A 576716-nucleotide genomic window follows, 5' to 3' on the forward strand; every position below is an offset into this window, starting at 1 on the left:
GTGAGAGATGGCTGCATCGTGGTGTGGCTACAAGCTCTGCTCATTGGTTGAATGTAAACAACAATGCCAACGATGTGAGAGAAGTCCCTCGTATGTAGTAAGGTCTAAGATCGACTGCCAAGGGTTTGACATTTTGACAGCAGATCTTCTCCATCACCATCATATGCCCAGGGTTAAACCACCTGCTGTTCACAAGCAGATCCACCTTTCCTGTTTCCATTTCTCTGGCGCCTCTTTCCACCCGTACTACAGTGAAGCTGTTTGTTTAACCACATCTCTGTGAAACACTTGAGACCAGAAACACAATACGCATGCTGGCTCTTCACAAGTGCCGCCGGTATATCACATTTCTTAGCCAGGGAGTTGATATTTCCCATGAGGATCAATAGGAAGGCTCATATCTGTCTCATATATGTCTTCTAGCGATAGCTTAGCCCAGGCTCTCTCTTCTTTCGCTAAAATGCTTGACATCAATCATAAAAAAATACACTTATTTAACAAGATAAGTTGTCAGAGCGACGACAAACAAACTGAAATTATGGTTGACTGGTTGAATATTAGAGCATCAAACAGTTGCTCACTCAAGAATCAATGAACTCATTGTGTTCAAGTGGAGAGTGTGAGGTTCTGAGTTTGTGACATAACACAAATCACTACTCATTTACACTGATGCTAAATGCTATAGATGGCCTGTCCATCTAAGTACACATTCAATACTAAATGAAGACCAATTACAGTCAAGTAAATATTTCACCTATGTTTAGCATGGAGCAACGTTACTGTAGATCCAATATCACATGTCCTGACGGATGCTTTAGGTCAGGAGCCTGCTGCAGTTCCTCCTGAGTTGAGCAGTGGCCAGAAATGTGTAGGATCTGGTAGCAGTGGAGAATATGGAGAGCTCCCCATGGACGATCTCCACCTTCAGCTTAGCATAGAGAACCTCTTTGTCCGGTCCAAAAAGGTCCCATATCAGCACGATGCTGGGCCCGGCCAGCTCCATACCAAACATGCTGGACTCCATCTGATATAAACAAATTTATCTTTCATCTGACTGTGTGAAAGCACTGCCAATATTCAGTAGGCGTCAGCTTCCAGGCTGCACTGCAAAGTTTTATCTTAATTTTTCTTACTGAAACAAAATAATTTCACGTAATAGTCCATATCATACCTAGCCTACTTATAAGATGGTGTGGAGGCTGCTAATTTAGCCTGACATACAGACACAAGCAACCATTCATTCAACCATTTCTAGAGTCACCAATTAACCGCATGTCTTTGTACTGTGGGAGGAAGTCAAGAGTACACAGAGAGAACATCTAGTTACAGGAGAACCATGCACTCTCTACGCAGAAAGGCCACTTGTGCAGTGGGTCGGTTTCTCTGCACAAGGTTGTGTAAATGTCAATTGGATGGGGGTAGCCTTTCACGGATGGACACCGCGGCCACGGCCATTCCTGTAGATCCTAATTAAAGTTTTTCACCCTTGGATGATCTATGCCTTCAGTAGACTACCAGTCAAGTAATGAAGGACCCTCTTCATCCAGACCACAACCTGTTCAACCTCCTGCAGGTGCAACAACATTTTTTTTTCCCCCCCAGAACCATCAAGACTGAGTTGTTTGCAAAGCACTTTGTTGTAACTCTTCATGTTGGTGTATATTTTGTACAATTGGCAGCTTTCTATTTATATTTATTCTGCAGTGTTTAGTCTCATGTTTGGTAGGTTACTGATGCTGTTGTGACTGTTGCCATCTCTTTGAAGTTTCACAAGCTGCTCTTTTAATTTTCTAAACATGTGGAGCAAAGATGAACCAGCTTAAACTGACAGAGTCCGGTGATTTCAACTGATTATTGAACATTTGTAATATCTTATCTAATTAGCACTGATTGAAAATTGTACTTTTGTTGCAGTGATATGGTCACTAGCCTACATTTCCAAATAATTTATTTCGTCATAAACCCAAATCTATGATATGAGATTCCAGAAATATAAAATCCACCTGTTACTCTTTAGAATTTCTCTCTTTAACTTTATAAAATCCCTCTTGTTGTTTCTGTTCATTACATTTGCAGTAAGGTTGAGGTGACAGCTCCTGGATCTAACACAAAAAACATTTCCATTCCTTCCCCTTTTTTCATATTACTATATCGTACTGGCTACATTAATCTCCAAAGCAATGATAAGTTGTCATGGCTAAAATTTTGCACCAGTGTCTGGTTTCACAAATTGTGTTATACAGTAACATAAGCTTCCAGTTTTGCATTTCCTGCTGTTACTGTCTCACATCAGAAATAAACTGTTGTATGCACCGTCCATAAAGCATGTTAATGTTAAGGTTGTCAGAAAAGACCATTTAAGAAACTACATAACAGCTGGGATTTTTTTCATGTATTCTCTTGTGATTTTTACATAAGCACAAATCCCATTTCACTTTCACTTACATAAGTGTTACATTTGTTTTTACCATCTTACTGATTAGTTAAGGCGAAAGACTCTACTGTCCAGGATGTAATCCCCACTCAGCCTATAGGTCCTCATAGATAAGTAGTGTAGCCAATGGATGGATGGATTCAAATTTTTCCTCACCGACCCAAACCTTAGTGATATATAAACCTTATACTGACATAAACGAGATGCTTGTTTGAGACATCCCCAAAAGAAAGCAGAAGAGCCTTTCCTTAATCCACTTGTGTATGTGGTTGTTTGTGTTTGAGGATCTTAAATAAACCAAAGTTAAAAACAGACTAGAGAATACAATGTGTATTTTTCCCTTGACTGCCTGACTGAATGTGGATTTGGGTTTAATGGTGTTTAAAGTGCTTTTTTTTAGCAGAAGGCTGGCCACACTGTTATGAGATCAAATGTCTGTAACAGATTTATTGGAGTAACACCACAGTTATGCATAATCTCCACACTACTGTAAATGTGGTCAAACTTACTCCTTTAAAAGCCACAGTATTGTGACCTTTTGCCTCAAGGTACAAAGTGTAGGCTATTGTCATCGTGCTGTCCGCCATGCTTTGGGACTTTGACTGACACAGATTTGTAAAATTTTGCATCTTTTTAACCTGCTGACCCATGTTCCTCCAAAATATTCCAACTGCCAGTCATTTCACTCTGAAGACGTGTACATGCACATATTTTTGTGATCTGACACACATGGAAGACAGACCTGTATGTCATGATTCACCTCATCATATACATACAGTATAGTATACTCCGCTTTCTATATTCTGCTATAGTAGGCTATCTATCTATTTTATTGGCATGAAACACGTACACCTATAGGTCAAATAGGAAAATCCCCTACACTACACTAAAATGTGTAAGCATTAAATCAGTAACCAAGGACATCAGCCTTCCTAAAAAGGATCGCAGCGTTCTCATCAATAACAGTTATGGCTTCAAGAAATGCATGTGCCTTTTTACTATAGTGATAAATACTGGCAAACAGTTGAATAAAACATTTACATTGCTTTATTTTGCATGTGTTCCATGTAGATGAGGATTCAAAAAAGGTAGAAAATACATGGTGAAATAACACATATGGAACATGATGGCCTTTTGCATATTTTTGACTTTGAGGGCCCATTGAGTCTATGCCTGTCGTGTGAAATGTGATAGTATAAATAAACTTAACTTGACCCTCTAACCTCATCTGCCCCATGCCCCAGGATTGCCTTTAAATTTGAGACTTTCCAGAGTATGGGTTTGAGTTATGTCGGCTGAAATCAGTTTGTCACTAATTTGTCCCTGCATTTTTTTTAATTTATAATGAATCAGGTGAGTAATATGATATAGCTCAAAGAAATTGAAACTCACTCACTTAGAATCTGTGGACGAAGTTATTGGGATCAGTGATCTGAATCAGTTCAACCAAGCCTTGAGCCTAGACTCCATCCTACATTTCTGAGCCCTTTGTACCTCTGTTTATGTCATCAAACCATCAAACCAGCAATGTTTTGTCATCTGCATTTGGTCTAACACTGTGTTTTTGGTTATCCTGTACCAGATTCGTCACTGCTGGTTCTGGGAGCCAGGCATGCTTCTTTTTTTTTTTAAATGTGTAGTCTCTGGCCCACTCAGGTTAGGACCTAACCACAAGAATGCCACAAAAAAGAGTTTGAATCCTTTTGTAACTGAGAGCTGTAGGTTTTTGATTTTTATATATGTGCAAAAATGTCTAAAAACATGTTCTCACTTTGTCATTGTGGGTTACTGAGTGTAGACTGATGCAAAAATAGCTATTCATATATAATTAAATGTTCAACACGATTAAGTTTTAGAGTGAAGGGGTGGGTGAAATAGTTTAAAGGCATGTCACAATATCATAGTTATTATGATACTGGGCCAATGTATCAATCTTATATGCAAATGTTTTTTTTCCAAAAACTTTTTGGACTTGGAAGCAGCAGAAATTAGTCATGAATCCTACAATGACAAATCATCACCTCTTGAATTCAAATCATGAACTTGTTTCCAAACAGCTGCTTATTTACATAGTTAATATCTCACAGTAAGAGAGCCGTGTCTCTGGCTACTTGACAAACATGCATCCAGTTTTCACTCTCTGTTAGCTCCCTGTGGTCTCCACTACAAAGAGGGTCTGACTAAATGCTTTGCTGTGTTGACCAGCTGCTCCACGTCTGTCAGCTGTTGGCTGCTGAGCGGGCTGACATGAATGCTTTTCCTGCTGGAGCCCCAAAACAAAGCTACCTGAAGAGATAACAAATGAGAACAGAAAACAAATAAACTAAAACCCTCTTCAGAGTTCTGCAAAACCAACAGGAGCTCTTGCAGTGTTAAATCATTATCACTTTGATACACTGTAAATGTAAAACATTGTTTACAGCTGGTTTGATCTAAAAATGGATCAGAGAGCTTTTCTGGTCAAAAGAAATCTTTTTACTTTTCAAAAGAATATGAATCTAATACAATTCAGTGAATCAGATATAAACAAAATTTTCCATGGCACAAACTTATTCTGGTTTAACAAGCTACGTGATTTTTGACAGAGACAACCATTTCCCTGCTGCCCAGCCCACATTTAACGTCATTAGCTGGGTTTAAATTACCTGGAGATAATCAGGGGATTTGTCATGACAACACCTACAAAACAATATTATACGCTGTGTATAATTTGTTGATATACAGCAAGGAAAATAAAATAAATAAATAAAATAAAAATGCAGACTTGCATGGTGAGCAGATGCCATGGTGGTTGAGCGCATCACTCATTGTTTCTTTTTCTCTTTTTTTTTATTTTATTTTATTTTTTACAAATGTATCTGCTGATCCCAGGTCTCTCTAAAGCTCTCGGTCAGAGCTCCTTGGCTCTTAGACAACTCCTCTTTTCTTTTGACTCTGTCAGAAATCTTGCGAGGAGCATCGGGTCATGGCCAGTTTATGGTGAAATGATGCTCTCTTCAGTTCCGGATAACGGCACTAACGGATAAAACGGTGAATTCAGACACATCTGTAACTGATGCCATCAGTATGTTCTGCAACATACGTTTCTGAAGGTCTTCAGAGAGCTCTTTACTGTCTTTGACCCATCATGAGATGCCTCTTGTGTGACACCTTGGTGATGAGAAACCTCAAAGGCGTCAGTTTGGACTAAGAACACAATAGTGGGGTGAAGCACACACATCCAAACCTGTAGCAGGTACAGGATGAAAAAACAAAATTGACTTATGAGAAAAGAGTGAAGTCCGCACACTGTGTAAAGCTCCTCGAGTGTTTATTTATTATAGATCAACGTTTCTATCCCAGTGGATCTTTGTCAGGAAGATTTCTTTGTATGTGTGCATTACTTGGGTTGTAGCCAACATCTGGTGAAAATTTCATGTCAATAGCTCTATTAGAAATATATTTTCTGAGAAAAAATGTTGACGCGTTCAATATTTTCCCCGCTGTATATGGAGGAATTGACAGAAATTGCTTTACACTCACTGCAATGTGAATACAGTTGTTTTTTTTTAAATCGACATGCAGGAATTTTCTGGCCCTAGAGATTTACAGTATCGGCCTAAAAAGGTTAGGTGCCCCTTGTAGTGCTGCCACTTGAACGTGCAAATGTTCAGTGTCTCTTCAGCGCTGACAGCTCCCATATCTGCTGTCACAAACGAGGATGTTAAGATATTATGACTGATGTGTTAAAATTGAGTTCATTACATTATCCTTCCCTGAGCAGCACACCAGCCCCACAGGATCCCAGCCTGGTTTCATCACACCATCTTGTATGACAGCTCCACTTTTGATGTCGATCCGCCATCGTCACCGTGAAGCCTGAAAGACCAAAGGTTCTCTGAGGTTGTAATAAATCTTTTCACTCCCCTTTCAAACCATGAAGACGTCAGCCGGTTGGTACATTGCAGTCAACCTCAATTCAGTGTGTAACGTCTCTCTTACTCAGGTTAAATGCGACCAAAGGGAAGGTGGCATGCTTAGTCTTAACTGCAACTTCACCTGTTTGAGGTTAGACTGTGACAACACACCACTGTCTTTGAAGTCTGAGCCAGTTGGTCCCAAGGTGAAAACTGGTGACGAGTTTTAATATGGTTGCTCATCTGTGTATAAATACATGCCCATACAATGGACTCCAAGCATCTGAGACCACCTTCTCATTCAAGTGAATGGGAAAAGTGATAACAAGGCATGGATAAAGGAGTTACATTTAACCCAGTTTCTCAGTGAAGAAAAAAACATCCTATTTCGTATTTCATTTATTTGATGAAATGCCTTTTCTGCATCTAATGAGACCACAATCCTGCTTCGATCATTGTGTCTTATATCAAGACACGTTGCCAAAATATATTCATGCCGCACCTCCAGAGACACAGAAACCATCTCCCATTCTCTGAGTTCCTCGTGAATACATAACTGTAAAGCTCTCCTTCATGGCATTAATCATGAGGCATTATTGCTGTTGAGTTTGTGTGAGATGTTTCATAAAGATTAGATACACCAAGTTGTGTGTTCAATGAGATCCTTCATCCAGCATTTCATCACACTGACCTCTGTGCCCTTGTGTTCCACCTTGGTATGTCCATGTTAATGACCCGTCCCTCCCTTACTGCTCCATAAAATAAAATTCATTCCACACATGAAGAGGAACCTGATGGGCGCCCAAACGCCCCAAATGCCACACAGATTTGTTTAATGAACCGTAGCAAAGTGTATTTGAAGTATTTGAAGAAAACATAAAGCTGGGTCATGAGTCTGTGTGTGACAGCTGAAGTACAGTTGCCCACTAAACTCCACATGGGCTTTGTACTATAAATCTCACGAAATGCTGTCCTTCCACTGTGACTATAGGGAAACTCTGTCCATGAAACACAAAGAGGAACAGTTTTATTAAAGACACTGAGTTAAACCTACTTTATTTGACTTCAGGGACTCTTTGTGTCAATAACCTATGAATTTACAAGCACTGAGAGTTCTTAATGGATCATTTGACCATGGTTTAATGTGATAGGGGTGACTTGAAAGCCACAGAGCATGGTCATTTGACTGGGTATCAAAGCAGTTCATAAACTTGTTGTTTTAGTTCTGTAAATTTCCTTGTTTGGTTTATTCTGACTGTTTATTCTTATTTCCAACAGCAGCAGTCTGCTGTTTCAGATAAAAAGGCACAAGGACAAACAGCAGATAGTTTGATGACCAGCTGCAACACATACTGCACAATTCCTACTTACATTCAAAAACTGAGCACAAACAAGATGCTTAATAATGTTCTGTATGTTTTGGATCCAACCACTATTTACCATCATCTTTGAATGAGCTTCAAAAGGTGATAGATATGTCAGTGTCTCTGTGGTCGTGACAGCTTTCTATAGGAATCAACTTTTTATGTAAACTAAATTTTGTAGTATCAAAGAAATCAGATAAATTCTAGTTATTTTTTCCTTGTGTTCAGACAATAAAATCAAGAATGATGTGTTACCTGCTTGACAGTTTCGACTGTGACTCCAGTCTTCCTCAGAAGCGCCATCTGACGTGCTACTGACGTGTGGAGTCACAGTTGAAACTGTCAAGCAGGTAACATCATTCTTGATTTTATTGTCTGAACACAAGGAAAAAACTAATATATACGAGAAGACAAAATAAACATAATCAATCAGATAAATTCTTCCTTGATAAAAGCCAGAATAAGATAAAGTGGAACTAAAACAGGAACGGATGTTATTTAAAGCAGAAGTAAGCGATCCGGTCGTTTTGGCTAATGCTGCGTTCCAGGCAGGCTTTTGAAACCGTAAATTACAGCTTCAAGTCACAACTTACGATTTTGTAGCGTTCCAGGCAACCCACTCGTGTTTTTCCGACCTGTTTTACCTGTGAAAGTCACTATAACGGCCACTCGTAACTTCCGACCCGTGAACTCGTACCAGATCGAACTGGTACGACTTCACAGGTTGGAAAAACGCGAGTTACGGGCTGCCTTGAACGCACCATAACAGTCCTCGTCCCTACGTCACCACATTCACGCGCATCCCTTGGCTGCACACACAGCCCTGCATGCCATTCTCTCTCCTCATTGGATAAAAACTGTAGGATACGAGAAAAGTTTTCTCCTCGGCTCAGAGCAGAGCAGAGGGACTGACAGACCCGTGTTTCGGTCCAAACACTCTATGTAAGTGATTGCTGTCGGAAGATATAACTATTTAAGACTTATATTAACACAAATATATCGCTTACTTCTGCTTTAATGTAAGCTACAGTGAATTTAATCACATTGTATCAACTCCAGTATAGTCTGAATTCTACTAATAACCTGGTGCTGGTTTCACAAAGATTGAGTGTGACACTTGGATATAACAAAAAGTCAGATTCAGACAGTGTAAGGCCAACCAAGGAACCACATCAAACAGCTCAGTTTACCCCCGCTGAAAATGTTTGTCTACTGAAAGAATTCAGGTCATTTATCCTGGGTATTAGATGGAAAAGTGCAACAACAAGTAAAGAAAAACTATGGTTTCTAAAAGCTTGTTTCTTTTTCTTTTCTGTCTCCATAACAGTTTTAGCAAACCATGAAATTATGAGCCACGTTTTCCTGTTTTTCTGTTGTTAGCACTAGTGTTCAGCGCAGGTGTCAGTGGTCGTTAACTCGCTAACGTTGGCCTTAGGCCCCGGTCAGTCGGGGGGTAATGTGTCTGATGTTTGTGACTAAAACTTAGTCAGTTTTTCCATCCAACCGTTAAGCTATAGTGCTTAGCCTTTTCTTGTGGGGGTCTTGTGGGGTAGAGCTGAAACCATTCCCAGCTGACCTTTGATGACAGCACAGTAGTCAGTCTTTATTTTTGTGAATCAGTCTTATTTGCATGGGACCAATTTCTGACCAAATTAAGACTGGACCAACACAACCAGTCTGAATCAGTCTCTGGTTTCTCTAGTTCATGTGAAAGCACTGATAGTAGGTGGACTGAATTTGCAGGGTGTGACTACAACTGCAACTCCATGTTTAGAGTAGCTATCATCTCAGAAAGTTCTTAGGTTACGTAAAGTTTTTTTTTCTGGAAATTCCTTTTGGTTTATTCCCTCAGTTATTTAATGCTGGGTACTAAGAAAGTCACTGTTAGATCTATAAACTCTGAGAAACCGCCAAAAAAATGCTTAATCAGTTTGCCTTAGGCAAAAATACACAGCTGCTCTGTGCAACCCAGCCTGCTCTGGAGGGAGCCACAGGGCACTTTGAAGCTGAATTCAGTAGACCTCACGCTGCCCTGTGTATTTCTCTTTCATTTGTTCTGCTGGTTATCTGGTTGTTTTAATTGCATTTCTCGGAGCAAAATCTAACAGAGGAGGTCAGCGTCAGTGAAGCCTTGTGTTATGTTGATAAGCGCCGGTTGACAGACTGACAGGTTTCATGCCCCTTTTGCTTATTTTACACTTAAATGCAATCTCCGTGCAATTCTTGCTCTGCCAGAAAATACGCAGCCAATTTATTATTCATTCCATCCGGGCGGTCAGCGTTTCTGTGTTGTGTTAAAGTGGCAAAATTTACTGCAGCTGATTCAAAGTGAGCTAAAGCGATTTGTAACACAAGAAAGATTGAAACCAAGGTCTGTGACACATTCCTTCTTTTCTTCAATTCAAATATTTTTGCTTTGAGTCGTGCACAGTTTTTGAGCAGCCTGTGAGGTGAGGACCTCACGAGAGACTGTAGCTCCCCTCACTCTTTGCACAGCTTTCCAATTAAGTTGAACTTCGAAATCTGACCCAGCTGTGGCCTACACACATACAAATACACACACACACACACACACACACACACACACACACACACACACACACACACACACACACACACACACACACACACACACACACACACACACACACACACACACACACACAGGTATAGAGAGGCGCAAACATTGGAGAAATGAGAAAGGAAGTTCAAATCTACAGACGCCCAAATAGAAAATGTAATACTTCAGATTCATTTACGACCTGATCTGCTCTGATGCGCATGTGCACAGCTCATCACTATCAGCCTAAGAGCTGTTTGCTTGAACTGAGAGATGGATGGATGTCCGGTGCTATACAATAGTAATAATAATACTACGCAACAAAAAACAATAAAATGTAACAACAATAAAATGACTCACATTTAGTACAGTGCTGTGGGAGTGGTAAATACTGTGCCAGCCAATAGGGAACATGTAGTGCATGAACGTTGCTGTTAACACAATCAAACAAAAGCTGCCTGAACCACAGAGGGGGAAAGTATAGAAACAGTAACCACAATCTGTTTTCTCATTTTCAGTATTAAAAATCCAACTTTTTTTCTGCTTGGCCGAGGGGCTGCACAGCGAGTGCACCGCCTCCTAATGGTGTGGAAGTTCCTAAAGCAAACCTAAAGTAACCTTAGATACTTGACTGGATGAACATCCAGAGCATCTCTATTCTGTAAACATTACACCCATTGCCTGTTCATTGTGCGACATCATTGGTGGATGTTGTTCGTGTCTTAATATAATACATATAAAACACTATAAATCTGCCTGAGATGAGAGAGGTCTGGCTTCAGGAAATACAAAAGTCAGTGTTGTGAGTTAAATGTTGTTTTGTTATTGTCGACCCACTGTCCTTGTATATTAAATGTGGAAAATTGAGTATATGATATGCCTGTAATGCTACTTCATTAGAATGAATTGGTAGAATGAGTTGGGTTTGGAGTGGATGACCATAAAATAAAGAAACTAAGAGCAGTCTGGCACCTGAGCAGGGATTACTTACATTGGCCATGTTTATGACAACCATGTAGATATACATAGACCACGCCCAACACTGTAACACAGCCTCAGTTTCTCTGAGCAGGAATTCCACAAGATGAATACTGACCAGAGTGTCATAGCATGCGTCGTTGTCAGTTTCTCATTCAGGCTGCCAGTTTCTTGTTCTACCACATCCCAAAGGTATTGCTCGTGGATTCAGAAGCTCACGCAACATGTGTCTGGTCTTCAACTGTCCAGTGTTGGTGAGTCTGTGTCCACTGCAGTTTTCTGTCCTTGCTACCAGGACTAGAACCAGATGTGGTCCTCTGCTCTTGTGTCAGAGTTCAACATGTTGTGCTTCCTGTGATGCTTCTCTGGCCAACACATTTGCTTAACCCAGATGTTCTCCTCTGACCTCTCTCCTTAGCAAGGTGTTTCCTCCACACAGCTGCTGCATGGATACACTTAGCTGTTGCTCCAGTCTGAGTAAAACCTCTGCAGACCATCAGAAACACCCAAGCCTACTGTTTAACAACAATTACAACATGGTGAAAGTCACTGATATCATGCCATTTCCTCATTCTGATGCTGATCTGAAGCTCCTCACCTGTATCTACACTCCTCCAACGTGATTAGCAGGTTTATGGTGTATAGATGTTGGTAATTGGTGTGTGTTCATGTCCATTTAGGCAGCTGTGCAGGTGTTCCTAAAGTGCATGCCATCTATTGTGATCCTTTGTGTTTCTCTTGAAGGGCTCTGCCAGCTTCGCTTTGCTACTGACAAAAATACATTTTCTTCACTAATCCATGTTGCACATTGTTCTTTGTCATGTTTTTCTATGTAAATGGTATGCAGGGCTCATGGGATCTTAGTATATTAATGAGTAGTCTCAGCTGCAGTTTTATGCAACCTACTGTTTCTGAGTAATGAAGTAGTGTTTTATTTTTTATATTATATTCAAAGTTTGGCTCCGAGTCCTGCTCGAGATGTCTGAAGGAAATCCTTTCTCAAAAAACCCTATAGCCTCCAGGCAGGGGTGTTTTGTATAAGTTTTCAGTGCTGTGCATGTCAATGTATGGTTTTTTCGTGGCGTGCTGGGATTTTTCAACAAAGGAGGGGTGAGCAATAGGTCAGCACGTAAAGGTCAATCTAGATGTTATCTTTACATAAAGTACACGTCAAGACATGATGTATCCTGAATGCTGCTGAAACTAAACTCCATTCTCATGAGCGTGGGAGGGAAAATCTTTAAGAATGTACATTAAAGTTGTGATATTACTAATATTAAACCTTGACCAAGGTATCAGACAAGTTGTTTACAATTTGCATCTGCTTCCAGATGTGCCTCCTAGTGAGGAGAGGCAGGACTACACCCCCCCCCCCTCCACACCTTTTTTTCCTTTTTCACTGCCCTCCCTCCCCTTATCTGAAGTAGGGAGGATCATGACGTGATTCTGTATATTTAATATTTTATATATTGTTCAGCTTGATAATTGTATTGATTAAGCCAGGTGATATTTTGACATTTTGAAATCACGAGCTTTAACTGCTAATGCATATGTTTAGTTGATGCTAATTGGCTCCTTGTCAGCTACTGCAGATTCCACTGATTGCAGTAGCAGCCTATAAAAACCAGCTGGTATGGACTGACTGTTATAAGTCTGTGTGGCAAAACGCATTGCAAGCTTTTAACCAATAAATAACATTAAAGTTACCCCATTACGTGCGGTGGAACCTCTTCTTTCTACTATGGACATCTCTCCTGACACTACCGGCACTAATGAGAAGTTCTGAGCTGTGCAAGGCAATCTACCTTATTTGAAATGTTGACTTTGTAATGTTTCCTTTGATGTGAGAATCACCATTATGCTAAGTCTAGATGAGCTTATCCAGGAATGTGCCATATAACACTTACAACAAGCCGACTGCCTATACACTTCATCCATAACACAGGGAACATTTCATCGGGACACAGTGAACCACTCAATATCTTGTTTTGACAAATGGAAAGGATTGCAAATGTCACACCTTGTTTACTGCCTAATGTCTAGTAATGAGGTGAGCGGCAGAGGCAGGGCTGGCTTCTCTTCCCAACCTTACTGGAAGAATCAGTTCAACAGCTTTATTACTCTGACATTTTGACAATATGAGTAACACGACTTAGGTGAAGACAATTATGTGTTTAATAGAGGCTTGTAAAGTCAGTTGCTGAACAAATCTGACGTGAGTGTGAACTTAACCACCGCTGCTGGAACTGGCTTTGATCGTTTTATAGAGATTTGGGGAGTATTTTTCCAGGGTTGTGTGTTCATACCGGCATCTGAATCCACCTGCAGTAATTGTCATGATTATATGTTTATGTATCTATGTAATTTTATTGGCTCTAAAGCTTAACGTTTACTGATTATCGATGCAATTAATAGTTGCTTTTTTTTTACTGCAACCACAAATTTCCCAAATGTTAATCCCATGTTTTAGATCCCTAATCCTGAGAACACCTACAAGTAGCCTACAGTACACAGATAATTTGTACATTGTAGAAATTACGTCATTTCAAAATAAAAGCACAGCAGCAATATCAAGTATTTACTGTAACTCCTTACTTCATTATAAATTCCGATGCACCAATGTGTATACTGCATTTTACAGCCTATCTGTTTAAATACTTTACATACAGAGGTGACTTGTTAAATTAGAAATATGAGATGGTGTCACTGGAAATTGGGTGGCTGCATGATTGATTTTACATACCCCTTAGAGCAATGAATTTAGCTGCTAATTGCAATGGTATGTCTTGATATATTACTTCTGTGTATTTTCAGCTTGTGCTTTTATGTTGCATGACATCCAGCTCAACATAATGAGGTGATTGGAATTTTGTGCTGCAGTGAAACAACAAATCCATTTTTAAAAAAAGACCCCATCTCAACTGCAAAATGTCTCTCCACATATTATTCTTCTTACTGGGCTATTAATCACAGAGCCTGCTCCTCCTCTTGAGGTCCATATGTGGGTTTGTCTCACAGGACAGTTCACAGCCCATGTCTAAAGAGGGGAAATGAAAACCAGGGAAAGGCAACTTTAGCTGAGCTCTTTCAGCATAAAAACCTCTGTCGCTGTCCCTAAGGATATGGTTTCTTTACATGGATTGCAGACATCAGTGAGCATTAACTGCCCCCTCATCAGACATACCAGTAGAGCCACATAGCTACAGCGGAGCCCCATACCAAACACAGCTGGGAGAAGGGGTTTACGATTACAAAATTGGAATTATGATCACCACGAGGCAGTTAAAACGTTACATCGTCAAAACAACACCCATCAATGTATATGTGGCACAACTGGAAATGGAGGAGAAGGCTGAAAATATACTGTGTGGTGCACAAAACTGGGACAAATAAGGTAACAGATAGACTTCATTAAAAATATATATACTGTATATATGGCTGTAGCAAATGTAATTGGTTGGTGTCGACCACTGTGGGTAATTGTGAGTCTTACTGCTGCTGAATAATTTACATTGTCACACATACAGTATTGCTGCTGTATTACTGACTCTTACATTACCTACACACAACTTGTATTCCCCATAGAGAACGTGCACGCCAGCATGTTGAAACATGACAACTCACTAGAGTCAGCAACAGACAGTATCAGCATCCATGCAACTGTCTCGTCAGGGAGTGTTGAAATAAACACCTTTCATCATTCAAATATAGCTTGATCAATGTGTCAGAGGGTCACAGGCCAGAGTTATGCAGCAGACTGTTGCTCAACACAACGCTGACCAGTGGTAGAAATATCATCAGTCAGGCACTCAGTCAGTGTGAGTGTGTTTGTGTGTGCCTCAGTATGTATCAGTTTAACAAGATTTACATTTCTGTGCTTCCTGTGGATGTACTTTTTCTTCTGCTATGTTCATAAGAACAAATCTTAAAATATAAAAGCAGATTCAATCCAAACATGAGAATGAGACTCTGAGGGGCATTAGAGATTGTAGGGCTGGATCAACAGCCAAAAAAATAATTAAATAGGTTTGATAATGGAAAGTTGAAAAATGTATTACAGTGACTGCTGAAGGCAACTGGGGAACTGTTTCCAGAGAGAGACTTCATTTTAGACTTTCTGTACTGACGTTTACTTTTTTCAATACCAGTGTGAGTATGACGGGTCACTATTTGTTTTAGTATGGTAACTGATTAGAACAGTAGTCCTTATGGTGTTGATCTTGCTAATATTAGCTCTTTCGACATCCAGTAAACCATACCCAGTTATTTAAGCAAGATATATTATTTAAGTCTGTGTTCACTCTCACCTCCCTTCTGTTCTTTTTTGGTCTGATCCAACATGGGAAAAAACATATAGCTTGCTTTTTAGGTGTTAAATTCCACACTGTCACAGTCAGTTCATTGGATAACTCTCAACTCCAACGATTGAATCCGATCAAGCAGATGTTAACTGCTGCTACTTTCCAGCTCAAAACACGCAAAACATAAGGATTAAGAGTGATAAGCGTATATTGACATTACTGCACTTGATGGACACAGAAAAGCAAGTCATGTAGCTCTGTAGTAAATAATACTGTATGTAAATAAGCCTCTCACTTTACACCATCTCACTAACTCAAGTGAACCGTCAGCTAAATCGGTCTCTAATTGTTTCCTCATGGTTGGAGTTTTTAATTTACATCTGCAGCTCTGCAACAGTTTATAATCTGAGGTTTCATAAGCAGCCAATAAATTACAGTTAATGACATGTGACATTAGGATGACATGGGAGTGATGGCTAAATGACCCAATTTCTGCAAAAAGCCATTCATCATTTAAATTAAACACATCAAGAAAAACTGGAAACATCCCCATGTTGTTTACTGTTAGAAAGATACTGAAGTTCCTTCACAAAGAGTGACAGCTGTTGGATCTGTTAATAATACATCTTCTTAATCCGACTATTTCTGGCACACACACGCACAATTAGAACCATATATCAGGCCTGTCACTGTCAGAGCCACATCTTTACCTCTTGTTGTTTCGGGGAGGCGGACAACATCACTGAATAATCAGTCACTTTATAACGACCTTGATTTACAGTTTCCCAGGGGGAAGACAAATCCAGTCCAGTGTGAGTAAGTCATCTTCTTAACATAGCACCGTATACCACGTCCTGTTTGGAATAATTATCTAGCATTTGAGACGATCAGCAGGTTCCCATCCTTTGACTCATAAATTCATCACTCAGGGCTGGTTCCAGGTCTGAGAGTGGTGGCACGCAACCAAAGTCTGAGACTGAACCAAAACTGCAACCACCACCTCCTCACACACAAACAACCTACAAACATACCTGCACTGTGACTGTTGAGTGTCCCTCCCTCTCCCACTCTCTCATCGCCTCAGGCTGTTCATGTCTTCTCATGCTCAGTGGCATGTCAGACTGAGGGCTGACACAATAAGACACCTACATGCAGGTGACTGTCCTTCGTGAGAGCGCGACAGTTGTTTATCACCCAGATTGCGACTTGGGAAGTGTGGTATGTCTCATTAGAAGAAAAAAAGATTACACAGAGACAACAAAAACAAAGACTGAAGCTTAATGGCTGAAAGGAAAAACGCAACTGAGCCAAAAATGATTGAGATATAAATACATTTACTCAAAGATTGGACATGTATTTGGATATACAAAACACAGAAATGAAAAATAATTATCACACAAAGAAAACACAGCTTCTTACGCAATATGTGTGTACTACAATTAAACAAGCTTCACTACATTGATGATTTGTTAAAAATTTAGGATTTGACTGAATTTCAAACTACACCTGTGTGTGTATCATACATTTTATTATAGAGCAGTTGTAAGGCCATGGGGGCAGATGGTGGATCAAGGCTCTACTCTACTGCCCTCTTGTGACCGTGAACCAAACAGTGGCACTAACCTGATTTTTCATTTGAACCCAAACTAATGCTATTCAGTCCGACTGTTCATAGAGCAATGGGCATTTTAACAGAATGAATTCAGAATTGTTGGCCGCAACCATGAAAATAAAAGCTATGTAGTAAGAAAATGAAGTTCTACTGTCAAGGCCAGTGAAACTAAACTGTGTAATGAAACATAGACTCTGAAATAACACCAGGCGACCACGGCTGCTGGTTAAATGTCGTAGATGGTTTATCAAGATATGCAGTATTTATTTGTCTGCTATCCTAAGATCTGTTGTTTGTTAGAGGATGTCAACTATATGGATAGCGCGGTTCGCTCTGTATGTTAAGTTCCTGCCATCACATCATACAGAGGGTCATAGTACACACATCATCGCACATCATAGTCCTGTCCAGTAGCAGATAGAGCTCTCAGGCAATTTGTTAACAAAGGTGTTGTCATCTCTTTATAATGCTGTTCAGAGCTTTGACTTCATCACTGGACAGAGGGGAAATGTTGTAGCCTCTCAGCTCAGGTTTACCTGCAAATAAACAGAAAGATCATCGAGGTTAATTTTACTTTTGTGGGGTGATTTTGGTTCTTGCAGAGTCAGAATTAATATCTGACTCGTGTCTGACCTCTAAGGCAGCAAAATGTCAAACTGTTCCTTTAAATTAGTTTGTTGCACGTGGGAACCTGAACAGAAAAAATGCTCTTCATACCTTGGATCTCGTTTAGATGATTGACTTTTGCTTTCAGTCCTTTGCGAAGTTCATTTATCTCCTTGTCTAGCTGCTCCTGGTCTGTGGACGAACAGAACCCGAATCATTTAGCCACGATATACAAAATGTACGCAGAAAGGTGTTGCTGATTTTGAAGTGAAAAGAAGAAGATACAACCTCTGTGGCCAGCAGTGAGTCTTTTTTTCAAATCTTTCAAAGCTCTCAGGAGTCTGTCGAGACCAAAGGTGGTGCCCTCCCTCCATATCGCCAGGCTTCCAGAGTATGACGCATTCCCTCTCTTTAAACTTTGCAGTAACACACAACAACTAGCGACTTCTCTAAGCAACTGACTGAGGCTCTGGAAAATTGATGTCTTCTTTCAAACAAGCTTCAGATGTGTCTTAACACACCTTGCTGGGTTCGGCTGCACACCGGCCTCCTCTTCATCTATACTGTTGTTAAAAGTAAAGCATGAAATGACCAAAAATATAATTTGATAAAATATGAGCTCTTTGGCCGCAACACACAGCCATCTGTTGAACATGGGGTTGGAAATATTATGATTTGTGTCTCTGTGGCAGCCGGTGCCAGAGGAAACACTGTACAGATAGAAGGAAGAATGTGTTCCACTGAATATCAAGAGACTAAAACTGAAAAGAAGTCAACTTCTGCAGCAGGACGATGATCCAAAACAGACCTTCAAATCCACCATGAACCACTTCAAGAAACACAAGCTTTTGAAGCTGCCTCCACAGTCCTCTGACTTCCACATCATCGATGATCTAAGGGTGGACGTTTAACATGCCGTGTTTGTACGACGGCCAGAACATTCAGCATGTGCACACTCTGTTTAACGCATTCTGCACATCCCTGTATGCTGCCCACCTGTGGTGTCGGCACAAGAAAAGCAGCATGCAGAGACTCACTGTGGCATACAATGACTGTATGAGGTTGCTGCTTAAAGGGATAGTTCAACATTTTGGCAAACTGGCCCATTGCCATAATCCCTATAGTTTTAGGAGTAGGTTCGTTACCTTTAATTGTCAGTGCAAGCTATTTTTAGAACGGCGAGGCAGAGCCACAAGCTGCTCAGAGCTAGGTTATGGAGGCTCATGGGATTTCTTGGTTTCCCTCATCAAACTCATCAAATACACAATTCAACAACTCCAAAACGCTCTTGTGGAAAAGTTGTGACCTGCACATTCACCACGCTATGAGATAATAACGTAACGTTACGAGACAGAGTTGTTTTCAAGGCAAATGAAGAGACTGCTTGCCGAAAAACTGCCCCAGATGGGAACGCACATCAGCGGTTTTGCATGAATTTACCTCGAAAACAACTCCATTGGATTGTGTATTTGATGAGTTTGATGAGTTTGATGAGGGAAACCAAGAAATCCCATTAGCCTCCATAGCGTAGCTCTGAGCAGCTCGCGGCTCTTCTCTGCCGTTCTAAAAATACCTTGCACTGACAATTAAAGGTAACGAACCTACTCCTTATGGCAATGGGCCAATTTGCCAAAATGTTGAACTATCCCTTTAAGGCTCCAATGTAGAGTCATATGTTTGCAAATGTTTGGTTTGTTGAGGTCCGTACCTGTGCTGCTGTGATACGGAATCTGATGTATAGATTCATATGTAGAGTAACCAACTCATCAAATTGTATTATTTCATGCATAATCAATCCTGCACTCAGCTCAGACAAGTTCACATCAACGATGTGGAACCACTGGCGTTCATGTCTGTACACTTATGCGTGATTGTTATATTTCAAGTACATCACTGTTGTTTTTCTCTTTTTTATGTATTGTTGTTGCTGTGCATGTTCTCTTTTTATGTTTGGATGAACATTTCTAAATCAAGACCAAAACTAGAATCACCACTTCTAGTTGCTGTTTGTCTCGACCATCAACCAGCCAGGTCACAGTCCCTTCGGAGTTACAGACTTGACATATTGGACATGATGAGTGAATGGACTTGAGAGTTATGGACAAAAAAGTGTCTTCTGAGGTGACAGCAAGTCAGAGTAAAGACATTCCTGCCATACTGCATTTGTAACTGTAAATGTAAACGTTAACCTCGCCAAAAAGCTTATCAAATCTAATCAAATGAGGGTTTGGGCTCAAATCTAAACAAATTTCCTCAACGAAGTCTTGAGATACGACATTAAAGAGGCCTTTGCATGAAATTTGACCAGCAGAATCTAATTAGTTCTTTCTTGAGTCCAAGTGAATTTAAAGTCCAGCCAAGGCATTACTAGGATATCGTGTCCACCAGAACAAGACAGATGGACCTATTGACAACCCGAAAACAATATGCTTCCATCTCTGGCTCTCATCTGTAAGCAATAAAAAGTGTTTGCAAGCTACAAAGAACTGGGGGTGCAAAGTACTGACTTAATAGGGTGTCCATTGTCCAAACTAATTCCAGTGCCACAATAAGGCTTTAATTTCTTCCCTTTTTTTTTTTAGTTTGGAGTATTTTTTTAAGGTTTGTGGTTCTATTTACTTCTTTTCACTTCAAAGATCAAAAACACATGAAATTTAGCTGGAGTGCCCACATGTTTGCATCAACACAACACAACAACACAGCAGTTTAATAGCGGGAATCTACCAAATAGATTTAGATATGAACTGGTCATTCTTACCTCTCTGAATCATCTCTTTTGTTTTTGATTTGGGAAATTTGATGAACATGTTTCCAAAGCAAACCTTCACTTTCTCTGCAAATGACAGCGGTGGTCAGTCTCATGCCATGTACAGTGTATCTACAATCAGTGTTACAAATACATACATATCAACTTATTAAACAGTAATTTCCACTGTAAAAGTACTGTAATATCTGTAAACACAACCTGGTGGATTCGATGATTGTCTGTTAACAATTTGATTCAAAGAGAACGCACATTAATCTGAACACCGACGAGCTTTCACATTTCGGTGTTAGCAGCATCCTGTGATGAAGCGCCACTCACCTGTATCTGACAGTTCTGTTTTCAGTGCGTTCAGCGCCTCTCTGTTCCTGTTCCTCTTCGAGTCCAGGTCCACGATCTCAAAACAGCAGAGAACACAATTACTCCACACATGACTCTGGAGGTGATGTTATGTGGCATGGTCATTTTTCACAAGTAGTTTTATTTTGTTGGAGTACAATATCATGGCCTACAGTGTTTCTGTGGGTAAATGACTGTATCATTATGTAACAGCCTGGTGCCTGTTACTGTTGTACATCATGTAACATACTGAGTAACCATTGATATACAGACCTATGGTCTCTGTGAAAAACACTGTGACGTGCATGTTAGCACCTACAAGTGTTTTGGACTTGTAGGTTAACCTCTTCTTGTAGAGGTGTAATCAGACTGGGACTACCACGGGGACTGGGATTAGATAGGCAACATTTAAATATCCTTTGACTAAAAAAGCTATTAGAAATGGCTTAATGCATATATTGCGGCTTTACCTGTTCATGCTCACAATTTTATATTGTCATCAAACAGCTGTGATTAAATGCAGTTTGTCTTTATGATCTCTGACAGTTCACTTTACTAGTCTATTTGCTTTATCTCTTCTCTGTAGAGCACCATTTAGCCTAACTATTCTCTTAAAAAGGACAACTTTACTCTCACGCGAGACTTCGCGAGACTTTGCATTAGCTCTCCGTTTACAAACATGTCGGTTTGCTTGAAGTAAAAGAAAACCCTCGGTGTATGTTTGAATAGCCACCCGACGCTGTCTGTGGGGGTTTTGAGGGATGCAAACAGCCTTATAAACGGAAATGCTGTCCGCACCCATTCATCGCTGCCGTGGCGATGCGGGGACAGACACAACTAAAGTTACTGCAAAACAGGAGCAATTAAAAAGAAAATCTTCAGAATCCTTCCTTTAGACCTAAAATATTGGGAAACTAGAGCCCCAGGTTGAATTTGCCCCCGGAATTGTCCTTTAAGTTGCTTTGCGTAGGCTACACTTTTCTCATTTATAGTATACGCTCTCCTGACTCGTATTCAGCAGTAAAATGAATAAAACAATGTTTAGCCCACAGTTCTTATTCGTGTGCTGCAATGCAATGGATTCTGCCTCTCACAGAGCTACCAAACCAGTTTGTTTTTATCTCAGGGAGTTGAGCCGCTAGTTTAGCTGCAACACAGCCAGTTAGCTCAGTTAGCTCCGTTAGCTCCTCCGCTGTCAGGCTGACGGTGACCGCTCCTCTTTCTTCTCTTCTTGTCAAGCGACCGTGTTCTGCATGTAACAAACAGCCTTTTGTTACCAAAAGGTTAATTTACCTGCTGTTTAGTGGTGAGGACATCTTCGGCTGCCTCCTCAACTTCTACCAAATACTCCAACACACGCTGCGACTCCGCGTCCATGGTGGCTGTGTCGCTACAAAAATACGTCCGGTCTGAAACAACAACCGGGTGAAGCCGCGTAACAAGTTCCCCTGAAACGCATAGTTTGTAAAAAAAAATAAAATAAAATAAAATAAAATAAAATAAATAAAAAATAAAAATAAAAATAAAAATAAAAATAAAAATAAAAATAAAAATAATAATAATAATAATAATAATAAATGGGTTAAGGTCGTAAAGGCCTAGTTGGAGAAATATTACAAGAAAAAGCTACAGTATTACAAGAGATAATTCGTTAAAATTTTTATTTTTTTCCCACTTTTTTTTCATTTATTTATAACAAACAGCCTTTTGTTACCAAAAGGTTAATTTACCTGCTGTTTAGTGGTGAGGACATCTTCGGCTGCCTCCTCAACTTCTACCAAATACTCCAACACACGCTGCGACTCCGCGTCCATGGTGGCTGTGTCGCTACAAAAATACGTCCGGTCTGAAACAACAACCGGGTGAAGCCGCGTAACAAGTTCCCCTGAAACGCATAGTTTGTAAAAAAATAAAATAAAATAAAATAAAAAAAATAAAAAAAATAAAAAATAAAAAATAATAATAATAATAATAATAATAATAATAATAATAATAATAATAATAATAATAATAATAATAATAATAATAATAAATGGGTTAAGGTCGTAAAGGCCTAGTTGGAGAAATATTACAAGAAAAAGCTACAGTATTACAAGAGATAATTCGTTAAAATTTTTATTTTTTTCCCACTTTTTTTTCATTTATTTATAATGCTCATTGTTTTATAAATATATCAAAATATTGTGATTTTTTTTTTCCCTTCAAATTTTTACAGGTTATAATCATATTTCATTCCCCCCTATGTGTTTATTATTTTTCTAAAAAAAAGAAGAAAAAAAGAAGAGCAAAAGTAAATACTCTGTGAGTTAATGACATGAATAAATTAATGATATGAATAAATTAAAGCAGAAGTGAGTGATCCGGTCGTTTTCGCTAATGCTGCGTTCCAGGCCGGCTTTTGAAATCGGAAATTACAGCTTCAAGTCACAACTTACGACTTTGTAGCGTTCCAGGCAACCCACTCGTGTTTTTCCGACCTGTATTACCGGTGAAAGTCACTATAACGGCCACTCGTAACTTCCGACCGGTGAACTCGTACCAGATCGAACTGGTACAACTTCACGGTCGGAAAAATACGAGTTTCCTTGAACGCACCATAACAGTCCTCGTCCCTACGTCACCACATTCACGGCGTTCCTTGGCTGCACACACAGCCCTGCATGCCGTTCTCTCTCCTCATTGGATAAAAACTGTAGGATACGATAAATGTTTTCTCCTCGGCTCAGAGCAGAGCAGAGGGACTGAGAGACCCGTGTTTCGGTCCAAACACTCTATGTAAGTGATTGCTGTCGGAAGATATAACTATTTAAGACTTATATTAACACAAATATATCACTCACTTCTGCTTTAATTATAGGTGGTTTTATGAAGTTCATACTTTTTTGTTTTCACCCTGTTACATGGACAATTAGCCTAATGATGATCAATTGATCAATATTAAGCAATAAAAGAGAAAAGAACAAGGTCAAAACCACAATTCTACTACACTTGGTGACTTAAAAAAAAAAAAGACATGAGTCAAACATAACTTTCCAGTAACTTTAATGACTTTTTTTTCTTCTTGCTGACAGACCAAACCAAGAATAACTGCTCCAGGATTCACATTGTTTGTGAACCTGGTGGTGAGGATTTTTTTTTCATACAATATATAATGTATTGTGCTTACAAAGGCTTACTGGGTTGAATTAATAATACCACTAGGCTAAAACCTAGATTTGCATTCTGCATTCTGCATTCATGCGTCTGCTGCTTTTAGCTCTTTATCTGTTTGCTTCTCTCCACCTCTCTGTGCTAACAATACAATATTTTAATACAGCTGAATTTACAATAAAGCTGTTCTCATTTACTTTTTTCTGTTTCTGTTGTCAGACAACAGAACAAGTTTGAAACAGTGACTGAAACATGGCCCATTAAGATACATGTTAAACTGCAGACCTCACCTCATATTATCTTAACAAAATCCCCAAACATTTGGCAGTATTTTGACTGTATTTACCTGTAAAATGATCACTCTGAGGGATATTTCAAAGCTTATTCATATCAGCTGCCTTGTATAAAGAGGTGTGTCTGCACAAGGAACACCTGATCTCCCAGTCAAAGGGTGAGGTTTGTCCAAAACGTCACTAGATTTGCGGTGCTATTTAAAAAAACAAGTTGATAATCTAGCGACAAAGGGCCTAAACTGGCAGCACTGCTTGTTCGCACTAAAACATTTGGAAAGAGTAACGGCTAATGGTGCAACTTTATCACTCAGTCCGTCAGTGACATTCATGTTTATAGAGCCAGCTCCACTGTTGCTCTCCAGCCAAAAAGATTATTTAGCCTGTATAAATATCCACATACACATAAAATTAATGTATAATCAACAGTGCGTGTAAAAATCCACTGCAGGATTTATATATTTGACTTAAAAGCACTGGATTACACCACTTTTTGTCAATCAAATCAAGAAAAATCATAATCAAATCTCAAAAACGCAGATTGTTGCTGTGGTAAACAGATTACATTTATATTACTCATGCTGAAACAAATTCAACCTGTTTTGGTTTGTTTGGTCTAATATCAAGAGAACAATTGGATCCATGTAGATTGTCCATTATAGCAGTGACAGCATCTGGTTTCACTTCTCCTTCCTTCAACTCTGCCATTTTCCTTCGCTCACTTCCTCCTCTCCTGCACTCAGAACCACTCCGTCTTTTATCTGATCCATTTTGTTGTCTTTCTACTCCCGTTCTTCTCCTCTGCTCTGAACCACTTCTCCTCCGAAACCCCCCTGTCCTGTAATCCATCACATCCCCCCATGCTCTGAGACAGTCCCTCTCAGCCCCGACGCTCACGTCCCTGGTGGCAGTGGTGTGAGGTTTGGCGTTAGCACCTTGACATGGGTTGCGGATGTTGCCTGAGGCCTGCATCCTCCGCAGGTGGCTGTTGGCCCTCACGGGGCTGCTGAACCTCTGAGCCTGGGACACCGTGCTCCTGTCTGAGGAGTGCACCCGACTCTCGCTGTAGCTTCTTTTGGGGAGTGACGCGGGCCCCCTGCGCTCCAGCATGGGACTCAGTCTGGACTGACGGGTGGAGCGGCAGCACGACGCGCTGCAGGTCGAGTGGCGGATGCGGTACAGGCAGCAGGCACAGCTGGAGAGCAGGGTGTAGTGACTGGCCAGTGAGGAGAGGAAGGTGAGGGGGAAGGCACGCTGACACTGGAGGATACACTTCGGGGAGCTGAGGCGTGATGTTGCAGCTGCCGATGACCTTTGGCAGCTGGATATCGTAGTATCCGAGACAGCTGACTCCCCAGTCTCCTCCTGGACAGTCTGGATCTGGCGCCACTCCAGCTGCAAGAGTCTCTCCAGGTATCTTTCCAAAGTACCCACCGGCCTGGGCCGAGGTGCCCCGAAGTTCTCCGTGTTGTAGAAGACAGACAGCTGACTGAGGCTCCAAGAGTTAAAAGGTGGAGGAAGGAAATCTGGGAAGTCGAAGCCTCCGCGGCTCCGTCCTCTGGGTCTGTGGCTGTGAGCGGAGCAGTCTTCAGCTTCAATGACGTCCGGTCTCAGCTCGAGCTGTGGAGGAACCCGACCAGAAGATGACACAGGAAGTCTCTCCGACTCAGATAAGTCGGTGTCACTGTTTCCTTCCTCATGGCAGCTCAGACTGGCTACCTCCGGTTTGGGCGAGTGTTTCTCCATCAGATCGGGGCTTGATTCAGACAGGCGGTGGCAGGGAAAGGCCGGCGTGTGTCTGCTCCCCCTGAACCGCGCGTGCTTCGGTTCTCTGTGGCCTGAACGCTGGGGAGCCGGCAGCACCTTCGGCTCCATCCTGTCCTCTGCAGGGGAACGTGGATGGGACTTTGACTCCAAGGTTCCCTGAGCACTGGAAAGAAAAACAAGATTGTATTTCAAAACTGTGACGACAACAAAGAAAATTGAAGATAGAACATCTGTGAAAACATCTGTCTCACCTGTGTTGACATGTGTTAGGTTTCGTCACAGAGGTGTGAGGCTTGTGCTTCCTTCTTGGCTGAAGCCTCTGTGATCACAGAGAGACAGATAGTGTATGTTCCACTTATTACTAATACATGTGCATGATTTAAACATTAAAGAATCGGCTGGAGCTAATGATTAATATTTTAATCTCTGAACTCTTTAAAAATGTAGAAAATGCCACAGTTACCCAAAATTTTAAAAATGTTTTGTTTTGTTCAGCCAATATTTCAGAACTATAGGCAACTTGGACATTTATGCATGCACATGTATGTATGATGTAAGAGTATGTATGTATCTTAACTGTCATCAATTATCTCCTTTTGAGAGATAATTGATTCCTAGTTTCTGAACAGTTCTGCTTCTCACGTAATTCTTTCTCTTTTAAAAATAAAAAATACTTTCACTTTTGGTTTCTGTTCATTTTAAATATGGGATATTGGCTTATGAAAATAATCAAATAAAATTGAGTGATATGCACAAATAAGACTTGTCAAATAAATAAAAACAAACACGAAAATACATACATTCATTTTAAGTCAGAAAATAATGAGTACTCTAATTAAAGACCCATTTTAAAAAAAACTGCACTTACTCTTTCATTATTATTTTCTTGGCTGGGGGATGTGTGCTGTGGCTGCTGGGGCTTCCTTTGTGACTGCCTCCTTCCCATTTTGCTGCTTTAGGAAAAAATAAATACATTCTGAATTAATCACAACTACTGACCCACATAACGATAATGAGGAAACACTAATTAAACACGGACAAACAAATACAGAAACGCTCAGTGGTTTCAGAGATGAATGTATCTTCTGCAATTACACATTCGACGCGCAAAATTACAGCGCACATTATAGAGATCAAAGTGCTGTGATAATTAAACAACAACGAACAACGAGCGTCTTCCCGCCGTCGAGTCAACGGTGGAGCTCCCGGTGCAGACACCGGAGGAGCATCCCTGTTGCCTCCATCCGTGATGATGAACCATCATCAACATCAGTGTGAGTCGGTCGGTCGGTACCTGGCCATATTAGGCCTGTTGTTGTTGCTCCACAACGCCTTCTTCCTCCATTCCCTCTCCCGGATGAAAACCCTCTCCAGACTCTGTGGCGGCACGCGCTCCTGCAGGACTGCGCCCATCCCAGCCTCCGACGGCAGCCGGGCACCAATGGCACGAGCTGGTGGGCTGTTCGGGAGACAACACGGAGGAGCGATGGCAGTGTGTGTGTGTGTGTGTGTGTGTGTGTGTGTGTGTGTGTGTGTGTGTGTGTGTGTGTGTGTGTGTGTGTGTGTGTGTGTGTGTGTGTGTGGAGGTGGAGGGGGTTGAAATCAACAACCCGCACTGGAAAAGGATGGTGTCGTGATGGTCGATTCACCTCAAGTCCAACAGAGCGCAGTCCACCACATCCACACTGTGTGATGCTTTGGTGAGGAGTGGACGAGCAGTAAACAAACTACGTCCATTTATATAGGCTACACACAAAGGTTTAGAATGAAAAATAGATTATTTCCAATGATGGATTTAGACGGGAGTGACACAAGGGGGCGCACTTTCTAGTTTTGGTGCAGTAAAATAGGTCACATCAGGAAAAGCTACTCAAAAATATCTGGTGTAGGCCTACAGACAAAAAAAAACTACTTCCTCAAAATGTACAACACCTGCAAATACACAAACTCACTGCAAAAACAGACACAAGAAGTGTTTCCTGGAACACAAAAAAGTGATGGACACACACATCTAAAGGCGAGTGTTAATCATATTAATAGCTATCTGACGTTTTGATAAACCAAAACCACATATTTTCAAACCACATTTCATGAGTTAGGCTACAGAACATGCACCATGTCCTTCACATCTTTGTGTCCCTGTGTTAACTCTTTAGATTTTCTGTTGCATTGTGTTTATGCATGTATTTCATGTATTGTATAGGTGTTGTGAGTTTTTGCAGGGTCTTTGTGTATTTGCAGGTGTTGTCGAGCCCTGAGGCCCACCAAAGTTTCACACACATCAGTGTTCCCGGTTGTGGGGATATAAACTAGTCAGAACTTATTGTCTGCACCTTCATACAGTCTATGGCCTGAACATGACCACCTGTGTATCTTGTTTACGTGTGTAGTGTAATGATGAGGTTGTTTTTCGTGTGTTTATCTTAGGACAAAGCATAAATGGGTCCACCTTGTATGGTGCCTTGGGTGAACATGCAAATAATATATGGCCCTAGCTTTGTATTTAGCATAAGGATGTGAGAGTTGACAGCATATTTTCATAAGTGTTTTCTATTCCTTTAGGTGCAAAATGAAAATGAAATGTAATGTAAAGAAAACAGCAATAAAGAGGTCCACAACAGGGGAGGTGCTCAATAGATTTAATTGATAACCAAAAATGATTAGACGTATTATATTTCTTTTGAGTTTTCTGACCTAATGTAAGCCATATTAGTGATGAATGATATCCATTTTCTATCTTGTGCCTCAGACACAATGATAAAACAACAGTGTCAGAAGATACCTGAGCAATTATTTGCACATTTCAGTATTTATTTCAATATTTATCACAACATAGCTATTGCTCAGGTTTGTGCTTTTGAGGGGACAAATTTAAGGCATTAATGCATGTTAAGGTTTTAAGTATTAAAGTGAGTTGTCACTACTCTTAGACATGACCAACGGATCTGAGCTGATTTCACTGAGATGGCATCACTCCTGTTCATCCCTCTTCATGTCTCTTCTGTCGGTGACCATGCACAAATCGCTCTATGCAGGAAGCTCATGTCCTCTTCACCTTCTGTCCTTTGTAAAGCAGCTCAATACTCAATAGTCACTGCCTTTGTCTTCAGGTATTCATTGAGAGCCTCTTGTCCTGTTGGAGTAACAGAGAGACTGACAGTGAGTACGGATATTATAGTGTATGCAGTTCTAGTGCTGATAGCTTTTGGGGTACCTTGAACAGTAAAACTGCAATTTCAACACATATTACAATATATAAATGATATATATAATATATGAAAGTAATTGAGTTTTTCTTACCCAGGTCTTTGCCAAAACCAGACTGTTTAAAGCCTCCGAAAGGTGAGGCCACGTCTGTTTTGTTGTAGGTGTTGACAAAAACGGTGCCAGCGTTAAGCCTCTCGCTGACGTACAGAGCTTTGCTGATGTCCCGTGTGAAAACGCCTGACGCCAGGCCGTACTCTGTGGCGTTGGCTCTTCTCAGGACATCGTCCACTTCACTGAGACGGGGAAGCAGAACAGAGAAGAAAAGCCTTGAGGTTGGTCTTATGATGTCAGGCCAATTCTGCGTGTTTTTGCACATAATAATAAAGATAAAATAATAATCTTTATTTCTAGAGCACTGATTTTGCAAGCGTTTTACACAAATATCCATCTTAGGCTATGAGCTGGTTCATGCGAGGTCAGATAGATAGAATAGAGAGAGGTTGTGAAGAGGTTTAAAAGTAGGAGGTGATGTAGTGGGAGCCAGTGCACGGAGGCTAAAACCAAAAATGTAGTGGAGGAGGTAATGGACTTTCAGTTGAGGCAGGCAGAGAGGCTATTGCAATAGTCAAGGCATGAGGAGATAAAAGCATGTACAATGGTCTTGGTGTCTTTAATATATAATACTCGATAAAACAGACTGAATTTTAGGATATTTTATAATGCTGTTTTGTTGTTGCTGTCAAACCGAACACAGAGAGCCTTTGCAACAGGCGCCAGCGGAGAGCAGGAATGAGGATGAGTCATTTCAAACAGCGATAAAATCTTAAAGCCTTACCCGCCCTTGAACTTGGAAATGATCATGACAGGGCCGAATGATTCCTCTATAGCAATGTACATGTGGTCTTGCACATCAGTAAATATAGTGGGTTCAAAGAAGAAGCCTGGGGGGAAATATAACAAAACAGCACATTAGATCTAGAGTTTATGATACAAACGAATAAGGAATCAGTAAAAGTGCAACAATCTATTTTCATGGTTGGAATCATAGTCTGTCCTCTGCTGCCTTTACCTGGTCGCTGTATCTGTTTGCCCCCACACACCAGGGTGGCCCCTTCCTTAACACCAGTCTGGCAATACTCCACCAGCTTGTCCAGGTGGGCTTTGTGGTTCTGTGGGCCGTGGTCAGTGGAGCGGTCCAGTGGGTCGCCAATCTTCATCTTCTTGACCTCGTCAATCTAAAAGAAAAGACACCAGGCAAAATAAAATGAAATGACGCGTTCTGTATTCATTGTACAGTGTTGGCATCAGTGACAAATTCATATGCAATGAGGTTCACATCAGAAATCAATGCAATGCCGTTAGGAGGCTTCTTCCTTTTCAGGTATATGAGGTATCCTGTGATCTGAGAGACGTCAGCGGTGTGAGATAAAGAGACACATACCACTCTCTTCACAAACTGGTCATGAATGCTTTCCTCCAGAAACAGTCTGCCTGCTGCGATGCAGTTCTCTCCCTTATTGAAGAAGACGGAGCTCATACCCTGAAACACACACACATGAAAACAGGAGTTTTACCTCTGCACTATTTAAAGCTGCAGTATAAGGCAACTGAATTTGTTATTGAGACAATGTCGGCACTGCATGGGAAAATTACATTTGCACTGGACTGAAACAAACAAAAACACTTGCATTGCGATTTGCACCGGGTCTAAGATATGGCCCTAGGTCAGTGTGTCTAAAAAATATTAGATCACAAATAAAATACTTTAGTTTTAAAATGTGTATGTATGACAAAAAGATCCTACCATGCGAACAGCCTTGTCCATGTCACAGTCACTGAAGATGATGAGTGGGGATTTTCCTCCGAGCTCCAGAGAGACTTTCTTCACGTTACTAACTGCACAGCTTTAGATGAATAATAACAATAATGCACTGTGATGAGCAGCAATGTTAGATTCAGTTTGGATCACAAAATTGTAAATGTTGTTTGCTCACCTCTTCATGATGTGTTTACCGATCTCAGTAGAACCCGTGAAGCCCAGTTTACGGACATCGGGATGGTCAGACATACGCTGACCCACCAGAGCACCTGAAGGAAAAAGATGGCATGACTCAACCTCGGACTCACAGTGGACATAGAAACAGAACTACTGCAAAACAAGAAACTATTATGTACTTACCGGACCCAGGCAGAATATTAATGACACCTTTGGGCAGCCCGGCCCTTGCTGCCAACTCAGCAAACTTCAGAGCCGTCAGTGGTGTCACCTGGAAACAAAGACTTAAAATAGTTAACAATGATTAGAAGATTTTTTGCAGTGAAGTTGATCTTTGGCTGTTTGGATATAAAATGTCTCCTAATAAATGTATCCTTATAAACGTGATTAACTGCAAAATTAATTTGTGAGTTCGGCCAAAAATGTTTTATTGAAGCCAGTGAGTGTCAGTCGTGACATTATGTGCCTGATGCACTGCATTCACAAGAGCATCAGATCACAATGACCTTGAACTTTGACCGAAACATTGAATGTTTGTGGCAAATTTGAAGACATTACTGAGATATCACTTCCCACAAGAATGCAATGGCAACATTATGTCTCCAGCACTCCATCACTGCAGAATACACAGCTATTTTTTATTTAGTCATGTATGAAAACAGCATGACTGCCAGAGTATAGGCTGACCTGAGCAGGTTTGAGGACCACTGTGTTTCCAGCTGCAAGGCAGGCTGCTGTCTTCCAGGCCAACATCATCAGAGGGTAGTTCCAGGGAATAACGATGGCACACACTCTGAGAGAGAAGGGAAAGAAAGATGATCAAATGGTGTTTCTCTCTTCACTTTTGTATTTATGTTATATGGGAAAAGGGAGTGATTCAAGGCAGAATCTTTTGGTGCTCATAAATCTAGAGTATTTATAGCAGCATATGACAATAAGCCGAGTAATACAAATTAAATAAGTATTTTTTCTCCATCTTAAGAAATCCATTCTGCACATTTAACCTATGTAACTGATTGGGAACACCTGGCAGCCACAGAGCAGCACCCATTGCCAGCACAGGGTTGCAATCTAGTAATTTACCTAAAGAGTATGTCCAGTTGTATCTATTCAGGAAATTTGAAGCTATGATCTAAAATAAAAATTGCTATGTAATTGACCCTTCGCCAACTCCTCCCACAAACGGCTATTGTCCAATCCTACGTTAGCAACCGTAACTATAGGCCTGGCAAGCTTTCGGCAGTTGAGTCATTACGTTTGCTTTTGTGGACACATTTTGAGACTAGGACGAAAAACATTTGTTTGTAGAGAAGGATGTTGTTGTTGCTGCTGCTGCTGCTGCTGCTGCTGCTGCTGCTGCTGCTACTACAGCGGCGACGGCGGCAGCAGCAATATAGAGATGTTCAGATACGAGCTGACTTTTTTTTCGACTTGAGCAAGTGTAAATATGGGGATAACCATATGTTCACCTCCGAAATGACAGCTGTACTTTTACCGCGTTTACCTGGGCTTTTAGGCGAGGGATCCTCCAGACAGGGACTGCTTTCACTGACTGATACAGCGGTGGGAGAAAAAAAACAGCAGCGAAAGCTGTATGTGGTTCACAATCGCCCCAAATTTTTTTTGGGCGATTGTGCCGAACAACACAGGTTTGACAACCAGTGAGATGACCTAAGTCTTGGTGGGTTGATAGACGGTAAAATGACCAGCCCTTACTGCTGCTCTGTACATTGTCCAGTCGTGTCGTTGAACAGATGTTTTATCCTCCTGCGCGAGTCACGTCACTGAAAACTCTGAATGATCTTTGTGACTTCTTCTCTCTATTATCTCAGAATAGTTTATCCAGAAATTTGCTGATATTTCCTTTGAAATTGATACCAAATATTGCCAGGAGCATGGCTGGGAGTGAAAGCTTGCCCGGCGTAGCAACAGTAACCAAGGGGGCAGGGCTTGCGCGAAGGGTCAGTTGTTTTCTAATCTAATGTTTAATGTTTAATCACATAGACATGAAAAAGTGTGTCATTCTCACCCTATTGGCTCCTTCTTGGTGAAGGTAAGGTTACGATTGGGTCTGGCCTGGTTGATGGGGATGGTGCAGCCCTGTGGAGAGATTTTGTCATTTATCTTGATGTATTTTTTTTTATTGCTTTGTAGCCATATAGTGTTGACATTTGGTCACAGCAGTCATTTAAATGTCTTTAAAAGCTTATGTCCTTACTTGGATTTTGTCACACCAGCCAGCGAAGTAGCGGAAGGTCTGGATGGACATGCCCACATGGGTCTTGAGGGCCAGTGTGTAAACAGCTCCCGAGTCAATGGATTCGATGGTGGCCAGTTCCTCCTGGTGCTGCTCCATGAGGTCAGCCAGCCTGTGGACAGGGAGGCAGAAAGTCACTGACATTATGAAACATGCTTGACAATGTCAGAGTATAAGACTTCATATAGAAATCCCACAGGTCAAAGTCAGAAGTCAAGTAAGAGTCGTAATAGCTGCGGTTACTTACTTGTAGATGAGTCTGCCTCTGTCCCTGGGGTTCATTTTGCCCCACTCCCCCTCTTCAAATGCCTCTTTAGCAGCAGCCACTGCCTTGTCCACATCGCTTACCTGGGCCAGAGACACCTCACAGATTGCCTGGAGGACAGAGAGACACATGTAGGAGATACAGGAGAGAGCAATGACAATCTCCCTCCAAACTGAGGCCAGTTTGGGAAGATAACTAAAATAAATATAAAATATTATCATTATTTTTTATCTCTTACTGTGCCGTCAGTGGGGTTGATGGTCTTGTAGGTTTTTCCTCCCTCTGCATCAACAAACTCTCCATTGACGAACATCTGATGGGGCATTTTGATGGTCATGTTGTTGATGTCCTTCTCCACCTGTGGAATTAAACAGTGTATGTGACAATAATCAACATGTTGTATTTGGTAAAATGTCTGTGAAGGAGCTCTTCTGGGACTCAGACATTTGTTTCTTAGAGGTGCTCTGTGGATGGGACAGTTAGATGATAGTAGAAAAGAATCTCCAAGTCACTCTCTTTTACAGTTAAAAACCATTTATTTCTATGGCTTGGTCATGTTTAACCTTTAAAAAACTCCTACGCATTTTGGCGTACAAGCCTTCGTCAGGGAGTAGAACATTTTAAACCAGTTTACTCCCTGACCAAGGCTTTAACCTGACCAAGCCATAGAAATAAAGGCCTTTTAACTGTAAATGAGAGTGTCTTGGAGATTCTTTTCCACAATCATGTTGCATTAGGTATATAGAAACCAGTGTCAGCTGAGTAATAACAGGTCTCTACGAATTTTAAATGCACTAACATAGTCGACAACCAGTTCCTCTTCATCATCCTCTCCTCTGAGCTTCCTGACGCACATCTGGATGAAATCCTGGAAAGTGGTGTTCATGTAGATGTCCTCATTCTGCAGCTGGCAATTACTGGCCCGAAGCTTCACCTCCTCCACGAGCCTGAAGAGGGACATGGGACGAGTGTGAGGACGCAGTGAGGGGTGAGAGTGAGGTGAGGAGAAGTGCAGATGTACAGGAGGAGTTTTATTATTTCTTACCTGACCACATCCATTGAAGCAGCACCAGACTTGAAAAAGTCAGTGGAGTCTTCAACCTGAGTCACGTTGGTCAGGATGCTCTGCCACACAGCCTGAGGAAACATGGTTGAAAGTCACAATTTAACGACTTGTCTGTTCATTCTTTTACCCACTTCCTGGAAAACAGTGAGAAAACCTACTCTCATATTTTCAGCAAAGCTTTTCTCCTCCTCGGTGAGCTCCACGGCAGCACTGCTCCCTGAGCTGAAGTACTGTGCTGCAGCGATCATCTTCCCATCTTCAAACTGCAGATTCTTCACCAACAGCTGCAGAGAAACACAGGGAGAGGGAGAGTTGACAACTGAGATAACCAAGATAACAGATAACAGTACAAATATAATATTACGATACAATATATAATTGCAAGTATTGCCTTTCTCAGCTCCCATAGATACGTATGTTTCATTCAAACAATAAGCTTAAAAAACATGAACTCAGCACAACAGTGTCATGGTGTGACTCAGTGTGTATTGTCTGCAGGAGGAGAGCTGCACAAAAACATCTCAAGTCATGTAACACCTTTCAGTGTGTGTTTATGAGGCTAATTTCTAATACATTTTAATGTGCTGCAGATATGTACACTGGACACGGAGTCATTGTCTCTGTCCTGAACTGATAAGAGAAACTAATTTGACAGAAAAGCTAAATATAGGGCATTGTTGGCAGGTTCCCTGTGCAGGCTTATACGTTTTCTACAGGGTATAATACAATTTGTGGAGAAAGTTAAAGTAGCACTATTGCAAATACAGCAGTAATAGCAATAAAAATATGAAATATGCAATAAATAGGCCAGGGGAGCCATAACTATCTGTACACAAAATATAGCCAACAGTGTAGTTCCTGTGGAGCAAATGCAGAATTCCTTATGAGACACGTCGGCCCGGCGCTTAGCCCCAGCTCCTGAACAGCACGCTATGTAAAGAGGACGAGGATGTTTATATCTGATACGCTGCACCACTGGCCGATAGTGCTACTTTAAAGTGGGAACTGTTAACAAAATCAAAGGCATCTCTAGGCAATGAAATCAAGTAAAAAAAAAAAAAGAAAGACTGTCCAGTTACCAATTGCCTAGAGATAACAAAATGTGTGCTTTTGGCTGGATATATAGCCTAATATTTATTTCAGATGCAGACTGGTTCAATTTGTCATTATGAAAAGAGAGACAATACATAATTGAGAAAAGTTACTAAAAATAGTATTTCTAATCTTTCTTTTATGTAGAAAATTGGCACATTCCCCAATACAAATAAACTAAAAAACAAATCACAAAACTGGACACTATTTTGTATGGGGGTATTATTCCATTCCAGAGTAGGCTAAAGAAAAAATATGATCAGCTCTATTACACTCAAAATATTTTATAATATAACGGGAATTTGAAAAAGAAGAGTGTCATTCAGGGTCTGGCACAGTGGGGGGCGCTGTTGCAGCTGAAGCCCAGGCCAGCAGTACAGTGTACACCATAGACTGTTGAACTGTCGCACCAACAGCCACAAGTAGCGGCCACAACAACAATGGCCACTCTCACTCTTCAGTCATTCAACGTGTTTCTGACGGACAGATTAACCGCTGCTGCGCTGGACATCTACGGCTTCGTGGAGAAGGCGGTGAGAGAGCACCAGGAGGAGGTGAGCCGCACCAGGCTGGAGAACCAGAGGCTGCAGCGGCTGCTGGACCTGCTCTACAAGCCGCAGATCAGGCTGCACCGGGCAGGTAGGACGTTGTCACTTCACCCCGGGACATCACCGGGTGGCGGGTAACGGACGTTCCAGAACCAGAATGCTGAAGAGTTAACGGCTCAGGGTTCTGTTTGCGACGGTCAGTGACGTCAGCAGCGGTCTCGAGAACAGCTGATGGTCTCTCGATACATTTCCAAAATAAAACTTGAACTTTGAAAATGTGTCAAGCATCACCATGGTCCCGGTTACAGTTTTTTTGGGGGGGGGGTGTTAAAGGTTTTCTAATATTTTTGTGCAATTTTGTATTAACAAACACTGTTTTCTATAATTTGAACATGATGCTAGTTGCTACTTTTTCTCCTCTCAGTGTATCCAGACAGGCTAATCACTGCTGCATGCTTAATTTCACTCTTTAACTCACTTTTGGCCCTGCATGTGTCTTAGCTGTGGTTGGACTGAGTGGGATAGGACAGGAGTAAAAACTCACTTCACTGCACTGACATCCCTTTATCACAGGTAGTGAAACCAGCCTCATAAACTTACTTTGTGATGGGAAACTTGCTCACTATAAAAAAAAAACAGGTAGTAATCACATGATGATTTTGGTCGCATTTTGGAGCCGATGTCTTTCTAATGCATTTCTTTCTTTCTGTCCTTGCAGACGCCGAAGAGCCAACTCCTCCTCCAACTGCAGAGAAGATTCAGCATGAACAGCAGGACTGTAGCACGAGTGTTTGCCAGGACGTGTCAGGACCCTCCCTCATGAAAGAGGAGCAGGAGGGGAAGAAAGAGGAGCTGTGCATCAACGGGATCGTGGAGCAGCCTCCAGCAGAGGACAGCGACGATGGGGACGCTTTAACGAAGGAACTGATAGAAACAGTGCAGCAGCTAGAGAACTACGCAGCAGCTGAGGAGAGCAGAGAGCCAAAGGAAACAACGAAGGAGGAGCAGCATCCCGAGGAGAAAACCGGCCCTACGTTATACCGCTGTCACATATGCAACTACATATACACCAAAAAATCTGTGCTTACATGGCACCTCAAGACACATGAGATCGGGTCGCATGAAAGCAGGTCGCAGGAGAGCAGCGGAAACGTTCAGTGCCACATATGTGGCAAGCGCAGCCCGTGTCCGAGCCACCTGCAGAACCACATGAGGGTGCACACGGGAGAGAGACCGTACGGCTGTCAGTTCTGCGGCAAGCGTTTCAAACTGAAGGGACACATGACGGAGCACATAAGGACTCACACAGGAGAGAAGCCGTTCAGCTGCCACATCTGTGGCAAGTCGTACAACAGAGGCTCCACTCTGAGGAAACACGTTCTAGTCACACATCAGGAGGTGAGGCCGTACAAATGTGGAGATTGTAACGAGTTATTTACTGAAAGGCTGCTGTTCAAGAGGCACATGCAGAAAGTTCACAAAGTGTGCACCTGAGTCAGGCTGTAACACAAGTCAAAGTCAGAAACATCACTTGGGAGACAGACTATGCAATTGAAGTTCAGTTTTTGCAGAGAAAGATTTAAATATTGTCAGATTTTTGTCTTGATCAAAACATGATACTTTATGTGTGGATATGGGATATGTGGGGCGGGGCATGTCTGTGGCACCACAACACTCCTAAATGCTAACAATGCACAACATTGTGACACATCTTACCTTCTTAAAAAATGTGCAGTCCCTGTTATTTAGATTTCCCATTTGAACATGATTTTGTTTTGATTAATTGTGCAGCTATAATTTATATACAGTATATGTGTGTAGAGAGCACAAGTTCATACCTGTAGTAAGTTTCGTTCTAATCTGTTGTAATTAAGTGAAGTTATGGTGAAATGCAGCCTTACTTGCGCAGCAGTGAGCTGGTGCATTTTTGACCTGCACAGCCATATTTTACTAAACTTCACTCACACTAAAATAGAGATGTTTTTTTTTTTTTTTTACCAAAAGTGTTCAAAGTTTTTTTATGTTCTTGATATACACTGAGGCCAAATACACCAATGTTTTTACATTTAAATTTATAAATGTTTAGTATAACAAAATATTTCTAAAGTCGACTGCTTGATGAAACGATGAGAGCAGTGTAGCTCAGTCTGAGACACTTACTGTGTTGCCATCATTGCCAAACAGCACCAGGCCGGCCTTGGTAACTATTCCGGGTTGACTAGCTCCTGGGATCTCCAGCGGCTGACCTTTAGCTGTGGTGCCATTACCCATCAGACTGGAGCCGTAGAAAGTCACTTTCTACAGGAACAGAGACAGATGTATATTTGTTTTATGACACTAATAAAGTAAAACAGCAGAACCCGGTGTCACATTGTTAATATCTACACAGAAGCTGTTGACAAAAAGTAAAGGAAAGCTTGTTCCACCACTAATGACTGTTTCTCGCTCTTTTTTCTCATCTTCCAACTGTTATTTTAGCAAAACCAAACTTGACAAGATGTGAAACCAGTATCTGTGGACATAACTATTATATCGGTAATGACACTGATGAATGCAATGCAACTTCAGAAAATACATATAAAGAGGCAAAAACCAAAAATTATGCCCTAAATTACATAGACTTTAATAATCATATTTGATGACACTTATTTTTCATTTTCATAGATCTACTAAATGGTCCATGTTAAAATAGTCCTTGTTACCTGCCCATCAACCTCTGCCCAAGCACCGGGGACTTTGTCGTTTCCTCTGATCCAGTTGTGGAGAGCCTCAGCGGTCTGGTTCCAGTCAATCTGCCCATAAACAGGCACAACACCATTATAGTTACCTCTCTAAAAAATATAAATTAATTCAAACTGTTTGTCTGGTGATTGTACCTTGGAGTTGTCTTTCTTCTGGATGCACTCGTATGTGGCTCCCTCCTTTGGCTGGATGATCCTCGGCGCCTTCCCTTGTGCAATCAGCTTCACTGCGTCCACCTGGAAACAGGACAATGCAGTTCAACTCACTGCAGCAACACGTGAATGCTTAGCTATCTGTATGGACTGCCTTCACAGTGTTTGTCATGTTTGGACTACAGACATCTGAAGATAGAGCAACAGGAGGATCCATAACTTTATACACTGACTTATTCACTCTTTAGCTTTACCTATATGCTGTCAATGTGACTAGTAAATACTTTATACGGGAGAGGATCCGTTATAAGGGAAAGGGTGGGGGGCTACTTCCTGATCCATCTGTTCGTGTGAAAGAGTTGCTCATGTTCTGGACTGTGAATGACTGACAGGTTTTCATAAGTAACAAATCTCTTAGTAGACTCATCAAAGTTGAGAACCTCTAACCTTTCTTCATGTTTATTAATTATTTGTTCATTTATGTGCCAAATGATGCATTACTACGCCATGCAATAACTTAGCAGAGCGAGGAATGCAAATGGTAACCATGATTTCATATATCAAAAAAATTATATTAATGCAGAAGTGAGGTTTCTGGTTGTTTTAGTGGCTTTGGCACAGGTTAATGTTCTCAATGTCAGAGGTGGAGAAAGTGTACAACTTCTACTACTTTACTTACATTTCACCAACTAAAAGGTCTGCTTTGAAATTACAAGTACATCCAAAAAATGTAGCAGAGTCAAAATACTAAGTTAACTCTAGTGGAGTGAAATTCTTATGTTTCCAAAAAGAAAAAAAAAAGTCTCAAGTAAAGTAAGTACTGGAAAAGTATACTTCAGTTCAGTATTCGAAACCCCTGAGGGTTGTGAGAATAACGTCTACTGTGTCATAACAATTGACAAAACTGTGTAATGTTCTACACCACAGCTGCCAGATGACCAACTTTAACCTCTGAGTTAAAGTTTAACTACATCAGGTGAAAGCAACGACCAACATTTGTGAGTCAAGAAAGTCTGTCACGTTTCCAATGAGATGTGGTTGCGCTTGTCATTTCTATTGAAACCACAAATACACATAGTGTGCATCATTTATGTGTATGAATGTGCATGTTTTCTCTGCATACCATCGTGTCATCTCAACTCAGTTTTTGTTTTTTTTCACCCATAATGCCTTGCCCCCTGCACAATACTTACTGTGCCTTTGACTCCCTCTGGAAAAAGGAATCTCTTGTACAGGGTGTTGACGGTGTCGTTGGGTTCAACGTCACACTCCCTCTGCAGCAGGATCGGTCCGGTGTCAAGTCCGTCATCTGCCCAGAACACGGTGAACCCGCCCTTTTTGTCGCCATGTATCAGGGTCCTGTGTCGTCAGAGACCACAGATGAAAGACTTGTGTTACATACACACACACACACACACACACACACACACACACACACACACATACATACATGCACACACAACCTGATGACGTCACTAACCAGTTGATAGCGGAGGCCCCTCTGTGGCGAGGCAGCAGGGAGGGGTGGTAGATGATGGAGCCGTGTTGGGGGTGGTCGATGACCTCCATGGGGATGAACTGGGAGCAGAAGGGCAGGACGTTGAGCTGGGCGCCCGTGGCCTTGTACTGAGCCACCACCTCTGGGATGGCCTGACCCTTCACACGCCAGCGGGGGAACTTGAAGACGGGTACGCCATCCTTCTCAGCCTCAGCCGCTGAAAAAAGATCGATCAAAGTCTGAAACTGAGCCATGAAAAAAATGATTCTACTCACACAGTACAAAAAAATTCAATTATTTTTTATTCATTTTTTTACTTGATAATTAATCATTTTTAATGTTAATCACTCTACGATTAGTTTATTGTCAGAATAGTGACACAGTCCCCATGACAAATGTTATGTTACATATTATATTAAAGATGGTGATAAAAAATATTGCTGTATTAAAACGTGAGTTATGCGTTTTAATCAGTAACTGCACCCATAATGGTTGTCATTTCGCAAAACTTAATGTCTGGAGAATAAGATTTGTAGACCGTGCTGTCAGTTTAGCACCACAACACTTATGGTGCTAACAATGTTGCTCAGTCTTGGTTGACCGACCCCCATCAGCCATCGCTGTTGCAGCCCTGACAGGTAATGGCATGTTTGAGGCACGCCAACGCTACAACATTCAACTGTAAACCCTTAAGGCAGAATTTGTTTTAATTGCGCTAAAGAAAGTTATGCAAAGTGGGAACTGTCCTTGCGCCATTTTCATAAAACGATTTTAAAACATACAATATAAATGTATCAGAGCAGCAAGTGGTGTGATGCGTTCAAACTTCATTTGGCACCTTTAGTGAGTCAATAATACTGTAACTGCTGCTGTGGTGAAGCCGTGTTGAAATGTGTGGGTCAGTGAGTCAGTTCTCACCCAGTGGGTCGGCCTTGCCATCCTTGTCGGGGATGGTGAAGACTCCTACGATGTCGTGACCATCCTTCCTCAGCTCCTTGTACACCTCCTGGCCGAACAGACTCTGACCAATCACTGCGATCTTCATCCTCACACCTCACTGTGGAGCATATTAACACACAACCAGGCAATTTGTATTGGCATATAAAGTGCATGGATTTCATCACACAAACACAACAATTTATTAAAAAAACAAAACAAAACACAGTGGTGATTTTTAATGAATGAATGTTTTATACATGAAAGTATTTTATCAATCAGTTTCTTTCACTCAAGTCCACTTAAAGCTCCAAGAGATCATGAACTTTACTGAGTCAGTAAACTGACCTCAGAGTGAACAGAGTTCAGACAGGACAGAGAGCATTTGACCTTCTGTTAGGTTTGCATGTGTGCACACATTTTCAAGATAAAGCCTCTTTTTGACAAAGACAAGACGTTAGGCTACATGAGTGTGAGCAGGTCCAAAGAGCAAATTTGCACACACTGTGTAGACCTTTGCAGTCTTGTCCAACAGCCCTGCAGTAAATTCTTATAACTTTATAATGGTCACTATATTTTAAAATCATTGCAGACATCCTTATTGTGAGGGTGATGTAGTTTTTTGGGGTTGTTGAACTGTATTTAACCTTGACATGGTGCAGGTTACTTGCAAGTCTTAGAAAGTTCAACAGCTCAACATTAAACACTAATATGATCACAACTACCAATATTTAGATTCACAGAATGCATTTACATTTACACTCTCAATCAAAAAAGTTCCCTGTAACCGACCATGACTGTCTGACAGTTAACTGACCCTGAACAGAGGTGGGCGGGGCCAAGTTTTCTTGTCAACCTGCCCTGACCAGTCACGTCCTCCACTCAAGCTCATGCCTCTCGTGTTGCCCAATCACACGTGCAGAGACGTTTGACAGCCCGTTGACACAAGTAGTTAGTATGAGCTGAGGCGCACAAAACCAAAGTAACGTCTCTGACATAACTACGTGTGTATCATGGCCACCAGAACTTAAATAATCACGTGGAGCTACAGTACGTTAAGTCGTCTCACTGTCCACAAATAAATCAGCGAACTCCAAAAGTCTCTTGCAGCAAACACACTCAAGCTATGTGCATACCTGTGTGTGTATGTGTCTGTCTGCGCGTGTGTTTGTGTGTGGCAGAAGAACAATTATCACATTGATTAACCTTATGCATGAGGCAAAAAATATATATAAAGCAGAAGGAGAGAGTAAAGTTCCGTGTCTGCTTACCACTGCCTGCAGACCCTGAGCTCTTCTACGTGCCCGAAAAGAGCGAGCGAGGCGGAGGCTGTTGCTTTTAATTTACTCCCCGTCGGGCCACAAGTGCAGGCGGCCCAATTACGTAACATGCAAACAAAGCGGGGTGATTGGACAGAGGCTGCAGGCGGCGACCTATCAGCTGCTCAAGTCCCTCGAAAGAACCCAATCACACGGAAACGTCAGAAATGATAAATCACATATGCATACAGTGAGGCTTTTCTTTCTGATTACTTTTTGTAGTTTAACTTTGTGTTAATCTTTGCAATCAATCCTAAAACCAATGTGATCAGAACTTTTGTTTAGAAACCGCCTCTCTGTACCAACAGTGTAATAATAATTAAATCATTCGGTCACAATAAAGATCTAAATTTGCCTTTTCATGCTGGACGTAAACTGTTGCATAACTGCTATAGCCTTAACATTTTCTTTATTCCCACTCAGACAAAGACCCAGAACTACGTTAAGTTGCTTTTTGTATTTTCATCTGTACCCCTATAATAAATTTTATGAATTTATTGATCAGCTGGGTTTTCAATTCAGAAAAAATTCAAAAAATATATACAAAATAAAGTTGGTAAGAAAAATCAATCAGTACAAAATAGATATTTTCATTCAACATTTAGATTTGACATGCACAAACTAAGAAATAGATTCTTTGACATTAAAAAAAAAAAAATATATATATATATATATATATATATATATATATATATATATATATATATATATATATATATATATATATATATATATATATATATATATATATATATATATATATATATATATATATATCAAGTATTTACTATAAAATGGTTTAACAAATGTCATCCCATTTGGACTTTAAATAGTTTTATGGAATATGTGCATACATGAATATGTGTACGTAGGTGCACAAAAAGGTATTTTATGTATGTGTTTGTTAATATATGTATAATTTGATACTGACAAGGGGGTCATAATTATCTTCTCTATGCAATGACAAGAACTAATAAACAAACAAAAATGGTCATAGATTCCATAGTTAGCCTAACCCTAACCCTTTTTAATGTGTTGGGTTAATCAGCTGGTTAATTAGTGAAGATGAAAGTAGCCAGTTATCTTGGTTGAGGGCAGACAGTAGGCCTACATAGCAACAGAAGCTCTACAGTGTAGCCTGATTGGCCGAGTGATTCATTGATCCATGAAAACTTGCCCCTGTAGCAACAGATGTTACATAGCCTTGGAATTGAGCACTACACCTCTGGACTCGTGACTCAGCAGTCTGAGTCTCGCACAGTTACTTCAGGTCATTTCACAGCCATAAACTTTAATTTCGTTCAATGTTGTCCAAAGATTAGAGGATGTCAAAACTTCCTGATCCATGAACAACTGTTGCACAAGTTGTTTGTCGATAGAAATGTAGAAAGTCTTGGCACCACACACCAAGTCGAGAAGCCACTGCCATGGCTGTGTACACACACTCAAACACTGATTGTAAGGTTGAGCAGAAATAATGAGTGTGACCAGTGAGAAGACACTGATTTATAATTCCTAGAGCCCATTCATAGACAAAGAAGAGTTATTAAAAAGTCAATCAGTAACTCCGGAGCGTGATAAGGTTGTTGATGTTGTTCCAGTTGAAAACAGTGAAAGAGGTCAGAGGACAAGAAAGTCAAAGCTCGTCTGTTGACAAAGGGCAACACTTGAGCTTAGCATGAAGGCAACAGAAGACAGAAACACAGAAAAATCTTGTTTCATATCTACATTGTTGCATATCCATCTTTCTGCTGGGACATTTCCATGCAGAGCTACATGAAAGGACAGCAGAGCTTTCAACCGCTCTCTCACTTTACTGTATTTACATCAGCGAGATCTCCCAGGTTACAAACCCTCTCCTCATTATATAATTGAACACATTGTTGAGAGAAGTTTTACAGCATCGTGACCAAATGCAATTTCAGCTATTTTAATCTGGATTACAGCCCATTGTGACATGAAACATCAACATTATAACCTTATAATGCTTTCCTTCATAAAGAGGCAAGGGCATTGGGATTAACGAGACAAGAGAAGCATGTAACAAGAAAAAAAAAAAGTTGCAGGTGTGTGTGTGTGTGTGTGTGTGTGTGTGTGTGTGTGTGTGTGTGTGTGTGTGTGTGTGTGTGTGTGTGTGTGTGTGTGTGTGTGTGTGGTTTATTTGTTTGTGTGTACACCACAGCTTTATCAGTACTAGTTGGTTCTGGTCCTCAGTAATCAGTCAAGTTAATGATCCATACAGCACAGTGTAACCTGACGGCCTGACGATCAGCCCAGCACAGCAGACACAGTGATTGGATGGTTTTGATGGAGAGTGTGTGTGTGTGTGTGTGTGTGTGTGTGTGTGTGTGTGTGTGTGTGTGTGTGTGTGTGTGTGTGTGTGTGTGTGTGTGTGTGTGTGTGTGTGTGTGTGTGTGTCAGTAACATTCATGTCTAAAATGCTCAAATGTGCACACACTGCAAATATTAAAAAAGAGCCTTAAATCCATAAATATAGATGCTTTTCTTTCTTTTTTTGTGGATTATTATTTGGTCTCAGGTGTCAGCTGGATGAATTCTCTATCTCATAATTAATGCGTTTGTCATTTCTGTTTCGTCCACAAGAGGTCACACTCCACAATAAAACAGATGCCACTAGAGACTGTATCACAGAGAGCACTAGTTCATACAGTACAGTCCATTCAGTCTTTCAGCACACTGAGCTAAAACTAATGCAATTGCATACAACAATTGAATAGAAAAACACCCACATTCATTTAATGATGTGATTTAAGGTGATAAAATACAAATTTTCCACATTCAAATTTCTAAATATGACACAGGAGGGTGGTGATGACTTGTTTTAATCCCCTGGTCTGTTTGTAATGGAGAGGACGACACCTCCAGGTAAAAACGTGCTACAATTCTGGTTCATAAATTCTCAGAGAAACACATTTTCCCCGCTTTTCCTGACTTCTTGTGTCTGCTGCTCAATGTTGGTCAAACACTAATTTTATTATCACTTAATCTAACATGTACTGTAAGAACAGATGTAAACTATTAAACAGCTTTTAACGCTGAGCTAATCATTTCAACAGGAAAGAAGTGTCAACCTTGTTACAATAAAGTGAAATAACATTTTGCATTAATCACACATTAGTCACTGCGTGTGGAGCCAAATGGGCTCAGTGTCACTCTTGATCCTCAGTGCAAAGAGGCTGCACAATATGTCTGCAGTTTTCCTCATAGGAGGAAAAATACCAAAAGTATAATCACAACCAGCTCAAAGCCATTTTCACGTCCAGATCAAAAGAACAGATCAGTTCCCATAACGACAGGCTGATGACTCGATGACATTAGCAGTTTTTAAGTTGAAGTAATTCTGTTGATACTGTATGATAATAGTACCTACAATGACATCTCAGAGTCAGAGTCAGAGAAAATGTATTGCCATGTCAACCAGTGACAAGGAATTTGTCTTGGTTTGCTCTCTAATACATATAACACGACACAACCACCACATGAAAAACACATGCAGGGGACAGAATAAATGACAAAATACAATACAAATTACGTATGACAGGGAACAGTACCCAGCGACATCATGTACACAGTATAGGTGCAAAGTGCAGTGCTTAGTGCGAGTCAGTGTGAGTTCATGAGTCTAATAGCTTGGAGATAGGTGCTTTCTCTGAAGCGTGATGTTTTACTTTTGATGCTTCTGTATCTCCTGCCTGATGGGAGGAGATTAAAGAGATGATGTGCCGGATGAGAGTGGTCTGCTATGATCTCCTGGAGAAAATGATCCTGATGATATCATCAAATGTTTTTCAGGTCTTCACAACTTGGAAGTAATGTAAAAATGTGTAACCAAACACCCGCCAAAAACCAGACCTGTTTGTTTCCATTTCACTGTAGTTGGCTGTGTGTGTGTGTGTCATGTTGGCAGTGAAGAGGATGCTTTGTATCCTGCCGTGCAGCCAGGGGCTCCACAGATCCATCATACGGATTATAATTATAACTTGTGTGTATGCGTGTCTGTCCTGATTGGCTGAGAGTCTTCTGGTGGAGTCGCTGCTGTGTATCTTGCAGCCTGAATGAGTTTTCACACCAAACCCAGCAGACACCACTGTTTCACACTGAGATTGACTGGCTATAAATACACACTCTGCAGAACGTGTCCTCCACCAGCTTTCCTGGAATAACCTGAAACACCTGCACCCCCCTACACACACACACACACACACACACACACACACACACACACACAAACACGGTTAAGAGTAATTAAATATTTAATTTGGAAATGGTCTCTGAGGACTAATTTTCATCCTCTCCAGCAGCAGCAGTAGAACAGATCAATGGCAGCTGATGATTGCAATGCTTGAAAGCTGCTCACACAAAGCAGGAAAACATAGTACAGCCAGTTTACATGCATGAGTAAAAGAGAGTGTTATTTTAGTGCCGTGTGTGTGTGTGTGTGTGTGTGTGTGTGTGTGTGTGTTGTTATCCCATGACTCTCTGTCTAAAGCCTGGTCCGAGCCGACCATGTTCACCTTGGCAGCCGCTGCTGGACTGGCATCGCTGGCAGCCACTGAAAGCACCACGAGGTATAAAAATAATATACAGCCCAGTTAATAAAAATCCCGGGACGTTGCCAGGGGTTCTTACCAACAGCTTACATAAGCCCATCCAGTCAAGAAGCCAAGGGGAGCAGAGACACGGCAGGGTTGTGAGGTGGTGAGGCCTGAAACAAGATGAGACAGTGAAAACTCCCTGAAGGAAAACTGCAGCTGAAAATCTTCCCCCTCCACATCTAGGTCAGTTTATGGCCGTACACTCTGCCTGTGAAAACAGTTGTTTAATGTTTTCTGTGATTCTAGTAAAGCTTTGACAAGTCTGACAAAATAACCCACATGATGTCATCACCTGGGGGCTGGATTTACAGAAACTGTGGCTTCAATACAACAAATACACATGATTTCAACAGGCATCTGAGTTCAAATCCAAAGCAAAAGCCTCCCAGTCACCCATGCTGCAGGCTGCCTGCTGCCCAGGTAAGCACAGGGAAAACATGCAAACCCCACACAGAAAGACCCCAGGCTCAGAACAGCAGTACTAACCGCTGCTCCACCACGCCACCCCGGTTTTGTTTTGTGAAACTAGCATAAGACTGATCTATGAGCAATATTAAGGCCTTATAATACAGACTAAATCAGTATCAAAATTGGATTTATTGGCCAAGTAAGTTGCAGACATACAAGGAATTTGAGTCCGGTTTGCATAGCTCTCTGACTTGCACATAAAAGACGTATAACAACAATTGAACAATAAGTTAACGAATAACATCGCATGTAGTTTCATGAAAACAAATAATACATGCTGGATAGATATTTGTACAGTTTGTGTTATGAATGACATGTACAATCACCTTAATGAAGCCGGTCCCTAGCTGGACTATGCTCTCCCAGAGAGATGTGAATGAACCAAAACAGTAAAGTTATGGGGCAGACAGTGAAACAATGAGTTGGAGTTCAACGCAGCAGACTGAAGCATGAATTCTCGTTTTTCTTTGAATGTTTTGAGCCCACTGAACATAAACTGAAGATTTTTCTATGCATGTTTTACCCCTTATGTGAGTCACTTGTTGGACTCTCTGTTAAAGCTGCTGTGAATCCATGCTGACTCCACCTCACAGTGTCTGAGTCTCCCAACTGTTCACCCGTGATACAATCCTTTATTAGCAGCGTGTGTGGATACAAGAGGATAAACTGAAACTTGTTAGTCAGTTGAAAAACTATTATCATATTTTCTCTCTGAGGTGTTTTAAGTCTGATTCTCTCGTCCTGTGTGTTTTGTCTCTTTGTCTTTTCTTTTTTGCTGAGACTGTGCAGAGGACATTGAGCTGTCAGCCTCAGCCTGCGTGGCTCTCCAGAGGCCCGCTGAAGAAAACTGCAGCCAAGCATTCCTGGCTCGCATGATTACTGTTGATGAAACACTTGGCCTTTTTTGCACTGCACAATGTGATGAAAATACTTCACAACCCATCACTGCTGCCTCCTCTCTCTCCTCTGTGTTGCAACAAAGCATGCTTGACTGGAAGTTGAGCTCTCATTGTGTGTGTGTGTCCCCTCGGTGTGGCCCCTGTCAGGAGTCGAGAGCGAGGCTGCTCAAACAACTCAGTTTATGCAGCTAAATTTACTATCCAAATTATTTGTTTCTATTTACAACCTGTATAAAGCCCCTGCTGTGGGAGTGGGCAAATACATAGTGTATGTTCACCGTAGGAGCCATCTAAACACGATTAGTCAAACTGACAGCTACAGAGCTGTTTTAGTCCAGATCACAACACCGCCTTTTAGAGGTGATGATGCTCTAAAATTAAAAACAATAAGCTTCTGACCAGTAAAGTGTTAAATTAACTTTGCTTTACTTTGCCATTTTGTATCAAGTGTATGGATTGATACTGCAGTTACTGAGCTTATTTTGTAAAGTTTTACTGTTTTTACTTACAGAATCAGAATGACTCCAGTTTCTTTGGACGGGCTGATGATGGACAGACCAAATAAAATCTCAATAACCAACCAGATATGAGGCTTAACAGCACAGATGCATGTGGACTCACAATTTGGTCATTGTTGTGATTTTTATGTATTATAATATCTTGTGAATGATTTATGAAATGTTAACAAACTAATAAAGTTGTAAACCATTCATAAATCCTCTATAAAGAGAGTTGTATTATAAAGATGACCATAAAAAAGACTTGTTGACTATATCTAATTATAAACAGCTTATAATAAGTGATTTATAAAGTGTCAGCAGGCTAATTAGTAAAGTATGAAGTTTGATTTTACAACTACAAACTCAATTGTGAAACTCATCAAAGTCTTTTTGATCCTAATTTAAGCTCATCCTGTGTGTTTCTGCAGTAACTATTCATATAGTGTGTTGTTTAATGGGACTTAAATGCAGTGTCATCCATCATGTTATCGCAAATACTCATCCTGTGTCGGTGTTGACACTTGGTGGAAAACAGCTTAATAAATCATGCACCACATTCCTGGTTGGAAGTTGTGAGTTTACAAAGCCTTAAATAACACAGTTGGACTGTGGTCAGCTGCTGGATGATTTCAGTCTACATGTCTGTGGACAGTGGCTTTAGCTTGGAGCAGTTTTTGGACTGGAATCTGGTCTGTAAAAAAAAATGCACTGAATTCAGCCTCGCTGTGATGTGTTCTTTCTGTTTATTTGTTCTGCAGAGCCCATGAAACCAGCCTCACTTTTCCACGCTCCAGACCAGACCAGAGATGTTTCTCCAACTCACCTGGGGCTTGTTTTCTGACCCAGCGCTCCCACCACACTCTTAGCACATGTTTTATTATTGACATGGAATCTATCATAATGAACCCTGTCTGTTTGCAGATCTAAAAACGGCCTCAGTCAGAGAAGAATATAGTTTGAAGCATGGGAAGAACGACAGAGCGTTGTGAAAGCCATGTGTTACCTGTGTGTGCTTGTTTGAGAACATCACACTGTTTCTGTAAATCAACAGCAGAACATTAGTTACTGCACACAGGTATTCAAACCTTCAACCACCTGCAGAGTCTGTGGAGAGTGAAACAGGGTCTGGTCGGCCCAAGGAGACATGGGTTCATTAAACATCTCTGCACATATGAGCCTTCTGGACATTAAAGCAGTTTGCACCCCTTCTCTGGAAACACTTTGTCAGGGCCTGGAGGAGGAGGCTGGGACAACATTTGTTGTCAGTTTAGCTCTGCTCTCACATGAAAGCGGCCCGGTGGATTTATGGCACCGCGGCACAGACAGGCTGCCATGTGCTGGAGGTATGCTGCATCATGTGGATGTGAATACTGAGCAGGCTCTCGCTGCCTCGGCTTCCTATTTCACATAGATGAGATATTCATTGAGTTCAGCTTTGAGTTACCTGCCCTCTGTGCGGAATGGCCGAGCTGTCGCGTCCAGTCTGATGAGTTGTTTTAGAGACCCGTTCGCAGGCTGTCTCGCTCACAGTTAGTATGTGACACCACAGCGGGTTGCAGTCAAACTACAGATGATATCTCTGTGCATACATTCATGATTTATTGTTAAAGTCATGCAGCTTCATAGGAGACATTTGACACTGTACATAATTCACACGTAAACACAGATCCAGCTCCAGTTTTACCAAGAACCACTGAGCTGGTAAATAGTGAAAGTAAAATAAGGAAAGAAAAATTTACATTTATATTCCAAACCACATACATAATGCATTATACAATATTTTTCACAGTGTGATGTTTTTCATGTGTGTCCCACTGTTTACTGAGTCCATGAGGCGGGATGAGTCTAGAGAACTGACCCTTTATATAAGATCATGAATTGAAACAATATATGGCTCAACGGGGAATGTGCTCTCCACACTGTTTCTAACTTTCCATTTCAGACCACACTAAGATACACACAGGTGCTGTAATATTTCAGCCAAAACTGAGTATTTCATCTCAGTATAAACTTAAAGCAGAAGTAAGTGGAATGTTTGTGTTAATATAAGTCTTAAATTGTTATATCTTCCGACAGCAATCACTTATATAGAGTGTTTGGTCCGAAACACGGGCCTGTCAGCCACTCTGCTCTGCTGTAAGCCGAGGAGAAAACTTTCCTTGTATCCTACGACATTTATCCAATGAGGAGAGAGAACGGCATAAAGGGGCGGTCCTCTCTGTGTGTGCAGCCAAGGGATGTGCATGAATGTGGTGACGTAGGGACGAGGGCGGGGCCTGCTAACTCCATCGGCTGACAAGAAGTTAGCCAAAACGACCGGATCGCTTACTTCTGCTTTAAAGATGAAACACTGGATGTGGCAAGAACAAGAGGTTTAAAACTAAAGAATTTTAGATTAAAGAGTTTGTTATTTGCCCATCAGAAAACCAGACATTATGATTTTAAGTTTTGCCTCAACTGGACCTCTCCCAATAATCCATCTCATTGGATTGTGTAATCTGATTACACAGTCCTGTGTGTTGAAGGTTAATACCACTGATCTGCTTTTTCTGTCGACTTACTAATGTATTGGCTGTATTTATGAAAATGTATCGTTCATTTTGGTCCAGTGGAAGTTTGTTTAAAACAGTCTCAGTATCGGTCTTACATTCTTGTCTCTAAGGAGTTCACCAGGATCTAAGAGGCTGACACTGACACTGTGTCCTTCAATTTATGCAATTAGGTTCATTCAACACACACACACACACACACACACACACACACACACACACACACACACACACACACACACACACACACACACACACACACACACACACACACATGTTTGCATTTAAGGTGTTTCTTTCTACCGGGCTCCTGTGCCAGTTGCAGTTCATTTTGCCTGCTCCAAACATTTCAAATCATTATGCAGGATAGTATTTTATGCTATTTTTATCAAATTAAAGTCTATGGCAGATAATGTTTGGCGCCTCTTTCAAGCAGCCATACAGTAGAGGTCTCAGCAGAAAACCTTTATGGTGCTGCGTTACCCTTTCCAACACTGAGTTTTTTATTGTGAAGCAGTCGGAGGATGCAGCATCGTCCCTGTCACCACAGTTTGTGTTTACAGTAACTGTTAACAAAAATGTTCAAAACAGTATTTTGGGGGTAGCAATGATAGGAAACAATATGAGAATAGGTCATTGGTTTCACAAATTGGTGCTAAAAGGTGTTTGAAGGTGCAAGCAAAATAATTTCTGAGAAACTTACAAAGCGGGGCATAATTCAGCTCAGTGAGTAGAGGCATGCAAATAAAGCTAAATTTGTGTAATTCCCGGCCTTTATGAGAACTGCAACTAAGCACATTACACATTGTGTCATTACAGAAAAAAGACAATACATTAAAAATGAGTGAACACTGTTTAGGAGAGCACAAAGAGAGAAATAATAAATCAACAAAGTAATGGATGAGTACAAAGCGAAGCAAAGAAGTGAAGACTACTGGACACCACTGACTACTTCTTGTTCCATCCTTGGAAAAAAATATGTATTTATGGAAATGAATGTTTATGTGTGTGTGTGATCAAAGTGCATCTATATTTACAGTAAATATCCAAACAAGTTTGAACTCAGCCCTGTCAATCACACAGTAAAATCAGCCTTTCACTGACAAACGCCTGGTGACAAGACATGACCTCATCCCTACGGTTTGCACAGTGACCCGTAGAGTGACACTTCATTTCGTACACACAGTAGACAATACACACACTGTTTTCTACCAAACAGACTGACAAGCCCGTCTGTCTGCCTGTGGAACCTCACTTTCAGACCAACATAAACCCAATTTAGACGAAGTTTTTAAAGCGGCGATTCATCATGGTCGCAGGTCGAGCTCGGTGAGCAGTCCCCAGTCGCGGGGCCGACAGGATGAATAAAGGGGGAACAGGAGAGCGGTTCTCTGCTGGGACAGAGAGCCCAGTCAGCTGGAAGACGAACCACAGGTTTTGATATCAGTGGTAGCGGAGAGGATCCCACTGCTGGAGTGGCGTAACAAGTCTCCATCTGTTTCCTGAAAAAGGCATCTGTACATTTAAAGCAATGAGTGACTGTATAGTATTGGCTATGTGCTGGAAAAAGCCTGGTCCGTCTGCACCCTCTCTAAACAAGCTCCTAGAGAGAGTTGATTGTGGGATTACTGCTATCATACAGCTATCTCTTTTAATGCCATCATTAAGGTTAACCCTAGAACACTAACGTCGGGTGATTTTCACCCATGAAATTATTGTTTCATAATTTTCATTATGTTGCTGTTGTCTGAGTTTCATGGGTCCCTGGGTAGCTTCATACTGCTCACTGACGTCATTGAAGGTAGGCATGTTACCCTGCTCCCATCCCTAGTTTTTTCAGCAGGCACATGTTCGGGTGGATTTCACCCGACGTTAGTGTTTATGTATCTAAATCTGGTGACCATTTCTGGTGATGCTGAAAATTCTTCTTTTTTCTTTTTACTCCACCAAATAAGGCTCAAATGTCCCACAAATGGGTGGTCTGAAGGACAAAGTCCCAGCTCCATTAGTTTTTTTTTAAGGAAGTTTTTGTTAAAAAAACAAAAAAAAATCACAAATTTTGGACATTTTTTTATAGGGTCACCATGATACCTTTTTTTCATTTTGTGAAACATTGTACAGTGGAAAATTAAGGAAGTGTACTTCAATTTGCCATGTATTGTTGTATTTTAATATACTTTGGTGAGAAATATTTTTTTATGGGTATATTATATCGGGTAAAAAATACCCGGCGTTAGTGATGGTGTTACTTTTTGTAACGTTAGTGTTCTAGGGTTAAGATGCTGTTGCACATGGTTTACACCAGAAACCAGCTGATATGGTGACCAGACATCAGGAAGATACACAGATGATCTTAACTGATGAGGGAGGAGAGCTGGATCCAAACGGACAAAGTCAATATTGTATGATTCAGATGTTATTGCACGTTTTTATTTTTAGCCATGCAGGTCCAACACATTTTTGTGTCCCTGAAAACACTTTGTCTTAGGTTGCTGTGTGTTCAAATTCATGATCAGTTAAACATTTTTAAAACTTTAGATGTGAGGTTTATGCTGCCTTCATGTGCTATGGTAATTATGGTAAATACCAAAAGACGACTTGAAAAGTGCACATGAACACCCTCTCATGTGGTATTTTCCACTGGGCAACTCGTAGAATTTTTTGATGCCCGAGTTGCCGAGATGAGAATAACCTTTGACCTTTTCAACATGGTGGCGAGCATCCCAAGATTCGTTAATGGTAAGCAAGGCAAGCCTTTAGAAAACACTTAGCAGCTATTCACTTTATGTATGCGTGCATGTACAGTAAAAAAAAAAATGCTTTTAAAAAGCTTGTTTTGATAATTCATCTTCTTGCTGTAAGAGATGAACTTGGCAATCCAAGATTATTTTACCCCATAGATATATACACGTAGATACCGCACGTGTATATACTGTATCTATGGTTTTACCCAAGAAACAAGTCTGAATCTGTGTGTCCACCATCTTTATTTTCTCTGTACAACAACAAAAGCACATGAACACAACACACTGGTAAATACCAGTTCACAAGTGGAAAATACCATCTGTACCATAGCACATGAAGGCAGCATTAAACACGAGCCCAGTTTGTAAGACTACTACATATTATTAACCAAAGTCAGCCAAGACAGCAAAGAGAAACCAGGACTGGACGTAATGATAGTTCAAGTTTGTAATTTTATGCCTCATTGATAATTGCAGTGTTGCCTTGCCAGCCGATTAAAAGCTTTTGCACCACATTTTTTCCCTTTAATGTGGGTTTTGTTTTGTTTTTTAAACGCAGGAAACAACATTTCAGCTTGATAAGAATAAAAGCCAATGTCAGTGATTTTCAGGTTTCTGCTTTGCTGACTGAGTCACCTGGATCACATGAAATACATTTCCAACAGGGGATTTGAGTTTAGGAGTTGGATTTAAAGATGAACGTTTGATACCTCGGTTAAATGAGCCACATCAGCAACTTTAACAGAGATCTAGGACAGAAAGTCCAGTCATTGAATAACTTCAGCACTTTATCTGGAATTTGACCCAAACCATGCAAATCTTCTATCTGTCCACTGTGTCCAAACTTTTAGCATTCTTCAGGTCATTTGAGTTTTATTTGTACTGTGTGTCAGTCTGTCTATCCAGTTTTCTTTCTATCTTTGGATTTCAACATTCATGTAGGCACCAACATGAATATGTAGAAGAGAAGCTATTTTCTTCTCTTCTATTTTTTAAGTACTGTTATAGCAAGCCAAGTACATTAGATCTTTATCATCTCTGCCACCATATTAACTTTCTATATCTTCTGTAAGTTGCACCTATTCATATTAAATATATATTATTTTATATTGATTTATATCGAACAGCATCATTGAGGAATTAAGGACCTATTGATTTCCTACGTTTCGAGCGTCAAATAAAAAGGTATGAAAATTATGTAAATGTGATATTTCCATTTCCACGTGTAATAAATTTGTACATATGCTCTTTTCACTTCGTCTTTGGGGCACCGAGGGGGGGGGACATTTCAGCAGAGGTTTCAACATAACAAAATGTGAATTGTGTAAAGGGGCTTGAGTGCTTCCTCAATCACTGTATGTCTGTTTACTACGATCCCTCTGTGGTGTTTTCATCATAGACTAGCATGTGTGTGTGTGTGTGTGTGTGTGTACCTTCATTTCCAGGAAAGCAGCAGAGATTGTGATCATAACATTGATAGAGAGGGAAACCTTTGAGCTGTTTGCCTTATTTTCTCTCCCTGCCTCTGATTTATAGTACAGCATTTGTCAGTCTAATGTCTGAGAGGAGATAGAGCCCAGTTTAATTCCTGGCTACGAATATCAAGCTGTGCAAAACCCTCACTCTGAGGAAAACAAATTCTTCTCCTAGTGTTCACGCAGCGGCTGGGACATAGAGTATAACACCACAAAATGAAGTGTGCAGTAGCCCTGTTAACTTTATACCGAAATTTTGGAGCTGGTTCTGTTTCAGTTTTTCCAGACCTCCATTCAAATACATGTACACATATGCTTGACACCAGCGCAGAGGGAACACACACAAATGAAGTCACCCTCCATCCGTCTGTACAGTTTGTTTCCCATGAAAGCCAAGTGTGATCCAGCGACTCACTCCTCACTCTCGCTCTCACTGGTGCAGTTCTCCTCGCTTTTGACCTGTGGCTTCCTCCATGGAGTCAGTCTGGGGCCTAGAGAGGAAAACACAAACATCATGATTGGTCCAATGTGGTCCCAGACCTGGAGTGAACTTTGAGGGGGAAAAAGAGCTCCTTTCTTCTTGGTGACGGATTGATCTGCAGGGACATTTAAAGATGTAGCACCTGGAAACAAGGGAAAGAAAGGCCCTGCACCTCGGATCGCTGTGAGGGCCTCGTGCTCAGGAGCGGAGATGTAGTAAGAGCAGTGAGCAATGATGATTTAAGTGGATTTTAAAAGGTTAGATTACCACTTCCATGTTATTTTTACCATTTAGCAATGCTTAAATCTGTCACGGTGAATTACCAGGTGTAATACATTTTTCATGACTGGTTTCAAACTAGGGACTTGATGGAGTAGGTTCGGGTCAAAGTTAAGGAAAGCTCAGATATATTTGGAGCATTTGTAAATGTGTCACTGAGGTAAAACTAAAGCACTTTACAACCAGAGCAATTAATATGTAAAAGGATTTGTGCAAGGAAGTTATAATCAAAAGAATAACTGCAATGGAGGACAGTCCTACAATAAAGAACTGCAAAACCCAAAAGAAGTAGCGCTGAAGCAAAGCAAAGCTGAGATAGTTACTTTATACCTATAATTAGCATACCACTGAGATGTGAGAAAATGAAGGCATATGAAGTTCACGAGGCAGACACTTCAGGGCAAGTGTCAAATGTCTGCAACTGGAAAACACAAAATTGAACGCTGGTCAAAAAGGGGGGAAGCAAAATCAAAGGTGAAGGTGCTTGGTGGGTAATGCAAGAGCAAGTGAAATAAAAAAAAACCTCTCTGGTTCTGCTGTCAAATTCTTTCCCTGTTAGGTCCAAATTAAATGTCCAAAGTTTAGAGTTCCACAAGCTCGACTGAACAGGCTGAGGAACTCTTTTGTCCCTCAGTCTGTCAAACTGTTAAATCAGAGTTTGGTCTCTAAGTAGACCCTAAGGTTCATGTATAGACTGAGCACTGGGTGTTGCACCAAAGACACATTGTAATGTTGGATTTATGTTGTGAATGGAGTTAGGAGGTAGTTTGTGTTTTTTCTTTAAATGTGACTTTTGAGGGTAACATTTATGCTTTTTGTAAATGTATGTTTTTTGTATTTTGTTATTATTTGTGTGAAACTTGGACGTCATGGGACGCAAAACAAATTTCAGAGTGATCTGACAATAAAGTATAATCTTATCTTATCTTATGTCTATATTGAATTTATTCATATTTAGATTACAGAAAATTATGTCTATACAAATCAATTTGGTCTAAAGACGTTAAAAATTGCTGTGCATGCATGAGTTTTGAGCGCCTTCAGGCGTTTACATTTGGGTGCTACCAATAAATCAGTCTCTGTCCATGGCAGACACGAAGACTCAGGAGAAAGCAAAATCCCAACTTAACTTCCCTATAAATTATCTATGCTAATGGACTGTTCCATCATACTTGTGTGTAACACACCTGACAGTTAGTCCAAATTTACCCACCACCAAGAGCCGATGCTGCAACAAAGGCATGTACACACAGCTAAACAAGGCTGCAACATCACAAATGGGTAGATATGATTGTTACACTGATCGATAGTCTGGAAACTTTCCTGTCCAAACACCTGACGACATTCAAATTAAACGGGTGCACACGGCAATGTTTGACAACTTTAGGTGAAACTGACATGAAAAGACATTATTATAAGATGTGCAAATCTGACATCTTAATGCAAACATCAAAACAGAACCAAATGATATTTTATAATTCGCTTTAGTTTTTGACCAGTCTACGTCACCAGGTGTCGGCACGCCCCATTGATTTCTACATATTTATCTGCTGCTCAGTTCACTGTACTACGCTCCTTCATTGCATCCTTGCTTTCAAATCAGTGAGTTGATTCCCTCACAAGATACTGATTCTCTGTCTCCTCGGTGGTTGACAGCCCTTTCTGCCTCTTGCTCTGTTACAATTGAACTTCAATACACATTTGAGGTTTTACATTCCACCACTGCGGCCTGTGAGACAAACAGCGGCCAACTGAAACAAAGTAGATACAGTATGTGAATAGAAATACACCTTCTCGTGCATTTCAAAGATATTTGTAATAACAAGCATCTGGCTTTAGGCATGTCCCCCCTCCTCCCCCTCCCACTCTCCACTGTAAGGGCATTCCTTCACACTTTGCAGAGAAGAAACCCCTGTTTGTTCCCCTTAAGCCACCATCCAGCCCTCAACCCCCACCACACACACACACACACACACACACACACACACACACACACACACACACACACACACACACACACACACACACACACTGTTGCTTTCCGTTACATAACCAGAACCTCATTATCACACACTTGGTTTTAAAGCCAGGGGACCCTCTTTCCCAGCAGCACTGTCACTCATGTACTCCAGAACGCAACACACACATATGTGCCGTGGAGAAGAGGGGGGTGTGTGTGTGTGTGTGTGTGTGTGTGTGTGTGTGTGTGTGTGTGTGTGTGTGTGTGTGTGTGTGTGTGTGTGTGTGTGTGAATTTCCAGCAGTTTCCTTCTTGTCTTCCTGGAAGGGAGACACAGTATTATGTGTGCTGCTTTCGTTACACACTTCACTCATGAGGTCACACACTGAGCACAAACACTCACAGTTGTACAGTGGCAGATAAATGTTCACTTCCCCTTCCCCTTTCTCTCTCTCTCTCTCTCTCTCTCTCTCTCTCTCTCTCTCTCTCTCTCTCTCTCTCTCTCTCTCTCTCTCTCTCTCTCTCTCTCTCTCTCTCCCTCTCTCTCCCCTTGTTGGATTTCAGTGACCTGGATTGCCTAATGTCACATGTTTAGGTTGTTTTGCTCTCCAGATGCCCTTGTAACTGTGAAGCGGAGGGAGTGACAACAATGACAAGTCACACACACACACACACACACACACACACACACACACACACACACACACACACACACACATGCACACACACACACACACTTTCATAGTGACAACCTCTATTTTGGTCTTACATTAGCTGCAAACATATTTTCAGACCAAAGAATGTGAAAGTCACGCTTCATATAGTAGGGTAGGGTGTGTGTGTGTGTGTGTGTGTGTGTGTGTGTGTGTGTGTGTGTGTGTGTGTGTGTGTGTGTGTGTGTGTGTGTGTGTGTGTGTGTGTGTGTGTGTGTGTGTGTGTGTGTGTGTGTGTGTGTGTGTGTGTGTGTGTGTGTTGGGTCACTGGCATGTGTAAGCTTAACAACAACAAAGCTCCCAATGTCAGTGCGATGGTCACGCTGCAGAGTGAAGTGAACTTGTTGCTGTGATCTCAAGTTCAATAGCAACAAAAGAACAAGAGGAACTCATCAAACAAGTGAAAACAAAACTTCAAAGGAATGTGGATATTTTTGTCACTCAGACATTAACTTCATATGAGCATTTTCTAATCCACCAACTTGTTTAACTCCAATGACAATCTCACTCCAACTTGTAGGAGCAAATACGTATTGAGATTATCATATTTCAAATTGATTATAATTATTTTTTATTCCTCCGAGAAAGAATTTTGGATTCTTGTTTTGGACTATATGTTTTCTTGAGTTCCTGTTTTACTGTGAAGTTCCTGTCTTGTCTTCCTGTGTTCTCCCGCCTGTTTGATTACCTCATGTGTCTCACCTGTGTCTGATTGCACCACCTGTGTCTCGTTTCCTCGTGTATTTAACCTCTGTGTTTCCCATTGTCTCTTGTTGGTTCATTTGTCGTTTGTCCTCGCGGTTCCATGGTGTGTTTCCTGTGTTCCTTGTGTCGAGTCTAGTAAAATAAAGCCTTTTGTTCATCCCTGAGAGTCTGCATTTGGGTCCTGCACAGTCAGAGTAGTTTTTAAGCTGTTAAGTGTGGTACAGCTGAGTAGCTAATATACCAAAATGAAATTGGCAAGACTTCCCATGGTGGATGTTTGTTTGGTAGTGGCTGTGGGTGAGAGCCCAGGTGAGGTATGTGTTCATGGCAAAAGATAAGAGGAAGAGATTTGCTCAAAAGCTGCTGTGGGTTGTCGTTCAAAGCCTGATGACACCGTCAGTCCGTATTAGTTAGTGTCAGTACTGAGTCAAAAAAACAAAAAAACAGTTGGGATGAACTAGTTTGCACGCTGCTGTTTCTCTGGTGAGGAAGTGTGACCAGATTAGATGTTGGCGCCACAAGGTCAAAGGTCACAGTCACCTCAGAAAACACATAACTTTAGACTTTAACATGGATAATTATTTGTGAATAGACAAGTCGTACTTGATATTATGTTGTCAGAATAGAAACTGACTCCCAGTATAGTTATATCTTGGCTGAATAACATGCTGCTGGTGTGAACACAAACACCTGTGCGAGCCTAATCGGACCTCTGATGCAGCTGCCACGCACACGTAACGCAAGCAGTGTGTTCCCAGCTTAATGCTTCACAAATTGAGGAAGAAGGACCCTGTCACATATCACAGGTGCTGCTACATCTTGTACATCCACATCTGTCACGAGCTTGTCCTCAGGGAGATTAGATATCTACTGCTTCTACTGCAGGACGTGGCAGTTGTGTTTTTCCTTGAAAAAACTTCAAGATTTTCCCAGCAGATCAGAAACAGAGGACCCACTGAGTTCATGCTGGGCAAATTCAAGCTGTGCCAACTTTAGCAAGCTATGTCACGATCATATTGCATTATCGCGTCATATTATCTGTCACCAACACAAGATCGTTGTCAACAGGGCCCCGCTCATCCACCATGTCCCGTAGCAAATGTGCAGTATTTGACACAATGTGACTGTCAAACACTGCTTTGGTGTTCGGGACATATGAGGCCATTTCCCAGTCTGGAGAAATGGTATATGAAAGTCACATATTACATATTTTGGGATACATTTGGCATCACATCTGCAGATTTGTAGTTTCTGCAATGAACCGTTAAGTGGGGAATGTATAGCATGGCTCACACTTTTTACAGTAAACAGTCTGTCTGAAGCCTTCACTATCAACAAAGCAGTAAGGGCACAGGTTTTCATAAGGAGAGCATAAAGGTGAATTTGTGATGTTCTTAGCCTGTTGGGATGTTGAGGGATCATTTGAGTTGAAAGTTTCATTCAGCTTTCATTGAGAGAGCGCTGTGTAGAGGTTGTTGCTCTTATGTGAAAATGGAGTTTGGTTTAGTTTGTTTCTACACAAGTTGTATAGCATCTGCAAAACCTATAATCTTTGCATTCTGGTTTGTTGTTACTTAGGGCGCTTTCACACCTGACCATTTGTTCCGAAACAGGGAGCGTTTACGTCATATATCGGTTCGTTTGGTCAGATGTGAACACAGCAATCGCGCTCGATGCGGAACAAAACAAGCGGGCCGAGATCGCTTGGGAGAGGCGGTCTCGGCTCGTTTCCATCCGAGCCCTGGAGCGGTTCGTTTGTAGTGAGAACGCAACCGACACATGTATCGGAACAAATTGACTGGTTACCTGGCAACCGGAGGAGGAGGACCACGGGCAACTGCCCCAAAAACATAATGGAGCATCAGCAGCGTGTCGTCTTGGCCTTTTCATAATGTACACAAAACAGGAAAGCCGGTGTCCAAAAGAAAAGAAAGACGCAAACTCAAGCCATGAGTCCACCAGCCTTTCCAAGCTGACCCGCGGCGATCAGCACCGGGCAGAGCTCCGCAAACAACCCCTATAACTAGTCATGCTACGGTGCCCGTTTACTAGAAGAAAAAAAGAGTCAAACTGTAGGGTGTGTTAGAGCAGTGGTTCTCAACCTTTTTGAGTCGCGACCCCCAATTTCACATGCACTGCTGTCCGCGACCCCCCGCCCCAACACACAAACACACACACGCCGGTGTGAAAGTGTTGTGGTACTCAAGACTGCACAATATCAAGGTCTTGGTCTTGTCTCTGCATCAACTACCTTTTACTTGGACTCTGTCTTGGTCTTGGGTTAGGTGCTCTTGACCACAACACCAAACTGTTAGTTTGCATTACCAACTTACATTAACATGTATTAATGGTTTTATTTAAAGTTTCACAGAGCAATATTTAATGACCTGCATGAGCACGCACATCAGCATTTGTGAGATTGTTTTCATTGTTTGTGTGTTACTGGACGAATCATTATTCCAGCAAATAACAAAAACAAGCTTCAGCCTGAGGAGCAGTGAGAGATATTTTTGCATGAGAGGCTCACTCATTAATACAAAACAGTTGTGTCTTCATAGTAGTTGTAGTGTTAGTAGTTCTTCCTCCATAAGGAGCTGATTGGTCCAACGCCACTGTGGTTTGGCTACAAGTGAAAAGCCTGGAGCCTTGTGAGAAATCCAGCTGCCTCCCAAAGTGACTCCACCAGACATGTGGCCAACATTGTAAACACGTCCCGGATTTCTATGAGTGCATGTGTGCTGGTGTGTGGGTTAAATTAGAGGTTCTGTTTTGATCATCTCAAGCATGACAGAGTGTGGATGGTGGATGGATGTAGGACTGTCAAAGTAGCAGGGGTGAGAGGACCTTTGCAACCCCATAAAAAAAACCTCACAGTCAACCAGAGACCAAATGAGGATGATACACTGATGATGCACTGATTTATGTATGTATGTGTATGTGCAAACACTAACAATTGTTGTCACGCAGTGGATTCTTTCAGTGAAATGCCTTTGGCCTGAAAACACACTGTTGACAGTTAAGACTAAACAGTAACTTCACAGACCTTTAATACTCCCTCTCACTCAAAATAGCCCAGAGGCTTGGCAACTTCACCATGCATAACTGGAAAACTGCTGTTCACTGCTGTAATCATTATCTTGCTAACCTCCTCAGTTAGTTATGATACACAAGTATCATCATCATTGTTGTTGTACTTTCAGCTTTCTTTCTTAATCTTTCTGGTGCAGTCTAACTGTGGTCCACAGTGGAAAGGTAGGACAAGGGAGTACACAATCTAGTTTCAATCACACAATTGTGAAAGTTAGAATAAAAGAATATCGCCCGTCGCACAATCAGGTCAAGTCATTTTTCATCACTTGATATTGGCAAATCCATTCATCTTGCAGATCACAAATGTTACTTTATCACCCCAGTTCTGTATATATTCCTGTGTAATTCAAAACAATTCCCATCTGATTCCCTCATGCCCTGCTTCCTTTTTCCACAGTGTGTTTTTATTACTCTAAAATACTGACCCAGGGTCTTAGTGCAGCACGCTTTGTCTTTCACCTTGACTGCTCTGATGAAAGAAATTTACAGGGGCAAAGGAACGCCATTGTTACCAAACACTACATTAATCTCTCTGACAAAACTAAGCAGGCCAGATTAGTTATGCTTTGGTTCACCCCAAATTGGCCGATGTGAACTGTACAACCAGTCAGCAATCAGCAAAAGCCACCCTGATCGAGCAAGAGCCCCCCACCACCACCACCACCACCACTTCTTACAGTCACTGCAGTGTGCTACTGACCCGGAAAAACGTTTTAATAGATTATTTTCAGTGCTCCCAAAACTCCTTCTTCTGTATTTGATCAGCAAAGGGACCTTAAATCACGTGAGTACACACATCACTGTCAGCTTTAATTTATTGTATTCATCCATGTAAAGAGATCTTTGAAAACTGTGGAACATCTCTTGACAGCTCAAACACATTTCTAGTGCTGATGTAGCTCTATATCTCTGCAGCCTGGCGTGCCATCACATTAATCAAAACACCTCCCACGAGAGCTCATTAGGGCGCTCTCTGCCATTGGAATCGGACAGAATGGGGTTCTCGCTTTGTACGCTGGACAACACCACTACCTCAGGCAGGCAGAGAGAAAAAAAAACTGTCCCAAGAATAAAGGCCCCTTGTCCCGTTCCTGCTTTGCTCCCGCTCACTGTGTCACTGTTCATCTTTCAAATGCCAAGCCCCGACACAACAAGCCAAATGCCAAATGTTCCTGGTCCACTGGGCCTGGGAATTTGGCAGCAAGATTACACACAGGAAAGTCCATTTCTCAGAGATGTACAATAAGCGACTAAGAATGTCTCCTCATCAGAGCAGAGGAACATGTGATCTGAAAATAAAGACATTTCTAATTTATGAAGCAAATATGTGTTGATATGTTATTATGTTATTTTTTATCAGTTAGTCTAATACAAAACCATTATTATCTCACATTTGAAACTAACATTGTCAGCTACTGTCATTTACTAGCAAGCAAACAACATAAATAAATAGATAAATTAGACCTACTAGTCTCTGATTCTGGTCTCAACAGACTTCACATCTGAGTCTGACTGACATGTGGTTGGTTGTTGGAAGCAAGTGCAAGATCTTGTTGCTGGTTTGTTAAAGGGGGTAAGGCGTGATACCATGAACCTGAAAGCATTTACAAGCTACCCCCCAAGGTCAAGTCCTTGACTGTTCATACCTCAGGTCATCTGTCAGCAATTGTTTCAATACTTATAAAAATGGTTTTGTTTAAAGGTACATTTCTTGGAGTGGATAATTATAAACACTGCCGAACTGATCTCAAGAGACTTGCCGGAGAGAACTGGAACACAGGATGATAGCATCGGCACAACATGCTGGTCTGTTGATAAGTGCAGCTGCCACAAGAGGGTTACACATGATTTTATCTGTTCTTTATGTGAGATCTCTGTTGCCACATTATCTTGGAAGGTGTACTTAACCTTACCCTTCAACTGCTTTGATGGAAGACATAGGGGTTAATCGGAGCAGGCAAAAACAAAACTAAATACTAAAATACCAGACTGAACAATTGTACATTTTAAGAAATTTAGATTTAATTGCAGCAAACAATATAATTGAAACTGTTCCAATTTAATCACTTTGAAAAGAACAGTCCCACACTGGTTTGATGCAGTGACATTTGTGGTTATATACTGTTCCTCTGTTATGTTCCAGTCAGAAACATGTGATTCTAGACATGTTGGATTGTCATCAGCAAACATGAGAATGGAAATCTTAATTTAGATCTGTGATTAACTGGATACCATGTAACGCAATTCCCTGGGTAGTGGTTGGGTTGTCTCGGTTTCCAGCCCTGATGAGCAGCATACTAACTGGGTTAGAAGAAAAACTGGGCACTTTGGGAAATAAAACACAGTCGTGTTTTTCACGAGTTAGATCAAAGACCTGGTTCTATGTCAGCGAGCACTGTGGGAGGATCAGAAATTAAAAGATTCCGTGTTAGAATGAATGCAGAAGGCCCCCTGGTGCACCTCCTGCACCAGGGGGCCCATTTTTGAGAAATAATAAAAAAATATATATATAATTTATAATAATATAACATTGATAATGTGCAATATGTGAAAAATATTATGTAGTTTTGGTTATGATTGTGCAATACATGTAAATAATATAAATACAATGCATTACATTACTGAATGTATATTTGACTGATATTGAAACATGTTTACTTAATGACTACTGCACTTTACTGTACAATGTACTGCTACGTGCACTTTATTAAGACTGATTGCACTTTGTTATTGTTTGTACTCGAGGCATGTCCACACTTTACCAGATGTATCTACTGAATACTGTTCTCTTGTTTTAAGAATGTGATTATCTGTTTATATTGTGTTTTTATTTTTATCTAGGGAACATAGGGACAACAGATGGAAATTAGCCAATGGTTACAATCTGGCATGTTTACAGTATCCCTGGGGTGGTACATGGTGCGTGGCACAGTGGTTAAGACGGCCGCCCCATGTAGAGGCTATAGTCCTCACCGCAGGCGGCCCCGGTTCGAATCCCGTGTCGGGCGACCCTTTCCTGTCTGTCTCTACTGATCTATCAAAATAAAGGCAAAAAAGCCAAAAATATACTTTAAAAAAACAAAAAAAACTTGCATTGTCCCCCCCATATAAAATAAATTGAATTGAATATTAAAATCTTATTTGCCATGCTCATCTTTCTAATTCCTGCTGGTCAAAATATCATTCATGACGTAAATAAACTGTAAGTGTTGACCTGGCTCAACAGGTAACTGCTGGAGTCAGCATACTCAAACCTAAATGAAAACCCACTACAGGTTGTGGCTACTACGTCGCTGCAACATGTGATGGAGGTGAGCACGTCCCGTTTTCGTAGGGTAGGATCTCTATACCGCCTACACCTTCTCACTTCTCACTCGCCGTCCCTTTGCAGGCCACTCAAAACCAAGTGTTAGTGTTATGGGAGGAGTAATGGGACTGGGCCTTAGTATGGCTTTACCACCACACAGAAAAATGACTGCCTGAGACGCGTCCTCTGCCTCACGACCCTCTCAAATGAGTGTTTAAAACCTTAGAAACTTCAGCATCACTTGAGCATGTTACTGTGAATGTTGAAACAGCAGTCGACTCTAAACAAATGTAATAATTAATGCATTGATAAAAATAAGAAAATGTTTCTTTACATATTCCATAGCAGCTATTGCCGGTGGGTTTGCAAAGGGGGGTCCCCGGTCAGAAGCTAATGCTATTCAGGGGGCTGCGGTATGGAAAAGTTTGGGAACCCCTGCTCTAAAACTCGTCATCAGTTATGTAAGGAAAAGACAGGAGGGTAATTTCCTGACTTATAAGCTTCAGAGAGAGAGAGAGAGAAAGAAAGTCAAAGAGAGAAAGCAGACCAGCTTGTAAACTTGGCTCCGCGCTGCATGTTTTAAACAAACCTGGTTCTAGGAATATGCCTGAGGGACTAAGGAGGGCTATATACACATATGCATAACAGTACACAGTGGTTCTTTCAAAAAGAACCCCCACTGCTTACTGAAGTCTCGTGTTCTCCTGTGTAGAGAAATATTTCATAACGATCCATAAGATCAAAACAATTTTCAGGGCTCTATTTCAGTTTCAAAACAGATCGTCTAAGACCCCACTGCCAGAGCCATGTATCATGTGTCTTTAAAAAAAATTAATAATAATTGATACTGTAGTTCTGAGTCAGGATTTATGTGCAACTAGGTTGGTTTAAAATTTAACTCATCGATGAAAAGTTTTTTCCAGGCAGCAGCCACCATGCTTTTCGAAGGATGATTGACAGGCAAGGGATCATCTCTGCTGTCGTCATTGGCTGCTGACCTGCATTTGTTTTGTCTTTGCATATCAATAAACAGGCAGAGCTGGGTTCCCTCTGCGACCCTCTGGGACACTACCTGCTCGTACAAATATTGACCAGAACACACAAGCACTGTCGTCATTTGCTCCGAGCAGGTCGGTGGCATAGGGTGAATTAAGTACATGAGGCATATACTGTGCGACGTGTATGTTTACGCACTGATAAGCAGTAGTTGGAAGTTGCTAAATATGTTGATAATTTTCTTTTGTATGTCTCTATTGGTCTATGGACACTGTTTTACCTTTGATCTAGAACTAAAACATAGACAAAGAGTTCAGAAACAAAAAACACAACAGATGTCAGCCCAAGATGGAGAGACATTTGATAAACAATGCTGCTAAAAGGAAATTATTGCATATTTCATTTTCAAATATAATTTGATAAATCCAGATAAATCTTTACATAATATGTTTCCGTCTTCATTGATTATTGTCATGTTATCTTACTTTATCATCTAAATGTGAGAAAACCCGATCATGCTCCAGTTCTTAATTGTGTTTTGGATGAATGGATGAGTTTCCATGAATCGTTCCCATCCCTGTATTCTCCAAAAAGAACATTCAGCGCCATTATGCACATTCCTCATATGGAAATCTTTATCATCATTTTGGCCCTTGTTGCATTCTTTTAAATGTAATTGAAGACATAAACTGTTCACTACGTTCTTGTGTGGAGAGGGGGTTCATTTAAGGCAGGGGGGGGGGCATCCTATCAGAAACATATGTTGCCGTTCTTACTTATACTGAAATTGCAGCATTCAACCCCCCAGTCCAAATCTACAAGTACAGGTTTATGCAGACAAACACCGGCACAATGTTCTGCTCTAAGCTTGAAATTATATACTACATACATACAGGGAGCACATTATTCCTCTTTCCTTACCCTTTGGCTTGATTGTGAGGTATTTGTAGAAGTGACATGATCCTTCACTGCCTTCCCACCCACAGCCACTGTGTTTTATGAGGCGACATAAAAGACGGTATTTCTGAAAAAGTTCCAGAGTTCGGCTGGTGAAGTTGCTTTGTAGTGCTTTGGGGCCATTTTTTTGAGTGTGTGCTACTTTTTTTTATATATAAGAATAAGAATTACTTTTTTAATCTATTCATTACATCATGCCCATGCACAAGGACACACATGGGTGATGTAATTTACATTCCTACCATTGGTTTTTATAATGTACATCTACTGATCATTCTAATACCAAGACACCTCTGTCACACATTGACAGGGGATTTCTGCTTTTCCACCGCCACCACCAGGTAATGCCATATTTAACATTTTTAGGATGATAAGAATGTAATACTTTTCAAATTATCAATGCATTTTAGCACTGTCTATCCGTTGTTGTGGGATTTTCTTTCGGCCGCCCACTTCTTCCAAGTTGGCCCAAACTTTCACCAAGACTCAAGGGCAAACTGACTACATTTTTGGGGGACAAAGGTCAAGGTTGCAAAACATAATTTTGGCAATTGTGAATGCAATATCTGAATAATGCCATGAGGGTTATTGTTACCTGTGTTTATCAGTTACCTGAAGCAGACATATAAACAGTATAGAGTTGTAATAGACGTGTATTCAGTCCAACCACAGGGACACACTAAAACATTCACACCATAGTTGACCATATATGTCAAAATCCTCCACTGGCCAAAATTCAGTGTCACCATGTTGTGTAATTGTCCCTCTGAGCTTCTCTTTTTGATGCTTCATGAACAGTCAGTGTGATTACTAACAGTCTGGTTTGCCCTCAGATGATCTGATATTTCACAGACTGTGACTAGACTTGACCTGGCGTGTGGAAATACAGAGGTTTTTCAGTTTGTGAAGTAGTGAGATCAACATTTATGTGGATTAAATATCGAACATTAAGCTCATCAGAAGGTGGCAGGAGGTGAAAACCCTGCTTGACCTTCAGCGTTATTTATAACTGGTCAAGTAATATCCAAAAAATGGTCTGTCTGGGTCAAGGGTCACTCAGATGACAATGTGCCAGACTGGGTTGCATCAGAGTCCTAACTTTTCTACTCACTCTTTAGCCTCTGCAGGCAGCTCAGCCAACTGTGTCATTCCATAAACTCACATCTGCCTCCCCAGCAATTTCTCTTCTGTTTGGTCCTGCAGCTCTGTCAGCACGCTTAGCATTTCTGAAAAACATTGAGAAAAGAGGGTAAAAGGACAGTAGAGATAGGGCATTATGTTTTCAAGTTGCCATCTCTTCTAAGCGTTCACCTAGACTCAAGGACAAACTCAATAGATTTTGGAGGTCAAAGTCCGGGTCAATGTGACCTCACAAAACTTATTTTAATCATTATTCAAGACTTCATAGAGTAATTATGACTGCAATTTAGTTATGATTATGAAATATTAAATTCTACTAATATGAACATTTGGAATAATGAAATGTTTAGAATTTTTTTCATTGATTGTTTATCGCATACTGTCAGATATGATATATTTATATACACAGTATATAGAAAATGAAAATATAAATATATTTCAAACCATTGAAGCATGAAGACAGTGTCATTTTCATAAATAAATGAGCTAATGAGGAGAAATTCAACATTCAAGTAAGCTGAAAGCTTCATGAAGAAAGTGAGAGCTGCAGTAGGCCAGCACAGATGCAGCTGATGTGAACACACACAAGTGCTTCTATGCATTTCTATTACACACATGCACATGCACACACACGCACACACACACACACACGCACACACACACACACACACACACACACACACACACACACACACACACACACACACACACACACACACACACACACACACACACACTCACACAACCACATGATAATATGCCTAATGGCCCACAGATGTGTTCTCAGCCCTTGGCTCTGTGAAGAGTATATCATGACGACTGCCAGTTAGAGCTGCCTGCTCTTCACAGAAACACAACAAAAGAAATAACGCACAAGGTGCAGCTGTAGATGTAGAGCATTTAAAATAAAACTTTTCCAGACTAAAACGTGGACTTCTGGTTTCTGTTGGAGCCAACATGGTGGACATACTGTGTGAATAGTGTATCTGAAGAAGAGCAGAGTGAGAGTCCCATTGCAGGAGACACATCTGCAACATAGGAGCAAAACTGAAGGTAAGAATAAAGTTATCAAACAGGTAGCAGGTTGACAGTTATACATAGCTGCTTGGTTTTAGGGAGGTAGCTACTAAATGAAGCCAGGACCAACTCATTACCTCCCCAACACAATTATGACTGTGCTACAAACATATGTGCTATAGGCTGTTCTACCATTTATAGGTTTCCATGTGAGGACAAGGGTATAATTAGCCTACATCATTAGTCAAAACATGTGATGCCAGACACTGTCATTCAGTGGCAACTTGTATTTTGGGTGCTTGCATCCACTGTGACTCAATCAAATTGTTTTGTCACACAAATATTGCTCAGATCTAATTACTGTGGATAGTGATTAGTACATGAGGTCTAATATTCATTTCCCTTTTGTATATAAATAGCCCAACATCCCTCCATTTTTTTTTAAATTCTAGGCTGCTGCCGCATCTCAGATTTATAGGAATAATATATATTTCTCTCAAAAGACTGGAAACATCCTGTACTTTGTTTTTGTTAACATCCCACCAACAATTACTGTACTATAATACTGACAAGTTGTGTGTTATTGTAGTCCGCCTCAGAGCTTCATTGTTGTTCAAAAACTATTAAAACACATCAGTGAGCAACACTTCATTACCATGAACGCATTCACTGCAGTTTATTTTGACTCAATTCCACATACACTGTCCTGCTGCCCCAAATACTCACTGGAGCGATATCAAAGCATCAAAGTTTAAACTGCCAACTACTCCCAAAACTCACACTTTAAGAGCTGGCTAAACTATTTGTTACACAAAACATAAAGGTCTTTTACAAAATTACAGAAGCTTCAATCTGAATATTAAACAACAGATTTCAGAAACAATTATAATCTAGTGCAGAATGTCATCAGGGAACCTGTAAATTAGATGCCACATAGCAGCTAGCTCACCACGTGTTAACATCCATAGACTAGCAGCTAGCCGAACTGTAAATGCCACAAAATTAAGTTAAAAGTCAGGTTAAGTTAAGCAACAATTAAGACACAAAGCACTTGGTTAGCCTTTCATATTACATTTGGGTTGCGGGCTGTAGTGCACCCATACAGTTCCACCCAAGGGGCTGATGTTTATTGTTTTTCCATACAGACAACATTACAAAATGAAACATAGAAACTTATACTATAACTGATATCCCTAAGTCACTAGTAACGAACACTTGTTGGATATCAAGATGTTTCAAATGGAATAGATCAATAGTATAAATTAAATATGGGTACCGTATATATATCCCTTCAAGAGACCTCTGTATTTCTAAAATTACAAAAGGCATACTTTGTATCTGCTTGTATGTATTTATGCATGTATGTTTGTATTTGTATAAGGGTACTTGATAGAATAGATATTGTATACGTATGCATGGTATGGAGCCACCAACAACTGTCACTCACTCTTGCTTCTTGGGTGCACTGGGTGGGCTGGGGTGAGGAAAAAAGAAAAACTAAAAAAGATTTTTTTTTTAATAAAAATGAAAACAAATTTTACCTTGTTTTTACTGTTTTTGCTGTATTGTGTATTATGATTTACATGCTTACCTATATTGTGTGGCCTCTGGAGCAACCAGGGGCTAATACATTACATTAATACACGAGGGAAAAGCTCAATATTACAGCACTCATATTATTGATCTGGAAGTATTTAATAAAGACACTGTTGAGCCTTTGTTTCTTTTCAGTTTTATTTGTAAATGCATCTTGGATAGAACAAAGAAAAAAATATATAATATATTCATATGTACTGAAATGTTAAGATATGTACACATTTAAATTTAAACTAGAAATCTCCACAACCACTGATTTGTTTTTACGATATGTTATCAGAATAGTATTGTGTCTTTCCTGGATGTAGCAATGTACACGTCTGCATATTTACATACATTCATAGGATGCAATAAAACACCTGTGTTCACACAAGCATGAAAAATTCAAAAATCTGATGTAAGGAATGGTATACAACGTTGTGTGCCTTAGCTTGTCGTCACTTTATATACATGAATTATGCATGGACAGCATCGCCACACCCCAACGTATTCACAGCGGGGCGTGATGCACGTAGAAAACAAGGTTGGAGAGCAACTAGGGCATTAGAAAGTGTGTCATGGCCTCAAAAGGGGATGTTGTGACTACATTTCCCAGAAACCCATTGTCCTGGTTGTTCAGCACCATGGTGTGTAGCATGTCCATTGATGTCTTCTCAACATGAACTGACTGCCAGCTGAGGTCAGAGGCTGTTGGTGTGTCTCCAGTAACAGATTAGGTAGAGTTGAGGCAGCTTTTGTGTCAAGTCTTCATAAAAATTAACAGTTCAAAACAATAATAATAATAGCAGACTGAGACATTCAGGTCCGTGGCTGTGCACAGAATGACATGTAATGACATCTGTAATTATGGATCACCGAAAGCCTGATTTCCAAAACCATTTGGCTTTGTGGTACAGTAAGGCCAGAGAAGTGATAAAAATAGATTATCGGCAAGTAGGTACATAAGATAGCTTCATAAAACAACAACAAAGACCACTTACGTAACACTGATCAGAAGGCAGGTTTAACTATCACTGTGCGTATAACCTTTGACTTTTGCATTTCTTGTGTTGCTCTGTCACTCTCCTTCTTGAGTCTCAGCAGGTTTACAAAGTTGCTGTAAAGTCCTGGCAGCTTATGTGAGAGTTCCCTTTTTTTTTTACGCAATCAGTAGCTCATGTTTATGTAGTTCTACAGTTTTCTACCTGTCCATGGACACCAATCTGACTGGCAAATATGTAATCCAACTTTTCTGTGAATGAGCTGTGGCACAGCAGAGCAAAAACTAGGGCAGGGCTATCAGAGAAACCCTCACAGGTCTTTGGACCCCAGGAAGAACAATTATGACTCTGATAGCAGCTGATGGAGATCCCAATGAACTTCAGGCAAACTTCCTAAACATTGCATAAGACAAGGAATGTGCAGGACATTGGCAGCTTTCAGGGAGATAAAAGGCAGTTGTTTTTATCCAGGTAGAACGGACGTAGACCATAATAATCCAGACAGAATGAAAATAAGTTCCTTCTTATCTTATCTTCTGCTGAAGCAGGAGATAAGGGCAGAACAAACCATACTGTGCGTAATACAACAAACCAAAGTGCCAACAGCAACAACAGCTTTCATCTAAGTACAGGCAGGATGGTAACGGTGGTGACTTACTTTGTACAATAAATTAGACCAATCACAGATTGCTGAAATTAAAAAAAGGCGTTCTTCTGCTCACATGTTGATTTATGCCTTGAGGGCCCAAAATTGTGACACCCAGCTCCTGTGGCTTACATCCGTATGAGAGTGATCCCAGCGTTCCCAGTGATCCCAATGATGCGAGCAGGGGGAGCGGAGGGCTCAGTTTGCAGAGCGAACTGTCCGGCTGCTTCGTGGAAAACGGTGGACTTTGATGTGTTTAGACAGGTGGTCACTGCGGGCAAACTTCTTCTCACATACAGGACACTGGTAGGGCTTGACCCCCGAGTGGGAGCGCCGGTGTCTAGACAACTCATCCGACCGCGAAAACCTGAGAGAGAGAAGAGGAAGATGTTTTATATTTGAGTCAGACAATCTGAGAAAGTCAGAGGTACGGACCTTCATCTTAAAGCTTTGACTAGGAATAACATCTTCCCCAAACCCAAAGATTAAAATGTATATAATTAAGAAAGTATGTAGTGAAAGTACGTAGTTCTATCTGCCTCTTTTTCCATTATGCTGCTCGCCGGCCATTTTCCATCTCTCTCTACTCTTGGGAGCTGAGCAGGTAACACAGGTTTTGGTGATTGATGGCTGAAAAACAGCTGCCTACTGTGACCGGGAATAATAAGAGCAATGAGAGGGAACAGCCACAGGGAGTAGCAGATTGAATAGACCCCTTCCATACTACCTACCATGTTTTTGTAATAACATTCATTTTAAGTATTTTAAACCCCTTTTCTTAACTTAACTGCTTGACTCAAGTTGAAAACAAAAGGCAAATGGATTCAGTGAGGAACTATGCTCATAGTGATAAATGAAACTGAAAAAGTGATGAAATATTTCTCCAAATATACCAAGTTTCCATTCTTCTTTATTTTATAGAGCAACTGACCAAATACAACATTTTCTAGTAGAAAGTAGGAAGTTTCAACACTGTAGCAGCTACACACCAGCTTCCTTTTGGTGGCATCTTTCCTTTCCCCTTACATCTCTATGCATAAACTCCACTGGTATCAGTCAAGAATTAACTTTTTTTTTTTTTTTAAAGGTGTAGATTATCATTTTTTTTTAACACTTTATTTATAAAGTTTTCTAAGTTTAAAACACATAAAATCACAGACAATATACAACAAAACAAAATGATACAAACTGCCAGCCCATAGAAAAATATAAGATGTAAAAATGACTGTTTGCATGTCAGTCCACGCACTAAATCGGAAGTACAGAAGTAGATTTTAAAGTCCGAGACAGAGTCAAGAGAGCCAGGACCAAGTAAGGACAAATGAAAATGTAGACTATTTAATAAAGTTGCTGGCTTGACGTGACACGCTCGCTGCCACTGGCTAATGGGGAACTCTGAATATACAATTCACACACATTTGGCAGACGTCTTGTTAAGGAGTTGAACCACAATATGTGAACTTGAATATGTCAACTTGAATTCACAGCCCTATTCATAACACTGAGATTGACTTTGTCCAGACTCTGGAGAAAATCTCAAAAGGAAACACGTGTGTGTATGTGTGTCTGTGGCAACTAGTCATCACTCCTTTGTACAAACAACTGACATGTGATCAACACATTTATCTTTAAACACTATGTGAAGAATATTTTACTGAACTCAGCTTGACAGTAACCTTCAGTTCATGATGTAATGGGACAAAAATGATCTTTCCATCATCCTTATTGTTATTACATATTCAGTCCTGGCAGCCTCACTGTTTTCTCCCAGCATGTACACGGCATTTCACCGAGACAATTGAACAGTATAATTATCTGACACGATCTGATGCAGCAACTGTCCTCTAACTCATTTGGACAAGCACAACATCGCAGCGGGGTTTATCATGCCAGGCAAACAGTATTTGGCTGGAGTTACGGTGGATGACAGCTCCAGCTCCTTCTTCCCAGCACACTACTTCTCTGAAACTGACTACAACCAGATGTTTCTCCGCTCACCTTGACAAGATGATGAATTGATACAGTTGCACAGTGTAATTAAGAATACCACTTAAGGAGCAGCAGTAAAAAACACACTGTGCTGGCTGACATGTGTAGATACACCAAGCTCACTGCTAGGGGATTTATTAAAACTGCTGCAATCATCGACAAAGTACATGCAGCATCAATCACCATACCGATTACAAAAAGAACACAGACCCTATCATTCCATGGTTTCAAATAAGTTCTAATAAGTTGTTTCCATCTGTCGCTTGATTATGTCCGATCATGTGCTAAAACTGCATTTTTACTCAGAAACTGCCACATATCCACAACCAAGACCCCATGAATTTGGACGACACACACGGGTAGTTGAGGGATTACGGAGCGTACCAAGTGGGAGCTGCCGATGCAGAGGAGAGCAGTCACAACAGCTGTTTTAGGTTAACACATATTCATTTACCTGGCATGTTACAAAAGCCCCAATGGTTAATAAAAGTTAGAGCCTGGATCTTGATAAATGTACTGTTCACTTTTGTGCACTGATGACTGGAGCCCCTGGCCTCCGGGGGATGTGAGGATGAATCTGGCATCTTTTTAAATCCTCGATCATGTTTTATATCTAAGGCTCTGTAAAGTACTTTGAATAAATCTAGTGTATGAAATGTGTTATGCAACACACAATATTGAGAGCAAAGCTAACCACTTGTGGAAGTCAACCTCTCTGGAGGCCTGGGCTGACATTGTTATATGCTTGCATATAGAGTACCACAAGCAGTTCATCTTACAATCCAGTCATTCCCTCCCCATTCCTCCCAGTCTAAGTGCGAAACCTTGACTGATCCCTCTCCTCCCTTTCATGCTGTATGGCAGCCTGGACGTTCCTAGCCCACAGTCATGGTTACTATTCAACACTTTGTGTTTGTTCACTCCACTTCCCCACTGCTGTTCCCTTCAAGTGACTGTGTGCAAAACTGAAAATCTCAGTTACTGTCTGCTGCTCGCTCCATTTGCTCGCATCTCCCAGACTTTTCCCAAACTTTTCTTTCCTTTGGTCAGCCCCCTCATTTACCCCATCACATACAGTGGGTTACACACACTCACAGACACACAGTCGTTCTCACCCACACACTTCCATCCAAACTAGATCCTGTCTTTTGTGCACAGACAAGAGCCCTTTGTTAGTCAGAACACACAGCCTGGATTACTACTGCACAAATTTCTGCATCCCCCCGTGTAATAGGACAGACTTGTACAGCATTACAAGGACAGGTGGCAGGTTGCCAGGTTGGCTCTATAGTCAAATGGACCCAAACAAATCATTTACGGATATTAATGATTTATTCAGCACCTTCAAGATTGATATCTGTAAGATGCAGCAGATAGAATCCAAAATACATAATGGCTAACTGGATGCTCTTTGACTTCTGTGCTCATGCACAAGTAAATATGAGCTGCACAATATGGGCACAATTTTATACTTCAATACTTATGCCAAATCATACAACATTTAAAGTAACTATGGGTTTAACTTGCTTTAAAACATAGGTTGTAGCAACAAATTGAAGCATATTTAAAAAAGAAAACAGCATAATAATAACAAATGGAAGTAGAATGATCCTACTTAACAAAAATATCTTATTGATTACATAAGACCAACTTTTCACCACAACACCAACCTTGTCTTTTTCGACACACCCACTGTCTTCTTGTCACTCCAGACAGATTACACACCACATGTCCTAAAATGTCATTTGTAAACAATACTGTTAGATGACTCAACATGTATCCTTTTCCACCAACATTAGCAAGTATAAGCACGCGTATTTTAAACATGGGTAAACCAACTAAGAAAAGCTGATTGGATCCTTTTCCCACTGCCAGTCTGTTTGGGCTGAGGATACACACAACTGCAACAACTACAACCTGACACTTTAAACTGATGTGCACATAGGGCACCGTGCAATATAACTTGGTACCCATGTACTCCAGCACTTTTGCACTTTATCTCTCAGAAACTCTTATGGTCCCCCTACCCATGGAAGTGTTGTCAAAATGTCAATGTTTTATTTCGTTATAGTCGTCTTGTTATCTGCATTATTATGTTGTTTATATTACTATGTCTATTGTCACTGTACTGTTTTTATGTTATGGGACTCCGGATGGAAATTAGCATTCCTGCTATAATCTGGCACATTTACATGTTTTTATATTCATTAATGTGCACTGTCCCACCCAAATAAACAAATAAAGTAAAAGTAAAGCAAAGAGCAATGTCATAACACAGACAGAAGGGAGAAAGCGTGAGGTGCTCATCGCTATTCAGATTCAATAAAAGAACACAATAAAAGTACCACAAATGAAGTCACTTGTCATGACTGAATACTACATCATGTCAATAAAATAGTTGTATTCACACTGAAATTAATTCTGCTCATGCTGCAGTTGCAGCTGCTCTGGCAACTAGAGACACTTAAACGAGTGAAGAAAGTGTCTCACTGATGAAGACATCCAAGTTCCCTCTCTGCCTTTCTCCATTACACACAGCAGGTCCCAAATTAGATCTTCCATCTTTATACTTAGTATATACAAACACATACACTCACACACACACACACACACACACACACACACACACTGATACTGCCCCAGCAACTGCACAGCTGTCGTGTCTCAACAGGAGGTGCCCATGCTGTGCCCATGTGACTGCAGCCCTCATGCTCTTCCCCAAGTTTACATTACATCTATTAAAAAAAGACCGACCTGCTATTCTTGCACATCCCAAGATATCTCACTATATCTGTGTGTGTGTGTGTGTGTGTGTGTGTGTGTGTGTGTGTGTGTGTGTGTGTGTGTGTGTGTGTGTGTGTGTGTGTGTGTGTGTGTGTGTGTGTGTGTGTGTGTGTGTGTGTGTGTGTGTGACCGTGCAAGCAAATGTTGCACCTCACGTCATTGAAATTAACACTAAGAGCTCTTCACCTCCAGGGCTTAGTGTAAAAGAAAACAAGATGAGAGTTTGTGCTTGACTTTTCTATCACAGAAACCTATAATGACTTTTGTGTTACAGTAATAAGCTGCTTCCCCTCGTTTTTAGTTTACTGTAATGGAGCTTTAGGGAGGATGAGAGGCGTCTCATGCTGATGACCCTCTAAACCCACCCCACGCGACAGTGCTAATAGACGACCCTCAACGTGACGGCTCAGTTCAAGTGTCAGTGAAAATCTGAGCAACATGACACTACGCACAGCACATCAACATGGCCCACTGACATATAATCACTGCTGCTTCCAGATAGGACTCACTGACAAGCGGAGGTTAAGCCCTTTCCAAACATCCACATGCGTTAGAGAGTGTGTTGTTACTGCCCAGTCCTGCTAATAATATACAAACGTTTTTTATAACCAGACATAAATATGAGTCAACCCACTGTTTCCACTTTAGTTTTATTTGAGTTGGCAGCTGATGGAGCGTGGGATGAGGGTTGTTAAATGAATGATAAAAATGCTCCACTATACAAATATTTTAATTGCATATCAAGAAGAGACAGATATTAATAGACTGATAAATGTGTAAAAAGGTGTAAATGAATAACTATTGATGTGTGGAGCTCAATTGTTTTACCTATCAATTCCCACCTATGTATTGTGGTTGGCGCACACAGAGACCCAAAATGTTGTGTGTTGTGCATTTCGATTGGTTTACTGTTGGCTGTCACTGTTGACATTGGGGCAGGCCGCCATATATGAAGACATGTGTGAGAAACACTGAACGGGCTTAGACTAATGTAAAGAAAACATATAAGGCTGCAGTAAATAGCCTGGATGTTTGAATGGATACAGAAACACACCTCCCTCCCCCGTACCCACCTCCATCCACAGTCCTGCCAGTTACAGGCGAAAGGCTTCTCCCCCGTGTGCCTCCTCAGGTGGGCCTTCAGGTGGCTGCTCTTGGTGTACATCTTGCTGCAGCCGGGAAAAGTGCATTTGTGCATTTTGATTAGATCCGACACTGGATTCTTCTGGAACTTTTGACCTCCGGCAAAATTCCCTGACCCCTGGCTGGCCGAGCCGTCCCCGAGGCCAAGAGGTTTGGCTGCGATGGGGACGGGAGCGATGCGGACAAACTTGGAGGAGATGTTGAGGTTAGGGGAAGGCAAGATGTGAGGAACCAGGGCAAAGGTCTGACCTTGGATGTTGACCAGCAGCTGTGCAATTTTGATGTCTGAGGCTCTGGGAGGCTGCGGGGGCGGCGGGGGCTGTGCTGGCGGGGTAACGGGGGCTACTGTGGGCTCCTGTTTGATCTGAAGGGGCTGGATCTGTAGGAGGACTGGCATCCCACTGCTGCTAGCGCCACTGTCGGCCGATGAAGGTTCCTCGGCGGATGCATTCTTGGCTTCTGTGCTGGAGTCATGTGTGGGGTTAACTGGTGTAGCTTTGGTCTCATTGGAGCCAGCGGTGCTGGCGGTGGGGACAGTTTGGTCTGAATACTTGGCCTCTGGTTCCAGCTTGGACTCAGAAGACGCCTCGGTGGACCACTTCAGGCCAACTTCTAGACCAAGCACCTCCTCCAGACCCACCCCCAGCCCTGAGCAGCCCTCTCGGATCTCCTGCTTCATGGTCACCACCTCCATATTCTCCTCTAGGAATTCTTCAATCTCCTCCAGAGTGGGCTGAAAACCCCCAGGTGGCTCCTCTGTCTCCACATTGGACCAGTTGAGGTAATCAATATTTTCCTCCTTTACAGGCCCACGTTTGGCAGGCTCATCTCTCCACGAGTCGCACAGGAGAGTTGATAATGGCATCGATGCCACAGACCCTGCAGGGACACTGTTGGTTCCTCCTAAAGAGGCCTGGGACAGCAGGTGGTCCAGGATGCTGTCCTGGCTCTCAGCGCTGGAGTTGCTTCCATAGCTGGAGCTGAGCACCTGGGAGTCTGGGCTGGAGCAGGAACGAGGGCTGGACAGTTCACTCAGGTCGTCTTCTGAGAGCGGTGATGGCATCACCTGGTAGGAGCCCAGATCTGTCACCATGTCAGACAGCCGGTAGGCCGCTGGAGAGCCACCGTAAGGAAGAAAAGTCTCCTCGCTCACTGGGAAGTTATCTACCATCCCTGGCTAGTGCCAAACCTCAGTCTCTCTAGTTGTCACAAGAGTTTGTGTTTTGGATGATTTGTAAGAGATAAATTCCTTGTGTGGCTGGAAAAGTCAGGTCCAACAAACACAGGTCACCAAGGTCACACTTTCCACTCGGGTGAGAACTGAAACACCTGGCATTCGCTGTCAGACTGGGAAAAAAGTAAACGTCGGGGAAACACTCTTGCAGTCCAAGGTCTCCAGCCAGGGCACAGTGTGTCTACGTGAAAGGAACAAAACAGACAGGGAGAAGTCTGTTAATCATAACCCCACATGTGCCTGCTGCTCAAATTCAAAACAATATGGCCTGATATATATATATATATATATATATATATATATATATATATATATATATATATATATATATATATATATATATATATATATATATATATATATATATATATATATATAATATGTATGTATATATCTTGCAAATGCAGGTTGCTCGTCATGGTAACAGTCAAGATGGTATTAAGTTGATATTTTACTGTGGTTGTCGTTAGGAGCAGTCCTCTCAATATGTATTTCACTCAGTCTTTCAATGGAAATGACCATATCAACTGTTTGTGTCTGAGTCTGACCAATTGGAGTACAGGTATAGCAGACCTCAGTTGTTATTGTAACAATAATAAAAAATAAAATAAAAAACCATGGTTAAAGTTGTGATGAAGGAGTCATGGTTTGGTTGGGTTTAGGGACATCTTGGTTAGGTTTAGACATCATAGTCTTCTTCTTCTTCTTTTTCACTAACATCACAATAATATTCCTGCTGCACTGGTCCCAACCTTTCTCTTCACCTCTTTTCACCTCAGTAATCCGACTTGTGATTACCTTGACTTAAGAATGTTTTGTCAAGCTTATTCTATGTGTTGTGTCTTCTTGTCTTAGCCCTCTTTTCTGTGTACACTATCACCACAGTGATCATTATGAAAAGGAAATATGGGGGGGGGGGGGGGGGTATCACTTTACCACATTTAGTACACTTATTATAAAACACATGGAAATAACACAAGCACTATTACCTTTGCTAACAAGAAATCAATCCAAACCTTGTATTCCCTATATGTGATGTATAATGTGTCGCATCTGTCAGAATTTCAAAATTCAATCAATCATTTACATTTTTGTTCACTTGCATTGTTTTATGTGATGATTTCTTTTGTCCTGTGATTTTGTATCACTGTTTATTTGATACTAACCAACACATCATGTAGTCACTTTTGTTTACTTTCTTACATGCTTGTGTATCAGCCCCACTGATTTCATGCTCATCATTGTTTAACTTGACGCCTTTCCTGTCATTGTAATGTGATTGTTTTCCAGCTTATTGTGGTGTCCAGGTTTATCACCAGATCTTTAAGTTCTGACTTGCTCATGTAGCCTGTCAAAATAAGTCTACTATATGCAGTTCAGCTTGGTCATGTTTACACAATGTGCATCCATACACTGTATATATATATAGGTTATTTTCTTTCAACAGTCTCTGCCCCCTCTTCTACCCTCCCGCCTCTTTTGCCTCCTCCCTTTCCAGGGGCCCCTGAATGCATGGTCTCAGTGACCGAGAGTAAACCCAGTCGGAGGAAGAAAAAAAGAGAGGAAGGGGGAAAAAAACCCGTCAACATTATTATCAGAAAACACCACAGGGGGCAGTCGGTAGCAGAGTGGCTCCTCTGCTGCATGCATAAATCACCTGGCTGCTTGCTTAAGGCACAATTAAAGTGCCTGAATCGGTCAATTCGCTGCAGAAATGAAACTTGAGCAGTAGAATGTATTTGGCATATCAGTCACTTGATGCAGAATGTAGATTGGTGAGTTATCATCTCGATATGTATGAGTATATAGCATACATTACTCATATGCACAAGGTATCATTTCTAAATGAATGCATTCTTATGAAAAACTCGGAATTAGCCTATATCCGTTTGAATCGTGACTCTTCCTTTGCATAATCGTAATTCTCCGTCTGCAGACAGCGTGAAGTGCATACAAAAAACCAAAACAAGCAGAATTCATTCATTTACACTGTGATGAGCCACCACCACATGCTGTAATGAACTACATGCTGTGTTTTTCCTGCCAGTCGTCTGCGCTGCGCTCTTCATAACGCATGAGTTGGCGCGCGTCTCCGCTCCTCAACGTAAACATGTTTTCGTCCAGCGTCGCTGCAGCATATGGCAGCGAGCAGAAACACGCGCACCCTGCAGCACAACACGGAGCCAACGAGCAGCAGGAGGAGGGGTGGATTAAAATCCTCCACACTCACCTTATTCCCTTAGAGTAAAGACCAGTCCGGTGCAAAGAGGAGGATTGTTTGTATCCGCAGTTTATTCCCAGAGCAGAACTTGCCCTTGAGACTCGCCATTCAGCAGGAGCAGCAGCAGCATTGGTCTGGACTGTGTGCGCTCACCGAGTTGTAGCTATTATATGACCGTCACATGACTGCCAGTGTGGTACAGGGTTACTGTAGTAAGAAATAAGAGGCTGTCGCTGAAGGCTCGTCCCCGCTCTGCAGCCTCATTGGACGGCGGCGGCAGGAGGCGGGTCGTCCGGCCTGTCAGTCAGAGTCTGTCCGCTGCGTGGAACAACATGTGGGGCGAGAGTTGTAAACGGTTTTCACGGGTAATAACGAGCGCAGAGACGTGGAAGTGGGTCAGCGGAGGACGAAAACACCTGTAATGATCTCATAAGGCTTCAGAATATCACATTGCAGATATTTGTTTATTTAGGCTATTGTTTAGATTCATCTGCTTGATTATCTACTCATTGTTTGCTTATTAAACATAAGCAAACAATGAGTAGATAATCATCGATAACCATTCGTTTTAATAAAGTCAAACTACATAGAAAAAGGTCCAAAATTATAGACGTACCTTAATTATTACAGTATTTTAATAGATTTTTTTTTACAAAAAGAAAATCTAAACTGTAACTTTTCCATTTGTTTGTCCTGAAAATAAAATTGTGACAAAACTTATGAAACATGTAACATTATGAGTTTAGATTCAGTGGAGACAGTGTTTTGATGCACAGTGTTGATGCTGAAAATTATAGTCATGCCCTGGCCTAATTTTATCAATTATTTATTGCTTTTTGACTGTCACCATCTGCCTTATGTCCATTGTTTACATCAGTGTTTTTTTTATTATTATTTTTATCTGTATTAGGCTACTGTCATCTGTGTTTTGTGTTTGTATGTTGTTTTATGCTCCCCGCTCCTGCAAATGAATTGCCCCATTGGGGACAAATAAAGTTGTTGTTGTTGTTAACTTACTGTGTACAGTGATCGATCAATCGCTCTCTTTCTTGCTCCTGAGTGGAAATATGTGTCTGTGAGACAGCCTACAGGTGGACAGGACGTTCTGTGAAATATAGTCCTATACCAGCACCAGTAAGTAAGATGCACAAAATTGTGGATGCATATCATTTTTGGAGCATCAAGTATGGAGAATTGAGCTGAGGGGGAAAAAAGCAAGCGAGTCAGTGAGTGTGTGCTTTACAGAAAACAGAGTGTATTACAGTAAATGGATGTTATTAGGTCTACCATGTTGTGCAGCGGGCAGAGCAGCATGTCTGGCTGATCCCACTTGACCCCTTAATCCAACCATCAAACAGCTGGAGTCAAAATCCACGAGACTGTGCCTGCAGGCGGGTGGTGGGGAGCATGCCTGGTTCACAGATTATAGGCTTGGTCCACAGGGATGGAAATGCTGCTGATTCGAAGGATTAGTCACTTTGCCCTACTTCTTTCTCGCTGTCTCTGTCTCCCCAGGGATGCGGACGCTCCTGATTTCAGATGATAGATGTTGAAATCTGGTTCCAGTTTCCCTCTAGTTATGGCAGGACAAGCCTGATGAAGAGACAGCAGAGCTTAAGAAGACTCCTAAGAGTAAATAAGGGAATTGCTTGGTACTACTGTACCCCTGTGGCCACACACTTAGTTTCAATCTCCACTTTTAACTTGTTCTTCATGCTGAAAATATCCAACATCTCACCCCACTCAGATCAATATAACTCAGTAGGACCTATTCTAGGGCCTAAGATCCAAAAGCTGCCATACAAGTTTATTATTTGCAGCCATATTATTGACAGTACAGTATGTCATTTTAACCAAATACTATTCTTTGTCAAGATATAAGGGCAGCTCTTGGAACAGAGTAAATGTATTGTGTGTATATTATTTAAAACAATGCTAAACAATAATAAGGTAGCCTAAGTTAACATAAACCCCTGCAAATGTGGAGGTGGAGGCTGGAGAATGAAGGATCCAGAACAACACGTAACAGTTAGTACTAGTGCTTGTAGGTCAGATGGATAACAACTTTATGATATTTTTTTATTCCAGGGAAATACTATGTGCATGTAATGGGGTCAAAAGGTTAAAAATGTAGGTGGCCGGGTGAGAATCAACAGGCAACAAGAAAATTAAATGTTTACAGTAAATTTGTAATACAGCTACTCAACACCATACATTTTCTTATAATTTAGACTTTGACTATCATAATGCTAAAATACCCTTATGAGGGTTTTTATGCCAATGCATGGCTGTATATTACAGCATGCATTAGCCAGACAGTGCCCTCTATGTGGAGGCTCTAGGACTTGGACGCCACCTTGTGGCTCAGACATAGTAGTGTAAAAAGAGGTTTCATATATTTTCATAGATTTGGGTGAAGTGGCTCTTTAGCACAGGGAGGGGGCACTCTTAATCCCACTACCCGGTGATCGACGTATTCAGTAGCAGGGACAAGAAAGACAAACCAAAAATAACTTGACCCTTTACGGAATATGGATAAAGCACAGCATGCGTAAGGATAACAGTGGCCATGTTTCTTTAAACTACTATATCAGGGTGTTAGTGATGATCAGTTTTCCACCGTTACCTTCATCTCTTCTTCCACTTTCTCTTTACACACTATTTATTATACCTAACATACTGTGGCAATATCTATTATGTTATATACCTATATATAACATCTTTAATTTATTTCCCCTGGCACAACAGATTAAAAAAAATCCTTCTATATAGACTCCAGCTCGTCTACAGTTCTTTCTGACTGTTAATTGATATAACTTGCCTTTACTGCCTTTTCTTCCATTGATTCATAGTCAGGTTCACTCCTCTCTCCAGCAGCACTTTCCTCCTGGAGGAACCCTGAGGTCTTAGCTGGGGTATGTGATCTCTCCAGTGAGTTCTGGGTCTGTCCTCGGGTCTTCTCCCAGTTGGACACGCCTGAAAAACTTCCACAGAAAGGCATTGGAAAGGCAAGTTCAAACTCATCATCCTACCCATTCCTGCAGCCTGATTTTTCAATCATTACCCACAACACGTCCATTGTGACTGCTCATGTCAGTTTGAAAACATTCAGACTTCAATATTTACTTACAAAGTTTGCTTAGCATAATGTTGGATACACGAATGTCCAATTCTGAACTCTCTTCTATTTGTGTTTGTTTACATCAAGTGTTTTACTGTGTGTTTGTGTACATGTGTCTAAATGGTTATGAATACGATGTTGACCAATTTGTAATGTGTTGTTATTGTCATCTTTTACTGTTCCCACTCTAATAATATAAGCTCAACTGTACGAGCTTTCCTTTGAATAATATACGTACAGTATATATTAATGTCAAATGTCAAAAAATAAGTTAGAAACATCATTCAAGTGAAATGAAGGCCTCTCCAAAAACTGTTCAGATTGTGCTTTATTTCTTTTATTAATCTGTATTTGGCTCTGCCATTCTGTAAACCCACAGCTAAATAATAAATAACAAACATTAAATTATTACAAGAAGGTAGTAACTTATTACATACATATATAAACACATGAATAACCATGTTTTAAACTTGGTACTGCCATAGAAAAATAAAGCTAACAAAAATTAAGAAATCAAAATAGCAACAAAGAAAGAAGAAAACCTGCCAGTGGAGGTGTGCACAGTGTGAGGTGTCTGTAAGGCAACTGGAGCGTAGATAGCACACAGAGTGCACGAGTGGCAATGTGGCACCATGGAATAGACACCGTTTACTGTCGACACCCACAGGACAGCCTCTGAGTGCACTCAGGTTTGATTTTGGTACAAACTGGACTGAAGAAATCAACACAACAATCTTCTGAGCCAAGCATCCTCATATCCTCTCCTCAAGGTGCATTATCTGTGAAACCACCCCCCCACCCCCCCCACCCTCCCCTTAAATCGTATCGACCATGTGTCCACAAAGGCTTCCTTTCAAAGTCCTGGGAAAAGACCGGTCAACAGTTTAATGGCGGATATAACATCTCAAGGTATGTTTGTTGATGTAAACTGTGGACATTGACGAGGTGCCAGAGAAATCGATCGTTGCAGGAGAGCCGTGACCTCCGGCTCTGTGGCGGTCACTCCAGGTCCTGAAGGTTGATTGTGCTTCCTGTGAACTGGGAGTTGTCGGAGGTGTTGTCGTCCTCTGCCATCACTGAGGGTTCCTGTGAATATTGTCACAGAGCTCAATTAACGATAAATAAAACTGACTTCATGTAGAACTTCAAGAGTAAGTTAAATTCACAGTGTTGTACCATCCAGGAAAAAGACATGGTTGGTCCTCTAACCAAAGAATATTGCTTGAGCCTTTATTTCACCAATTTGCCATTGCCCACACTGTGGGAAAGTTCACTTTCACTTCCTTTAATGATTTTAATTATTCTGATTGTTATAATTATTGTCTTTTACCATCTTATATCTTTCTGTTTCTTTTAAAGTTATTTTTCTGTTTCAATGTATTTCTATGCCTCTGTAAAGCACTTTGAATTGCCTGGTGTATGAATTGTACTACACAAATAAATTTGCCTTCCACATAACGTAACAACTGACCTAAAATTAACAATATTTTTATGTCATCTTAGCAATGGTAACAGTATCTTTAACCTGTCTACATTTATGACTTTGTGCAAGTAATCCAAGTTTAAACACACTGAAACATCATTGGATGACTAAGTGGGCTTGTATGACTCTGCCTCTCAGGAATGGTGAATGAATGCTCCCTCACCTGTAAAATGTTGACAGGCAGGTCGACAGTGAGCTGAGAGTGTGAGCTGGAGGGCTGAGAGCTCAGCTGGAAGGCCAGATCGCCGTCACTGGCTGGGTCGTCCTGTAGGTGCACACGATTCAAATCAGCATGTCTTGCAATAACAGTTATGCTTCTTGTGGCGAGCCGATGCAGCTGCTGCCACCTCTTTTAGGGAAATGGCCACATCACATTGACACACGTTCATCAGACTAGTTGGAAACAAACTGTATACCAGATATTAGGGGATCTCACCTGCAACAACTGAATCTGGACGTACTGGGCCCCGGTGACCGGATCACGCAGAGTCAGGCCCCCGTTGCCGGCTGCGGCTCCCTCACCATAACGAGCACCCGAGGGAGCCAGTGGTGCCGAGGCAACGGCCGCCTTCGTTCCTTTCATTTTTCTCTGGCTGGAGCTCCCTGGATTGAACAAAAACATCATCATCATGAGCGGCTGTTACACAGTCGACGTCAGTGTCCGTCTAGTCTGAAGGAGCAGGCAGCTTGGGCAAAGTGTGAATTACCAGAGGAGGCTGATGGGCCTCTCTGCTGCTTCTTCTTCTTCTTCGCCAGCTGGATGGCTCTGTAGTCCGTCCTGGCTGAGCCTCCACTCTCCTGACACACAAGATGGGTACACGTTAGCTACAAACAATCATTTCCATGATCAATCGATCTACCAGTGATTTTAGTGGTTACTTATTTGTCATTTTAGCAGCTTTGCTAAAAAGAAAAAGGGAAGAGTTAAAGGGATAGTTCAACATTTTGGCAAATTCACCTATTGCTATAATCCATATAGTCATAGCGGTAGGTTCATTCCCTTTAATTATATAGTCATAGCGGTAGGTTCATTCCCTTTAATTATCGGTGCATGTTGTTTTGAGATACACGGGGCAGAGACGCGAGCTGCTTGGCGAACACAATGGAAGTCAATGGTACAGGCCCCTCACCAAACACACAAGCCAACAACTCCAAAACGCTCTTGTGGACAAGTTGTGACCTGCACATTCACCCCACTATGAAATAATCATGTGTAATTATGTAACATTACGACACGGGAAACAAATACTCCAAACTACTTGCACTTTTGTAATCACTCCGACCAGCAGCTGTGTCTGGAATGCAGTTTCGGCTACGCATTTACCTCGAAGACAACTCTGTCTCGTAATGCTACATTTTTATCTCATAGCATGGTGAATGTGCAGGTCACAACTTCTCCACGACAGCGTTTCGGAGTTGTGTATTTGATGAGTTTGATGAGGGACATGGGATCTTGTACCAATCACCTCCATTGTGTTCACTGAGCAGCTTGTGTCTCCGCCCGACATAACAAGACAAAACAACATGCACCAATAGTTAAAGGTAATGAACCTACTCCTATGACTATAGGGATTGTGACAATAGACGAATTTGCCAAAATGTTGAACTATCCCTTTAAGTTGAAGTTAGTTGTCCCAAGTGAAGTCAACACATCCAAAAAACTGTGGCTACTCACAAGGAAGGTGCTTGGTGACACCGCACTGAGCTCTGGTTCTTTCTGAGGGCTGAAGCTGCTGCTGTGAGTTGGGAAAACAAACTGGGTGAGGACTTTTCCTCCTTCTGGGGGTCCCAGCACCTCCACACAGCCCATCAGGGGCCCCACTCCGCCCTGCCCACCGACCTCCACCACCGTGGAGGGGGAAGCCAGGAGCTCGGCCACCGGAGCCACAGCCAGAGCGGCCGTGGCCTCCACGCTCAGGGCGCTGGAGGAGCTGAGTGGGTGCTGTAGTGTGGGGTCCACTGAGGAGCCAGCGCCCTGCATGGTGAGAGCTGTGAGGGTCCCCAGGGCCTCCGGGGTGACCGTCTGAACGTCGTCCAGGTTCAGGGTGCCCTGTGGCGGCAAGACGTCGCCCACGGTTCCCTCCAGACCGTGGTGGGGGACGATGTCAGCGCTGGCTGCCAGGATAAGAGGGTCCACATTCTTAGCCAACGTGGTGCTAGTGCTGGTACCGAGGGTGGTCCCGACCGGTGAGGGGTCTATTGTGAGGATCCCTGAGCTGACCAGGGAGAGGTCCATGGTGAAAGTGCCGTTAGAGCTGCTGCCGCCAACAGGAATCCCCACTCCCATCCCGGTGCCTGCGGGCGTCACGCCTCCAGGCACAGCGGAGAAAAGAGAGCTGAGGTCCAAGTTGGTGAGCTGGTCGCCCCCGGCGATACCAGACCCAGTAACTGTTGTTGAATTGGAACTGATGAGCTCACTGCTGGGGGTCAAAGTGGGCGTGGTCTCCATTTGGTTCAAAACATCTGGGGTGGAGTATGACAGTGAAAAAGCAACATTAAGAAAGAAGGACTTGGAGCTGCACAAACATGATTAACACATTACTAAATTTGATAAAGCATATCAAAACACACACAAAATGTTTGCTGCCATGTATCTATTTGGAGTCTAGAGTTACTTACCAGGACTGAGGTGGTGGTGTTTAAGCATGTGGCTCTTGAGACTGCTGCGGGAGGAGAAGTGTTTGGAGCAGTTTGCCACAGGACAGCGGGTCCTCAGGGTGCTGGTGTCCTGCTTATGCTTCTTGGAGTGGATGTACAGGCTGCTGCGTGCTGAAAACTTGGCATTACAGCCTGAGGAAAGACACACAGGAGATAGCGGCAGAACATGATCACATGTTCAGAAAGAATTCAAATTCAAACGTAACCCGCAGCATATTTCACTGACTTCAGGACAAAACAACCAACAACTCTCCATACTTTTACAACAGATTTGATCATTTTCATCTTTAAAAACATCACGTGAATGTATCTAACTGCTGACTTTTCTCTAAACAAACCATGTTACTGGTACTGACCTTCTGCATGGCACTGGAAGGGCTTGGTGCCCAGATGTGTGATACTGTGACCCTTAAGGTGCTCGGCGCGGGTGAAGGACTTGCCACAGCCCTCCTCTGTGCAGACAAAACGACGGTCGTCATCATGTTTCCTGATAAACATAAAGAGGGAGAATGGGTGGTCAGTGAAACATTTTCATACATCACTCTAGGTATAATGTCAGTGATGAAACCAACTTTGATTTTGACTTTTCAACATAATCCAATAAATAAGATGCCAGGGTGTCTTTGTGCCACCACAACCTTCATGGTGCTGGTAATGCATAAAAGTGACAATTTTACCTCAATAAAAAAACTGCAGCTCCTGTGATCTGGATATTGCATTTGCCATATTGCCATTTAATTGTGCAGCCCTAATGATTCGACAGCTTACCGTTTGTGTCGGAGCAACTTTGACATACTAGTGAAGGACCAGCCACAGCCCTCCGAGTCACAGACAAATGGCCTCTCACCTGTAAACAGGATATTGTCCGTTTATTAACCTGTGTGCACAAGTAATTGCCAACAAGCTGACCCTCCTTGCAAGCAGTAACACATGCAGCACAGTTCAGACCTATTAGTTTGGGGAATATACAGTGACAGCATCTCTATTTTGAAAGCAGGGAACAGAGAGCAACACATTCATGGCATCATGTGATTAAGGAATGACTCATTCTTAAAAAAAAAAAAAAACAGCCTTGAACATCTTTTTTTATCCTGACTGCTGACTACTGTAGAATTAAAAAGTAAGGTTTGCTTAGAGCCACTGCTAAACCAGTGGTGGGAAAGTTTCACCACTCAGATCTAGTTTCTTCTCACCAGTGTGACTCCTCATATGGATCTTGAGGCGACAGGCTTTGTCGTACGTCTTATCACAGCCTGGGAAGGAGCAGGTGAAGTGGCCCGTTTCTCTGAAGTGAGTGCGATTGTGGGAGAAGAGGGCACTGAAGGTGATGAAAGTTTTCTCACAGCCTATAGGAAAATAATAGCAGATGATGGCATTAAAAAAAATGTTCGACTTACGCACAATAAGTGCAACCACAGGTTTTTAAAGACTCAACTTAATGTATTCAGCCCTAAAAAGAGAATTAAGTGGACATTAAAACTAATTACCCAACTTATCTCCTTGAAACAAGCATTGAAAAACATTAAATTGATGGAGTAAATAAACATAACTGTCATGTGTATGGTTTTCTACCATCTACTTACACATTAGCAGCTCCAAAGGCTTTTGTTTGTGCAGTCATACACGATCAAATCAAAAGTCATAGGTGGAGTACATTTACATTAGAAACAGACCAGACCACACCACAAATTAGCTTGTTGTTACCTGGAAATTCACATTTGTGGGGCCTCTGCGGCTCAAAGTGGACCCTCTGATGATTGGCAAGTCTGGCAGCGCTGCGAAACCTCTCGCTGCAGATCTCGCAGATGAAGGAGTTATCGTGCTCATGGACTTTGACGTGAGCTTTAAGGTTGTACACTGTGGTGAAACGCCGCCCGCAGCCTTCAAATTGGCAGGTGTGTGGTCGCTGCTTGTCGTGCGACTGAAGGTGTCGCTTGAGTTTGTAAGAGGTGGCAAAAGCCCACCCGCAGCCCTCCAAGGTGCACTGGTAGGGCCGCGGATCCTCTGCGTGGTTCAGGAGGTGAACCTTGAGTTTTTGACGCGTGTCAAATGTGCTGGAGCAGCCAGGTTCTGGACAACCAAAGGAGGTCACAGTCTCTTTCTTAGACCTGATTGGTGGCACGGCCTGGAAGTCCTCGTTTTCACAGTCTGCTACTGTTGCTTTGGGCGATGGGATGACCAAATCGGCTTCCTTGACAGCACAGAGCACCCCTGCCTCCTGCTTGACGATGGAGCAGGAGTCCAGAGAAGTGCCCAACTCCGATAAGGAGCAGTCATCCACCAGAGCCAGCTCCGAGTCACTCACGGACAAACCAGGCCGAGGCTCTTTCTGCTGGTTGACACTGGGCACTGCTAAGGTGCTGATCTTCCCAATGGATTTAGTCCCGCTGTCGTAGTTGAGAAGAACAATATCCTCGTGATCTTTCATGCCGAGATGCTCCTTCAAGCTGACCATGTCGTCGTCTTTGCGTACGTGCCCCTCTGGTGGAGCAGCGAGTGTCAGTATCCCGTTTTCTATGGTCACTATGATGCTTTGGTTGTTTATCGTGATAGTTCCGGAAAAGGTTTCACTGGCGTGCGGGCTTGTGGAGGCCGTGACCGGGTGTGCACTGTCCTGCAGGCCCGTTGAATCTGAAATAAAGTCCGAGGTATCCATGGCCTCCACGATGCCCGAGCTCCCTGAAATCAAGGCACTGCTCTCGTCAATAATGTGGGACTGATGCGGCGAAAGCTCCCTGCCCAGTTTACCATCGTCGTTTTCGGTACAAATCTGGCCGCAGATCTTATCGCCATATTTGTTTGTCAAAACCACGTCTTCGACAGTCTGATGACAAACACCGCCCTGCTTGTTGGCATTTCCCGTGACTGAATTACCCTTTAGTAAATTGAGAACATGTTCAGTTTTTCTCAAGGCCTGGGTGTCGAGACAGTTCACGCCGTCGTTAGATTCACAGATCAGTACATTACCGCTGCTGCTGCCTCCCCCGACCTCCATGGAGCCACAGGGAGCTGCCTTAGCGCAGTCTTGCCGTCTATTACCCTCTATTATTTTATCGCAGTCCTCGGACAACACGGCCGCTCGGTGTTTGCTTTCCTCGCCGCTGCCGTCATCCTGAACGACGTTGAAAACGACAAACAACTCCTGTGTGGTGGTGGTGGTGGTGGTGGTGGCTCTGTCCGCCCCGCCGATGTTGTTGTTGTCCGGCGGCGGAGCAGCAGCGCCTCGGCCGGCCACTGAAGGCTGCTGCGGCTGCGGCTTGAAGGCGCCGTCCTCCTCCTCCTCTTCACGCTGCTGCTGCTGCTGCTGCTGCCGTAAAACTGGAAACGGTAACGTTAGCTGCCGCTGCGGCATCGGTTCCTCTTCCCCTTCAAACAGCAGCGGCAGCTCTATTTGCATTACACTATCCCCCACAGTGTCCATACCGTATCTCCAGGCAGCTCTGACCGGCTCCTGGGCACAAAGTAGTCCGTTCAACTCATTCTTCCTCTCCGCGTTCACGTTACCAAGTCTGTCGTTACTTCTGTCCGTTGGTTGCGGTTTGCTAACTGACGACAAGCTCGCTGCTGCTGCTGCTCCGCTGCCATTTTCCCCCAGTAGGCGAAAGGGTGGTGATGTCCTTGGCCTGTTGTTGTTGTTGTCGTCTCTTTGTGGTTCAGGCAGCTCCAGTTCGAGTCCGTCCGCTTCATTTTCGCTGCAGGGGTAACGAGGTCTCGACGCCGCGGCCGATCCAAGTGGAGACGAAGTGGTTCTGTGTGGGGCGCCATGTTGAGAGTGAATGTTTTGGGCATCAGAGAGCCCCTGAATTTCCATCTTGGTATCCCTGTAGCAGCGGCACGGAGAAGGCCCGCCCTACGAGACGTAGCTGATCCGCGGCGCCGAGCCATCACACAGTTTACAGCAGGCCGGGCGGTGCGTTCACGGCCACCATAGAAATGATACTGGTGGTGGAGCGAGCAACTTGTTTATGAATATTTATTGTAACAAAAACATTTTAGAGTCGCGAATTTTGTGTGTGAAGATAAACCTTCTCATAACATTGTTGTATAAAAGGCAGCACGTAGCCCACCTTATGAATCAGCCTTCTTGACAGGGCAACAGAGTGTTGATAGGCTATCTTTCAAAGCAAACTGAATTTACCCTTTTAGTCTTGCTTTTAACTGAATTGTCCTTCTTTTATTATTGTGGAAGGGATACGGTGTTTTTATACTGCAGTGAAGTTAGTTTGAAGTTGGATATTTGACAGACATTCGCTCACTCACTCGCTTCTCAATATATTAAAAATCCATATAAAATATTAGATGTGTTCAAATGCAATAAAAACAGGTGTGTCTCATAGAGGAGGCTTAGCTCTACCATCCTGTGTCGATCTTGAGCCAACAGGTCACATGACCTAGGAGTTATTGAGCTATAATGCTCATATTTACAGTATAAAATACATTAAAAATTCATATAAAATATTTAATGTGTTTAAATGCAATAAAAACAGGTGTGTGTCATAGAGGAGGCTTAGCCCTACCATCCTGTGTTGATTTTGAGCCAACAGGTTACATGACCTGAGAGTTATTGAGCTCTAATGCTCATATTTACAGTATAAAATACATAAAAAATTCATATAAAATATTAAATGTGTTTAAATACAATAAAAACAGGTGTGTCTCATAGAGGAGGCTTAGCCCTACCATCCTGTGTTGATTCTGAGCCAACAGGTCACATGACCTAGGAGTTATTGAGCTATAATGCTCATATTTACAGTATAAAATACATTAAAAATTCATATAAAATATTTAATGTGTTTAAATGCAATAAAAACAGGTGTGTGTCATAGAGGAGGCTTAGCCCTACCATCCTGTGTTGATTTTGAGCCAACAGGTTACATGACCTGAGAGTTATTGAGCTCTAATGCTCATATTTACAGTATAAAATACATAAAAAATTCATATAAAATATTAAATGTGTTTAAATACAATAAAAACAGGTGTGTCTCATAGAGGAGGCTTAGCCCTACCATCCTGTGCTGATTTTGAGCCAACAGGTCACATGACTTGGGAGTTATTGAGCTATTAATGCTCATATTTACTGTATAAAATATATAAAATATTCATATAAAATAGTAAATGTGTTTAAATGCAATAAAAAAAAGGTGTGTGTCATAGAGGAGGCTCACATCTGCCATTCTGTGTTGATTTTGAGCCAAAAGGTCACATTAATTTTTTATATATTTTATACAGTAAATATGGGTGTTAGAGCTCAATAACTCCCAGGTCATGTGACCTGTTGGCTCAAAATCAACACAGAACAGAAGATCTAAGTTTCCTCTATGACACACACCCGTTTTTATTGCATTTAAACACATTTACTATTTTATATGAATTTTTAATATATTTTATACAGTAAATATGAGCATTATAGCTCAATAACTCCCAGGTCATGGGACCTGTTGGCTCAAAATCAACACAGGATGGTAGAGCTAAGCCTCCTCTATGAGACACACCTGTTTTTATTGCATTTAAACACATTTACTATTTTATATGGATTTTTGATTCATTTTATACTGTAAATATGAGCATTATAGCTCAATAACTCCTAGGTCATGTGACCTGTTGGCTCAAAATCAACATAGGATGGTAGGGCTAAGCCTCCTCTATGAGACACACCTGTTTTTATTGCATTTAAACGAATGTAATATTTTATATGGATTTTTGATTTATTTTATACTGTAAATATGAGCATTATAGCTCAATAACTCCTAGGTCATGTGACCTGTTGGCTCAAAATCAACACAGGATGGTAGGGCTAAGCCTCCTCTATGAGACACACCTGTTTTTATTGTATTTAAACACATTTAATATTTTATATGAATTTTTAATGTATTTTATACTGTAAATATGAGCATTAGAGCTCAATAACTCTCAGGTCATGTGACCTGTTGGCTCAAAATCAACACAGGATGGTAGGGTTAAGCCTCCTCTATGAGACACACCTGTTTTTATTGTATTTAAACACATTTAATATTTTATATGCATTTTTAATGTATTTTATACTGTAAATATGAGCATTAGAGCTCAATAACTCTCAGGTCATGTGACCTGTTGGCTCAAAATCAACACAGGATGGTAGAGCTAAGCCTCCTCTATGAGACACACCTGTTTTTATTGCATTTAAACGAATGTAATATTTTATATGGATTTTTGATTTGTTTTATACTGTAAATATGAGCATTATAGCTCAATAACTCCCAGGTCATGGGACCTGTTGGCTCAAAATCAACACAGGATGGTAGGGTTAAGCCTCCTCTATGAGACACACCTGTTTTTATTGTATTTAAACACATTTAATATTTTATATGCATTTTTAATGTATTTTATACTGTAAATATGAGCATTAGAGCTCAATAACTCTCAGGTCATGTGACCTGTTGGCTCAAAATCAACACAGGATGGTAGGGTTAAGCCTCCTCTATGAGACACACCTGTTTTTATTGTATTTAAACACATTTAATATTTTATATGCATTTTTAATGTATTTTATACTGTAAATATGAGCATTAGAGCTCAATAACTCTCAGGTCATGTGACCTGTTGGCTCAAAATCAACACAGGATGGTAGAGCTAAGCCTCCTCTATGAGACACACCTGTTTTTATTGCATTTAAACGAATGTAATATTTTATATGGATTTTTGATTTGTTTTATACTGTAAATATGAGCATTATAGCTCAATAACTCCCAGGTCATGGGACCTGTTGGCTCAAAATCAACACAGGATGGTAGAGCTAAGCCTCCTCTATGAGACACACCTGTTTTTATTGCATTTAAACACATTTACTATTTTATATGGATTTTTGATTTATTTTATACTGTAAATATGAGCATTATAGCTCAATAACTCCTAGGTCATGTGACCTGTTGGCTCAAAATCAACATAGGATGGTAGGGCTAAGCCTCCTCTATGAGACACACCTGTTTTTATTGCATTTAAACGAATGTAATATTTTATATGGATTTTTGATTTATTTTATACTGTAAATATGAGCATTATAGCTCAATAACTCCTAGGTCATGTGACCTGTTGGCTCAAAATCAACACAGGATGGTAGGGCTAAGCCTCCTCTATGAGACACACCTGTTTTTATTGTATTAAAACACATTTAATATTTTATATGAATTTTTAATGTATTTTATACTGTAAATATGAGCATTAGAGCTCAATAACTCTCAGGTCATGTGACCTGTTGGCTCAAAATCAACACAGGATGGTAGGGTTAAGCCTCCTCTATGAGACATACCTGTTTTTATTGCATTTAAACGAATGTAATATTTTATATGGATTTTTGATTTATTTTATACTGTAAATATGAGCATTATAGCTCAATAACTCCTAGGTCATGTGACCTGTTGGCTCAAAATCAACACAGGATGGTAGGGCTAAGCCTCCTCTATGAGACACACCTGTTTTTATTGTATTTAAACACATTTAATATTTTATATGAATTTTTAATGTATTTTATACTGTAAATATGAGCATTAGAGCTCAATAACTCTCAGGTCATGTGACCTCTTGGCTCAAAATCAGCACAGGGTGGTAGAGCTAAGCCTCCTCTATGACACACACCTGTTTTTATTGCATTTAAACACATTTACTATTTTTTATGAATATTTTATATATTTTATACTGTAAATATGAGCATTAATAGCTCAATAACTCCCAGGTCATGTGACCTGTTGGCTCAAAATCAACACAGGATGGTAGAGCTAAGCCTCCTCTATGACACACACCTGTTTTATTGTATTTAAACACATTTAATATTTTATATGAATTTTTAATGTATTTTATACTGTAAATATGAGCATTATAGCTCAATAACTCCTAGGTCATGTGACCTGTTGGCTCAAAATCAACACAGGATGGTAGGGCTAAGCCTCCTCTATGAGACACACCTGTTTTTATTGTATTTAAACACATTTAATATTTTATATGAATATTTTATATATTTTATACAGTAAATATGAGCATTATAGCTCAATAACTCCTAGGTCATGTGACCTGTTGACTCAGAATCAACACAGGATGGTAGGGCTAAGCCTCCTCTATGAGACACACCTGTTTTTATTGTATTTAAACACATTAAATATTTTATATGAATTTTGTATGTATTTTATACTGTAAATATGAGCATTATAGCTCAATAACTCCTAGGTCATGTGACCTGTTGGCTCAAAATCGACACAGGATGGTAGAGCTAAGCCTCCTCTATGAGACACACCTGTTTTTATTGCATTTGAACACATCTAATATTTTATATGGATTTTTAATATATTGAGAAGCGAGTGAGTGAGCGAATGTCTGTCAAATATCCAACTTCAAACTAACTTCACTGCAGTTGTTTTTATTATGGAAAGCACATTGTGTTGCATTTTAACTGTATGAAAAGTGTAGATAGCACTTTTCATACAGTTAAAATGCAACACAAAGTGCAACAACACACTATAGAAATATTTGATTGATAGAATAGTTGTATGGAATGGGGGTAGAGTAGGCTATTTTGTAAGGTCATAGGTCTGCTAGCAGCAATGGCCTATAATGAGAGTGTGGAGTGCAAAACCAGTGGACATGATTGGGATCAGTTGTTTTTATTTGAGCATGATCCTTGATAACTGCATTCATCCTTAGAAGGGCTATTTATTTGCAGCTCACCCCATCCACAATCACACAAACAGCACCCACTTTGTCACATGGTAGGCAGATCAACAAACAAACAGGGCTCAAGGGACTGCATTGAAACTTGAAACCAAACTTGTTGTGGCGTTTTGTGAAATCAACATCGCCAGTCCCAGTAAGTTTTTGCATCTCCACCAGGTGGCAGCACAGACTTATAAAGCAGACACATCCTCCCTGGGGTAAACATGAACTACCTCCTCTGTGATTAAACCAACATCTAAACCGTATCTGTTGTGTAACAGTAGGCCCTACACGTTATTTTGTTTTGACAGTAGAAAATGTAATGTATTAGAAAGGATGTAAAAACCATCACCACAAAGTTTGACAAATTTATGGTCATGTTTAGGTTAAAGCAGATATCAGCTTCACGGCCGTTTCGGCTAATGCTGCGTTCAAGGCAGGCTTTTGAAACCGTAAGTTACAGCTTCAAGTCACAACTACGACTTGGTAGCGTTCCAGGTAACCCGTAGCTCGTGTTTTTACCATCCTGTTGTCTGTGAAAGTTCCCTATAACGGCCACTCGTAACTTCCGACCCGTGAACTCGTACCAGATCGAACTGGTATGACTTCACAGGAAGGAAAAACACAAAGTACGAGTTTCTTTGAACGCACCATGAGTTAGCAGCCCCCGCCCTTGTCAGGCATCAATTGGTCCTCGTGCTACGTCACCACATTCACGCGCATCCCTTGGCTGCACACACAGCCCTTCATGCCGTTCTCTCTCCTCATTGGATAACACTTGTATCCCACAAGGAAAATTTTCTCCTCGGGTTACAGCAGAGCAGAGTGACGGAGAGACTCGTGTTTAGGCTGAAATACTTCATGTAAGTGATTGCTGACGGAAAATAGGACTATTTAGGACTTATATTAACAAAAACATTCCACTGATATCTGCTTTAAACAATATATTTTGTAAGTGCTGTTCAAGTGTGTGTGTAAACTGATTTAAAATAATGAAACACAGACATAAGGTTCTTGTCTTCTGCTTATGGCAAAGAGAAAAACAGCCTTCTTTGTTCAACCAAAACTTCACAATATTGTCACTATTGCAAAACAATAAAAAATAAAATAAAAAATAGACTGCAAGGCACAAACTAGAAATGAACCTAAACTAACGTTTATTTGGTTCCCAAGCAAGATAAAGCAAAACCTGATGAACTTAAATGAACTTTGGCTGACACAAAAATAACAGGGACGCAGTTGTAGCATTACAGATAAACAAAATACAAGGAAGGAAGACTGTTCTCTACATCACTTTAGATACGTTTACATTTGACCAACATGAAGGCTGTACACATCACATTTGACCGGGGAGAGTAGTGAGCAATATTGGTTGTCAATTAACAAATACTGTACAAATACTGTGTAGAAAGCTTTAACCTCCTCCATACAAAAATACCCAATATGTTTTGGGACTTTGGGTTGGTGGTCATGTTGATCATAACTCACAGATGCATGCATGTTTTGATAACTGTGTGATACAAATCTTTGCTAGTAGACAATGATACTCTAGTACACAACAGTAGAAATAGAAAGAACGCTTCTGCAAAGTGCACAAGTCAACACACAGAAATATTGTTTGAAGTTATTCTCAGATATGCAGAAAGATACAATATATACAGATACAGATAATAATCCCTAAACAAGTTCAATCATGTGCAGCAAATCAGCCAAATAAGCATGCAAAATATAATGGCTTTCCTTTGCTGTCATATAAAAAGTCCTACCTCACACATACTTATGACAGAAATAAGGCCACATATCCATTTCTTTTCTGATACAATATGACACATGCTGATAGATCCACTCATTATTCATACATCTTTTTTTGTGTTGCAGTAAGGTCGAACCATTCTTCCAAGTTTCAAATGTCACAGACACAAAGTTTTAGCCAGACTGCACAGTATCTGTTTTTACCAGTGTACATGGAGGTCCACCTGTTTCCATATACGTATATGGAGTTGACCTTGGCTTGAATCATTCATGCAAACATAAAAGGCATAACAAATGAAATCCGAAAAACATATATGAGTCTGAAGAAGGTCAACCTTCACTGCAAATAAGCCTGTTGTTGGCAGGCATGAGTAATAATGTATGCAGCCATACAACAGCAGAAGTGATGAGGGAAAAGTGTACATATACAGTATATTTAAAAGCAGTCAACACATTGCAACTCCCTGAAAACAGTCTCACTTTCAATTTGGTCTTTGTTTAGAAATGTATTGTTCAGGTTTTTTTGGAAACTGTGTTAAGAGGCAATGAACTATAGTACTATTTTGGTTGCTGTAATGTCTTATCACATGGGTGGTGGTCCCACTGATCATATAGTAGGCTATATAACACCAGAAGGTACTAATGTACTGTGACAAAGTCCTCTCAAAGTCCTCAAAGTCCAATGCTTCACTGTTATGTCAGGTGAGAACACCATATTCATATCATGTCATTTCAGTTATTAAATAAAACATCTAAACTACACTATTCACGAACCACGGTGAACGCCAATGCCTTCTGGGCAGTTGATGTAGATGAAATCGGAAGTGACTACTCTTCACTGACCGTATAGTTGCCTTGCCTCATGTGGCTTCAACACATTTACATCTGCAGAAAGTCCTAGATACAAAGGCCTGTGCTCTCTATCTCACAGGAGGCAGTGCACCACCCTGTTTTATAATCCTCTATGTCAACTACCGCAGCTATTTTCTTATCAATGGACCACCAGTGCAGGGGGCGGAAGGCAGAGCCAATTAATCCCTCTGGATGGTTGACAGAGTCACACTTCATGGACTTTTGAATCATTTTGTCAAGCACACAGAATGCACAAATGACAAGCCATGTTTCCACCAGCTGAACAACCACAACAAGTCTCAAATCTCGATTTAAGGTCTCGACAATGCCAAAAACAACAGAATAAGTCAACTTTCCTTTCCGCCTCACTGCTCTCATTGGCTCCAATCTTAAAACAAGGTAGTCTATGGGTTAGTTAAGAATAACATTAACACGGCCTGTGACTCCTGGATGAAAACCAACCATGGGAAAACCATATTTATGGCATTGCACACATTGAATTGTAGCAATTGGCTATCCTCTGGCTGCTGCCCCCTTGAATATCCAGACTAGGAAGGAATATTTAGGCGTTGACTTTCTGCTAAAACCCAACCAGGGCCAAACTCAAAGCTGTGCCTGCAAGTTCCCAGCTGGTCCCAACAGTGGACATCCAAACCCAGAAGAAATCTGATGCAATCCCAAAGCTTCTCCAAGTAAAACATCTCAGCTCACCAAAAGGCAACAAAAGGAGCTCTAAGAAGCAGAACAAGCAAGCATTTTATTTTACCTTCAACACAAGGCATCACATCTCTGAACGAATTATCTGTTCTTTGGAGTCTGATGTTTATTTAAACTTGTTTTTTTGTTTTTTGCTAATAAGTAAACACGCGTTGGTCTCATCAGTCTGTCTAGACTTGTCTCTGTGCGTATTGATTGCATTTTACTCATTTATTACTCAGATGGATTGTTTGTACTTTTTCAAGCACTGGCAGTGATGAGGTTCTGGCAACAACTTTCTTAAACTTTAAACAGCAAATGTTTTTTGTGTGTGTAGATTTCCATTGTTAAGGGGTGAAGAGATCCTAGAAAAGGACAGACTATGATGTTCTGAGAGCAAGAAATTGAAGTGAAAGCAAATAGTGTCTCCCCCTGCTGCATTATGTTGACAGCCACAAATCAATGAGTGTGGGCTAAATACATCAAACTCCAAAATGAACAGAGGAATCAACACCTCTCCACCTATTTCAATAAAAAGGAACATTCTAACCTTCATGTCACCGTTTTTCTTCCTCTTTCCAGTAAAAAAAAAATAAAGAAAATGTGACCCTGATATTTTCAAATATTCTCTGGTGCTTTTTCACATTCTATGAAATGCTCACTGACCAGCTCTATTCATTTTAAACAGGTACACGCTCAAGGCAGTTTGAGACAGAGGTGCCCAGCTTATGAATGATTCATCCCAAATGAAAAGCCCCAGCTGGGGGAGTTGCAATTCAGAGGAGGAAAAGTGACAGCACACAGATTATGGTCAGGTCTGCGACCAGGGCTGAAATAATTTGCACATCAGCCTGTTACTGTCGAACTGTACAGTTGCTTGAGAAAAGTGGCCGTGCTGGTGTGGAGGATCCTTTACTCGTTTCCTGCCTTTCAGGAGGTGCCTGAAAGCAGGTCAGACTGATACCCCAACTCTGAATGTTGACCTTGATCATAGAAAATTGACTTTCATGATCAGAATAGAATAATATACATTCTCTTCCAGTCTTGCAACCTGAGCAGGTTTCCAAATTCTGATGGACAATTTTCAGCTCCCTGTGCTACTTTCAAGCCTTCAAATGCCTGAGAATTGATAAACAGGAAAAGGGACATCAGCTAGCTTGGTTCTGGCTGCTTCGAGATTTATTTCTCTGAAAGATTTGACATTTACCACCGTGAGATGGAATTGTCTCTCAGAAAATGAGATGGCACAGATGGACAGAAACACGGTTTGGTCTCATCGCAGTTTCAGCAGGGGAGATTGGGTTCCCAAAAAAGTCCATGGTGGAACTGACAACTGGGGAAAACTGCTACCATACAGCTGAAGCCTCTGATTTTACAATATTAAAGAAGAAAAAGAAAAAAACACTAATAGAGTAGGTCATTTCCACATTTTCAGATCCTGTCAGAAGAATTATGGCCACAAAGTTTCTAATTGAATGGATTCTCATTTCAGTTTACATTAGAGACATTCCTAAGAAGTAAAAAAAAAAATCTCTCTTCAATTAACGTCTTCACTTCCCTGCAACAAGTTTCTTAAAAATCTAATTTGCTGGATTACTTGCTACTGATGACTCTAAACAGATAGGAATAAAAGACTGTTGAGGTGATTTTTTTTATGTGCAAGCACTGATGTACTATGCACATGTGCAGTTAATACTGCAATATAACAACTGATCCAAGAATAATGGAGGCTTAGTCAAGAGCAGCCTGACAAATACTCTTGTCCAAAGCTAGTTATAGCTCATCATCCATCAAACATAAAACAAACAAAAAAACACTCCACCTCTTTCATTATCTACATTTTTGTCAACTGGACACATCTACATCAAGTCAGCCCAGCTTCCACAGAAATAACTGACTGCAGCTACAAAAGGGCAGTTACAAGATGAAAGCAAACATGCAAAATCAGATAATAAATGGGAGGAGAGATACTGCTTTCATTTCGGCTTTAACTGGTCAAGTACCACTTGCCTTGCTCCCACTCACCGCACACCAGAGCCTGAAACCATGCAACACACACAGGTACACACACAGGCACAGAGAAACAACCCGGCTTGCACATCGTCTGTATCTTCAGGCTTGCATTTTGCATTCTTTGGTGGTGGTTGCGCTGGTATTGGACACTGAGGGCTTGTCTGATATGGCGGACAGTGGGGGCCGGGGTTCAATTGCCCGACTCTTCATAAAGGACAGGAGCTGGTCTGGGATCTCTGCCAGGACGTCCTTGGCCAGGCGGGCCATGCTCAGCACCTGGTTGCCTGAGCGGTCGATGTAGTCTCGGAAAGGTACGAACTGGAAGGGAGAAGAAAGCGGGCGATCAAGACAAAAACAGGAAAATGTTCCTTAATTTGAAAATGGCTCAGTTGGCTTACCAGTGCAGGAATACAATAGTTCAGGACTGCAAATAAATTAATTTAACAAAATACAGCCCTGATTTCTGCTTAATCAATTGTCTTATCTCTATATTTTTGCATTCTTATTCAACGACTGAAGGTACATAAGAATATCACTGTAATTGCTTGTAATTATATGTGACAAATGAAACTGGAAATTGAAATTGAATTGCTTCACGGAAGACGTTTGGAGCTTCAGCTCATGCATTTACAATGTTGTTTGTCACAGTCAAAACTGTCTAATAAAAGCACATCCTACTACAGAAAAAAGTAACATTCATTTTTTAACATTTTGAGTATTTATTAAAATTATTGTCAATGACAGCCTAAATCTGTCGGAAATAAAGTGTTCTTGCTTTTAAAACATTGTGGCTTCTAGTCTTTACTCAAATAATATGATATGCCAAGAATAGGATTCAGAAAGAATCTCGATCCAGCATACACTAACAAGTAGGTCTATCTATCTGTACTTCTGTGTTTTCAGTTCAACAAGGAAAAATGGAATTTGACCCAACATTTTGCCTGTGCCATATTCAGACATTGAAACTACAGTAAAAGTTAATTTTATCAATTGTCAGTTTATCGTTATGTTGCTAGTAGTATGATGTCATTATGTCTATCAGATCAGAGCTGTCCCTGATTTGAGCTCACATATAGTAAGTTTAAGTGCATATGAAGTCATTGTACTGTAAACACTGCAGACATTTCCTGGTCAGCTTGATAGTAAGTCTGTTAAGGTTGTGTATGAATATATGCAGCACCTGAACAATGTCTCTGTCAGCAAAGCGTCCCCTGGAGGACACTCTCACTTCATCCCCATCCAGCTCCTCCATGGCTGCAGACAACAAACACAACAGTGAACTGCCAGGTAGAGGCATTATATACTGCTCAAGTGTCGGCAAAACAGTTTCTGAATTGAATTCATAAACAACTTAACTGCAAAAGCAAGAATGCTTTATATTATATATATTATATTATATTATATATAAAAGACTGTTAGACTGTGAGATACAAGATTACACTAACCGAAATTCAAAGTATAATTTCTGGAGAAAACCAGACACTATTAGTTTCACTGCAAATCAGGTTTGTTAAAGGCCCCATGCTGTGCACTTTTCTCTGGGTTTATTTACCCGCTGATATCCCTAACAAGATGTATCATTGGTTTTGAGTACCTGTGATCTGCTTAATATAATAGATAAATAAAAAAAAAAAAAAACCTTTTTTACTGTTGCAAGCAAGTTACCAACAACTGGGAATGGGAAGGGTTTTTTTTTTTCAGGATTTGGATTGTGCAATTACACAGTCAGTATGGCTCTTTCTTTAAATGGCATTTTCTTTTGTAGATAATCAGCCATTTTAATGATGGTGCTCACCTCCCCTCATGCAAATGTTCCCCTCCACCACATTTTACAGCGGCACTTTTGCTACATCCTGGGCTCAGTGACATTTGTGTTAGGTTCAAAGGAATGAAAAGAAGCCAGAGTGTTTTTGTTCCTCCTTAATTTTCACAGTGATATGTTTGGAGGACGTTGATCAAAAAAGTTTTGAGAAGATATACACTTCATCTATCAAGAATAAATCACATTAAAAAAATATTTTATCCCAACTTTACGGGCAACCGTGTATTTGCGCTTATTACCGTGAATACGCAAGTCCCTAACCCTAACTTTGAAGGGAATCACACTGGATTAAATTAGTCTCATCTCAATATATTATAATTATTTTTACAATGTGTATGGATGGCAAAGGCTCGTTTTTTCTGTTGACTAAATAGATCACCAATATATCACACACACGCGCACACTTACCATCAAACTCAGCAGGGCCCACTCCTACTATGACTATAGACATGGGTAGGGAGGCTGCCTGTGGAGAAAACCAGGGGGGCAGTAACACATAGTTTACACACTTCCTAATATGCTTGCCTGTACAGTTTATACAGTAGATCACAGTGAAATTCATTTTCCATTTTCAGGTACTAACCTCGACCTGACTGTACTCATCAGTTTTTATCATCTGTTTGACCTGTTGGAAATAACTGTGTGGGCCGTGGCATCAAGATTTGTTTAAATGTTATTCCCTGCTAATGCATCCACAAGGCCTCGAGTCCTTTAAATGGTAACTATAACTCAACTGGATCTAAGACCACCTCTCATCATACAGAATTCACCAGAGATGATCTAGTATAATATCTGGGTCATTAGTTGTTATACTGTATGCCCCACTATTTCCGTGAGCTAGTCATTAACTGTGTCCAACTGTCTGATGCAGTAGTAAAACCTGTGCCTGCTGGTGCTTTGAAAAAGCTGATAGTGAAATAAAGGACTTAAGTGTTGTATAATAGTCTAGTTCGCAAGCTACAGAAGTTTCATGTAGAAACATAAAACCTCCATGATAAATACGCCATAGGAGACATCTTCTCTACTGTTGTATCTACTCACATTAACAACAGCTTCCTTGGTCTGAGCCATGTCTGAGATGACACCGTCTGTAATCATCAGGAGCACAAAGTACTGGGAGCCGTCAGTCACCTCTGTAGCACATCTGACATCAAATAACATACACACACACACATCATAAAATACACACAAAGATGGAGATAAAAGACAGTTTTCTATGTGATAGTACAAATCACTGACAGACTGGTCTTGATGCATGCTGCTTTTAGAATAATTTGATGGTTTGATGTATCTCACTTGCTGACTTTGTGCCTCATGTGTTTTACATCTGTTCAGTGAGTTACCTGAAGGAGGAACAACAACAGTCCTACTGGGATCTTTATTAGGATCTTGTCATCAAATGACTCAACTTACAGCATTTGTCCCCCTTTATCAATACTATGAGATAAAGTACATTTCATTTTTTTTTTCTTTTAACCCAAAAGGTATCGGATTTAGTGACAAGTGCTGTGGGTTTTTTTTTTTTTTTTTTTTTTTTTTTACAGGTGCTGTCTATATGGAGCAATAATAATCAAATGCTAACATTATATCCTTAGCCCTGATGTACTGGAAGTTACAAAAAAAAGAAGAATTTATAAATGATTTGCTTAAATGTGTCAATGGGAAAATTGTTTACTATAATGCTAGTAGTCAACTGTTCTGACTTGAATGTATGGCGCCAAGCCCCCTGCCCCAAATTTTGATTCTTGTAAAATCAGTTATTTATTGGGCATTTTCTAACAATATTAGACAGAGCAAATGTTAGAAAGACAGAGAATGCAGGGACGAATTACATGAAGCAAAAGATCTGGCAGGATGGGAGTCAAACAAACAAAGATTTTATGAGACCGGCCAGGCAAAGGGAAGTCATAGGAGCATGATATTTTGAAGGAAGTCATTGATATAGTGGCTCAAATTCTGCTGGCAGGAACACAGAGTCCATCTAAATACAATTTTAATTTAATCCTTGTATGAATCTAATCACAATTTTTTGTATTTGCAGTTACAGTTAATACTTTAGAGTCCTATTGATTGTGCTGGAGATGCTCAGAGGGTCAACAAATCATTGAAAACATGCTGAGTCATTAATCAGATAAAAACAGATAAGGATGCAGAATTTTTCTGTGCCACCACCGTTTTTAAAAAAGAGTCCACATGAATCAGCCTAGTAAAATGGCGTGTGGGTGTCTGCCACAGGTATTGCAAGGTTTCCAGCAGGGAGAAGGAAGACTCTCTGTTTGAGTTGGTGTTTGATTGCCTCTCACTCTCAGTGTGGCCTGAGGCTGAGCACAGGCAAAATGGCAAACTGTCTGCCTTGATCCCTCCTTCCTGTCTCTATTGTGTTGTACATCTATCCCTGTTGTTTCCCCCCCCCCTCTCTTCTTCTTCTTCGGCTAACCCTCTACTCACTCACCTTGTATCTACACAATAATGGGAAAAAGCTTCAACAGGCGCAACAGGCAAAACTGAGGAACAATTTGTACAGTGTGTTATTAAAACTCAATTCTGCAGGAACTGCTGCTGTCACTTCAGTTGCCCACACCTTTTTCCATTGTGTGCTATTTTTATTAATGCAAATAGGACAGATATGAATACATGGATATAATATGCCAGGTACCTTTATGTAATAAAACTGGTGCCTGTTTTTAAGTTGTCTCTGACACAGTAATTAATACATACAGGCAAGAGCAACCTATTCCACAAAGGGCCAGTTTGGCTGCAGGTTTTCAACCAAGCAGCAACACACTTGACTCATTTAATCAACTAGTCTCAGTCCTCAGACAGTTGATTTGTCAAACTATGTGCTCTTGGTTGGTTGGAACAAAAACCTGCAACCACAACCAGGCCCTTTGTGGAATAGGTTGCCCATGCCTGAATTAATAGGTCAGTGCTGGATTAAGACTTGTTTTAAACCGTACCAGGCATGAACAAAGTCAGTGCTACTGTAATGTGTGTGTTTTTTTTAAAGCAACTATAAAGAACTTTCATTTTGTGCTGATTTTGGCGACCCCTGTGGACAAAAGCGGTAGTGTTTTGCCGGAACCCATGAGCTCCAGCGCATATTGTCGTAAGGACACACCTCCTGGCTTGCGCGTGCCATCTCCGGTCTGAGTGCCTTACATTTTTTTCGTCCGGTGGACCAACCAGACCACTTTCTCCAAAAGGTATACAGTTACGCTATTAAGAAATAGTCTATCTTCCCACCCATGGGCTCATTTGCTGTTGTAGGTCGTACAGAGACATCAGCAGAAACTAGAGACTTGTGCAAATCCAGTTAAAAGTTCTTTGTAGTTGCTTTAACAAGATATACAGTAAGTAGCCTACTAAGGTGTAGTTGAGGTGTAGTCTGAAAAAGTGTTGTTTTTTAGGGGCAGCTAATCTGTTAGGGCAGGGTTGGTTAAATACACTTTGTCTAAAAGCTTCATTGGGATTTGTACCCAAAGTTACACTTTGGCAGAATTGAAGGTTCAGAGTTGATATTGAGTTGTGTGGTGAAACACAATGTAGACTCTGATCTGAATTGTATTTGTTCTTGTGTTATTTGTTTAGACAGCTCTTGTGCCACCACAGACACACAACATGGCAATAAATAGACGCAAGATAGTATAAAACAGTAACATTAGGAGAGAACCAGTGTATTTTTCACTGGCTGTGATATAATATTCTGATAAATTGCAGCATATTTCACAAGTATATTTATGTGCATATGGATTACACCAAAAATCTTCCACCTCCTACTCCTCATTCTCTTTGTTTTTTTTATCATTACTCTAATCTTCCCACATGGACGACAACAGCATTGTAGAGGTGGAGGAAAAGGTGGGGAGGGACAGGGAGCTGTATGAGGAAGTTCTGGACCGACAAGAGTTAAAAGAGGAAAACTGGAGAATGAGAAGCAAGGGACGCAGATGGGAGATAAGAAATTGGAGGGCAAGGAACGGTGAGAAAATCAAGTATGTGGGGGAGGAGGAAGTGAAGAACACAAAGATAAAAATATCTGGGGTTACAAGTAAGAAACAAGATGCCAGGGCATGGAGTGAGGATATTAACTTTAATATTCTCTGTCTCTCCCAATGGAGGACAAGTAAATATTTTGCAGCCAACAGAAGAACAACACAGCACTGCTACACTCTCTTTAATTATCCAACCACAAGCCAGTTCAGCTGTTGAGGGACATTATTGCTTCATACAGGAGCTAAAACACAACAGCAGGTAGCCTAATAATCACCAAGAATCCCCTCAAAACTCAACAACACCACCTCTACTCTAAAACGAAGTTTTATTGCTGATATTTGTTGTGCAAAATGTTGCTGCAGGGTGTAACAGGAAGACACACTTTGTTAAATTATCCCTGTCTATTTATGTTAATTAAACTCTGATTGTGGCTGCAGAGAATAATCAGCAGAAAATGATGTGCACACTTCATGTTATATATACAGTCCTGGTATGAGGAAATAATAACTTCATTAATTTTTCTAATACAACTTTCAATATTCCTATATGAAAAAAATAAAACCAATACCTGGTATGTGTAACTCTCCAACAACAGCACATAAAAGCTCCACCTCCCCATAGCCTACTTTGTGTGGGGGTGTGGGTTTGCGTCACTCTATTGTGGTTTTGTGTCTCGGTCATTTTATCACCACAAAGATAAGTGTTGCTATTTTGAATCTGTAGGCATTTTAGTTACAGAAGAAATATTAGCAGTGTGAAATAAAATTGCTCAAATTATTCCAACCTCACTCCAGTTCAATACACATCACTGTTAAATCTGAATATGTCTGAAAAACTACTAAAGACAAAGACAATATCAACAGCTATTTGCCATAAAGTCATTTAAGACATCTTCTGTTTGTATTCATGACATGAATACACCTGGCTTCCTATGAAAGCACAGGAAGTCATGGAAATGTGTATATTTAATGCACAGCCAGACGTGTGTGAGTGTAGCTTTCCATATGTGTTCACGTGGCTATTTGCAACTGTAATGAAGAGGTTGAGGATGGTTTTAAGTTCACATAAAACTGGATTTGTGTGTGTGCGTGTGTGTGTGTCTCACCGAGCCACCTGGTTGATGACAGGACCGAAGTTGGTGGGGCCATAGAGCTGAACTGTTCGCAAGCTCTGGAAATATGCTTCTAACACACCCTCGATCCCTGTGCAGTTTGGGTTTTCTGTATTTGAGTTCTGCAAGAGAGGCAAGTGAGTTGGTGAAAAACCACTGAGTCCATTTAAAGGGAGCCAGTTTGTCCTGATTTGTTCCTTGGCTTTTTGTTTTTGAATGTGTGGAATCTGGTCAAATCTGAAAGAATTACAGCAGGTATTTATTAGTAAATTCACTGTAATGTACCGTTCCACATTTTCTTTGTTTATTCCCTTAATACAGTTCATCATGGGAAACAAGTGTTCTCCAACACAGATTCAGACTGGCCACTGTTTACTCCCAAAAGTGGCTGAATTAGAAGATAGAAAAAACGTAGAAAATAGAAAACTTCTTCCTTTTCTTCAATCATGGTGCCACCATGACATTATCAATTTCGTCCTGGAGGTGGGTATACAGTAAATGGCCTTAATTTTTTATAGCAAATTCCTGGTCTTAACAACTCAAACAGCTTTAAAACACATACGAAGAGTTCATTTGCAAAAGCAGATAAGTGCCATTTTGAAAAAAATGAGCTGAGGCTTTGTAATTATTCTTTGCATAGTGTTCTTTTCAATAAAATTTTATTTTTTTGAGATATGTCTGTTTTGTTACATCTCAAAGTCACTCAACTTTGGTTTGACTGATATAACTTTGTGTTAACTTATGTAAATTAAAAATTAAAAATGAAGATTCTAGAATTTTTTTTTAACTGAGTTATCTGCTTTTGCAAATGAACTCTTCATACATTGTTTTTTCCTCTACACATATGGCAATTCCCTAACATTAACACACCAGTGATAGGGTTCAGTCAACTGTGAAAAAGAGGAGCCAGGATCTTCTGAACCCGTCAGAAAAGTCTAAACAAGTCTCCATCAACTTTAGTGGACCAGAAATTGCCTCCTCTCAGGTCACACACTTTAATTGTTGTGTTTGCTACAAAAACAGGAGAGCTTCATGCTTGATTATGTATGAGGGGTGGTGCCACCTCTTGCTGGGTGATGCTGGGGTGGTGCTGCATTATACTTTAGGGTCTCTGCTTTAGAGACTCAAAAGATACTTTTTTTTTTTTCATCTCACTGCCCTGTAATTGGTACAGTTGCCCTCTCACTGGCTGACAGCAGTGCATCATTAAAATGTCCCTCTGTACTATTCTCTGTTTGATCCATATTGTTTCTCCATCACTGCCACATCATCAAACACATAACTTCTCCTCTCTTGATGTAGCGTGATTCATAGCATTTTCTTCCTCCTACCTTCTTGTTCTCTCCCTCCGACTCAGTCATCCACTTTGCAAGATTACTTCACAGTTCTTGCATTTAGTGGGATTGTGCCACTTTTCTTTTGATTGACTCGACAAAGGGTAATTTGGGTCATTATCTTTCTAATTTGAAAGCTAATTGATGTTGTCTGTTATTTGAATACTAATATGACTGATTATTCATATTTTGGAATTACTATAGTCATGATTAATGACTGCTTGTAAAATAACACCATTTTCAGCCTTTTATTTTGTAATGAATACGGCTCTATATTAGACCTAACATCTGATCAGCACATCCAGTGATTCAGTCAGAGCTGACACGAGTCAGCCTAAAGCGATGTTCAGCTCTGTCAGAGTCTCTTACCAGTGGGAAGGCGTGGGAGATCTTGCCATCTGGAGGAAGCTTTGCTCCAAAGCCATATGCTGGGAAGAGTTTGTCACTATCATAGTCCTGGATGATCTCCCCTACGGCTTTCAGAGCCATGGCATACGCATTCATTTGGTACGGGCTCATATAGTGCAGTGAGGTTGGTTGGGATGGGTTACCTTCAAGGAAAACAGAGGGTTTAGACAAAATCATGGAGGAAGAGGACTTTTAAAAAAATCACGACAACTAAATCCTTTGTCTAAATTATTTGTAGGATATGAAATCTGAAAACACCTTTTCATACTGTACATTCGCTGCCGTGCACTGGCATGTAAAGATGCAAAAGCATGTTTTATGAGGTCACAGCCCCCATTTGTGATCACCAATTTCCAATCTAATTGTCAACCCTCTATAGGAGAAATATGAAGTACTTTCTTTTCTCATCCCCAGAGGAGAACAGTACAAGTCAAGATAATCACACACTTTAAAACAGAAAACAACAGATGTGTCGACGTGTCCTTTGTGCACAATGGATAAATGTTGACCTACCATTCGAGGCTGTGAAGTCTATGGCCACAGTGAAGTTGAGTTGTGTCCTGGTGGGAGATTGAGCTCATCAGTATCAATTAAAACACAAATAAGTGTTTTTAAATTGAGTTAACCACAGTTGAAAGTCAACAACTTTAAATTATTAATTGCTTTTTTCATTCAAAACATATATTACAACAAATGACATGCACACTAGACACTAGAAAGTCCCATTTTCATTCCATATTTCAATTCACTCACTCATTCACTGTTCATTTACACTTTCTCTATGTATTTTCCCGAAGATCAAGGTTTAAATGCTTTTTGAAACCCTGCTACAGCACTCTGCTGGGAGACGAATGAATACTTTATGTCTTGACCTAAAACTAGTCTAATTTAGCCATATTTGGTCTAAAAATACTGGACTGGCCATTTTAAAACTGTAAAATGCAAATCCACCTCAGGTTATAAGACCCTACAAAACACCCCCCCAAAAAGTTGCAGACATGACCACATTGCACTTGATGGTAACTTCAGCCCTGTAGATAAAGCAGACAGAACTGCTCACTGTAAAGTCTCCACAAGGTGACAGTCGTTGTATTAAAATGAACAGACACCAGAAGCTGCCTGGATGATGGGGAAAATCATATCCAGCAATCTACTTGGAAATTATGGCTATGAATTATTTCTTAAATCATGATTTTTAAGTTATTTCTTCTGCCATTTACTATAGTGACAGTAAAAGAGAGAATGGGAAGTGCAAAGAGTGGAGGACATGCAGCACGGGGCCATAAACTAGATTTGAACCCAGGTCACAAAGAACTAAGCCTAGATTTGCAGGAAGTCTCATAACTTCTTTTTGACGGGGAAAAACAAGACATCATCACCAGCTTTTTAAAAGCAACATTGGTTTCCGCAAACATTCCTTCAAATGCTAAAATGCTCTGCAGAAAACACGAAAAAGTAGTTTGGTAGCCTGGCAATCTGGTTTACCTTTGCCCACTTAATAATGTTACGGGGAATTGACCAACTAGCTCACTGCAACATCAAATCTACAAAATATTTTTGCAAAGCAATCTTTCTCTTCTCTCAATTGCTTTTGCAAATCGCAATCTTGCAGGATTTCACCAGGGAGCATTTGCTGTAGCCTATTTGTGTTTACATATTATCATTTAATTAACTGTTCAAGGTCCCACTTTGCACTGATAGAATATTATTCATTCATTCGTCTTTACGTCACGGGGAAGCTGGAGCCTATCTCAGCTGACTTAGGGTGAGAGGTGGGGTACAACCTGCACAGGGCTAACATATACAGACACAGACAACCATTCACATTCACACCTACGGGCAAATTAGAGTTTCCAATTAACCCTGAGAGAACCCACGCATGCATGGGGAGAACATGCAAACTGATAAAATATTAATATATTATGAATAGAGACTGGGCTCTTACCCTCCTCTGATGAAGTCAACAAATGTGTATTCTGACTCTGCTTTGAAAGACAGCAGAGTCACCTTGAAGACAGAGAGAGCACAAAGGGAAAAATGGTGAAGGAGAGAAAAACAGGAAGAGAGGGGATGGAAGAGGAGGATAATGGCAGATACAATCCATTTAATACTCAGAAATGTACTGCTACTACGAGTCATGTCTTTGAAATGTGACAGATGCTGATGAAACGCACTCCAACAGGTCTTACCGTTCCTGAATTGACATATTTCTTCTTCTTGCCTTTCTTTTTTGGATTCAAAACCTTGAGCACCAGACAGGAAACAAGGAGTGAGCTTTTCAACAGAGCAGAAATGTGAAGTGATTCAGTGCAGGACCAATTTTCCAATACACTGAATTTTTATATCCTTTATAGGAACATATAGGGTTTTGCAGAAAATCTAGGATTAATTTTTTTCTTTGCAGCGCTTTCATCCTACCTCATAGACATTGAACTGGCTTTGACCTCTAGACAGTTCTCTGTAGCTGGTGGTGAACTCTCCGATAAAGTCATGACTGCAAGAGACAGAGAGAGTAAGTTTGTAAATGATTTGTAAAGAAATGTTACTGCTGTTGTCAGCAGTGTTTGGGTTACTGTGTTAGAAGCAAAACTGTAATTGTACTGATAAAACTGTTTAATAAATGACAAGACAACCAGATGCCCTACCATAAAGGGATGCGTATATATGCATTGAGTGGGTTAGCATTTACATGCACGTCATCTGACTAAAACAAAACTTACTGTTTAGTTGTTATAGCTGTATTCTCATTGATTTGTAACCATAATGTAACTGGTTTGGGACAATTTTCTGACTGGTTGGTTGATTCGTAGCACTGTTCCTAATGTCTTGATATTCTTACGTCAGATTCTGATGAGTTTGCAGCTCTATTCTCACAGGTTAATATTGGCTGCATTCAAACTGACTGAGTAGTTTGTTGCTATTTACTGATTGGTTTGTTTGTTTGTTTGTAGCCATATTTTAAGGAAGCTTATAGGGTTATACTGTAGTTCACTCCGGGACAACAGACGACCCGACAAAGACGATGGGAAAACACTGAGGGTAAGCACATGAGGAAACGAGACACAGGTGGTGCAATCAGACACAGGTGAGACACATGAGGTAATCACAGCAGGGCGCTCACAGGAAGACACGACACTAAACTTAAAAATAACATTTCTGAATTTCTGACAAAAACTTGAACCTTTTGTAAAAGTCTTCTTTTATCCTGTATGTCTTTGTGAAAGGTACATACTGCACTTGGCCGATTATAGAGCAGAGAAGCAGTGAGTCTAGAGTGAAATTCTGTTAACACTTTACTTGAAGGTCTCGTCATAAGAGTGACATGACACTGTCATGAACATGTCATAAACATTATGTCAATGTCATAACGTTCGGGTTTGTAGGGTTATGGTTAACTGAATGACACTTCAAGTAAAGACCTTCAAGTCAAGTGTTACCGAAATTCTCAGGTCAGACATTTTGAGAGATTCATGGTGGTGGATTAAGGAAAATAAAAAAGGACCAAGAACAAATTTGATAGGGTCTGAGTGAGGAAATATTACCTCCCATCTCGGTCCCAGTCGTATACATCCACCTTCACCGACCTGGAGATTCACAGAGAGAGGAAAATGTGGATCAGAAAGAAAGAAAGAAAGAAAGAAAGAAAGAAAGAAAGAAAGAAAGAAAGAAAGAAAAGGGCAGATAAACTTGGATGAATGTCAGGAAATTAAGTTTTCTTGTTTTCTTACATCAAAGTATGTTAATCTTAAAACCAAAAATGATTGTCACTGTCTTTACAGATTACAGATAAATCAGGTTACATCACCTAATATTAATGCCTGAAATAAAAATAAATACATTTTAGCATTATGGAGTATCAAATCTAACCATCCATCCATCCATCCATTAGCTAGACCATTTATCTGATCTAGTTTCAAGGTTCTTATTATTCTATACTTTGAGCCTCCTGCTGTCACTGAATACTAAAAGTGTGTCCAGCTCTCACTACCACTTCTCCGAGCCTGCTGGTTCCAATTTACATGTACATTTTTGAAGAAAAAGGTGAGCACTCTCCTTTGCTTTTACAAGGTTCAAGATTGAATGTTGAGCTTGGCTTGTGTTTTGTTTAAGATGAGTGGAAGATGTGGAACAATGCTAGTATCATTCAGAATTCAAATGTTTGTGAGATTTGTGTGACTACTGCTGCATTGCCTCTGTGTTGGTCTCAATAACACCAGCACTGGCCCGAAACTGAGAACATGGCCGACTGCTGGCATTATTCTGACTACCACAGAGTCCAACCCTGCTGCTTCGCGCTTAGTCTATACAATATCAAACAGTCTATAGTGCTGCTTGTCTTCAAAACAGATTCATTACAGAAAGCTCCCCACATGTGACCACAACATGAGATTTGATGCTGTGTGAAAGAGGCCGCAAAGCCATAGAAAAACACCTGCTGAGAAGATGAGATGGATTCAGTCTCAAGGGATGCCTGGAGAGTTACCTCAGTTACCAAAGCAAAAATGGTCTATTTCAGCTGTTTATATGAAGCGGTCAATATGACCACTTTGGCGGTCCAAGGAATAAATGCTCAGAGATTGAGTGTTTCATTGTATTAAGTTGTAGGCTTCAGACACCATCAAACACATATTTAGGAGAAGTCATGGACTGAGAGACCTGTAGCTTTAATGTAAAGTTATTTACAAAAGAAAATGGTCTGTCAGACTGTTTGGGTTGGGTTGTTAATGTCAGTTGCTAACCCTAACCCGAAATTAAAGTCAATTTTGAAAATTAATCGTAAGAAAAAACAGTTTCTGAAGATAATATACACCCGATGCATGGCAGCTGTGCCTGAAAGAGTAACTATGCACTATTTGCACCTTAATTAAACAGCTTCTGAGTTATTGTGATGGTTAAATGACTTGTTACAGGGAGAATGGAGGCTGTCTGCCTTCCATCTAGCGCCTCTTGGCCGAAAACCAACCTTGCAAGATCAGTGTGTCCCAGATCTGGTCTCACAAGAAACATGGACTGTTTTATGGTACTAAGACACAAACGCGTCCGGTAATCCATAATCTCTTGATAACGTTACCCACCTCAGTAGATATTGCTTTCTTGGCGGCTTTGTTGAAAACAAATGAACATGGCTGAGTTTTTACAACAGTGAAAGTGTGCACAAATAGTTGGGTGAGCTCCTTAGAGAAAACAGAAGAAACAGAGAAAAAGGACTTGACCTGCATAGTTCACCGTTAAAGAATAATAATAAAAGGAAATGTAGAAATATCTGTCACAATCTCCAAGACCCTCCCATCGTAAGAATTATAAATAGAACTCTCAGTGCTGGAGACAGAACTCACCTGCAACAGAAAACTAATATTTACTTGACCGATGAACCTATAACCCCTGTGCTGCTCCTCACCTGTCATAGTCTCCATTACAAAGCGCTCGAACAGGGATGGTAAATGACTTCCAAACAGGATTCAGATTGTTCTTGATCACCTCAGTCTTGTGGCAGATGGTGAACCTAGACAAACAAACGTAAAAAAAAAAATAATAATCAGGGAAAAAAATATGATCCTAAAATATTTGTTGATGAAAGGAAACAAGCTCTCCATTAGCAGAGAGGATGTTGTTGCTGCGACAGAGTCAATAAAGACTTAGCCTGTGGTGGTGTCCAATTGTTTGTGGTGTGAATCTTGGTTGATCCCTTTTTGTGCTGCTTTTAAAATATGATGCTAATTCCATTTTTCTATGATAATTTTGAATATCCAATTGTAACTGATCTCTTTGATCCCTTTGTTGACCGATGGATGGAATAAAGGTCAAACCTCTATTCAAAATAAAATTTTGTGTCTTTGGAAGATTGAAATTCTGGGCTAATACTATTAGCCTACATTTTTTAAATGTATTCAACCTGCCACTTACACTGACAAGAACAAAGCACTGGATCCATCAGCAATGTCTGATTTTAACTGATAGATAAACTAAACAGCAGTAGGCCCACACATCTAAAATAAAAAAAAGAAACACTTACGTGCCATCCTCATTGCTCCGGTAGAAGACAAGGAAAGGGTCAGACTTGCCGAAGAAATCCTTTTTGTCCAGCTTGTTGGCGCAAAACTGCATGGTGGCGATGTCCTGTGAGAACAACAACAGTTGGCTCATCTTTTATTACCTTTTAGAAGTCGTAGCTCTGTTTTGCACAGATTGAGATTACATAAAGCAGCATTTCGAGGTGACCTCAGTGAGCCTCCTACAAACGGATCTACAGCTGCAACAACTTGCTAAAAGAAAGCAATGCAGAATGCAATGGCTGATTACACTGTGACTTTCAAGAGTATGATTACAAGAAATATTACTTAGGTCAACAGTTTTTTATTTGAACAGGGGAAAAGTGACAAGGAAAGAAGGTCAAATAGAGGAGACAGTGGACATCGGTGGAAATCTGTGCATCCTGCAATCTTTTTTTTCTGCTTATCACAGTTGTGCATTGGGTGTGTGAATGATTAGCTTTCAAATGCTGTCTAGCGCTGTATGAATGTGTGTGTGAAAGGATGAATGCGATATACAGTGTAGAGCGCAACTTGAAAAGCGCTATACGTACAAGTCCATTTACCATTTACCATATGCCTACCTACGTTGTATGTCTATTCAGGCATGTGCCTCTCTCTGTGTTTTGAGCTTCCAGTTATTTATAAGCTATGGCAAGAAATGAGCACTGTATAAATCACTGGAGCACTGGATAAATAATTCATAAGCAGCTCTCACCAGTATTTGGAAAGAAAAGTACAAATTTACTTTCCCCTCAATTGAAGCAAATGACAAGACAATGAAATCTGTGCAGCTGCTGAAATGTCCTTGAGTTCAGACTGTGGTGCTAACACCTTCAGGGTACTGGTGTCTATGTGCATGTTAGTGTCCTGGGAATAATGTGATACTAACCCGACAGTTACTTAGCTCCTCAGCTGTGAAGATGATGGATCCACATTTCTTACCAGGAATCCCACTGCGAGAGAGGATGGAGAGACAGAGAGAGGGAGTGGGGTGACGACCAAACAAATGCAAAAATCACTCGTTAATGTCTCAAAACAAATATGCTGATTACCAATGTTAGTTTCAATTAACTTTCTAAAACCAATACCAAAAATATACGGTCTTATGTTAAAGCTTTTACAGTGTACAGTGAAGTTTCTACTCTAGTGCTGTAGATTGGTGGTGTAAATCCATCAATTCCTGAATAAATGTATTTTTAAAAAGTTTTACTTGCAATTAAGCCCATTGTCCCTTAAACTTCCTTGATGTGTGTGCCAGTTTGAATCCCACTATGTTAATAAAGGCACGGTTATACACAGAGCTGAATCCCCTTAACAAACAGACCAGGGGATTTAAAACTAGTACAATAATAATGGATGGAGCCGTTCCATTTTAAATCAGAGATTCACAGACTCTCTTCAGTGAACACAGGATGCAGCGGGTGGGAACTGGGCTGTCTAACATTTGCTCAGCTTGTTTCTGTGATAACATCAGATCCAGACATCTGACAACACATTCTGGGTAATTTGTGGTTGAATAACCACAAAGATGTATGAAGACGAGTTTGTGGCTTTTGAGCTTCTGACTACTGACACCATGATCAGAGAGGACATGGAGACCAAATGATACCAAGTGTCACCATAATAGACCAGATATACATTTTATCAGCAGCTTTGTGACGGATGCTGTTGAGTCAAAACGCTAAAGACGCATTCAAGAGTCAAGCAGGTGCTGAACATTAAAAAGACAGTGGAGATGATGATGGACCTCAGGAAGAGCCCTGCCTTTCCCAACCTAATGGATATACTCCTGTTTTCTCGGCAAGACTGACACATACAGCAGCGCAAGTGGGAGCTAAACATCAGCTCCTTTACTCAGAAAGCTCAGCAGAGGATGTACTTGCTGCAGCAGGTGAAGGGTCTCTCCTTACCTCCTCCATCACCACCTGGTTCCCTGCTGCAGTTGCCAAGGACAAGAGCAGACTGCAGCGTTATCATCCACTCTGCCGAGGAGGTATTGACTGAAATCTGCCATCCCTCCAGGACCCCAACACTTCCAGGGACCTGTCCACCTTTTGTATCCTTGAGATATTTCCCTCTGGCAGAAGGCTGCAGTCCACCAGGACCAGTTGGCCTCATTAACAAGGGTAGAGACCCCCAATCTCCTTGAACTCTCGCACCTTGATCCAGCCATTAGTGTACACATTTGCTAATTTATTTATATTGAATATAATATTTCTTACTATTATTTATATTGTTATTGATTTTTCTATTTATATTTAAGTATCTGACCTGCAGGACTTGTTTGTTCTGTCTTTGCTCATATTATTTCCTTTTTTCCTATTGTTTATTGTTAAGCAAAAAATATTCTGTATTAATTGTGATTTTGATCTGGGAATGGCAATGAAGCAGACAACTTGCTCATTGGTGAGTGATGCAATCCCTGCCATACTTTTACCCTCATTACACTAAAGAGAATAGCTAATGGAACCATGCTGCAAGCGTCCTGATGTAGGAGGCTGGTGTTGAGAGAATTTGAAGTCCTGGCTCAGACTCAGCTCATTGCACATTTACTGAGGCTATTTTAGGATGGTTTCTGTCCTTTCTCTTAAGACTGATTCACCGATTAATAAAGGATCAATTCAATGGATTCTATAGTGTTCATACTGAAGTGTTATAGGGATGTGTTGGCTTCAAGCTGTTGGCTGGATGTGAGAGAACAGACATAAATCTCCAGAGACAATCTGACCTCCTTTTGCTGCTCCCGTGACGTGCGGTTGGTGGTGATGGAAAGAGTGATGGAGGAAGATATAAAACAGGGTTTCCCACTGCTGAGCTAGAGTGGAGCCAGACGTTTTCACATTTCAACAGCCTGCATACACTTAAACAACACAACAGCAGAATCTGAGCTGGAAATGTCAGATCTTTTTTTAGATTACTTTACCTGTTGGTCCATCATACTACCATGGGGATGGAGGAGCTCATATCTCCCCTCTCTTTCCTTGAACATTTTTTGAATATTATTGGGGAGTAAATTATTCTTGGATTTGTATATTATTTGTGCAGTTTTAATTTTTACTAAGTCAGCAAACTTTAATACCCTCCATTTGATAAACAGATTATTGGTGTGGTGGTTGTATCCTGCATGATTTACTATCCTTATGGCCCTTTTTTGCATTTTGGAAAAATGTTTATCGACATGGACCATTTATATGGAAATTAACAGTATATTATTATCTAGGGAACTTCTCTGGAATATCTTTAACACAACTTCCTGCCAGACCATCACACAGTTATTTAGATATTCAGTCTGGACAAAACTGGTGCAGATCAAGGAGCTATACTACTAACAAACACTACTAACAAAAGTCTGTAAGAAAAGCACTGCTACATTACTACAATGCCTTGGTTGAGGCATCCTGAACATGCCCATGCAGCTATTAGGACGACTCCAGGGAAGACCCTTGATCTCATCTGTCCTGGGAACACCACAGGATAACCCCCCCCCCCACACACTTTTTCAATTAACTTCTATATTTTTTCCCTATATGATATCAGTAGGTACAGTATAGACTATACAATCAGCTTGCGTACAATTAACACTTGTGCTTCATTACTACTTCATAACTTCTATTTTAATACAAAACCACAGACACACACACAAATCGACCATCCTGGAGACAAGGAGACTGTGGCAGTATGCTCTGGCATCTCCAGCTAATTATCTATTTGGACTAACTTCAAACCCCACGGTGGAAATTATGTTCATTGTTTATGCAAGTCTGAGCATTTCAGTGTGCCAAAAAGTCTGCTCACACAGTGAGAGCAGGAAGGAATGAACAGAACTAACTGGGAATTGAATTGAAAAGTTTTTTTTTCTCAGTAACACAGCAACTTTTATATCAAACAACACTGTCATAATGGGGTGGCTCACAATGCAGGAACTGCATGAAATGTTGAAGGAGACAATCACAGTGACAAATCCACAATTTTTGTAAAACTCTCTGAGTTGTAGTATCTTTTAAATCTTTGTTTTAGTTTTACCATCCTAAATTCACTGTTAATTTCTGCTTTATAAGGGTAGTAAGCTTTGTGTCAAGAAACAACATACACACATAAGGCAAGTTTGTAACTAGTGAGAACAGTGACTAAAACAAAACGGGCATGTAGCCTGCACTTTCCCTTGTAATAAAATGCTAAAACGCTTAAAAAATTGTATACATTTAATGGACAGTCATAGAGTTTTGGGTTTGCAATCTGAATAATAGATTAACACCAACGATTACTGACCAAATTTAAAACTAGATTGGAACCTGTTATAGCAACAAGCAGGGTTAGTCTCCAAAATGAGTGGTGTGAGGTGGCTCTGGGATGGAGTTAAATACTGCTTCGCTAGCTTCCTTGTATAAGCCTCTCTAGCGTTGGCGCCTCTTGCCTCATGTCTGTTTTTTGATTTCCTTCTTCTGACTGATCTACTGTGACTCAAACCACTAGTGCAAGTTAAGTTTTGGATTTTTGGTTCAATGGTCACAGCAAAATATAGGTTTCATGATGAGGGAAAGATGGTTATGTTCATAAATGTGCCATAACGTGACATTAATGTGCCAAACTTGAAGAAGCTGCATCAAGGCATTACAGAAATATGGCAGTACAGTACGTTCATCTGATGCCTCTCAGTCTTTGAGAGTTTCTCATTACAATGTGAGGATATCCAAGCCAGAAGCTCTATACGTTAATCTTTGTGATGAATTTCAATAGAGCAGGATATATTATATAGTCTTTTGATCTGAACTGTTGTCTGTGCCTTCTTTGTATATGTTTATTTTGAGGTGTGCAGACAGAAGGTTACCATGGAAAAGAGACTTCCTGTGTGGGAGACTCTGGCTGCTGCTAAGCCCTGAGACGGAGCTACACTTTATGATGAAGCAGCATCATAGGGCCATATCTGCGTGTGTGTGTGTGTGTGTGAGATGAAGTTTGAATTAAGCCCTTGGGGACTCTAGGGATCAGAGCGTGCGGGGAAATTAGTTGAGGCTGGTCGTGAACCTTGACGGATCTCCTGAAATTCTTTTTCCAGGCTTCCCACTCCTCCATCACGGTCCATGGCCTCTTAGACCACCACAGTTTCCTGCTGCTCTGTTTGACAAAAGTATAAATGAAGGGATTCAAACCAATCTGGAAGGATTGGAGGGCTGGATTAACCCTCAGGGCAGAAACAAGTTGCAACAACATACTCTTTGGCTCTTTTGCCCAAACACTAATCAACAGCTTTTCCATGAGCCTGTATTGATCAAAATGCTACAAAAAAATGTTGGTAAAGGAAATCATCTTATCAATCTACATATTTTTGTCAGTAAATAGTAGTTTTGTAAAAAATAAAAAATAAAAATAGATACTAATCATAATATAAACAACTAGCTCTCACTGTGTTTGTGGCTGTGTATTGAGAGTCCCAGTAGCCACTGTACTTCATGCAGGACTCTACTGTGGAGTATGTTTCCCAAGCACAGGAGTTGATTCAGTTTGGGTGGATGATTGTTATTGTTGACATTTTTCGTCTAAAAAAAGAAGAGGGTGCTTTGTGACTCGATGCTTAAGGTGGGTTACACTTCTAATCACGTCCTCCACATGCTAAATGCCACAGGGCCCCCTCTCTGCACACCCGACATCTGAAAATAGATCTTCAACGTGGCTCTGGTGTCATCTTAAGCACAGGAGAATACAGCGGCATACTGGAAACCGTTTATAATAAGAAATGCAGTACACAGGCATAAAAAACTCTTTATGCTTTTGGTTGCCCTGGGAACCATCTTGTAATTAAAATAGGACAATTTCTATGTGTGTGTGTGTGTGTGTGTTTCCAGTGTGTACCTCTGTGCTTTGAACTTTAAAGAGGAACTATATACAGGATTTGTAGCTTAACTATGCTACATTTTTACCTTAATTAAACAGCTTTGGAGTAATTGTGATGTTTTAATAAATGGCTTAACTTATTACGAGGGAGAATGGAGGCTCTCTGCCTTCTATGTGCGTCTCTTGGCTGAAAAACAACATTGCAAGATCAGCGCTGCCGCCCCGATGTCCCAGCTGACATGGGGGACCGTGACACAAACACACCCCATGACCCGTAACCTCCTGTTTATGACAGATGAGACTACACACATATACATGTTGTAACATCGTATGTGATATATAACGTTATGTACCGCTCTATTTGATTGATTTCTCACTTTGTTGTAAACAAATGCACATGGCCGAGAGGAGGGTTAGCAAAACAGTGGAGAGCGACCAGACTTCCACACGTTCCTCTTTAAATCATTTTATACTGTAAGAGTATATACAGTATTTCCTGCCTACTCAGTTCCCTAGGGCCTAGGTGAACATTTCTGTTAGTTTTGAGATCACGACTGTCCAATCAGTTTGTGTTTTCTGTACTCACGAGAGTGTCTTTTCCAGCCTGCTGCCGGTCGAGCCGATGATCTCCCCCAACGTGCAGAACATCTGACCCAGGAAGTCCTTCACAAAGACCAGACCAGCACTTAGTTAATACCACTCCATGTAGCTGAGCTGTGCACACACATTAGTGCTGGATAACTATTAACTGTGATATATTATTATTATCTCTTCTACATTACGGTCAGTGGAGACTCACATGGTCATCATGGTGATTCAGTGAGAACTTGAGACGTATATTTGGGTGTGTGGACAGAAGGGACGGGATCAGTGTCAAAGTGTTGCTGAATTGTCCATTTATAACTTTACCCATCTCAAACAATAGTGCCTGTTTAACATCCCTCTGTTTAACCAGGAGTATCTATGAAGAGACAACAAGTTGCCAAGGCTGCGTGTTTTCTACAATGATCTGACAATGATCTTCTCACTTAATTATGCATTGCTGACCATCGGCAGCCCAGCGGTATCAGTGGTGGAGTTGGTGATGAGTAGGTGGTGAATCTGAAATCTAAGTAATGTGCTATTTCTATGAATACATACACGTAATATTACAATATGTCCTAGTGAAAGATGCAAGGTGGGAGGCCTCTTCAAGCTGCTTCAGTGTCAGATGTTAAAGGTCAGAGCACACTGGAAACACTATTGAGCATTGGGAAGCAGTGAAATGATGACTTGTCAGATTCACAATGTTTATATGAGTTACAACCTGGTACACAATGGCACCATGTTGGGAAAATGTTCAGTTCTGGAACTGAATGGAAAATTATAAAAGGATACGTTTTATATGCAGACAGTATACAGTATGTCAGATTGATTTGAGCATCACTGTTTGTCATGAAACAGGACAGAGCTACAAAATCTCAGGTAAAGACAAAACATGACATTTCCCTTCTAAGTATTTTGTAAATCCAAAATTCCTCCTTGCTACACTTGAAATTTAAACTGCCACATGATGAAGTTAAGATTCACTGGGTGAGATGTAACAAATGAAAAGAGAAAAGTCAGCAGCTGCAGCAGGAGGAGAAACCTGCTGATCTGAGGCTCCGCCCAGCGTCCACAGCAAGTGTCTCACATCAAACACACCTGCCGCGTTGCATGCTACAAATACAGACTTAAATTCATTTCTACCATCTGCAAGCTGTGCAACATCATTAAATTGAGGGATGCATCTTACCTTCTGCTCATCCAGGTAGGTCAGGCAGTAAGGAAAGGCAGACACAAGTTAGAGGAAAAGCTGGAAAGACACAATGAAAGCACCAAGTTGATATAACAATAATACATTAATTCACTAAGAAAGGCAAGAAAGGCTGCTATCCTCCATATACCATGAAAGTAAAATACTTTTACTTTTTCTCTTACAGGATACAATGCAAAGCCTATGAATAAAGGAGAGCAAACATTTTTAAATGAATAAAAACTCAGGGCAAAGAATCATCAATAAAGAAAAGATATTTCTGAAGATGAATTTCAACTCAGAAACGCAGTAGAAAACAGACGGAGGACAAATGACCTTATAATATTTTCAGTTCCTCAGACTGCTTACATGTTTGGAGAGGTTGGAGCTCCTAGTGTCCACATTGTACCTGCAATTGAACAAAAGCAGCAAACTTCAGGGTGGTGTCCTTTACAATATACTTTTATTATCACCTCATATAAAGACATTCATATGGGAAAAAACAGAGAGAGATAGAGAGAGAAAACATTAAATTTCATAACAAAATGTAAGCACTGGAGGAGTACGTCTCCATCATACCATCTTTCCCTTAACCATAAGTGATACTGTTACCTAATACATTAATCAATCAATCTGTTCTGGTCAGCAACAATCCTCACTGATGCTGTGGCATTCAATATGATCGATTGGTACTGCAGTTTAATGTGAATGATTTACTGTAACTATGAGAGAGAGGGGGCCAACCTAACATGAGTGGTTACAAGTGTCATAGATGGGCCATAACAAACACCAAGCTCAAGCAGAAGGCGACTCATTAGTATGTTTGGTACCATAGCTCCTCAGGCCTTATATCAATAACTGTCTTTGTGACTGGATGGTGTGATCATATCATCTGATCTGCAGCCTTGCTACGTTAATTATGTCATGTCATGTTTTAATCCTGTCATAATGAAATGGATGATGAAGTAAAAAAATTAGAACTGTCGATTCATCAAGATGGCACATTGTAATTCACAGTGCAGTCAACATGTAAAACCTAATTAGACTTTACTGCACGGTTAAGGTCCGGTTCAATCCTTTAGGGTGCTGACACCAAATGTAGAACAGCACAATCACTAGTGGTTGCCATTCAAACCTGTGCTTTCAGTGTAGTGATATTAACACTCACAGCTGGGTGCATGTTCTTCAAGCATTGCTGGTATTAGTTTAGTTCCCCACTGGGCTGGCCTGGTGGGTTTGTAAACTCACACTGTTTCAAGTTAAATTTCTGAGGCAGCCTCCTTCCTCTTTAATGCTGCACTCGGTCTGTTTTGTCGAGTTTGAAATCTGTTGGAAGACAACTATCTCCAAATACTATCACACATCTACATTAACTTTGCTGAAGAGAAAAGGATTTAACTTCAACTTGTCGTAAGGTAAAAATCTGACAGAAATATACTGTAAGTCAATTATGTCAATGTCACAGAGAGGGTCTACTCCTGGATTTCTTGCTGAATAATTTATAATATGTACTCAAGAAACAGTCTTAGACCAACACTATTTTGGAAAGTTTGATCTTTGCAGTTTTATCCAGTCAATAAATGACATTTGTGATATTTGGGGCAAAACTTGTTACATTTAATGTCACAATGAATGATGTATCTGCTTGATTACATATACTTGCTGCTACAGTGGAAAAAAAATATAACTACCAGGTAAATGTAGCACTCAAACAATATAATTTCAGAACAGAAATTACAAGTGGCCATACCTGAGATTATGTCCTGCTTTTGTTTGTCACCATACATCAATTCAGTCCGTAAAACCCTCATTCTTCAATAGATTACTTTGCTCCACATCTATATCCATTGTGACTCAAGGGTGCTAAAAATATCCTAGGTGGAGAGGTGGGTGATTAATAATTGATTTTGTCTACTGGGATGTTCCCTTTTATTGGAATACCCTCATAACCCCGTATCAGGGAGACCACAGCGTCCTCCTGGGACTCCATATCTGGGCCAAGCTGGAAATAGAGTCAACATCCATTTATTTCTGCCTCTACGCTGGTGTTTTCCCCCCATTTTGATGTGTGGGAATGTGAAGCTGTATCTACAACAGCAAAGTGACCAATAATAACGTGCTCAGATTTTGTAACTGAAATGTTGCCCCCCTCCAAAAAAACAACAACATACATTTCAGACAAAGACTGAGCTGTGATTTCATCTGGATTTAAATGATTGGGCACTTATGGAGAGAGTGAGAGGGGTTGATGTGTAGCAAGGGGCTACAAGCCGTACTCAAACCTGGGTTGTGGAAACTCAACAAGCTCCACAACGGTTTCACAGGATCTCTCACAGACCACAACCTCGGTCTGGGATCCACAGTAGTTGACCTTTGTTTGAATCTACTCTCTCTGCTCTTTTGTTTTTCCTCTACCTCCTCTGGTAATAATGATACATGTGGCTGAGAAGTGCTCCTCCTCCTTGCTGCAGTTCCTTAGCAGGCAGCAAGCTGAAGCTGCTAACCAGTTGTGAATGTATCATCAGTCAGTCAGTCGGGAACATTCACGATTATAGGGCTGGGCCCACTATTAAAAAGTTGACTTGAGATATTTCAGTCTGGACCAAACAATAGACTGTCAGTGTTCTCCATAGACCTTGGGTGATAGATTAAAAAAATGACATACAGTAACAGCTATTCAGATGACTGAAGTACAACTTAGGCTTTAAGTTTAATTAAACGTAATTGATCAAATCCTGATATCACAAAGATCTACACAGGTCTGACCCATCCACCAGGAACTTTTCCCTCCTATCTTCAGGCTAATTATGACACACATGGGCACAGTGAAGAGCAAATGAACTGCCTCTATGCTTTTAATTCTTTCATGGTGAAGAGTTTTGACTGGGGGATAGTGGGTATGAGTCAGCGGGCCAAAATAAGAGGAGGTTTGATTGAAGTCATTCCCTGGTTTAACAAAGGAAAAAGACAGCAGTGCTGTAGAGAGAGAAGGCGGAGATGTTCCCACTTACACATCAAAGCGAAGGTTCTGTTTCTCTTCAAAGAAGAAATCAAGGACAAATTTCCTCACAAAGTCGGGGTTCAGCGTATTATCGATCACTTCTGTCCGACCGAACTAGAGGAAAGACAGAGACAAGAGCAACAGAGAGGAGGACAAAGTCAACCCCACATTGATTGATGTGTCCACAACAGGGTGAGAGGGAAGTCTTATTTTAGGGCTGGTAGGTCTGTTTGTGTGCTCCAAGAGATGTTTCAGCACAGACACAGGGCAGAGATGAACATTTTGTCATGTTTACGTCACTGAACGTGTGTTTAGAGATTAAGCAAATAAATACCTGTGAATAGCTGATTTATAAAAGGGGTTGTGCAGCTATTATGCAATTAAAAATGGTCACATCTATGTGATGATACACACCTGATCTCTTTCTTTCTCTTTCTTTCTTTCTTTCTTTTTATTTATTACAACCAAGGCAATTTCACAATTTCACAATATCATCACAAAATTTCTTTAATTGGTTGGAAGGTTAAATCCAGTTAAATCTGAACTTGTATTAGTAATTTAACATCTATTTAATGAAGGCTTTTAGATAACAGAAAGGGGTGTGAAGAATAAAGATTCACTGCTGAAACTGGCTGCTCAGAGGATGAGCCTCTACATACTCCTCTGTCTCACCGAAAGATGCAGGAAAAGTACTTGGTATATGAACCTCTGAGTCCTTCCTCATTTAGTATGCATCGCTTTATGAATAAATGTCTCTGGTGAGTTGTGTCACTTTCAACATGATGCAACACAGTCGTAGTCGTCGTAGTAGCATCAAATAATCCCAGAGTAAAGTGAGGCCTGAGGTAGGTGTGTGCGTGTGTGTGATTCTCAACAGCAAAAAAACCAGCCTGACTTTTCTCTCGATTTGATGCTGCTGTTATCTGTAATGAAATGTGCGTGCATGAGATATTAAGAGGGAAAAGAGGACAGAAAGACAGACAGAGGGAGAGTGAATATGTCCCAACACATTCAGAAATTCATGTAACAGCCATAACATGGAAAGAAAGTGTTGGTTGAAATGAGGATAGGATCGTTGTTGTTGTTGTTATTCTCCACAAGTTGTTGTAAAAAGTAGGTTAGCATGGCTGTGTGTGCCTCCTGTGTGTTCAGCTGGCATTTGGGCACTGCCAGAGACGAGCTAATGAGGGAACCTAACTCACTTAACTCAGTTACATATTACTTTTTATGTATCTTTGGGGCCATGGCACTCCAAATATAGCATTTAATATTTAAAGGTGCCGACCGTATATTATACTTTTACAGTGTTTTATTGAAAGTTTTTATATCCATGACGACTGAGATGAACCGTGCTTTTTGTTTTCTCCTTTTGTTGAGCAGGTTTGTCGTTGCAGTACCGTCTCTGTCACCCACACAAAAAAATCTAGACGGTTTATTTTTGGCAAACCTGCGACAATTAGTTTTCTGCTAATTGCATCAAAAAGTTGCCCACACTCTACCATATGGTGACAGTATACATGTCCTACGCAGGCTGCTCCTCTCCTTCTTCTGTACGCTCACAGAAAGACGCATACTAGCGCTCAGGGAGACTGCCAGCGTATGAAGTGGGCAGCTGAGTGGGACCTTGAAAGGATAAGGAAGATCTACAACTGTGGCTACGCTCCAACCTGGCAACACAGGCCTAAAGAAAGCTCCTCTGCTCTTCAATCGGCTCAAAATAAGGCACAGAGGAAAACACACTTACAGGCCAAATCATATGCTTCAGTTGTTGCAATGCACAGTAAAAGGCCCTGGTATGTTGCTGGCAAGAGGAGGACAGCTCTGGCTCACAGCTGAGGTAGAGTCAGTGAGGAAAGTAAAGTTCTCCTCCTGTGATGTTCTCAGATGAACCTCTATCTTCTCGCAAAAAGCTTAGAAGAAGTTCTACTTTACAACCTCGCCCCCGATTCACATTGATTGCATCACAATAGTGTTTCATTGGCAAAGATTTTCACTTTCGCTCGTTTGCACGTGGCAAATTTGGCAGTTTTGTTCGAGAATCTCTTCAAATTAAGTACAAACATTCACCTGGATTCAAGGAAAAACTGATTAGATTTTAGTTGTCAAAGATCAAAGGGAGACATTAGTTTTAAAGCAGAGCTACATTCTACTCTGAATTTAAGGTTTAAATGATTTTCACTCACCTCTCTCCACTCTTTGGTGCCCAGACCTTGAACGTACAACACCACAACTGGAAAGAAACAAACACAGGGACTGAGGTTTACTTTTATATATTGTATATTTTAAGATACATTAGTTTATATAAAAATAATATATAAATGTATGGGCTGCTTAACGTGATGTAGGTAGTATTTTTTACTTTGGATTTTGGTGTTACTGCAGGTTACCAAGGCAGTGCAACCCTATTAAAAGACAACACAACATCCCTCTCACCAGGGCATGTAGAGTGTGACCACTGTGCCACAGCTCGCAGTTACCTTCTCAGCAACGACAGTGGGCTGCACCTGCTGCTCAACACTGGTCAGAGCATCTCTTCCCCGTTTGTTGAGGTTTTATGAAAAAACAAAGCTTCTTTTGTTCTTCCCCTTATAACTCCTCATCTTCTCGTCACTTCATCTGTTCTCTTCTTGTATTACCAACCACATTTACTTTCCCACAGATAAGCTCCCTTGTTTCTTCTTTACTGTAGCTCAACAATATGTTCATTTGCTGCTCTCTATAAATCCAGCAAATCAAATTTAATTTTATGTTTGCAGCCATCAAGCCATCTCTTTCCAAACTCTCCATAGCGGAATCGATTACAACACACAAAACCCTCATTTCAAGATTGCGGTTTGCGTGTGTTTGTCATTTAGGCAGTCATTCTTATCACCTGCAAAACATCCGCTAACCAAACAGGAAAATTTTACCGCAAGCATACAATTTAGCGCTCCTTATCTAAGTGTCATCTACCACATGTAGAGACAAACAACCTCACACACTCACATTCACAACTAAAGGGCTTCCCCCAGCTCATTGCCCAACTTACAGTAATTTGAGCTAAAAGAGCAGAAAACAAATCATATTTATTTCCCTATATTTATAATTTATCACAATTTCCAGGATGTAACTCAAACTGTCACCAATTATTGACTGCAGCTCTAAACTGAGTCAATTACCATTTAAGTCATGAATTGACCAGGGGGAACTGGTTTGGTCATTTATCAGTAGCTGTCAATGCTGTTTGACATTATCAGCAGGTATTGACCCCATTCTGTTGCGGCCGGACATATCGATCTGACAGAGGACTCTAACCTGGGACATGAAAGAGCTGAGGGGGCACTGTGGCCACAGCAAGTTCAGCTTCCCTCTTTCCCCTCCCTTTGAAGTTGAACACCCCTCTGAACCAATCATTACCCTGCACCAGGGCTCTCCGCCTCTGCCTAGCTGGACCATGAGGTGTTGTTAGGATCTTGAGAGACTGGGGTAGATATGCACTAGTTATTATCAGGCCTACGCAGTGGGCAAGGGACAGAATGTGATATTTCAACCTCTTAAATGCCACTAAGGGTCTCCTAACACCAAAAGACATGCCATTTTTTTAACGATGTGAAGCAGCATGGGATCATGAAAGCTGTTTTCTTCACTATCACAGCTGATGAAAATCCGTCACGTGACTGAAATAATGTTTATGGAAGGTAGTGTAGGCTATTCACATATTATGTTTTGTCACAAATTTTTCTTGACATTGTTGCATTCTCACAAGCTCCAGCCCAGAAAGTTTTTATAACACTGAATCATGGATCAAGACATGAGGCTCCACCTAACCAGCGTTTCTCCATTGATCAAACCATGAGGCTCTGTTAAAGGGATAGTTCAACATTTTGGCAAATTAGCCCATTGCCATAATCCCTATAGTTTTAGGAGTAGGTTCATTAGCTTTAATTGTCGGTGCAAACTATTTTTAGAACAGCGGAGCAGAGCCGCTAGCTGCTCAGAGCTACGCTACGGAGGCTCATGGGATTTATCGGTTTCCATCATCAAACTCATCAAATACACAATCCAACAACTCCAGAACGCTCTCGTGGACAAGTTGTGACCTGCACATTCACCACACTATGAGATAACAACGGAACGTTACGAAACAGAGTTGTTTTAGAGGTAAATTCATACAAAACCGCTGATGCACGTTTCTGTGGGGGCAGTTTTTCGGCAAGCAGTCTCTGCATTTGCCTTGAAAACAACTTGGTCTCATAATGTTCCGTTATAGCGTGGTGAATGTGCAGGTCCCAACTTGTCCACCAGAGCGTTCTGGAGTTGTTGGATTGTGTATTTGATGAGTTTGAGTAAATAGCTTGCACCGACAAATAAAGGAACAAACGAACCTACTCCTAAAACTGTAAGAATTATGGCAATGGGCCGACTTGCCAAAAAGTTGAACTATCCCTTTAAAGCCCGACTGAGTGGTTTTTTCCCCCGTCTGAAATCTTGATCCATAACAAGTGACAGATACAAACAATTCAGTGAAACAAAACAAGAATGATGTCTGCTGTCTCTGTGATGATGCAGTGTTTTACCATAATTGAATAAAGGATTTCTCTAGATTTGAAAGTTATTGCAAAAATAAAGGCTGCTGTAAGGACACAACTAAAAATGACATACAACATGGGTCTGTTCATTTTTAAACATGTGGAAAAGTGGAAAAGCATATTATAACTTTCAAATATCTTCTCAGTGACATACATTGAATACACATACATCTTTAAGTAGCACATACATGTAACTTGTAGAGTCCTCTAAATGACTGAAAGTGAAACTGATGCAATTGACTTTTTAAACAATAGTAATATTACAAAAGATAATAGTATTGTTTATAATTAGTAATGAGCAGGCTATATCATTACTGCTACTGTAGTAATAGCGAAGTGGGCCAGAGTACATCTCCGGATCAGCGCTGCTTTTATACAGCTGCTTCAGGGGAAATGAATTATGGGTTGAAGATTTCAGTTGGATTCTACAAAGGCAGAGTGAGCTCATCCCACTGTGTCTACACTCAGCCCGTGTTCAACATTAATAACACAGTGAGTGGTGCAGACTGGCTGGACCAGCAACAACGAACTGAGCTGTCACATAATAACATGTGTGACAGCACAGCTAGCCGAAGAGCCTGTTCCTCACTAACCTCATTTAGTGTTGACACAGTGGGCCGAAACAATCCTTCTGTTTTTGTATGATCAGAATAAATAACAAATTTATGTCTATTTCTTATTTTTCCGATGTGTCTATAAAATAAATAATGATATCTTTAAGATCCGAGGCTGTTTGCGACACATGCCTATGCCCTGAGGCTAAAGCCTGGTGATGTGTGCTGACAATGTGGGAAGAGCATTATGTGTCTATTGCCCTATATGGTGTAGCTATAGGTTCAGTAAAGCTGAACCTGAACCTTTTTGACAGCCACATCATTTATTTAGTCATTCTTTATCACTTGCAAATCATGTTTTGTGTCTGTGAATCACTTGTTGTCTATAATTCCCTTTGTCTTGCTCCCCACACTCTTCTTTCTAACAGCTCAGTGTAGCATCTCTCACTGCTGCTTCAAAAGGTTACTGTGCGTATATGTGTGTGTGTGTGTGTGTGTGTGTGTGTGTGTGTGTGTGTGTGCGTGCGCATGGTGTGGTTTAGAGGAGTTCCCCCATCGAGGACTCACTGTCACCATGGGGACCAGAATCGAGGTCCCCAGGGGTCCAGGCTGATTTTTGAGGTCTAAGTTTTATAGATTGGCTTAGAATTAGGTTGAGGTTTGGGCAAGGAGCTCAGGAACGCATTATGTCAATGAGTCGTCCCCTTGGGGATATACACAAACAAACATGGATGTGTGTGTGTATGTGCAAGTGCGTATGTGTGAGTGTGTGTGTGTGTACCCACTACCCAGGAATCATTAAGTGCCAATCATGCTCCAGTGATTAGTTTCCCTAATTAGGAACAAACTTGATTGAAAGTCTTTTCCAGCTCAACCTTGTCTGTCACTCGGCTGCTGGATTGTTCAGTTAAAGCTCTGTTCGAAATTCCCTGTGTTAATGCTCACTGGTGCTTGACGTGCCTTGATTTATATTAATGAATAATGATTTTGATTAGAAAATAAATAAACAAGAAATGTGACAGTGGCAGCAGTTACCTGGATCTGACTTGGAGAATGTGTCCATGTCTAACAGGTTCCTGCAACATAAGGAAAGACATGACTGTTAGAGACTCTTCTTTTGTTTTCTCATACATTTCTTCTATTTGGGCAAACATATGTATTAAGGGATTTATTAGGGCTGCATGTTGGCAGTGGTTTCACTCCAGAAAGGCAACAACTCCCACATCTATAAAAAAAAATTGAGGGGCAATGAATCATCAACCAGAATAAGAAGCTTTTCTATACAAAAATCACATGTGCACGACTGGACCTGCTGCCTTTCACCTGACACTCCCGACCATTTTTACTGACCGCTGCGAGACACTGAAGTCATTTTTTCTTGTAACGTTTCATGCGTGAGTCCTTCTTGAACATAATATGTGGAAGCTGGGTATCCAATCAGATTCCTCCCCTACCTGCTGAGACTGACATTATCTCCTGGCTCCCCATTCTCGCTGACCTACCTGACATTTTCACTCTGGCAGCACCACCAATGTCACATTTTAGCTTCCACCTGACAGCTCTCCAACCTAACCCTCCCCTCTGGCGAAGAAATGGTCGCTAGGATTTCCACTTTTCACAGAATAATTAGTTTCTCTGTCATCCCTCCTCCACAGCTTTATAACTATACTGTATCTGCTAAGCCCCGCCCACATGTTGGGGAGACAGTCAGACTTTTGAGATTTGATTTGAGGGTCCTGAAAATGATTCTGGGGAGAGATGGCTGATTATGGAGTCCCCAATAATCAGTGGGACTGCCACCAAGGATAACTCAAAGTTAAAAGTTCCTAACATAAAATGCTCCATGTTCTAACAACGTAAATAATATGTTGTTAGAATAAGAAAAAAAAAATCTTGTTACTTTACATTACACAAGTCAAAAGTCCATGTGGAATATAACATTTTATTCATTACCTTAATCCTGCCCTATGTTTTCATTTAATAACATGGGCGAAGTCACTACATTGTGAAATTTCCACAGGGACCCAACAGACCAAACGTATGGTTTAAAATAATTAAAACAGTCACATCAGTTACACATTTAACCATTTGTATCACATTAGAAAAGCACTGCTGTTGAAGGGCAGTGGGTTAGGACACATTCATTTATCTTTAAGCTTTTATGAATTGTTGATATGTTGTTGTGTTTTATTTTCCCATGATAGCCTACTTATAATTTATAGTTTCATCCTGTTTTATGAGGGGCTTGGTTTTCTTAGGCCTACTGCAAAACACTTTTTAACTTTGTCAAGTTTATTAATAAATGAATACAGTTTATTTATATTATTATCATCATTATTAAATTAAACTGTTTTATTGTTAATTCTGATATCCCCTTTTCTTTTAAAGCCTGACCTTGACACCAACACAAACATTTGTACATTTATAATTAGATTATGTTGTTTTAAATTAATTATGACTTCTTTGAGAGAAAAAACAAACATCCCTACATATTTTGTCTGTTTTGTTTTGTTTATTTATAGAAAAACAGTCAAAGAAAAAAATCCTATAGAGCCCCACAGTTTGGGTTTCACTCTAATGTTGGTTTCTATGTGGCTCATTTGAGATTTGAGGTTTTACAGTGAGTTACAGTGGGGCTATTAGATGATGATTCCTGTTCGTCCTTTCATCTTCCTTATTAGATGAACCATTGTTCAAACCAGAGTCAGTATCTTTTTCTTTTCATGTGATCTCAGGAGCTCTCCAAAGCTCTCAGAATAAACCCTGCACTGATGGTTACTGCACCCCCACGCACTTCTACACCCACAGCACATGCAGATTGTTCCTTAGGACGAAAATAAAGAGTTCATACGCGCGCGTTGAAGAAAATATTCTGAGTTCAACCTGAGAAAAAGTCTTAGATTAATAGAAATTATATGTAGAAATAATAATGACAATAATAATTATAATGTTAATAATAGCAACTTTAATATCAAGCTTTAAAAAGCTATCAGTGTTTTAACAATTGAGCTTCTTACCTGCAGGAAACTGTGACTTCAATTTTAGTGGCGGGGACGGTGGAGTTGAGGGGGTCGAAATCTCCTATTGTCGCCATGGTTTCAAATCACTTCCCCGGGCAATTATGGTTGAAGTTCGCGCTTTTATTCCCGCGCCGAGTCTCCTTGAATCGGCTCCAGGGTGTTTGTTACATCCACAGAGAAGGTGCGAGGGACCGGGGAGAGAGGAGAGAGGAGAGATGGGGGGCGGGTCTGTGGTGGTGGTGGGCTGAGGGCTCCGGTAGACGCGCCTCGCGGAGGGTTAAGAAGAGGCATACCTGAGGATGAGGCTTTCATTCATATGAGAGAGAGAGAGAGAGCGAGAGAGAGAGAGAGAGAGAGAGAGAGAGAGAGAGAGAGAGAGAGAGAGAGAGAGAGAGAGAGAGAGAGAGAGAGAGAGAGAGAGCTCCTTCAGTCTCTCCTCCCGTCGGCAGATGGAGGTAGAGACTCCTTGGTTCCTCCTGTCGCGTCTAACTTCTCACTTCGAGTCTGTGTATGGAGGTCGACTAGTGTCGAGAAGGAGCGGGCACTGTTGAGCCTCCATACAGAAAGTTACAGTGATTTAATTTCCTTGTGGATGCAACATTGGCATTGACCTCAAAAGTAATGACACAAGTTAATTCAAACTTGTATAAAGTTACAAGGAAGTGATGATATTTTATATCCAAATGGTAAAAGTAAACTTCGCTGTGACGTCACAATGTTCTGGAAATCCCTCCAACACTGTAACTCAGTGTTTTCCAACCTTGGGGTCGGGACCCCACATGGGGTCACCTGGAATTCAAATGGGGTTGCCTGAAATGTCTAGTAATTGATTAAAAAAAAGGAGAAAAATACTAATATAAATATTTTTCAAACTAAAATTATGATTAAAAACACCACACACAATCTTACATACTTTCACTTTCTCAAACATAAAATGAGTTCAAATAAAATGCAGTATATAAAAATATCTGAACTGACGCATCTTGATTGACGGCTGTTATTACGTGACTGCACCTGATTACGGGGGTCGCTACACATTTGTGATGTCAAAATGGGTTCATGAGCCAAAAAAGGTTGGGAACCACTGCTGTAACTCAAGAAACTGTGACCAACTTTCCTGCAACCTTACTGACTCTAGCCTACTGTTGAAGGAAACAACCACAGAGCGCAGATTTCAGTTTTTCTTTTATTCACAATTGCTACCTGCTGCTCAGTTCACCTTTCATTATAGTCTGTCACCTGCCAACAATTAAGCACAATTTATAACAAAAAAAAAAAAACAGGTAGAATTACTTAGAAATGCGTCAACAGTACAAAGAAAACTCTTTACACAGAAAACATCTGAATGAGTGCAATACAGCATTTCAATAAAAGATTCTGAAATAAAAAGTAATCTGTAAAACAAATAAAATCATTACAATTCACAAATGAGATAAACTTTAAGTATATCATGCAAATGTGGTGAGTGAAAAAGTACAAACTGAGTGAGAAAGAGTGAGATTGAGTGAGACTGGGGAGCATAATAATAGTAAATCAGAATTCAGGATTACATTTAACTTTCGTGGTGACTGTTTCCTTCATTTGAAAATAACAAGGCTTTTATGTCCTGTGATTGGCTGTTCGTCAGTCGCACAACGGCAATGATGCCAAAATAAAAACAAACTGAGACCACGACTGAATCTGAAGTCCACTTCAAGACAGATAGCTTTAAAAGTTGAAAAAAAAAAAGGTTAAAACCTCAGAGGGAGATATGGACGTGGCCTGAAATGACTGAAAAGTCTTTACTTGGCTCAAATAAAACTGGGTAGACTGCTGTCCGGTCAGTGTGCGTGGAGCTGCAAAATTAAACCAGCTTTAAATTAAAGAACTTGTATATGTGGTCAATATAAAAACAATCACTCACACATGTCTATTAGGACAAAGGGATGAGAAGTGACACGGCTTAGAAAGCAAATGTGTTGTGTGGTATAAGAAAACAGACTTTGGCCTCCAGAGTCGAGCAGAACACCAAATTCTACTAGTTAAAGAAATTGAGATTTTCTGTAATAAGTTTGTTAGCTTTCTTTCTGAAAGAGAGAGAGAGGGAGATCGACTCATGTCAGAGTGAGAGTACTGAGTTGGAGTTGGGACACGCTACAGAGAAACAACGAGCCTGGCTCCGTCCAAGTGTACAAACTAACCCACCTACAGACTAGCACGAATCCTTTTTGTTTTTAAAGTCTATTTCTTTAAAATCACTCTGTTTGCAGTTGTGTGTGTGTGGCCTCGACAAACTCGAGACATGTTGTTGTTTATTATTGAGCTTGAGGCTGTGTGCACATTTCTGAGCATTATACGGAGCTAAGCAAGCTGTCTTCCTCTTTATTCTACAACCCACGTACATGATCAATGTCAATCTTCTCATCTCGCTCTCAGAGGGAAAGTGGAGAAAAGTACCCCCCTCCAAAAAAAAAAAAAAAAAAAATCCTACTAAAATTCATAAGAGAATCAATAAAACCACTAACTTTTAAAGGCAGAAATGAAAATCTCTTTGTGTCTGTTTCACTCTTCTGGGGGAGAATGCCTAATATGTCTATTGACCAAAATCCCATCGCTTTTACTTCATCGAGAGCGTCAATAAGACTCAGCAGCTTTATGTTACTGCATAACAACAACCAAGAGAGTGATCAATGAAACCCTAAAAAGCTTTAATGCAAAGCTAACGCTTTTAATGCTCTACAGTCAAAACACTTATCAACAATGAGCAGCGAAACCCTCCAAGCTCTTAAAACCATTTAAGAAACAGAAAAATACACCTGAAACTGGACCAGAGGAAGTAGAGATCGGATCCAGTGTTACTGAAGATAACAAAGGCACAACAACAGTCCTGAGGTACAGCAGCCGTCAAAACCGTAGTTTTAAATTAAATCTCAACAGAACTCTGTCAAGAAGAAATTACTTAAAAAGCACGGATCTCCTTAGTCCGAGTAGTCCGAGTTAGAAATGTCTGTCCAAGTGTAACCTGAAAGAAGGCGCACATGTTTCTGAGCAACATGTGTGTGTGTGTGTGGTAATGGTTGGGTAGAAAATATCTCAGCACTGACAGGAATCAAGCGGACCTCGCTTCACTAGATCCCCAACAAGGGAACATGGACAAGGGCTTCGGTTCACAGATTTACCATGACAACGCTCAGTGCCTCTTATGCTAACTTGTCAGTGCTACTGAGGAACACAGAGAAATGCCTGGATATGGACTCAAGTAGAGGATGTGGACATTACAAACTTGCAAATGAGAAAAAATGGATAAAAGGAAGAAAGAAAGAAAGAAAGAAAGAAAGAAAGAAAGAAAGAAAGAAAGGAAGGAAGGAAGGAGCAGCTTGGTTATGTTCAGCACTTCAATCTTGTTGATTATAATTTGCGACAACGGTGCTGTGTGAATCCATTTCCTCTGTGCATGTATGAAGATCCAAACTAAATGTATTAAATCATATTAAACTTGAAAGTTATCTTGTTAGATCATAGGATCTGTCGCCCCCCTAAAGACTCTCTTACTCTCACGCCAAGGGTTCCTTGCTGAGAGCTGCTGGTCACTACAATCACTTGGCCCTATCTGCACCGACTGTGAAGAGATGACACAACTAAAACTGTCAGACAATGTTTGCAACTTTCCAAAAACACCCTCCATCCAACAGGCTTGCCCACTTCATTCACTAGTTGGGTGTCCAGAGACATGAAAATGAGCCTCGAGGTCTCTCAACCTTTTCCATTCCTTACAGATCTACTTCCATTACTTTCCATGAACACAACAGAGCGCAACAACATAATTGTGTGCGCCCTTATCCCTCCTTTTTTGTGCAGTTCGCTTTATCTTGCCACTCTGGGGACCTGCAGCCATTTGAAACATATAAAGTGCTTCTGTCTTTACATGTTGTCAGGATGACATCCTCCGTAAATTAGCTCGGTATCCCCATGGGGATTTTTTTTTTTTTTACTGTGATTGAAATTCAAACACCAGGACAAAACCCTGGTAATAAACTCACACGACGCAAAGGCCTCGTGTGAGTTTCAGCTGAACAGCAGAAACAATTCTGCACAGAGAAGACACAAGAATTTCATCCTCCGTTACAAAACAATCTCTTCATGGACAGGAGTAACCGTTCCAGTGACCAACAACTCTTACTGTGCACATGTGGTATTTGAATATTGCATTACTGGTTAAGACTTCATTTTGAAATAAAAATCAAACTCATCCTCGACCTCGGCGCACTTTAAGATGTAAGCTCTAAAAACTTTTCGATAATCTGATTTCAATCAACTGTGCCACGTTACAAACCAAAAGAACAGTTGTTTCTGTCCGAACACATTAAGTGCTTTGTTTAACTCGCCCTCGACATCCACCTGAAATGAACAACTGTCCTGTGCTCGGATCAATAAAAAGGATAGCAGCACAAAACAAGAGAGATAAAAACACACTGCTTCCTGTATGTGGGACGGTCACTGCAAGGACTCTTGAGGGATTACCTAAAAAAAAAAAAAAAAAAAAAAAGGTATGCACAGATAGAGGAAGAACAGAGGAAGCAAGAACTATTTATATTCTGCCAGTAACAGGTAGCGACCCCACATTCTCAGCCTTTTACATTTCAGCAGCTAGAAAGCCCTCTAACTTCCCTCCCTTTTTGATTCTGTGGCTGAAAACATTTCCCTCCCTGAATGTGACAGATGCACTCAACATAGAAGATATAAAGTCATGGAGAGTTGGAAAGTTGGAAAAGCACAGAAAAAAATAACCAAAAAAATCAAATAAAATCCAGGGCATGTAAAAGAAAAAGAAAAAACTTAATCCCTGAATTGAACAGAGATATTTGGCACTTTATTGCACTGAGTCCAGATATGTTGAACAGACTGTGGATGGATGGATGGAAGCAGAGGAGGAGGAGTGCCTGAAGTCACATTGAGAGGGTTCAGACGATGGCGTTTGTGCCTCGCAGGCCGACCCCGCGGGCAAACTGCTCCAGCAGACCGGAGATGGCACCAGAGGGGCTGGGCGCTGAGGACTTGAGGCCCACTGTGGAACTGTAGGCCGCCAGAAAGACTTCCCGCACCGCTTCCAGACGAGCCTGGCGCTCGGAGGGGAAGGGGCACCTGGAGAAACAAGAGACGGAGGACTTGTTTTAAACGTGCTGAAACCCTCAGGGCTGAAACTAGAGGCTTAAACCATCAAAGTTTAATCACTTTGTTTTCGAGCCCAGGTGCATATTTTTACCTCATGGTGTTAGAGAGATGTTGTATTTACTAGACTTTACTGTTCATGTGTGTTTTTATATATTAGAGCAGTGATTCCCAAACTGTGGTGCGCAAGCTGCTGCTAGGGGGTGCGTGACATGAAAAAGGTAATGGCGATGCTATGGTGTTATATGATGTTATATTTGACCAATAAATCAGTTCTTTTTTTTCACAGTGTAAATAGTATGATTCACGGAAATCATTTGTAAACCTGAATTAAAAACGTATGCCTTTTTTTTTTTTTATGTGTCATGCATTGGTTGGAAAGTAGAAAGGGATTCACAAAAAGTTTGGGACTGCTGTATTATGAGGATATGAGGAGGGAACATTTCACTACAGTCAGTCAATGTCTTTCTGTCTGTGGATGTGAGTTCAGGTGAATTAGTCCCAGAGCAGTCAGGTACAGCGGAGGTGAAGTGGAACCTGAGCCGAGCTGAGCTGCTGATATCAGGTGCTGTGCCAGTTGTAAACAATCTGGTCTCTGGTCTCCAGTTCAGCTCACCTTTGTTTTGTTTTTGTTTTTAAAAATTGCAGTCTTTGTGTTTTAGTTGGTCTTGTGGGAGACGATAACCCTGTCCGCAGCTCATGATGTGAGCTGTTCTTCATTCTAGACCAACTGAGTGCTGCTGCTACACTGGAACTGGTTTCCAGGGCCGGGGTCAGTTCTTTGTCTGTCATTGGTGGTGAAGGTGTATGAGGACACTGACCTTATATAAACTGCTCATTCTTGAGTTCAGTGGACATTTGTACCAAATAATTAAAAAAAAAATCTAAAGAAATTCCTTCAAGGTTTTACAGAGATTATGTGCTCACAGGTTAAAACTGACCTCAACCTTGACCTTATAGTCCCTAACCTTGAAAATCGAATCCACCTATCTTTGAGTCTAAGTGAACGTTTGTGCCAAATCTGAAAGAGTTCCTTACATTCGTCCACTGGGACCGTCGTCTTTAAAACTGAAGGGCAGCGGGGAATCATAGGCAGCAGCGACAGCAGATGAGGTGGACGAGGCCGAGGCCAGTGGTGGGGGGAAGGGCGTGTGGTCATGGATGCTGCCACAACCAGACACTATTTGCCAACTCCCATACTCTGTAGAGAGGGAGGAACCTGACCGAGTGTACTCTGCTGCTAACCTGAGAGAGAGAGTCAGAGAGTGAGAAATACTTTGACGAAGTGACGAAGCATTGTAAAAGAAAAATAAAAAGGTTATATTTAGGCATTAACAGCATGTGGTCAAGGTTAGATTGATGATTTATTTACAAAAATCCAGATCCCTTTAACAAAGTGCTGAGTCTCTGAAAGTGAACCATTGTCTCTACAGTCATCTACTACAGTCATGCACTGACTTTGTGTGCCCACTATCTGCCCCAACCACTTCAGCCACTGTCAATAAATTCAATTTTTGTGCACATAATCTAGTCAGCAATTGGTTTTCATACAAAAACAACTTAGCTGTTGCAGATTAGTTGTATAAAAATGTAATTTCCAGGAGCATTTTAAGGAGGATTGTGTGTTTGTTTTTTTTTAATTTTGGGGAATCTTAGCTCAAGACATGAAGCCTAGCGTGCAAGAAGACAGATATTGTGGGTATCCTTCCTGGAAATAAGTGATTCCCAATCTCCAACTCTTTAAGGGGAAACAGGAAAGGAAATATGAAGAGGAGAAATAATCTAATCTCTCTCGTTTAACAAAGAAAGAAAGAAAAAAAGAAAGAAAGTTTGGGAATCAGTGGACTGGTAGAGCAACGCTGAATAGACTGGACAGCCTTCCTGACTGATCTTGTGTTACTGTAGGTAGGAAGTCAGAGGCCAGTTCTGGTTTCATGCTTTGATTAACGCGATAACCGTAATAGCATATTTGACTAAACTTGATTAACCACGAACTGAAGTTACTTCTCTGTTTCCTACATGTCAGCGGTCAGACTTTTACAGGCAGTTCGTTATAATGAAAATACTGGATGTGCACAATATGACCATTATCAAAGTAGTCATATTGAGTGTCAGCGCTGAACAGCAGAGGAAGAGACTGTCTCGTAGCACAAACACGAGCCGAAGCTTCAGTCCTCGGGCTGTGCTGTAAACACGAGGGGCTCCAGAATGAAAGCACTTTGCCTCTGGTGATCATCCAACATTTACACAGCTCAAATGTCTGCATAAAAATAAGATGTTGCGCAAACTTGGGACCACATGATGAAGCTGCATCAAATCACTCACCTTCTCCCGGGGACAGCCAATGGGCTGCTGCCAGTGCGTGTGACAGCGTGCTCTGATTGGTTGGAAGAGGAGGAGCTGGAAGACCTGGCCTCATTAAGTGGATGGGAGAGGTGTTCCTCCAGAGGGTTCTGCTTATTCCAAACAACCATCTGAGGGGAGGAGGTGGGGCCTTTTCTCCTGAGGAGAGGAGAGGGAGGCATCAGCAAGAGGGAAGGAGAAGCCTCTGCAGCACTGTGGGTCTGTGATGTTCAGTTTACCAAATAACTAATGTTGTAACTGATTGCTGATTTTTTTTTTTGTGAAACTACTTTATCAAGTGTTTTTACCAGTTTTGATCCCCCAAAGCCTCATGTAAAAATAATGAATACAAGAGATAGAGGTAATGATGTTTGGTGGATGAAAAAACTAATTTCTCCATCTGTGTCCCATAGCTTCTCTGCTTCCCCACCCCTTTAGAAAACTAACAGCAGGACTGATTCAGTTCATTTGAATGGGAGAAGTGAGCAAGAGCACAGATTATGACAGATTATTTTGCTCCACAGTCACCAAAATAAATATGGGAGCCATTTTTCATGAGCGACAGATCTTCCGAACAATCTGACATCAACATGACATTTAATTTTCAGAGGCTGATTCTGTAAATTCTGTATGTCTCTCTGATATTTTGAGCACATGGTGAGACACAGAACAAGTTTGTCTACAATTTTCTGAAAAAATTATGTGTGTAGAGTGTAAATTGTGGCCGGGCCGAGTGTGGAAAGAGAGAGTTTTTCTGGGCTTTCTCCCACTCTAACTGATGATGTCACCCACTCTGACACGAACATTCCATGCAATACACAACCATTATAATCTCATAATTTCTCCAAAAATGATCATGGTCATTGATCAGGGATTGATCAAAAACTATATGACCTATCAAAACGTGGAGTAATACGCCAATACACAAGACTTGTGTCTACTGTTTAAAGTTCAAATGAAGTCTCTAGGTGAAAGTATGCCTGAGCAGTAGACGTTTGTTAAACTCCAAGGATTGGTCTTTTTCGCTCTTTTTTTTCACCCGTCCCATTGACTTCGATGCAAAATTTTGCGCAGTTTTTCGCAAAAAATTCGTAAACTGTTGAGAAAAGTAATAGCACACCGCTTCGCCCGGGCACTGGTCCCTGCAGCTACGTATTTCATAGCTGTTGGGACCAGTGCCCGGTGCGATGGCCCTAATAAGCAACACTTGTCTTGTATCTAGTGTTTTGGTATGTTATTGCTATGTTTTGACATAAACAATCACAGCCACGTTCATTTAATGACATGAAGTGCACACCATTTCTCACCAATGCAAATAAAAAACACCTTCAACCTTTTTTCAATTGCTGAATTGAGTGCGCGCTTGTGTGTGTGTGTTCTTGTCCATGATACTGACCAGCTGGAGGCCTGGGGTTGGCTGGAGAACAGGTCCACGCTGTCATTGGTGAGGCTGGAGGCTCCACCGGCCTCCTCTGTAATGAGGGAAAACTCGCTGCTCAGACTGGTCACACTGCCACGATCCCTCGATTCTGCACCCAAACAGAAAGCTCAACACTGAACACTTCTCCAAAACAAGACTGCAACTTGTGCATTGATAAATGTATGGAGTTCAAAGGAGAAACATAGGAAATAGAAAGATTCTTTAAGCTCCCTTATCTATTATTTTCCTTTAAATCCATTTAATAAAAAGTTTGTGAATAAATAAAAAAGTTTATACCTTTTATTCAAAAAACACATTCATATTTCTTTTAAATCAATTTACGATTGTAAAATAAACATGTAGGCCTGATGATGACCTCCCTCAATGACTGAAACACACTCAATCCACTGTATTTTATTAAACTCATATTATGTATACATTTGTGTTAATAAATTCAGGAAAATTAATTTGAATGTTGAATCGACTACATCCATCAGAGGTTTTGCACAGGCCTGTGTCAGTGTCTGACTTACTTAACTGGCAGAGGTCTTCCACAGTAAATTCACTGTCTTTGAAGTGGGAGTTCTTCCTTCTGAAAGAAAAAGAAGAAGTGATGAAATGACAACAGATGATTCAAAACCAGTGAAAGAATATTAGATACTGATAATAAGAGAATAGCGAGGTAAATGGAGGCACATACCTCTGTTTCTTAACAGCAGAGAACTTCTCTGAGACAATGTGCTTCAAAAAATTGAAGCAAAAAAAGAAAATCTGAGGGAGAAGAAGAATTTTTGATCAGAGCAGGAAACGACACCATTCATTGAAGTCATTCAGAGAAACACATCACAGCTACACTGTCATCAAAAGATACTACTACAGTTGATGAATCAGACCACTGACACCTTTTCTCTAATTAACCTCCAGTGTAACCTGATCTGAACATCAAGCTCTGCTGACTTCATGTCAAAACCGCTGCTATAAATGCCTTTCAATCTGAAAGAGACACCTTATTTCTTCTTTTCAGTTGGATTTATGTAATACATAGAAAACTCTGTTTCTGTCTTGTTACACTGAAAGAAACTTATGGCATCATCATTGTGGACAAAATAACCTATATAGATACAATAAACTCACCTCCTCCCCTTTGGAGAGTCGATCTGGCAGCATGTGACTGGAAACAGAAACAGAAAATGGACTGCATTATTATTTTAGTCAAGAAAACTATTCCATGAAGTCCCGTGATGATCATGCAAAGACTTGAGTTCCTAAATCTTTCTACTTGAATCATGGTTGCACAGTTAGTCAAAACATTGACCATATCCTTTTTTCCCTTTATAAAGTTAAAATGTTTCACAACAATTCATTGTTGAACCTTTGTGTTGTCAGTAGTGATAACAAGTGTTTGGGGTGGAGTTGAAAACAGTACAGGAATCAATAGAAATAACCTGAAGCCCTAATACGATTCAGCTGATTTACACTGATAATCATGAAGGGCGAAAAATTAAGTGTCGGAATATATTGAGGTGTGTGTGTGAGAGAGAGAATGTGAAGTGGGAGTGTATAATATATGGTTAAAATCAGAGCCACGGTCGCTTTTCAACTATGTGTGACAAAATAACAAGGTGCGTCTAAAACAAGACGGCACCAAGAAGTTGAAAATGCACCTCTAAAGGATTCATCACATGGAAAGTCCTGACATAATGAAAGTGGTGATTTTTACCCGAAGAGGAACCAGTCATAACTGATGGTCAGATACAGGATCTCAGCTGGCTCCAGGCTGGCGTGCACCGCACCGTCCTGTGACGTGACAGAAGCAGGTCAAACACCTCACGTTTCAATCATCCACAGCATGTCATACAGCTCTGAGCACTTAAACTAGATTTCTTATTCAGTTTATGGAACTTCTTAAGTGTAGACCGACTGCATTTTCATGACATGACACAGCTACTTAAGTTGTGTTTTAATACAGAGGAGGGAAACTGAATCATGTGTAAATCAAGAGGATTTGGGGCTTTGTATATCAATGGGTAGAGCAGAGGCTACAGTCTTCACAGGTGGCCCTTTGCTGCTGCATGTCATTCCGCCTCTCTCTGTCTCCCTATCTCCTGTCTCTCTAAAGCTGTCCTATCAATCAAAGGCCTAAAAGCTTGAAAAAGTATAAACATAAATCAAGTAGATTTATGTGGAGAATAAAGGAGATTTTAAAAAGAAAATAAAAGAAAAGCAAAGCAAAAGGAGAACGGGTAAGGACTTACTGCCCACAGGGAGAGCCTGAGGAGGGACACAAACAGAGGTGTCCGGTCCCAGCCTGAAATGCAGTGCACCAGAAGGCCACTCTCATCTGAAACAACACACACAATCACTAACAAGACCAACAGCAACCTTTAAAAAGATCAGAAATGCACAATGAATAGGTATGTAAACTATACTCAGGGGGGACTTTGTGACATGGCTACGTGGACTGTCTGAACTGTGAGTGCACTGACACACAAGCATCACCTACCATCCCTGTTGATGATGTGGAGCAGTAGCTTCAGGTAGTTCTGGGTCTGCTCGACCAGGTCCCATGACTGATCAACACACACACACACACACAGGCAGAGGGATGGAGACAGAGTTAGTACTGCTCTCCATATATTCATCCTTACAGGTGAAAAACACAGTCTGGCTCTTTTTTGACCAAATTACATGTCTGATATTGGTTATGTGGATGTGAACACTGTTTGACTTTACAGCGAGAGTCCCACTAGAACTATTGTTGTGTGTGTGCAGTGCCAGTTGTGAATTGCAAGCACAACAGGCTGAACAATGGAGGACACAGAGAGAGACATCACACAGAGTAGAGTGTAGGAGAGTAGAGTAGAGGTAGTGGCACTAACCTGGTATTGACTCCAGTCAATATTCAAGTTCGGAGTAAAGCACACAGGGATTGTCAAAGGAGCATCCACATAGTCCTGTCAGAGACACAGTGACATCACATTAATACAACAGACACCAGTTACTTTAATATCACCATTCTTCACTCATCACTGAAGAGAAGTAAATTTGATGTTTGAGTGAAGGATGTCTCTTTATTTCATGTTTTTTTCTGCGCCAACGGATAGAGAGTTGAGAAAGATGTTCTGTCTTTGCCGCATCTTCTTCATATCAATATGGGCTATCTAGTCCAATAAAGACTCGGACAGTTCTGTATTTTCAAAATCAATGAATAATTAACTGAATATTGATTGGTAAAGCTCAACTATCGATTAAGGAAACTGGTTAAAAATCTGCATCCCTATTCCCGTGGTAACGCAGACTGAACAGACCCTTTACCTGATTCCAGTTGAACACCAGACCCTCGGCTGTGTAATCTCTGTCTTTGTAGTCCTTAAAAAACTCACACCCTTAAATACAGACAAGAAGAAAATCATCACGTTATCACATTAAACTCATTCACTAAAACAGACAGTGACAAGAAATGTTTCAGAAGTCTCAGAAGGGGGGTTTTCCTGACTTTACTGTAAGATATAACCATTGTTCACTACAAAGGCTCTGAATATTATTGTCAATTTAATGTAATTATTTTTAACTGATTAGCAAAGTCTGTAAAAAAAAAAAAACTCTGTTGTAATTGTGTACCTGGATAAGGCACAGAGAGCAAGGTGAAGTCTGCATAGCGTTGGGCCTTGTCCGCCTTCTCAGAGGATGTCACACTGCACACAGAAAAACACAGACCACAAACAAACAGTATTTAAATACACACAAAGAACTACATGGAACATAACATGTCAGAACTGAGTATATCTTGATACATATGCAAAGAGAAACTGCAGCCAGACACTATGGCAATAACCTCAGACAAGTGTTGCCAGTAGCTGCTGCTTCCCCGTTGTAGTGACGTTTATATGTTGGTGACGTGGTGCGAGACATTTTACAGCATTCAGTTCTGCATGTTCCCAAACAATTCATCTTTAGTTTCATCAGCCAATAAAACCTTTTATCTTCTATAAACATGTTCTATAAAGCCATTCACCATGATTTACATATGATGAAATCAACTTACTTCCTTAAGGTTGTCATTTGTTCAATAAAGACACTACATGTGAATTATTTTGCCACATCATATTGTACCCATACCTACTTTTATTCATCACACTGATGCTGCCCATGTTTTGTACAAATAATTTGAAAAATAAAGTATATATATATATAAAAAAAAAAGCTTGTCAATTGTTGTTTTTTTTCTCTACTTCACACCAAAAAGCACAAACAGAATTTGGTGTCGTCTTAACTGCACAATAATATTCAGGAAAGGTTAAAAAGCTAAATAATCCCTATGGTGGAGATCTAAATTATTTAAGATGACTCTGTAACTCCCTTCGGCTTCATGCAAAATCAACAATTCTTGATTGTAGGTCATGTTTGAGTGTTCGTTATGAGGTATCTCTAATCTACCTCCAATCGAGTGTCACTGGCCAGCTTTTCCAACCGTTGACACCTTTTCACCTTGTGGATGTCCCACATGAGATCTAACAGATGAAGATTTCAACTAGATCTTGAGTCTCTCCAAATTCAACACAGTCACCAGCACCCATCAACAACAACAAAAAAACAGATACACTGAGTCAGTAGGTCCACTGGGTTCAGATGTGAGTCAGAGGAAACACTGACCAAAATAGCTGTGAATGCTGTTACTCACTTGAGGCCAAACTTAACCTTCTTGTTCTCCACCATCAGGTCACAGATGTAGCGGACCGAGAGGTACCGCAGCAGCTTAATGTCGTGGCCTCGCACCTTGTCGAAGAGCTGGGAGTCGCCATTCCTGAGGACAATTGGACAGAGAGGGACAAAGATATTCAGCCAAGAAAACAATTGGTAGTCTATTCTCAGGTAGATGTTTCCCTCTGGAGAAATATGATAACTTTGCCTTTCAGCCATGACTTCAAATTCAAATAATTCATTATTTATGTTATCATGATTACAAGGGGGCAGCACAGTGCACCCCTACCCCTACCCCATGTCAGCTGAGACTAGGGGTGTCACGATTACTTGTTTACATAATTATTCGCGGTATTAAACACTGCAATTACTCGAAAAGATCCCTAAATAAAGTCACTTTCCAAAAAAGATTATGTTGAAACCATATCGGCAGATCAGCGCCAAAATAAAGATAAATGCCCATTTACCTAACGTAACATTGAATTGGTGGGTATTTAAATGTTAGCGTGTCATTTGTAATTAAAAAAATTATTAAAATAAACTTAAACATTTGTTATAGATGACAATTAAAGACTTGAATATTTCAAACACTTCCCCTGGGCCTGGGGGAATAATAATTGGTCATATTTTAATAGATACTTAAAATATTTTGTGTAAATAATTAGTAATGTAATTATATACTATATTTGGTTTTATAATAGTGTTGTGAAATTAATTAATGCATAATAATCGTAACAAGTGATTATTTCTCTGACAGAAATCATACCAAAAAAAATCTCTAATCGTGACATGAGACTGGTTCCCACAACCTTGTAAGGATTAGCAGTATGGATAACTATAAGGGATCATTATTACAGACATAATGTTTGTCTAGTGAAAGTGATTTGATCACCTGACTGCATTGTCATCCTCAGGAACCTCCTCTGACTCCGTCCACGTGTCATCACTGCCCCCTACGAAGGAAACAAGCACAAGAATGAGCATGAGCTACCAGCTCCAAAACTCACCAGCTTGTCCAGTTATTTTTAGACAAGGCAACATGTCATAATCACAATATAAACAATAACCCATTAGCAAATGACTTCATTCACTCAGTTCATTGGCCTGTCTTAGTGTGTCACAAGTATTTTGGAAATGAGGAATGTCTGAGGGCGTTTTATTGTTCCTGCTCTGCTTGATGTGAGCCAATTACAGCGATGTGAAAAATGACAATAAAGCCTCCACCACCTACTATTTCAACAATTGACTGAAATGATAAATCGATTCAATGTTTCTTAAAGTTTCATATCTTCCTTCCCCAAATCCCAAACTCGCCCTTCTCTTTATCTAACTAACACTCATTACACAAGTCATTCAAACAAAACATAACACACGCCCGAAAACAAACGGAGAAATGAAACAACAAAGAACAAACACAGTTAAAAAGACACTTGTGGGGGGAGTCACAGTGTTTATCCACTCAGCATTCAGAGCAGGAAACAGGACTAGGTCTAAGCCTAGTGTATGTCTAAACCACATATGATCAAATCTTGATTTTATAGCTGCCATGCAAAATATCATCACTCCGTCACCAGTCAGTACAGGGACAATGCAGGTTACCACTGCTGAAGTGCAGGCAAAAAGAAAAAGCTTGGCAGAGTGTGTCAGTCAGTGCTGAAATGCATTTTGTGAATGGCATCAACGTTACGAATCAGAAATGTCCAGTTTACCTCTTAACACAATGGATGGAATAACACATTTACCTCCAATTTTTTTCAAAGCTTTACTGGAATTTTTTGTTGTATGATAGTTAATATAGACAAATAACTTCATATTCAGTGTGCTTGGAGAACCTGAATGAAGCTGTCACCTCCATCTGTTTCAGAGAACATTAAGTCCCAATAGGAGAAGTCTGGCAGCTGTCTGTTAGCTGATGCATCTATTCATGGGTCAGAAAGTACGCGTGGAACTGAAACCTCACATGGAAAATAAGTCGGCCACAACTTCCCCTGTTATTGCTAAATTTATTGTGTGTGTGTGTGTGTGTGTGTGTGTGTGTGTGTGAACAGTACCTGAGAAGATGTAGTTGTAGCCTGTGCGTCCATACAGCTCCCCCCAGCCTGCTAGAGTGGATGACCGGCAAATATGCTGCAATGAATACAAGATGTTTTATTTGATTGTTCACATCACCATGTGGGACCACAACATTAAAAAAAAACAAAAAAACAGGAAGAGACAACCACAGAAATCTGTAAATGTTGTGCTAAGATGACTCAGGTATTTTCTTATTTTAACTCCATAACCAGCCCTCGGGAGGTTATATTACAGGTCTGTTAACACACAGAAAAACAATCTATGTATTTCAAATAACAAAATCGGGGTAGATTTGTGTGACTGATGTAAGTCATTTTCAGATTCCTAGAACTGGAACTGGTGTGATTCACAAGCTCTTTTGTTTGCAATGTCAAACAAGGAGTTCCTCGGTTTCAATAAGACTTAAAAGCAGCTTGTTTTGGGAGTCTCAGGGTCATGTGGGGGCCTATATAAAGGTCCCTAGCTAAACTCAAACAGGGGATCCTGTGATTAAATGGTGAACATCTCAAACCTACAGCTAATAAGGACACCTGGTCTTCTGCATTTTACTACTACAAAATTTTTATCGACTGGTCTTTTATACCATACCATACCAACTTTATTTATAAAGCACTTTAAAAACCCAGTGGACCAAAGTGCTGTACAAAATCACACACAAAATATACAATTGGCATAAGACACAAAAAGTACATAAAACACAACAGAAAATAATAAAGAATAAAATAAAGTGCATTTAAAATAACACTATACAAAACAAATAAACAATTAAAACATAGCGCATAGGTGAGTCAAACAATAAATAACCGACAGCAGAATAAAAGACATCAGTTAAAAACGGGGTCAAAGGCTATGGAGAACAGGTGAGTTTTGAGGCGCTTTTTAAAAACATGCAGCGATGGAGCTTGTCTGGTATCAAGAGGCAGGTCGTTCCATAACTTTGGTGCCACAACTGAAAAAGCGCGGTCCCCTTTAAGTTTGGTGGTCATTTTCGGGACTTTCAGGAGCAGCTGGTCAGCTGACCTGAGGGGGCGTGTAGGGGCGTAAGGTTCTAACAGCTCAGAAAGGTATGGTGGGGCAAGGCCATTAAGAGACTTAAAAACAAATAAAAGAATTTTAAAATTAATCCTAAAACGAATGGGCAGCCAGTGTAGTGCAGTTAAAATGGGGGTAATATGCTCACGTTTATTTATGCCGCTTAAAAGGCGTGCAGCAGCATTTTGTACCATCTGAAGACGGGTGATGGCGGATGCGCTAACCCCTACATATAAGGCATTACAATAGTCAAGCCGACTAGTTATAAAAGCGTGGATGGTCATCTCTAGGTGCTGCCTTGAGAGAATATGTTTTATTTTAGCCAACTGCCTCAGTTGGAAGAAACTTGACTTCACAACTGCCGTGATCTGACTGTCAAGGTTTAGCCCAGGATCCATTTTTAGACCAAGGTTTTTGATAGTAGGTTTTGAGTATTGGGCCAGTGAACCTAGATCAATGGATGGAGTCCCAGCAGTGCCATTAAAAACCATCACCTCAGTTTTATTTTCGTTAAAATTTAAAAAGTTGAGTGCCATCCAGGCCTTTAGGTCATTAAGACATTTAAAAAGTGGTTTCAGAGAAGATGCATTATTCTTTTTGAGGGGCAGGTAAATCTGGCAATCATCTGCATAGCAGTGGAAGGATATGCCATGTTTGCGTAGGATGGACCCCAGTGGGAGCAGGTATAGTGAAAACAGAAGAGGGCCTAGGACCGAACCTTGTGGTACCCCACATGGGAGGGGCGCACAGGAAGACATAAAATCACCAATGTTGACACAGAAAGTTCGGTCTGCTAAGTATGATCGGAACCACTCTAATGCTGAGCCCCTAATACCCACCCAGTGTTCTAAACGAGAGATTAAAATTTTGTGGTCCACTGTATCAAATGCTGCAGTTAAATCTAAAAGTAAAAGAATCACACTGTCCCCAGAGTCGGTAGCTAAAAATATATCGTTAAAAACTCTCAGTAGGGCTGATTCTGTACTGTGGAGATTTTTAAAACCAGATTGGAATGTTTCGAGAATATTGTGTTCTTCCAGAAAGGCCATTAATTGACTATACACTATCTTCTCAAGGATTTTTGAAAGAAATGACAGCTCGCTAAGCTTTAACCCATTGTCATGTTCATACTGACGTGTGTTTGCTCCCTGTTAATTCCTTGTTTTTGCTGGAATGTTTATACCGTATATTTACTGCAGGTTTATTTTATTATACTTACTATATACATTTCTTAGATTGTCCAGATTGCTTGCATTTGTTTTTGTTTTGTTTGTCAGTTGTGCAGTGCTCTGGTCAGCTCAAAACCAAACTGACAAGTTGCTCATTTTGTCCAAGCAGAGCACGTTTGTAGTGTAGTAGTAGCAGTAGTAGTAGTAGTAGTAATGATAGTAGAAGAGACAGTGTATAGTTGACAGTGGTGTAGCAGTACCTTGCCGTTGTAGAGGATAACAGGACAGACGAACCTCCCTCGGCAGCGAGCCAGTTTACTCCGGTTCACTAGGTCTTGCAGTTTACTGATCTGAACTGTGCTCTCAAACCTGTGTACACACAAACCACCGTGTTTTCCATTAGACTCTGTAACTAAACCTTATTAAGTACATTATATAGACAATGTAATTACAAAGTACTTGAAATAAACAATTGTTCACACACACTGTTGCAGCTTCTGAAATAACAAGCCCCCCACCCACCCACACCCCCTACATAATCAGTTGCTCTTATCTCCTGATGTAGGTAACAGTTAACTGGGTCACTGAGTCTCGGCCACAGATCAGGATTTAAACAAACAACCATTAATACTTTCATTACATTCACCAAAGTGTTTCCAGGGACAACAAACAGGAGTTGAGTGATTAATCTAAATGTGAGTCAAGTGACAGTAAACATTCAAGGTAATCAACTCAGTACTGACAATATTACGAGGTTTTGTGACTGACTGATAATGAATGATTCACATCGATCAATCTTTGGCAGATCGGCATGTAGACTTTTTACCCTTTTTGGGCCCTTTTAACTTTTCAAATTTGTTTTAGTGGATTGAAAACAAAAAAGGCCAACAACCAGTTATTATTCTGTTATCTGTTCAGCTTCTGATTTTTTAACCAACTATTATAATCAACAGTGGGAAAAATATATGGAATAGATGGATCATGAATACAAACTGAGGTTTTGTAGGGACACTTACAGAATACCATGCAGGTATATTATCAATATGTCTGTGAATATACAGCCATTACAGGTATGCACTGCTGCATATCAATATAAAGAAGGACATCTTTATGATGATATTGAACTCTTGTCAGTGCTGCAGTTTATGATTACTTTAGGGCAGTTTAATACTTTTGTTCAAACAAAGGATGAAAATACATCCATTAAATAAGTTTTTACTCTCACGTATAGGAAAGAAACAGGGAAAAAGAAGCTTAAAAGACTTAAATATGTAAATGAGGAAAAGCAACAAAAACCTCACACTTGAGAAGCTGACACCATAAAATATTTAATTTATTTCCTAGAAAATCGACCGCATCACAATATGTCTAACAATAATACAAGAGTGATAGAGGATTGCAGCCTTATCGCCCTCTTGTGGCTATTGACCAGTGATATGGATATGATATTAAATACCTGATAAAAAATTGGTCATTCCTGTTGGTGAAATTTATACAGATGGACAAACTGTTTCACTACAAAAATAAAGTTGTCTCAGAATATAGCACTACTGTGAATCTCTTAAATCTTACTTGCCATTCACACTTCCGTTTTGCCGCGTGACCCGTAAAATGAAAACATACTGCTGGGAGGTCAACTTTTTTTCAAACAGGCAGGATTTGCCAGCCAACACTATGGCTTTGTTGTGAATAACTTTTTTACTGCTATGCTAAAGTATTTCCTTTTGGAACTTGGATATTATGAAATTGTTTAACAGCAGGGAGAAACAAGGATTTATTGCCATTTCCGGCAACAGTGTGACCTTTTGTGACCTTTGCTCCTTGCACCACCACAGGTGTGCATGATTACAGGGGGTAACACAAACAATCAACAAACAATTGGTCACCGAGTGGACTGGACTTTGTATTGGAAAATTATGGACTGACTGGACAGTGAAGAAGTACCTGTCGCTTTCTCCCTCTGGGCATTCATACTCCAGGAAAACTATCTGCCGAGGGTAATGGCCACATACTTCTCCATTGGGGTTGTGGATGACACTGTACTTGTAATCTCTGGCAAACAGCTCCAGACAGCGCTTCTCTATCGCCTCCACCTGAAGGAAAACAAAAACAAGCGTGACATAATAGTTGGGAAAGAAGCTCATTTTTAATATACAGATAAAGAAAACTTTAAAAAATGTGTGCAGAGACGAGGAGTCTGTTTCCATCCCTGTAGGTTGTGTTATTACTTTAGGCACTATGGACAAACATGGTAATTTACATGAAATGTTGGTATTCAGGAGGACTATTGTCTTTTTCCCCCACGTCTATGAACAAATAAGATTTGACCAATCAGAAAACATAGATCCACATAGCCACTCTCGATATGTTAAACACCCTACAAACAGATCTGCAAGGTTTGTGCCAGACGATTGCTTACCTTGATGCAGACTCCCATAACTACCAGCCAAGTGCATGGATGCCCCTTCCTCGTTCAGTTTTACTATGCCAGTTTGCATTTTTACTGCCCAATTTGCATTCAAAATCTATACACACACAAATGTGTTTTGAGAACTGTTGTGGAAAAGGGTGGGAGAAAGTTAAATTATACTAAAAACTATAAAATACTTCATGTCAGATATGAATGTGTTTACAGGGAAGCAAACACCAACACGCACCAAAACAACCCCCGGTGTGAGGCAGCAGGCAGAGTCTCCACATAAAAACACTGCACAGTAATGGACACTAAGAGCTGTCTGATGGAGACCGTGCATAATAAAACAAGCTATGGCTGCATGTTTATAAAAGATCAGCAATCAGGACCTGCAGCTGAAGTTATTTCACTGATCTGTAAGGCCACATCACATGGATCGAGTCTGTCTGGAGTATTGAGACAGACAGGTTGACAGGTGGCTAAAAACACACTGGGAAAAAAAGAAAAACGAGCCCAGTCTTACCCGAGGAGTGACTTCCTTCGCTCTGTATTGCGTCTTGGAAAACAAATCTATCAAATCCATTATTTCCTCGCTCTTTCTGACCGACAGCCCTGGCGCCGTGAAGCCACCGGCCGCGGAGGAGGGGGAGGCGGCCATCATAGCGCCGCGACCCGAGGCGGTGGCCTCTAGCCGAACTCGACCTCCTTCAAACACCGCAGAACCTTGTCCTTTGGATCGGGAAGACCGACCAGGCCATCCCCTCCCAGCCAGCTTCTTCCTGACTGCCCGCTTGAGGGGGCCGGAGCCGGGAAGTCTTCCTGAATTCAGGGCACCGGCGAACTGCTCCAAACTCCAGACAAGAAGCTGTTAGCCAGCCCCGCACGGCCACTCACACACTCACCACGGCGGCGGCTGCTGCTGCTGCTTGCTGCAGCTACTGGAGGTTAGCACGGCTAGGTAAGAGAGAGGCTGCCTCGGCTACTTCCCAAACATAGGCTGGTGGTCGCTTCCACGAATCCCAAAACCTCGGAAACACATTTGAAACAATTTCAGACCCGTGTAGTCCTCCACCGCATCACCGCCGTTTTGTTTTCGTGTCTGACATAAAGGCAAAAACGACGGTGGCCGCTTCTCCACACCGCGACCAGCTAAACCGAAGCTCCAGTCAGCTGCAGCCAGGAAACGTCCGGGATCCTTCCCCGGCCTGCTCACGTTTCCTCAATGTCACGTCTTCATGTCTCCCTGGTAACCGTGACCATGACAGCGAACGGAATAAAGTTGTACAGAAGTCGGTCCTGTAGCCGCAGGAGCTAAACGCTGTTGTTGTTGTTGTTGTTGTGGCGGTGAACGACAGCCCCAGCAGTGGAGAGTTGTGTTGCAATCTGTGTACGACAGCCTGAGAGTACAACAGGCGGTAAACAGGAAGCTAATAACACCACGTGACGGCCGTCTCCCCTCCTCCCTCCCTTTAAATGACGCCAGTTGTTAATCTCAGCGATGTTTTGGACTGGCTGCCACCGAGGAGGAGGCTCCGGCTGCGGCCTCTTGCTCCCACAGGCCACGCCCACAAATGGAACGCCTCCCTACGCCCCATTGGTCCGCTGGAACGTACGTCAACGTCGACGTCAACTTTAAAAAAGAAAATGTTGAATGTTTCTTTAATACTAAACAATACAAAATATTAGTACTGAAGTTTTAAAACAGCATTACGTTGGAATATAAATTAGTTTGCTGGGTAAAAATAAAGGTTAAATAAAAAAAAAAAAAAAATTATATTTAATGATTTAGGCAACAAACAAAAATATGGTAGATCAGAGAAAAACAATAAACAAGAGAAAAACGGAATACTTAAATATAATAATAATAATAATAAAAACATAAAATAAAAACAAAGAATAAAGGAACAAATAAAAACCAAACAAAAGCAAGTGGTTATGTAGTCCATATCGATGTAGGGCGTTTTTTATATTACAAAATTCTACATATTTTTTGTGAAATCATTTGTTAAACAGTTGTCAAATTAAGAAACGACTTATTTGTATAACATACTATTACAGATTAGCCTCATTGAGAGAAAACCTGATCTCAAACACAATATAAACTTAAGTAAACACATCTCTGACAAGACTTTTATTGTGCATTTATCCTGTATTATGTGTATTTAAGCCCCAGTCATATTGCATTGTCATCATGTGTTAAAGGTACTGGGAGTGGTCTGATGCCCTCCAGTGCAGAAGTGTGTTGGTATAGTGAAGTGTACATGAGATGGCAACATTGTGTGTCTGACAGGGTCTGGGTGTGTCACCTTGATGGGATCTGCACCAGAAAAGCTGATTGCTAGCTTTGTACCATATTTTGTGTTTCCCTGTGACTGTACAAATAAAGACAGAAAACTCAGAGCTCTGGATCCTAAAACATACATGTCTGATGTTGTTCTTTCCTCCACCACACCCTGTAGCTTGATCCTGCTGGCTCCCCTCCTGTCGGTAGGCACTAACCAGTATGACGGTACCTCACACACTGGCATAGTGTCAGGTTTATCAGTCACTGCTGATGAGGGGTTGAGAGATGGTTTGGAAATACTTCTTAGGACGCAGACTTGGACACTACATGATCAGGTGTGTAAATGAAAGGGAATTACCATTACATTTGTGATCTTTTTTTCTTATCTCAAAGGGATTGTCAAAATATGTGCAAAAAGCATATTTATTCTAATGAAGAATAGCCTGAGTGAACCTTAATGTGATGATGCTTTTACTTACTGAGGAAACCTGATGTCTCTTTATTCACCTGTGCAGCAATGCTTCCCTCTAGTGGATGAATACAGTACTGATTCTCCATTATTGACTGAACCAGGATCAGATCTGGTTCTAATAAGTGACCACATACAGTAGTCTAGATCAGGGGTTCCCAACCTTTTCCAACTCAGGGCTCACTTGAAAATCTAAAAAATGTTCACAGCCCACCTTCGTCCCTATAAACAACACATAGAGTGATTCCCAACACGATACAGGATTAGTGAAAATTGTCTAGATACTTATTGCTGACAAAGAACAAATGAATAACCCCACTATCATTTCACAAATTACTTATTACTGATTTCAGCACTTAATAGCAAGAAAATGTTGAATGTTTCTTTAGAAAAGCAAAATACTAAACAAAACAAAATATTAGTACTGAAGTTTTAAAACAGCATTACGTTGGAATATAAATTAGTTTGCTGGGTGTGGTCTAGACTAGTAATGAATAATGAGGGATTTGTAAATTCAAACTTCAGGGCTACGCAACTTCCTTTGTAAATTTGCCTCATATGCAAAGAAGTCAAATTCCGCCTCAGTATTCAACACCAAATCATTGTTTGTCAGTTAAATCGGTTATGGTCAGGTTTGTTTACATCAGATCATCTGTAGGTGACCTGATATCACTTAATTCAACTTTTACAACAAACTTGAGCCCCGTGTTTTTTTTTCAGATATCTGTTAACATATTGGAAAATGAAGAGAAGTTAATGATTGAACTGAATGAACTGATTGAGGAGCTTCTGCAGATTTATTTGTGGTGGTGTTTTCAGGCCTGACTGACTTGTGATTTTTTTCTGCCTGATGTGGGTTTACTGTTTTTAAAAAGAAACGCCAGAAACCAGGCTTTACAAAGGTGATGAAACACTCTGGTGCCTAACCTGCAAAAACATGTGCAAAACATACAAGCGACTGCCTTAAATGACACATCACAATGGTAGTTTTCAAAATACATTACCATCATGATTATTTTTATTATCAAAAAGGTATTACATTGTTTGCTTCTTAAATCTTTTGGAGGGGAACAATTGAAATAGTTACTACTATGATCTGTGTAAAAATAAAACCAACAGAATGATCTTTACAAAATAAAAATAAAAAGAGAGAATGCAGTGTCTGGTTTTTGGAGGAACCCAGGAAAAGACCCAATGATTAGCTTCCAACCATCTGACAAAGTTGGTCACTCAGACCATTAAAACAAACATCATGCGATAAATTCAGTGTACTACATTTTCTCCATACAAGTCTATATCACATTTCTTTCTGTACAAGTAAACACAATCATACATATTGTCCTATTGTGTCTTAGGGTGTAACTCTTTCATTTTAAGGTGCTGGTTAATTTTGGGTCACAACTTGATTTCTTTTTTCTTTTTTTTTTAATCTGTCAAACATTCATGTAACATGGGTACCCTTCTGTGTTGGTGGACTTGAGGGGGAAGGGGTGGTTGGTGTAGTGGCAGGTGGGTGTGTGTGTGTGGGGGTGGGGGGTGGGTCCAGTCACATGACTGGGCTCTCGGTCTTTTCAAGTCTTCCGTACAAAACGCAGCAGATTTCCACATCCGGTCCAAAAGAACAGTCTCGGGAGAGCGAGCAACTCCTGCTGCCGCCCAGCTGTCAGGGTCTGAGGTCCCGCTGCAGGGGCCACTGCAAGGGGCCAGGAGGGACCACCTCTTTTCTTCAAGTCAGTTTGTGAGGGTCAGGGTTACAGTTACAAGGAAAAGGGGAAAGCAGCTCTCACGGGAGAACATAGCAGCTTCTTTACCAAGGTTTTATGAACAATCCAAACACTCCCTCAGAGATTCCTTTGCCCAGTTTTCCTCAGTGTCACATGGAATGCGATGGTTTGGCCAAAAAAAAAAAAAAAAAATCATATATATATTTTTTAAAGGATAAAAACAAACATTTATCTTAGAGAAAACCGAGTTGAATTAATCACTTCCTGCATTCTGTCACTATAATATATAATAATTCTGAACTCAGAGAAAAATAAAACAGATTTGAAACTGATATAATGACAAGATGAATGCAGCCGTGTGTGGGGAACATAACTGGATTTCAAATTTATTGGAAAAAAACAAGAATGCAGCACCATGAATCATAAGACCTGTATGTCTCAAGTACAATATCAGAAGTCTACAGTGAAGTAGCCCTAAAGTGAAAAAAAAAAAAAAAAAAACAGTCCAGTGGGGATGAGAGAACAGAAGAGAACCAAAAAAAAGGAAAAGAACAACAAAACATTGGAACAGACAAAACCTTGAGGAAAAAAAGGGCTGTTTTCCATGTTTAGTGAGAGAACATGGAAACCGGTAATCATATGGAATGACCCTAAAAAGGGAAAAGCCCGTCCTCCCCGTCTCTCTAACGGATGATTAACGCGTTGCCTCGGCTTCAATCGTTTGCCCCTTTCCAAATCAAACACTTATTTACTGCAGCACAGACTCATATATATGCATCTCAGCATTTATCCAACCTGGGTACCAAACGACAGGTACAGCTTTTTATAACTTTGTACAGACATTTGTGTGGAAGTTTTACTTTCTGAGCCTGTTTGCACAGTCCGGCACATCAGGAAACACTGGGGACAATTTCAAGTTACATGTGATTTGTTTTTTTTTCTTTTCTTTTTTTTTTTTTCCTGTGAATCTGTCATCCAAATCGCTTTTTCCACTAATGATGTCCAAAGTCAATTATTAGCTTTGTGCGGTATCTGGTCATTTGTTTTTTTTCTCTGAAAAAAAAAGAAAAAGAAAAAGAAAAAAAGAAAAGACTGAAAATAAGAAAAAGGAGAAATCCATAAAGAAGTCCTTGCTCCTCTTATATCTGTACATTTACCCGCCCCAAACTCCCTGAGCCCCATTTCACCACAGCTTTAGGGGTTGAGGGGGTACGCAGCTTCGTACACACACACGCACGCACGCACGCACTCACACACACACACACAAACACGCACGCACTTGAACAAGGTCCTAAAAGCTTCCTGACTGTGTCCTTACTCCGGGTCCCTGGAGGGGGGAGTGCTGGAACTGGCTGAGGCTTGTCCCTCGCTGGGGGTAGTGTGTCGGTCCCGAGGCCGACAGCAGCCTGGAGCTGGCCTGCAGCGCCGCCTGGCCCGGGCTGCCCGACTTCAGGCTGCGAGACGCCTGCTGCTGCTGCTGCTGCTGCTGCTGCTGACTCCCTCTGGAGGCCAGGGCGCCCGAGTCTGTTTTAGTCTGCCCCTGGGCCCGGGGTCCCGGGGTGGGGGCCTTCGCCAGGCCGCCGCCGCTGTTCAAAAGGCTCGCTTTTAAATGGCTGCTGCCGTAGCCACTCTGCTGGTGTAGAGACCCCGCTGGCGGCCTGGAGTCTGAGGATGAGGTCGGGGTGGGGGAGTGGCTGGGGTAGGAGGAGGAGGGGGGGTGGTCCTGGGACAGTCCAGGGTGCGAGGGGTGGCGGGCGTAGTAGCTCTGGCCTGATGAGGGACTGTAGGAACCCCGGAATGGAGAGTTGGAGGTTTGCTGGCGGAACGACGGGCTGTCGGTCTGCCGGTGACTTTCTGATGACTGAACACAGACACACACACACGCTCAGTGACAATGACACACATTTTAAACATTGCTTTCATGTCATGCAGGTGATGGTTCAACACAATGAAGGCACTCGCACCGTTGGAAAAACTCAGATCAGAGGACTCCATTGTCAGAGAATTCAACCTCATTGGCTTATTATAAAATGCACCACTGACCAGGCATCATGGGTAACACCACTCATCCAAGCAAACACTTGCCTCATTAACAATCTCATGAAATCAAATGATGTGTCTCAAACACAGACGTAAACGGACACTAGAGGACGATATAATAAACAGACACCTGGTCAACAAACGACTTGTAGAGACAGGGGGCTGGTTTGAACAGATTACCTGCTGTGTGTACACAGAGGGGCTGTATCTGTGCGGACTCTTCATTGGAGAAGCCATGCTCGCCGCCTGCATCTCAAATCGATCTGCATCTGAAAACACAGAAAAAGGTGAATCAACTCCAGCACTGCGAAAACCACATCGTCGGAGAAGTTTAAATATGGCATGTTTATTTCAGTCTGTAGTTATTCTTATGGGTTTGTCTGCCGAATTTCTCCATATTCAATAAGAAACCATTTTCCTCTCATGTCAAGCTGAGCATGTGAAGAGTAAATCCTACAGAGATCAAACGGTGACATTACCTAAACATTATGTAGTTTCACTAACAACCTGCATCAAAAACAGTAATATGACAGAGGAGCAGGTGCATCACTGCTGTCTTTACTTTTAATTGTTTGTAAAGTGAAGGAAACGGTAAGGTCGTAGTAAAAAACAGCCGGGGAGCAAGATAGTTAAGTTTTGGTTTTAGTCAGAGTTGAAGGCAGCAGTAGCACCACAGACACAGAGGGTATCCATTATCTTTTCCGTTGCTGATCGATCAGGGAGGGGTAGTCCAGGGAGATTCACGACTTTTGGGTTAAAACTCTGTAATCCTATCCAGTTTCCCACCCTGAGCGTGGCATCAGAGGAAACTGACCACCGTGTGACTATGGTCTATGTCTCCGTACCAAATTCCTTCTCCGTAGCACCATCGCTCCTCTTGTAAACGCGCTCCATTTTGATGTTTCTTCGCATTCGCTCCAGAACGCCGTGACCTTCCCTTAGACGTTCGACAGTAGTGGGAACCATCCTTGGAGAGAGAGAGAAAAAAAAAAACAGACCCGTCAAGCTTTTCATCAGAAACTAACCATGAACACCACCGGGAAGCTTTTAAAAACATCTCTCAACTCACCACTGGTTGTTGTCTGGGTGTCGAGGCTGCGCGGACAGAGCCTGTTGTTGGTCTGTGGGACTGATCTCCTCGATCTGCGGGATAGGGTTGGAGTTGTGTGACGAGGGAGAGAAGGAGCTGTGCGGGGAGGCCGGGGGCTGCATGTGCTGCTGATGGGAATGGGAATGGGGATGATGAGACTCCTGGCTGTAGTGGGAGCTGGGCCGGGTGGGGGTCCCGCCCAGAGACGAGCCGCTGCCGGTCGGCTCACAGTCGCGACCGCTGCTCTGCTTCCTTTTGCGATACTCCAGCAAAGACACCTGAGACAGCAGAGGGAGGGAGAGAGGCGCTGTTCAGAGAGCTGCTCCTGAGGGACACGCTCAAACACACACACATTCACGTCATTCACACTGATGCTGGGCTGCTGACTCAATCACATCATTCACAAAAAAACTGCAGTGAGTGATGGTCAGACCGCATGCACCACACCAGAGAGGACTCACCTGGAAAAAGCATCTAGGACTATTCAATATAACAGAAAGAAACACACCTTCATCACCATGGAAATAAACCTTTCACATGAAAATGATACTGTATGCATTTTTTTTTTTTGTTCCATTCCATTAACTTGAACCGATGAGAGAGGCTCAAATACAGCAAAACTGTCGGTCCACTTTGTTCAGGATGTGTTGTTGTTAGTAACATACAGCATCTAATGCTTTGACGCAAGAGCAGGCAACTTTAAATGCACCACGCCATGATGCAACCACGCTGAAACAACAATAAAAAAAACACTCATGTCAACGTCCACAGAAAGTTCGAGCACACGCACAACATAGAAAAACACACCGCGACTCTTAATGAGAATGAGAGCACTCATCCCGGGTTAATGTTGTCATGACACAGACGAGGCTTGTGGTAACAGCGGAGAGGACATGGAGGAGGCAGGGGAGCAGGATGATGGGCACGGAGTCAGATACTGACATGAATGGCTCTTGCCTGAACCTTTGTAAAGTGTTGACTGCACAGAGGAGGACGCTGGACAACAATGTGATAAAGAGGACTGAAAGTCAGCGTCTCAAATTACCAAACTCCAAATATCCCATGATGCAGTGCAGCCTTTTTGAACATCACAGTGTCACCTTTTCATACCTAACACTTTCTATTTGTAAAACCTTATTAAAGCAGACATCCGATTGGTTGCATATTTCAGTGGTCTAAAAATTGTTAAATGGAAATCTACATTACAACTTGAGTTTTATTTTCCTATGATCTATTTTGAGTTATCTTTAAGAAAAAATGATTGCCCAATATTGTTGTTGAGAACATCCATTGCCATATACAGGCAGATGTTTTCACTTTGACATGTTAATCTGGTTGTAGCTGTTTTGTCAGATTCCCAGGCAGTTATAAACAACATTGCAGACATGTTTACTTTATAGTTTTACCAAAAGATTTAGATCAGACATTCCCAAAGTGGAGGATGGGCTCCATCAGGGGGCTCCAGACACTTTCAGTCCAGCCACAGTGAATGGAGGGGAATGTAATTACAACTTATTACATTAGTTATCAAAGGGAGATCAGATAAATGAACCTACATGTGTGATTTGGTTAAAGAGACAATTCAGAGACACGGTAGTTTAGAGACATTTCACAATTGTCCCACTTTCCCAGAGTCAGAAAGTGATACACTTTTTAGGACCTTTTTTATGCAGTTGGTTTAGTCTCAGGTTATGTCAAACAGCAGTAGTAGACGATCCTGGTTCAGATGTTGAATATCAGAGTACATGTAACTGGTAGAACCAACAGATTCCATTGTAATAATGTCTTGTTTTTGGATTCACTTTTGTTTCTCCGTGGCCTATTTGATGGATGGATCCAACAATTGTTCTTCTGTTATAATCATAATTCTAGATCAATTCAATGGCATTCAAGTAAAATCTTTAACCCCAGCCGGCAGCCAGTTCTCTACTGGACTCGAAGCTTGTGACTACTTAGCTCAATTTAATACATTTGTTTTGTAAGGATTGATGAATGCTCTATTGAGGGAAAACTAAAACGTATAAATGAATAAACCCAGTGCTCCCTGAGCCTCAGGACTGTCCCATGGTGAAAGCCACACTATTAAATTTAGCTGTGCTTACAGAGGAGCTGCACAGGGCTACTGATCACAGTTTGGAAAGAGCCATGGATGAGATGGAGCAAAAGACACATGAACTTCATCTGGACAACATCATGAGAATTCATGAACCATCAGCCTCCTATGTTGAAGGCAATGGATGAACCTTCATACACTTCAATGAATTTGACTGAGATGGCAGAATAAAACCAAAACTCCTGCTGAGTAAACTATAGAGTCAGAATTCAATGTAGGTTTGAGGGAGGGGAGGGGGCGGAGTTGTTGACGGAGCATGGGGGGGTTGGTGTTGTATGTAGATGCAAAGAAACAATATTTACATGCACACTTCTAAAGATGTAGTTGCAGGGAGAATATTCACCATATTTTGTACTGGCTTGTATTCACTTCTTACAGATATAGCCTGGTAATCTGGCTTCCCTGTCAGCAGACTAATGGTATGCTGGTTGGCCCTCTGCCTTGGAAGAAAAGTGGAAGAGAGACTTGGCAAAAAGTGTCAACTAACAGCGAGGGGGAGGAAGGGGACGGAGGGAGAGGGAGGGGGGAGGGAGGGTCAAAACTACAGAGTCGAAATCATTTCAGATAGACACATAAAAAGGTTATATATGGTTTATATATATATATGTTTTTAAATGTATGCTGCTATTGGTTTTGCCGCCCTGGTACAAGGAACCAATTGATATATTTAAGACAAAGCCCTTCATACACATCATGACTTTGGCTTTTCAACTTCAACAAAAGATGAAAGTCTTAATGATTTACCTGAAAACATTATCTAATAAAACATTTTTAATTATTATTAAAATGAAGAGAACTTGCCTTCCTCTTTTGTGGCGGGTTGCTGGTATGAGGAGGTGTGCCACTGTCTGGGTAGCCTCCACTATAATGAGGCTCACCGTAGGGTGACATAGAGCCAGGACCCATTTCTCCCATCAGCCCTTGGCCACTTATGGAGCTGTGGAAGGACTCTGCGGGGGAGAAGCCTCCTTCTGACTGGGACTGGCGGCAGTCGGCGGCCACGGCGTTCCCCAAGTTTGCATTGAGAGGCGAGCAGGTGTATATGAGGTTGAACTCTGTCCTGAAGGCCTGCTCCCTGCTTTGAGGGTTAAGGTCTGAGGAAGGACAGGACACTGGGTTTAGGGAAGCGGGTCCAACGGAGGATGGGCCCTGGGAGTCGGGGCCCGAGGGGCATCCAGGAAGGGAAAAGTCATCTGAGGTCATTGCCACGGGGCTCTCCAAGCTGGAGGGGAGCGACAGGTCTGGGAACTGAGGCCGAGGGACTTCGTAGTCCGTCTGAAGACATGGCTAAAGGGACAAAAGACAAATGGAGAAGACAAGATTAATCAGGTGAAGTGGAGTAAGCAGCACACAGCGGTAATTAACCGTTTACATTAGTAATGAGGGGTGAGTGGGGGAGAGATGGGACTGTACCTCAGGTGAGATGGACTCTGGCCGGTGAACAGGAGACGCCTCAGGGGACGATATGTTCTAGAGAGAGAAACAAAGGCCATTAGAAACTTCATACAGTCAAATGTAATGAGTCCTACACCTTTATTATATTTGGATGCAACATGAATTTTTAATGTTTAACAGTTTTTGTCAATGAATTTAGATTGTATCAAGAACCTAAAGGTTAGCTTGCAAAAATACAGTCGTTATCCTCTGTATATAAAAACATTTCCCAGATAAAACCTTCTATCAAAGCTGCAATATGAACTCACCACTTTCGTAATAAAGCATCATCAAGGTTTGAAGTATTATCTGACCAAGGTTGAGGTGGGTGTGTTAAATGTGCTTGTACATCAAATTGTAAAACTGTTGCCATAGTTTTATTCATGAGTGGCATTTTGACTTCTTTAGACCAGGACTCTTTTAAAACATATATTAAGTTTGAGGCTGTTTTACCAGTGTGTGCTTTAATCATAACAGGACAAAATTTAAAGTTCTGTGTGCCATGTCAGACTGGTAAAGATTGTTTCTATGGATTTGGGCATCGCAGATATCAACATGTACTATGTACTGCTGTATTTGTGGATGCAGGTGTGTCGCCGTATGTTGTGCCCTTACTTCAAATTGCAATGGCGTGTTGCAGCGGCTGGCCGGCAGTGAGGGCATGGGCGAGTAGGCCAGGCCGTTGGCCAGCAGGGAGCTACAGGGGTTGTGGAGCAGCGGGTGGAGGGAGTCCTCTGGGAGCGGCGGTGTGATGGGAGACAACGGGCGAAGCAGGTGGTCCGGGGGTGCTGGTGTCATATCTGCCATATACTTGGAGCGGCGCTTTTTAAATGGGGCGATGACTTCTGAGATTTAAAACGACATGAAATGTGTTAAAAAAAAAAAAAAAAACCTCAACTGACTTGATGAAAATGAAGCACATTTTAACAATGAATTAGAGGCTCTCTGACATTTTCTTGCTACTGCACGATATGAAATCTCTGTATCTTGCTCCAGGTTTGGCGATTTCAGAAAATGCAGTAGTAAATGAATCATCCTGGCGGAGGTGGGTGTGTACGTACCGCTGGACAGGGGGTTGGGGGTGGATCTGCTACTGGTGCTTTGCTGGGAGGAGGTGGACTCTGTGCCATCCTCCATACTGGCCGAACAGCTCTCATCCTCCACCTGCTTTATCCACCGCTGTGTCAAAATAACAGTAACAGTGTCTGGTTAGAAAACACAAGCTGACATGCAGAGGAAGCCCCTCATGGCGATCACATCTGTGCTAGTCAGACTGATCAGTAGAAATAGACGTTCATTAAAACTGATTTCTCTTTGCTTCTCTTTGATTTATGTGCACAGACACACACTGAACTTTAAGGACGTGCAGAAAGGCTGGTAAGGATGACCATATATAGTATGTGTCGTATTTATATTCTGCATCTCTCTCTTGCCTTTTTGTAGCAGCCATAAGTGCCATCCATTTGGAGTGGGCGGGGCCTGCGTCTCTCGGGGTTGAAGGGGGAGCCGAAGCGGACGTAGTGTCTGGGTGTGGTGCAAATGAGCGATGAGTGGGAGAGGCCCGGCAGCATGTTGAGGGTGGTGGCCAGCACCGTGGGGTCAGTGGTTATCCGCAGCAGGCGCTCAACAGGCACCTCTTGGTTGACCTTCTCCCCTGCAGGGGTCTTGTCATTCAGCCACTCTGTCACAAGATACTGTGGCATTGCACAGAACATACAAAATAACACGTACGATTAGGACAGTTTTGACTTGACCATATCGTAGTATCGTATCATATTTGTAGTCCAATTTCCTCTAACCTTCTTGGTCTTGGGGTAGCGCAAGTTGCCCCTGTTCATGCAGTTCAGACCCTGGCCGTCTGCGTCGAGGATATGACCCCCGAGGCCGCTCTCTCCGTGGCCGTGCTCGCCACCGTAGGGACCCTGAGAGCCGTCCTCGTCCGGAGCAGCCCCCTGCTCGGCTGACGATGGCACTGTGGCCAAAGCGGCCGCCGCCGCCGCCGCAGCAGCCGCCGCCGCCTGCTGGGCGAGGGCTTGACGCTGCCGCCGAGCCCGTTGTGATGAGCTTGAGCGGTAGCGGGAGATTCGGCTCTTGGGCCGAGGCTTGGAAGGTCGTACGGGTTTTGGGGGAGCAGCAGGGGTAGGCAAGTAGGGTGACGGGGTCTTTTCTTCAACAGGTGGCGTTTCCTTTGACATATAACATACAGAATAAATTAATCAGATGACGCCAGAAACGTTAAGACGACCGCATCAAAACGGACTCGTCACTTTCACAGAAACAGATTAAACGGGCTACTTTCCCGCACTGACCGTGACGTAGGTGGTGCGTCGTGTGCTGACCCCAACTCCAGTGTTGTGGGGCATGGGGGTGTTCCCTGTGGGGTTTCCTGCCCCGTCCTCAGTTTCCACACCCTCCTCCTTAACGTCTGTTGCTCCCACTCTCCTTCGCCTCCTTTCCAGGCTGTTGAATGTCTATATGAACAGAGCCGAGTTACACAGGCAGTGTCAGAGAATTACCTGGAACATTTTGTCCTCCCAATGACTGACCTATAATAATACATGAATAATAAAGATGTAATGTCCTACAAATGTGTAGGATGTATGTGAGGTTTGTACATACTCTTTTACTGGAGACGGCAACCCCATTTTCATCCACCTCTCCTTCCTCTCCCTCTTCCACCTTCACCTCATCCAGCAGTCTCTCCTAAATGCACAGGCAGCACGTGAGGAAAGCATCTTTCCTGACTCTGTCTCTGCTTCATCTTAGTTTTCACTCAATTAATGCCAACAATGCATCATTTTAGTTACCTCTGCATCACTCGTCCCGTGCAGTTCTTTGGCATCCTGGTTCTCGTCAAGGGTCTGGTTCGTGTCACTGGCCTGACAGCCCTCCATCTCCCTCCTCTGAGCTTTCCTCCGTCGGGTCTCGGCGCCAACCAGAGTGGAAGGAGGCAGCGGGGAGGGCGGACTCAGGAAGTTCTCCTTGGGGCTCAGGTTGTGCTTCTGCACCGGGCAGTTCTGGTTGCCCTTATGGCAGGCACAGTCCACTTTGTAATTACTGGTGGTCAATCGCCAAGAGAGGAGAAGATTAGACCGCGGAAAATGCCAGACCACAACACTTTTTGTTTGGGGAATTGGGATCTGTACTTACCAGCTATTGAACTCGTAGTCAAATCCAATGGTGACCTCAGTGTCCTTTGTGATTTGACTGACAGCATAGATACACAGGTGGATCATACCCTCAGCAATCATATGCCGAACCTGTCAATGGGAACACATGGAAAATTTCAATTAATTTCATTAAAAAAGGGAGCATTAACTTCTGCAGAACCATTTTGTCCATCACTGACATGTATTCAAATTCAAGAAAAGCTTAATAACTGACCTCAGCGTTGGGTGTACACGACCTCCTGATGAAACGTGCATCATTTCCAAAGGTCCGTGCATCAACACACATCTCTACATCGTTAAATTTGGAGTAAAACAGCACAAAGGGGTATGGTCTGGAAAAATATAAAGACAACAGTGTCAAAAACTATTGTTTCACATCTCAGAAATAAATGTCACAGAACTACGGATCATAAAGCAGCAGCAAGTTTCACCACCCACTTTTTCAGCTATTTTTTATGCTCCTTTGTCGTTTTTTTTTTTTTTTTTTTTTTAACAATGATGTGCTGCCTGGTTTGGTATTTTAATTTCGAAGTACATGTTACAATGACAATAAAGATATTTTATTCTATTCATTAACTGTGTGACCTCTTACTTTTTAAAGAAGTGCCCATTGACTTCGAACTGTTGTTTGAGCATGACCTTCCCCCGATATTCAATGATGAGCGTATCTGGTTCCAGGGTCTTGGCTGCTCGCAAGATCTTCCTGTGTTTCTGCACTCGCGTTACCCGCCCCAACTGGAGCTGAAAAAAAAAAAAAGCCAATCGCACATTATTTACTTGCAACTGCAGGGAAATATTAAAAACATCAAGACATGACTTCACATGCCTACAAGACCAATTACTAAAATGTAATAAGGCTATGTTGGAGTCAAGATTCTCATTGTGACCGACCTGCATCTGTGAGCTGAGCACCGTGTTGTTACAGGCCAGCTCCGTGCGGTTGATGGTGTCCATGGCGTCGACTGAGGTGTGGATCTGTGTGGTGGAAGGAGGCACTGTGGTGCCGCTCTCTGTCTTTGAGGTGGTGGTGGTGGTGGTGGTGTTGACGGTGCGGTGAAACTGAAGCAGCGTCTGCACGTCGGCGCTGTACTGGTTCGCCAGAGCCTCTTCATACTGGTCTGTCCACTGGCGGATCCTGCTCTCCCACCCCTCCGCTGTATTTTCATCCAGCACACTGGCCTCTGTTGTCGAGTTCTGGACGGGAGAGGACGCAGCACGTCGAGAGAGTTATGCATCAGAGAGAAAGGGAAGCACAGGGCTGAAACGTAAATAATGAGGTGTGAACTCTTGATTTTACCTTCATCCTCATGGACTTCCTAGAACCCTCTCTGAAAGCCTGGAGGAAGGACAGACGAACCCGTGTCAATACACTGACAGATTCAGCAGCTACTACTCTACAATCAAAAGGTCTGCACTCTAACAGTCCACATACCTTGACTTTCTTGCCTTTCGGTGTCCCACGGGCCTTCTCCGTGCTCTTCTTCCTCTTTTTCGATTTGCTCCTTTTGACCCGGTTGACAGTGAGTTTGATGCTGGTGGGGGTGTGTTGAGTGGCAGTGTAGGAGATGGTGGAGGGCGACACCTCTTCGTCACCGCTCTCTGTGGCACTGCTTTCTCCAGCTACCGAGAAAAACACAGGCTCATCACTCAGATCGTCATGGGGAAAGAACATCTGTCAGTAACGTTCTTTATGATTCATGGTTACAAACCTAAAAAAAAAAAAAGACATGGAAAGACATACCTGAGACATTTTCTGTTTTCCTGTGTTGGCCCTCTGCTCCTTTCCTCCTGTCGAGTCCCCTTCAACAAACACAAGAAAACAAGAAAAGCATTTCAAACAAACGGCCAACGGAAATAATCTTTACATGTTCAAGATCAAACCAACATGTTTAGAGAGAATTTCCCGCTGTTTCAAAAATGATCTACACATGTATATAGTATGTATATACATACTTCAATCCAATCCATTTTATTTATAAAGTACAATTTTATAAACACAAAGGTTTCCAAAGTACTGTACAGTAAAATAAAAACCATAAAACATAACAAAAATATTTTTATTTCAATGCAATTCTATGACCAGATCTTTAAGTTTTCCACACTTTATGGATTTCTACTTTTCTGGCAGTTTTTTTTAAATTATGCTCTGTTCTTTTACACAATATCACTCTTCTGTGTTACCGATATATTTCATCATGACATGCATGTTTATACAGTTTGGAAATCCTTCTTATGAATACCATGCAGCTAATCCCACAGCATGGAGTGGTGGGACAGTCAAAGGGAAAACTGCTTCTGGATACAGACTCCTCGGGTTTTCCCATCTTTTACCTGCAGTTGCAGTCACATTTGATGAGCAAGCCATCCGGCGTTAGGCTGCAGGGACACCAGCGGCCCTCGGCCCCGTCCTCCTCTGAGGAGCTGTCGCTGTCGGCCGAATTGTCCTCGGGAGTTTCGTGATAGCGGGAGCCGAGTAGAACGCCATTGAGATCCATGCGAGGGATGATGGTTTGGGAGAGCGGGGAGGCGGGTGGGGTAGGGGGAGGGGGTGCGCCATAGTTGTGATCCTGACAACACACAACGGAAGACTGTTGCATCTTCAAACAACGGGTGTTCAGGCAAAAAGGGAAACGGAAAACGGAGACGAATGAAAATGGGGGCAAAAAAACAGGTATGTGAAACAGTACAGCTGTTAATAACAGAAGTAGTCTTTGGTTACAGCAGACTCAAAGTAGGATAGACATTCATGGATTTAATCAACCTAGAACCAATCCTTAGTTTTTACTCTTGCTGTTCTATTTCAATAGAACAAGAAACTAGGAAAGATTAGAAAAAAAGAAATGATTGGATAGATTAGACTGAGTTATTATTTTAGCTTTCAAAATGGTCACAACCATAGCCAAACTCATCTGTGATTAATAGAGAGTAATTATTCCTCTGGTACAATAAGACATGCTATGATTAGAATTCATGATTAGAAAAGAGCCGTTTGAACTCACAGCATATGGTAGTCCTCGATACCCATGACTCTGTGCGCTCCCACAGCTGTGGTTGTTGTAGTTTTTCTCATTCACGGCAGGGCTTGCTTCAACTGACTCAGGGCTGGTGAATTAAAAAAACCAAAAGATTACTTTAAGACAAGATAAAAACAGAGAAATCATGTGTAAATGAGTAAATATGTCCACTAAAGGCAGAGTGTTGTGTTGCTGACTGTTGTTAATAAAAGCCATCAGTCACTAGATGGCACCAAGACGCTCCAGTTGCTCTCTAGCCTGGGAGAGCTGCAATTTAGGAAATGGAATGTGGGCCGCCATTATGTTATGCAACTCCTTTTGCCCTTTAGCTGAGGTCTGGCTAGACAGAGAATAACCTTGCCTTTCCCCCCCTCCTGGTCCTCCAGAGCTGAAGCAAACTTAAATGTCAGAAGTATCAAACTGACAAAATGTTACATTTTAAATCCTGGGATTTTGTTTATCTCGGCAGATGCCGTGTTATCTTCCCTCGTGTTAGGACCAGTCCTACTGGCCGAGGTGAGGAGGAAACCGAGGGAGGCCATGAACAGGGGAGGACGGGAGAGAGGCCAAGTGGATTCCACATTACTTCAGTCTCCTCAGCGGAGTTTCCTACAGCGAAGCGGCAAGTGTTCTTACTTAGGCTGTCTGCAGACATTTCCTCAGACACTACTCAGAGCAGCTAGGCCCTGATGTGGGGTTATGATCTGAATCTACCTCCTTTACACAGGTAGACGACTGCACAACACAATTATGACAATTAAAAAAACAAACAAACAAACAAAAAAACAGGGACCATAATGAGGCTCCTGGGAGTGGCTTGTCCCACTGGATGAAATGTGTGAATGATCACAAGATTACTGAAACTGATTAGGTTTTATAGTAAAGAAAAAAAAAAAGCTGTTTTATTCACATTTGGCAAAGTGTACAGTTTCTCGAGCCAGTTACAACATGTAACGATAGTTTCAAATCAACTTGCAAATATTCAAGTTGAGAAAAGTTAAATAAAAGTTAGGAAATAATTCTGCTCTCCTTGTTGGGACAGCAACACTGAGAAACTTAATAATTACTGAATTTTCAAAGTCTGATGGGGTCGGACACACGGCTACTAGTGGTTTCTGTTTAACGTCCATCCCCCACACATACTGTATTTTCTTTATGTCTCTCGGGTTGGACTCCACGTCCTATCCCTTCAGGTCAGACACTGTGAAAAACACAAAAAACTATACAAGCATATTCATCACAACCCAACATGGTACAGTTGCATGATGATGCAGCGATGTTGCCTGGACATATTTGTGTTTTGCTTTGGGCAAGAGCAGAGTTGTACAATGATACATCCTCGTAGGGACGGTGGGGGGAGGGAGTAGCTACAGAATTTCACTGAAACTCCCTGCCCAGAGTTTGACCGAATTATTTAGGTTGGAGAGTAAAATGTTGTAACAGGTGCTACTTGGAAAAAAAAAAGAAAAAGAAAAAAGGGCAAAGCCAAAGATCGAGGTTTGTAAATGAGCTGGTGGCGAGTACTTACTCTGATCCAGCAGCCATATCTGAGTAAGACGTTTCAGGTGTGGTGACTCCCAGCGCGATTACTATGCTCATGACGTCCAGCACAGCGGCGCGTGGGAGGGGGGAAGAGGAGGGGGGAGGAGGAGGGGGAGGGGGAGGGGAGGGACAGGATGGGACGGGGGGGAAGAAGGAGAGGTGAGGAGAGTAATCACAGGGCCCCGACGACGGCGACAGACCACTCCAGAGGTGGGGCGCCACCGAGCCGTAGCTCACGGCTCACGGTCATGGGGGACCTGAGGATAAAAGGGCAACAGACAGACGGAGAGTTGAGAGTCAGAGTCGGTTCTGCACACAAACACAGACGCAGACAAACAACCTGCTACATGACTCAGCATGTGGAATGAGGCATGATGGAAAAAAACCCTGAACCTCTCCGACCACTTCAATTGTTGTGCGGCCGATATAGTTTGGACTGAGGATCCTGATGCCTCTTATTGTGTTGAATTAATGTTGCGTTTACTCCCTCATAAACATTAAATATAGTTAATAGTTGATTAAATCGTACATTTCAAAGAATCATTAGTCAGAGGTTTAATAGAAAGGAAGAAGAGAAAATAATCAAAACAGAAATTACATCACAAGCAAACAAAACAAATCGTTTTCACATCAAGAGCCAGTATACAACAGTATCTCACCCTACTTTAAGATACATTAAGCAAAGTGTCTTAAAAGTACATTTAAAACAAATGATATCAAACAAGGGTGTACTTAAATTGCTACTGTGTAAACCAGTCAAATGTAAATGTAACAGCGTGCACAATACCAGAGGGACAGTGAAGGCACAAAAGAGCATTCAGGTGTTTCAGATGTCGTCAATGTCACTGGTACTTTTCCCACTATGACGCATCAAAATGTTTTGCCCTGTGAAAACGTTACTTGTTGTATTCCTCTTGTGTTTGGCTAACACCCAAAGATTTGCATGTTACATTACTAAACCTGAGCCCTGCTTCTTTTATTTCTCATTTTGGATGAGCGGTAGAGCGTTAACATAAAAAAAATGCTGTGCAAATCCGTGAGCAACAGATCGACGTCATCGCTAAGTCGGTTCAACAATAGCAGGCCACTCTGTGAACAAGTACACTTGGAAAATCAAATAGTTGGTAATTTCATTTATGAGCTTTCAAAAGGTTAAGATTCAACGCCCATTCAAATCAAATCTACATCAGATTAAGTGTATGTAGTATGTACTGTATTTTTAATCAAAAACTTTCCCATCAGATATTCATTAGTCAGAAACATTGCGGTCACTTCCTCCTGACTGACTGTAAACTCTCGACTGAAACCGAAAATGAGGGCCTGTCCCTAAATGTAAAAGCACTTGGTCACATTAAAAAAAAAAAAAAAAAAAACCTCCAACAATGTCACAGACAGGGTTTGTCAAGATCATATAAGCTCAGCGCTACGCAGGAAAACTATCCTTCCACAACAAGCGAGGAACCAATTCTGCTGACTCATGTTGACAACGACGGCTCTTATGTGGGAAGCAGCAGAGAGCTCCCATCTGCCTGCATATAAAGTGATAACACAATATGGACACGGTGCAATAGACTGTGTCTCTCATCCACACAGAGGCTTCCAGAAAACGAGGGGTGGAGGCTATTCAAAGAGCAAAAAAACAACCAGGGGCTTTACAGCTCTGCTCACACTCAGCCTCCCATTAGGACGCGCTGATCGACGGAGCCGGCAGGGGGCGCTTTCCTCCCAGACGCCTGGAGGAGTGAGTCATCCAACATCCCCAGCCTCTTGTCATGTGACCATACTTTTGCTGAAACACTGACCCACACTCCTCTGCTCTGTCTTCACTCAGCCACCCAGGCAGACACAGAGCTGGAGGCAGCAGCAGCAGCAGCAGCAGCAGCACAGGGCAGGGCTGCAGGAACAGAAACAGGAACAGACCCTCCCGCGCTCCATTCACACACTCAAAAAAGGACGGGATTCGGCTCATGACAAGCCAAGGTCATCCTCTGGGCGAGCACATGCGAATATGTGACCTCATAAACACCGGTCTGAGCAGATTCGACGCGATGCGGATTCACAAAAGCACATATTTGTCTTAGACATCAAAAAAGCTCAAGTGTTAAAGCACAGGGGAGTTCGGTAAAGTGAGCCATATGAATTAACAGCAACAGGATGCATGACATTTCTGTAGTGGTCCCCCCTAGTTACAGCAACTGCAACTCCCCTCCCCTCCCTCCCCAGCAGCGCCACAGCAACCACAGCATGGCTGGGGACTTCCAATAATGTCAAGGTCAGTTCAACCGTGCTCATTGTCAAACAGAGAATGTCAGGCCCCATTCAGCTGGATCCACACGGCGAGGTAGCAACACGAAATGTTAGTTAGGTCACTTCAGAAATAAACACAGAGAGAGAGAGAGAGGGAGAGAAACTGGATGGTACATTTGGGTTACAGCGCTCAGGGTTTATAACATATTTAGACATGATGACATGGAGGAGTGGATCCCTCGCTGCCCCCCGGTTTTCCAAAAAACAAAACAAAAAAAAACACTGTTTCTTCTTCTTTCTGTGTGTGTGGATGATCGCTGCCTCACAAAAATAGCCACCTCGCTCGCTCGCTCGCTCCCTAACTAACACACAAAGGGAGTCACTATTTGGGCCTCTTCCAAGAGAACCAGACGGTGAACTAGGGAGGTAAATTCCATACAAAGAAGGAAAGCCTTTCTTTACCTCCTCCTCCCCCCACCGCCCTTCCTTGTTCGTTCCTCTGGCCATGAATACCGGCTCAAATTACCAGCAGGCTCAACAAAGTCTTTTCACTTCCACTAGAACAGAGGCCATTTTGGGGACAAGTCCAAGGGGGTGGGACATGCACACAAAATGAACAGCATAGAAGACCCTCTCTCTCTCTCTCTCTCTCTCTCTCTCATCTCTCTTATCTCTCACATAACTCTCTGTCTCTCCTTTTATCTAACACATTTAGTGTGCTGACGTTGTTAAGCACTGGTGGATGTGTATTGTATTGCCTGAAAATAAGCCACCTTTTCTCAGTTCTCCTCTCATATCCAAATATGTCTCTAATAAAAAGGGTAATATAGCTAAAACATTTAACCTGGGGGAGGGAGGGGCAAACAAATCCAAGCATGAGAGCATATGGACAGATGAACGGTACAAAAAGGCAGACCTTATATGTACAGAGCTCAGCACAAGGTTTCATAAGAAGCAGACATATAGATAGGCCTGTTGTGCACATGCAGGTAGAGTTCCTATAGAAAGTACACCCCACTAACTTCTGTGAGCTCAATATGAGACTCGTTTACAACATTATTACATCACAGTGGATGTAAATGGGTCAACGGTTAAAACACATCTATGATCTGGACAAAACATTGTATTAAAATCATGACCCAAGATCTAAATCAGGAGTCGGTCAACCCACAGATTTAGTTCAACTTCTGAACAATGACAGTTGTGCAAACCTTTACCTGGACATAAAGCCTTTAACTTCAACACAACAACAAGGAACTCAGGGCCTATCAGCAGGGATCTCTTCCTATAACCTGACTGTAACTGCAGCTGTCACTAGCTGCAGCTAGCAAGGAATTAGCAACCATTAGCCAAGCAGCAGTCAAACCTTTAAGCATGACATCTTTGTTTTAAGCTAAAATAACTCAGCAGGGAGATTTGGAGCAGTGAAGTTGCCTGTCCAGTTCCGCCACAGTTTAGATATGTCTTTTTTACTCTGTCCCATTAAAATATACACAAAAATGCAACAGCCACAGCTGCAATGTTACTGCAATGACTCAGTGAGTACTCAGTAGCCTATCTCTTCTAAAATACTGAGAAACACTAAGACGACAGCTCCACACATAGGCAAAGCTAGACAGGAATGTGTTAAAAGCAAACATTAGTGTCAATCTCCGAGAAGGGGCGAGGAACCCAGACCTTAGTCTGGGGATAAATACAATAAAAACATACAAACTCTGTGCTTTCACTCTCTCAAACAATTCATCTACACTGCAACACAATCCTTTAAAAGACTGAGAGATCAAATTAAATGGGAGAATGTACTCACTGACACTCTCTGAAAACTCATGGGACACTTAACCAATAGTTGAACATTTAACAATCAATAGCTGGGAAATCATTAACCAAAAGAAAAAACATTATTAAAACGGTTCAAAAGCCATCTCTCCTCACTTTGAGTGCTGTTGAAACATTAGCCTACATCTCAGCCGTTATGTGACATTCACGTCGTAAAACACAAACAAACAAAAAGTAAGACTCTTGCTTGACTAGGCCACTCTTGTCTAGAGTAGACGAACCCCCAATTTCCACTGAATCCATCTCTGCTCCGACTCCGATACGCTTAGCTCCGTTTGACGTATCAAACCCTCGCCCACCGGTGCCCAGAGCAGCTGGAGACCCGAGATCACAGGAGAACGACAAACTATCGTGATAACAGCCGTGTATAAAGTGAGATTAAAACATAAACAACAGCTCACTTTGTCTTTCTGAGGTTGATTTTCTGTGAGTCTACTTACTCTGTGTGTTGTTGTTTTTACTTTCAGTTTGTGTTCTTGTAGAACAGGTGTGTTGTGTATGTAAAATATCGCCTCCATGATTAATATTTTTTTCATCCATGATGTCCTGTGAGCTTTAGGTCGCCTCTGATTGGTTAATGAGTTGTTACTTGTGCCAGCGGGTGAAACTAATGTTGACAAAGTGATGATTTACGATCAGAAAATTTGTCGTTGCGTTTTATTTTGAAATTTACCGGATGCTTGGTGCGTTTGAATTCCTGTATGGGGCGATCTAATCGACGTGGATTGATGCGTGATGGCTCCGTCGTCCGGCAAAAATAGACCTGCTGCGTATTTCTGCCGGACGCCGGAGCTGTGACAGACTGGAGACGGAGCGGCACACACGGTGGAAATGCTCTGATTGACTTGAATGTTCGCAACGGAGTCGGAACGGAGCAGAGACAGATCCAGTGGAAATTGGGGCAAAAACCCGGCCAACCAAACCAACCCAAACTAAAATCTAAAATGAAGTGCTGTATAAAAATAGACCAAGCCAAACCAATGCATATACAATATAAACATTTAATATCCTTGAGCTCACAACAACAATTACTGTATAAAAACCTAGTCTTAGCTGGAAAATAGTGATATCCTTGTTTCATCATGCTTTTTAAAAATAATAATAATCACTAAATCCAAAGTGGTGTTGATCCTGTGTACAGTAACATTAAACAATGACATGGGGTAAACAACAAACAACTGGAGAAAACACATTTTTTAACAATATTAGCCAGAAGTTGTAAATGAAAAAAGAAAAATTCAGTGGGATAACCTGATAATAAAACCACACATGGTACACCTGTTGGCTATCTTGATGCACTAAAAGATTATATCCATGGCAACAAGCTTGTTATCAACAGGAAAAAAGACAGTGACCTCTCCCCTGCTGTTAGATCAATTCTGATCATTTGATTGCTATCATTAGAATAAAAAGTTTCCAGAGAAGCTGTTCAACAACCAAGAAAGTTGGCAAAAACTTTTAACCACCAGGATGAGCTGCTCATCCAACATGATGAATTCAAGGCCCCACTTTATGATCTCTTAAACCATGTTGCTGTTGAGGAAACTTCCCTCAATCTAAAAGTCCTTCAGTGTGTGTTGCCTTAGAGCAGCTGCAGCCTTTGCCTGAGTTACCTGACTGAACTCACTGTACTTCCCCGAGTGTTGACTTCTTATAGACGCAGTGTCACATTGGTAGTATTGAAGGCAGCTTTTATTTCTACCTCCTTCCGAAATGCTTGCACTGCAGATGTAACAAGTTGCTGTTAGCCCACCCACAAAAAGTAAGTCAAAGGGCAGACGACTGAAAATCAAACTGAAACATGAAATACATTGTGCTGAAATGTTAAACTACGTGAATTTGGTCGACATGGTTGCTTTACGTCTGACGTCTTTTCATTTTGCGAGTTGTCTGAAATGCACCACAGGTCACTGATGTTATGTTATAGGCTAAATATAGATTCAAGGCAGATTGTTTTACTAATAGTATTATCAAAATTTAATACTGACCATTAAAGCAGAAGTAAGTGATATATTTGTGTTAATATAAGTCTTAAATAGTTATATCTTCCGACAGCAATCACTTACATAGAGTGTTTGGACCGAAACACGGGTCTGTCAGTCACTCTGCTCTGCTCTGAGCCGAGGAGAAAACATTTATCGTATCCTACAGTTTTTATCCAATGAGGAGAGAGAACGGCATGCAGGGCTGTGTGTGCAGCCAAGGAACGCCGTGAATGTGGTGACGTAGGGACGAGGACTGTTATGGTGCGTTCAAGGAAACTCGTAACTCGTGTTTTTCCGACCTGTGAAGTCGTACCATTTTGATCTAGTACGACCACACGGGTCGGAAGTTACGAGTGGCCGTTATAGACTTTCACAGGTAAAACAGGTCGGAAAAATATGAGTGGGTTGCCTGGAACGCTACAAAGTCGTAAGTTGTGACTTGAAGCTGTAATTTACGATTTCAAAAGCCTGCCTAGAACGCAGCATTAGCGAAAACGACCGGATCGCTTACTTCTGCTTAAGAAAATAATATTTACAGACACTACTTTTAAATACATACATGATCATATTCATGAATAAACTCAAACCTTCACAGATTTTGTGAGACTGTTTTATATGTGTCGATGACTTAAACTTTAACGACACAGCACAGACTTGGTGTCTTTTGCAACGCTAGGATCCCCGTCACATGTTCCTGCATCTCCCTCTTTGTCAGAAGCAGCGGCTTCATTAGACCAGAGTGCTGTTGCAAGTTTGTTCATCTCAGCATTAGCAAGTAAGAAAATGTAAGTGTCTGTGTAATGGGTCTAACCCTCATGCTGTCAGTGTGCACACAAATTAAGTCCCACAGAAATTGCAATGATGAATATTAACGTGGGATAACTAACATAAGAAGTGCAGTTATGTTCATTTGGTGAACTCCACCCCAGCTGCTGGCTGCCATCCTTTTTTTTCTCAATGGGTAGTAATCAATCACTGGGGGTATGTCCACACTGTTTTCATTTCAAAACTACATTTTTCAACTAAGCTGATCTCTATTCACACAATCATTTTACTTTTGTTTCAGAAACTCAAACAAACTCCACCCATACTACCACACCCCAAAAACATTGCATCCTAAACAATCAATCAAATTCAGTGCACATGTGCAGGCCGGCGTAAACAGGAAGCGGACTGTCTACCCCTATATTGTTGCCAAAAAAGTAAAGATAAATACTACATACAAGGAACAGACACATTGTTTAACTGAACGACAACTGATAGCAAAGACAACCATCTGACTAATGAGGGTTTTTCCATTATCCATGTTGCCTTCTCTACCAGTAACTGAGTCTAATGAAGCCCAGTCATGTTAACGACCATGGGTGTTTACATGATTGTTTCAAAAGATCTCAGTTTCCACCTGTCCAGACCACAATGCAAACACAGTATTCTGTAATGTGGACACAGGACGTGTAAAGGTAGCAAAATATATGTATTTTAAGAAAACATACTGGTGTGGATGTAGCTTGATGCAATAAACGCATAATGGTAGTGACACACTGGAGCGCTCTGAGGACTGGAGCTGCATCCTCCATCAGCTGCCAGTGTTCACCGTTCAGCTCCAAAACTCCAGCATCTTGGAGAGTGATCACTATGCGATTCAATAGCACAGCGGTCACAGCCCAGCACTGCTCCAAAAGCCTTTCAAACATCAGAGCAGCAGACAGACACTGCTCCATCTTGTTTTCCTGGACTGCCTGTTGCCTGTGACCTATTTGTCTACTGTACCTAAGTAGTGATGGTGCTATTGCTGGACTGACTCCCCAGCTTCCCGGCCGTACAATCAAACCGGTGCACACACAGTACTGGGAAATCCATTATTTTGTGTCATCATGAGCACAGGATAATACCGCACCAGCTAGCATCACGTCTGCAATGCCTCATTCAACTTTTCTGCCAAATGTCAAAAGCCAGTTAAAGTCAATGTAGTGGCGTGTAACTGTGATGTAACTGCAGTTAGTGCAGCAGCCCAAACTAGCTGAGCCTTTGGCCTGTTTTTCCTTTTGCTTGTACCACTTCTCAAAGCATCGAGTAACTGTGCTTCCTGAGGGGATGCAATGGGCTCGGTCAATGTAGTTCAGTAGCTAACAAAACCCCCCACTGTCAATCATGTTTAACAGCATCGTGTTTCCACCTTAAAGCAAATCCTCTGCTTTGTTGTCTCTGCAGCTTCTTCTAGCCAACACTGAGGTGCTATTTTTTGCCTTGCACTGTAACCATTGTATGCTGGCTTTTCAGGTTATACAACATTAACAATGTACTCGGGCTGTATTTGGGAAACGGCGATATTTACGTATCACATTGTGCTTTTCTACTGCGTAACACTCCCACACTGCACTACTTTTTGTCTTGCCACATATTTCTGCTTCCCTGCAATGTGACCACGTCATCTTCTGATGTGTTAGCTTGTGGTGAAACACGCACACTTGGTAAATTACATAGTATTTGAGCTCTCGAGAATTAGTTAATGAATTTTAATCAGCTAAATTTGACACTTAACTGATTAGCGGTTCATTATCGACGTCGCTGCTAGTGGGAAAGTCCATAGTAAGGAAGTGACAACTTTAAAAACACCTCAAGTAGCTACTCAGTCGGTACCTGGCTAAATGACATTACTGGGAAACCTGACACAATATCTTTTGTCCACATACTACTTTATCCTACATTCACCTTCAGTAAATAATTTAACATTATGGAGAAACAGTGGTAACTGTCAATCAATCACTATCAAACACTGGAGTAGCACACTCATCTGTTTTAAATATAAAGGCACAGCCGACAACCAGTTAGCATAGCTTAAAGAAACTGGAAAGTGGGGGGGGGGGGGATAGACAGCATGCTCTACTCCTATAAATCTGTGTTACTCCTGCTTTACGTCTGGTGAACAGAAAAAAAAAAAAACATGGAGCAGCAGCTGACACATACCACCAGTTATAGCAAATATGTTCAGAGCTGATCTTCCATCTTAGGAGAGCAATTCAATTTCAGCAATTGCTGATTGTAAATCTTCTGAGACTCTGCAGATGTTTCTTGTGAACAGCAAACTGTTTACTGTGCAAAATGTTCAAGTTTCACTTATTTGATAAGTGAAAGAAGGTCTAACACCTTGAAATACATACTTTTAATATACACAAGAGCAACACAATTAGCTCAAGAAGATCATATTTTCCATCACAAACTAATAAAAAAAACCTGCAAATGACTGCAAACATTTTTTTCTTCACAGCAAAAAAAATTGAAATATTGTGTGAAGTGCCACTCCCATTGAGGCAACCTTGCTGGTTTTTTTTGACTCATACTCTATTCATCAGCAGTTTGTTAACACTCCAGCTTGTTTACATTTCATTGCTGGCCTTATGGGTCGTTCAGACCAAAAGCGTCAAAAGACGCTCTTGACGCTCTTGACGCTTTTCCGCGACGCTGGTGGTCTGAACACCCTGGCGTTTTTGACGCGCGTCAAAGAAGTTGACGTCGGTTGTGGTTGGTTGAGTGGGGGACATCTACACTCTGATTGGTTGCCGCTGCTCCGCATCATCGCTCATTAGCATAAAGTTCAGGAGATTTCAACTTTCTCCTGACGCTCTCGCCGCCAAAACGCAACGCCAACGCCTTTGACGCTCTTCAACGCTCCTCGACGCTGGTTCTCATTGAAAATGAATGACTTCCGGCCACCGCGACGCTCTCGACGCTTTCAGTCTGAACGCACAGTTAGTGTGGCATGGCCGAAATGCAGTTGCAAAACTGTCTCCATCCAGAGAGGTATATGATTGTAATGGAATAATGAACACACTGTAACGTTTAGAGACAGTAATAGTACATAGTATGTAAAAATAAAAATATAATAGGTTGAATGATCAATCTCGACAAATTGAATTGATATCACGCATTTGAAAAGCAACAACTAACTTGCACTGCGGACCAAAAGAGGCACTCGAACACATAGGAAGCATCAGATCTTGTTACTCTGAACATGGATGCATACATTCATTGATTGTTACAACTTCAGATAACAACAAGAGACACCTTCCACCTTGAACTACAGTGAACCAATGACAGTCTCATTAACATAGATTCAGAGCCAGAAACACTGTGTCGGCTACTGCTACCTGTCAAATTACATCAACTTAATAAAATAGGTAACGGTGCTAACTGTTCTGATCCGTCTGGCTGAGTCTCCGACGTTCCCTCCTCAAATCATATTGATACTCTGCTGTTTCATCCGTCACTGAAACCTTGTTAGAGCATTAGCATTAGCACAACCACCAAAACTGCATCAGCTACTGCCAGTTACAAGTTAACAAGTGGCATAAACCTAAGACTACACTGCTCTGATACATCTACTTGAGTCTGACTCTGGCTGAGTCTCTCTGTGTTGATACTCCAACTGCTCACCTGTAGCAAGCAGTGGTGGTGGGCGGGGCATAAGGCCTGATCCAGTATTTTTGATGAGAAAGTAAAATAGATGAGCTGACACACATAGGTTTTTTTTTTGTTTTTTTCTTAGATGTCTGAACCCCATAATAAACAAAATATTACCCATTGTAAAAAAAAATATATATATATTATTTATCATAGTTTCAAACATGACTGGGGAGGAAGACATTTCACCCCCACTATGAGCAAGTAAACCCCCAAATTTCTACAAACTCCATCTCCGCTTCATTCTGACTCCGATGCGGTTTAGCTCCGTTGTCTTGAATGAGAGCGAATTGCTCCGGTGTGCACAACGGAGTCAGACCGAACGGAGACAGTATGTGGAAATTGGGGGTAACAACTGTTCATGTTTGTCATGCAACTGCAGCACAGTCTTTCTCCTTGTATATTCCACTGCAGTTTGCTGAATTTACTATGGTATGGTTATTTGACACTGTGTATTAAACACAATGAAAAAATAATGAGACACTTCCGTGTTTTTATACATAAAGAAAATATGGCCTAAGTATGAGCCTTGTTCATAGAGGGTTTAATCATCCTTTACAACTATTAGAAACACTATCTGACTGGTTGAATGCAGGCTGTCAATCATTCTCCAACATGGCGAATATTCAAGATGCCTTTCCCAAATAAAGCTTCAAGGAGACTGCCCGAAGGACACGTACATAAATATACAATTTGGGTTTGAAAAGCTCTCACGGTGTCCACCTGTGCCTCGCCAAACCTCCATAACACATCCAGTCCAGTGAGATTACAACAGCCCCCTCAGTCTGCCCCCGCACACATGCTTGCTGCACAAGGCAGGATATGAATATATCTGCCGTTCCCCAGCACTACGCAGGTCGAGCTGCACTCTGAGCTACAGCAGGAAGAAACTGAAGATGAAGAACAGGCGAATCAATAGGTGCTGGCTTTGAGACAAATGGGATATGTGGCCGGGGAGAAAGCAACGCTCGTTCGTTGTAGATCTTATTTCACACTCACCCAAACACATTTACAATATGAGCGAGGCAACAGACAGACGCACACACAAGAGACATTGTGTTGTCTTTGCATGGACTTTGTACTGAGCATTTGGTCATTCCATACTCTCTCTTCCTCATATGCCACAAATGGAAAGCGTACAGCTGGAACGAGACTTCGGTGTTTGCGTGCGTTTGTCAAAAAGGCAGCCTTCAGCAGAGGCATTTGAATAATGCATTGCCACGTTGATAATTTATACATTGTAATATAATTTACAATAGCTTGCCTTGTCATGGTGACATAACGGTTTGAGCGCAATCATGGATGAAAAGAAAAAAAACTAAGCAAGGAATGAAAAAGATGTGCAAGCATTCGCACAGGAAAAAACAGAAAAGGAAAACCATACTGCTGATAACAGCTCCTCAATCACTATCTAAACCAAAAACCATGTTCTTGTCGTCCTCAAATTGAGACTAAAACAATTACATGAAGCCCCATTAAGCTGCTTCGGACAAACCATTTCTCAGCCACAGTTGCAGAGCACAAGAATGGCCTGAAACAGATATGGCTGCTGCACAGCCAGCTGAAAACATTCCTGGAGCAAGCTGTGATCAGACCGAGGCACCAGCCAACTGTTCAGGCAACTGCACACAAATATAAACAGCAAAAGCTTAGTCTAAACAGGCCGGAGAATGCAGGGGCAAACAAGTGACGTGCAGAAACTAAATAAACACCTGGTACCACGGTAATAAACGTGTATGATATTGTATCGTCACCGGATGAGGCTTCAGTTCTAACAGCGATGTAGCTGTTGTCATGCTGAGTGGCTGAGCGTTCTGGGAGCGCAGCATGGCCCGCCATTAACACAACAATGTCCAGCTGCCTGAATGGACCCGGACCAGATCGGGGATGAGAGACACACAATGGAGAACAAAGGCCAAGAGAGTGCTGTAAGAGGAGTGGGGGAGAGAGCAGTTGACAGCAGGGCCAGCATGACACAAAATCAATCATCTGTTTCAGGGCAAACAAGCCAGCCACTGTCCGTTTGAGACTCAGTAAACGAGGGGAGAGAGAAAAAAAAGGAAAGGTGTAAGCAAAATACTGCTGCCTGTTTGGGCTTGACTACTTCTGTCTGAGCTGTTTCTGTTTCCTGTTGAGCTCTGAAGTCAAACTGAAAGGAGGATCCATCTGATGCAATGAATGGAATAAATTAACACTCATTCTCAAAACCTAACCAAGAGAGAGCTGAGGTGGGAGTTAAGAGCCAACCAAGACCTGTGTTTCTGTAAAGCTCACTGTGATGTTACATTTAAATTAACTTCACAGGCGCGTCAGTCTGTCCTCACAACGGCTGTATTCCCTGTAAGCCATTGTCTATTACCAAATGTGGAGAGGGATGATCTGCACGTAGTAGTCTAGCAGAGGCATGAAGCCCAAAAAAGCCATCTTGTTGTTCGATAAGCTCATGCTCTGGCATAATGTAAACCAGAGACACCCTCTGTCTCTCACCATGTGATCTCACTGCATGACAAAGACATCTACATGACATTTCCATTTCCATTTCCTCTTTTGGCCGACAGCCTTGTCCACAGCGATACAAGGGCTTGCCCTGTCTCTGCCTGACAATAACTTTTACAGTAGAGCACAGTATACGAGACAAGCTAATGTAAGATTGCAAGGTGTCTCAAAATATAAAAAACTAAGACTTGGCAACCATTTCAAACTGAGGTCAGGCTTTAACTGTCTCTCCCCTACTCTTCATAGCTAATGAAATTGATGTGATGAGCCAAAAAATGTCTTGAGGAAGTAAAAGCAATATTATGTGAGAGGTGCATGTGAGGCAAAGGGCAGGGGGAATCAGGGTGTGAATAAATAACAGCCAATCATGTAGGCAGAAACAAATCTGAGTCTAAAAGATTCACAGGCTCTGTTTCGATATCAATCCTGTTTTTAAAGAATGAGTGAATGGCTGTAGAAAAAAACTCAGTTTGCGTAAACAAACCGTAACTCACACTTCACTCTTCCCAACAGGTACCATTTGCTCAAGGTGACAGAGGAGGGCACCTAGAGAAGTTGTGGTTCTTGGGAGAATAATGAAGGAAAACCTAGCACCAGGCTACTCCCACCTCCCCTCTTTCCTTTTCTCTCTCTCTCTCCCTTTTCTTTTTTTTTTTTTTAGCACTGCTGCGCATTACAAAACTCTCTTGGTTTTTCCTCTGTCCTGCTCCCTATTTGCTCTCTCTCCCTACCTGACAACACCCTCAGAGCAAACACACTTGGAAATGTGCTTGTAGATTTTGCAATCCTGGTTTCACCTTACACTAAGCATTTGGATATTTTCACTTGATTGTTTGGTCTCCTCCACTGTGAGAAGGAGAGAGAGAGAGGGAGAGAGACAAAGTAAAGGACAGGAAAACTGAGGTGTTTAAGGTGTTATGTGGTGAGGACTAAAATGGCTACCTGCAGTTCAAAAGGCACAGAGACATAAAACTCTAAATATTTGTGAGAATTTAGTATAACAGGAAAGCAGGACAGGGAGAAAGGAAATGAAGGACAAAACATAAGGGTACAATATACCAAGAACAGGAGAGAGAGAGAGAGAGAGAGAGAGAGAAAGAGAGAGACAGGGAGCAGAGAGAGGGAAAGATTATTACGTAGATTGCCTGCCTCACCCCCTTTTGGCCTTGTTTTTTTCCCCCTGCCTCCTCCTCCTCCATTATTCTCCCAAGAAGCATTGCTTCTCGGCACAAAACAGAATTGCCCAGCACAGCCCACTGCAACACCGCTACCCCAGTGCCAAGAAAATGCTGCGCCCCATTGGAGCAGCTCCAGAGCTCCTGCACCAATAGGAACGCTCCGATGAAGCAGGCGTCAGAGCGACTTGTTTTTAACCCCATTGTGCAAGACAGAAGGCACACAGCAGCTAGCAGCTGCAGATGAGGAGCTAAAGAGAGGGGAAGGTACAGAGTGGAGGAGAGGAGAGGCAGCTCCGAGAGGAGAAACTGAGAAATCAAGTTACATGACATATGAATACTTTCCATACACTAAGAAGAGACTTAGGTGTTGGTAAATATGTTAATATGTGTTATGTAACATTTTTATACAACTTATTAAAAAGCAGTGCACATATTAACACTCGGACACAAATTTTACACGTCTTATCCTAATTTATGTGAAATTAATCTTTCTTCCTTCCATACAGGTGAAGAACCACAACACTGGCTTGGCACAACGCACACAAGGCCATATTAACATATCAATAGCTACACCTGCCCTCTGTGTAATGATGTGTCATCAGCATACAAATGAAAAGCAAAAAAAAAAAAACACAGGACAGGGCTTTCTCCCTCCTATTCCTCACAGCAACACCCGCTGCTGCCTCTCCCTCTCTCTTCTCAGAGCGTAGGCACTGAAACTGAATCCTGTCTTCTTCTTTTGGAAACAGGCCAACATCCAACTTCACTCCCTCTTGTACGAGTACATACTCAGGTTAAAATTCTGTACATAGCGTGATTCAGACTCATCAGAAAACAAAGCTCAGCCATTCGAGTGCTGTTTTCAAGGGCACGTCACCTGACAATCACATTCTTCTGGTATGTCATCACTGTGTGAATATGAAAGAGGCTGACTATATTTCCTTAGTAAATAGAAAACTGGGCCAAGCTAACCTCACATGCCTGCTTATTCTTCACATCTCCAAAGTTTCAGTGACTCATAATGGGTGGAAAAAGAGGGCTCTGCATCTTGCAGACGGATACACACACACACACACACACACACAGCACTGAGCTAATCTTGAAGATAGTCCACTGTTTAAACTCGCCACTTACACACTTATCTCACTCCAGCGCTTACAAAACCCAACATGGCGGGTCAGTTCACGAGCAGCAACAAGCAGCCAAACAGTGCATGTTTTCATTTCCCACGGTGGCCTGATGAGTTGGGAACATCCACTATTGCGTCCTTGTCTGTGTTCCCATTCCCAATACTCTTTGCATTTCTTCCCCGTTTGTTGTGTACAAGTCTTTTTTTTCTCTGTTAGAGATCACAATGTTTGTTCAAGATAACAAGAAGGGTCAGGTCAAGGGGAGTGCTGCTGGAGAGGGCTCGTGTTTCCAATGGTTCTGAGTGGCCAAGTTTGCAAAGCTGCAGCCCACACAGTCTATTAAAAGATGTGAAACATATTCAGAGAATGTCAGTGACAACCAGTGAAAACAAGGCTCAGCACATTGCAATCTGGCTTCCAACGGGGCCTCCAAGATCAATCCGAATACTTGGCACTGCCTGAACACCTGTAATCTTTGTACTCTTAAAGCAAGGTCGACTACGGCACAGGAAAGAAAAAACACACTCTGACTCAAGGCTACGTGTACATTTTCTAAACACAAATAACAGTTAAGTAGGTGGAATTTCAACCAGGCTTGGTAGGAAATAAACTTATTAACAGGCAGCAAGACATCGAGCAATTCAACTTGAAACCAGATTCAGTTTAAACAGTAGATTTTCGAGTCAAGAGGGGGGGGAAATATGGGTGAATTTACAAGAAGTCAAACATAAACACAACTACAGGGAGATAAGTCACAAAACTGGTGGCGCATTTGGTGACCTAAACAAGTCTGAAACACTAAAATAAGGGCTGCTTTCTCTGTGCTTGCTGTGCCTATTGCTCAGGCCTTCTGCTGCTCCAGTCCTTCCCGGTGCAGCTGAGTTGAACACAGCTACTCGGGGGACAGTTAGTTAGGGCAGCCATTGTGCTCGGTAAAAAAAAAAAAACGGGAGGGTCCAAATATATTTCAAAGCTCACACAAAAACAAATCACAACATGGTGAGACACAGTTTAATCACTTGGTCTTATGCCAGTATCACTGTCAAGATATGATTGTCACAACTCAAGAGTTACCATGTCCTAATTTTTTCCACAACAACGTTATGATGAAACAGACTAGAGAAAATGACAAGTCATAGCTTAATCCTAAGAGCAGATGATCCCTGGAATGAGCTCATTATGTGTGTAAGTGAGATGGTTGCGTTTTCTCACACCCTAGACAATATCTGATTTATCTAAAGGGACGCAGTGGTGTTTAAAACATGAACAGATACAATGACTATAACTCAACTAACAACGGAACTTGTGATTACTACATTCCGGATCAACAATGCTGTTCGCGCTTGCTCACACGTCGAAATAAAAAATGGAGGCTAAAAAAGGAAACAAGAGCTCCCCTTCAAAAATACCACCCATATCTCTTAACCGCCACCGAGGCTGGGGGTTGGTAGGTGGTGGGGGGAGGTGAAGAACAGCAAGTCACTAACCAACAGATCTGGTTTTCTGATTGTTGAATCCCTCCAGCGGAAAATAACAAGGGAACAGGGAGAAAAAACACAACCGAGCTTTCTGCTTCGTTCATCCACACGATTCAGCAAAGTTACAAATGCATTAACGTGATGTCGCTCACCATGATGCAGACACCCTATTTTCTTTTAAATCTATCTGCCCAGATGTCCTCTGTTTAAAAAAAAAAAAAAAAAAAAGACTATCGGTTTGCAGATAAGTTTCCATGTGTGTACACGATGTGTATGCTGTTAAGTGCTGGCTGCAAATAAAGACACGATCGGCTGGAAAACATCCAAAAAGTTGGCTAAATAGCTAGTTTAGCATTTGTTGCCTATGGCTTTGGTTGACCAACACAGCAGCAGCAGCTGGTAGCTTAGCTAACACAACTCGAGTCGCCAATAATGATCGAAATGCAAAAGTCTTAAATCATGCAATAACTTTTAATACATCTCGACAGTTTCACGGGGTCAAAGCAACATTTAAGCTCTTAAAAGGGGGAAACGCGTAATGCAACAATTTGTTTTGATTTTTTAGTCCTAGCAAAACAAGTTTGGACATTACCCAACGCGGTCTAATTTTAAACTTCCGAGCCTAGTAGATGGACTCTTCAAGTCGGATAAACTTTCAATTTGTACCGATGATAATAATGCAGCACACACACGAATAAAGTTCCTATAATAATGTGCTGCTGTCTGGGCTACTGTGTCATGTTGGATGTGTTAAAAACCTCTGCAGAATCACACTATATTGATTAAACTTGTTCAACAAACCAGGATGTATTTAGGCCTGTTAATGCTCGAAAATTACACCAATTTGTAACTTATCGTTACGCTCGGCGAGGCAAAACATAGTCCCACTGATTAATAATAATGTAACAAGATAACGATAGCCAAGTGTGGCTGGGTTTATTCCTGAAAAAAGAAAACTGTGGGAAAAAAAACACACACACTGATGAAGACACCAACACCACCACACGAAAGGTTAGACGACTCAAAGCAGCTGAAAACATGGTGGGACATGGTTGCTTAATTAAAGTAATGTTATAACGATGGCCATTAACAAGCTTAGTAATGTGGTGGATTCCCAGACTAACAAGCTCGCTATCGAAAACAACACGAGGAGAGGAGATGACCAAAAAACCGTGGAAGACCAGTCCAGACACAGCCAAGAGCTACCCTTAAAGACAGACCATCAACACGGGGACATTTTACCCAGCCAAGGAGAGGCATCAGAAAGTGGAAAAGACTGTGGGACAACCAACTTGTTCTAATAAACTTAAGTGGACGCTAAGTAGTTAGCTAGCTAAGTTGGTTAGCTTCATCATAGCTATGTTTGGCTCACTGAAAACACGGTTAGTTTAGTGCCTGTAATTTACATTGCCTCATCAAATTATCGAGAGTAATGGTGATAATTATCAAAGATGTAAGGGCACTCACCTAAAGAGACATTCCAAAGTTGTGCAAACGAGGCAAAAATCATGTACAGGAGGAAGTCATTTGAGTATCCCCCAACATCAAATCCAACCAGACCAGTAGGCCCGTATCTCGGCCTCGGAGTCTCCTGTATCCTTTGCCCCTTAAAAGTAGCTCCCTCTCCAGGGGTAGGAAACAAACTTCTTTATGTGTCTCCAACGCAAAGGCGGAAAGTTAAATTCCCTGTCCTGTTCAGGTGCAGTGCATCCATGAAGTGGCTATTATAGATCCCCGGTGGATAAATCCATTTATTTTTGTGTATTGTATATTTACAGTCGCTATTTATAATGGGGGTATATGCTGCTCTATGTCATACAGGGCTCTGATTCTGTCTTGGGTCCTTACATTCGCAGAGGCGCCCATCCCCCTCCTCACCGGCATCGCGGGCTCCAGTGAAACTGACACACAACCACGCCACGGGGTTTCCCTGGCGACCGAGCAGGGGCTCTCTCCTTGGGGCGGCCCTTCTCGCCGCGAGGTCCCGCCTCTCGCCGCTGATTTGACAACAACGTGTCAGTCTTGTTATACAAGCGCCGTACATGTAACTCATTGGTGAATTACGGCATCGATTATTTGTCTTTGCGTCTGCTACGTAACGCGGCGGGCCAGGCTAGTCACTACTTTGAGGAGGGGTGTGAAAATTCAGTTCCATTATATGATGTGCGTTTTACTGATGGCATACACAGGAAAAGCGAGCTAAAAGAGAGTGGCCGGACTCGCGGGGACTTAATTTGACACCAAAACAGAGGATTTGTACCTTTAAAGTTTCGGGGAAATACTCGTTATTAAATTCAAATACCACGGAATTAATTTCGTTAGTGGGATTAATGTTTTTTTTCTTCTTTTTGTTGTTTAATTTGAGGGTTACATTCAGCTATCTACCGTGGAAGGAGCTCTGTTACCAATGCATAGTAGGAAGCGTTAGCTAGCCTACATGGGGTCTCTGGGGCCCAGTTCCAGGGACACCAGAGGCAGGGTTAGCCCGCCGGGTCAGCCCCACCTACCGGTATGTCAGATAAATGGAGGATGAGGTGTCGCTCTGGTAGCATCTGCTAAAGGGCTGGACAGGGGAAATTGACCAAAGGGCTCTTCTTCTTGGTCTCTCTACATCTACATAATACTGTGGTCCCTCCTACTTCTGTTCCCGCTTCCTAAAATCAGCCTCTTCCCACACTTCCTCACACAGAAATAGTGACAGACAACAAAAAAATACCACTACTGTGAGCAGCGGCTCGATAAAACTACAGAAAAAAAAACCAACAACAAAAAAAACCCAGGAGCTGCAATAAAGGAACCGTCGAAATAACTTGCATAACCTCACTGTGATGTTAGCATTCACCGAGAAACGAGACGCAGCCCTTATGTCTGGTTGGGGGGAAAAAAAGATATTTGCTTATACTTTACCACATATACATACACTGGATGTACAAACCCAGAGGTAATTTTCCAACTACATACATATAAAGAATGATTATTGCAATGTTGACTGTGATATTTATAAACAAGTGACACAATGACGCGATTGGTTTCTTGTCATGTCATGAGACTCGGGGGAGACTTTGGATTGGCTGTGGTGGTAAATGCCAACGTCATTTGTTGCAGAGGTCTGACGAGCGATGAGATAGACACCAGAATAAATCAAATGGCATTGCGGCTGCGGGGCCTACATCATATGAAAACTGACATTATAACATGTAGCTAACATATAACATGGGTATAACGCTGAGCTTTACACAACTGTAGACTATCACATGGAGTTAACACAATGATTATGTAATTTATATAGGCTATATTGTAGCTGGTATTACAGATGAGGTAATATAAACATAGTCTATCCAGTGCATTTCTATTTTGATGGGGTTTTTAATATACAAAGATCATAAACATTAATGTATGTTATCAGTGGTCGGTGGACCTGGCTAAACAACCAATGTCTTTCTGCCTGACATGTTATCAAACTTTACATTTAGGTATACGTTATACTTTTAGGTATCTTCGTGTTTTGCTCTTACTGTTTAGTTTAATATCAGAGCAAACGTAATAGGACAGGTTACAATTTTCCCAGCCGGACTACCATGGCAGGGAGTAGCCATGTTTCACAATGCTGCCTTTGTTACTGTGAAGTGAAACAGCAGTGTCATATGGCCAGCCCAAACCAAGCTCTGCAACATGGCAGCGTTTGACCCTCCCCCACACTGCTTTCATTGCCAGGACTCAGCAGTCAGGCAGGTGAAGAAAAAAAAGAAAAACACGACTCGAACTGCTTGTTACTTAATCTGGAGGCGTTTTAATTGTCTCCATAGTCTGAAGCACTCACACAAATGACTGTATGACACAAGAGGTATCAAAGTGTGGACACAATTGACATTACCTTGGGATTTCAATGATCTTTTCAAATACACATTTCATATTGCATGCATGACACTGCCACAACTTGTGTAACAAATAAAATCCTTGACATTAAGAGACGATTTCTGCAAGTGGCAGTTCATGCCCACAAATATTTGTTACCGAGAACAAAAGACACATAACATTCTTTGTGTATTAAGATAAGTGTGCAAGACTGTTCACGTCCACAACCATTGTCATACACGCAATCATTTGCATTCTCTCAATCTATAAGTTGACTCATCATTGTGATTTAGCCACCACAAGCAGTCGGAGTGCATAAAGTTAGAGATAAATCCAAAATTCATAATTTAGGACCTTTTCTTTTGCCAAAAGAGAAAAAAACAACAACAAATACAACAACGTCCAGTAATTGTCATATGGTTTAGGATAGCACACCACAGATTATATGGTTTATGGCTCAAACAGGTGTATGTATATAAAATGCAGCCATTTATCAGTAATAAGTGATGTTATTGGGTCTATAGGGTAGGGATCTTACAGAGAATAGTGGCTTACAGACACAAAATTATTTAGATGTCAAAAATATGTGTTGACGTGTTATTGTTTAATAGGTTACCCTTCACTCAGGAGTGGTGAATACAACAGGCAAATACTACATCTGCTATGGGTATAATTCTAATTACAGTATGTATCAGTCTACAATACATGGCCCCTTGAATAAGCAACTATAATAACATTGGTCTACTACCAAAACTATTTGACTTTGTCATATCTGAAACTGGACAATAAGAGGTGTTTGAAAAACAATTAAGTTTATAATAAGACTCTTAAGTGGCCTGTTTAGAAAAGAGAAAAGTCACCAGAACAAAATATTTCAACTGCCTTCGTCTTCATGCCTCATGAGGAACCGGTCTCTCTTCCCTCCTGCTCTCAAAGGCTGACAAAGCAGCTCATACAAAGAATGAAAGGGAAACAAATGGCCAAGAGTGTTTGTTTTGTGGAGCTGGGATGTCTTGTTTCCCCCTGGTTCTTCAGGTCTTTTTTTTTTTTCTTAAAAGGTTGTTACACTCTTGCATGCCAAGACTCTCCCCCCTGTAGCTGGGATATTTCTGCCCTCTGCTGGTTGCTTTGTGGCACTGCAGAGCCATGCCTTTCCACTGTGAGTTTGAGCCCCTCACAGCAACTTCAGACTCCCAGTGACATTGTTCACAACCTCCTCTTCGCCCATGATGGCCAGGACAGTGCGAGACCCAGCCTCCACCTGCCAGAAACACCAGGGGTTAGTTCAGTGCTGTACTCACCAAATCAAATATATATATATATATATATATATATATTATTTTTTTTAACCAAATATATTAAAGGTCCAGTGTGTAAAATGGGGGGAAAACCGTGACATCCAGCATTCAGATTCTAGATTGCAGCGCTCACTCGCACTCAACCCTCCCATCAGCAAAGTGACGCTGGCCTCCGAGGACAAAAAAACTTCACCACGACTGGGAGTGATGAGGTGAAGATCTAAACCATATTACGATATGTCTGCCGTTTCCTACTCCTTCTTCTTTCCTTCCGCCTTCTTCTTCATTGGTTTATTTATGAACGGGAAACTTGCAAAATATGCTCTCTGGCTGGCTGGATTTTCTGTTCAGGCTGCCGTACAAACATGGCGGTGCAAGATGGCGACGCTCTCTAAAGCAAGACCCTGTATATAGTATGTATGTAATTATAAGTCTATGAAAACCAAACAATTTTTATTTTATAGCAATTATACACATATACAAATGTATATTCAGATTTTGCCATTAAAGCTTGCCAATTATTACACACGGGACCTTTAATACTAAAAATGTGACAATGTTTATGAATGTTTTCCAGTACCCCAACAGACATTTAATACACAGTGTCCCTCACCTGGGTCATCCCTGCATCTTGGACCAGGTAAGTGGGCAAGCTGAGGCTCATGGCCAGGGCCTGCAGCTCCAGTAGATGAGCTACATTGGTACCCTGGACTACAACCTTCTTAGCTCTGTCAACACCATCCACAGATAGTTGTTTCAGTGATGTTAATCAAGACTTCATTATTTAGCAATATTAGAAAAAAAATACATACATATAGCAAGCACTGTTAGTACATTACCAGTTGTGCAATGCAAAAAATCATGAAAATACAGATCAGGGGTTTTGGCTCAGGTTCACATAAAACAACACAAAGGGGAGGGATGTGATCTGAGTGACTTTAACTACGGCACAATCATTATAAATGAATAAAACTTAAATTGCGAGAGCTGTGTGCAGTGCATGGATTCACTCAACTTCTCCCGTTCTCTCTCTTTCACTCACTCACACAGACAAACAGGTAGACAGGGTGATTAGAGGGAAATGAAAGTATGTGCATATTCAGTGTAAACCACTAAATTGAATTTACAGTGTGCCATGCCAACAAACAAATACATGATTTGTGCACATCTCATACTAACTTACCCACTGTGGTCCCACTTCCAGGCCATCTCCCTCCAGCTGTTCTTCTCCTGTAGAGCTTGGTACAAACCTACAGCAGCATGGCCAACCTGGGCTGCCACCTTCACCAACACACAGCAAGGAAAACACCTGAGCAACAAGCTGTTTTCAACCCTATTGAAATGGCCTACTTGGACCATTTCTGATCCAAATATGGCCACACCCTGAATACGGGGGGAAAGAAAACTGCACCAAAAACAATGGGTTTGGAAATTCAATCTGAAAATAAAACTTGCATGAACTCACTAACCTACAAATCCTTTGTACCTACAGACATCAAGGTTTTAAATTCTTCCCCAAATCGTAGATGAGCTGCCAGACAAATGAATTTCCCTATTTGTACGGTATTTGTGTGTAATAACAATCACTGTTTCAGTGTCAATTGTGAGCAAAGTCCTCTCCTTCGCTATTTTGAAATAATAAGAGTGAATAGCAGCTTTATGCCAATGTAAAACCAGAGATAGGGGTGAGTAATTGAAAGGGTAAGAGCCATAATGAATGATCTCAGGGAGTTCTTGCAGCAAATGTTAAAATCCCTTTCTTCATGATGGATCAAGCATTTTTACTCAGTAGTCAGCACATATTCATAAAACTAGGCTCACCTTTCCAACACCCATGGCAAGGTCCATGTTCACCACAAACACCATCTTGAACATCAGGTCATCATCCCCCTCCTCCTGTAGGTCACAGTGGACAAATGGAGACACTAAGATATGGTTTTGGACGAACTCCACAAGGTCTAATGTACCAAGGTGTACCTGTGGGGACTAAGGCTAGCTTATGGGCACCTCATTCTCCAGCTTGTTGAAGTAGTACATTGCCGCCTCTTCGGCAGACACGTTCCGAGTGTGTAGAAGTGCCTGCATGCAAGAGAAACAACAAAAAAGCCAGAGCAAAAGGAGTGAATATTTTATGTGGTCAAGTCTGCTACAATTTTGACATCAGATATTGAAAAAAAAGAGGAATACATTTATTCAAATCAAGCTTTTCTAATATAACTGGTTGACCCACACAGCTCAAATAATACAGGAGTGTTATCTGGGATATTGAATAGCTGGTTCTGAGCTGTTGAATACTGTAATAACAAGTTGTTATTCTGACCACTTGATTTTATTCTACAGTGGTATCAAAATTAAATATCTTAAAGTCAGGATCATGGATCATCTAACAGTTGATCTTGAGCCCGCTTGGTGCCAGAGGAGCAGAATCACCATGATAGTCTACAGCTGTACAAGCATGCTGGTAAAATTAATTTGAGGAGAATATAATGAGGTAATACTCTCCATGTGGCAGAGGTGAATTTCAATGTTTAGCATGGAGGCTGTTAAATGTTCACTCAAGAGTTCAGTGAAGGATGGCAATTGGAGTATTCACAGCTTGAGATGACAAGTGCCAATCATTCAAAGTGCAATTAGCACAACAACACAGGAATAGTTACCTTCCATGAAGCAAGATTGTAGGCAGGTTGGTGACATGCAATAAATGTGCACAATCAAACATTATTACATTTTGTATTTTTTTTTACTCCATTCACAGCTTTCAAATAAAAAAGCAACATTCATAATCATTACTGGATGTTAGGGTTTCCACTATATATATTTTAGTTGTGGCAGTTCGGGGTCCTGCTTGCTTCCACATCCTAAAAAAAAAAAAAATCCTAGAGGAAACACTGTAATGTAAATGTAGCCTAAATGCTGAAGTTAGCGCTGTAACAGGAGTGTACTGCCCCACCTGTTTGGCTGCCTCCTCTGGGATGTCCAGTTCTCTGAGCTGCTGCAGAAACACGGGGTTGACATCCTGGGAGTCTGACTGAGGACCTGACTGCTCTGATGGCTCCATTCTTGACTGCAAAAGAGGCCAACAATGACAATGACATGAAAAAACACCCTGCAGCAGCACTAACCCAAAATGCACAATGATACCAAACCAAATACACCACAAGGGGGAAAATATATATGTTTAGCCCTGTTGGTGATGCTTATATCATTTCTCCAGACTCCTTACTATTTACACGAATGGGTAGATGAGTTATTATGAGAAGTTTACAAATAAATGTAATGAATAGACTGCAATATGCCTGAAGAAGTTGTCTGTCTGTGCTGGCAAACGGCCTCAGTGTAACGTTACGTTTGAACTCGGACCGTTCACGTATTTTCACAGTAAGGCCGTATCAAAAATAGAATAACGCTTGTGCTGAGGGAAAGTGACGATAATAAAGTAATAACACGACACTCCCAGACAGATACAAAGTCATAAGTCTGACGCTAAGCTGTCAAAAGACATCGTTTCAATAAGCTAACTAGTTCTGCGCAAGCGACAGTTGTTAGCGTTGAGGCACCAAAACAATACGTCCAACGCTTAGCAACGGTAGCTGGCGTTAAAGCTGCAGGGCCTTTCCCATTGAGACTATCAACCATACATTGCTTCTTATGTGATGGTTAACGAATATTCAATGAAGCATTTCTTGTTCAACAGCTGTTAGAAAACTAGGTAGCATCAGCATTAGCCGCTAACGGGACTAGCTCCGGTGCAGCTAGTCGCCTGTGGTGGTGGTTAGCTTAACGTTAGCTTAGCTTACCTGCTCTGCGCAGCTAGCTCGGCAGAATGAATAACGGCGGAGACTCCCGGTGTTTCCACAAATCTTTTCAGTATTCACCCGTGATTAAAGATGCAGAGGGTTTCCCGTTTGATACACAACAATCAGCGTTAAGCCATCGGGAGCCTATTGTGTGTTGGGCGCGCGGCGCTGCAGATTTTCTGGTGATATTAATTACGTGGTGATGATGATATGCGCGTACACACACAGCGCCTACTTAACTCAGCCAGAAACGTGAGAGAGGACGTGGTAGGCACCAGACAGGTCTCTTGTTGGTTTAAACCTCCAATATCCGTCACTTATAATAAAAATGTAGTTCCCTTCATCGTGTGTAACAGTTAGTAGATGATTAATAAAATGTGGTTGAAATCCCCGTCAAACAGGGTTGGATAAAAAACAAAAACAACACACATAGTCTAATAGCAACAGTTAGAGCTCAAACTCACAATTGAAGAACGTGTCTGTGGTAAATGTGTGTTCATATTTACACTTTACACGATTACTTTATTTGTCACATAATATATTACATTCCAGAACATGTGCTTCAACTGGGAGCAGCAAAGTCTGGTAGCTCAGTTTTTACTCAACCTTTGCTTTATTTTTGTGATGGAAAACATAAAGAAAAACTCATAAAAACATTGTGTTTGGGGAAATAATTCGACTACACACTAGACTTTAAAAAAGAAGAAGCTGTATTTATATTTTCGACTGAAATAATAGGCTATCTGTATGTAGTAAATTATGATATTGTATTGCCAACTAGAATTTCAATAACAGATAGGCTATAAAGGATTTCCTGAAGTTTTGGCCCCTGCATAGCCTACAACAGAAAAAAAAATACAAAGATGCAATGATCATTTTAAATAATGTTGTAGCAAGTAATTGTGTTTCTGTGCTGAAGGAAAAACATACAGGAATCATTCAAACGTCCTTCCTAATTAAAGTTAAATGATTTAGGCTACTAGTTAATTGTAACAAAGGAAGAGTGAACGTTGGTCATATTCATATGTATGACTCAGCTGCTCACAAATAAAATACATGTAATCTAGTACAGGGGGAAAGAGTTTGTGCTTTAAATGTGGCAAATTGTATCTCTTCATGGGACACCTGCTCATTATGGAGCTGTGGCAGACAGAGTTCATCACCTTGTATCTCATCTTTGGGCTTTGGACACTGATGAAATTAGGTACAGTTTTCGACAGCTTACAGATTCAGATTTCCTCAGGGAAGAAATGTTAATCAAATAATCATCATTTGCAATCATTTCAAAAATGAAGGAAGTCATGACTATTTCTTCAGATGCATGTCAGACACAGCTTGGTCAATATCTCATTTATCTATCTGTGACAGTTTATACAAATTTAATTATATCTTAAATAACATCCATCTGTTGTTTCATGTTTAATCTAATTTGCTCCATGCATTCATTTCCACATTCACTAACATACACCAGGTACCTGACAAATACCAACCACTGGGGGATTGTGAAGTATCATCCATAGCAACGGGACAAACACACATACACATGTCCTCTCTCAGCTGAGGACTTCTCTTTGTTCCTGAATATCACCAAAATTAGATCATTTATGTAATTCTCTGATCTGGAGAAGGTTGTTTATGCATTCATCTCATCATGTCTTGATTACTTTAACTCCCTGTGCATGTGTCTCTTTGTTCCCCTAAACTCATACAAAATGCTGTGGCATGCTGGTTCCATAATGCACCCATTTTAGCTTAATTACATCAGTTCCCCATGTCTATTGGATCAATAAAAAAAAACAAAAAAAAAAACACTTTTAAGGCCAAACATGATGCTTGAGATTCTTGGATAAAACTAATCTGTGTCAAAGTTTCAGCTAAAAAACAGTGGTGAAACTGGAAGGAGGGTTTTTCTTCCATCTTCCAGTGAACAGGAAATGCAAAAATGATAATTCAAACAAAAACCATTTTGTAAACATGGCTTCAGGCGTTGACTGAGTGTTTTTAAACTTCTTAGAAAGAAAGACAGAGCACATCATTTTAAGAACACTTTATTACACCGGCATATGTGAGAATTTGCAGCCTTTCTTATTAAACATGTTAAACCACTAGTTACATTTTAAATCAGTATGATATTAACACACAAAATAAGAAACATCCTTTAAAACGGCTCCCTGCAGAGCCTCCTCTGTATTGCCCAAAAAAAAAAAAAAAAAGGTTTACAGCCTGATAACATTAAATCGTTTCCCTCAGGTGTCTTGTCTGTACCATCACTGAGCTTTCACAGCCATCTGACACTGACCGTGTGCAACAGGACAAACCATGTGCTGCGTCGTTGTGTGGTGATGAACCAGGGACACACTCTGATATGCTGTTTCTGGACCGACAGGGACGACACACAGAACTGACAACTGGTTTTGGGTATTAAACCTCATTATTTATTAAGCGGAGATGTGACTTTGTCTGTAGTATTGATGAACTTGAGAATTGAAGTTGGCACTGATTGTAATCGGATTCTCAGTCTTGTTCTCTTATAAATATTGTGCAAATTAAAACTAGAGCAGCCGTTTGTATTAAATCAACATCAAACTCTGTAGATTAAAAAAAAAAGAGAGATTTTCTTTTGAAAAATGTACATAAACTTAGTTCTAATCTTATTGTTTTTTGGTTTCCCGGTCAACATGGTTTCCTCTTGCATTCGCCTGAATACTTGTCAGTAACCGCTACCTAACCGCGACCTAAATTAAGCCTAACTCAAGTACAAAGGGTCATTCTATAGGAAACACTTTTAAAAAAGGAATCGAGACCAGCATTGACATATGTAAAACAACATCCAGCCCTTCTAACTCCTCAGTCTGTCAGTCTCTGTCATTTAAATAAGAAAAATATCAGCCAACATTAGCTTCTTTTTTTTTTTCCTTTAAGAGAATTCTCTGTGCTCCACACCAAAAAGCCGAACAGTGACCGGGTCGAATACGCCTACTGAACCAGTAGAAATAGAATCAATAGATAACCTGTAACAAAATCCCAGAGACCTTCAGCACGTGCAGCCACCTTGTGTTCAATACTTTATACCAACTTTGTACCACTGCATCGGTGTGGAGCAACTCTCGAACCACGCGGGTTCAACGCCAAAGAGGAATGTGAGAAAATGTACAAAATAGAAATACACAATAAAACACTACGACGCACACTAGATTTCCACTTCATTAATATGAGTTTCTTTATGGAAGGATATTTGTTTTTTCCTCTAACATCTTTCCAGTGACTTGTACACTATATACACATCCACATGAATAAGTAGAAAAGCAAGAAAGAGAAACAGAGTAACGTGTCAGTTAGTCTGGTTTTAAGTACCTTAAAATGCCCCAACAAGCAGGTTCTGAGCCAACTGTTGACAAAAGAAAGACATGTCTGAAATACCTGTGTGTATGTGTGTGTGTGTGTGTGTGTCATCCAGCAGGTGTTGCTGCATATTTATGAGTACAGATGTGAGCTGAGCTGCTGGACTGGTTGTCTCAGCTGAACAGAAACACACAGTAGTATTTTGTTTGTTTTGTTTTTTTTTAGTTGGGGCAAGAACGTAACATAACGAAGCGCGATGGTTGCAGCACACAGTGAGTGAGGTAGAGAGAGGCAGTGACACTAAGAAGTAAACACTGTTGAGACCAAGTTTCCTTCTGCGACTTGTGGAGATGTAACGTTGACGATCGATTCACTGTATTTTCAAAATACTGCTCCCTGCGACATGGGACCACCAGTTACTTGGAATACTACTCTGAACTAGTAACCAATGACATTAAGATGTAGTAGACCAACCAGGGCGATGTGGATAACTGTGTGCGCACAAACATACTCACAAATCACCATACACACACACACACACACAGCCAAAAAAATGTCTGATCATACAGCAGTGACAAGCACACAAGGCATAAGAGGTACTGCTTCATAAAATTGGCTTCAGAGGGAAAATAATGACATAAAATCCTACTTTAGGTTATAAGAGTCTTCAGATCTGTGGACCAGATGGTGCGTTGTACATGAGAGCTTCAAGTCCAGCACGGTTTGAACTGATAAAACCACAAGCAGCATGGCAGCAGGCCCGACTGCTGCCACTGTCTCTTTTACACACGCCCCCCTTCTGTCTTTGTCCAGGGGGTGTTTGATGTCCACGTGTTGTCCTGTCGCTACGTTTGGACTCACAGTGTCTGGACCGCACAACTGCATCCTTGGTGAACACCAAACGAGGACAAGAGGGTGCTGGGATACGTAGTCCAACCTTCTGATCTGACAAATGTTCCTTAAAAAAAATAAAAATAAAACCTCACAGCCTCTTGTTTCCCTCTGCTCTTCCTCTGGAAGAAGAGTGTGTGTTTTCAGTTCAACCTGCAGGCTGCAGGTTCGTTCGCTTGCCTCTCCACATATACACACACACACACACACACACAAACACCCCCCCCCGACTCTCTCTTTTTATCTGTTAACACCAGTGGCTGTTTCCTCTGTCACAAGTCGGTGACTTTATTCTCCACGGCGGCAGCGATCTGCTGCAGCCTGTAGCCGAGCTGCATCTTCTGGGCCGTGGGGTCCTCCTCCAGTGCCGTGATGATCTGATGAGAGGAGGACGAGTGGCGAGACAGGTTAGCCAACATTTAAAAGAGTGACAGTATCAGGTATCTACAGTGCTGTGCTTGAAACTTTGTGAACCCCTTGAGTAATTTAGAGTTTTCTGGGGTTTTTTAAGGTGATGATTCTCTTATTTCATCATCACCAGTTTTTATATGAAATGTCAGATTTATGTTTATCAATTCCATGTAGGAAAGGTTTTGTAAGATCCAGGGCTCGAGACTAATGTTTTTCCTGGGAGCATAGTGGCCCCTTACTTAAAATCTTAGGAGCACAAACAGAAAATGTAGGGGCACAAATCAACTTGCAAATCAAATATTCACATCTCCTTTTCATTCATGATCCACATACACCTTAGCCTGCCACCTGTAATTACAGATTCCAGATTCGTTGAGTGTTAAAAAAAACAAACAGCAAATTTACTGGTTGCACATGTGCAAGTAGATTTTTCTTTTTTACTTGCACTGTTTGTAATACAAATCATTTACACATGGAGGGCACTCAGCATCACCACAACTCTGCCCAGAAGTGGACAACCATCAAGACTTTCACCACGAAGCATCAGTAGAGAAAATAAATCAGGTAAAGGCCAAAAATGAATAGGCATGTCATTCATGGGAAAGCCTCTGCTCTCAAGAAAGAACAAAGTTGCCAATCACAGGCACCATGTTTGGAAGGTTCATAAACTTCCAAGCAGCGCTGTATATCATCTCCAGAGAAAGGATTTAGTGGAGGAAAAGATGAGTGCTCTACACACCTGGTCGTAGTATTTGTTGATGTACTTGTAGAGCTCATGCAGAGCGACCAGGTAATTCAGCTCTCCAGAGTAGTTCTGAAACAACAACAACATTCAGGTTAGACGCTGTCGCACTCTGACTGTGAATGTGTTTGTCCACAGTGTTGGCTCTGAGGTGTGACCGGCCCCTCACCCTGGACAGTTCAGCCAGCGCTGAGTTCATCTCCTGGTCGCTGGCTGAGATGGTCTGTCTGATGTCAGCATAGTACCTGCAACGATCGACACCGTCGTCAGCTTCAAACACGGCAGTTTAGAAAACCATCGCAGATGAACTTGTTAAGCACAAGCAGGAGTGTTGCCATGTTTAGGGGACAGTTAGACAATAATATGATTTTCTGGGGGTTAAATGAAAGCTGAACCTACCTTTCTACCATCTGCTTGTATCTGGGGATATCTCTGGCATACAGCAGCTTGTTGATGGGAGAGTCCTGTTGAAATTCAAATAAAAGGAATGAGGACCAAATGCAGGAAGCTGCTTCCAGACTTTTTAGCCACAAAACAAGTGTACCACCCTGATTCTTAAACATATATCTTGTCCAGTTACTAAAATACCACGTAGAGCTTCAACGTTTCCTCTTGTGGTGGCATTTATTTGGTCTTACAACCTTTGCATTCACCGAAACAAATCTTTTTGTTTTGACTGAGCATGAGCAGCAAACACTCCTCAAACAAAATATTAAAAAAACAGAAAACAATTGTTAGAATAATGTCATCCTCACCCTTCCTAGTTTGTGCTCTGCGATGGTGCAGGAGTCCATGAATGTCTGGGCGATGACGGAGAGCACGGCGTCCACGTGATCCGACGCCTGCACGTCAAAGATGAACTGAGGGTTCTTCACGATGTTGATCCAGAAGCGCAGTGGGAGACTGAAGACACAGAAGAGACGAGAAAATACCTCTGGTCAACATCTAGAACACGCAGCAGGCCAGTGAAGTGATTATCTTCCTGGGTTTTGTTTGAAGAGTTTAGAGTCAGTAATAGAAACGTTATCGATGATCTCATGGACTCAGACACTGGACTTGTCTCTTCACTTGTCCTATTAGATATCAGAGCAGGATTTGATATCATCAATCGTGTGGTTTTATGTAAGAGACTGGAGCATGTCAGTGGCAGATTCCACTTTGTTTATGTTAATAATGACTCCTCAATGGTTATTGGAGCTGCTCATGGAGAGGAAGCCCCAAAGAAATTCTCATTTTTATTCTATATTATGTTTTCCTTATTTCTAAAATACATTTCCTTAGATGCTACATATTCTTTTGTGTGGGGATAAATGAAGCTCCATCTTGTGTTATGTTCTCTGTTGAAAAATGTGTTTTCAGTGTCTCACTTGACTTTTCATGTGACCATCGGGCTTCATGTGTGTGTGTGTGTGTGTGTGTGTGTGTTCACTGCACCTGTTCGTCTTCCAAATGTGAATCGTCTCTGGGTCGGCGATACCGTGTTGTCCCGCCTGGTCGTCCAGCAGGTCGAAGAAATATTTGACAGCGAGCGGGACGGGGCGGCTGGTGCTGAGGATCACTGTGAACAGGTCGTCTACAAACTTCTGCAACGTGCCCTGAGGACGGAGGAAGAGGAGATGATAAAGTGGGAGTCATGTTTGTCAGTGTTTCAACTGTTGGCATGTTACATATCAGCATTTTAAATATTTGATTTAATCTCTGCCTTTCTCCTCTGAATGAGCTGCTTGAACCTTGACAACTGACAAACAGTGAGTGAATCATAGATTTTAACTGTGAACACGATCTCTCTTCGTGCGTGGACCTGTTTGTGATGTGAGAAACTAGCTCAACAGTGTGTGTGTGTGTGTGTGCACCTTCATGGACAGCAGGCGGGTCAGGTATATCTCAGGGATGGCCTTGGCCCTCTCCCTCTCTCTCAGGCTGCCCCTGCGGTGTTTCGGCAGCTCCGGCTCCTCGCTGGCTTTCACCAGATGCCACAGCCGCACTCCGCCTTCGTCCGCATCCTCCAGCATCGGCGTTTCTGCACAGGTTGAATGTTTTTCAAGCTTTATTAGTATAAATGTCAAAATCAGAAAAAAAAAAATGTTGATCTACATGAATTTTATCCCATAATGCTGTTCTTGTGTTAACTCACTCTCTCCTGCTACATAGTCATGGTTGTCGTGGTGAATGTGTTTGTTGTGGCGTGGGACCAGTGCTACTGTTGCACCGTCTGGGACCTGGTGAACAAGAGGTAAAAAAAAAGGACAATATGAAAACAGAACAAAAACAGCATTAAAAAAAAGATCATAAAAAAATATAATTTCTCATTAAAGCAGAAGTGAGTGATCCGGTCGTTTTCGCTAATGCTGCGTTCCAGGCAGGCTTTTGAAATCGTAAATTACAGCTTCAAGTCACAACTTACGACTTTGTAGCGTTTCAGGCAACCCACTCGTGTTTTTCCGACCTGTTTTACCGGTGAAAGTCACTATAACGGCCACTCGTAACTTCCGACCGGTGAACTCGTACCAGATCGAACTGGTACCACTTCACGGTCGGAAAAATACGAGTTTCCTTGAACGCACCATAACAGTCCTCGTCGCTACGTCGCCACATTCACGGCGTTCCTTGGCTGCACACACAGCCCTGCATGCCGTTCTCTCTCCTCATTGGATAAAAACTGTAGGATACGATAAATGTTTTCTCTTCGGCTCAGAGCAGAGCAGAGTGACTGACAGACCCGTGTTTCAGTCCAAACACTCTATGTAAGTGATTGCTGTCGGAAGATATAACTATTTAAGACTTATATTAACACAAATATATCACTCACTTCTGCTTTAAGTTGCAAAAGATTAAAAGATGCAATTTTCCAGCTTCTCTAAAACCAGTTACAGTTTGGGCAGATTCAATCTCCAGTGGGAGCTGGTTCCGGCACCAGCAGGGCAGGGGGCAGCACAACAACTGAAAGACCTTTTACCCTGCTCCTATTTATCTAGTTGACAATGAAACTTTCTGAACTACATTTACGGCCCTGACCATTCATTCATATATTTTGTTTAAACTTTATTTCAAGTCTGGAGGAATCACTGAGGTCACACCCTCGTTTTAAATTATGTTGAGAGCACAGACAGAAAGAAACACGATGCACAGTCCAACAAAACAATCAGATGAACATGTTAAAAATGGTTTCATTCAATAACAGAGAAATTGTTCATTGTAGTTTTGAACTGACCCCAAAGTAGTAGTAACTGTGTTGAGTTTGAATCTACATTGTTAAATGTTTCAGGTAGATGCAACAGACAAACTCAGTGTTTATCCAGGGAACACTGAGCATTAAATAATCACTTAAACGTTTTGAGTAACTGCTATGTGACCAGGTTAATTTGGTGCTGAGGTACTGTGATGTGTTGCCTTTAAACATTCAGCTACATTCAGGAAAACATTCAGTTATTATTATTATTTTTTTTTTTATTATTATCTCTTCTGATGTTTTGAAATCATCCTTGTGGTGTATTTGTAAGATTATGTACAGTACGTTCTCTCTGTAAAATACGATCTATCTCATTGTAACAAACTGTAGAATCTTGCTCTGCACCATAACATCCTGTAAGAGATTCTGTTAATAAAAAACAAATCTTTAAAAAAAAAAAGAAAAACATTCAGTAACATGCACTCCTCTTGTAACTACAGCCAGAACATGAGCAGAAGCTCCAGGACAGTCTGTCATAGGAGGATGTAAAGCCATGGCTGAGTTTGAAACAAAGTCTCTGACCCTCACCACTTTCTGAGCTGCATAACGACACCCACACTTTTACTTTCAATGTGTAAAATGTTGTTTTTTTTCCACTGGCAGGCAGCGTGTTAGTCAAGTGTGATGTCTGACCTTGTAGTGCTGCAGTGTGTTCAGGCGTTTCCAGTTGCCCTGAACCACAGACGTCAGGTCCTCGTCTGACAGGATGAGATGTCCGGCAACACCAGACCTCCACTCTGAATGAGACACAAGAGCCAGGCTGTCAGCATACTTGTTTGTGCCATAGCAAAATAGAATTAGTTAGTAGATCAACTTAATATATTTCAAATTGGGTTTGGGCATTCACACTCCGAGGTGCTTTCCAGTGCATGAAGCCTGACCCGATAATGAACTCTTCATGCATTTATTTTCATCTTGCTGTAGGGGGCGCCACAGTTTAACAGAAGAATCAGACCTGAAGGCAAGTGTATAACTTAACTTGACAGATTTTCAAGATTCAAGATACCTTTATCATCATCGTACCGGTAAAACAATACAATCAAATTTTGTTTGGCAACAATCCATAGCAGCATATTTAAATAAAAAAGAGTGATGGCTTGTTGCGAAGTGTATTAAAATTACCTCATAATTAATATCATTTAAAATAACCATAAAACAGTCAGGATAAATAAATAAATAAATTGTCCTTATCTTAAAAAGATAAAAAGAATTGGTGCAAAGATAAGAATAAGAAGAGAGAGAATATCGCACTGCTCGTTTCACACCCCATAGTTCTGAGAGCTAAAGCTAAAGCTTGAGGAGGCAGCGTGTTTAAGTGTGAATCTAAAGATAAAACCTATTCTGATGGTCAGAGGTCAACGAACGGATTCTCACCCAGGTCCAGTGAGTCGGCGTGGGGGCGGTGGGAGAAGGAGGTGCCCTTGAACACCTGATCCAGCAGCTTCTCCTTCACCTGTGTGATGGTGTCACAGTCCAGCACTTTGGAGGGCAGCGGCTGCGTCTCGTTCACTCCTCCCCCCTGCACTAATACATTCACGGTCTGTGGGAGAATGAAAAGAAAAGTGAGAGAAGGTAGACGCCGGAGAACTGAAAAATAAGAAAGAAAAAAAATCCTCCAGGTCACAGTGGACATCGTAACGTCAGAGTTCTCCTCACTCACCAGGATTTTGTAATCCACGTCCTCTCGCAGCAGCCGGTTGTCATTCAGGGTGTACTTGGCCTTTCCAGTCACAGCGTCCACAGGTCCTTTATCTACCTGGTGCTTTATGGCCCTGAACAGCATGTAGAGAGACTCTCCTGCCGAGTCCTACACACACACACAGAAGATAGAGAAAGTTAGTTCTTTACATCCTGGGAACCCCTCAAAACGTTTTGCCTACTAAGCTGAACAGTTAGCAGATGGTCTTTCTACTTGATTCAAACTAACAGGAAATTCTTCTTTTCCTCCACTATTTACATGAACTTAGTTGACACCGGTGTTTTTACTTCTCTGAACGATAGCCCCTCCATCTGCATGGGAACATTTCTCACAAAATATTCCCCTGTTACTTCACAGATGTCAGTACTTTGACCTTTGAACTACAACTTCATCTTCTATTTTAGAGAGAGAGAGAGAGAGAGAGAGACTGAAGTTACACTGGACAGACACTCGCAATAGCAGAGCATGAAGAGCAGTGTGAAGACACTTTCCAAGAACTAACATAAGCACCGCAAATTATCTTGCGCTTGCCGAGATTTAAAATACTAGATCTGGAAATATGAGATTAACCATCTTGCTTCAGAAGATATTTACTGGTCGTTGTCTTTGAATCCAGGATTTATTGGCCATGAGAGTGTCTTTTATGCCTCTACGTTAGTCAGGAAAAAAAATTGACATTTAATCGTGAAATAAGCAACATTAGTACTATTCCTTTTCACAATAAAGACAATTATTCAATGGCTCAACATGCCCTTTTTCCAGGAAATGAAATGACATTTATTTAAGCAACTGCTCAAGCTTATGTGACACACTACACACATCTGCATCCTGAGCCCATTTCTATGTGCAAACAGTTTCCAGTTCTCAGATGTGCGTTTTGAGAAGAAGGTTCCGGGTCTGTTTTTCAATATATGGTTTAGACCTATTTCAAGATGAGCTACCCTCCTATCTCTACCTCCAGCCAGCAGCTGGTTGTCTTAGCTTAGCAAACAGGTAAACGCCCCCTGTCTAAAGGCAATGAAACCAGCCTATCAGCAGCTTGAAAGCACATTTATTAGCACAATGGGTCTTATTTGTAAAAAAAAAAAAAAAAAAAGGCTTGTTATAGTTTCATGAGGGAGAGACTATGTGCATTACCACGGAGATATTCCAAAATCCAGGGCCATTCCTAAACCACACAGCGCCAGCTGACATTAAGGCATCTGGTGCAATCCCATGTTATGTTAATTAGACCTGAAAATAGACTGTGATTTGTTGTTTGTGTAAATATGGTTTGATAAGTGTAGAGAGGAGTGGGTGGTGTGGTGTTGGTGGACGCTTTGATGTTGGTGAGGGACTTAGGCTTTATTGTCTCGTTCTTTTTCTCCACTAAGATGTGGATTAGCTGTACCCCTCCGTCTGATCTGATCTAATCTGATCAACAGTTGGTCTTGAAAGGAATTTATTCTGGTATGTGTTTTTTTTTTCTTCTTCCAAGGCAGAACAGTTGGGAACTTGATGTACTCGTTGACTTTCATGGTTTCATCATGGCTTATAGTTGAAGTTGAAATGTAGCATCATGTGTGACTGACCCTGAGGAAGGCATAGAGGCAGATAGACATCCAGTTGGTCAGCAGCTTCTCCACCACCGTCTCTGTTCTGCAGAGGAAACAAAAACCCAACAGCTGAGTCACTGCAAAACATTTTTACAACATCGAAAACACGACCACACATTTATTCTTCCTCCTCCTTTTCTCACCGTCGCAGCATCAGCTTGGGGTTCTTGGCCACGTACTGCTCCACCAGGTCGTTCAGGAGAGTTTTGAGGATGTCGGTGAAATATTCTAGTTTGCCGTGAAGGGCGACTGTCAGCAGGGAGGCCACGTAGGCTCGGTCTCTGGGAGAGAAAGTCCGCTGGCTCTCCAGCGTGTGGATAAACTAAAGGAAAAAAAAAGATGAGGAGAGTTATCCCTCCACTTAAAATATAGGTCGTCTCCACGGCGCTGACGGTGATGGCAGCTACCTTGGTGAGGAAGAGCTTGCTGTTGAGTAGGTTGGACAGCTGCACCAGGCCCTGCTCCACCGTCTGCCGCCGACACTCCTGAACGTCCAGGTCTCTCCTCAGCGGAGACTCTCTGTGGCCAGGGAAGAAAATGCGTTCGGCGTACCTCCGGTAGTCAAGGAAGGGGATCCCGGAGCCCACCAGGTCGCTGGACATGTCCATCATCTCTGTCATCAGGTCTGAAACAGGGTGGATGAAGACAGGTGAAAGGTCAGGTGAAAGGTTGGCACCGACTGGGCCCAAATAACCGGTCCAGACCAAACCTGAACCCATGCAGTCCGGCTTGGCCCAGCCCATTAACTGTATTTATGGGCCTGAGCCTGATTTGAACCCAACGCTTTTTATATGAAAATGTAAACTACCTTTCGCAGTTTCATGAACAGAACAAACAGAACATCCAAACAGAAATCTGTTCGGATGAAATCTCAATGAGCGCAAGATGGAAGTACGTAGGCTACTGTATAATGCAACAAAACAGCGTGTTTATCAGTGCCCACGCCAAATTTTAGCAGTGGCTCGATCCAGTCTAAGCCTGATGGGAGGTGGGAAATTCTTGAGCCTGGAGTGTGGTCATGGTCTCGCACAGAAAATCCAACCTTTAAAGCTTACTGGTGCTACAGAGTCGTTCTCCAGATATTAAAGGAACATGTTTGTCTGGTAGAGGACCCTACAAAAATCACATCATCATGGTCTTAAAATATTTTCAGTGAAAATGATCCTTCCAACTGAAACAGTGATATCAGCCAAATATCAGCCAATGTAAACTTGGGCTGCTATTTTTTTAACAAGTCGTTCAGTGTTGTTCTACTTAAGTCCTAAGCTTCTACATATCGTATTCAAAGCCTGTGCTGGTAACTGCATTATGAGGTAAGAGCTGCCGAACACCAGACACCAGACAGCGATGGCCGAGTAAAATTAAATTCCTCTGCTGCATCCACATGTGGGATGCGGAGAACATTTCATGTGGGAGGTGTGATGAAATAAGGACAATGTGAAAACAAAGTTGATCCGCTGGCTTCTGAAAAGTAAAATAAACGGTCTCGATCGTCTCCTTCCTCCTCAGTGATGTGACTTTACTGCTCTCCCAGTCTCTTACCAGTGAACTCTTTCTTGCAGCGGTCTCTCACACTGGTCTCCAGGTTCTCCAGTTGGATCTGGACCTTCTTGTAGTCCCTCAGGGCCTGCTTGCTCTTTCTCCTGACAGACACCAACACAGACAGGACCAGAGGGTCGGTGAGCAGAGCCAGTTATACACTGAATTAGTGGAAATCCAGTGCAGTTGTAAATGATTAGTATTTATGACGAGGTCGAGCTGGGACAAAATGAAAACACTGCACACCCTGATGATCCCGAACCAGCAGTTCCTATTTTGGTTCTTTAACACTTTATGACGTGACATAATCAAATCAAAGTGCCATCAATGGGTAACAGTGTTGCCCCAGTCTAACACATAATATGTAACACATTAACCGACTATAATCTGAGAGTTATTAAAACAGACATGCAGTGTGAATAGTGGGACCTTGTATAAACAGGTGTGTTTTCTCAAGGAAAATGTAAACCAGCAGTTCAACATGGGGTCTGAATACTTTTTGTAAATTTAAATTGGAGTTTTTGACTGTTCTTCTTTTTTTTCTTCAAAATACTGTTTTATTTAATTTTAACATCATGATTTACAATCACTAGCCTTTGATTAATATAGTGTGCTTCAGCATGTAATGACTGCATTCACTAAGAGCATCAATAAATCATCTTAATAGTTGGCAGACATGTATTCATTATTACACAAAATGTAAGTGTTGAAAACAAGAGAGATCATTTGTTAAATCTAAATTCTTAACATAATTAATAAGGGCCTCTATATGATCTCAAATTTATGTTGCTGAGCCTTTTTAGTCTTTTCCATTGGTGAGTGAATTTCTTTCTATACTCTTAACTCATTGAGTGCCATTGACGTCTATGGACGTCAATCAAAATCCAACGCTTGAGTGCCATTGACGTCCATAGACGTCAAATGCACTTTTCTGCGGCTGGTAAATGGGGGCGCTCTCGCGCACACTGTGAGTAATTTTGGGGCTTCTGGGATGTGTAGAACGAAGAAGACTGTAGATCAGAGCAAGAAGTGAAGAGGAAGGAGAAGACGAGTGCGATCCGTACGGACATAAAAAAGTCGGAAAAAGTTTCTATTTCTAGAGAAAAACGACGGGCAGAGCCTGGAACAAGTGTAACGTGGAGCTGGAGGAAAGCTTAGCCACGGTGCTATTAGCATAGCTCCAGCATGAAGTGATCAGAGGAGGCAGGAAAAGTAAACTGATAGATGATCAGTAGCAAAATGCCGAAGTGAAAGCGGATCGCGGAGTCAGTTTCACCAGTTGCTGTCTAACCGACGTGACGACGAACCGAGAGATCAGCGCGGTGCGTCGCTGCCGCGGCCGCGTCCAGCAGAGAGGCTGAAGACGCCACGACGTCTCCCTCCCTCCTTCAGAGACGAGGGGATGCAGCAGGAGGAGAAGGAGGGGAGGGGAGGAGAGGGAGTGGAGGGGGAGGGGGAGGGGGAGGGGGGCATAGGAGAGGCAGCAACTGCTCGTACTTGTTGTATTTTAGTTGTTGTTGTTTTGTTTTTTGTTTAGTCTTTTTTTTTTGGGGGGGGGGGGGGGGGTGAAAAAACATGTGAAATGAAATTTTCAGATGTCTTACATATTTTTGAAGCCAAAATTAAAACGGATAAATCACTATTTTTCTTGAGAGACTCTCTTTCACAAAAATGCATTTTTCTCAGCTTTCTAGAAAAAAAGTGGTCTTTTTGGTGCAACCAGGCTCTATTCAACTTAAGATAAATCAAGAATGGAACAAGGTACAAACAAATGGTTTTTCCCTAGTTAAATAGAGAGTCTCCTCTTTCCTTTGAGCTGTTTGGTGTTTTCAGAGTCATAGTACAAAATACTCTCTGGGTCTTGACATATTACTCAAAATGCCCCAAAACGCTGGCACCTGGCACTGACCATTTTATAAAAGGTCTGGCACTCAATGAGTTAATACTTAATGGCATAAAATGTTTTTTTCACTTTCAGTATCGTTATGTTTCTTTGGTCATAAACCAAAACTTGTTGAGAGATCATCTATTTGATAACAGTTCTTAACAGGGGCTCATTGTTTCACTCTTCAGTGGAACAATGATCCCTTTGTTTCTGTGCATTACATGCATAAGACTGTTATATTTTTGTTATATGGATTTAGTTCCACTGCTGTCACATGTACTAACCATTTGTACTGTATACTTAGTTTTAGGCAAGTATTTATAGAGTTAACATGAGCATCAGTGCGCACTGCTTTTCCAGTTCAATTTTTCAATTTTCCTTCCGGCATTCAACTTGTACTGTGGATTCTCACAGGAGTTGGATGTCAGCATGTTATGAAACACTGATATGACGCTCTCTCTGAAAGTGTTCTTTAACTTCAGTCTGGGAAATTAATTATTTTAATGATTTCCATGTTAAAACTGGATTTAAGTGCCTCAAAAAACATCATAATATTCAAATTTGTCTAATACAGAAAGCTCTTGAAACAGTCTTGAATCTTCAAGTGCCACTATTTAAATGTTGTAACTCACAAAGAACTGGTTAAACCATGGTGGGCTGTGCTGTGAGAGTGAATGTGGTTCTTTTAAATCCCAGGTTCTGGCTTTAATAAACTTGTTCATCGCTTTTATCATCATGGGTTCAATGGTTTTGTTGACAAATGGTAAGAAAAAAAAATCTAATTATCCATTTAATATAAATTCTATCACAAAATAAAATGTAAATCAGGTGTCACTTGTTATAATCTGAAAGCTTTCAATTCAAAAAGCTCAAACTGTGACACAGACGCTCAGACAGTCGACCCACTGACCTGTAGATGAGCACGATGATGAGGACGATGAGGGCCACGATGGACGCCCCCACTCCCACTCCAATCTGAGCCTCCAGGGGGAAGGTGGACAGGCTGAGGTTGTCGTACAGAACCTTACCAAGGGAAAAGTTCAGATTGCCCATTTGGACCTGAAACACACACACACACAAACCACACGGTGCACATACACATTAAACAGTGACGAGCCTCCAACAGCAGTGTCTGTCCCTGACAGGTGCTCCAACAGCCTCCGCCCTCCCACGCTGACTTTTTTTTGTGAACTTACAGTGAACTCTGGGAGATTGTCCGAACCCTCTCGTTTCTTGCCGTTGGGTCCCGGTGCGGGCTGCTGAGGTGGCGGCTCACAGTACAGATGGTTTTTGGTCAGAGTCTTCACAGCACACACACCCTCGCCAACCAACACCACAACCTCGTCCTTAGTGATGGCCAGGTCCAAGTTTTCTCCCTGAGAACACATGGAAAATCCACTTAAACTTCCAGTCCTGGTGTTTGTTTAACAATTTTTTCCCCCATCTTATTTTTGGTTGCATAGTTTGAGACATAAAGAAATGGACAGTTGGGAACATCTGGTTCTGGTTTTCATTTAAAGTGTCCAGAGAACTGCCTCTCCTCTGACCTCCAGCTGGATGAAGCTGCCGGGGTTGTAGCGGTAGGCGTTCAGCGGCTCCAGCTGGTTCAGGCGCCGCAGCACGGGGTTGGGCTCGTAGGTGAACGGCTGGGCGTTCAACGTGCTGAAGTCAAAGCGCAGGTTGTCCAGCAGGAACTCCACTGTGACCTTCGACCCCCAGATGGAGGAGTCCACCGTCGGAGAGCGGCACAAGATCAGGGAGGAGGAGTTCACCTCGCAGCGTTCTGTGAACTGGTGACACAGAAAAGACGTTTTAATGAAGTGAGCAGCTGTGAAGAAAAGAAAATGTTATTCTGTCCAACAGACACACACAGACAGACCTGTTTGACAGAGCAGAGAGGGTCTCCGGGACAGACGGGGTCAGGCACCATCCTGGCAGGCCGTCCCTGTGTCTTCCGTCGCTTCTCCTTCTGCTTCGTACTCCGCTTTTTCCTCCTCTTGCTCTTGCTCTGGCTGACGGACTCGAAGGGAGAGACCGTCACCACCATACGAGGCTCCTGCACCACGTCCAAGTTGTGGCCCGACACATAGATCATTCGACCGCCACTGAACAGAGAAAAAAAACACTTTTTAAAATTTGCAGTTTTTCAGTTTTTAGCTCCTTTTACCTCCTAACTTTCTAAGGTGAAGAGTTGAGGATTCAATTCTAACTTGTAGACTTACTCCATGAAGCTCTTAGTTGGCGTGGCGTGGGTGATGTTTGGATTGTGGGTGTAGCGGTAGGTAGAGGTGTGGAGGTGACGCTGGCTGCTGCCGTAATGCAGCGTGATCTGGTGGTCTCCTGTCTTATTGCTGCCGCCCGTCACACACTGAACGCTGGATATCTGCAGCTCGGACACGCTGAGGAGGAGGGGGCACAGGAGAGACGCATTGATACAGGATTTGATGCTTTCTTCTTTTCCTCCCCTTCTGGTACAAGAAGATAAAAGGTCGTACTGACAGCAGCATCCACATTAAAGGGGACCTATTATGCTAATTTCAGGAGCTTTTAATGTGATATTGGACCCCAGTGGAGAATTATTGAAAGTTTTGATCGATAAAAAATTCCATACATATCGCACACAAGCTGTCTGTGTACTCCTCCATTCTGGCTCTTTCCTGCTTCGCTCTGAAACGCTTGCATTCAGTGCCCGCCCCCCTGCAGTGATTGGTCAACATATCGATGGGCTGCTGCATAGTGACACGCTCCCTCTCACATTACCACTGTGCACTGAGGCCAAAGCCAGGCAAGTTGCCATTTAGGGACTTCCGCCGAAGTTGTGACATTACAAAAAGAAAAAATTCTCCAAACTGGAGCGTTTGCAGTGGCTCAGAGCTCCTGAAACTTCAACACACTCCTACCTCATGATATGGCACTTCCACCTCCTCTAAAGCAAGTATCCAACATTTTAATCATATTTATAAATCTAAAAAGCTAGAAAAGCATAACAGTAGCTCTCCTTTAAACAACGGACTGATGAGCAAACAACCAATAAAACACGCCCATCCCTGTGTGTGTGTGTGTTTTTGTGTCTCACATTTTACAGGGAACTCCTCCCACAGTGATGGTGAGGTCAGACGGGCGGCCGGTCAGCAGGTTCCTGCCGGTGATTGTCAGGGACGTTCCTCCAGCTTTGGGGCCCCGTTCAGGTGACACCCCCATTACAAATGGATCCTGACAGGATTGAGAGGATGGAAGACAGCGGTTAGAAATTTATTAACCACACGGATACACAGAGGAACTTATTACTAACCGACTGGGCTCACGATCTATATTACTTTAAATGGAGCATTTGCCTTTCAGCAGAGCCTGACCAATACATCAGCGGGCTGGGTTTATAGGCTGCTCTGTGCCAACCGTAGATTTATTTATAGTGGAATGGAAAGTTATAAATAGGCACTTAAACTATTTTGTTACCACTTGTTGAATAGTTGTTGCTATTGCATTGTTTCTCCACTAGAGAGCGCTGCCACTTCACCACTGGCAACAGTCCAATCCCCTTGAGTTCTCCATACGAATCACAGCTCAGACGACTGCTGCAGTCGCTCATTCAGTTTTTGTTGTCAGGAATTATTGAATGATTTAAAAAACACGCCCCCTCATTTGTCCTTTTGTGCACCGGAAAGAAGCACAACAGCAGCGGATACCGGATTTTGTGTTTATTTGTGAAACAGTAGGAATGAATGATGGCTCTTCTTTTATCTTCCATTGAAACATTATTAGCCGCTACAAAAACCTACAAAACCATAGACTATAAGTTGACGTCACCCACAGGTTTCTGAAGAGTGGTTTTGAAGCTCAGGATGAGCTGTTCTACTGTCGCATCTTGGTAGTGTTTCAATACTGTAAGAATTTATCAAAATCAACTAAATCCTGTCCTGGCTCTACTGTTCACATCTACTTCGTGTTTGGGTTTTTAACACACACACAAAAAAGAAAGAAATGAGGCAGTAATAATATTCAGATAAAGCATTACACCCGAAAATCAGCACATTACTGTACATTAGTTATCTTATTCTTATTTTTAGTCTGTTGATTTGACAGAACAGGCATTTTCTCACATAATTATAAAACAAATGAGACAATTTCTACTTCTAATATTTGCGTTACCTATATGTTTCAAACTGTGGCTGTTGTTGCCTTATGCTATAGCTATTTGCTTCTGCAACAACTCAATTTTCACAAACAGGTCAACAAAACCTAATCTAATACATTGTAATGAAATTAAATTTAATCTAATGTACCTGGTAGCTGAATGTCTGGCTGGACAGGCCGAACCCTCCTCCGCTCACTTTGACTGAGACGTGGTCCACCTTCTCTCCTCCGCTGGCTTTGGTCCTGCACACGATCCTGGAAGAGAAACATCACAACTGGGATGGAAACAACCTGCCAACTCCACGATCCTGCTCAAAACCTGCTGCTAGATTGTTATTAGCTGCCATTATTACTTATATTAACCGAATTAGTACTACACCAGTTGCATAGGGGTCTTTTGTCTCAACCCAATCAGTCGAGGCAGACTGTCACTAAGTGTTTGCTCTCGATGTAAATTGTTTGATTTAGTGTAAATAACAATCAATTAGTTATTGGGGTGAATGTTGAGAAATCTGATCAGTCCTCTTTGAATTCGATCGTATCTTCTCTTCTGTACCTGGAGGACACCTCATAGAGGCTGGGGATGACGGTGCAGGGCACCCCGGCTACTGATACAGAGTCCAGGATGTCTTCTGCCTTCTGGCCCAGGTTGGAGCCGGAGATGGTCACCATGGTGCCTCCTTCCAACAAGCTGGAGAGAGGCTCGATCTAAGGCAAGTCAAAAAATAAATAAATAAATGTTGAAACAACAAAATGACTGGGTTTGGGTTTTCCATTCATTTGTAGTGATAACTTGATCAATCATGACACGATCATGCGAGAGGCTACGTTATGTACTCACAGAGTGGATGACAGGGGCCGGACACGTGTGCTGTACGGGCTCATTGCAGGAGTCTGAATACAAGCAGCTGGCCTGAGCAGAGCCACACCACACACAGCCGTACTTCTGGTCAGCTGTGTGGCAGCGGCTGCAGTCGGATCGGCCCACAGAGCAGTTGTACAGAGTCACTGATGGCACAAGAGACAGAGGAGAGCATCATGATGTTTGATGTTTAAATGTCCTGTTATCAGGATGGCTTTGGAGAAAACCTTGTTGATGTCTGTTTTCGTTAAAAGAGAACAATAACATCTTATGTAGTATTATCAAGCCTAAGCCTCACCATATAGATCAGTAGAGCTGTCCACATGGAAGGTGTCCCTCTTCTTCACATACACCATGGCGTTGTATTCGTCCGCTGGAGCTGAATACGTGTACTGGACACAACAGATGTTTTTTTCATTTAAAGAACCGGAAACAGAGTTGTCACTGCTGTTTCTTACTACACAGACACAATGAAAAGGCATCAAAGTTACAAAGAGTGACGGCACGTCATCAGACCTGGTGTAGTTGACAGGTGATGTCAAAGTTGAATGGATTCATGTCATCAGTTTCCACGTAGGCGTCCACCACCACCGTCTGTCCTTCAATGACCAGCACACACTCGTAGTCCAGCTCCGTGTCCTGAACATACAAAAGACTTGGTGTTTGATATCAAGATCAATGGCCAGGAGAGCAGGTTAACTCCTAACAACTGTGTGTGTGTTTGTGTTTGTACCTGATAGAGGTGCAGGTTGCGGGCCAGTAAAGTGATCTTTCTCTCCACTCTGACAGGAAGCAGCGATGAACCCTGGACCTTCTCCACACATGGACAAGCTGAGGAACCCCAGCTGACAAAGGAGCCCTCATCACCCTGTTACACACACATGGTTTCAAATTAAAATGTGGCCTGATTACCCCATAGAGACCTGCGTTAACACATGCACACTCACGCTTTAGTATGAAGTATTAAGTATCTTCCTCACTTCAGTTTATTTACATGCACAACAATATATCCTTTTGACCCATGTTATATGAACCATGTATTTATATATGTGTTTTTTTTTATTGTGATTACATAATTCATTTTATAGACATAAACAATGAAGAATCTCAGTGGGTTGTTTCCTCTATGGTCTACGGTCCTTCCTGAGCTACAGTGTTGTTTTTTCTGAACATTATGATGCGACGTCTGAATCAAACTGTATCACTGTATGAATTCATGTGTTCCCTTTAAAAACATGCTTTTGAGAGATCACAGTGACCTTTGACCAAACAACTCCAATCAGTTCATTCCTGAGTCGGAGCGATTGTTGGTACCAGATCTAATGAAATTCCCCTCCGGCCGGGGGTTTCTGACATGTTGCATTCACAGGGAACAGAAGAGGTCACTGTCACCTTGAACCTTTTTCCCCACTAAAATCTAATCAGTTCATCTTTGAGCGAATGTTTGTGTCAAATCTAAACAGATTCCCTCAAGGTGGTCCTGACTGAGAGACCACATTCAAGAGGCCAGGACAATACAAGGTACACAGGACAATACACCTCGCTGTGTTGTCTTGTATTCTGACATATGGCACAAATGTTCGCCTAAAGTCGAGGATGACCCGATTTAATTTTGTCGATTGAAGGTCAAAGGTCATTGTGACTGCACAAAACATGTTTTTAAGTCTTCTTCACTAATTATTTATAACTGAATTTCACACAATACTTCATGTGTTTCTGGTAAAACAGGAATGTAACCTGAAACTAGTCTGAGTGACGGAGGTAGAAAGCCACGAGGGAGTAATTCTAGTTTTCATTGTAATTATCAACCTGTGGAACCTGATGCCTGTACAGTAAATATTAGGTCTTGTTTGTTTAATAAGAGGTTTCACAAACCTTTGTCCTGTTTGTTGGTAATTGCATTATTGTATTTAACACTTAGTTATTTTCTTTCTGTTATTATGACATTTAAATACAATTCATCCACACAAAAACCAACCAATGCAGCTCATAGTGAAGCAGGAAAGCAACAACAACAACAACAACAACAAAAAAACCCAACAAAAACCAGGTGAGGTCAGACAGGAGAGGAGGAGGGAGGAAAGGGCAGACAGGGAAGCTGGTTCGAGCTTTGTTCCCATAGCAACAGGATACGGTCCCGTCAGCAGCTGGGAGTGAGGTGAAGCAGTAGAAGAAGAAGAGAAAGGAGGCGGAAGGAGGCGGCTGCACTCACCGGGAGGAACGCATCACCTGGACCGTACTGGTAGTCCATCTGTGAGTCGGCGTCCAACAGGTGAGCATAGGACGAGGAGGGGGCGTGGTCCACCTCGCCGTCGCCCGACAACACGGTGGCGGCCGAGAACGTGGCCGTGTCGTTTTCTGATTGGACAGCGGCGGCGGCGGCGTCCTTTGATTGGACGTCTTCTGCTTCTTCCGCTTCTTCTGCTTCTTCCTTCGGCCAGAGGAGCACCTCCACGCTTCCTGCCTCGCCGTCTTGAGTGGGCACGGGCACGGGGGTCTGGGTCAGTAACTCTTGGTCCGGGTCGGCGTCGGCGTCGGCGTCGGCGGGTTCGCCCACGGGGAGAGGCGTGAGCAGCGGCGCGGTGCCGGATGCGGCCGGCGGCGTGGGAGTCTCGGCCAGGCTCGGCGCTCCTTCGGCTTCCTGTGCGTCGCTGGGGGGCGACTCCATGACGACCTCCAGGGGGTCGGAGTCCGGGATCATGAGGGGCATCAGAGCGTCCACGTCGCCGCTGAGACCGTCGGCCACGGTGACGGGCACTGGCTCTGCGGTCTCCGTGACAACACTGGGAATACTCGCAGCATCTTCAGCATCGCTCTCGGTGACGGCGACCAGCTCTCCTGCTTCCGTCCCTTCCTCCGTCCCGTCGGTGACCACCGGAGGCGGAGCAGCGGTGGTCGGCGGCGCCGCTGTGGTGGGCGGCAGCGTGGCGGCGGTGGGCTCGGGGGGGATGGTGGTGGGCGGGGCGGTCATCTCGGGGCCGCTGGCGGTTGTGAGCGGAGTGGTGGGCAGCAAGGGAGGGGTGGTCGCCTCCTGTGTGGTCGCTACAGTGACGGGGGCAGCGGTTGTTGTGACGACGGCCGCCGTTGTTGTTGTTGTGGACGGAGTTGTGGTGGTGGTGGTTGTCATGGCGCTGGTTGTTGGGGCAGCTGCTGTGGTACCGGGTGTCGTTACTACTTTAATGGGTTCAGACGGGGGAGGAGCTGAGGTGGGGAGTTCAAACTGGGGGAGAAGGATGGAGGGAGATGAGGAGAGGGTGAGGCAGAAAAAAAAAAAAAAATACAAAATGGAGATAACCAATAACTGAATGTAAATGTGATGTTAAACACAGGATCCGATGTTATTGTTGTTTATGACATGGCTTTTGTGACAAATAATGAAGGCTTGTATTTGCAAAGCGTTTATGAGAATTAATGAACATTTGTGGTCGTATTTCTTTCTAAATGGGAAAACTGACCATCGACTGATCAGACTGATATGGATGAACAATGCTTCTGTCATACACTCACATTTTCAGAGTGTTCAGACTAACACGTTTAAGAAAAACAACAGTTTTTGTTTTATAACTCTAATGAGTGATTCTATTGTGAAGCGGCTGAATGAAGAGGAGAAGAAGTGTATTGTACGGTGTCTTGAAACACAACAATGGCCGAAGCTCTTGGCAAGACACCACCATCACCACAAGTACCGAGCCTCCATATCCAACTCCTCCGCCTCTGTTACTTGCCGCAGTGTGTGTGTGTGTGTGTGTGTGTGTGTGTGTGTGTGTGTGTGTGTGTGTGTGTGTGTGTGTGTGTGTGTGTGTGTGTGTGTGTGTGTGTGTGTGTGTGTGTGTGTGTGTGTGTGTGTGTGTGTGTGTGTGTCCTCTGCCCTCCCCTTCTCTCCAGCAGGTGACTTGGCCGCCTGGTTTCTCGAGCAGCAGCTTGAGCACAAAGGTGGAGTGAGGAGGCCTGGTCAGTGCCAGAGTGGTTCATTCAGCAGCATACGAGATGTGTATACTCTCCTTAGATTGGCTGCATGGAGCTACAGTGTTTGATCAAATCTAACCTCACCCTTTGTGGCTGGTATGAGTTTGGGTTTTCTCAGGGTTCCAGTTTTAGTTTCCCCCCATTTCTCGCTGTAGGTTTTCTGTTGTAATACTTTGTTTTGAATAAAATCATTTATTTTCGCTATAACAGTTTTTTTGTTTGTTTTAGTTTTTTTTTTATTTTTTTCTAATCTGCTCTATGATTGGACTCTACACAGTATGTAACAATTTCAGGGGTACGATTCATTCAACTCCTGCATAAACTCTGAAATTGTCAATGACTTACAATAGAAAACTCCAACAATCCTACAATCCAAACCTATAGGTTTTAGATCCTGCTCTGGACCTGCCTTGTGACTTCAGGTCTGAAATCTTTATATCTTAAAGCCCCAGTACGGAGCTTTTAACTGGATGCGCAAAAGTCTCTGGTTTCTGCTGATGTGTCTCTGTTACCTACAACAGCAAATGAGCCCATCAGTGTGAAGATACACTATTTAGAATAGAATAGAATAGAATACACTATTTCTAAGTAGTCTAATTCTATACCTCTGGAAGGCATGGTCGGGTCGGACCACTGACGAAACGATACGAATACCTCATCCATATGCACGCTGCAGATAGCTGCTAAAAAAAAAACGTCTTCTTTCAGATGTTTCCAAAACAAATCTACACGCGCTGGCCAGACAAACGTCTTCACGACAGTGGGAAATGCAGTCTTCATTCCGGCAAAACACCACCGCTTTCGTCCACAGGGGCCGCCAAAATCAACACTAAATGAAAAAGTCTGTACAGGGGCTTTAAATGACATATCTGTAACTTACGTGTTGGTTGTAGATGATCACCCCCTCCTCACAGGTGGGCTTGTGGGTACACAAGTGTTTCTGGACACACCAGTTACAGCCCCACCGGCTCAAAACACAACCACGGCACCTGCGGAAGGAAATGAGAGAGTTCACCGATTAGAGACAGAATACAGTGAAGATGGAGGTAAACAAGGCCTCAGGTATATAGAGCAATGAAAGGACACATTAAAAGTAGAACAGGTTTTTCTTATCTACATGTGAGACACAAGACAAGAGGAAAGAATGGATAAGTATGGAAACAGAGAGATACAGCTACTTTAGCCAGTAGCACACAAAGTAATCCAATTGCTGCCAATCTGCCCCCAGTGGTAAGAAAGGTCAGTGGTCTAAATGAATAGAGCCTCAGTTTCTTATCAGGGTGATTGGAAGAGACTGGCAGAGAGAGAGAGAGAAAGGACGAGAGAGCATGAGCCTGAGTGATTTAACATGTGTGGAAACAGTGTGGGAGATCAGGAAGATACTGAGCAGGTAACTACAATAATTTCATCCAATTGGATTAGGACTCATTCTAATTATTGTTCCTTAATTGCTCAAAGCAAACTAGCTTTTCCCCTCCATTCCTCTTTTACTCTCTGTTACTGGACATATTCCCTCGGTTCACCTCCACCGCCAGAGGAGAGGAGCCAGTTCACTGTAAAGTGTAACGTGCAGCAGGAAACAGTTGTTCCTTTGGTTGAGTGGGAGTACAAAAACCACACAATTAAACAATTTAAATGTGACCACAAATACAACATCAGATCAGTTCTGAGATATCCCTATTCTCTGAATGGAAAGAAAAAAATTGTATAAACTGGCACTGCTAACTGCCAGATGATCCCATGCTAACTATCAGGCCACAGACACAAAGATCAAGCATGCTTTGTTGTTTATCATCACTTTATTATCAATAATATTTTTATCACTGACTCAGTTGAAAATATTGGCTAATAGATTTTATAAGGTCACTCATCAAATAATAATTGGACCTCATGTGAGAACAACTAGCACACAAGATTTGTTCTTAAGCAGCCAGCACATATAAGTCATTTATGAGAACTGGCAGTGCTCTTGAAATTTTCTCTAAAAGACATCCTCGATTATGTTTTGGTGTGGTGTTTGCTTTGTCAGTGGTTTTCTATGTTACATGTTTACATGTTTGCTGATGTTATATGTTTAATGTGAGTACCGACTGTAAAACAAATTCCCCCTTGGGACAATAAAGTATCAATCTGAATCTTTCTTGCCCTGCTCAGGCATTGTTTAAAGTAGTGGGCTGTCATGGCCCCACTTCAGTAGATCCATCAGACCAGGCTACTTTTTTCCAGTCTAACTGTCCAGTGTTGGTGAGTTTGTGTCCACTGCAGCCTCATGTTTGTGTCCTTGGAGACAGGATGTGGAACCTGCAGTGTTTCTACCTTCAGATTTGATGTGTTGTGCAATGTAGATGACCACTACTGTGGTCTGACTCACTTTAACTAAGACACGTCATCAATTCCAGTTTATCAATTATGGCTCTTATAAAGCTTCTCTGGTCACCACAGTTATCAAGAGTGGTTATCTGAGTGACCATAAGCGCCATTGGCTCCAACCAGACTGACAGTTTGTTTTTTCTTTTCTTTTCCCGAGTCAAGTCTGGAGATTCTTATGAATGAAAATCAACAGTTTAGGAAATACTCCACTCAGCCTGTCTAGCACAACCAGTCATGATACATGAAACCTGATTGGCTGATTTGAAAATGGCATGAATAAGCATGTGTGCAGGTGTTCCTAATAAAGTGCTCCCACCTATATGGACATGAAAGAAATTGTAGCTTTAGTTTAGGTCACAGGTCTGGTGAGAGGAATTGAGAGTAATTGAAGAACAGAGGGTACTTAGAAGGAGAGGGATAAAACAGAATAAAACAGAAAAGGACAAGATGGAGAATAAGACTGTATTACAAGATCTGCAGTCAGAAATGAGAAGAGAAGGTCGGGAGGAGACAAGGAGAGGACGTATAAATCATCAGTGGGTAACTCACGGCATGCTGCCAGACAGTTCCTTAACAGCCATGCAGTCATAGAAGATGAAATCCCTTGCTGTGACGGTGACGTCGCCAAAACGAAGAGACAATGTGACTGTGACAAAGTCTGAATAGAACAAAACACAGAGACAGAGAGAGAGAGGGAGAGAGAGAGGGAGAAAGGAAGAGAGAGGGAGACAGCATGAGTGAGCACTGAAAACAACACAGTAACATCAGCACAGAGCTGAGCAGGCAGGGCTCTGAAAATATTTGGGCTGGCTTATTATTCCTGACTTAGAAAGTCTGGGATGAGTACAATGTTCTTCAAAACACCAGCGAGGGAACGTGGGAGAAGATTTGGTCCTGACCGCCAAAACACAGAGGCGTAATAAAACCCATGTGCACCCTCCCTCCTCAGCACAGGGGAGGGCAGACATAAACACAGGAGGGCTCAAGGCTCTGAGACTTCCCCCCTGTCAAACATGGGCTCAACATGGAAAAGAAACAAACACACCTCTGGGATGTTAAAAAAAAAAAAAATCTCTATAATTTTGTTAATTTTTCCACCATGTTTAGTTTAGCTGAGTTGTTTCCAACCTGTCTGCTCTCTCATATCTCTGTGAGTAACCTGGTAAGTTCATTATTATTAGTGATTGGTGTCTTTTTGTACTTAGGGATATTAATTCACTAGACACTAAAAATCCACATATCCATCTGAGACTGAAACTCTGAGTCTAGGCCACGCCCCAAATCTGTTTAAAGTTTAGTTTTTTTTTTTTTTTTTTGCAAAATAAAAACCTATTTTTTTCCATCTCTTTTGGACTCCTCAAAAAAATGTCATGAAAAGATTGTTAAACATGAAACGTAATACACTTGACACACATCGCGCCCCCAACTGTCCAACAGTCCAGAAATTTGACACAAGTCTAGCTCAATATGCTCTGAAAAGGCCTCATGAAAAATAAAAGTCTGTCGTTTGGGAAATTGCACAAATTTTAATATTTGACATCTCCTAGGCTCGATTTAATCTCCTACAATGAGGGGTCCAGTTGCTGCCAATTGGTTTTCTGTAAATCATCATGAAACACCATTTTCACGTGTGTGGAAATAGTCCCAATAACGCCGTCTGAGCCTGACCCATAGGGGGTGCCACTAATACAAAAAAAAAAAAACCATGTTCCTCAAAACCTGGTGGACTGAATCTCATTAAATTTTAGTGAACGTGATGTGATGGTATTAATTGAATTAACATAATTTACACCAAATTTGTTCAAATCTGATGAACTGGCTGGGACCTTGAGCCTGTACTGATGAACTGGCTGGGACCTTGAGCCTGTACTTACTGAAATGCTGCAGGCTGTGTGATTACACAAGTGTGTGTGACCTCACTCTTTCTATAAACCACATTAAAACTAGCTGACGTGACATTGTTCAGCTTTGTTGAGCCTTAAACCTTCTGGTTGCTGCTAGCAGCTTTAATCTTGGTTGATTGAGCTGCTTCCTATTGTTAAGAGCAAAAGAGCTTGAACCCAGAACTGCAGCCACATTATGTTTTTTTTTTTTTTGGACTTGCATTCATCCTATAATTTAAAGCATATGATGTGCCACTGTATCCACTTTAGAGTCGATTTCAAAAGCAGACAGGTGAGAATCTCATCTTCAATTTAAAGCAACAGTTGCCCTCAAAGGCCCTCAGCTCCATTTTTTATTAAGTGAGTGCTGGCACTAACCCTCTTTAAGTAAAGTTAAGCTACATCTAAATCCTTAATTACAGCCTGTGTGTCCAAATCTCAGTAAACCCCCGGGCTGATTCAGCCTGAGCCCTGCACCCTGAGAACTACAACAAGCTGCAAGTTTCAGGAATGCAAGCATGGGAACCAGTATGTGTGTATGTGAATGTGTGTGCATGGGTGTGTGTGTGTATATTTGTGAGAGGTACAGAGAGACACACAAACCATTTGAATATTTTGGTGAGTGTGGCATCTGTACGAGCTTCAATTTTTATTTACAAGCCCCTTTAATCTTTTTTTATCATATTCCCTGACATACAAACAAAAAAGCTGCTGGTGAAACAGTCGACCGACCAACATCCCCGCCCCTCTCCAAAGAAAAAAAAACAAAGCACATATCAAAGCATTGAATCATTAGATGGAGCAGATTTAAGGGGAGCCGTTAGTTTTAAGGTTTATCTTTGACCTGTCAAGGGTGTGCCATGCTTCCTCCCCAATATCAGCTGGGATTTCGCTCCAGCCTCCCCACGACCCACCGAGGATAAACAGTGTAGCTAATGGATTTATGCTCTAAAATACAGATGACTCCCTGCTGTATAAACTGGCTTAGAAAAAATGGATTGGGTTGAGCCTAAAAATCGAGGGATTGAACTGTATAAATGTGATATATACAGACACATACATGCACAAAGATTAATCTCATTACAGGATGCTGCCAGGACGGTTTTAGAAAGTCTGGAGGTGAAGCCACACTCACCCTGTCCGTTGTGCACCCTGGGTACTTTGTTGGTGTCAGGCGAGTGGCATTTGACCCCTGTTTTGGTGACTGTGGCGGGACTGTGGCTGTCCTGGAAGAAGCAGGTGTAGGATTCATCTTTCTCCAACACTGGCAGACCCGGAACTGACAGAGACACCTGGGAAAAGACAAGATAGTGAACTCGTATTAAAGGGGACATATTATGGATATATCACTTTTTGAAGGCTCTTTAACATATATTTGGGTGTTTTTCTTGCCTTCCAGCCTCCAAAATGTGAGAATTGACAAAAAAAATCTGTACTGTGCAGGCTCCCTAGGTTGGTTTTACGAGCTGTTGCCTCAGTTGTCTTCCAGTGATGTAACTACTAGGATTCAAATTTGCATAATACCATCCCTACCTGGGACGGGTAGAAGGGGCGGGGCGGGGCAGTGGTTAATTTGCATTTAAAGGGACGGGCACCGAAACCAGCCGTTCTGAACAGGGCTGTGAAAAGAGCTGTGATGTTTGATCCTTGGGGAATTTTGACCAAAGCATGTCACAGATATTTCTTCAAGACACCTGGGAACTATTTTAATTTGTGGAAAGGGGGCATGATATGTGTCATTTAAATAACTGGTGAATCAGTTATTGTACATGTGGATTTCCAAAAATCCATATATGGTCCATATTTGCAGATTAGACTAAAAACCACATCTAAACCACATATATCAGTGCTTAAAGGCCTCTAAGTGGGAGCGCCAACAGACCAAGTGGAGAGGAATCTTTCAGATTGCTGCAGCACACAGCATTAGTAAGTCTACACCTGTTCTACTGCAGAGGACAGCGAAGGTCATAATGGGAGTGATTAAACTGTCTGAGACATAAATCTGATCTGCTCACTTGTAAATGTCATTGTGGAAATAATTTGATTTGAATACCAGATTTCCCAGCAGGTGGAACGTGCATCACACCAAACTAATGCAAGAGTTATTATAACGCTCCATCTTATTCTGAACTCAGCTCCGCCAGTTTCTCTCCTTCTGGGAATCACCATTAGAAGGTGGTGAACTGTGGCCATGAAGGGATGAACATGGTCACAAGTTCCAACCATGATTGATCGACCTGCACCGCCACCAGCAGCAGCAGCAGCCTGGACTGTTAGTTGGAGTGTATGGAGTCCTCCTGTTGATCAGACCAGGCTACAACTGTGCTTTTTTTTTTTTTTTTTCTCTGAGCCTTCTGAAGCCACAGATATCTAAGAGTGGTTATCTGAGTGACCGCAGCGCAAAACCTGTCCGTCCATTCTCTTACGACCCCTCACGTCAACAAGGCGTTTCTGTCCAGGCAGCTGCTGCTCACTCACATGGTCATTGTTTTGGCTCTGATCTCCTGGGGTTTTTATATGCAGCAGCAGAACAGAGGTTTCACGAATACTCACACCAGCCCACCTGACACTGACAATCACACCGCGGTCGCTGAGAAAATATTTTTCTTTCATTCTGAGGTCCCGATGTGAATATTTATAAGACCTCTGTCTGTATGATTTTATGTCCCGCACTGCTGCTACATGACTGGCTGATTGGATACAACAGTTAATATGCAGGTGAATGGACATATTCTTTCTTATTTAGTGAAAGGGGTGTTTTTTTTTAGAACAATATTTCCGTTCTGTTCCGTTTTTGCCAATTCACTCATATACCATTTCTCACAAACTGCACTTATGTCCATATACAGCATAATGTATTTTTCTTGTAAAATGTCTAAACGAACCCAAATTAATGACTTTTTTATACAAGACAACATCTGCCTGATGTCTCCAACTGTGTGTTTTGTGTTTTCCTGTTAAAAAAAACAGAAGTACAGATGAAAAAGGAAACACATCGGCATTATTTTTTCTTGTTAGCTTATAACGGTGTTTGCATAATTAAGTGTACATGAAAGCCAAGCAAATTATAATGAATGTGTTCCCAAGCTGCAACAGCATCATTAACAATATCCATGCTGCTGAGTGATGTGAACATCTGAACACTGCTCTAAGAAGTTAAACAAGTCAATCCACAATGATGCAGTGACTTTGTTGTTCGTCGACGTCAGACCTGGCTTTTCCATTGGATCAGGGAGTCTGACTGGGTTATTTCACAAAAATCTGAGAGCGAGAGGAGCAATCAGAAAAGTTTCATTGGCTCAGACCTTTGTGCAAACAACAGTATATGTGAGCAGAGACAAAGAGTTTTGAGCAGAACAAATTTACACTTGGACTATTTGAGAAAGTGGGCAGGTTTTTTGGGAAAGCATTACAACATCTATGGTTGAAGTAACACTCAAATTGAAAGAGGTGTATGCCTTTCTCCATCAAATCAATTCATTCTGCAGGTTGAGTGATGAAACTGACCAAAGCAAAAGTCAGTTTGTAAATGACAGATTTCAGATTTGTGTTTTCAATAAATAACTTTGTAAAAAGCTTCTGTTCACTCTGTCATTTTGGGTTGATGAGAAGAAATAAGTGGGCAAAACAAAAGTTTTATCCATGTAAAATTAAATCTACAAGACAATAATGCGTGCAAAATGTGGAAGGCTTTCTGGATCCTTTCTGAAGCACTTGGTATTTAGTCTGACAAGGAGCTCTTATACAAAACTAGCTACCAAAGTGGTCAGTGTTAGACCGCCAGGAGGGAGAATAACTGTGTTTTTTTCAGGGGGAATTTGGTGTGTGTCTGGTGCTGGGTATGTATCCTGGATAATGAGTTATGAGCTGCTCCAAGTGGGTGTGAGGGAGCACTTCCTGGTAGCCAGCTGCTGGATGTCATGGAAGTATTCATCCAGAAGAAGCTCATGCAGTGAAATTAGTGTGAATGTGAACAGTGAAAGGTAGTGATGGCAGTGGCTGAATCGACACACACACACACACACACACACACACACACACACACACACACACACACACACACACACACACACACACACACACACACACACACACACACACACACACACACACACACACACACACACACACACACACACACACACACACACAGAGGGACTTTCATTCCTTTCCTTAAACCACCTCGTCACCAGAGCAGGAGTATGTGCTCTTTCTGTATAGTCAGATATTCCTTTTTGAATCTGCTGTAATTCGACAAGTTTAGAGTTAATGTCTGGCAGACTTACCATCCTGCTCTCCTCCCTGCTGATGTTGGACGGGCTGAGTTCCTGGACAGTGAGACACTGCTGCTCCATGTCGAAGCTCCACAGCCACTGGCCTGGCTGGTTCCCACGGGCACACTCGGACTGCAGCACACACCTGCAGGGAAAACACGAGGCTGCACCGTTAATACGAAGCAATCAGGCTCTCGATGTCTAGGCATGGCACTCAATTACTACTGAATCAAACCATAAAATCACTGTCAGTACACACTGCAAAAACCATAACTCATACTGAGATTGTAAAAACTGTTTTCCCTCACCACCTGGACTAAATAAATACAGGACCTAATGTTAGGAAGTTACCAAAAAAAAAAGTGCAGAGTTGTAAAAACAAATGGACTCAAAACAAGAGTAAATGCGAGAGGATTGTTATGAAGCCAGGAAAGCAGAAGGGGAAAATGAAAAACAGCAGTTAATTCGGACAGAGAAGAGGGGGAGGTGGGAGGCCAGGTGGCGAGGCAGAGAGGGGAGAGAGGAGGCACAGATGGGACAGAGAGGTAGATTTCTTTCATCAGACTCAAACACACTTCCACCAGCGCAGTGTGTCTGGCACTGAACTACTGTAACTAAATCTACATAAAAAAACATTTCTCAAAGCTATTTTATACAGCAGCATGTAATCTACATCAACAAAACCACATGCAGCCAATGCTGCTAATATAGAATTAAAAGGGTTTATTGCCTCTGCTTGTCAGACTAGTTTCAAATCACATCCCTGTTTATGTAGAGTCTTATACTACATGAACCATGTATGATAATTGCTTTGTAAAGCTTTGAGTAACAGCTTCAAATATGTTTTTTAGGGGTCACACTGACCTTGACCTTTCACCTTTAATCACCAAAAATGTAATCAATATATCACTGAGCCCCAGTGAGTGTTTGTACCTAAATGTCAAGGGATTCACTTGAGGAGTGACCAAGATATTGAAGTCACAAGGTCAAAATCAAAATCATCATGACCTTTGACAGTTCATTTTTGAGCCATGAAAGTTTGTGCCAAACTTGAAAAGAGAAATTCAGAGAATGAGAGGGATGGACAACAGGGAAAAAAAAACAACAACAAACCCCCGCCCGTCACCAACTCGGAGTGTTCTCATCGCTCATCTAAGCAATAATGAATCTTAACATCCAAAAACAACTGCCAATGTTACAGGTTTTCACCTGACAAGCGACTATTATGAAATTGTCATGATTTAATTCATCTGATGACTCTGGGACGCATGAGTGCATGATAATCCGTTTTGCTAAATTGCAACACATCCAGGGCTGCAGCTGACTGCCGCTGTTTAATCTCACCTTCCCTCCAGGACACACCAGCCGCAGTAGGGGTCATGGGCCAGCAGGCAGGAGTGGCAGTCTGGGTGCTGCTGGCATTCAGCCACTGGCCTCTTCTGCAGCTGGAACCAGGACAACACAATCATGTTCAGTCTACACTAAGCTCCCAAAAATCAGATTATAGAGAATAGGTGGCCCACTTTCTTCAGTGGAACAATGCAATATGAAAATATGGTCATTAGAAATAATCCCAACTATAGTCGGGCTCAGTGGAGATAGAGGGAGAAGTGGGGCAGTAATGAGAGTCTAAATCATTTCTCTTTAGCTTCATTACTATGATGGGAGCATCTAGAGAGAGACAACCATAAAATGTGACTACATGAGTTTAATTATAGTGTGTGAGGAGACATACCATGTTATGGGTCATGATGAAGAGATGTTCCTCCATCTGGTCCAGGATCAGGTCCGAGCTGATGACTGCGTTGTGCTGAATGGAGATGACTGAGTACTCCTCCACCTCGCCGTTTGGCCCCAGGAACACCTGGGGAAACGTAAACAGATGAATTTTAGGAATGTCTGTCTGTGATTAACAAGCTGAAAGTTGAAGCTGGAACTGAAAATGTGGATCTCTTCAAAGTGTCCTAGTGTTAGGACTTCATTTGAAATGAGAACATGAGAAGAGTTTTATCATTCTTTTTTCCTTTTTGCAAATCTAATAAGACCGTGATGGCATATTGCCAAAGGTTAACCACGCAGAATTGAATCTATTTAATAATGTTATGTAACAGTGAGCAAAAAAGTGTGTTTTGGATTATACATTGTCCCAAAAAGTATTTTAATTAATTATATTATTGTCATATGATGTCATCAGTTCATAGCATAGCATTTTACAGCAATGATGTAATGATGATTAACTGTTTGATATGCTGTTGCATTTTATTTTCTCATGATACAGACAATCCCTATTTTTTATGTTATCATTTATTATTATAGGGCTGCACAATCCATAAACTGTGAGGGAAACTGTTACATGGCCGAGTGCAATATCCCAAACGTGGGTGAAATGTGCCACACTGTTGTCCATTGTTAGTGCCGCAAACATTGTGATGCAACAAAGACACCCCTATGTGTCCATCCTTATGAGCAGTTGTTTGAAAGCAGTAAGGACATTAAGAAAACTCGTAACAGTTTTTCATTCAGGACACTGATAAAACAGCTCTTCCTATTTCTACAAACACACAACGTTGTGTGTGAAAAACACACAGATAAAGACAGAATGACATTCAGCTGTCAAATAATTGACCTGGGTCATAGAAATCAGGTGAATACACAATAACCACACAAGCTGAAAAGGATGCCTCACTGAAACAAATCACAGCAATAGCAGAACAATCTCAACATAACATGATGTGTGAGTGTGCGTCCAGAGCAGAAACACACCAGAATACCAAACAACAACCTGCGGAGCCTCGACCTCTGTGACACCACGTTACCTTGTGCAGGTTTCCTCTGGAGTCTCCCAGGAAGGCGATGGTATGTCCTGCCCTCACGCTGATGGACACTGCGCTGAGACGGGCAGACGGGCTGTCCAGTATGGTCTCTGCCTCCACGGCGATCCGACTGGCCATCGGGCTGGGGGTGTGGTCGGAGCCACAGGGGTAGGCGTCCAGGGTGTTCTGATAGTGGGGGGGGGGGGGGGGGGGATGGACAGGAGAGACCAGTCAGTGTACGGTGACTGCAATGTGTCGTGTTCAAAGGAGAGAAAAGATTTGGTCACAAGAAACAAAACAACACTCTCCATATTACACATGTCATGCTGCTTTCAAAGTTCCTCAAGTGTTTTAGCCCGTCGCCAGAAATATAACAGCAGTGTTTCTGGTGGTGAGTAAAATCCCAGCAGGGTTTACTTGTGGAGGAGATTGGTTCTACACTCAAAGCTTTTTAGACAATTTATTTTTTCCCCAAAAAAAGTTTGGCAGTCAAGACGGTTGTTGTTGTCGTTTGCTCCTGGCAGATCTTTTTTTTTCATGAGGTTTGGAAGCTGGTTCATTGCCTCATCACTGGTAATCTGAACAAGAGGAAGCAAAAGGCAATGAACCTGGGAGCTCTGCCTACTGAAAGCTACTTGTTTTTGATGGATTGCCTGCACTGGAATGAATCCACTTTTCTGGCCGGCTCTTCAAGGGGCCCTGAGGGAGGGTTTTCTTTAAAAAACAAAAACAAGCATTTCAAATCCTGCGTCGTTAACATCCATATATATACTACAGTGGTGGCCTTCTTTTCCGTCTTTATTGGTGCACTGCAGCATTTCCTGTGTTTTCCGCCGCCTAGATCACAGAGCAGTGGAACAGCGGGACACCACGCTAGTGGGTAGAGTGGCAAACTCGTTGCAAAAGGGCACAAAACATTTCCATTTGGACAAATGAGCTGCAAATCCTTCAAAGCTCTAAAGTGGAACAACTTCAGCCTGAGCTCATTGCCTTTGACCTTGGACCAAAACAAGAAGGCATCAGGGGAGAAAAACGAGGCGACATAAAAAAAAAAGCAAGAGTTAGTATTGGCTTATAAACAACCAATTGTTCACACTACTATGAAAAGCATGTTCGTATCTGTCTGTGGGGTGAAGCTGTGGAATAAGTTACATGATGAGATCAAAGAAGGTAAAAACATTGTGCAATTTAAAAAAAAGATTTAAATGATGGTATGTACTCATGATTTATGGGACAAATGCTTGAATTTCTAGTATTTTGTTTGGCATTTGCTGAGTATGTACATGTATGTGTGTAGGTGGCATGTATGCATGTTTGTGGTATTGTATATATATATATATTTACATGTATGGTTTAAAGGTTAGGGCATTTATAAACTAGTTAGCTTCAGCCTTAACCCTTTCAGTCAGCCTTCTGTACCCTTTCTTTTGGATGGATTAGTTTTGTTCTTTTTCTCATAGTGGTAAGTGTTGCTGATCGAAATACACTCAAACTCAAACATAGAGCTGCTTTGGATATGCAACTTTTCCCCATTTGCAAGTGCAACACGTTCCTTTTGTTACATTTGTTTTGCATTTTGTTTTTGAATCTGCACTATCTCTGAATTTTTTGCAGCTTGTTCCTCCTAAAGGAAGTATTAAGAGTTAGGGGTTTGGGAAACTGCAGCACGTTTGTCCTCGTCAGCCACCGTAGACAAAGAGCCTTTCATGGAAGCTGCTCATGTGAATGTACTGCTGAACTTTGCACTGATCATTGTGACACAAACCACTGACTGCAGTACCTCGTTTCACCACCGCACAAAAAGGTCCAACTTTAAACATTGTTGTAATAACATAGCTCAATGGTGTCTTAACAGCTATATATAGACATAAGTCGGCCCCGATTAAGCCATGTGGAGTGAAACCAACCATTAGAGGAAAACTAGCAGGGATGACTGCGTGCTAAGAATAGCCCCAAACTACATTATACGTAGTGAAACAGTTATGAAGTCATGACGTTCAGTCTAGGTCCCTGCCAGTGGAAGCTTAAACACTGGCATGTCACTGAATGGAGGCTGATGGGAGCCTTTGATTATACTGTAATAACACAGTGCTCCACAGCCTGCAATCATCTGGACTTTTAACCACAAATACTTAAAGGCAGGAAGAGCCACTACACAGTGAGATGATGACAAAAGATTGCTAAAGTTGCATTTTAGCCACTAATGTTTGATCGGAGTCCTGAATGGTGATTACAGAACATGTTCCCCACGGCTTGAACTTCACATCAGTAGTATGTCCATGTTCGGTTGTTTGGACAAGGGGCTATGTTGTGTCGTGGGTGGATGTTGGACAAAAAATCAAAAAGTATCTTCCTGTGCAGTGCTTCTCTTTGTCGCTTTGTCAATAATAAAAGACCATTGAAAAAGGAAAAAAAAAAGAAGAAGAAAAACCCTTCACATCAGAGTTCATCCCTGGTGTCAAGCGCCTGTCCTGGCCAGGAGATAGAGGATGATTTATTTGTATAGAATGATCCAATTGAGATTCGGCATCTTAATCACATAGTAAACCTGTTTTTGGCTCCACATCTGATTGTTTTGCTGTAGTCATGTTTTGCTTTGATTTCCCAGGAGTCCGACCGGCGACCACAGCAGCCGCTAGAAGTCTCTTTTGAAAAGCACCATCTGTGCAGGACCTCGTTGAACCCACCCTGCAGGTCTAGTTTGGGGTCCAAGCCTGAGTACGCAGGGGCCACGCATGCAAAAGCTATGCATGAAGCTTAAATTGAGGAAGTTGTGTTTGGGCCTTCAGCTCCCCACAATGTGCATTACACATTCAAAATCTTACATCAATGACATGTTTCCTGAGAGTGGCTGAATCTCCTGATAAATGCCCGCCCATTTGCGCATATTTTCATTTTCTGCAAAACTGAGAAAAATGCAAGAGCTACTTCTTCAAACTCCTCTATGACCTTGAAGCTGATTTGCATGAAACTTTTCAAATTTTCAAATCGAATCGAGCAACATTCAAGAGCAAAAGTTATCAGAATAATGTTGACAATGCAAAAATGTTAAAGTTAAAAATCAACTTCCTAAAATGAATTCAAAACAGAATGTGCTTTAAAAAAATGTGCACAAACCTTAGCCCAGTACTTTTGCATATCACAAATTTTGGCACCAATGCCTAGCAGGGGGTGCTGCACAAAGTTTATATCTCAACTGTACGAATTTGTACAAAATTCAGTTTGCATGAGCTCAGGTTCATTATTCAGTTCATGCATAAAACTTGGAGATTTCCTCCACCTGGTAATGACTGATTACAGTCTTCCTTCAGGCAGGGAAGTGAAAGGAGGAGATGTCTGAGCAGATAACAGCAAGATGGAGGAGAGAGGCGCTGCTCTGCTTTTCTCTCTGTAAAAGTCACTGCGCACCACTGCTTCTGTGTCTCACAGTTTCCAGGATATGCAAGATATAATATGAGATATGGCTGGGAATGTCAGCTACCGTGTGGTTTCATCTGAGAAAGTTTTGGACAAATTATCTCACTCATGACAGAGGGAGTAAGCTTTGTCAGGGTCATTTAAACAAAACAAAATTAAATTTATTTTATGTCCAGTCTCTGACATTATTTTCTAATATCAACTCTATATAACTTTAGGTCCCAACTTTCATCCTTCACCTTTACTAAAAATAATGAACCACACTGAAGTTAATTTTAGGCTAAATGCACTGTTACTTCTATCGACTGGGTTAGGGTCATATTTCATTAAGGAAGTGAACAGCAGTTTAGAATAAATATTAGACTTAATCAGGTAACCTGGGGTCTCCTTTAACCAACATAATCAGTGGTCTGTCTTACTGTGATGGGACAGACAGCCGACCTAAGAACAGTATCAGGTCAGAGGTTAGTAGGTCAACCTACAGACCCCGGATGTTGAACAGGTAACCCTGGACTCAAAGGGGAATAGCACTAGAGTATCATAACAAAATATTGGTGAAATTAATGAGTTTCGCGGCAGATAATGTGTTATTTAGAGGCTGCATTGCGCTGCCCTATAGACTCGCGTTATATGGATATACATGTAATGTATGTGGTTCTCGGCTGGATCTAATTACGTTGGAACAACACCAAAGTTATCTGGGTGAGTAAATGGTCGTATTTTATGCTAGAAATAAGGTCCAGATTGTAAAAAAAATAGCAATTCCCCTTTAAGTTTAATCAACAGTGACAGCCCTAATAACAAGTTACCACAAAAAACAAGCAGTTAAATCAAGTCGACTCAATGAGATGAACTCACCTCTGGCAGGTTGGCACAGTTGGACTTGACCTCATACTCAATGTAAGCTGCCTCGACGCCCGCCTCTCTGCCCATCTGTGTGTAGCACAGGTCTCTGGTGGAGTTAATCCTGCGGTCCACATCTTCAAGATTAAACATGCACAGGGCCGAGTCCTCGCTGGGTCGGGTCGACGAAGCCGAACGAGTGGAGAAGACGCCGAGTAAAATCTCAGAGCCTTGACTCACTACCCCATCCTTGGAAAGCCCGAGCTGGACAGCTTGCAGCAGGTTGTAACTTTTCCCCGTCCTGGAGCGGCATGTCAAGGGTACTTCCACGTAGGAGTAATACGACTGATCGTCCAAACAGACGCGAGAGATGTAGGTGCGGTACTCCCGCGACTGGGACTTGAGGTCTCGTCTGTAGAAGAGGAAGTAAACATGCTGGCGGTGGGCAAACGAAGACACGAAATGATGGTCGTATTCGGAGAGACGGCCCACCACGGCCAACTTGGCCGTCTCCTCGTAAGAAAAGATGGGTTCTTGGGCGAGGTTTCTGGTGGAAATAGGTGGATGGCTGCTGGTGTAGCCCCGGCCCACGAACAGCACCGGCTGCCTGTCGGGATGTGACCGAACCACGAGCCCGACGGTGCTAACGTTTGGGTGGTTGGCCGCTACGTACTGGGTGTCCACCGGCCTCGTGGTGGAGAAAAGTACCATATCCACAGAGTCCAGGCTGCGTTTCTGACAGATTCCTTGGTTGACGCTCCCGCAGGTGATGAGCTCCATGGAGTAAGGGTCGACCAGCAGGAGCTTGTTGTGGTTACTGGTGACCCTGGCCTGAGGGCAGTTGCTCTCGGTGACGGGAGGCAAGCACTCGCGGCTGTCCGTCACGGGCCCAGTGTCGTCCTGGAGTTCGGGCCGGAGGAATCGATCCAGCTGAAACAGGTGATCTCGGGCCCCGATGTAGACGCGGCCCACGTTGTGGTCGGGATGCAGGGCCAAGTGCTCGAACAGAGTATTGTTCCGGGTGAAGGTGGGATGAGGACTAGAGGGGGAGGGGTCCGATCCCTGGACGACGCCATGGGGTAATGAGATCAAGGGCCAGCCAGCTCCGAGCAGCAGGAGAGACAGCAGCGTCTGGACTGCTGACACTGAAAGATGACGCGCCATCCCCGGAGGCATGGCAGCAGAGCTGAGGGGGACAGGACAGGACATGAGGTTAGAAACAGAATCTCATTCACTACAAGGACTCTCATATCACAAACCTCCATATACACACACTGCTAAATATATGATCATTCATTGTTAATCATGAGTTATTAAATGTATTTATAAATAGTGTATTAAATGATATTTCAATGCAGTTTTTGTTAAAATAGGATAGTAAGGTAATGCTTTATTGCCTGTGACAGCCCTGGTCCTATATAAACAGTGGGGGAAGTATTAGATCCCCTGCTGATTTTGCAAGTTTGCTCCCCAGTTTTTATGGTGAGTTTATTTTAACAGAAAAAGGGAATATCAGCAAAACATAAATAATATCATCATATAAAGGTTATAAATCAATTTACATTTGATCAAGGGGAAACTGTAATGTATGTATTTTATTGTATGCACTGTAATATATTGTATTGTAATGTACTGTACTATGTATTTTATAAGTAGGCATAGTACCGTTTTTTTTTTTGTCTTTTTTTTGTGCGTGCACAAATGCATTTTAATTATTGTAGTGCTCAAGTCACCTGCCCCAGAGACTAGACTACAGTTGAAAATTAGCCAACTTGGCTAAACCGGCATGTTTACAGAAATGTTTATGAATGTTCATTGTCTCTGTATATTTAAACCAATAAACTAAACTAAACTAAACTAAAATAAGGGCAAAAATCAGCAGGGGATCAAATACTTATTTTCCCCACTGTAAGTGTGCTTCCTATAAATCAACCATTTAAGCAAATTAACACCTTTATTCAACACCATATCAAGTGACAAACGGCCACAACCCTTGAGCAGCGTCAGCGGCAGCGTGAGACATCGGCTCCTCACCATTTGTTTCCAGTGGTGTTTTACCGAGGCATGTCACCTCCTGACCTCCCAGCAGCATGGGGTTAAAAACACATCCTTCTGGACGCAACCTGCAACACAGAGGAAAGCGAAGACACATGAGCACGCACTCTATACTTAAACACCCACCCAGTGAGAGTTCAGGGCAGCAAATGCGCAGATGACAAAACTCATCCTGAAGGACATAACTGTGGGCCGACCGCAGGACGGACGTTTAAAAAACATCTTGTATTTTTGTGCATCACTGCGGTTCAAATAAAAAGACATCGGAAGCTCATTCCCATTAACATTTCTGTCAAACCAATGTCTGACTGGCCACATCAGATTTTTTCTTTTTCTTTTAAAAAAGCCCTCAGAAGAAGCCAAGTTGTGTAGTGTTGGTCCAAGAGGGCTTTTAGTGCCACACACACTCTCCCAGTATACAATCCACCCCCATTGCTAGGATACAAGGTACAAAAAACCTTTGGTCTCAGAGTCCCTGCCAGGAAAACAAGTCGCTGTGAAGTGAAAGAAGATGGCATGGGAACCTTCAGAGGAGGAGTAGCGCTCTGAGTCTGAGGCACCTGAATCTGAAGTTCATACTCAATTTGTAAAACATTGTGACCGTGATTATGACGGATTATTTCCCAATTTCTCAATCTGTTCTCCTTTTCACTTCCTATACAGTCCTCTGTTCTGCTCACTGTCTCCCTCTTCATCTATTCAGCTCTCCTCCTCCTCCTCCTCCTCCTCCTCGTCCGTCGTCTCCCACTAGTCCATCACTGGCACAGAAACAGGATTATTTCTTCTCGAGTTTAGGCGGATTTCCAGTGAGCTTATTCAAAGGCGAGGTTGGGAAAAAGACGGAGAAAGACTGAAAAAGACACTATTCACCCCTCTGAACAGAAAAAAAAAACTTTCAAATCCACCACACAGACACACACAGACACACATCATCTTTTCCTGCCACAGTAGGACCAGCAGAAAACGTAACTTTGTTGGTAGAAAAGTTGTGTACATGTGAGAAAGAGGTTACAAGAACACAAACACAAGGCCAGAGAGGGAGAGGAAGACAAAATGAAAAAAGAGGAAAAAAAAGTAATAATTATCACTGATCTCTAAAATCTAGCTGCACACTGAGACGACTGCGGCTGTTATTCAACTTCTGCAGGATGCTGTAGAATCAGTCATAAAAGTGACACTGTTTTGCACAGTATTAACAAACATAAGAACCAAATCTCTGCATGAAGACTTTCTACTGTAGTTGTTCCTCCAAGGAACAAGCACCTGACCCATAATACTGGCTGCACACGGGGGGTGTAATTACTCTGTGTTACAAGCGGAGACTCCAAATACAAGAGGACTGACCGATGGCTCAGTTACCAAAGCTGATATAATCAGATCTACTATAATCAAGTCTCTCTGAACTACCACACTGGAAGGCAGAATGAAAAGTGGGCTGTGATGAAGAGGAGGGAGACACGATATAAACTGGATAACAGTTGATTTCATCAGACTGTCTCTACCTGAAGTGTTGATCATATAGAGGAGTCTGGCACGTCTGCACAGCTGAGCTACCACAGTGTAATGCAAGTGTGAATGTTGCCGGCCGCCTTGTGAAAAAGGTCTCGTCCGTTATCTAAACAGGTGACATGCAGTTCAGACATGTATAAATCCTGTTTGAACCTAAAGAGAGAGAGGCTTTCTCCTTTGACCCCAGAGGTCGCTCGAGTGAGTTTTAATAACTTGGAGCTGCAGCTCTGTAGCTCCAGAGCCTGGACTCTGCAGTCTGCGCGTCACGACTCTGCCGGAGACGCACTTCACAGCTGAGTGAAGATAGTCTCCAGAAACAGCCACAGAGCCTTGAAAGAGCACAAACAGGAACGACACACACTAGTTCAACAAATACACTGCTTCTCCACAAGCTGGATTTAACACTTTTCCACGTCTCCTCCAATAACGCTCAAACTGTGTAGCCTGTTAGTCATCCCAGAGTAACAGGCTAGTGAGGCCCTTATACATCTACATCTAGATTCAGAATTCGCTGAAAGCGGCAAATCAAATCGTTAGAAGCTATAGTAAACTGTGCTGCCATCACTCCAGGTCTCCCATCCTGCACTGAATAATCAAATCAGGCTCAACTTCATTCAGGGTTGGAGACACATGAGAACAAGAGAATGGACTCCTGATTCAATTCACTCCCATATAAAAAAAGAGAAAAAAAAGACATTTTGCCTCCAAGTGGAAGTCTTTTTGTTGCTGAGGTGAGAGGAGGAAATGCATGGCTGTAATTGCTTTATCTAAATGTTCCTTTACTTTGAGGTAATGCACTTTGTTCTAGCTCCATCTACGGAAACAGCAACTTCATTCAGTTCATGTGGTGGAATAATATACGGTAGGTAGCAGACAAACCTGGTGGTCGAGACTAAATATTACCTCAAAGAACGGTAGGCTAATGAATGATATTCATGCCTGGAAAAATCTTCTGACACCCAGAAGTGGACTGCACCAGTTCTGCCATATTGTTGGCCAAATAATGACGGCTACTTTAGCCTTAAAGCAGATATCAGCTTCACGGCCGTTTCGGCTAATGCTGCGTTCAAGGCAGGCTTTTGAAACCGTAAGTTACAGCTTCAAGTCACAACTACGACTTGGTAGCGTTCCAGGTAACCCGTAGCTCGTGTTTTTACCATCCTGTTGTCTGTGAAAGTTCCCTATAACGGCCACTCGTAACTTCCGACCCGTGAACTCGTACCAGATCGAACTGGTATGACTTCACAGGAAGGAAAAACACAAAGTACGAGTTTCTTTGAACGCACCATGAGTTAGCAGCCCCCGCCCTTGTCAGGCATCAATTGGTCCTCGTGCTACGTCACCACATTCACGCGCATCCCTTGGCTGCACACACAGCCCTTCATGCCGTTCTCTCTCCTCATTGGATAACACTTGTATCCCACAAGGAAAATTTTCTCCTCGGGTTACAGCAGAGCAGAGTGACGGAGAGACTCGTGTTTAGGCTGAAATACTTCATGTAAGTGATTGCTGACGGAAAATAGGACTATTTAGGACTTATATTAACAAAAACATTCCACTGATATCTGCTTTAAGTTACACTTCAGCTAGTATTAGCCTCAAGTCCCTTCATTTTCAATGGTAGCTTGTTAATTCCCAATACAAAATGTAATTTATGATCTAGGCCTGTGGATATTCTCATTCATCCAGGTCATAGTTATCTCAAGGAAATTTAAGTTGAACGCAACTGGACTTGGTTATTTGTCTTAGAAGACGTTTAACTGCATCTGACCAGTCCCAGCCTGGTCAGCTGTTGAAGAGTTAGCCAATGTTTTGACATCAGCAGAGTCACTCTGTGTGGTAGTTTGACATTGAACATCAGTTTCTACAACCATCTTTATTTTAATCTGGAGTTCAGGACTTTTAGCTGCTTTGCTATTGAACAATATTAAAAACACACAACACCTTAGTTCACTAATGCTCATACAGTACCTGCAATGACCTGGGTTAAATTTGACCCTGGAGAAATAGTTGATCCCCCACTTGCATTCAGTCAGACTCCACTGACAAAGACAAAGTTTCTAATGAAATACTACCACACCATTCGTTTTGAAACATGGTGCTGTTTTCAGTCTGAACCCCTAATAAACCAATAAATACCGAGGGCAAAGGTCTCTTTTAATAGTCATATTAGCAGATCGGGTACTTCGCTGGTGGCAACTGAGTGAGTATCTAACGTGACAAAAATTTGCAGTTTAGCGAAACTGTTAGTAAAGTAAATATGTCAGTTCATAACACATTATTTTATCTGCGAAATATCCGTTAAGTCATTCAAATGAGTCATTGTACTACCCTGAAGGTACGCCACGCCACGCCAGAGAGATGGATCGTGGGAGGATGGATTGATACTTGAGCAGGAACAACTGCTTCCAGTTCCCAGATGATGCAGTAATACTGAGGAAATTGGGAGTTCACCAAGAAAAGATCATGCACAAATGTGTTTCTTCGCTTGTGAAGATGACAGGTGGTTGAAGAACCTGCAGCAGCAGGTAGAACCTCTACCGGAGAAACCAAGGTCCACCACAAACCGTGAACTGAGGCAAAAGACTAACTCAACACAGCGGAGCATTCCTGAGAGGCACATTCAATTGAGCCATCATCCGCTACACTGAGTCGAGCCTTTCATTCATTTACAATTCAGTTATCCTACATTCTGGAGGAGGCCGAGGGGGGACAACAGCAGAGACCGAGGGGGCCAGACCCACATTTGAAGTGAAAAAGACTGGCAGAGTGACATCAGCGGACAAAAACAGGGTTACAGGACGACAATGGTGAAAGGGAAAGACGAGGGTGAGACAGAAAATAAGGGGGGGGGGGGTGGAAACGATGAGGGAAATCACCACAATCAAGTGCTCACAAGCCTCAGTGCTCACTGAGAACTGATGGAATGTGACTAATGATAATAAGAGAGAGAGGGAGAGAGAGAGAGAGAGAGAGAGAGAGAGAGAGAGAGAGAGAGAGAGAGAGAAAGAGAAGAGGGACGGAGAGAGAAACAGAGAGAGAGAGGGAGGGAAGTGGAGGATGAGGTGGTTGTTAATTACAGTGCCTCCCTATAATGCCCCATTCAACACCCAGTCATTTGCAGAATGACTGGGAGGGGTAATAAAGCAAGTTTCTAATTAGTGACATGATTGTGAGCATAAACAATCAAACACAAGTGCAAACGCACACGCACACACACACACACACACACCAAAAACATCTAGTGGGAGGGTCATTGTCTCTGCACAAGTTCACTTCACTCATGTCCTTCTGTGTCTCAGAGATAGAGCAACATCACGACGGTTTGAATGTATTAGTATAATATCAAAACCATGATTTAATACTCAAACACTCTCCTAATGTTTGTACATTTAAATAAATAATAAATTTGAGTTATTATTATTGTTGTTGTTGTTGTTGTTGTTGTTGTTTAAATGCCTAAACCAGAGGAGTGAGTCTTAGGGCTCCAACGATCAGTCACTTCATGTTATCTTTAAAGAAAATCAATGGGAAACTATAAATAGTGTCTTCTGAGAAAAACAGGATATTCACTTAAATAGTTCAGATGGAGGTTCTCATGTTGTTGGGGATTAGTCAAACACACATGGGGCCATAGATCCCTCTGTTTATCAGCAAAGCCTCCAACATTTCTGTGGGACCAATTTTATACTGAATGATACAAAGGTAAATTTGTCTCAATGGTAATTATGTGAACGGACTGACAATATGTGTGTGAATGAATATAAAACCTTCCATGAATGTAAATTAAAAACTTCTACACTCACAAAAATATCTTGAAAACATAAGTTGGATCTGAAACTGCACATCCATTTGTGAATCAATTTCCTATTTGTGCAGTAAAAATGCCATTTGTGATGGGTTTTATATCTGCAAGATTTTTTTTTGTTAGTTTTACAAATTATTTTTGGCACTCTTTTAAAGTTACAGAAACATTCACACACAGATTATCAATTTATATTACTTCAACTGCTGACACATAAAGCACAGCAACTGTAAAGCTGTAGATTTCCTTTCTCTGCCTCTTATGTAGTACATGTAGTAGTAGTTAGTGTGCTGTTAAAAACTGAGTTGCAGCAGTCGCCTGCCCACTGGCACCGGGGCCGGACAGCCCGCCTGGACGGCTGCCAAGAAGTTATTTACAGAGAAACCCCCACCAATTGCCGTCCATCTAAAAGAACACATTCCTCCTCGGCTGATGAACTTCATAGAGAGAGAGGACCAGGAGGAGGAGGAGGAGGAGGAGGAGGAGGAGGGAGTCATCACCCTGCGCTCTCTTCCGGAAACGTCCCTCCAGAAATTAAGACATAAAAGTCCCCGGTTTTTCGTGATCAGGCCCTTTTAAGGGATGAAGTTGCTCAATGACACGACAGAGGGCTTTTCTGGACACGTCTCAGTGGTCTGAGGAGAGAGCCACTTGTTGCTGCAGAGGAACTAGGTAGATAAAGGAAGTTCCCATGGTTGTTAAACTTTATGGCCCCCGAAGAATTGACCCTCCCTGGGGTGACAGAGAGGCTGGGCCTGGATGTAAGGGAGGAGTGGATATCCCAGTCTCAAGGATCACCTCTGCATTTGTGTGGAACTTGGAGGGCTTTAAGCAAACGTGTGCATGCGTTTCCTCCTAATTCATGCATTGTGATTTTTTACATTCAGCTCCATTCATGTCAACTGTGACGATAGCTTTTCATGTCAGTCCTGCCTGCACACCGAGACTCATACATGACACAATACAATAATCGTGCAAAATATGGTGTTTGACATCCTTACTGTTAACCCTTAGAGGTCTGAGCCTGTTTCGGTTTTTTTTTTTTTATATATATATATTTTTGATTTTACCTTAATATACAGCATAGAAAAATATTCACCATACCCATGTTTGATACATTTTTTTCAGCACAACTTCCCCAATATGATCTGCCAGTTGTTTTTTCCCTTTATCCTTCTTTATTAACATATTGGGCTCAAAAATACACAAAAATAACGTAGAGTATCAGTTGAATTGAACTTGAAAAAAAAGACGAATATATTGAGAAAAAAATCTTCTGACGCCTGCCCATCCCATCCCACTTTTATGCTATAAATATTTTTGTAATATCTAATTAACACCATCCTCTCATGTGTCACAACAGCTAAACTCAAACTCTTTGATTACATTTAAATTAACAGACACACCAAAAACAAAACACTTGCACCATCCAGGATGTGTAAAATAAAATACAACAATTTGAACAGTCGATGAAAAAGTCGCTTTTGGTGTCCTGAGCAAAATAGAGAGGAAGAAAAGTGGGCAGATATGAAACTCCAGTCATGCCAAGACAAACCCTTGAGTCATGTCAGCATGATAAAGGAGCATATGTGTGTGGTGGAATTACACTTTAAGGGCCATAAATGAGAGCAAGGAGGGGTGACGGGCATATCATAATGATGCCGACAGGAAACTATAAAAGTCTGTCAAGTTTATCAGGATCATATCTCAGGTGCAGACAGGTGCGGTTGGCACCAAAACAAATCTAGTGCAGGCTATAACCTTTGAATTCACACACAGAAATGTGATAGCGCTTCAGGGGGAAGTCGTAGCTCAAGTCATCCACCTATTATTTGTCACTGATTCAGAAACGTTAGTGGTGTCTTCATCTGTACTAAGCCGAAGCTTTGAGACAGACACGGAGATGAGGCAGGTCGAGACATATATACAACATGTTTTCAGCCCACCCCACTACATGGAAACGCAATATGGCGATGAATGCAGTGATAAAATATTTTGATATTATCAAAGCTATGCTGGTAGTTTTCTGTATTATTTGAAAGAAAGAAAGAAAGAAAGAAAGAAAGAAAGAAAGAAAGAAAGAAAGAAAGAAAGAAAGAAAGAAAGAAAGAAAGAAAGAAAGAAAGAAAGAAAGAACTTTCAAATGTTTCCAACATGTTTACTTTCGTGTTATGTAGTTTTCAGAGTGGAATTGAAAATATAGTAACCAAAAACTGTACTTGTTATTTCACTCCTTAATGAATGAATTAACTCGGATATGTATAAATAAGCATGAAACTGAAACTGAAACATGAGATCTTTACAAATAAGTGCCTGAGTTGGGCTCAAACTAACTGGCACTTTAATGAACTGAGAGTTTCCTCACTTCAGGAAACATCTTCAAAAAAGCTGATAGTAAGGTTGAACACCATGTGTGTCTGTGCAGTGTTGATGTTGTGGACTAAGAAGCAGGTGCATCATGTACATAAGTGTGGTTCAGCCTCTGCGCCACAGTCGGTTAAGCAAAGTATAACATAGTGTGTTTGTGTGTGTGTGTCATCACTGAGTGTGTAATGTCACTGTTTAGGGCAGTGGCTTTGGATGGCGGCTGTCCAACGGGACACTCACAGTGACACCGAACAGGAGGAATGGACGACACACACTATCATTAGTAGCTTAACACAGCGAGACACGCTTCTGAACACTGCCTTTTAACTGCTTAAGAGTCTGAGTGCTGTAACAGGCCTGAGAGATCAAAGATGAGTCGCCATCCTTCCTGCAGTCGACGGCAGGAGAGGAGGCTTAAGCTGGTGGGGGCAGGGGGTGTCAGTAGACAGAGGTGGAGGTTTCATGTTATTGGCCAAACATAAAACAGGAAGATTAGACATCATACTGACGTTTAACCCAGTGAAAGAAACATTCACACTCCATGTAAATAACCAGTACAACGGTACATTTAACCACCTGAAGCCTCCAGAGCTCACAAACCTGTGAGGTCATCGCAGTGAACAGCAGACAGTGGCTAATTATCCCAACACAACCTTTGACCTTGGTCTGCCATGTCCCAGCAGCTCTGGCCCTGCATCCACAGCAGATCCCGGCCGGGGTCAGGGGTCGGGTAAATAAAAATTCTCCAGCACAACAGAAAATATTCACTTAACAACAGGAGAATAATCAGATTAGAAGCGAAAGGCAGGTTTTGTGACATCACACTCACGCAGGCAGAGGCCTGCTGGACCGTTTCCATTTTGCACACAGTGCACATTGTGGAGGTAACTAAGTTCCCCTTGGAGCAACGCGCCTTATTGTCGCGGTGCAGACAGCACGATGGAGAGCTGCAGACTGGACGGCCTGCAGTCCGCCGGTGAGCACTGAGCAGCACAGAGACGTGGAGCTGCAGAGGGAGAGCAGGCCGACGGTAAAAGGCATCCACCTCTTTTGAGAGTCTTTCCAACCGCTGATACGTCACCTGTTGAGCTCAGTTTAATTCCTTGTCAATGTTTTAACCATTATCTTGTTCATAATTGTCTATAGTTTAACTTCATTTTCTCAAACTTGAAATATAAGGCACTCTTTGAAAGGTTCAACAAGTAACTACAATAATGGGACCTTTTCTTGATTACGTGAAGGCACACATCACACTATCCTTAGAATAAGCGGAGACGGAGACATATATGCACCACAGCGTAAGGCTATGATGGTTTAGCATAAGGTAATAAGAGTTTTTATCTGTGGCCTCTCTTCCCTCGCCTAAATGTGATTTTATTTATTTTATCTTTTTTTTTTGTCTGTCAGATTGTCTTGTTTTTTTTTTTTTTTTTTTATCTTTTGTACATTTACCTTATGTATGTCAGATTCTATAGTTAATGTAAAAATATCTCAGATTTGCTCAAGTTGTGTTAAAAAAAGTTGTCTAGTTCAGACACCTGTATCCATGTATTCATATTTGCCTATTTAGGCACAATGACTGATTCTGAAGTGCCTCATTCGTTTACTTGCTTTAGTTGCCTTTAAAGTTTAAACTATGTTTCATTAGCATAAAACATCAAATTTAAGATGTTGGACAATGAGAAAGTCTAATGCAGCGTATGTCCGGAGGCAATTATAGTGTGTGACTACCGGCCTTGTTGGTCCAGTAGGTTTCCGCGCTGTCGGCCATCATACACCCACAGGCTGTGAGTTTAGAGTGGAAGTGGAGGGCGGTTGGCTGAAAACGCTGCCGGCTGCTCTGTGTTTGTTGGTGGAGGAAAACCTCGCCTCGCACCCAGATCCAAAAAATCAGTTCTAATTGTTTTCTTTTTGGTATTAGTGGAAGAAAATCTGTAATAAATCTAACACACTGTATATTATTTAAACACTATTTCTAGCAATGATCACAGGACACATCTCCATGGAAAGGAAGCTCAAACCTGAGCAGAAGATAACACTTAAAATCAGAGAAGAGACCGGTGAGCAAACAATTGACCAATTAACGTGAATGATCATTATAAATTCATGCCTCTTGGTAGTAAACAAAGCTGCTGCCTGTGTCGGGGTGATGCCTTCACAGGGAAATTATAGCCTGAGTTTTTACATGCCGATTATGGTGGAGAGAACTATGCACACATTAAACAAAAGAATGCAGAAACTCCTCTGACAGAGAGGAAAAGAAAGGACGAGCTATTTTTTCCTGTCGCCTCATTTTCACCAGCTCAGTGAACAGCAGTAATGGTCTGCCAGAGCAGGGAGCTGTAGCTGCCTTAAAGGTGCTGTATATACACACCAGAGTGGAGCACATTTACATATATTCATCATCACTTTTTATTGCGTATGTGTCTGTGAACAGATTATTGCAAGACTGGCGTGCCCTCGTGGCTCACCTGGTGGAGCACATACCATGAAGGCTTTACCGCAGTGGCCCGAGTTCTTGCTGCATGTCATCAACCCCCCCCCTCTCTCTCCCAACTTTTCTGATTGTCTATCACCGTACTTATAGTTACAGACAGAAATGCCCAAAAAATAACAGTAATTAAAACATGATAATGATAGACTAACGATTTGGTCAGATTTTTCTGGAAAAGTCCAAAAGGATGTGACATTTATAGTCATGGAGTCTTCCCTCGGGGTCTCTCTCTTCCACTGCACTACAGTACCAGCCAAGCACTAGCGTACAACACTAGTTAGCGATAGCTTGGAAATAGCATCTGCCAATGACAACAGACGACTGGCTTCCTGCACAAGTTAACCCATACTCCAACACAAACGCCATGTGCAGACAAAATCAAAAAGAGGTTTTATTTGGTTCAGTCAGTCCAGATAGCTATCAGGAAAACTAGCTTCAACACTCACTTTATAAATCCATAAAAAACATTATGGTCTGGAATAGTTTTGGTCATCACTGGACAGTCAAACATCTAAAAATATCATTTAAAGCCAAACTATGATAACAACTCAACTTCAGTTGTATCATCTTTATGAATTCCTTGTCTGTGTTTTATAGATTTCAGACCGTCACTGATGGGTTGGACCCAAGTAAAAAGCTGATAAAGCAATCATTGGGCTCCTGGTCAAGTATCTGATCAAAGCCTTTTCTCGTCTGGTTGCTCAGTTTGGCCGGACGGTCGACTCTAAGAAGAGTCTTGGTGTTTCCAAACAGCTTCTATTTCACAGTCATTGTGCACCTGGGAACACTCACAGTTTTAGAAATCGTTTTATCAGGTCTAGAGAGTTCCTCCAAATTTATGGCTCGGCCTTTGTCCTGACACAGGTGTTTGCCTTTATAAGCTATGTCCAATCCATTCAGTTTGCCGTGGGTGGACTCCGATCAAGTTCAGGTCAGAGATGAATAATAAATAAAGCAAAGAGGAAGCACCTGACTGCAGTTTGGAGCCACAGCAAAGGATCCAAATAAAAAGATTTCATGTCATTATGGACTATTAAGTGGAGATTTATGGGCAAAATGGGAATTTTATCCATTTATCCATATCTACAATTAAATCTGCAGAACAAAAAACAGAGCGTGTCTGTCTGACACACTCAGGCCAGTGTTTATGAAGGCACCTTTCTGTGTCTGCCTGAGCAATAAAAAAAAGAGCAGCGCAGAAAGTGAAGGGTAAATGTTGGTATGACTGCTGTTTTGCCTGCTCCTCTCTGAACACTGTGTCTATGTGTGTAAAACACACCGCCCATACAAAGAGCCTCTTTGTGGTCCCTTGCAGCAGATGACGCTTTTCCATAGTTCGTCTTGACAAAAACATGAAGGTGTGTAGTGGCGCTTGTGGAGCCAGGCTTGTTGCACTGAAGTCGTAAAACAGTTTAAAGACAATATCAACAATTTCTCCCTTTTTTTCCCTTCTTCTAATGTAATTTTGTTTTTATTTTTCTTCAGCTTTTTCTTCTGCTTGTGTGCTGCACATGAAGTGGTTTTCTTTCTGTTATAATTATGTGAGTGTCAAATTCATTGTGATATCTGTTTGGAAAAGACAACTAAAGGTCAATTTAAAAAAAGGCTCATCTTATCTTATGTCACTGACAGCTGGAAAGCAGAGACACTGTAAAAGACGTGAGGACAAGAACCTGCACAGTAGTCAAGTCAGATAATGGGATGATTCACAAGTTGTCGATAAGACGAATATGCAGTCAATTGTTCAAGGAGAAACTGCCATTTGAACAAATTTCGTTATTCATAAACAAACTGGTTCAGAAAAAATAACTCCACCAGCTAGTTTGTTGTTTTACAGACTAAGACCTGAACAAAAAACAGTGATAAAAGCTGAAATGTCTTGGCTGTGCATGAGAGCCATCTGTGAATGCTTCCTTTTTTTGTAATTGTTCTCAGAGCACAAAAAAAATATATGTTTCCCTGTTGTTTTTAACACAATGACTACTACATCCACCAAGGTCACATGAGGATAAACCTAAACACATTGCTGTTGACTTCCACAGCCAGACACCTCTCTTCACCGGGCTCTGTTAAATGCCTGGGATTCCTCTTGGAGGTGAGCATCGCCCTGCTGGGGCAGCTGCTGCTCCTCCACCCTCAGCTTCAGTGCTGCAGGCTGCAGAGCAAACCACAGCCCAGCAGCTCAGGAGGGGGTGGGGGGTCTGGTATAAGCTGCTTAAAATGCAAATTTAGTCAATATTCCTGGACATGGACTGTAGGGTAGACTGTTTGTGTGTGTATTAATTTTTCCTCCATGTGGGTGAATTTATCTGTGCGTGTTCATATCATCAGAAATTGCCTCGAAAGCCAATGTAGTTGTGTAGTGTAGTGCAGTTTGTGCATGGAGGCCACAATGTGTGTCACATAATCTAAAGTAAACACACTGACAAGCGTGACATTCCCATGTAATACATCCTAACCATGAAACTGTGAAGTGTATCACTGCCTGAATCTGGGAGTAATCTCGCACATCAAACCCACGGTGCCACAGTGGAGTGGACCACCCTGAAGGAGGAGCTGCCATTGTGGTTGTAAGCCACCCTCGTTGAGCCCACCTTCCTCTCTACAGCCACCGGTGGCAGATGAAGGAGCCAACACACACAGAGGAACGTCAGAGAAGGGAAATGTAAAGGGAAAGATAGAAGCAGCAGATAAGGGCTCCTCACATTCCTCTTTGAATCATGGATGTTGTGTGTGTATAGCCTTGTTTTACTATATCCATGGAGTCTGAAAGGTGGTAGCCCCACTATCTCTGTGGGGGTCCAACAGCTTTATGGGGACCAAAGTGCCGGATGTCTCAATAGTCTACATGGACGTGAATAGATTTGATGCCAACATTCAGGATAGATAAAGGTTTAGGTTTACTCTTTCAGGAAACCCAGTGGAGGACATGCATCTTTATTTGCTATGGATCAGTCATGTGCCTCTACCACACCCAAATAATGCGAGTTCTCCTCAGAACAAAGCCGGTGATGTAGATGAAACAAGCGCAACCGAGCCTCAAAAAAATAAAACACAAAGAACTGAAGTCATCTACAGACAGTATTTGTTATCACTGAGTTTCATTCCTTACTCACACGGCTGAATATGAGAATATGAAGAGTGCGTGGCTCAGAAATAATCTTCAATCTCACTGCCAAAACAAATTTTTCATTAAGAACAATCCAGGTAAAAGTAAATACTTGTGACAATGATTTGAAGTTGTATCACTCAGCCCTGACATCCACCCAACAAATACAACCACACCCTCATTTTCTGGCGCAGACCATAACAGACCCATCACTGTTTGTTTGCTCTTGTCTACAGGGGGAGGATCTGTCTGCTCTCTTAAAGTTACAGTTCATCTAACACAGTCATCACTGGCACTGAAAACGGCCCTGTAATTGTTTCAGAAAGCTTTTACAGAGTTCCTACTGTATTTCCATTAAGAGGACCATTATCCCAGCTTTGTGTTGTTGTGCAGCGCTGTTTCTTTGTGGGATGATTTTCTATTAAATATCGAAATTACCGTTCACAGTTCAGTCAATTCATGCCTGGCCTTGTTTCAAGCTAAGTGGCTGCGATAAAATGTTTAATGGCTGTTTGACAGTTCATGTTGACCCGTGGGCTCTGTTGTCATCTCCTCAGCATTATAAAGTGACACACACCATTAGATAACAATTACTCATTCTCATGAAGTAGGTGAGAACCATCGCTGTGGACTTGGTTTCTATGACAAGTCTGTGTTACATCTCTGGAGCTTGTGAACGGGATGTCAATGTATCTAAGAAAAAAGGAATGATGACCACGGCTACAAAAATAAGACTCAGAACTTGTTTATGGAGGATTATGATGAGTTTTCAAATCTGAAAGTCCTAAAATCTGCAAAAAAAACTAATGAAAGAGGAGTGCGAGGTCTTCTCAGGTCAGGTTTTATTGTGTTGATGTGGTTCACTCCCACACCACAAAGAAAAACAGAGCCTATTTCTTCTGTCTGAAACTCTTAAGAGGAAGAAAATATTTGGGTTGTGTGTTTAAAAGCTTCATAACTCCCCTGTACTTTATAATGAGGAGACATGGTGGGGAGTGGGGCAGCTCAGTGGGGGGATCCCACAATCCTGGACCCCACAAGGCTGGGTGAGGATTACAGGGTTAGAATTAGGATATAGGAGGTGGAGAATGCATTATGACCGGTCCCTGCAAACTAAGAAAGCCAAACAAGGCTGTACAATGTGTATGTGCTTGGGGTGCTGCAGTGGTTATGGGATTCATATTGAAGGGTCGACAGTCTATTTCCACAGTCTTTCCCTCTCACTTATCAGCGCAGCCTAAATACTAGTCATTACTCTGTCGTCTCGGCTGGCCGGCTCGAATGGAGTCCAGCCAACACACAGCAGCTCCACGTATCATCGCGCTCACTACTATGTTGTCACCGATATAGCAGCACCACACGTGTAATTACACACTACACACTGATATCCAATGTAGTTTAGCTACATTACAATGTTTGGCAGCCACAATAGTACAACGGAGTACCAGGGTCATGTTGAATTAAAAAAAACAAAAAACAAAAAAAATTATATTTCAAGAATGACATGATTATGTTTTGATTAATTAAAATATTATTAGAATTAAAATGCAATATATCCAGAGGAAAATAAATGGGGTGAATATAACAAATAACAAATAAACAGATCATTTGTCTAGTAGTAAGTATCTCTTCATTTATGAAAGCTAAAGTGTAACTTCACAGGATGCTACTCGTTGCTTTGTTCCCTCTTAAACAACACAATATGACACAAATTACAACTTTCCTCTCATATTATTATGATTTTGTCTTGTAAAAATTGCAACTTTCAAGTTATAATTTCATGCAACGCTCCGTCCGTCGTACATCACAGCTGCAGCTTCGGTGTCAAGACGTTTGATGGTAAACTAGTAAACAGCAGATGAGGACACAGAGCGGATTTGGTTTCACCGCCTGCTCCTTTGGATCTGTGAGCTTTGAAAGAGTCAGGTACCAGATGCACAAGCTGGCAGTAAAGTTAAGTAATGACACGCTCTAACACGCACACACACACTCAAACACACATGCACACACTACATCTAATCTCCATGTCAGGACAAATGCACAGTCATGCTATACAGCAGCGCTCCACTTCCTAGTGTCAGTTCTTCTGACGCAGCATTGAATCTTTGCCCGACTGCTGTGTGTTTCATCTCTTCTCCATCCCTCCCTGCTCGCACAACCTTGTCTGGGACTCTCGCAGTGAGGACGCATGCTTGTCATTCATTGTCCCGACTCAATTTGAAAAGGTTGTGAATGTTCAATGAGCTGCAAACTTTCAGTGTAGCAAACTGCAACTTTCAAACTGCATGTTGGATTACAGCATCTGAAAGCCCACCTCCCCCTCACACCCCTGGGACGTGTCTGTGTCAACCATTTTCTGTAAATTTCCAAAACCGACGTTGACACAGACACACTTCACGTCATCACTGACCAGTGTGTGTGTGCGTCATACTTTTATCCAGCTCTTTCTGTTTGCTATACAAATATTTGTAGCACCCCTTTGATGTGAACAAACAACCAACAAAGTGTAACATAATGTATATCTTCCAAGAGAGACCGTCTGAAGATATTCACCATTATCCCTGTTATAAAACCATATTGTGTCTCCTCCACTCTATAATGACTTGTTTTTCACTCTGCATTCAAGTGCAGCATTGTGGCACAACTAGGAATAAAAAGTGCTGAACACAGTCGGTCTACCTGTAACAGACCATGAACCACACAGCCAACCAACCATGAGGATTTTCTCAAAGTAGATTTTCATAAAACATGTTGTCTGATCTCACCAGAAGACAAAGAGGAAGAATCAAAGCTTAATTAATGCAAATTCGGCCAATTCTTATTTTCAACACCATAGAGGTTACACCCGCAAGAATCTTCTGTAACTTAGCGAGAGTCGAACTTGCTGAGAGCTCCTTTGACTGTTGCTCTTACTTACTCATCAGTTTTTATTAACATGAACAACTGAACAATTTTTGTAAAAAAAAAAAAAAAAAAATGGGAAAAATAATTTCTGGCAGATGCTGCAGCCAAAACCTCAGCAGGCAAAAAAAAAAAAGCAAATAATGGAAACCAAACTACAAAACCACGGCAGAGCAGCCACTTCCTCCCATTTCAGTTCATTTGATTAACAAAAAGCAGAGCGCTGCGCCGGCCACGGTCCAGCGGAGAATATCTCATTAGGACTTCATCGAAAAATGGAGCAGTGTTTCTTGTCGTCTTTGATGCTTTCAGGTGTTTGGATAAATTTGCTCCCCAGAACTTAAACATTAGATAACTCGTGACAAAGAGTCAGTGATTCCTTTTCAGGCAATATATGGGGGAAAAAAAGACACATGGATGACCCACTTTTTCCCCCCTATCTTTTCACCGCCCCCTCCACTTCCATGGGATTCCAACATCAAAAGCAACCCACCACCCAGTAAAAGCACTCATCCGCACCTTAATATCTTTAAGGTCTGAAGCATCTTTGAGGAGGTGGAGGGCATTAGAGGAGGAGGGGGGGGGGCAGGGGGGGGGGGCATATGGAGCTAAATGGAAAATAGGCTCCAGGCTCCTGAAACCGGATGGGATGGCGGGTGAGTGAGTGTTCGGGGAGAGGGTCAAGCAGTGATTGAGATTCTGCACCGTGCTCCGCTTGTCTGGGAAGCTCAAGATGAATGTAGGTGACTTTAAATTAAAAAGGAGGACACAATCAGTGAAATGAGCGACTGGCCTCTGCTCTGCATGTCCCACTGTCTCCTTGGTCGATGTCATGTGACGTTACGGTTCAGGTGTAGTATATATATGAGCCTCCCAAAGACGAAAAAAGCAGTCGAAAAGGAAAAAAAAAAAAAAAAGGACAAGAGGACGGCTAAATGACATGATTTGATTATGTTGTTATGCTCGCTGTGAGTTTAAACTGCTTCGCTCCAGGAAAGTCACCTTGTCTTGTGTGGAGATAAGCGAGGTACATTACGCCTGGCATTACATCATTCTTTTAACGCTTTTATATCCTGTCAGACAGACACACAACAAACAAACAAACAAACAAACAAACAGAAAAAGACCTAAAATCTCAATAGTTTTGACATTTCACCTCAAGAAAGAGAGACCGCTTCGAGGACAAAACCTCTCAAACTCAACACTCAGTTTCTTTAACAATTGGTGCCTGCTGCTCGTATGTGATGCTGACAACACGGAGCGTGACGCAGCTCTCATAAATAACAGCTTTTGTCATGGGGAACATTTAGTCCAGGGGAACAAATGGCTGCCAGTGATTTACAGACCTTTGGGGGAATGGATTATGATTAACAGTCACTTACAGACTTACTGAGATGACCACATCCTTCTGCCATACACACAACAACAACAACAACATGCACCAAGTGATAATGAATAGACCACTGATACTGACAGACTTAAATACATGAGAAAGGATTTTCCCCCCCTGAGCCCTATACTGCTCTGAATCCCCCCGACCCCCTCCCGTCTATAATCTGTCCAACTGTCCCATGAGTGTCTGCACTCGACCAACACAGACGTCCAGTCCACTCCACTGTGTTACAGCTTGGATGTTGTATTCATATCAATAATTATGACACAATGATAGATGCCCTAATTAATAACCTCAATGAGTAAAAGCCGACACAACGACTTCCACCCACTGGGCTTTTATGAAGACAAACCGAGCTGTTTGTGTTATTTACTACTTGACGGAGGCTGTTCAATGCTTTTTTATACTGTTCATTGATTCTGTTTCACGAATGTGCTACTTCTCCACGCTGGCTCTGTTGCTACGTTGTCCATCCAAGCAGCAGCTGCAGCATTTTACGGCCGCTGCCACTGTGGTCAAAAAATCCCCCATAGGTCTGATCCTCAGCTATAGCGGAAGTGCCGGGTTTGAGGTTAAAGCTGCCAGAGAAGGTTCAACCAGTTATTAAATCCCAGGGTTCACTCACTTTTTCCTCCAGCGCTGCGAATGTCTAAAGTCAGCAGCGAAGACATGATGGCACGCAGGATATCATTGATTGTGTGTGTATGAGCTCAAGCACATTGTGTTTGAAAAATATTCGTGACTTAGATAAAGACCAGAAAAAAATAATCGCTTCATGTTTACTCGTCTCTGTGGAGACATAAACAACTTCTGCCCCATGAACCGAAACTGTTTTTTTTTTTACAACTGGGAAAACAACTGAGCTTTCAGAAAAATGGTCTCGACTATGAGCAGCTCTGGCTCTGAGATAGGGGTTATTGTCATCATCGTCACCAGCTCCACTTTGTAGTGTCTCTTGGGGCAGACACAATTCACGCAGCTATCTCGGGATTATCGCATTTCTATACCATGGCTGTGTAGACTAAACAGCACAGATCAAACTGGGCCAAGCCTACATGTCCACATGGCAAAGTAGCCACACAAACATGCTACTAAATACAGCGCCTAACGGAGCGGACAGGCGCTGGGATCAGCACGGCGCTCTGATGAAGCCTGTGACTTTAGCTAATCTGTGGGCACAGTATGGGCTCATTTAAGCAGGTTTATTTGGTATCAGTCCAGATTCCTTATCAAGTCAATGTTACTTAAGATGTCTGATACGCTTAAATGCACACTAATCTGCGAAGCCCCAATCTATCCTACCGGCAGAGGCCTGCATGCGTCGGGTCCGACCACAGGTTCCAACAGACCGGAGAGAGCAGGTTGTAGCATATTACACAGGAACCAAACATGCATTTACAAAAAGGTGCTGTTACATTGTGTATTTGTAGCACCTAAAAATAAAAAAAAAGCCTGAATGAGTCCAGAAGCTGTTAACCAGGCCTCGGGTCATTCAGCGTGATGAGACAGTAACCGACAAAGCAAACAGACTGTGTGCTTTGTATGGTGAGTTTGAGTAGAGAGGATTGTTGCAGAGGGCTGGTGGGGAGGTGTGGCGCATCAGGATAAAAACCACAGCAACAAGGTGGAAGGGACTTAAATAGAAAAGACACTGAATGGGGCATTCTGTATCCGACAACGTGAGGCAGGCTGTGTAAAAAACAATACAATGAAAAAAAATCGACTATATAGATTTAAAGCAGAAGTAAGCGATCCGGTCATTTTGGCTAACTTCCGGTCAGCGGATGGAGTTAGCAGTCCCCGCCCTCGTCCCTACGTCACCACATTCACGCACATCCCTTGGCTGCACACACAGAGACCTTTATGCGGTTCTCTCTCCTCATTGGATAAAGGTTGTAGGATACAAGGAAAGTTTTCTCCTCGGCTTACAGCAGAGCAGAGTGACTGACAGACCCGTGTTTCGGACCAAACACTCTATATGTGATTGCTGTCGGAAGATATAACTATTTAAGACTTATATTAACACAAATATTCCGCTTACTTCTGCTTTAACTGAGATGAGAATAGATAATAGATGAGAATTATTACAGACCAAATGGAAACACATCCCATTCTCTCGTCCTCTCTGTGCTCACATATACAGCTAAATTCACAATGGTGCTGTTCCCATTCACATGTTTTTTTTTCTGTTTTTCACACAACATCTGAGACAGTGACTGAAATGTGTCTCATGTTAGCAGGAAGTCTCATCTCCACTTCACATGGCCCACAGTCATTTGCCATTCTAGGGGAAGTCCAACCAAAAAGATAAATAAGTACAGGTAACAAAAGGATGGAAAACTGATTAACACTATTACAAAGGAAACTGTTTAACCACACAGAAAGACAGACTCTGGAGGTTCACAGAAATGCCCGCAGGTGACACTAGATAAGCAGAACTCTGATTCCTTTTCACAGGAAATTCAGTGGCATTAAGAAAGGCTTACAGGAGAGGCAAGACACACCCCTGTGGATTCAAATTGTGGGTGAGTGGAATCTCACGGCGTGTTCGGGCAGGGAACCACATCTAAAGTTGCATTGTCAGGTGACGTGATCGAGTTTGTCCTCACACTGCAGATCTACAACGTCAACACAAACACATTGCTCTTTTTCTGAATAATTGAATGACTATTCAGACAAAGCGAGCCTTTTACACATTTGCAAACTGTTTTTACATTCACATTGTGAATTGCAAGAGCAATAGGGTTTTCAGCCTTTCCATGCGACAGGAATGGCTGCATTTTGACATTTATTGTCAATAAAAAGTTGTTTTGGTCTCCTTTATATGTGACAGATTGTAACTAAAATACGAAGAGACTAGTCATGTAACTTCTAAAATCATCTCTCGGTAGGCGTACGGGCTTCCTCGTCAATGATCAAGAGAAGACATCACATCCAGAAGTAGAGAGGTCTGGAAGCAGTTGGTAAAAGTAGACGGCAACAAACCAGTAGAGTTTGGGATCTAAGTACCATAGGCAATAAAACAACTGAACCTCTATCAATTTTAAACCTTTACATTTTAGTATGACTTCTGATCCGTACGTGACATCAGCAGAGGCCGATGCTGGAAAACATCAGTCATTTTGAATGGCAGAACAGGCTGAAAATGAGAAGCTGTGAGCTCAGTAAATCTGCATATTTTTACAACCTCAGTTACTGAACTCAGAGTCACTCTCCACTTCACCTAAATCATGTTTCACAACACACATTCACTTTCACCGTGGAGCCCGGTTATCTGCTGCAACACTAGCAGCCTGAGGCAAATGAAACTCAGCAGAGTGTTGTAATGAAAGGAATGGATTGTGAATTATTTCATCCAATAGATTGATACTTTATTTACCCCCTAGGGCAAATTCGGGTGTAAAGCTGCTCATTAGTAATAATAAAAATAGCAGCAGTCATGCATCAAGTATCCACCATGACACCACACAGCTCTGCTGCTGTAAAGTAGTTGGATGGTATCTCAATGCAACAGCCAAAGCTAAAAGATGGGTTATGTGCGTTCTGCTTCTTTGAGGCAGCTGACTGAGGGCATGGCCCACAGCCAGAGGTTATGAGAAGATATAAACAGTTCACCCAACAACACCATCCACCTGAATCAACCACAACAGCTCCTGGGCCTTCCCCCTCTTAGCTTATCCTCCTGCGAGGTCCCCCGCACTACCCCGGCCTGGGAATAAATAGTCCTGGTTCCAATTTCACAATGTAATCAAAACACTGGGCTTTGTGGGAGCGCCAAGAAGATAGGAGCCTGGCAGAGCAGTGGGACAGGGAGGAGGAGGAGGAGGAGGACAGGGAGGAGAATCAAGGAAGGGGGATCAGGCGTTAGTTTATGTAACCAAGTTCAGCTGGAGGAAAAACACAATAATCCTTGGCCAAGGCAAAAACAGTAAGAGCACAAGGGAGGAGGGCCGACCGAGGGAAGGGAAATATGAAAACAAACAGATAAAAGTCGCAGTGGGGAGGCCTCAGTTTGCTCGGCCCGAGCTTCTGGTTGTGGCGTGGGGAGGAGTAATTGGGAGCTGCTGCTGGCACTTAAAATAGCTGCTGAGTGTGATGGGATGTGGTTTGTGGGGAAGTGGACTTGACACAGTAGGAGGAGGGAACTCAAATCCCATGAGCTATTGTGTAATTCAGATGAACTGAAGTAAATAATTAAGAAGTTGAGTTGAGTGATTGCCCTCGAGACACATCTGGTTAATCCGGTGCACAAAATCAGCAAAGGCCGAGAAGGAAAACCACTTTCATAATCATTTCATGGGAACAAAAATGAAGGGTGCCATGCCTTTGACTATATGTAATAATCCAGAGAAGCATTAGCATAAACAGAGTGACATGTAGTTTCCTACCTGTGGAAGTCTACTGCTCTTTTCCTGCCATTTCCAATGTTTCCATGGTTCCCATGAGGATCTCTCCCAACCTGAAGGAAAACAAGCAGTTCAGTACACTGATCTTATTTGTACAGCTTTCTCCAAAAGCATTTACATAGAGTACAACACAAACGGCCTTTGAGGAGCCATAACGTGGAAACAGATGATGATGATGATAGCAGGAGTCAGCGGCTGAAAAATTATCCCTGACAAAGTGAACTTAAGCCATTCGCGATGCCTGTCATGTTTTCTTAATTCACGCTACACAAGCGAAGGGGCCTCCATTCTTCATACAAGGTGAGCATTGTTCACCGCGACAACAAAGACCTTGATGGCGAGTGCACGGAGAGGGAAGAAGAGCCGACCATAAAAGTCACCTTTTGAAAAGCCAGACAGACAAACAGCTGCCACAGACCAAGAGAGCCTGGCACAACATTACACACATCCCTCACTCTGACACTGACAACAACACGCACTCGAAGTTGAGGCCGGCTGATGGCAGACAGCGAGTAAATGTGAAGTGTGCTTTATAATAAACCACACATACAAACTGAGCAGTGCGATTGTCTGTCTAATTATTTGAAATCACCCTCTTCCTGCTGGTGATGCAAGCTGCTCAAATCTTTATGTCACATTTACAGTCTGCCAGAGGACGACATCATATCAACATCATTATTGTGCTCACAGTACAGGTCAGACACGACAACGTTCAACACAACATCCCAAAAATAGAACCATATATGCCAGAAAAAAAGAAATGTGAAAAAGAAACTAGAATCGCCTCTATGTGGTTTTCCTCCACATACACTTTAGCTTCAGTTTAAACCTCTGTTCATCCAGAGTCACACAACATATTATCTCTAGACTATTTGTGTGAAATTCTGCGGTAATTTGCTGTGTGCAGCCTTGAGTTATGATGATGAGTTGTGTTTTGATCTCTGACCACCAACATCTTATCAGTTCGTCCTCAAGTCCAGTGGATTTTTTTTTTTTTTGCCAAATCTTTTCCATCGAGGCCTAAAACTGAGATGTCGTACCAGCAGATTTAAAATAACACTCCTCTGACTTTCACCAGCTGAGGATTATAAACAATAAACCTTGAGTGCATGAGGTCTGCATTAATAATAATAAGACAGCGTTGTCTGAACGTCCTCCCAGAGGGCAGAGAAAAAGAAAAAAAAAGACTTCCTGGCTGAGAAACTTCTCTCAACAGTATTTCAGGCTTTTATGGGTGAAGCTGAACTCAGTCAGTGGAGAGTAATGAGCCAGTACTGTAATTCGTGTGTCCACAGCAGTCAATCTAACAAACAAAACTGTGACAGATCAAGTTAACACACTTAGTTTAACAGATGTGTAAAACTGGACCATAACTTTACTTAAAATGCTAAATTACCTGAGCTTCCACAACTAATACTATCTGTGATGAATCAACCTTCTGTGCGAAGAGGGAAAAAAAACACCTCCTCCAGAAGCAGCTTTGATCATAAAAAGATGAGTCCTAAGTTAAACAGTGCTGTTGAAAATACCCTGACCTTGGCATTGACGTCAACAACACCAAATTCACTTAGTGGAAATGTTTTACTCCTGGAGAAATGACTGGAAGTTTAAAGGGAAACTTACAAACTTTACAACACACAACTTCAGACTCATTGCTCAGTGCAACGAGAGCGAAAATGTTGTTTTGATCAATTAATTCAACCCACAGCCCACATTACTTTAATCACTTTAATTGTCCCTGTCATGTTCAGTCATTGTGCCGCTGCTGCCTCACTTGAGTGACAGGCTAACAGCTTTCCAGCGCTCTGAATCTGAGCCAACATCTCCAACTGGTTTGGCAATTTCAAGTGAAAGGATATGGAAATGAAATCTGATAAACAGGCAGATAAACAGATACAGGCAGAAGAGACCATTCCTTGTTTCTTTTTTCCGTCACTGTGAAAAAATGTAAAAAAAAAATAATAATAATAATAATAAAAAAATGTTGTACTGATTATTTACTACATTTATTATTTAAAAAAAGAAAAAAAAGTTGAACACAACAGGCACAGATTAGACTAAAGCACTGTAATTATAACCAAACTCAAACAACACTCACTGTGGGGCGCCGTGTGGTACAGTGGGTTGAGCAGGCGCCCCATATGCAGAGGCTACAGGCCTCGCTGCAGTTAGCCCTGGTTCGAATCCCGCATCGGCGGCCCTTTACTGCATGTCATTCCCCTTCTCTCTGCCTCCCCATTTCCTGTCTCTCTCAACTATACTATCCAGTATCCAGTAAAGGCAAAAAAAAAAGCTCAATAATATTCTTTAAAAGAAAGAAAGTGTTTTGTTCTGAAAAGCAGCTGAAACGAAGCCCTGGTCCTCCTCAGGTTTTGTCTCTCAGATAATTCATTACTTCATGCTCGTCATCCACCACAGGTGTCCTGAAGCTGTACAAGCTGTGTGCTTCCTTTCCCACAGGAGAATCAAATGATACCGTCTAGGAATGTTTCCTTAACTTGGAAACTTGGTCAAACTAAGGAGGTTTTTTTTTTCCTTTTTCAAATCCACCCTCAAGGTTGTAAAAACTGGAGTAGCTTTAAACTCTATAGAGGCCTCTGCTCCTGCCTCGATCCTGTGGCCAGGATGCGTTGGGGCTTGTTCTGTGCAAAGACTCCCTCAGGTAAGAAGCTGGCTCAGATACAAGGAACTAAACAGTCGTGTGTTACAGCAGACCAAGGAGTGACACTGCTGGCGTCCTATTGATTTGTTCTGCTCTTCGTTAGGATCAACTTTTCCCTGAACTTCCATAAAGCAAAGCTGGTTTAAGAAAGTAGATTTGCTATTATTGCAGTGTGAAGTTATTTTGCCTCTAGGGGGCACAGATATGTGAAGAGTTAAGTCTTGTAATTGACCACATTAGCTTCGCACCTAATTCTGCTTCCACACTCAAAGGTCTTTCCTCAGTCCAATAAAGTTGGGAGATGATTCATTTAAGTGGGTGCGCCTCATTACAGAACATTATGCTTTCCAAAGAACAAAAATGAATCATAATAAATCACCTGTGTATCCTGCTGAGCACTAATCTTTTCATAATGTATCCAGTGAATAATGAAGAAAAGAGCGTCTCATTGCAACATATGGTCTCTTTTCAAAAATCAAATAACATCATCTGTATCGCCACCGAGTTTTCAGTCACATGCTCCCAGAATAGATGGTAGTGTTTCAGGTTAAACAGATGAAATTACACCAGTTTTGCTATGATGTCACTGTCTCAACTTATGAACAGGTGCACTTGGCTCGTGGTTCCTCGGCCTGTGTGCTTGTTGTACTTTGGAAAACGTTGTAGCAGTTCATCTTTATGGCGTCCAAATTCTTGCAAGCTTTCTTGGACGACGCCAATTGCTGCTTGCAGCTGTATTGTTCTTATTTAACTTTGACCCAGACTGTGAGGGTGAAGCCTGGAGCTGAGCTGCATGCAGACAGGTTTGAAGTTGTAAGTGCACAGAGCAGTTTGGTGGAACTGGGAGTAAGATGGATGGCTGATAGGACTGAAGTGACGGGGACAGGAAGGATTGCAGCCTTTCCTTAAATGTTTGTTCCCCTAAATGTGTTTCCTTTTCAAGGATTTATGTTGACCTCTATCAGAGAGTGGGCCGTCGAGTAGAGCAAACAGGCTGAATGTGAGTTATCAGAGAGTCCACAGCAGCTTTACTCTGAGAATTAGTGGAAATGTTAAGCTTTCAGAGACAAGAGGCAGCGGAGCCGTGTCCCTCAGCCAATAGCTCCTTTTAACACCAGGCCAAATGAAGAAACCTTATGTAAGAGCACTCACATTACATCAACCGAATACACTCTCTCATGGTAAGGGGGGGGGGGGCTCAAATCCGGATGCACTTCAGCCTTCATGGCTCCTTTGTGACTTCAAAAGGGGGACTGTGCCAATTTCTGTCACACTTCCCATTGTTGGGAACTGTACAGTGACTCAACTAGTAACATGGCATGTTCGCTCACCCTTGCCAAAACCAGTGAGTCACTGGCCAAAAAAGGCCAGTCAAACAACACCCCCCCACCCCCCCTCCCTCTCTCTCTCTCTCTCCTAACGAAGACCACTGGGAGTCCTCTGAAACATGTCCACCGCTCCACATACACAAGGCCCTTTTGAAAGAGCCGGGAGGAGGAGGAGGAGGAGGAGGAGGGGGCTTACTCAACTTAAATCAGGTCGGATTAACCTGGGAAAGAAAAATATCAGTGCCGAAGCTCAGGGGAGGCAGAGATGCATTTTTCCCTCCAACCAGAGGACACATCTTTGAAAAGCAACTACAACTGTCACTCACGAGAAAACAGACTTTGAAAAGAGGCCGCCTGCAGCCACCGTAAACCCCTAAAATTAGTGAGCACTCTTGACCTGGCGATGAGCAGGTTTGTGTGCCCATGATAGCACTGTAATGTTATTCTTTTTTTCCCACACTGGCTTCTTAATTTTGTCCATTCAGTGCAGCTGGTCCCAAACACAGTCAAAAAAAAAAAAAAAAAAAAACTTGGCTCCTCATGGGAAGAAATGACACAGCATCACCCAAACCAGCAGTGCCACCATTTCTGAGGTTGTTAAGCTGTCTGTCTTAAAACTACCACTGACAGTGTGCCTTTGGCCACAGCCGCTCTGTAATTAAATACCAAAAATTTCTCCATTTTTCCCCTCTCTTAGCCTTGGAAAATATATACAGGGTCTAAATACAACTCCTGCCCTGCCCTCTCAGGCTTGCTGGCACAGGGCTGATGCCATCCTGCTTCATTTTTTTACTCCCACGTCTGCTCCTTCCAGGTCAGAATGAACCAAGTCTTTGCTTTGGCCTTCAACTGCAATATCGTAATGGCAGGAGTCGCAAGGTAAAACGTGTCACGGCAACAAACCAGAAATGAAGCATCATGGTGCTACAGTGATGCCGCCCAGACCTCAGCAAAAATCACATTGCAATTGAAAAGTAAACTAGAACTACAGAAATCATTATTCACAACACAATCACAACAGCTATCTTTTGTTTACATGCTGTTCTGGCCCAGTTTTGCCAATAAATCCCAGCAGAAAACAAAACAGAGAAGGAAGCTGTGTGATCTCAAGTTGAATATCAAATCGTGCTCATGTTGAATTTCTGAGTGCTACAAACTGCTGTAAATGTGAGGATTGTGTGTCTCAGTCTCTGGTGTGACAGCCGTGCGCTTTGCACACCTGCCCCCTGTGACTCTGCTGCTCTTGATAGCTCTTCATTCATTCAATTAAATGGGTTGCCTCTTCACCTTGAGTAACAACAGAGTGAGACCCGCACCATTGAAATTCCTTTAGGTGTTAATCATCTTTTCTATCTGTACTGACTAAATGCCTCATTCACACACTGTGTTGGAGCACACTGTTCCCCTCACCGCCCTAAATCACTCTTCTTCGTCTTAACAGGCCATTAACAAAAGCCCATAAACAAAAAGTCTGCGAGTGTTCCCCCACTTGATGGATAATTACAGTTTATAACGATGAAGATAATGATGGGCGAAACTACCAACTCCTGGAAAAGGATGGGTTACGACCTGTCACAGCTGGCCCCCTAAGCCAAGCTGTCTGATGTCAAAAGTCAAAGTTGTCGAAGGATGAAAGAGGTTGTACGTTTTTTTAGACAGATATTACTGATGTTGCTCTGCTCTCTTGTAGACAAGTGTCAGAAACATCGAGCACTGACAAGCAGCTTGGTCAGAGCATAAATCTCATTTATCAGCCATGGAAACAGCTCTGTGAGCCTTTACCTTAGCATGATTAGACCAAACAGCTCAACATCATTGGCATTAATGGAATCAGTTGACATGATCATAAAAGAATATTCATTGATCTCTAAGATTTTGACACAATCAATCATGACATAAATCAATAAACTGGAGCGGTATGGGATTGTTTGTTTGTGTTGGGAGTATGTAAAAAAGAAAAAGAAAAAGTGGAGATTAAGGGGAGAAGGGGTAGGATTTAATAAGCTAATGCTTCTTCCTACTCCTTTTCAAACATGCAAAATGTTGTATCGACCAAAGTGCTTTAAATTTGCTGTATATTACTTACATGTTTAAAATAAAGCCTAAATTCATTCATATTGGCATGGCATGCTAAAGTACCACAAAGCTAATGAGAATGGTATTTCGTAAGTGTTAGGAGGTCATTAACCAAAGTATTAGTGTAAGAAACGCTACGACTGGATGATGGTGCTAAATTTAGTTACCCATCCTGAGGGGGATCATGAAAGTCCACATAGCAGACAATCCAGCACTTGTTGAAACATTTCACTCAAAACACACAAACATCAACTCTCATGGTTGTCAGGGAAACGTTAAATCCAATGTTGTTGTTTTTGGTCTGGCAACCATGATTGCTTGTTCATTTCCTGTCCCTTCAATTTGTTGGGCCGAGGTGTTGGACTGACTCACGCTGCCATCCACAGAGCTGCTGCACCACTAGTATGACCGACAATAACATCTGAAATCCAGGGATTGTTTAAAGAGTGACAGGCCCCTCAGACTGACAGTGACACAGGTTAATCTCACATTGGACGACTGAACTGAAGGGAAATGGGTCAACGCACATCATCTGACCTCCCCTGCCCCCACTCTGCAACATTTGGCGTCCGTGACCAGACATTACTATAGTGGCTGCTGGGATTTATTGGAACGTTAAAAAGATTGAAATGTCATTTCACCGACTTCTCATTTCAAAGAGACGGGAAGAGAGAACGTGTTTGGTCGGGCTGCAAGACACAAACTGTGGAAAGCTACTAACAGCTCAACTGTATTTGCTTCTTGTGTGATTCAATTGTATGTAATTGTACGCTTTAGCAGAACTATAATTGTAGACTGGAGTCTCTGAACTGTGTTGATGAAGGATTAACCTGCAACACTGCCGTCTTGTGAATGATTCAAATGTGGGCTGAATGTTTATGCTACAGTTTGCAGGTGGCATCAGTGGAAAAGGTAACACTCCCTCTGGCTCTGACCTCTGCTTCATCCTCGCTGCCTCATGTTTTCCTCTGCTCTCCCTCCCTCCCTCCCCGGGCTCAGTAGCCTGGTGAATTCCCCGCCACACCTGTCGAGCACTTTCACACATCTGCAGAGCTCAGAGAGCAGCAGCCAGACAGATAAAGATCTTCATGTGCAACACCACAAGCTCCGTTACAGAAATCCCTCACGCAAAGCAGAGCAAGGATTAATTGTGAGGTTTGTTCCCGTGTTGCTTTCATATGATGCTCGATATTCAATCGGATATGCAGCGGCTGCAGCGCGATGCCCAGAGGCCGATCAATTAAGATATATCCCAAAGCCACAGCACCACACCCATGATGCCCTTCAGTAATTAGTTCTGCTGTTCAACAAGCCAGACCCCCCTCCCGCCTCCACAAAATGAGGACCAATCAAGTTCCACTGACTCACAAAATTCAATATCAATCCAATAATTGATTTAATACAATTCATCCTAAACTAGTTTCCCCTTCTGAATCTGTGTAGTACTACTATACAGCGTTTGTTTTTCCTGCCACAAATTTCGCTGAATTAAGCTCAAAAACAAAATTTCTTTGAATTTCTTTGAAACATCCATCTTTAACGGATCTAAAAGATACTTTCTCACTTGAAAGCAGCTCATTCTCAACCATTTGAAACATGTTGACAGAATCACAAAAACTACATTTAGCTCTGATTGCCGAAAATTATTATAAGTTAAGCATTCAAATCAGTGTTTTGCGTTTTTAGCCAGGTCTGTGAGTAGTTTGATGATTTTATTCATGACTTGAACTGGGAGCATTATGAGTAGTGAGATTAGAAAAGATTTTCCTTTTTTTTTTTAAATAATAATATCCTTTTGAGTGAAAGTAAAACTGTTCCTGTTGTGTAAATCTGCCCACAGATCGCTTCCATCTTAATCTGTCTGATGTGGAAACAGAGGCGAGCTGACACCTAATTCACTCAGAGACACGGTTTCATTTCTGTCTTCTTCATGTGATGTGGAGAAGAAATCGGCTGCTAATAGAAACTTAAGGTACGCTTGTTTTGTCAATAGACTAATGGCTCCAGCAATTCATTTTGACTCAGGTCCACATGAATCTTTTTACTGCTCATGAATGCACATTTATCCACCGTAAAAAAAAAAAAAAAAAAAAGTCCCTAAGTTACATTTGCTTAAAAATGAAGCCACAAGCCGTGAAAGGAAATTTCTGAGTTCTTTTAAAAAGAAAAAGTCTGTTGGTGAAAGAAGAATTTGTAAAGTATCAGTATAGTATTATTTGTGCCCTAGTGGTGTTTTGACCATGATGAGAACAATACATTTTTTGTGTGTCCTCCAGGTTTAAAAATATAACTTATAAACATTTGCAGATCCACATGATCGCTTATTCCAACATGAAACAAAGTTAATAAAATAAATAAAATATTTCAGATTTTCTCATCCTACATGCTTATCATGTCGCCCTCTGAGGGACTAATTGCCTCTAATGCTCTTCTAATAACTCTGGCGAAAGTTGATTCAGCGGTTTGAGAAACGCAGGTAAAAAAAAATAAATAAAAGTTTAAAACTCTGGATTCTGCATCCAAGTCCCAAGAAAACTTTCACAAGTCTACTGGATCCACAGATTGTAGTTTGTGCACATCCTATGTTACACTGATGAGTAACTGTTGCTGTTTGCTTTTTACTATGCGGGGCATTGGGTCATGGGGTCTTTATACTAATCAGCTAGTAGTCTCTGATCAATAGGCAGCAGAACAAACATGTGTAATCAATAAGAGCCTGGGGGGGGCAAGCGGGGGGTCATGTATGGTCTGATAATGTCCTCAGTATGGTATGGACTGGGTTTGGTTTTAGAGATAAGTTTTTTAATGAAACAAGTGTAAAGTACAAGAGTTTTTGAACATTCAGGGTTTTAGAGCATTCCCCTGAAAATGTGGTTTTCCAACACCGATCAATGCAACTATCAGTCAGAGTAACTCGTCACATATTTGGAAGCAATCAACTAAAATTAAAAACATTAGTCCGATGAAGATGAAGAGATTTCCACATGGTTTAATGCAACCTGTCACACTGGTTTTCCTGCTGTCTGATTTCATCACGCAGTATGAAATATGAGATAATGTGAGGAGGGTTGTGAAAACATTTCTGACGCATTATGATTGCAAAGGACCCGTGATATTTCAGAATAAAAATCAAAAGAGAAAAGAGCCATGAGAGAGAGAGTTTATGTTCTATAGTTAAATAATCTGAATAATTAGCAGAAGGATTAATCTTTATAAGTCATATTATTAGTTTAATAGCTTCCATACATTCTTTATGAATGGGTCTCACTGTAGGAAATGTCAAAATAGGTTCATTTTGTTTACTGCAATTATGTTTCCTGTTGAATATAAAGATTTAAGTATATCAATTTCTGTTAAATCATCCTCACTTTGAGAGCCTGAATTTGTTAAATAAATAAATAAATAAATACATAAATGTTTAAAATCCACATGGACATGAAACTTGCAACACAGCAAAACTGGAAACACGATAAACGTCTCTGAATATAAAAAACTGAAAACAAGGAGAGCAGAGAATGTGCTGATGACTGCAACACAACAGGTCACTCTCAAAATAATGAATGGTAACACACATGTTAATTAAGGGGCTGAACTACTCCTGTGGAAACAGTGTCTAATATGTTTCTGTAAAACACAGCCCGCCGTAATGTCAAAACGTGTGTTGAGTCTGTGTTGTAAAACTTTTACGGCTCTCTGTGCTGATCATCTGTCCTGCTGAGGAACACGGGAGGTAAACCAGTAACGCTTTACAGCCTCACTCTTTGTCTGTACAAAGACAAACTAAATGAGGGGAAGCCAGGCTCTGTGGTGCAAAGCTGTTTTTGCTATTTATTTTAGCCAACAATGTAATTATGATATTTTTAGTTTTATTATAGTAGCGCCATGTGTTTGGTTTCAACTGTTGGGAGTTTGTCTGCGAGCCTGTATAGACACCGTTTTATAATCTCCACTGATTTTATGTGTTGTTCAACACTACGCCATTTTCAAATGCCTAAACCACAGGAAATGCAGATAAATACCAAACCACACTGTAACAGGAAATGCAGATAAATACCAAAGCACACCGTAATAGTTAGTTTGGCAGAGTGTTTTCATTCTTAATTTTGATCCCTGCGCTCAGAAAATTCTTGAAATCTTTGTTGTAAGACCTCACAATGCTCAGTCAAATTGAAACCTAAGCTATCCATTTACTGGATACAAGTTGGTGTGGTGACCAGCAAACGTTACGCTAATAACACAACCGACTGACAGACTGTAAGTCAGCAGCAGAGCAGAGGAGGGAAAATGACAGAGGGAAAAAGTGTGGAAAAAAAGGTAGAAGAGCCAAACCTTTATATAAACATATAGCTAGATATACACAAATAATAAAATGAATACAGTTCTATTAGTGAGTTGCTAACATAAACCCTTGTCCACCAAAATAAGCAGGAATACGCAGTTAAAAAAAAAATAAAACATGGGTAAACACACAAATAAAAGCTGATTGAGCCCTTTTCCACTGCCAGATGAATTTGTCCCTCTGTTCGGACTGAGGACACACACACACACAACAGCAAGGAGCGACGTCATCACATGCGCTGACAGAGCACACACACACACACTGAGGTAATGGAGAGTGAGTGAGCTACCAGCTGCTGTGCTTCCTCTCTGTTGTGAACTTTGATCAGTGATTGTGTGTTTTAAAAAAAATAATTTAAAAAAAACTTATTTTGAAGCTGCACTCTCTCCCTGCACATCCACGGTGTAGCTGAGCCGCTTCAGTTCAATAGCACTGTGCTGTCCAGGTGGCAGGTCGTCCCCAGTGTCTATCCTTGAGATATTATTGTCTTCATCCAGGTGTTTAAACATCAATGATGAGCAACGCTGGAGCCAATGAATGCCTGTGTCTACTGTGTGGATGTGAATGCTGATTGGACCATTTTCCATTGCTGACAAACACCTGCATAAGAAGGTCTTAGTGGGTTTATTGACCAGTGGAAAAGGGGGCTTTTAAAGGTAACATATGATCTGTGATGACAATTTTTGCAAAAGAGAGAGAGACAAGCAAAAGGGGACACAGTCACTTTCGATGGGACAGATAGGACTGGCTTGGATCAGAGTGCTGCTGTCTTCTTACGGCATTTCCATCATTGTCATTTCTATACTTGTTAGTATACTTTGTATGCTTGTTAGTACACAAACTTTCTCAGGTCATGTTGATTTACAGTATAAAGGAGCTCTTTGTGTGCATGACTGGTTTGCATAATTGAATTGACCCAATATTCACACTAATGCTAATGAACGTGAGCGTGCTATTTGCATGACAAACAGGATCCGTCTACACTGGCGCAGACTATTTGGTACAAGGTCACCTTCACACTGTCTAGAGAATATTTTACTAAAACCAAAAGAGATTTTACACTTTACAGGTTTAATCTCTTCGTGCTCCGAGGCTGCACAATATGGACTAAACTGTATGACTCTGTATTTGTGCCAAACATCTTCAACTTCAAAACTGTGAGTTCGTCCATCACATTAAGAAGATGAAATGAGTTCAAATTCAGAAAATCTCACAATTCAATTTTGACACCAGAGTTCAGGATCTGATTCTTGATTTTAAAAAACTTGGTTATAATATATGATGTCAGAGATTTCATATACAGAGGTGTACTGCAACCTATGTGCACTGCTCTTAATCCCCCAGGTTATATAGCCTAACCACTGTTTCTACAGTGACAAGTTTACATAGAGCAGTCAACTATGATGTCACACATTGTGACGCAGCATCAGACAAACATCCAGCTCAGTGATACCAGACCAGACCATGGATGTTGTGATCATTGTGGCCTGAACCAGCGGCTGAATGAACACAAGCAGTTTGTGTTTTGAATGGCATCATTTACTTGTGTTGGACAACTAACACCACATTGGAAACATCCAATGTGCAGTCCAGGCAAGAGGTCAAGCTAAGCTAACAGGGCGGGCTATGAAAACACAGCCAACATAGCTTTTTGATTTCCACCAGCACAAAACAAGTGTAACAGACCGACTCAGTCATCATTCTGTGTAACAGACAAATCAAGTGCCAGAGGAGTCAATGATGAATGAAACAATGTTTTCTGTCTTTTCAACTTTACTAATCAACCATTAAATTCTCTCTACAGCTCAGACGCTAAATGCAGCTTCTGGAAACTTTTAAGGTGGAATGTTTTCTTGCATGTTACTCAACGCACAATTGAGGTTTTGACAACAGAAGTGTATGTAAAGCTGGAAGTAATCTGTATCTCATCAAGCTGCTTCTCCTCCAGTTTATAAAATCTAAGATGTGTACAAATTTTGTCTCCAGTGGAGACACGGCAGGTTGACTCTCTCCTTGCCATTAGTCGTACCGCATCTCCTTCTCGCTCACACAACAACACAGAGGAGAATCTGGGTGGAAAACCAATATAGTGAGAACCAAACTAACCTCATGTCAAGAAAAATATGTAAAACAGCGCAATTTCCACACAAAAATATATTAATCACATTTGAAATCACAATTCAACACCAGAAATGTAGTGTTTAAACCAACCAGACATGCGACCGCCACAATTTTTATATATGTTTGCTCTCGTGGGACAACTACAAACGTCGATAATGAACTGCTGTTTGAATTACATGACCTTGAGAGGTGGGGCGAACAACACACCAGCACACTCACAAACCCCCTCTGGGTGCTTCATAACCAGAGAAACAGAGGCCTGGTTCATTTGCAGCCAGATTAAAGCTACTGAGGTGGAGCGGGTGGAAAAGATTATTCCTGGTGACCAAGAAAGAAGAAAAAAAAAGAAAACCCTTAAGCTCTCCATTAATAACAATGAGGAGAGTGTTATTGAGAGCTACCTCGAGGCTCACTGGTACACAGAGGACTAGTATGTTGTAAGCTCAGCAATTACATTACAACTTTTATACCGACATGAGCCCGGTGCTATCTGTGTGCAGACACACACACACACACACGCAGTGAAATTTGTCACAGTGTGGTTCTGGTTTTATTCTCCAGGATTACAGTTTCGCTAAATGAGGAATGGAACCGCAATTTTCAGATCAGCTTAAGAAATGTCTAAATCAAAGCCTTGGAAATCCAAGGGCAATAGTGCAGGGACCATATAGTGTGACACTGTGTACAGCAGCTCAGCTTATCAGCAAGTAGCAAATGGTGTGAGCAGACACACACACAGAGACCCAGATGCAGTCAGTTCAACATTAGTTTGAGACGTTTCAGTGGGGAGAGAAAAAAAAGGGGGGGGTGGAGTGCTGTGTCAATGCAAGGACAACAGTGCCCTGTGCCCCTTGACCTCTGTGGGGGGGGCGTGAATAAGTGCGAGGGTCGATCTGCACCTACTGAATGTTTTTAAATGATTTGTGAGCAGCTTGTAAAAATAAATAAAAAATACCCGGCTGAGGCAACATGTTTACTGTCAGTTCAAGATGTTACCTGTGGCTGCTGCAGCCGTGTGGTAACAGCAATTAACAAAAAGTACAGAGAAGCCAAGATAAAACAGTATCCATCCAATACTATCCATTTCATACCACTTTAAATGTAATACTTTTAGTTTAACATATTACATCAAGGTCACCTTCCTTGCATCTCATGTTTTTTAGGTGTCAGAGTGCCATTACTTAATTTAAAGGTAATTAAAGGTGTAGCTTTGTTTACCTTATGATGACCTTATATGTTTAATCATTTGAATAAAAAAGCATTCACTCAGATGATTGAAATAAGTGCAGGGCTATAAACCAATAGTACTGAGGCAGGGCTAATTGTTAACTCTGATAGTTTGTTGCTTTTACATGACCGACTGTGGGCTGGGAATTTATGACCACGGCTTATGAGACTGTTTTAAAAGGGCACCGCTTCTCATCAGGTAAGAGCAGTGATCCACACTTGCATACCTCCACCTAGGTAAGGGAGTTTCCAGGGAACATTGCTCTGCACTTGCGGAGTCCACCAGCAGCTGGATAAGGTCCTGAACTTTTAACATGCCTATCCAACATTTGTCTTTAGTTTTCCATAGCAAACACCTCCCCACCCCCCACCCCTTTTCCCAGGACAGAGGATCCCACACCCCAGGGACTTTGAGGGGAGCTGAGGGGAGGGGGTGAGACGATTTAGGGGGAGCTGTCCTGAGAAAAAGGGCGTTTCTGGGGAAACTGGGGGCTTACTGTTCTCTAAGAGCTTTCATTGTTGCCACTTAGCAACAGTGCGCTGTCGGTATTTCAGAGCGCTGCTTTTCACGCTTGTCTGCATGCCACGAAAAGCCACACACACTTGCATGAAGTGCAAAAAAAAAAAAGCCCGGTTAGTGTCACCACAACAGATGCTTCTTGTATTGTTGCGTCTTCAGTCAAAAGCCAAAGCTAGCTGCCTGACGTCATATAGATGATATTGAATTTCAAGCGCGCTTGCAAATCCATTCATTTCAGATCCTGAGCCAGAATGAATGGCCACCAGTCTGACTCCGGCCAACGCAATGCGAACAAGAGAAGGAGGTTTCACACCAATTACCGCTCCCTAATTCTGCCTATAAATCTCCCAATTTTCAAAACTTACATCATGTCTCCACTTTGAGGGCGACTTCTCAAAAGTTTATGTTCAAAGGAGATGTTTGGATGCCAGAGCTTGGATGCTCAAGGATATCAGCCAGATGGTGGACACTCCCTCCTCAGCCAAACCCACTCACCTGTGCTTCCTCTGAGGAAACAGAAGAGGAGTCTACAGTCAACACCAGCTGTTTTCCAACTGTCAGACAGGGGAGGAGACAGACTCGCATCTTCCTCTCCCTTTCCCCCTCTCTCCTGTCGAAGTACACCTCACATCTCTAACCTCCACTTCTTCTTCTTCCCTCTCAATCCGCCTCTCTTGTAGGCTGGTCTTTTCAGCCTCCTCTTCAACAAAAGAAACAAAGGAGGCTGGGCCACTTTCCCTCTCTTCCCCTCGGCAGAGATAAGCAGAAGGGGGGGTACAGGACCTACAGACCACCCCTTTCAAAGCTGCAAAGACCGAGCACAGAAAAAGAGTCTGCACGAATTGCACCATACAGGTTGATGCAAAAGTGTCTCATTTAACATAGTAGTATAGTAATGAGCACAATGGGATCTTTCACATTTCCATAGTCTTGTTTCCTCTCATGGTTTCAGCCAGGTCCTGAGAAATCTTCTAATAGTAGTACCTCTAAAAGGCCTTCTGCCCACTGTTTGCAGTATTCTCTATAATTGTGTATTCGTTCACCTGGATGATACTGCTGGTCTTTTTTTTTTTTTTTTTGTGGTCATCTTGACAATAAACTGCCAGTAACCTTGAAAGTACCTTGAACGTGTGTTAGGTATCACTTCCCGAGCGGTCATTTAGCGCCAGGAACCGATCATCAAAGCGGGTGGACACAGACAGCGGTGGGGACAAACAAAAGCAGAAGCTGTGACAATGGCCACGTTATGTTATGTGTTGTTAAGTTCCTATAGTGGAAACCAACTGTCTGACCACATGGCACAGCAGCAGCAGCAGCAGCACAGTGGAAAATGGCAGCATATGAAAAGCTGCCAGTATTATAGCCCCACCCCCCCTCTACCTCACCCACCTCACTCCAAGGTCTAACCCTCCAGTTAGTTCCCACAGCTGTAGAAGTACAGGAACACACCACACTGACATTTCTATCTAGCTTGTGGAAAACTGATCTTGTACGTGCACACAACTGCAAATGTGTGTGTTATATTCTTGTAGAAGCTTTATATTATTCTGTGCTCCACATTCAGGTCAATTCACACACCTGTGAGAGACTTTGCACTTATCCGACAGATGATGTCAATAATGAATCATGCATGCCATTTTCATTGTTGCTGCATTGTATTGAAATGTTACCAACTGCCAATTACACAACTTTGCAGAGGGAAGTAAAAACATGTCCTTCATCCATACACATACTCAACAACAAATTAGTAGAAAACAGTGTAGAAAACACTCAACTAAAGCCTCTCATCTTTGCCATTGCTGAGCTCAGAGCAGTGGACAAATGTCACTGGTGGTGGCAGCTCATATCACCAGCTGTCACTAATTAAAGTTAAATTGGTCAGTAATTGTCAGGCCTCAATTAAACGTAGCTGTTGTCAGTCTGTGTGCTCTCTGCATGCGCTGGTCAAAGATCTTTGTTTGAGAGGGAAGAGGATCCACTCTGTAACACCACAAATTAACTGAGTGTTTCTTTAGCTGCACATAAACAGAGTGAGACGTCTTCTGGAGTGCATGTGTGGAATGTGCATGCGTTTGCTGCTTCACCCCTGATTGTGGCCCTGGCTGCTGGTCAGCACAACCTCCTCCTGTCCAGCAGTGACTTTAGTTTTAGTTTTAAAAGGTAGAGTCTGGAGGTTTTTGCTCAACAATAAACGCTAGACACCTATGGGCTTCTAGTCCTCCTGTGTGGTGGTGACTCTGTCTGCAGAGCCCCTCCCCCTGCATGCATTTTGGTCTTTTGCTTTGTTTTGTTGTGCACATGGATGCTTCTGGGGTGGAGAGTGGTGTTTTCTCTCCAGTCCATGACAGAGCTCAGGTGAAGCTGCTGTGTGCAGCACGAGTAGGGGGGGCTAGGCCCGCTAGCTGTCCCGGATGCTAGTGAGTGCTAGCGGCAGATGCTATCCGCCACCGCTAACACCCGCTAGCTTGGCGTAACTTCCACTAGCGGCCCTCCTACTCCTTACAGCATAATTCTCGACACTCCCATTGTCAGCGATGGCCGGGTTTGTTCCAGCGCTTCACTCAGACTGCATTTCCTTTTCTTTGCAGTAGCTACTGAGTACTGCTGCTGTTGCTGCTGTCAGGGGCAGGAGGCTGCACAGTTGAGCCCGAGAGGAGGGGCCCAGTTTGAATGTTTTGTTTACAAACTGCAACGAACAAACCTCCAGACTCTACCTTTAAGTTAGAATGTGAGCTGACATGAACGGCAGCATCTAAAGAGGAACTAAGCAGGATTTCTCCCGTGGCTATGCTACATTTTTACCTTAATTAAAAAGGTCCGGAGAAATTGTGATTGATAACTACATGACTTGTGACTTGTTACGAGTGAGAATGGGGGCTCTCTGCCTTCACCTGGTGTCTCATGGCTGAAAACCAACCTTGCAACATCAGTGCAGTTACTCAGTTGCCGCCCTGGTGTCCCAGCTCTCGTCTCTGCACACTGCGACACAAACACACTCTGTAACCCGTAATCTTTTGTTTATGACGGTTAAGACAGCGGAAAAGCGAGCAGATTTGCATAGTTCCCCTTTAAGGGTCTAGCCTCACATCATCTTGTATTAGACAGGATGAGTCAGTGGTGACAGCAGGAAAAAATGTTGAGATGACATATTGCAATTTTCCTTTCTGTGGAACAACTTTCCATTAGCCACATCTAGATGCTTTGAATAACTAGAAATGACATATGGCAAACAAATCTGAACCAGTCTATAGACCTGCATGTCACATTCCTACAACTTGTTCTCTCTTTCTCAGCATATCCAGTCAAGAAGAAGACAAAAAAAAAACCCAGAAAAACAGGAGGCCCTTATCTAATCTCGAGTCTGCATTGTTCCGTGTTTATAATTGAACTTCATTAGCATCAGATTTAGATTACACAACGCTGGCAGTGCAGATGACTAAGAGTTTGGGTTAACAGTAGAGGAATTCATGTCTTCTAGTAAAATGGTAAGGACAGAAAAACAACAGCGTGCACATGTTTGTGTGTGTTCAGTCAGTGCTCCCTCCACCCTCAACTGCCCCAGCTGGAGTCTCGTCTTCTCGTTGCGAGTGCGGTGACAAAGCCCTTCTCATCCATGTCACCTTATCTCGCCAGCCGGGGCCTCTTTCTCTGAGGGCCTTCTATAAACGTCTGCTTCGGCTCCACAGAAAGATGGGAACTGATACGAGACTCCGGGTATGCATGAATGCAGGTGCAAGGGAATACTTCGAGAGGGAGAGCTGCGGAAAGCGTTGAACGAAAGAGTGAATTGTGAGGAGGAAGTAAAGGATGAAATTGCTTCAGTTTTACAGGAGGGAGTAATATATGGAGAGGGATCTGAGCGGTAAAGAGAAAGCTTCTGTTTGCAGAAAGTTGGGAACACAACCACCGTCTGTGCAGCTTTTACTACAGAGGGACCAACTGTGCATATGTGCTGCTCAAAGCAGACTACCGAAATAAGTATAACAGCATTATAACAACTACTACACCTCCGTGGTGTCCACATGCTGTCCTTGAGCGCGTCCATAAGGGAGTATAATTGAGGCCTGCTGGTTCTGACCAAAAAATGTTCTATGTGAGCCAAAGTTGAACTCTACCCTTACATTTTATGCACTCAGGAATGCACCTTTGACTTTTTATCACAGACCTAAATATTTTCCAACACATTTGCTTTTTTTTTTTTTTTCCCCCATTGATGTTAAAACCAGGAAAGTTCCAAGTCCACGTCCAGCCGAGCTTTCAAAGTGCTCCAACTGTCAGTCATCTAAAGCCCAAATTATAGTTTCGGCACGTCTGCTGCGTCTGTCTGTGTCCACATCCACACAGTACACTCAGCCCATTTTCTAAGCGGACAAAAAAACTTACACTTTTACTTCTTGGACACTTGAAGCAACTCCTTCACTCCATTCATGCCCAGTTTAATATTTGACATGTGTATGCCTGCACCCATCATGTATGTCAATAATAAAAAAAGTGAGAGTAAAAAAGAGCCCTTGTGTGGTTCTCAGTCAGTCTAGTTAAGGCTAAGGAGGCAGACTGTGCTTGGGTAAACAATCATATCACGTGTGCTCCTGCTTCAACACTGACCTTAGGCAAACACACCAGCTTCATTCATAAGGGAACAATCGTGGCGCGCACATACTCCCCGTGAGCTGCATGTGGTGGAGGCATGCAGCGGCGTACCATGATGAGTTAATAATTCACACTCTTCGAAGAGTACTTCACTCGCAGCTTCAAAGGGATTTTAATGCAAGCTATTTTACATTGTGCAGCACTTCATGTATCTGGGTCCCCATTTACATATCTGAATAGTGAACAGGCTACCAGTCTAATGAAATCCTCAGGGAATCCCAAGGAGCGTTATCGCTGCTCTCATTATCGAGGAAAATTCTTGTATGTAAAATATGTAAAATGTGGAAAAATCAGAGCATGAACATGTTTGACTTGGAACAAAGCATAAAACCACCAATTTAATGCATTTAGAACAACTGCTAGTGTTGTCACGTTACCAAAAGTATGCCTTTGATATAATACCAGACCTCATTCATTGTCGTTTTCAAATCCCATGAAAAATGACACCTGGCTGTGGTGTAACCATAGAGACATCCACACACATAAGACTAGACAATTACAACCCCATGCTCTGCCTCCCTGGTAACCAGAGATCGCATTAGGTAATTCTACCATCTCTCACATTTGCTACACTGTCACTCCCTGAGGTGGGCTTCTGGCCACAAAATGCTCTTTGGATTAATTTGTCGCATCGGAAATTTGTGCACGAGAAGCGAGCAGCAATAGAGAAGAACAGTGTGTAGACAGGACACAGAGTCAAGGCAAAATCTGTGGGAGTGAATTAACACAATGCTGACGGATCGGTCATGTGATCTTCATCATCATCATCATCACTTAGGGCGTGTTAAACTACAAATGCTCCTGAAATAACTTCATATAACATGTCATTGTAATAAAAACTCTTTCAAAATATGAAATCTTTCCTCTTTCAGTCAAATATCAGCACACACACACAAATCAAATGTTGCTCCCTTCCAACCAATGAAAGAAAAGTTGTTGTGAAATTGCCTTGGTTGGAATAAATAAAAAGAAAGAAAGAAAGGTTTGTTGCTGAAAAATATGATCTTTTGATTGATCTGCTGATTATTTGTTTCAATAGATCATTAAATTACATCTTTAAAATCTCACAGCATTGTAAAAATTGTACATTGTAACATTTCCTCAATTGTTACTGTGGTGGTTTCTATTGTACTTGGTTCGAGTTTCTTAAATGCTTCAGGATTCACTAGAACCCAGATTTATATTGTTGGTATTAAAGCAGAAGTAAGTGATATATTTGTGTTAATATAAGTCTTAAATAGTTATATCTTCCGACAGCAATCACTTACATAGAGTGTTTGGACTGAAACACGGGTCTGTCAGTCACTCTGCTCTGCTCTGAGCCGAGGAGAAAACATTTATCGTATCCTACAGTTTTTATCCAATGAGGAGAGAGAACGGCATGCAGGGCTGTGTGTGCAGCCAAGGAACGCCATGAATGTGGTGACGTAGCGACGAGGACTGTTATGGTGCGTTCAAGGAAACTCGTATTTTTCCGACCGTGAAGTGGTACCAGTTCGATCTGGTACGAGCTCACCGGTCGGAAGTTACGAGTGGCCGTTATAGTGACTTTCACCGGTAAAACAGGTCGGAAAAACACGAGTGGGTTGCCTGAAACGCTACAAAGTCGTAAGTTGTGACTTGAAGCTGTAATTTACGATTTCAAAAGCCTGCCTGGAACGCAGCATTAGCGAAAACGACCGGACCACTCACTTCTGCTTTAAGTGTTTAATCGAACCAGTTAAACACTGTGTATGTGCATGTGTGAGCACATGATCAATATGGTACCACCTCCGACTCATTATGATCCAGGACACACCCCTGACTTGGTCATATTGGAAGTTTGATTATATCTCAGTTAATTGTTCAGCCCTAACCCAAACTACTACTGTTGTACTGCACCGTAACAGCAGCACCTAGACCTCTGTAGCATTAGTATCCTGTGCAACACGAAAATTTCCAAGTAAATCCCCCACTACACCGTCAATGTCCAGGCACTTTGAGATTTACAAACTGTGGTGCTCTCAGATGAGGCTATATTTAATGTCTGCTATCTAGAGGTGTCTCAAAATGTGGCAATGGTATGTTGCGGGAGGGGTATCAGATTCCAGGCCCGTCTATTATCCCTCTGCTCTTGGTTTATACCACCAGTATATTGTCCCTAACCTTGGTGCATCTGCTGGCTCACAAGGCCCCATTAAACAGCCACTTTGATAAGGTTACTGACATAATGCTCAGTGACATAATTAAATTGAGTATTTAATCTGACCATGGGAGTGGAGTAGACCTAGACCCCTGCCGGGCAAGCTGAACATTCAAATGTCGAGCGTCTGCTGCCCTTCCAAATGACTTGTACTTTGATCCCTTTGCGAAGTAATCGTCCTCTTCAAAAGGGAAAAGATAAAAGACAGACACTGTCCAACACATAGATTTCCTGTCAGCTGACTTCACCTGTTTGTTTCTGGTCCATAACAACCCAGAGAGAATAAGAAACTGAATTCAGAATTCAAAGTTACTGAGGGTAAGGTTGGAGAAATCTGTTTCTATAAAAGGTGACCTCAAACCTCGTCTAAAGGAAAATATATTTATTGTGGTTACAAGAGTCGATAAAATGCAAAGCTGCTCGTTTTCAAACAGTCTCTCCTTGAAGGCAGAGATGGTGTTGAAATCAGTGATACATACAAACAGTGGAGGGTGAAGGGCAGGTTAGAAAGGGAGCGTTTTAGAGAGATTTTGTACACCTAAACTATGCTACATAAACCACATTTGTCAGATTGTCTTATTTAAAAAAAAAGTTGTGAAAACCGTTGGATGCAGCTCCGTGGTACTGATGTCAGAGGTGCGTCAGACCAGAATGTCAGACCACGTTTGGTGATTCAACAAGCAATAAGCAATTCTGTTGAAGCATGGGTGGATCTATTCATACTAATGCCAGGAATATGTTTATCACACAGAGAGAGGAAATTCAAGCTGCCATCATGCCGCAGCTCATCACATTTAAGCATCACAACTGCATGTTGGATGGTGGTTGTGGAGATTTGCGATCCTCCACCTCCCCACACACCTGTCCCGACACCAAAAATTAGGAGCAGTAGCGTCCAGTTATCTCTGTAACTGGTATTGAACATATTTTTCCTTAAACGCTCCTTTTTGCATTATTTACACAACTATTTCTGACATTTTTCAAGAGTGCAACACCGTGAATGTCTCTCCAGCCACCTTTTCACCTTCCATAACAACAATAAACACTAGGTTAGACAACGTGTCTCACAAATGTTGTGTTCACACATGACCTGAGCCCTTACTGAACGGCTCAGTTCACATACTTAATCAACATGCGAGCTAACGATCTAGTGCCATCAACACCACCCAGTCGCATGCAGATCATCAAACCACTGCGTCTCTCTCTCCACCTGTTCATTACCAGACTGATAACATAAATGTCACAGCTGATGCTAAACAAGACAAATCACGTGAGTATTCCCCCCGGGATGGAAGATGCTCGTTTGTTTAAAAGCGAGGGGACATGATGAAAGGTTTTAACACCACATGCTCCCTGCAGTCCCTCCAGCTGCCACATACACAGAACAAGAGCAACCTACACCCAGGTCTTCACCTTTTGATGTTAAGCATCAAATGTTGACAGCTATTAAGCTGCTCTCTTAATTATAAGATTAGAAAAAAATGCCTAATTCCTATTGTGCAAAAAATGTGTTCATTTTGATCCTGAGAAATGAAAAAGGTTGGCGCCTCCATTCCGAACATAATAAGCTTATTTACTACAACTGCATTTTTTATTTCTCTGATAAAACACGACAGAAGAAAAAACAAACAACTGGCCCTGAAATTCTACTTAATTTTCTGCAGTTGCTCTTTTCTGAAACGACTGAAACAACAGTGAAGCCTTCAGAAAGTCAGACATTCGCACACCAGGAGGGGTCAAAGGTCAATTAACAAGCCCAGACAGCTCTGGGTCCTGATGTCTGACTTTATGCAGGCGCAGGCACAGGAACAGGAACATGCTGGCTGCTGGTTCTGCTAATAAAGAGTCATTCACTTCAACACAAACATGTGTTTCACTCTGCGCTTGAAGACGGCACTTAAACATGCTTCCTAATTACATACACTCATAACCTGACATGAGGAGGCGATGTCTGGCTTTATCTATACTCTTCACACTCATCTTGTTTTTTGTGGCTGCAGATTATCTTCATTTAACAACTTGAAAAAAGGGAATTTGATGAGTCCACCACTAATTGATAAACCTTGATACAATGATAAGCTGCTGCCGTCAGAAATAACCTCATTACATGGGTGTGTCGGCCTTAAAAACACGCTCACAAGCGGAAAAACTTGAAAACTTGCGCAGACAGCCCCGTGAGCGAATCCAAAATAAAAGAGCAATCATCATCATCATCGTCATCATCTGGAGGGGATATGCCATCTCATTTCCTGGCTTATACTAAGCCATCAATTAGCCTACGTTATGAGGCAATGGGAGCAGATGGCCATGTTGTGGTGAAGACGGCACCACACTGTGAGCGAAAGACAAGCACCCATGGGACACAAAATCACAAAGGTGCACTTACTCTCAGCAGGGTTTCCACCAGATAACAACACAGAGACCTGCATTTAACCTTTGACCTTACAAAGCACAATTATCACCAGCATAATTCTCACCTGATTATTACTTATTGATTATTTGCAGTTAATGCAGCTGAACAAATAAGATAGCTTCATTATAATGCATGGCTGGAGTAACAGCAGGGCTATTTATCACATTGTTTTGCTCTGCAAGTGATATTGTGTTTTATCAGCAGGACTGTGAACCATAGATCATGACAAATTTTGAATATGTAAAATAAAAAATACTTGATGCTGACTGACTGGCTTTTCTGATCAATTCTGCAAAAACACATGATAGCTACATAAAAAAGAGAAGATTGATTGATATCTCTCTGTTTTACACCTGGCTGACCAGTTCCCTAGCAGAAGAATACACATTCACCGAGGTGTGAACGGGGGGGTGTGGGGGGTGTTAACAGCCAACGCCTCTGACTACTTCAGTGTTTAAAAAAAGGAAAAAAAAAGAAAAAGAAAAAACGCACGTTGTTGAAGAGAAATAAATGAGAGAGAAAAGTGCAAAGCTAGAAAAATCTCCTCTGGTCAAAGTGGACAAATTCTTTCAGAGACATGACCGCAGGGTGCGTTGGCTCTGCTGCTGTGCTTTCCCAACTGAGTAAGTTCACTATCACTTGTTTATTCTTGTATATTTTCTTTTCCTTCTTTGCATTTAAATACCGTAAAACCACGGGTACTAAATAATTCAGATTAGAGGAGAGCTGGCGTCTGGAACCGGACGACGCCTATGGGGATATAAATGGATAAGTTATCTAACTCCAGTGAAGCTCTCACCACCAGCACCGTACCAGTTACATGCAGCGCGTCAGTGGGCCAACTTGGATTTAGCTCCGGCTGCTAGTGGTGTATCCAACTGTTGAACAATTTCTAGTAAAACGAAGCAAAAGAATGAATAAAAACCAATTGACAGAACAGAGACCAAGCTTTGGTTTTAAAAAAAATAATAAAAAGTTGTTTCAATAATGTTACAGCTTGTGTTGCAGCACAGCAGGGCTGAAGCTGGTTCATTTTGAAGGGAACAAGTGGGGAAAAGAAGAGAGTTTTCACTTATAACAAGGGTGGGTTTGTCGAGTGGAGGCGGACACACACACACACACACACACACACACACACACACAGGCTACACAAACACACAGTCCCACTCACCTTGCTCACGGTGCAACTCAGTTCACGCTGTTTTCTTTACTCCCCGGCGATAACGCGAAGAAAACAAGTTTCCACTGGGTTTCTTTTATTTATCGTCTCCACTCCACTGGTGTCCGTGAACGCAGCCAAACGAGCCGAGAAAAAGATAACGTTATTATTCCTCGAGGCGGGACGGGGACGGAGATCACAGATCCCGGTGTCGGTCACACTACCACCACCACCACCACACTTGCAGCAGTGGGGGGAAAAAATCAAAGAAGAATTGTAGGCTACCTCTCGCGCATCAAAGTTTCAATAACTATATCGCACACCTTGTTGAAACTAAAAAAAAAAACAGCGCAGTTATTCCGTGCAGTTGCAAGAAGTAAAGCGTAGTTTTGGTTTCTCCCCTCTGCCTGGTTGCACTCAGCGGGGCTCAGTCCTCACATGGAGCCGGTAGGTAGCGGAGGAGTGGTGGGAATGGTTTACTGCTGTGCTAAGCGACCAGCTCTTCACTGGTGGAGGGGGGGGTTGACAAAGGGGGGGAAACATGGGGCTGCTTTCAAGTGCTCCTCGTATTTTTCTGTAACCACGCTCGAAAGTATACTAATTTGGGGAGTAGAAATCTATAGTTTCATGATTTGTAATTTAGATTAAATTATAGTAAACTGACAACTGAGAACAACCTCAAATAGGAATTTTGTTGGGCAAAATGAAATGGAAAACTTTAACACAGTACATTTTGACAGGATTGCGCACTTAATCGCAATGTTATCAAAATCACAACATAGGGAAGTGCACTAGCCTATGCAAGTATCAGCTGCAGTGTTTGTTTGTTTTTGTTTTTTGTTTTGTTTTTTTCGTTTTTGTTGTTAGTCGACATAGCCCATGTCACAACATTGTTGTTCTCTGGCCAACAAATCATATTCTGAAGATTGTTTAGTAGCCTACAAGACCCAACAAAAATCACGTCATCAATTTTAGCCTATCTACATTTTCTCTAAGTGAAAATGAAAAGTAAAAATGATAATTCCAAGTGAAAGCACACTTGCATGCCAAAATTAGCCCACAGTAAATAAGATGTTTTTTTGTGTACCATCCAGCCGTGCAATACATGCTTTTTTATGTAGCTATATTAATATATAAAGGGCCTATATAGTACCCAGATGGGCTCATTTGTTGCTTAATTATGAAAGATCAAAGACTGTTAACACTTAATAATATTGTTCATGTGTGATGTCCAATTTTTCCCGAGCACCTGAAGCCAACATCCCTGCAGGAGAGATGACTGGTGAGTGTCAGACCCCTTCTGGCCAAGTGGAGACCTGCAGCGCCCACATCTAGGTGAGTTTTCAAACCCAAACCTAGTCACTTCATAGGCCTCCTCAAAAGGCTTTTAGGCTTGTACAAAAAAAGCAATGCATTATATCTATTCAGAGACAGTCTTTTCTAAAGTCTTGGTAATTAATTGGAGGGACAGAAGCTCTGATAAAAACAGACTAATTCAAGTTTTAGTTCATCTTAACATCCTATTCAAACTTGAGCTCAAAATTCACAAAATGGTCAGAATGTGAGGCAATTCCTTTGTCTGCTTTTAGGCTATATGCTTTCCTAAATTTCTTTGCAGTTCTTCCTTTTTTTCACAGCAGTGCACACAATTGAAATCTAATCCAGAAGAATTGTACCTGCTCTTTTCTTCTGCCTTGAGGTGGTGTTTCAACATGAATCTGCTGAACACCAGCGCTCCTCCACTGGAGGGGCTGCATTCTTCCATCAGATAGGATCATTGCGGTGAAGAGCACTGTCAAACATGTTGCTCCAAAACCTCTCATAAATGTTCAGCTGGGTTCAGATGATAGCACAGGCTTCATTTTTCAAAACAAAAACAAACCCAGAGTACTATCTGGATATGTCTGCATGTTTCCACAGTCACAGTCATATTGTGCATGCATGGTGTTTACTTTGCTTTATGAAGTATAAAATAGTGAACTACCAGTACTGACTACTGACTAATAATAGCAACAGCTGCAATTTAATAATAGCTATAGCCTATGACAACAAAAGTGATGGTGATGACGTTTGACAGTCTTGAGACTTGGTACAGAGGAAATGGCAGAGAGAGGACACAGTTAATGGCATGCAGTAATATGATGTAAATATATGGGGACAAGAAGAAGGGTGCTCAGTGCATCGTGGGAGTTCCCCGAGCAGCTTGGGCCCATAGCTGCGACCGATATCAAATGTCTTAAATGTGGAGAGCACATCCGCCTGGATTTTGTTTTCAATTCTAGATTCTACAGGGAGTCAATTCAGAGAAGTGACGGTAGAAAGATGATCTCTTTCCCCGAGTTTCCTGACTGCTCCCACCCTTGTAGTATTTCGGCTCAAGTGAATGCTTTTCACAGAGGTCCGTGGACATCGTGGTGATGACAAATTACAGTAGTGCAACTGTGTGGAGCTCCATGACTAAGTTTTGTGTGCATGGGTGTCATTGAGAAATGACTGGAATAGATTTGACCTGAACCAGTCTAGTGCAGATCCTTTAATCCCAAAGACATGTTTCAGTGTCTGTAATAAAATCTTGTGATTGATGGTGTCAAATCTGAGTTCTGAGGTCTACTGGGACAAGATGAGTCCATTGTCTGTGGCCATGGCGGAGATCACTGGTAACTTTCACTAGTGCTGCTGTGTCAGTGTTGTGGTGGGATCAAATACAAAGGGAACTTCGTACAGTGGTCATCTCTGTCTGGGCCACAGTTGAACAGCTTCCACTCTGGTGTCCAACAGCTTTGTCAATGGTTTTAGAAAGAAATGGATGGTTGATATAGATGTGTAGATAGTTTAAGCATTTGTGCAAAGATGTGAAGGTTGAATTGCTGCAAACCTGAAACACAACCACGCAAAAATAAGCTACATGTATACAACAGTGGGGACAAAACTCAACATATGTACTATTTTTGCATAAATTTGTTACACTTTGCATTTATTTTATTTTATTTGACTGTCCAGAGACTTTGTTCTACTGTTCTTGCTGTTGGATGTTGGGGAATAAGAAAAAGAAAATGTACAATATGTGTTACCTCACTTCTCTGTATCCACTGTTGTATTCATTGAAAAGATTACTACTAATACTAATAATAATAATAAAACACAATATATCTATAAAAAGTTTTTTTTTTTTTTTAAGTTGATAGCACCATCATAGCCAGGCCCTTCTCACAGCACCATGTGTGTTGCTGTTGTGTGTAGTTGTGTGTCTCAGAGCATAGGCCTGTATTCATAGCAGGGTGACAGACAGAGAAATGAGTTAGAAAGTGGAAAAGCAGAGTGTGAATGAGCATGCCTGTCTGTCAGCAGCAACATACTGCATTCAGGTCCCTGTGAAAAACACTGAGCCATTCATCCCTTAAGTTCGTACACACACACACATACACACACACACACACACACACACACAGCTCTTGGTTACTCTGACCAACTTGTCTTTAGAGAGGAGCTGGGCGGGCCGACTGGAGTGGGGGATGGAGGGTGGGGAGGTTGGCTTGTAGGCGATGGATGGTTGGGGGAGGTGTGGGTCTACTCTCCTAGTATGTTCATTATCATGTATCCTCACACTGACACAGTCTTTAGTCTCTGCTGCAAAATGCTTTAATATCTAATTGATGAGAATAAAAATTCATCTCTCTTTTCCAATATACTGAAAGTTCATGCAGCACATTTTGGGAAGAATTTACAAGCAGTGAATTGGCATAAACTTGTATTTGAAGCTTAGCATTGTTTTCCATAGCTGAATGATTTTTTAGAAAAGTGCCCGAGGGTATTTATTTTGCCAAGGCTTTTGTCAAGGGATTTCCAGCACCACTACTAAGGGGAAAAAAGTGCAAAAGAACTGCCTGCAGCACAGTGGAAGGTATTACTAGATTTAGTGCCAGCTGAGCAGTTTATGTATTCATTGGGGGTTCAAGCCCGAGTGGGATGGAGGCCACGTTGTTTTGCATGCTGTACCAGTGGTGATGGGAACCCCATTGTAGTCATTCACTTTTTTTTTATCTATTATTTCTGTCAGTAAAAGTGGTGCTGCTGCAAGTTGGTGTAGACTACAGCACTAATGTCAAATCCCAAAAGTGACACATGTCCACTGGCAGGTGGCGCTATAATCAAGGAATAAATGCTATGGCCTCTTAACTCCTTCATTGTTCATCACTCACTTAAAAAAAACCTCACTTGCATTCACATGTTCCTTGAATGCAGCTGAACATAAGACACACCCATTTCCACCACTAGCCTACTTTTTTTTTTCCTTCACAAAATCATCAAGATGCAGTCTGAACAAAAACTCTGCACATTTAAGTTGTGTCATATACCTTTCAAGAAATGTTGCAACTAACAGGTGTACAATTACCATATAAACATGACATTAATGAAAAGATAGACTCAAATTAAAATGGATTATAAGCAAGACAGTATTTTCTTTGAAAAACTCCTCTAGGCAAAAAGCATCACACAGAGCCTCTTTTCCAGATGGATTCAAATGCACCACAGGTTTTGATTACACTGGACTCCCCATCTCTCAGCAGAACCAGAACATTTTCCCTACAGGTGAAATCTTACCATGCCATGCAGGCACAGATATAACAACATGTAAAAATAAAAAATAAAAAGTTTACCACAGAAATACCCCAGAAATACCCCCCCACCCCCCTCTCTGTTATGAATAAAACAGACCGCACAGTCATTTTCTTCCTAATGAAACCAACAAACCACTACATCAATAATTCTAAATGCAAGATAGCAGAGCCAGTTTAAAGCAGAAGTAAGCGGAATGTTTGTGTTAATATAAGTCTTAAATAGTTATATCTTCCGACAGCAATCACTTACATAGAGTGTTTGGTCTGAAACACGGGTCTGTCAGTCACTCTGCTCTGCTGTAAGCCGAGGAGAAAACGCCTTGTATACTTCCTTGTATCCTACAACCTTTATCCAATGAGGAGAGAGAACGGCATGAAGGGCTGTGTGTGCAGCCAAGGGAAGCGCGTGAATGTGGTGACGTAGGGACGAGGACCAATAGATCCATGACGAGGGCGGGGGCTGCTAAGTCCATCGGCTGACAAAAAGTTAGCCAAAACGACCGGATCGCTTACTTCTGCTTTAAGGTTGAAGTGAAAAGTGAATAGGTGTTGTATTTCATAGCTTTAGGCACTAAACTGAGGAAGACTGCATTCCCAATGTCAAAACAGTAAGTTATGCATAGCCTACTGTGGCAAAAATTACCCCCATTAAGAGGAAACTAATTGACCTATTGGGCTCATATACAATATTTATGAACTATATTTAGGACTCAGACCATTTAGTGACCTAGAGACAATTAGTAAAACTTTTAATTGTAGTCCTAGCTAAAACTCTTTATCCGACTCAAAGCCAGTGCACAGACATGAGAGTCATGAGTAGAGTGTTATGAGAGTTAACTTACATCGTCTTAGTTTTAGTCAGACCATTCTTCAACATTTGTTTTAACTGTAAATAGCCTAAATCTGGTGTTTATCCATCAGATTAGACTGAAATCAGCTCCTGGATTCACAGATATATTGATACCGCTTGTTTGTTTACTTCTTTGCAGGATATCTCCAAAAGATTTTATAGAAATTGAGTGCTATTGGTCCATGAAGAACTGATTCAGTTCTTTCAATGAGATTGCAAATACAACAGCCCCTCCTTGTGGTGATTTGAAAACATACAACACCAAAACCATGAGGTCCAAATACTAATTCAGAATAGGCTATTTATTCTTTATTTTAGACATCTCTGTGCCCAAGACAGATAATCTATTGATGCTATATCCCAAACAGTTTTTTTTCCCATCACTTTCAGGGAAGGGTGTCCCCATCTCAGTTCTGTGTCTGTTCCTTCTTGTTCCCTCCCTGTGGATTTACTGTCTGCAATTTACCACCAGTTTTGCTTCCCAAGTTCCCCACTTCTCACTCAGGAAAGAGTTATTTAATTTAACTAGTAAGGTTTGGAATGGTCCATAAACATAATTAGCCTATTAAACAAAATATAGACTGTGATAAATGTTTGCAACATATCCTCTCTGTTGTGAACCAAAAGTAGCCTACATATTTAGTTATTAGGAAAATGTGACAATATGTGAGAACTACTCCTACATTGACGTTTCAGCTACAAACATTTTTTAAACAGTTTTTTAGAAGTTAATTAACAAGTTTTCATAGTGGAACTTGATGCAGTTCAAGTAGGTATGTTCAGATTCAGGTGGGCACAGTTTAAAGTTAGGATCTGGTTTCTCGAAGATATTAAAGAAGGATCTATTCTGTAGTCGTGTTTTTCCAGTCTCGGTCCAGTCCACTCAATTGCAATATAGTCGAACAGTTAGTTTTACAGTTTTTCTCTGTTGGTTTGGCTCATTTCTTGAAACAGAAATTACATTCTTAAAACTATAAGACCATTTGGCCAAACAGTCTTACAGTTCTGCACAACATTACAGCTCACTAGCAAAAGCGCATATCTCTCCCAAAACTGTTCACACATGCTTCAAAACTAGATTCCTTTACCATGTAAAGTGTCAGTACCATCAAAATGGCAAAGATCTTTCTCAATTGCTTTTGGCTCATTTGCATTCACTTAGTGCTTTTACCAAAAATAAACTGGATGGTTCAGCATAACACCATGGATGAGCTGCAGAACCTCATATCTCTCCAAAAACAGTTTACTTATGTGTCAAAACCAAACTTCTTTCTCATGTAAGTAGTCAGTGCCCCCAAAATGCATCATCCCTGTGGCATTCTGTGAGCACTGCAAGTCAAAATGCTTAGATGTTTTGTCACTATGACAGAGACGTATAAAACCTAAGAAAAGGACTTTACAGTAAGAGCAGCCTCCAAAGTTTGACATCACACACACTGCACTCATATTGCCAAGGAAATTGTAACCATTTTTATTCACATATAGCCTACATAAAGTAACTCAAGATTATGTACTGTAAAAACAAAATGTATAGGCCTACAGTTCTCTGTACATGTATGAAATATGAACACAAAAATAACACCAAGCCTTTGGTGCAGTAAACAAAGTTTCACGAGTAGAGACATTTTCACTGGTCATCACTGTCATCACCCTCTGTCTCCTGGCCACCATCTTCATCCTCCTGACCATCCATACGCTGCGCTCTGATTGGCCACATATTTTCATCAACATCACAGCGGATATTTTCCCTTGCGTGGTCTATAATTGTGGCCCGAATTTCATCAGGCACAACTCTGTGTCTTCTTGCTCCTCGGCCTCTTCCGCCTATTCCACCACGCATCCGCACTCCTCCTCCTCTTCTTCTTCTTCCTCCTCTTCCTCTTCCTTGAGCAGGGAGTTGCTCATGATAATTTTCTTGGCCAGGTACCTCCATGTTTATACTGCAAAAGGTACAGGCCCTAGCCCTATATATACGCGTTTGGCAGCATTCACAATCATAGACAGCACCAGTCAGGTAGCTAAACAGCTGATCTGAACTCCTCCTTCGTTAGTCAAGTTCTAATTTCACCTGACTGTCAATTACTGTCATGAATTTATGTAATGCTGCAAGAAATTCATATGGTTTTCATGGTATTAGCCTACAGTATGTTGACTAATTTTGACAGTTGAACAGACTATTGTGCATATGATGATTTACACAGTGAAATCATGCTGACATGTTTTGGAGAGAGCAACCATTAGACTGAGAATCAACTAATCAGCTTAGATCAGCAAGATCTATTCATTTGGAAAATGTGCTAAATGTATGCTCATTGTGCTAACTCTAGGGTACTTGTACATAACCATTTGCAAAGATGCACTAAGACACTTGAGACATGTACTAATACATTTGCAATTTGATGAAATCAATGAGAAATGCCATTCTGTTGTGAACATTTGCAAGGTGGTTTGGAGATTTGTCCATGTTATTTTGAGAATGTAATTTCTGTTTCAAGAATTGAGCCAAACCAATAGAGAAAAACTGTAATAGCTGAATAGTATTCTGCATAGTATTTCAACAGCAACGTGTAGTAGTCACTCCGGTACAGTAGGTGGCGACCTCCACTTTTTTTCCCACAGTTTTTTTTTTAACTCGTCATTAAAATCAAGCACGACAACGACAACAATATTTATTTAACAGAATTATAAAAGTACAACAACAACATAAAAATAGAAGGACAATAAGACAGAATAATAATAATAAGAAGATCATCATCAAGGTAGAAGACGAAGAAGACGCGCATCGAAACGTCACAGGCGCGCGCTTCCGCAAAGTAGTGACAAAGATGGCGGCCGCCGCCGGATCAGGTAAGAAGACCGAGCCGACAGTTTTAGACAGTATCTTTTCTCTGAAAATACTGCAGTAATACATTTTCCGTCTCGCCACATTAGCTCCATATAAGTTTAACAGTTTACAAGAGCTCGGGTTTGGCTGTTTCAGGACTCTGTGTGAACAAAAACACTCAGCCCAGTGCTGGTGGAGCTATCGGCGGCTAGCGGAGCTGCTGGCCCGCGGTCTCTGAGCAACACCCGACAGCAGCAGCACCAGCAGCTGCAGCCCTGTTGTTGTTGTATCGTCGTGTGTCTTAGCGGCTAGAAGCAAACACAGTATGTTTGAGCCCACGTTACAGTTCACGTCTGTGTAGCGTTGTAGAGTTGTTGAGTGACGCCGGAGACTTGCTTTACTAGTTGTGAAGTTATTTGATGAGATAACACTGAGCAGGCAGCTGCACGGTCCTGCTCCACAACAACAACTGTCTGTTGGCATCCCGGAAGAAATGTTCAAAAAAGTAGCTCGACAGTAAAGTGACTGAGCCCAGCGCGGCTGTTGAAAAAACAAAGTCCTTTAGCACATGTGTGAGAGTCTGCCCTCGTGTGTATGATTTAATATTAATAGTCAATAGGAAATTAGAGATGGAAACATTGCGTAGTTGTTCATGCCCAAAGTTAAAACTACGCATTTAACCGCTTGCTAGGTAAAACTAAAGCTAAAAGGAGTTTCTGTGTGAGAGGAAGCCTGCCTGTCAAAAAGTAATACTCATTATTGTCTAATTCACATACTTAGAAGAGCTTGATCAGTGTAAACCTACGGTAGTTAGTTTGAGCATGAAGGGTCAGCATACAGTGGTCTATGTAGGTGCCTTTCAGCATCCTTCCTATCTGTGTGTACAGGTGCTAGTTTGGCACAGAAAGGTTTTTACAAAGAAATGCAGTATGGATGATGGATGCACTGAAACAAACTTGCCTTGCTCCCTTTAACTCTGCAATGTTTGTAGGTGAATTAATTGTTACATCTGTTTGCAGACAATGACTTCCTTCATTCAGTGTTACACCAAAACAGAGACCAAAATAAACTGAATAACTAACTATCATGGCTGATTGCACCATTTTTGATTGCCACTGTTTTGTTATAGAAAGTAATCATAGACAATATTACAACCACTGGATATATTCTGGTCTGCAACTTGTCCATGGAAATTATTAAATCAATCAACTATGACTTGATTTTCTCCCACTGTGTGATCCTATTGAAGTTGAATTTGATTATCCTGTTTTGTGTGTGAAGGCGTCGTAGTTCCCCGCAGCTTTCGGCTGCTGGAGGAACTGGAGGAAGGACAGAAGGGAGGTGGAGACGGTACAGTGAGCTGGGGCCTTGCAGATGACGATGACATGACGCTGACTCACTGGAATGGCATGATCATCGGTCCCGCCAAGGTGAGCGTCCCCAGGGCGGAAAACACTTCATACATTATGCTGGTAATCAGTTCAGTCAATACACATTCAGCAATGCATAGAATTAAGAGATCTACTCTCAACAAAATGTTCCTTTCTCTGCTTTGAGCAAAGACAAAACCGGACCATCCAACACCCAGCAGTTCAGGATTGTTCAGAGTTTAAAAATAGAAAACATTGGGTCCTGCCCTAAATGTTCACCGATTCAGTGCTGGGTTTGTCTCCAATACATTGACTGTGTGTAAAACCAGTACATGAAGGGTTTGTAGGTTTCTACCAAGTGCAAACATGTCATGCCAGCGATTTGTCCAGGTGTGTGTAAATATGCTTTTGTTGTGTCTGTGACAACTTCGCACCTTATAACCAATAGTTACATCGGAACTATTTTGATGCTGTGAATTTGGGATGTCACAAGAACTGATAATATGCTACCAAGTGGATGCCAAAATCCAGAAAAAAAACGACAGCTCTTGTTTATCTGCAGGTTATCAGCATGTTGTAGGTAGTGAGACTTGATTCATCTTGGACTGACAGGAGCAGTGGAGCAGTCACTTCCTGAGACATGGTTTTAAAAACATAATGAAATGCTTTAGTAATACATTTGGATATGATCCTTTTTTGAGGTCAAGAAATTTGAATCTCAATAAACAAATGTTGTTTATTTTTGGTAAAGAAGTTTTGGACACCACACAACATCATTTCCTTAATGTCCTTGACTTGGAGCTAACGTATCTCTCACTTATTTGCTTGCAGACTGTGTATGAAGGCAGGATATACAGTCTGAAAATAGAATGTGGATCCAGATACCCAGAGTACCCTCCTCATCTCCGCTTTGTGAACAAGATCAACCTGAATGGCGTTCACAGTTCAAATGGTGTGGTGAGTATTCAAATGTCATCACATGTCCACTTGTACCAGTTTGGTCAACACTCTTGTTTGTATAACTTTTTTAAAAGTGACGGTTTGCGTTATTCAACGATCGTGTTAATTCTTTAACTTTTCAGAGGATGTGCAGAGACAGATTCGAGTTATTAGCGAAACAGTGTTCTTACAATTTAAAAACAAACAAAAATGAGTTGAGAGTTTGTCCAGATTTCAGCCAGTCCTGCTTGTAGCACCTGATGCAGCATGAGAGGCTCAGGAAGGGGTAGCTGTAGCTAATGGAGATGCAGGAGAGGGGACAGCAGCCAGCCTGGTGTTTTAGGGCAGAAGCAGCAGATGAGATTGACAGAAAACACAGAGATAGACGTATGTGAATAAATAAGGGGAACACAGCACCACACGAATCAACTGAGTTATGCTTTATACTGAAATGTGTTAGCTTTCTTGTAAATCAAACATGCCATGAATATTATATTTTAGTATTATTTACTGGGCTCTTATTGTAAAAGTAGGACTGCTCCTAAATTGTATTTAGCTTTGATACTGTTCGGCATTTCCTTTCAGGTGTTGTGTTTGAAGTTGTCATATTTTGTGATTGAACTTTTCCATTTACATTTGGGGTTTCGTTGGATTGTAATGGGACTGCTTCGGCTTGTGTGTTGTATTTCCAGTAATTGCCTCAGTGGCCAAGTGACTCTTAGATTAAAGGTGGGAGGAGGTTTATAAAAGTTCACCAGTTCCCGCAAGAACAGCCTGTCAAAACTGAGCTCAGATGATTCATGGAGAAAATAATCAGGATCAGACATTCAGTTGTTGCAGCTGTTATCAGGTGACGATAACAAAGCAGACTTTTCAGGAGCTGAGAGGAGGAGCTCAATCAACCAAGCAATGAATTGCTGTTATTTAGAATATGTTAATTAAAATGTATATGAGGAGAATGTGTGCATATACAAGACAAGAGCTCAGAGACAGCTATTTCTTTTTACAAACAGTTTCTTTTATATACCGGTACAGTGAACAACACAAGAAAAGTGAACCCTTTGGAATTTCTTAGTTTTCTGTATTAATTGGCCATTTAATGTGATCTAATCTATGAGTTGTACCAACTCGTTTTCGAGGACCCCCTCAAAAACGAGTTGGTAAAACTCAAGGGGCTTATCCTTCCCTTTCTAATAAAGTTTCATACATGTAAGTCACAAGTATAAACTAACACAATGTGCTAAACCTAATACCACACAAACAATTATAATATTTCATGTCCTTACTGAACAAGAAAGTAAAGCAATTAATACAGAAAACTAGGACATTCCAAAGGGTTCACATACTTTTTCTTGCCAGTTGCCACTGTATAATATGGTTCAGTGTCACACCGTACTGACTGAGTATTGTTACACCCCTGTCCCCTGCTACATCTCATTTTATTGTGTGTACATTCTATACTGTATGTTAGTCGCATCATGCTATATGTATACTGTTTTTTTTGTTTTGTTTTTTTACCACATGGTGTATGTACTGTACTGGTTTAACATCAGATTTTACGTCATGGGGATGAATGTGGGTCTAAAGGTCACTGCTATAAAAATATGAAATATACTGACCAGCAGCGTGTCACAGTTTGATTTGTACAAGAAAGAATAAAGTGATGGGGACAAATACAAAATAAAGGTGTTAGGTCTTGTGGAGCAGTTTCTTGAAAGATATATCAGACTGGTCTGTCGTATTGGTCCAGTCTTAGTTAAGTTTATAGATCAGTTTCACAATAGTAAAATTAGTACTCTGTTTTCCCAAAGTTAAGACCGACTTGTTTTTGTTTCTCAATGTATTATTCACATATAAGACCACCCCTCTATTGTTTTTTTGTCTGCTCCTCTGCCTCCTTCAGGTGGACATTAAGTCGGTGCCAACGCTGATCAGGTGGAAAAACTCCTACAACATCCGCCTGGTGCTGCAGGAGCTCAGACAGCACATGATGATGAAAGAGAACAACAGGCTCTCCCAGCCACCGGAGGGCCAGGTGTACAGCAACTGAAGCTCCTGGTGCCATCCCTGCCTGTCACAGATACACACACAGACACACACTCATAGACACGCACAGACGTAACACACACACAATCAATCCCAAACACTTAACACTGACTCATGTTTCCCAAGACTCTTGACTCCCACTTCTTCCTCGGGAGCCTCTCATTGGACAGAGAGGGATGCGCAGGTGAACCCCACCTCCAAATCAAGAGGCCAGTCCTCCAGTAACGTTCATGGTGCAGACCAAAATTTTGAAACGAAAAATACTGTACATCTTACTATTGTTGTTATTATTATTTTTTATTATCTTTGTGTTCTCCATACACATGTAAAATAACTGATGACCTGACTGAGTGGACCAGTTATGTATTGTGTGCACTTGATGGTCCATGTCATGTGGTGACAGTTGGGTCTTGTTACGTGCATTATGTTGTGGTCAGGGATTTGAATCCACTCACTACAACAGCAAAACATACAGTATATATTCCTTTGTAAACCTGACTGAGACATGGTCTTCAACGTTAGAATAATTTGGCACAAACATCCACATATCTTGCAGAAACAGATTTCCCACCCAAAGAAAAAAGAAAAATGCTCCAAAACAATGTTTTGCTCGGTCTCCTATGGCCGTGTTCGATTCCCCAGCGTCTGCGATCCCGACAATGTGAATTTGATTGGCCCTCCGTAAACGAGTGCATGTCTGGTACATGGGAACAAACTGCTACTAGAACATTCAGCGACATGTGTATCCATAAGGACACTGCTGGCTCATCACTCATGTTCACTCATGTTCTCTTCAGTGTGCCATATGGTTCATAGCGCTTTGTGATGGTGATTGATTATTAGCAGCCGGTGGGGTGGTGGTGGTGGTGGTAGTAGTTTCTCTTTGGTTCTTTTGGTTTTCTCTGGGCTGACCCGTGTACACTCCATGGAGTCGTCTCTTCTCTCATACAGTGAATCCCCACTGCCCACACAGTGTATGGCTTTGGATGTTTATTTTATAACGGGTTGAATCTATTCAGGGTGTTTGTGACCTGTTGCATGGTTTTATTTGAATTAAACGCTATTACCTTTTGCAATTGTTTGTGTCATGAGTCTCTATATAAACCATTTTCTTTTTTAAATACTCTTTTTAGTGGTTTTTCAAGTTTTTTAAATGAGTACAACCATTAGAACTGAACAAAACAAAACAGACAACAAAACATAAAAAAGGCCCACCCCAAACTAGCAGTGAGTGCTGCGCTATACATATATATAAATAAGTAAATAAAAAGACTACAGGGGACACACATGAAATGAATGAAAGGGCAAGTTATAGCAGTGTTTTTCATCATTGGGGTCGGGACCCCATGTGGGGTCGCCTGAAATGTCTTTGATAAAAAAAAATTACTGATAAAAATATTTTTTTTAACTGATTATTCTTTTTAGAAATGTTAATTTAAAACACCCCACACAATCTTAAACAACTGTATTCTGTACTTTCACTTTTTTGAATATAAAGAGTTCAAGTAAAATGCAGCATATAAAAATATCTGAGCTGGCGCATCTTGATTGATGGCTACAATCACGTGACTGCACATGATCACAGGCTCGCCAGAAATTTCAAAATTGGGTCACTAGCCAAAAAAGGTTGGGAACCACTGAGTTATAGCTTCTGTAAAAAGGAATGATAAAACCACTTTCAATACACTGTATTATATAACAGATGAGTATTAGGGCTCCATAAAGAAAAAAAGGATCTTAAAGTCATAATATTTATAGACTAAATTTGTAATTTTATGATAAAAAGCTGTAGTTTAATGAGAGAATCTTGAGAATAAAATATTAGTTACTGTTTGTCCAGCAATAGAATAGACTCAGTTTCTACATAGTGTTGTATACGCCCTTATATACAGTATATGTACATGTAGATATACACAGATTTTCTTTCTCGTGAGATTATAGAAAATAACTTAATTCTTGCAATTTTGTGACTTGTGGCCCTAATACTCTGAAAAAGCAAAAGCAAAACTTTATTTCCTTCAAAACTGTATATTCTTTATGTTTCCTTCCCTCTGGGCTTGTAAAGTGACGGTTACCAGTTGGCGTTCACCCCATTGGTTTTCAGTTTTCAGCCCACTGTAAACCATAGGCCTTTCAGTTTTTGACCGTTTACATTCATATACACCAACACACACTAACAAGACCTCCATCACTCTAATTGTATCTGCTGTGACGGACGATCTCTCCATCAGCCAAACTGTAACAGAGAGTGACGGAGGAGACAACATGGTGTCTCACTCATTCAACATAATTGTATGTGAGCAGCTGCTTTGGGTCGGTCTAAAGAACCAACGAGTTGATCTGTAAAAGCTGAGCTCCTGCTGCTCCTCTCTGTCACGGGTTTTATCCAAATCACATTACAATACACTGATCAGAGTCCCCAAAAGAGGAATGTGTATGAAAAATGTCATTTCTGTGTTTATTGAACAGGAATATTGTTATTGTAGCTTGACCAGCTCAATGATGCTCACTACACTACAATCATAAAAAGTGGTTTTATTTATTATTATATTTGCATATTCAATATATAAAGAAAACATTTTTCATGCATTATCTTATATACAGTGCATATAGCCACATGTACACAATATTATATATAATTAATCCAGGATAAAACCCAGTTTTTCACACATACAGGTGTAGTCACCCTCTTCCCACAACTAACCTGTTTACATGAACACATGATACTGTCCCCACTATCTTGTTTTCACAAGTTTAGAAGATTAAATACATAATTCTTCTGGGCTTTGGTGTCACAATCAAAATGACTGGAGCAACGTACTGTATATCTGATATTTCTGGACCTGTGTTGTGTGTTGATTGTGTATTTTCTACTTATTTCTATGAATGAATTCCCTGTATTGAACAGATCAATTATGAGTATTGAAGAGGCACCAGGTTTTCCACCAGACCAGAGAGTACAACTGTGGTCAGATTTCAACAGATGTTTGTTTCAGTTTTCTCTGCTGGTTGTGAATTAAAGATGACATTTGTTCTGCTGAGTCTTTAAGGCTCATTTATGGAGTCATCTAGTGAAAAAAAATTAAACTACATGGGAGTATCTGAGACAGTTCATTTCCTAGCTGCTTACCATTTTTAATTAATGGACAAAAATGCTGCACCTAATGATACTTTACCAGGTAAATTACAAAAAATGTGTGTAGTACTTGTGCCTTCATCTTGTTTGAATTTCATTGCTGCAGTCAGACCACGTCCCTGCGTATCCAGAGAAAATCTTCATTAACACAGCACCTTTGAAATGAACTCCTCTGGTCTGATTGCACTCCATTTGTTACATTCACATGTAAAGCATTTGATAGAGTGGGGACCAGTTATGGGAAGTGTCAGATGGTCGCTGACACACACACTCCCACATCCATTTTCCTGCACGACCTTGTGTGTGTTCAGGCCTGTAGAAAAGCAGTGTGTGGAGCCCATCTGCTCATGAGGTCAATATCACTTTCTCTGCTCTCTCTTTCTCTCCTCTCTCTCTCTCTCTCTTTCACACACACACACACACACACACACACACACACACACACACACACACACACACACACACACACACACACACACACACACACACACACACACACACACACACACACACACACACACACACACACACACACACACACACACACAGGCCTAGTGTCTCATCCAGCCAATTAGCTGAATGAAACAGGTTTTTGCTCTCCTCATTTGCATTTTTTATGATGAGCACATGGTTTTAATTCTCACAACAAATAGAAAGCTAAAAAATATCAAATCAAACTGAAGAAATGTATTGCCACAGTCTGTCTCACATAACCCACAGAGACTGTGTGATTTAGACTCTTTTAAGGTCCTGATTTATTGTTTACAGATTTACAGATTTATATTACAGTAATTTAATGTATTTGTGTCTATGTATATGTATGCATGCATTTTGATACGTCAGTAAGCCACCATAACTATGCAAAGCAAGTCCAGCGAGTGTAACTCACTTTTTGAAACATCAGTGGTGTGAAAACCTGCTAACCCAGTCCGACCAGCTCAGCTGATGTGTTGTGCTGACTTCATTTTCATCAAGCTTTAACTATTTCTTCCCCTCAACAGGAACATTTAATTTCATTTTTGTTGGTTCTGCTTTGCTCAGAGCTCTTTAAACATGAGGCATAATGTGTATATGTATATTTTTCAATTTCTAACTAAAAGCACACATTAATCAAGTATCAACCAAAGTCTTTTAGTCGTCCAAACATAACCATGCATGGCTCTATACAGTGTCAAAGCCCTGCATGTTGTACAGGCATTACGTCCCTATACTTCTGTGAGGTAGGATGTAATTTTTCCTGGACTGGAGAAATGTTGGCATTGAACATAATACTGTCAGCAATTGCGCCTCCTCTAAAAGGCAGTTGAGAGGACCACTTAGTAATATAGGATATATTTTTAGGAGACAGGGTCGCCCTTTGAAACTTGCCAGAAACTATTATCATGTGCCCTGTGACATTCCCACGTCCTCTGCTGAAGGAAACACACGAAGCACATTTCACCCAGAGTGAAGAGTCTGGATTTTTTTTTTTTTTTTTTTTGCTTTGTGCTTTAAACTCAGTGATGTTATTAATAACCTCTCACTGTCTGCCACTGCTTAACTAAATGAGCAGTGAGAGTGTGAATGGAGAGTCATCTGGGAGGGGTCACTGCGGGGCTGTAAAATTTCCCTCCCATGCTGCAGTGTGTACGTCCACATCCTCCTGTGGCCTGGCCTGGTCTGGCCTGGCCCATGGCCCCTGGCTCTGCAGCGTGGATGGTTATAGGGTGACGGAATGCACCCCCCCTCCTCCTCCTCTGCCCGGCCCTATAACAAATAACCCCCTTCCTCACACATACGCACGCACTCACCCTCACAGCCCTAATGAAACCCCAGCAGATGGTCAGGAGACAAAAGGTGTTTGGGAGGGAGAGGCCTCCACCTCTCCTCTCCCAACACCCCCTCACTCCTTGTAGCGCGCCCCACAACAGTCTGTTGCCATAGCGTTACAGCTGGAGCCCCCCTGCAACTCCTCTCTTACCCCGGCCTCAGCAGCCCTCGGAGCGTGCTGCGTGCACACACTCTTTCTTGTGCACGCTTCTCAATTACGACAAATTGACAACGCTTACACCGTCCCTTGTTCATGCAGATGTGGCGATTTAGCCTTGATTTCTCACTAGCGAGACGAGCTCCTTTAATGCGGAGACATTAGCCTAAATGATTCCTTGTGTCCTTTATCAGACGAGAGCTCCCATTTGGGGCGCTGCTGTAGATAATTCTCCTTTTGACAGCGCAATTGAACTGGCCAGTGCTAAAGGGCTATTTGGCGAAGAGCCATTTAGTGTAAGTGCTCTCAAGGCCGGTGAATGACACTTGTAGAGAATGTCACCCCCACTGACACCATCAGTTGATTGTGTATTGAACAGAAATGGAGGAGCAGTGTAGGCCCCAGGCCAGAAATATGCAGCATTATTGGCAGAGCTAAAGTCCAAGGCGAGTGTCTGGGGAAAGTGAATTCGGAGGTCTCTGTCAATACCAGGAGCCAAGGACACCGGAGCAGACTCTGCGAAGTGATAAACTGGCTTATTTCACTAATGTGTGCTGCATGATCATTTTTTACAGGGTACACACACACTTCCTATAGAAATGTTCCCAACATGCCAAGACAGTGTCCTTACACAGATTGAGCTCCTTTATAAATGGGCACAGGATGAAAAATGTGATTAAGAAACAGATTGACTGTGTGTTATTTGTCTGGGTTTTACTTGTTTGTTTTTCTCCACAGCCTGTTTATGATCTATTTAATGTTCAATATATTGCATTGTGTAAGTTTAGTTTTAGTCACTGGTCACCATTTTGCTGTAGGCTATGTGCACTTTTCAGCAGACCCGGGATAGTTACCTCATCTGCCATTGTCTTTACGCTAAACTAAGCTAACCTTGTTGCAACTTCAGTTCCACACAGACACAGGAGTTGCATATTCTCCAATATTCCCCAAATGCTGCACTCTCTCTTTAAAGTGGACTTCTTAAGTTCAACAGACAAGTTTTTTTTTTTTATAATTCAGAATATTTAAATTAAAAAGACTGTGTCACTGTCTATCTGCCTGCAGTGTGTCATCATACTCTGCATGCTCTCTGTGTCGCTGGTTTTTCCATTTCAAACAGCATCTGTAGTTCGCACCCGGCTGCTCCCCCGAGACTCTGACATCTACCAGAGCAGGGGCCCCGGTGACACGTGTGATTGAGGACCCACACAATGGAAAGGAGAGAGATGGATAGATTCCTTTTATCAGGTTTGAGGTCTGACTAGATTAAATTGCAGTTGTACAACGCCTCCTCCCCCCCTTTTTTTGGGCGTCCCAGTTGGCCTCCTTGGCATCCCCACTCCGTCCCCTGTCAGTCACCTCACCTGACAGCTGGGAGTTCTTTCCTCATCTCCTCTGCTGACCTCTTATCCCACTCCAGGTGTCATAGTGCGGATGTGGCCGATGGCGCAAGACTTTAACCAGTCACTTCTAAATTGAGTGGAGGTGTTTTGTTATTTGCCTCCGCAGTGTGCGAGGCAAACCTCAGCAGAGCATTCCCAACACTGTTCGCACAAGGCTGGTTGATTAAAAAAAAAAAAAAAAAAAGTATGAAATCTGTTGGAACATAAATCACAAGTCGCTCTCTCAGCAGCTTACCACAATAAACCCCTTGAAAAAACATGCAGAGTGAAGAGGGGAAATTCTCCTTTTTCTCACTCACTAAGTGCTGATAAAAAGAAAGGAGACAATCACTCTCATTCAGTGGCGTGCAGCTGCCTCATTGTCAGATGGCCGAGTGGAGATTTTTGTGGAGGTGCTGAAAAGACGGCTCAGTGAAAAGGACCTGCGTTTGTTTTTCAGATGGCTCTCTAATGACTGGATGTGATTAACACAAATTATCTCACTTATCACAGCTCCACATTCTTAGGCTGCATCCACACTGATATGTTTTCATTTTAAAGGGGAAACCATCAACGTCCAGCCTCCGGATCTGAAATGATCTCACTTTTTTTTTTTTTACCACCTGATCAATCGTATCACATGACCATTCACTGGACATGAGCAGGCTGGTGTGAATATGAAGCAGATTGCCTTGCAATTTACTTATTTCAGAAAATACATTGTTTTGTAAAATCAATGTAGAATCGAACTGCACAACAGCTGCTATAGTGTTTGCTGTCGTGCTGTCTGCTAGTTGCTGTTTGTTACCCATTTCGCAGTCACAACCAGTGGGTGTCTATGTCATTGTTTCCAAAAGGTCTTTGTTGGACGGTCCAGACAGAACTCAAACTATAACCCAAACTAAAATCGGTCCGGCAGCATTTCTGAAAGTCTCTGTTTCAGGAGCTGGGAAATTTGCCAGCTGTAAACATAGAAAAAGTGTAAAACGTATTAATGTGGACGTAGCAGGTTCGATTTTTGAGCAACACTCCCACTCATTTAACCTTAGTCGAAAAAAAAAAAAATCATGTCAGCTTTCTTGACATGGTATCCATTGTTTTGATTTCCATGTTAGTCTGTGCTTTGTTCACATCACACCGGTCTCCTCTGGGAAATCTCTGATTGGTCACCGATGATGTCACTCCTTCCCAGTGGCAGATTGTTTGATTGGCAGAAAACCAGATAGATTTTTAACCAAAACAGCTGACAGATTATTACTCAAACACAAGGTAACATACTACTCTCCTGTCTTAATTATTAATTTCCATGTTCATTAGAATAACAGTCTTGTATCTATTATAGTTTAATTTAAACTCAATTGTAATACAGTTTTATTAATGTAATAATTTTGGTTATATCCAGCCACTCTTGTCACACCAAGGAATAAAGAAATTCTTGTATACTACATCACTGGGGGAAAAAATAAAAATGATATGTTACAGACATTCATAATAGTATCATGTGTATTATTGATTATCTGTTATGAAGCCTGCTTTTGCATTATCGTCCTATGGCAGCATTCAATTCTTTGAATGAATGCAAGACGTTGGCAAATGTACTTTTTTAGGATAAAAGAGTGATGTCAGCATGAACCAATGTTGTTTGTGTTTTTAGCAGTTCAGCTGCATGACACGCAGAGCAAATTCTTTAAGGTCAGTGACTCATGCAGAAGTTACTGCAGCAGTGACACCTGCTCATGAACCAAAACATGTTTTGGCCTTTACATCTGAGAGAGCAGTACTCACTGCCTCAAAGTACGCAACTCATGTAAATGAAACAACCACCTGTTTCAGTGCAACATGGATCCTCTCTGAGTTTTCTGAGGTTCCATCATGTGGGATCTGCAATGTGGTCTGACACTAGCATTTGGTGATTTGTGTATAATTTGACAATACAATATACTAACTGGATTCTAGCGTCATTGCCCTTTAACTATGTGTATTTCTTTCATTGATTTGTATCCAATTCCCCCAATTCTTTTGTATTGTATTGTATTGTATTCACATTTACAGGTAAACAATATTCATACACACTGATTAGTCTTTGTTGAAGGTGCTGCATTGTACACAGCAGGCGATCTGGAAGATTAGCTCGTTCAGAGAGTAGCACCCTCACAGAAAGTGCTGATGGCTTGATGATATCTTCTCCATCACAGGAAGCTCTGACTCAGTCGTGCTTCTGCAAAAAACTTTTAGTCTTTGCAGGAACATGACTATATGCCACAGTTTTGTCTTTTTTGTCTGAAATGATAAACTTGGTGCATAAAACACTTATCCAGCTACATCTATGACTCAGAACAACATGCTCTATTTTCTGGGTATAGCAAGTTACCACAGACACTGGACTTAGAAGATTAAGATAAGAAAACATAATATACACAGCACTTTTTTTTTATTCTATAAAAAAATTAAGCTGTGTTTCTACACAGAGCTCATCCCAACAATAACAGAATGTGTGGTACAGTGGTACGCCAGAGACATACAAAATGTACATAGACTATACAAGCACACAAAAATTAAGTCTTATTAAGGACTAAATGATGTAAACGTAAATAAAGTGTTTGTAGAGTTTGTGTTTGTGCCATGCTGTGTCTTGGTTTATCTTCATAACTCTGTTTGCCTTGCTAACACAATGATGACTCTAAACAAGTCTTACTTCTGGTTAATTGTGCTAATTGTCTATTCAAACGAGGTTTTATCTTTGTATTGCTGCAGTCTGATTACACTTCATTCCTCTTGAGTGTGTCACAGGTGAGAGTCTGAAGCTCTTGGTCTTAAAAAAGCTCTTGAAGAATGACTGAGAGGGGTTTTAAAATCTTTTATGTGTGTATTCCTGACACAGAGAGTCGGGTTGTTAGACCACCCTTGTGAAAAGAAAGTCTCACCTACTCCCATGACCTTATTTTGAAGAACTCTTGTTGTTCTTGTGTACACTTGACTGATTATGATCCCAGGCCAAATGTGTGCCAGCTTCTTAATATAGGAGACACAATAACTTTCCCAATAGTAGCTACTAATAAACCTGTGACCTCGAAGACTGGATCGATCACCATCTTAGTGCTCAGCAGCAAAGTGAGTGTATACACAACAAGGGCAACCTGCTCGTTCTGGTATTATTCTGATTCGTTTTGATTATATTTATAAAGTATAATTTTTCTCAGTTTTTCTTTTCCTCATAATTAAAGTTTGATTGGCTTTTGATTTGTTATGGCTTATTTTGTATTCAGGAGAAGAAGGTGGCTTTTATGTAGGTTGATGCTCCTCGTTTGTCCTGTGTCATGGTCTGCTGGATGTCTTCTGTACACGTGGACATAAAGTTTACAACGACACAGAGGCCTGCCACCTACAGAGCTTCTGCAGTAGCTGCACTAGAATTAGGGGGATGATGTGTCAGTGAAATGGGCGGCATGGTGGCACAGTGGTTTGCACCACACAGCCTGAAGGTTTGGGGTTTGATTCCCTGGGGCCTTTCTGTGCAGAGTTTTCTGGTTCTTTCTGTGTCTGTGTGAGAATTGGACTGGGCTGGTAAGTCTGCAACTGCTGTGTGTGTGTGCAAATTCCAGACCAACACTTGAGGATGTTGCCCCTTTCTATAATTTTGTGGGTTGTTTTGAATCCTGCTATCAACTAGTGTTAACTGGCTCTTGTGTTTGGCTTGTTTGACCAAAAGTGCCGTTTTGAGGGAATGGAAATATTCATCCCCTCCTCATAAAATAACTCAGTCATATCAGTTCTTCTCTTTTTATTTGGAAGATATAAGGCACTCTTTCCAACTTAAGATCTAAAGACCATTTGTGTTTAATATTAATGGAAGTCTAGCGAATGTATGCAGGTTTGTGTGCTGGTAAACAGAGTATAACCCTACATTTTCCTGGACTGTCTACTACACCTCTGGACTGTGTTTCCCTCTGACACTCTGGGGTTTCTCTGGTTTGTGGTATGCTGTCCTCTAGAAAATGCCTGTACAATCATCTCATTTCACTTTTGAAATATACTTTCTTTTCCGCCTGTTAATCATCCATTTTGCCCTTTTGTCCATACCGACACTCCCCACATTATTCTTTCGTTTTTACACATAATTGTGTTTGTAAATCTTTCCCATTTTATACTAGTTTCTCCCTTTCAGCTGATCTGTCTCTTGCTGAACCATCTGTGGCTGAGCTGTCGAGGCTGAATTAAGTTGCAGCTGCCAACCAGAGTTTGACCTCATGACCCTGCAGGCACACAGAGGTCAGTCCGTCACAGCCGATGGACTGAAAGTCACTAGGGGGTGCCTTTTTATCCAGATGAAGGTTATATGGTCATTTGGAGAGCTGGGGTCTTCAGAGAGACAGAAAAATGCCAGACACCCTATAGAGAGTGGAAGTGAAAATTAAAAATGATGTCATGAGGAAATGTGGAAATTAATGTTTAATGCCTGACTATTATAAGTACCTCTCTCACAATCTGGCATTAATCTGGCATGAATTCAACTTGCAGTTTGTGAAACCACCAATATAGGATGCATGAAGTTGTTCATGTAGGGACTTTTTTGTCACATAAATCTGTAGAGGCTTATTTATGGTTGCTTCAACGTGCATCATCCATCTTTCAGAGTATTTTTTTCTGCTTCGAGAAATAACTGTCAATATCCTTTGCCTCTGGGGAAATGTAACCTAAATATGGCTTTGTATTCCAATGTGATATACTTGTTAAAAACGGTCTGTATTGTCTTATCTCTGTGTTTGTTTTGGTATTTCAAAAGAAAAGCAAAGAAAATCAAAGACATAGTGGTAGTTCAAAGCTACGCCCACAATTTCTGCAACAGCTTATTTTATGAAGGAACTGATGACATTTGTGACAAATTATTGGGAAAGTAGAGACAATGTTATCATTAACTATCAGTGGAAATGAGTGAAAATGATCCATTTAAAGTCACTTTATCATTGGTCAGTAATTTGCTTGCAGACATTTTTAAAGTGCACCCAATGAACATTGGAATTACTCATTATTATCATCAAATTACATTTTTCTTACAAACTTTCATTAAAGACCCCATCATCATTTTCTGTAGCTGCAACTTTCATTGGTCCTTTGCTGCATGTCATTCTCCCTCTCCATCTCCCCATTTCCTGTCTCTCTCCCACTATCCTGTCAATTAATAGCAACTTTTTTGACATTAGTTAGGAATCTATTGAGGACCTTCAACAGACATTTTTCAACTGTCTGCTGACAAGTTGGAGAATGGTCTTAGCTATTTATGGGTTGAGAGAATTATCAAAGGTAATAAAAAACAAACATGAAATCAATCAGTTGGCTGCAACAAAGAGTCCAACAGTTTTTACATCTTCCCACCCCATGCAGGAATGAATAGATTGTATATGAAAATGGACATAAGCTACCATCTGTGATGGTTTTGAAGTAGGCTGCTCTGCAATTTCTATCTTGGCAGCGACTGACCTATTCAAAAGATGACAGAAAGGTGCTGTGTTTGGGGATGTGATACCTCAGGGCATATTTGTTTAATGAACTGCTGCAAACATATGCTAGCATCATTAGCATAGTTGGGGCATCTGGGCGTCTCACTAAAAGGCTGAGGCGAGGCTAATTTATTCACTTGCTAATAAGCTAAAATTGGTGCTAATGTATATACAGCATAACCCCTTTTACACCAACATTTATTAAACAACATTAAAATGCTTCTCAGTTGACACATTTATCAATAAGCCTATTTACTTGCCCAAATATAATTTATTGCACAAGCCATACTATCTGTCTGATATTTGTATAAAAAAACACCCAAATAGCACCATTACCTTACACACAGATAAGACGTTGGCACAGCGACCCAGTTAGCACAGGTAGCCTAACGCCTTGCAGTGAGCTAAGTGACTCACATCTCACTCAAAGAAACCACGTACGCCTTCAGTCACACAAAATTCACCCCTGTAGCCTACAGCTTTTTTTTTTTTTTTTTTTTTGCATCAGACAGTTTAAAAAATGTGTTCTCTGCTTTAACAATGAGCATTTTTACATGGGAGTGTATAGAGTATAAGGGATTCTTACCTCCTGAATATCGAGGCCTCGTTGATACTCACTTGGACAATTTAAGTTTTGACATGTTGTAAAATACTATACGTGTTAATTTATAACATTAGCCACAGGAACATGCCATTGGAATTAGTCAGTGCTGGTGTCTATTGTACTCAGTGTTTTTAATTGATGTTATCATATTGAGGGGAAACATGTGTGAACACTGAGTAGCCTAATCTAAAAAAAAAAAGCCAGATGAGACTAATTTTTAATCTTGGTTTTAGTGGAAGTTTATATATTGCAGAGCTAGCAATATAAAAGCTGCATGTGAGGCTGATGATATTGAAATATCAGAGCGGGTGTTGGTGTTAAAAGGAAGTGGGTGTATTCTTGGGGCTGCATACACTGTCAGCTACTTCATTGAAAAACAAAGGAGAACAAGGTGTTGTGTGTAGAGTCACCCACGTGCTTCTGCACCACCATTGTCTCTCCTCCTTCCCTGGGAGAGGGGAGAAAGAGGAGTGAAAGGAGGAAGAGGATATAGGAGGAGGAGGAGGAGGAGGAGGAGGAGGATGTGGTGGTGGTTGACTGCTGTGTGTGTGCGTGCAGGGAGAAGCACAGACGGCTCGTGGTAATTTGATGTGTGTCCCTCGGGATGTTTGATGGATTAATGCTAAGCAGCTCCCTCTTCCAAAGCACCACCTGATCTTTGGGGCTCGTGCCCCACATATAAAAGGCTGCAGTAGTGCTGAGCTCAGCTAGTCCAGCCATCTCTCTTTCTCTCTCTTTCTCTCTCTCTCTTTCTCCCTCTGCCTCTGTCTCTCCCATGTCACTTTCTGTCTTCCTCTCCATCCTCCCTGTCCTCTGATTCCTCTCTGCTTCCATTACTAATCTTTCTCTCTTTTACTCTGACTTGTTTTTTTTTTTTGTAAACAATTTCCATTTTTCCAGTCCTCTGTTGTTTTGGCCTGCTCTGCCTGGAGGCTCAGTTGTATTTCTGCTCTCTCTTTTTTTTTTTGGAGCATCTGTCTATCTACATTTTTCTATGAGGTTGTAGCACCAGTTTTTCAGGTGAAAAAAAAGAAGAAAAAAGATGCCACGCTCCTTTTTGGTGAAACAGCCGAAGGTTCACGATGTCTCATCTTCTGCCTACTACAACCAACACCAGCAGCACTGGGACAACGCTTACACTGTGACACATGCCATCACTGAGTCAGCCACCAACTTGGCGGTGCGTTTGAGTGAAAACGGTGAGTTTGACATCTCTCTTGAGTTTGTGCTATGTGTATTTTGCTGTAGTCTAGACTGGTGTCTCTGTTTGAAGATGCTCCACATGGTGGAGTCTCACAGAAATCAAGTAACAAAAAACTAAAACAACAGACAGGGATTGATGCAGTGTGTTTATGTTGTTGTCTTTGCTACCTAATCGCTCTCCGAACCCCCCCCCCAAAAAAAAAAAAAATAAATAAAAAAAACCCACAGACAGCACCTGTCCCCCCATCCGTCTGTCTCGGGACTTTTGTTTTCTAACTCAGCGGATGCTAAATAGTATTCAGGTCACGCCGGCTCAATCAGCTTAATACTCAAACCAGATCACACAGCAGCCTTTGGCTTTAATACCATTGTGTACATGGATGATGAGATATACGTGTGCGCAGGCATTAGGCACAAAATCTGATGCAACCTTTTGTCAGGTCGAACTTGAAAAAAAAGGGGGAAAAAAACTCTGTAGAAAGGAGATAGCCGCTTGGGACTGTGTTGTCCTTACATGCAGTTGCCCTTGAGTCCCTCCTGTTATCATCTACCATCCTACCCCCTCCACTCCGCCCCTCCCTCCTCCGTTCATCTCTCCATCCCTCTCCATCTGATCTTGCAGGACGTTAGACAGCCACAAGGAGTAGGATTGCAACACAATCCATATGTGGAGCAGCGAGAGGTGATGGGACAGGGTTTTTAGAGGATGGGTATTGACTGGAAAATAGAGTGCTGCAGGTAATTCAATAAAGTGCAACATGAGCAGTACACTGGCAGACATTAGAGTTTCATCACTGGGATTTCTACAGGGGCTGGATGTGAGAACAACCCCGCTATACAAACAATATGTGTGTGTGTGTGTGCGCGTGTGTGTTTAGCTTTGAGAAACACCCAAAGAAATGTGTGCTTTGAGCGGATTCACCCACCCACCACCAGCATCACAGATCTTCTGCTTGAGTTGAATCATTTGTTCCCCAGATTTAGGATGCCAGCTGTCTGCTTCCCTTTGTGTCCCTATGTGTGTGTGTGTGTGTGTGTGTGTGTGTGTGTGTGAGGGGGTTTACCCCTCCTCCTCCCACCACACATACACATACACACACACCCTCCTTGGCCCTCCCTTTTCCTCTTTGCTAAATCGCAGCCCACACCTGTCACTCAATCTCCCCATTACCATACTCATGAACACTCTCAAAAACACCACAGATGGGGAATGATCTGATTAAAATAATTTAGTGATTGAGGGGATTTCACTGCTGAGACACTCTTTCAGCTGCTGCGGCTGCTGCGGCGGCTGCTGCAGGCCACTGGTCTGATTGGGAAGCAGGCGATTGCTCTGTGACTGTTTTGTCAATGTCAGCACATTCTGTTTGACTTATGTTTAGCCACTGTGGCCTTGCAAATTTCTTCATGATAGCACTTGTTGGAGGCAGTGGAGGTATTGATCGAGACAGAGCTGTGAACCAAAGACTCATGGTTTTCATCCCAAGGCTCGCTGATCGTGGCACTTACAAACAGCTTCCTGTGTAGGTCTGATATTGATTAGAGGGTTAGGTCAGTCGAAACCTTTCATCAGAGGTCGTTTAGATCAGGAAGATGTTTTGTTCATTTATTCCAGGTGGTACAGTCTACATTTTAGACTGCACCATATACATGTGTAAACTAAACAAAAAGCTCATCTAAGTTAGTAAGAGGAGTGGGTGAGTGAAAACGCACTGTAGTGTGGATTGTGCTGTAAAATTAAAACCACAAAGAAACCAAACACTGCAGAGGCGTGTGATGTAAGGAGATCTGCCTCCTCTGACTGCTGGCTTTGGCCTATATGCATGGGGCGCACTCGGCACAGATTTGTCCCATGCAGACTGAGGTCTTCATTTTTTTGGTTTGCAGCTCTGAAAGCAGCACAGCTGGAGCATGAAACAAGCATCACTCATTGATATTTTCTTTCTTTTACAGGTTACATCCAGGATTACGTTATCCCGTCAGTGTTACAGAGCACAAAGGAGCCAGGATGTGGGCAGACTGGGCTCTTCTCAGGGCCCCTGTTCTCCCCAGGTGGCAGCAGTGGGGGGGAGTTCTCCGACCACGACATGGAGCGTCCGGACAGCCCCGTCTCCACCGCCACAGTGGAGTCAAACAGCAGCAGCAGCCCTGAGTTGGAGTCATGCACCGTCAACGACCTCCTGATCTCTGATGGCCGTTCCCGCTGGAGATCCAACCAGCGGTGTTCACGCAAAAGAAGCAGCCAATCAGACAGCAGCAAGAGTGCCGACTTGGCAGACTGCAGCCCGGCCAAAGGAAAAACCAAAGGGCGGCACACATGTTGTGAGTGTGGCAAGTCTTATGCCACATCCTCCAACCTGAGCAGACACAAGCAGACTCACCGCAGCCTGGACAGTCAGCAGGCCAGGAAGTGTCCCACCTGCCACAAGGTGTACGTGTCCATGCCGGCGCTGGCCATGCACATGCTGACGCATGACCTGAAGCACAAGTGCACGATGTGTGACAAAGCCTTCAGCCGGCCCTGGCTCCTGCAGGGCCACATGAGGTCCCACACGGGAGAAAAACCATTTGCCTGTGCACACTGCGGCAAGGCCTTCGCCGACCGCTCCAACCTGCGCGCCCACATGCAGACTCACTCAGCCTTCAAGGACTATTCCTGCAAACGCTGCCACAAAAGCTTTGCACTCAAGTCCTACCTGAACAAGCACTACGAGTCCGCCTGCTTCAAAGGGCACCAAGCAGAGGACGACTGCAGCTCTGAGGACTGATCTCAAATATTTGTATTCTCTATTTGTATTTACACATTTTTAATAATTATAAGAAAGTCAGAGAAAACTCCACTCTTCTCAGGCTTATCACATGCATGCATCATAATCCTGCTTTTTGATATAAGCAGTAACCTCATTTTAAATTATTCAGGAATTATGTATGCATTGCAATAATTTACATGTCAGTATTATTTTATATGCCAACTAGCTCTTTAATTTACCTGAAATGTTTCTTATTTGTTACATAATTTATTTGATATTTATTAATTTATTTAATTATTTAATTATTTATCTGCTAGTTAGATAATTAATTTATCATTGGTTGATGTATTTGTGAATTGAACATGGTTTTTATGAGAAACCATGAATTGGATTTGTTGAGAACAAAAGCCAAAAATTATTCTGACACACTATATTTCTCTGTCTGATCAATTTGGTGATGACAATAAAAATTATGAAATGAATAATCACTGAAACTCATGTCTGAATAACATGAAACACATAATGAACACTTTTTATATTGGATTATTTAACCAGTTACAAAACTGTGGAAACATTAAAGAGGAACTATGCAAGATTTTTTTTTTATCTCAATTAAACAGCTTCAGAGTAATTGTGATGGTTAAATGATTTGTTAAGGGGAGAATGGAGGCTCTAGGGTCTCTTGGCTGAAAACCAACCTTGCAAGATCAGCGTCTCTGACCCGGTGTCCCAGATCTGGTTTTGCGAGAAACATGGACTGCTTTACGGCACTACGACCCCAAAACACCTGGTAATCCGTAATCTCTTGTTAACGTTACCCACTGCTCCACGGATTGCCTTCTTGCTCGCTTTGTTGAAAACAAATGCACATGGCCAGAGGGGGAGGGAGGAGGGTTAGCTTTGAGTTTTTAAGACAGTGAAAATATGCACTCTGAAACTGCAGGGGTATCTCTGTAGAGAAAAAAAGAGACCAAAACAGCCAAAAAGCAACCAGACCTGTTTAGTTCCTCTATAAAAGCTTTTATTTTGATGGCTAATTCATATAGAACATAAAAAACAACATGTCTTGGCGTCTTTTGGTCAACTGTGAGTGCTGCTCCCTCAGACCCTGATGAAGGCCACAGAGTCCGAAACATGTTGGTTTTTGTTCTATATGAACTAGCAGTAAAAAAAAGAAAAGGCATTTTAATATTTCTGTAATATTATAGTTTTATTCTTATTTTTCCTGCATCTCCTAACCAAAGAGCACTTTCCTGGGTATTACTTCCCACATTAGTGCTTCATTGGACTTGAACTACTCTGTAGACCTACCTCTTTTTTGAATTAACATGGTGCCATTCATTTAGCTCTCTGCCTCACAAAGTGACAAGTAAATTATAATTTAAAGAAATCACATTTAAAAGAAAACTAAAATTTTGGACAAAAAAAAAAAAAAATCAAAACTCACTGGCGTTTGAACTCAAACCATGAGGTAGACTATAATGTCTATGACATGCATTAGCTTGTGGTCCAGCAGAGGGCGTCCTCAAAACTTATTGACTTGACCTACTCCGAATCCTGTTGATAAGTAAGATGATAAATAAACATGGAGGAGGACATCAGTGGGCAAACTTCTTCTACCTGGATAATGATGAGACCAAAGCTTGTAAGATGCGTTGTCTGAAAGTATTTTTCCCACAACAGACTTAAAAACGGTCACTTATAAAAGGAATAAAATGTCTCCGCGTTCAGGGATCGAATCCTCAAAGTCAAAGCATTTTGTGGACCATGTGTCATATTCACCTCACATGACCCTGTAATTGTCAAATGCATTTCGAATCATGTAGTGCCTCCTTATGAAAATTTGATATGTGCCAGTTACAAGTCTTTGGCTTTTGTGGGGCGTTGGTCTTCAGAGGATCACCTCAGTGTTTGATGACAATGCACTGCTTCTCCTGACAGGCAGAGGTAACAGTTGTCCTCCAAATGCTGAAATACTCAGAAACGTACACATTCATATAAAGAAAGTTAATGTGTAGGTATGGTCTGCCCTCCTCCCTGCCCACCATAATCTGAGATTCCTTATGAGCAGATCCCAGTTCTTCACAGCACAATGCTATAGTCTGACCACAGGATATGCTCTGGGTCAGGTGTCATGAGAACTGGACTGTTGGTCCAGACCAGACAGGGCTTACCCCAGTGGCCACTGACCCCTCATGAGAAATGCAAGAATGTGTCTCAATAGACCACAGACCGTAGCAGGCTATTTTAAGACACATATAGCCACCATTGAAAACACACATTCATGTCTGTAGATTTACATGCATGTGGGCATGCACACACTATGGGGAAAAACATTGTCCTGTGACAACCACTGAGGAAGCAACAACCAAAAGATCAACCTCTTCTTCCTCTGATAATTGGTTGATTGGATAATTGTTTGAACAAGCAGGTGCTGCTAAGTGAATATTTGTATTACCATGAAGTTAACAAGACTAGCTCTTGGACCATCCATCATCAAATCCAGATCCTGCCAAAATAACATAAACACATGAGTGAAGACTGGGCTGTGATTTTAGACGTACTAAAGACTTTGCATTCATCCAAACAAAGAAAGTCAGGAAAACTTGAGAGAGATGATGACACAGTTACTCCAGAGTAACAGACTTTTATCAGAGGAAGGTCTTTATGTCAAACTCCCTTTATTTGATATATAGAGTTGGTTCATTAACGACTTCTCTCTCTGCCTCCTTCTCTCCTGCTCCCTCTGCTCTATTTTCCCTCTGTCACCTTAAGTAATAATGATACATGTACTTAAAGTAGTTCATTTGCTGTAATGGAGGCGAAGCTCAGGGTATTGGAAGTGCTCCTCCTCTTCCCTGCAGTTCCTGAGTTCCTGAGCAGCCGGTAAACCAGAGCACCTCAGTGGACTATGAGTCATCACTGCACTGACCAGTCATGCAAATGTCATCACCCAGTCACTGATGTTCCCGATCCATGCAAAAAAAGTGAATGTAACAAAAACAAAATTCAACATGATACATGATATAGTGGAAGTGAAGCAACAGTCATAATGTGCCATAATGTGTGACACACAAGCACGCGCGCGCGCGCGCACACACACACACACACGCACACACACACACACACACACACACACACACACACACACACACACACACACACACACACACACACACACACACACACACACACACACACACACACACACACAAAGATGAATTAGAAAAGGCCTTTGCAGCAGGCTGCAGCTGGCTCTTTTCTCTGGTGCAGCTGTTTCCGATGAGTCAAGTTATGTGACTAGAGACTTTGGCAGCAGTTTTCCTCACAGGAGACAATGCTGACCATTTATCTATTCATTAATATGTAGCACAGTTTAAATGAAAGAAGACTTTGCTTGTATAGGGCTGGAATGCACTAGTGTTTCCTCACACCCAAAGTGGGAGAAAAACTAATTTGACCCCCCCCCCCCCCCCCCCTCCAAAAAAAAGAAAGAAAAGAAAAAGAAGAAAAATCCTAACAAAGAATGTAAACACTGATCTGAGAGAGTTTTATACACTACTCACTCTCAGATTTATGGAAAATGTAAAAATGTTCATGCTACAAATGTGATATCATGGTGTTATATTATGTGATTTGTGATGTATTTAAGTAGTATTTAATGGTATTTTATTCATCTCAAACACTTTATTGAAACAGAAGCTAACAGTGGTAGGAATACCACAACAAAAAATGTCAATGTCCCAATGACTTGTCATGTGGCCAAAGGATGTCCACCTCTCTGCTTTTCTGTGACTCTTCCAGTCTGTCTGTGTCTCTGTTTAAACCTGCTGATGACACTCTGAGCTCAGTGGACACTTCCCTCTGAGAACATCCCGTCTGAAGCCTCGACATTTGTTTTATTTTTTATTTGTTTATTTGAATGGGACAGTGCACATTGATGGACAAAAAAACATGTAACTGTGCCGGATGCTAATTTCCATCCGGAGTCCCATAAACATAAAAACAGTTCAATAACAGTACACATAATAATATAGACAACACAAAAAGACAAAAAGGTGACTATGACAATGAAAAACATATTGACAAACACATCCCACAGGTAGGGGGACCATAAGAGTTTTGTTCTCGGAGATAAAGTGCATAAGTGCTGAGTGACAAGTGCTAAAGTGCAGGAGTGCATACTGCAGGTACCAGGTTGTATTGCACGATGCCCTATAAAAGAATAAGTGCTAGATAGTATTGCACAAGGCCCTAAAGTGCACATCAGTTTACAGTCCCAGGTTGTATTGCACGATGCCCATTACACCCAGTTGCAGTTGCAGTCCCAGTGTAGATATTGCACAAAATGAGACAATACAGTGTAATAAAGTGCTACAGTGCACAGTAAATTGGGCGAGAAAAAACTGTCAGGGATGGATAGATGAGATGGCGGTGCAGCAATGCAAGAACCAGAGCAGGGTTTCTTGTTGGAGTTGTGCTAAAATGGATTGAGAAACACAACGAAACCAAAGACATACAGTGTAATAAAGTGCTACAGTGTTCAAGTAAAGTGTTGCAGTGCTCATAAGAGTTGTTGGGGGTTGAGTCAGCTGTCAGAGGTGAGTAAATGGGATGGAGTGCAACAATGCAAAGAACACCGGAACACCATTACTTGTTGGGAGTTGTGCTAAAATGAAATGAGAAGAGGTAGTATTTTGTAAAGTGCTGCAGTGCTCCTTATGGTTTACCCATGTCACTGCGCATGTCCGTGGGGGGGCATGCGCAGTGGCATGGGGAGCTATGTGTGTTCAATTAGAAATGATTACAGGTCTGGTTGGACTTGAGTCTTGGTCTCATGACGTCAAAATGTGAGCAGCATGATGAAGAGGACTGTTTAAATATCAACTGTCACTGAAGCAGAACATTTAGTGCTCGATTCATGGATCAGACATTTGTTGTGATTTTTAAGCACCTTGTTGGAGAACACAGCATGTTATGTTATAAGTAAAACACTGAACAGGTGGACGTGTGCATTCAAGTTTAGAGAGGGTCAAATTAAGTTCACCTGCACTTTTAGGTGAATTCTGAAATTATATCTGAAAGTCAAATATCCCTAACTTTTATATACATATATACATGTGTTTTTATAGTAAGAATAAGAAGTTCTACCAGAGTACCACACATTCCACCACTCAGCACACATCCATTAGTACTTTAATCAACTCAACAGGCATTTAACGACATTCCTTTAAGTTGATTCAAGGGAGGAGTGAAGTATTTACGGCTCCAAACTGTGAGGTGGAGGTGGTGCAGCGGGAGAGAAAGTGCAGTGGGGTCGTGTTACTGGCTGACCAAGTGTGGTAAAACACCATGGTGTCCTGCTTTATGAGTGAAACCATGTCCTCCACAGGTCGCTGATGTTAGTACAACTGAGTTGGGGGCCAGGGGGCCGCCGGTGCCCCAGTCTGATGTGTCAAGGGGTTGTGTTTGTAAAAACAGGCCCTTTAATGACCCTCTGGCCCTTTTGCAGCAGTCTGCCCCGCCTCCCTCCATCAGCACCAGTCAATCTGGAAGCCATTTGCTCCACAGAGAAGGTTCAGGTGTGATCACCTCCAGCATCTGCTGAGTGTTTATTTACCCAAAGCACTTAACCCATTAGACAAACTGAAACAGGGCAACTGTAGAGCCATCAACAGTGGAGCACACTGGCCCTCTGAGGAAAGAAGCCACTGGGGCTGATTGTGTTTCTATGGTTCAGAAAAACACACTGTAGCTACACATGTTATTATTGTTATTATTTATCATTTACCTTTATTTAACCAGGGAAATGACTCATTAAAAATCTCTTTTATAAGAGTGTCCTGGTCAAGACAGCAGGAGCACAGTGAGCCAAAAAGATTTACATCCACGTTAAAAACATACATGTAAAACACAGTGAAACAATGGAATGTTGAACACATTATGAAACACAAAACTAAACACCATTAACAATTTACCCACTATTGTTTTTATACACTCATGTTGGTTGGCCTGATTTGTTCACAAGAAGACTAAATCGTGTACAGTATGTTTAAATGTATAAACCTTTCCTGGGTCTGCTTCACGTAACTATTTACAAGTATACTTAGAAAAAAGCAAATAAGTATAATCTCTGATCACAGGACTTCTTAAGGTTCATCTGTTCCCAAGGTCAGAACAGAGCTGGGAGAAAACAGTTTTAAATACACTGACCTTGGATTGAAGGAGCTGTTCTCTCTACATGCTTTTAAAGAGGTTTTAAATATATGGTCGAATGGTAAATCAGTGTGCATGATGCTTTTGGGAACACTATAGGTTTTTGGTATTTAGTCATTATTATTTGTAATAAACCTCCAACCTCAGAAACTTCACATGATATGAATTAATCTCATACTGCTCAGTAAAGATGCTTGGTGTGTATTTTAATGTGTTTCACTTGGTGCTTTTGACAAAACACTTGTAAAATATAGCCATTTGATTCTCATATCACACTATAGCCTCAAAATGGAGAGTGCACCAGTCATCACATTGTATCATACAGATGATCATATTAAAGGTGTACCTGTTATAGGTAGGAGCCTGAAGTAGCCTTTACAAAGCTAAATATACTACCACAAAGTTAGAGTCTGCAGTACTTGTTTCTGAAAAGTTGAGTGTCAACATGAAGTAGCATAAAATGGGAAAACCCACTAACGTTTTCTGCCTCAGCATCATGTTTTAGTACATTACTGGAGTTCATGTTTTTGGTCACTATCAGTGCTTAGTGAGAGTTTTCTCATGTCCCTGCACCACCAGTGTTTAGGAGCTGCATACCAATGTTTGCTGTCTGCTCTCCACTCATAAAAAACTGGCTCACACACGCAGTGCACACACACAAATCATAGGTGAGCCACCAAACGGAACTTTTCTGGGACTTTCAGGGACCAAAATATGCGGGAGGATGGGAACTCCTACCCCTCCCTCCCTCCCCTCACAGTTCTGCAGCTCCTGCTATAAGAGCCCTCCCTGTCATGCTGACTGTCACTCTGGGCCATGGTGTGGGGGAAGTATGAAAACAGAGCCGGGGACTTCTGTTGGCCAAACCTTGGAGTAGCAGCTACCGTTACGCACGGCTCTTGTTTGCGTGCAGCTTGAAGACGCTCGTTTTTAACCCATGATGGCTTTCACTATGCTGAGGCCGGTGTCCACTCATCCCTTTTCGTACCCCGCTGACCTGACCTCGATGTCGGACGACGACGAGGGGAACCGCAGCGACAGCGACGGCAGCAGCGAACAGGGCTACGGCTGCTGCGGGACTCCGGGGGTGAGTTACCGACAGGAACCCGGTGGTGGCGTGGTGGTGGTGCAGCAGCGCAACGCCGCCAACGCCAGAGAGAGACACCGGACCCAGAATGTCAACACGGCCTTCACGGCGCTGCGGACACTTATCCCCACGGAGCCGGTGGACAGAAAACTCTCCAAAATCGAGACGCTGCGTCTGGCGTCCAGCTACATCTCACACCTGGCCAATGTGCTTGTGGTCGGGGACGGGAGGGAGGACGGCCAGCCGTGCCTGACCGCTGTCTACAAGGAGCTGAAAGGGAGAGGAGAGGCCAAACAGCCCCGAACCATCTGCACATTCTGCCTGAGCAACCAGCGGAAAGGGGTAAATTGAAATGTCCAGAAAATGCACCTTGAAATGTGCACACATCTATAACTTGATACTCCGTTTGAAAAAAACGCTGTTTTGAAGTGTCTTTCTCATTTGCATAACAAAATATGTATTATTAATACGAAACATTTTAATAGAGTTCAAATCCCCTGTCAGTTATTCCTGAACTGTTTCAACTGCAGAACACCCAGGCCTAACAAAAAGTCAAATGTGATGACAATGGTGGATCATATTTGCATGTGATAATTATTCTTTATGTGTCTGATTTTATGTCAGCACTAGCTTATTCTTTTACTTAAGAATTTCAAACATAACTTTGCAGCTTTTCTGACACAGCTGTATTATTTTCTGTGGACATACCATCGCTGAGAACATTTACATTTCTGCTTGACTGGACTTTTGCAACAGTTCATCAGTAAATCACAAATTTGACTGGAAGGAGTCTGTTCCAGTTTAGTGGGAGATCATATGACACTGTGGGCTTTGGATGAGCTGCATCAATCCTAGTAAAATGGACGTCGTCCATCTTGGCTTTCACATCTCTCTGTTGGGATTTGGCTTATTTATAGGTGCCATATCATTCAGAGCGTGAGGATATCCTTTAAAGGAAACCAGCCTTTTTATTCATTCTAGTCAACTGAATAATTGCGGTGAACATTATGAAAGTAGCCTACATTATAAAACACCTGGACTCAGACATTTGTGCTGAGGTTCAAAGTGGCTCCCAAAGCTACACAGTGATGATGACGGTGATGATCTTTTGACGTGACATTGCCAACAAATTGTCCTCCTTTGTTCACAGGTGATTGACAGACGCGGCTGTGTGAAGATGCATGGGAACAGTGGGAGACAAATCAGTCGGTGATGAAACTGTTTGACCTGAAGACCGAGAGGAGCTTCTCTGCAGAGCAGACCTTGGCAGAACCTTCAGCCATTTCCAGAATCCAGAACAACTTCAGCATGACAACAGTCTTAAAGGACTACTCTGACGATACAAGAGTGTGCCTCATAGGTAACATATGAACTGGAAAACTCAGCACCAGAACCATCTGTTTGTCACCAGAAACATTTGTGCAGCACACTAAAGACATACAGAAAAAGACAGAAAAGTGGAACGTTACGTTTTTGATAACAAATCTGCCGAAGATTTTATGGAGGTGGTGGTAAAATATAAATTCTACACAATCGATGAACCAAAGTGGTGAAGTTAGGTTTCTACTTCCACCACATTCACAACAAAAACAAAAAGCCACATCACAAAGCCTTACAAATTACTAGGATTAAGTGACCTTTACTTACTGAAGGACATGCCAGAGATGTTGTGATACTTTTGGTGCTTGTTTCTCAATATAAGTTGCTGTACTGGGATAAAACAGAAAGTCTGCAAGAGATGAGGCTGAGATGAGATGTTTGGGGGAAGCTTGACTCACAAATAGACCTGTAAAGCAGAGCAGTTTCAGGGACAAGACACAATAGGACAGACCACTCTGTCCACTAAGATGGTGTTATATGTGCAACAGGAGACATCTGTGGGACACTATTTTGTTTGTTTTTCATTACATGTTGTAAACTACTGTTAAATTAAATTTATTTTTACACAGACGCAGCTCTCTTGTGTTTTGCCTTCAGTGTAATGGCAATGTGTTTTTGAAGTTGTTAAAGGTTTCACGCTGAATTGCCCTTAACATTTTTTTCACATTTTTTATTTTTTAAATTTTGCATCAAAAGTTAAATTAATCTTGAATGAATCTTACAATCAAAACACAGGGCAGGCTGGACCCCCCCCCCCCTGTCACAATAAAGACTTAAAGTAGTTTGCAGAAACAAAGGTGAATAGTTAGAGTTTGTTACTGTCGATAATGAGTCAAAAAAAGAAAAGAAAAAGAAATCAGAATTATTTTCTATTGAAGGTATAGTCTATATCTACAGTAGATATATATAGATAGTGTGCTAAGTAGTTAGTTTGATGTGTACACTGTGCAGTGCTACTATTTTGTATGTGGTTAGAAGCAGAATCAGCAAAGCCAGTTTTCTAGACCTGGACAACAAACTATTTGCTAACTAAGCTATTTGTATGGCTAAATGCTGTATGTGACAAAATATACCCATTTAATTTGCATGAACTAACTCTTCAACATATTTGTAGATTCGAGAAGTTACAAAAAAAGGCTCTGCAACCTTTCCCCCAGGTAGATTTCTATTTCCTGTCTTTGCCTCATAGGGCATAGGGAGTTTCATGCACATTTAGGACAACCAGAGCCCTGAAGTACAGCGCACTCCAACCATTACTGGAGTCATCTGCCTGTAATTGCTCAGGAGGAAACCTGCGTAGGGGGAATCTAAAAGAAGGTTCACCTTCTCCATTTGACTAATGCTAAGGAATCTCTCCAAAGGAAGTAATCAATCTTTCCCTTCTCTGGCTGCCTCGGAAATCAGCAGTATCTGACCACAGAAAGTCCTGCCGGGGTGTCAGGTGCCGAGTGCCAGTTAGGAAGGCATGAATCAGACTCAGCGCTGGGAAAGGTAAAGACAAAACAGGAAAGACACAAATTAGTGTTGTTGGACCTATTGTAGTGACTGATGATTACTCATGGGGACCATTTGGGAGTGTAGCACATTACTGGACTCATGCCAACAAGATCAATCAGGGAGAGGAAAAAACAGATTTTAAAGCGTGCTGTTAGAGCTGAAAGACCATGTCTTTAAAAGGTAAGTTCCTAAATCTGTGCATTCTTATGTCTGGAAAATTACTTATTTTAACCAATTTGTAAATTGTTCCTAATTCTGCTCAATACAATTGAATTTGAATAGAAAATACAATATTTCCATTAATAATACTATACTGAAAAATGTGTTGTACATACAGAATGTGAAGGCCTGAAATTTGGTCTGGTAGTAAATTTCCCAGTTTGGGATCCACATGTGGTGTTGATCAGTCACAGCTAATATCACCTAGCACCCTGTGTTCAGACAAACACAGCTGCTGCTGAATTCATGTTATAGATCACACCGGGAGAGCAGAATTGTGTGCTGTGTGAGAACCAGTTTATACGCAGAGACACGCACACATTTTATAAATCGGATGTGCCAAAAGTGACAAAAAAGTACTGAAAGGAGTTCATAAATGATTCCAAGATAAATGTCCACAGTTCAATTTTAACATTACATTGAAACAATCACATAATGTGATGAAAATAAAAGTATACAAGATGTCCACTATGATGGATTGCCACAATCAAGAAAGTTTGAAATGTATAGTGAAACTAACTTTAAAGAAGTTCAGCATTAAAAAAAAAAAAAACAGTGTGAAAGGAATACTCTGACATTTCAGAAAATATATGTGAATTATCTCTCCTCCAGAGAGTTAGCGAGGAGTGATATCACTCTACCCCAACTGTAAGCGACAGCCAGGCAGCAGCCTCAGCTTGGGTTGGGCTTAAGACTGGAAACTTGGGGGAAACAAACAATCCACTGCATTTAATTAACACATTATGGCTCAAATCTATCAATGACAGGTGGTGGAGTTACAAGGAGCCATGTGCTGACTTATCTAGAGCCTAGCTGCAGCTTCACAGTAACAGTGCAGACACTGATCAGATCAGATTCATTTTACTATGCCAAGTTTGTAACTAGAGTTGCAGTCTGGGATATACGTATAACAGAAACAACACAAGTATGACAACATACACAATGCTATGACTATGAAAACACCAAGACAAGAGAATATCAGACACTAAAAAAAAAACATAATAAAAGTGGCAATATACATGCGCAAATTGAATATGAATCTGGCCTTGTGGGGAACCTGTTGATTTAAAGATAGCTGTCAGGAGGGTCAGTGAGACACTGGTGACCTCAGCAGCACCTTTACAATGTGGTTCAGATGTTTGTTTGTTTTGTCTGTCATACTCACCACATTAAAGATACAACTTCATAAGGAAGTACTAATGTCATGTAAAAGGTGAAGAAGTCGATTTCCTGCACACTGTAAAGTTAATTCCTGTAAACTAGGAATAGCCCATGTATGTATACATTATTTGCACATGTGGCATGTCTTCACATTTATAGATCTAAAGAATAACAACACATACATATTGCACAACTGTAATTCTACACTGGGACTGTTTCATAACTATTCCTTACAAAACCACTCAGTTACTCATCATCGTACTGTGTGGTATAACCCCCCACAACCTAAACCTTTAAATTACGCCTGAAGTGGTGTTTGGAGGTTCGACCCTTATGAAATAGCGTTCACAGTCCTCTGCTCACCCCAGCCCACCGCCACATACCCCCACTCCTGAGCAGGAAGATGTCATAGAGGAAGAGGAAAGAAAAGGCCTGTGTGTGAGACCCAGCCAAGCCAAGGTCCTCCCTTTGGGCCCTGGGTCAGTGCCAGCTTTGACATCAATTGGGCTGGGATGGTCTGCTGTGCTCAGCTGATGCTTATTTTAATCCCTGGGTGGAAGGCATGGCTGCACAAAACTCTGAGTCAATGAGCAATTGAATCAGTAGATTTGTTCAACAAGTCACATTCAACATAAACAAAGCAAAGTGCCAGTTATTCACCTCTCCCCTATATAAGGTAAGTGTCAGAACATTAAGCGCTTAAATATTACAAACTTGAAAAACTGGGGTGTTTAAACATGTTTGATTGGTAGGCTAACTTATATCACGGCTTAAAGATATGCATCAGTACCAGCATAAAAATGGTCTTCTCACTTGTCTATCTGAGATAATATCATAATTTAACAGATATTACATTCGTGGGAATCAGTGCTTACTTAATAAATGCATTGTCTGCAACTTCTGCCTCTAAGGGTCTTTCAGTAATAAACAATAACAATGGGATCACAGGAGTTGTTGTCTTCATGAGCATTATCACAACCTATACTGGTTTTGATTCCTTTGGTAACTGTGATTCAGGAAACCAAACAGACCCAGTTATTGTAACCATTGAAACACTCAAAAAAAGCAATTTCACATTTAAAGTCAGATGTCAGGAACGAGTTGGGAGCTGAGACTGTTGCTGACCTTTGTTTTTAATATTTCTTAATATGATGAAGACTTTTATTAGTTTTTTTAACAGCATCTGAATTATCCAGAGGTTTCCTCCCCATAAGAAACAGATCAGAGGATTAAAACTTGTAAATGAATAAAGCAGCATTCACAGACGCTTGTTTGTGGACACAGGATGGGACATCTCCAGCAGCTGGGACCTGAGCTGTTTCTCTGATAACTTCAGATCAACACATCTTACAATTAAAATCCTCCTTATGGAGTCAAAAGCCACCAAGGTGTAAAAAAAGACAACCGATCAAATGAGCATTACCGTTATTGAAATCATGAGGTATTGTGAAAAGTTAAAATGATTGTAAGAACACAGTTAAACAACATATAGATCTAGTTGTCTTAAAGTGGAAAGGTGAAATAGTAAGAGTTTATCTGTTTCTACTGGAGCAACGACCCCTGACTGGTGTGGTTTATCAAAGCTTGTGATATCCTCATACAGGACAGTGTAAAATTCTTTGTCAAAGCCAAAGTCACCATCAGCACGTTCCAAATCTTCAGCCCCATCTGGTGAGCATTAATAGCCTTAGATTGCTATACAGACACTTATGGTCCTACAGCTCAACTGTTTGACTCAGTGGACGCCCTCCGCCCACCCTCACTGCCTCATATTCAACCCCAGAGTTCCCCGGCAGGCCAGCCTGTCAGGAGAGATAATCACCATCAGACACGCACTATTGGACTGCAGCCTTGGATGGGCTGCTTCCGATCTTTATGATTGTTTTCCACTCATGGGTGGAGCGAGAGGACATGGAGCAGCTCAGGCCCCTCTAGATAGATACAGCATTCTGAGTTTGTGTGTGTTGGATTTAGAAAATTATTCATAGGGTTTTGTCTGTTTCCTGAGTTGAACATCTCACATCTCACCTGTTCCAGTGTTGAGTGTCCCAAGTGGCGCCGCATACATATATTCCAGTGATAGGGCTCCCTGCCGCCATCCTGTCTGATCCAGATTTGGGGGTCTTAGCCAAAGACTTGCTTCTTCCTGAGTCATCAGTTTCAGCTGACTGTCCTTTCCATCTCACAGTGATCATGATTAAGCTGAAGGAAGATGTATGATCAGACTTAACAATGTGATGCGTTGAACAGAAGGGATCGATAAATCAGTCAGTTTACTGTCATATGAAAACACAATAATGATCAGAAATCACAAGTTCTCCAGAATGAGTAATCACGCTACTAACAATCCCGACACAAATATCAGTCTAACAGCATATGTGTGTGTTTGTGTTTGTGTGTGTGTGTGTGTGTGTGTGTGTGTGTGTGAAGTGACTTCTGCATAAGCCTAAAATCCATCAAAAGATGTCCAAATTATGCCAGTACTTTAATCTCGAATCTTGCTGACTGACTGACTGACTATTTCCACCACTGGTCAGTTGAGTATTGAGTCAGCCCACTGAGATGCTCTGGTTTTCTAGCTGCTTGGGAACTGCAGGGAAGAGAGGGAGCACTTCCAATACACGGAGCATCACCTCCATTACACTATTGTCAACTACTCCTAACTTCCTCTCTGATGATTTTCTGGTAGGCCTAAATACCGTTGAAATAACACCTCATGTTATTTCATGTGTTTGGGGCTGATGTCAGAAGAGGTCAGTTAAAAATTGGGATTTATGTTGATGCAGAAAGGCTTTTTCTACCATTTCTACTTCTCATCTCACCTCAGGATGAGTTACAGGTGTTGGGACTGATCTGTGTCCTGTGAGGGAGGGACCGCTGCAACCACAGAAATTGTTTAGGTTGTGGCTCATTGTTGCATTGCCTTATATGCCACTCGTCAGCTACATTCTATGACAAAAGGATGCCTCAGCTAATCACCTGATAAGGATTTCTTTTTGAGTATGTCAGCCCTTTTCTACACAGTTTCCAACCAAGACTTCCCAGATGGTTCTGTAAAACAAACTGAAGAGAGTTTTAGATTAGAGCTGTGCTTTTAATTTGGACAGACACATGCACACACACAGTGTGACCCACTGTGATATATTAAGTTGTGACACTGAATGGGAAAAATTCCCCTGTAAAGGTAAGGAAGTCGACTTGAAGACTTGTATTTAAAAAAACACAAAAAAAGCACACATGAACAATAAATGCAACAGTCACTACTTGGAGCCTCCTGTAAGTGGAAGATTTATGGGGAAAAGAATACACGTCGAAAAACTTTGAACCAGTGTCAACACCTAGAGCAATTGTTTGGAGGATATCCTCAATCAAGGCCTAAAGAGCACAATGAATAGTTGTCTCACCGACAGAAACCCACCGCCCCCAACAACCTCAGTGAACTGACTGCTGAGCGCTGGAGAGGAATCAATTGTACCTGCGGCTGCTCCAAGCACAACACTGCAGTGACATCTGACCTTTGTTTCTTATTGAACAATGTCTACAGTGACTCCTGCCATTTTAAACATGTCACTCATCTGGTAATGGCTTGTGAAGTAAAACTTGCAATGGTTCAGGCTGTACTATGACCAAAGGGTGGAATTTTTTGGACCTCTATTTACAGCTACCATTATCCTGGCACTTCACACACACGCACGCACACACATCCTTGTAAATCTATCTTTGTGAGGACATGTCATTGACATAATGTATTCCCCAGCCCTTTACCCTAACCTTAACCATCCAAAACAAATGCCTAAACTTAACCATTATTCTAAACCTAATTTAAACCTAATTACAACCTAACGTCTTAACCCAAGTCTTAACCCTCAAACAGCCCTTGTAAAAAGTGAGGACCGGCCAAAATGTCCTTACTTCCCAAAAATGTCCTCAATCTGTTGGTTAACAACTTGTTCCAGTCCTCACAACGTAGCATGTACAAGAACACACACACACACACACACACACACACACACACACACACACACACACGCTTTTCTGGGCATGAACTTCCAAAAATATCTCTCTTAAAGCAGAAGTGAGTGATATATTTGTGTTAATATAAGTCTTAAATAGTTATATCTTCCGACAGCAATCACTTACATAGAGTGTTTGGACCGAAACACGGGTCTCTCAGTCCCTCTGCTCAGCTCTGAGCCGAAGAGAAAACATTTATCGTATCCTACAGTTTTTATCCAATGAGGAGAGAGAACGGCATGCAGGGCTGTGTGTGCAGCCAAGGAACGCCGTGAATGTGGCGACGTAGCGACGAGGACTGTTATGGTGCGTTCAAGGAAACTCGTATTTTTCCGACCGTGAAGTGGTACCAGTTCGATCTGGTACGAGTTCACCGGTCGGAAGTTACGAGTGGCCGTTATAGTGACTTTCACCGGTAAAACAGGTCGGAAAAACACGAGTGGGTTGCCTGGAACGCTACAAAGTCGTAAGTTGTGACTTGAAGCTGTAATTTACGATTTCAAAAGCCTGCCTGGAACGCAGCATTAGCGAAAACGACCGGATCGCTCACTTCTGCTTTAATAAAGAAAATAAATGTATGAGAATGAGGTGATGAATGATGTAACTGTATAGCCTATTGTTCGTGTCTATACATTTTTTCTAACAGGCTGACAAATTAATGTGAAACTGGTTCGCTCAGATACTGATGATACCCACACTAACAACCCAAAGTGGCGCCGAACAAATACAATCACAGAATGCTCAAAATCACAGAACATTGTCTGGACTGGGTTTAACATTGTTTAGGCATCAGATATTATGTTTTGACTGAAAAATAATATACCAATATTGAAAATAAATATGCCAAATATTATATATATATATATATATATATATATATATATATAAACCTAAGTGAAATTGACTTACTTGCTGCACTTACTGTGTGTCACTGCATGATCATGTAATTATACTGCAGTAAAACAAAGGCAAAGTGCAGTATAGCCTGTAAACCAAATTTAGCATGAATGACAATGCACAATATGCATTAAATTCCCTTCTCTTTAAAGCAGTACTTAAGAACTTTCAATTTTGGTTGAGTTTGGCGGCACCGGCACCAGTGGCCCAAAGCGGTAGTGTTTTGCCTGAAGGAAGACTCCATCTCCCATGAGCACCAGCGCATAGCGCCGTAAACATCCTGATCTCCCGGTCCATGGAAATGAACAGAAGACATCCAAACTAAGTTTCTGTTACAGTAAACACACATACACAATCCGACGGAAAGGTGCCGCATTGCCTGCTCCCTCCTCGTCGTGACTCGTGAAAGTGAAACTTAGGTGAGAGCCGGGTTCCTACCATGCTCCTCAAAGTTGCTTAGTGCCAGTGAAGGCGATACAGACCCCCCCAGGCCATGACAGAGGTGTCATTCAACCTGTTGTAAGTTGATGTACCATCACAAAAGTTATGAAAATATTATATGAAGGTTGAAAAGTTCCTTAGTGTTGGTTTAATCTTATAAATCATACATTTGGTAGTTAAATATGATTTAATGCTTACACTTGGTGAAAGAAAAACACAAAAAGCTGTTTTTCTCCATCTGACCCATTTGGCATTTTTGCAGATACTGCGCTTTGCCTTTGTAGGACAGATATTGATCACTTGAACTACTTTTAAAAAACTACTACATGCTTCTTAGAGACTGTGCTCCTGTTAAAAAAGGGGTCATTTGTACAGCAGGCTATGATCCATGGTACTGGTGACATCTAGTGGCCATAGTCATTATGACAGAAACAAAGGGAAAACTGCAGTGACGTAGTAGTAAGTACATGTCAGGAGGAGGTAGTGGTGGATGGATGGGTGAACGAAACACGGCAATATGACAGCAGAGCAGTTCTCAATTTCCATGTGAGACCAGTAGCATGACAACAATCGAATGTTGAGGAGACTATTTTTCCCCAAACCTAACCAGTCTAACCTAATTCTTAGTTGTTATGTAGAACATATAAGTTTTTCAACATCAAATCCCATAACATTGAAATAAAAATGTTATGGTAAGCACAGTAAAACTGAATGTGAACATTGAATTGCTAATCACAATTTACAGTGTTATTATTCTTCTATTATTCATGCATTCAATATAGAAACTTTGTAAAAGTTTATGAGAAACAGCTGTCAATGAAAACGGAGAAATCTGCTATCACTAACTGCTTCATGGTGGCAATGTCTGAAAGGATGTGTGTTGAGACATTTCCTGTAGCCTTTGTATTTACGTGCCTTTGTGTACAGCAGGAAAAAAAAATCATTGAGGCTTTATTTAAAGTGACAGTTCAGAAAGTTTTTTTAAAGAGTAGTTTGCAATGTGTTGTCAAATGTGTTTAAATGAAAACATAATTGTGTTCAAATTAAAAAAGTGTTTATTTATATTATATATAATTTATTTAAGTCAAAGAGAGAGCCGGAGAGCGAGAGGGGATGACATGCAGAGAAGGGCTGCAGGTCAGATTCAAACCTATGGCTGCTGCAACTAGGACTACTACTCCATGGTATGCAGTCTAGCGGTAAGCCACTGGGACACCTTTGATTAATTTCAAGCTAACTCAGTGTTACCATTACTTTTTAATTTACATCACATAAAATGACCTGTTGTAACTTCAGGTCCTCTCACGTGAAATGATGACAAAGCTCTTTGTGCTGGCCCATAATACTGGTGGTGTAGTGAAATCTAATGGCACTGGATATAGCTTCTGCTTCTGGAATTCAGTTTTAAAAGAAATTCAATCAAGCTGAAATAGATTTGGGAGTTCAAACACTTAAAAAGATTCAACAGTTTTCAAATTATAAAGGGAAAAGTGGGAGATGCACGTAACAGGTGGGGCTCAATGACAATGACAAGCTACTTTACTGTAAAAAGTGATACTGTGTGGGAAGCTGGTGGTTTCTTTCACCTCAGACAGTCAAATGACTAACTTCTCTGTTCTCTGTTACCTTTGACTGAGGTAGAGTCTCATGACAAATTAAGTCATTGTCCTTTTTGGCTGAATTAAACCTAAAGGTCAAAGTAAACATGCTGCACATTTTTTTTTCCATAAGATGCCAGTGGAACTTTATCTTATCTATGTCTGAGACATTTAGCTAAAAGGAAAAACACTTTCCAACAAGTGCAACAGTGAGTCTAGGACAGTCCTGTGTGTGGGTAGTAGTTCCTGGCAATGAGTGCAAAAAGAGACAGAACTGCTTTGAAAGTGAAAGGTCTACTGCTTTGACAAGATAAAGTGCCAGGAACTGCTATTTAGTTCAGTGGTAATAAAGCTGAATGTGCAGTGTAACTTTTTTTCTTTTTCTTTTTTTTTTTTTTTACCCTGAATTTGGTCTAGAAGGCAACGTTAGTGTTTAGTGTTGCTTCTTCTTAGATTTTACAAGACTGACTGAGACATTATTTACATTTTTTTTTTTTTTTTTTACAGATGGACGGAGTCAGGCAAGATGTGTCCCCCTGTCTGCTAAGCTACAGTAAGCTAACTACCTGCTCAGTACAAAGATGTTTATGGTGACTTGCAGAGACTTGCAGAGACTGCAGATTTTATTCGGAAAGTTGAGTAGTGTTGTGCTGTTTGTAATTAACTCAATTACCTGACAATACTGAGTCTGATAGATAAGCCTCGAGAGCAGGTATCCTCCACTGTGGTTCTCACAGCTAACAGACACCTAACCATAGTGGACAAGCAATCCTCTTCTCTGAGGACTGAGGTCCTCTCCATCAGGGTTGGGTCCAGAGTATTTTCTGGTGGTGGGCAGAGGGGGTACCAAAAACAAAGGCTGCCATTGTTCGCTCTCTTAAATATTTATATTGTACAGTTACACACTGTTTACAGGATGTCCTCATCTTGCTTTTATTGGCCACATTGAATCTTTCACCTTATACTAAGGAAGATGCATTACCTTTTCATTTTTCACTTGTCAATATTAAAATTATAACCGATCAAAATAAGAAGCAGAATTAGCAATACAATAAATTCTTGCAGTGAACAGCAATATCTTATACTCTTACTGTACCCATGTGACAGTTGACGGTCCTGTCACTATGCCATCATGCGCCCTGGCTACTTGCCCACAGAGATATCCCTTTGGTGGAGTTGAGTGCAAAGAGACAGAACTGCTAAGGTCTACTTCTTTGACAAGATAAAGATACATTTTTTGTTTTTGCTTCAATTTTACCCTGTAATTATGTAGTATGTTACAATATCCCTCAATACAAATTGTCGTTTTATGGATTTTATTTAACTGATATTCTTTGGCATTTTCTTCACATTACAACATAATTACTTTAAAACTGACAACCTGTAAATTAAAGGGTTACACTGGGGTTACATAGGCCTATGTAGCGGGACGTAGGAGGGCGCAGGCAGGGTTTGAACCCCAGTCTCCTAGGTAAGAGTCACGCGCGCTGACCCTTCAACCAAAGGGATATCCCTGTAGCTAAGTAGCCATGGCACATGATTGATTGGAGGCATAGTGACAGGACCGTCAACTGTCACACATACACAACATAGTTTCCTCTTTACATCAGCAACAATTTGCTTAATCATCATCATCATGTCTATTATTCTAGAAAAACAACACTTAAAGGTTGAATATGGAGAATGAGCAGAATACCACCATCTGTTGATCAAGATAGGACTTGCAACAACAGAAAAATAATTCCAGCAGTTGGTTGCCAGACCATTTCCAAGTGTAACACACCATTGCTAGGGACACTGCTCTAATCAGAGTACCACAGAGGAGAAGAACTATAGGATATTTACCATGTAGGCTCTCGTCTCAGTGAAAAAAAGAAAAGAAAAGATCACAAACACAAACACGCCCCTTCAACCTTAATCCCTTGTTTATGACGGATAAGACTACACAAATACACACCTCGTAACATGTATATGAACTCACAAATGGCAATATGACACCACACTCAAAAGCAAGCTAATCACTTTCATTGGCACAAGAGGCTCACCTCCACCGAGTGCACTGCTTCACAATGAAAGTCCAAAATAAGAACATGTGAGAACACAAACCCAACAGCCCCACTTGTTCTCATCATCATAAACTAATTTATCACCACTCTAATACGTTTAATTCCCATGCAAAGAACCATGTTTTGAACCTGATTATTTGGGGTTTTGCTACAGGCTTTGTCAGTATGTCTGCAACCATTTCTTCTGATGGGCAATAGACAACACTTATTTTACCTTCACTGAGTCTAGTACGGATGAAATGATATTTCACATCAGCGTGTTTCGACCTTTAATATGGCACCCTGGTTGTCACCATGAATCAATTAATTTCCCTTAATGTTGTCTGGGAGGAACTTTTGACTAATCTTGAAAACAAAGGTTTGTCCTGCATCACGACCTTCCTGTTCCTCTGCAGATTCCTCCTCTGAGTCATCTTTGTGCATCGTTTTCCTCCTGCACATTCTCCTCCTGTGTGTTGAGCTTTTGTGGTAGCTGCACCACTTCACGGCTCCTTTTTGATGGCAGTCTCATGCAAAATAACCACATTTTCCACCTCCATAGCACGTCATGGACGACACGTCCACTTTCATTACATTGTCTGACCTTGTCTTTGTGTCAAACTTTTCTGTTTCGTCATAGCTTCTCAGTTTACTTTTCAACTCCGTGTAAGACAACTCTCATGATATAGTCTGTCACAGTTTTTTCTGGCTCCTTTCTTGGCAAAGTTAGATCTGTGTACAGGACAGTGATCCTGGGCTTACCCCGACTGGCATAGTGGTTCTGTAATATTTGTAATGCTTTTCTGCCATCGTCTGAAGCTTATAATCACCAACGTCGAGGAACTGTATTAACTCTGCATAGCATTCTGCATTAATCTCTGCATCGATGTTATCAGTGAATTTTGGATATCCAATGGCCACACTTTGACTAGCATCAGATAACTTCAAATCACCACAGACAGACTTTTATAGGATTAATTTGCTTTGTTGAGTGGTGAACAAGTGAGTCATATGGTGCTCTTATTGGACCAATACAAATTGCTCAGTCAGTTTCACCTGAGGCAGTCAAATGACAAACCTGGTAGTAACCTGCTGCTGGCTCTTTATTTTTGTCCACTTCACTTGCTCCGGTGAGTTCAGGAGCAGGATTACACTGTGTGGTCGTTAACTCAATGATATGATTTTAAAGTGTCTTCAAACCAGTGTCTGAGGACAAGGTTTAGTCAGTCTTAGTGTGCTTGAAACACAACACAGGTGGATCCATTACTCTACTACAGTAAATGAGTGCAAAACATGAAAAAAAAAAAATTTTATTGTTACAAATCAAACAGGAATGTATATCATTACCCCTGATCTTAAAATAAGATCAAATGAAAAAAAAGAATATTAATGCCAATGATTCAAAAAGCAATCTCATCAAAAATATTCTTTGGCAATTTCTTCATATTACAACACATTTACTCTAAATTAAGTGTAATTTTAGGGTTACATACATACAACATAATTTCCTCTTTACATCAGCAACACTTGCCTTATTCATCAGATCATCATATTATAGCTACAAGAACAACAACACTAATCAAATAATATAATGTGCATATTGATGTGAGAAATTAAACAACACATTAAAGCACGAGCTTGGACAACGTAACATGCTGGTTCAGAAGCTTTTTTTCCCCTTCCAAATATTTCACATGTAATTGTACATCGTATCATAATGGAAAATCATTTCTATAATTTACATGTCTTTTGGCGTGTATAAAATCAAGACAGTACTTAAATGGATTAATCACCAAAAGACACATGTTGATGTTAGTATTAAGCTCAATGCATCACTGTCTGAGATGAAGTTTTTTTTAAACCTTAAAGCAGAAGTAAGTGGTCCGGTCGTTTTCGCTAATGCTGCGTTCCAGGCAGGCTTTTGAAATCGTAAATTACAGCTTCAAGTCACAACTTACGACTTTGTAGCGTTTCAGGCAACCCACTCGTGTTTTTCCGACCTGTTTTACCGGTGAAAGTCACTATAACGGCCACTCGTAACTTCCGACCGGTGAACTCGTACCAGATCGAACTGGTACGACTTCACGGTCGGAAAAATACGAGTTTCCTTGAACGCACCATAACAGTCCTCGTCCCTATGTCGCCACATTCACGGCGTCCCTTGGCTGCACACACAGCCCTGCATGCCGTTCTCTCTCCTCATTGGATAAAAACTGTAGGATACGATAAATGTTTTCTCCTCGGCTCAGAGCAGAGCAGAGGGACTGAGAGACCCGTGTTTCAGACCAAACACTCTATGTAAGTGATTGCTGTCGGAAGATATAACTATTTAAGACTTATATTAACACAAATATATCACTTACTTCTGCTTTAATTAAACAGCTTTGGAGTAATTGTGATGATTAAATAAATGACTTGTAACTTGTTACGAGGGAGAATGGAGGCTCTCTGCTTTCCACGTAGCGTCTCTTGGCCATAAACCAACCATGCAAGATCAGCGCCTCTGACACGGTCTCACAGCTCTCGTCTCAGCTGCACTGCGACACAAATGTGCCCTGTAACCCGCAAACTCTTGTTTATGACAGATAAGACTGCACAAATACATAACTCTATCCACCACTCCATGGACTGCTCTGTTGCCAGCTTCGTTGAAACAAAATGAACATGGCCAGGAGGAGGGTTAACAAAACAGCGGAAAAGCAACTGGACTTGCATAGTGGCCCTTTAAGATATAGACTAATCTTATCAATTATATTGTTTGTTTTTTTAAAGGTTGTTAAAGGTAGGCTACATCATCATATCTCACTGCGTTGAGCAGGTGCCCCATACAGATGCTATGCTATAGTCCCCGGTTCAAATCCTCCGGTGGCCCTTTGCTGCATGTCATTCCCTCTGTTTCCCCATTCCTGGCTCTCTCTGACTATCCTATCAATCCTTAACCCCCCCCCCCCCCCAAATAGTTAAAAAAAAAAAAAACAGTTTATTAATCCAGGACAAATAAAAACAAAACAATACAAAAACCAAACCTACCATGTCCTCTTCTCTGCAAATTATCCATCTGAATTCCCTGCATTTTGTCTTTTCTCAGCTGCTCAGTTCTGTGCCGTTTAACAATGTTCCCCTTGTCTTTGTACTTTCACTTTTGTAAATGTGTTTCTGTGCAGCAACGTTATGAGCACTGTTCACGGCTTCACAAGGCATGTGCTGCTATGTTGAATAAAGATACAATATCTTGAAAAGGGTTAGGGTTTTTTTAATCATCACAATGAGAACTATTCCCCTTGACTCAGTTTGTCACCTTTTTGTTTTGAGTGTTTATGGAGCATTCATGAACTGTAATGGAAAATGTCCAGTGTGTTCTGTGTATTCACTTCTCATATTTTGTGCTGTCTGTCTGATACAGTAGAGAGATTCATCATGTGAGAGTTTGCAAAAATCAATTAAAAGTAAAACCCTGTCACCTGATTTGACAGTTAGCCTAATAGCAGGTTCAAACATAACTGGCTTCTGAAGAGTTCTAAAACTTGAACTCGCGTGTTTGTTTGATGAAGTACGCAGGAGACGTTCAATTACAAAATTTTCCAAAATGTATTTATAAAAGAATCACCTAGGAAATAGAGATCGTGTACAGAGCTCCGGACCAGACTAAGTTTCCCTGACCAACATGCCGCAGCAGCATCAGTTCACGAAGTCTGATACTGTCTCCTGTCCCTGTCCGGTTTTATAGTTACTGATTACACAAATGCAAGATATGATGTAATTGATGTAATGTGCATTCTCATTGGCTGGAGTCCAACACGCCATCCTGCAGTGTTTAATTCCACTTTCACGCCTTGTCCCGGTCAACTGCTGATAGCTCCTATCAAGCAAAGAAACAGACAGAGAAAAGGACAGAGACACACAACCCCCCGCATTCGTCAGCTTTCCCCTGCGTCAGCTGACTATCACAGTTAGGTAGGAACTTAGGAAGACCAGATATCCCAATTGTTTATCAAACAACCAGTACACTCAGTCCCTGTGTGTATCTGCTACTTCCCCTGTCATGTGTAGGCCTATGTCATTCTCTGGGCTGTAAGAGCAAAACACAGTAATTACACCAATTATAGAAAAGTTGATTACATGCTTCATTATTAATCTGTTTGTCACGAGCTTATCATATGTCTAAGGCAAATGTCAATATCCCAAACTAGCAATAGCCTATACGATTTTGGAGTAGGCTAAATATCACAACACTTCCTTAATCAGCAGGTTTGTGAAAAGGGTTAAAGAGAAAACCTTAGAAAGTTTTACTCAGTGATGAGATAGCCTAATGCTTTGTGAATTTTTTGGGGGAATTACTTCAACAGAAATTCAGTGTCCTTTAATTTCCTTTCTTCAATCATTTAAAGGTGTACAGAAAAGAAAATTGAATTTGAGCCCACTTTGGGTCATAAAATTAATGTGATAACTCATCTTTCAGACGTTGTAGGCCAAACTTTGTGCAAAATTCTATTTTTGAGTAAATCCGGGATGAAAGTGTGTATTTTTTTTTTCGCATTGGATAATGCAGGCGCACGGATTAGGCTATACGTCAGCCTGTACACGATTCACCAGCCACTGATATTGGATCCGTCATCCGTCATTCAAACGTCTGAGACACGCACACACACACGGAGCTCGGGCTCGCCCCAAGCTTTGAATATCCCTCCCGCTCGATAACGACCAATCAAATTCGTTTTCCTCACTCGGGTAAACTCGTGTTGCAGCTCGTGACAACTCGGCGCGACAAACAGGACAAACGGCCATTTCTGTACACCTTTAATGCATAGGAGGCTACTGCAATAGTTTTCCCAAAGGGGACACTTTCTGTTTGAACACTTTTGGAGTTAGGCTGACTGTTTTATTTTGATTTCCTTCCTTTTGTATTTAGTGTAGGCTAGTTGGCCCCATGCTAGCAGTGTTGAATTTGGCTACTGTTGCCTCCTTTGTGTATTTAGTCTCTATGCTTGTGTTATCACCCAGTCTCTTCTTCTTGCTTTCCTCTCTGCTTTCTTTCAGTAGCCCATAGGCTACAGATTTTTGTTCCTGCCTTTTTCTCTCTCTAGTTTTGTAAATTTGTCTTTCAACATTCACCTTCCCCTTGCATTTTGACTCACTATTCCTCGAATGCCATTCATTTCATTGAACTCTGACTCTCTGCATCCTGCCAGCTTCTTTGATCTTCATCATCTGACTCCTGGTTTACGGTAGTTTAGTTGAAAAGACTGTAAACTGTAAATTCAATAACGAAACCATAAAGCTGTAAAACCGAAGAAAGAAAACATTCAAGAATGAGAAAAACTGAAAATGTGACTTTTTAGTTGATGTTCTTCTGACCTGCGCTTTTGCGGCGTTTGTTTGTCCCTCCGCGGCACCCGTCACAATTCTCGGAGACGTAGCTGCCTGTTGTCTGCCATTTTGTCTCTGATACAGCAGTGATTACACACTGGCACAGATAAACCGGCGACGGAGGGGGCGAGAGCCGTTGGCCTGACAAAAGTCAGCTTGTTGGGAAGCATTTTGGTCTTCGAGGTGACCAAGGGGGTAAATATCCACTCTCGTGTTTTCTCTGCTGTGAACACCGTCTCGTTTTCCCTGTGTAAATGTTATTAGCCCCTGTGCTAACCGTGCTAAGATTAGCAGGGTAGCAACCAGGGCCCACCTCGAGCCGATAAGTTTTCAACACCTGCTCACACCGAAATGAGAAATTACTGTTTCATAGTCATTGGAGATTGTAGCCACCGTCCTCAGCCACTGAAAACTAATTTCTCAATACTCTTACTTTGTTTTACATACGATTGTCTGCAGAGCGTTAACATGCGGGATGATTCAGTATCAGAATAGCTTTTATTGCCAAGGAGTCGTTAGACCTGCAAGAAATTTGGTTATGTGTAACGTTACAGTGCAAAGCCCAAGAAAGACGGACAACAACAAATCAAAATTTAAATGAAGACCCTATTAAAGAATAAATTATAACGTTAGTACAAATATTGAATGTTGAACTATGAGCAGTACGTTATTTAAGTAACTTGTACAATGATAAATTTGAACACAAACTGGTCCAAATAACTTATGTGACCAACATTTTACTTTCAGATAGACAATGACAGTGGCAGCTTTTGTGCCAGTCAAATTTAATTGAATGTAATATCAACTGATTAGCCTACTCTAACAAAATAATAACTAATAAAGGAGAAGCTGGTCTGAGTAAGATATTTACAAATGCTACGTGATAGATTAAAAACAATTAGATATGCAGTTAACTGAAACCTAGATTTATGAATTTATTCCACACAGGGGTGACCCATTGAAAGAGAAGAGTCAATATTAAAGTGATATTAACCATACACTAATGAGTGGGTACAGTTGGCAATAGTTCAGGTTATATGAGTTGAAGTTGTATGAAATAATTCTTCATTCATAGTCAGTGTATCTGTGATTGGAGAAGCAGGTGCCTGCACATTGTGCTTCTGTGGACGCGGCCCTGTTGGGCTCATTGCAGTCTCCATTGTGTTACCTGTTACCTAGATGGCAGAGTTGTGGGTGAATAGTATGATGGAACTAATTTTGGATACCTCTGTCTTACTGGAGCTTGTGACCATTCCTGAAAGTAAGGGCACAATATCTGAGCTCAAGCCTCAGCACCCTCCTCACCAGTCTGCAAAAAAAAAAAAAAAAGCCTGCAGTGTCTTGAATCCACCTGCCAATCGTGTGATTCCTCTTAACCAGCAAAAAGAAACATCTGGCCCAACATACACCTGGATCCTCAGCTCAAGTCTGCCTGCACACATGGGTGGAGTCCAGCCAAATTCTCCAGTATTGTCTGACAGATACAAGTTATTTGTGAGCGCAAGAAATGGCCTGACTGTGAAAGTTACGTCTCACAGTACTTATCGTTCATTATCTTAATTTGGGCCATCTAACTGTGTCTTGGCTGGGTTGCAAGAACAGAAGCATGTGGCCATGTTTTGACCAGATTGGTTTAGCTAAATTAAAGCTAGTATATGTTAAAAGTTTGTTAGCATTAGCTGGCCTTTCAGCAGCTATAGCTTTACATTGTCATCACGCTCAACTCGGGGATGAACCAGCAGACAACACATGGTGTTGGTGATAAATCAATATAAGGCAATGTCGGACAAACTGGCGTGGGGATTTACAGCTTTTCCGCATTTCATGTTTATGTAAATATGTGGAGGGAGACGGTGCATACAGCAGTGATTATGGCATGCCACACTGTGATGTAGCTGGGTGATGTAGGAATTCAGTATCTCTAACCTTTGATTTTCTCTCAACTTCTTTGTTAGCTATTCCACCGTGCCCCTGGTGCCCCCCCCTTCCCCCTTCCCCCGTCCTCAAACAATCCCCCTTCCCCCCTCCCACTCCCAAAAAAATCCTTGGCCTGCTGGGATCGACCTCCAGTGTGTTCTCCCTTCACCCGTCTTCCTCTGCTCCATCCATCCTCCCTGTACTCAAACCGTTCTCTGCTGCAATAAGATCCCCCCACAACATCCGCCAAACTGTCGGACATGTCAGGACCCGTGCCGAGCCGGGCCCGTGTGTACACTGAGGTCAACACTCACCGGCCCAGGGAGTACTGGGACTATGAGTCCCATGTGGTTGAATGGGGGTAAATATCTTTGTTGACCATCACATATACACATACCACTTGCAGGATGCAGTTGTTAACCCAGATGGTGTTTAATTGGGATTTTTTTATTTTATTCCTGCAAAGAAACCAGGATGACTTTCAGCTGGTACGGAAGCTAGGGCGTGGCAAGTACAGTGAAGTTTTCGAGGCAATCAACATCACCAATAATGAGAAAGTTGTGGTGAAGATACTGAAGGTAAAGCTACACTAAGACTGAGGTCTAGATTGAGCCAGTAGCTTTAACTGAATGATAAGATTCTACCCCCGTTCCATCTAACTATCTCATCCTTTTCCCTTTAGCCTGTGAAGAAAAAGAAGATCAAACGTGAGATTAAAATTTTGGAGAATTTACGTGGAGGACCTAACATAATTTCCCTCATCGACATTGTGAAAGACCCTGTAGTAAGTAAAGAATAAAAATACTTAAATCATCGGTGATGGTTGTAGCAAGTGTCTGGATTACATAATATTTTGTGTGTTTTCTTGATGACATGTTATTTACCAAACTATTTAAATGGTTCTGAAATATGATTACTGCACCAATAGCGTGTTGAGACCACCACCTGTGCAAGCTTATCCATTGCACTTGGGTTGGAGAAGTATGTGTGTGTAAGTACTCAGCAAGCTATGGCTCTAAACTAGAAGCAGCTAAAGCAGTGATAACAGTCTTGTATCCCTATGTTGTGCCAGGGCTTTACCCAAAGAATTGAACAACTGTGCACTATTATTGTATTATGATTAGTCACTGTCATCATAAGCATTTAAAATCCATATTGCTTCAATCCCTTTTTGACTTTTAAGGAGAGAGAACAGATAGCAGGATGGCAGTTCGAATGCATTGATGTATAGAAAAAGAATATAACTGGGTTAAAAAAAGGCAAATTTAAACAATATCATCATAACAAATCAAATGATTGTTTTTTTAATGGTTGTCGGGTGTTGAACCAACCAACAAAGGTCCGACAGAGTTGACCGAGTTAAACCACTGGTCAAACAAATGCCATGTGACTGAGTCACTATGTTTCTACTTTTGCTTATTCAAAATTAGTTGGCACAAACAGTTTCTATAAGAAGGTTGTGTAGAGCCTGTAGTAAAAAAAAACACCTGGCAGCTGTTCATTACACAAGATGATGTTCAGTGTAACTTTATTGTTGCATAAGAAGTTAAGAAATTTCATTCTTAAAGATTATAAGCTGCTAAACAAATCATTGTTACATCAAGCAGCTAGCCTGCTAACTGCAGCTAGCCCCACCAGTCTTTGTTCTGCCCTGACCTCAGCTGGTCATCAGTAGTAGTAGTAGTAGTAGTAGTAGTAGTAGTAGCACTAGTAATAGTCATAATCAATCAGATATTTGAGTTCATTAATGAGCCACCTCCTCTAGCTGAGGTGTTGTATTGTCTGATGACTGTGGGAACAAAGGATCTCCCAGTCCTGCAGTGCAGTCAGATGAGATATTGGCTGCTGCTGCTGTTGCTGCTGCTGTTCTCAGCCACAGCTTCTCTAGCTTGATCACCTTCTGGGTGTTCAGAAAAGTAATGCAGCTTTTATATATTACTGGTGCCCTGGCAACCTTAGTAGCGTATTAAATAATAGATAGTTCAGTTACAGTTCACACTGTAAGCAACAAAGCATCATTTGTGTATGAATGGTCAGCAGTTCATTGTCAAAATGATTAGTGAGGGAGTGTGCAGCATTCAAATGACTTGGTTCAACCTAACATTAGATTCAGCAACAAAAAGCTTTGTGTTGGAGATGTGAATTTAATCTAATCTAATCTAAATTTACAATCAAAGGGAGATATATTGATGGATATACCCTAACCCTAAATAGCTACGTTTAACCTATCAGCAGTGAAGCTGTTGAGCCTGTTGTTCTGAATAAAAAAGAGGAGTTTCAATTGCTGAAATTGTATTGCCTAGACAGACAATATCTGACCTGATGACTTTCAAATGTTGGCTGCATTTCCATGCTTACTCATGTCTTCTGGATATGAATGGACATATTGAAATGAAGTCATAGTGTTGCTTACAGTGTGGCTGCCTAGTTTGTTCATACAGAGATTGCATTAGTGCCATAACTTATGAAAGCGTTGCTGTCTGAGCCAAGCAGACAAATGTATGGGAGGACATTGTTGATTGAGACGGCAACTTAATGAATGTACACCGGTTATATTTTGCAGTCCCGGACACCTGCTTTGGTCTTTGAACATGTCAACAACACAGACTTCAAGGTAGGAACTGAACTTTCCATCACCTATCAGCATTTAATGTGTGAGAGAATGGATACCTCCTTTCTTGGCATACTAGTGGTTTTTCTGTACACGTGTGTGTATGTGATGGAGGAAGATAAAAGTCCAGTGTTATGTCTTCGGTGCCAGAAAGTCAACCATTTTCTGGTTCTATCCTCAGTCACTGGCACAGTCCCACCAACCGGTACAGTGTGGAGTCTGACTGTGACATGAAGGTCTGCTGCTGGGTAACTGTTGGAAATTACAAGAGAAAGATTAATAACTTTGCTTTGGTTTCCAGCAACTGTACCAGACCCTGACAGACTATGACATCCGTTTCTACATGTACGAGATCCTCAAGGTGAGTCCTCCAGCTGCCTCTTGACTCATAAAGTGTAACCTCTAAACGTCCTGAGGCGAGTAAAGCATCAAATCCTCAGATACATGCTGAATATCCTTGAAAGAAACTTATTGTTGTTTGACTAGTTTTTTGGGGGATTTTGATACCTTCCTGGGTACAAAAAGCCTCACCTTGTGTTGCTCAGCTGTTGTAGAAATGGTGGGCTGAAAAACCTTTTGACCGATGGACAACAATGACCTTCTGCTCTTTCACATAGGCCCTGGACTACTGCCACAGCATGGGAATTATGCATAGAGACGTGAAGCCACATAACGTAATGATTGATCATGAACACCGCAAGGTCAGTGATAAAACACAATCACAGTGCACCCACAGCCAAAACAAAGAATATCTGAATCATTAAATATGACTATTAACCAAGTTTGATCAGTTTTGCTGTGTAGCTTTTTGTTTGCCCTTTTGGCTGTGTATTCTTTATTTATCCTTCACTCTGTAATTTGACTCATTCATTCAGTGAGTGTCCATTTACTTGGCTGCATTAAACATTAATACAAGGGCTGTCTAACTGTCTTGTTTTTCCCTTTAGTTACGCCTTATTGACTGGGGTCTGGCAGAGTTTTACCATCCGGGACAGGAGTATAACGTGAGAGTCGCCTCCCGCTACTTTAAAGGACCTGAGCTCCTGGTGGACTATCAGGTATGTGGGCTATAATGCGTCAGGTGGATTGGGTGGGGATCATCCCTATGTTCCCCAGGTTCTATGCTCCCTGCTTTCCCCCAAAAGGCCCTGGGAAAAAATCTGAGACAGAGTACAGTGGATTGGGCATGTGTGTGTATTTTATAACGGCAAAGTAAGTAATTGGTTAACGAGCGTTGGTTATCGCTCATAAAAGAAAATTCAAAATGTGCATCCCTAGTACTTGTTCTGGGTCTCGTTCGTTGTGCTCCAGTTTGAGGAAGGCAGGGACCCCTTGTTTAGAAGCTGAGCAGTATCCACCTGGGACAGCAGGGAAAAAGACGTTTTAGCCATTTGGTCATCTTGAAACCAGATATCAGTTCCTTTGAGCTTTTTTACTGTGTGTTTCAGATGTATGACTACAGTCTGGATATGTGGAGCCTCGGCTGTATGCTGGCGAGCATGATTTTCAGGAAGGAGCCCTTTTTCCATGGCCATGACAACTATGACCAGGTAAACGCCAAGCATCAGCATCAGCTGCTACAGTGCATTCAGATAAAAGTCTTAAAATCCACACTGAGTGCTTTATGATGACAAATTCAAAACTTAATTTTGAAGCTTTGCAGTGATTGTATTGATTGATGTTTTTGCATCAGTTTTCACAATCAGTGAAAATATTCCTTCCCACCTCTCATAACCTGTGGCATAGAGAGTTTTTAATACTAACGTAAGATGACAGCCTGCTTGTTTTTCCTGCAGTTGGTGAGAATAGCCAAGGTTCTGGGAACTGAAGACCTCTACGACTACATTGACAAATACAACATTGAGCTGGAACCTCGCTTCAATGACATCCTGGGAAGGTGAGAGCTTGTTACTGCAGTAACATAATGATGATGGTGTCATGGCTGTGCAGGCTTTTGTTTTGTATTCTTCTTCTTAGCATTTACAAAAGAGTGGAAGAGCAACAGTGAATTGAGAAACTCCTCAGACCCCTTCACTTCTTTCTTATTTTGTTAAATTGCAGCCTGATGCTAAAATAAAATAAAATAAGAATCCCTCATTAAAATGGATTTTATTAAAAGGAAAATGTGAAATATCACACAATATCAATATGACACAAGTATTCAGACCCTTTATTTTGACACTTGAAATTGTCATAGTTCTTGCTCTGACAGTTTGACTGTCACAGTTGTTTCTCTAAAAGACTCCACTTCCACTTTTCTCTTTTTAAAATGACGTTAGAATTGAGTGTTAATGTTGTTTTTGTCACACAGGCACTCGCGCAAGCGGTGGGAGAGGTTCGTCCACAGTGAGAACCAGCACTTGGTCAGCCCCGAGGCTCTGGATTTCTTGGACAAGCTGTTGCGCTACGACCACCAAGCCCGGCTGACCGCCCACGAGGCCATGGATCACCCGTACTTCTGTGAGTCTTAAAAAACAGCCAGTGTTTTTTGATCACAAGCATAAAATCAAAATGAGTAATATCATGGAAGACAAGATAAATGACTAATTTATATTTGTTGTCTCCGCAGTCCCCATTGTGAAGGACCAGTCTCGTGTGGCCGGATCAGCCAACCTGCCCAGTGGGAACACAGCTGTCAGCACAGCCAGCATGATCACTGGTGAGAACACACACGTTTGTGCTGCAGCAATCACTGAAGTGTTTATTTAGTCCACAAACAGATGATGTTCATATGATACTACCTCCGAGAGAAATGTGATACATTTTGAAGATAGAGATTATCACTGCAAAGTTGAATTTCAATAGATTAAATTCTGTAAGCACAGTCTTGGTGATACAGGTAGCCAACTGATCTTATTGTTGAGAGAGCAGTTGACTTTAAGGTTTATTTTTTGCTTTTCCTTTTTTTTCGAGACCGTGAGTACTGAAAAAATAAAATTTTGCCCTCGTCGGACCGTGTCGACTCCTGTCGGGACTGACACAGGCATTATAGGCGCGCGTGGTCTCGGTTTGGCTACAGTCGAGCCCGCTAGTGATGCGCGGGCTGACCCGTAGCCCGCAGGTAAAACACTTAGAGCTTATTATAAAGCCCCCACCTATAGGAATTTTAGGATATCACAAAAATTTAAAGATATCACAAAATTTAAAGATATCACAAAAAATGTAAGATATCACAAAATTTAAAGAAATGCACAAATGTGTATATATATATATATATATATATATATATATATATATATATATATATATATATATATATATATATATATATATATATATATATATATAAAACAATGAACTTTTATGAACTAACTTTTTGAACTACTGAGCATTTTTCAGCTCATACGTTTCACGTTTTTTTTCTCTGGTCCATACTATCACGGATGTATTATGGTCTGTACGCCGCACCACTGTCAGAGCGTCATGTTTCCATGACAACTGATGTTTCCATGACAACTGCGGGTCAAGAAATCTTTACTTTATTTGCGGTGCGGTGCGGGGCGGGTCATTAAAAAAACTGACGATGAAGTCCAGAGTGTGTTATCAGGGCCGCGCTGATGTTGACGGGAAAGCCGGCGGAGGTGTGAGGGAACCGGATGAGACGGCGGCTGGGCGCATCAGCAGAGCGGGGTTGGTTTCACTGAGAGCAGGGACTGGGGAGGACGAGAGGCGGCGGCCGCCGCGGCTGCTGCACGCTGCACTGTGACTCTCTCACTCCTCATGAGCTCCACAGTCCACACTGACAAGCTACCGGCAACACAGCACCTCTGTCTGCCCTTTCAAAGTAAAAAAAGGCCGCTGTCTGACGTTTAATAGCAGCGGGGCGGGTCGGGGCGGGTTGTGAAAATAGATGCGGTGGTGCGGGGCGGGCTGGGGCGGGTCAAAATACTTCATAGATGCGGGACCCGCGGGTTGGAAAAAAACCCGGCCCGCGCATCACTAGAGCCCGCGGTCCATTTCCGGACCTCGAGCCGCTCCAACTACTCGGTGTCGCCACAGTCTGAGCTTATAAACATGACGTGCCACGTGTCTTTGTCCCGTCAGTTGTCATGGAAACATGACGCTCTGACAGTGGTGCGGCGTACAGACCATAATACATCCGTGATAGTATGGACCAGAGAAAAAAAACGTGAAACGTATGAGCTGAAAAATGCTCAGTAGTTCAAAAAGTTAGTTCATAAAAGTTCATTGTTTTATATATATATATATATATATATATATATATATATATATATATATATATATATATATATATATACACATTTGTGCATTTCTTTAAATTTTGTGATATCTTTAAATTTTTGTGATATCCTAAAATTCCTATAGGTGGGGGCTTTATAATAAGCTCTAAGTGTTTTGCCTTCTCCTGCACTGTATGTCTTTGTGATTTGTGCATACCTTTTTTTTTGTTCTTCTTGTTCAAAATAAACCATTTAATCCACTGAAATGAATATATGGACATTAGTATTAATATCTGGTAACCACAAATCAATGTATAGCAAACGATTTGTTGACTTAAAATATTGACATTGACATGTTGTGCACACATCAATGCATAAATAGACTTGGTGTAACTGTAGTGTTAGGTGCATTGCAGGGCACATCAGGCACATTTACTAAATAAAAGTTTCCTGTTCAAATGGAGCCTACACCTAGTTTTCAAACTTCTCTCTGTTGTTGCCTTTTCTCAGGTATCTCTGCCTTGCCAGCGTCCACTGCCCTGGGCCCTCTCACTGGAACACCGGTCCTGTCTGCTGCCACCAATGTCCTGAGCACCCCGGTGCCCGCTGCTGCTGGTGCCCCACAGTGACACCCTATCTAAATCCACACTCACCCCTCCTCATCTCTCCCACCTCCAACACCACCAGAGGTGAAGAACCAGACAGGTGCCATTCTGCAAGCCCTCCTCCCTTTACCACCACATCCTGTCTAACTCAGTGTGACCGTGCCTCGCCAGCCCCCCGGCTGGAAGACACTGTCAACTATTAAAAAAGAAAGATTTTTCTGCATTCCTTTTCTTCCTCAAATGAACGTGTTAACCTGACATCTGAAATGAATGTTCTGTGTAACTGAAATATACAGGTATTCCCTCCATCCGCCCACAAGCTGTAGTTTATACACGGGTGCGTGTTTGTGTGTGGTGAGTCTGGGAGTGAGTGTCGTCCTCAGCTGATTTATTGGTGTCATCACCTCCACCCCTCTCCACCTGTGTGCGTGTGTGTGTGTGTGTGTGTTTTAGTTTGGATAGTAATGCACTGGTCAATAAGTACAACAGCAGAAGGCAAAAGAAAGACGTCAGCCATCAGGACCAAAAGGAGCACATCCTGTGTAGTTTACTACTGCAGCATTGTCAAAAACAAGATCCAGTGAAAACACTTTATTTACCTCCCGAGACAAGTCTTAACCACCATGTCACAGCATTTTGGAAGTGTTTGGTGCTGTCCTGTGCTCCAGCTGTATGTGAACGCAATGACACTCGAACACTTTCTCTGCCTGAGAAGTCTTGTTATGCCTTTTTTTTTTTTTTTTTTAACCACACCAGATTACAAGTCTTCTTTTGATAATGCGACTCCCCGTCATGTCATCTATTATTAAACTGTTTTGTATTGAAATGTTGTGGACTACTGGATAAGGTTCATTACTGTCAGAGTGGTTTGATCGACTCTAGTGTTGTACTCTGATCCCTTAAGAAACCAGGTAAAGTTCATTCAGGTTCTCAAAGAAAGTTTTCTCAAATGTGCTGCTTTTCCAGATCCTTGCACTGCTTCAAGTGGCTTTTCTTGAATTACTCCAAGACATAACCAAAGTTTACCAAGATGGTTCGAAGAAGAGACTCAAGACTAGTTTTATTTTGTGGGAGTTGAATTAGCCTAGACGCAGGTTAAAAATGTGGGTTCTAGTGGGGAAAGAGAGCAGCATGACACAGTAATCATCTGCAGGTTACTGAAGAGCTATTTAGTGTTGTGACATGGGTGAGCTTAGTTATGATTAATACAGTGTATTGGCTTTCACCACCGTGTTGAGGGACATATTGAAGTTGAAATGTTAAATAGCACTTGAAGCGTAGCGTTTTGCGCAGTGTTTTAGTGTCGGAGTTTGAGAATATAAGTTTTAGATCCTGCAGTACATACGCATACTTCTTTTTTTTTTCCATTTCAAAACCTTAAAATGCAAATAAATCAGAAAATGTATACGTGACCTGTGAACAGAGCAGTTCGAGTCCCTACATCACTGTATATATTTTTATGTTCCTATGTAGAAGACTAGTATTTGAAAATATTTGTGTAAATAAACACGTGTTTTATTTATCAGGTACATCTGACTGATTTATATACGTCATGGTCTTACAGGCCACTCTTCTCACACACCTCCCACACTACATCAAATTGATGATGTAGTGATCACTTTTACAACAATGCTTTTTAAGATTCAAAATGTTTATCATATGCAGTTTTTTTTTTTTTTAAATCTCTTAATACATTTAGTTCTAAACCCAAATGCACTCAGTGTGATGTAAAAGAGAAACTATGTTACTATTTATTTTGAAAACCTGTGTGGCAAGTAAAATTTAACTTCTAAGTTCTGCTGTTAGTGCAGTCAGTGGGCAAAACATATCACTCTCCCTCTACATTGTAATTCTAATGCAGTACCTTAGTCTGCATTACGTTTACCTTACCGAGACACCAATGCAAGTGTATGATATTCAAAATAGATCCATGTTGACCTTAAACATTAAAAAGATAGTATACACTGTTAGACTGACACGTTCCCCCTGAATGAGTACTTTAACTTCATTTAATATTAAAACCATTTTAATACATTGGTACAGCATGTTGTATTTTTCAGTATCACATTTTATCCACACACTGTTCTTGCTCCAGGTACCAGTGCATTGTTGTGTTCTATAAACTCATGAGATTTTAGACTAATGTGAATTTAAGATGACAGTTTATTTCACAACCCCTGCATGTTTTCAAGACAAGCAAACAAAACATTTAATACAAACCAAGCATCTTTCCTGAGCAGTATGAGATTCATACATACAATGCGTGTATTTCTGGATCATAGAAACACAATCAGCCCCAGTGGCTTCTTTTCTCAGACTGGCTCTACAGTTGCCCTGTTTCAGTTTGTCTAATGGGTTAAGTGCTTTGGGTAAATAAACACTCAGCAGATGCTGGAGGTGATCACACCTGAACCTTCTCTGTGGAGCAAATGGCTTCCAGATTGACTGGTGCTGATGGAGGGAGGCGGGGCAGACTGCTGCAAAAGGGCCAGAGGGTCATTAAAGGGCCTGTTTTTACAAACACAACCCCTTGACACATCAGACTGGGGCACCGGCGGCCCCCTGGCCCCCAACTCAGTTGTACTAACATCAGCGACCTGTGGAGGACATGGTTTCACTCATAAAGCAGGACACCATGGTGTTTTACCACACTTGGTCAGCCAGTAACACGACCCCACTGCACTTTCTCTCCCGCTGCACCACCTCCACCTCACAGTTTGGAGCCGTAAATACTTCACTCCTCCCTTGAATCAACTTAAAGGAATGTCGTTAAATGCCTGTTGAGTTGATTAAAGTACTAATGGATGTGTGCTGAGTGGTGTAATGTGTGTTAGGGAGGATGTGGCAGTGTTAAACAGGGAAAACTCACATTTTTTACAGACACAAAATTCAAAATTGTATGGTCAGAAGACAGGGTGTGTGTTTTATCTCTGTCACAGCAACATCAACACATGGAAGAATGAAAATGTGTTTGACAAGCTAACTGCTAAGCTGCTGCTCACCTGGGAGCATGCTGGTACGAGTCAGTCACAGCAGTGCACTTATCTCACAGGGAGGCATGCTGGTATCGTGGTTAGCACTGTTGTGGGTGTGATTCCCAGGCCTGGGGCTTTTCTGTGTGTGGTTTGCGTGTTCTCCCTTTGTCTATGTGCATTCTGTCACAGTACTCCAACTTTGTCCCACAGTCTAAAACATTAATTGCCTGTAGGTGTTAATGTGATTGTGTGATGTTGTTCGTCTCTATACTGGATGTGGCCCTGTGAACTCTGCAAATCAAAACTAACTAAAAGCAACTAGACGTATGTCCTGTATGTTGTTTAGTTGTGTTCTTACATCTTCCCAAAATGATTCCACTGTTTCTCAAACCTTAGAAATCGGTGACTTTAATGCTCCATGTCATTTGGTCACTTGTCAGTGAAGTCATAACCCTCAAATGATCATGTGTCAGTGTTGTGTTTACCTGTCAGAAGCTCATCACTGACTTTTATCTAGTTTTAAACCACAAACTCTTTTAACACCTTAGTGGTTTTCAACGTTTGAACCAGATGAAGGATTTTAGTTGTCAGATGCCTGGATCTGAAGTTATCAGAGAAAAAAAGCAGTGTAAATGTTAGACAGCTTAGCTCCCAGCTGCTGGAGACGTCCTGTTCTGTGTCAACCGAGGAGCACTGATGAATCAAAGTAGAACTGCTTTATTCTTTTACTGGTTATTATCCGTTTGTTGTTACCGAGAGGAGGACACCTCTGTGGATCATTCAGCTGCCAGTAAAACCTGCTAAATTTCTGTTTCTCAGTTTCAGCAGTCTGAGCCACAATGTGCCCTCTAAATAATTTTAGTCATTTTTTTTGTTTTTGTTCTTATTCAGATAGATGTAATGAGAGAGCCAAAGGGGATGATATGTGGGCCAAAACTTTTTAAATCAACTTTGTCAACAGGTTTTATATATTACATATGAGTGAAATAATCAATGCAACGAGTGAGTCTTTCCACCTTGAACTACAATGACAGCCTCATAAAAAACTGATTTAGACAGCCAGGGTTTCATATAACCCTAGTAGAGAATGGTCATTTTCTTCAGTTCAGCCACTTTAGTGACAGTTACAAGCTAACAAACAGTATAAACAATAAACCATGCATCAGACAAAATACGAAACATACAACAGGTACCTTTTTGGGTCAGACTGTGGCCATAACAACTATGGTCAAAAGTCAAAAACATACTGCAAAAGTGGTACCTACTGGATCCAAATGGCCTGAAAACTTCACAGTATGGCTAGGATAAAAGAATGGTTGTGCTTATAAAGATGTCTGTCTGATCACTGTAATAGTGTGATATGAGACATTAGATTGGCTTTTAATGCCACCTTCTCCAACCTCCACAGTCTTAATAGTGCATTTTGAGCCATACACTGCTGAACTGTAGTGAATGCCCATGTTAAAAATAAAATAGTTGGACATAACTCATAGGAAACTAGGCTGTGTCAGTACACACCCTCACAGACTGGAGGCAGCATGTCTTCAAACATTCTGAAATACATGTACAAGTGACACCATGCAGATAAGTGGATGAGCAGTGTTCTTCTTGGCCTCCTAACAAACTCCACCAAGCCCTACCAATACACAGCCAGCTGGCTAGGAAAACACATGACACACTGACAGACTGCACAAACACACACACACACACACCATCTCCAACTCTATGATGTAATGACCATCTGCCCACGGCTACAAATGGAGAGCAAGTTCTATTCCACCATGAGCAAGATGCTCAGGCTAATGGGGCTCTGGCATCTGCATTCATCCTCTGTCCCAGTTCTAATTACACAAACACATACACACACACTGTGCAGAAGCCAGACCTATGATCTGAACTGCTGTGCACCTTCACAGAGACGCAAAAGTTGCAAACTATTGTGACAGCCCCAATGCCTCTTTGCTGTCTGTGTGTGTGTCTCTCTCTCCCCCTGCAGTACGTCAGTCTTGGTGAGGCGGGGCTTGGTAATCGGGGACACCTGCGGCCGATGATTCCCCGGTTTTCGTACAGTTTGCGCACAACCAGTTGTCTGCGTATCATGCACAGAGCCAAGGAGTACTGGAGCGATTCCATCAGACATTAAAATCGTTGTTGCGACCATACTGTGTGCAGATGAATGCTGACTGGGACAAACGTTTGCAGTGGTTGTTACTGGCAGCAAGGGAGGTTACGCAGGAGAGTAGGCAGAGTTGGTTGTACGTCAGTTTCCCAGTCTGTTTGCGGACACTCTGTCTCGTACACATGTGTTAGAACATGATATTGAGTTAGGTGAAGCGAAACCAATAAAGCAACGCTTTTACGGGGTAAGTGCAGAGAAACGTGCGTTGATGGTGATGCTGTGATTCAGTGTGGAAAATGCGTCCTCCATTTGGGCTTCGTCGTGCATGCTTGTCCCAAAGCCAGATAATACACAACGATACGGATTATAGGAACGTTAACAACGTCACCAAACCCGATTCCTATCCATTACCCCGTATGGATGATTGTTTGGATCAGGTGGGTTCTGCCACGCTTATCAGTAAGTTCGATCTCCTGAAAGGTTACTGGCAGGTCCCACTATCCCAAAGACCGTTTGAAATTTCTGCTTTTGTTACTCCAGCTGGGTTATATTCATACAAAGTCATTCCGTTCGGATTGAGAAACGCATCTGCCACCTTCCAGCGTTTGATGAATAAAGTGGAAGGTGATCTGGAGGGTTGTGCAGTGTATCTAGATGATGGTGTTCTTTCAGATACATGCCCACATGGAGCGAGTGAGTCCTGGCTTAGAGGACTGGTCGTCTCGGCCTAAGAGAACCACAGAGGACAGTGGGTGGACACCTCTGAAGCGAAGATGTCCACCTCCACTCTGCCGAAGGGGACTCCGGTCTTCCACAGACCATCGTCCATGGGCCGCCTTGCTCTGCCACACTGCACCCCATCCTGAGGGGCAGGCTGACAGTCTCCCTGCGAGATGGAAGAGAGCCCACAGGGACACCATGAGCATGTAGGCTGTTGTGACACCTTGAGCTTTCTGCACCTGTGCCGCTTGGTATCCAGGTGGAAGCTGTTCAGCCACCTCTGCAGGGGGCACAGTAACAGCAAACCCAGAGGAACCACAGCTGAAATGGACATTAGTTTGCCCAAAGGTGAAGAAATGTAACGTAGGTCAACCGACGGCCCTCAAGGAATAGGGCAAGAAGGTGCCGGATGTCGTCCACACGTTGCGGGGATGGTCTTGCTGTCATAGTTACAGTATACACTGTCCAGTGCCACCCCAATGAAGATTGTGGCCTGAGATGGCACCAGGAAACTCTTCTCCATATTCACCTTGAGTCCGAGGCGGGCCACGTGGGACAGGAGACGCATCATATCTCTGGACACCTGGGCCCAGGATGGCGCACAGGCCAGCCAGTCGTCCAGGTGCGGGAGGACCTTCAAGCTTTGGGACTGTAGAGGCGCAAGGGCTGCGGCCACACACCTCGTGAACACCCTTGAGGAGAGGGAGAGCCTGAAAGGTAGCACCCTGAACTGCCAGTGGCGGCCTCGATAGGCGAAGCGAAGAAATTGTCGGTGTTGCTGAGCGATGGGGACGTGGAAGTAAGCATCCTTGAGGTCGATGGATGTGAACCATTCTCCGCATGCCACAGTTTGCAGGTCAACTGTTGTGGTCAACATGTGGAAGGGTATGACTTTAAGAAATCTGATTACCCTCCTGCAGTGAAGCTGAGAGGGCCAACATGAGATGCGACAAGGAGTTTCCCATGTGACCAGCATGTGCTCCAGCATCATACGCCCTTGTGAGAAGGTCGTCCGTGAGCCGACACTGGGGTCGAGGACACCTGGCATCCCTTTGCAAGTTCGCAGAGCTTCATCTGGGGACACAATGAGGGAAGCGATGGTAGGCTCAACAGCCGGCATGCTGTCCAGACTCACAATAACAGAATAATCCGCAGAAGCAGTGGAAGTACGCATCCTTGTGGGGAGCCTGTAGGGCTGTAAAGCTGACCAGACAGCACTTCATTCACCCTTACTCTCTCTGTCCTGTTAGGCTACGTTTCCACGGAAACGATCCGAACAGAAAACGCAAAAGTGGCGTCGCGTCTTCACTTTTTATTCCGCATTTAGACAAGCGTTTTTGGGGAGGAGATCCGCGTGCATACGGTGACGCAAAAGTCTGTGTAATTCAATGTTGTATGCAGGCCAGGAGCCTAGGTGGCAGTGTGCCACACAACACACAACACCACCAAGTCCGCACGCCTGTGTATTCTTCTTCTTCCTCTATTTCCAGCAGGCTGTATGCCGGCCGTCGTTATGCTGCCCTCCGTACCTCGTCGGGTCATTGCAATCGGAGCAGAGGTTTTGCGTTTTCACCCTTTACACGGAGACGCAACGGCGGAGCGCTTTTAAAATTTCCACTCTGGAGGGTGGTTTCACTTTTTTTGCGTTTTCAAGCCCCGAAAACGCTGTCGCCGTCTAAATGAAAGGCACATCCAATGAAATATTTTGCCGTTTTCATCCGCGAGCGTTGTTGTGTAAACGGGGCCTAAGTTAAGAAATCCAAAATCCAACCTGCAAGATTAGAATTAAAATTAAATTGTTCTAAAAGGCGCTTGGCCAGAATGTGGGGTTGGATGATATAAAAAGCAGATGAAAAGTCAATAAAAAGGATTCAAGCATGAGATCCACTTCCTTCCAGATGCCTAAAGAGCAGGATTAAGTGGATTTTCAGTGATCCTTAAGATTTCTGACCCTACCAATTTTTTAAAAGTTTTTCATTAAAATTGAGGTCAAAGCAACAGGTGTAAAATCATTTAAAAATTTAGGGCCACTAGATTTTGGGACCGGAACCACAGTATCCTTCCAGACTTTTTCCCTAACCCTTTCTATACATTCACATACTGACATTTTATACAAATCAAGTGTAAAAACACAAAACAAAACATATAGTTAGGACCATGGCTACTTGTAAAGATGGGAAGACTGGTGGAAGAAACCACTGATCTTCAAATATAGTATACACACTTGCATTCATGTCTCCAGTTCATGCTGAGAAAAGCAGGAATTAGTGAGTTTGATGCCCAGATCAGCAGGACAGATGTGGGTGAAGAAAGAGAGAGAACAGGGACTTGATCATCCATTCCTTTACCAGTGCACAGTCTGTGGTGTTTTTCCACCACCACAGTATCCAACTCTTCTGATGTGTGAGCAAATGTGACATGTAGTTGTACATTACAGCACATTCAGGCATGAATTTAACAAATAAATCCCTGTGGTTACATCTACACTCCCTCTCTCCCCCGCTCTCCACCAGATAGACACTGACAAAGAGAGGAATAAAAAGAAGTCAGTGCCATAGGGCAGTGTGAAACAAAAGCCCCTGTGCACCCCCCCCACCCAGTTGTCAAAATCAATATTGGCATGAATGACAAAAACAGAGGATCTCTAAAGATTGAATACGGCACTGGAAATGACAAGTGACAAGCCAGCCTCTGTCTGAGGCTGACAGACCAGAGACCTCCATGACAGATGCTCTCCAACACGTCAAGAAGAGGGAGGTCGCTGGGGACTGAGATGACAGCACCCAAAAGCACATTAATTCTCATAAAAAACAATGGAAACTCCCCACTCATCCCCTCTGGCTCTACATGTAGACAATGAAGAGACCTGCTGCTCTTATCAAGATTAAACCACTCCTTTTTTTTCAGATAAAATCCGACATTTGTTTTCAAAGTATGTCATTTTCATTTCAGTTCATATATTAGCAGCACTCTGTGGGACCACAAAGCTTTCAGCATGTTCTAAAGGCTCATAAATAATAATACACAATGACATAAAACTCTCCTCATTCCTTGATATTCAATTCAATTTTATTTGTTAGGGGCCAAATCCAGACATACATTAATATAGCTTTATAAATATGGACGGACACCACTCAGAGTGTTTTTGAAGTTCAGTCAGCTGCTCCACTGCTGCCATTTCAACGATGTCTAACACCACCTAATTCCCAGTTAATACAAAAATGGACAAAAAGATGTGTGTGGAGCTAAGATTTAGACAAATATCTGTTTGTGACAAGAATACACCCCCCCTCAGCTGTCACTCAAACCAGACAGGTTCAAATATAAAAGGTCACCCCCCTGTTTTATTTTATTTTTTTAATTAGTTATGGAGTAAACAGCGTTTCAATTGTGCTTCAGTAAAACATTTCTCAGTCTCAGGGGGTGCTGCTTGATCTTGACGCACTTTGCAGGGTAGACTAAAGACCTTACAGCTTTATAGAGAAACTAAACAGTTCCCAGAAGGAACAGTATCTGATGAGTGTGGAGGAAATAAGTCCCCTTTATGTTCAAAGTATCTTTATTGACCTTTACAGGGAATTATGGTTAGCAGCCAGATAATCTGTAAAGACATCCAAGGGCACGTGGCACTAACACTAATAGATACCAACAGGCTGTAAGGCATGATAGTTCCTTCAACTGGAATGACTGGAAAAGTCTGTGTAAATATACGACCTGATAAATTGGTGAAGAACATAGGGGGTTCTTGCCACCATTTATTTAAATTCCTGTAGTTGAAGAGGTAAACACACACGGACCTACTCGATCACACCCAACAGTGTGGGAATCATATTGAAATGTGTTTTTTTGGCTTGTTCAAATGGCTGTGTTTTGATTTCACCACTAGATGGTGCCATAGTGCATTAAAGCAAGAAGAGGCTGAACCAACACGGGGCAGATACAAATACAAAGAGCAAGAGTGACCATAAATCGATTAAAAAATAAAAGGAAACAAAATACATTCAAAAAGTGCAATTATTCAATCACATAATAAACCTCTATAATGTAAATTAAACTCCCCCCCTCTTTAAAACAACACAGTCAAATTACTGAAAAGTAAAAACGTTCAAAGGTCTTCACATGCTCCTGGATAGCAGAATATGCTTCTAAGTAAAAATCATGTTCTTGTTAATAAACCTACAAAGATACTTTATTTTTAAGGATTGTCGTTTAGCCTCAGTTGCTTTGAGGGTGGAGCACTGTATCATAGTCTGTATCATAGTCATTGTTTGGTGGTACTTTTTAAGTTTTCTTCACACACAGCTCACTGTGAATTTATGAACCCAAACGAAACATCTCATGGCTCAGTGCTGTATTACAATCCCCAAAAGCCCAACACTCCCGGAGCATACCATCAGACTGAACCTAACTGAATTTTAAAGTGTTGAGGAGATCGTCAGGTAACATTTTATTCTGACCCCAGTGCTCTGACAAGACTTTGATTCCCTCTGTAACATGTATGTTGATTCAAGAGCAATTTATTGTTTTCTAATTAATCCCCTCTGCAATCAATGCATTGTCAATGCATATTCTTCTTCTTAGGGTACATGATTTGTGCAACTTGACACCACGTGGAGCAAGAAACCAGCCAGCCCTGAAATTATGGTACTGACATGGGTGCAGATCCCGGGGGGGACGGGGGGGACATGTCCCCCCCAATTTCTGAAAAACATGAATTGTCCCCCCCAATAAAAATACCCCAAATTATTCAGAATTGAACAAATGTATTTTCAGACTTCACATTTTAGATTCACATCTAAAAAGAAATGATTGAAATGGTGAAACAAATAATGTTTGACAAATGTATTTCTGACTCCATATTCCATCTCTGGTCTCTGGTCTCCTTCACTACGATGCTTTAAAAAAATGACCCCCCCCCCCAATCTTAGGGCTTCATATTTTGATATTCATCCATATCAATTAATCATGCATAAAGTTCCATACACTGGGAGAAAAGGAAGATGGGGAGAAGAATTGGGGATCTGGGAAGGTCGGAGGGAGGCGAAAGATAAGAACGTGAGCAGATATATGTCTGAGACCCTTAAAATGATGATTCACTAATATAACAGCAGTGATACGCGCTGTTGGCTGTTTAGGACAAATAAACAAGAAAGGTAAGCACAATAAATGATTCCCTGTGCTGTACTTTTTGAATGATATGGTGAGCCTCTACCAAGTTGTGATTTATGGCGGCATGGTATGAGCTGCATACGAGCAAAAAAAAGAAAAAAAAGAATCACTTTTGTCCCCCCCCCAATCCTGACATCGGATCTGCACCCCTGGGTACTGACCCTGAAAATCTATTAAAAAAAAGAAGCTTTATTTGACTATACAAGAAGATATTAATCTACACTCTCTAACAGACGGTTTGGGTTAGCTATTTGACATGAAGTTTGTGTGAGGTAGTCATGCATGGTCCGTGCATCACCTGCAGACTACCTGACTGATGAGATGTTGTCGACGGGATCAGCAGACACATTTTTATACACTTGAAACAGTGCAATATCTACTATGTGCTTAATTTTGAAAATGTTCAATGATTTATCTCTCCATAAAAACAGTACTTTCCTTTGGCACTTGTCTGCTTATCTACCATATCCAGCTCACCCACGCCACACTTTTATGAAATAACGATTATGTCCACTTGAATATACACTGCCAATGCCTCTATATCGTAATAGACTTCTATGATCATCATTGCAGATTATTATGGATTTTTTCCACACGTGCTCTGAAAGCACGTTTGAAATAGACAATACAACATATCACCAAATCAGTATTTTACAGTATTAAGAACTTGTGGCTAAATAAATAAAGATGAGCAATTACAAGTATGAATGACTGTAATATCTTTCTCACTGTTTCCATAGCTGATCACTCTCAAAAGAAGACTATCTGTTTTCCATGGACTCAACATCTTTTGTTGCCCTAGTTTATTTCCCTTCAAAATAGCCTTGGATTACTAAATTGTTAGAGTCGCAAGATTACTTTTACACCTTTTCTTTTACTCTGATCTATATACTGAAGAAAAGTGTTCTCGGCTAATCGCTGCCATATCCTGTAATTTACCACAAATTTGTTGACTTTACAGTATTTCTCACATTTTTTTATGCATAAGGTCACAAATTGATCTTAACAATCATCAACATTTGCCTGCATGTTGCCATCTTCTAAAAGACATCTTGAGTAGAGTTTCATAGCGCATCCTGGACGACAGAAAATCTCTCTCATTTAAAACCCTAAACACAGCAGCAGACTCAGGAAGTCTCCCCTAATCACCAATTAAATCCATGACTTCAGATCTCACTGGATCAGATGGTGCGTAAACATGAGGTGTCACAATATTCCACAACAGCCAAATGATCAAATTCTAGCTTCCACACAACATTTAGAGTAAAAAATAGAAAAAAATCTGTTTTCCAATTTTTATTCAAACCAGTGTCCGATACAGTTCTGGGCTCTGTATCAGCTGCTTCAACATAAACTTTCAGATCTGCAATGCAACCGTTCATTTCACCACAGATTTAGATGGAGATTACATGATTGCGTATACATCAGTGCCAGTAAGACAGACATCCATTATAAATGAAAGTCACCACTAATTAAGCAGTCTTCTCTCACTGTGTCACATTGACACACACACACACACACACACACACACACACACACACACACACACACACACACACACACACACACACACACACACACACACACACACACACACACACACACACACACACACACACACTGTCAGACCAAAGTGACATCCAACTGTTTCTCACTGTTAAATTGTAAGTCTGGAGTCAACATCCAGCAAATAGTTTAGTCCAACTTCATTGATGAGTTAAACACTAGATTTTAATACACTGCTCTGTAAGATGTGACTTGTATCTACTACACTCGTGCTAAAATTTTGCATTCGGTATTAAATAAAGTGTGTTTCATCCTTGTTCTGTCATGCAAAGAGATCTTTTACATTATTGATCTTGTGCACTGTTCTGAATGACGACTGCACCAAGACTATTGTGATTATCCACCTCCATATTCTGTGTAAAATGCCTCCACATTGTGGATGTATTGAGTGTTTGTGTCTTGGTCATTCTCCCTCCCTGCCTGCGGGTGGTGCTGTTCACCTGCCCTTTGTTCTCTTTGAGCTTGCTCTGTAAATTAAGAGGCAATAGATGATTGGACCGGGGTCTAATGGCGCCTACTTTAAAATGGTGTCAGCAGCTCCACTTCACCTTTCAACCAGACTGTGCTGTGCTGTGCTGTAAAGTTTAAGGCATGGAAAGATAGTCAACTGGTAATAACTCCAGATTATTTTGTTGTTTTGGCAGAGCTCAGCTATTTTGCAGAGACAGCTATATAATTTCAATCTCATCTACTGTAAAAAACAAACAAACAAAACAACAACAACAACAACATTCTGTTGCAGTACTGTATACTGGACATGAGGAATGGGGAAAAGAGGAAGTCCATCTGAGCAGGCAAAAAGGCATTACAACCTACATTTTCTTTCTTTACTTTTTTTTAATTTTTATTTTGTTGTTGTAAAGGTGCATTCACACTGGGCCTTTTATTTTTTTCGTTTTTCGTTCAACAGACTCGGACGAATTTTCGCTGTTGCTGTTGCTGTTGCTCGGAGCCCCAGCGATTTTTCGCCTGAGTGAATATTCGCTCAGTCGCCCGTTTGCATTGACATAATATGTAAACTCCGATTGTGAATGCACCTTAAGAAAGACACAAAACTAACTAAAGACAAACAAAAAGTAGGACAACAAAAGAACAATGATGAATCAAAGAGGGATGTATTGGGCTAGTAACAGGTATACAGGTGCAGTCACTTGTAGGGAGACCAACAACTATATTGTCAAAGTTTTAAAATATGTATATAAGACCTAAGACCAGGCAATCCTTTTCAAATCATCAAAGAGATGAACAAAAAAGGTAAGTGGACAGTGAAAAGTGATTTAGTTCGCTATCCATTTGTAGACAAACTGAGAAAGTAATCTTTTCCATTATATAGTCATGGATGAGTCAGGATGCAGCCATTGCCTGGTGATGGTTTTCTTGCCAGTAGAAATCAAAACACCAAATAGGTATTTGTTGAGATGCCCTGTACTGTGAGAAAGTTAACTTCTCCCAAAATAAAAGTTTTGAAATGATGGTATTTTCATGTGGAACATGTTTTCTAATATTTTGTGCATCTCAGACCAGAAATTTACAATTACTGGACATTCCCAAAATAAATGCCAGTGATTTGCATCCTGGCTCCCGCACATCCTCCAGCACTGTTGATCCTCTCCTGCAAAGTGAGATTTCTGTTTAGGGGTCACATAGAATCTGATGAGGCATGCAAATTCTCTCCCATGTATGCGAGTTGGTGCATTTCCACTAAAACTCACAATAACTGTACCATTCCTCCTTGGAGATTTCAAAATTACCTTCCTTCTCCCAGTTATAGAGTTAGAGAGAATGTTCTCTTTTCAAAGTTTGGAAACTTTTCAATTGTCCCTTGAAGAAAACGTTGTTATTCCCTTGGTTATCCATCTTTTAAATCTAAGGTTCAGTTGATTTGGTTTAAAGTCAGGGTCATAGGTTATTATTCCTAACTTATCATGCAATTTATATCTGTCTTTAACTGAGTTCCAAATTTTAATTTGGAATTTTGTCCATGGATTCTGCAACTTGTTGTCATAGCCCTGAGCCTGCCGCCATTTAGTGGCTCGGTTTTCTGTTGTTTTGGACTCTTGTTTTCTTCAGTTCCTGTTTCATTTTGTAGTTCAGTTCTTGTGCATTTTGTTCTAGTGTTACTTCCTGTGTTTTCCCTCCACACTCTCCTTGCACACCTGCCCTGTGTTTCACCTTGTCAGCCCTGCCCTGCTCTTTGTGTGTCTCCACCAGGGCCGTTGCTAGGAATTCTGGGCCCCCTTAAAGAATACTAAAGTGGGCCCCTACCCCCTAACTTTTCTAGTTTTTTTCTTAGACTACACATATGTATTATAATTTTTTTTATTTAGGCTGCTTTGTTTTGATGCTAATGCAGCATTACTATGAGTATTAGTCAGGGTCTTATGCAGAATAAATCACAAAGATTAGACTACTGGGGTTTTTTGTGGGCCCGACCGGGCGCTGGGCCCCTAGATTTATCATCATCTTTCTCCCCTATACAACGGCCCTGGTCTCCACCAATCAGGTTTCTTTGCCCTCCTGTCTGCTGTCAGAATGCATCCATTCTGTGGATGCCTTATTTTTTGAAAAATGTATCCTTTTGATGAAAAAGTTGTAGCTATACCCTTTAAATATGTTAAGAAGGTTTGGTATTAACTTGGTCCTGAGGGTCTTGTACAGAAAACCCATCTTGGCAATTTATTTGTTTTTGACCTTGAAATTGCACTGTCCAGCTCCTCCATTTCAGCTGTTAATTTTGTGTTTTTATCTTCAGATAAAGTGGGTAAATTAAGGGATGTTAAGAACTGCTCAATCTGTTGTTTGTCTTCTTATTGTGGCTGAGTGTATAGTAATTTTGAAACGCCATTTGTATTTCATACTGTTTATATAGCAGGGTCCCTAATTTTGTAGATTGTGTTATCTGACTGTTGTTTTTGCAATTTCCTTGCATATAGAGTATAGAATATTAATTTCATTCCTAATTTATTTTAATTTTGAGGTGAGGTTTGGGTTTGACCCCTTCTTGTGTTTTGTCTCGAGTTCTCATTTTTCATTTTTATTAAGCTGCAGGCACATTTCAGTTTTTATATGGACCCAATCTCAGTTTGCATCTCTACATTATATCAAGTGAATCTAGTTTGATAGTCTATTAAAGATGAAGTTCTCAGAGTTTGATAGTCTATTAAAGATGAAGTTCTCAGAGTTTATCTGACACCAACTCCAACAGACCTAGAAACCAGCAGAGAGAGTTTTCGTCTCCCAGCGTCTCTGCTCCATCCACCTCAGTGAGTGAGGTCAGCTGAGCAGCTCTGTCGCTCATATGTTCACATTGTTGCTGGGCAACTGCTGCATCTCTGGAAGCGTCCACTTGCTGACAGGGCTGCCGGTTTACCTGTGCCGACCACTTGGTCCGACTGAGAGGGGTCAGCCCAGATTAGACGATGCCAGGCAACTGGGCAGAAAAATAAAACTGATGTCGGGCATACTCTGAATTATTCATATTAATACCCCAGATAAATGACTAATTTCCATAGTGTTTCTTTTATCTGATAATCCAAACAACACACAGTTTATTTCACTATTGGCAAACTAACTACACACATTTTGTTTTGTCCTGTGAAAATGAAATGTATCCATCTCTTCGATCCCTTTGATTCTGACCTCATTATGCTGTGTCTAATAATTTTGCATTTATTCAGTTCCCTCTAAATATTTAACTATAATAAATATGTTCATTTATTGTTAACTCTTGTCTTGTGTATTTAAGCCAGAAACAAGACATCCCAGACGGCTGTATTCCTATTCACAAGTGCACTTTGAGTCTCTAACTAAAAAAAATAGGGTTGTACAGAAGGCAATACACAAGTTGAATGGTTAGGAAAATGTAGTTCCATAGTTAGGGGCTGGTTGACAACAACAAGAAAATATTCAAAATAGAACAAACACTTTAACTGACATTAGCTTTTCTGCTGAGCCCTGCCACAGCGGTACATGACCAAGCTTCTGTGTAGGTGATGTGTTATGTATAAGTACCTTGCATAACCCCACACGTCAAATAACTTATACGTTATATAAGTTATAATATAAGTTTTCTCTGCTGCTAAACGTGGTTTCTTGCTAGGAGGGGTGATTATTGCTTCACGAGAACTTCAGTCTTCATTGTCTTAATCATTCAAGAGGTCATCATTTGCCCTCTGAGCATGAGCTACGTCTGCAGGGAAGATTGGAGGCTACAGCCAGTCTCCTTAGGAAAGAAATGAGAGAGGCTATGGCTAGCTGTTTAGCAAGCTAACTTAGCCTAAATAGAAAATAGTGACAGATATACGTCTGGTGATGCTTTTCACAGACCGAGATGACGCCTGACAGCATCAGAGTGGAGTTTGAAGAGCTGAAGAAGTGATCTGCAAAAGAGTGGGTGAAAAAGTCACCTGTCAAATCAAAGAGGGTAAATATTATATATTTTTGTCAAATTGCTGTTAATTCTTGATGAAATGAAAAGAAACCATACAATAACATGCAAATAGACTACTGGGTCATTTAGATGTGTGTTTGCTGCAGGGGATGTATCCATGGAAGGATAGAACACACATAAGAGATCATAAAATGAGGGTACTTGAGTACAGGATAAATGCAGTCAGTCACATTGCTTTGCAACCTCTAGCCTGCTTCTTATCTAAAATGATTCTCTTTATATTGACAGCGTAATGGTTAACATTATTCTGAGTGCAGATCACATCCAGCCCAGACAGACTTTATGGTTGTCCATCTGTTATAGACAGAGTAGATCCAACGGTTTTTCTGGGAAAAGATGTATTCAATTTAATTCAAATAAAGACTGAGCATTTACAGAACAAAATAACTGGGTACATTTATTAGCAAATTATTGTTGCTGTACAATGCAAAAAAAGACACAAAGTTACCTCTATCAGCTCATTTGCACATTGAAACACTGTCAGTATCCCACACCCGTATCGTGTGTGAGAGATTGCTCTGTTGAATGCTCTGTTGTGAACACTCAAAAGAAAAGATGGGAAGGAAGAAACAGAGAGAAAAGGATGCAGGAAGAGAGGGGGGGAGGGAGCGTTCCCTCAGCAGCAGTGTGCAGATTCAAATGACAAAATCAATGTCGCTTAATAACTAAACAACTTCCTCTGAATGTACCCATTGATGTTGCGAAGGCTCTTATTTGAGCCGGCTCTTTGTGTGTTGCGTTGAGAGGCGGCACTTTTTTTCCCCTTCACTTCTCCACTGCTGCTGCCACAGCCACAGCCCTCACGAGCAGCCTTAGTGGCACATTAATATTGTAAAATGCAAATACACCCAGACAGCCATTTATCATTAACTACTGAGAGAGATGTGTAATTAGATGGATTAGCTATATGTGTGACAATTGGAGTCTGTGCTTCCTGTTTTTGTTTGAGAATTAATGATTTAAAAAAAGAAAGAAAGAAAGGACAGTAGTAGAAAGAATAGTAGTGAAGGTTGCAGTGTAAAAATACATTACTTCACTTGAGAAGAAGTCAGCTTTCTAATTCCATCAGTGCTTTGACTTATTTCCTTATTTAAATTGTACTTGGTCTAATTCAGTTTCTGATACACTGTTTTTATGTAAGGTAATGAGTGAGCGTGTCTTGTTAGTTCCCCAAAGGAGCTGCAGTGTTCAGAGCACCCATCTGTCTGACAGGAAACAAACTCATCTTAGTGATCACCATCAGTGGAGCAATAAGTTTGTCCTAGGGACCATCGTCTGAGGGTGATGGACTGCGCTTCCATAGCACTGTTGTTTTGGGTAGCTATAGTTTCTGTCTCTAATGGGCCAGAGACAGCGAGAGAGTGACAGGAAAGAGACAGGGAGAGAGAGGATGACATGCAGTAAAAGCCCAGGTATTAATGTTTTTCTCTTGGTAATTGTGCAACTCATTTCAAGTATGACTGACATTGACTTGTCCTGATGAATCTTGTCATTGAAATATTGTTTATATAGCATAGTTATGGTAACTGAGACCCAGATTATGAATGGATAAACTTCCAACCTTGTGATCAGTGAGCACCCTGAGCAACAGCCACCCTGCATCCAATTATAAAAGAAACCGGCACTTTAACATTTTTGCACAAACCCTGTGCATGCTTATGTATGCACAGCCCAGAGAAGTATAACTCCAGCTATAAGGCCAGAGTGAGTGCAACACCGTAAAGACATAGGAGGAAACACTACCTGCCATTGTGCACCACTATTCTGACTTGATATAGTTGTCAGTGTCACCCCACTCAATGATAGAAAGGCTTTTGTCTACAGGTATTCATATGAACTTTATCATACATGAATAACAGTACACTCTTTGTCAAGCAGAGAAGACAGAAAACAGAAGAACACTTCATACATCTATTTAGTCAGGCAGGTGCGTAGGAGGAACAGGATGAAAGGGTTGAAGAATCTCACACTCTCTCAAACTTGCAAAAAATTATTTATTTGCAAAGTTTCTGTCAAGCAAACAGTCTTTAACAATGAGGAGTGACTTGCAGTGGAGCGTTGCACGTACATTGTTTACTTGTAGGTTTTGACAGTTATGCATGTTTTTCTAAAAGCACACAACAGCTCTCAGTCTGTGAATGACCCAAACTTCAGCAGAAAATTGTGGCAGATTATCAAACTATTGTGATCTGACACCATGAACCATACAGCCCCTGTAGCAGTTGTGGAGGGGCGCTGATAAACAATGATTACAATGATAAAAAACAAAATACTTTAGACTGATTATCTGTATTAAAAAAAAATCTGCACTTAGCGTAGGGCACTTTCAAAACTGACCTCAGGCAGAGAATACAAAACATTCAGTATTACAGTAACAGTATGACCACATTCTGAAATACTACAATTTAGAAATAAAAAGCTAAAAAGATAGATAGATAGATAGATAGATAGATAGATAGATAGATAGATAGATAGATAGATAGATAGATAGATAGATAGATAGATAGATAGATAGATAGATAGATAGATAGATAGATAGATAGATAGATAGATAGATACAGTAATACCAGCTATTTTGTAGTCAAGAGGAAAAAGAGGGGAAAACATGCCAGCTTATTCCACCCCCTCAGTGAGGCAGGTGAATGTCAAGGGAGGAGAATGGTGCTGCAGTTAATAAGTGGGACATTGTATTACCACTCATACAGAGACCCCCATTACCTACTTAGAGGTTGAATCGGCAGACCGCAATTATTTACAATTAGCAATTTAAAGAGGCTCAGAGGGTTTGAACTCCTGCCTTAATTCCATCAATTTTGCAGCGAACAACAAACGTACAGAAGCAGCTATTTTAACTGACTCTCAGTGCATGCTGTAATTGCGGGGTGTTTCTGTCGTATGGAGAATTTTGAGAGTGAAATTTTGTTTTTCTCCATCAGAACTAATGGACAACATGAGTATGGAATAATTTAGGCTCTATGATTCTATGATTTGTGTGTTGATGTCAACAAGAAGACATAGAAGATAGGAACAGGTCGTTGACTTGTCCAGAGCTTTGCAGAATGTAGGTTCTAAACTTCAAAACACCAAGAACAAATCTTATTCTCAGCAAAGATGGAATAGAATTTTTGGAATTTGTCTTATCAAAAAAGGCAAACTGACTGACAGCTTAAATGGCAAGATTAGCCTGAAGATTAGTGTCTATTACTCCTGTCAAAAGAACGTAAGTAAACTGAATCTGTCAAATAGTTTGAGATGGATTAAAAAAAGAAGAAGCATATTCCATGGTTTGTCTTACGAATAAAATGACACTAAACTTCACTAGCAAACAATTGTTCAGTGTGCTTCGTCGTGTTTCTAAAGTAATTCAGTGTTTACTTAATGATAATGCATTTCGTCTCTCTCCCTATTAAAAGTGCTCTGTCTCTGGTTTATCACAACAGCAAGTATATGAGGTGTGAAGTCTGAGGATTGAAAGGTCTCTGGAGATATTTGTGTGCGGCTTCTCATTGACTTTGGACCCACAGCAGCAGCTGTTACTTGTTTACACGGTGAGATTCAGATTTGACAGGCCAAGGTCAAATCTGCCTAAAATGATCTTAGGTGTGTTTATTTTACATCAACACAACAGAACATCACACAACTGCAGTTTGTTCTGATACACTATCTGTCAGGATACATTTGCATATTTTTCAATCCCACTGAGGGGGAAGCAGTCACAGCTTTTGTGCTGCTTATTGATAGCAGCATTTTGGCACTTTAGATGCTGTTGTGGTGCACTGATCAAATCCCTCCAGCTCAGACGTCAGTCATTTAGAAGTGACTTTGCTCTCCTGGTGGAGATCATTAGAGATAAAGAAGGTACACAATCAGGTAACAGCAACTATGACTCTGAAAATACATCCACAATTTCACACACTTGTCTTTCATGGGGAAAATGCCTCATCTGTTCAGACATCTGGTGTTTGTGCCGTGTTGCCATCATAACAGTTATTCAAGCGTATCATTGTAGAAATGAACACCAAGCTCATATGTCAATCTTCAGTAGAGAGACTTTGGGCTTTTTTCTTTTACTGTCACCTTCATGAGTGGAAAACTGTGTGGCCGCATAAACAGGAAGTGTTGAGAATCCTTCAGACACAAGCAACATGAAGAAAAAAAAGATGTTCTGTAGTTGTGACTTAAAGATATTTTATTTAGCAGGAGCTGTTTCTTCAAAATTGATTATTTTTGAAATTGGAATATTTATATTTATGTACTTTAACCTTTGAAGCAGTGCAGCTGCTTCCACATCAGTCCTCAACAGTGGTTCCAAAGTCTTGCTCTCTGGAGTCATAGAGCTGACTCAACTCTACCTTAAAGACTTGTTTCTAGCTCAAGGCTCTTCCAGACTTCATACAATCATCACAATGAACTCCTGAGTCTTGGTCTGACTGTGGCTCAAACAAACCAACCAACCACAAACGAAATCTGGAAACCTGATATTTCCGATTCCCAGTCCAGTCCCCTCAGAAATGTCCAACAAAGTCAGAACTCCAACTCATGAACTTGTGATTCAAAATGGCTGCTCCTCAACAGTGAATAAAAGCTGTACATTACACTGTTGATCAGCCACTTTGTCTTGATTTTTATGTGGAAAATTCACAGCAAAAACATTCAACTTGACATGTACAGTTTCCTTTGGGTGATTGTAATTTGAACAAAGAATAAAATATATTTAATGTAATTGTTCTCAATCCTTTTTCCTGTCTGGGAGTGCAGTGCATTCCACAAAACAATTTTATCTCATCCCTAAAAAAATCGCAATAAGATCTAAGCAGAAGCAGAGTCCCCCGATGAGCTGAGCGCAGGTTGATGGCCTCCTGATGATCTGATGTATCAAAGTGTACTAGCACAACGTCTGAATGCACTAAATGATGACAGCTCATGCAGCAAAGGTTTAGCACAAACTATCAAAATTACTGACGGCTAACCGACAACTGTAGTGTACTGTGAGTATGGACCATTGTTGAGGATTTGAGAGGGGGGAGGGGGGAGAAGGTCGGCATCAGACGAGGTTTAAAGCCCCCTGTTTGCCAATCAGCCTGCAGCTCTTGGAACACAGCCTGCTGCTCATCACACACACACATTGATTGCACACACCATGGAAGAGGAGAAAAGAGGGAGAGAGCTGTCAAGCACAAGTAGAAAAATAAACAAATGACCAAGTGTCATAACAATGTGCTGTGATTGATGTATTTCTGCAGAGTTTTTGAGGGTTCACCGACAGTCTACTCATTGTTCAGACAGCACACTTGTTGCTTAGTCCCAAACTTTCGTATTTAGTGATCTTGATAATTTCCCTCGCAGAAAAATATAGTGGCCCAACTATTATACTATATATCCAGTCTGGTACCAGTTGCAGTTCTGGTGGTCTGCCCGTAGCAGACTGATCTGGAACATAGAACAGATGAAATCGTCCTCTCAGACGGTCGCATTACTGTCTAGTCACAAATTGTTGTATCAATCACAGTGGAGGGTGTCAATGAGCGAGATGACTCACAGAAATGACACAGTAGGAAAATGATTTCATCGTCTGATGAGCAGAGGGGAAAGATATGACTATGCAGGAGTTGAAACTCTTGCAACATAAACAAATCTCTTGTTGGTAATGTGCTTCTCTGCTTTTTTATTTATTTATCTGTGACAGTTGACAATTTGGCCTATTCATAATCTCTAGTTTCTTCTTCCAGTGATAATAAAATATATTTCCTTTCCCTGTGTTTATAGTATTGTGTGTGCATTTGACTTTCTTGATCAGTGGTTTGGGAAACAGTATTGTTGTGAAACTGGTCAGTGTGTTTGAAATGGGGCAGTTAGTCTCAAACCAATTTGCATGGTACTCGTTACTGGGCTCAGCTCTTGGGTTTAGGGGGCTTTGGAAAGGTGGTGGTGGTGTGGGGGAATCACAAGGTTAAAAACCTGCCATGCTGGTCAGGAAATGAGGAGCACTTCAAATACACTGACCTTTGCCTCTATTGCAGCAGATAAACTACTTTTATTACATGTGTCTATAACTAAAGGAGGCAAAGGAAAAAAATAAATATTGGACATAATGTGCAATGAGAGGAGAGCAGGTCTAGAGACAGAACATCTAACCAACGCTGCTATTATAGAGGGAGTTGGACATGAAGACCGGCCTGAAAAACAGCTTCAAAAACAAAAGTAGCTTCTCTTCTACTTTCTCTTGGAGTGTTTGTTATTAAATGCAACTGAAAATCACAAACTCAGTCTTTGTCTTCAATTAATCTGTTTGTTGTTTTTGTCAGATGATGTGACAGCTCTAAAATCAAGACTGAACCACAGGCAGTCCAGCCACATACTAGATTTTGACTAAGTCTTGTTTGTAGAAATTCACAATATGAATTATTTCTAAATCTGTTGCATGCTAATACCCAGATGCTAAGCTTTTTCCTTTGTTCTGCTGTTGGTATTCTACTATTTCCTAATCAACAATAAACATAGATTCCAGCTGTGGCTGAAGGGAATTATCAGCATTGGAAAAACTGAAATTTAGACAAAGAAGGTGGAAAAATAAAATGATTGTTGTCTCACAATTCAACCTGAGGGATGTGTGTAGCTGATATTTTAAGGGTTTGAATATTGTTGATATTTTTGGTGATTCCAGTGCTAACCCTCACTGAGGGTTAATTATTTAGGGAAATTCGGGTGAATGACATCTTCAGTTGTTGCATGTTGTTCTGCAAACAGCACTTACAAATCAAATAATAGTAGAAACTTACAAAATCAGGCTGACATTACACAAACAGCCACCAAACACCTTTGGAAGCGTTAGACACTACAGTAGACACATATTGAGCAATGGCATGTACAGCTCTTTCAGCACATTCTCCATAGAGCGAAGGAGGAAATATCAGGCAGGAGAGAGGGGAAGAAATTGCACTTGGTTAACCTTTGGCAACCCCATTTTCTCCTGTGGTGACTGGGCATTGGACGGCAAGGCAGGCCGCAACCTTATATGTCAGACAGGACATGCTTTCATTAAACAGTGACCCGACAAGGTGACTAAGAGGTCATCCTGACCTTGGTCCCGTCTATGTCCAGATCCAGAGAAGAGATAACAAGCCATATAGGTACTGTATCCAACCTGTCAGTATACAAATGACACAAATGGTCACAGACCATTAAATAAAGGCCCTACATTGAGGAATCCTGAATGAGACCAGAGCAGGTTAAGACCCCAGCCTGTCCATCAAGCTACACCTGAGTAATTTGATTGTCCTGGTCTGCTATATACTTCTACAGTATTGTAATCACAGCAGTATCAACTATGTGTGTGTGTTGGCCTTAGCCATTCTGGGCTTTACTACCAGCAAACAGTATTCATAAAACAGTAGCATATTATCACACCAAGAAGGTGCAAATAGAAATGTACTTCCATATAGATTAAAATGATTCCATGTTTACATGTGCCTAAATATCCCATTATCATTCTACTGGGCTGCCAATTACTGTTAACGTTGTCATTTATGCAATGTAAACTGAACTGATAAGAAATGTAAAAGCCCATCACTATGATGAGCATGCGTTCATCTCACTGAGGTAGGTGCTGCTGTTTTATCCAGGAGTAATGACAGAGGCTTGAATGGAACCTATTATGTCTATTTCCAGCTCAGTAATGATATTCTGCAATTCCACTACAGTAATGAATGCCTTTTGACACCACCTCATCGTCTTTGTTGTGTGGAGGTCCTGAAAGCAAATTGTAATATCAAAAAAGAGAAATAAAGATTGGAAAGACCAACTTCTTAAATGTTTGAGGCCAAGTCTGATCCCAGATATGAGAATGGATTTCTTCAATATCCACAGTAACAAAGATTACAGCACCACATCCCTGGTAAATACTGATCCAAAGTCAAAGATCAGTATCGATTCGTGGGTTGGGATTCAGTATCAGCAAATACAAACCACTGTGATTATTAATTCGGTACCCCTGCCACCATGGATGAGTTTTATTTGTTAACACTGCTGCATGTACCACAAATTGCCCCTTGGGGATATAAAGTTTACCTTGCCTTGCCTTGCCTGTGCATACACATGTCTGAACCATCCTATCCTCGCTGTCTTGGTCCATAGTGTTGCTTGATCTCACAGAGATTAGAGTCAGCTGCTTCTCTGTCCAGTGGGGCCATGGGAAAAATTCGAGGCAGGATGACTTTATCTCTCTTAACACAGCACCATGCACAGAGATGATGACACAACAGTACTGTATATACTGCATTGCTTTGCATTTGCCTGGATGGACAGTTTGTCTTTATAGTGTTATGTCTGATTTGCAACAAGAGGATTCAAATGTGTAATTATGACAAAGTAACAAACATTGCAACACTGTCTAAATTAGACTTTTGCTAAGAATCAAAACACAAGAAGCACTGAAAGTTTCAGGTGAAGTTCAACAGATTGCATATCACTTTCCAGATCCTCTTCTTCAGAGCTGAGAAAACCCTTGTCTGTCACCAAAGATTATCATAATTAACCCTGGGACAGTTCTCTCTCTCTCTCTCTCTCTCTCTCTCTCTCTCTCTCTCTCTCTCTCTCTCTCTCTCTCTCACATATGCACTCAACCAGTACACATCCTTTACTTCTTTCTTTGGATTTTTTTTTGTTGTAGTGGCTGAAATGACGATGAGGCTGCAGTCATTGGAGAGGTCACTGACCTACAGAAGTGTAGAAATCACCAGATGCTACAGCAGCAGCCTGAGAGCTCACCAACCTGGCTGTCACTCAAGGGGCTCTATTTTCGTAAACTAGGTGCAGGCGTGGCGGATTTGCCCTGCGCTTCGCCAACGAGGCGTGTCCAGGAGCAGTTTGCAATTTTCCTTCGAAGCAGTATGACTGTATGCAAAAGATATAATCATACCAAATTTAAAATAAGTTTGTATTCTCTGTATTTAGTGTGTGCCAGATTTTCTGAATACACACATTTTTTTTTTTTATAAATCTTTTTATTCGGTTTTTTGTTCACATACAACAATTCACACATACAGTGTATGCAATAAACACATTTTCTTTTTCATCTATGTCTCTTCCATCAGTTAAATCTCCTGATGCAAACCTCTGTGTAAACAGCCCATGGTATCATACTAAAATGCTTCTTGAAAAAAAAAAAAAAAACATTAAAGCAGAAGTAAGCGATATATTTGTGTTAATATAAGTCTTAAATAGTTATATCTTCCGACAGCAATTACTTACATAGAGTGTTTGGACCGAAACACGGGTCTGTCAGTCACTCTGCTCTGCTCTGAGCCGAGGAGAAAACTTTTCTCGTATCCTACAGTTTTTATCCAATGAGGAGAGAGAACGGCATGCAGGGCTGTGTGTGCAGCCAAGGGATGCGCGTGAATGTGGTGACGTAGGGACGAGGACTGTTATGGTGCGTTCAAGGCAGCCCGTAACTCATGTTTTTCCGACCTGTGAAGTTGTACCAGTTCGATCTGGTACGAGTTCACAGGTCGGAAGTTACAAGTGGCCGTTATAGTGCACTTTCACAGGTAAAACAGGTCGGAAAAACACGAAATCGTAAGTTGTGACTTGAAGCTGTAATTTACGGTTTCAAAAGCCTGCCTGGAACGCAGCATTAGCCAAAACGACCGGATCGCTTACTTCTGCTTTAATGTTGTGTATTACTGTAAACAAAGCACTGTTGCTCAGTACATCAAGAACACTGATGGGAAACACACTCATTTTGATTTTTCGAGTTCATCGAGGAGCCAGTCTTGCTGCCCACTGTGCTGCCAAAACATTATTGGCTGCAAAATATGTGTGCACCAGTGGCAGCAGACCTCTGTGCACTGTGCAAAATGTAGAGAGATCACCGCTGGCAACAGTGTGTTTGGGGTTAATGGTCTGTCAGAGGCGTTTTCTGTTCTGAGATCACTTTTTGAAGAAGAGTAACATTTTGCACTTTAATACTCACAAACCAGCCTGCTGTATGTCTGTTTGTTTGGTTTCGATTTTTCAAAAAATCTGGGTCAGAGTTCTTGTTCTAGTGAATGTATTCATGTGTTTGCACTGGATGATGTAATACTGATGTTCAAGCTGAAAATTTGACCAGTGGCTGCTGCACTGTTTTGTCTTTACCAGACAACCAGTGCCACCAATTTATTGTTCTTGTTCTGAATATTATATATTCTGTCAATTCAAATGGAGCAAATAGCTTTTCACACAATGAGTTGTGGTTGTTGTTTACTGTTCTAGAGAATTGGTCTGTATATTTTTCTTTTTGTCCTATTCTGTTGAAAAAGATCGGTAGGTAAAACATGCTGTCAGTGAGGGCCTCAGCTGTTGGCTGTGGGGGTCTGCTGTGTAAAGTGAATAAGGCAACAGCCCCTGTGGTCAGCCAGATCATTCTTTTTATAACGTTGTCTGTAAAGAAAAAAATATATATTTGGTTTCAAAAGTTATGAATGACTCGTGTATTGTTTTTTTTTTTTTAATCTTCACAACACTGTTAATTTCAGAATTTGGAGAACAGTCACCATCACTGTAGGACCAATGGGACAAAACTGGCTGCCAGCTTGGACTCACAATATCTCACAAGGCTGTCATCCATGTCTAGTGGCTTTTGATCCACCGACACCACTTGTAGAGAATTGACCTCAGCGTTGCATTTTAAGGGACACACAGTGTTTTTATTTATTTTTATTTCTTACTCTTCCAAACCTGCAGGTTTGTGTAATTTGAAAATTCCCTGAGCTTTGTGCCTTCTTCCTGCTAACAGTCTGACAATATGAAAATACTGCCCCTTTTCATTTTTGGTGATTTTTTTAAATTTATTTTTATAATTACAATATTTTTTTGTTTTTTTTTGCCTGATACACTGATCAAGGAGGACGTCAAACTGATGCTGTTTCTTGTCTTTGTATTCTCTGTCTAAAGCAAGAATGACTAAATTCCACTTTACTTGGTGCTTGTGCAGCTTCATAGTGTGATAGTCTGACTTGATGTTGGAGTGTCACAGTTATAACAGTTAGTAACATGCAAACAGTGAGATTTACAAACATATCGCTTCAGTGATGGTTTCATGCAACAAAGACAAATATTGAACTCAGCCCTGGTTTCAGCTGTTGGAGTGGCCTCTTTCCTACACTAAAAATGACCTTGCTGTGGCTCACCACCAAGAAACCAGCTGTAACTGCAGCTAATTGGCTGCACTTTGTGCCCAGTTGAACATGCTCAACACTGAAGCTTGGGGTGCATGCCAGGCCAAGGGTCTGCAGGTTGGTCCAAACAGGCCAGATGCTGACTGACCAGCAGTGTGTTGGCGATGGATTGTCTGTGCAGGTGTTGGTCAGATTGCGGTGGGTACATAGCAGGAACATGTGCCCAGTGGCTGGCTGCATTTTCTGTACATTCATTCTGACAGACCCTGAACTGCCACCTCTTAGCTGCTACAGCTTGTGCCTCTCACACAATCTTTTGTGTTGTGACTTTTTGATGGGTAATCTTTCTGTAAAAGTAAAATATATATTTAGTTTAAAAGTCTCTATGATTTTCAAAGCAGCAATTGTTTCATAAAGAATTGCAGAGGGTAGTGAGCAGTATGGGCTCCAAACTGGACGGGCAGGCCTCAAATAGAGTGGCCCATCGATCTTGTGGTCCAGAACTGGAAAGATCTAGTTATTTCCAAGATCAAAGGTTTGGCTCAGTAAGGGTACAGGGTCAAGGTGGTGTCACAGGAGCATTAGAAAATATAGGAGGGTATATGTTGAGTTGTGCAATTATTCACTCACCCCCTCCAGGCCCCACTCTCTCTGTCTGTGATCTCTGTGGGACCATCACTGCTTCCCTTCAACACACTCTGGCATGTTGTAGGGCTGCTCTCTCATGGGGCTGGTTCAGGTGGCAGCATGATCAAGTGCTCAGGAAGCTGGCAGAGGTGGTGGAGAGACGGAGGCACACGGCCAGCAATGGGGGCCTGATGGGGACCCAACATTGGATCCATTTCTGAGGGAAAGAGGGACCCACAGAGACCAGACGTGGGACAGCAGCACCCATGCTTCTCTTGTCAGCAGGCCGATCCATTTTCCAGGAGAGATTTGCACCACACTGCAACCAGGCGTGCTGCTTCGTGCTGCAGGCAAAAAAATCAATGCTGCTGGTTGAGCTAACTGTGCCATGGGAAGATGGGTTGGAGGAAGCCCATGAGAGAAAGACCAGAAATGATTCAGTCATAGTTGTGGAGTGTAGGGAGGGCACATGCAGTGCAAGACTTCATCAGGCCAAGAAAGACCAGAACGAAACCACGAGGGAGCTCTCTGAAAGGGCCAAGAAGTCAAGCTTTCGGCTATAGCAATGAAGATTTGACAAGACTTGCTGAGCCAGCAACTCCTGAGACAGGTGAGGGGGTCAGTCAGACATACCTGTTCATGGCCCCACCAGAGGAAGGGAATGAGTCGTGTTGGAAGGTACTGACAAGATCTAGTTTATTAAGTGGAGTGAGGAATGAGTCCTAAAACCTAGGAATGAGCTGACATTTATCACTTCCTGTTCCCTGGTCCTGAAATCTCAGGGTGTTGGATGACTGTAATAATGTCTGTCAAGCTGAAGTGGTTTTAATGTATTATTTGCCAACATACATCTGTAAATATCCCAGTCCTGATTTTTTAAAAAGCTTTTAGGGACAGGAACATTAAACGTCATCACAACAGATCTACTTACCAGTCCGCCTTTACAGCCTTGTTGTGTTTATAGGCTCATACAAACTATTACTAACTCTGACAGTGGTAGTGGTGGTGACACTGAAGTCATGTGACCACGGTGTGGTTGGGTTATAGCCTAACATTAGCTGTTTACTTCTCCTGATTGTACTTAGATTTCAAACATAATGGCATGGTGAAAATCAGTAAAGATTACACAACCTGCCAGGATCATGTTGTTACATGTGTCTGTAATAACCTAAAAGATAATAGAAAATACCCATTGGCTTTTTGTAGAGGGAAGCAAAGTGATGTTAACTTTGATAGGTTAAAATACGTCTTCACTGTAGCTCTTGAAATGAAAACACTTATGGAAATAGTGGAAATACATTTACTTTAAGAGTTGCTATTATGAACTCCATCAGAATCCCCCCCTCCCTCTGGATCAACAAATAAATGCCTCATTCTTTTCTGACCACTGCATTGTAGATTGAATCTTTTCTCTTAAAGTGAGAAAAAATGTCACAAAACAGACAGCTTACTTTGTTTTCCTCCCAAATATGACCACAGTGTCACCAAATGACCCTTTCAGAGACCCTAATGGGCTGTTATTACAGTAAATAAGTACCATACGCACCAGAGGTCTACCTCTCCTGAAAGACAGAAGTAAGGTACAATACAAAAGCCTGCTTCTGTCCTCACATGCCTCTGACATTATTGCCTTGTGCAGAGAGACACAATCTGCAGCTCCCCTCCACTGTGGTGGTAATCATCTTTAATTATCCATATTATCATTTTTACAAGAAAACCCCAAGCAGTCCTCTCAAACCCCCAAAGCCTGTCATCAAGCAGCTGGTATTTTCACATGACTGCACTACGCCTCCAGAACCGTTCAGGCATTTCTCCACTTTTTTTTTTTTTGGTCAGTCAAATCTTTTGATCAAGATTTTGTCCTGCTGAGTGGAAACTTCCTTTTTGCCAGACTTATATGTTAATGACTCTGACCACTGGACCCTTGTCCAAATTATAGAGCCGGAGAAATGCTGCACTCGGCAAACTGAGTGTCAGAAGTCAGGTCATTAGACGAGTCTGTCTTCATCTCAGGCAGCTGTGTGGAATGCTAAACGGAAGAAAAAACAATATGCCTCTAGGTCTGGCCCTCGCTGTTGGATGCTGCAGAGAGACATATTGTTTTTGTGTTGCATGTCTGTCCCATGCTCATGGACATAATATTGCAGTAATGTCTTGATGGACCTTCTTCAAATGTGGCATAAACATTTTGTCTGTGCACAAAATCATACATTGCCATCTACATAGAGCTCTTTATCCACTGGAGAAGTGGGTAAAGAGAAGTGAATGAGTGATGGATTTCAGACACAGTCTTGAACTCAATTGATTAGATCTCGCTGATCAAAGGTCAAGGGCATTGTGACCTCACAAGGTGTGTTTTTTGGCCTTGGAAACACAAATTCTCTGTGACAATTTCTTCAAATTTGTTACAAATGTTCACTTGGAGGTCAAAGTCAGCAGGAGTGGGACTGGACAAAGATAGAGATGAAATATTGTTCTCTATGGAGTAGCTAACACGTTACAGCTGTAGGGATTTTAATATGTTTTATTTATATTTTATGGGAATCTTTTCATGTGATGCCCTAATTGCATTTTTCTCTCTCTCTCTCTTTTTTACAACCCATACAAAGTGCTTTACAAGAAAGAAAGAACCTTCTATAGAATAATAATGAAGAATTAATATGTTGTCTATGCCTAACCCATTTCCATTGAATTCTCCTAATTGAACCACAGGAGCATTGTTGGTGGATAGTGCAGTGATGGCAGCAAATAGTTTGGGACAGTCCCACCTGTCCTCCATATCCATACCAGGCCATCCTCACACTGTCCCGCTGTTTACTATTCTAATTCCACTCCCAGTAGGGACCACAGATATAAACCTTTTTCAGCCCCTTTCCTCCAAGCTCCCCTCAACACATGACCAAAGTCATTTGCACTACAGAGAAATGTTAGAAAATGGGGGAGAAGACATGTTTAAAATATCCCCCTGCTTGAGCGTGGTTATGTCCTGAGTCCCTGAAGAAATTAAAAACAGCCTAACAGGCGGCTTCTATCGTGTCCTCGCCCGTGCTCCTACACAAGTGTGACAGTCCCCACTGGACTTTGACACACATAGGTGCTTTTTAAGTTCACAATGCTTGAAATAGAGGGATGGGGAGGTGAGCTCTCTCATGAGGAATAGAGCAGTGGATGGGGGGGGGGGGGGGGGGGGGGGGGGGGGGTTATAGCAGCATCATCTGGGAGAATCTGAGGTGGCTGCAGATGATATTTCCTCCCTGCTTATATTGAGAAATCTTCCAACCTCCAAATCATTTTGCTGAAGTCCTGCAGTCATGATTGATTTTGGGTTCAATCATCATTTCCTTCATATATTTTATGATCCATCACCACTATGAGTTGAGTTTTGTACATTTTAAATTTTTATTTTTTAATTAATCAGAGTTGTAACAGGGTAGGCGTAATAAGCTATGCTTCAGCCTATGCCTTTTCGGTCCAAATTTTCTTTTTCTGTTTACTTATTGTTTATTCTGATTGATGTTTTTTCTTTATTTACTTTTTTCTTTCTGGTTTGTAACCTTTCTTTTAATGACATGATGACTGAAATAAACTAAAAAAAAAAAAAAAAAAAGTTTTCAGGACATAACTAATTTCCTATGCAGAAATGTCCTTTATTACATAAATGTAATGGCAATTTAAGATGCTGGTGTATCGGTGGTGTAAGTTAGCGCCCTACATGTAAAACCTCCAACAGAGGTCAGGTCTGAATGCAGTGCCATCAGATTAACATAATGAGAGGAGAAACATAAAGTGAGATTAGATATATGAATAATGGTTTCTCCAGCGATTCAACTTTTTCATTTTGCAGCCCAGAGGCAACAAAGTTTTCTACATGTCATGTCATGGGTGAATATAGTCAGAAGAGAACATTTATGTAGTTTACTGTGTCTGAAAATCAAAAAGCCATTACTAAATATAAACTACATCTACTGCATCTGAAAAGAGCTTTAAGTGAAACTAAGGAAAATGTTATGATCAAGGATAAAAGAAACCCACAGACTATTGATCGGATATACAGTGGGTACGGAAAGTATTCAGACCCATTCCGATTTTTCACTCTTTATTTCATTGCAGCCATTTGCTAAAATCAAAAAAGTTCATTTTATTTCTCATTAATGTACACTCAGCACCCCATCTTGACAGAAAAAAACAGAAATGTAGAATTTTTTGCAAATCTATTAAAAAAGAAAAACTGAAATATCACATGGTCATAAGTAACCCTTTGCTGTGACACTCATATTTAACTCGCATGCTGTCCATTTCTTCTGATCCTCCTTGAGATGGTTCTACTCCTTCATTGGAGGTTACAAAAGAATTTCTGCAGCACTCAAGGTTCCTAAGAGCACAGTGGCCTCCATAATCCTTAAATGGAAGAAGTTTGGGACGACCAGAACTCTTCCTAGACCTGGCCGTCCAGCCAAACTGAGCAATCGTGCAGAAGAGCCTTGGTGAGAGAGGTAAAGAAGAACCCAAAGATCACTGTAGCTGAGCTCCAGAGATGCAGTGGGGAGATGGGAGAAAGTTCCAGATGGTCAACTATCACTGTAGCCCTCCACCAGTCGGGGCTTTATGGCAGAGTGGCCCGACGGAAGCCTCTCCTCAGTGCAAGACATATGAAAGCCCGCATAGAGTTCGCCAAAAAACACATGAAGGACTCCCAGACTATGAGAAATAGGATTCTCTGGTCTGATGAGACGAAGATTGAACTTTTTGCAATTAATTCTAAGCGGTATGTGTGGAGAAAACCAGGCACTGCTCATCACCTGCCCAATACAAAGGGCTGCAGTGATAGTTGACTTTGTGGAACTTTTTCCCATCTCCCCACTGCATCTCTGGAGCTCAGCCACAGTGATCTTTGGGTTCTTCTTTACCTCTCTCACCAAGGCTCTTCTCCCACGATTGCTCAGTTTGGCTGGACGGCCAGGTCTAGGAAGAGTTCTGGTCGTCCCAAACTTCTTCCATTTAAGGATTATGGAGGCCACTGTGCTCTTAGGAACCTTGAGTGCTGCAGAAATTCTGTTGTAACCCCCAATGAAGGAGTAGAACCATCTCAAGGAGGATCAGAAGAAATGGACAGCATGCGAGTTAAATATGAGTGTCACAGCAAAGGGTTACTTATGACCATGTGATATTTCAGTTTTTCTTTTTTAATAAATTTGCAAAAATTTCTACATTTCTGTTTTTTTCTGTCAAGCTGGGGTGCTGAGTGTACATTAATGAGAAATAAAATGAACTTTTTTGATTTTAGCAAATGGCTGCAAAGTGAAAAATTTAAAGGGGTCTGAATACTTATGACCATGTGATATTTCAGTTTTTCTTTTTTAATAAATTTGCAAAAAATTCTACATTTCTGTTTTTTTCTGTCAAGATGGGGTGCTGAGTGTACATTAATGAGAAATAAAATGAACTTTTTTGATTTTAACAAATGGCTGCAATGAAACAAAGAGTGAAAAATGTAAAGGGGTCTGAATACTTTCCGTACCCACTGTATAAACTGTGTTCTCTGGTGTCAAAGTTACCCACACACACTGTCCACGCAACCTCAAAGCACAACATTTTGTACTTTTGAAATGGTCAGCATCAACAGAAGCCATTTTATGTTTTTGAATAAATGACCAGTGCTGTCTTTTTTCTGAATCTCCTTCTTGTGGTCAGTGTCATTTTCCTTTCCTTTGCTTTCCTTTTCCATTAAAAGGCTAATTTGACAGGACATGGAGGGAGAGACAGGTGGAGAATGACGTGCAACTGTGTCCCCTCCCCTATGGTCAGTATCCTAACCTTTGTAATGTTTTGAAATCATTTTAAAGAGGTGCATTTATTGTAAACTGGGACAAGATTTTCTTACTGTATGTCAACTATTTTGTTTATTGTTTACACAGCTGCTGGCCAGAACTACAGGTGTTGTGTCTGTCAAAAATTGTCTGACCATTCTGCCTTGCCTCTGTTTGCTTTATTCATAACAGTGATGAGCTGACCTGAGGTTCACATCTTTGTCAGCTGGAGTGATCTTAATTATCTGAACAGTAAGTCTAAGGAGGTAATTACTGCCTATCATAAAATGAAACTCATATTATTGGATATTATTTGATTATTATCAAATAACATAAAATTGCTAAAAGTACAGTATGTCTTTTCAAAGGTTATTTTTGCTTGTTTAAATACCTTATTTATAGTGTTTCTTACATTTCTTTTAAACTACATAGCCTCCACCGCAGCTCTTGAGTAATTTCCCTAATTACCAGAGGAGCAAAGGGAGCCATGGGATTTTGCACAACTAAGGTTAAGTAAATCTGAAGTAAATGAGAAATGATTTCTGCTAAAGGTTACCTGGCATCTCCCACAAGCTCTTCTTTGCAGCCACCTGCCTCTCTTGATAAGCCAGCTTCCACTAATCCAAACATAATAAAGACACAACGAGCGCCCTTTTTTCACTCAGCGACACGGACTGATGTTTATCATGGATTCTTTGAGCTTACGAACAGTTCAGCTCTATGTGTGTGTTCATTCATAGCCTAGGTATACACTGACAGCAAGCAGAGGAAGGAAAGAAAACCTGTTGTAGTCACACACTACATTATTATATTCAGTTAATTTCATATTCAATTATTATATTCAGCAGATAGCTGACATTTGAGAAATTGACTTTATGGGGAATACATATCAATTAAACAATATCAGTGAGTATTGTACTATTTATAATATTGACCTGAATTGATGGCAGTGGTAAATGTTCATGACTGTTTATTAACTTCTATTGATGTTACTGTCTGTTACTTTCCGGTAGGAAAAAAAAAAAAGTACAAACATTTTTCCACAAATAGGCCTATTGTGAAAAAAAAATTCAGTTGATAATTTACTCTACCATGGGCCCAGACAATTGACCTATTTGTCCCTCCATGTGGATGGGCATGGGTGGGAGTGTTGTTAATTATATTGAGTATTGAGTCTTGAATGGTAAATGATAAAGTCAGTAAGTGCTTTAGTGCTCACTCACCTATTCACACAAACTGATGGCAGTCGGCTACCATACAAGGTAGAAGCCTCACAACTGAGAACAGCTTGGGGTTACCAAAGATCAATTCAACAAGTGGACAAGAGGAGCTGTGGATTGACCTGCTTGTCCTTTGATCTGTGAACCACCTGCTGTACGTTCTGAGCCTCAGGCATACCAAACCAAAGATTTAGACTAAAAAAGGTGTTTTGACCCAATGACAGTGTCAGAGGAAAAGTCACCAAAACACTGACAAATCATCCTGAGGAGAACATCAAAGCCTGAACCAAATCTCACGGTAAACCATTTAGGGTTAAGGTCATTTTTACAGTTAGTCACTCTACTAGCAGAGCAAAATGATACACTGCCTCAAGTGGACCTTGAGTTAACCTGTTTTTGGCAAATCCTGTTGCCAAGGTCAAGAATGCTGTAATGCTCATGTAGTGTACTCTTTAAACTATTCTTCCAGTGTCAGAAAGTCACTCTTTCTGTGCAGTGAAGCTTCTTCCCCTCATGTATTTTATCACTGAAATAAACAGGCTCACACAGGATTTAGATTTTCTACATTCTACATACTACAGCACCCATATTACCCTGAAAATATAATACATGTATTGATTTTCTTTAGATATATTTGAAGTAGAATAATAAGTGCGGACAGTGTACAGTATGTCTGTCTTGCCTTAAGTTATTCAACCTTTTAAAAATTGAGAATTTCAAAACTTGGCAATACAAACGTGTTTATTGGTGGCAGACATGTTATATCCATGCTAAAGCCAGTCAATTTTTTTTGATATACATAAACATAAAAGATGGATATGCATAAGACTAATGAGAAGTTAATATGTATGAGAATCACAAAGACACTTGGAATTTAACCATGTCGTTTTGCTAAACATCAGTATATATACTAATTATGTAAACCCCTCATGGGGGACGTATAGCGCATCGCCATCCTTGATATTGGTGCATGCATGTCATATGTTCAATTTCTTTGTGGGTATTTAGAAGTAAAATGACAGCGCTGGTATTTCAGCATTTCAAAGCTCAAAGTCAAACTGTGAAGACGTACAGAGGGAGGGGAGCTGTCGCTCACCTCTTTGTCATGTCATACTTCACTCCAACTTGTTTTTTGGATCAGAATCAACACGAGCCCTGTTGATTTGGCTTCTGCACATTAAACCTGTAAATCTTCCTTATGTCCCGCAACCTGCTGCTACTTTGCAGCTTCACACCTTTCATCTCTAGCCTTTTTGTGTTGCAGGTATGTTCCAGAAGTGACTGACATCCTGCTGCTTTTTGTCTATTTGTAGCTGCATGTATGAACGTCAGAGAGTCAGATGAACAACTGAATGCAAAACAGTGAGCTAAAGGCACGGCCAGAGGTTTGAGTCTACATTAGTCACACCTTGTACACACACACATCGAATGGCATATTCTTACAGAAAAAAACCTCAGATCTATGTTGAGCAGCAGAGTTGGCCTAAATTCTAAGTGGGTTTGGGAAAAGACTGAGCTTTTCACATCACACAGTGTTTTGAATCAATGTTAATATCAGATAACCTTAAGTAGCAAATGTATACAATATTTTTGCATAAGAAATCACAAGGCTGGTCCAAATTAATAAAAATAAAACTAACTAAAAGTCAAAAAAATTCCCATCAGAAATTATGTCACAATCAGGTCTGTGTGGTCAAAGTGTGACAGGGGGCTCTATTTTCCTAGCGCAACTCAGGGGGGCGCAGCGAGGCGAACCCTGGCGCAGTGGTATTTTCCGCCCATTGACCGCCCAGCGCGCAGTGCGCACACATCACCAAGACCTCACAGGCAGGTTTCCACAGTTCCAGGCACATTTAAATGCCTCCGTTACGCACAGCTGTTTGTTTATGTTGTGATCTGTGCACACGGGTTTAAATATAGGTTACTAAATATGAGTGTCTTTATTAATGGAAAAGGTGTGTGTGTTTTTTTTTCTTCTTTTTTTTTACTGGGCAACAGCTCTCAATATGTCAGAGCAAACCTGGATAACATCATAACCTCCTCCCTCCCAGACTACTTTTGCATCATCAGCCCGTGAGGTCTGTTCGCGCGACCATATATTCGGACACTGCGAGCTTGGCCCGGACCAGAACATCAGTTTCCTCCCGTCTGACTTGCTGTGAGAGATGATAGTTTATTTGTTTTCAGTTTTATTTGTTATGGTCGCGTGACGATGCGGCGCTCGCCCGCTAATAAATCAATATAAATACAATAAGTAAATAAATAAATATAGTGGATCATCGCAACGGCACAGTGTGTAGTGTCAACACCTGCTTTTGGGACATTCACGGCTGCTTTTTTGTCCAGTCCCTCACTGGTTTCATCTGTGTTAATTCAGTCAGGCTGAGTTTCCATTACGCATGCCGACAGCCTTTGATCTGTCATCAGTGTGACGGGACAATCGATATATACTTGTACTGTATGTGCTGATTCAGATAGTTACAATAAATAGGGGTTATTGTGATTATTAATTGCATTTAAATGTGCCTGGAACTGTGGAAACCTGCCTGTGAGGTCTTGGTGACGTGTGCGCACTGCGAGCTGGGCAGTCAATTGCCTCCCTCTTCCACGGTGAAATCAAACTTGCGCCTCGCGCGCGCGACGGATTTAAAGGCGAGGAGAGGAGCTCATTTGATTGGTGAAGATCTGACTCGGCAGTGTCAAACCCACTCCACGCCTTCTCTCCTCCCTCTATGCCACTTGCGCCGGTGGGAGGGAAGGAGGCGGGATGCGCCCCGCTGCGCTTCGCCGTGCAATGAAGGAAAATTGCAAACTGCTCCTGGACACGCCTCGTTGGCGAAGCGAAGGCGAAGCGCAGGGCAGATCCGCTGCGCCTGCGCTGGTTTACGAAAATAGAGCCCAGGGTGTCTGTGGTTAAACTCACAGTGTCACTTTAAAGTTCAGTGTTTCACCTACAGTATGCAGTTCAGCAGAGACAGGATGTCAGGGAAAGGCTGGGAGCTGAGATGTGTAACTCTTCTTTGATAACTTCATGAGATTTTTACTGACATACAAATTACCCACACTGGTGTCATCCTCTCCATAACAAATGGACTGGTGGATTAATAGTAAAACAACAACAATGAATAGAGCGGTTTCACTGATCAGTGATTCAGCGTGTCAAGACATCTCCAGCAGCTGGGAGCTTAGCTGTCTAACATTTACTCAACATGATAACTTCAGGTCCAGGCACACAATGATCAAAATTCTTCATCTGGTTAAAATAAATTGATGAAAACCACCAATGTGTAACTAGGTGTGTGTGGCGTTATAGCCTACTAGATGAAGGCAGTTATGATTTTCTGACAAGAAGCCACAGCACTGAAACATGATCATAGGATTGGAGGATATAATGTCATTGATAAGAGACTTAATGACACAGATCATCACCATGATTAAAATGACATATTTCCCGATGTTTAAAAATTGATGGAAACATTTGGGATGATGTAGGTTCAACCGGGAGAGAATCATTAAATAATAAGTTTTATTGCAAAATGTGTCATCACATATGAAAAGGCTGTGCAAGGTAAAGGTGGATGAAGTAGAGGAGGTCGCAGCAATTTGTCTGGATTTGAAGATGTGAAAGAGGCGGAGGAGGATCATACAAAGAGGACCAAAATGACAACTGACAGCAGGAGAGAAGAAAACAGATATTAAAGAGTGGCAAGGACAACTTGCCAAGAAAACAAGAAAACTGTGAATGGAAGGACAACAGAGATAGACTATCTGATTGAACTTAAAAGCTTCACAACAATATTATCACACTATGTCAATACTGTATTTCTGTAAAGCAGAGACTCTCATACTAAGGTCAAGGTTATTTACAATGGAGTAAAAAGAGACAAGGAACAGTGTTAAAGCAACATTGCGGAGTTTATCGGCCTTAAAATAATGTTTCCAGACTCATTGCAATGGTAGAAAAATGGTTAATAGGATGAATGGTGCTGCCGCTGCAGCCTGAGCCGGGTTGCGTCGGCTGAAACTGCACTATGTAACTTCCCTGTGCGGGTAGGAACAGGTGTGGGTGTGTGCACCAGCGCGAGAGAGACAGCGGCCGCCACAGACTTGTTTAGTTATGGGAAACGCTGGCTGATAAGTTTTGTTTTACCTGCGCCTGGTCTACTGTACGAAATTAGAGCCCCAGGTCTGATCAGGATGCGTTGTGGATTTCAGTTGTTATCAACAACTCTAGAATAATTAGTAGTCCAAGGGAGTGTTACGAGTTGGAGTTCTTTCTTGATGGTCAATAATTTCTGCATATGAGCTGTTCCTCCACCTCCAGTTCCCCTGGTTCAAACACAGTGCAAACTTTGCTTCACAGTCCCATGACTGTATGAATATATATAATTGCCCCCCACTATGCAGTGTTGGATATTTTCATCTAATTATCCTAATTGAACCACAGGGGCATTGTTGGTCCAGAGTATACTAAAGACTCCTAGGAGATTCACACTGGCCTCTGTAACAATTTCAGACTCTTTATGAAAACCAGCACACCTGGACTCTGTTCCCAGCATACTGAACACAGATTAATTAAAGGGTTAGACAGAGTGAGGACTTGATGGTGGTGACTTGCTGACATCTGAGAGATGACAGTGTGTCACAGTGGAGCAATTAAACTGACACAATGAGCCAGCCACTGGAGTTTGTGACTACTCTGGTGCTATTGAAAATGCTAACAAATGCTGCCATCCCTCAATTCCATAAACACTCCACCTGTAACCTAAGGAAGTCCGAACCCCACCCTGAAATGTTGTCTCTGAAACAGTGGAAGTTTTCCCCCAGACTGGATGAAATCACTTTGTGTGTATTATGCCTTTGATTATTTTTAAGTGAATCAACCACCTAGGTTCAAACATCATGTCCGGTGGTCTCAGTGTGAGACAGGGTTCCCGCGGGGTCTTAAAAAGTCTTAAAAGCATTGAATTTCAAATTTGAAAATAATACCTTAAAAAGTCTTGAAAAAGTCTTGAATTTTTATATTTGGGTCTTAAAAATTGTGCTGTTTGTAACTTCTCTCTATTTTTAAGTTTTTATTTGTCAATCGCGAATATTTAATAAAAAATAATGTAAATACAGAGAGGCGGAACTAATCATTTCGACCGCACTGCAATATATATATCAGGGATGTGATTTTTCCGGATTTATCCGGAAATCCGGATTTTTAGACATGAAAATGCGACCCTCGTAAATCATGCAAATCCGCTTCTTTCTTTTTTTGAGAGGGGGTGTGGGGGGGTGGGGACCGGTGGACCGCCGGACCGCCATTATCCACCATTTAACCAGAGACGTTAACCCACACAGCCATAGGTGTTGATGTTGCCCCGACCACGGAGCAGTAACAAGAAGACGTAGCGGCGGTAGTCGGTAGTTTTCTCTCTCTCTCTTTTTTTTTTTGCCGCGGTAGTGTTTGTTGGAGCGGCGTGGTGCTGCACGTGACGCGCTGACGTTAATGTGTTTCGACGAGCATTAATTCTATGTCCGAACCCGTTAAAAAAAAAGAAGAAAAGAAAAGCCCGGCTCGAACCAGCGCGTCCGGACGGGTTGGGCCGTCCATGCTACTTATAGAGCCCAAAAGAACAGTCCAGAGAGCCGAGGGACAGAGAGAGACAGCGCAGCAACAGGTGTGTGTGCGTGTGTGCGTGCGTGTGCTACCTGCTGAGGGGGCTCTGCAGCCACAGCTCCCCACTAGACCAGTTCTGAGTTCAGTTTAAGTTTCATACACTCCAGCCGTTCTTGCCATTACAATGATAGGAACCTCAGTCAGTACTAAATCTGCTTTTTAAAAATGATTATTTACTTAAGCAGCTACAAAAAATAGGCTATTAGACATGTACCACACATCTGGCTGGAAGGTCTCAATGGTTCAAGAACTCTTTTTCCATCATTAATTATTAAAATGGAGCTAAGTAGGCTACTGCATGTTTGTTTTCCTTTTTAAATAAGTTCAATATCAAGTGCTAATTCCACCTGCCATAACTGGCTCTCTCTCCTGTCTCTCTCGCTCTAAGACACATTGAATGATCAAAATGATGAAGTTTATGTCACAGTGTGTGCGATATTCACAACACACACACTGTAATAATATCTGCACCTATTGATTGACATGCTGTTTTTGAGGGGTTTTTTCTCCTTAAATTAATTGTTTAATATAAAGTGTCAAAATTATGTCATTGTGTGTAATGGCTGCACTGTTGCCATGTCGCGCTATGGGTAAATTTCCTGCTTTTTTGTCCTTGGCCAATCACATCCCTGATATATAGATACGTCACTGCAGACTTCATTTATAAAGACCCCCTGTTCATTTGCACGGTTACTGTGAACTGTTTTTCAAATAAACGCACACTGTGAAATTCAAGAATTTCATTTTTCTTCTTTGCCGATATGGCTGTAAAACAGGCCGACTAAAGTCTTAATTTCATGTATAAATGGTCTTAAAAAGGTATTAAATAGTCTTAAATTTAACTTTAAGAAACTTGTAGGAACCCTGGTGAGAAGTAAAAAGGATTAATGGGAAGGGTTTTCGATAAATATATATTGTTTTGTCTCTATCGGTCAAGCCGACCAGCGTTTCTTTACTTTCGGTTTCATGGCGAGTCATGAGAATAACGCAGCCGAATCGCCGTTTATGGTCGGAACTACGATGGTATGTGATCGTCTTCGGACCTCTGACTTTAATTCTTGATGAATGAAAACATGAGTCCGTCTTGTGCCGGTCAAAGAATTATACGGTGCGCGCGGAGGCTCATAAATATAGTGTGAAAACGCTTCGCTTTTCCAAAACTCCTCGTTGTCCCTTTAATAGAAACAAAATAAAATGGTATGTTGGTTACGATGGATGGCAAATGTAGAAAGTTGCCTACATGACTTCAGCACCAGCCAGGGTTTGCATGCAGACTTCAGCCTAAAAATAATTTTGGATAAAGTGAGGGAAAGACGGTTTTTTTGATTAAATGTAAGCAAATTGGATTAAAAATAATAAACCATACATATAACCATACAACAATACAGAATTACTAAAATTATATTTTTCTGTCATGACACAGATGGGAAATTCCTATAAATGTATAGAAATGGACATTTTAAAATACCTGTAGGCCTATTTCACACACTAGAAGTACTGCTGACTGCACAAATGACAGTTTGTCCACATAAACAACTGGAACTGGAAGTGATTGCGAGGCCGTGTTTATACATCTCCACCTGCTTTATTCACAGCTCTGTGGCCTAATATTGCTACATGAAGTCTATGGACACCAGTGGTGTTGTTGTAATTATCAGTCGTCTGCACGGGCTGCAAAGTGCCTGACTGGAATTTATTGGTCGTTCGTTTGTTGTGGTTCTCACCAGGGAACATTGCATTAAAATACCCATGCATACCCTCCTAGTAGCCTAAAGATATTCTTTAAATTAATTGCTTTATTATCACCACATAACATATCTTGCCTCATCGCCTACTATCCTTTAAAATGTAATGCAGTAACATTTGCATTTTAAACTGAATTACTCTGTACTTTGTTATGGGCCATTTTTTTTTTTACCTTTATTTGCAGACAGTGGGGATTGGGAAAAGATCCTGGCTGGATTCAAACTTAGAATATTACGACCGCCTTGATGGATTGTTGCTACCAGTGCATCCTTATTTTGTAGATTTCTAACAAAGGTAATTTTGATTCTACTTGAAGAAAACTTATTTTAAAGGGATAGTTCAACATTTTGGCAAACCATAATCCCTATAGCCAAAGCAGTAGGTTTGTTACCTTTATTTGTCGGTGAGCTATTTTTAGAATGGTCGAGCCGAGCGGCCAAGTTGTGACCTACACGTTCATCACGCTATGAGATAATAACGGAACGTTATGAGACAGAGTCATTTTACAGGTAAATTCATGCAAAACCGCTGATGCACGTTGCCTTCAGGGACAGTTTTGTACAGAGACAGCAAGCAGTCTCTGTACAGTATTTGCCTCGATAACAACTCCGTCTCGTGACGTTCCGTTATTATCTCATAGCGTGGTGAATGTGCAGGTCACAACTTGTCCACGACAGCGTTTGGAGTTGTTGGATTGTGTATTTGATGAGTTTGATGAGGGAAACCAAGAAATCCCATTAGCGTAACTCTGAGCAGCTCGCAGCTCTGCTCGACCGTTCTAAAAATAGCTCGCACCGACAAATAAAGGTAACAGACCTACTGCTATGGCTATAGGGATTATGGCAATGGGCCAATTTGCCAAAATGTTGAACTATCCCTTTAAGTAACAGTGCTTTTTTTGCTTATTATATTCTAGCACAATTCTCAAAACAACAATAACAAAAAAAAAAAGAAAACAAATGAAAAAACAAATATGGCACAAGGGATTTCAGATCCTCTTATTTCCTTGCACTTAGAGTCAGTTTTCTTCCCCTCACAATTTAATAACATAACACCAATAACATGGTTGAATCATAAAATGTCATATTTCAATATCATGGTAACAGTCCCTGTAACTAATGTGATTTTGATGTGGAGCCATGACAATTATGTATCGTGTAACCCACAAGGACGTGTCTCAATAGGTCTCTGTCTGTACAGTGAAAACAACAGGACCATGTGTTTTGATGCACACTAGTGAAAAACAAGTGTAAATGTAATATATAAATTGTCATAAGATATTCAATAATCTCTGTGATTATGACATTCAACAATGTGAGTGAGCATGGGAGTGACTCCCATTACTCCAAAAGTACACAACGAACACAAATGTAAACCCACAACTATATTTTGAAAACAGCTCATTATCTTGGGCTTATGTCAACACTTTTAGGTGAGAGTTAGATCCTGTTTGTCACCACAGACTGATTCAAGGAGACAAACAATAAATCCTGTGATGAGGTGGGGGTTATTGGGAATATGATGCCAATCACAGCTCAGGTTTCATACATACATTTGCATTCTTAATGAGGCATAAATCAACACTTTCCCTGACATCCCCTGAACTACACTCGCACTTAGCTAAAAGTTAAAATTGAGTTCAAGCTGTAACTGCTTGAGTGTATGGAAGCATATCAGATGGTCTCTGCTTTATTGGGCAATTTGCCACAGGTTCTGTGTGACTACTACTAAATTAGCATATTGAGAAGGGTGAGGTAAAGTGCTTGAAGAGAGAGGAGATGACAAAAAGCAAGGCTGAGAGTTACAAACTGCTGTGAAATATGGAGAAGATGCCAAAAGTACAGAAATGTGATGGTCTTTTCCTTATGCTGTGATGAAAAGCTAAATGCATCCTGCAGTGTGTGTGGTTTCATTGCCACGCTGTTGGCAGGAGTCACATGGAGACTATTCAGCTTTTTAACTTAAGTTGTTTTAAAGTTTCACACAGTGCTGCACAGACTCAAAATCAAAAACAACCTTGGGTAATTATATATGTAAGTAAATGATGGCTTCTGTATAAAAGAAAAAAGGACCTTGAATTGTATTTATTTTATAGATGAGAGGCCTGCAACCTCCAACAACGGCAAAACAAGTTGAACATGTTCATCTGAACTGCAGTAGAGCTGATTTGGTTTTTGTCATATGCCCTATTCGCACGGGATTAGTATTACCTGGGGACGTCTGGTAATTTGTAAATTACCCCCCCACGTCTGTGTTTCTTGCGGTGCATTCGCACGGGATAAGTGATGTCTGTATTTTTACTCGAATTTACTGACATTAAGGCTCCGATGTGACGTCAAAGCTGTGCACGTCGTAACATCCGCTGCTGCATGGACCGCGGAACGCATCTGGACAAGGGGGGGCCATAACTTCAAGTCAAGCGGGGAGGGGGGGGGGTCCTTGTACCGGGGGTTATTGTTACCAAGGATACGGAAATAAAAGTAGCGAAGCTCCGGACAGAGTTGCGGTGATTGTATCCACTTTATGAAACATTATGAAAACACATGAGTCTATCACGACAACAGATTTTCCGGGATCGATCAAATCCATTGGATCACCACGCTGATTATCCATAGGAGAGGTAGGCTGCCGGTTCTCACAGCCCGGACTTCTGACATTAGGTTTTTTTTTTTTTTTTTTGGAGGGTGGGTGTGTGTGTGTGTGTGTGTGCGCGCCGAGCGGACCCGTCTAGAGAGACACGCGTCTATATGGGACAGGCTTTTATTTAATTTAGAACAAACCTTTATATGCCCAGCAAAGATGGAAAATATAGGCAATAGTCTAATATAATAAAATGGTTCTGTTGTTTGGCCACTGTTTAAAAGAGTCAGAATATAAGGAAAGAATCGTATCCAGAGCAGCATCATTTACAAGTTTAATCAGCACCAATTAAACTTCTAGGCTTCTTTTTTTTTCTTCTTCATCACAGGAGAAATAAGGCGTGCGCTGCGCTCACCTCGCTACTCTCTGCGGTGCTCTGGTTGTGATTTGTCTGCTGCCTTGAATCCACCTTTTATACGTGCGCGTTCACAGATTCACAGGCATGACGTATTGATAAACAATGCACTTGATAGACTCACGAATTCAAATCGAAATGCAGCACTCGGTGACAGTTTTTATTTTATCTGCAGCAGTGAAGGTGTGTGTGGTGGTGACTTGGCTCTTAGAAACACAGATACAACAAAAAATGCCCCTCAATTACTGAGATGCAGATTCGCACGGGACTAGTTTTACCACGGGACGTCGGTCTTTGGTGAAATATAGTAGGTAATTTGCGGGGGAATTTTTACTTACTTTTTTACTGACATGGCGCATTCGCACGGGATTAAGATCACAGACGTCCTCCGCAATTATTACAAATTACCAGAGGTCCCCAGGTAAAACTAATCCCGTGCGAATAGGGCTATAGTCTCTGTCTTTATCTGTTCAGGGGCTATGCTCATTCTGTTTCTTTTTCTTATCTTACTGGCCATATCTTTAACTTTTTCTGTCAGTACAATACACTTGGACCAATTTCCTTGTACTTTGAGCTCAGTTTAATCCAATGTAGCTCCAATATAGTTTGGCTACACAAGCAACACACTGTTAAGCCCATGAATCAGACACACTGATTGACTGTGACAGCTCCCACTGGAATTACCTTCCATGTCTCTGGCTCAAACCTCTGTGGTGTAATGGCACTCTTAAGACAACATGATTTTTGAGGGCGTACAAGCTGCTTGTGCTTCAGAGGCTTCCCTGCAGACAGCTAGCTGAAATGTAAAATTGCAAAACATGCCTTACTGTGAGAGGACAAATGGGTAGCACTGTATGCGGCATTTCAATAACTGTGCACGCAAAATCGATTTGTTCCCCTTTCACTGGATGTTACTGTAAGGTGGATGGGTGAGTATGTTCATGCGGGCTTGTCGTGTCGCCCCTGTGGGTGTTATGAGTGTTGCAACAACTGCACTTATACAGACACATGAATCTAAGTTTTTACCCCTTCAGTCTGAGGGTCCTCATTGGGAGTCATGATGAGAAGTCTCATGTAGCCAGACATTTCAGTGCTTATACTCATGCAGTTAATGGCCTTTTCTTTATGGGCCCTCATTATTGGGCCACTTCAATGCCATCTGGCTTTATTGAAAACTTAATAATGTCCTGTTTTGTTGTAATATAATGAGAATGTCCTTGTTCAAAGATGGTCCCTGGCATCAAAGGTAAATATCCTCCAGATCTCGGCCGTTGTCCAATCACTTGAAGCCAATGACCTTTGATCACTGAATTGCTGAGAAAAACACTCTGACACTGTTTTCTTCCACCTTCCACCAGATAGATAGATAGATAGATAGATAGATAGATAGATAGATAGATAGAGTCACTAGTGGAGAGCCGACAATCCACTGAGATGTTTTTACCACCCGCTGGAGATCATTCCTCTCTGCTGCAGTACAGCTAGTGTACCAGGCTGTGCACCCATAGGTTAGCACACTTTCAACAGCTGTAGAAGTTCATGAGCAGCTTCTGTGGGAGTCTGTTGCGCTTCAGCGTCCTCAGATGGAAGAGACGCTTCTGGGCCTTCTTGATCAGGTGTAAGGAGTTAAGGCTCCAGGTAAGGTTGTCAGAAATGTGGACTCCTAGGAATTTGCACAGGGTGTTCTTGTCTTTCCTGAAGTCTATGATTATTTCTTTGTGTGACAGTTGAGGTTCCTGTCACTATGCCTCCAATTGATCATGTGCCCTGGCTACTTGGCCAAAGGGATGTCCCTTTGGGTGACTGGCAAGCGCGCATGACTCTTACCCGGGAGGTGTGGGTTCAATCCCCGCCCGGGCCCTCTTCACCTTGCCACATTTGGTTTTCTTTGTTTTAAGGTTGAGGTCATTTTCCTTACACCAGGCAGACAGTGACCTTCTCCCTTTACGCTGCCTTGTTGTTAATAGGCGCGTTTCCATTGCAGGAACTTCGGGGTAACTTTACGGGGCCAGCCCCGTTGTTGTGTGTTTCCACTGCAGGAACCTCCCCCACAGGGCCATTTACAGGAACTTTTACGGGGGCCAACGGAGTACCTAGGGTAGGTACTCCGTTGTGCCCTGAAAAGCTCCTGGGTGGGGCTCGAGGTTAACCCGGCACTGATTGGCTAAAGCTAGAGCAGGCTCTGACGCTACCAGAAACCACCAAAACAACCGGCATTTTTAAAAGGGGGAGCAGAAGGGGAGCATTAGCCTAGCAGACACTGCTGTAAACAACAAGAAAACAGCAGGAAGATGTACACAAATGGACCGACGATGAGGTGCAGGCATTGATTGCAGTCTACGGCACCGAGGAGATTCAGAGGGGGTTTGAGTCATCGCGGCGAAATGAAAATATCAGCGCACCTCGACACACTGGGGATCCATCACGCCGCAAAACAATGCCGTGAAAAGTTAAAAAAAAAAAAAACTCAAGCAGGATTACAATCAGCCGCCATGTGCACAAACACACAAACCAGAAACGCGCCTACCGCCTCAGCTCCTTCCATCCTTCTCCGTTGTTGTTATGATTTTTGTGCATGTGCTTGTGACCTGCCTGGGTGACATCACGGTCGAAACTGTCGCACAACGATTAAGCGGCGATCGAAACTCATGACGTCGCCGCGGGGTCCTACTCTGCAGTGGAAACACGACCACTGAGAGGGCCGAGTGAGAGGACGGTTCCTGTAGAAGTTCCTACCCCCTCCCTTTACCGGGAACTCCTGCAGTGTAAACACGGCTAATGAGACCCACAATGGTCGTGTCGTCAGCAAACTTGACCACTAAGTTGGAGTTGTGGCAGTCCTGCAGTGCTGAGGAGGCCTCTTCAGTCCAGATGTCAATTGTCTTGGTCTGTGGTTTGGCCTTGCTGATGAGGGGCTTGTAGGCAGGGACCAAGAACAGGGAGGCATAGTCTGACAGTCCGAGATGGGGGCAGAGGTGAGTCTTGTAGGCTCCAGGTATATTTGTACCTGGTATAGTTTTTTGTTATTCCTGGTTGCTACTTTACGTTTTTGTAAAATTTAGGTAACACAGATTAAAATCTTCATCTGCAATAAAAACACAGTCCAGATGCTTGTTTAGCTGTTTGCTAATAGCATCATGCAGTGAGCCCATAGCTAGCTTAGCATTGGTGCAGCGATTTGCTCTCACTCAGTAATAAGAGAATGAATGAGGTCAAACAATGATGTTAGAATTGCAGCTGGGAATTCATTTCATCCCAGAGGTCTTGGATGGGGTTAAGGTCACAGCTCTGTGCAGGCCACACCAAACTAGGGCACCATTTCCTTATAGACCTGGTCTTGAGCACAGGGACAATGTCATTTTGAGAGAGAAAAGACTCAACACACTGCCACAAAATCAAAAGCATGCTTGTATAATATATCATTGCGGTAAGATTCTTCCGACCACCGGTTACTAGGTTTCATTCTGATAGTCTGTGCGTAATACATATGGGTAAATGTCCTCTTTTGCCCGGACGTACTGTCCAGGGCGTCTGGATTAAAAAATGAATTAATTTGTGTAAAAGTCCTGTTTTCGTTGTTTTTCGCAGGACCATTAAGCATGTACTTGAATTGAATGGCGCTCTACATGATACTTTGTTGTGTGTGAGCAAATGTCGGAGCAGTATTGACTCTCACCTAGTCCTCACTGCAGTGGCCCAGGTTTGAATCCAGCCTGGGCGTAAGTAGATCTATGCATTACAGAAAAAAGTCCTAATTTACTGTCCCGGGCGAAACAAATTTGTTATAAGTTTGATTTTTTTGTTTCTTTTATTATTTCATTCTAGAGGTTTTGTTTTATTTTATTTTATTTTTGTACCATTAAGGCTTGTTAAAGAGAGGGTATTTTAGGCACAATAAAGCATGTTGAATAACCTCAGAGAATCTGAAATTGTGTCTTTGGTTATAAAAAAGTTATGTTTTCTTAACAATATTTAGTACTGTATTGTGTGTTCACTTTGTCTCAGACTTTTGGACCTTCTTGTATATAATACCAACAGGGTGTGGGATTGATATACTGTATAGTGTACATTAAGCATAGTATATCCTTATAGTATAAGGATACATACAGGAATTTTATTATATGAAATGGTCCCAACTTCTAATATGTTTCACAGTTTGTCCATACATTATTAATATACAAATAATATGCCATATAATACATACAAGTTGTGTAAATATATCATATTTGCTTGTGGCATTTACAAGATTTGCTCAACATTTTGATGGAAGAATTACTACAGAAAGAGAGAAAAAGATCAAGTATGGTTTACATTGCTGCCTGAATCAGTTAAAGAGATGTCGGTGCTTGGCGTTAGCTGCAGGAGAACCTTTTATCACTGTGCTTTCCGTCCACCCCACAGTTTGGAGAGTGGTGTCAGATAAATGACGACTCCACTCAGTGGTGATTGCTCATCAGACAGCAGGGAGTCAGGTCAGGCCAGGTTATTAGCCTGGTTACAGTAGAAGTCATACTTTACTTTCCCACGGTGGAAAATGAAAAATGGGGCAATTTTTAAAATATAAGTGATACCTTTTATAGAGTAAAGTAGATGAATAAGGGCCTGTCACAGTGACCATGAACATGAGGATCTACTGATAAGTCCTCACTGACCATACAGTACAGTCTGAAGACCTCAGCCCTGTTTCTGCTGCCTTCATAGCACTCCCACAGTGGATGATAAATCACAGCAAAATAAAGATAAAAAGAAACTCCCCTGAATAAGATCAGTCAGTTGAGGAGAGGCAACACTGATAAAGATCTAATGAAGAATACTATCACACAGTATCAGAGACTGGGGGGCCACGGGGGAAAATTGAGGCACTACATTTCATCGCTGGGCCAGTGTCAGTGCCCAGATATGCCTACAGAAAATAGAATGGATGGGGATCAGGGGTGGAGGGAATCGATCGAGAAGGTACAGAGTGGAATGAAACATTATCATCAGGAAGCCACATAAGTGAGAGTCACCTCCCCCCCCAACACCTATGGGACTCCTTGTTCATGAGAGCAGCAGCACTGGACAGCTGGGGGGGGGGGGGGGGACTCTCACTTCAAATTATTACATTTTAATGCTTAGAAAAGAATGGTCAAGAGCTTTCTTTGGAGCTAGAACAGCCTCATAATGAATACATGCACACAGAAATTAATAAATGCACAAAAGAAGATTCACAAATGTATTTGGGGATTTATATAAATGTGACTCAAAACACAAATACATGTTTAATGCAAACAATATGTTTATGTAAGTTAAAAAAAAACACATAAAAAATAAGATTCATAAACATATTTCTGATGCACACACAAATTGAAAAAAAAAACACACATTTATGCATGTATTTGCAATCTTCATCAAATACATATTTGGAGCTTGTTAGATTCATATATTAACTGTTGGACCCGCATTAAAGTGCTTTCATCCACAGGTGCAAATGCAGCAAGGTTTGCAAATTAAAAGCACTTTATGCAGGTCCAACAGTTCATATATGAATCTAACAAGCTCCAAATATGTATTTGATGAAGATTGCCAATACTTTTACATGCATATATTTGTGAATTTTTTTTCTAATTGTGTGTGCATCAGAAATATGTTTATGAATCTTATTTTTCATATGTGATTTTTTTTTTTTTTTACTTACATATGGAATGAAACATACAGTATTTGTGTGTATATTGAAAATGTATTTGTGTTTTGAGTCACATACTGTAGGCTATATATAAATCCCCAAATACATTTGTGAATCTTCTTTTGTACATTTATTCATTATGAGACTGTTCTAGCTCCATACTTTTCTAGTTCTGGGTGAGGTGTGGGGAATCAGGACATGATAAAAAAGTTACTCAAATCTGCCAGACCTTGAAATCTTAAAACATAATGGCAACAGTATAAAAAACACTCATCAGACGTTAGATAGCTAATATTCAAGTGTAAGATTAATAGATTAAATGAAGCAGTTTGTAGCTTCTTTTTGAAGTCAATTAAAGGCTTCAGGCAGATTTCTCCAGTGGGAGGTTGTTCCAGTACCAGCAGGGGGCAGTATAATAACTGAAAGATATTTCAGCCTCCAGACTCCACTAACTGCCCAGTTTCTGCAGAACTTATATTGAATTTTATATTTCTGAACCACATTTAGGGCCCAGACCTTTCAGTGACTCACTGACAATAAGTTAAACTTTGAATTGGACTGGAGGCTGGTAAACAGACCTGAGAACATGAGTAATATGCTTTCTTCTCTCAGCTATAGTCACAAACTGAGCATGATCATCAATAGACTAGTTGACTAATAATGTAAATTGCTAAATAAATGAAATTTAGTGGAGTAACAAACATGCAACATCAGAAAAGTTTAAATAAACCACCCTATAGGCTAAGTTAAAATTCCTAAGACCACTTCACTTTACCTCAATCAACTTGTTTAGATAAACACGATGAGAGTAATGTTATATTTCTGTAACTGAAATAAATAAAACGCAAACATACACATAGTGAGTGTCCACAAGAATTATCTAAACAAAAACACACACCTTAACATTAAAGTCCGGGTAAACCAAATTCAGTATTTTTCTTCTTAACATATTAATTAGGTCTTAAATGTGTCCCTCAAAACATGTAAAAAGTATTTTTTCCATTCATAATTTCCTTGTGGAGCCAGGCCTCAGAGACCGTGTTTGTGTTCCAGATTTAATGGGCGGGTCTAAAACTACAATAAAGCCACCCCCTGCTCCGCTCTAGGTATAAATACATTCAGCGAACTGGTTTGGTTTTCCGTCTCACTTGCTTTCGAGTCTAGCTGAAAGGGGAAACAGCTAGCTAACTAAATGTAAATCATGTCCACACACAGGGGAGACCACTACTGTCTTGTTCCTTCATATAACAAGTTTACAGTGCTAACGTATTCACACCGTGATAAAACATAAGTCACCGCGGGGAGAGCATACACACACACACACACACACACACACACACACACACACACACACACACACACACACACACACACACACACACACACACACAGCAGTAACGTAAACATCGTCTTTGACCAGTCTCCCTCATTAACACACCTGTATGACAGCCTTCACTCATCCACACAACCAGACACACGGGAGATCAGCCATAAAATAACAGACAGAAAAAACTGCTAAAAAAAGAGGAAATATTTCTTACCTTCACTCTGGTGTCTAAAACAGGCAGCAGCATCAGTCATCCAGCACCAACAGGTTAATAATCCACCGATATTATTCCCGTTTCCATCTCGTTCCTCGTGGTCAGCATGTTTGCATTACCTATATGAAAAAAAGCGGCAGCAACAGCCATAGGTGTTTCTGATCCCTGCTCCCCCGGTCTTCTTCCACCGGGACAAGGCCTGCCACTCAGTTCGGACGCGGTGTGCCACGGGCGGTCTGGACCGGGTTTGGACTCGGTACCAGGTCCAGAGATAATTCACTGTCTTCCTTGTGTCGGCCTGTCTTGTCAGGACACTTGAAGCTAAAGCTAGCTAAAAACTTTATTTTTTGTCACACAATGCAAATGGATGAAACACGCTGACCAGGAACGAGATGTAAACGGGAGCCGCATGGTGGATTATTAACCTGTTGGAGCTGGATGACTGCTGCTTCTGACTGTTTTAGTGAAGGTAAGAAATATTTCCTGAAGGTCTGATCAGCTGTGTCAATGCTGAGGACTCGGATGTATGGTGACTGAGGTCACTTGTACAGGTACATGTTTAGGTTGTGTATCAGAGACGTTCAGTAAGGCCTAGCTCTGCTGCGATGGGGTGTGGTTTCTTTGCCTGCAGGCTGCAGCGGACACGCCCCCACTGTCGTGTCAAATTTGACAGAGTGGTTAATAATATGTTTTCCTGTGGTATTATAAACTTAAAATACATATTTAGGGCCGGATTTACTAAAGGTTTGCGTGTATTAAAACGTGTGCAAACGTGATTGCACGCGCAAACACATGTGGAACCTGATCTACTAACCGGACGCACCGAGGATTGCGTCCCTCACACGGGCAGAATAGCACGTGTGATCCATTTAGCGTGTTTGCCTTGATGAATATGTAAATATGGGCGTTTCAGCCAGAACGTGCAGAATACTGGGAGGAGTAGATGCAAATAGATTTATTTAGTGCGTGCAATGTGATTTACCAAACCAGGAAGAGATTGCGGTGGCTGTTTTTGCGTCTTTATTCACCACGTCTGAAAACCATGTACTAACTGATACAACTTTGCCAAACGTATGCGTTTATTGATTTGATACCTGTCAGAGCCCCGTGATCTTACATCTCTGCATTTCCTCACGTCTGGGTAATTCTGTAACAGTTTTTCAGCCGTGTTAAAAGTCATTTACGCGCCGTTACGCACGGGGCACGTCTGTCCTGCAGTGCGCTCCGCTCCGCTCCTCTCCTCTCCAGTACCTGGCTGCTCAGCTCCGTCTCTCAGTCCCGGTCCCGGACTGAGAGACGTCACCGCTGCCTTCACCCGTCTTTGATCCCTCTGGTCAGTGGTCAGAGCGTTTAGATCCGTGTGTCCCACCTGAGCTCTCTATTAATCCATTGGATCATGGGCGGCACACACACACACATATTACAGGTGTGTGATTGTCGCTGCAGCTGCTGCCTGTTCGTCACTATATGACGAGTTGGGGGACAGCTCTCCATTCCGACACACCTCCACTTCGACACCCCGCTGTTCCGAAATACCCCCACTTCGAAACACCGCTACTCCGACACCCCCCCCCCCTCCCCCCCGCAGCTGTCCAAGGTGCTGAACCGCGTGACGTTGTTTACATTCTGCTTTGTGGCTTGTCTGTGAAACGTGCCCTGCTCAGAGACTGGGCAGATCTGTCCCACTTGCTTTCTCCCCGACTCCGTTGTTGGAGATCTCCCACACAGTAAAAGAAATACCGGTACACTTTTTTCTCCCCCCCTGCTCCGCTCGAGCGCGGCTGAAGCCGGCTTGAGCTCACACGGGCGCGAGGCTGCTGCAGCCGCCGCTCGTGCTCACAGCTGACTGAGGGAGGTGCTTTGGTTGGGCTTAGGCAATGAAGAAAGGAGTTGGTTAAGTTTAGTAAAAAGACCAGGTAGAGGCTAGACAGGCTAGAAGCATAATGAACATTATCATTAATATGAAGTATTTGCTTGTTTTGCAGTTAATTATGCACATGATCTGTTTGACCCCCAAAAGGAAAAAAGGATCAATGCGCACTGCGCACTGGGGGTTTCCCCCAATAGCCTTTTCGGAGTAGCGGGGTTTTTAGAAAAAATAGAAAACCCCGCTATTACGATGAATGGAAGTCTATTGTCGGAAAGGCGGGGCTTCGGAAAGGCGGGGTGTAACCGACGAGTTGGGCCCTGTAGCGATGTGTGTTTATTTATCTAAACAGAGCGCGAGAGAGATGAACACACATGCTGTCTTTGTCTGCATCGGATCAAATGTCATTCTGTCCCTTCGTCCTTCCAGCTCTCTGTCCACTCTCTCCATGGCGGAAACGATTACCACACGCAAAACCCTCATTTACATATTGCGGTTTGCACGTGTTTTCATTTAGCGGGTTACTCTTAGTAGATCACCTGTTTTGCGTGCACTAACCAAACTCGCAATATTATGGCGAGCGCAAACAATATGGCGCAAACAATATAGCGCCCGCTATCTGGGATCTTAGTAAATCCGGCCCAATGTCTACCTGGTCTTTAACATGGTCTCACTGAAATTATTTTAAACTGTCACTGTTCATATCAGTTTTCTTTCTGTCTATTGGTCCATTGTTACCTTAACAACACAGCACAGTGTTATTGTGTACTGAATGTCATGTATTCACATGGTAACTCTGACATTAACAAATAACTAGGAATACTGACATGGGATAAAAAGAATAATCATAAATGATCTTTTATTTTGTGCTGAGTGTATACAAAAGTATCAAAACTGAATACCATCATCATCATCATCATCATCATCATCATCATCATCATTATTAGTAGTAGTATTATTATCAGTCATTCAGCAATTACTCTGCCCTAGATATTCTCCTGTTTATCTGATTGCCAGACAGATTCATTACCTTTTCTATGATGGGTACAGAGAAAGCATCAAAGCAGGTCACTGCTGTGATTAAATTCTAAAGCTTATATAGCTCATATCTGACTGACAGCAGCGCTGCTGACAAAAATATCAGCTAAATAAATCACTGTCTTTGAAAAAAGTGTTTGTAGAGCATAATTTTGTCCTTCATTATAATATGTCTAAGACTTTTCTGGGGATCATTATGTAACAAAAGTAAATTAAGCCGATTTTCATCACAAATTCCATCAAAACTGGGCAGGTTGTGAAAAGTATATCCTTCTCTTTTCTAGTTCCTCTGTTTTACAACTCACAGGTTGTGATCAGGCCCAGTCAAATATCTATTGATAAGAATCTATAAAATTGTCATTGGCAGTGTTTTAAAGAAGCATTGATTCCCCTACAACCATGCTGCTTTTATCTGTTCTTTTTTTCACTTTCACTAAACAGCAGCCTCTTTGTGGCAATTAGAGAAATGCTCAGTAATCAGTTATGTATAGGCAAAGCGTGTTAACAAAAACTGACATTAAGCTACAGAAACAGTATTGAATGAGCAAATGTTTATTCTATTGCTTCAATACCTTCATGTTATCACAAGAGGACTGTGTTACTTCCTCTATTGGAGATTGAATGGTCTCAGTTTAACCATGACCAACAACTTTCCATAATCTTTATCAAGGCTAGTAACCATAGCTACAATGACACAAATATTATTTTCAAGTAGGCCTACATTGGTTCCCAATTAGTGTATAAACTATGTTGCTATGTGTGGCAAGGTGAAGAGGGCCCGGGCGGGGATTGAACCCACACCTCCCGGGTAAGAGTCATGCGCGTTTGCCAGTCACCCAAAGGGACATCCCCTTGGCCAAGTAGCCAGGGCACATCATCAATTGGAGGCATAGTGACAGGAACCTCAACTGTCACATATGCAAATGTACAGAATGCACATATTTTGAATTTCCTATGTGATATACATATGTACCCTTGAAGTAAAGAAATATATGTCAAATGAAACCTGTTAGGAATTGAAACAATTTTCAATGTATGTCTGTTCCTTCCAAATATGAAAAGTGTGCTTTTATATTGTATTATGTATGAAATAGTTATAGATCCATCCCATGTCAGTAGATATTGTACTGTAAACAGTGTGGTTCAAAATTCTCAAACCAAACACACAAACATTTGAAATAATTATTTATGCCAAAAAAAATACAAGGGTTCCTGTACAAGGGACATAAATATTGCCAGTGCAGTTGACAATAAGAATTGGTCATTTACAAAGCGCCTGGGCGGCTGAACATATATGACATACAGGTCAGGTAGAAAGCAGACATCATTCAAGGATACAGAAAACATCGACTCCTCCAGACTGAGTGGCTTCCAATAATAACCGATACTGAGCAGTACCTCGCTAACCGCTTAGCTCTTCTTTTAGAGAGGCCAGCCATCTGAAAGCTCCTAAAAAACCAACTTGTGCACATGCCCCAGCATGCACTTTGGTTAGAATGGCCTCCTAGGCTGTAATGAAAGGTACAGCTGACCTCCAGAATGAACACCTCTCTGTGATTTTCATTAACAACAACATCAGGGGTGTTAGCTGTAGCATTAGAGAACATTGAAACATCGTTACACGGACTGAACATGCTCGGCTTTACAGCAAAATGCTTATACAGCATGGTGGAGGACCTGGAAATAGATGAGATATCTGCTGATATCAAGTCCACAATTCTGTCATGCCTACATAAAGCCCCCTGGTTTCAGCTATTTGTTCACTACCATGGTGTATACAGTAAGAAGCATGACTGCCTGGAAACCAGATGGAGATCGAGATTCAGTTTAGTTGGTAAAACCTGCAATCTCGCGTTTATAGCAAATGTAACAAATGTTCTAATCCAGGACAACATTTTTGTGAGACAGAGTGGTCTACAGCTGGGAGACACGCAGTCTTCCCTTGAAGTCTCAGCTCAGCACACTGCTGCCGCTGCCGCTGCCTTTGTTGTTGCGCCTCCAAGAGGTGACCTTGAGCTTTTCTTGGTGTTATTAAAGGGGTTTACAGACATTCACAGTTGCTTTTACAGAGATGTTGGGGTCTGAGTCCTCCACGGCCTCAGAGTCAGACTCTATCCACTCCAGGGTAACACCAGCCAAGAAACAAATCGGGCCAGTCCGACCACACACCGAAGCCAGGAGAGCAGCTGTCCACTGGGTTTCCTCTTAAAGCCCAGGCCAGGACACACACACACACACACGCTCACAGAAAGAAAATTGATATAGAATTAGAATTTCTAAATGTATATTCTTTATGTAAACATTATGTATATTCATTTTCTGTGTGGGATCAGCCACAACAAAATGGGGCAGCTGTGGTGAAGGTTATTTTAAAAGGCTCTAACTGGAAATCACAGGTGCTATCATTTATGTTGCATTGAGTTTTTATATTCAGTCTAGTCGGTCTAGTGTTTGTTTTAATTACACATAAGATCAAATACTTACACTTCACCTTCAGTTACACACCTGCGCTTTGGAGCAATATAACTCATTAACACTTCACATTTCAGTGAGACTGCACAGGGGTGCACTCGTTTTTTTTGTTCCGTATAACATTTAATCATGGACTCTGCAAACACTAGCGCGGCACAAATGTAATTGTGTTCCTAGTGCTCCCACATGAGCCTGTGTGAAGAGAGGAGGAAGAGGCACAGACTCTCCTGACCATTCTCCACTGATTAATTCTCCTGTTTGAAATAACCCACCGTCCACACGAGCTGTTTAGATCTACTGCCTCGCAGAGCTCTCACCACGAACAGAGCAATGTGGTTATTAGAAGCCTGATCATGTCTATCAGCACATGCCTTAATATAAATTGAGTGGAAATGTCATGTTGATAAAAGGAAGTAGCGAGCTTAAGGGGAAGCAACAGGCTTAAGTGGCATCTTTGTTTAAAAAGACTGGCATTTTGATTAAAAGTTTCATTTTAATATTCATAGAAATTACAGACACTTGATCAGTACTGTATTTCAATATTTGGACCGTGCTAGCTAGGAAGGAAGCTACAGTATATGCATAGCAGTGCATTGTTGCTTTCACAGTTACTTCTTATTCGTACAAATCAAGATTTTACATGTGGTGCCAAGAACCACACTGCTTTGTCTTATTTTACACACATTGGTAGCGATAGACTTTTTTTTTTAACCAAAAAATCAGACATCCACATGGATGAGACGATGAGACCGTTTCTCATCTTTATCTGTGACCTAGAAATTTTCTTTTGTTTTTTTTTTCTTTTCCCAGTAACGCTGCATCTGTTGACACATCGGTTTTCTTGACGTTTAGCTCTCTCATCATGTTTTGACATCTATTGTAAGTGACCTTTTGGATGAGTCATTTCGTTGCGGGGCACACTGCATGTCAAATTGTCGGGGTATGGTGAAGAATGGATGAAACAGCGATCTCTCTGCTCTCTATTTGTCTCTGAAAAACACACACACACGCACGCATGCACGCACACACACACCAAGGTGTTATGGCACTGACTAACATTAATCACCCATGAATATTATCTTTGTCCTCATATCTCTGGCTGTTGAATGCTATAGATGAGAACTGGTGAAGAGAAGCCAAGAGGAATTATCAACTCTACTAAGTGTGATCATTATTTTCAGATAACAACACAGTTCTCACATAGAATCCTCATCAATTGTGTAAATTAATCTGTAAAGCCGAAAGCTGTTCTCTGTTGAAAAGAGGATGTTTATTTCCGTTTGCGGTGCTAAGCACATGCCACTGGTTTTTTTTTACACTACTCTTTAAATTGCTTTCTAAATGGCCTGTTGATGTATGATTTTCACAAGGTAGCACCCTTTCTATTTTGAGATAATTAAAGAAAGATTCATCCTTTTCCCATGTTGACTAAAATTTCTTGATCAATGAAACACTTGACATTTTATTCTCTTTACTTATTCATGAGAAGATGAGCTGACAAACACAATGTATGAACAAAAAGCAGTTAGAATAGAATAGAATAGAATAAACTGTATTGTCCCACAGGGGAAATTTGTTGTGGACTCAAGTGCATGGTAAAAGCTGCCTTAATATACATAAAATACATAAATGACAGTTTGAAACATACATATAACACACCCAGTTAGGGGTTAAAAAGATAAAAAAGTAACAAACAAACAAACAAGCATCAGTTATTGCACATCTCCCAGATAAAAAAAATAAATAAAACAAGAGTTATTGCACACCTCCCAGGCCTCAGCGTACACCATCTACAGAGCTGTTTAAAAGTTTGATGGAGGTGGGTACGAAAGAGAATATAAAGGGGAGAAATTGTGTCATGTCACTATGTCCAATGCTTCTGGCCAGATTGACATTCACTGAATGATTAGTTAGTTAATTACCTGACTCATCATCTATCAAAACCATCTTGATCGACCTGAACATCGCTATGTTCCATTACTTGGTTATACAGGTATCTTCACTGGTCTGATAGTGAGACTCCAACTCAGTTGGTACCTTCTTTTTAAAATCTGACTTGGCTGAACCCGAACGGTCATAGCCTGGACCAGACCTGAGGCTATATATTAGCATCATGTCATCCATACTGACCGTTGACTTGTCTGACTAATGCACCATAACAATAGGCACTGCCAGAGTGAAAAAGAAATCTCTAAATAAATTACATCTGAAAATAACCTTACATGAACTTCAGTGAACCACAAGCTTCGTGCAACAAACAGCCCAAACTCTTTTGTCTGTAAACGTGGATCTTCTCCTCAGAGAGCGAGCACTTCTGAACACAGCGACGGCTTTCAGTCCTTTTTCTTTTATTTGTACATACTATAGAAACTAATACACTGTTGAGTGTGAACTGCTGCAGTCATGATCATCAGCTCTATGCATTTCAAGGGCACTTATGTTGCTATCGATACCGAGAAACACATAAAAAGACATAGACTGAGGGTCAGGGAGGACAAGAATAATAAGAGAGAGAGCTAAAAAAAAAAGGGAGATACATACAAGGCTTGCAAAGCGAGTATGATGCAGTGTGACAGCTTTTTTCGGGCAAAGTGACACCACAAGGAAAATCCAATGTGCCATCTGGTACATCAGAGGAAGACAGAGATACCAATAGAGAGACAGAAGGAAACAGAGGAAGAGACAGGGAAACAGAACAAACAGATAGCTACAACAGTTTTTAGCTGCTGACGCCATTCTTCATCAGACTGCTGGATCGTCTGCGCAGCGCCGGCCTCGCGGGCTGCTCCACTTCATCTAAATAAAATGACAATACAACTGCACTCCCGAGTCCCATCCCTTCTCTTTACCGTGATAAACAGCCCTTTAGCAGTGACTTCACTGTCATGCGCTATCTGCATCTGATAAAGCACTGGACTTCCTCACCTGGCAGTATAGGGCTGGAAATAATAAATTGTTTTTTAGAGACTAGTATTCCGAACTTGATCATTTTTACTTTTATTGCAATAAAGTATGAAAAATTACTTCACTGAAATGGAATTTAGATCCACTTTATCATTATGAGTAAATTCCAAAAAGTAGTTTGGAAAAATGCAAAATAAGTCTGTGAGTCTTTCAAACTGCACCTACTTTTTTAAAGGGCAGTTAGTGGGACCTTAACAGTGATGATTTATTAGCAAGTATTCACTAAAATATTGCCTTAATTTCTTGGGCAGAAAAAAAAAACTTAATTCATATGCTAAACTGGTTCATATTAGAACCCCACCTTGTTTTTTGTTTTGTTTTTTTAAACAAAAAGTCTAAATTACCCTGTACATTGATTGTCCTCATACACATCAATGTATGTGAAATCACAATCTAATAATGAATGGTGATTGAGACTGTGTGTCTGTGGTGACATTCCCTGCAAAAAATGAGATGGGATGTTGCTGCTCAACCAAAGACTTACAACCGCAGCTTCACATTAAGAGTATTTAAGTGAAAATTTAGTTGACTTTTATTTTTGTATTGTTACATGCAATGCTATAAGATTTGTCAGTGAGCTCAACAAAATGAGTCTGCTAAACAAGACAGTGGACAGTTTCAGCATGTTTGAGCATCAGATCAGGAGTAATTGAAGAGTCAGGAGCAGCCACAGAAAGATGTGACATGAAGAGCTGCAGGCGACAAGCTGAAAACTCCAAGTAACTCAGCTGTTTGTGGACTCATGTTGCATGCAGCATTAAGTCCAACAGTCCACAGTAGGACCAGCTATGCCAGTGATCAATTTTATCAGTTGTAGCTGTTTTGCGTCAGTAGAGACAGTAAGAATTGAAAACTAAATATTTTATCTAGCCAGCGTCTTAGCATTAAACCTAATTTAGTATAGGTGTCAGAAAATCAGCCAGGATTGAAATAATTTATGACCTAAATGTATGTTTATTTTATGTCACATACAGTAAGTGTGTAAGTGTAACACTTCCATTGCCTGTGTATGAATGTAAGAAACATAAGCCTGTCTTTATAGCAATAGACTACTGAAAATCTGAAAAAGTCCAAATTTAATAGACAAATATAGAAGATTTAATATTAGAATTGACCCATCTTACTCTGATAATTAGTTTGTAGCCAACATTTGGTACTTTTGGACTGCACTGGCTTTTAATACACTTTAAAAAGCACAGTGCAGGCTGCCAGTGGCAAAGTGTCTGCAGGTTTGGATTTAAGTTACAAATCATGCACACGCAAACACATCTCATTTCAGTCAGTGCAGGCGAAATGCAGAGTAGTTGTAATGAAGGCATACAGTAAATGACATGATGTAAATGTCTTAAAAACAACATAAGGACAAAGTAAGAGGGCAGAGCTTACTACAGGTTCCTGTTACTCTGTTTCAGGACTTTTATTCATGAGATCTGACTTGATGTGTGGCCAGCTTTTGAGAAATTAGTGGTTTGGGTAAATTTAAGACTATTTTTTCCATTTGTTTTCATGGTTACATTAATAGCCACATGCTGAAGGTTTAACCATAAGTGCAGTGTGACATTCCTGCACTGGCGCACAAGTAGAGATGTGTTCTACAGGCCTCTGCAGCTGAAAAATGAAGCCAGCATGGAAGCACCAAAATCTGCATTTCTTTGAATGGCTGCTGCTTCAGTCGGCCCCAAAAGTGAATCAGTCCAACAGCAGAAATAAGCATGTTTGCCTGGAAAAAAAAAGTTTTGGTCTCTATGCCAACAGTACAGGGGGTGCATTTCTCAGCAGGCTGAGTACCAGTTGGGTTAGTGTGTGTTTGTCAGGCACTGACAGTAGAGCAGCTCACTCAGAAACCTGGGCTTGATAGAGGCTCTGTCCATCTTTTATTTATTTATTTTTAGTTATAACCACAGGCATCATGTTGGTGGAAATTAGATGTGAAGACCAATTCTGTTTTTGTATCTGACAGTAATCATGTTAATTTTTGCTTTTTGATGTATTTCTGTTGTTATATTGGATGGTGAATTCCTGTCAACCATATTGACTATATGGTATTATTACGTTTGTGTCATTATAAAAGAGTAACTCAAGACCTGTAATTTCTGGTACCACGAGTAAAAGAAAAAAAAAGATCCTTGTCTCCTGTAGGCCTTTGCAGCATCACTATGCAATGTAATGCATAAGTGCGTTTTTAAATGAAACATTAAGCTGTGAACTTCCAAAACCAAATGAGACTGGGGGACAGGTGGGTGTGTTCCCTCTGCTTCCCACAGTGTAGAGAGACAAAAGGGCTTTACCTGCTCTGTTGCCTCTTAAATAGCCTTTATGGACAAATAAATGTGTTAAATCTGGGCTATAAACGCTTAGCAGTAGTAACGTATGAGAGAAAATACAGGGTGATTATTCACTGCAAAGACAAACACCTCAAAGAAAAACGTTCCTTTGCCGAGTGCGGCACAGGAAATATAAATGTTGATGGTGCCACTGCTCTCACAATAACCCTTATGATCACATGCAAATTAAAAACAAACCTATTTATATTTTGCTGCTGGGACTGTGCTGTGGAGCCGCACATTTCATTCATCCCCTCAGGCACGATCAGGAAGTAGGCTATAGTGAAGTTCTTTTTATTACAGTACATGTGGTTATTAGAATATTCATATGAAACTCACCAGTCATTGATATTCATTTGCTACTGATTCTGTTGTTACAAATTCAAAATGTCACAGTGAAATTTAAAACAGCCTGAAAGGCATGTTCATTATTTTCCTATTGAAGTGTTGTGGTTCACTGGTTTGGAGACTCGGGCTGCTCAGGGCTGTATAGAGCCCACGGATATTTGTTAAAACTCATCTCTCAGATTTTTAATTAAAGTTATTAAGAGCCACAGGTGAATCAGTTCATTAGCGGCAAACTGTGTTTTCACACACCTGCAGAAACACATATGAGTCTCACTCTTGGATAACAGTGCCAGTTGTGCAGTACTTGAAGATAAATGGATCCATCATCCTGCTGCTATTTTTGTTTTGTTATTTGTTTGTTGCCTAGTATACTGTAGGTGAAAGTGTGATCATCTGGAGTGCCATCAGCAAATACGACCCGTTTCATTTACCGGGATGGAAAGTGGGGCTTAATGTTCAAACAGGCCATACTCAATCCAACAAGCGCTAAAACTCTTAATGGAAGTATATTTTGTAAGCTCTATGAAACGCCGATCATCAGGGGTGGAAGTGGACCAAAAGCAGCATTGCACTTCACTGTGGTTCATGTCTAACAGACTAAAAACCTTGTAGCTGTTGTAAACCTAGGAAACAAACAAAATCTTGTGACACAGCCATGTTTCTGTAAATGCAGCTTCCATTAGTCCAACATTAGCCACCATAAGTTCCTGGGCAAACACAGCTGTAAATCGAGTCCTTAAGAGTGAATTTTATTATGAACAAAATGATGCATTTGTAAAAGGAATTTTTTCTTTTTTCAGGGGATTATTCTGTTCATCATTTTTTTTACCTTTGGTGAGTGTGTAGACCATTGTTCCAGCCCAGGGATGACATGAAGGAAAGGGCCACTCAGGGCCAGGGCCACTCAGGGCCGCCTGCAGTGAGGACAGTAGCCTCCACACATGGGGCGGCTGCTCTACCAACTGAGCTAAACACCGCCCCAAACAGGTACTTTTTCAACTGGGAGTTATCTGACAGACTGATGTGACAGAAAGAGTTTCCATAGAGAGTGCTCATTCCTTCACAGTACACTGGAGAAGCCAGATCGTAGCATTAATACCATGCCACAAATCAAAGGAGGGTGACCACGCATTTCACCAAGCATGCTACCTGCACACCACAGAGACTACTTATTTTTATGCTTTTACTATTTACTTGACATTTCTGGGCCCCACTTCTGGTGTCAACCCCCTGCTGTTGTCATAAACGTGGCTTTTTCGCAAATCAACAGTGACATGTCTCAGAAGGCAGAGACAAATAATGAGGTCTGATCAGAGAACATAACATTCCTGTGGGAAGATAACAAGCAATGTCTTTAATTGTTTGGTTTGAAAGACTTGAAGACGTGAAGTGTGGGGTTTACATCTTATCATGTTTATGGCTTACTGTGGTTTCCAAAGTGGGGGGCGCATTGAAATTGTCTAATTAGCCAAAGGGCGGCCCAGGAGAAAAAGTTTGGGAACCACTACTGTGGAGTATGAGAACAGCTGGGTTTAGAACCTCATTATATACTTTAATAGGTGTTAACAATGGTTGTCTGGCCAAACCAAAAACAATGACTACATGGTAAACAATGAATAATGTAAGATCATTGATGCAACAGCTAAGTGGGCACAATGCTGAATACATCTAAGAAATAGTGCATGTAATGGATATGACATAAATCAACTAAGGAACAGCCACTGTTCACTGACATCCACCACATTACTCTCTTGAATCATTATCCAAGTGCCGACTTCAACACTCCTGCAAGTGTTTCTGTGGTATTTATGGCTCAGTCAGCCTCACAAAGTCTTTTATGACCACAGCTATTTAACTGCACATGCTTTAGATAGTATCAGGATGATTCTGTATTCAATATTCTTAAGAATCAATGCTGTGCAGAAGATGCAAATGTATGTACACAGAGAAGTTATTAATCATAATATTAAAAAGGATAAGATGGGGAAAGAGTTTAGCTCAGAATCAACACTTGAGTTCTGTCGGGCTCCAGAGGAAAAAGATGTTCCTGTAACTTGGCACAGTGGTAGGCGTAATTCTACATTTTTTTTAAAGAAGCATTCCCATTATCAATGAGGATTAAAATCAAAGTGACATCACAACACCAAAATCTTTGCAGTTGTCTTGAATTAATGAAAATTACTGCATCATGACCACAGAATCATAAAATGACTGATGATTTCATTAAAAGAGGCTCCCCTCACATTCAGATAAATGATTACTAAAAAGTTACTGCATGTTTTGATTTTCAGCCACTGTCACCACTGAATTATACTACAGATATTGTTAGAGTTAGAAAAGCTTCTGTGTAATTACAGCATCAACATGTATCAGCCCTCTGGTCTGTGAAGAACTGATTTTCCTCAAAGACATGATGCGTGAGATGGGGTCCAGTTGATGTAAAGTACAGTAAATCTGTTGTGGAGAAGTGTTTACTGTTGTTTATTAAGTCTCTGCATTCAAAATGGTGTGAATATTAAAACACCACATCTGCAATGTGCATCAGCAATTAAAATGAGAATTGTTTATGAATTTATCTATTCATTTTATAGGGATAATGCACATTTATTAACACAAACGCTTGGTTCCATCATGTAAATGGTTTAACCAATGTAAATAAATAAAAACAAACAAACAAAAACGAGCTGTCCTATTGAGTAGCATCAGCAGTACTGAAGAACTAGAAAAAGAAATGGTTTGATCTCAAATCTTATTATTGTATTGCTTAAACTGTGGACTGAAACTTGTATACTTTCACAGTTTTAATATAGAATCTAGGCCTGCTTTATAATAAAATGAGTTATATTTAAAGAAAATGAAAAACAATGTTTTAGCTGAAAATGAAGATGCAAATTTCATTCCCAAATCTTCATTTAATTCAAAATGGTTACAGATGCTCTCGGAATAGATCCCTCTCCTCTACATTTATTTATCCTCAGAGACCAGATGGTGTTGAAATTGTTTTCATTTGGTGATGTTTCAGACATTTTTCTTGTTTTATTCAAGGGTTTAAGTGTTATTTTAACCTTAAAGTGGAACAGTGTGTTCTAAAGAGAAACAGCGATGTTGCCCCTGAGTGCACGCTGTGAGCCAGTATATTTACACGTTCCATAACATACTGTAGCTACAGATGCTTCAGTGCAGTGTGAATATAAAAACTTCTATGTACTGTAATCAATGCCCTTGTCTTGAAGTGTGTGTCTGTTTGTGTGTATGTATCATCAAGGGCATAATAACTTAATTGTGGGGTTTTTCTTCATTTTTCTTCACTACACTTTGATAAACTGTGGAGGCAGGCTGAATGAGTGTTTATAAATGCTACAAACAAGATGGCATGTTTGGAGGCGTCTGCCTTTTTAGTATGCATTTTCTGTTTAATGAGGTCATTTACATAATGTCTGAATTATTAAATTTGCCTACCTTGAGGAAAACGTCTCAAGCAGAAAAAAAAACACATCACGGCAGGAGAGCTATTTATCACAGAGGTATCCTAAATGAGGGAGTGAGGAGGCAGTAGCTGCTGGACACCTTGTGTGTGTTTGAGTGTGTGTACAGTATGTGTGTGTGTGTGTGTGTGTGTGTGTGTGTGTGTGTGTGTGTGTGTGTGTGTGTGTGTGTGTGTGTGTGTGTGTGTGTGTGTGTGTGTGTGTGTGTGTGAGAGAGAGAGTCAGTACTGGGAGGGTGGCATGGGTGTTTGGGGAAATTAGACAGACTTGAAACTGTAGTGTGTGTGTGTACCAGACATTTCTATTCCTACATCTGTAACCACAGGCATGTTTCAGGGGTTCTATTCTCTTTTTAAGAATTATGTTAAGTCTGTCCTTCAAATATCCTAAAATTCCTAGACATAAGATAAAACTAAGCATAAGACTGTATTAAACTCTATCATAACTAAAAAAGTTTTAAGGCCGGGAAGTGTATTGTTTAGCTGAAGAGGGGAATGCACATTTACAACAATTAATAAAGATGTTGCTGAATGCTGCACCTTTCTCTAATAAATGTTATATCCATTTGATGTACTGTATACAGTACATGAATCTTTAGAGATGAATGTGAACATACGGGCTTGTTATGATAAAACCTTCATAGATATATTTGTTATTTTCTGTAAAGGAAAAAGTCCCAAAATAATTTCACTCTTTGTCTTGTTGTGACATTACTCTATTTCCACTCTATTAGCCATTAGCTACATAAATTCATAACCAGACCAAATTAACTAAAATAAGAACCATGAGCTGGATAGTGTGACAGCCCAAGTGTTCAAACTATGGAGAAAAAGTCTGCCTTAGCAACCTCAGAGTGCAAGTTGGGGGATGGAGTGTCTATTTCCCTCAGTGCCTCTTTGCCTCGAAGCAAGGCATTAAAACCCTTGAGTGGGTTTTTCCGAGACACTAACAGTGCAGAGTGTGTGTACTGTATATCTGCGAGGCGCACCTGTGGTGAGACAGAGCTCTGCCTTCCCCCCTGCCAGCTCTCCACCAGAACAGCTGCTGTAAATAACAACATGTTTTCGGCTGATAAAACGAAGCATTTGGCTCCATTTCCAGAAAAATAGATGTTCATTTCAAGTGATTGGCTCTACACATATTGGAGGGGTCCACTTCAAAATTCTGTGAATCCGTTTTAAAACAATTGTCCTGTGTTTATCCCGTGTTTATCAACCATTCTGTTTTCAATAATAAACTCTTGCAACTTACTGGTCATGTTTTGGTGCTGCAAAGAAAATATCATGGAGACTATATTCTCCATGATATACTGATGTTGCATGCCGCTTCCCCTCCCAGAGATTCAAAGTCTCCCACCTGTGGGGTCAGAGACAGCAGGAGATCCTTCTCATCGTGCCACTGTCCCACTGCCGGAGAGACAACCAGGGCAGGAAAGACATATTCACACTGCTCATCCCATTGGTCCAAGACAGTGCGATCCTTAGCAAACACTCTGAGGACCTCTGGCAGAGGTCCACACGATCAAAGGCCTTCTCTTGATCAATGAAGATAAGCCCAACCTTCAAATTACCTATTCTAAACACATCAAAAACATCTCTCATTAAAAACAAATAGTCCATTATGGACCTATCTGGGACACAGTAGGGTTGGTCTGAGGGGTAGGTTCCTCATAAGCCTTTGGCTTCTTACCTATCCGTTTCGTATGTACATATGTATGTATGTCATTCATACGAAATAAAACAATCAATCAATCAATCAATCTATCACCACCTGAAGAAAGTTCTTCACTCTGTTAGATGGAACCTTGGACAAGATGTTGTAGTCTGTGTATAGAAGGGCCACAGGCCTCCAGTTCTTTAAAAGGGCCATTTTATTAAGGAAATGCTATCAAACCTAAAATGGAGACATGTACAATACACTTTTGCGGCAACTATGACAGATAATGGTGAACTTCGTCTTGAGAGTTCTTACTGAAGGAGAAATCTAAACAAGCAGTGCGCCTAACTGGATAAACTGAATCCATTTGTATTGAAACCAGAAAATTGTAGTGCAGTTATTGTCAAAATAACATCTTCAGTCGCAGGAAAATGTTTTATATGTCCGGTCTCAGCCCAGAAAGAGCTTAAGTCAGCAAATTAAGTTCCAAAACCCAAGTAAAGAATAAATATCACCATCTCCTAAATCTGATTGTGTGCATGGATACACAGGTTAAAAGTTTAAACAAAAGCTATGTGTAAGAGCAGTGTAAGAGCAAAAACAAATAATTTTGCAGGATAAATATAAGGCCATGAAAAGTAAACCCATTCCCATGCCTCCAAACCTACTTGTGAGCAATAACTCCCGCTAAGTTGCATGTAAAAACACCAGGAACAATAACACCACCAATATACTAAGCTAATAAAGTGAAACCCCGTAGCGTCAAACACTTGGCACTGAGAAAGTCAAATCTACAATGTACATTCACCTGGTACAGAAATAAACTAACCATGAATAAAGGTTTGTGTCATGGTTCACTATTTGGTCCTTTGAGACATCTTTCACTCTCTCCTGTCAATAGTCTATTACATTCAGAAGTAAGATCAGACAGTCACACTCTTATGCAAACAAAATATCCTTTATGCAAGGCTCATTATTGATCTTTCTGTCAGCTGCACTGATGGACAGAAGTATCTAGGGATTGTAAATATACACCTACGTTAGGCTGTGCTGCACTGACAGTTGTTGCAAATAATAAAACCAGATCTCGCTTAATTAACCTGCAACTGCAGAAAGAAATCTAGGAAAAATAACTGCCAAATCAATTTGAGGAACTTAGATCGAATCTGGTCTGACAGGCAGACAAATCCTGCTTTGTTATTTACAGATGCAAATCCCATTAATGGAAATAAGGTCTGGAGAGGGCCCTAATTACTTAAAAGATGTGAGAGACTGATTTTACCCACAATACCAAATAAAAGTGAATTGAAAACAAATAAATTTTTCCAGCAAATCATATGAGATTCATCTCCACCTTGTTTATGAAGATTCTCAGTCATTCGGGTCATGGTTGCATCCACGAAAGTGGAGAAACTGGACTTGTGGATATTCAAAGACACTTTACCTCACTTCTGATTGACCAGTGGTCCCAGGTATTTTAACCTCTTGCTGTTGTTAAGGCTGTTGATTTAACCTTGATTTAGCCAAGTGTAAATACCAGATTTTGAAAGAAATAAGAAAAAAAACCTCAAAAGGTGCTGTTTCTTTGTCTGCAGGTGTGTAGATGTGAGTGTGACCTTCTGCTCCTGGCTCCTTTCCATACCTGCTTCTCATCACCTCATGAAGACCCCTGATCAGGTACCAAGGTAAACTCCACTCACCACTACATTGTTCAGATATGTTCTTTAAAAAAGTAATCTGAAGCCTTTCTAATATCTTTTCTTAGACTCATTTCTAACATCTCTTCTTCTGTGTCCAGAATTGCAGCACTGGCCTCCAGCTAGTCTCCAACCGTGATGAACGGCTTTGACACGTTCAGGTTTCTCCGTTCTTTTTAGTATGTTTGTCATTTTTCTGTTTAGTTGTGTTAGGAAATTAATCAGCTGCTGAATTGCTCCTTCTCCACCACAGGAGGAGGATGACTTAAGGTTAGTTTCATAACTCATATAATAGAAATTACACATGAATTGGATTCTTGAAGAAATTGAATTAGAGTTGGATGTTATCTGACTTACCATCCCTACATAGGCAGATAAATTGTTATCGATTGAGGTTTGCCAATGAGTTCTTTGTCTAAACAACAATCAATACCAAAAAACTCCTCAAAAATCCCTGATAATCTGCAGTCTCTATTTTTGAGATGCTACATTTCATTTTGACAACTCAAAGTACTTGGTCAAGCTAAAGGGAGATAACTGTGAAGGCTAAAAGAAACGAGAGCTGTGGTGTGTTGTGAACAGTGGTATTGATTGTCACAGTTGGATGCCTTGGATATCGCTGTGAACATTTTTCAGAATGTGGAATCTATGCATCTCAGCAGTGAGGACTTTGCTTTTCATTGGGTGTAAGAAACAGCCCATTGTGTCTGAAGTCACTGTGAACTCTTCTGTATTCAACCAGACCACAATATTGCAGTCTTAACACTAGGTGAATATTGTGCTGTACAATTTCCTGGCAGGGAACCAATAAACTTAACAAACTTTTTTCTGAACATATTGGGATCTTACCAAATACAAATTATTATGCATTATGTTTCCTTCTTAACATGTTTGCTGCTGCAAGTCAGTGAAATATAAACACAATTTCTTGGAGACAAGATTGAGATATCAAGGATAACAATTTAAATGATTATACATTCACACCTTGTGCACACATGAACATGTGCTACATAAGTCGTAGTTTTAGGTCATATGCACAAAAATACAGAGCAATTTGCAATTAGTATTTGCCATTGATCAATGATTTTACAAACGACAGACCTATAGTCTGCAGTGCTAAAAGGATAAAACACCGGATTACTCAGCACAGCAACCCTCTAATACTGTATGTGACTGTTGTAAACTTACAACATAATTGTATTGCATGTAATGAAATTTGCTCTATAAATAATGTTTATTAATTAGTAATTATTTCAAAGAGAAAATACACAAGCAATACAGTAGGTGCATTTAGAGTACATTTTGTCACACTTTGTATCAAATTTAAACATGGAAATATGTATTACATTTCTGATCTCCACAAACCATTCAAATAGTCACAAATATGGTCATCATGTCTCTTTCTGTTCCCGGGTTAAAGCATTGAATAATGGTCATGGGTGTTTGTGCAGTTACAGTTATGTCAGAGCTGAACTTTGACTTTTTGGATATAAGATTTCCCCCTATAATGCATTTGCATAATATTGCACATTCTTGTGGCATGGCCAAAAATGTGTTTGATGATATCACAGTCACCTTTCAGTCAATGTGAAATTTGATATAGCAAATTAGATAAATCCTCAAGGAAGGGATGGACGATGTGGTAAAAATATCATATCATGATTTTTTGATTTTTTTTACCGTAAAATCACAATCACGATTGTATCATGATTTTTTACATTGATTTTTAACTTTTGGTTTTTGACTATTTTGCAAGTTACTGAACAGTGCAACCCAACTATTTTATTAAAAAAAATATAACAACAGGCCAGAGAATCCTTTTGAACAGATTTGAATCAGATTGTGCAATCTGTCAACTTTCGCCAAGTAGGCTACAATGGACATTAAACAACGACATTGACATACACAGCATTGCCAGCAACAAACCAGCAACCACTGAGTTACATTACATTTACTGCTTTTGTGAAATAATTGACATGTTTGTAGAAGAAACAGTCGTTCATTTGTTGAGCAAAAAGATACATGTTGTACAGACAACAAAGATCTAACCGAGTTAATAAACAGCCCTCTGGCTCCACAGACACAGGCTGCAACCGCTGCAATTGCCTCAGTGACTCCTCACTTGGCTTTTTTTTTCATATTGCCCGTTCATTCATCATAAATCCTCCTGCTACACTCCGAATCAAACAGGAGGGGAATGAGAAATCTGTGGCACTACCTGTTTTTGCCATGATTGGTTGATCGCTGTGTCACTTGGGTGGGCATGAAGTTGACTAGCAATTAGTGTCAAACAATTAAAATGAGGTGTTAATGAATGAAGACTAGTACTAATTACTGTTTGCTTCTAAACAAGGTAAAACCATGTCATTACTCCAGTTTTCTCATCTCACTGAGAAAAACAGCAACTATGCAGGATTTCTATTATTTACTATTTATTTGCCAAGGCTCCAGAGTTTGATGTGGAAGTTTCACTGTGTCATTATTCCCTGATTGACTGGCAGGTACTGTATCAATGACAACTCTGATCCCCGCTTCTGTGTTACATCTGAAAATGAAGCCTGTGCTTCAAAGACATGTATTACCTATCAAAATGACTATGTTTTCAGTTTATCTTCAGTGAGCTCTGAAGAGGTTGAACTTTCACATGTGCAGCTTATCATAGAAGAAACAAGTTTCATGAATAATTAACATCCTCTAAAGTAATCCTGCCAATCCTTTGTCAGATCAAATGCACCTTATCCTTGTTGTGTCTCATTCTGCCTTTCACTCATCTTTCTCCATTCACTGCTAAGAAAATACATTTATACTGTACCGTTCATTTCATAATGTGCATATTTAAGCTGATCATCTCTATGTATAAAAACTCACATACTGTATGTATTAACTTGCAAGGCTTGTGTAGTAAACAAGTAGGAATTACATAGCCCTCCACATGATAAATCGCTATAATCATCCTGCATTCTCCATAGGACAAAAATAAAATCCAATTCCATCATTCAAAATACAGAGATTTGTCTTGTGTGCTACTCCAGGCAGTGAGTTTATAAGAGTGTATTTGCCTCTCTCTTATAGCTTGCCCCACTCTTATTCAATCAAAGGACCATTTTTATTGCTGGCATGCAAGCACATGATTGCAATAACCCAGATGATAGATGGGGGTGGGCTACTTTGTTGCAGGTGTATATACGCTAAGATAATCTGTTTTCATAAAAAGACCAGACAGGTCTCCACATCAAGAGTTGCTTTGTGTAAAAATTACTTGATAAAATATGTAGATTATTTCAGTGAGTTTAAGGATCAGTGAGAAATAACAGCTCCTCTATAAACGCCTTTGATTTACTGCAGCCCTGGCATGCTCACCTGCAATAAAGGCTCCCAACAAAAGGGTCTGCAGGAGTATTTCAGAGCTGCTGATATTCTGATACTGCCGATATATAACCTACCCACTGCTATGGATGTAACTGAACTCTAAAAATGCATTACTCTTTGAGATGAAATAGTTTAAGAAACAAGGTCAAACCATCTGGGGATGTAAGATGGGGGATGTCGTGGAAATTGAAAAATAAAGATCTTTTGAAAATACACGGTTTTCCTGGCCAGACAGGATTATATGGGACTTTTTCGTGCTCTTTGGGTCTGACTTAGAATGCAGTTACAGCAAGATCAGTTTTCCAATATCGCTGATATGTTTGGAGGTACAATTTGGGATGTAACCATTTGCTACATTTTTTTTTTGCATTTTATGCTTTTATTTGATAAGACAGTGAAGTTAGAAAGGAAATCAATGGGACAGAGATTGACATACAGCAAAAACAAACAAACAAATAAACATTTGGAGGTCAAAACAGACACTTGCTACTCAGGGCTATGGCACCTATGTCATATGCACCCTGACCACTTTGCAATTAGGCTGCCCCAAGGGTTTCGTGTTCTTCTCTGTGATACGGTCCAGTAAACTCCTGCTCCTGACACTCCCTCTGCGGGCCGACTGATCCTGTTCTTGAACTTCAGTATGTGGTCCAGACGACTTCAGTTCCTGCATCTCCAGCTGACCACCGGCCCTGCATCCCTCCCTGAAATGTATTCAAATCATCTTCCAGTCTCGTTGTCACCCGTCTCCATAGCAGTCCTTAATGTTTCACTGGTCCCCAGCTCATCTCCCACAATTGCACTTGTCCTCCCTCCTGCCTGTTGCTGCCTTCAAAGATGTCCTGCCTTCACCACTAACCTAAGCAGACATGCTGTCTTCATCCCTGCCTTTGATACAGTAGCACTTCCTGGTTCTACCTGTTTGTCTGACTTCCAAGCTGTCCTCCAATTCCTGCTCTGCCCCTGTTCAGTCCCCCAGGCTGTCCCACTGAGGTCCCCAACTTCATCCTTGCTCAATCTTCAGGCTGTTCCCCGTAGATTTCTGGCTACATTAGTCTGCTCCCTGTATCCCTCCTCCAGACCTCAGCAGTATGTAGGGAAATAATGGCACAAATCATAGCAGCCAGCAGTAAAAAAAAAAAAAAAAAAACGTACTGTGAAATGAAATGAAGATAACCAGACTTTTTTTTTTTATGGATACAATAACATCATCACTGGGAACTGGTCATTAGGGGCAGGTGGGGCAGAACCCCACCAGTTGTCATCAGAATAAGAATCAGCAAACAAATTATGTTATTATCAATCATCAATAGTTATTATTTTCTATAATGTATTATCTACTATAGTACTGTTCTAAATTGCATATAATTTGTGTTAAGATTTTAGTTAATGTTTATTGGTCCCTAACCTCCCCTACCCTACCTAGTTCTTCTGATTCACCTCTGCAGTATGGAGCCCCTAAGGTGGAGCAAAGCTTGGGACTGCCCATCTCTCTCAATACAATGTACTGTGCACATGAGAAAACATGAATGTGCATGCTCAGAGTGTTTATTAGATCACACAAATTTGATGACTAGTGAGGCAGTCAGCCCAATGCCCCACCACAGTGTCATTTCATATTTGATTGACGTTGACTCTCCGTCTGTGACATCTGGACAGTTTGCATGAAGCGGGGAAAACTTTCTTAGCTAACCCTGGGTCTAGCTAATGGAAAAGCTTACTCACTTGGAAAAAATGTACAACATCTCTCAGGTGGCAGAGATTTTCAGATGTTTATAGTAGCAGCAGGATAAGTCACATTTGTAATTCAATATAATTGTAATCTGATGGCGCATCTCTTTGATCCGAACAGACACAGCCCGTTTGCTTATGCTTCGGGGTCGTTCAATAGAGTAACTGCAAATAAATATTGTTTTAATGTATTGAAATATTCACAAGGGCTTTCATAACTTCCTACAATGTTGCGGCACTGCCGCCTTTGCAGGTTAAAAGTTACAGTAATGACAGCGTCTTGAAGTGCAGGAGCAACATGCAGCTGTGCTGCGCTGACAATCTTGTTCACAGTAATTCAATCTAATGTCAATATAGACCCAATCATTCTGTATCCCTAAAAGTTGTCCGTGTGCTTCGTTGTGGCCTTCAGTGGCATGAGCTCTTTCCTGTTCCTTACCTGTTGCTCTGAGCTTGTCATCTTATGACATGGAATATTGTGCATGCTTAATCTAGGTGTGATTGCTTTCCCTCCATCTGTGTGTGTGTGTGTGTAAGTGTGTGTGTCTTTAAAAGTGTTTTGTGGAGCCATGCATGGACCCCTGATGAACACATCAGTGACAAGAGAGAGCACTGTAGTTTTCCCGGTGTGTAGCCTTTCTTTTAAATGGTTGGTGCCCCACCATTTCTTTTTTTTTTTTTTTTTTTTTTTTTACATGTACATAAAGATCCCACTGGATATCACACGTCTAAATTATGCCCACCCAATCACTTCAATTTTGATAAAGAATTGTTGTGATACACAAATTTGATACTTTTTGCATTGGAGGGGAATTGGTATAAGCCACTAAAATGTAACACTGGGATGTGTCTACAGTAACAAATTAAGGTATATGACTGACTAGAATGCAGAGAGGCCAAGTCAGCTGAATTAAAAGCTGTATACTGTTATTGTGAGCTATAGACATACATACTGTACACTTCAAACCTATAGCCCTTGTTTTTACCACAACATATAATGTAAATCACATTGTAACCCAAGTACGCCCTTGTTGTCCCTTCTAGCTTAGATGCTTCCCAGAGAACCACTTGCTTGAGTCTCTGCTACCAGGACACAGTATCTTTATTTCCCACTGTTAGACACTATGCAAAGTGATGCTGTGCTGGAATGAACCTTCATTCCTGCTGAGCTTGGGATATTCTTTTTTGTGCTGTATTTTCACTGATACAATGGAGGTAAAAGGACAATTAGCCAGTTTGTCTTATCTTTGGCCACCCTTGTGGATCCTGCGAGGAAAAGAAAAGATAAATGAAACACACTGGACTGTTCTGCTGAAGTCAGACTTTTATCTGTCTATCTTTCCTTATCAGACTCAGCACAAACAGTGGACGCAAATGTATGACTCAAAACACAAGGCGGTGAGATCAAAACCATTTGATTCAGTTCAGGGTTCGGAAATAGGGAATTAGTCCAAAAATCAGCTCTCTTTCAAGTTACTGCTGAGAAAGTCTGATAGCTGCCTAACAGAGAAATACAAAGATGTAATGTTCTGGCAGCTTCTTCAGCTTAATGTTAGTGAAACATGGGTGTAGAGTGTCAAGAAAGTTTATTTAATTATTATTTTAATCAATACATCATAAACATACATTTGTTTTCAGAATCTAATGGGCATAGAAGTGTATGCAGGCATAGGACATACACATTACTCAAATGAATAGAACGGTAAAAGGTAACCTTCTTCATTATTTAATGGTACTTGTAAGCAGGGTGCGATTTGCCGGGGGGGATGGTGGGGATTCCCCCCCCCCCCCTCTTTTCGATGTCCCCCCCTCTGGTCATTTGTTATTATCCCCGGTGGGGATACTACGTGTTGTCACCCCCTCTGGTCAGACAGAGCCTACTTTAGATCAAGTCTACATCATTTCAACCGCACCTTCTCATCCCCCCTACAGTAGCGCACAGCGTCTCCCAGACCGTCATATGTAGCCTAGGCTACTGTAAATTCTCAAAAAAAAAAAAAAAAAGAAAAGGTGAGTCTCGAGATGCCAGTTGCGCTGGGTCGGGTCTGTCTCCAGGTTTGAGCAAATAAAAGCCGGTCTCAAGCCGGGTCTGTTTCTATATGCTTAATGTTTGGGTGCAACAAAGTCACTGTTAACAAAATCAACATCTAATCTGTCCCTTCAAAATAAAGTTAGTGACTTCTGTTTGGAGCAGCTGCTGACAGATGTGCAGCTGACAGTGACAGTTTCCTCATCACTAAACCTGGGCCCATCCGATCCTTCCTCGGGACAAAGTCTCTTGGACATATTAGGTATATTCTGTGTTTTTCTTCTCTTTAACCGTCTCATTTCAGTTTTTGTTGGTTGGCTATCATCTGGTGCACTTCTCTCTCGCGCTCGCTCACTCACTCACTCACTCACTCACTCACTCACTCACTCACTCACTCACTCACTCACTCACTCACTCACGATGCGCATATACATGTTATAAAACAAAATAAAAAGGAAAAAAACACAGATGCGCAAATTGAAATGACCTGTAGTCTATTCAACTTTTTAAAGAGCTCTTTGTGGAAATATTTCATTTTCTCAAGTTTCAAAAAGTGCATGGTCTCTCACTCTCTCTAATTCATCTCAGAAAGGTTGGAGGAGGAGGAAGAATGAGATCTTACACTCAAGGAGGTAAATGCTGTGACTGCAAGAGGTTCTTTTCCGGGCGAAAGCAACTAACTCCATGAGATCTATTGCCAGCGAGAATGATGAGGTAGATCTCTAAAGCAAATAATTCGGCCAAATACACCCCCATGAAGGCAGATAGTTGTGAACCTTAAACCTTTTCAAGTAAAGTGTCAGGTTATGTGCTTCATTATGCTTCATTTTCTATGGACAGGGCAAATTTGTGGTTTGCTGCTCTGGTCTCACACCATTAAGGGGAATAAAATAAATTGATAGACATTCCAGCCAAAAATAATGAAAGATGAGGTGGCCTATAAACCAGCCACACCATTGACCATTGCATCTGAATAGTCCCCCCAAACTGCCTAAAGAAAACTTCACCAAACCAAAACAAAAGCCGCGCTGACCTGTGTTCTCCAATCCAAAATTAAAAAAACACATACAACAGTAATAACATAGCACTTTAGATCGTGTTGGGGAACAAAGGGCAACGCAGGGAGAAGAGTCCACCCCAAGCTGTGCAAGTGGGTGCAATCTCTGCTCCTCAGGTTCCCCCTCTTTTCTCTTCTGTCAGGTCATGAATTGAATTCAGAGACTTTACCCCAACAGTAGAGGTAGGAGAGAGAGAGAGCACCAGAGGGAGAGAGAGAGAAGGAGAACAAAATAAACCCATGAGAAAAAGTGAACATACAGGGCTTGTAGTTGCAACGAGAGCAACAAATGACCAGGTACAAAAGTTATATTACTGTATGTCAAATAAATGCTAAATAAATGCATCATACTGTTTGTTCTCTTATCGTAGGCCCACGTTGGTGGTGTGCATTACAACATAATTTGTAGGATAGCATCTAAAATCCATTTTCTACTGGTTAAAAAACATCAAACTTTTGTTGGCATTAGAGAACGCTTCTATCAGTGTTCACACCCAGCAGGTCAGATGACTCTACAGAAGACAGATATTTATCAGCTCTGGCTCCGATCAGCATTGATGTGAACACAACACCTGGGTGAACTAGATTATTTTGACCCCCTCTCCTGCTGTGATGTCTTCCGGAGCACAGACACTGTCAGATGCAGTTGTCACCTACCCAGCATGGTGTCGTTAAACTGAAACACCACAGCTACACTGTGCACAGGGATGAAAGAGTTAGCTGCAGCCCTGTGATAAGTTTAAAACATACACAATCAAAGCCTTTGGTGCCTTTGTACCAATCCCGGGGATGAGATGTGATGGATCCATTTTAGTTTACACTGCAGCTACCAGTTCAGTGTAAATGTGTGTACTCTGTAAGTGCATGTGACGACACCGCCCCTTGCAGATGTGTGAGTCCGCACAGAAAGGTAAACTTGGAAGTGCAAAAGGTGTCAACATGCTTATATCAGCAGGTGCTTACTGTCACCATTGCTTTAAAAACATGCTTGTACTTATTATATAAATGTAGCATATTGAGGTCCTGACAGACATTGAATATTATTTCTATTTAGACCACAATCTTATAAACTAGAGTCTTTGGATCTCAACGGTTTTATTACAACTGTATTAATTTTAGATCTAATATGGCAGTAATGTAATTCAGTACGTGCCAAAATTAGAAGAGTTGTGTAGTGTAATAGTGAATGAATGGTTGAGTGGAGCTTTGAGTTGCAGTGACAGGTCCCTCTTGCTTTAACCTATGGCCTTCATTCAGCCATTTCAGTCATTCCATACAGCTTCCAACTAAGCTGAAAATGATTTAAACCTTTTAGAATAGATCAATAAATAATTTAGCCATTCCATGAATTTAACACCGCAAAAGAAATACAATGATTATTTAATAGTGTATAACTGTTGTGGAGGCCTCATGACATATTTAAAGGCAGTTAATTATTAAGTTCTCACCTTCACGGTTTGTCCGGCTTCAGGGCCATCCCCGGTGGGAGCAGAAAGAGGTAATTAGAAAAGAGCTGGGAATTCAGAAATATTTACATTAATAATTCAGTGAAACATTTTAATTTCAGATGAGCTACAGCACTTCGCTCCTATCCTTCAATTAAAAAAGGAAAAAAAAAGATTTTTCCCTGCTTTGTTTTTATTACTTCTTTTGTCTGACATTTATTTCTTCATGCCTTAAAGGGACAACGAGGAGTTTTGGAAAGCAAAGTGTTTTCATACTACATTTCCCATGAGCCTCCACGCGCACGGTGAAATTCTTGGACCGGCGCAAGACGGACGAAAGGGAAAGCATTTGCCAAGAATGTTTTCATCAGTCAAGAATGAAAGTTGGAGGTTCGAAGACAATCAGATACCGTCGTAGTTCCGACCATAAACGGTGATTTGGCGGCGTTATTCCCATGACCCGCCGGGCAGCATCCGCAAAACCTTAAGTAGGAAATGCTGGGCGTGCCGACCACTAAATAATAATAACAAAGTAATGATAAAGACAAAACGATATATTTATCAAAAATGGGCCCATTAAGAAGTGTGGGTAATGTAGATTCATCCACATTAATATGAGACTTTTTTATAATACAAACTCCTGGTTATCCCTTTAAGTGAGGGAGGAGAGAAAAATGTGACATAGGGATTCAATACAACAAAGAAAATTAGTGAATATACTTTTGTTATTGTTTTGTATCATACAAGTGCAAATATATATACAGTATATACATACACATACGTATCAGAGGTTGCGCTAGACTTTTTCGTTGCCGGTCATTTTGACTGACGGGGTCATAAAAATTCCGTCATAATCTATTTTTACCGGTCACTTTAATTTTTTTTATGATAATGACATATTCAATAGCACTAATTTTAATTATTTTTTAAATTCATATCAAGTCCAAACAAATTGAACAGAGAATGCTCCGCAGCAGAGTCGGCGTCAGATCACATCTAATCGGGGGTCATTCAGTGAATGCGGGGGTCTCTCTCTCTCTCTCTCTTTTACGCACGCACGCACGCACGCAGCCATTGCGCATCACTGAAAGAACTGCTACTAGACCACACAGCCAGATGCAGCACAAATTCAGACAGGACAAAACCACACGCAGCTTTAAGTGTTATAAACAATGCCACGGCGGGCAGAATACATTAAAAGAAGGTTTATAGCGTTACCTTTAGAAGAGTTGTGTGCGGCGAGTGTGTGAAACTCCCACTGCTCTACCTGTACCGAGACACACCGCTGTGTAGCCTACAGCTTCAGTCTATGGACGTAATTTAACAGCTGACTACTGTCGGCCCCTCGGACACTGCAGGTGAATCTCGCCAGTTAAATCATTATCGACCGTCATATTTGCACTGACACGACTCCCAGTCAACATTTAATCCACTTGAAGGAGTTTGAATACTGCGGGGAAGCTTTCTGTCTTCTTCTCTGTTGTTAGTGTTTATGTGTGGCAGCGCTACACAGGCCTAGAGGAGGTACTACAGCGTTTTTCTACTGAGCGCACCAGCCAGCTGTGAGGTTTTTTTTATTTTTATTTTTTTATCTAATTCTCACCGTAGTGACTTTGTGACATTGTATATGTTTTATATCGTTATCCACCGCTCCATTTATTCATTATCCGCCGGCTTCAGTGTAAACAAATGCACATGGCCAGACAGCCATGGGTGTGAATTGCAATCTGTCAAAATGACGGATGGCCTCAAAATCTTTCCGTCACCGTTTTAAAAAAACGGTCAATGACGGAAAATATCCGGTTAACGCGACCCCTGATACGTATATACAAACGTGTTCAACTACACGTTTCGACAACATTACTGTAATTGGCAAAACCATATGCTTTTCACCATATGTTTTCAGCCTTGTAACGCCGTATTATGTAATAATGACGCATTATGTAATAATGTAATAAATCTTCACGTCATTATGTAATAACGCCGCATTTTGTAATAATCTGCCGCATTTTGTAATAAAAATCTTGAACGCAATATGTAATAAACTTCGCCGCATTTTGTAATAAGTTGTTACATTTTGCATCACTTATTACATATTGCGGGTGTTACACTTTTTTATGAAAAAAATGTAATAATTTGGTGCATTATGTAATAAACCACCAAAATGGATGTCTTAATTAGAAAAAAACATTAACAATAATACACGCTGCTCCTCCTCCCCGCTGAGCAGAGCGGTCGGGGTCCGCCCGCTATTCAGACATCCCGCTATTCCGACATGTCACTATTTAGACATCCCGCTATTACGACATCCCTCTATCTAGACATGCCGGTAGTCCGACACTTTTTGATACCGCTATTCCGACACGTCTTTTTTTTTTTTTTTTTTTTTTACATCTGCGATACCCAGGCGCGTCTCTCTCTCTCTTTTCTTTTCAGCATGTCTATCACCGGTTTGATGAGGGAGTGATGTTCTTAATCTCAACAACTAAACTATCAAGTCGCAAACAAAACTGACACATATGATAAACAAACAGAACTATGCTGCAGTTTGTTTGTCAAGTTAACCTGTCACCTTCAGCACCACGGACAGCGCCGCGGATGAGCCGCGGAGCTGCAGCTGTGAGCGTCTGGGCTCTGGGCTTATGGCCTGGGGCCTCATTTATCAAAACTGTAAGTTAGCAGTGTAAAACTGCTGCTACTAAATGTTTTGCTTAGGCCTACGGCGAAAAGACACCCAACATATTTACACCTTTTTCAGATCTATCAAACTGTGCGTGCACAACTCTGCACCTCAACTTTGATAACTGGATCCAAGAATGGTGCGCAGTTGCGCACGTGAACACACCTCCGTCCCCGGAATGCCTACACAACCATATATGGTCAGCACGTGCATATTAATTAGCCATGTGCGCTCTGTGGAGCGACAACAAAGTGACAACGAAGACAACGGGCGGAGGGAGGGGGAAAGAAAGCGAGATACATGGCATCGGGCAATAAATCAGGCAAAAACCTCCCAAATCTCAACAAAAGGGAGCAGAAAAAAGAATACTCTTATGTAATCTGCCCCTTTATTCCAGACAATCTTTTTTTTCTTCTTTTACCTATGTTAAAACAATGTAAAGCAGCAGGATAAACTCAGGTGACTGAATAATAACAGTCTCAGTAGCTGCAGATCAGTGTGCGCTGCCGCCGGTGTGTTTTTAAACTTGGAGGGTTTGTTTTTTCTTCTCTAATAGGCCAATGTATTTGTGTATGAGAAACAGTGTCTCAGATGAAAAAATAAAAATAAATCAGAAGGACACGTCTGACTATAACGTAATCAATCAATGTCGGAAAAGCGGAATGTTTGAAAAATAGTAAAGTGCCGCTACTCCGACAATGAAAAAAAAAATGTCGGAATAGTGGGACGCTTAAAAAATAATGTTAATGCCGCTATTCCGACAATTAGAAGTCAATGTCGAAATAGCGGCATGTCTGAATAGCAGCATGTAACCAGAGCGGTCTCCTCCGACAGCGGGTCCCACGCGGATGGTAACCGCTCCGCGTCTCTCCCTCCCCCCTTGTCCACCGACAATAATACGCCCGGGTCATGTTCGTCTGTGGAGGGATGACATGGACCACGGTCCGACTGGAGCTCCAGGCCGGGTCCAGCTCTGCTCCAGCAGCGGAGCCGCAGCTGGGGCGAGCTGGGGGGGGTCGAGCTGTGGGATTTCATCGGGCTGATGATGCTGGAAGTGATTTTGCCTCTGATTTTCACCAGATTTAACATTTTATCAAAATTTGCCCAGCTGATCCAGGCTGTGCCAGGCTCGTGCTCTGCAGCGATTTGTTTATTCATCTTAACAGAGCGCGAGCGAGATTTAACACACACATTCACACAGGCGACACACACATACGGGCTACACATGATACACATACCCACACACACACACATCTGAGGGGCCGAGGCGCCTGCCGAGCGGCACGGAGAAAAGCGCATCTGGTGGCGTGCCCCTCAGGGAGCACCCAGAGCGGAGCGGTGGGATAGATAGATAGATAGTTAGATTTGACCGTCCTACTGGTTTTAGAAATTAATTCATATTTATGATTCATGCATGCTGGTATGCTTAAAGTCAGTGTTATTCTGATGGTCCTAATGTCTTTTTTTTCTAATTAAGACATCCATTTTGGTGGTTTATTACATAATGCACCAAATTATTACATTTTTTTCATAAAAAAGTGCAACACCCGCAATATGTAATAAGTGATGCAAAATGTAACAACTTATTACAAAATGCGGCAAAGTTTATTACATATTGCGTTCAAGATTTTTATTACAAAATGCGGCAGATTATTACAAAATGCAGCGTTATTACATAATGACGTGAAGATTTATTACATTATTACATAATGCGTCATTATTACATAATGCGGCGTTACAAGCCTCATCCAGACAAAATTGGGTTTTCCCACCTCTGATTATCATTCATGAGTGGATGATCTCAGTCGTGATGTTGATTGTCAGCTTATCAACAATCCATTATTTTGTTCAAGTATGTTCATCTTGTAAAACCCTATGAGGACAGCTTCATGTCTGTGCCTTTGGAATTGCTCACCTTGCATGTAAATATGCCTGACTTCATATATTCAGAAGTATAGATTTCTATTCACCTTTAGCATGAGCTAGTATTGTTTGTGTTACTATCCTCTAAAATGAATGCTCATTTGGAACTAATTTGCATATGTGTTGCTTGAAAGTCAAACCAAATTCATTTTTTTTTTTGGGGGGGGGGGCTGGCTTATAATGATGAACCCACCAAGACTTACTGCTGCAAATGTCCCCATAACCTGAGCAAAATTGGACAGACAGATGACAGCAGTGACTAGCTGCTGTATATGTAAGAGAGCAAGCAAAATATAAACCTGCATTTTAAGACATTCACTCACATTTAATAAAGAAGTAGATTTAGCAGATGTTCTGATCTCAACAGTTTTTTTCCCCACATTGAGCTCTTTTTTTTCTTTGAGATTGACTGCTGTATAATTACTTATTCATCCACTGAAAGTAAAACATTCTTACACTGTTTTGTTCTCTGCCTGACCGATTAGGTGTGACTACATTTTATTGAGATAACAGTTGCTTTTTTTGTTAGGGAAGGTGATGACTGAAATTTGCATGGTTCTAATTCACAGCAGACACTAGTGGCAGGTGAATATACAAATTAATAAAACCTGGTGAGCTCCATTGGTATTTGCTAAAGGAAAATTTGATAAATTGTGTCACCAAAAGCGTTTTTTTTCTACCACCAATCCTCCAGTGACGTTGATTTGTGTGATATTATTATTTGTCACAGGAGTGGTGTACTGCAGAGAACAGTTGCCCCCTCCTGCAGAGAGTTCTCCTTTAATGTGGTGGCTGTAAGCCGGGAGCTGTCACAGCTAATCTCCTATCATCACTTCTCATCACCTCCCGAGTCCAGGAAAATGATATCCAGCCTGTGCTTTTTCTCCCCCCCTTCTCTCTCCTAACCTGTGAAACAATTTTCTCTGGCAGGGCCGCAGAGTGAGCTGGTGCTATTTTGATATTAGCATATATATCACCAGTTATGCAGAATAGACTATTCAGTCTGAGGCAAGAGCCTGTCTAGGTGTCAGAGTCAGCTCTCTATTTAGCTTCGATCATACGACAGTAGAGCTGATCCACACTGAAAACAACAACAGGCCTCATTCTGCTCTGCTGCTGAGCTAAAAGTTTTTATCTTTTAAAGTCATTTTTGACTTTTGAGTCATAAAAAATGTATTTTCTTCAAACAGAAGAATCTTTTTTCAACAATTTTATAGAATAAAGTAAAATTTAATTCAAATACATTAATCTAATGTACTCTGTCTTAACCCTTTCATACACACGACCTTTTAAAATACGTTCTTTTAGATGCAACTGAAACTGTATTGATGCTCTTTTATCAAATGAAAATGTGAAAATGCACATCTATGCAGGACTGAAACTGCCCCCAAAAGTAAATGACTCAATAAATGTATTGATATGCCAAATAAAAGTGATGCTACAGTATCAGAGAGAATGTTTTACATGGATGCAAATGGTGAGCAAGGTGGTGCTGAAGTACCAGGTCGGCAAATGTCTCAGTGCTGCTGAATAAATCTGTGAGTTCATCCTGTTGAAGATCCCGGAAAGACTCCTCCGATCTCAGAAGACACACAGCTGATGACGCATTTTATACGTCTAACCCTGAAACAGAAAAGTCTGAGAATTTACACATTTCTTATAAATGATCTAAAACCTCTTATGAATTGTATTGAGTCTCACTGCCTAATGCAATGCTCTCTTTGCTTCTCCATGCACAAAATATGTGTCTCTGACCATGATGAAAGTCTAATAATGATGAATGATGACAAGAAAAACTTGCTTGAATGATATGCAAAAAAAAAGAAAAAAAAAGTCAGGCGTCAAAAGGTGATGATAATGTATATTTTTTCCTGAGTCTTTTATTGAACAAGCATGTTCCTTTAAAGCTGGAGAACACCATTTGGGTAACACTTTACAATAAGTGTCCCTGTTTGCAGATATATTAACAATAATTATTATGTATTACTTAGGATTAGGAAACACATTAATTAATGTAGCCTATTAGTAAGCAGTTCATTACTGTTTACTACTCAAAGTTAGTTAAAGCAGATATCAGCTTCACGGCCGTTTCGGCTAATGCTGCGTTCAAGGCAGGCTTTTGAAACCGTAAGTTACAGCTTCAAGTCACAACTACGACTTGGTAGCGTTCCAGGTAACCCGTAGCTCGTGTTTTTACCATCCTGTTGTCTGTGAAAGTTCCCTATAACGGCCACTCGTAACTTCATTATGTCATATATGTCATTATGTATGCATTACTCAGCATTAATTAACACCCGGTTAACTACCTTCGTCAACACCAAAACAGCTCTGCTCACGGTGCAGTGGGGGGAAAGTCACTGTTGATGCATGACATAGGGATGTCATACAGCTTCATGTCAAAAGATCCGAAATATCCCTTTAACTGGTACCACATCACAACTACCAGTGACATGTGGTTACCAAGGATAGTGAATCCACATGAATTAATACAGCAAACTATGACAAATTATGGGAAGTCAAAGGTTGATTCCTATGGCAATGATATAGTGGGTGTGGATACAGTGAAAACGGAATAATAGATCAGAGGTTTCCTCACCAGTTGAAGAGTAAATTGGACATTGATGAGCAGCAGGGCTCTGAAATGCACAAGCTCACTAAATATGCATATATTTAGGGGACCAGAAGTCATAGCTATTCAGTTACTGTCAGACCACCATCAGCAAGTGGTCTTCAAATGTTGCCTGTGAAGGTGCAGACCCAGAATTGAGACACAGCTTTTTTTCCCCAAACGTGGCTGCTAATGAGGCAAAAAATAAATAAATATATTCATGGACATTCTTTCAAAGATTTGCCTGTGGTTCATTGGAAATACAATCTGGTGATGCTTTAAAGCCAATATCATCATTTCAGACTCTTTCAGACTCTCTTTTACAAGACATCCCCAGTCTTTTGTAAATATTTTGTCACATCATAAATCAAGCTGTTATTGTGATATCACATTTTAACTATCAATAATGTGACCCTGTGCATTTAACTCATTTTCCAGGTCATATGAATTACACTGTCACCCTGTCATTATCTAGCAGTTCTTTCTCGTCTGCCAACCCTGGTTTGATGAGTGTCTTACTGTTCATTATGTGTGTTATTTAGCTCTTTGACAACTGTGTGCTTAGATGAATGTGACTGTGTAGCCTTTACTTTTCCTTTCATCCCTGAGTCAGTGATGTTCAGCTTTCTCATCTGTCTTCCACAGATATTTCTTTTTTTCATTTTTATTCCTGAATATTTACTGTTAAATTTACTCACTATGTTTTAAAAAAGAAATAGATGTCATGAGAATACAGTGGTTCTTTATTGTAGCTCTTAGACAACATTAGACAACGTCTTAGACAACATTTGAAGAAAAATGATCCATTCAATTTAAGTCATAAAGGTCAGGGAACATATTGCACGGAAGGCTGACATCCCACGTCAGTGCACACAGAAAACTAATCAAGCTCAGTGACAGAAGTAAGACACAGTCTGATGAGTGCTATGGAGGCTGCAGCAGAAAGCAAATATCCAAAAGGCTTCGGAAACATGTTGCTTCCTGTGATAGGTCAGTTGATCAATACAAGTGGCTCAAGGGAAGAAAGTGAGTGAGATCTCTGGGAATAAAGGCACACAAAAAAGATATAAGATCATGTGAAGCATTACAAGTTATGGGATGAAGAAGAAAAAAGTCAAGCTTTAAATTTGTTTGAATCAGCACAGTATTGATCATTATGATGTTAAATAAAGACATGGCATTTATAACACTTTTTGGAGAATAATTGTTGAGTGAGTTTTTTCATATTTAATATATTCCATTGCTGCAGTCTTTAATAGGCCTAATTGATGGTGTCTGCATCCACATCAGCATGCAGACTAAAATTTGAATTTGAGGATGTGTCGACTGTCAGCCGAACACACATCAGAAAAAATCAGACTTTTTTAATGTCGTTCAGCCAAATTCAACCAGCAAGCAGGCTTTGTCACGCTGTCAGAGGTCGGCATCACGTTTCCAATGAATGCGTTCATCTGTTGAGTGTGTTCCAGTGATTACTTACATTACCTACAGTTGCACATGCACAACCACTGTCAGCGTTCTACTATCAGCATCCAGTTTTCACCCTGTGAATGAGCTTCCCCTCAGAGAACGTAGAGACAAAGCAATAAGAATAAATGCCTTTGTAGCATGGGATCATGGGAGTTGTTCTTCTTCTCAATCATTGCTGTAAGCTCGTCCCAGTTTGGATTACATCAGGATATTAGACAATTAAAACTAAGCTTACATGTTGTGCACTTGAAATTCATTTTGAGCTTCTGGCAGGAAAACACAACACTGACACATGATAACAGAGGATATGATGTTGCTTACAGGCGACTGAATAAAAGAGAATGTTACCATTATTCAATCCCCAAATTTATCTTGTTTTAGACTTTGGGATAATGTAAAAACACAAATAAAATAGGTGAAGTCATATCTGGACATTTTAATGTGGAAATGTTACAGTCATAGCTTAAGAATGTAAAGAAATAAGTAAAGTTCTTCCAAATTGTCCTTTGGTGTACAGTAAAATGGACAGACCTCCTTTTTTTAAAGAAAGAAAGCAAAACAATGCCAAAAACATTCACTCTAAGAAAGTGCAGAACTTCTGAAGCAATGAAAACATTTCAAACACTTTGATTTCCTTCACAAATCAAAGACGGGAGAGATGGTGTTCAAGTGCTGAGTTGAAGGGAAAATATCAAGGCAACAAGCAATAAAGATAAAAAAAAGTAAAAGAGACATTAGAGTTCATTCCCCCCGTGAAACAGCATCCTGTTGCAAGAAGATGATTACATCTTAGCATTTCATGCCACAGTGGCCTCATCTGGGAGCCATTCATCTCAAGAGCCACAAACAGTGGCACAGATCATCAGTTTGCTTTTTTCTCTCTCTCCGTATCTGTGCGTCTCTGTGTGTGTGCATGCGTTAGTGTGCTTGTGTACTTGGATGGGTGTACGTCAGTTTAAGGTGTAGACCACTGGAGCGAGGGCATTCTGGCTAGTCCTCACTTGAAAGTGCTTGGACCCCGTTAGAGTTAGGTTTAGGTTATAGTAAAACTGGGCGATACATTATATCAGCAAGGGTCCTCACAAAGATAGCTGTGCAGGCATTTCGGTGTGTCTGTGTGTGTACACAAGCTACACTGAAATGAAATCAGATATCACATGAGCTGATATCTTTCTTTCCTCTGTGCTCCCGTGGTGATGGAGCTTGCCCACATGAAAGATGAGGCAGACCGAGGCTGGAGAGCGCAGAGATGCAGAAAGAGCTTGTTTACTTTGTCGACGGATGAATAATGTCTCTCAACAAACACATTAACCTCAACAAGTTATCCACTGCTGTATGGTGTGCTGTGATCTGGGTACGGAGAATACAAATCTAAAGCCTCTTCTACAGCACTTACCAAAACATAAGCTTTAGATTCACTCGGTTAATAATTCATTCTCTGCTCTGCCTGCTTTATCATATTCACCAACTGTCATTTCAGATCTGGTCACTCCCACCTGCCCTGCAGTAACCCCAGTTACATCACCCACAGGTTTCTCAGGAGCAGTTTTGAAGCTCAGAGCGAGTTGCTTCTCCATTGCCAACTTGGCACTGTCTGACATACCAACTCCCATCTTGACCATAATTGGGAAAAAAGGAGGGGTATGTGGAACTGGGGTTGGTGAACCACCCAAAGCAGAATGTGTTCAATTATGTATACAGTCTTCTGAAAAAATTAGGACCCCCCGGATTTCTATTTCAATTAATTACAAACGTGAATTATCCCGCTGCTTTAAACTTTTAACGATACGTTATTGTTCCGTTTGAATAAAATAAATAAACATGTTGAATGCACAGCCCAGTGCCATAAAGGCAGCATGATGATGAATAGCTGTCACTCACCAATACTGGGCTGGTCGCGGAGCAATTCACTCCCAGTCAATCAGAACATTTCCTCTGCGCGCACCGCGGTCACCGGTCGGTCTGAGCTCCGGTCAGTCCGGTGGACGGCGCCGCCTCAGCAGCTTTTCCTCTCACGGATGAACGTGAACGGAGGAGACAGAGACGTACCGGTAGCCGCGGTAACAGTTGGTCAGACTTCAGGCCGTCCTGGCTAGCTCAGCTGTCCGGCTCATTGACGGAAGCTGCCGTAGCAGAGGAGTTGGTAACGTTAACTGGAGTGAAGAAATTACCTATTTTCGGTATAACTTTATGTGTTTCTGATGTCCTTCTCCTTTTTTAATTTCCGTTCAGCGGTCCCACTTAGTTTCTCCATCTTTGCATTTTTTGAGTTGCTTGACACTCCCCGCTCAGTGCACGTTGATTTGCGTCACCTTTGACCAGCCTTCACGGGCTGACCAATGAGGAGAGGGTCTCAGCTCATGTCACAGATACAGTCACAGGCAGGTGCAGGGTTTTCTGTGCGGTGCATAGACGCAGCGCAGCGGCTCCGGTGGACAGTTTAAAGCAGAAGTGAGTGATCCGGTCGTTTTCGCTAATGCTGCGTTCCAGGCAGGCTTTTGAAATCGTAAATTACAGCTTCAAGTCACAACTTACGACTTTGTAGCGTTCCAGGCAACCCACTCGTGTTTTTCCGACCTGTTTTACCGGTGAAAGTCACTATAACGGCCACTCGTAACTTCCGACCGGTGAACTCGTACCAGATCGAACTGGTACCACTTCACGGTCGGAAAAATACGAGTTTCCTTGAACGCACCATAACAGTCCTCGTCGCTACGTCACCACATTCACGGCGTTCCTTGGCTGCACACACAGCCCTGCATGCCGTTCTCTCTCCTCATAGGATAAAAACTGTAGGATACGATAAATGTTTTCTCTTCGGCTCAGAGCAGAGCAGAGTGACTGACAGACCCGTGTTTCAGACCAAACACTCTATGTAAGTGATTGCTGTCGGAAGATATAACTATTTAAGACTTATATTAACACAAATATATCACTCACTTCTGCTTTAATTTATAAGCGAGAGATAATCAGATATTTTGCTTATGCCCTCACTGCCCTGGGCCCTTCAGAGGTCGCGGGCCCCTGGGCAATTGCCCATATGGTTAATCCGGCCTTGCTGGTGTGTAGTTTACAGGAGGTTCCTGGGAACCATCAGTGAGCAGTTCCTGTAACCTTCCCAGGCCTCGCTACTTCTGCAGCTCCTTCATCTGACCTCTCTGAAGTCTGGCTTCGACACCTCGCCCTAACATTGCAACTTGTTTAACCTGGTGCCCGGGCCGGGGAAGAAAATATTAATTTTGAGCAACCTACCTCTCTTAGTACAACACCCTCTCTTCTCCCTTTTTTATCTTCAGTTCATTGCTGACCATTGATGTTACAGTACATGGGAGGATTTCTAAATGCAAATACCTTTTGTTCTTACTGTATGACCCAATGTCACTCTAGATGGACCACCCCGTTTTAATCATCTGTATAACTCCCCCCCGGCCTTTCTCTCTAGTTCAGTGAAACTAAACTAAACTGAATTTAACTAATTTTCAAATGAAGGACTTGTGTGATTTTTCTTCATCATTAATTTACAGTCAAGCTGTTAACTTTACCACAGGAATGGCACATTAGTAAACATCCCTATGAATTATTTTCTAATATAAGCATGTCATGTTGGTTTTGTAAAGGACACACTACATTACTCTTCAGCTACGAAGACTTGTTAAAGCATTGGCAGTGGACATAGATCACTGCTGTAGAATTATCCTTGTTCAGTCCAGTGTAGCTCAAAAGAGACCTGGGCTCCTAAAAGCTTTTGCCATTCCTGGTTTCAGGCCCAAACCCAATCAGAAAGCAGGCTACACACAGGCCTGGCATCCTATTCATCATCTCAGTCTAATAAACAAAGTAACTTTTCACAAGGTGCCAATCTCTCACTCCTTTCACTGCATGCCAATACACACAACACTTTTCAGTGTTTATCTAACACAACACCACCTTTTTTGGGTAGGGTGGGGGTATGGTGGGACCCACACGGTCTGGGTTTTTACCTTGCCAGGAGTGGTTGATTTTATCCCAACAACTATTGTGTGGGTTAGAGAGGGGAGAGGTTTCCATATGTCTGTGCCTGGGCCAATCTCATCTTCAGCTCCAAACAGACTCTCTCCTCTGTCTTCGGCCGGCTGCTCCATTTGGGGGGTGGGGGTGGGAGGAGGGGGGTGTTGTTGAGGGATGAGATTGAAGTGCCCAAGCATTTCCATATAGTGAGAAAACCATCTGCTCATATCCCATTATTATCTGTCACAACAGTTATTTGACTGCTTTCGGCTAATTCACTCCCGGGGTCGTGGTGCATGTAATAAGAACAAGGCATCACAGATTGGTTTTACATTGCAAATGCAATCATTTCTTTGAGGGAAAACATCTGTCCCTGTATCCACCCGCACCCCAACATTCGAGCTGCACACCATCATTTTTGCACTACAACAATGACTTTAGCTGAGCCTGAAAAACCTGAGCCCGACCCCTCTCCTCCTCTCTGCCCCCTCTGCACACACACTACACACCAGTTCTAACATTGCTTGATTCTCTTCACAGTAGAAAATTAACTGTCGAGAGAGACAGGAAATGGGGAGGCAGAGAGATGGGGAATGACACGCAGGAAAGGGCCATCCGATGCGGGAATCGAACTGGGGGCGCCTGCACGAGGACTATGGCCTCAACACATGGGGCGCCTGCTTAACCCACTGCGCCACCCAGCGACCCATGAATGCAGTGTTAATGGAGATGTAAAAATCAATACTGCATACAGATGTTGACAGCGCAGTATGTACGTATCTATAAAGTTGTGGCATGGTATGGTATACATACTTTAACATGATGAAAATATTTATCCTAGTATCTATAACACTGGTGTATAAGTACTGGCATTTTTATTTTATTTCTCTTATTGAACTTTCCTGTGACCTAATAAAACATTTAAGAAGATGGAGTACGGGAAAATATTGTATTTTTTTCCCAAGGATTACACATTAATATTCTTAGCACACTCATTCTTGTTACTATAATAGTTTTAGGGCTCTGCATTTACAGTGTTGTAAAGATGAGGTAGGCTATATGTCATGCTCACTGAGTATACATTTTCTGGACTCTATTCACTTCTTGTTTTATTTTGTTAACCTGTGTCATCCTTGTTTCACTTCCACTTCCTGTTAAAGACTGGGTAAACCAAAATCTGAAATTGTCTTCTTCACATATTAATTAGGTCTTAACTGTGTTCCTCAAAACATGTAAAAAAGTATTTTTGCCATTCATATTTTGATTGTGGAGCCAGGCCTCAGAAACCGTGTTTCACCGTCTCTGTGTTCGGGATGTAATGGGTTGGTCTAAAACCAATTAGCATAAACCCGCCCCCTGCTCCCTTCCAGGTATAAATACTTTCTGTGAACTAGCTTCCGTGGTTTTCCGGCTTTCAGGCTTTTGAGTCCTGCTAAAAAGAAAAGTGAAACAGCCAGCTAACAGGGCGGTGCGTAGCGCAGTGGTTAGAGTCCTCAACGCAGGTGTCCCCGGTTTGAATCCCGCGTCGGGCAGACCTTTCCTGCATGTCATTCCCCCTCTCTCTGCCTCCCCCTTCCTGTCTATCTATACTATATGCTGTCAAATAAAGGCAAGAAAAAAAAAAGAAACAGCCAGCTAACTAAATGTAATTCATGTTCACACACAGGGGAGACCACTACTGTCTTGTTCCTTCATATAACGAGTTTACAGTGCTAACGTATTCACACCATGATAAACATCAGTCACCGCAGGGAGAGAGGCTAAAACCTCCGGTCACACACCGAGGATCCTTCACAACTTACACACACACACACACACACACACACACACACACACACACACACACAGCAGCGATGTAAATGTGGCGGCGCGAGGAGGTGATTTTTGGTTAATGTAATGTTTTAGAAGTATTAAATGTTGCCAGACAACGCCACCCTGGGAGTTTCACCCAGGGAAATTTAAGTTAACCAACTCGGAAGGAGAAGGCACTCAGGTTCGCCACAAAGTGAGGCAGAGACTGGTTCAAAAATCTAAATTAAAAGAAATCATTCACTGGGGGGAAATTAAAGGGGGACCAATCAGGGCTGAGGCCTAGTGGTGTTGGATGGGTCAACAAAAAGAGGATACCGGGAACACCACACGTGCAGCAAAATAAGAATAAAGTGAAAACTCAAACCAGTAGACACAACACAAAACGGGAAGGGCACCACCACCGGACACCACTCCACCACCGTAGGCTCAGCACCTGAAAGGGGGGAGATCAGAGAAACAGGTTAGGGAAAACAAAATAACTAATAATAACAAAAAGGAAAGAAAATGAATAATAAACATACAACAACCATAAAACACACAAAATAACAAAGAAACAACAATAAAGCAAATTCCCACACTGTTCTCTTTCTCACACTCTCACACTCACACACACACACACACACACTTTTAAAACGTGGCTGAATAACAAAGCGACAGCGTTGCCAAGCTGCAGGTACGCCCAGGCAGCAACGGGCAGAACCAGAGACACCCAGCCAGCCAAACACGAGCCGAGTCGGCCGTGGCGGCGATGGGAGCTCAAGCAAAGCAGTAGGAAGCAAGCAGTCAATCAGCAGCAAGCAGTGTCTGAACTCAAGGAGCTCCGGAGGGACACGGTAGCTCCAGCAAGGCAAAGCAGCAGTGGTTTAGCAGTGGTTAGCCGGCGCTGGGCCGCTACATGGACATCTTTACCCTACAATAATAAACAAACACAAATGTAAGAAGCTACAAGTGGCTGGAGGAGGGAGCTACTGTACTGTCATTGTACAACATACCGGTCGTGGGGGAAGGTCGGCGCTGTACACGAGCGACCTGTAAACAAACCACACAGGTCGCCACATGTGCAACGCCAAAGAGGAAGACACGTGAGAAGAAAGCTCACTTACCGGCAGCGAGCAGCGAGCGGCGCACGGAGCGGTAGAAGCAGTGAGCAGCATGAGCAGCGTGCAGTCAGCAGCAACACCCAAACAAGCCTCTATATACAAAATAACTCAAATTAGCACTGGATGGGACAACGTGGAGAGAAGTGCAGCCGCCGCCGACAGCCTATCTGCTACCAGAGGGGCGGAAGTGACGGACGTCAGGAAATGACGTGGCCTGGCCTCCGGCAAGCAAGAGGAAGACAGGTACTCTACACCCCCCCTTTATGCGGCATTCACCCACCGCAATTGACTGGGGCCGCCTCCCGAGTGACGTCACGGGACCAAAGACTGTGTCCTGCTACATAAACACCGTCTTTGACCAGAGTCTCCCTCATTAACACACCTGTATGACCAAACAGCCTTCACTCATCCACACAACCAGACACATGGGAGATCAGCCATAAAATAACGGACGGAAAATAACCGTTAAAAAAACAAAACGGACTCAGTCCGCCACACATCCAAGCAGAGACACAGCTGATCAAACCTCAAGGAAATGTTTCTTACCTTCACTCCAAACAGTCAGCAGCAGCAGTCATCCAGCTCCAACTGTTTAATAATCTACCAATATTATTCCTGTTTACATTATGTTCCTCGTGGACAGCATGTTTCATCCATTTGCATTGTGTGAGGAAAAAAACGTTTTTATGTGTTTCTGATCCCAGTTCCACTGTGTTGTTTTCTCCCGGTCTTCTTCACGGTTCGCGCGGTTCAGACGCGGTGTGTCACGGGCAGTCTGGACTCGGTACCAGGTCCAGAGATGACTCGGTGTCTCCTTGTGTCGGCCTTTACTGAAGGTTTGATCAGCTGTGTGTGACGGCCTCCTGCCTGTGTATGCTTGTGTATGGTTGTCTCTGCCTTGTCAAGCTGCAGGTGATGAGCTGGTGGGCGTGGCCAATTCCCAACCTGTGATAAGCTGGTCCTTCCTCCTGCCTCAGTCTCTGCCTGACATCGCCTGGCTCCGGAGGGAGAGCTGTGTGCTGCAGCCCCTCGTTTTCTTTTGTGTTCCCTTTGTTTGCTTTGTCATCATTTTGGTCCCTTTGTTAGGGAAATAAATTATCATTTTGTTACTTTTACCTGCGCAGTTCCTTTTATTTGTCCGACCATGAGCCGGGTCGTGACAAATGTGGGGGCTCGTCTCGTTGTCCGTGTGCGCTAGTAAGCCAGAGTTGTGAATGAACTCACGGGAGTTTGTGAATGGAACCGCTTTGGCGGCGTTACTATTGAGTAGCGTGGGAACCCGGAAGTCGCGGGGGCTTGTGTGTGTGTGGTTTGTACGCCACGGTTTAGCTGTGAACTGCGTCGGTAAATTTTGGGCCATGGTTGTGTGGTTTCTCTGGGTCACTTGGCTTTTGTTGCTGCTTAAAGATAATTGTTTTGTCCGGGCATCCTGATCAGTTAGCCGCCGGGTGAGCAGATCTCGCCACTTTATTATTTTGCCTTTTTTGTTTTGGTCGGTAACCCTGAGGAGGGGGTGCGCTGGCTTGGGTTGTTGCAGCTGGCCAGTCTCGGTCAGATGTAATATCCTGCGGTTGGTGTCACTTCGAGCTCGGCAAGCCGACGAAGACTACGTGAGGTTTTGTAAGTATTGTGGTAGGTAGTTAGGGGTTGGGGTGTCTCGGCTTGTTTTTTTCGTAGCTCCTCGTTTGGGAGTTACCTGGTAAGTAGCAGCAAAAGTAAGTGTCCTGGAGTTTTGTATTACTGTGTGTAGAGTATGGCGGATGTGGCGTTTTTTGTTCAGGCTCCGTCGGAGGAGTTGCTGGATAAATGCACGCGGGAACAATTGTTTAAAATAGCGGAGCATTATCATATCGATATCCCAGATAGAAGGGTGAAAGACGCGACGATTCAGAATGTTGTGTTTGCTGCATTGTGCGAGTTGGGTATATTGTCGAGTGCTGCGCGTCTTCCCCAGGCCAGGGTGGAGAGTTTGGCTCCACTGGCTGCGGGCGCGAGTGAGCTCACGTTTGAGCAACAGAAAGAACTGTTAGTGTTGCAACTGGAGCATGAACAAATGAAGCTCAAGATTGATGCTGAAAGAGAATTAGCCCTTAAGAAAATGCAGTGTGAAACAGAGCAGGCTAAGATTGTACTGCAGCAGCAGAGGCTGGATTTGATTAAAAGTGGAAAAACGGTGGGAGTGTTGGATTCTTTTGATGCGTCCCCGTCACCTGAGTCGCCTGGCAGTTTTGATGTTTTGGGTAATCTTCGTTTGTTGCCTAAATTTAATGAGAAAGAGCCGGAAGCTTTTTTCTCTTTGTTTGAGCGAGTGGCCGAGGCGAGGAAGTGGCCTGAGTCAGCCCGCACGCTGATGCTCCAGTGCGCACTGACTGGCCGTGCGCAAGAAGCTTATTCTGCTCTGTCAGGTGTTGAGGGCCAGGATTATGAGTGTGTAAAGTCTGCCGTATTGAAAGTGTACGAGCTCGTGCCGGAGGCTTATCGCCAGCGCTTTCGTTCGTGGGGGAGAATGGAGAAGCAGACGCACCTTGAGTTTGCTCGTGACCTGACGGGTCATTTTGCGCGTTGGTGTACCGCGTTAAAAGTGGAGACGTTTGAGGATTTGTCCGAGTTAATTGTGTTGGAGCAGTTCAAAAATTCCTTACCTGAAAACATTGCACAACACATTAATGATCTCAAGGTAAGACGTGTGTCTGAAGCTGCTTCTGTGGCGGATGACTATGTGTTGACGCATAAACGCTCTTTTGGTGAGTGGCGCGCGCATAGTGGCAGCCGTGGTGGACCGTTGGCAGAGCGTGCTGAGGCAGCTCTGGGGAGTTATGTTGGTCGTTCAGGTAAATCCGACGCCTGGGAACGTAACTCGAGGGGTTTTGAAAAAACCTGCAGTTATTGTCATAAAAGAGGTCATTTCAGAGCTGATTGTTACGCACTTAAACCCAGGGTTCCCCAGGGGGGTCCCATGGCGCAGCCAATGGGTGCTTGCTGCGCTGTCTCGTTGCCTCGCGCACCAGTGGTGAGTGAGGTGGGTGTGCCATCTCGGGGTGAATCAGTGTCTGTGGGATTGGCGTCTTTTCTGCCGTTCATTTCTGGGGGCCATGTTTCTCTGGTGGGGGGCAGGTTGAAGGTGCCAGTTAAAATACTGCGCGACACAGCGTCCTTTGATTCCTTCATTCAGGCTTCTGTGCTGCCTTTTTCCGCCGAGACTCACACAGGTTGTTGGGTGCCTGTTGTAGGTATGGAAATGAATGTGTTACAAGTCCCTCTGCACAAAATCACATTACACTCTGATCTCTTCCAGGGCGAGATAGCTGTGGGTGTGAGGCCGGCGCTGCCTGTTGAGGGGGTCACTCTGATCCTAGGTAACGGTGCTGCAGGTGAGCGTGTGTGGGGTGATGTGGCCCCGTCTCCAGTGGTTTCCTCAGTTCCCCTGGTGAGGAAGCAGCCTGATGAGGATGAAATAAGTTTCCCCGAAGTGGTCACAGCGTGTGCGGTGACGCGGTCTATGTCCCAACGTTCTCCACCAGAGCCGCCTGAGTGTGGCGTGGGTGTTGGTGAGGCAGTAGATGGGTTGTGTTTCTCCCTGTCTGATGTTTCCCTTTCAGTTACGCAGGAAGAGTTGGAGAGTGAGCAGCGAGCCGACGCGTCCCTGAAGGGACTGTTTGACATGGTGTTGCCTGCGTCGGAGGTAAAGAACGACTCTCACTGTTACTTTTTGCTGAAGGGATTGCTCATGAGAAAATGGGTGCCTCACGGGGACGATTTTGTAGGGGATCCCGTCCTCCAGATTGTCCTGCCTTCTAAGCTCCGTGAGACGGTGCTTCGCCGGGCCCATGATGACTCGGGTCACTGGGGGGTGAGAAAAACATACAACCGAGTGCTGAAACATTTTTTTTGGCCTAAATTAAAGAGGGATGTGTCTGAGTATGTGAAAACCTGTCATACCTGTCAACTTGCGGGGAAGCCCAATCAGGTGATTAAACCAGCTCCTCTGTTTCCGATTCCGGCTGTGGGTCAGGGTAACGTCCGTCCCGTTGCAGAGAAAATAAGAGCTGTCCAGTTCTATCCTCCGCCCACTACTAAGAAGGAACTGATGAGGTTCCTGGGTTTGGTGGGGTATTACAGGGGGTTTTGCCGTAACTTCTCAGAAGTCGTTGCACCATTAACTGATCTACTTAACATGCGTGTCCTATTTGTGTGGTCTCCTCTCTGTCAGCAGGCGTTTGAGAGGATAAAGTCTCTGCTGTGTGAAGCACCGGTCCTGGCCGCTCCGAGGTTTGACCGACCTTTTGCGCTTCAAGTCGACGCTAGTCACATCGGAGTAGGTGGGGTTTTGTTGCAAGCCGATGAGTTGGGTTTGGAAAAACCAGTGTGTTTCTTTTCCAAGAAGTTTAACTCATATCAATTGAACTATTCAACGATTGAAAAAGAGGCACTGGCCTTAGTTTGGGCTCTGAGAAACTTCAAAGTGTACTTGGGCTCTGGAGCGGTACCCGTAGTGGTGTACACTGACCACAACCCACTTTTGTTTTTGAACTCGCTGCAATGTCCTAACCAGCGTCTGATACGTTGGTCGTTATTTCTACAGTCACATTGGCTTGATATTAGACACATAAAGGGTGCGGAAAACGTCGTAGCCGACGCACTGTCTCGCGTTCCTCAGGATTGAGGGTTGAGCTAAGACTTTATTGCTGTTATGATGTTCTTTTGCTCTCCTGTTCTCTCTTCTGTCGTCCTTCCCTCTTAAATTGCTTCCCACTGGTACCAGGTTGCTGAGGTGGGGGTGTGGAAGATGCGCGTGGTGAGCTGAGTGGTTCTCAACAGCAGTTGGTGTTCCTGTCCTCGGATGTGTGTGCCCTTGTGCGTGTGCCTTAAACATGGTAAACTCTATACGTGTAAAAAAAAAAAAAAAGAAAAAAAAAGAAAAAAAAAAAAAAAAGTAAAACTTCAAAGTAAAATGTATATATTTGAAAAAAAAAAAAATCTTTAAAGTAAGTAAAATGTATATATTTGTGAAAAAAAATAAAATCTTTAAAGTAAGTAAAATGTATATATTTGTGAAAAAAAAAAAAAAAACCTTTAAAGTAGGTAGAATGTGTATATATTTGCAAAGTAAAAAAAAAAAAAAAATTGGTTGGAGTGTTGGTTTAATAATGAGGGAGCTATTGTCGGCTTCGGGGTTGGGCCCCGTTCTTCAGGGAGGGGGGTGTGACGGCCTCCTGCCTGTGTATGCTTGTGTATGGTTGTCTCTGCCTTGTCAAGCTGCAGGTGATGAGCTGGTGGGCGTGGCCAATTCCCAACCTGTGATAAGCTGGTCCTTCCTCCTGCCTCAGTCTCTGCCTGACATCGCCTGGCTCCGGAGGGAGAGCTGTGTGCTGCAGCCCCTCGTTTTCTTTTGTGTTCCCTTTGTTTGCTTTGTCATCATTTTGGTCCCTTTGTTAGGGAAATAAATTATCATTTTGTTACTTTTACCTGCGCAGTTCCTTTTATTTGTCCGACCATGAGCCGGGTCGTGACATGTGTCTCTGCTGAGGACTCGGGTTTGTGGCGGCTTTATTTTATATTTTTAGGTTGTATCAGAGACGTTCTGTCTCTTTTACTTTAGTCTTTTACTTTAGTCTCTTGTACTTTATTGTTTTCCAGGGAGAAATTACGTTACTACATGTTACAGTATCTCAAAAAATAGAGAATATGAAATGGATAATGATAATGATTCACACATACTGTAATATATGAAGTGGACGAAGCCATGTTTTGTCAGTCTACCGCTGTGTTTATTCTGTGGTCTCAACACCAGCACAGTTAACAACACAATACAGCTACAGTGCCACCTATGGACCAAACTGAGTATTACACTTATGGTACTCCAATACACTACACATACTGTACAAATACTGTAGATGACAAGATAAATAAAATGTATAACATATTCATCAAGGCTATATCATGCATGTGTTAATCAATCACTTATTTTATTTTTTCTCATGACATCAGCTACACATGGACTTTTTTTGATGTGTTATTAACTTTTTTCTTACCTGTGGGACCATTATCCTTTTAATTATTCTCATATTTTCACCAGAACTGATACATTAAAATTAAAATTAAAATATATTAAAGCAAAAGTAAGCGATCCGGTCGTTTTGGCTAATGCTGCGTTCCAGGCAGGCTTTTGAAACCGTAAATTACAGCTACAAGTCACAACTTACGACTTTGTAGCGTTCCAGGCAACCCACTCGTGTTTTTCCGACCTGTTTTACCGGTGAAAGTGCACTATAACGGCCACTCGTAAATTCCGACCCGTGAACTCATACCAGATCGAACTGGTACAACTTCATAGGTCGGAAAAACACGAGTTACGGGCTGCCTTGAACGCACCATAACAGTCCTCGTCCCTACGTCACCACATTCACGGCTGCACACACAGCCCTGCATGCCGCTCTCTCTCCTCATTGGATAAAAACTGTAGGATACGAGAAATGTTTTCTCCTCGGCTCAGAGCAGAGCAGAGTGACTGACAGACCCGTGTTTCGGTCCAAACACTCTATGTAAGTGATTGCTGTCGGAAGATATAACTATTTAAGACTTAGGCTATATTAACACAAATATATCACTTACTTCTGCTTTAATATGATTATACAGTGAATGATGTAGGTCTTTAGAATATAGTTTATTCATGGAACATAAACCAGGTGAAAGTCCTTGGTACTTCCTCTCCCCTCTTTTCATTATGCTTTGTGAAATAAATAGATAAATAACTTATAGGTGTGCCTAAAACTTTCTGTGTTTTTTTCTTCATCTTTTCATTTGTGTGCAAGGAACATAAAAATGGCAGCCAGTGAAAAGTAATTTAATGCAACACTTATAGATTTGCATCAAAACATGGGATTAAAAAGCAGTGTGAGAGGTAACACTGTTTCATAATTATGGGAATTTGCACATGATAATTGCCAATGTGGAAAAAGAAACAAAAAGACAAGTGGTTCAAATATAAACTTCCTTTGTTTCTAGAGACACCCTAATCGTATTTGTTGTGCAGGCTTTATCCTTAGAGGGACTGAAAAATACATATATTTTTGAATTCAGCTATAACTTGCGTGATAAAAAAACAACAACAAAAGAGGATACTTAAGATTCAACAATAATAAAGGACACTGGTTGAACTGTCTTTCTCTTGTGCCTTTTTATTTAGTGAAGGAAATTTATTTAATCTCTTTGCATTTATATAGTTTGTTTAATCCAGGCTTAAAGCAGAAGTAAGCGATATTTTTGTGTTAATTTAAGTCTTAAATAGTTATATCTTCCCACAGCAATCACTTACATAGAGTGTTTGGACCGAAACACGGGTCTCTCAGTCACTCTGCTCTGCTCTGAGCTGAGGAGAAAACTTTTCTTGTATCCTACAAGTTTTATCCAATGAGGAGAGAGAACAGCATAAAGGGGCGGTCCTCTCTGTGTGTGCAGCCAAGGGATGCACGTGAATGTGGTGACATAGGGACGAGGACCAATAGATCCATGACAAGGGCGGGGGCTGCTAACTCCATCTGCTGACAAGACGTTATGGTGCGTTCAAGGCAACTCGTAACTCGTGTTTTTCCGACCTGTGAAGTCGTACCAGTTCGATCTGGTACGACTTCACGGGTCAGAAGTTACGAGTGGCCGAGTGACTTTCACAGGTAAAACAGGTCGGAGAAACGCGAGTTGCGGGTTGCCTGGAACGCTACAAAGTCATAAGTCGTGACTTGAAGCTGTAATTTACGGTTTCAAAAACCTGCCTGGAACGCAGCATTAGCCAAAACGACCGGATCGCTTACTTCTGCTTTAATTTATAATTTTAAAGAAGTGCAATTAATAAACCAGTAGACAGACTGTCGAACAGAGTTCCCCAATTAGTCTTCCCCAAGGGCCAAAATATGTGAAATGTGCCAAGCCAAGGGCCAAGTTCCACATCCCAATTTTTTGTTTTCCATTGCGCCAGTAAAAGTTGATTTATATACAGATAATGTTGTTGCTGCCACTATCATTATCACTTGTATTACTATTATTTGTACTACATTGTAGAAGTAACAGACTGGGATTCTCAAAAGGCCACCCAAAAATTGTACTCTTGACGTAAGTCCAAAGCCACAGTCATTTAAATGTTTTACATTTACACAGCCATCAACAATAACATCAATAGAGGACTTACATGAAGGAAAACAATGAGAGATGAGGTCCCAGTGGAATTTATTTTAACATTCCTGACAGGAAAAACACTTATTAAGTGCACTACAGCAAGTAGCCCACAACAGGAAAGGAACATAGATAACAGTGTCAACTTTTCTACATGTCTACATGTATAAAATAGCTGGAGTGTTCCTTTAAGAAGCAGCTCTGAAATTTACTGAAGAAGCACTAAAGCCTGTCTTTGTTTTGAGTGGAGACTCACTGCTGCAATAAATAATACTGAAGAGAATGACAGACCACAAATTCCCTCTCTCTCTCTCTGTCTCCCATCCCCCTCTCTCATGTTGTGTCTCTCACACACTCACAGTATAAGGGGCTGTGATGAAGGCAGCAGGGCTTCAAATGAATCAAAATGCCCTTTTCCCTCGGCAGCTTCAAATCCTGCACGGCCAAAACAAAAAGATCCATCACTGCTGCTGCAACAACTGGCTCTTTCAGCTTGATTACAGCTGGCCTAAAATGGCCCCCATCACCCCATCATGCCCTCGAAAATGACACGCAGCCACTGACATGGGCATTTATCTACACACACTCCACAGCCGGGTAAATGGCAAAGAGGTACAGTAGAGTCAGGACTACACATCAGTGGTTTGTGATTGTTGTGCGCATGGCAGCGGAGGGAGAACGCAGCGGACATGGTACATCTGCATTAATAGAGTCAAATTGCAACAGCTCAAATGAACCTTTTTAATATACTATTTAATATCTTTTCCTGTCTTCAACTTCGAAGCAAAGCCACACTGTAGATTGAGCTCACACTTTTTCTAATCAGAGCTACGAGTTACTTTTCATAAAGTATTTAAGACTTTAATATGAGGCTTTCAGTCATGCTGAGACACTGAGAAGAAAAATCTGTTTTATTTTGTGCTTAATGGAATCAACTGGGTAGTCATCGCCACAACTGCCATATTACTTAGACATCAGTGTTGGCAGAGCTTTGTTCATCACCCCCACCCCCAGCTGAGAACTCTGTCAACCCTGTAAGCACAGAATAAAACTGTCTAATTAAGAGCTGTGGTGTGTGACAAGGAGCGAGGCCTGTGTGTATTTGTGGTTGGATGTGGTGTGGATATTTAAAGAAATTGATCTGGTCTGGTCTCGCTCTGGACTCATGTCTTATCAACAGCTGGATAGATTGTTCAGACATTTAAAGCAGAAGTAAGCGATCCGGTCGTTTTGGCTAATGCTGCATTCCAGGCAGGCTTTTGAAACCGTAAGTTACAGCTTCAAGTCACGACTTACGACTTTGTAGCGTTCCAGGCAACCCACAACTCGCGTTTCTCCGACCTGTTGCCTGTGAAAGTGCACTATAACGGCCACTCGTAACTTCCGACCCGTGAACTCGCACCAGATCGAACTGGTACGACTTCACAGGTCGGAAAAACACGAGTTACAGGCTGCCCTGAACGCACCATAACTTCTTGTCAGCCGACGGAGTTAGCAGCCCCCGCCCTCGTCATGGCTCTATTGGTCCTCGTCCCTACGTCACCACATTCACGCGCATCCCTTGGCTGCACACACAGCCCTTCATGCCGTTCTCTCTCCTCATTGGATAAAAATTGTAGGATACAAGAAAAGTTTTCTCCTCGGCTCAGAGCAGAGCAGAGAGACTGGGAGACCCGTGTTTCGGTCCAAACACTCTATGTAAGTGATTGCTGTCGGAAGATATAACTATTTAAGACTTATATTAACACAAAAATATCGCTTACTTCTGCTTTAAGGTCCCTTGGTGTAGTTTGGTCAACAGGTGAGTTTATTACCAAACTTTTCAATGGTTTGTGTGATAATTAGTGTTTTTTTCATATCCCGTGATCCAGCAAATGTGATCCAGAATAAACGATACAAACTGTTCTCAGCTCCTGCCCTTATTTAGTGGAAGCAATCATACATTGCATCTTCTCAAGCAAAATCTCCCCTGTCCTCACAGCAGATAGCAAAGATGAGAAAAATGTATTTAATGTGTCCAGTGGTGTGGCTCCCTGTAGGCCCCGGGCTCTTTAATGTCCCCTCTTCAGTCGGGTCCCCTCCCTGCTGATGGTGGACACTGGCCTCCAGCAGGTCCTCAGACACCTCCATGCTCACACATACACTCTCACACACACACGCACAGTCGCACACGTACTCATCTGCAGGAGAAAATGGGCTGGCACATTAACTTACGGTGGGGACTCTAAAGTTTCTATATGTGGATATGTGGAGCGGTGGAGAGATGAAATGACTTCATATATTAGTGTCAGTCCGTGGGTGTTTTTCTCCTCTTCTCCCATAAACACAGAGGCCCAAAGTAAAGATGTTTCTACTTCATTTCATTGCCCAATGAAATAATGCTGCTCTAATACCATATCCAACATTTCTTCTACATATGTTTGTGCAACTAAATAGCTAATGCAAATATGCATCTGGACCAGATTATGTAAATGTTGGTAATTTCAATGTTGATAGAGATGTGGCGGCTTTGGATGAAACAGGTGAGTAAATGGGCTAATGCTAACAAAGCAGCATATTTCAGCATAAACTGAGGTGTGGCAGGAAAAAAACAGATACATTTGTATTTGCAGTTATGGATGTCCACCCAATACAGTAATTATTTGCTTACCCACCCAACAACACATTTGGTCTCCCTCAGTCCCTGACTGAAGAGTTCACTGTTGCTGGCTAAATGATGTCAGTCTTTCTGGCTCAAGTCAGTAGAAATCATTTATTACCTACAGTCTCTCTTGTATTCATTCTTATTCAGACCAGAGTGTTCAAAGTGCTTTTAAAGTCTCATAATGCCTCTTTGACAGCCAACCAACGAGGCACTGTGCTCTTGAAAATTGTACTCTAATTGTAGTGCTGGTGGTGCTGGTGCATGTTAGATTTTATTCCAAAAGATGGATAAAGGAAGACAATCACCTGCAAAGCATTTGAACTGTCGTTCATGTATGGGCTGCATGGATGAGAGGCAGTGAAGGCTCTGCATAAAGAGGAAAGTGTGCTGCCTGCCAATGAGAAAAGTTGGGCTCGGGCAAACTTAGCCGGCAGCCACCAGTCAATGCTGACAGGCAGCACGGAGAGAATGGGAGAAGAATAAGTGCTCCCCATCATGTTCCTTTCAGAAGAACAAAGCCTCACGCTCATCGCGAGTCTGCCTCAAGCTCAAAAACGTCTACTCACTTGAACACTCGGAGCCTAAAACATACATCATTCCTGGCATCACAAAAACAACAGGGGTGGAAAAGAAGTGAGGAGGAAGAAAATAGAATCTGAATTTCATTTCAATACGCTCTATTAAGATTTGACAGGCATTGTGCCAATGTGCAAGACTCTGTTTTCTAAATCAGAGAGCCATTGTCTGAGAAGATAAGATTTCTTTGCCTGCGGTTGAATAGTCTTTAAAACTGATTGGCAGTGATTAGCAAAAAAGTGACACTATGAGAATATGAAGGGCTTGACAGCAGTGAGAACTTCTATTGATGAGACATGACACCTTTATTTGAGGATGGATCAATTAATTTCAATTCAGGAAATGTCCCAACTATATTCAGAAAATTATATACAACGTGAGGAAAGTGAAAGCTTTGTGTCCTTGAAATAAGTGCTACACATGAGCCAGAAACCACCGGAAACTGGCGGCATGTTGAACTTCCAAAATCAAACCACTTCAGTACAATTTATCAAGGTTAACTGACACTTCTGAACCCATGATATGGCTTGTGGGAGGAGGTAAAACTGTTTAGTGTGTCGGCACACAGAGGATACAGTATGTGATCTATGATGTGGGGAGAACCTTTACCTGAAAAATGGGGGCAAGCCAGTGTGATGTTATGTATCTCCATTATAAATGTAGTGTTGGAGGAAAAAGTTTTCAGGGGCTCAGCTGCGTTCATAATTTATGAGTGAAATATCACTCTGCCTGAAATGCAGACAAAAGCAGAGGATAAATAATCATATTAGGAGGAGCTGTGGTGCTTGAAATTATGCACAAGCTACTCCATATTCGCCCAATAAAACTGACATGAAGACCTGTAATTCTTGATGAAAATACAGAGTGCACAAAAGTGAAGTCGGCAGAGAGCACAGGTCTGGAAACAGTGACAGCAGCTGGTGAGTGTGATATGAGATTCTTATCTGAGTTTAAATGGAATAAGTCATATTTAAATATTCCACTATATCTGATATTAATTTTACATCGACAGGAAGCAGAGGTCCCGTCTCCCTTTCATTTTGTCAGTCTGCATCTGAAGCATTTCATCACTCACAGGCACTGCTGTTTTACTGCCACAGTGCATTCTGGGTCTGAGCCATAACCAACAGAGTTATTCATTGATGTGGGTAAATAACTTGAAACCTGTCCCAGCAACAATCTCTCTTTCAAATTACAGCAGCATGTGATTATTTACTCTTAACCAAACACATCCAAGGGGAAACTCATTGTCCCATTGATGTAAAGCAGGGTTGAAGGTGAGATGCATAAACCTAGTATGATAATCCAAATGACGGTGCTTCAGACAATCAATCCCTAAATGTACCCTTTTCTTTTAGAACTGGATACTTGACTCAAGTCACTTTCTATTCAAGTAACACTAACAACAATAAGCTTTTGGAAAAATTATGGAAATTCTTTCCATATTGCTTGGTTGGAACATTATTGTACCGATGACATGACTTCTGACAGTGACTACAGTTCATTACAATTCATGTATAACAAAGAATTAACAAGCTGGAAGTGACATAGAAGTCTATTGTCAACACTTGTCCACATAACAGCAATTCAAATTCAACCCATGCTATTCATTTAACCTGTTAGTTAACTCGTAATGTAAGCTTGGTTTCTATGGTTACCTGTAGTTTTAAGTGTCAGATTGTCCCTTCAGATTTATTGCTAATGGTATTTATCCATTTAGTTGTACATAAAAATATTGGATGCATAACAAATGGACAAACTTGAAAACTGGCTGAGCTGGGCTAAGCCTTAAGTGTTCAATTTCTCACGCTACCAAAGCTGATTCGCACTGTTAGAAATAAAATTCCCGGTCTCCTGTCAATAGCTACCACAGCCCTCATTCAATACCCAGTGTCTTGGGCAAAGCCTTCCTGCACAATAATTACTTAACTGTCAGCTAGGATTAGACGGTCTTAAGCCACCTTGAGCCAATCCACAGAAAAAAGCCCAGATCCACTGTGACATCTCAGCACAAGGCCTACATTGTCTGGAAGAGCAGAGAGAGGAAGGAAGAAATCATCAAACATGATAAATACAACTCTCTACTCCGAATCCCCATCTATATAGGATCATAACAGGGCTTTCTGTGAATCCAGAAGTGGGGCCAAGTGCTTAAAAAATGTACTTCTCTATAGGTTAAGGATTTACATAAGACCACAGAAACTGCACCACAAGTGTTTTTTTTTTTTTTGCTTTGTTTTTTTCTCAGACCGTCCGGATCATAACCCATTTCACTTTGAGCTCTGCATTTATAACTTAGTGCCTGCATATAGTACAAAACATTACAGAACAGATTATAATTATTATAAATATTTGTTGTTATGCTATTTAATAGTCTACTTTGCAGTTTGCTCTGTGGCAGCTCTTACCCTCTCCTCAATTTCCGACTTCAGGGATGCCACACACGAGGACGGGAGGTTGGTGTTTGAAGCACTGACGTCATCATCCTCCCTCTACTAGAACTGACGTGAGAGAGCATCAGATTGATGTTGTGGGGGCCAGGTCTTTAGGAGACCTGGTGAAGAAGAGGACCCACTGTGCCTACTGAGAGTTGAGTGTCTTAGCGGTTCGGATGTACTCCAGGTTCTTGTGGCCCGTCCATACCGAAGGGCTGCTTGTTTCCCTCCAGCCAGTGCCGCCACTCCTCCAGAGCCAGTTTGACAGCCAGGCGCTCCCGGTTACCAATGTTATAATTTCTCTCTGCTGGGGAAAGACTCCGAGATAAAAAGGCATGGGTGGAGTTTAGATTAGATTAGATTAGATTGCTTTATTTGTACCCGCAGGTAAATTTGGCTTGCAGTGAGAGACATTCATACAAAAACAATACAATAAATAAGAAACAGTAAAAATACCTACACAGTTCGTCATTACACCCATTATCATTCTATGCTGCCTCATAAAGTGCATGTAGAGTGGCTAACCTCAAAGTGCACAGCACAGGTGCATAAGTGGCACATAGCAACAAATCATCATCATCATCAATGAGGATGTCGTCTAAATAGATGAAAACATACTTGTCAATCATGTCCCTGAGGATGTTGTTTACCAAGGCCTGGAAGACTGCCTGGGCATTGGTGAGGCTGAATCCCATCACCAGAATATTCATAAGCAGTCTTCCATTTATCCCCCCCTCTGATCCGGACGAAGTGGTAGGCATTACGGAGGTCGAGCTTGGTTAAGATCATGGCCCCTTGAAGTAACTCGAAGGTCGAGGAGATGAGGGGAAGAGAGTACCAGTTCTTTACAGTGATCATTGAGTCCCCGGGGTGCAGGTCTTGTCCTTCTTCTCCACAAAGAAGAATCCTGCCCCAGCCTACAGACGCCCATTGGGAGGTGAAGTGCCAGGCATCAGGTCAATTTCGCAGTCATATGGGTGATGAGGGGGTAATGAAGTTGCCTTAGCTTTACTGAACACCTCCCGGAAGTCATTGTACTCGGCAGGAACTAAGGCACTTTAAGGCAGGCCTGGTGACAGGAGTTTCTCCAACCGAGGATGGCCCCTGTGGTCCAGTCAATGTGGAGGCTGTGTCGACGGAGCCAAGGGTAGCCCAGGATCAGAGAAATGTTGGAAGATGACAGGAGGTGGAACCGGATGGTCTCATGGTGGTTACCGGAGAGCAGCATGTAGGAGAAGTCTGGTGAGTGACAGTCCCCAGCAGATGACCATCAAGGGCTTTGGCAGGGAATGGGGTGTCAAGCGGAGCCCTCTAGTTCCAGTTGTATGGCCAAGCTCTCAGCCATAATGTTGAGGTCTGCACCTGAGTCTATGAAAGTGGGTAGGGTGTGTGCACCACCAGGAAGGAGGAGCTAGACTTGGAACAGGGAGCATAAGCTCAAGGACAACAACTCTGATGCTGTGTGACTCACCAGGACTTACTCACTCACTGGTCTTTTAACGGGCAGTGGGAGATAAAATGTCCAGCTTGGCCACAGAACATACAAAGGTTCCCTTTACGGCGGCGCTCTCGCTCTTCAGGTGTAAGCTTGGTGTGGCCCAACTGCATGGGCTCAGACTCTACACAATTGTCCATAACAGGTGAAGAGGAGTCAGAAGCAGATGGGGAACCTGGCAAACAGGCTGAGTTCTGTCTCCTCTCTCTTCTCTGGGACCGGATGCAGAGGTCCTGCCAGATGGTGAGCTCAATGAGTTCATCAAGTGTGGAAGGTAGCGGATAGGAAACCAGTTCATCTTTAATGTAGTCTGCCAGACCATGCAGGAAAGTGTCATGCAGAGCCGCAGTGTTCGCTCTGACAGGCCCTGGTCAGGAAGTCAATGGAGAAGTCGGCCACTGACTGGTTCCCTTGGCGCAGGGAGAGCAGGTCACGGGCGGCATCAGAACCGGAAGTTCCCAACCCAAAGACCTTGCGTAGCTCCTCGGAGAAGACCTGGAATGATGCGCAGACGGGAGCCCGCCTCTCCCACTCAGCTGTTCCCCAGAGGAGGGTTCTGCCAGTCAGGTTGCTGATCATGTACGCCACCCTGGCCTCCTCTGTGGCGATTGTGTATGGCTGCAGGCTGAAGAGTAAGGAGCAGGAGGTCAGGAGTGGACCACAGAGTTCAGGATTCCCATCATATTGCTCTGGGGTTCCCACTATAGGGCTCAGAGATCATCCTGGGCTGTGGCAGAGCTGGAGCAGGAGGTTCCGGTTTGGGAACTGGAACAGGACAAGTGGACATTAGCTGTTGCAACTGGGCTGAGAGGCCTCTGCAACTTGTCTGGCGTGTGCGGCTGGCTCCTCCATTTTGCTCGTGTTGCATGAGCATATTCTCAAACGGATTCTGTGGTGAAGGTAGTGTTCGGTCCAGTTCTGGCCAGATTGTACTGTAACGACAACAATCTGATGAGGAGCGGACAGCAGGAACAATATAACCAGCCGGTCAGTCAGAAACAAGAAAACCGGAAGGCGAGTGGAGGCTGAAATCTTGGTCAGGGACAGAAGGCTGAGACAATTACCAGGAGTCAGGTGAAGCAGGGGAATCGAGGACAGGTGAGGTCGGTCCCGGGAAGTCAAGCAGGAGAATGCTGCAATGTCTCGCATAGCAAAGAACAATCTGACAAAGGAGTGAGTGTGGAGCTGGTGCGTATATGCTGGGCTGATTGCATGTGATGAGAAGCAGCTGTGTGCACAGGTGAGAGTAGACTGACGAGGTGGGCGTGGCTGGCAAGCTGAGTGGGGCAGAGGCAGGATCAATGGAAAAATACTGAGAGCTGGATGACTGAACTGTGACGCTATACAGTATAGAAGTTCTCATCACTCAGACTGACTTGGCAGATCTGATAATGAGAGAGAGAGAGAGAGAGAGAGAGAGAGAGAGAGAGAGAGAGAGAGAGAGAGAGAGAGAGAAAAAAGCTTTGTTACAGCAACTCAGATAACGTGATACTTAACTTACCATTAAAATGAGAGCAACGTATTTGCAAGTATAGCCTTTCTTGGCTTCCATAGAAAATTCATCATATGCATTCAGAAGGCAATGCAAAATGCATTCTGTCTTTACTATTGTTTCAGATTGGACATTTATTTGAAATCCAGGACATTCATCAAAGTTGACCAACCTTTACATACAAGATGGATAGCACTTAAAACATGCATCAGCCATTTCTGTCTTCTGACAGAAAATGCTGAATTGTGAGGGGAAGGAAAATCAGCATTTGAAAGAACTAAACAAAAAATTGAAAAATGATTGGCCATATTAAAGCAGTAAGTCACCGTGAACCTACTACAATCTCATGTCAGAGCTAATAAAAGCATTCTCCATTTTCCTTTCATATTTGTCCTCAAAAGTCCATTGATTCTGTCAGATCAATTTAAAGTCAAGGGCTCTAACATACCAACAGTGGATCTAAGAAAGAAAATGCCTTAGATAGAAATTGGCAGCTTTGTCTCAGGCAATCAATTCTATCAATGTTGAACAGGCCTCTGAATCTGATATGATTAAACAAAAGAGTCAAGGATGGGGACGGGAAGCGGGAAAGAGGCAGAAATCAATATTTGTGGTAAATGCTTCCAAGACGAGTGCTGAGCTTTTAGATAAGGACATCACTTTGCTCGCCTCCCAGCTCTTTGTCTTTCTTTTTGCCTGTCGAGCCTCTCTGTGAGATGTACAGGGACTGTCAGCTAGAGGAACAGCTGCTTTTCCGGATCACAGGGTTAAAGCAGTCAGAAAGCATGGGACCTCAGAGACAGAGACTTGTCAAAGCAATAAGCCTTGTCAGGGAACAGCAAAACCCCACAATGCTCCTCACACACCCTCAGATTTGATACAAGCCTCAGCCTTGGTGTCCATCAAAGAGTGTGGACCATTCTCCCCGGTTTGGAAGATCAGTTGTGTAACAAGTCTGTGTGAGGACACAGCAGGCGGGAACAAGAGACACAAAGTACACAGTAAGAGCTTTTATTTACCCCAAGCTTCAATCAAAGAAGTATTGACAAGAAAGAGAAAGAAAAGTAGTGTTAGATCTTTACAGTAGCTCCAAGCCTGAGGTAAAACAGAGAATCAAAGCAGAACTTAGACTAAACTGTGAAACAGTTACGTTGGACCAAAGCTAAAACTTAATATCAATCAAACAAAGCACACCTCACAGGAGCTGGTTGATGTGCACATTACAGTTTGACTTTTAGGCATGTATAAAAATGATTGCATAGCCATGAGACTGTTGGATACTGGTATTTTAACATAAACCATCAGTACTCAATGCATTTGCCCACAAGAAATACAAATGAACGTGTATGTGACGAGGGTAAAGAAGATTCAAACAGATGAGAGCACAGAATATGCACAGAAGAAGACATTTTAAACTTTATTTGGTTGTTCCTACAGTATGTGGATGTTGACCTCAAAGTCTTCACACATGAAAGATATTTTTTACTTAGTTAGAAGAAGCTGAGACCAAATGAACTACAGAATGGACTGTTTGTGTCATGGATTAGAAACGAAAAAAAAAAAAAAAAAACAGCAGCAGAGAAGTGTTAGTAAAACCAGGCTTTGTGAGATCATTCTAGCAGCCTTATCTGACGTGTTCCCCTGAGGGTGGCCTGAAGGCATCAGCTACTGTTTGTTTCTGAAAGCAGATCCATGCTTCATAATTGTCACACCTCTGGTCTGTAGCATGTAAAACAACAACAACAAAAACAATCACGTTGGCTCATGGATTTTGTGTTTGATAACATACCTGAAGCCATCATTTGTTCTAGAGATGGCAGTTGCAACATTTGACAAAATGGCTCCTAGTGTTTTGTTTTTGCCCCCATCTGGTGTCTGGTCCACAGTGAGTGATTGAAGAGAGTGGAAACACAGAGGAAAAATGCTGAGGAGACAATCTATAAATCTCCCTCACTGTGAAAAATGAGTCACTTTGGTCAGCTCTCAAAAGCTTCCAAAAAGATCCATTCACATTAATGTTTACTGAGACATTTGCTGTAGCTGTGTGGTGATCGGCTCCTGGCAACATGTCACTCAAATACACGCAGGGAAAATGGACCGTGTGGAAATAGCTGAAAAATGGTCATAAGTTTTATTTTCATTGCTATTATGTAATAAATAATCTGACTCTAAAATGTGCAAAACCTACATTCCAAATGTTAATAATACTAAAGTAAATATAAGTATATGACAAACATTTTTTATTTTATATTTTGAAAATATAAATATATAATCAATGCACCCAGATTATATATGTCTTCCCAGATTTAGGAGCAAATAACAAATATTATATTTCATCTCAGATCAAATTTTCTTCTTTTTTTTCTTTCAGTTTTTTTTTTATCATGTATCAAAACACTGCAAACAACAGAGCCACCAGTAAGGCCTTGCAGAGATAACACTTTTTTATACCGCAGCAATGGTCTTAACTCAACTTAATGAAGTGATATAATCACAGCTCTGGGGTAAAATCGGTTACAATTTGAGCAACAATGTTATATTTAGATGCACATTGAGGAGCTCCTAAACAAAACAGTAAATTATATAGGTAATTAATCAGTCAATTTAATGAAATAATTATTGAATTAGCTTATTTCTGTTGTCTTTAGATTGAAGACAAATCTTTTATGTACAGTGTTAGCACATTTTCTGAAAAAATCTGGTGACACTGCCTCTGAGAAGTTGTTGCAAATCGTCCAGGGAACGACATGTGGGAGCCTTTTACAGACGTTTCCTACTGACATGTCATGGCAAGTTATCCATTGGAGGCAGACCTACATTTTGAGTCACTGAGACACTGCAGAGTTAAGTTTGTCAGCTCTCGGGGGCCCTTCAACAGCCTGAGGCCTCGAGTAGTTTCCTGCCTTTGCTATGTCCAACAGGGTTCCAGGGTGCCATTCCGAAGGGCCGCCATTCCGAACGTCTACTTTAATGTGTCGGAATGCCGGCCCTTAATTATTTATGGAAAAGGGGTGCCATTCCGAACCCGAAAAAAGTCAGCCATTAAAAGGTTTAAGGCACTGGGCTCGTTCTCAAGCCCAAATTGATGACTTGAGAGTCATGGAGAAGAAAATTGACTCATTTGAATTAGATCTGCAGTCTCTGTCTTCTCGGAGTTTAAACTCTGAGAATAAAGACATCACGTCTAAAATGGACTAGACTACTACTTTTTTATTTTTCAGCAGGAGCGCTGCGGCTGCATCAGACTCGCACCTGGGTGAAACTTTGGAGGGCAAGGGAGGGGCTGTCCCCGCGGCGCGATCGTGTCAAGCCGGGTAGGAAGTCAAACCACGAGAGAATCCGGTCAATTTTCAAAATAAAACACATTCGGAACAGCGGCCCCCCGGAAGGAATTTTCGGACTGGCAGACCGTCGGAATGGCGGTCCTTCGGAATGGGGGTCGCCCCCTGTCCAACAGTGGCAGTGTCCTTGTATTTATTTGTGCTGCTGGCTTTGCATTTTATACTTGTACAGATAGCCTACGTTGTAGTTCCAAACATGACTGATCCTATACACTATCCTTTATGGTTGCCGTTTGAACAGGACTTTGATGTCACAAGCACAAGCTTATTTCTTTTGCAGACAGGAGATTTAATATGTACTGTATTGATCTCATCTCAGTGAGTTTGGGGTATGTTTAGCTTAGCAGAAAGACTGAGAGCAGGGAAAATGCTTTCCTGTCACTGATAAAACAAAGTATGTGAATATGTATTAGGCACAGGATTTATTTCCAAAGGGGGCCAAAACACGTTGGTCTCAAGTCAACACAATCATTTTTGACCTTTTAGGGCTGCGTACAACATCTCTAGAGTTGCCAGCTTTCCTGCTTCATCTAAACTCTTTGGTCAGCAAAACCCAACTACTGTAACTCTTGGATAGATTAAAATACCTTTTGCAAAATGTCAGACTATCAGTCTTTCAGTACATAGTGTAAATTCATCGCTACAAACATTGCAAATTGCAATGCATGCACATTCTTACATGTTAAAAATAGTTCTTTAACCTCCACTGGCCCGCTGGTGGGCCCAGCATGCATTAGAAGCTATAGAGGGATTATCAGTCTACGTCACTGATTTTCTACTGCGCATGTCGCCTGCAAAAAGAGATCAGCGAGAGCCACGATCACGTCTTATTGTGCTGTTAGTTGCGCTAATCGTTTTGATAAAAATAACAAAACAGAATACCGTCAAGGCAAACGAGTGTGTTAGACACGTTTGTTTGAATGGCGATGAAGCTAAATATGCCCACAGGCACTCTGTATAACTGCAGCGAATGAGTTGTGAAATGTTTACTACAATAATGACAGTGACTGAGGACGAGGTTATATGGAAAGCAAGCTAAGATAAATTGATAAATAGTGAATAAAAACTCACTTTACATACTGTACTGTTCCCTCATACAGTACTTCCTTACTTAACATATTGTGTTGAGGTATGGGGTAACACATACAAAACAATCACAAACCCTATCTTCATACTGCAAAAGAAAGCCATTAGAATTATACACCAAAAGGATTACTTAGAACCAACAAATCCACTCTTCATCAGCACCAAAACATTGAAATGTCCTAGAGCGGAGCAGGGGGGGAGAAAAAAAGTGTATTTCTATTACTGTGTGGGAGATCTCCAACAACGGAGTCGGGGAGAAAGCAAGTGGGACAGATCTGCCCAGTCTCTGAGCAGTGCACGTTTCACAGACAAGCCACAAAGCAGAATGTAAACAACGTCACACGGTTCAGCACCTTGGACAGCTGCGGGGGGGAGGGTGTCGGAGTAGCGGTGTTTCGAAGTGGGGGTATTTCGGAACAGCGGGGTGTCGAAGTGGAGGTGTGTCGGAATGGAGAGCTGTCCCCAATCCCTCTATACGAACCATAAGAGAGTGGGTTTTGAAGCTGTACAGAAAAGAAAATTTAATTTGAGCCCACTCTGGGTCATAAAATTAGTGTAATAACTCATCTATCAGACGATGTAGGCCAAACTTTGTGCAAAATTCTATTTTTGAGTAAATCTGGGATGAGAGTGTGTTTTGTTTTTCTGCATTGGATAATGCAGGCGCACGGATTATACGTCAGCCTGCGCACGATTCATCAGCCACTGATATTGGATCCGTCATCCATCAATCAAACGTCTGAGACACGCACACACACACCGAGCTCGGTCTCGCCCCAAGCTTTGAATATCCCGCCCACTTGATAACGACCAATCAAATTTGTTTTCCTTACTCGGGTAAACTCGTGTTGCAGCTCGTGACAACTCGGGTCTCGGGGCGACAAACAGGACAAATGGCCATTTCTGTACACCTTTAAGGGTTAATCATTCATTATAATTTTCCTCTTAACATCTCTTTCAGCAACAGGAAGTAAAAATTTTCCCCAGCCCATATGTTTTCCTTCCATACATGAAGCAGCCAAAGCTTTCACCATCACAGTCAGGTTTGATTAAAGGTAAAGTCATTTCACTTCCTGCAAGTTTCCTCAAGGGCAAATGACAAACTGGGGACAGGATGAATGTTTGTGTACAGTACTGGTCTATAAGACATTCGAGCTCCAAGAAAAGGGGCACATGAGGTAAACTTCCAGCACCTCCCAATGTCCATGTAGTTCCTTGAAGTATCCCAGAAGGTTGTCAGCTTTGAAGTGTGTAAGAGCTGGCAAACCTGGCTACATCACATGTTGTCTCACATCTTTCCCCTTCATGAGCCAATACACAAGGGCTTGAAACCTGAATAAGCTCAGTATAGAAGAATCCTCCTGCAAAGTCCTCATCTGTAACTTGATGCTATAAAGCTTTCCCTCTTGGAACTTTGCACATCAATTCAAGTGTCAGGTTAGTGTTGAGGGTCATTCACAGAAGCTCTCGATATATCTGTCACTAGATTGTACTACTCTTCATGAAATTTTTCCTTTTAGAGACCACTGGATCAGTCACGTTCTTGGCTTTTTAGGTTTTAAAACTCAGGCAGACAACTCTACTACTACTACTACTCAAAGTACTACTGCCGTTTCTCTAGGTCCCAGATGATAGCTTTCATGTTCTGTTGCATAATTTCACTCACTAGTCAAGCTGGTGCATACAGTACCAGCAATACACCTAATACAAAAGTAAACCTAAGATATTTCAATTATTTTTCCCATACCTGATACCAGTGCATTAAAAACAACTACAACTTATACAATGTATTATTGTTATATGGCCTGGCTGAAGATGCCTTTTGAAAAACAAATGCCATGGAACTTCTTTTATCGTCTAACTCACCGTAACTGTAAATGATCACTTTTGGCTGTTTGCTCGTTACTCTGCCCCATTCACTAGAGCAGCCAGAGCAGCTGCTCTAACTTAGGAGGATTTGATGCGCAATTGCGCACATCAATGACTCAAAACAATTCCAAGATAGCGTTGGGTGTTGTCATGCTCACACACTGCGAGTAAAATCATTAATAGCTCATTGTTGGCATGTGTTGCGTGCATTTCTGATGCTGGTACCGGTATCAGAACATCTCTAATGTCAATTTGACATGATGTGGGTTTAAATATGTCTGTTTTTGATGTGAGATGCATGCATGACAAATAGGTGAGTTTCTAGATCTAGGACATCGTTACTGTCACACTCCTCTTCTACATTACCATCATCCCCCTCTCCAGGCTTTAAGCTAATGCAAGGCACTTAAAAAAGAAAAGTATATTTTCCCAGATGCGTTTATTTTTAATGATACCTAGTTGCCGCCTTAGCTGTTGGTTCATATTTTAACACACATGCACGCACGCATGCACGCACACACACACACACACACACACGCATGCACACACACACACACTCACACACACACACACACACAAATCGGTTTTGATTTAAAAGAAACAGAGCCAGGATGAAGATGAGGTGGGGTTCAGAGGTTGACCCTGGGCACCAGCCCAAGTTAGTTAGTGAGTGCAGCATCTTTGTATATTTCCTCTTTGTCTGTTGTGCCATGCCAGCAGGTGGCACTGTAAGTGATTGCCTTGGAGGCAAACAGCCAGTTCTACTTCACACCACACCACAGAGAGCTCTTAACATGGCTGCCTCAGGCTGGATGTGTCTTAGGTCTTCTGGGGACTTGCCACCTCCCAATGTGTCCCAGGCTCAGCTGGTTGTGTCACCCGTGTCTGCTGTGCATGACCACCACCTACAGCACAATGCTCACCCGCAGCAGCTCCCACAGTTCATTAACACTCTTGACATTCATTAAATAGCTAAATGCTGGGTGTAGAGCAGGGAGATTAAAACTGCACTATGCTGTATAGAGGTTGCCTTTATTGGTAACAATGAACACTGTGCATTTCAAAATGATAGGCCTACACTAAATTATGTTGTCACAAACAAATCTTAAAATTTGACTTCTGTTATTTCAATGTCCTGTACGGAAGGCTAAAGCATAGGAGCTGTGTTTTGTAATGCTAACATTGTGTAATTGACATTAAACCTCCTAAAATCTCTTCATTTAGGTACTGTTGCAACAGCTGTTCAGCTTTATTTGACATCAGTCCATTTTGAAACGCACTTTTTGCATTGACAGCACCTACCACACACATAAAGATAATCTGGCTGATTTTGCCCCAATTATCCCCCTTCCGACCAAAGACAAAAATTGGCCGATTATCTAAAGCCTGGTATACAGTACACATAAAGATTTTTTAAATCTCAACATATTTTTTTAACCTGTGAGAGACCCCACACATAAAGATAAAAAATATTTGATTGAACAGTTTTGATCGTGTTGTGTTGTGTATGGTGTGCTCCGGGTCGATTGATACACTTTTCATTTAAACGTCTTTTTCAAAGATGACGTTATGTACACAAACATTTTTATCATGTGATCAACAACTCACATGTGTATTCTCTTAGTTACAAGTGTAATTTAACACATATGTTGAATGATCGCGCTGTTTTATAACTTTGAACGTAAGTTGGCATTTGTCTCAAACGCCCCACCTATGCGGGTCGTTTGAAACACAGAGGAGGGACGGTTGAAACAGCATGTTTTAAACAGAAACTACTGACCTTACTCTCGTTTTTATGCAGCATATCGGACAACATACTAGTGTACTCGTCATTGCCAAAATGTCACATAATTTCTCACAATATAAATAGGTCAAATAAATATTTTTGTCCCGTGCGTAATTGTCAAGATCCACATTTCGATTAAACTCACCTTTCTTCTTTTGTACGAGTTGTTGGATGACTGCATTTTCATTTCATTGACTTATTTCCCTGTCCTAAATCATGTTTATGGATACACAGTTGAACATATTGTCATTTTTCCCTCGGCATTGTCACAGGCCTCACTTTGCTGAATATCTGTTGATTCATGTCATAAACACGAACATTAAAAATATGTGGTCTTTATTAAAAAATACATGTTGTTCATTCAAATAGGTTCTTGTTCATTGCAAAACAGTAAGGTTATTAATTCGGTGATTTATACAGATATTGATCGTTCAATGTGTCCACAATCACTACGCACGGTGGCGTGAGGGACATTTGAAACAGCTGTATCAATCGTCCCTGCAGCGACTACTGACACTTCAACCTGTTTTGCCTCTAAACTTCAAAACTATGACATTGCATACATTAGGACCTGTTTATGTGCGAATTCATCTGTTGTTAGGTCATATTATTATTGCATGAAACACACAATACAACTTTTGATCACAAAAAAACTACCGCACGTAACATTTTACTTTCCGTAGTCAAAAACCGGTCCGCGCTAATAACTTTTGAATGGCGTGACGTAATTTCACAAGCTTTCCCAGGATTGGTAGGTGTTGAGTGCTGAAGGTAGTGACGAAATCTGACGGCTCAAGCTTGTGTGGTTTTCGAGGAAATCGCTGTGTATCAATCGTCCCGTGTATCAATCGACCCGGCGCTCCCCTACAGCACACCACACACATAAATGTGTCTGATGATGCACTAGAATCTTGTCCCCCATGCCAGAAATCTTGCGTGATCTGACGTACTCTGTTGATGGTAGCCATGGAGACTTTAGCCACACTGGTTTGTTATGCTACGTGTTCTGCAGTCAGCTCGCTTCTTTATTGGTTACATTCAATTTCACGTCACATTCTGCAGAGTTGGTGCCAACTTTTAATCCAAACGGTCACGATTGTCGGGTAAATATTTGCGTAAATAGCCCGCGACACAAACGCGCCTCACAACCATAATCTCTTGTTTATGGCAGATAAGACTAAACAAATACACACATCGTAACATGTAGCATATATGATAATCCATCGATCCACTGATTGATTATCAAAGGCTTGAAAACAAATGCACACGACCGGGAGGAGGGTTAGCAATACAGCGGAGAAGTGATCGGACTTGCAGATGTGCTAAATGATGCAATTTATAAATCGATAAAAGTCATATTTTGATCAACATTATGTTTCTTATTTCACTTGTATGCTGTGTAATAAGCGGGATAATATACAGTAAGTCAGTTGTCTGTGTCGGGATTCCATACATCCTGGCAGGGTTCATTTCTCCATAACCTCCACACTCTCAGGGGTCGGCAACCCTAGGCACGTGGCACGTGGCACGCGGCGGCATAATCATTGGCACGCTGGCACACCGCTACCAGCTCACGAGTCAGAGTTTTTTTGTTTTTTTATCCCCCAGGCTTTCTGCGCATTTTATTTTGAAAGCTGGAGCTAGACGATAGAGCGAGCCAAGGGAGGGGGAGGGAGGCAGAGGCTACGCTGCCTCCCTTGGCGTAACTCTACTGAGTGTGAGCGGCACGTACATTCACGTTGCTTTCATGAATTGTAAACAAACAGACGCCCCCTCGGTTTTAGCGTCCAGCAGTTTAGCGGCTAATTCAACTGGATAACTGTACCGGAGAGGCTCAACATGAGCTTCATTTGAGGAATAAACTTTTACCTGACGGGAGACCGACGCGAGCTACGGTAGCTAACAGCTAACAGCTAGCAGCTTTTACCTGACGGGAGACCGACGCCTGAGCTACGGTAGCTAACAGCTTTTACGTAGTTACTTTCTCTCTCTCTCTCCCTCCCTCCCTCTCTCCCTCCCTCTCTTTCTTACACAGGCACACACACTGGTTGTCTGTCACATCTGTTGTAAACCTTGTAATAACAGCTTGTTGAGTACAATTAACATTATTGTTGCTTCGGTTTGAGTGTGGATTACTTGTTAACGGTTTGTTGTGTAATGTGAGTGGTGGTCCTGGTCCATTGTCGCGATCCTGTTATTGATGAGTTGTGTTTTAATAACAGCTGATCTGTGTAAGTTACTGTAACGTTAGATGGCGTGGATTGTGATGAGAAGGTGTTGCACACATTTTGCAAACCATTGTGCAAAATCTGTTTGTTGTGACTTTCTTTCTTGCGTGATAAGCTGATTTGCTGAATACCCCTGTCCCCCGTCGTCTGTGATCGTCTGCCTCCCCTGTCCTAGAGGTCACCGCACGTCACTGGTGGAATCGAACCCAGGGTCGCTGCAGCGGGGAATGCAAGACGCCCGCAGCTCTGCGTATTTAATCAGAGATTCAATCAAGCGTTTCAGTGAAGGTGAGCGGCCTGACGCTGCGTCATTAACGCCGCCGCTGCTAGAGTTGGGCCAGACGCACTGTTACCGTACCGACGAGCTACGTGTCCCCTTTTAATCTCCTCTCCTTCAGCCTCACGTTCTCACCCCAGCTGTTCTGTTATCAATAAACCTGACGATGACGCTGCAACCCAACTACACAGCTGTTAAATGATTGGCTGTTTGTTTGTCACTCACAGTGTCCAGATTGTCCAGCCAGGTCTGTGAAATGTTGTGACTGTTTCATTCTGACTGATATTCTGGATGAACTGTACTCTCTGTTTCAGCATTTTCCTCCCACTGCAATATAATATAATGGCCTAAGTTTCTGAAAAGCAGTGTTGTGAATAATGGGAAAATATCTTCAAAATATGATTAAATGTGGGCTATATTAAATGATTTTATCTATCCATATACAAAAACAACATAACTGGGTCGTCGGGCATGTTGTTTTTGTATTTTGTGTCACATTGTTTTATTGTAGTGGCACACTCATTGACAAGAAAATTTCAAATTGGCACTCCATGTCACAAAGGTTGCCTACCCCTGCTCTACATTATCCCTTGCATGAAGTGAAATATCTGATAATGGTTTGTGTGCAATGTGGATTCATGGAAGCCAACACTGTTTAATCCAAAATTACCATTTTACTCCTGTAAACACAAATTTCCATTTACAATATAATCCACTGATTTGATTGGATGCAATATTAAAGCAGAAGTAAGTGGTCCGGTCGTTTTCGCTAATGCTGCGTTCCAGGCAGGCTTTTGAAATAAAAAAAATTACAGCTTCAAGTCACAACTTACGACTTTGTAGCGTTCCAGGCAACCCACTCGTGTTTTTCCGACCTGTTTTACCGGTGAAAGTCACTATAACGGCCACTCGTAACTTCCGACCGGTGAACTCGTACCAGATCGAACTGGTACCACTTCACGGTCGGAAAAATACGAGTTTCCTTGAACGCACCATAACAGTCCTCGTCCCTACGTCGCCACATTCACGGCGTCCCTTGGCTGCACACACAGCCCTGCATGCCGTTCTCTCTCCTCATTGGATAAAAACTGTAGGATACGATAAATGTTTTCTCGTCGGCTCAGAGCAGAGCAGAGGGACTGAGAGACCCGTGTTTCAGTCCAAACACTCTATGTAAGTGATTGCTGTCGGAAGATATAACTATTTAAGACTTATATTAACACAAATATATCACTTACTTCTGCTTTAAATTAGGTCAGAATATGAAGATCTAGCTTGGCAGTATTTACCTGAAATCACATCATTTTCTTTCTATTCACTCGTCACGGAAAACCTCTGTTTAAACATATTTTGGTTGTGCATAGAGTTATCAAGTTAAACAATATAGACTTTATTTGGCATAAGAAAACCATTCTCTAAAATTTCCACAGTGCAGACAGATGCAAAAAAAAAAAAAAACAGTTCCAAGGATAAATGCAGATGAGGCATAAACATTGCTGTCAGCAGTTGCACCTTACATGGTGTAAGACACTACAGACAAAAAGGCTTTACTAGCAGGGGGTGATGAACACAACAAAATGCAATTGTAGTACAAGCACTATATATGAAACTAAAGATAGACAATCCTGTTCTCCACAACATGCAGCCCTTTGAGTCAGATGATAAACCACCACCACAGGCTCTCAGATTAAGCCGTGTTCATCGGCTGAGTTCTCTGCTCTTGTTTTTTGAGATTACATTGGTGCTGCTAGGCTCCACTGCAGCCACCCAATCAGCTGCTTCAGGGAGGATCCATCATCTTGTCAGCCCAGCTGCGGTCTACTTCCTGCTCCCATTGTTGACAGTGGCTGTGTATCTATAGAGTTTTATTTAAACATTAAAATCATTCAATCTACATTTATTTGCATTACACACCAGATTGTTACTGTGCAAGAATTTTCTAACCCCTTCAGGTCACAGTACACCATTCTTGCACCTGTCTGTCACGCTCCATGCAAGCTTCACTGCTGGTGATGAATCGTAGGTGGTGGCCTCATCTAGCCTGCTGGTTCATACTGCTTGTAACATAATGGCACAGGATTTATGTTAAAAAGCTACAGGAGGCTGTTCCATTTACACAGCACAGCCTCCTGTAGCTTTTTAATCCCTGGACTGAAAGGGCAGGAAGCTCTCCCCAAAGAAACTCCTACCCCTATGTAGTTTAATGCAAAGCCACTTGTTGCAATGATTGCTTAACATTCTGAAGAAGACATTCAAAAATGGACTCATGGATACCACTTCAGTTTCACTAGAGCCTAACAACAAAGAGGCCCCATGTGCCTGAGTAGCAGCACACTCTCTATCCTGCTGATGTCTTTAATGATTTTTAGCGAAGGCTCCTCTGCTGATGCCCTGAGGCTGGCAGCAATATTAATTCTACATCAGAATACTTGCTGAAAGTTTTCTTGCCTTTGAGTTTCACAAATATCTTAAATATACATTTCCAGGTTAAGGTACAGAGGGAAATGGATGAAAGGACATGGAGAAAGCAAGAGAAGGGAAGAAAGATTGAATGGGTGGGTGGGGTGGGGGTAAATAGGAATAATAGCGAAAATGAACAAGACTAAGAAAATGGAATCTTGTGTAACTGGAAACAAGATATCTGTATGTTTGTGTGTGAGAACATGAGCATAAAACATCTGTTTTCTTCTGGATAAATAAAGTTAAGCATATTATTATGGCCTCAAATTAGAGCCAAAAAGATTTTGAGCTTGTAAAAGTGATGTTCACAAGTGAAAGATTCAAGTCTATTTTTAGTCAAAACAGGAAACTGCAAATGAAACTTTCTGTCCGTCATGGAGTCTCTCAATTCTTTTTGGGAAGCAAACAAAAACAGCAGAAGATGGTGTTTCTGATGCACTTTTAAATTATGAGACATAAAGAATCGGGTTGTATATTATCAGCTGAACTGAATCGAATCACCATGTACATTAAATCATCAAATATTTCAATCATTAAGTTAAATCATCAAAATAATTTTGATAATAAAAATAAATGTAGTGTGGTTGAAATTGGGTTTGTGGCCATGCAAGCTCTTTCTGTTGTTTTCCACTAAAAGAAATTCCACTCACCCATTCATATATAATAAGGGACACACTGCAGGTGCAGAAGTTTCTGCTCCATTTTTGTCACACAGAGCCATCACAGGAGTCCAAGGTTTGTCTCTGGTTGGATATCCATGCTCCTCACATCTCTATCTGCTGTAAGGTTGAAGGTGTTGTGTTGCTGACTTTCCCACCTCACTGCATCCACAAGCTCCAGCCAATGGACAGAGTTTTTCCTTTTTCAAAGGCAGAGTGAGCACACACTTTGACTGGAGGATGAAGCCACCCCAGTGTCAGCACCACTTATGACATCCTTCACATTGTATAAGCAAAGCACGTAGGCTGCCCACCCTGATAATATCACATCAAAGTGTAGATGCACAGGCATCAAAACTTCAGTGAAGATAACTTTGTCCCAGGTTTTGTTACATGATAAGCCTGGTCTCCACCTATGACTGCTGAATCCTCTGCTGATGTGACTGTTGGTTCTTCTGCTTTATTGGGGCAGTTGTTGGTGTCTCAGCCCCATTCAAGTGAAATGCATGAGATAAGAAAGTAGAGCTGTGTTGACATGATTGATTGATTGATTGATTGATTGATTGATTGATTGATTGATTGATTGATTGATTGATTGATTGATTGATTGGTTGATTGATTGATTGATTGATTGATTGATTGATTGATTGATTGATTGATTGATTGATTGATTGACTGACTGGTTGATTAATTGATTGATTGATTGACTGATTGTGTTGGTCTGAATACTGATCTAATTTTGGTATTGGCAGTTGGCATAGTTAGTTTTGTCTGTTAGTTTTACACAGATTTAAAAAGAGAAAATTATTAGTATTAGTATCTCTCAGATACGTACTAAGATGCTCTTTCCTCCAGCATGACTGTACCATCAGCATGAAGTAAGATGAAGGGCCTGTCCACACAGATACAGGTTTAGGAGTATCTGGAAATGCTTTTTTTTTTCTTCTTTTTTTTTTTTTTTAAATAATTTTCCTCATGGCTGTAATTGTATATCATGTATCAAATCAAATTCATGGCAAACTTGCTCCGGAAGCCACACTGTAGTGAGGCTGAGAAGAGGCAAGTTTTCTTGCTGCACCTTTTGCCCCGCTGAATACATTCAGAGCATGACCAACCTTCATCTTGTCAAAGTGACTTGTCTCGATGGCTGCAGCTGATAGATGTGGAGTTATTTTTAATGTCATCCCTTCTTGAAAGGCCTATAGGTCCTTCATAGGGACAAGGGCAGTTTTCAGATTTTTGATCAGATGGGAGACATCAGGCATGAAATAGAGCTGCCTGTCTAATGCTGCTGGATGGGCTACTGATGCTCTATTGTGGTTGAGCCCAAAGGATTTTCAGATGGCCCAGTTGGGGCTACCCATGTTGGAAGTTAAATCTACAGTATGATGTGTAGTCCTATGGGTGATGCCCCTTGATTTCTTCAGTAATTATTGACCTGTACTCTGCTCCATCAGTAGCAACTAATGATGTGCCACTACTTCCACCCAATTTGAATGAATTCCCACCTGTGTGCGTGTAGCCGATGATCATATCTGGCCCTATGCGTTGTGTTTCTCACGGCCTGCCCTAGGTGGGATTCGAACCCTGGTCTCCTGCACGGCAGGCGACGATGCTAACTGTTTCGCCAAGAGGTTGTCAACCACTTCGCAAGTTAGTTACCACGTACTTTATGGGTGGAGTGAGTGCACATCCGTTACATGCGCATGCCACTATACAGTTTGTCTTTGAGCACTTGCTGAATAGCATCTGCTCCTAGCCCAATCCTGCCCTTTTTGGACTTGACAATCTCCCTGAAAAACTTCCTGCAAAGTAACTTGACACAAGCACAATTCAGTTTTGCCCATCCCAAGAGACAGGATGATATAGCGCCAAGAATTGGACTTAAACCCAAACCACTGTGACAGATGTTGGCAGATGATTTGTATGTTTGGCTACTATTTTATGCATTTTCCTTATTGAATGAATTGAAGGGAAGTGCTGACCTGTATGGGTTTGTTACCAAGCTGTGCGTTGATATTGCAGATGTCAGTAATAAACTTAATGAGCAGGTTGTTACTGTGAATGAGCAGACTGTTGTGACTCATTGCGCCAGGTCTGTCAGTACATTGAGGCAACATCAACAAAGTGCTGTTAAGAAGCACGACATCAGCAGTCACATCAAATATTATCTTTACTACCAATTTGGAATTAAAACAAAACAAAACAAAACAAAAACCATTTCCTAAAACGTGTGTAAATAAAGCAAATAGCATCAAATGATGGTGGTGTGCATGTGTTGTTATGTATCACATATACTCTAAACTCTACCCTGTGGAAAAACTAGTAAAAAAAGAAACACCATTTGTTAAGATTGGTGACACATTTCTGATATTGTGAGTTATTATTGTCACTTTTTTTCATGCAGCTGAAAGTAGGAGAGAAAAAATCCTGGAAGATTACATTAGGATCAGGCAGAGGCAAGATGGGGATACTGAAGATGAATTGGATGAAAGTGTGACAACATAGAGAAAGAGGCTCAGTCTGGCAGACAGTAATAGGAGAAAGAGAAGATGTTGGGAAATCTCCCATCTACAAGGTTGCACCATAATGTTTTCCGTTTATCTCTCCACAACCTGAACTGTTATCTAAATCTGCAGTCTCACTAGCCTTTGTCACTTTCACATACTCTCCTCACTATCTCCACTTCACCCCTTCCTCTCTATTTCCTCTCTGTTCACGTTCAAGTTCTAACCTCCCAGCTTGCTTTTCCTGACCTTCCTTGTCCCATTTCATCTCAACCTGCCAGTCGACACCTCTGCCTGCCCCATGGCTTTCTGAAATCCTCGTGAATCGTACATCGTACAGCCTTTGGGGGATGAAAGTGACTTTACAGACAATCGTAGCCTTCCCAGTCTTGACTCTTTGTCCCTCCAGAACCAAAAGAAAATTGTTAGTGTTGTCATACTTCACGTATGAAACAGCAAACAAGATAAACTCTAATGTTTTTTTTGAGTTTTGTGAATCAGTTTCAAAACTGTGCCTGTCGAAAACAAACCACTGAATTCCTTCTTTTGCAATACTGATGAACTCTATGGACCTTGTCCTGCATTAGGCACAAAGCACATTTACTATTTTATCTACTATTTACTAATTATTAATTGTCAATGTCTCATCTTAGTAATGTTCATGACAATCTCTGATCTCATATGTAAATATCCTCTTCGATCTCTCTCTGGCTTTTTAATCACACCTGCTCTCTAACCTTTGACCTCCTCCTAGGTCCAGTGTTCAAAGAGAGCTATGATAACTGTTTGGTTCCTTGCTGTTTAAGCTATGTGTGATATGGAGTGTGGTTTCATCAACTAGCTGGCTGTACTGATGAAACTTAAGATATGACTAATACAAAGTGCTCTTGTTCAGACATAGCACAAAATGAAATGTACAGTAACAACCTTTGCAATTCAAGAACATTTTCCCATCCAGCAGCCATATTGTCTATCATACAAATAATCTGAGCATGTTGGCCTTAAAATTTGAAGAGGATAGGCACAATGTTGGCATCTTGAGGCAGTTTGAAGTGATTGACCAACAAAAAATGTATAAAGGTAGCTGCACATTGCAGATATACAACTTGTTACAAGTAAGAATAGCGAGCTTCAGATGTTTAAGTCAGGTAGAACATCAGAATACAGCCTCACAAGGTTGAAGCTTCTTTGTGACATGTTGCAACAACATTGTCATGTGTCACAAATTTCTCTTGGACATATTTGAGGCTCTGCAGAAAACAGTTCTATTTATGAAATCCGTCACAGTGTTATTCTTAAGTGTTAGGTCTTATTCATCCACACAATTTCATAACAAACTAAAGATGTATTCAGACTTCTTGTATAGGATAAAAGATGTCGGACATTGTGTTTTGTGATGTGGTTCCTTTATAGAGCTGTGTCACTTGTTGCTGGAGAAGAAAATGGTTGGACTTGACATAGCTGTTAGCTGGTAAAAATCCAGGAGGACACAAGCAGAAAATGTAGCCCTCAAGAGTGTAATGCCCCTCAATATCATTATCAATCAGTGTGATTTATGTCAAGTTTAATAATTACATGTACTGAAAGCAAGCATAAAATAGGTCATTCACCAGGACCGCTGAGGTTAGTGTCTGCCTCAGCTGTCTCTGGTGCAGAGGAGCTTCCCAATCTGTGTCTTGCAGCTGTGGCACGACAAGTAGTCTGCAGGAGTCTCCTGCTGCAAGAAGTTGCACACCTTTTGTGTAGTGACAGTGATATGCACATTTTCAGTTAACAATTCACATCTCACTGTCACTACACAAATGGTGCGCTGACTGTGCCCTGGGGGTTATTAATTATCATCCTAAATAACATGTTATTCTTAACACTTGAGGGACTAACTGCAACATAACTTAACTACTTTTACTTTCTTGAGAATCTAGCCTGGGATCTTGAATGGGGTCTTACAAGAAAGTTTGATGGAATAGCACATTGAGTTTGCGCTTGTTGTATGAAATGTGCTATAAATACAACTGAAAATTGATATCAAGAAATTATTGAAGATTGTAGATGTGGGTGGAAGAACTAAACTGTTAAATATATCAGGGTCTATAACATTTTTTAATATTCCTCTACTTAACAATAAATCAGTGACTGTTCAGAGCAGGCGGTGTGAGACTGAATTTCATCATTGAAAAAGTTCATGAAGTTATTGCCACAGAGAGCTGCATGAATGCATGGATCAGTAAAGCTATTAGAGCCAAGCTAAAAAAAAAAGGGGTTGTTTTTATTTTCCTCCATTAATGATGAATAATGAGCTGCCCTGGTATCACACAGCACCTTCCTACATATACTGTATGTTTAAGACTCTACTCAAGACTAAACAAGATTGGTGGAACATCATATCCTTTGATGCCCCAGAGGTGTTTGCTTTTCTTTTTATATTTGGAGCAAATTAAACTTGGGGTTATATATTTTTCTTTTAGAACGGAGTCCAATTCACAGTCAGCCTGCATACAATATTAAAATCAACTACTGTACTTGTCATTGAAAATTGGCACATCATAATCAGGAGTACAAGCTTAGCTGCTGCAGGGGCAGGCAATTTTAGGCAAAATTAGGCAATTTGAAAGTGAAAGTTCCAAAGCTGTAGCACATATGGTGGATTTGTTATGAATTTTCAAAAACAATTTTGAGGTGTGCTGTGACGCCACCATGAGAACTATTGTGATGTGTTTCCAAGTGAGGACATCTAGCATTTTAATGTCATCATCATCACCTTTGCTGGGTCTTGAACTCACAACCTCAAACACCAAGAATCAGCTCTTACCTCATTGAGCTACTTGGCTGGAACTGAGATTTTGTGTGTGGCCTGACAAATGGACTCAGGTAGACACCAGGCAGCAGTTGTCCAGGCAGATTTCAAAAATTGTCAAAATGTCAGAAATGCTGTTATCTAAACAAAAATCTGTTAATACATAAATTGCATCTTGATAGTATGGAACTGTTGGTGATTTGTTTTTAACGATAAGTGTTTTTGCTTCATAAAAGAAAATATGATGTTTAAAAATGTCACTCTTTTTGAGTGCAGTCGTTCCCATGAGAGCAGAATTCAAAATGTTTTCAAAATTTCAGTTTTTGAGATAAAATTCTGATATTTGCCTAACTTCATCAACCATAACTCCAAAATATTGTCAATTTTTTCTAGGAAGATTGAAAATGTATTTAGCAAGAATAGAATTTTATATATTTACATTACTGTTTACAGTCAAACATTATCATTCACTGTAGGCTCAATTTTTGATAAATAAAAAATCGGTGTGGGTTGTTTTTGTAGGACAGTGATGCTCTCTAGTAAGTCTGGTGTCAATTGAGCAACAATTGTGGGTGGAGATAGGTTTAGTTTTTGAAAAACACAGAGTGATGGACTTCATAATTTGTGATGTATGAGTTTAAGTAGACAAAAGTTTCTTCAGTATTGGGGCTACATTTTGGTGAAGGTTTCAAAACTGTACTTATTGTGACATACTGTAACACAGCCAGGTTTCCTTTTTAGGCTTATCATTTTGTCATCAGCAGGAAATACACATATAGGAGTAAGAACTGAGATACATTATAACACATGACGGGTATGGATGAGCAGAAGACCAAAATCCACACTGACTAAGAAGCGGCCCACTGCTCTATCATCAACAGAAGGAAGCTACCATCGAAGGAAGTTGGAGATGTTCCAGTACAATGGAAATACTTCCGAATAGGAAAAGGAACTGAGCCAACCCTTGTAAGAGGAAAGCAGTGCTAAACAACTAGACAATCCTACAGCACCAGCCATGACAGCTGCATCCACTGAGCTGAGGATGAAAATTGAGGCCAGACTAAACATAGTCAATCCCTGGATGCATCTCCCCCAGCTCACTGACAAAGTACCATTGGAAGGGATGCTTGCAGATGTTAGTGTGACAGTTGACGGTCCTGTCACTATGCCTTCAATTGATCATGTGCCCTGGCTACTTGGCCACAGGGATATCCCTTTGGTTGAATAGTCAGCGCGCATGACTCTTACCCGGGAGACTAGGGTTCAAACCCCGCCTGGGCCCTCCTTCGTCCTGCCACATTAGCATAGCTCCACTTACCAACCACACTACCACTGCAACAGTAATCCTGGGGATACTTGGGTATGTGATGAAGAATTTAGAGAGTGTTAATCCCATGGAGAAGAAGATTTCAAGGAATCCTAGAGGTACAGAAGGTGTCATGAGAGACAGTACTGGGTTGGAAAGAAGTACAACAGGATGTCCATAACTGAGTCTCTAGAGACTACCAAACAGAGACTCACATCTCTGACCACAAGGCTGAAGAGGTACAACCCAGATGCAGCAGAGGTCAAGAGAATAAATGTCCTGTTCTCCTAAAACCTATCAAGGGCAGAACCATAAGATGGAGCAATAGTAGCTACTGGGAGGGCATAAGGGAGAAAGAGGCATCACACACACACATACCTGTTGCCAAATGGCTGGTGGACCTGAGAGAAAATCACAGCAACCTCCCAGAAACAAAATCCAAAAACAAATTGCAGACATGAAAAGCAGCACTACATGATTGCCTCGCAGCACAAATGAGTGGGCAATAAAAGCTTCTCCCTAATGACTGACTAACTAACACAGAGCAGAGAAAGCGTTGACTACAAGCCTATCTTTGCCACACACATGTATACTGGACTACTTGGAACTTTACAAAGCTAATGTGACAGTTGACAGGTCCTGTCACTATGCCTCCAATTGATCATGTGCCCTGGCTACTTGGCCAAGGGGATGTCCCTTTGGGTGACTGGCAAGCGCGCGTGACTCTTACCCGGGAGGTGTGGGTTCAATCCCCACCCGGGCCCTCTTCACCTTGCCACACTAACAATGTACTGATAATATTCATCCAGAACTCAATGCATATGTGAAAAAACAACACTGGAGGTGAGCTCCAAGGCCATTGCACAAGTCACCAACAAGTTGACTAAAGGTGATGTTGTCACTGCTCCTCTGCATAGGTCTAAACCCCCTTAAGTCATCATCGTTGTGTGTGAAAGCGGTGTTTTGCTCAGACACAAAAAATAAAAGGAAGAGAAAACAATTGTGGAGCCGATCAAGGGTCTGGTGAAGAGGACAGGCTGACAGTTTGTTCTTCAGAGAGAACATGAGGCACTTAATGAATGTGTTCACCTCAAAACCATAATGTGCACATGAAGCACATGTTCACTGTAAACAATGTGTCAGAGCGCTCTGTCATTTTATTGGTCGACATCAACATTCACATTGTAGGAGATGTCAGACTGGGCAAAGAAATGCAAAAAATTCTAACATGCTAGAGTAGACTTTCCGTTGAGTCGTCATACAGCATGGACTGTGTGAGATGGACAATTATGCAGGCACAAGGATAATGTGCAAACTCCAAACAAGTTCTAAGAATCAGAGAGATTTAACTCAAGAATGTCTATGCTGTGAGCTTCTTACTGTATGGTTTTCCTCAATGAATATGATTATTCATTTAATAGGAAGCGATAGCTGTTTGTCAGAGACAACAGAATCCTCTGATTCTTTATTATTTTACGTTTCTCAGCAATTCTTAACACAAAGTTCTTAAGTTGTTGGGCTGAAAAATGTAAGTGTTGTTTTCAGAAAATGTTATTTTAAGCAGTTAGCAACAGACCAAATAACTTGTTAAAATAAATAAATTCATAAAGTGATAATGAAGTGAGTGTGATGTGATGTGCACACTTCCCCTCTTGCAGGATGCTGTGTACAGCTCTGAGGCCTGCAGTGAGGCCAGGACTGATGGGGTAATCATCATTAAGCATGGAAGCTGTAGATGCGACTAAACGAGCTTGCCTTCCGAGCCATTAACTGCATTCCAGCTCTGGCATCTTCAACACAGAGATTTTCTCTTAGTAGCAGCCACATCTCTATGCTTTAGGCTACACTCACCACAAAATCTATCCACATAAGCTCTTTAGGGACTCCATTAGAGCAAAGAAAGACACCATTTGTGGAGACACGATGTATATTGGGGAGTTAATCAAGCTGCTTAATTTGCCTGAGGCCCATTAGTCACTGTGGCTTATTGTGTGGTCATGAAGACAAAGAGAGCATGTCGCAAAAGACACAGTGCACCTTTAATCTACGCAGGGCAGGCGAAAACCAACAAACTATCTGCCAATCACATAAATTGCAACATGCTTTTTCATTAAAAGTTCAAGGAGTCTTCAGCGTTGGCAAACAGCCTCAGAACCTCAGTCTGCTAAACTGTAAACACACAGCCACTGAACTTCACCTACATCGTGCCACATGAAACCATTTGACTTTTAAATTTAATCTAGCAGCCAGCAGTTTAAAACCACAAACACAATTACTGTTTAAAAATGCATCCACCGATGGGTTGTCCCTCATAAAAAATCACAACCAGGAGTTAAAGTGATTAGCGGCGTGGAGATAAGTGATGGCACCAAGCAGACTTAAAGGTCTTAAATGCAAATCACACTGGACCGACACTACCTTTCCCTTAATTAATGCAGGGTAGTGGAAACAAAATGCTAACTCCAACCGCTGATTTGTTTGCTGATGGTGTTTCCTCCACAGCTGTGATACACTGGTGGCTGATACACTGTAATTCAGCCCAGAGAAGGAAGCCGCAAGGTGCCCTAACTGTCTACTTAATACAGGAAATTTATCAGCTTTTTGTCAAAATAGCCTATAATATCCCTGCATAGTCCTCCCTCTCTCCACTTCCTGATAACCTTTCTGAATCCAACAGTTGCTGATAAAAAATACAGTTGGAAATATGTGGCAATCACACTTACACACACAATTGCAGAATTAAACCCCCAGGCACAAACAAATTACAACCTTTCCTTCTTTCACCTCCAAACTGCCCGAGGTAGCAAATGATTGAGTAATGATATCAAGCTGTCCCTGTGTGCAAATAAAAGGAAGGAATAAGAATAATGCATATAGAGACAGAAGGTATTCAAACAGGCTTCATTACAACCTACCATACCGGTGTTACCATATTCTGTTGGTTTTAAATAAGTATGCATATTTCCTCTCCGGGTATTCGATTTGCTGGTGCCTCTGAGGGAAAATGTAACTGTTATGAGGTAGGAAACTTGAACCAAAATGTACACTGAGATTTATGACAGTGGTTTTCGCAGTCACCTGCTGAACTCTTTCCTATGGCTTATCAGCCTAAGAGAGGTTGTAAACTATGTAGGAAAAAGCTTTTCTTTCAATGGACAAAAGCTTCAAATCACCCATTCTGGAGATGTACTGTAAGATAGCCCTATAAGGAATTCAATTTAATACTTCACAGGTAACAGGAGGCACTTTTTGAGCAGCTTCTATGGAAATCAGGCAAATTCAGTCAGTCTAATGTGGTTTTGGTTGAAACTTAAGACATTCTGTTTTGTGCTTCAAGTAACTGTTGACTTTTTCAGAATCCAACAGAGAAAATATTTTTTCTCTTGCTCTTCAGTGCTGTGAAACATAAAAAGCATTAGTCATGATGTATGATGAAATATAGACATTTAGTATTCAGAATTAATGTTTTATAACCTGGCAAATATTCAATGAAATGTTACTTGATGGTAAATTTACATTTTATAACTGTGAATTAGTCGTAAATAAATTGTTATAAATTGTATTTATTCAGGTCAGGTCCTTAAGTACAGTAGATGTAACAAAAAGAGCTGAGCACACAGTAAATGTGACTATAACTTAGAGGAAACAACAGCTCTGAAGGGTTATGGCAGGAACTGATTTTTGTTTTTCTTTTCTGTTGTTTTGGTATAAGCTTGCATTAAGTTTTGTTTTCCCTTTCAATAACTTTACTGTTGCCTTAGTTTTACCCCTGATAGGAACACTTACTGTTGTTGGCCGTCTACTGGTGCATGACATAATGCCCAAAAGAAGGTAAACAAGGAGACCACTATGGCAAGTAGAAAGAAATTCATGGAAGAAAACTAAATGAAGTTATACTGAGTCACCAGTATAAAGTGTATGTGAACATGGCTAGAAGTATAAGAAAAACAAAAATTAATCAACCAGAATCCAGTCAATTTGAGGAACCTATAGGGAGCCATGTGTGCCATCTTCATTTACTCTTCACCAGTAACACATACTGAAATTTACACATCTTGGCAATTTCTCTTTTTTTTTGCCAAAATTATTCAAATAGACCTTGTGGTTGCAGAGATATACTCATTTTATTACGGATATGCAATTTTCGAGAAAAGGCCTAGAAAATAGGCCTGGTTTCCATCTTAATTTTGATTTACTGAGAACAAGACCTTTTACCTTTAGTTTGCACAAGTTCAGATATTTATGCTTACCTATATGCATAAATCTTCATAACATCTCATACTGAGATCAGCCAATTCTATCAAACACATGAACCCAGAAAGAAAATCCCTTCAACATGACATTTCTATAATTAAACTAATAACTATAAAAGGACAAGCCAATACTAGTAAGTTAATAGGTCTATGGCCCTAAAAGCTGTGAAAAGCATGATGTGTACAGTACATGGACACAAATACTGGTGAATCACATACTGTAGATTACATGAAAGTCCCCTCCTGACAGGATATTAACCTGCTGACCGAAAGGCTTGTTCACCTCTATGACCCCTCAGTCATGTAATTGAGATCTCTGTCTGTGTCGCTCTCTCTTTATATCTCTCTCTTCTTTTTTTAGGTAGTGATAGATGACAGGTTCATCAAGTCGCTGAAACAGGACGGATTTCACCATCTACACGGTGAAGTAGTGTTTTCAAAGAAGCTAGATTACATCTTGCAATCTTGGTTTTCCAGAGTCTCAGATGAACCACTTAAAACTGAGCCAGTCTGTCTGATGATGTCAGACGATGATTCATCTCTTCTGAGTGTTCTAACGATCATGTGATTCACCAACTTTTTCTCAAACCAAAATATGTTTCTCACGGCAGAATAGTATTCTTATTTGATCTACAGGGATTTTCAACCTGACAGAATGTGATATTTAATTAAAATGTTTTTACTCTCCTTCCTTTCTCTGATTTTGAGATTATCCATGATCCAGGTAAAAATGGAAAAATAACAAATCATGAAATAAAAAATGTCTGATGACACATGAATATTGTTTAATGCATCCTTTATTTATAAGACCTGCATGTAACAGATATCCGTGGTGAACAAACAAACTTGGTGGTTACACCAGAGTTTAATCTTGTCATTTTCAATTAAAGCAGAAGTAAGCGGAATATTTGTGTTAATATAAGTCTTAAATAGTTATATCTTCCGACAGCAATCACTTATATAGAGTGTTTGGTCCGTAACACGGGTCTGTCAGTCACTCTGCTCTGCTGTAAGCCGAGGAGAAAACTTTCCTTGTATCCTACAACCTTTATCCAATGAGGAGAGAGAACGGCATAAAGGGGCGCTCCTCTCTGTGTGTGCAGCCAAGGGATGCGCGTGAATGTGGTGACGTAGGGACGAGGACCAATAGATCCATGATGAGGGCGGGGACTGCTAACTCCATCGACTGACAAGAAGTTAGCCAAAACGACCGGATCGCTTCTGCTTTAAACAAATGGCTAACCCTGACCCTGGCCACATGGCCTAAATGCAATCCGGTGGGAAGGACATTGGTATGGGAGGTTGCCAAAAATCAGATTGTAACTCTGGCCCAGATTCAGATTCATGTTACCATGAATTCTGGTGTCAGTTCAGTTCCAGTCCTCTCACTGACCAGTGTCTTAATATTATAAAGATTATGATTAATTGTAGAGTATGCAGCCATAATGTTATATATCAGTGCTACAGCGCTCTCTTTACAGAACTTTGATCTCAGCAGAGACAGAACTGTCAGAGGATGGTGTAGTCAGATTAGATAAATCAGCTGCAGGTGTTTGACTGTGTAGATCTCCTCAGAGAGTAGGCAAAAAACATCTCATGAATGCACACAGCAATCACTGCGATTTGGCTCGCAGGCAGCAGAACTGCTCATCTCAATACATTTCAATTTCATTTAAATATATTTAAATACCTCAATCCTGGACTGGGGCTCACTTGTTTGACTGGGATGGAGGAGACATATCAATGACTAAAGGGGGAGGATGGGAACACCAAGTGAATGTATTTTGGACTTGACAGACAGCTTGGTGCCACGTTATAATGACATTTATTCAAGGAAATTAGAATAGTTCTACATAAAGATTAATCCAGTCAGTAATTACTACCTGAGGATATAAGAAAGGTGCTGGATTGCAAGCTCCTGTTAGCTTAGAAGAGCGCCTGTATAACACTTTCAATCATTGTTACAAAGGACCTCTGAAAGGATTCACATCTGAAACAAGACGAACAAAATGAGGGTTGCCACAGATTAAAGCACCATATATTTAAAGAAAAACTCTTTTAAGAGGCAGAATAAACAGAACCAGACTCAGGGTGAGTGGTCATCTGCAAGAGAGGCAGACAGAAGGGGAAAAGGCATTAAGGGTTACATGAAGATGACACATTATTATTAAAGGGGTCCTATTATGCTCATTTCACCAGTGGAGAACTATTGAAAGTTTCAATCGATAAAAAACCCCATACTTATCGCATACAAGCTGTCTGTGTACTCCTCCATTCTGTCTCTATCCTGCTTCTATTCCCCCCCCCCCCCCCACACACACACACACACACACCACCACCACCACCAAGTTGACTCTACTGTGATTGGTCAACATATCGAGGAGCTGCTACATAGTAACATGCCCCCTCTCACATTACCACTGGGCTATATATGGGGACTTTCGCTGAAGTTGTGATATGGCACTTCCATGTCCTTTTAAGATAGTATTCAACATTTTAAACATATTTCTAAGTCTGAAAATCTGGAAAAGCATAATAGATCCCTTTTCATATTTTTATGAAAATCTGAATTTAGAGCATTCATGTCAAACGTCAATTTCAAAGATTCATCTAGAGCAGGTTAAATTACTGTTACACTCTATTTGCCAGATTAACCAAACAATCAGTGGGACAGCTCCAGCTCATTGAAACAGCAGGAACCAAAGTCCTAACACAAAGCTATTACTCCAGTACTGAAATCACTTCATTCGCTCCTGGAATATACAAAATCACCTTCAAAATCCCTCTAATAGTCCATAAGCGATTTCACTCCTAATTACATCCCTGACTTGCTCACTCATTATAACGCCATAAAGTCATCAGATGGTGTTTTTTTAGCTGTAGAATTAAATCCAAGTCTGCTGAGTGTTCCTTCAGTTACTGTGGCGCAGTGATTGGACGGTGATCGTCCATGATTTGGGATTTTATTACTGTGGTATGTTGAACGTATTTTATTCATATTTAAAGTGGCAGATTTAATTATGGCAGATACAACCAGCCACCCAGACCAGCATCATTTTGTGGGCAGCAAGGGCACTTGAACAAACAAAAAAATATCTCATGTCATGTCACTGTGTGGGTTACAGTGGGTGCCCATTCTAGTTTGTGCAGGCTACTGCTCCCTAGATGGTCTCCTCTATAACTGGTGGGAGATGGCGAGGGGTTTGGTGGTTGTTTGACCTCAGGTCCGCCCATTGAAAAAGGGGAATCTATCAAATAGCAGACTGCTATGTCACTGCTATCTCTAATGCATTTGGTAACATCACTGCTGCCAAATAAACCACACTTCAATCATAAAACTGTAAATATATACATGTACCGGTAGTTTATGCAATTCCGTGATTTGCATCATTAGTTATTTTGGTCTTTATTTTAATTGATGATTTTTCATCAAAAGATGCAAGAAGTAAGGGGGTGTTCACCCTTGGCATAATACAAGCTTGAGCTTCCACTCATATTACTGCTCATATACATTGCATGTTACCTAATTTGTTATGGTTATGCATTTATTTTCATAATGTGTCTTTCCATAAGAGTTTACATGTAATGAAATGTGCTGTATGGATATAATACCCATTACAAATGAACTTAGCTGGATCCATTTATATGTGAGTCTACATAAAGCAGGAATGGATGATGAGTTTTTGAAGACGCATCTCATTAACATCGCAAACGACTGGGCTGCAGTGCCCAAAGCGAAAGTGACTGTGCACAGATTAGAGTTGGCAGTCAAAGGTGTTCTTAAAGAAGTCCCTGACTGTAATCATTTCATTTCAAAGTTATTTTCACTCTGTCCACCAGGAATGGCATATTGCTTCGGGAAGAATGAGCTTGACAAGCTAAAATCAAAGACTGGTCAAATGTTCACCCTCAGATGGGTTGCCAGTAGCTGTAAGACAGTAAAAGCTGAATGTTTGGACAAAATAGAAAGGGCTTCACCTGACCGGGGAGCATACATCAGTCTGACTGCCCAAAAGTCTGATGGCTCATTTCTCCGACTACCCATTCTACAGTGTTAAGGTTAGGTTTAGGGTAAGGTTAAGGGTTAGGGCTACTTAAGTCGGAGAAATGGGAGGTCGGACTAATGGATGCAAAAATAAAGAAATGTATGGTCGGAGAAATGGGTAGTCGGACAAACGTCATGCGCCCCACCTGACCAACTACTTGTTGAAGATTTGGCTGCTGGGAAAGATAACCTGCATAAACTTCAGCATCTGTCTCTCAAGCTGCAGAGGAGAGAAATTACATTTGTGGACTCAAGTCTCCAATCCAGCAAAACTATTGATGTTTTGATGGCCATGAAGACATCTGGTGGGAAATCAATGAAGAAGGCTGAACAGTGTTTCACATCAGGCCTTTTTAAAGGTGTGTAGCTGACAGAGGGCAGGGGGAAAATAAACAAGCCTTGCTTTCATGAATCGATGGTTGCCAGTCTAGCCAGGGTTTTAGGCCAGGAGGGTAGGAGGCATTAACTTTGTATACAGTAGCAAACAAGAAGTTCACAGCTTGGCTAAAGCAGCAAGCAAACCAGCCATGGAGGCTGTAGAGTAGTTTAGAGACTAGAAACTGTAGGACAAACCACAGGAAAAACTATGCATAGCAAGTTGCACTTAACTCCCCACTTCTGCTTCATGCAAGGGAAGATTTTCTGCTGTGAATGATACACACACCCAGAGCTGCAACAGTTTGAGCAAGAAGAGCCTGTCTTTACTTCTGTTTGTGTACCTGAACTGACCCCCTTTGGACAAATCTGACCCAGCGCTGTTTGTGAGCATGTGTACCAAAGCAGGACATCATCTCTTCTCCTTTTGGAGACCAGGAGAGCAACCAGAGAGAGCTGAGCCAAGGCCATTGTGGTTCAGTCTGAATTTAGGTAAGATAGAATATGTTTCTTGGGAAGTGAACAGGAAATGAGAAAGGCTGGAAAGCTGATGCAAATTGACTAAAAGTGGTGGGGGTCCTTTTTGTTTGTTTGTTTGTTTGTTTATACAAATTCCAAATATGCAAATAGTACAAGACTTCCTGATTGCCACTAAACAAATGATTTGCACAACATAATATAGAAATGAAAATTGAGGAAGCAAAATACTATAACACAGAAAATAAGAAAATAAATGACATATTTGAAAAGGAGTGAGAAGAAGCACAGCTTTTAAGTGGCCACTGGTACTGGCCACAGGCGTGGAATCACAAATATACACAGAGAAATCACCTTGAACCCACTTGTGTGGGACAAAACTTTACACCGAAGACATGACTTTCATGGGTCTGTGCTGCCTGTGTTACGATGATGGATGGACAATAGATGGATAGAGATGATAGAGGATAGAGGTCATCCTTGGTAAGAGAAGAGATCATCACCAGCCAAGAGTCCACGATCAATGCAGAGTAGGATGCTCTTGTCTGGTTGAGAGTGAGTAAACCGAGACTTTCCCTGGCAGGGGTAGCCAGACAACACCTTCCTGCATGTGTGCAACAAGCTGTGCATCCTGGAGGGCATTCAGCACAGGAACATTGCCACATTCACAAGATCCCTTCTTAAGCCAGAGAAGCTAAACATGTTGGTTTTCCTGGCAGAACTGGTAAAACACCGTCCCACTTGCCACTTACTGTCACATACAAGTCCTCCTGAGTCCTGTGTACGTTTTTGCTGTGAAATATGACTGAAGGCACAAGTGGAAGTCTGCATGTGTGTTAAAATAATAATAATAAAAAAAAACAATAGTAATTGGTCAAAGATATTGTTATCAGTTAGTGATTAGTTTGCAAACGTGTTTGTCCTCAGCGGCCACCGTCACTTTGCCGACGGGAGGGGAGAGCGGGTGAGCACTGCAATCTAGAATCTGAACCCTGGATGTCACGGTTTAGCCCCAATACTACATAAGCCGTGTTTCCACTGCAGGAGTTCCTGGTAAAGGGAGGGGGTAGGAACTTCTACAGGAACCGTCCTCTCACTCGGCCCTCTCAGTGGCCGTGTTTCCACTGCAGAGTCGGACCCCGCGGCGACGTCATGAGTTTCCTGCGACAGTTTCGACCGTGACGTCACCCAGGCAGGTCACAAGCACATGCACAAAAATCATAACAACAACGGAGAAGGATGGAAGGAGCTGAGGCAGTAGGCGCATTTCTGGTTTGTGTGTTTGTGCACATGGCAGTTGATTGTAATCCTGCTTGAGTTTTTTTTTTTTTTTTTTTTTTTACTTTTCACGGCATTGTTTCGTGGCGTGATGGATCCCCAGTGTGTCGAGGTGCGCTGATATTTTCATTTCGCCGCGATGACTCAAACCCCCTCTGAATCTCCTCGGTGCCTTAGACTGCAATCAATGTCTGCACCTCATCGTCGGTCCATTTGTGTACATCTTCCTGCTGTTTTCTTGTTGTTTACAGCGGTGTCTGCTAGGCTAATGCTCCCCTTCTGCTCCCCCTTTTAAAAATGCTGGTTGTTTTGGTGCTTTCTGGTAGCGTCAGAGCCTGCTCTAGCTTTAGCCAATCAGTGTCAGGTTAACCTCGAGCCCCACCCAGGAGCTTTCAGGGCCGAACGGAGTACCTACCCTGGAGTAGGTACTCCGTTGGCCCCTGTAAAAGTTCCTGTAAATGGCCCTGTGGGGGAGGTTCCTGCAGTGGAAACACGCACCAATGGGGCTGGCCCCGTAAAATTACCCCGAAGTTCCTGCAGTGGAAACACGGCTATACTGAGGCTTTAAGGAAAATAAATCATGAAAAATTCAAATTCACTCCAAAATACACAACCTGGCCAAATGTTAGTTATGCCATTTGCACAGCCAAACTTATGCAAACATAAAATTAAAAGAACACACACAAAAAATGTTCAGCAACCCAGGAGGGTTAAATGGTGTTATATACGAGGGAGTGTATCCACAGGTGGGATAATTTCCACTCTGTGGCATCCCTGATAGCTAAGCACACTGGTTGGTTTGAGCAGTCAGTATTGAGTACCAGCTATGCTAACTGTCTTCTCTGTGGGTTAAAGCCAACAACAGTCCTTCCCATTGCACATGATCTATATGGATTGAGAGTTTGCGCAGAGGGGAAGTCAATATGGCAGTCAATGTTGATGTTGCTGCCATACATGAATCAATGTAGGGAGACTGGGCCACTTTGGAAACACAGGGAATTTGTGTGATTGGATTGTTGTCAGGAGCCATCTTCTCATTCAGTATTGGGATATACAAACATGTACTGATGGCGTAATTTATAAATGGCATCTCTTGCAGCCCCTTATCAGCACACTCCAACATCATCAAAGCAAATGCAAAGCCTGTGTAAATGATCTGTTCACTTTTGTTTTTGCAGTGACAGTCATAATGTTCTTTTGGCAGTGTGTAATGTGGCAGGACTCACTGCTCTGGGGGGATGGAAAAAAGAAACAACAATCAACTGGAAGATACATCTTTATGGAGAAAAGCTTTGTTATTTTCAGTCACTGATGGGCAAAGGACCCCAGTGCCAAACAGAGTAGTGAAGAGGCATCAATACGAGTTTAATTTCATGGTCACTGTTTAGTTTCTTTATATTTGTGTAGTATTTTCAGTATTTCATGTAGCACTTAAGTATTATTTACAATTTACAGTGTAGGTATTTCAAAAAAACCTTATGTGGTGTACGTATTTCATAATAACTTCACTGTATGTGGGGATGGACTGTTCTGATTTTACTCTCTAAGAATAACTAAGTCTCTAAGGCTGCCTTACACACACACACACACACACACACACACACACACACACACACACACACACACACACACACACACACACACACACACACACACACACACACACACACACACACACACACACACACACACACACACACACACACCTTGTCTTTTGGCAACTGAGTGTGGCACACTTGATGAGTCAGTTGACAATCAGACTAATGAATGCTGACACCCATCGCTGGGCTCATGTTGTCGTCCGATTTTTGTGCAGCCATCTGTGTGATGCTGATGGGTTAATGAATAAATGTGTGAATGCAGTAGCTGGGAGAGATCATGCATAAGGTGCAGGACATCTGCATGGCTGAGTGCGAGGGGAATCTGCACCACATGGGACCCTCAAATAAACCACTGTACACTGGTTATTATCCAGTCCCTGAGCACTTATTTTTTCTTGAGCTCTCCATCTGAAGCCATCAGCCCTCCCCTCCATCACAATTAGCTCATCAGCTCGCCCGCACCTTTCAGTCATTTACAATGCACCCAGCGCTTTCACACATCATTTATAAGAATAAAATGCTCAGGCATTCTTGTTTGCCGTCACTCATTGTAATTTGTTTTGACATTGAAATCAAACATTGCTGCTCCAACTGGACTACATGCGGCAAACAGTGATTACTCACAGCTCTGTTTTACTGTGCACACTGCACATGAAGACATAATGCAATGGTTGTCAAAAAAGAAAGAAACAACAACAGTGTTTTTAATCTGCTGTGGAGAGTTGCTTTAGTTTGCCCTGGTTCACATGCACATTTGTTCCAATATGAGGAGCTGTCAGAACCTGCTCTGCTTTTCTCCTTTGCTGACTGTGCTGACTTCTGCAGCGCTGAAATTCAACTGTGGTTGTTATCCTCTGTCAGATCATCCTGTCGCCACCTTGTGAAATTGCCAATAGCCTGGTATGATGAAGGGTGGGGTGGGGATGGGGCTACGATTTCCGATGAGTGAGGGAGAAAGAGTGAGCAAGGGTGAGCAAGTCTTGCTAGCCACCTTGCGAACCATGACAGGAGTAACCATAACAAAACGTAATGGTGTAATGCAAAGGCGTGCAGTACAACAGTATGGAAGACATTCTCAACAAACTCTTTTTTAAAATTTTTGTTCTCGCAAGAATGCAAACACAAATTCAATGTGCACTGGCGAGTTATGATGCTAGATTTAGATTTTCATCATAAAATTTTACCTATGCATTTTGATAATCAATTGTCAACATTAATTCAAAATTACGGTTCTAACAGGGTAGTAAGGAAACAGACAACAAAAGAGGAAGTATTTTGTTGTCTGTTTTCATTACTACCCTGTTAGAACCATTTCTTTTCACAACCAGTATAGAGACCCTCTGCTGTCTTAAATCACAATGCAGGACCCAAAATGCAACAAACAGCACTTTGATGACAATCAGTTGGTGAGAGCATGTATGTGAGCATGTTGCAAGCATGTTTTTATACAGAGATGCTGACGTGAAAATATAGAATGGAAAATTCAATTAATTAAACACTGACAAAGGAAAAAGCTGTCACTGAATATTTTGAATTTTTATTTATTTGAATTTATTTATTCAGGATAGCCCCTTGAGATGAATCATCTCATTTTCGAGAGGGTCCTTCCACAAAAAGATACAATGATACAATGTCAGGTAAAGAAATAAAAATAAAAACAAATACATTGAAACACAATACAGGACTTACATACACACATTTACAGTTTGCACGAGAGAGAGGAAAGGTAAGTAATAGGAAATAATAATAATAATAATAAATAAATAAATAATAAACATCATCAGAAACAAGAACAGGGAGTTTGCAAATGAATTAGAAGTGATGCTTTGAAGCTAGATAGAGAAGTGGAAGACCTAAGCTGGCATGGGAGACTGTTCCAGTCAGACGGAGCTTTAAACTGAAATGAACGACGACCAGATTCTTTAAATATTCTGGGAATATGGAAAAAGAGATGATCTGTATGTCTAAGACTGTATTGTGTACTATAAGGAATCATAAATTGTTTTAAATATAAAGGAAAATTAAAGTGAATGCATTTAAAAATAAATAATAACCAATGAAGAACTCTTCTGGCTTTTGGGGTTAACCAGTTCAAATATTCATAAAGAGTGCAATGATGAGTTATGTAGGGACATCTCAGAATGAATCTACAGAGGCTGTATACAGCACAGTGAGAGGACGGAGATTAGATTCTGTAGTGTTCTGATAAATGATGTCAGCATAATCAAGAATAGGAAATAATAATTGTGATACGATTCTTTTACGAACCTGTACTGTAAAACAATCAATGGACCGATACAGTAATTTCAGACGACAGTACATTTTCTTTGTAATTAAATCAATGTGTGGTTTAAAGGATAACTGAGAATCAAGTAGGAGGCCCAAGTATTTAAATTGATCTACCTTTTCTAATGGGGCTCCATCAAGAAAAAATAAGGACCAGTCTTTGGATAATAAATCAGATCTGGTACTGAAAAGCATACTGTGTGATTTTTTCTTGTTCAAAAGAAGTTTGTTGGATGAGAACCATTTCTGAACTAAATTAAAATTATATTGCAAGGAGTGCTGAATTTGTGACGTATCAAGTTTGGAGGAGTAAATTACAGAATCGTCAGCATAAAGATGAATTTGACAGTCAGAGCAGATTTGTGGGAGATCATTAACAAAAATCGAAAATAAAAGAGGACCCAAAGATGAACCTTGGGGCACACCTTTTGATATTAACTTATAGTCTGACTGGGTGTTCTGAAAAGACACGCACTGGCTTCTATTGTGAAGAAAGGTATTAAAAAATAAAACGGATTCTGTTGAAAGACCAATAGCATACAACTTATCTAAAAGGAGATAGTGATCAACCATGTTGAACGCTTTTGATAAATCAATGAATATAGCACCAGTGGGCAAATTATTGTCAAAAGAGGATAATATGTCATTGGAGAATTTTGTGAGAGCAGTGGTTGTCGAGAAGTTGGGTCGAAAGCCATATTGGTGTGGGGATAGGATGTTATAATCATTGAGATAATTGGATAATTGATTAAAAATAAGTTTTTCAAATACTTTGGCGATACTGTTGATAATTGAGATGGGTCTATAGTTATTAATATCCTGATGGTCGCCACCTTTATGTAACGGGGTTACTCTGGCGCATTTCCAAGATGAGGGAGTTTCACAGGTGGTCAAAGATAAATTAAACAAATCTGCCAGAGGAAATGATAAAACATAAGAGGCCAATTTAAAGAATTTGATCTCCAGCCCATCAGGACCACAACTGCTCCCAGAACTTAGGCCATCGATGACCCGTTGAACCTCGGTTGAGGTGATTGTTCTAAAGGCGAAGGAACTCCTGGACCTTTCATTAATCAAGGTGAGGTCAGAGCAGTGATTACCAGATAAAGAATTGCCGATTAAAGAGAAATGCTGACTAAAGGCTTCTGCAATTGATAATGAGTCACTAATAATTTCATTATTCAATTTAATATGAGTAGAGGCATTTTTTGAGGATTTATTAGTAACATTATTAATTGTCTTATATATTGTCTTATGAATATCATCAATCACCTGTCATTTGACTGTTTTATGCAGGGAGTGCAGTCTCTCTACTGGACATCCCAAAGTGATGCTACTTTGGTGTTTTACACCACATATGACTTTAGATCACCTCTGAGATAATAGAATACCCTGCCATGATCAAATTACCCCCAAGCAACAAACAAGAAATGTTCTCTTTGCTATTGGGGGTATAAATAAATTCTTATTTATCTTATGCACATACACGCATAGACAGATCTGTAAATAATCAATCGCCTCGTTCTATCTGATCAAGGCAATCCTAAGCAATATATCATCTGATAGAGGAATGGGTCTGGGGTATTTGTAGTGGCCCTTTCATCAGAGGGAATCAGTCAGAATCAGCTGCTCCATCTTCCTTGTCTGAGACAAGCTCCCACTTTGATAGATCAAATATAAACCAGCTTGATCAACAGATAACTAATCATTAAAACCCCTGCCGCTTCAAGACCAGCCCACTGCGACAGATGTTCCAAGTGTAAAATGCTCATAATCATTCAAGCCCAGTGATTAAGTGAAGGTTGGAGCGACTGCTGTGAAATCAAACTCATCATCAGAGCAATAACATCAATCTCAGTGCAGCTACACACTCATTTATGAGGGTTAATGAGAAAGAGGCCAGTCATGATCCACGCCTGCATGGTCGGTGTACAGTGTCAAATTGAAAACAGAGACACCGCGTTAGGTAAATAAGAATTGTCTGGTTTGGAATATCAAGTGATCAAAAGAGTTTTATGTGAATGATAGACAATATGTCCTCTGTGATCATGTGTCAGTGTTGTCGTTTTCTGCCAGGAGCTCAAAATTGACTTTTTTTTTCTAGTTTTAAGCCACAAACACATTTGCAGGTTTCAACTAAATATTTAAATCAGTATGTAAATGTTACCCTGAGCTTCAGTTATTGGGGTTAGAGACTAATAAGGCTATAACACTAGTAGCAAATACAATCCTGTTTCCAGAAAAGTTTGGATGCTGTGAAATGTGACACCAGCATTAAATTCAAAATTGGAAAACTAATTTTCAAAAAATAAAGCAATTTATCGGTTTCAACATTTGATATGTGTCTGCGCTATTTTCAATTAAAAATGGGGTTTGAATGTTTTGCAAATCTTCACATTTTGTTTCCATTTATGTTTTGCACAGTGTCCCAACATTCTTCGGTGACAGAGTTGTATTAAAAAATTAGGAAACAGTTCACAGAATGACTCACAATAAGAACACCGAACGATGCTGAAGGAAACTTTGATCTTTCAAACACAATTATTTCCTTTTCTGAAATGTAAAATTGTTTTTGCTGTGTAAACAGCAAAACTCAGAATGATAATAATGAATGAATCTCTGTGAAGTTTCTAATTTGGTTTAATGTTAAATTACGTCACTGCCCATTTTGTATTTTCCCTTCACTCATCCTTGTATCACTTTGGAACCCATGTGGCTGAATGGTCAAAGGAATGTGTTAGGTACCACAATGTCACTACACATTCATCGATTTATGTGCAGGAAATGGTACACATCATTAATGAATCTGGCCCCTTGTCTGTTTGTTATGGCGAGGAGGAGACCTCCAAATAACTCAGCTCCAGGTAAAAACCTCCTGAAATACTGACACTGAAGGCATCCAAACCATGTGGAGATGACAGCCATGATTGTGAAGACATCAACTCCCATGATTCTCTGTGATCACCCTTTTATAGAGAGGCAAAGAGAGATGCTGTGTGTTAAAGTACTGACAAACCAGCATAAGAGGTGAAAGACTAAAACCATATCCATTCTTTGTTCCACACTGATCTAGCCCATAAACACCCATAAACTGAGCTCTTTAACAACACCCTTCATGGTGTGTGAATCTGAATGCGCCAGCTACATGTCTTTGCAAGGATGGAGACAGTGGAGCTGAGTGAACAATTACATACAGTATGTGGTCAGTGTGGCTGAACGGCTGAGAACTCTCTCTTAAACATTTGCAGTCACCCAGGTCATGATAATTCAAAATAAAGGTAGAAAAAACGTTACTGCAATTAAATGATTTCTGTCTATTTTGTCACTTTCCTACAGTTACTGTACCTGAATCTTATTCCCCTTTCAGACAGCTTTTCAAGGATATGTGGAAATGCTGTGAATACATGATGTTTGGGGTATAATGGCCCTGTTGGTTCTTATTAACCTGTGCAAGGCACAGCTCGCACTGTTAGCTGATGAGATTCTCAGTGTAACACAGCATCCTCTGGGAACCTTGGTCAATATTAGTGTGATAATATTCTTATATCTTCACACTATGTTTATAAAGACAGGCAGCAGATTGCAGATGGCTTCATCAGATAGATCTTATTTCATATCTTATATGTCTGCACAGTACTGTCCCCTGCAGATGCTGTGAGTTTCATAAGAAATTATGGCATCTGGAGCAGAGCAGGTAAACACATTTGCAGAGATTTCTCTCATTCCTCTGTAAGAATGAATTACAAGTGCTGCAACAGCAAAATGACACCACATGTCTTTATGTTTCTGTACCTACAGAGTGTCCTCTAAAGGGACTGTGAAAAGATCCTCAAGTTCCTCGTTTTTTATTTGCTCCAGTCTATTTTGAGAAGGGGACTGTCATTCAGCAGGTCCTTGATATTAAGAAGAAGAAGAAAATGATAGCGAGGAGAGATGATTGAAGTAAAGAAAGAAAAACACAACAAGCACATTCAAAGTCATGCTGAAGCCCTAATTGAGTTATGCAGATAGTGTATGTTGATTGAGATAGGGTTTTGAGATGTTTTTCTGATGTCTCCAGAGGATTGGAGCAGGATGATATAAACAGCATAAATGGAAGGAGATTAAAAAAATGCTCACACTGCATGAGCTCTCTGGCAGGCATTTGTTTACCCAATTTGAATAGAAAGAAATCTATCATAAAAGCCAGAGTTGTTAAAGGTGAGGAAGACTGCTGGATTCTCTGTCGTTCTTTAATCTAACAATGCAGATGTCGAGGACATTCATTTAAAGACACAGTCCAACATGTGACCCATAGCTGGACTGTGGATGTGGGTATTGCTGTACAACATCTATTGGTCATGGTAATCATGACAGGAGCAAAAGGAGAAGTGTAGTGACATAATATAAAGAGACAAAGTCAACACCAGGAGGAGGATTGTTGTGGATGAATGAATGCAACACAGAATAGCAAGGTTTGGTTCCCATGTGAAACCAGCTGTTTATGTTGTTTCTATTCTCCATAAGCATTCAACAAAGTCAACCACGTTATTATTGTACCCATGACAAAAAAAGTCAGACAAAAGAAGTGTAGTATAGAGGGTATGCGTTTACATCTGACATGTTGCCAGAAATCAATGAATAGTATCTACATGTCCGATACAGTCACCTTGTTTACGGTATTTTAATCAATCAAAAATGTAATTATTCAGTTTATCTAAGGTTTGATTATTTTTTAATTGCAGATAACTTTACTACATGTTTAAACGTGTCAGACTTTGGTGATTTTAATAGTCAAATTTTGTTGTATTTCAGAGCAAAGGCACAGGGCTCCTCTGCCTCTTCTGCCAGTACAGTGTTGGCTGTGGGAAGCGGGGGTGCTGCAGCACCCCTAGTGGCCAGAGTGAGATTTAATATATATTTCTTGTAATTACACATACTAGCTTATTAATAATTTATGTTGAATGTTTTGGGGACTAATTGGATCTTTCAATGTTGAACTCTTTTTATAGGCCTACAAACAAAGTAGACCTAATCTTTATCTTCCCACTGAGAGAAACAGCAGAGCGCTCCCTGACAGCTCGTTAATGTGAGCTACAGGTGAGTCAGCTGGAGTGCAGCACCTCCTTTTTTTTCTTTTCTTTTTTTTAACGGTGCAGTCCTTACACACACAGTTGTCCATGCAAGTTTGTCTTCTGACTGTCTTTCATGTGCAGCTCTTTTACAAAGATTGCAAATGGGCTGTGTGGTATGGATTGGACCTTGCATTGAAAGCTTATTGAAAAGTTACTTTCTCACTGTTATGTCTTGTTGTTTACAATAACATGGCAGGCAAGGTTTGTTGTTTCTGATTGCACTCCCAGAAGGGAAAATCAAAACGAAATAGGGTTAGTTTTGTTTTGAACAATTTCTTTGTCATCTGCAGATTTATTTTAAGGAGGGGGGCAAAATTCATTTAAATCCTGAAACTGATTATGAAAAAATCAGAGATTTTTTTTAAGCCATATTGCCCAGTCCTATGAGGAGAGTTGTCAAACAATGTGAAAACAGTTTGTAAGACATTTAGACCCCCACCCTGAAACACTGTCTCTCCATGCAAAGTCCCGATTGTTATGTGAATTAAAAGTGTCTCTGTTCTGGTTGGATACTTAAGGGAAAGAGCAACAACCTCACTTTAGCCGCTTTCCCAATAAAATTAGCGGGTCTACGTGGGTTATTTAAACGCGGGTCGACCCGCTAACAATCGGCATTTGGCTCCTTTCCCATTGACCAAAATGATCCCCCGCTGGGGGATCAGACAGAGCATGAACCAGTGGCTTTCATCCGCGGTGCGAGAAACACCGTGTCATGCCACAGCCGCCCGCCGCAGAGTGTGACGTCCGTTGGCCGAGGCAGACGAGGCGTCTGGCTGACCTGCGGAGCACCAGGACCGCGGAGGACAGCGAGTCTGCCGCAGCCGCATGACGGACGTCCGCGGCACTACACGTCAGTTAAAGCAGAAGTAAGCGATCCGGTCGGTTTGGCTAACTTCTTGTCAGCCGATGGAGTTAGCAGTCCCCGCCCTTGGCTGCACACAGAGAGGGCCGCCCCTTTATGCCGTTCTCTCTCCTCATTGGATAAAGGTTGTAGGATACAAGGAAAGTTTTCTCCTCGGCTTACAGCAGAGCAGAGTGACTGACAGACCCGTGTTTCAGACCAAACACTCTATGTAAGTGATTGCCGTCTGAAGATATATATTAATAATAACTAATAACTATTTAAGACTTATATTAACACAAATATTCCGCTTACTTCTGCTTTAACCTCTGAGTTGAATAGAAAAGATTGAGTATCATGTCCTTTAACTATTGAGTTACAGTATATTTTATGATCTCTCAATAATTTAACCTACAGATGTTACTGGTTCAAAATTGCGGGGTTTTTCCTGCACTGCAGGATCGCGTGATCGCGTGACTTTTCACCACAACTGTTTTCCTCTAGGTGGCAGCACCGTACTAAATACTGCTCAGACGTTTTGGGGACAATGCTGACAGCCTGATAGCCGCGATTAGGAGTGGCGCTGTTCATGATACAGAATACAAGAGGATGAAAGGAGAACTAGCTGCAGACAGTAAATAATATAGTAGCCTCGTTTTGCAATGACAAAATGTAACGACGGCAGCTACAGTAGACTATAGCCCACGTCTCACTCTCTTTTTTCGGTCATCTGTCTCGTCATCTCCAAAATGTGTTTTTAAAATGAGCCAACTACAGTACTGTGCAGTAGTGCCGCAGATTTCTCACTCCGCACCTTGTTTGAGAGTGCAGCTGGATGATTTCTTGTGAATGAACGGGTCTGTGTCACTTTGGGGCTGGGCGATAAAACATAGGATAAATAACTTTCCCTCGATAGAAGACGCGGCCGATACAAAGTGACACCGTCAGCCATGCAGCCGGCCTGGACTTTTTATTTTTAATTATGAAGGATCATCTGCGCAAGGCAAAGATGATAGCATCAACAAAACACGGCGTAAAACACGCGGCTGTATGGGACAGGCTTTTATTTAATTCAGAACAAACCGCTTAGCAAAAATGGAAAATATAGTCTAGGGGAGAGCCGGGTCGATTGATACACTTTTCATTTAAACGTCTTTTTCAAAGATGACGTTATGTACACAAACATTTTTATCATGTGATCAACAACTCACATGTGTATTTTCTTAGTTACAAGTGTAATTTAACACATATGTTGGATGATCGCGCTGTTTCATAACTTTGAACGTAAGTTGACATTTGTCTCAAACGCCCCACCTATGCGGGTCGTTTGAGACACAGAGGAGGGACGGTTGAAACAGCATGTTTTAAACAGAAACTACTGACATTACTCTCGTTTTTATGAAGCATATCGGACAACATACTAGTGTACTTGTTATTGCCAAAATGTCACATAATTTCTCACAATATAAATAGGTCAAATAAATATTTTTGTCCCGTGCGCAATTGTCAAGATCCGCATTTCGATTAAACTCGCCTTTCTTCTTTTGTACGAGTTGTTGGACAACTGCATTTTCATTTAATTTACTTATTTCCCTGCCCTAAGTCATGTTTATGGATACACAGTTGAACATATTGTCATTTTTCCCTCGGCATTTTCCCCTCACTTTGCTGAATATCTGTTGATTCACGTCATAAACACGAACATTAAAAATATGTGGTGTTTATTAAAAATACATGTTGTTCATTCAAATCGGTTGTTGTTCATTGCAAAACAGTTAGGCTATTAATTTGGTGATTTATATACAGATATTGATCGCGCAGTGTGACCACAATCACTACGCACGGTGGCGTGAGGGACAGTTGAAACAGCTGTATCAATCGTCCCTCCAGCGACTACTGACAATAAAACCTGTTTTGCCTCTAAACTTCAAAACTATGACATTTCATAATTTAGGACCTGTTTATGTACGAATTCATCTGTTGTTAGGTCATATTATTATTGCATTAAACACACAATACAACTTTTGATCACTTTCTCCCCGGCTACGTTGGTGGAGATCTCCCACACAGTAAAAGATTTAGGCAACACATTCTTCCAGCTGGCTGTTTTTCTTCCAGTTACAGAAAGTAGCCTATGTGCAAAGTACCACATTAACATCTCTATTCATATAACGCCCATCGAAACAGCTGATTTACATGTCGGCCGTTAAGGCAAGGCAAGGCAAGGCAATTTTATTTGTATAGCCCGTTTTTACAAACAGTTTGTCTCAAAGGGCTTTACATGGCATCGTAGCAACATCCTCTGTCCTTAGACCCTCACATCGACTGAGGAAAAACTCCATGGAAACCCTTTTAACAGGGAAAAACAGGAGAAACCTCAGGGTGAGCAACAGAGGAGGGATCCCTCACCCAGGACGGACAGACGTGCAATAGATGTTGTTACAGACAAGAAAACAGTTTACAGTTTGTCACAGAATGTGCGGAATATGGAAATGTTAACACATGGCGATTGGCCATTCACGCGGCTTTGTTCTTGGTTTCGGCCAATCAGCTTATAAGCACATGGCTAATTATCAGCTTTCAACCAATCGCACTGTTTTAATGTGTGTGTGTGAAAGTTATTTTCTTTAGTCCATTTTCGTTTCTTTTGGATTTTTTTTACAACAATGTATCAATATAATATTGTTTTCGTTTCATTTCGTTATAAAAATCAATCCCTTTTCTTTGAAACAATGAGATTGAGCAGCTAAAACTCAATAAACTCAACCATGGCTTGTCTTATTGTTAATCTGAACGCACATGTATAAAGGGCAGAGTCAAGGCAGCAGATAAATCACAAAACATCAACGCGTGAAGAAGAAGAGAAAAAATAACCCCATGGTCCGACCTGACCCAGTTATTTAATGTTTAGGTTTATTTAGAAGAAGTCTGATTATGACTGCTGTTCTGGATCAGATTATTTGCTCATAATTCGGGTTATTTTCAAACAGTGGCCAAACAACAGATCAATTAATTATTATAGACTATATTTTCCATTTTTGCTAAGCGGTTTGTTCTGAATTAAATAAAAGCCTGTCCCATACAGCCGCGTGTGTTACGCCGTGTTTTGTTGATGCTATCATCTTTGCCTTGCGCAGATGATCCTTCATAATTAAAAATAAAAAGTCCAGGCCGGCTGCATGGCTGACGGTGTCACTTTGTATCGGCCGCGTCTTCTATCGAGGGAAAGTTATTTATCCTATGTTTTATCGCCCAGCCCCAAAGTGACACAGACCCGTTCATTCACAAGAAATCATCCAGCTGCACTTTCAAACAAGGTGCGGAGTGAGAAATCTGCGGCACTACTGCACAGTACTGTAGTTGGCTCATTTTAAAAACACATTTTGGAGATGACGAGACAGATGACCGAAAAAAGAGAGTGAGACGTGGGCTATAGTCTACTGTAGCTGCCGTCGTTACATTTTGTCATTGAAAAACTAGGCTACTATATTATTTACTGTCTGCAGCTAGTTCTCCTTTCATCCTCTTGTATTCTGTATCATGAACAGCGCCACTCCTAATCGCGGCGATATGTGATACATAATCATCAAGTCATAAAGCAAGACAGGCTTTATCATATTACAATAGTTTCTGTGATTTAGGCAGTGTATACAGTAGTTAGTTCTAGTTTAATAGCCTAGAGTTTAAGCTGTGGATTACTGCACAGATCACTGAGTCATCCGCCTGTCGTCCTCCGTTCTCACAGATGCCACCTGGCGGTTGTTTTGGCACATTGAGGCTTTTCATTAAAACCTCTTGTCTCGCCAAAGAAAAAAAATGCATGAGTCTTGTGCCGTCTCGCGTGGACCACGCGTGAAGTCCGCAAATTTGAACCAGTAACATCTGTAGGTGTCAGGGCTGTTCTATGTTCTATGTTAATAAGGTCACTGAATAGTTTAAGTCTATAGATGCTTATCAGTAGGGTGACGTCACGGTGCGTTCCACCTGGCCGCCGCCATGCTGGGTACCGAACACTGAGTTAACCTCTATTCAGCTCAGTGCAGCCACATCCTCTCTGACCAGAAGACTGCTGCCTGATGTAGTTTGGATATGGATATTTCTCATTTTGATGGCCTTGCCTTGAAAGCACACACCTCCAGCACCTTTCTGCTGGACGAGCTTTGCGGTGCGCCGCTCTCTCTCCCGTTAAAAGTGAATCTCGCTCACCCAGTGGACCTCTCTCTCTCTCCTCGTCTCTCTCTCTCTCTCTCTCTCTCGCTCACTGTCTCTCTCCTGTTACTTATATGTGTTTAACCAAATACACGAAAAGCCAAATCAAATCAAAAATGCGTAGCCCACTTCTTTTTTCTTTTTTTTCTTTTTTTTAACTCTCAGACATTTATTTTCATAAAGTAATAAAATATCTCGACGTTTTGCCATCGTTAACATTGAGACAAAAGGCTGCAGGAATGGAAGAAGAATTCGGCAAATCATCTTATCACGCAAAAAGGCACAACAAACAGGTTTTGCACAATGGTTTGCACAGATAAGTCTTAAAATATGCGCAACACCCTCTCATCACAATCCACGCCATCTACACGTTATCAGCTGTTATTAAAACCCAACTCATCAGGACCGATGACCACCACTCAAATTAAACAAACCGTTAACTATTAATCCACACTCAAACCGAAGCAACAATAGTTATAACTGTACTCAACAAGCTGTTATTACAAGGTTTACAACAGATATGACAGACAACCTGGGCCGTGTGTGTGCGTATAAGAAAGGGGGGAGGTAGGGAGGGAGGAAAAAGTAGGTAAAACCTGCTAGCTGTTAGCGGCTAGCTGTTAGCTACCGTAGCTCAGGCGTCGGTCTCCCGTCAGGTAAAAGCTGCCGTTTATTCCTCAAATGAAGCTCATGAAGTTGTGGAGCCTCTCCGGTACAGTTATCCATCACTGCTGTTGAATTAGCTGCTAAACTGCTGGACGCTAAAACCGAGGGGGCGTCTGTGTTTACAATTCACGAAAGCAACGTGGACGTACGTGCCGCTCACACTCAGTAGAGTGAGGCAGCCTCCCTTGGCGTACATGTCTCCCAAGCTGTTTAATGACGGTAAAAATGAAACAAAGTAAATATCCTGCATAGTTTCTCTTTTCTGTGCTGCCCTGATCAGAGCGGCGTCCCTACCTAGTGTATTTTACTTAGCAACGATCTGTTAAACAGGAATAACAGACTGTTAAATGCAAAATCAAGATGTAAATAAATATCAGAAATATCAATAAATTATCGGAATACGACATTCAATAGAGCCATGTAATAAAAAAAGGTTTATCCACTATTTTTGTGAGATTTGATGTCACAGCCATGGATGTATTAGGTCACAGCCCATAGACTGCCTTTGGAAGTCGGTACCCAAGATGGCGCTGTGACCGGCTGCGAACGCTGTGTGACGTCACGTGATATCTATCTATATCTGCCATCCCTGAACTAAGTTAGTCTAAAATATCTTAGTTATATGGTAAGTTTCACTGGGCACTATTCACACCCTTAACCTCTGAGTTGGACAGAGATTGAGTATCATGTTCTTATACCTCTGAATACTTCAACCCAGGCATCAGGGCTATTCTTCTATGTTAAGAAGGTCACTGAGTGGGGCAGCGTTTGGCTCGGTTGGTGGAGCGCCAGCCCCATGTGTTGAGGCTGTGGTCCTCGCTGCAGGCAGCCCTGGTTCGGGTTCCGTGTCGAGCGACCCTGTCATTCCCCCTCTCTCTGCCTCCCCATTTCCTGTCTCTCTCAACTGTCCTATCAAATAAAGGCATGAAAAGCCAAAAGAATATACAAAAAAAAAAAAAAAAAAAAGAAGGTCACTGAGTGGTTTTAATACCATCCCTGAGCTAATTCTTAAAGGGTTCACATTTTAAATGATTGATTAACTTTTGATTCCATCAATATTTAAGAGTAAAGTTATTTTTAAATGGAGTCAGATTAAATATTATTTAATAAGTATTTACTTTACTTTATTTTGAAAACCTCATCTTAAAGGGATAGTTCACCCAAAATTGAAATTAGCGGAAGCTTCTCGAAGCTCCTCTTCCCGGTTCGTCAAATTTGGACGAACTGGGAAGAGGACAGACCCTGGTTCGTCCAAATTTGACGAACCGGGAAGAGGAGCTTCCGCTACAAACAAGCTTGAAATATAGACTTATTACATTTTTTTCGGGACAATTTCGCATTTCAGGGCTTCAATACAAGACGGACATTACATACGAGCAGCATGGTATTTGGATGTTTTTTGGTGTGTCTTATTGTTACGAAGACAGTTGGTATCCATTTGCAACCGTTATATGGACATGCACTGCTACGCCGAGACCCCCTGTAAATCAGAGAAGCCACGGATAACTCTGAAACTTCTCCCAGCCCTTAGTCGACATGAGAGTTAGTAGATAATGAGTGAAATTTCAATTTTGGGTGAACTATCCCTTTAACACCGGAAAGACAAGATACGTATTGGGGAGATATTGTTATATGTCTTTAGAGATTCCCTCCCCTACAAGTTGGATATTAATTCCTTGTGGTGTGAGACTCAGGTTTTAAGCTATGGTCTATGATTTGAAAGATTAATCATTATTATTAACGTAATTTAGATGGTGGTTATGGCCCTATAGTACGACCCACACAATGTGAAGAACAAAAGGAATGAAAAAAATCAATTTTCTATAGCGGTTGCAGGACTGCAGAGAAATTGACCAATAGGATCCCTTTGCTGTCCGGATGGTAGTAAGCAGTACATTTTCCATCCCAGGCATCCAGTCATGTTTAATAATGTTTGTATACAATGAACATAAAGATGACTTTGTTGTTGTGTAAAGCATTTCAATAAACATTATTGGTTTGAGATCATACAGTGTAAACCTTTCAAATTCATCTGCATTACACAAGACAGAAGAAAATATGGATTATATAACCACATTAGAAAAATTAAAACTTTGTGCCGTGAGATAAGATGACGTTCAATCATCAGTTCTAGGTGTAACAAATCTCACTGCTAATTACAGAGGAAAACATATGGTCTGATCTACAACACAGCAAAAAGCAAAAATAAAACCACTGCTGCCAGGTACCTCCAAAAATTTACTGTATACATTCAGGTCGCGGTGCACTCAGTCACTGTATGCAAAACCTTTTATTGGCCCTGCTGCCACCACATATACGACTTTTATAATGGTGGCCATGAGCACAAGGTGACATTGTTACCCCTGAGAGGCCAGAGTATCCCACAGATTGGTAGTGTATGAGGGGCAGTGTGGGTTGGAGGATGGGGCTTTGTAATGTATTAATTGAAATATATGGTATATTCCATAGTGAATGCTTTCATTGCCAAGTGCATCAATATGTTGATATTGAGGGGTACTGCCATAAATAAATCAATGTATGGAGAACAAACTGGAATCAAGGGTAGGAGTGTGTAGGTGGGGAGAAAAAGAAAAAGAGGGGGGGCTGCTCCATATTCTATTTTTACCAAGAGAGAATTGATTTTTACAGTTAATTGAAGGGTATGCTTATCTTGAAGCAGCTTTGTCTCGTGCATTTTTCCCACTGCAGCCATCATCTGCATACGGTTTTAACTCCTGCTACCTGAACATAAAACAGAGCCCTGCAAGAGATAAGCTGGCTGTTTTACTGCCACCACACCAGAAAGAGAAAACTTTTCTCCAGCAGAGGAAGTAAAATTAGCATTTAAATAGCAACACATATTCTATCATCTAACTTGATTTGATGCTGCTGACACACCTAAAAACAAAAAACAATCAAGACAAGGACAAGTGAGAGAAGAGGAAACCATATCTTAAGCAGTAAAAAATACACTGATTTCCTCTCCTGATGTCTAAGACAGTAGTTTACTTATCACATGAAGGCACAGTTGGCGGCAGAACTGGATAGTTACACACCTTCATCTCTCCCCCTGCAGTTAAAGCTGCAATGCTCAGCTTTGAGTGATGGTGACTGCTGCACCTGAGGACGTCATTACCCATGTGATGGAAGTAAAGTACACAATGCGCAAGCCAACAAGATTTCTGTCAGTGGCTGGTATAAAAGCTGGATGAACTCTTTCAGTAGAAACAGCAGAGGAAGCCTGTTGATGTAGTAAAAAAGGTAATTGTGAATGAGGTTCAGGGTTGGACAAACTGATGTTTGTTTCCTGTTTTAAACTGATAGGTAACTCTTGGTTTTCCCAATACCATTCCGGCAACATGACGATAAAGGTTGTCTAACTTAAAGGAAGTACTTATTTGACATCACTGCCACATTGGCTCTACCTCTGTAGAACACTTTTCTGGCAAATTAGAGAATGTCAATTGTCATTAATGACAAATTGGATGAGCAAATTATCAGCCTTCCAAAAAGTGGCCGATATGATGGTTACAAAAAACAGACCACAAAAGTAGTTGACTGTTTCCTGATCAGCCACATCAAGGGTCAAAGTTTGGTTATAGACAGCTCAATTGTTTAATTAAGGACCATAAAAGTAATGGTTAAAAGAAACCAGAACGTACTGTTGTACTGTAGGTGACAACACCCAACTATTCATCCTAATTTCATTTTGTTGGAAACATTGTTTTGCATTGAAGGAAATAAATAATGCCTCAGTGATAATGAAACAGGAGAATGTCTGAATGCAGACCTTTGATAACTGATAGATTCTTGATTGAAGAAAGTCATTTAGTGAAAGTAAGAGAACTGAGACCATGTGACAATTAATCATTTACCTGATCTGTAGAATTAAAATGACAATTAAGATAAGAAATTAATAGTAAATTAAACATTTTTGCCTCAAAAATGTCTGATATGGTGATTTGCTTAACTATTATATTATCTTTAATAACATGTAATGTAGTTTTGGACTGTAAGAAAAAAGTTGAGATCAACATTTCACATGGAAAAATAATTAATTAGCCTTTCATGATTACAATGGTTGCAATAACAGTGTTTTGATCTTTAGAAAAAATACAGCTGCCTGTGAAGTTAAATGAATTGTGTTAAAAAATGTAAGCTGCTTAAACATTGCGGAGCAGTTACGTCAAGCTGTTGAACATGGACTGTGGCTTATTCCACTCTCAAACAACAGGAAGAATAAAAGTGAACACAAAAATGTACTTTGCAGGTTGCCAATTGAACTGAATCTGATGATCAATAGTCATGCTTTGCTTTGTGGTCATGATGTGTACATAATAAAATGACGTGTATACTTTGGCTGAAACAGCTGCCCAGAGGAGACTATAAATCCCTGTGAGTCACTGCTGCAGTGGGGCTCTGTGGAAGGATGGGGCATTTAATTCATAAAGATGGGAGTCTTAAGGATTTATTCCACTTGGAGCAAATAGCATCAGGAAAAGATGGTAGAAATGATGCCACAGGAAGGGGGGATATCCAAGCACAGAAAGATTTCCTACCTCCACTCTGATCCGTCAGCCTGAGACAGTCAGTTTTTCCCCCAGATAAGATGAATCTCCTCTCACAACGTTCCCCTCTCACATCCACATTTCTCCTTTTTTCTTCTCAATGAATATACTTCATCATGACTTTGGTGCTGGAGCAGAATTATTCATGAGCTATTGAAATGAGAGTGCTGAGCTATTAATCAGATAGTAGTAACTGCCATGGAAGAGGCCAGTGCCTATTAAAATGTATGTCCTTTTAATTTGGCTGTGTGGTGCTGCCAAAGTGCAGCATACATGCCTCAGCCTCCCTTTAATAGTCTGTCATTTACATTCACAGGAGCAGGCTGGGCCTAAAGCACAGGCAGCAGTGATTGTGATCAAACCCAGTCACACAACTGTTTTCTCATGTTTACTGAACATGAACCACAGTTTGTTTACATGGGACAATAATTGATCTTTTTAACAGGGGAATCAATACTGCAAGCTGAGATGCACCTCATCTGTGTTGATTGCTGACTGGATGGAACACAGTTAGGGGTTTCACTACAAGTCCTTTAGATTTAAATTCCCCAAATTAAATCAAAATTCTGAATATATGCCATGGTTTCAGCAAACAGTAATTTTTTGTGATGCTACGCTGGACAATTAAATGAAACTGGGCATAAAGAACAGAAAACAAACGGATGTAGTAAATGCATCATCAAATGTGCTGGAAAAGAGCTGATATGAATGACTGAATGATTGATTTGAATCAATTGTAGAATTATCTCAGTTGCAGTATATTGAGGACCTCGGGTGACAAGTTTATTAATTTCTTTATTTGATTTCTCTCAACACATCATAGAAGGTGCACAATGGACAGTCTCTCATGAGTCAGTGTGTTGCAACCTTGCTCAGCAAAGTTTCAATAGGACAATTGCCTATTAACCTTTATATTTAACCATTGACCTATGACAAACTCTGAACACAATGTGGCAGGTCTCATACAAACAAACATAATATCACATCCCTGTTTAGACAGAATGATACAAAATGACGCACTGGATTGAGTTATGGCTATGGCTAATTTGTGAGGTCACACTGGCATTGACCTTTAGCTATGAAAGTACAATCAGTTCCTCCTTGGACAGTTGTACCAACTGAAAGGATTTCCTTAAAGGAGTTCTCAAGATATCAAATAATCAGAGGGTCAAAACCAGAGGCTGTGGGGATCTCTGTGACCTCGACTTTTGAACATCAAAATTAAATCAGTTCATCCTTGAATCTAAGTGAACAATTGTGCCAGATTTTTAACAAATTCCCTCAAGGCGTAACTGAAACATTGTGTTCACAAGAATGGGATGGATGCACTGATGGACAGACAGATGATCCAAAACCAGGATGCCTGCGGCTCTGCCTGTCACTTGCATGACATAAAAAAAGTCAAAGAGAGAGTGCAATAAACAAGCAAACTGACAGTAGCTCTATAGAGCAGCTTTATACAAAGCTTCCACATAAAATGTCCTTAGGAAATTTAAAGCGACAAGCAATCACCAGCAGAAGAAACCCTGCAGGCAGCCAGTCACACAGGTAGCTCAGCCCTGTGCACACAACTACAAAGGCACAGATCAGAAGTGCATGGGATATTGCAAACACATTACAAATTCCCATTCCACTTTTTTTTTTAAAAAAAACGTTAGTATTAAGCATAGAATACTGCATAAATACACAAATGTAAGACAAAATATGAAGTAAAAAATATACCTCAATTAGATTTCTGTATTTGTGACCATCACACTGTCAAATGATTACATCACAGACTTTGTGTGCCGTAGCATCAACAGTCAGTTACTGTCCTGTCCAGTCACTGCGATCATCCTGGAGGCCGCAGTGCAGCACACTCACACATAGATAAGGCCTTAAGATATAGGCAAACACATGGGACCGGTGGTGAGAATGTGCAATGGTTTAAGGGGTCAAACACACATGCAGCCTGTTAAAGTCCCACACCAATACACACTGTTAACCAAGACACTTCACACTCTTTGTTCTGTAAATAGAACAATGCACACACACACACACACACACACACACACACACACACACACACACACACACAAGACCATGTGACAATGATTCAGCCAGACATGGCAGGTCTTCAGAAAACTCAGAAAGTCAAAAACAAACAAACACAAACTGGCAACACGGGGAGGATGCAGTGTCCATTATAAGAACATAAGAACTTGCCCCTATGAGTGCTGTTAAGGGGATAGTTCGACATTTTGGCAAATTGGCCCATTGCCATAATGGCTATAGTCATAGCAGTAGGTTCGTTACCTTTAATTGTTGGTGTAAGCTATTTTTAGAACGGCGGAGCGGAGCGGTAGGCTGCTCAGAGCTAAAGAGTTAAGGGATTTCTTGGTTTCCCTCATCAAACTCATAAAATACACAATCCAAAAACTCCAAAACGCTGTCGTGGACAAGTTGTGACCTGCACATTCACCACGCTATGAGATAATAACGGAATGTTACGAAACAGAGCCGTTTTCGAGGTAAATACAGAGACTGTTTGCTGAAAAACTGTCCCTGAACACAACGCGCATCAGTGATTTTGCATGAATTTACCTAGACTAAAATAACTCTGTCTCATAACGTTCCGTTATTATCGCATAGCGAGGTGAATGTGCAGGTCACAACTTGTCCATGACAGTGTTTTGGAGTTGTTGGATTGTGTATTTGATGAGTTTGATGAGGGAAACCAAGAAGTTCCTTTAGCCTCCATAGCATAGCTCTGAGCAGCCTGCCGCTCCACTCCGCCATTCTAAAAATAGCTTACACCGACAATTAAAGGTAACGAACCCACTGCTATGACTATAGCGATTAAGGAAATGGGCCAATTTGCCAAAATGTTGAACTATCCCTTTAAAAGGAACTTTCTCTATCTAAAGCTTAGAGTTTCTCAGTGTCATCCTCAGCCTCTGTCTGTTAAATTGAGAGATGCATTGTTCTGAAAGTTTAAATTTTGGCAGAGATTTGCAGGAGGCATCCAGGCCCTGTTTGAGTCAGTGGAGAGGTTGATGATGCAGAGGGCTGCTGATGATCCAAGGGCTGCTGCTGTCACATTACAGCCCTGACTGAAATAGTACTGAAACAACATACTCTATCTGCTCACTTGACTTGAAAATGTTTAACTTAACTGTATGTACTTCCTGTGTTCTTCCTGGCCATTTTTTATAAGTTTGAGCCAGAATAGTGACCACTGACTCTGAAAGGTGACCATCATTTTACATTTTGGGGCTTTTGGGGTTATTTTAAGGGTGCCTGTCTGTGCACTTAAAAGGAGGGAGCATATGTTAGCTTCATTTTTAATGACATAAAATTAAAGCAGAAGTAAGCGATCCGGTCGTTTTGGCTAACTTCCTGTCAGCCGATGGAGTTAGCAGTCCCCGCCCTCGTCCCTACGTCACCACATTCACGCGCATCCCTTGGCTGCACACACAGAGAGGACCGCCCCTTTATGCCGTTCTCTCTCCTCATTGGATAAAGGTTGTAGGATACAAGGAAAGTTTTCTCCTCGGCTTACAGCAGAGCAGAGTGACTGATAGACCTGTGTTTCGGACCAAACACTCTATATAAGTGATTGCTGTCGGAAGATGTAACTATTTAAGACTTATATTAACACAAACATTCCGCTTACTTCTGCTTTAATTCATGAGTATATACAAAGTCAACATAACAAAACGTATATAATGTAAGTTATACTAACTTTTCGAGGCAATCAGTTACCTATGTTTTTTTTTAGAAGTAAAATCATCTTGTCATCTTTTACAGTGTAGAATGCAGCAGATGAGGCAATGCCCTGAAGTTTGTACTATAATCTTTACTGCTGACCGAGACGCATCATCTCATAAATTCTGAATTGCATCAGAAGGAGCAGGGTTTTGAGTTAAGAGGTGTGGTCCTTGGCCTGAAACCACGCAAAACTGCACAGAAGTCCTCAGCCCTGACGGCATGGGTGATGAAACTGTGGGGTACATGTGAAGCTGCCAAGTTTTTCTGGGACGTAAACTAAGATGTAATGGTCTGGTCTGAGCTCTACCTGCTTTCACACTTTTGCCAACTCCATCACTGAGTGTAGTGTTCATGCTCATCAGTTTTTGAAGGTTGTAAGGTTTTTTTAACTCAAATCCCTGATTTCAGTTCTGACATTAAAGGTCTGCAGGGAGGCATGTTTTTAGTCTATCCAGTGCTGTCTACAGGTCAGTCTGGAGGTGGAGACAAAACGGCTCACCATGGTTACTATGCTGCAACGATTACAAGGAACTGGTCTAATTAATGATGATATCTTTCAGCAAGAGCAGAGTGTGAATGTTTTCACTGAAGAGGGCTTTGTCTTGAGTCAAGACAACTGGAGTTAAAGCGAGAGATGAGCAGCTGGCTCGTGATGAGAGGTTGTGTGTTCATTGGGCTTTCTCATAGTGAGAGGCACCAGCTCATCAGAGCAATCCAGTAAGAAACTGCAGTAGTCATGCTGTCAGGAGGGAGTTGGGGTCAAGTGTGTATTCTGCCAAAGCTCCTGTTTGAAAAAAGCGCCTGCGAGAACAGAAAGAGAAAAGAAGAGACAAGTCTGTTTCCATTCAGGGTCTGAAAAAAGATCCAGGAGGTGAAGTGCTGTCTTAACATTAATAGACTAAAAATAGGCTGCATGTGTGTAAGATCTCAGGAAACAGGATGCCATCTTTATCTGCCTACAGGAAAATTGAGTTTTGGACTGATGCACTTACCTTGACTTACAACCAGTACAGGTTTAGTTGATCAATTTTCCTAGTACTTATGTCTACTACTTATTAGGGCTGGACGATTAATCGAATTTTGATCGTGATTACGATTTTGGCTTCTCACGATCATAAAAACACTGTAATCGAAGAAAAACGATTCTTTTTTTGTCTATTGGTGTTTTATTCTGAAAAACACACATGCGCGCTTCCGCCCCCGCGCCTGCACTGCACTCCTCTCCAGTTAATGCTGTGGACGAGTCCACTCGCGTGTTGACGGTGGCGTTTAAAAATCAGCGCCAGTGAAGAGAGAGCAGCGGCCACCGCTCAGGACGAATGAACGGGAAATAATCATTTAAAACACTCGCTCGTCTCCTCAAAGCGGCCGCACAACAACAACCCTCCTCCTCCTCCTCCTCCTCCTCTTCCCCCAGCCCGTAGGCTTCATGTGCATATGTTTACAAAGCCGGCAAGGAAGCAATCTTTAGAGCGGCGGATAACGTTATACGATGTTACGACGTGTATTTGTGTAGTTTAATCTGTCATAAACAAGAGATCACTTATGGGGCGCGTCAAAAAAAGAAAGAAAAAAAAAGTTATGGGGTGCGTTTGTGACGAGAGCTGGGACAGCGCAGCGGGGCGGAGGCTCTGATCTTCCCAGGTTGGATTTCATCCCAGAGACGCAATAAGCGACACACATGGAAGCAGAGAGCCTCCATTCTCCCTCTTAATAAGTTAAACCATGACAATTACTCCAAATCTGTTTATTCAAGGTAAAAATGTAGAAAAGTTAAGCTAAACATATAGTTTCTGCTGCTGGATCATAAAACTTAAAAAAAAAAAGTTTAAAATAAATTTTGAATAAATATTTAAAATTATAAACTTAAAAACCTTAAACACACATTGGCACTGTTTATTTAAGGTAATAATGTCGCATGGTCAAGCTATAAATCCTGCATAGTCTGTTTATTCAAGGTAAAAATGTAGAAAAGTTAAGCTAAACATATAGTTTCTGCTGCTGGATCATAAAACTTAAAAAAAAAAAGTTTAAAATAAATTTTGAATAAATATTTAAAATTATAACCTTAAAAACCTTAAACACACATTGGCACTGTTTATTTAAGGTAATAATGTCGCATGGTCAAGCTATAAATCCTGCATAGTCCCCCCCCCACATAATCGTGTAATTAATCGTGATTTCAATATTGACCAAAATAATCGTGATTATGATTTTTGCAATAATCGTCCAGCCCTACTACTTATAATATTCACTGGCAGGCTTTGGGATGGATGTATAACATGTAACATGAGCAAGAATGACAGATGTCAAATATAAAACAGTTCCAATTTCAGTTTCATATTAAATCTTTACATATGTAATAGTGTTATTCATTTATGAGCCACTTTACATATGTGTTTGGATTTTAAAGTTGCTGTTAGGTGCAGCTAACCCCAGCTCATCCTGAGGAAAAAGAAAGCGTTTCTGTGTGTATCTGCTACAATGATGGATTTCAGTACCAGTTGCCAAACACTGTTTTAGACACTTCCCTGCTGATGCTCTTAGTGCGCTAATGTCATGGATCCCCTGACGGCCACCCAGCTAATACAACCACCGGGTTAGGTTGTGGACTCTTCTCTGCTGAACATTTGACCAAGCCCTTTAAACTTGATTATGTGGGATTACACCTACGACTTTAAAAGGAACATTATAGATGTAGCACGTAAATCACAAATCTGCTCTACTTGTTCCTTTCTTTTCATTTTCTTTCATTTACATTCTTTGTCTTGAATTTTACCATCATTTTAATTTTTTAATTATCTATTACATGTAAAATCTTATCAGTTTTGAAGGATTCACACTCTGCATGTTGTGGTGAATAAAACTTGATCTGCTGAAAAGGCAAAATGTTCTTTTCATTTTTCAGCCCTGTCAGCACACTGACCCAAGGCTTCTTCAACTACATACAGTGAGGCCGCTTGTTTTCTCACAGTTCTTTAGTATGTTAGATATGCTAATTTAATCTCCCATGGGGTAGGGAGCTGCATTAGGTTTGTTAGGGCAGGAATCATTACAGCCATGAAGCGAGGGGCTTACCTGCCTGGGTGTCAGACTCCTTGAGTGAGAAGAAACCTCTTTAATACATACTTATTACACAGTGAGCAGTTGAAGGCAGAGCTACGCCATTATGTGATAACGTAGGTTCTATATTGAAGCCAACCAAGACTGGTTTGATATATTCTGTGATACATTATCAGCTAATCTTCAATTTTTGTCATATTTGACACTTTAATTGTATTAATATTCAACATAGTTACAGTGTCGTTTAGGGATATTTGATTATTACTACACCAGTGTGTTTAGCTTCAGCATTTGGAGACACTGCAGGAAGATATTCATTCTCACTCACCCTTGCTGAGTGACTGTAAACCAATACGAACCTGTCAGCCGCGGTGATGGGCAGGAGGTGCTGTAGCAGTCCAGCAACTCAAGCCTGTCGTGGCACTTGTGAATGGTGACATAGCAGCAAACCAATAGAAACAGGGTTTCAATGGCGCGTGGCCTCAGCCCCTGAGCAGACTGATTTTGGTGAGCTAACGTGGACATAAAATAGATAGTGTAGAATAGATAGTGGTGTAACTCCTGTGAATTACAGAGCTGTCTGTTTTGGTTTAAATACGGTAAGCTATTTTAAACAGCAAAGAGTTACTTTTAGCCAAAGTGTTTATAAGAAAGCAGGAAAATACAGAACAGTTGAAAAAACAGACATCAAACATCCTCAGCCATATCAATTAAGTGGGAAACTCACAGAAATTTGGTGCACAATAAAGGGGGGGGGGGGGGGGGGGGATTTAATTTAATAAATTCCATAGATGTGATGCTACCTTTTCGTCTTTCTTTGTTTCCTCAGGTCTGCTTTGGTTGTGTGAGCTTCTGGTTAAGATTTGTCCTGAAAAACCTGAAAAATGGTGAGTTTTGATGACTTACAGTAAAAACAGCAGCAGTCAGAGCCAGAGGTGTGTTGTTTACAGGTTGTCTGTCCGTTCTATTGCCATGGAAACGATACCTTAGTTAATGTTGAAAGTCTGGCAAAAATTCACTTGGACATAAAATGATTGGATTTGGGTGGCCAAGGTCAAAGGTGAAGGTTAGTGTGGCTCCAAATAAACTACAAAGAGGTGATTCTGCTTCTGATATACACTGTGGACTGACATCAACACATCTCTGTCTGTCTCTCTCCTTTTTTCATTTTCCCGAAGGCTTGAAGCCAGAAACATAGGCAGAGCCTGGAGATGTCACTATTCTGTGTGTGTTGATGGATATGTCAAGTGAAAAGCATCTGCCTGTTTAACACGATGCCTCCTGACATGGAAACAAAGGAGAAGATCTGTTTACCCCTGCTGGCTACTGCTCTGCTGGACATTGTGTCTGTGTGTGCATTTGTGTACACTTGACTGACGTGTGTGTGTGTGTGTGTGTGTGTGTGTGTGTGTGTGTGTGTGTGTGTGTGTGTGTGTGTGTGTGTGTGTGTGTGTGTGTGTGTGTGTGTGTGTGCGTGTGTGTGTGTGTGTTCACCTGTGTGTATGTGGGTTCTTTTGACAGTCATTTAACTTGAATGTTGGCCCTTCAGGCTGTGGCCGTTGGTGTGAAGTGAGATCATTTTGGTCAGTTCTCACTTTTGAACAAAGCAGGATTATATAGGGATTTTTCTAAACAAATAAATGTAGGCTATACTGAAAACTTATTGGATTGGTTTTGCTGTGCATTTGTTTATTTGAATGTGTTTTCTGAAGTTGTACTGGATTGAGGTTTGAGGGCCACCATAGATCTCACGTCCTTGCTTTACTGTATATCCAAATAAGACATACAGTATATGACTTGTTATCTTCAGCAAGATCTACAGATCTACAGTTCATTGTCAATTTGCTTTGCCCTGAGATGTAGAATGTGTATTATAGAAGAGAAAACACACTTTTCAGGACCACTGACTTGTATCATCAGAACAGACCTGTGATTTTCAGCCTCCTTTCATATTTAATAGAGGAGGAACAATACCTGAAAGTAATCATTTCAGTAATCAGTATGATAGAGGTTAAAAACATACTATTTTCATGAAGAGTGGGAAAAAACTGTGAAAAAATTGAGTAGCTCTCAGAGGAAAAAAGGTTGGAGACCCCCCTGGTGTATACAGTCTGAGTGAGTAAGACACAGATGGCAAGAGTGAGCAAGAGAAATCAGATGTCAATAAAGTTTTCTCCATTTGAATTATTAAAATATGTTGGGTTAATGATGAAATATTGGAACTAATCAGACTGTAGCAAAGGACATCAGTAGTTTGTCTTTAGCTGTGGACTAACGTAGCAATCACACTGTAAAAAAAAACATTTGGAGTGATCAGATCTCAAATATGTCATTATGCATTATCCTTGGTGTGTCTGAACAAGGCCTTCAAGAAGAACTATGCAATATTTACACCTTAATAAAACAGGTTCTGAGTAATTGTCGTACACCTAGCGTCTCTTAGCCAAAAAACAACAAGCTCAGCGCCTCTGACCCGGGGCGCCAGATCTCATCTCACGTGAAACATGAGCTGCTTTATGACACTACAACAAAAACATGCCTGGCAATCCCTAATCTCTTGTTAACGTTCCCCACCTCATCGCTCCACTGACTGACTTAGAAACAAACGCAAATGGCCAGGGGGAAGGGAGGAGGGTTAGCTGTGAGTTTTTACATCAGTGAAAATGTGCACCAAAATAGTGTTAAAGGACCAGCCTTGCATAGTTCCCCTTAAATGTAGCTGCAACTGAGACATACAAAAAACAATACGTACACAGCCTTCCTGGTTGTCACATAAGGAAAAACAAGAGTACAGGGAGGGATAAAGAGTACAAGGATGCAGATGCGTCTGCATATAATGTACTTGAGCATGTGTCTGTGAATCTGTTTGTCAGCGTCTGGATGTGTTTTTACCATAAGAGGAATTTGTTCACCCATGTCTGTGCACACAAAGAAGTGCCATTTGTTTTCCACCAGGCATTTCAAACACTCCATCACCACAGAGAGACATCTCTCAGTGGACCCAGCCCACATGCTCAGCAACACAGGCAATCTGTTTAGCAAGACAAGGCATGACAGTGTTTGTGTTGTCACATGGGTGTGTGTGTGTGTGTGTGTGTGTGTGTGTGTGTGTGTGTGTGTGTGTGTGTGTGTGTGTGTGTGTGTGTGTGTGTGTGTGTGTGTGTGTGTGTGTGTGTGTGTGTGTGTGTGTGTGTGTGTGTGTTTACACCTTTGAGTCTGAAAATGTAAGAATATGTGAATCTTCAACTGTTATTTTTCATTACACCAAGCTCTCTGCATCATCTTGCCACCATGAGCATATCTAAAAGACATGTTACCTGCTGAAGTAGAGCACAGTGAAATCAGAGCTGACAGAACAGCACATGAAATTGTTGACAGGACTTGTGCATACATTGACCTGTTAAACAGTGTATGTTTGCATGTTTTTATAATGAGATTGTTAATTGTAATATATATATATAATTCTAGGATGGTAATAAATTAACCATGTTCAGCGAAATATAAAAGTGGCATATATCTTTATCATAAAATAGATAGTGGCTTAAATTTGGCTGACTTCCCCCTGTTCACTGACCTCTGATATATACTACAGTGTATGTGGTCTGTAGTAAATGGGCGAGAGGTAGACCAAAATCACTGTGGACTTTAAAGGAAGGCATCAGAGGGAAACACAACAGCTTTAACAACATGACAGAGTTCATCCAGACAGCAGCTACAGCAACATGACGAGTTCACACATGAAGCCTTCTAGCCACTCTAAGCTCCACTTAGATCATCTACTGTCTTCTCTTCACCTGCCAAGTGGATGACAGCTCTCAATGGACCTATTTTAACAAGGAGGGCCTTGTGGGGCCCAGAGGGAAAAATAAGGGATTCCAGCAGATTGCAAGTGGACCCCATGGGAAACGATAGTCTACTTTCTGATCCCTACTGTATCCACCAGCCTCAGTCTGTTACTATCTGGGCTGTGACGTTCCAACAAAGTTACAAGTCAAGATAAGTCTCAGGTCCAATGGGAAAGATGTGTTGGAGGGCTCTATGATTAAGTTTGTGCTTCTTTATCACCTTGGGCAAGGTTGAATAAAAGAAAAAAGGAAGCACACACACATAAAGTGAAGTAAGAAAAATCCCCTGTTTTCCCAAGAGTAATCAATTAATTGTGGGAAAGTTGCCAGCAATTACTGATCAAAGAAATAACTGAATTGCAGTCCTTAAGCTTTGAAGAAGTTTAATAAGTCACCTACATGCCTAACCGTATAGTCTGCTTATCATTTTAATTTGAGCCTTAATGAGGCACTAAGATTATCACCTCCCTCATTCAGCTCCCTGAAGGGAAAGTAAATATGGAGGACAGGCATAGAGGAAAAATCACAATGTGGAATGGTCACATTAAGTTGCTCAGTTGCAGTTGTGTATTTCCCCACTGCCATTTCTTCATGTTGAGCAGTTTTAAAGATAAGTCCCGTTACACTACTACATAGATCAATTAAGTCATAGTCGTCAGTAACGCTCTCATTAAACTCTCAGTTTTATCACCACCTTCATTGGGCCTTTACGTTTTTTTTTTCCCTCAGCTCATTAGGTCTGATTTCTTGCCAAGAGCACAAAGCACACACTGTATGATCCATAGGATGCATATTTTTATGATAATTCTCAGGTCAGGTCGGAAAGAGAGACAGAGTAGAAAAAGTATTTGACCTCTCCAGCTTACCCTGTCACTTTCCCTCCAGTACTGAACTCTGCTTAACCCTCAGGTGATGCTACATTTTCCCAGCCCTCGCTTCAGCCAATTATGGATGTCACAAACTGACGCCTGCACATGGGGACCACCATTATGCTGGAACATAAGTTGCTGATGCTGCGAAACCATGCCCCGGCAGTGTTGAGATAGGACATGTGTTCCCCAACAAGGCTCCGTTCTGTAGGCGTCACAGTCGACTGATGCCATAGAAGAGGACATATTTCCCACCAGTCATTTCTGACAGGCAACCAGCACCACAGATGTGCCTGTAAAAGATATCAGGGCAAAATAACAGGGATATGTATGTGTGTGACAAACAGGGTGAAGCATTAAACTCATATCATACTGTATGTGCTTCAGGAGCAGGACATACAACTAAAGCCACGTGAGGGTAGAGCAAACTGTGCATCTTGGGAATTACAGTGATTAATCCCATCGGTCACAAAAGTGACCGTAAAAAATATTTCCGGTTGAAAGGCCCTAAAAATGTTAGTAAATGGAGTAAAAACATATTTCCAAAAATTACTAAAGCAAGAAACCCTCCTGATCACATATGTGCAGTTTCATATATTTTGTGTAAATTGTCACATGATCAGAGCTGATTACTTCCTGGTTGCACCATCCGAGGAAGATGGCTGCATCAAAGCCCCAACAAAGAAGGTCAGTAAAGAAGGTTGACATAAAGATAAGATAAATATTTTTGGCACACATCACACATCAGCTGTTGAATGAAAGTTAGGCAAAAAGATTATGTAAGAAAAAATGTTATTAGGGATGATAACGAATTCCCTCTCACCACCCCACTTCCACCCACTGTTGGTGAAGAGGCAAATCCCTATACCCATCTGTACCCACCTGAGCAGCTATGGGCAAACCTTCCCACAAAGGTTTCTGTTCCAACCAAGCAGCAGTAGCACACCAGACTTGATTCATTTCAACAACTGATCTCAGACAGACAGTTGATTGGTCAAACTGTGTGCTCTTGATTGGTTGGAACTAATACCTCCAGCCACACAACCCTTTGTGGAAGAGTTTGCCCATGCCTGCACCAGAGGGTCCAGACAGATGAGCCAAGGACCAAGTTACAGGTGGTCAAAAATAAAATCTAAACATTCAAACAAACTTCATAAGGTGTTATATCTCCCCTGGTGAAAAATTAATGTACTAAGTGTACTAAAATTTAGCATACTTTTGTGTACTTCAAGCCGCACTAATCATCATTATATTTCAAGTGTGTTTAAGATTAGTTAACTTGAAGAGTGCTAAATTGGAACAACTAATTTTGTGTTAAGTATATTTAAATTGTAATTAAGTTGTAGAAAAGCTCAACTTAAAGTGTATTTAGTGTACTTTTGTGTACTAAAGTGGAACAACTTAAAGTATATTTAGTGCACTTTAAGTACATGACATTTCATGTACTAATATATGCCTAATTACTTAAATTAAAGTGTACTTTGTTTGTATTATAAGTACATTAAAAATTAGATGTTAGTGTATTAAAATATATACTTAATTATACTTTTGGTATACTACTTTCTACCTTCATGCAAATGTGTTACAAGTATACTAAAGGCTGAAAGACTTGTGGGACTACTTCCAGGTAAAAAAACATACTTTAATGTATTTAAACCACATCCAAATTATAATAATACATTGCAAATAATACAGAAACTTGTACTATCTCTAAATGTATAAACATTTACATATGGCTTTTAAACATTTTCAAAGGAAAACTTTAATAACACATTTTCAAATATTGCTTCTTTCGTACATAGGAAATAGAAAATAGAAATAGGTTTATTTCAGGCAGCAGACCTAAACATTACAAATAATCCTTTAAGGACAATTCCAGGTTAATTCAACTTGGGGGTGTATGTTCCTATCATTTTGGGTCTAAAAGAAGGAATGTGAAGATTTTCATTTTAATCGCTCCTGTTTTGCGGTAGCTGCGTCTGTCCCCGCATCGCTACGGCAGCAATGAATGGGAGTGGATGCAAGTTCCGCTGGTTAGCCTGTTTACAGCCCTCAAAGCCGCATTTTTTTCCACAGACAGTGTCAGATGGCGACTCAAACATGTACCGAGAAGTTTATTTACTTCAAGCAAGCCGACATGCTTGTAAAACTAGATCTAATTCAAAGTCTTGTGCGAGACCCTGCTGCCGTGCTCGGTGCATTCAGGTGCAGTAGGAGCTACCTTTTGTGTCATAAACACAGGAATATCGACTCTTTACTTGCTTGAAGTGTACATTTTTTTCCACAGACAGTGTCAGATGGCGACTCAAACATGTACCGAGAAGTTTATTTACTTCAAGCAAGCCGACATGCTTGTAAAACTAGATCTAATTCAAAGTCTTGTGCGAGACCCTGCTGCCGTGCTCGGTGCATTCAGGTGCAGTAGGAGCTACCTTTTGTGTCATAAACACAGGAATATCGACTCTTTACTTGCTTGAAGTGTACATTTTTTGACAGTGTACGTTTTTTTTTACTTGAAGCAAGTCAAGAGTTGATATTCCTGTGTTTATGACACAAACGGTAGCTTTCTGACTACCCCTGAATGCACCGAGCACGGCAACAGGGTCTCGCGTGAGACTTTGAATTTAGATCTAGTTTTACAAGCATGTCGGCTTGCTTGAAGTAAAGAAACTTCTCAGTGCATGTTTGAGTAACCATCTGACGCTGTCTGTGGAAAAAAATTGCGGCTTTGAGGGATGTAAACAGCCTAACCAGCGGAACTTACATCCACTCCCATTCATTGCTGCCGTGGCGATGCGGGGACAGACGCAGCTACCGCAAAACAGGAGACGTTAAACTGAAAATCTTCACATTCCTTCTTTTAGACTTAAAATGATAAGAACATACACCCTCAAGTTGAATTTGCCTGGAATTGTCCTTTAAAGAAGGATAAGCAAAACACATGTACATACACAGTGTAACACAATTCTTACCCAGGTAAGTAGGAACATAAAAAAAAAAAAAAATTGCAGCTATGTTTGAAAGTTCAATTCACCTCTTTTTTCAGTCACTCCCAGTATGAAATGTTCAGTCCACTGAGGAAGTGAAGAGGATCTATCCTACCGCATGGTTGAATGTGTTGGATATGTGTATGTGTGTGTGTGTGTGTGTAATGAAGTGATGAAAGGATCCAGGTTTTTGATTCTTTGCGGGCACCATATCTCTTGTTGTCCTCCAGGCTGTGGTTCGCCATCAAACGTCTCGATCCAGGCTCCAACATCCGGGTAGGTCCAAGGTTCAAAGGATCCAACAGGAAAACCTGACCTATGATGAGTAATGTCAGAACATTCTCTTAATTCTCTCAACTCTCACTCATGAAATACAATATATAAATCATGTTAAATCCACTCAATTCACAGAGAATATTTCTAACTGAATAAACATTGTAATATGACACCACACCCAATAATATCATAGCAACATTCTCAAAATATCAGAGATTAAGTTATTAAAATAACTTCTCCACATCAATAATATAAAAATAACGTCTTCACATAGTAATAAGCATGCAAATATAACATTAATACCAGTAAGAAGACGTACAGTGTGCACCTTCTGCCATGTCTTAGCATAAAATAGTGACTCGGCGTGCTAAAAACGCAGATACTGTGCTAAATCATCAGATTTTACAGTTCAGTGTGCAACAAATTCTCAAAACGTCTCATATTGCACCTTCAAAATGAAGCTAGTGCTAGCTTTAACGCTAGTGATTCACACGAGTGGGTAAGGTCTCTGGTATTAGCACTGATTAGCACTGGCGGTTAGCATTTAGCATGGAAAAAACGATTTCTCACCGATGCGTTTTCTTCTTGGTGGAGATGTCGGGTCCCTCTAGCTTCACTCTCACAGGTCCAGGGCGTCACCGGAGTTATCCCGTAGTTTCAATCACTTTTATCAACTTTTACTAGTGTCTCCTCTTCACAAGCTAAGTGTCGTGCTCGATGCGGGGCTGCTCGCTCTCCTGACAACGGCTCCGGAGGAAGTGAACCTTGTTCTGAGCAGGTCAAGGGGCGGGAGCTTCTTCCCGATTGGCTGACAGCTCATCTCCAGCCAATCTCTTTCAAAATAAACGTATAAAAAAATATTTTATCACTGTTCAATTTCTTTTTATAGGTAAGTATCTGTTTTTAATTATTAACATAACTTAGTATTTATTAATTAACTTTTTAAATATGAATTCAGCTGTTTTAATATGCAATCAACAAATTTACCTTGGTTACAACAGACATTATAACATTAAAACAATGTGCTTAAAGGGATATTTCAACATTTTGGCAGATTTGCCCGTTAATCCCTAGTCTTAGGGATAGGGTTCGTTACTTTTACTGTAATTGACGGTAACCTACAAGCTGTTTTTAGATCGGCGGGGCAGAGACATGAGCTGCTCAGCTACCGCTACGGAGACTATCAAACACACAATCCAACAACTCTACAACGCTCTTGTGGATGATTGTTAAGTGTTAATTAAGTGTATTGTTTCATGTGATTTCATGCGTGTAAGGTTGTAGCCTATCTTTTTTTTTTTTTTGCCAAACACACAGCACAAAATTTAATAAACGGGTTTAGGTGCATAGGCTAATACCACTTTCCAAAATGTCCTGAAGTAGGCTACAAGCATAAATAACTTCACTTTATAATTAAACTCAAATGTAACTTAAAATACACTCAAACTTAATATTACAGTGTTGATATTAAAATGTATACTTTCAAAATATGTTATCATTGTATTTTACAATGACAATTTTAGCATACATTTTAAAATATATCAAAAGTATGTGTGAAAACAAATTTCAAATAAGTACACTTTAGAAATTACACATAAATTTCACTTTAAGTATATTTTAGTTTAATATATTTCTATAAAGTGTAATATAGTATAATTATTTTCAAGTGTGTTAAAAGTCTTAGCGTGAAAGTGTGATGTTAGTGTAATTTTTATATATTTATATAAAGTACAATTTGTATAATTACATTTTCAATATACTATTCAAAATACGAATATACTTGAAATACAATAAAGTACACTTTTTTTCACCAGGGTCAATCAGGTCCAAGAAGTGGTGCCTTTACATGGTCCCTCAATGCACTCATAAGAAGCCACCTCTTCTACAGAGATGTTGTACGAAGGAAGTCTCATACATGGGTCAGTGACAAATAAGGGTTGGCAAGATGAGCAATTCATGAATTTTCTTAAAAAACAATTTTAAAAGCTTGCATCAAATTTGTTAAAATGTGCATTTTGTAGTCATATTGGTTTTATGTCTTTTGAAATTACATTTGAACCTGAGCAAAAGTAAGACTGAGGTTATGCAGGTTACCTCTATTCTGAGTGACCCCTAGGTCAATAAGTCGATATTGCACTAAAAATGTACATTTACAATGGTAAAATGAAAAGTACACTAAAGCAATATTGCACTAAAATATAATAATCCAATAACAAAGTTACAATATGCATGTCTTAAATTTTTCACAAAAGTGACAATGGCAATGTTGATAGGCGTCTTTTTGTTTTTGCTTTTAGTTGTTCTACATGTTTTTGATAGTAAAATAGCCACACTAACATGTGATAAAGCACACAAGCATCTGTTATGTATGCTGGCACTGGTAACAGTAAAAAAAAAAGTTCTGTAGTACAGCCCAGTTAAAATTGGGCTGGAATATAAGCAATTTGATAGCTATGGTGGATATGTAAAATTAGTATACATATTATCCCACCGGTCACAATTGTGACCGACTATAAAACACACCTTTTCTCCTATTTTTCCATGAAAATTAAAAAAAATAATGATTGATTATTTCAAAGGGTTGCTAATGGCACATGGTTTGAATATTTTCATGTCTGGGAAAAATTTGGGATTAAATGGGTTTCAGTCAATGGATTTTTTAAATTCATCTTTCAAAACATAAAGTGCAATATATGTGGGTTTAAAATGGTTTTGGAGGAACTTTTCTCAAACATGGTCGAAGATGTCTAGCAAGATTTGAGTGTTTGAGTGTAGACAATGAATGAATGAATGAATGAATGAATGAATGAATGAATGAATGAATGAATGAATGAATGAACTTATTTCGAATGAACATGTCTAAAATAGAGGGGGGGGAAAAAATAGTATAAAAAATGAAACAATGAAAACAGTATCAGTGTTTTTTATTTTAAAAATAAGTCCTGTCACTAAACATAAAAACCAAACCATTAAAACAGTGGTAAAAGTTTCTCATGGTCATCTAGTCAAATACATTTCTGTTTATTATTTTCTAGCAGGCAGTCTCTTGGGGACTCCCAGCACTGCTGTGAGGTAATTGAGGAATGTACATTTATCTGTTGGAGGGACTTTGCGAGTGTTGAGGAACAGTTACCCATGTGTTTCTTTTCCTGGCAGCGCGGGTTACTGCTTGTGTTCCTGAAACCTCATTAAGCATCCACTGTCATCCTCCATCTGTTAAACAGTCAGCCAGCAGAGCTGTGTAGAGAGGAGAAGCAAGCTGTCCCCCAACTTCCTCTCCTGTCCTTCACTCTATATTTTTACCTATTGTTTATGTGCTAACGTTATACATTTATGATGTCTTATTGCCTCCATATCTCCTATCTTTTCTTTCTTTTTTGTTTTACTTTATGCTCCGCTAACCTGTTGTTTTGCCTTCAAAATAGCAGCAGGACTGTGTGCTGACAGTTTCTCTACCATCATGAAGACAGAAAAAAAAGGGAACAGAGTTTTACATTATGATTATGGCTTGTTTATGATGTTGTTCACTGAATTTCCGGTGCCTGGCCTTAAGACACACAATGAAAGGCAGGCTATTCTCCTCACAACAGGCATTTTAGATTTCTATTTCCATTACCATGGATGGCTCAGCATAAGTGTTATGCGTTATGCTGAACCTATGTTCTGTGTTTTACTCCCCTCCCCTGTGGCCAACTCTGTGTTTGGCCACAGGGAGTAGGAACAGCACAAAGTGTGAGTGAAGCACAAATCTACGTTTTCAAGTGAACTGTTTTTATGTCAGTGATTTGGTAGAAAAACAACTCTGTGGATTTCAGGCAGGCAATTCAACCGGCACCAACCTGTACCAGGTAATTACTTACTGATATATTTTATCAATACCTATTATTGTTAAAAGAAACTGGAGTCATTTGAAGGAGAAAAATATGCCATGATTTATGCTGTGAATGCATTTGTGGGAATGGTTTTTAATAATGTCAAATAATTTGCCAATTTATAGGCTTTTTGATTTACTGTAGCCTACTGCTCTCTATTCATTGGTACTGGTATGACAAAGGATGGACAAAACCTACCTTACTGCAGCTGTCATGAATATTAGGATAACAGTATTGCAGCATAATAGCAAAGACTATTCAACCATTCTATTGCTGTTAGTGTCTAGAAACCTTACTAATAAAAATACTTTAAGAAATTAAAGGGGGGCATTATATTTTTCAGGGGGAAATTAGTCTAGTGGGGAGCTGTAGCTCGTGAGCAAAAACAAAACTCAGTTTCTAAGTCTTTTGGCCTGGACCAGCCTTTCAAGGGCTGTTTCCTCTGCTTCACCATGGGCCTCTTTCAGGCCACACTTTCCTGTTCCACCACTTCTGCCCTATTCTCATCTCTATCTTGATAGCTTACTGTCAGATTTTAAATATGAAAGGAGGCTCCCACATGCTTGAGCTTTACACTGCTGAATTATCGGAGCAGACATGTCCTGAGATCTTCAGCCTTCTATGATTATAGAATTAGCCTACCTTTTACAGCAGGTACACACACACACACACACACACACACACACACACACACACACACACACACACACACACACACACACACACACACACACACACACACACCTGTTGCTGTGCTGTCTCTCTCTGTTCCTCTGCTCTCTGGACTAGGCTGCCTGGCTGTTCTTTTGATCCTTTGGGCTAAGTGAGCATGGACGGCCCAACCTGACCGGACACGCTGGTTCGAGTCGGGTTCGTGGCGAAAATAAGACTTGGTTAGGTCAGGCTGGCCTCAGGCTTCTTCCCCTGTTTTTTTTTTTTGGCCGGGCTCGGACCAGGAATTAATGCATGGGTCCGTGTCGGGTCCGGGCATCAACAACCGCGCGTTGGCCCATTACAACTCTAGCCTAGTGAGCAGGGCAAGTGCTACGCGGTGCAGTGTGAGCCTGCACACAAACAGCGCGCAGAGGAAAAGAGCAAAGAAGAGATTAAACCTATGGGGCCCTAATTTCTTGGCGCAACTCACGGGGGCGCAGCGAAGCGAGCCCTGACGCAGCTGGCGCAGTGGCATTTTCCTCCAGTGCAACAAGGTGCGCAGCGGATTCGGTAAATTGGCAGACTGCTGTGCGCTGAGATGGGAGTGGTGGCGCAGCAGGGGGAGGTGTCGACAGATTCGCCGTGGCGCAGTGACAATTTGTTGCCGATAGACCGCGCGGAGAGTGCGCCGAAAGCTCGCCAGCTCCAACCTGGTCTAATGTCAGCGCAAGGCGAAGCGCAGCCAGCGCAGTGGCAATTTGACTGCCCAGCGCGCAGTGCAGACACGTCACCAAGACCTCACAGGCAGATTTCCACACTTCCAGGCACATTTAAATGCAATTAATAATAATAATAATAATAATCATCATCACAATAACCCCTATTTATTGTATCTGAATCAGCACATACACCTATATCTATATAGATTGTCCCGTCACACTGATGACCATCAAAGGCTTGCGTAATGGAAACTCAGCCTGACTGAATTAACACAGATGAAACCAGGGAGGGACTGAGACAGCCGTGGATGTCCCAAGAGCAGGTGTTGACACTACACACTGTGCCGTTGCAGATGATCAGCTATTTATTTATTTATTTACTTATTGATTTATTAGGGACCAGCGCCGCATCGTCACGCGACCATAACAAATACAACTGAAAACAAATAAACTATCATCTCTCACAGCAAACCACAATCAGCCTCGGCACCATAGTGAGCAGATATTAACATCTCCCATCTCAGGTAAATTCTAAAGAAAAAAGAAAAAGAGAGACGCTCCGCGATGCCTCGTTACGCACAGCTGTGTTTATGTTGTGATCTGTGCACACGTGTTTAAATATAGGTTACTAAATATGAGTGTCTTTATTAATGGAAAAGGGGTGTGTGTGTTTTGTTTTTTGTTTTTTTTTACTGGGCAACAGCTCTCAATCTGTCAGAGCAAACATCATAACCTCCTCCCTCCCAGACTACTTTTGCACCATCAGCCCGTGAGGTCTGTTCGCGTGACCGGACACTGCCAGCTTGGACTCACACCCCTTTTCCATTAATAAAGACATATTTAGTAACCTATATTTAAACACGTGTGCACAAACAGCTGTGCGTAATGGATGCATCGCGGAGCGTCTCTCTTTTTCTTTTTTCTTTAGAATTTACCTGAGAGGGGAGATGTTAATATCTGCTCACTATGAGCACTATGCCAGGCTGATTGTGGTTTGCTGTGAGATATGATAGTTTATTTGTTTTCAGTTTTATTTGTTATGGTCGCGTGACGATGCGGCTCAATAAATCAATAAGTAAATACATAAATATAGCAGATAATCGTGTAGTGTCAACACAGCAGTAATCCATCCTCATCTTTCATCTGTGCAGCCTTTGATCTGTCATCAGTGTGACGGGACAATCGATATAGATGTGCTGAATGTCTATGCTGTAATCTGTATGTGCTGATTCAAATCTTCTCTTCCACTGTGAAATCAAACGTCCGCCTTGCGCGCGCGGCGGATTTAAAGGCGAGGAGAGGAGCTCATTTGATTGGTGAAGATCTGACTCGGCTGTGTCAAACCCACTCCACGCCTTCTCTCCTCCCTCTATGCCATTTGCGCCGGTGGGAGGGAAGTAGGCGGGATGCGCTCCGCTGCGTCTCGAAGCAAAATCGCAATCTGCTCCTGGCCACTCCCCGTTGGCGAAGCGAAGGCGAGGCGCAGGCCTGATCCGCTCCGCCTGCACCTAGTTCACGAAAATAGAGCCCATGATCTCATTTGTGCCTTTTCCAGCAGATTTTTCAACTGCTGTAAATCTTGTCTATATTTAGTTTGTGGGTATTCTATTTTCTTTCTCATCTTCTAAAAGTTTAATTTAAGGAGGCAGGACGATTGTTTAAGGGGGCATTGCCCCCTCTTGCTCCAGCGTACAGCCGGCCTTGCTTGTATCCGTTGAATCCCATCTCCAATACTGTGTTTGAATTTGTAGACTCTTTACTCAGTCCTGAACTAGTGTAGTTCACCCTACTGAATGGGGTTGGGGGCGGGGGGGGGGGGGGGGGGGGGGGGGTATTGATATTTTGTAGATCAAATGGCTCACCCCTACTATGGACAAAGAAAAATCTGATCAGTTTCTTCCCTTCATCTCCTTTTACCTTGCTGTTCACAGTGTTCAGTCTCATTCTTCATCCAGTTAGCCAACAACACAGAGAATAGAGACAGAAACATAGAGAAAGGTGGAGGTGGAGAGACAGACAGATAGAGCAGTGTTCCTCATCTTACTTGTCTGAACGGGGTGTAAATAGACAGGGTCAGCAGCTGGGGTCAGAGTTTCCAATGAGAGTTGATCTCCAGAGGCTTCCGCCTCGGGGACTCCGAGTTCCATCAACCTCAGGCCTCTTCTACGCACTGCCAGCTGCCCCTGTGCCCCTCCAAACTTTTTAATGAGGCAGTTAGCCGTGTAGCAGTGGCCTTTCAGTGACGTTAGCTGACCGAGCACTCTGGTGAAAGAGAATATTGATAAAGCTGTCGGGAGGGAAAGCTCTATCTGACACACAATCTGTGTGTGTGTCTGTTTTATGTAGGTGTGTGTGTGTGTGTCAGGCTTAATAATTCCTTTCCTTGGAGCAGTCGTCTTCCGTCAGTTACCACCAAAACACAAATAAACAGCAGTTACAGATATACATCTGACAGGTTATTCTTGTGTTTTCAGTCTAAATGAGATCAGCGTAGCAAGGCCATTATCCCCACATAGTGACAGATAGGAAAAGTTTATAGAATACCCAGGAGAACATAATTACATGTTCATAAATACATTATTGTTTATGTATTGATCACTTAGTCCATCTAGCTCACCACTAGCTAACCAGTCTACAGGAAAGTTGCGAGTTCTGCATCAAACTTTACACTATGAGATAACGTAACGTAACAAAACGGCTGTTGTAAAAAATAGCTTACACCGGTGACGTGTAAATACGAAAAAAGTGTTTCCGTTACACTTTTGTGATAGGCTACACGTTTTTATCAATATGTCTGAAAAACCACCTCATGAGAGCGTAAAAACTTTTTAGCGGTATTTGAGAGCTTTTTCGAAATGTAGGTGCTTCCATAGGGACTGTTCGTTATTTATCATCAGTGCCACCGGAGGGATTCACAGGACTTTTCTTTTTTTTTTTTACATGACCCCCGTCGGAGTCAGTAAATTTTAACATGACCCTGCATTAAGCCTTATCAAAAGATATTTTTGCGGGCATTGCAGTGTCCTCCAGACAAAATGTTGAATGACCCCCCCCCCCTCCTCCCCTTGCTTACCTTTTTTTTTAGTGGACAAAGAATATTATGACATGACCCCCCCCCATTTTCCTCCGGTGGCCCATTCCATAAATAACGAACGGCCCCTTACCATTTTTTTTATTTCAATACTTAGGTTTTGCTTTACTAGGGGTAATGGAAATGCACCTACTGAAAGTTTTAATATAGGCCTACACAAACCATCTCAGTGTAATTGTACATCTCCTCTCTCAGGCATTTCTTGGTTGACTGTTTTCTTACTGATGCATGGCTGGGCCAGTAAAAGGTAATGGAAGATGAATGGAAGTCATACTGTTCTCAGATTTTTAAGTTTTTAAGTGTGGCCTAACGTTAACAGGATACTGGTGTCACAGGCATTTCTGTGTCTTTGAAGTTGATTGGTTCATGAATTACTTCACAAGTTTATCTCAATTACAGATAAGATCTGTGGTCTGCAGCACTCCTGTGACCAGAAGCCCTCTCAACAGCTTGAAATAATTTCCCCTGAGACCTTTACCGGCCTAGTAACGGTTTACAGACTTAAAGCCTGCATATCTGAAGCTATACCATCTCATCTTATTAAAGAACTATTCACTGAAACATATTTTTACTAGTCATTTTCCATGGGCACTGCTCCCTCTATTAAACTACTGCATAAAAATCTAATATTGATCCACAAATGTTGATCCATTACTTAACTTCAATGTTAAATGTCAAAATTAATTGAATGGGCCTGATGCCAATAATGTCATGGTTTGGGTTAGATTTGGTGTGGTGTCAGGGGGTGGATTGGACCCTATTGCTGATTTTTGGCCTCAGGGCACATGTTGAGACAACCAGTAGTCGAGTTGAGGGGGGATGGGGGGGATGGCATCCCCCCTGAAATAAAAACTATCAAAATCATCTCCCCTGTAAAAATGCCATCCCCCCTCTCCATCCCCTTTTTACATTAAATGTTGGACATAACCATAATTATATTCAGGCTGTCGCCTGGGCATTCCCGGCTCTAGCCCCGAACATTTCTTATATAGCCCAGGTCCAGGATGTTTTCTCAGACGGAGTTAAACAGAAGCGCACATTAACTGAGAAGGTAGTTTTGTAATTTCCCGGTCACAGTGAATGCAACACAGGCACAACGCCACGACCAATCAGAGAGAAGTGTTGTAGAAGCGAGAATCCTCCTCCGTGTTTTATTGGTTAACAGCCAGGTAACCAAGGTGACAATCTGAACTCTAGATAGCGTTCCGAGCGGTTCCGAATCATCAGAATGGGAAAAGGGGAGATGTTTCTGCAATCGTGGTGACTCGCGCCAGCAGGGGCAGACCGGCAGACCGCCGGTGGGTCAGTGGACCGGCCCGGTCCGGCGTGGTGCTGCAAGTGACCCGCTGACGTTAGTGTGTTTACATTTTTCTAAAGTCTATGAGCGCGAGGAGTGACTATTCTCGGTCAGAGTTTTTTTTTTCCCCTTTATTTTCTCCTCAGAGTACACCAGAATGCCTTATTTATGTGTTAAAAATCAAAAAACATTTCTGGGGGAGTGCCCCCAGACCCCCCTACAGTGCTGTATAAAGATGGCAAATCAATTAAAGCCCAGCTGAGTTGGTACTAGTGGAGAAGCTCCATAATAATAATAAATTATATAATATAATTTACATGAATTACACTACCCCCCCCCCCCCCCCCCCCCCCTTTTTTTTTTTAATAAGGTGAAAAAAATTGACCATCCCCCCTGAATTTTTTTTACAACTGGACCAGAGCGATAAATATAACAGAGTGGCGACAACCTTTGATGTCGCCGCCAGCGCGGTCACGTGGTTCATGTAGCTCCCAATAGTTCCAAACGAGGCTGCCGCTGTCATGTTCTTCTATGGGACAGACAGCACTGAGCTTGCTTTTGGACGGTAAATATTAAAAAATAAACCGTACAAAGGTATATTTACAACTGTTACTGAATTACTGTATGTACATCAATGTCAGTTTTCAAACAAAAGGCAAAATCTTCTTGCTTCAAGGTTTTATTTGTCACTCAGTGAAGATTAGCCTGCCCTACAGTAAAAATGGCACAAGAAGAGGAGTAAAGCAATATATTAAACGGGAATATATATATTTAAGCATCAAAGATGTTCAATCAAACCCACAAAGTTTGAAACAACGTTCAAAACACACACAGCCAGTATCACATGAAGAGTTCTAAAACTTGAACTCGCGTGATCGTTTGATGAAGTACGCAGGAGACGTTCAATTACAAAATTTTCCAAAATTTATTTATAAAAGAATCACCTAGGAAATAGAGATCGTGTACAGAGCTCCGGACCAGACTAAGTTTCCCTGACCAACATGCCGCAGCAGCATCAGTTCACGAAGTCTGATACTGTCTCCTGTCCCTGTCCGGTTTTATAGTTACTGATTACACAAATGCAAGATATGATATAATTGATGTAATGTGCATTCTCATTGGCTGGAGTCCAACACGCCATCCTGCAGTGTTTAATTCCACTTTCACGCCTTGTCCCGGTCAACTGCTGATAGCTCCTATCAAGCAAAGAAACCGACAGAGAAAAGGACAGAGACACACAACCCCCCGCATTCGTCAGCTTTCCCCTGCGTCAGCTGACTATCACAGTTAGGTAGGAAGACCAGATATCCCAATTGTTTATCAAACAACCAGTACACTCAGTCCCTGTGTGTATCTGCTACTTCCCCTGTCATGTGTATGTCATTCTCTGGGCTGTAAGAGCAAAACACAGTAATTACACCAATTATAGAAAAGTTGATTACATGCTTCATTATTAATCTGTTTGTCACGAGCTTATCATATGTCTAAGGCAAATGTCAATATCCCAAACATTATAGCAATATACGATTTTGGAGTAAATATCACAACACACAACTAAACATAAAGCCCGTTAGCTTAATGCTAACGTATAATGCAAAACCTCATAGACGGGCTAACAGAAATTAGCATCGATATCGCCATTTCGCGGCAACCAAGCCATAGCAGTAAAGCTGCCAAAACCTGGCGTTAGCGCTGTCAACACGTCACAGTTTTAATATGTTTTTCATGTAAGAAAGTCACCGTTTAATCCAGAGTCTGTGGTCAGTTCATAGCGTTTGTTAGGAACTTGCACCGATGTTTGTTCTGGGAGAAGTGCAGAGTCTGGGTGAGCCCCGACCGGGGACCAGGGCAGCGGTTGTCACAGCAGCAGCAGCCGCTCTGCTGAGCTGATCTGCCGGCGGTACGACCGTCCTCCTCCCGTCGGAGGAAACGAGCCAAGTAACGTATCCGCATGCTTTTAGAGGTTTACTGCTGGCTGGTTAAATTATTTTTTGGAGATTAGTGTTGGTTTTATTGATGAAATTTAACAACTGTGGCAGTGGCATTAGTTTGTGTGAATGAAAAGTGAGCAGGGCTGCTTCTGGGCTACGGACTGAAATCACCACAGTTACGTAAATAAATCAATGTTTTTCAATGAACCGATCAGTCTAATCATTTTTATTTTGTTAAGTCAACATGGTTACTGTACTTGGGAAAGATTATTACCACTTTATGACTTAAAGGGATAGTTCAACATTTTGGCAAATTGGCCCATTGCCATAATCGCTATAGTCATAGCAGTAGGTTCATTACCTTTAATTGTAGGTGTAAGCTATTTTCAGTACGGCGGAGCGCAGCAGCTGGCTGCTCAGAGCTACGCTATGGAGGCTAATGGAATTTCTTGGTTTCCCTCATTAAACTCATCAAATTCAACATCCCAAAAGTCCACAGCGCTTTTGTAGACAAGTTGTGACCTGCACAACCACCACGCTATGAGATAATGACGGAACGATACGAAACGGAGCCGTTTTCTAGGTAAATACAGGGTAAATACGGAGACTGCTTGCTGAAAAACTGTCCCTGAACGCAACGCGCATCAGCGGTTTTGTATGAATTTACCTCGAAAACGGCTCCGTTTCGTATCGTTCCGTCATTATCTCATAGCGTGGTGGTTGTGCAGCTCACAACTTGTCTACAAAAGCGCTGTGGAGTTTTGGGATTTTGTATTTGATGAGTTTGATGAGGGAAACCAAGAAATTCCCTTAGCCTCCATAGCGTAGCTCTGAGCAGCCTGCTGCTGCGCTCCGCTGTACTAAAAATAGCTTACACCTACAATTAAAGGTAACGAACCTACTGCTATGACTATAGCAATTATGGCAATGGGCCAATTTGCCAAAATGTTGAACTATCCCTTTAAAATTGGTCGGTATTTCATCAACGTAGCTCAGTAGTTTCTTGCTGTGCAGCCATAGAAACAGACGTGGTCCAGCGCCGCGGGAGGAATGTTTGGAACTATTGAGGGCTCCATAACCCGGAAGTCGGCCCGCCATTTTTTACAACGGTGTCCTATGGGAGTGTCGCCACTCTGTTATATCTATCGCTCTGAACTGGACTACTGGAGACTGTCAGTGCCCGATCCGTACCCGGAACACGATCCGTTCCAGCGCTTCTGCGCATGCGCCGTTTTACGGCATTAGCTTCAAAGCTATGCTAACTGATAGCCTAGCAGTAGAGCAGCTAAAAGTCCGCCGTAGCGTTGTTAAAACGTCACTTTATTAATTTTAAATATTTTTTCATGCGAGAAAGTCACAGTTTAGAGTCCTAATCTGTGGTCAGTTTATCCAACTGACGTCTGTTTGGAAGTGCAGAGCTAGCTGGGAGTAGCCCCGGGAGCTAGCTGGCTGCTCGGCTCATCTCAGAGGCAGCAGCCGGCCGGCTGAGGTGATGACCGGTCACCCAGACGTCGTCACGCCGGTGGAGAAAGCAAGCAGATTAATTTATGGTCTCATTGATTAGTTTGTGTAAATGAAAAGTGAAGCTTCAGGAGGAGCTGGTCAGAGGAGCAGTGCTGACTTGCTGCTGTCTGTATGTGCAGAAATCACCACATTTACATCAATAAATAAATGTTTTACAATTAACTGATCGGTCTACATTACATTTAATTTAATCAGAAATAGAACAGAGGGGAATTCGTTGCGACGTGCTTGTGTTTTTCCTCATAGAACGTCTCTGTTTTCATCCATATCCGCGGTGTCTGCCGTAAACTAAAAGGAGGGGGGAAGTGCGCATGTGCGTGACGCATGCGCAGAAGCGTCTGGAACGGATCGTGTTCCGGGTACGGATCGGGCACTGACAGAGACAACTAGGGTTGCCAACAATCTGACTCTCCAATGAGGGACATTTTTTCGCGGCGGCATGGGGGGGGGGGGGGGGGGGGTTAAAACCAAAGACAAATTATGACATGTTTACAGCAAATGCATTGGTTATTGGTTTATTTTGTTACTTTTAGTAGGCCCATATGATATCTTGTGCTAGGCCTATCACTTCGAATATTAAGTGTAAATCAACCCCAGGCTGCACTTGGCTGAATTTGACATAATTTCAGATTAAAAACCATAGATGGCTAAAAAAATTCCAGGCTAGGATGATGATCCGTAACAACAGATTAGAACATTTTTAATTAGTTTGTAGTAGCTAGGTGTGTAAATGATCAAAAATCAGTAGCCTGACATTAATAGAGGGCCCCTTAGGGCCCCATGAAGGCTTGGGCCGGCCCTGATCACAGATAAACAGGCTCTAGGGTATTTAGAAAAAAAAAGAAAACAGTGACTACAAATTAGCCGCCGGCCGTCCTGGGCTACCGGCCGTTCTTCTCCAGAACACACACCAGACCGTCCCTGCAGCTGCACTCGCTTCGGCAATTTGTGAGCAGAGGCAATGCTGCTCCGACGTCTGCTCTCTCTGTATGAGCGCGTCGCAGAGCCGCACATACAGAGCACATATCCGCTGATCTTTTTTTTTTTTTTTGAGGAGTTGGCGCTTCTGCATGCACCAACAAACTGGCTTGCACACCACGCCACGCGTGTAAAGGGAGGGCTGTGATTGGAGTGCGGGACGTTGGCTGTCCCGTCCGGGACAAATCAAAACCGGCTATATCCCGGGACGTCCCGCACAATCCGGGACGGTTGGCAACCCTAGAGACAACCTACTATTTTTGCAGCTTTTTAGAAACACATTTGTAAGGGACAGTGCTCTGATGGTTTCATTCATACTTTTTTTTTAAAAGAACTCAGAGGACCAGTTATAATAATAAAATGTTTGAATTTTCTAAAGTTGGTCCTTGGCCCTATTTGTTGAAACCTATTTTTCTATAGCTTATCACATACGGGTATGTCCTCTTCACCTTCACAGTGCTGGTCTTTACTTCAGTTACATTTTACTTCCCATTTCAGGGGTTTACTGACTTTTATTTCCAATGTACATTCAGAGTGAGCGGAAAGAGTGAAGCAAAGCATCATCCAGGCAGCATTATGATTCTCCTGGCATATCTTGTACAAACAGCATAGTTGCATATGAATGCCGTTTATAGGCGATAAGGTTGGACTGTTACACTCTCTTGGGAAACATATTTATCTATCTCTCTCCCAGATGTTCTGGTTTTACAGAGAGCGTCAGTTGCTGATGTAAAACTCCTTGTCCTCGTCTGCCTTAACCAGCTGCCATAAATACAAAAAATACAACTCAAACATGGCACATCAGCTGTGGTCTCCTTTGTTTACACATAGCATAAGCAAATTCATGTTTTAAAATTAATTAATGAATATTGGTATCTAAACTCTACATGTAGCTCATTTAATCAGAGAAGTAATAAGAGCCAAAATGATGATAGATGAGGGCACAGGTCTGACACTCATACATGTGCAGCTAGAAACTGCTGGGTGTACAAGGGGATCAAATTAGTGGACAGTCATTTGACCAAAAAACAGAAGATGTCTGTGCTGTGGATTTAATTTCCCACTGTAATAGTAGTTTTTTTTTTTTTTATAAAGAAAAAGTTACATTTGTGGAGTTACAAAGAAGTTTTGCATACTGGAATTGTCAATTGCTGTATAATACATCACAATCTTACAGTAATCTAGTGCTGACACAAAACTTGATCAGGATCAGGAACTAGTTTTACGTTCTAGTCTGTTGCACCAAGGACACATGGGCTATATATAAAAATAACAGGTGCATGTTATTTCATAAATGTTTATAGAAGCATGCCCAAAAGGATGCAATTCTTGTCCTCACAACAATGGCATGAGAAGACATTTCCATGGGGCAGAATTGGAGGGAAGAAGGAGACCACAGCAATTTTATAGCCCATGATGATGACTGTCTTATCAGCTGTTTCAGATTTTTCTAGTGCAACCCTTTTGGAACTGAGGTGACACAGAGAGGAGTCACGTTTTGCCAGCTCACTCACGAGCCCTGACCACATTGGATTTCTTGGAAAGCAAGGCATTCCAAGGAACTGGCAGAAAGATCTGGATTAAGCCAGTCATCCTTGTGCTGCGCCATTCCACCTGTATGCGATTCATTCATCCTTACAAACAACATGGTTGGAAACAGACAGGCTGGCAGAGTGGGTGGCTTTTTAATAAGTAAGGAATACTGAAGCTGTTGTATCACTTTAAATCAGCTCCATATAATCCATGTGACTTTATTTTCAAAGGATAGCCCCTTGAGATGTGCCATCTCATTTTCGAGGGGGTCCTTATTAACAACAAAAATACAAAACAAGAGTTCAGAAATAGTACAACTTTGTAATAGAATGTAAACACAAAACATGATGCAATATAGAGACACAGACAAAAAAAATATTAAAATAAAATAGGGCTGTCAATCAATTAAAAAAACAACTAATTAATCGCACAATTTTCAGTAATTAATCGCGATTAATTTATCAACGCATAAACTGCTTTTGTCCACTTACGACTTGAGCTTATGACAAATATTTATTTATGTATAATCATCAAATTAGTGTACAGTAGAATAAACAATTCAAGAGAAAGTATATTTAAATTCAAAGACTATTTTAATGGTTTTCTTTATGAACACAGTTTCTCTCCTGTGAAGTACAAATGGCACAATGTGCTAATAATGTGCTGCACATCTATTGTAGGAATTAAGATATGAAAAGAAAACATTTGTTTCTCCTGTTTGTTTGTTTTTGTTAAAATGTAATGAGATTGCTGCAATGGAATCGCTGTGCTGAGATGACTTTCACTCAATTGCATGACACCTCACGAAACTCAATTGAAATCTATTCCAGTTCAAGTAAGTTGTAGTAACCAAGGCACCAGCATGTTGTGGCTGGAATGAAGCCTGCACACAAATGCTTTAAAATTGTATTTGACATGAAGGAAGAATATAAAAGATGTTCCAGTTAAAGTAAAAAGTCATGTCCTGTAGCATTTTGTTCTTTGTTTGAGCAAACCAGGCTTATGAAGGTTGGTTTTCGGAAGCAAGACAATTTAAAATGAATAGGGAATTATCTACCTATATTTCCTCTATAATGAGTCTGTTATTTCTCATGAACAGTCCCCCATATCTTCAGAGATCTGACACAGTTGAGGCTGAGCTGAAATCTGATAAAAGCTCACACCACAGTTGTTAGTGCCAAGTTAACGTGACATCTCCCTCCGGTTGTTTGTCACATGTTATTTTAACAGCCATGCTTATATATTAGCAGCGCTGATCAGCACTGTGCTGTTGTGGAAGGAAGGAGTCATTAATAATTCAGGGCAGAACTGTCTCTTGGCCCAGTGGGAACTATCAGATGTAAGAGCAGATGACAACGCCCGACAGGTATCTAGACCGTAAGTGCCTAGCATGCTTGCTAAGCTACCACACACACACAAAGTTCCTTGTGGACCAGGATTACAGATGAAGCAGGTAAGAGTTAGAGGAGATCAGAGAGAGGAGGTGGATTTATCTGCTGTATTAAGAACACTGATAGGAGTTAGATAGAGGCTTTTGTGCTCGGTGGGTGACAACGTGAGGTTCAGATTCAACACCAGTCTCACGTCTTCAAAAGCCTCATGGAAATGACTACACTCACTGAGCTGCATGTTTTGCTGTCATGATGTGTTCAGATGCTGTTCCCTATACAGCAAATAAAATATGATCAAAGGGCTTGCATCATTATTCATTGGCAACTGCAATGAGCTAATGTGTAGTGAAAATGAAAGCAATGTACATGGAGTTGCAGTGACTGCAGTGACACACAAAATGTGTGAGTTACTGCAACTAGCCACAAAAGAGGAAGGTGACGGTCTATGTAAGAGAAAGTAAAACATTAGGAACAGTGAACTGAAACCGAAACTTCCAGGTTCCAATCTCCTCATCGCATCTTTTAATAATGGAAGTGACAGAAAAAAAGTAATCAGAGGAATACATTAACGTTAAAGTAATACATCTCACAATAGGGAAGAACTACACTAAAAACTTACCGTCTCAGTATCTTAAAATTGAACTTCAATTCTTGAGCAAATGCACTTATTCCCTTCACACCTCAGTTTTATCAACACAATTTTTTTTAATATGAAATCCTACATCTCTGAGTGCCATATGGGGACTTGCTCTCATAATTCGTTATTCACAGAAATGGTATCAAAAAATAAGAATGGAAATATGATATTATTCACCGAGACACATAATGGATGCATTGAGACACTGAACGCTAACGTCCAAAAATTCAATACAATTTCGGTGGTAAAAAGGATTACTTGAGAATGGATGTTCCTGCAGGAGACCAATCTGACCAGCGGCGCCTGGCTCCGTGTTCTTACACATCTTCCCATTCCAAAAGTCATTTTCACTTCCACTGCAGGATGCATAATGTATGACAGGGTTAATCAACTTGAGACAAGTAAGGGAGGGAGCAATTTAGCTAGAACAGCCTGCCCTCTGTAGGCAGCTCCACTCCTTTCATCGTAATTCATCTGGGCTTCGTCCCCATCTCCTGTCATCTTTGCACGCTCTCTCCTTTCATGCGTCTCTGTGTTTGACTCCAGTATTCAACTGCTGCACAAAACAAACTGTCTTAACCTCCAAAAACAAGGGGTGGTCAACAAAGGACACCCCAGCTGCCATCAATCTTGATGTTCTACTACAGCCACAAATTATTTGCATTGTCTCAGTCAATTACTCACCCATTCATCTTCCTGCAGCGTTTCTGTGTGTGTGTGTGTGTGTGTGTGTGTGTGTGTGTGTGTGTGTGTGTGTGTGTGTGTGTGTGTGTGTGTGTGTGTGTGTGTGTGTGTGTGTGTGTGTGTGTGTGTGTGTGTTTGTGTGTGTGTGTGTGTGTTGGGGATCGGGTAGATAGGGTGAGAAGGAACACATTGGACATACTGCACATACATAAACTTGACATTATTTACTAAAAGTCTCTGATTTTTTATCTGATTTTTTTTTTTTAATTAAAGATCTAAAGCACAGAGAGAGAAATTGGATTTAGACCAGGTCAATGAACAAGAAACCTTGGTGAGACTGACACAGAAATGGATCACTTATCTAACTGAGAACTGGCAAGTCTGTGTTTGCCAGTGCCCAATGACAGTGGTGATGGAGAATATACAGTATGTGAACGGTGGAGTGGCGCTGACTGATCTGAGAAATTTATATTGTTGATTTCGTGCCTGGATTACATCCATGTGGAGCACGGGGATAATGTTTGCCCTACATCCATTAGCATGACATTAGCATTAGCATAAAATTATTCTAGTCTATTAGCTAACAGATGGCAAAATTTCATCCTTGACTTGGGCCTGGATTGGCAGCATATCTCTTAGTAATGCCATCACAATTACAGAAAGCTGGGTTGATATTATATCCGTCAGATTGTACTTTCACCAGACTTGTTCAGTTGTCACTTTTCATCCAGTCTGTGAACACATATAAAGGCAATATTTAATCCTGCTGCTATGTTGTTTGTCTTTATTTGGTCGGAACAGCAGGGTTTCGGGGGGACGTTAGGAACAGCGGTGTTTCGGAATGGAGAGCTGTCCCTCCTCTTCAGAATAAGCTCACCACCTTTAAGTCGCACATTTAACTTGTTACTGTCTGTTCTATGTTTTTTGGTCCCACTATGAATAGTCATAAGGGCCACAGATGCTACTCCAAGAGGAGATAAATGCTGCTTCTCACGTCTGTTCTGTGCCTGGGCTGCTTAGTTAAATGTTAGCAAGTACTGTATCACAGTACAAACAGGCTTCAGAAAATTACATACAGGTAAAGCAGGAAGTTAGACTTTAACTTTAACCCAGCACTTATGCACTTTATCTCCATAAAGTTTAACAACACCTCTGAAACAGCTTCAGTTTAAATGAAGACATATGACTGTTGCAGACTGTCCTCCTTTTGTTGGATTGCATTTTAAGTACAGTAAGTCATAGGTGTTCTTAATAAACTGGTGTGTGTCTGTGACTGTTTTGTCACGTAATGGCCATCATTACCTCTAATCAATACTGTATGTCAGTGCAAATACATCCATGCCAAAAACACACACACTCTTAGTCATAAGATAAAAGATTGCATCATTGTATGTCCACTCAGTGCTGGAGACAGAGTGAGAAAGGGAGTAGAAAAAGAAATCAGTTACATTGTTTATGACTAACACCATCCTCCTCAGACTGCTACGGGGGAGCAGAAACACAGATTCTGTTGGGGGCACACACACAGACACACACACAGAAAGAAAGAGGGAAGAAGAAGAAAAATGGCCAGGCTGGGGACTGGAATTGATCTGACATGGGGCCCTGGGGCCATTTTATGACGAGGTTTGCAGTAGGTGCGAGAGGTTTGATGGGGAAAATGGGGAGTGTTCATCACAGCAGAAGTAGAGCTATCATCCTCCTGGAAGAGGGAGTGTAACATTACTGACTGCCTATATTGTCAGTAAATAAAGCTGTTCCCTGTCTAAAATACCTGTACTCCATGGACAGAGCTTTAATATTCTGCCGTGCACAACAGAGAAAATAATAATAATAATAATAATAATAATAATAATAATAATAATAATAATAATAATAATAATAATAATAAAACTGATGTCAAAGGAAAAGCAGGAAATTCCATGGCTTCAAGAGATCTCAAGATATCAAGAGAGATTATTCCTTTTATATGCAACACATACTAAACTTACTTACTTGCTATGAAAAATGCTGTGATTTTGTAACTGTAAAATAAATATTTTCATATAATCAGCAGTTATGAGTAAATAATAGAGCCCATTATCACAGCCCATTACGCAAAATGTTTATCTGTTGTAACAAACATCCTCTTTTTGGAGCTTGGAAAATGGAATGAAAATGAAGAGCAAAGGTGAGCAAAGGTCACACTAGGTCATGTCAATTATGGCGCATTTCCACTAGCACGGCTCGGCTCAATACGGCTCGGCACGGCACGGCTCGGCTCAGTTTGGCTGTGTTTCCATTACAACTGAGTATCACTAGTGCCGCCGTGACGTCATTTACACGGCACAGAGCAACGCTCTAAACTCTGTAAATATATAACTTTAGCAACATTTGAAACATTTTCAGGCGAGAAAGTAGTCGTTTAGATCCCCAACGTGTTGAAAATCTGACAAAATACCAGCTGTTTACAATTTTGTTTCGACGAAGTCGGCATCACTAAAGCTAGCCGTAGTGAGCAACGCACGTCCGGTTATTTTCACAAAATAAAATACCCGTTGCCTTTTATCATAAGGAAAGCCATTACGATAGAATTGGTGCTTTAACTTTGTAAACAGGAAGTGAACCTACCCTCGCTGTAGCTAGCTTTAAACCGCCGTTTTGACTGCTCTCGTCCTGTTAACGGCATTTAACCGTTCAATATGCCTTACCGGAGAGAGTCTTGCCAGCTCTGAGATCAGCCTGGTTCATTGTAAAACATTTATTTATTGATGTAAATGTGGTGTTTTCTGTGCGTACAGACCCCAAGGCAGTGCTGCTCTTCTGTCTAACCACAAACAAACTTCTGCTACAGCCACAATTGTTAGATTTCATCAATGAGACCAACATTTATCCCCTAAAAAGAGTTTAACCAGCCGGTGGTAAACCTCTAAAAGCCATCGGGTAAGTTAATTAGCGGTCATTTTCTCCCCGGGGTGACGACCGTAGGCTGGCCGGCGGAGCACGTCAGGAGCTGGGCTGCTGCCTCTATGATGTTGCGGTCGCTGCTCAGACCTGGAGCTTCACTTCTCCGAAAAACATCGGGGCAAACTTCTAAACAGCCGTCGTTTGGATAAACTAACCGCACACTGGGGATCTAAACAGTTACTTTCTGGCATGAAAAAATAATAAAACTTAATAAAGTCACGTAATAACAGGCTTCAGCAGGAACATTTTTGTTGTCGGTCGTCGCGCGGTTATGACGCTTCCAGTGACGACACTCATCGGCCAATCAGTGGAAGGCAGTCGGCTGGCGTCACGTTTTAGTAACGCTTCGGCTCGCTTGGAACCAGGGCTGACACCAAAAGTGTACCTGGTTGCAGGTACTGCGTGCTAGGGGAAACACGCAAATAGTGCGCCGAGCCGAAGCGCGCTAGTGGAAACGCGCCATTAGTCTGTCATTAGGAATACTGTACCACTGCTTAATAAGAGCAGCTCTGATCATGAACTTTAAGATGTGTGACAGAGGGCTGCTAAACTGAAATTGCATTAATATAATGGGGCAGGGGGCAGACGTTTATTTGTTATTTGAGGGGGGGCACACTCTCTCACATTTTGAAACCCCCTGCATTAAATAGTCATATATCTTTATATACATATAGTAAATTATGTTAATGGATGTCATGGTAACTTAGAACTTCACCACAGGCCTGACCTTTGCCTCAGTGCCTTGTGAATGCACCATTGGAGGATACTGTCTGTCATGATTGTGTGGATCTTGTAGGACACAATGTAGCGAATGGATATTTTCATGAAGCTTTGGATACTGACACAGCTTTGATAATGACTTTGAATATGGGAAGCCTGATAAATTGTCTGATCACACAAATGATTCTGACCTGCATAGATATTCAGATTCAGATGCAGCTTCTGAAACTCCAGAGGATGCAAATGAACTACGGAATATTATAACTAAGAAAATGTACTCTGTGCCATAAAAAATTCTGTCGATTTGGAATCAAGAATCCAGTTGTAGCTGAGCCACTGTCTTTAGATTTTCATCAGAGAGGTTGGACACAGAGTTCATATTGGTGATCTTTACTCTGCAGCACCAGTTTGTCTTTGTGCCATGCCAGATTCCGCAGAGTTTTTGATTGGCTTCTACTCAGGCAAATCCTCTAATCTGCAAAAGTATTTGAATGGATTTATTCAACATATTAAAGCTGTTGTACAGAAGGGTATGCATTATAATGGTGTACATTTCAGAGTTAGCTGAGTTGGCATTCACTTCTGCTCAAGCTCCAGTGTTGCTCTGGCTATGCACTCACAGAGGTGTAAACTGAAAGCAAACTATTTCACCCTGAAAGAGGTCTGGGGTAGTTTCAAATTGTGTGCTGCATCTTGTATGCTTGGTTCTATCTTTGGTTAAAGAGGCCTCTGAACTGCAATATTTACCCATGAGACCCTGTTCTGAAATTAGCATGTGGAAGGCAACAGAATTTAGGAAGATTTCGCTTTCCACCCTGACTACTGTACTTCCTGCCCATATACCAATATGTAAACCTTATACTTGCATACTTTTTTCCAATGCATTTTACACTGTATTTTACCTGGTAGGGCATGAAACCCAACATGAATGTGTCTCTTAGAATTCCTTGCATGCCTGAGATGGGTAGAGGAAGATGCTGAATGCTGAAGATCATTTGAAATATTTTGGTGTGGATTTTGCCCCTGGATTTCTTTGATATAACACACTACATTATTTTATACATTATTTGAAATGCACTGTTCCTCTGATTTACTTGCTTTCCAATGAAATGTCTTTGGGGTATTTACATGACAAATAAAAAGTAATATGGAAGACTTGATTTAGAACAATTACAAATAGTAGACAAAATACTGCCAATCTGTTGCATACAATGATAATAATATAACATATTGATTGATTGATTGATTGATTGATTGATTGATTGATTGATTGATTGATTGATTGATTGATTGATTGATTGATTGATTGATTGATTGATTGATTGATTGATTGATTGAAAACTTTATTGAACAACATTAGACAAGTGTTCAAAAGGATTAAAACACATTAAAGCCCAAAGGCTTATTTCCATTGTGGTCCTATTTGATGGTAGACAGTACACATGGATTTAAAACAAGGAAGACAAACACACAACACATGGACTTAAAACATGGAGAGAGACACTAATGGCGCATTTCCACTAGCGCGCTTCGGCTCGGCTCGGCGCGCTATTTTCATGTTTCCACTAGCACGCAGTACCTGCAACCAGGTACACTTTTGGTATCACCTCAGCCCTGGTTCCAAGCGAGCCAAGCGTTACTAAAACGTGACGTCAGCCGACTGCCTTCCACTGATTGGCCGATGAGTGTCGTCACTGGAAGCGTCATAACTGCGCGACGACCGACAACAGAAATGTTCCTGCTGAAGCCTGTTATTACGTGACTTTATTAAGTTTTATTATTTTTTCATGCGAGAAAGTAACTGTTTAGATCCCCAATGTGCGGTTAGTTTATCCAAACGACGGCTGTTTAGAAGTTTGCCCCGATGTTTTTCGGAGAAGTGAAGCTCCAGGTCCGAGCAGCGACCGCGACATCATAGAGGCAGCAGCCCGGCTCCTGACGTGCTCCGCCGGCCAGCCTACGGTCGTCACCCCGGGGAGAAAACAACCGCTAATTATCTTACCCGATGGCTTTTAGAGGTTTACCACCGGCTGGTTAAACTCTTTTTAGGGGATAAATGTTGGTCTCATTGATGAAATCTAACAATTGTGGCTGTAGCAGAAGTTTGTTTGTGATTAGCAGCACTGCCTTGGGGTCTGTACGCACAGAAAACACCACATTTACATCAATAAATAAATGTTTTACAATGAACCAGGCCGATCTCAGAGCTGGCAAGACTCTCTCCGGTAAGGCATATTGAACGGTTAAATGCCGTTAACGGGACGAGAGCAGTCAAAACGGCGGTTTAAAGCTAGCTACAGCGAGGGTAGGTTTACTTCCTGTTTACAAAGTAAAAGCACCAATTCTATCGTAATGGCTTTCCTTATGATAAAAGGCAACGGGTATTTTATTTTGTGAAAATAACCGGACGTGCGTTGCTCACCACGGCTAGCTTTAGTGATGCCGACTTCGTCGAAACAAAATTGTAAACAGCTGGTATTTTGTCAGATTTTCAACACGTTGGGGATCTAAACGACTACTTTCTCGCCTGAAAATGTTTGGTGTCAGCCCTGGTTCCAAGCGAGCCGAAGCGTTACTAAAACGTGACGTCAGCCGACTGCCTTCCACTGATTGGCCGATGAGTGTCGTCACTGGAAGCGTCATAACCGCGCGACGACCGACAACAAAAATGTTCCTGCTGAAGCCTGTTATTACGTGACTTTATTAAGTTTTATTATTTTTTCATGCCAGAAAGTAACTGTTTAGATCCCCAGTGTGCGGTTAGTTTATCCAAACGACGGCTGTTTAGAAGTTTGCCCCGATGTTTTTCGGAGAAGTGAAGCTCCAGGTCTGAGCAGCGACCGCAACATCATAGAGGCAGCAGCCCAGCTCCTGACGTGCTCCGCCGGCCAGCCTACGGTCGTCACCCCGGGGAGAAAATGACCGCTAATTAACTTACCCGATGGCTTTTAGAGGTTTACCACCGGCTGGTTAAACTCTTTTTAGGGGATAAATGTTGGTCTCATTGATGAAATCTAACAATTGTGGCTGTAGCAGAAGTTTGTTTGTGGTTAGACAGAAGAGCAGCACTGCCTTGGGGTCTGTACGCACAGAAAACACCACATTTACATCAATAAATAAATGTTTTACAATGAACCAGGCTGATCTCAGAGCTGGCAAGACTCTCTCCGGTAAGGCATATTGAACGGTTAAATGCCGTTAACAGGACGAGAGCAGTCAAAACAGCGGTTTAAAGCTAGCTACAGCGAGGGTAGGTTCACTTCCTGTTTACAAAGTTAAAGCACCAATTCTATCGTAATGGCTTTCCTTATGATAAAAGGCAACGGGTATTTTATTTTGTGAAAATAACCGGACGTGCGTTGCTCACTACGGCTAGCTTTAGTGATGCCGACTTCGTCGAAACAAAATTGTAAACAGCTGGTATTTTGTCAGATTTTCAACACGTTGGGGATCTAAACGACTACTTTCTCGCCTGAAAATGTTTCAAATGTTACTAAAGTTATATATTTACAGAGTTTAGAGCGTTCCTCGGCGCCGTGTAAATGACGTCACGGCGGTACTAGTGATACTCAGTTGTAATGGAAACACAACCAAACCGAGCCGAGCCGTGCCGTGCCGAGCCGTATCGAGCCGAGCCGTGCTAGTGGAAATGCGCCATAAGGCACATAGACTACAACATACACAGCAATAGTGATCAATGAGGGGCCACAACAGAAAGACTGAGGGGCAAGCAAAGGGCCCCCAGCCCCACCCACATAGAGTACAGCTGGGCCCATCTTTATTTTAGTGTATTGTTCCACCTGGTCCTGTCTTACTCTGCTGCATTTCAAGACCCAGACATGCTACTCAAGGCCCAGCCATAAGAAGCAGGCACTGACAAAACATAAATAATATCTATTTTCTCTTCCCTTAAGGAGTTCCATCTATCTGGACCAGTGACTTCAGAACATGGCCCCAGAACAATGATGAACAGACATTTCTTCCTAAGATGATAACTGTTTCCTTAGGGGACAAAAATGTCATTGTAAGAAATAGTTTGTTGTCTTGTTATGACTCTGTCAAAGTACTGTTATTTCTATTATAAACTATTAATCCTTTTCATCTACAAAGACAAGTCAATATCACAGAGAGGCAGTGAAGGGTGGATAAAAGCGGTACAGATTGGCTGCAATCAGGACGCAGGCCTTCGAAAAGCAGATGATTTGACTATTTTCTTATGGTCATACTAATATTTAAGTCTAAATACATGAGACACAAAGGTTAGCTTTTAATCAAATCAAATCAAATCAAATGAACATTATTTGTCCCGCAAGGGAAATTTGTCTTGGGCAAGTAGCGCCCTAAGAAAGAACTGCCTTTTACATACAATACATACATACACACTGGAATATACAACAGAAACGATGGCAAACATACACCAAGAAAAGAGAAAGAAAGAAAGTGAGGTGAGTGCAATAAAGAGGTTAAAATACTTAAAATACAAAGTTCAGATAAAAACATACTAAAAACTAAAAAAACAAGGGGTTTAAGGCTTCCATTGGTCACGCCAAGAGCAAAGGTAGACCTGGGTGCATAAGCCTTTACCTGGGGGGCAACACAGGGCCAGCAGGTGGACAGGCAAACCGGACAGTGATTGACATTGATTGTCAATCAATGTCTATGGGAATAGTTAGTGCATCCTTTACTACAGGATGAGTAAAGGATACACTAGTTATAACCTTAAGATGGTCATGATGAATCTTAGAATTACAAAGAGATCAAGCCTCTGATTCCCCAGAGAATTAATAAAGTTGAAAGCAAGGGATAAAACCTGGGTCTAAAGAGATATATTAGTGCAAAAGCCCACTGGCTGACTTTTGGACAACTGTGTAAATGCACATCCTCTTTTAGAAAAGCAAAAGTTAGCTGTCACATAGAATTAATCTCTAATTATATTACAAAACTATCAAAATGTTGGAAAGCATTAAGATTAAAGATTTAATCAAGATTAAATAAAGAATGATTTATACCTATTCTCTCATGTTGCATTTAATGACTACTTAATAAATAAGTAATCAGAGATTTGTCATGCTTTTACTGCTGCAAGGAATCGGTTTGATTCAGTGTACTCAGGTGCTGCTCTGTAATAGCCTTCATGTATCCTCCTTAAACCAAACCTCTCTTTTCACCCCCGGATGAATTAGACCTTTTTTCTTTTTTTTTAAATTTCATTCTGAGCTCCATTCATTAATTTGCAAATTACATATTAAAGAGGAACTATGCAAGATTTTTACCTTAATTAACAGCTTTGGAGTAATTGTTAAAATGACTTTTTAAAGGGATAGTTCAACATTTTGCCAAATTGGCCCATTGCCATAATCCCTATAGTTTTAGGCTTGTTACCTTTAATTGTCTGTGTAAGATGTTTTTAGAACGCCGGTGCCAAGCTGCGAGCTGCTCAGAGCTACACTACGGGGGCTAATGGGATTTCTAGGTTTCCCTCATCAAACTCATCAAATACACAATCCCACAACTCCAAAATACTCTCGTGGACAAGTTGTGACCTGCACATTCACCACTCTATGAGATAATAATGGAACGTTTGATGAGGGAAACCAAAAAATCCTGTTAGCCTCCGTAGCGTAGCTCTGAGCAGCTCGCAGTTCAGCTCCGACACCGACAATTAAAGGTAAAAAACTTACTCCTAAAACTCACCCAAAAACTTGCAGTTTGGCAATGTATATTTCATGATCAGTGAGATGACCTAAAGCCTGGTACACACATAAAGATTTTATAAATCTCAACTGATTTTTTATCTGTGAGAGACCCCATACATAAAGATAAAAGATCTTTGATTGAACAGTTCTGATCTTATTGTGTGTGGTGTGCTCCGATATTCCAAATACAGCACACCACACACATAAAATTTGTCTGATGATACACCATTAAAAAGAAAATAGAAAGGCTCGCACACCGCAGGGCTCCTGAATGCAGTCCATTTAATGTCAGGAACAATGTAACGTTTCGAGCAAAAGCTCTTCGTCAGACATACAAAATCCACATAGACGCCATCTTAAGTATCATGTGGTTGTCATGTGACAACTAGAAACCAGGAAGCAGATACCGGTACAAACACAAAAACTAACATTTAACAAAAAACTATATATTAAAGAGTGCCAAAGAAAAAAACATACAAAACGGCATCCACTAGTACTGCAAAGTCCTGTTATATTCTAGTATATTTAAACATCACTATAAAAAAATTCCTGAGAAAAAACACAAGTATGGGTACAGGAGTACACATACACACAAGTGAATAGACTGTGTATAGTGCGTACACATGCGCCCATACCAATGAAAAACACCACAAAAGTAAGTCGTACCAGCCACAGCTTAGAAATATCATATCACATATCATGTTACACATAGCATACATAGTAGAAAATAGCATAGATAGTAGAAAAATATATATCAAAATCTAAGTGTATATAACACTAGTGCGAGAGACACACAGGGAGGCTGAACTCAATAGGATATGCAAACAGTGATCGGGCAAGAGTGCCGTCATGAAGTTGGCATATGCTACCGAGGCCACACCTGCGTGCTAAGGCACAATAATATAACACATACAAGCACAGAGCAACACACAATATCAAACTTGCTGGGCGATAATGTGTGACAAAATCACAGTCATTATAGGAATGGACGAATGTCCATGTCTTCGTTCATGCCCTTGGGTGACATAGTATCTAAAGTATAGATCCAGAAAAGTTCACGTCTGAGAAGCAGTTTGTTAATATCACCTCCCCTCCTCGGTTGACATACTAGTTCTATACCAATGTAGCTAAGAGAAGCCACACTATGTTTCATCTGGTTAAAGTGATTCGCTACAGGGCTCTTGGGATCAGAGTTTCTTATAGCACACCTATGTTCAGAGATTCTGTTTTTAAGGGGTCTAGATGTCTTACCAATATATGCAAGCCCACAAGGGCACTTAAGCATATATATAACGTTGTTAGTTTTGCAAGAAATTATACCCTTAATAGAAAACGCTTTACCAGTGCGTGGATGATGAAAGATTTTGGTTTTACGTGTAAAATTGCACTGTTGACAATTACCACACTTATAATTACCTGCTTCCACAGGGGGAAGAAAAGAAACAGAAGCACGAGGAGGTGGAGGGCTAGGATTATCCGCCCTGACCAGCATGTTTCTAAGATTGGGGGGTCTTCTAAAGGCAACACGGGGGGGGGTTTCAAAACGTCCTCTCAGAGAGGGGTCGGAGGAGACAATATGCCAATGTTTATGTATAATCGAGGACATATTCCTAGCAAGAGGTGAATAAGGAACAACACATGTAATTCTGTCATTAACAGTTTCAGTTCTAGTGGAAAAAAGACAGTCAGTTTGAGTTACATTAGAAAAGCGGTCGGAAGCCTGCGTCACCCATTCTTTTTTGTACCCTCTTTGAAGGAATCTATTGGCTAGATCCTGCTTTTGTATGTTAAAATCAGCGTCTGAACTGCATATCCGACGTATGCGGTTCATCTGTGCAATAGGCAGGCTCCTTTTCAAAGGGGAGGGGTGATATGATTGTCCATGTAGCAGTGAATTCCTGTCAGTAGGTTTCCTGTAGAGTGAAGTGCTGAAACCTTTGTCGCTCTTGATGATAAGAATGTCCAAAAAGTTCATTCTAAGAGGGTCGTGTGCCATAGTGAATTTCAAGTGTGTGTTCTGTGCATTAACAAAATTAAAAAAGTCTCTGAGTTTGTCCTCAGTCGAGGTCCAGATGAAGAAAACGTCATCTATGTACCTTTTGTATGTAGAAATATACTGAAGGAACGGATTGCAGGAGGGATTCAGCACCACTTCTTCCTCAAAAAGGCCGACATACAAAGATGCAAAGCTGGGTGACATCTTAGACCCCATGCTGACTCCAGACACCTGCAAAAAGAAATCTTTATCAAACATAAAGTAGTTTGTGGTCAACACAGTCTCTAGCAGTTTCAAGATACAGTCCGTGCTAGGAGTGGGCCTGTCCTCTCTGGACAAGAAAGTTTCAGCTGCTCTGAGCCCTCCTTGGATAGGGACGTTAGTGTAAAGGGACTCAATATCCATGGTTACTAGGATGCAGGGCTCATGGTTAGTTTGAGCGCTGTTAATAAGTTTGATAAAGTCTATTGAGTCTTTAACATATGCAGGTAAAGATGAAACACAAGGCTGGAGGAAAAAGTCAACAAAAGCGGAAATATTCTCAGTGAGTGAGCCTATCGCCGCCACAATAGGTCTTCCTGGAGGAGTGATAATGTATTCCTTGTGTATTTTGGGGAGGGTGTAAAAAACAGGTGTCACAGGTGAATTGACCAGCATAAAGGCGTGCTCTTGTTTCGTAATCTCTCCTTCTTCTAGGAGGTCTTTGAGGCAGCCATGTACCAGGGTAGTGTATTCTACTGTAGGGTTACCTGGCAGTTTGCAGTAAAAAGTGTCATTGTTCAGCTGTCTCATGATCTCCTGTGTGTATGGTTCTCTATCCAAGATAACCAATGCTCCCCCTTTATCAGCACTTTGAATTATAATAGACTTATCCTCTTTGAGAGCCTCCAGTTCCATATGTTGTGTTCTAGTGAGGTTATGGGTGACCTTATATTGTCTTTTCTGTCCCAGGAGTTTGGAAATATCTCCCTCTACCAATCTGCAGTATGTATCAACAGAAGAGTTCCTGTGTTTTGGAGGTATGAACGTGGATTTACCTCTGAACGAAGTGTAGGCTCGGTGCTTGGGAGGGGCCGAAGTGTCTGGATGAGATGTCAAAGGCTCCTCAGTCTCTATGCCACTGGGGGGGGTCGTCTCACCAGTGCTATGGGGGATACCACAGGACACATGATTATCTCTCTGATGGTGATTAAAAAACTCCTTTAAACGTAATGTACGAAAAAATTTTTGGAAATCCACAAAAACATCAAAATCTTTGCAGTGGGTAGTGGGGCAAAATGACAGCCCCTTATTTAACACCATAGTGCATGATTCAGATAAAGGCTTACTTGAGAGATTGATGACATTCACTTCCTCCACTGGCTGTTGCGAGTGTTGTATGGCTCCCGTGCGAATTTTCTTCCCCCGCCTGCACCTCTTGCGCTGTGGGATCGGGTGCCTTGGGGGTGTTGTGGAGTGTGTTGAGTTTGGCCTAAAAAAGGCCTTCGCTGGGAAGCATTGGAGCCAGCCGAGTCCACGTCGAGTGAGGAGGTGGAAGTCGCTGGACTGTAGTGTTGGTGTCGCCCCCTCCTCCTCGGTGGCCTATGCTCGCCTGTAGCTGGTGCCGTGTCGGTTTTGTTGAGCCATTTGTACACAGTGCCCAGTTCATAGTCTTTTGTGTCACGGTCAAACTTTTTCTTTTTAAACACAGATAATTCTTCTTGTAGCTGTTCTCTTTTCTGTTCACATGATTTAATTAGTTGCGTCATTTCTTCTTTGTTGGGAGACTCGCTCAGCAGTTGATTTTTGATTTTATTAGCTTCCTCTCTCGTTTCACCCAGTTGTGAAGTCAGCTCTTGGATGGTCAGTGCCATGAGATCAAACGAGCATTTATTCAAAATCTCGCACCAGCGAGTATTAAAAGTTTCATTGTCTCTCCCAATAATGGGACTTTTTACCATACGTAGTCCTCGGGGAATCCGCTTGACCCGCAGGTAGTCAGAGAGAGTAACAGCATGCAAGAATTGTCGTACCTCTTTATCTTGAAGTTTGTAGATGGTATTAATGGCTTCCTGGTCTCCGGACCTTGCCGCGATGGCTCAACAAAACCGACACGGCACCAGCTACAGGCGAGCATAGGCCACCGAGGAGGAGGGGGCGACACCAACACTACAGTCCAGCGACTTCCACCTCCTCACTCGACGTGGACTCGGCTGGCTCCAATGCTTCCCAGCGAAGGCCTTTTTTAGGCCAAACTCAACACACTCCACAACACCCCCAAGGCACCCGATCCCACAGCGCAAGAGGTGCAGGCGGGGGAAGAAAATTCGCACGGGAGCCATACAACACTCGCAACAGCCAGTGGAGGAAGTGAATGTCATCAATCTCTCAAGTAAGCCTTTATCTGAATCATGCACTATGGTGTTAAATAAGGGGCTGTCATTTTGCCCCACTACCCACTGCAAAGATTTTGATGTTTTTGTGGATTTCCAAAATTTTTTTCGTACATTACGTTTAAAGGAGTTTTTTAATCACCATCAGAGAGATAATCATGTGTCCTGTGGTATCCCCCATAGCACTGGTGAGACGACCCCCCCCAGTGGCATAGAGACTGAGGAGCCTTTGACATCTCATCCAGACACTTCGGCCCCTCCCAAGCACCGAGCCTACACTTCGTTCAGAGGTAAATCCACGTTCATACCTCCAAAACACAGGAACTCTTCTGTTGATACATACTGCAGATTGGTAGAGGGAGATATTTCCAAACTCCTGGGACAGAAAAGACAATATAAGGTCACCCATAACCTCACTAGAACACAACATATGGAACTGGAGGCTCTCAAAGAGGATAAGTCTATTATAATTCAAAGTGCTGATAAAGGGGGAGCATTGGTTATCTTGGATAGAGAACCATACACACAGGAGATCATGAGACAGCTGAACAATGACACTTTTTACTGCAAACTGCCAGGTAACCCTACAGTAGAATACACTACCCTGGTACATGGCTGCCTCAAAGACCTCCTAGAAGAAGGAGAGATTACGAAACAAGAGCACGCCTTTATGCTGGTCAATTCACCTGTGACACCTGTTTTTTACACCCTCCCCAAAATACACAAGGAATACATTATCACTCCTCCAGGAAGACCTATTGTGGCGGCGATAGGCTCACTCACTGAGAATATTTCCGCTTTTGTTGACTTTTTCCTCCAGCCTTGTGTTTCATCTTTACCTGCATATGTTAAAGACTCAATAGACTTTATCAAACTTATTAACAGCGCTCAAACTAACCATGAGCCCTGCATCCTAGTAACCATGGATATTGAGTCCCTTTACACTAACGTCCCTATCCAAGGAGGGCTCAGAGCAGCTGAAACTTTCTTGTCCAGAGAGGACAGGCCCACTCCTAGCACGGACTGTATCTTGAAACTGCTAGAGACTGTGTTGACCACAAACTACTTTATGTTTGATAAAGATTTCTTTTTGCAGGTGTCTGGAGTCAGCATGGGGTCTAAGATGTCACCCAGCTTTGCATCTTTGTATGTCGGCCTTTTTGAGGAAGAAGTGGTGCTGAATCCCTCCTGCAATCCGTTCCTTCAGTATATTTCTACATACAAAAGGTACATAGATGACGTTTTCTTCATCTGGACCTCGACTGAGGACAAACTCAGAGACTTTTTTAATTTTGTTAATGCACAGAACACACACTTGAAATTCACTATGGCACACGACCCTCTTAGAATGAACTTTTTGGACATTCTTATCATCAAGAGCGACAAAGGTTTCAGCACTTCACTCTACAGGAAACCTACTGACAGGAATTCACTGCTACATGGACAATCATATCACCCCTCCCCTTTGAAAAGGAGCCTGCCTATTGCACAGATGAACCGCATACGTCGGATATGCAGTTCAGACGCTGATTTTAACATACAAAAGCAGGATCTAGCCAATAGATTCCTTCAAAGAGGGTACAAAAAAGAATGGGTGACGCAGGCTTCCGACCGCTTTTCTAATGTAACTCAAACTGACTGTCTTTTTTCCACTAGAACTGAAACTGTTAATGACAGAATTACATGTGTTGTTCCTTATTCACCTCTTGCTAGGTATATGTCCTCGATTATACATAAACATTGGCATATTGTCTCCTCCGACCCCTCTCTGAGAGGACGTTTTGAAACCCCCCCCCGTGTTGCCTTTAGAAGACCCCCCAATCTTAGAAACATGCTGGTCAGGGCGGATAATCCTAGCCCTCCACCTCCTCGTGCTTCTGTTTCTTTTCTTCCCCCTGTGGAAGCAGGTAATTATAAGTGTGGTAATTGTCAACAGTGCAATTTTACACGTAAAACCAAAATCTTTCATCATCCACGCACTGGTAAAGCGTTTTCTATTAAGGGTATAATTTCTTGCAAAACTAACAACGTTATATATATGCTTAAGTGCCCTTGTGGGCTTGCATATATTGGTAAGACATCTAGACCCCTTAAAAACAGAATCTCTGAACATAGGTGTGCTATAAGAAACTCTGATCCCAAGAGCCCTGTAGCGAATCACTTTAACCAGATGAAACATAGTGTGGCTTCTCTTAGCTACATTGGTATAGAACTAGTATGTCAACCGAGGAGGGGAGGTGATATTAACAAACTGCTTCTCAGACGTGAACTTTTCTGGATCTATACTTTAGATACTATGTCACCCAAGGGCATGAACGAAGACATGGACATTCGTCCATTCCTATAATGACTGTGATTTTGTCACACATTATCGCCCAGCAAGTTTGATATTGTGTGTTGCTCTGTGCTTGTATGTGTTATATTATTGTGCCTTAGCACGCAGGTGTGGCCTCGGTAGCATATGCCAACTTCATGACGGCACTCTTGCCCGATCACTGTTTGCATATCCTATTGAGTTCAGCCTCCCTGTGTGTCTCTCGCACTAGTGTTATATACACTTAGATTTTGATATATATTTTTCTACTATCTATGCTATTTTCTACTATGTATGCTATGTGTAACATGATATGTGATATGATATTTCTAAGCTGTGGCTGGTACGACTTACTTTTGTGGTGTTTTTCATTGGTATGGGCGCATGTGTACGCACTATACACAGTCTATTCACTTGTGTGTATGTGTACTCCTGTACCCATACTTGTGTTTTTTCTCAGGAATTTTTTTATAGTGATGTTTAAATATACTAGAATATAACAGGACTTTGCAGTACTAGTGGATGCCGTTTTGTATGTTTTTTTCTTTGGCACTCTTTAATATATAGTTTTTTGTTAAATGTTAGTTTTTGTGTTTGTACCGGTATCTGCTTCCTGGTTTCTAGTTGTCACATGACAACCACATGATACTTAAGATGGCGTCTATGTGGATTTTGTATGTCTGACGAAGAGCTTTTGCTCGAAACGTTACATTGTTCCTGACATTAAATGGACTGCATTCAGGAGCCCTGCGGTGTGCGAGCCTTTCTATTTTCTTTTTAATGCTTGTATGTTTTTGGCTCAGCACCTGCCCAAGCTTTTGGTACGGATGTGCGTGTGACCTTCTCTTTTTTCTGATGATACACCAGAAATCTTGCGTGATCAAACATGACGTACTCTGTTGATTGTAGCCATGGAGACGTTAGCCAAACTGGTTTGTTATGCTACATGTTCTTCAGTCAGCTCGCTTCTTTATTGGTTACGTCACATTCCGCGGAGATGGTGACTCGGGATTGTCGGGTTCCCCCACACACAAGCCGAATTTTGACCCAAATGGTGATGATTGTCGGGGCCGACAATCATATTGAACATGTTTAATATTTACGATCATCGGCGCCGACCGTTTTCCGAGCCGAATGTCAGGAGAACTTCACTCGTAACACACCACACACCACAGGAGAATCTCTGGAGATAATCTTAAGAGCCTAATCGGGCGATTTTTGTTCTTGGTCGGAAGGTTGGAAAATTGGGGCAAAATCAGACAGATTAACTCTATGTGTGGTAGGCTCGAATGGCTTTATGACTATCTATGTTGTTGTTTTTTAAAATCACTTTCCTTGTATGTGGTAAGTGGTTGTTTTATTAACTACTGTCTTTGTCTGTACCCCCCGATGTGTTTCTTCTTTAATTACTTTTGCCCCCCTTCGGTGTATTTAGTTCCTGCAGTGTTTTTGGATTATCTGTTTTGCTTTTGTTTCACCTGTGATGTTCCCACTGTTTCCTGTTTTGAAAGTCTCTTGTTGTTGATAATACCATTATTTCATCAACTCTCTTAAACCTGACACAATGTTTGTCATATGACAGTGGGTCTTTTAGTGAGAAATGCTAAAACTATTGGTTGCCTATTAAATGTTACTGATCTCTAAAGCCAACTGAATAAGGATCACTGTCCAGAATTTTACTATCTACCATAGTAAACTCCCCTCTGGAAGGGTTATCGGGAAAAGTATGGCGGATACAACTAATCTCTTTTCACGTTTTTACTGCACACACACATCTACCCATATAATACTCAATTGGTTAATTAGGTTGTAAAACTGCAATGCAAACACAAATACAAAACTCAGAATCAACAAACAAAATTATAGAATTATTGATGTGACATTAATTCTTGAGTTCATCATCACTTACCGACAAGGCGTAACAAAAAAAAAAAAAACAGACAACTGCGTCCTGCAGCAAACTGTGCATGCTACACACACAGCCCAGAGGTAAAAAAAAAAAAAACAATCCCAACAATCAAGAACACAATCTGGAAAGTTCTACAATCACATAGGTCAAATGTTGCAGTATCTGAATGTAATGGGACATATTTAACAAATAGGACAATATGGTCCAACAGGGCCGGCTCTACGCAGGGGCAAGAGGGGGCAGCGCCCCCTCAAATAAATGTCTTGCCCCCTCAAATCAAAATTTTAGAAGTTGAGAAAGCACATTTTAATATACTCAAAAAATGTGTATATTACAAGTTGACAAAATTATCTGCAGTAGCACAAAAATCCACCAAAAAGGAGACACTGTTCTGTTCTAAAATGTTCTGTTTGGTTTTTCTTTTTTAGTATTCATAAGACTACCTTTCAGTTTTGTAAATCTTGACCATAGTAGACCCCCCCCCCCCCCACCAGAATGCTTCACTCACATGTTAAAATCACCAACATTTTCTGGGGGTGGTGCCCCCAGACCCCCCTACAGAGGTTTAGCTATTCACCTTTTTCACCCCCTCTGGGTTTGCACTGCATCTTCAGGTATACAGTATGCACCCCTAACCCCCCGTATAATGTGGCTCTTTGCATTACGACAGTAACAAATTTGGGCTCTAAGACCCTGGTTGGCCCCCCGGCCCCTAGTTGGACAGGTCTGAAGGTAGAGGCCTGACAAAGTGCAATCCACTTCTCCAGGTTGGGGTTGGACACATAGCCAACAACCCAATGCAATGAAGTTACTATATAAGCACAGAGAAAAAGAAGTGCTGGAGCTTGATGTGTTCACATGATGCCCCCTTCACATTTCTGACTGCCCCCTCATATACGCCTGCCTAGAACCGGCCCTGTGGTCCAATACTGCTATACCCCATTTCTGCAGACTATTCATGTTGCATTCAGGTGACGAGTGATTTTTCATTTTGCTCATACACAGCATGCAGCAGAATCCTTCTCCTTTTTCAGCCTGTTTTTTTTTCAGGAAGGTCAGCATGGCCTCACTCTAGCCTTTTAGTAGGTCTCTGGGAGGAGTTGGAGGGCACCGACCTCTCTCTGTCGGTGGCAAGCTACTACCTCCAATAGCTGCTTTTTACATCTAAAGGATGAGGCCTGCAGTATGGCCATGAGGATGTCTTCAACTCCTATTGACATAACACCACACATTTGAATCGGGCAACATTTCTATAAATATTGTCCATGTGAATACAAGACACTGGCTCAAAGTCTGGAGTTGGTCCTCGGGCGCTGCGCCGTGGCTGCCCACTGCTGACCCCCATGAAGCTCCACCCCTGGCACCCTGTCAGTGTCCTAGGGCACTACTGCTCAGCAGCCAGTTTTCTGCTGAGCGTATTGTATTAAATTATGGGTCAGGTCCGGTATTATAGAAACATAATTAATTCAGATATAATTACGGGTAACGGATTAGTTCTTGTTGAGTTTGCCCATCAGGATACAGGTTTGACTATCAGACCTGAACTAGATAGGCTTCTGTGTGAATCAGCCACAGCTGCTAATACTTCTCAAACAAGAGAAGAAATTGACTCAGAGTTTGGAATAAGTTCAAACCTTTTAAACTCGATGTGATGCAGCTTGGGAGTCACCTCAGATGACTTTACAGTTGGATGTGCTAGTAAAAAATCTCCAAGCTAACAAACGCTGTTCATTATGTAGCAGATATTGTTGATAGTCTTTATCGTTTCAGAAAAAGCTGCATTTTGAGGTTGATTTGGCAAACAGGAACATAAAATAACTGAAAGGTGTTTTTTTGTGTGTTTGCACCTTTGCCAAGGAAAGTCACAAAAATTATGTGGGTATGCATTTATGATAAGAGAGCTGCTGAGCAGGTTTTAATGCACACACAGTTTTGTGCCAAATAGAACACCACTCTTGCACTGCACAACCTAATCGGCATAAACACAGCCTGAGCCTCTGGTGCCAGGAAATTACCAAAAAGGTGGATGTAAAGGAAGTTTTCCTTCTTTATATGTTTTCCTTTATCATTAGATCTTTGATTTGTATATCATGAGGTTTCTCCATCATACAAACAGACCCCTTACTGTAAGCAGTGGATCATTGTTTACCTCTGGTATGGCTGATAGTTTGCAGCTGCTTCGTTCCCATCAGCAGCAACCATGGCAACCAAGGCTCCATAGATAAGCATGTGCAGGGAGAGGAAGACAGGTGCATAGAGTCGCTTGGTTTCAGGGACAGATTGTTAGGATTTGCTGAACAGCAGATCGGGAAAGGTTGACCCAAATGCATATTCGCACGAAGGCTTGCTGGATGAGGGACTGAGTAACTTTTAGTTACAGATTTTTAGTCAGTCTGGTGGACAAGATGGCAGGTAGGAATCCAGGAACACAGGAAATGGATATACACATGAGAATAACCACGGAACACAACTTGGAACAAAACAAATAATCCAAACAGAGGTTGCCCAATCCACTGGGAAACATGAGGAAACAGACAAACTGTCAAAGACTGAGGGAAGGCAGAAACGGCGCCCCAAATCGGATACACTCACATGTAGAACACTGTATGGACAGTATAGTCACTCAGTGTGTTTACATTGACTTGAGTATCTTGGTTATGATTTGATTTTTGTGCATGTAAACATCATATCCTGATTTCAGAAACCGGGATACACCAGAAGCCCGGTTTTGCTACCCAGATAACTCCAAAAGAAGTTCGGAGTTCAGAAGGATACTGTGGCATGTATACGCCTTATCCTGCTTTCTGACAGCTGCGACTACTGTATATGCGCAGGCACAGCCAAGTGATGTAGTAGCATAACAAACATGGTAGCGACAAACCGTTCATACTTTTGGAGCGATGCAATTGTCAGAAATGAGGATACTGGTATTTATCATGTAAACAGGGATAGGAAAGACCAGGTTTCTTTATGTTCATGTAAGCACAGTATCCCAAATATGATCATAACCGGGATATTACTGGTAAACGGGACACTCAAGTCCATGTTTACGCACTGACTGACAGACCTTAGTGTGAGGGTGTGGTCTGAAATCACACACTGCTTAAAATAAATTGACTGCAATTGCTTTGCTTACTTGACTTGAAAATGTTTTACAGTACTTTCCAGAGTGTGCCATTTGTGTCACACGACATGAAAGTTAGGCTGCCACCAACATGTTCTCCTTCATCTGCTGCCATTTTTTGTTTTGAAATGTTGGTGGGCCCTCCCCTTCTGCTACGTAGCCAAGATAGTGACCCGAATGATTGGTTATACTCAACACTTACTCAACACAACAAATGCTTTTTTGAGGAAACAAACACACCAGCAAGTCTGGGCTGAGAAGAGCTGGAACTGAGACACAGGAAGTAACTTAAATACACAACGTAGACACCAAATTAGTCAAAAAAGTCATCTAGGCCTCGGATTGTGTATAGGTACATTCACCTTTCATAAAGTCAAAGAAAAAGTCAAAGAAAACCTACAATCTGATTACATATTTAGAATTAAGCCACCAATATAGTCTTCACACATGTGAAGACAGACCGTGACATATGAGCTTCTGCCATGTGAAGATTGTGGGTTTAAATATGCCCTTTCCAGAGGACACACAAATTGAGCCCTTTGTGTTTTACCATGGTGGTTTTATTGAGCTGTTGATGGTGGTAGATGGTATCATTAGCTTCACTTGACAGAGACACACATACTGTTCAGCTGTTACATTTTATACTTAAGGTAAAAACAATTGGGGAATAAACAGTGCCATTAAAAAGAGTGAACAGGAAAAAAGAAAACCATGTACCTCATGGTCAAATGTCTCATGCAATAAACATATTTAGCGGATCAAAGTCAAGTGCCACATCACAAATAGTGGTCTCAACCCCGGCGATTGTAATATGACCTTACATGCTTGTGCAGCTCAACTAGTTAATAACCGACCTGCCTACAAACACAGTATGACAGGTTATGATCCAGAGTTTAAAACCTTAGCCAACATGACAAGCTGCTCTAAACATCAGAAATAATGAACAACAAAGTCTACTAGTTGAATTATTGAATTGTGTTTTAAATGTTCTAGGGTGAAATAATGCTATAGACTAGACAGAGCATTTAGGATCAGTCAAATCATTTTCCCACATTTAACTAATGTGGGCATGAAAGGTAGAACTGATCTGCCTAAGCTCAGTGTGTAACCTGAATAATAAGTTCCAAAAATTGGCACTAAAGCTTTGTCATGGTGTCCATTTTCCTTAGACATTTATTGTACAGGCAATGTTATGTGTAAGATAATACTAGACTCTACTAGTGGTAGAGGAGCTGCAGTGAGAGATTTAACCTCTTCATGCAGAGGCCATTTTTGGCAATTTTCGCCTGTTTTTGTATCACTGCAATTAAAGCTTTTTATTTACAGAAGTACTAATCCCACAACTATGGTTAATGGCTTAAATGAAAGAAAACCTTTGTCCCTTTACATCTATATCTATAAAATATTGAATTGAGTCATTCCATAAAAAAATGGGATTCTGAAATTACAATTTAAAAAAAAAAAAAAAAAAAAACGAGTTTGAAATTTTTGGTGAAAAGGTGATATATCAAAATCCTAATTATAAAACAGGTTGAATTTTACATATATGGTCCACACACTCCCTGTCCACATATGTACCAAATTTTAGGTTGATATGTAAAACTACTGAGGCACTATAGAGTTTTTCCAAACAGTGTCCCTTGGCGATGTACAGCGTGCAAAAACTGTCCAAAATTGTCCAATTTGGCTAAAATGCACACTGCAAGATTTTAGTGAGATTTTTTTTTTTTTCCAACAGATAACTTACTGGGGCCAATCACATACTTGATGGCTTTTAGGAACACCAGTTACATAAGTAAAATGCCATTTGAAAATTTAATTTATGGGGATGAATATTTAGTGTCCAAAACCCATCCAAACATGAATTTACCTATTTTCGCCTGTATTATATTGTTATTTTCCTTTAAAACTCCAGAAGTAAACATCCCACAACCATCAGTGATGGCTTAAATTAACAAGGACATTTGAAATAGTTCATTTTGTCTTTTATTATTATTTTAATTAAACTTGGGGCAGTAAAAACACACTTTTTGTGGATACTTGTATTGCTTACTTGTTGACACTAGGGGGAGAGGGAACCACAGGAACCAGCTGGGTGCAGGCTTAAGCTTTGCCCAATCAGGGATCATTATATATCAGGTCACACCTTAGAGTCTCTGCTATTGGACCAAAAAGTTTTCACCCCCGTGACTTTGATTGACAGGCGACGAGAGATGCGCAAAGCGGGTGCGCAGTCTGACGGATAATAGCTCATAGCATTAGCACTGCGGGTAAACGTAACCATTAACGGATTATCTGGTCACGATGGAATAAATCGCCCATGCCTGTTTTGTCGAGCACATCTTCAGCTTGAAAAAGAGGGTAAGCTTGTAATTTTATTCAGTGTTTTAGTGGGTTTGTGACTGACAAATGTCCGTCTTTTTCGGCACTCGAAAATGACTTCCGGGTTTGTTTGTGTTGAGTGATCAGGCTTGTTTAAACCTTTAATGGGGTAAAAACTGCATTTTTGTGCTTTGCTTTTGTTTATATGACAGTTTATGATTTTTTGGTGGTGAAAGAAGAGGTGTACAGATGGTACATATATGTTTAAATCACCTTCGTTGTTGACGTGACGTCACTTGCGGGCTGCCGTAGTCTGATATTGTTTGAGACATTTTCAGTGACTGTGAAAAAACCGTAGCACCTAAAAACTTCATTTTTTTTTCTACATGTTGCCGAAGGTGTCCTTAAAAGGTCTGTGGTGGAGTTTTCATTACAGCATGCCTACGTTTCGTTGTATTAAGGACGCCGTTCATGTGTTATTGATTTGGGACGCCGGCGTCCCAACCACTAGGGGGCCTGCGTGATCAGGTCATGTCAAGTCAGGACACGTTATAAAGGCACTGTCCACTGGGACGACTGTGATTAAACATGC

The 576716-nt window shown here is 41.5% G+C and overlaps 15 protein-coding genes across 25 annotated transcripts; 5 read left to right on the forward strand and 10 right to left on the reverse strand.

The window, feature by feature from the left end:
• Window positions 1–16885: 16885 nt before the first annotated feature.
• On the reverse strand, window positions 16886–22255 carry pdrg1 (p53 and DNA-damage regulated 1). Its single transcript, XM_083972461.1, has 5 exons — window positions 22148–22255; window positions 20837–20912; window positions 20510–20584; window positions 17863–17943; window positions 16886–17681 (listed from the first exon to the last, which is right to left on the reverse strand). Exons 1-5 carry the CDS (start codon window positions 22229–22231, stop codon window positions 17599–17601), a joined length of 399 nt encoding a protein of 132 aa, XP_083828587.1. The 5' UTR covers window positions 22232–22255; the 3' UTR covers window positions 16886–17598.
• A 1624-nt stretch (window positions 22256–23879) lies between these two features.
• Window positions 23880–28513, reverse strand: LOC310986603 (uncharacterized protein). The gene is made up of 4 exons (XM_083972577.1): window positions 27356–28513; window positions 26930–27014; window positions 26313–26380; window positions 23880–26224 (listed from the first exon to the last, which is right to left on the reverse strand). The coding sequence occupies exons 1-4, from the start codon at window positions 27472–27474 to the stop codon at window positions 24871–24873; spliced, it is 1626 nt and encodes a 541-aa protein (XP_083828703.1). The 5' UTR covers window positions 27475–28513; the 3' UTR covers window positions 23880–24870.
• A 173-nt stretch (window positions 28514–28686) lies between these two features.
• On the reverse strand, window positions 28687–43217 carry aldh1l1 (aldehyde dehydrogenase 1 family, member L1). Its single transcript, XM_083972574.1, has 23 exons — window positions 43092–43217; window positions 41803–41941; window positions 40867–41101; window positions 40580–40745; window positions 39369–39470; window positions 39195–39284; window positions 38653–38790; window positions 35011–35136; window positions 34832–34923; window positions 34586–34733; window positions 34025–34144; window positions 33769–33896; window positions 33483–33633; window positions 33294–33364; window positions 31952–32057; window positions 31448–31535; window positions 31263–31356; window positions 31073–31172; window positions 30710–30808; window positions 30338–30503; window positions 30104–30209; window positions 29362–29561; window positions 28687–29194 (listed from the first exon to the last, which is right to left on the reverse strand). The coding sequence occupies exons 2-23, from the start codon at window positions 41927–41929 to the stop codon at window positions 29139–29141; spliced, it is 2709 nt and encodes a 902-aa protein (XP_083828700.1). The 5' UTR covers window positions 41930–41941; window positions 43092–43217; the 3' UTR covers window positions 28687–29138.
• On the forward strand, window positions 35144–38633 carry LOC310986604 (uncharacterized protein). Its single transcript, XM_083972578.1, has 3 exons — window positions 35144–35315; window positions 35354–36583; window positions 37211–38633. The coding sequence occupies exons 2-3, from the start codon at window positions 36385–36387 to the stop codon at window positions 37984–37986; spliced, it is 975 nt and encodes a 324-aa protein (XP_083828704.1). The 5' UTR covers window positions 35144–35315; window positions 35354–36384; the 3' UTR covers window positions 37987–38633.
• A 13433-nt stretch (window positions 43218–56650) lies between the features above and the next one.
• klf15 (Kruppel like factor 15) lies at window positions 56651–83784 on the reverse strand. Of its 2 annotated transcripts, XM_083972791.1 has the most exons (4): window positions 83637–83784; window positions 80103–81587; window positions 69989–70103; window positions 56651–56881 (listed from the first exon to the last, which is right to left on the reverse strand). In XM_083972791.1, exons 2-3 carry the CDS (start codon window positions 81341–81343, stop codon window positions 70010–70012), a joined length of 1335 nt encoding a protein of 444 aa, XP_083828917.1. In that variant the 5' UTR covers window positions 81344–81587; window positions 83637–83784; the 3' UTR covers window positions 56651–56881; window positions 69989–70009. The 2 variants fall into 2 exon arrangements, with proteins under 2 accessions (XP_083828917.1, XP_083828916.1); XM_083972790.1 differs by lacking the exons at window positions 56651–56881; window positions 69989–70103 and adding an exon at window positions 72779–74623.
• A 3784-nt stretch (window positions 83785–87568) lies between these two features.
• On the reverse strand, window positions 87569–94707 carry LOC310986689 (zinc finger protein ZXDC). 2 transcript variants are annotated; one of them, XM_083972724.1, is made up of 10 exons: window positions 92594–94707; window positions 92083–92235; window positions 91658–91736; window positions 91246–91376; window positions 90851–91021; window positions 89907–90694; window positions 88939–89029; window positions 88668–88834; window positions 88395–88496; window positions 87569–87824 (listed from the first exon to the last, which is right to left on the reverse strand). In XM_083972724.1, the coding sequence occupies exons 1-10, from the start codon at window positions 94698–94700 to the stop codon at window positions 87822–87824; spliced, it is 3792 nt and encodes a 1263-aa protein (XP_083828850.1). In that variant the 5' UTR covers window positions 94701–94707; the 3' UTR covers window positions 87569–87821. The 2 variants fall into 2 exon arrangements, with proteins under 2 accessions (XP_083828850.1, XP_083828849.1); XM_083972723.1 differs by having other exon boundaries at window positions 87569–87834.
• Window positions 94708–103350: 8643 nt separating this feature from the next.
• On the reverse strand, window positions 103351–138615 carry LOC310986560 (copine-9-like). Of its 2 annotated transcripts, XM_083972509.1 has the most exons (20): window positions 138328–138615; window positions 136346–136386; window positions 132372–132418; window positions 130199–130302; window positions 127557–127596; window positions 126000–126076; window positions 120471–120534; window positions 119563–119666; window positions 118948–119052; window positions 117092–117133; window positions 115968–116043; window positions 115739–115792; window positions 115495–115556; window positions 114063–114109; window positions 113511–113692; window positions 111802–111929; window positions 107745–107847; window positions 107112–107169; window positions 106062–106135; window positions 103351–105199 (listed from the first exon to the last, which is right to left on the reverse strand). In XM_083972509.1, the coding sequence occupies exons 1-20, from the start codon at window positions 138402–138404 to the stop codon at window positions 104981–104983; spliced, it is 1704 nt and encodes a 567-aa protein (XP_083828635.1). In that variant the 5' UTR covers window positions 138405–138615; the 3' UTR covers window positions 103351–104980. The 2 variants fall into 2 exon arrangements, with proteins under 2 accessions (XP_083828635.1, XP_083828634.1); XM_083972508.1 differs by lacking the exons at window positions 132372–132418; window positions 136346–136386; window positions 138328–138615 and adding an exon at window positions 127188–127247 and having other exon boundaries at window positions 130199–130231.
• An 887-nt stretch (window positions 138616–139502) lies between these two features.
• mtmr14 (myotubularin related protein 14) lies at window positions 139503–160114 on the reverse strand. Of its 2 annotated transcripts, XM_083972295.1 has the most exons (19): window positions 159153–160114; window positions 158161–158309; window positions 156477–156585; window positions 153994–154069; window positions 152835–152895; window positions 151923–152045; window positions 150863–150936; window positions 150557–150627; window positions 150121–150195; window positions 149745–149811; window positions 149497–149582; window positions 148962–149038; window positions 148376–148412; window positions 147942–148012; window positions 147775–147833; window positions 147218–147350; window positions 145804–145980; window positions 144517–144723; window positions 139503–143451 (listed from the first exon to the last, which is right to left on the reverse strand). In XM_083972295.1, exons 1-19 carry the CDS (start codon window positions 159288–159290, stop codon window positions 143271–143273), a joined length of 1971 nt encoding a protein of 656 aa, XP_083828421.1. In that variant the 5' UTR covers window positions 159291–160114; the 3' UTR covers window positions 139503–143270. The 2 variants fall into 2 exon arrangements, with proteins under 2 accessions (XP_083828421.1, XP_083828422.1); XM_083972296.1 differs by lacking the exon at window positions 144517–144723.
• A 2298-nt stretch (window positions 160115–162412) lies between these two features.
• Window positions 162413–196201, reverse strand: setd5 (SET domain containing 5). Of its 6 annotated transcripts, none has more exons than XM_083971767.1 (24): window positions 195788–196201; window positions 177496–177766; window positions 175953–176055; window positions 175285–175520; window positions 174695–174753; window positions 174386–174573; window positions 174251–174289; window positions 173845–174147; window positions 173546–173694; window positions 173168–173285; window positions 172934–173043; window positions 172591–172840; window positions 172403–172486; window positions 172093–172254; window positions 171583–171969; window positions 171217–171477; window positions 170845–170962; window positions 170399–170628; window positions 169763–169819; window positions 169151–169636; window positions 166216–166514; window positions 165992–166113; window positions 165327–165415; window positions 162413–164967 (listed from the first exon to the last, which is right to left on the reverse strand). In XM_083971767.1, the coding sequence occupies exons 2-24, from the start codon at window positions 177564–177566 to the stop codon at window positions 164398–164400; spliced, it is 4491 nt and encodes a 1496-aa protein (XP_083827893.1). In that variant the 5' UTR covers window positions 177567–177766; window positions 195788–196201; the 3' UTR covers window positions 162413–164397. The 6 variants fall into 6 exon arrangements, with proteins under 6 accessions (XP_083827893.1, XP_083827888.1, XP_083827889.1 ...); XM_083971762.1 differs by having other exon boundaries at window positions 175285–175550; XM_083971763.1 differs by lacking the exon at window positions 195788–196201 and adding an exon at window positions 192847–192987 and having other exon boundaries at window positions 175285–175550.
• Window positions 196202–198005: 1804 nt separating this feature from the next.
• On the reverse strand, window positions 198006–207158 carry LOC310986618 (putative peptidyl-tRNA hydrolase 2). Of its 2 annotated transcripts, XM_083972601.1 has the most exons (8): window positions 207146–207158; window positions 203271–203501; window positions 202424–202537; window positions 201481–201552; window positions 201295–201369; window positions 200657–200754; window positions 200087–200201; window positions 198006–199436 (listed from the first exon to the last, which is right to left on the reverse strand). In XM_083972601.1, the coding sequence occupies exons 3-8, from the start codon at window positions 202529–202531 to the stop codon at window positions 199350–199352; spliced, it is 555 nt and encodes a 184-aa protein (XP_083828727.1). In that variant the 5' UTR covers window positions 202532–202537; window positions 203271–203501; window positions 207146–207158; the 3' UTR covers window positions 198006–199349. The 2 variants fall into 2 exon arrangements, with proteins under 2 accessions (XP_083828727.1, XP_083828728.1); XM_083972602.1 differs by lacking the exon at window positions 207146–207158 and having other exon boundaries at window positions 203349–203501.
• plxnb1b (plexin b1b) lies at window positions 205344–292322 on the reverse strand. Its single transcript, XM_083972600.1, has 39 exons — window positions 291894–292322; window positions 267187–267257; window positions 245200–245288; window positions 243181–244351; window positions 238909–239091; window positions 237828–237956; window positions 237437–237537; window positions 236105–236237; window positions 232954–233110; window positions 230485–230593; window positions 228446–228554; window positions 225812–226819; window positions 224333–224467; window positions 224116–224238; window positions 223898–223991; window positions 223579–223745; window positions 223294–223445; window positions 222887–222992; window positions 221680–221816; window positions 220826–221002; window positions 220483–220708; window positions 220151–220393; window positions 219800–219979; window positions 219514–219662; window positions 216722–216822; window positions 215587–215804; window positions 215323–215501; window positions 215156–215222; window positions 213546–213692; window positions 213260–213425; window positions 212519–212622; window positions 210791–210875; window positions 210510–210676; window positions 210091–210251; window positions 209412–209559; window positions 209056–209120; window positions 208826–208901; window positions 208654–208728; window positions 205344–207880 (listed from the first exon to the last, which is right to left on the reverse strand). The coding sequence occupies exons 4-39, from the start codon at window positions 244339–244341 to the stop codon at window positions 207776–207778; spliced, it is 6843 nt and encodes a 2280-aa protein (XP_083828726.1). The 5' UTR covers window positions 244342–244351; window positions 245200–245288; window positions 267187–267257; window positions 291894–292322; the 3' UTR covers window positions 205344–207775.
• A 7840-nt stretch (window positions 292323–300162) lies between these two features.
• LOC310986000 (ubiquitin-conjugating enzyme E2 variant 2-like) lies at window positions 300163–305600 on the forward strand. The gene is made up of 4 exons (XM_083971691.1): window positions 300163–300197; window positions 301456–301604; window positions 302376–302501; window positions 304387–305600. Exons 1-4 carry the CDS (start codon window positions 300176–300178, stop codon window positions 304531–304533), a joined length of 444 nt encoding a protein of 147 aa, XP_083827817.1. The 5' UTR covers window positions 300163–300175; the 3' UTR covers window positions 304534–305600.
• A 12557-nt stretch (window positions 305601–318157) lies between these two features.
• On the forward strand, window positions 318158–321086 carry LOC310986019 (transcriptional repressor scratch 2-like; the record flags this gene model as incomplete). The annotated part of the gene is made up of 2 exons (XM_083971717.1): window positions 318158–318314; window positions 320272–321086. 2 exons carry the CDS (start codon window positions 318158–318160, stop codon window positions 321084–321086), a joined length of 972 nt encoding a protein of 323 aa, XP_083827843.1.
• Window positions 321087–328113: 7027 nt separating this feature from the next.
• LOC310985811 (transcription factor 15-like) lies at window positions 328114–330241 on the forward strand. Its single transcript, XM_083971474.1, has 2 exons — window positions 328114–328713; window positions 329522–330241. Exons 1-2 carry the CDS (start codon window positions 328222–328224, stop codon window positions 329582–329584), a joined length of 555 nt encoding a protein of 184 aa, XP_083827600.1. The 5' UTR covers window positions 328114–328221; the 3' UTR covers window positions 329585–330241.
• Window positions 330242–347058: 16817 nt separating this feature from the next.
• On the forward strand, window positions 347059–357817 carry LOC310986628 (casein kinase II subunit alpha-like). The gene is made up of 13 exons (XM_083972620.1): window positions 347059–347185; window positions 348946–349268; window positions 349374–349485; window positions 349590–349691; window positions 351471–351521; window positions 351820–351879; window positions 352136–352219; window positions 352466–352576; window positions 352967–353068; window positions 353315–353415; window positions 353830–353978; window positions 354088–354177; window positions 356210–357817. The coding sequence occupies exons 2-13, from the start codon at window positions 349168–349170 to the stop codon at window positions 356326–356328; spliced, it is 1182 nt and encodes a 393-aa protein (XP_083828746.1). The 5' UTR covers window positions 347059–347185; window positions 348946–349167; the 3' UTR covers window positions 356329–357817.
• Window positions 357818–576716: the final 218899 nt, after the last annotated feature.

This window comes from Trachurus trachurus (genome assembly GCF_905171665.1).
Source record: "Trachurus trachurus genome assembly, chromosome: 5".
NCBI lineage: Eukaryota > Metazoa > Chordata > Actinopteri > Carangiformes > Carangidae > Trachurus > Trachurus trachurus.

Coding starts and splice junctions, on each gene's coding strand:
- pdrg1 (XM_083972461.1), bottom strand. CDS start 22,231: ATGGACGCGGAGTCGCAGCGTGTGTTGGAGTATTTGGTAGAAGTTGAG. Junction 20,585..20,836: donor AACAGAACTGTCAGATACAG/GTGAGTGGCGCT, acceptor TGTCATTTGCAG/AGAAAGTGAAGGTTTGCTTT. Junction 17,944..20,509: donor AAAAGAGATGATTCAGAGAG/GTAAGAATGACC, acceptor GTTCGTCCACAG/ACCAGGAGCAGCTAGACAAG.
- LOC310986689 (XM_083972723.1), bottom strand. CDS start 94,700: ATGGAAATTCAGGGGCTCTCTGATGCCCAAAACATTCACTCTCAACAT. Junction 92,236..92,593: donor CCACAAATGTGAATTTCCAG/GTAACAACAAGC, acceptor ATTTTCCTATAG/GCTGTGAGAAAACTTTCATC. Junction 91,022..91,245: donor CTTCCAGTGCCATGCAGAAG/GTCAGTACCAGT, acceptor GTCTTTCCTCAG/GCTGTAATGCCAAGTTTTCA.
- klf15 (XM_083972790.1), bottom strand. CDS start 81,343: ATGGTAGATAACTTCCCAGTGAGCGAGGAGACTTTTCTTCCTTACGGT. Junction 74,624..80,102: donor TGGCAGGACTGTGGATGGAG/GTGGGTACGGGG, acceptor TCTCTCTCTCAG/GTTTTCGCGGTCGGATGAGT.
- plxnb1b (XM_083972600.1), bottom strand. CDS start 244,341: ATGCCTCCGGGGATGGCGCGTCATCTTTCAGTGTCAGCAGTCCAGACG. Junction 219,663..219,799: donor ACAATCTCCCAGAGTTCACT/GTAAGTTCACAA, acceptor TGTGTGTTTCAG/GTCCAAATGGGCAATCTGAA. Junction 210,252..210,509: donor CCCGCCTGCTGTCCATGAAG/GTGCACACACAC, acceptor CTCCGTCCTCAG/GGCACGTTGCAGAAGTTTGT.
- LOC310986560 (XM_083972509.1), bottom strand. CDS start 138,404: ATGGCGACAATAGGAGATTTCGACCCCCTCAACTCCACCGTCCCCGCC. Junction 119,667..120,470: donor AGGAGCTAAGTAACTGTCGG/GTTAGTATCACA, acceptor TTGTTCTCACAG/GACATCGCCACCATGCAGTT. Junction 115,793..115,967: donor GCCAGTTCAATGTCTATGAG/GTAGGATGAAAG, acceptor CTGGTGCTCAAG/GTTTTGAATCCAAAAAAGAA.
- setd5 (XM_083971762.1), bottom strand. CDS start 177,566: ATGAGCATAGTAATCGCGCTGGGAGTCACCACACCTGAAACGTCTTAC. Junction 173,695..173,844: donor TGCTCAGCTCACAGATGCAG/GTCGGTCACAAT, acceptor TTTTTTTTTCAG/CTCCAGTTGGGGCGGGTAAC. Junction 170,963..171,216: donor CTTATGGCTGCTACAAAAAG/GCAAGAGAGAGA, acceptor ATTTTGACACAG/CGGTGGATAAAGCAGGTGGA.
- LOC310986000 (XM_083971691.1), top strand. CDS start 300,176: ATGGCGGCCGCCGCCGGATCAG. Junction 301,605..302,375: donor TGATCATCGGTCCCGCCAAG/GTGAGCGTCCCC, acceptor ATTTGCTTGCAG/ACTGTGTATGAAGGCAGGAT. Junction 302,502..304,386: donor TTCACAGTTCAAATGGTGTG/GTGAGTATTCAA, acceptor TGCCTCCTTCAG/GTGGACATTAAGTCGGTGCC.
- LOC310986628 (XM_083972620.1), top strand. CDS start 349,168: ATGTCAGGACCCGTGCCGAGCCGGGCCCGTGTGTACACTGAGGTCAAC. Junction 349,486..349,589: donor TTGTGGTGAAGATACTGAAG/GTAAAGCTACAC, acceptor TTTTCCCTTTAG/CCTGTGAAGAAAAAGAAGAT. Junction 351,522..351,819: donor TCAACAACACAGACTTCAAG/GTAGGAACTGAA, acceptor TTTGGTTTCCAG/CAACTGTACCAGACCCTGAC.
- aldh1l1 (XM_083972574.1), bottom strand. CDS start 41,929: ATGAAGATCGCAGTGATTGGTCAGAGTCTGTTCGGCCAGGAGGTGTAC. Junction 34,734..34,831: donor GCTTCAATGGATGTGGTCAG/GTAAGAAATAAT, acceptor GTCCCTCTTCAG/GCTCGTGGAGGAGGTGAAGC. Junction 33,634..33,768: donor AGAGGCAGACTCATCTACAA/GTAAGTAACCGC, acceptor CCCTGTCCACAG/GCTGGCTGACCTCATGGAGC.
- LOC310985811 (XM_083971474.1), top strand. CDS start 328,222: ATGATGGCTTTCACTATGCTGAGGCCGGTGTCCACTCATCCCTTTTCG. Junction 328,714..329,521: donor TGAGCAACCAGCGGAAAGGG/GTAAATTGAAAT, acceptor CTTTGTTCACAG/GTGATTGACAGACGCGGCTG.
- LOC310986618 (XM_083972601.1), bottom strand. CDS start 202,531: ATGGAGCCATCAGAGCAGTCAGGTCCTCAGTCAGACTCCCAGGATGTC. Junction 201,370..201,480: donor TCAACAAGCTGGAGAATGAG/GTGCCCATAAGC, acceptor TGTGACCTACAG/GAGGAGGGGGATGATGACCT. Junction 200,202..200,656: donor TGGAAGTGGGACCACAGTGG/GTAAGTTAGTAT, acceptor TGGTGTTGACAG/AGCTAAGAAGGTTGTAGTCC.
- LOC310986604 (XM_083972578.1), top strand. CDS start 36,385: ATGGCCACTCTCACTCTTCAGTCATTCAACGTGTTTCTGACGGACAGA. Junction 36,584..37,210: donor GATCAGGCTGCACCGGGCAG/GTAGGACGTTGT, acceptor CTGTCCTTGCAG/ACGCCGAAGAGCCAACTCCT.
- LOC310986603 (XM_083972577.1), bottom strand. CDS start 27,474: ATGGGCGCAGTCCTGCAGGAGCGCGTGCCGCCACAGAGTCTGGAGAGG. Junction 26,381..26,929: donor AAGAAAATAATAATGAAAGA/GTAAGTGCAGTT, acceptor CTGTGATCACAG/AGGCTTCAGCCAAGAAGGAA. Junction 26,225..26,312: donor CCTAACACATGTCAACACAG/GTGAGACAGATG, acceptor TTTTCTTTCCAG/TGCTCAGGGAACCTTGGAGT.
- mtmr14 (XM_083972295.1), bottom strand. CDS start 159,290: ATGATGGCCGCCTCCCCCTCCTCCGCGGCCGGTGGCTTCACGGCGCCA. Junction 154,070..156,476: donor TTATCCTCTACAACGGCAAG/GTACTGCTACAC, acceptor TATTCATTGCAG/CATATTTGCCGGTCATCCAC. Junction 148,013..148,375: donor GACTCTCCAAAGGGGAGGAG/GTGAGTTTATTG, acceptor CTTCTCCCTCAG/ATTTTCTTTTTTTGCTTCAA.